General features: G+C 37.9%; 3 protein-coding genes, 1 non-coding gene and 1 pseudogene across 8 annotated transcripts; 2 read left to right on the forward strand and 3 right to left on the reverse strand.

The window, feature by feature from the left end:
* Positions 1-51,851: 51,851 nt before the first annotated feature.
* On the forward strand, positions 51,852-348,904 carry TIAM2 (TIAM Rac1 associated GEF 2). 5 transcript variants are annotated; one of them, XM_044001912.1, is made up of 29 exons: positions 51,852-52,039; positions 104,297-104,348; positions 183,660-183,791; positions 189,591-189,702; positions 193,524-194,726; positions 201,730-202,165; positions 205,958-206,130; positions 206,832-207,056; positions 223,432-223,617; positions 224,842-224,988; positions 227,711-227,782; positions 247,972-248,133; positions 251,172-251,276; positions 252,097-252,175; positions 256,088-256,180; positions 256,628-256,888; positions 280,784-280,887; positions 319,504-319,689; positions 325,166-325,234; positions 327,515-327,640; positions 328,970-329,078; positions 330,531-330,710; positions 333,094-333,212; positions 336,069-336,177; positions 336,817-336,875; positions 341,910-342,015; positions 344,467-344,554; positions 344,939-345,093; positions 347,720-348,904. In XM_044001912.1, the coding sequence occupies exons 5-29, from the start codon at positions 193,530-193,532 to the stop codon at positions 348,355-348,357; spliced, it is 5,184 nt and encodes a 1,727-aa protein (XP_043857847.1). In that variant the 5' UTR covers positions 51,852-52,039; positions 104,297-104,348; positions 183,660-183,791; positions 189,591-189,702; positions 193,524-193,529; the 3' UTR covers positions 348,358-348,904. The 5 variants fall into 5 exon arrangements, with proteins under 5 accessions (XP_043857847.1, XP_043857848.1, XP_043857846.1 ...); XM_044001913.1 differs by having other exon boundaries at positions 183,660-183,729; positions 189,591-189,717; XM_044001911.1 differs by lacking the exon at positions 51,852-52,039 and adding an exon at positions 74,395-74,422 and having other exon boundaries at positions 183,660-183,729.
* Positions 132,716-132,822, reverse strand: LOC122726892. Its single transcript, XR_006352885.1, has one exon. It is a non-coding gene; the product is annotated as a U6 spliceosomal RNA (small nuclear RNA).
* A 52-nt stretch (positions 348,905-348,956) lies between the features above and the next one.
* Positions 348,957-423,085, reverse strand: TFB1M (transcription factor B1, mitochondrial). Its single transcript, XM_044001917.1, has 7 exons — positions 422,876-423,085; positions 419,624-419,775; positions 409,744-409,852; positions 408,530-408,681; positions 390,978-391,097; positions 354,701-354,828; positions 348,957-349,366 (listed from the first exon to the last, which is right to left on the reverse strand). Exons 1-7 carry the CDS (start codon positions 423,006-423,008, stop codon positions 349,123-349,125), a joined length of 1,038 nt encoding a protein of 345 aa, XP_043857852.1. The 5' UTR covers positions 423,009-423,085; the 3' UTR covers positions 348,957-349,122.
* On the forward strand, positions 376,832-377,491 carry CLDN20 (claudin 20). The gene has a single exon (XM_044001918.1). The coding sequence runs from the start codon at positions 376,832-376,834 to the stop codon at positions 377,489-377,491; it is 660 nt and encodes a 219-aa protein (XP_043857853.1).
* Positions 423,086-467,936: 44,851 nt separating the features above from the next.
* Positions 467,937-468,375, reverse strand: LOC122726426 (annotated as a pseudogene).
* Between the last annotated feature and the right edge of the window lie 62,692 nt (positions 468,376-531,067).

A 531,067-nucleotide genomic window follows, 5' to 3' on the forward strand; every position in this document is an offset into this window, starting at 1 on the left:
AATGCCAATGGCAGTAGACCCTTTTGTGATATTATAAAGATCTTACATATATCTTGGCTCAAGTCCCTATTAAGAAAACTGGGAAAGCCTTTCCAGTTCCCATTATTTATAAGCTCATTTTCTCCAGTTTTGTGTTGGAGGATGTATCGCTATGTTAACTAATACCAAGGAAGGGTAGAGATCTTCAAAAGCAACATGGCGCTTTGTATAGGCTAATGGCTTAATAAATGGCAAATGAATAAATTGTGCAGCAAAGGTTTGTTTTGACTTGAATGATCCGGATGATTTGGCCTTGTTACTCTGATTTCCTTGTGTAATTGTGTAACCCCCTTTTTCCCTTTGCCCATGGAGATATGAGTTCATCATTTAACATTCTATAAATCAGTATTCCACGGGTGAGTAATTTAATAAGCCTTTGACTTGTTCTCTTCTAGGTCTGTATGAGTCAGGAGATAATGGAGCAGTCTAGCAGAATACGGAGCCTTTCATCTTCAGCTAACCAATTTAAGTGGAGAAAGGTCAGTGGTGAACTAAAGTGGCTTTTAAAAATGTTTATTGGTAGGACATGCTATTTCATTGGTGAATGGGAAACTCCAAGAGTGGATATACTGCCTTTCTTCTTCTTCTTCCCCCAGATCAGATCAGCAACTCATCTCTAATTTTTAGTCTTAGTAAATTGCATCTAACACTGAAAGGGAAAGTGACTTGCCTGTCCATGGGCATGGAGCTACTATGTATTAGAGGCAAGTTTTGAACCCAGGTCTTTAATCTACATTTTTAAAAAATCTTGTATGTTCTGATTTATATATGTCATCTCCCACATTAGACTGTATACTCCTTGAGGGTAGGGACTATTTTTGGTCTTCCTTCTATTTTATAGCACTTCGACTGGTACCTGGTGCAAAGTAATTGATCCATAAATGCTTGCTCATTAGTTAGCTGGTTGATTAATTCCTGAATCTAAATCTAGGCATCTATCCATTATACCATGGTTCCTCTCAGTAAAGCAGGTGATTTTTTGTGCCCTTAAAGGCTTTTCATGAACAGCAAACCCATGGCTAGTTTTTCACAGGAAGGACTAGATTCAAAAATTAGTCACCAATTTTGGATCCTCTTAACTATTCCAGGATAGGGCCCCAAGACTACCAAGGGTAGCAGTGAAATTCTATAGTGGAAGAGGTTGCCCATCCTCTCCTCTGTGACCAGGTTTGCAACAATTCATAGAATCCCAGATCAAAAGCTAAGACTGAAAGGCCATCTAGTTCAGCTCCCTTATTTGACAGATGAGGAAACTGAATCTTGTGGAGTTAAGTGACTTACCCAAAGTCATACAGAATCAGAAGTAGGAGGGGAGAAGGATCTCATGAAATCTGAGGTTCTGCAGCCCCCAGCAATGATTGTGGTGGGAACAGCAGACCCTGCCAGCATTGGTTTAGTTAAACATTCAGAGCATTCAATCAAAAATAACTTTAAAAGGACTTCTCATCCTTTGCTGATTAAAAAGTAAATATAGATTCAGATTCATGCTGTCTCCTATATTGCAGAAATTCCTTGGGTAGGAATTGTATTAATGTAGTGAGTCAAATCAGTTGAAATAACGTATTAAGTGCTTTCTTTGTGCCTGTCGGACACTGTGATAAACTGGGGTTACAAATAGACATTGCCCCTGCCCTCAAGGAGCTCACATTTCTAATTGGAGATATATGTAAATAATTATGAACGTGAAAAATATATACAATGCAAATGGAAGGTAATCTCAAAGGGAAGGCATAGGATGGAAAATGGGGAAAAGTGAGATTTAAGTTGAATCTTGAAGGAAGCCAAGAATGCTAGGAAACTGAGATGAGGAGGAAGAGTATTCCAGGTATGCGGTTCAACCAGCACAAAGACATGGAACCAGGGGTATGGTGGAACCATCTCTGACCAGCCTGCAAAAACCAATTGTTAAATTTTCAGTGTGAGCATTTACCCCTCAGAAATTGGCAATCCCTGCACACCAGGGCTTCATTTATTGTTTTGTTGACTATCTCGACTTAAAGTGTTAATAGTAAAGATCAAATTTTAAAATGTGTGCATATCCCAGGGAAAGCCTGGTTGTTAAACATTTATCAGCACACCCCTGTTTGCTCTATCATCAAGGATTTCAATCCATCAAAGCATCAGATTGATTTGAATGTAGTCTGGACTTCTCTACCTCCAAACCTGGATTATATAAAAATCTGTATGGTTTTTTTTTTTTTCCATTGTGGATGGTAGTAATTAGGCCATGTCACATCTCGTGGGAAAGGAAAATTGAGAAGTTACTGTCTCCCCCTTGAAAATTCTTTAAGGGAAAGAACTGTTTAATTTTTGTCTTTGTGTTCCCAGGGCTTAGAACAATGCCTGACACATAGTAGGCGCTTAATGAATGTTTTTTGATTGATTGGCAACAAGAATGATGAATATGAAGATAGTTCTAGGCATGGTTAAACACCCATATACACACTGCTGCTGGGGAGGCTAAGGCTAGTGGCTTGCTTGCGCATAGGAGTTTTTAGATGCAGAAGGGCTAAAGCAGATAGGTTATCTTCCCTCACTAAATTTTACATCAATATAGTGAGCCCAGGAGAGCAAGGAGCCAACAGTCTGCCCAAGAAAGGACAAACCAGCCTAAGTCAGACACAGAGATGGTCAAATTTCTGTGCTGGAGAATAGTGGGATTGGACCATGAATAGGCACTGAATTTCCAGCCCGGGATAACTTTTTTTTTAAAAAGCCAAACTTTTAAAAAAGAAGGTGAAGGGGGCAGCTAGGTGGCTCAGTGGATAGAGCACCGGCCCTGGAGTCAGGAGTACCTGAGTTCAAATCCGGCCTCAGACACTTAACACTTACTAGCTGTGTGACCCTGGGCAAGTCTCTTAACCCCAATTGCCTCACTTAAAAAAAAAAAAAAAGAAGGTGAAGGCTAAGTTAATTTTAAAATTGAGAAAATATTTTTATTAGGATGTAAGAAAAACTTGAGATTTTTTTCAAAGATATGTTTGTATATCAATTCTATATAATCATGTTTCAGTGTAAATCCATGCAATTTCTTTCCTTTCAAAGAAGTCCCATTTTAGAATCCTACCTGTGCTTCATACTGATTCAGTATCTTAAAATACTGTTTGAATTAGCTAGGTCCTAAATATTTCCAGCAAAAGTGCTCAGGAGTAAATGCTGCTTCTCACAGAACCAAGTTAAGGTGCACTGATTGGGAAAACAGTAGAGAAATCACACACAAATGCACCCTGGACTGCTTTGCTTTGCTTCAGGCTTCTGTGTAAATTTGCCCAATCAGAACTACAAATCAAACTGCTTTCCTATAATGCATTCATGCAGGCAGTATGGGAAAAAACTTCCACTAAAGACTCAGGGCCTTTTCTATCATCAGGGAGCATCAATCACAGGCACCCTTCACCACTGCTCAGTTCTTAAAAGAAGCATTCAGCTCCCTGTGAACATGTCTGACAAGCACAGTGCCTGCTGGGGTTTTCTATGTGATGCACACAGAAGCAGTATCAGAGCAGAGTCCTTAGAGCTCATCCAGGGCAGTATCATCATTTTATGGATCAGGATGCAGAGGCAGAGGGAGGCCAAGGCACTTGCTGAGGGCAGCTAAGTCCAAATATTGACTGATTAAATGCAAAGAACTGATTGGAGACTCAGCCAGGTTTGAAGGAGGTTAGTTTCTTTTGTTTCTAAATATTTTAAATCAAATCATATAAAAAAGTATTTATGCCTGAGAACAAACTTACTTTTCTGGTTTCCTTCTCCACACTTTTTAAAATAAATTTTTTTTTGTTTTTTTGTAATTTACCCGAATTTTTGCTATGAAGAATCACTCACTTAAACTCTTTTAATGTTAGTGAAAAATTCAGTGGATTTTTATGTGAAAATGGAGCAGTGGCTGGCTGATCTCACAAAATGATTTTCCTCAGGGCTTTGCATTTGCTTTCATTGCCTCATGCTTTAAACATTGGGCATGAGAGGTGTGATTCACAGCTCTATCTGCACTCTTGCTTTGAAAATGCATTTTAAGCCCTTCCTCGTGATGCTTATTCTCTGTACTACCTATAGACAAATGTGGCGTGTGAAAAATCTGTCAGATTTCTAAGGGAGGGCCAAGGACAAAATGAAGTCTGGTTCTGTGGAATTTCACAGCCTCTGCTTGTGGCTTGGCAGTTGTGTAGCTTTATTGTGTTTGGAGAAGAAAAATTCTCTATGGCCTTGAAACTTGTATTCTTGGATTGTTCCTTCTTCTGTCACTTCCTCTAGTCATAAATGACTGTCCAAGAGCCTAAGATAAAACATGTTTCCCATGCCTGCTGAGAGAATGTAACCCCACCATTTGATGTTTTATTGCCCAATTGTTAGAACCAGCTTCTGAATTTGTACAGTGAAGATTTACTATTGCAAGCCACTGAGGCATAGTTACACGTATGCAAATTCTTATTGTGGGCACATGCATTCTTTTTGTTACTGTCATGAATTCTAGGTGAGATTTAAGGAATTTGCAACTTGAAGAATAGGACTGATTTGCACTTTTGTGCCAGTAAACTGTTTACAATTTCTTCACCAGCTGAGCAAAGAGGAAAATGAGCAAACCACCCAATGAAAACACACTCCTAGAAGTGTGGCAGTGAATTAGCCATAGCCTTTCCCTCAATACACATTTCCTGTAGGCATGGAGAGATAGGGATTTCAGTGCAAGGGGGAACATTCTGTTTAGAAAACTCCCTTTATCAATGCAGGTAGGCACCTTCCCTGCAACTAGGAGATTCCTAGAGAATTGCTTAAAGAGCTGTGAGTGCTCAAGTGACTTGTCTAGGATCATACATTCTCAATATGTGTAAGTCATGCCGTCTTTCTATGGTGTGTGCTTATCAAAGATCATACCCTAGATAATCTGGGGCTCATATGCTCTCCAGACATGCCTCGAACTTTTCTCTTCAGCAAAGCACTATGCAAGGATCCCTTTCCCTCTGCCCCAGCACCTGCTGTGCTAAGACATGTCTCTATGAAGTCACAGTTCCTCCTGCGGGGGAAGAGAGTTCAGAACTGCTTTCAGAGAGACTTTACTCTTAGTCGTTTTCTTTTTGTCTTTGTGTTAAGCTGCAGACTGTGTTGTTTCCTCCCCAAGTAGAATATAAGCCCGTGGAGGGCAGGGGTTAATTTTTTTTCCTTTGTATTTCCAGCACCTGGCACAATGCCTGACACAATAAATGATTGTTGAATTCAACTGAATCTCTTAGAGGAAAAAGATGCCACTCTTTAAGTTGTATTTCTAAGAGTGAGGATGAGTTCTGCCACTCATATCTTGCTCCATGCTCTGAAAGGTCAACGACACAGGTTTGCCACAGTTCCCAGTCCCATGATGGAATGATTTAATTTAATCCAATCAAATTTTATTTAGCACCTGGTTGGTTCCATAAACTGTGTTAGAGCCAGGAGACACAAGGGAAAAATAAAACAGTTCCTGCCCTCAAGGATCTTCTGTCACACTAAGGGGTTGTGATGTATACACAGAGAAGTCAATATAAAGAGATTAAAAAATCATCAAAAGAGGCCAAGAGCATCAGCAACCAGATGAGTCGGGAGCGGGCTCCTGTGGGAAGCAGCCCCTGAGTTTTGCTGCAAGGGGAGCCAGCATTCTGTGAGGCTGAGCCGAGGAGGGAGTGAGATCTGTGGCTGTGGAAGAGAGCAAAGGGAGTTGGCTGTTTCAGGATATAAGTCCTCATGAACATCATGTTCTAACCCACAAAGCTAGCTGCTTGTCGTAGGTAGTGTGCACACTGAAAACCTGAACACGCGGCTGCGTTAAATTCCATCGAGGGAAGGTTCTCTCTAAAACTAAATTAAAATATTTTTAAATGAGCAAAACGAATGATTATGTCTTTAATTTCCACCTAATTCAAATCAACAAGCATTTATTAGGCAGCTACTATGGGTGAGGCACTGGTAAGCACTGGAGGTAAAAAGCACAAAACAACCCCTTTTCTGAAGGAGCTCACAGTCTAATGGAGGAAGCAGCTTGCAAACAAAGAAACAGGCAGGATCAATTGGAAACAAAACACATTTTAAGGACCTACTATGTGCCAGGCAGAGCAGCTAGGTGGTGCTGTGGATAGAGCACCATGCCTAGAGTAGAAAGACTCATCTTCCTAAGTTTGAATCTAGCCTCAGACACTAGCTGTGTGTGACCCTGGGCAAGTCATTTAATTCTGTTTACCTCAGTTCCCTCATGTGTAAAATGGGCCAGAGAAGGAAATAGCAAAACACTCCGGTATTTTTTGCAAAGAAAACCCCAAATGGGATCACGAAGAGTCAGACACGACTGAATAATGGCAAACTAATACAAATAAATAAATGTGTCAGGGACTGTGTTAGATTATGGGGATGTGAAGGCAAAAATGGAATAATTCTGTCCTGAATGATTTTACATCTACTAGGATCCATGCCTAACATGGTAAGGTAGATAGGAACCTGGACTTAGAGTCAGGAAGACCTACCTAAGTCAATCCCCACTTCAAGTGCTTAATAACTAGGTGACTCCCTGAACAAATCTATTAACTTCTCTGTGCCTCAGTTTCCTCATCTGTAAAATGAGTTTATGGATGCCATAGCCTCCAAGGTTCCATTTGTTCTAAATTTGTGGTCCTTTGATCACTAGCGCTTTTATATCTGAACATCGTGCAGGACATTGGTACTTGCGTGGCCCTAAGCTGATGTCTCCTTTTAAAAAATATTTCTGTTCTCTATTGGAGACGAGGCCCTGAGCATCACATAGGATCAATTTGTTCACCTGTAAACCATTATGTCTTTAGAAAAAAAATGTATTGATATTCTGTTGAGCAAAATTCTCTAAGAAGCTGCCTTCACTTTTTTTTAGGCCACCAAAGTAACATATAGAAAATGAATGATTTCCACCTGAGAGAGTTCATGTGGCTTCCAAATGCCATACTGACTCCCAGGGCATCCTTTCTGCTCTGAGAGAATCTGGCTCATTATGTCTGTTCCCTCTTCTGCAGATAATAATACTGTGCAGTTAAATAGCTCCTTTCATCTACAGATCTCACAGGACTTTACAGGCATTAATTAGTTTTCACATGTGACAATAAACTTTTTTCACACACTCCTGAAATTGGTAGTTAACAATTTCACACCAGGGTAAAGTCAAAAGACTGGGGCTGAAATAGCCAACAGAAAAGTTGGGGGTAGGGAGATTGGGAATGCAGTCAGTCTATCTGGATGTTATGACTTCATAACATCAAACATCCAGATGTTTGTTGATAAGGTACTGATAAACACCTGAATGCTAGCTTCTTCTTCTTCTTCTTCTTCTTCTTCTTCTTCTTCTTCTTCTTCTTCTTCTTCTTCTTCTTCTTCTTCTTCTGGCAGGGCAGTAAGGGTTAAGTGACTTGCCCAGTGTCACACAGCTAGTAAGTATCAAGTGTCTGAAGCCAGATTTGAACTCAGGTCCTCCTGACTCCAGGGCTGGTGCTTTATCTACTGCTCCACCTAGCTGCCCCCTGAATGCTAGCTTCTTTTCAAAATTTAATTATATTTAGCTCTTTTATAAAATGTAGTTAAGACACTAGAGTTGAAAGAAACTTTCTTTTCCATCCTCTCTTTAGGAGAGCATCATAGAGCTAAAAGGGATTTTAGATACTATCTAGGCCAAATCCCTCATTTTATAATTGAAGAAACTTAGGTTCATAGAGGTTAGGTGACTAGTTCAAGGTCACACAGGCAGTAAGTGTGAGAAGCAGGATTTGAACCCAGAGCCCCTAACTCCAGAGTCAGGGCTCTTGATGCTGTACCATATTGCCTCAATAAAATCATAATACAGCTCAGATTTTTAGAATAAGAAAAATCTTATGTACTTTCCATCTCAGACATACACACATGTTGATCTCTATGTAATTACTCTTGAACCCATCATAAGGCTGTATATTCCTTAGTCCCCTGTGCCAAAATTGCTGGCTTACTTTTGTTATCTCTTGATATCACTTAAATAGCCATAACCCTTCAGAGGAACTAACGTGTAGGAAAATCTAGATTTTCCATGTTTTCCCTACTTTTTCAACAGTTCTGACTTTGACCTAAACCATTTAACCTGATGCCTCCTTTTCCTCACTAACATTCACTACTTAAGCCTCCAAGTTATGAATTCTAGGTCATCCTTTCTACTAAAGTTGACTTCCATGAGGTCTCCAATGACCTTTGTCCTATCAAATCAAGCATCATTTCTTTGCTCCTTTTTTGGGGGGGGACAATGAGGGTTAGGTGATTTGCCCAAGGTCACACAGTTAGTAAGTGTCATGTGTCTGAGGCAGGATTTGAACTCAGGTTCTCCTGAGTCCAGGGCCGGTGCTCTATCCACTGCGCCACCTAGCTGCTCCCTTTTTCTCCTTAAAATTCTTTTGGCTCTGGTAATACTTCCCTTTTCTGATTCATCTTCGCTTCATTCTTTGCTTCTTCCTTTACTTCTCGTTGGACAACTCCTCTTCTTCCCACTCACTGAATATTCTTTATGACTCAGTCTTCGGTCCTCTGCTTTTTTCCTTCTGTTCATTCTTTCCCTTGGCGAAATTATTATGTCTCATGGCTTTGATTATAACTCCATGGTAGTAATTCCCAGATCTATAACTACAGTCATTCCCATATTCAACTGTCTGTTGGAAATGTCTACCTGTATATCTTGCCATCCCCTCAAACTGAATGTATTCAAACTCAACTCGCCCTCCCCACAAAATCAAGACCCCATTCTGGTTTCCCTTTCTTTTTTTAAAGGCATTAATGGCATCCTCCCAAAACTCTAGTTATTTTTGACTTGTTTTGACACTCTGATCTCATTTCTCTCTTTGACTCCTGAGAGGTAGCATGGCAGGATGATTAGAAAGACCTAGGTCAAGCCTTGCCTCTGGCACATGCTATTTGCCCCTAGGTAAGTAAGCTTTTCCTTCTGTTCCCCACCTCTCTCTCTCTCTCTCTCTCTCTCTCTCTCTCACATACACACACACACACACACACACACACACACACACACACACACCTTTGGATTTCTCCCTTATTTCTCCCTAGAACCTCTTCATCCTGCAAGATCATATCAACCCTAGAAATTCATGTCTCATCGGTACCCGCTCTGCCCCTGGAGCACCCTGGGGACCCTCTGATTTGAGGGTGGAGCACAGTGTTCCTCACAAAACCTCTATTTAAGGAGGATGCCCAGGTCAGCCACTTCTTCATTTCTTATCTGGCTGCACCCCTTCATGACCATAGTATGTAACTGGCGCCTCCCTTCCCTTCTTCTCTTTTCAGCCTCCTTTTGTGTATTGTTTCATTGTCTACCCTGATTACATTGTAAGCTCCTTGAGGCTATAGATTGTCTTTCTTTTTCATAACTCACTACCTGACACAAGTAGACACTTAATAAACATTTATTAATTGAATTAATCTCTCAGTATTTTAGTAATTCCCTTAGAGAATAAGTTGCCAAAAAGTTGCTGACCTATATTGGTAGAAGATGTTTCCTCATTGGAAATTCTCTACCAATGAAATTCCAAGTCCATTTCCTATCCCTTCTCACATTCATCATCAATATATAGTTATTAAGTTCTGTAGGTTTTTCCCTGGAATTGTCTTTTGAACTTGTCCTTTCCTTCTGATTCCCATTGCCCTCATTCAAGTTCAGGCCTTCATCCCTTGATGCCCAGACTAGGGTTAGCCTCTAGTCTTGCTGCACCCCACCCCTCCAAGGCATCTTACATAAAATCACTAGAGAAATTTTTCTAAATCACCAATTTTATCATGTTACTTCCTGCTCAAAAACCTTCGGTGGCTCCCCATTACCTAGAGGACAGAATCCAAACTTCTCACCCCATATTCCAGGCTGCTGTTTTAGCCTTAGCTTATGTCTCCAATTGTACCTTCTTACTACCTCCAACAAAAAACATCCTTTTCCAAGCCTCTACTCACTATGCTTCTGCCATTAAAATAAATCCTGCTTATCCTTTGATCTAGCTAATTCATACTTCCTCCTTGTGTTCTTCCTCAGTCATTGCAAGCGCACAGTGGTCTTTTCCTCCTCGAAATTCCTTTAATACTTATTGTCTCTGCCTATGACTTTTAGCAATCAATCAAATGCTGCCTTGCATTACTACTTAGCTGAGGGTGGGGGAGGGGAGAAACAGAGAGAGAGCACTGGGGTTCCAGTCCGTCCTCTAAGACATACCAATGGTGTGACTAAAGGGCAAGTTATTTGGCCTCTTATTGTCCCCAGAAACTCTCTAAGATTGTAAGTTACAGATGAATTACTGATCTGTACTGGGGGATTTTCTATGCCAGGAAATGATGAAAACACAGAAATAGAATTTTTTTAAGCCTTACCTACAACCCCCACCCCGAACCCCAATCGATTGTAAGCTTCTGAAGGACAGAGATCAAGTCTTACACTGATTTTGTAGTCCCTTCTGTGTCCGGTAGTGCTCAACAGATCCTGATTGGATGGATGGATAGATGGACGGATGGACGGATGGATGGATGGATGGATGGATGGATGGATGGATGGATGGATGGATGGATGGATGGATGGATGGATGGATGAAATTCCCACATTGGCCATAATGGCAGCCATAGCCTATACTGATCCATATCAGTAACTAAAACTAATTAGAGAACTTGAATGGATCCAAGATACATGTTTGAACCCTTCAGATTGTAGTCTCCTGTTTGACCTTTATCTACTATAAATCAGTGCTGCCCTTCACAGATTTTAGTCATGTCTCAGTCTCACTTAATGAGCACACAGAGACATAATCTCAAGGTTATTGGTAGCAAACATTTTACCACTGGTCCTCCTTCTTAAACCTTTTTCTGAGCAGGCAACTGTATTCCAGACAGTAATATCTACCCAAAATTGATTACATAATCTGTCAAATGCTTAATAGGATAAAATCTGGGTGCTGATCTGAAAGAATGTTTTGGATTCTCAGCTAATTATCCTAAATTAGTGTCAAATTATATGAGGATTTCTCAATAAGGCAGCAATCTCTTTAACTCCCCCAAAAGCATTTAAGATACCCACTTGACCTGTTCAGATTATAGTCTGCTGTTTGACATTTGTCCACAGTAAATCAATGCTCTCCACACAGATGGCAGCACGGGAGTCCATGAGGAGGACCCTAGGTGATGAAAGCCTGGAGGAGGATGACTGAGAAATGAAGAAAAACTGAAAATCACCTGAAAAGAGGCTACTGGAAAACCAGTTGCCCTGGAGCTTGAATCCTGATGTAGTTTTCTCAGCCTAAGCTCATAGGCAAATGCTGACTGGGGAATGTGAAGATAGATGAAGAGAATGCAAAGAGGGACATTTTCCTGCTGAGCTATTTATTGCTGGAGCTGTGTTTTTTCTCCAAAGGATGCTTCTGCCAGGACTGGGCATGATGAGGACCGATTACTTTTGTAGTCCTCCAACTGAAGTGCAAAATTCATGGGCAACCTGGGCACAGACTACAGAGAACTTTCTCTACGTTAGTTCTTCTGCATGGTCACAGAACTGCAATGTTTAATATTTAAACTCTATTTTTCCATGTTTACACAGTCTGGCAGCCACTGTAAACATTATAATTATGCTCAGAGTCCAAAAGCCATTTCACATCAAAGTAAGTATTTAAAGCACAGCGTGTGTCAGAGGCCTGAAATGTAACTTCCCAGAAGGAGGCTCTCTCTTGGTATATGGAGTAGTTGAGGGTTACACATCTACTAGTCGTGCATCATTTTCCTAAACCATGAAATCTACTCTCAGGTAATTTTCAAAACAAAATGTTTCCGCTACTATCCTAATGAATATTATTTCCAGATTTTGCTCTTTGGTCTTTCTCCTTTTTTTTTTACTCCCATAGTAGAGCAAAGTCTTTTAGCCTGTAGGTATATAACAGAAGGAGAGGTAGGGAGAAACAATTAAGTGACAAAGCAGAGAGAGTGCAAGACTTGGAGTCAGGAAGACCTGAATTCAAATCCTGCCTCAGACACTTACTAGCTAGCTCTGTGACTCTAGGCAAGTTCCCTAATTTTGATGTGACTCATCTCTAAAATGGGAATAATAATTGTACCTATCTCAGATGATTCTTGTGTAGATCAAATGGATTAATATATGTAAAGCATTTTTCAAACCTTAAAGGAGCATATAAATGCTATGGTATTACTATGTACAGATTACTATTATATTGTTATGTATAGATTGAGTAAGAAACTGAAGCTTGATGCCCCTAGAAATTTCTGAAAGGATTATAGACCGAGAGGTAGAAGGGATTTCAAAGGTTATGTTTTCCAACCTACTGACTGTAAAAATAATAACAGCTACGATTTATATGGTACTTTAAGGTTTAAAAATCTTTTACCTTCATTCTGTCATTTGAGGGGGAATTGGCAGGATGGAATCACCGAATCCCAGCAAAGGAAAGTGATTTCCCAAGACTGCTCAGGCAGGATCCAAAACAGATTCTGGTTCCAGATACTCTAACTTCAGTCTGTTATCTCTGAATCCAGAATGGCAGAAACTCTGAATGGCAGAACTGGGGGATGCCACAGCCTCAGTGTGGTTAGCATGAGCATAAATATATAAAGTTAAAGAACAGTAGTGGCAGTGTGTTATCCAAGAAAGAGCACTGACTTGGATTCAGGCAACTAGGTTCAAGGACTGACTTCCAGTCACAAATTTGCATGATCTTAGATAAGATGCTACCTCTCTCTGAGCTTCAATTTCCTCATTTTCAAAAGGGTATATGCAGGGCAGCTAGGTGGCGCAGTGGATAGAACACCAGCCCTGGAGTCAGGAGGACCTGAGTTCAAATCTGGCCTCAGACACTTAACACTTACTAGCTGTGTGACCCTGGGCAAGTCACTTAACCCCAATTGCCTCACTTAAAAAAAAAAGGGTATATGATATTTGTACTAACTACAGCATGGGGTTGCTGTGATGATCAAATGAAACAATAAACACTCCAAAAATGTATGTTGTTATAATTTCTTTGTTTGTTTTTGCTTTTTTTTTTTTTTGGCTGACTAAATGCTTTAGAAATTCTTAGGACTTAGTCCACCTGTGATTCTATTGTTACAGAGAACTCAAGTAAGAAAATTGTCTCTAACAAAGCGGATTAGCACCTTTGTACAATTTATAGTCTTAGGTAATAATTATTGCTAATATTTATGTAGCACTTTAAGGTTTACAAAGCACTTTACATATGTTATCTCATTTGATCCTCATAATGTGAAGTAGATACTATTATTATCCCCATTTTTACAGATAAGGAAACTGAGATTGAGAGGTTAGGAGACTTGCCCAGGGTCAAACAGCCAGTTTATGTAAGAAGTGGGACTTGAATTAATGTAAGGAGGGAAAAAAAATTGTTTTAAGTTATAAACGAGCTGGTCCTTATGCATCTCTTACATCACATTTTATAATTCTATGAGAAAATGCAAACTTTTTCTAGTTCAGGACTCAATCACAGAATGATAGTCTTGGAGAATTCAGCTTTTCTTTTGTGTTTTCCTTTCCCACTGTGGCAGCTGAGGAGGGCTTCTAGAATCACCATCCATACCACCAGGGAGAGCAGTCAAGTACTGGTTTTCTCACCCCTCCAGGTCTAGTCCAAGGGCCAGCATGGATCCTGATCCATGTTGATGGCCAAAGCAAGCATTTTCATAGCCTGAATCACCAAGCTTTAGCCTCACTTTATGGGCCCAAATCAGGCAAATGAAGGAATTGGATGTCAGTCTGATGTGTATGTGGCTTGTCAGTACAAGAAGATGATCTCTAATGACTCCTGAGCACCGTAGAGCAACAACCAAGTCCTAACTCCTATTGTCAATCATCTCATCTTGAGTATAATATAGATTTCCAGTGAGTTTATGAACATGACCCTCCCTTCACTTCCTTACTGTCTCCCCTGGGCTACTTTATATTTTATTTACAGAATACTGGTGTCAATCAGTATGAAATTATATAAGTCTATTCATCATTGAGGTTTAATTAATAAAATACACCGAACTCTGCAGAAACTTGTGGTTTGGAGTAATGGAAAATTTTGAGAATCAGACATGTAGATGGAATCTAGGAAAAAATGCCAATTTTCCCTGAAGCATAGAATTAATGTCTTTCCTTTACCCAACAAATTTTGCAGAGCACTTGTTCTCCAACATTTGGATTACTGTTTTCAACCAAAAAATCACTGGCTTTGTGCTTATTCCCAATACTTGGGAATACAGATACATATAAAGTCATTCTCATCTGTAAAATCAGGGTTTTAAACAGATTGTTGTAGTTCAGGTGAGTTCAGATGAAGAACAGCAGAGCTACATGGGGATTGGAGTTAACAAAACTTTATTACCATTTTACAAGTGTGGGAAGAGAATAGAAGCCAATAGGTAAGTAATAGTCCTAGTATATAATTCTCATTGATGCAGCACACAGTGGGGTGGCTTCTAGGCATGAAGCATGCAACAACTTTCACACTCTGGTCAAAGGCCCAGAATCTCTCAAGCCTCAAACTTATATGGAGTTTTAGACAAAGAGCCAACCAATAGATTTGCTCTGTTATCTTTAGGTGAATATAGTCAAAACTAATGAAATGAAGTTATTTTCTAAGTCACCTAATAATGAGTAAGGAATAAGAGTCATAGATATAGAGAAGTTGCATCTTTATGCACAGTTATTCTAACTGCACTAATCCTACAAGAGGCTTGGGAGAGCGGGTAATGCCCAGTGTCTGGGTTTATTAGCCTTGGTATACATGCATGCCAGGGGGTAGGGCTTTACCAGTCAAACTGGTTTTTACTGTTCCACAGTTATCTCTAAGATAGGTTCCAGTTCTTAAATTCTGTGTTCAAGCTAACACCTGTTGTCTAGCATATGAAGTCCAGTTCTTTCTACTGACTTTCCCCACCCTTCTCCAGGGGAAGGGGGATACTATTATGGGGATCATTTCTACATTGAGTTTGGGCTTTGATGAATGTATTCCTTTTTTTAGGAGGTGATAATTACTAAAGAAACATAAAGATGACATGATTATCATTAGTGTATATAATAAATATACAAATTTAGTAACAATAATGTGTTTGATACTATCCCAAGCACTCTATTTGGGGTTACTATCCACTCATGACAGCTTATTTCTAAACTAGGTCTGTAATTAGTTATATGACAGAATGAAATCAGGTTCATGTAGTGACGGTTCCAGTGTAGGTTTAGCTTCTGATATTATACATGTCTTGTTACCAGTGTTCAAGGCCGTGGCCCTGCCATATACCTATTGATGACAACTAGTTAGCTAGGTCAATCCATAGATCAACCTTCTGAACAGTACAGTGGGATTAAAAAAAGAAAAAAAAAAGGTAGAGCCAATATTTTAGCATGAGGTGGTAAAAAAGAAACCCTGTAGGAGAGATTTAATTTTTAACTTTGCAACTTGTATATCCATACATACATATTTGGCCTTTTCTTGCTGATGAGATGACATGGAAATCTTGAATGAGCATATACAAATGAAGCCAGTACCTTTTTCCTTTCTTGAACACTGTCCTAGGCCATTTTACTTACAAATATATCTGCAAGTTACAAATACTGGTCACCTTAATGCCTAGGAGAAAGGGAATCAAAGGGAAAAATATGATTGGATATAGAAGTGATACAGAAAAATGTTTTCTTTTTCCTACAATGTCAAAAATCTTTTTAATTTGCCTTGAATTAATGCCCCCATCCCCACCATCCATTTCTTGCTTTCTTTGAATAGTGATTATTCTAGTTAATCTTTCCTGAGTCTCCCACCCATGGTGCCTCCTATCTAACTCCCTATATATACTGACAATGGAGAATAGGAGAGAGGTTTCCAAAACATGCCAGCAATTGTCTTTGAGTCACATTACATTGCCTGGTTGAAAAAAAAAAAGCCAGTTTTCAAAAAGACAGAGTCTACGCAGGCCCGGATTGTTCTGGACTCCATGACCACTATGTATATATATATATATATATAAATATAACTTGTGTTATATACTGGTCTGTCTCTTCTGTTGCTCCAAGTTGACATCTAAATTTGAAGGAGATTAATCTTTACTGTTCATTATGTAAGTGATAGAACAAATGCTTGTTGATTTTTTTAATCTCCAAATCTAGAAGTTAGCATAATACAATTTGGCATATAAATTAAATTACCTTACATTACATATACACTACTGAGAGGAATGAGTGTTATCTTCTAGCTTAACAGTTTTCAGGGAACAGCAGTCAATTTTCAAAAGGACAATCAGTGGTTGAAGAAAGTCTTTCAGAAAGGAAATTCCACAGAAGTTAGTTTCTGTTCTTTTTGTTGGAGGGTTTTTAAATTATTTTAAATGGAGGGGAAAAGAGGGGAAATTCAGTTTCTCCCATTTTCTTTACTTATTCCTGCCAATTAGAAGACAACTTGGAAATGAGCTTCCCTAAATATAAGCTCATCTAGATTTCTCTTTATGAGCCATTTTGTATGAAGGAAAGAAGTCTAGTGAAAGGTTGCTTTGCCAAATGGTTGTTCCATTTATGAGGCTTGAGCTTCTTAAATAATAAGAGTTGGCAGATGTCATCAGGAAAATCACCAAACCACTTTTTGTTCTGAAGAGGAATCCAGTAGATGATTGGACATCTTTTCATATGAGAGGCTTTGGTGAATTAGGGACCAAGTGAATTAGATTTAACACAAGACATTCCCTAGAGCAGGGCTTCTTAAACTTTTTCCACTAGCAACCCATTTTTGCCTGAGATATTTTTATATGACTCTGGGTATAGAGGTATATAAAAAAGTATACTTAAACTTTTGCTGTTGCCAAATTTTTTTGCAACCCCCCACCTTCAGTTATGCAACCCCATGTCAGGTAGCAACCCACAGTTTAAGAAGCTAGACCCTGGAGCAGGGGTTCCCAACCTCTTTCAGTCCCTGTACCCCTTGGTTTTTTGGTAAGTCTTCCCTTGTCCCCTTTTCAACATGAAGTCAGAAGATTATAGACTTGGAGCTGGAAGGAACCTTAGAAGCCATCAGATCTAACCCTCTTCTTTTAATGATGAGAATACTGATGCAGAGAGAGGTTGTGACTTGTCCAGCACCACACAGCTAGGTTCTAAAGCAGAATTTGAATGTAAATCTTCCTGACTCCAAATCTAACACTATATCCACTCTTCTTTCTGTCTCATTGAATAACTTCTAGGATTTATCATAACTTCTGAAATTTACCAAAACAAGAAAAATATTTACGGCAGTTTGTCTATGGCATATGTCTAAATGAAAATACATTCTTAATTTATTTTCATAGACTATTGTTGTTTCTTTTTTATATAGAAAAAATAAAATAATTTTTTCTTCTCTAAGGTTGCACCCCAAAATTTATAACTTCATTGATTGAAAACCAATTTATAGTTTCTTAAATACCTTAATAAGATAATATAGTCTAAGGATTTGGGGGGGGGGGTTGGGAATTGAGGTTAAGTGACTTGCCCAAGATCACACAGCTAGTAAGTATCTGAGGGTAGATTTGAATTCAGGTCCTCTATGACTCCAAGGCCAGTGCTCTATCCACTGCATCACCTAGCTACCCTAATATAGTTTTTTGTTTTGTTTTGTTTTTAACAAAAACAAATTGTTTCCCTTACCCTTTTTAATAAAGTTCTCGTATCATCTACAGGTAAACATACCCCAAATTGAGAACCTGTTGGTGTAGAAGAAAGACTAGCACATTAGGTAGATTCCCCCAGAGAGGATTAGGGGAAGCCAACGGCAAAAGGGGTATAGGATGAGCTGGCATAGATGAGTTGTGATATATTGGAGGGAATACCTTTATCCATCCCTTAAAGTAATTAAGTATGCTTTGAAGAGCAGAGAAATAGGTTATTGAAAGACTTCTTTGCACATGTGTCAGATGTGTGATATATATTTTTCATTTATTTAGATATATATGTAGAGAGAGATCCAGTCATATGTGTTTCATATGCAAACAGTTATATTCTCTCTTTATACACACATGTACATATATGTGTATATTATATATTTTATATACCTATATGTATAGATATACATGCATTTTCTATTTAACAATCTTTAAAGGTTTCACACAAGCTTTAGTGTTTTTCTGGCCAAGAGAAGCTCAGCTGGCGTGATTGTTAGGTTAAAAACAACACCAAAAATTGTTTTTATTTCATTGTTTGCATAAAGTAATGCCCAAAGAATTTGAAGTTCGAGTTTAATGGTAAGCTAAAACACACATGTGACTGCAGGAATGAAGGGGAAAGAGAGGTCTCTTGCCCAGAGTGACAGCTAAAGAAATTTTTCATACTAAGTCCAGCTGAAATGTAAACTAATGATTATTTCATAAGAAAAACTGTTGTGTCTGCAAGGTAGAAACTTCATTGCTAACCCACGATACCACTTTAAACTTTCCTGGTATTCTGGTAGAAACTGAACATGGAAACAGTCTGAGGGTAATACAAAAGCCTATTTATAACATTCTTTAGCTTTCTTTATTAAATATATTTCCTCTTACTTTTAGAAAATTTCCTATGAAATGAAAATCCTGACTGTTCCTTTAGGGCACATGCACACTACATGGTCAATGGTTAATTTTATCCAATTAAGAGATTCAAAATGAAACTGTTGGAGAAAGTACAATAAAGTATGTGTTTAAAACATATTGGCACATACATATGTGCCTATATATCACATTTTTTAAAAAAAATAAGAATTGGAAGGAATATCTGAGATTATTTTGTACAACCCACCTCTAAAAAGAAATCCTCTACAACCTCCCCATGGAATCATAAGATCTCAAACCTTAAAGGGATAGTATAGCTCCTAAATGGGCAAAAATCCCTTCTATAGAATTCACATAAAAATGTAGAATTTCAGAGCTGCAAAGTGTTCAAGTCCATCCCAGACATTTGGAGACATATTTATTGTTTATGCTTCATTCTGGAAGAGGACCATGACATTGGGAGGTGATGTCATGATTTGCAGTGAATTGGATTTAAGTGAGGCAGGGCTGTGCAAAGTCACCAGCCTCACTTTCTCCTCTAGAGCCATCTGGATCTAGGGGCAAGATATAGATCTGGACAACAGGAAGTAGTCCTGATGCAATGGGGAACCTTGGCCTTCATAAGCTAAGGTCTCTCCCAGGTCTCATTTTGAGTGAGGCAACACCCATTCAGTGATTAAGGCTAGGGTAAGAAATGAGGCAATGTATAGCCTCTTTTACCCAATCAAAAATAAATAAACCAATAAATAAATAAGTCTGAGGAGCAATTTCTGGCTCAAAATAGAAACAATTGTTATTTACACTCACCCTGAACTATTAAGAGGCCAAAAAAAGGCCAAATGAGCTTGGGCTACCCTTTCTGCCTCAACATCCTAGATCCCATTCTGTTGGTCAAAAAGCATTTATTTACACATACTGTGTATCATTCTGTAAGACAAATGATTATGAGGCAGGTAGGTGGTGCAGTGGATAGAGAGTTGGCCCTGGAATCAGGAAGACTTGAATGCTAATCTTGCTTCAGATAGTTGTTGGCCTTCAGGCAAGTCACCTAACCCCTCTAAGCCTCAGATTTCTCTGTAAAATGGGGTTAATGATAGCACCTACCTGACAAGGTTGTTTTGAAAATCAAATAAGGTAAAATGTAAACCTTTGTCAACCTCAAAATGCCCTAAAAAGGCTAGCTATTGTGATGACATAAATATCCTCTTTACAATTAGGCTTAAGGGGAAAGTAGGTGGTGCAGTGGATAAAGCACTGGCCCTGGCTTCAGGAGGACCTGAGTTCAAATCCAGCCTCAGACACTTGAAACTTACTAGCTGTGTTGCCCTGGGCAAGTCACTTAACCTTCAGTGCCTTGCCCCCCCCCCAAAAAAATAAAAATTTAAAAATACAATTAGGCTTAAAATGTTGGTATATTCTTTTTTTCTTCCAGGTAAATTGTGGTGGAAGTTTATAATCTGGTTTCTTGAGCAGAATTTTTAGGATATGCCTTCTGGCACTTGCTTTAAAGTTTCCTCCTGTCTTCCCCACCACCAAAAAAAAAAGACATCTCCAGTTATGCTAATGCCACGACTAAATTTTTTAAAATTTGAAAAAACAAGTCAAAAGCTAAGGTCTGGGGGCTCAGGGGAAGGAAAATAGACGAGACTGAATAACAACCTGGAGTATGTGTTTGTTTGTTTTCTTCTTTTTTCCTACTGAACTGAGAAGCTCAAAAGCAACTTCAAACCTTGTAAAGGAATCCTGGTAAAGCGGGAAACAGCACTGGTTCTGGAGTCACTTGGACCTGGATTCCATTTCTACTTCTGAAGCTTACCCTCTTTGTGTCCACAGTGGGCCTCAGTTTACTCATCTGTAAGATGATGCTTTGACTAGATGGTCTCTGAGGTCCCCTCCAGCCCTAGATATGTGCTTTCTTCTCTCTTACCAGTCCAGCCAAGGGAGGAGACATTGTCTGCTGGTGGATTTTATAACAACATTCAGTTGTGAACATGGACAGCCAGCACAAAAGTGTTTTCACTCACTGTTTGGCCTCTCATACTCGAGGCTTTCAAACAAAGCCTCAACAAAGAGGTCTGCTACTTCCAAGGTTTCCAAGGGAAATTCCTCTGGACACCTAGCTTGCAATCCTCAGCTAGATCACATGGCCCCACAACACCGGCTTTCTGGTGCTTGGTCCTAAATGCCAGAACCTTTTTTCACTGAAATAGGGAAGGGGGGAAGGGAGGGAAGGGTCTCCAAAATGAGGCCCCATCAAGGATTGTTCTGAGCCAAATGCAACCACACCACCTAAGCACGTCGCTGGGCTCTGCCACCCAGAAGAACAAATCTGTGAAGTTTCATATGCTTAGTATTAGAACATCTAAGTTTATTGAGGCAATTTGCAGCAGCTAAAACAGATGGGGTATAACTGTACACATATGACATTTGGAATCAGTAACTTTATTTAAAAAGAAAAACATAAATACTTATTTCATTGGGGGAAGAAAAGTAACAACATCACAACCCACGACCATTTGTCAGACTCTTTCTGGAGCTGGGGAAAAATCAATCTTTCCCAAAGGAGTGTGGCTTAGGGGCAGTATGTTAAATGAAAGAGCCTATAGCCTGCAATCAAGAAACTTGGGTCCTAAAGATGACTCACTTTGCTGTAGTGCTGAATCTCTGAGAGATTATGTAAAGTATCCATGATTGCAGAGCTAAGCTAGTAAGAGGATCCAAACTCAAGGGAAGCACTTCAGCTAGACGCCAGGATGTTTTTGCTAACTGCCTTTGTGAACTTGGGTGATAAAACTTCAGGGCCTCGGTTTCCTCATTTGTACCTCCAGCTCCAGATACATCCTTTGAGTCTTATAGTAGGGGGTAATGGCCATCCGGTGAGGGAGATTTAGAAGGGTTGGTGGAAGCCTTGTAACCCTCTCAAATGACTAAGATAACACTGTAAGGAAAAGGACCCTCAGAGTATTAGGCAAAAGACCTGGATTATGGACTCATTCAATTTTAGACAAATCATCATACCTCTCTGACCCTCAGTTTTCTCATCAGCAAAATGAAGTTAGGGAGGGTTGGCTTAGATAAGGGGTTCTTAACTTCTTTGGCATTTTAGTGAAGCCTCTGGACCCTTTCTTAGAATAATGTTTTTAAATACATAGAATCACAAAAGAAACCAATTATATTATATTATCAAAATATTAAAAATACAAGTTCATTGATCCCTAATTAAGAACCCTATACTAGATGCTCTTTAAAGTTCTTTGCCTCTTTAAAATATTGCTAAATTATGGTGACTGTTTTCTGAAACAAAAATGAGGATGATTTTTTAAAAATAGGACTGCCCTGAATAATCTCATACATATGGTTCCTATAAGTATAATGGAATTATCCATCTCTATTTCACCAATCCACTGGGTGCTGTGTACCAGAAACAGACTTAGTGTTTTCTGGTGATGAACTTGGAATTTTACTAGTTTCAACCAATCAATCAATCAATAAACATTTATTAAGTACCTACTATCTGCCAGGCATTGTGCTAAGTGTTAAGGATACAAAAAGAGGCAAAAGGAGCTCACAATCTAATGGGGAAGACAATTCTTTAAACAAATAAATACAAAGTAAGCTATATACAAGATAAATAGGAAATAATTAACTGAGGGAATTAAGAGGGAGTTAGGGAAAACTTCCTTTAAAAGATGGGGCACTTAGCACGTGCCTAGCACATAACAGGTGCTTAATAAATTTTTTATTGGTTTATTGATTCTAGTCAGACACTGAACAAAACAAACAAATACTGAGTGGCATAGTTTTTCAGACCATATAACACTAAATATTTGTGTCTAATCTAACTAGTTTATGTGTACAATGTAGAAACGATCCTCAAATTATAAACTCTGACTGATGAAGACAGTTTTCTAATGAAGAAATCAAAGCTATCTATTGCCAAGTTAAAAAATGCTCTAAATCACTATTGATCAGAGAAATACAAATTAAAACAACTCTGAGGTACCCCCTCACACCTATCAGATTGGCTAATATGACAAAAAAAGGAAAGTAATAAATGTTGGAGAAGCTGTGGAAAAATTGGAACACAAATGCATTATTGGTGGAGCTATGAATTGATCCAACCATTCTGAGGAGCAGTTTGGAACTATGCCCAAAGGTCTATGGGACTGTTCATACCCTTTGATCCAGTGGTACCACTGCTAGGTCTGTATCCCAAAGAGACCATAGAAAAGGGAAAAGGACCCACATGTACAAAAATATTTCAAGCAGCTCTCTTTGTGGTGGCAAAGAATCGAACATTAAGGGAATGACCATCAATTGGGGAATGGCTGAACAAGTTGTGGCATATGAATGTAATGGAATACTATTGTGCTGTAAGAAACAATGAGCAGGAGGAGTTCAGAGAAACCTGGAAGGACTTACATGAACTGATGCTGACTGAGAGGAGCAGAACCAGGAAAACATTGTACATAGTAACAGCAACAATGTATGATGAACAATGGTGATAGACTTGGCTCTTCTCAGCAGTGCAATGATACAAAACAGTTTCAAAGAACTCATGATAGAAAATGTTCTCAACATCCAGAAAAAAACAACCCTGTGGATTATGAATGCAGATTAAATCATACTGTTTCTACTTTTGGACTGTTTTTTCCCCCTTCTTTTCTGAGGTTTTTCCCTTGTGCCCTGATTCTTCTTTCACATGATGACTAATGTAGAAATATGTTTAATATGATTGTACACATATAACCTATATCAGACTGCTTTCTGTCTTGGGGAGGAGGGATGGAAGGGAGGGCGGGAGAAAAATTTGAAACTAGAAATCCTATGAAAACAAATGTTGAAAACTATCCTTATATGTAACTGGAAAATAATAAAATACATACATTTAAAAAAATAAACTCCATTTGACACTATCTGCTTTTTCCAGAATGTTGAGCTGAAATTCGCAGAGGTAATTTAATTGACCCATATTATCAGTTATGGTGCCAGAAAAAGAATGCTGGATAAGGAGTCAGAAGTTTAGTTGTTGATTAGTTGTTTTTTGGTTGTGTCTGACTCTTCACGACCCTTTTCAAGGGTTTTTTGGCAAAGATACTAGAGTGGTTTGTCATTTCCTTCTCCAGCTCATTTTACATATGAGGAAACTGAGGCAGAGTTAAGTGACTCACCCAGGGTCACACAGCTAGTAACTGTCTGAGGCTAGATTTGAACCCAGGAAGAGGAGTCTTCCAGACTCTAGGCCACTGCACCAACCAGCAACCCAAGGAGGACTTGAGGTCAAATCCTCACTGCCACCTGCATGATCTTGGACAAATCCTTTAGTCACACAGGATCCCAGTTTCCTCATCTGTAAAATGAAGGAATTTTGTGGTTCTGTGGAAAGAGCACTGGTTTGGGAGTTGGAGATCCTGGGTTCAAATTCATTAAATGCTTACTTCCTGTATAAGCTTAGGGAAGGTACTTCCCCTCCCTGGGTCTCAGTTTCCTTTTTGGTAAAATGAAGAGGTTGGAATAGATGGCCTCTGAGTTCCTCTCAAGTCTTCATTTATGGTCCTATGACCTCTGAGTTTCTTCCTAACTCTACATCTGTAATTCTATATAGGACAACCCTTTCACCTCCCTCTAGGCAGAAATGCTCTTTTTCTTCTCTGAACTCTTAATGTCACTTTGTTTATGCACCTCTTAGGACACCTAATACATTCTACCTTATATGGTGGTTATTGGCATGGCTCCCACCTTGACTGCTGTAGTTCCTTCAGATAACTGACTGGTGCTTTACTCATTTTTCTATCCCCTATTAGCTTAGCACAGGATTTCATACTTAGTAGGCACTCAGTGAAATTTGTTGATAGCTGAATGAAAGGGAAGGAGAGGCTCCAGTTTTCCTGCCATTGCTGAGACTAGTGCCTTGTTCCTTCCAATAAAGGGAAAAGCTTGGGAAACCCTTTTACTCTCTTACATGCACTCTGGGATGCAGACAGATTGTCTTCCTGGCTTTTCTAAACCCATGCCCCATTTCCCATCCACATACTTTGTACTGGCTGTACCCTACTCTTGCTATGCAATTCCTTCTAACCTTTGCCTGTGGGCGTCCCTGTTTTCTTTCAGTCCTCAGCCCAATCACCACCTCTTACACAAAGCCTTTATTAGTCCCCTACCTACTAGTGCCCTCTTTCCCAGAACCACCTTGTATTTATTTCGTATATAATCTATAAATACTTATCTACAGACATGTTGTCCTTTTCCAGTTAGAAATAATCTCCTTGAGGACAGAAACTCTTTCACTTCTATCTTTGTATCTGCAGTATTTAGCAAAATGCTAGGTGTATAGTTGGAATTTAATAAATGCTTGTGGATTAATTGATTGGTTCCTTACCACAGACAGAAAACATCCCCCTGTTTTCTAAAGGGTCCTTCGGGGAACAGGCAAGACCATTTTACAATACTGTTTACTGAGAGCTCAGAACATAATATTGTCGTGTGTATTCTTGCCCAGGGCTGAGCTGGAGAGATGGCCTCAGAGGCCCTTTCCAACTCTGAGACTCTGTGATGCTGGGATTGCTTCGCTTAGTAAGCAGCTGATGAAACCAAATGAAGAATGCACAGCCCCAAAGCCGTGTTTTTGAAAGGGGGCCTCCCATACCATTAGTATTATTAAAATGTTTCTCCACCCTGTCATTTTTCCTTCAGCGAAAAGACAGGTGTAGGAGCCCTGGCCTTTCCCAGTTCCTGCCAAATTATCTCAGTTAGTGCTATAGTTTATGAGAGCCAATGATGATATCAGATCCTGGGAAAGCTGGGTGACTGAGAAGGAGTAAGGGAATTTGTAGGAACACTACAAATGACACTTTTTTTTTTCCCTTTTTACCTCTGCTGTGTGCTCTGACTCACTTCCACAGACTTGCTTCTGGAAAGGAGGGAGCAGCCGTTAGTCATTCCCTGTGACTTTCTTTCCTCTCCTAAAAAAGCACACTGAAAATATCAGAAAAATACAAGGCAGGATTATGTGAGGAAGCAGTGGAGTAAGCAGGAAAGACTTGGGGGCCTTTCTGCCAATATCTAATCCTATTTTATTGCTTTGCATATTTACCCTTGGACTGCCTTCTGTGAATACATGTTGCATATTCTCTAACATACCCTCACCTCACCAAGTAAAATATAAATTTCTTAAGAGCAAGGTCTTTGTCATCATATCCTCAGTTCCTAGTACATTGCTTTCCATGTGGAAAGGCATGGAATAAAAATCCATTGATTTGAGTTGAAGTAAAATGTGATGTGAGATTGTTCACATAATTTTTTTTTCAGGCAGGAAACTAAGGAAAAGATTAATCAACACTGTGCCCATATGTACTCTGAGAGATACCTGTTTTTACTTTGAGTCTTTGATGAAGCCATGTTTTCATTGGTTTGGATATTGCCTATGATAAGATGGTAAAATTTCCATGCCTTCTCATCCTTTAGATTCATATTGATATCCTTCCATCAATCCTCCACAGAGAATTGGTTATCTACACCATACACTGAAGATTCTCCTCTGCCTCTTTTAATATCTTAATAGTACCAGTGGTGTTGTGGTGGTAGTAGTGGTGGTGGTGGTGGTGGTGGTGGTGGTGGTAATAGTAGTGGTGGTGGCAGTGGCATTAGTAGTAGTTGTAGAGGTAGTGTTGGTAGTGTTGAAGGTATTGGTAATAGTAGTAGTGGTAGTAGTAGTAGTGATGGTGATGGAGGTGGTGGTATTGGTGGTAGTGGTAGGTGATAGTAGTTGTGGTGGTGCCAGTGGCAGTAGTAGTAGTGATGGTGATAGTGGTGGTAGTTGTAGTGGTGGTGGTAAACATCTGAGCAAGTAAATATCTGAGGTAGAATTTGAACCCAGGTCTTCCTGATTTCACATCCAGTGGTCTTTCCTCTATGCCACATTGCCTATGTAGCATTGCTAATGATATTCAAGTGCTTGAGTTGTCCCTCTTGTCTCTCATTCTCACTAAATAACATACCCAGATCTACTAATGTCTTTTATTCCATTTTTCTCTAAGAAGTATTCATTGACAGTTTACTACATCCTATAGAGGTCCACTGTACTGCTTAATATTGCTCCTTGGTGCACTTACAATTTTGAATCTCTGAGATCATGGTTTTCCATGATTAGTAGTGATAATCACCATTGGAGAATATTGGTGCTAAAGACTTGAGCTCTTACAACCAGTTTGATATCGAAAGTTCTGTACTTTTTTTGGCCATGGAGATGAGGTATAAAAAATTAATAATGGTCTTTGTATTCCAAAACCTTAAAGACCAGTTGAGAAATTGGGGATTCTCAAATGATAGGTCAAGTGGGACCTCATCAATCAGAGTTTGTTCTGTAATATAACTCACAACCCATCCTCATCTGCCTACCCTGTCCATATCATCTGAACCATTTTCACTGGGAGTCCAGTCGAAGTGTTAGATGCCTTCCTTGTGTGAGAAAATAAGGGGTTTTGGGACTCCCAGAGGGGCCTGCTTGAGGGCCTAACCCAGAGTGCCTTGCCTGACTTTTCTTGGGGCCAGCCCAGAGTCAGGAGAATTTCAAAGGAAATGTATATTGACCTTGCTGATTAACTCACTTAAAGTTAACTCATTTAAAACCACACCTACCTGAAAGCTTTGCCTCTCAGAGGGTCTGTCCTTTGAACTCTGACCTCAGCACATTCTGCTCATGGACCACTCTCAAGTCCAATAAACCAATAGATTTGAATGATGCTAGCCAAATAGCTTTAAGCAGTGTGGAAAGGGCCCTCTTCTTCGGAGCAGAAGGAGGGGCGTATACTCAAGGATGCGCTCTTGCCGAGGGACTTGGAGAAGGAGGTAGTCATGCTGAACTCTAGTTCTCCTGTCTCCTAGATGGGCCCTTCTGAACTTTGTACCTAGGATTCAGAAATGAAACGGCATAAAGATGAGAATTGGAGTGTCATGTAAAAAGAACGGTAAAAAAAAGCCTCTTTTACAGCATTTTAATACTACTGGGATAACACAGTATACTAATGGCCTAGAAGAGGAAGGATGCATAGTAAGGCTGGTATTTAAATTCCTTAGAGTGGCATTTCAAGTTTTCTACAATCTCACCTCCATCTGCCTTTTCGGACTTATCACATAGTGATCCCCTTCAAGCACTCTACTTTTAGCCAAAGTGTCCTAATAGCTATTTTCTCAATTAGCACTTAGTCTCCTCTCTCTGGGCCTTCACCCAGGATGTTCTATAAACCTGGGATATTTATTCTCCCTAGATTCCTTCGTGGCTCAGCTCAGAACCACCTAGTCAAAGTCTTTCTTAATCCTCCAATTTGCTAGCACCTTCTCTCCTCTCAAATTACTTTTGGTTTACTTGTCTGTATAAATGTTTCAACTAAGGTCCTTGAAGGCATCCCCTTGAGGGGATGATTGATGGAGACAAGTTTCCAAAAGATACTAGAAGAATCAAGTGGGCTCAGAAAGAATAGAAGTTCATGATTGCTCTTGGTAAAGAAAAGGCCTGCCTCATCCTCAGAATCTGAAAGGAAAGAACAAAGGATGATTAAATATATAAAGGGATTCTGAGGTGTGGAAGAAGGGAGGAGGAGAGATGATGTTAGTATCTCAAATTTAATATGTCCTAATGTAAATATGTGTAAAAATGTGTAAAAAGGACCTCAATTCAAATAAGGCCTTGGACACTTGACACTTACTAGCTATGTGGCCCTGTAACCCCAAATGCCTTGCAAAAAAAAACCCATATATGCATGTATGTTAGATAGATGATAGATAGATATCAATGTTATTGGGGTTTTGGTAATCTTATGCATTTATTTCATACACTTTACATATTTTAAACATTTTATACAAAAGCTGATCTCAGTCTTCTCAGTAAAGTGGCAGGCAAGGCTTTCTAGGTAAGATGATAGGCTAAGAAGTTCAAAGGGAATGAAGAGGTAAGCACTGGGACAGAGCCAAGATGGCGGAGGAGAGGCTATGACTCCCACAAGCTCCAAAGGGAACCAGGATCCTTACACATCCAACCAAAATCCACAAATAGAAAAATCAAAAGAAACAAAAATAGCTAAAAGGACATGTAGGAACATAAAAATAAAATCCCATATGTAAAAAAAAAAAAAGAAAAATGCAATCTATTCCAAGATTCCAAATAGATACATGACAGATATGAAGAAATTAAGCAAAAATTAACCATGGTAAGAGCAAATAAAAGAACGGCTTGTAGAAAATTTTTAAAAAAGAAGAAATTTAAGATAAAATTAAAAGATGCTGCAACAAAAAGTATCAGGAGGAAATTATTAAAGAGTGGCCAGTATAAAGATTATAATAGAAAGACACACACACACACACACACAATCAGTAAGAAAAAAAAATCAGCAAAGGTCTTACTTTAGTGGAAAATAGAATGGCAAATAATGTAGACCAAGTGGAGAAATATTTTCAGGAAATGACTCAGTTATTGAAAAAAAATTGAAAACATGCAGATATAAGTGACAGGCCTGAAATACAATTTAAGATGCAGCAAATTCAGGATTCCTGAAATCACAAATGTTTAGAAAAATGAAAGCACCAGGATGAGTCAGATTCACAACCACATTTCACTGAACTTTGTGAAGACAAATAACTTCTATACCTCATAACCTAGTTTAAAATACAGAGATAGTTCTCAAATCAGACAAATATTACTTTGATCATTAAAAAAGACCGAGAGGGATCAATCTCCTGAATATTTTTAAAAACACAAATAGATTATAGTAGTACAGACCTCTATGTTGCATCTCAAAACCCCTTGGCATCATCTTCAGTTTTCTCCTCCCTTTTCTTCCAGTCTGTCATGGAGAGGTGGTCCCTCTCACCAAGGCCAACAACCTCTTTACTGGGAGCCTTGATCTTATCCCCTTCCATCTCCTCTGGCTGGTTGTCTCCACAATCATCCTTTCTATAATCTTCGTTCTCTCCCTATCTACTGGTTATTCCTGATGCTTACAAACCTGCCATCTCTCCTATCTTTATAAAATCTTCACTTGACCCTATAATCTCCTTGAGCTTTCATCACACATCTCCCCTTGATTTCTTTTTTTTCAGAGTTTAACTATTTATTTGCTATATTACAAGAGAGAGTCAGAAAGACCAAAGCCCATGTCATCATCTGATTTCTCCCTCTTACCTTCCTCTCTCTTCTCTTCAGCATCCCCAGTAGGAGCAGCATCAGCTGCCAAGGCAGTTCCACCAACTCCTACAATGCAGAAGAGACTTCAATCAGTATTTGCCATGGCCAATCATTCAATGTTGGCCATGATCTTAGTAAATAGACTAGGCCAAAAAAGGTTCAATATTTACACCTGAATCTCCCCTTGATTTCACAACCTTTTAGATCAGAAGTTTTTAACCTATGTTTCACAGACCCCTAAAAGGGTTCATGGCAAGTTTTCATAGGGTCTGTGGATTAAAAAATATATATTGAGGAACAGCTAGGTGGCTCAATAGATAGAGCACTGGCCCTGGAGTCAGGACGACCTGAATTCAAATAAGTCCTCAGACACTTGACACTTATTAGCTGTGTGACACTGTGGCCCCAAATAACTTGCAAAAATTATATATATATATATATATATATGTGTGTGTGTATGTGTGTGTGTGTGTGTGTTATAGATAGATGATAGAGAAATAGATAACTATCAATGTTGTTGGGGTTTTTTGTAATCTATTTATTTTATACTTTAGAAATATTATTCTGAGAAGGGGTCCATAGCTTTCATCAGACTAGGAAAAGAATCTATGAAAGAAAAAGTTAAAGGTCCTTGTCCTAAAGTTTGTTGCCCCTATTTTCCCTTTTCTAATCTTGGCCTTTTCCCAATCTTCGGATGGATTGCACAGAGCTGGGCCTGGACTCGGGAAGACCAGAGTTCAAATTCAACTTCAAATACTTACTAGCTGTTCGATCCTGAGCAAGTCTTTTAACCTCTGCTTGCCTCCTTCCTCCACCTGCCAGGGTTATTGTGAGGATCAAATGTAGTGATATTTGTAAAGCAGTTAGCACACTGCCTGGCCCCTAATAGGGACCATATAAATACTTCTTCCCTTCTCTGAAGCCCAGCTACAGGGCAGGAGGTTGTGATGTCAAAGCAGTGCTACCCCTTTAGAGATGTGACTTCACTAGAGCTCAAGCTTCAGGTGGAGGCAGAAGGAGTTGAGCCAGTCTTAGGGAATGTTATATGAAGATGATCTTCGAGAAGGCCAAGCAGCTCTTATTTCTGGGAGCCCAAGCCTGTATGGACCATATTCCGGGATGAGAACCATGCCATCCACCACCTTCCAGAGCCAATGGAGCATGAACACAAAGCCTGGAAGGCAAGCAGTATGCACACTGAGTGGGCAAAGGCTTATTGGACAAGACAGGGAGCTGCTTAGCAGATGTGCACAGACCATAGATACAGACTCATTGGTGGGAGTGTCCAAAGTCTGCCTGCTTTCCCTGAAGAAGAACTATCAATGTGAAAGAAGCCAGCATGATCCTTTCCTGGGCCAGACTACATCAAAGTCAGCTATGACTACAATACCTACTGCACACAATTGTTGATGGCAGTGGCCTTGGTGAGAGAGCATTTTACAGTGATTGCTCCATGTTGGAGGCCTGATGTTCAATTAGGAAGGGCTACTTCTGGCTGGGAAGCCTGAACATCTTGGCTATCTATAAGTGCCCAACTAAAACTAGTGAGTAGGTGGAAGACTGACTAGATTTTAAGCTTTTATGACTTGGGTGTTTTATAGTTGGTACAATAAATCGAGCAGGTAATAGAATTAATAAGATCTTTTTATATTTTTGAAAAGAAACCAAAAAAATAAGCAACATGCATTCCTAAATGTAGAAATAATCAAAGGACATGAATAAACAATTTTTGAAGGAGAAAATATGAATTGCTAATAATCACATGAAAAGCTCTTCAAATTCACTAATAATCAGAGAAATTCAAATCAAGAAAATCTGGAGATACGACCTGATAGTCATTAAATTGACAAAAATAGCAAAAATATTCAAAGTCAACAATGGCCACATGATGTAGTGTAGTGAAAAAAGAAAATCAAGATTCTAAGGGTGTGGTTCAAATTGCAATTCTGCTTTCTGGGTAAGTCACTTACATTCAAGTTCCTCATATACAAAATGAGGCATTTGGACTATAATGGAACTCTTTTAGCTCTTAGTTTCTTTGGCAAGTCTATGAGGGGGAAACACTCAATTACAACATGAGAGAACCAATCTATACAGAAATATTCCTAGATACTTCATGTATAATAATGCAAAAGTAGAAGCAACTTATATATCGAATAATTGGGGAATTGTTGAATGAACTATAGCATGTCGATGGCATATGGAGGTGGCTCTTCCTAATCCACATGGGAGATCAGTGATGTCTCATTTCCTCTACCTGGGCAGCTCACTGAATCCCTCCACACTAGTGGGACAAGAATACAATATGGCTAAAATGAACACAGAGAGATAATATCACATGGGTAATTCCCGAGACCACTCTCCATTCTAGGACCCACTAGGACAACCTAGGACAACCTAAGACAATCTACCTACAATGGCAGTGCTAACCACAGGGAAGGGTTGTAGGTTTTCTTGAGAGGAAGGGTCTTACTCAGGTGCATCTCAAGGCATCACTTGTGGGGAGATGCCAAGGGGTAACCATTGGTGCCCCTACACTACATCATGGGGCATGGCCATTTTTACCATGGGTAGTTCCAAGCATGGAAGATTTCAGGCAAAGACAAGTTGGGGCATGAGAACATGAGGGGTAATGGCATGAGCAGGAAAAGCCTGTCTCAAATGAGCTTTATGGCTCTTGGGGAGGTCTCCCAAAATAATTGGGGGGTTGCTTTGTTTTATTTTGGTTTTTTGTTTTTGTTTTGACTCCCATGAGGAACTATAAAAGAACATGAACAAGACTTTCACAGCACAATCAGGCATGAATGGATTGCAATTAGCACCAGTGGAGGGAGGACCCATGCTGATGAGATCACAAAGCCATGAAAATATTGCAATGTAAAATCAAAACAAATTAGCTGAATTCACAAATGTAGCTCAAAGCAGCCTCCGGGTAGGGAAAGGGTTTCAAAAAGCAGCATCTGATGGAGACTTTTAAATTTAAAATGCATTATGTGAGAGAGCATAAGTAAAGAAGATTCTAAAATGGGAAACCTCTTCCAGATTTCAAAAGGGGAGACTTCCAGTCTAGACTTCCTCTAGTTTCTACCTACTATTTTCTGTGAAGTTAAGAATGATCAAATAACTATCACCCCATTAATGATATCTCACATTTATGTGATCCATGGTTTACAACAACACTATGAGGTAGGCCATGTCTGTATTATCCTCATTTTATAGATGAGTCAGAGAGGTTGAATGATTTGCCCATAACAGCAGAACTAATAAGTAACAGATGAGGAGTTCCTTTTTAAAAAACAGAAAAGGGATAAAAATTGGAACCCAAAATTATAAATAAAAATTTTTATTATTTAAAAAATTAAAAAGAAAAAAAGGAATAGAAGTAAATTTGTATTGTGTTATAAGAAATGATAAGCAGGTAAATTTCAGAAAAACATGGAAAGTCTTATATGGACTGATGCTGAGTGAAGTGAGCAGAACCAGGAGAACATTGTACACAGTAACAGCAACATTGTGTGATGATCAATTGTGATAGACTTGGCTCTTCTCAGCAATACAATGATCTAAGACAATTCCAAAGGACTCATGATGGAAAATGCCCTCCACATCCAGAAAAAAAGAATTGTGGAATATGAATTCAGATTGAACCATACTATTTCTACTTTTGTTTTTTTTTTCTTTCTTGAGGTTTTCCCCTTTTGTTCTGATTCTTCTTTCACAACATGAGTAATGCAGAAATATGTTTAATGTGATTGTACATATATAACCTATATCAAGTTGCTTTCTGTCTTGGAGAGGGGGGAGGGAAGGAAGAGAGGGAGAAAATTTTGGAACTCAAAATTTTATAAAAAAAACAAATGTTGAAAATTATCTTTATATGTAATTGGAAAATAATAAAATACTTTTATGAAAAAAATTAAAAATGAATTTTTAAAAAATAATTTTAAATAAAGAAACAGAAATAAATTTTCTTGCCCAAAGCCACACAGGTAATAAGTTGGAGTACCTGATTTTAAACCCAGGTCTTCTGAATCTAAATTCAGTGCACTTTCCACTATAATGTGTTACCTTGCACATAGTTGGTACTTAATTGATTGAACTGAATTTATGGTGAGATTAACAGAAGCAGGCTGATATGATATTTCATGTTAACAATTAAGCCCACAGTTCAAAACTTTAAATGATACCTTCCAAGTCATGTAAAGAGAAAAAAAAATAATGTCACTTGTCCTCAGAATGTTTTCATGGTACTACTTGTAGCAATTCCTCAAATCTCTATCTTATTCACAATAATATTATCTTGGACATATCAGTTAAAAAGGTGTGGAAATCAGTTGTTGCTTCTGACTCTTTTCTGATTATATTATCTGTACCTTGATGAGGTCAGAATTTATGCTGACTTTGGAATTATAGATAGTGCAGTGGCCTGGAGTCAGGAAGACTTATCTTCCTGAGTTCAAATCTGGCCTCAGAAATTTACTAGCTGAAATCAAGAAAACGTGAGTTCAAATCAAGCCTCAGATATTTACTAGGTGTATGACTCTGGACAAGTCACTTAACCATGTTTGTCTTAGTTTCCTCATCTGTCAAATGAGATAGAAAAGGACATGGCAAACCATGCTAGTATTTTTGCCAAAGAAACCCCAAATGGAGTCATAAAGAATCAAAAACAACTGAACAACACTTTACAATCCTGTGTGGTAAGCAATCAAAACCAACTCAGAACAAGGTCTTACTTCCCCACAAAAGGCTACAATTAAATTTTGAACCTTCTCCCATAGACAGACAGACAGATAGGCAAGCAGGTAGACAGATAGATAGTTTGATGGATGGATATTATTGTGAGATGATTGAGGAGCTCCAGAAGAGACTTTCATCACCCAAATATCTCTCCTTGCCTCTGACAGTGCCTGAAGTTCCAACATTAGCTGTTTATTCCTTTGGATCCTGAAGAGTTTTTTTTAGTCTTCAGGAGTTACCATTTCAAAAGTTTCTCCTCAACTGCAGTCCCACATCACTAACTGCCCATTGAACATCTCCAGAGGCATCTCAAACTCCATGGGTACAAAAAGAGAACTCTATCATTCTCCCAAGATCATCTACCAAAGTTTTCCTAGTTCTGTTTAGGGTAGCACCATCCTTCTAGTCATATAAGTTTACATCCTCAGACTCCTCAGCTTTTCATTCCCATTCCTCTCCTACAAACAAATGCCAAGTTTTATCCATTCTAATGGCATAACATATCTCCCTTTGACCCAATTTTTCCTACTCACAGGCCTATCACTCTAATTCAGACCCTCTTTATATCTCACATCTGTTTTTTTGTTTGTTTGGTTGGTTTTTTTAGTGAGGCAATTGGGGTTAAGTGACTTGCCCAGGGTCACACAGCTAGTAAGTATTAAGTGTCTGAGGCTGGATTTGAACTCAGGTACTCCTGACTCCAGGGCTGGTGCTCTATCCACTGCGCCACCTAGCTGCCCCCTCACATTTGTTATTTTAATGGCCTCCTAATTGGTCTTTCTATCTCCAGGCTCTCTCCTCTACAATTTTTTCATTTATAATGCAGATTCCAAGTTGATATTCCTAAAGCAGAGTCCTGACTATGTCACTCTTTTGCTCAGGAAGCTCCAGTGGCAACCAGTTAAATCTTAGATAAAATATAGATTCCACTGTTTTGCTTTTAAAACCCTTCACAAGGGGGCAGCTAGGTGGCACAGTGGATAGAGCACCGGCCCTGGAGTCAGAAGTACCTGAGTTCAAATCCAGCCTCAGACATTTAACACTTACTAGCTGTGTGACCCTGGGCAAGTCACTTAACCCCAATTGCCTCACTAAAAAAACCAAAAAGACAAACAACCTTCACAATCCTACTCCAACCTCCCTTTCTTGATTTAGCATGCATTACTCTTACATTTGAGCTAACTCTGGCCTGTTCGCTGTTCATCATACAAAACCTTTCATATCCCATCTCCATGCCTTTATACAGGCTGTTTCCCATGCTTAAACTCTACCTTTTCATCACCTCCACTTCACAGATTACCTAGATTTCTTCAAAATTTAGCTAAAGCACTTCCTACAGGAAAGCTGTCCTATCTGCCCTTGTTTCTAGTATAACACTAAGCATTGCTTTGGATCATGAGGGAATTAGTTTTTTTCCCATCTCTCTCCTTCCTTAAGGTCAAAAAGGAGGCACAGTTTACTCTCCAGGACCAATGTTTTCAATTGGCTCAGTTTTCCAGGGGAAATCTAAGTGAGCCCCAAGTTGCAGTTTGTGAGGTAGGAAAATTTTAAATAGATCTGACATACCATCACTGCCATTTATTTCCTGTGTGACTTTCGACAAGTCACTTTTCTCAACTGGGTTCTCATTTTTTTATCTATAAAATGAAGGAGTTTTGCTACATGACCTCCAAAGTCCCTTTCACATTTAAATATACGATGCTAGTATTAGCTTATATTCATTCAGTCCACTGATATGGGTGAAGCAATAGAAATGACTAAGAACAGAGGGAGATATAATTCCTGAAGAGGAGTAGAGCCACAGTACATTTGGTAGGTTGGCAAAAATGTGGGAAGGCGGAAGGAAGCCTAGCTGCATGTTTAAATCTCTCTTGCTGCTGCTGGCTCGATCTTTTCTCTCTCGGTGAGCCGACAGAACAAGATAGTGAGGGACTGTTATCAGCAGCCAGTTACCAGATTAAAGGACAAAGAGGAAAAGGCACATTTTGAAAACATAGCTATGTTAAAATGTTAAATAAATGAAAATTAAAGATATGGCCAGGAGGAAATGGAGGCTAAAAAGATAAGAAATTCCAGGGTGCAAAGCATTGGTTAGCATGAGGCCAGATGCAGGACAGAGCTTTGAGAGATGTGGTTGCACAACCAACCACAAGCCCAGATGTTCAGAGAGGAATAGATAAATGACTTATGCATAAGGATGGCATCTAGCCATCCCTTCCCATCTCCTGCAGGAGGAGGGAAGGGGGCCCCCACCTTCTTCTTCTTCACCACCAGAAACAACTGTTGACCAGCTGCTACCAACAGGCAGATAGGAACAGGGGCCCTAGGAGTGGCAGCTCCTCTCAGACCACCAGTTCCAATTGCAGCCTCACCCTCAAAGTTATTATCTGGGGAAGTAACTCCCATGGATAAGGGGGCAGCCCTTCTTAGTTAGTTGGTACTACCTGCCAACCAAGTGCCACACAGAAGGCTGGCTTACTAGGTGAAGCAGTAAGGCCGCCTGAGAGTGAAGCAGGAGGTATCATGTGCCAGCAAGTCAAACCAACCCCACCACCACCACCACCTTGGCTGCCAGCTCCTCTCATTCCCTGATGGAGACAGCTAAGGACCCTGAACCTAAGAGTCCTAGGAACAGCAGTGCCTCCAGCCCAGAAACCCTCAGCCATCACCCTGGGAAGCAACCCCTGTAGATATGCAGCCTGGAAAATACTCCTGCAAGTTCTACGGGCACAGGGACTGAAGGCCCAGAAAAGAAAGTTTTTGCTACCAAAGCTCTTGTCACTGTTCAATGGTCCAACATCAGAAACTGATATAATTTTATCAGTGAAAATGACATCAAACAAGAGATATTCCTATATATAACCTATATCAGATTGGTTACTGTCTTGTGGAGGGGGGGAAGGAAGGGAGGAAGGGAGGGAGAAAAATTTGTAACTAGAAATCTTATAAAAACAAATGTTGAAAACTATCTTTACATATAACTGGAAAAATAAAATAGTATTAAGACTGAAAAAACCGTAAGAGGTCTTCCCATCTGCTTTGCTGCTGCTCCCATGGGACCTTTCCATGATATTTATAGCTGAAACCTTTCCTATGTGTTGTCTCCCCAATTAGAATATGAGCTTGTTGAGAGGAGGGATTGTCCATTCTATTTGTATTCCCAGCACTTAACACATTACTTGGCACATAGTAAACACAATATAGTAGTAGTAGGCTTCCACCAGTCTCAGACAACCATGGATCAGCACCTTGAAGAGCCACAGGCCACAGTGTGGCCGTGCAGTCCAATATGGGAGCCACAGCTCCTGATAAACACTTCATTTTTTATTCCCCCTATCCCTACTCCATGGAACTGTCATTTTCTCCCTTTTTACCGACTCCTTCAATGCTGTCTTTGAAACATGCTAGAACCTCTCCCATCTTTAAGAAATCTTTCCCTGACTCTGCTGTCCTATAGTATACGCCCCTTCATTATACTCAACTCCTAGAAAAGAGTTGTTTCTACAATCTGCCTCTAATTCCTTACCACTTACTCACTTCTCATTTTTTTGGAGGGAGGCAATCGAGGTTAAGTGACTTGCTCAGGGTCACACAGCTAGAAAGTAACTGAGTCTGGATTTGAATTCAGGTCCTCCTGAATCCAGGGCCCGTGCTCTATCCACTGCGCCACCTAGCTGCCCCTATTTATACCTTTTAAAAGTTTTTTTTCTTAAAAACTTTATCTTTTGGGGCAGCTAGGTGGTGCAGCGGGTTAAGTACTGGCCCTGGATTCAGGAGGACCTGAGTTCAAATTCAGCTTCAGACACTTGACACTTACTAGCTCTGTGACCCTGGGGAAATCACTTAACCCTCATCGCCCCGCAAAAAAGTTCCCATTTAAAACTTTATCTTTTAAGTTTTTATGTGAAATTTTAAAAATTATGCTTCATATTTTATATCAGTTATTTTGGGGGGAGGCACTTGGGATTAAATGACTTGCCCAGGGTCACACTGATAGTAAGTGTCTGAGGATGGATTTAAACTCATTTCCTCCTCACTCCAGGCCTGACACTCTATCCACTGTGCCACCTAGTTGCCATAGATGTGGTTTCATGCTGAGCTGTTCAATATGATAGTCCTTTATAGCTGAAGGTCTTTCTTCAAGCTATTTGCAAAGTTTGATGTAAGGAGATGTCTTTTTAAGAAATTGCATAAATCTATAGATTTGAACAATCATACTTTGTTGACATTCAAGACTTCTGAGGAATTTTTCATGTATCTTCCCCTGTAATACAATATTCATGGTTTTTTATTTATTAGGTTTTCCCAGGAGCCCTATGAACCTTAAGCATCTTATCTTCAATATTAGTTACTTTTACATGTACAGAATGTTTTAAGCTCCAAATCTGTCATTTTTTCTTTCAGAACCTCTAATATTTTGGAGGGAGTCTCCATTGTGTGTTCTAAGTTGACTGCTGTGTTGTTTGCCTTCATTAATTCTGTTATGAGTCTTTTTTTAACCTAATTTCCATCAGAACCTTTCTCTTGCACATCCTCAGCCTTCTCAAGTAGGAGGTTGGAGGGACCTGGCTTGGTCTTTGCCCAGAATAAACTGTGGGAAAGAGGACTGACTAAGGCTCGGTTTCTAGTTTCCTTTCCCTAGAGCACAAAACCCCTTTTTACTCTGGTCACCTCTGAGACATCTTATCTTCCTCACCAATACTACCCCATAACCATCAAAAATTGAAATTCCTTTTCTTCACATGGCTAGTCACAATCAGTGTTTTCACCAGTTATAGTGTATAGAAGATTCAAACAGAGTCACTGCCATTGGAGAACTGGTCAGCCAGCTCCTGAAACCCTATAAGGTTTCTTATGCAAGACATGATCAGTGCAGTGTGGGCTACAAATTAGGCTGAGCTTTATACATTTCAGTTCTTTGACTTTTTTCCCCATAAGGGTTTTACCTTGTGCAGTGTTTCTGTTTTCTTATTTCATTGATTCAGCTTTAATGTGTATACATACGAGGCACAATTTTTTTTCTATTGAGACAAGCTGGAAGACGCTTAAGAATTTTCATTGTATTTGGTAGGCAAAAAGATGTCTCTGAAAGTTTATTCATAAAGAAGTGCCATTATCAGAGTGGTGTCTTATAAAGATTACCTGGGTAGTGTGTAAAGAATAGGACATAGCTTGGAGGCACAAAGACCAGTTAGGAAGGTAATACTGAAGTATAGGAGAAAAGAGATGAGGTCCTTAAATTGATTTGCTTTTCATGTTTACTTTACCTCCAGGTTATAGAGGGAGTTCTTACTAATTGTTTCCTTTTCTAGTGGGCAAACTTAGAAGCCTTGAGTGTTTCTATTGTAGTACATGGCAATATGACTGTTTCTTTGCTTGATTGTTGACATGCCCACAGTTAACATTAGTAAGAATGTTCTCAGAAATTGATACTTCTTATTTAATTAACTGTTTCAAGTCCATACATGACTCAATAATAATATTTTTCTATAGTTCCAAATTTTACATACTTTTAAGGAGATAATTTCATAACTATTCATAAAGGTATGAAGTTTCTCTAATGTCTTTTGTTCAAAATGTATAACAACAATAATTATGTGAATTTTATAAAATTAGCAAGCATTCTTTACCATCCATATTATAGCATCTGTGCCAATAAAGGAAGTATACCCCGTATAGATCTGTCCCAAAGTTTTTAATGTATTTAGATCAAATAACAGTCCTGAAACCTCATTGTAGTACTATCTGGATGATTGTTCTTTTATAATATTATTCCTATGGAACTAACCGTCCCCCATAATGTTATCAATTTAGAGCTAAAAGGAACTTTAGAGGTCATGTAGTCATTTTGCAAGTGAAGAAACAGAATTCCAGTGGTTAAGTACCTTGGCCAAAGTCACATGGGCAGTGGATAGAGCTCTGGGCCTGGAGTCAGGAAGACTCCTCTTTTTGAGTTCAAATCTGTCCTCAGACACTTACTAGCTATGTGACCCCAGGCAAATCACTCAACCCTACTTGTCTCAGTTGCCTCCTCTGTAAAATGAGCAAGAGAAGGAAACGACAAACCACTTCAGTATCTTTGCCAAGAAAACTCTAAATGGGATCATGAAGAGTCAGACACAACTGAAATGACCAAACAACAAAGTCGTTTTACAAATGAGAAAACTGAATTCCAGATGTTAAGTGGCTTATCCAAGGTCTCATAGGTAGTAAGTGGTTGAGCTGGGATCTAGAACCCTTATCCTTTGACTAAAAAAAAAACCTGGCACTCTTTCCATTATAGCAGGCAAAGTATGCCTATATACATAATAACTACGAATTACATTTAATAGTAAGAGTTGAGGTAAGAGATGAATAATAAACAGCTTCGTGCATTGGATTTCTCTTCATCTTAAAACTAGGCATTTAACCATCTCTGCCTTCATTAGGGCCCTTCATAAAGTGTGTTTGCTGATACTGGTTCCCTGGTAAGGAATAACATAACATAACATGCACATGTTCTGGTTTAAAACATTTTGGGACAGAAGGCAGATACTCTAAAAGTTTAGAATTGTACACTGCTAGTGCTTTCACCCATATTTTAATTTAAAAAATTGAAATATGACTAAACTTAAAAACCTTTGGCACAGTAACAGGAAAATTGTGGGCAGAAAGATGCCATGTATCCTGTAATTTTCAGGCCCCACTGAATGGTGTTGTTTTGGTTTTTTTTTTCAAACATATTCTACAATTTTCTAGAAAATTGAAACTTAATTCCTCAAACATGAAAAAAAAAGATTTCCAAATGAAATATGATCTTCAAAGACTATCTTGATATCCCTTGTTATTATCTATTAACCTAGTTATTTAAAAAAAAGCATTTTAGTTAGAAAGGAATAACTAGTTTGAAATGTGAATCTTAAGCTTGGAGAATGCATTTAAAAGCTTCACTTTGGGGGCAAGCTTAGGGAGTGTGGGCAGAAAGAAACACAAATCTCAAATTTAAAATATCATTGAAAAAACTAAAGTCAATAGAGGTTTCTTATACAGTCTGATAACTCATCTCAAGTTTTTATCCTGACCTTACTTTAAAATTTTCCTTTAGGAAGTGGAAGGCAAACATCTCCAAACTACTTTATTACACAAACATTTAAACAAGGGAAAGCAAATCATTTTTAAAAGGTCTCATAGTAAAAGCAATTGGCTACTAGGTTCTGTTTTGAGTCGTGTGAAATAATTCACATTATTTGCTGAATTATCCATTTTAGTATTCAGTACTGCATGATTCTGTGGTAGGATCATTGTTCATTTTCAAATGTCTTAACTTATATTTTAACTGTACTAATTCAAGATCACATTCATTCACAATAATGAGTAATAAAACATTTCCAACCCTTGGGGCAAACACTTCCATTTGGAATTTTTGTGGATCTTTTATATGTTGTTGTAAGCTCTTTGCCAATAGGGATTATTATTATTATTACATTGTGGTATTTGTATCCCTAGTGCCTAACATATAGTTATATAGTCCCTGGCACATAGTAGGCATTTCATCAATACTTGTTGATTGATTGATTTACCACAGAACATTAGGTTAGAATCAGAAGACTTGGACTTTCCAGATCACTCTCCACTTTCCATATGCAGCTCTTCTTGGTTTTTAACTCCATGGAACAAGATGACCAGGTGGATTATAAACTCTTTGAGGGCAGGGGCTATCTTTCTTATTGTTATTTGTGTCCCCAGTACTTAGCACAGTGCCTGGCACATAGTAGGCATTCAACAAAAGTTGATTGAATTGAATTTGCATTGAAGACCCAATTTTGAGTGCTGTATCTCACCCACATGTTACTTGTTTCATCTATCTGGGCCTCAGTTTCTTTATCTATAAAATCACACACACACACACACACACACACACAATCTAAATTCTTTTTTCAGTTTTGGAATTCTTTGATTCTAAGATTGCAAACTGAATATACCTGATGGTGATCTGAAAAAAATTATGTAGTGTTTTATAAACCTAATGAAGGTTCAAGATTTTTTAATGTTTACTATACATTTATTGTATTTATTCAATGTTTTTCTTCCATTCTGTTCTCAAAATGTAGTGTGTAAAACTAAGATTAAGCAGATCCATATACTATAAATTGGACTCTGAATCTTATATTGAATAGATCTACTGGATTAAATACACAAGGTTCTCACCCTGCTAAAAATCATATTTGGGGAAGTACATAGTAATTATTGTGTGCCAATTCAACAACATCCCAAATACATTAAATCTGAATTCCCGGATATTTCTCCAAGGACCGAGTTATTTATCCTGATGTATAACTGAAGTCCATTTTCTATGTAGTTTAATTACAGAGGTTACTTTGGTTCTAAAGGTCCCGCGCACAACAGATGGGCCCATGCCAACTAGAATTAGCTTTAACTATTCATAACCTATCTTTGATCTGTGTTCACAGATATTCTTCTCCCCCAATCTTCCCTTTTTCTCTTCTCTGCCATTAGAATGTCGAAGTCAAATCCTTCTGAAGGTTACCTCGTTTAAAAGGTTAAAAAAGAAATCACGAATGTGTGTTTTGTGATTCTTATGAAGCAATAGGGAATCTGGTTCAACAAATGGGTGGGAATGGAGGAGATGGACTTGAATCTCACTTCTGCCACGTATTGTTTATGTGATATTGGGTAAACTTCAATTCTTCAGTCTTTCAGACTCCACGTCCACTGCTCTAGCTACTGCAACACCTGCCTCAAATTGAATTTTTCATATTGTGGATATAAGAAAAATCAATAATGTCCAATTCTTCATGACCCCATTTGGAGTTGTCTTGGCAGAGATACTGGAGCTGTTTGCCATTTCCTTCTCCAGCTCATTTTACAGATGAGGAAATTGAGGCAAACAGGTTTAAGTTATGGGGTCAAACAACAATTAAGTGTCTGAAGCTGTATTTGAACTCAGTTCTTTCTGACTCGAGCCCAGTGCTCTAACCACTGTGTCACCTAGCTGCCCTAGATTTTATTAAAGACCTATTATGTACTAGTTGCCTTGCTAGGCAATAGGCATACATACAGTGACAAAAATGAAACTGTTCCAGTCCTTAATGAGTTTTCAATCTATTGTGAAACATTATGTACATGTATAACCTATATCGTATTGCTTACTGACTCAGGGAGTGGGGAGGGGAGGAAGGGAAAGAAGGATAAAATTTGGAATTCAAAACTTTAAATAAAAATGTTTATTATTTTAAAAATAAAGAACCCCCATTAGATGTTTAAAAAAAGAAACAGCATGTACATATATGAGAGATAATATGCACATATATCTGAGACAGTATTTAGGCATTCCCAAAATGATTCAAAGTAATAGAAAGTAATTTTTAGGGGGAAGGTATTAGGTGAGAGTCAAGAAAACTTCATATAAAAGATGCTAATTTCATTAGGATCTGAAGGAAACTAGAAATTTCTAAGTAGCAGAGGTGAGGAGGGGGTGCATCCAAGCACGGGGGATGGAAAATGCAAAGACACAGAGACAGAAGATGGGGCAACATGTATGAGAAACAAGAAGGTGGGATAGGTTGGATCATAGAGAGAACTAAGGGGAGTAATGCACACTAAAGAAAGAAAGTGAGGATGGATCCAAGACATAAAGGCCTCTAAATGCCAGAGTTCATATTTGATCCTAGAGGTGATAGGGAGACACTAGAGTATTGGATAGGATCAGAACTGAGCTTCAGGAAAATCACCTTGGCAGCAGCTGTATGCAGGATGGGTTGGAGAGGGAAGAGATGTGAGGAAGGAGACCAGTTAAGATCCTGTTGCAATAGTCAAGGCAAGAAGTGATGAGATCCTGAACCAGGGAAGTGCCTATGTGAGGGGTAGAGAGAAGAGGAGAAGAGGACCCCTGGGAGAGATGTGCAGTTAGGAATGACAAGGTTTGCCAATGACTGGATATGTGAGATGAATGCAAGTGACCCAAGTAGTGCCTAAAAGGACAGTTGTGCCATCGGCAGAAATAGGCAAATTTGGAAGTAGGTTTTGGTGGAAAGATAAATGATTTGTTTTGGACATGTTAATATGTTGTTTTAAGAAGAGTTTTAGACATAAAACACAGTTAATAGTCTTTGACTGTGCCTAATAGTTTTTTAGGTAGACAGGAGCTAAATTTGTGCATCAGTATTTAATGATACTCTGGGCAGAAACTATTTAATAACATAAGGTTAATACTCTTCTTTCTCATGATCACAGAGGGCAATTCAGTCCCTTATGAGGATGTCTTGATTTGTTTTCTGGATTAAGGAGGAAGCAGTGGTGCCCAGACTGAGACAGACTCTGTGGGATTAAACAAATTGTCAAATCCTGGAATCTTGAGCAATATCCTACATTGAACATAAATCCTTTTGCCTCCCTCTAGAAATTCTACCACCTATCATTCCCTTTTATGTATTTCTTTAAAGAAGCCTGGCTCTGGTATCTTGTCAGGAGGAGGAAGCTATGGTAAGCTCAGTCTAGGAAGGACAAGAGACCCAGAGACCACATTTAAGTTAGAGGACTTTGGAGTTCCTAAACTTAGGAATTCATATCATAACTTCAAAACTAGTAGCAGAAAAGTAAGGAAAAAAATCAAAAGAAACAATATAGGCGACCACTGCAAATCAATTTAGGATGAAAAGAGACAGCATCTTCAAAGACACCTGAATACATAGACCTCCTAAACTTTTCCACCCTCTTAAGCCCATGGTTAAAAATGTCTTCTGGACCATGTATATTTCACTGGCTCAGAAAATTTGCATAATCCCTTCTTACACTCATCAGTCCAATAGAAATAATACATTAAATAGCTTCAAAATACCTTTCCTAGTCCTGGAAAAAGAGATCTACCACCTCATATCTTGGGTATAATGTACGGCCAAGGACTTTGGATATGTGGCTGCCATGCAGCCTGTAGATTACTAGCTGGTTCAGTGGAAAGATGGATGAATTTGAAGTAGGCAGGCCTGAATTTGGGTCCCAGCTCTGCCATTTACTTCGTTTATGACCTTGGGCAAATAATTTAACTTTCCTGAGCCTAATTATCTTACTCTGCAGAATGGGAATCATGATATCAGCCTATGAAGAAAGTGCTGTGTAAACTGTCTTGGTCAGTTGTTTTGGTCATGCCTGACTCTTCCTGACCCCATTTGGGATTTTCTTGACAAAGATACTGGAGTGACTTGCCATTTCCATCTCCAGATCATTTGACAGATGGGGAAACTGAAGCAAACAGGCTCAAACAGCTTGCCCAGGGTCACACAGCTAGTTAAGTGTCTGAGGCCAAATTGGAACTCAGGTCTTCCTGCCTTTTTTCACCATGCCACCTAGCTGCCCAATAAACTGTCTAGCACTATAGAATTGTGAACTATTATTATCATCATTACCATGATTATGGGTGGCAGTTAAACAGATTAAAACAAAGCACAACTTCTTTCTACTTGCCAGAGACCTAATTTAAGAGAACTTAACAAATGTTAAATGATTAAAACCATAAATGATGTAACAATAATAAGCTTCATAGAAATGACTGGAAATGTTTGACTCTGATCTTTGGATAGAAGCAATAAAAAAGGTGACTTGGGGGGGGGGCAGGACAATGAGGGTTAAGTGACTTGCCCAGGGTGACACAGCTAGTAAGTGTCAAGTGCCTGAGGCCAGATTTGAACTGAGGTCCTCCTGAATCCAGGGCCAGTGCTTTATCCACTGCACCACCTAGCTGCCCCCTGCAAAGCATTTTCTGTTATCTCATTTGATCCTCTTGCAATGTAGGTTATTATCCTAATTTTTACAGATAATGAAACTGAGGCCTAAAGAAATTAAGTGACTTGTCTAGGATTACACATGACCAAGTAAGCATCTGAGGTGTGATCTCAACTCAGGTCTTCCTGACTAAGTGAAGTAGTCGATAGGGTGCCAGGCCTGGAATCAGGAAGACTCCTGTCCTTAGACACTCAGTAGCTGTGTCACCCTGGGCAAGTCACTTAACCCCATTTGCCTCAGTTTCCTCATCTGTGAAATGAGCTGGAGAAGGAAATGGCAAACCACTCCAGTATCTTTGCCAAGAAAACGCCAAATGGGGTCAAGAAAAGTCGGACACAGCTGAAACGACTGAACGACGTCTTGATTCCTCGTCTAGCCCTCTATCCCATACCCTCTTTACATACCCATATTGCTTTCTTGTTTTCCTTTTTCACTCAGCAACAGTTTGTATAAACCTTCCCATGCTTCCTCCGATTTCTTCCTAGTCTTGATTTCTTATGGCATAGCATCATGCCATTAAATTCATATACCACAATTTATTTAGTCCTTCTTTTATACTCACCTACATTGTTTCCCGTCCTTTGCTATCATAAAACGAGTTCCTATGAGTATCTGGGTGTGTATGGGACCAGAAAATTCTGTTTCAAAGAGAAACAAATAGAAAGGATTTATTCATTCTCCAACTCCCTCCCCACACGTATTTGATTAAGGCAAACATACACCTGTGTTTGCTGCTGAATTAGCCGCAAGGAGGGTGGCTCCCCCAGATTATGCTTCTGAGGAGGGTTTAGCCTCAGTTGTCAATAACACTGGAGGTAGCCTTGTTTTTTATACCAAACAATACTAAGAAAACTTGCCTCCTTCACTTTTCTCAAACAACTGACGAAGAAAGTGAAGTAAACCAAGCAGCAAGAGAATCCACAAATGGTTGGCGAGAAAGCCTTCAGGGAGATAGAGCCCTACAAGGGGAGGACCCTCTTGGGAAACCTCTACTAACCCTTGGCAATTTACTTTAATCCCTTGGCAGAATTGCCTGCCAAAGCTGAGAACAGAGAGGAAAGCTTGGCCTGATTGGATGATTCTTCCCCCTCTTCCCCCCCACCCCCATTAACTAGCCCCTTAGGCAATGGGTGGGAGACTGCAAATAAGCCTGTTAAGAAAAAGGGAGAAATGGACTTGGTGTAATTAACAATTGCTAGAATTCTGGTTCTTTCCTATTAACAGGCTGTAAAACTTGATTTGAACTTCTTGAAAAAAAAAAGGCATTAAGCTGAATGGATGATTGGTATTACTCTTGGACTTTATCTCTGTCCTGCTTGATATAGTAACTAAGACCTGTTACAGAGGAGGCAGAGGCAGTTAAATTCAGAGTCCTACTATGTTCCGGGAACTGTGGTAAGTGCTTGGGATACAATGAAAAAAAGTCCAAGATAGCTGCCCTCAAGGAGCCTACAAACTAATGGGGGAAGCTTGTTTAGTTATTTTCCAGTCAGTTTCTGACTCTTCGTGACCCCATTTGGGATTTTCTTGGCAAAGATTCTGGAGTGCTTTGCTATTTCCTTCTCTGGCTCATTTTACAGATGAGGAAACTGAGGCAAACAGGGTTCAGGTTCACACAGCTAGAGTCTAAGGCTGAATTTGAACTCAGGAAGGTGAGTCTTCCTGACTCCAGGCCTGACTCTCTATCCACTGCACTGAAACTGAAAAGCTTGGGGGTGTGGGAAATATGGGAGGCAATAAGGGTACCCAGCTTGGATGGTATGATGACGTCCTGAAGGCAGGTGGGAATGATCTGAGGAGGTGTGAGTTAGAGTTGATTTCATCATTCAGAATGATGAGTTTTTGGAGATCATGAAGTTGAGGAGAGCAGCCATAGACAGTCTCCTTAAATGCTGGAGAAGCTGTCCAGGGTCTACCTCCACTCTCTCTAAATGAGAGGAAAGGACCCAGGGGTCAAGAACTAAAATGGAAAGGCTGTGTGGCAACATTGGAAAGAACACTGTTTCTGCTATCAAATCTAGATTCAAATCCTGGTTCTGTCATGCTCTACCTGTAATAGAATAGTATTAGGGAATAATAGTAACTTGCTTCATCATCAATACTCTGGTAATAATGCTGATTACAGCTTCCATGTCTTTCAAAGTTGTTTGTCTTTATAATATTGTAGTCATTTTATAAATTATTCTCCTGGTTTTATTTACTTCACTCTGCATCAGTTCATACAAGTCTTTGCAGAGTTCTTTGAAACCATTTGCTTTACCATTTCTCGTAGCACAATAGTATTGCATTGGGACAACTAGGTGGCACAATGGATAGAATGCAGAATCCGATGTCAGGAGGACTTCTCTTCCTGAGTTCAAATCTGGCTTCAGAGACATACTAGCTCTGTAACCCTTGGCAAGTCACTTAACCGCATTTGCCTCAGTTTCTTCATCTGTGAAATGAGCTGGAGAAGAAAATGGCAAACCACTCCAGTATCTTTGCCAAGAAAACCCCAAAATGGTGTTATGAAGAGTCAGTCAGACATGATTGAAACGATTGAACAACAACAACAACAACAACAACAAGAAGGTATTGCTTCACATTTATATACCAAAACTTGACCAGCCATTCCCCAATTGATGGGCACCCTCTGTGGGAGAATTGGAACACAAGTCTTCCTAATTCAAGTGTAGCATTATATCCATTTTACCATCTAGTTGTCTCTAAATCCAAAGACTAGTCATTAATGGCTCAAGGTCAACTTTGACAGATTTCTAGTATGTGTTGTTTAACCTTTTTTTTTTGGTGGGGCAATGAGGGTTAAGTGACTTGCCCAGGGTCACACAGCTAGTAAGTGTCAAGTGTCTGATACTGGATTTGAACTCAGGTCCTCCTGAATCCAGAGCTGGTGCTTTATCCACTGCGCCACCTAGCTGCCCCCTGTTTAACTTTTTTTTTTTTTAAATCACTGAGTTGGATGAAGGTATAGGTGATATTTGTATCAAATTAGCAAATGACACAAAACTGAAGGGAATAAGGAATGTGTATAGCAGAAAATAAAAAAGACCCTGGGAGGGTAGAACTGCATAATAGCTCTAGGAGTGTGCTATTATCAGGAAATTGCCATGTCAACCTTTACATGTTATGTAAATAAGAGTTGTTCAATTCAACAATTTTTTTTTAACCTTTCCTGTGTTTCAGGCACTTTGCTTGGCATTGTGACAACAATGAAAATCCTCTGCCCTCAATGAGGTTGCATTTTACTAGAAAGGTTTAGTGTTAGCCAAGTCTCTCCTAGTGAATCTGGAAGGCATTTAAGAATTCCAAGAGGGAGAAGTGAGGAGGGAAGACCTTTCTACTCACTTAGGACATTTTATGCAAAGGCCAGAGGCTTAGATAAAGAATGCTCTGTATTGGGAATAGCAAGTAGAATGCTTGCATTGGAAATGAGAAAGATTTTAATATGAAATAAGCCTGGAAAGATAAAGTAGTCAAGGGGCAGCTAGGTGGCACAGTGGATAAAACACTGGCCCTGGATTCAGGAGGACCTGAGTTCAAATCTGTGCTCAGACACTTGACACTTACTAGCTGTGGAATGCTGGGCAAGTCACTTAACTCTCATTGCCCTACCCCCCAAAAAACAAACAAAATAAAATAAAATAAAAGATAAAGTAGCCAAATTGTGAAGGCTTTTATTGCAGAGGCAATAAGAAGACATCAAACCTTCTTGAGCAGGGGAGTGATGTGGTCAGACTTGTATTTTAGGAATATTATTTTTAGCAGCCATGCAGAACAAAAGGATTAGAAAGAGAAGAGATTTAGAATGCTAATAGTCCTCGTTAGTTGAGATGAGGGTCTGAACTAAGATGGTGGCCCTGAGGATGGAGAGGAGATAGATTCAAGAGGTTGAATAAATAAGATGATGACTGGTTAGATCTGGTAGGTCAGAGGAGGGGATGAGAGAATATGTCTCTGAGTTTTGAACTTTGTGAGGTTGTGAAGGGTGACTGTGCTCAACAGAAATAGAAAAAATAGGAGTAGGAGAAGGCTTACTATTTTTGACACCTAAAGATTGAGGTGGAGAGGTCCAGTGAGCTCTTTGTTTTAATATCAGCACTAAACATATATGCACCTAATGCTATAGCAGCTATTTTAATTTTACTCATTTTGGTCCATATATATATATAAAATTTTCAGTGAGCTCTTAATGATTTTGGCCTGGCTTTCCAGAGAATAGGAAGGGCTGGATATGTAGATATGGGAATCATTTTCATAAAGATGATAATTGAATCCATATGGTGCATGCATATAGTTATGGTTTGCTAATTTTGAGAGAATTCTCATTTTTTACAAAATTTGTGACTTTTTTTTTGGGGGGGGGTGCCTTGATTAGTGAAAAACTTCACATATTTATTTTTGCGGAGCAATGAGAGTTAAGTGACTTGCCCAAGGTCACATAGCCTATAAATGTCAAGTGTCTGAGATCACATTTGAACTCAGGTCCTCCTGAATCCAAGCCCGGTGCTTTATCCACCGCGCCACCTAGCTGCCCCTGTTTCTGAGACTTTTTAAGGAACTTGGCCTCGGAAGTAAGAACAAGAAGGATGGTAAGGTCTTTCGGATCTCCTGAGAGGCCCTTGGTCGATTTTAGCTTCTCAGTCACTTAACCATAAAAGCAATTATTACTGTAGAATACATAAACAAACGCTAAAGTACCAACAAAAGTAGGACAAATTTTGTTTTTAAAAAACAAATATCTTTGCAGCTTTCTACTACGAAAACGCACCAATCGTTGAAGGGGGGGGAGGGGACTTTGTTGCAATGGAAGCATCAAGATGCTATAGTGTAGACGTCCCAAGTTCTTTCCTGCTCAATTTGAGCCCCTTGAGTTTGAGGTGCAGGTCAAATGGTATCCCTGGCCTGGCTCCCCTGATATAACTAACGATAAGCATCCATTTTCGCTATCTGTTTGCGCTGCCCACCCCTTTCTTTCTAGACTACGGACACATAGCGGTGGGAACAGAGGAGGGGCCGGCCTCTTACTGCCTCGCCCGCCTCTCGTCCTTTTCGGAGTCAGCGGGTTTGAAATGCTCGGGGAGATGCTCTGTGAGTTGCCAGCCACTTTCTCTGGCGGTGCTTTTTGTCAATGAAACTTTTTGTTTGGAAATTGGCGAAAAGTTGCCGGTATTTAGGCTGGCTTTTCGTGTTGGTCTTGGAAGGTCAATCATCCCAGGCGTCGAGAGTGCCTTTGGATGTGTGTTTTTCCATCTGACTGTCCTGCGCCTGTGCTGTCTGGAAGTAAACCATCCTTTCAGGTGGAGGGGGCTCTTGAGACAGACAGCCGGGCTGGATTGCCCATCAGGAGCCCGGAGAAGGCTCCACGCCTCTCGTCCTCCGCCGCCTCGAGCCTTGGGTTGCCGGGGTCCCGGGGTGCGTTCGCTCCGGGGGCTGCAAAGGGCCAGCCCGGGCGGGGCGGGGATTGGCCGCTGAGGCTGGGCTGCTGGAGCGGGGAGGGGGAAGTGTGGGGAAGGAGGGGCAGGGGAGGGCTGGGCTGGGAGGAGGGCGTCTCAGCACCGCCGCCGCCACCGCGGCAGCCACGAAGCGGAGCGCGGTCTTGGAACAAAGTGAGGGCGCAAAACTTCCCCTGCTGCTGCCTCGGCCTCTCGGAGCCTCTCGGAGCCTCTCGGAGCCCCCGGACTGAAGGAGCTGGCGAGGAGGCGCCCCGAAGGCGAGCCCCCCGCGCTCGATTGCTGGGTCCGGGTTGGAGGCTGCGAGGAGGGGCGAGCCAAGGTAAGGAGCCCACCCGCCGGCCCCGGGAGCTTTCAGACAAAGAACGCCGTCCTCCCCACCGTGCGCCCAGCTCGGGGGGCAGTCGTGGGAGAGGCCCGAGGGCGTGGGAGTCAGACGTAGGCTGGCTTGGGCTCGCTTCACCTGCCCACCGAGCTCCGGCACCGGGTGCCTCGTGCCAGCCCCAGCCCAGCCCCAGTCCGCTCCCGGGCGCACTTGGCCATTCGCTCCGTGCACATCTCCAGTTGCTGCCCCACCTTCAGGGAGCTTGGGCTCCTGGAGAGGAGGAGGGTCCCAGCTCGCGCCAGGGCTTTAAGAAGCAGCACTTTCCCTCCCTTTCTCCCTTCTTTCTTTTTCTCCTTAGTCGCCCTCATTTATCTTTTCTTCCATCTTTCTCCTTTGGACTCTGTGCACGGAGTTGCTTGCCCGGGCTGCGGGTGTTGGGGAGCGAAGAGTGAGGTGATCTCTGCCTCCCCACTCTAGACCCGGGCCGGCCACCCCTTTGGAGCACCTCAGGCGGCGGGGTCACTCAGCCTTTCTATACTTAGCCCGAGCCCGACGAGAGTCAGCACTTCCTAAAGCCGCTCTGGAATGGGCTTTTCTCCAATACTACTTACAGACCTCTTGGTAAAGTTCCTCTGATGAGGGTGCTTTACTTCCATTCTTCCTAATCTTCTGGGGATCCCGGCGGTGAGAGGTTCGGTGGGTGGGTGGATGAGATGAGGAAGTAGGAGCGGGGTGCTTCTGTTCAAGACTTACATCTTGACACAAAAGAAAAGTTTATTTTTTGTCAAATGGAAGCACTCCGGTAGAGGACTGCATGCCTTCTTTGCTACAACCGACTTGGGCTGGAGAGGAAAAGGATTCCATCCAACAACGTTGGATTGTTATTCCCCTAACAAAGTTCTTCTGCAGCCCAGAATAGTAAATATCATCCAGGAGAGAGAGAGAGACAGAAAGAGAGAGAGACAGACAGACAGAGACAGAGACACAGAAACAGAGAAAGACAGAGAAAAGAAATTGCACTCAGATGCAGAGAAACTCTGTGTAGAGTATGCTGGCTGCTTTTCTAAATAATCCTCCAACATGGGAAAAGTTTCGGAGGACTAGAAGTGTCAAGTCTGTGTGAAGTCTGTGATAAAATGAGTTGTAAATGGATTTAAACTCAAAAGAACTGGTTTGTAAAGAAGAGAATAACTTCTAGTAATTGAAGATTAACTGTAAGGATTTCAAGGTAAAAAAAAAACTTTAAAAAGTTTCATTAGTGGTTTATCTTTAAGAAAAACTGATGTTTCATTTTGGTAAGGCATGCTTTGTTTTCTTGCATGGTTTTTAAAAGTGGAAATATCACCAGATTTTTTTTTTTTAAGAAGCAATTGTGCATCCCTGCAGTAAATGCTACCCAGTTGGAGTTCTCTTTGAGCTTGGGTTCCAGTAGCCTCAGGGGGTAGCAGGATGGTGACACTTGTAATCATTAAGGCATCTGAATGTTGTGATAAGACTACTATTCACAGTTAAAACAGGATTGTTGGCACCAAATTCTCTTATTAGAGACCATTTCTTTCCTATTACTGTTCCCTTTTTATATCTTCACCCCATTGCTACTTTAAAGGGGTGGAGGTGGTGGTGGTGGGGGGAGGAATCCTGCTTGTCTCTAATTTCTTTTCAGATACAGTCTAAACAATAGTCTAAGGATTTAAAAAGGGAAACCTTTCAAATAACTCACTTTCTATGGGTCCTGTTCTTATGGTTCACTTAAATTCAACAAGCACTTATGATGTGACTGATTAAGATTGGTTTGGAACAGCAATGTCAATTGCTGAACTTGTCTGAGGAATTACTTTTTAAAAAAAAATTTAGATTCTCTTTCCTACATTAGGAAAAACAAATGGAACAATTTAGTATGTCCTTTCATGTTTCTTTTTAAAAGAAATTTTATCTTTAAAGTAATGCTTGTCTTCTTTTAGCACCATGTTTTGTACTGTTTCTAAAACCATTTGTTTCTTTGCCATGAAATGTTATCTTTTGAATCTCTGGGATAGTAAGACTTGTACCAGAGAGTCTTTGGATGCCAAAGGTACTGAAGAGGTCATAGTTTGACAAAGTTGAGGATATCTAGAAGAGCAACAAGTGGCTCCTTTAGCTTGAGAAATTCAGGATTCTGGTACCTTCGGGTAATGATTGGCTATTGTCCATCAATATTAAAGGTAGATCCACTGGCTTCAGTTCTGGTTTTGGAAATTAACCCAGGTTCTTTGTCCTAGTCATTGGTAGTTTGGATTTGTTACCTCAGTGATGTGGGTGGTCCTTCCAATGGTGCAGATCATATTGTATCCAACATTCTTGTTTTGGGTGAGTCCTGTCCATGTCCTATCTTAAATCCTTCCAATGAGTTCCACCCAACCTGTTGGAGTCCTTACTCCAGATCTGTTGAAAGTACCTGGATCCAGAAAGAGATGGAAACTCGTGGTGATTCTTTCCAGATTCAGTCACACTGGACATGACTTAATTGTATTCCTGGATGCCGTGGACCAGTTTTAGAATGTACAATGCGATGTAAAGGTAAATAAAAGTAAAAACCATTAACTAGAGATCAGGAGACTTGGGTTTAAACCTGGCTATACCACTGATGATTCATACTCGGACAAGTAATTTAATATATCCTGGGCCTCAGTCTCTTCATTTGTTTTTTTCTGTCTGGACTGGTTATTCTCTAAGGCTTCTTCTGTATTCTCTCTATGAGTTAAAATTCCCTTGGTGGGGGGGTGTCATTACTGCATTTTTGGAGTGAAAGAATGTTTATTGAGATCTCATTTTGAAGAGTCTAGAATTTGAAGGTGTGCGCGCAGACAGACAGACACACACACACACACACACACACACACACACACGGACTTCCCTTGTACTTCTTATCCCACCTCTAGCTATTAGTTGTACAGCAAAATGGCACAATTTGGATTATACAAAAGGAGCTTCTTGTGTAGGAATCCAGTATGACATATTCTAGCATGCGATGTGGCTCTTTAATTAACTGCTTCCTAGCAAGTATGCTTTCCAAACAAGATGTTTGCACAGTATGTAGGTGCCTAGCAAACTTAGTAGGGGTTTAAGTATTTGTTGAATGCATGGCTTTGTGTATGTAAAATGTATTGATAAAGCAAACTGCTTTAAAGTTTTTATTTCTTAAATAAGAATTTAACCTTCTTCAAGCAGACATGATGTTTAGATATTTTGTGTGAATAACTGGGAGCTAAGGGTTGCTTCAGAGAGAGATCACCTGAGACGGTGGATAGAAGACAGGCCTTGAAGTCAAGAAGACCTGGGTTAATTTCTTGCCTCTGATACATAGAACTTGGTGATCCAAGGCAAAATCACTTTATTTCTCAGCACTTTAGATATCTCTCTAATACCATAAATGACAGAAAAGTTACAGAATATTTATATTCATAGAGAGAATTATGAAAAACAGGAATTCATTATATTAATGAAAGGACAAGTTGGGTTGAAAAAAATGCTACTCTAAAATTTGGGAATTTTTTTTTTTTGGTAAGACAATTGGGGTTAAGTGACTTGCCCAGGGTCACACAGCTAGTAAGTGTTAAGTGTCTGAGGATGGATTTGAACTCAGGTCCTCCTGAATCCAGGGCCAGTGCTCTATCCACTGCGCCACCTAGCTATCCCCTGAAGTGTTTTAAAGGTGTGATGTTCTGATTTATTCTACATGATTTCCCTTTTATATGCACACTACATTCAAGCCCAATAGGCTTATATATGATTTCCCAGAACTCAGCAGTCCATCTCCTGTTCCCTTGCTTTGGTACAGCCTCCGCTCCCCATCCCACCCCCATGCTTGGAATGTTCTCCCTTCTCCCTTCTCCCCCTTAGAATATCTGGATTCCTTCAAGGCACAGTTCTGGTGCTACCTCCTATAGGAGATCTTTCCATATTTCCCTAATTGTTAGCATTCTTCTTCTGCCTCAAATTATCTTATATTTATCTGTCCACAGGTTGTATCCCCAAAATAAATCTTAGGCATCTTTAGGACAGGGATTACAGGGTGTCCCCAATGTCTTAGTATGATATTGTTATCATTACTACTCTTATTATTGCAGTAATGCTTAAAGCAGCACTATAGTAACTAACATATGACACCTACTTTGCAATGCACTTTACAAGGATTATCCTACAATAACCTTAGGAGGGAGGTGCCATTATTATCTCCTTTATACAGATGAGAAAACTGAGGTAGACAGAAATTAAGTAACTAGCCCAGGCCCAGCTAGTAAGTGTCTGAGGTAGAATTTGAACTCAGATTTTCCTCATTCCATAGTCATCAATCTGTCCACTGTGCCACCTGGCTGCCCAAGACTTGCCTGAGATTGGATTTGTCCTTTTGCCTTTGTATTCTCAACACCTAGCACAGTGTTTTCAATATAGATGTTTAATAAGCATTGAATCAAATACATTTTCACTGCAACCTTCAAGTTACTCACTCTAGAGATCAATATTTAAGCCCCCCAGTTTGTAGAAGAGTTTGTCAGTTTGTCAATGAGCATTTATTAAAGTTTACTCGGTGCTAGTCATTGTCCTAGCGTCCGGAACTATAAAGACAGAGAGGAGACAGTCTCTGCCCTGGAGGAGCTTACATTCTACTAAGAGGAAAAGTTCAATCGGTTGATATATATATATATATATATATATATAAATTTTGTTGGTAAGGCAATTGGGGTTAAGTAACTTGCCCAGGGTCACACAGTGATGGTAAGTGTCAAGTGTCTGAGGCCATATTTGAACTTCGGTCCTCCTGACTCCAGGGTTGGTGCTCAATCCACTGCACCATGTAGCTACCTCATATACTTTCTAATAATTTGTGTAGTTATATAGAGACATTTTAAAAGCCACAATAAATTATTTAAAATGTTAGTCAGATTTATTTAATATATTTAAATTGACAAAGGGCTTGCCTTAGAACTCTTATTAGGTAAGTAGTATAAGTATTATTTCCTGAATTTTACAGATGAAGAAACTGAGACAGAGAGCAGTGAACTGACTTGCCTAGGATTATATAGTTGGTAGGAGTCAATTTCAATCTTTAATTTAGAATTCCTGACTAATTCCATGACTTGTCCTACACTGTGAAATGAGGGGACAGATGATAACAAAAGAGTTTGTCAATTAATGTAGGAAGGAATCTATTTTGTCTAATACTTTCTGGTTTAGCTTGGAAACTTATTAGGCACAGGCCAAATCTCATCATCACTATTGTTGTTCAGTCCTTTTTCAGGAGTGTCCTACTTTTTGTGACCACTTGGGGGTTTTCTTGAAAAGATAGTGGAGTAGTTTGCCATTTCCTTCTCCAGCTCATTTTACAGCTTAGGAAACAGAGGCAAACAAGGTCAGATGACTTGCCCAGGGTCACACAGCTAGTGTCTGAAGGTAGATTTGAATGCAGGTCTTTCTGACTCCAGACCCGGCACTCTATTCATTGTGCCATTTAGCATATGAGTAACATCCTAACTAGAAAAGGTTTTTGTATTTAGAAAGCCTTCCTAACACCAAGTGATCTGTTTATTTCATGTAACATGTGATACAACAAAAGGGCATGTAACTGAAATATTTAGATCATTTCTGAGAGTTCTGTGTAATGGGATTTGACCTATGTTCTCCAATAAATGCCATCGGATGTATGTCATGCTTGATGGCAGAGATATGTTAGATTGAATCACATTGTCAAACCAATAATTCGATATCTTGGTAGAAATATTTTTGTTACTATGTGCAGTGTGTCCCCTAAAAGGAGCTAAAGCACTACAAGGTTTTTTGTATTTCAATGATTATTTGGGGGGGAGGGGAGGGAGCAGGCAGCCCTTCACACATTTGGAATAGTTTTTATCCCCCTGAGCTGATAATGACACAAGTTGCAAAAACTCTTTGTTCATTCTTTTGTCTGCCCACAAAGTGCTAGACTGTCAGACCTAGGCCACTGTCTCCGGACAGTTCCTCACTGGGGATTTGTAATGTATTTCTTAACTTGGAACCAGTATGGTCTGGTAAGGGGCCAGCTCCTCCCCAGGAATCCAATCCAGTTTAAATTTAGTTGCTTTGTTTCAGTTTAAGAAGTCTGTAGAGTGAGTAATGGGATCTGTCCTTCAGTTTGTATTGTGTTTTCATGGGGTCAGATGACAATTTTTAATGAGTGATCAGATTTTTCTGGCATGTTTCTTCTAGCTTTCCAATAAATCAAATCATTGCTTTAGGAAAGTAACTGGAATTGTTTACAGTTATTTTTATCAGTACCTTAAGGAACCCTAACATTAATATTGTGTGTGTGTGTGTGTGTGTGTGTGAAATATCTGAGAATGAGAGTGGTTTTTACTTAGAGTAGTCAAAGTTAAGCTTTTCCAGAGTTTTCAAAATAAAAATACAAAATATAATCTAGTAGGTCATCTAGTGTCTTGGAAATCTGCCCAATTCTGATGCAGTTTATCACTTATTAATGGGTATAGATAATTTTAGATTATAGAAGGTCTAAAAGAGCTAACAACTCTTTAAAAAAGTTTTATTGATACCTTTTTTTTTTTCATCAGTCATCTCCCCCTCTCAACTTCAGAATGTGGTCCTTTCTTGTAAGAATCAGTTAAGCAAAAACAACTGTTACAGTGACTGTGTCTCACACATATGCAACATTTTTCCTCTAGAGTTCCTTCCCCCCTGCTAAGAGGAGGGAGCTATGTTTAAATTATCAGTTCTCTGGGACCTTTGTTGCTTTTCAGTTACTCACCATTGAGTTTCTTTGAGTGATCAAATATTCATTGATATTGTGGTTGTCATAGTGCATATTGTTCTAATTCTTCACATTTTACTCTTTATCAATTCATTATCACTCTTCCCGTGTTTCCCCGAATTCCTTATATTTATAACCCGTTACTGAACAATGCTATTTTATTGCATATACCAATTTGGGCAGCCATTCACCACTTGGGAAATTTAGCAAGTATTTCTTAAGAGCCTATTCTGCGTTAGCTACAGTGCTAGGTGCTAGGTATACAAAGGCCATAGTGAAAAGATCCTTGCCCTTAAGGAGAGAGATAGATCTATAGAAAATGATGGCAAGATGATTTTTGAAGAAAGGCACTAGCACTGGGGGTTATCAGAGAAGGCTTCTTGTAGAAGGTGATGGGCAGCTAGGTAGCACAATGGATAGAGTATTGGGCTTGGAATCAGGAAGACTCATCTTCATGAGTTCAAATCCAGCCTCAAACACTGCCTAGCTGTGTGACTCTGGGCAAGTCACTTAAATCTGTTTGGCTTCATTTCCTCATCTTTAAAATGAGCTGTAGTGGGAAATGGTAAACCACTCCAGTATCTTTGCCAAGAAAACCCCAAATGGGATCAGGAAGGGTCAGACAGAACTGAAATGACTGCACAACAACAATAGAAGGTGATACTTGAAATGAACCATGGAAGGTAACTAGGGATAATTAAAGGTGAGAAGATCAAGAGGAAGTATCTTAAAGTTATGCAGGATAGCTGAGGTAAAACACTGGAATGGGAGATGGAATATCTCGTAAGAAGAACAACAAGAAGGCCAGGTTCCATTGTAATGTATGTGAAAGAGAATAAGGGATGGACAATAAGATTGGAAAGTTAGATTGGGGCCAGGTTGTAAAGGACTTTAAATGCCAGAAGGGAATTCATATTTGTTCTTAGAAGCAATAGGAGTCATTGGAGTTGATTAAGTAAGGGAATTAAATGGTTAGATCTGTGCTCAATGAAAGTCGCTTTGGCAGTCCTGTGAAGAGGCTTGAGGAGGGGGGACCAATTAGGGGGCCATGGTAATAGACCAGTTGAGAGGTGATGAAAGACAGAACTATAGGGGTGACTGTGTAACTAGAAAGAGAGTCATGTGAGAGAACTTATTTGGATAGGTGGGGTGAGGGAGAATTAGGAGTTGAGGATTACATCAGAGTGTCCTTAACAGACAGGGAAGTTTGGAAGAGCAGTTGGTTGGGGTAGGTGATGAAGAGAATGTCTTTTGGACTTGTTGAGTTCTAGATTCTTATGGGACAGCATCCAATAAGCAATTGGTATTATGGGACTGGTGTTCAGGAAGGGAATTAGGTCTGGATAAATACATCTGGTAGTCATCAGCTAAGTGATGATAATTAAACCTATGGAAGCTGATGAGGTCATCAAGAGAGTGTATAAGGAGGAACAAAGGGGACCCAGGCTAGAGCCTTGGGGGGACACACAAAATTAGTGGGCATGATAAAGATCATGATCTAGCAAAGGAGACAGAGAAGGAGTTGGCATGCAGATAGGAAGACACAGAAAAGAGAAGTGTTATGAAAATCCACAGAGGAGAGAGTATCCAGGAAGAGAGAATAGTCAATGGTGTTGAGATGTCAAGCAAGATGAGAATTGAGAAAAGACCATGGCATTGGGCAATTAAGATATCATTAGTAAACATGGAGTGAGTGTTTTCAGTTGATTTATGAGGATAGAAGCCAGCTGGAAAAGGTTGGAGAAGTGAGAGGAAAAGAAAGGTGACGTTTTTTGTTTCTGTTTTAGGAGGGAGGAGAAATATAGGTAGATGTGCAAAAACTTGAAGAGACAGTGGGAAACAGCCCTGTTTTCAAGGAACTTATATCCTGTTGGAGTGATGAAATGTATGACAACAGGTTTAGAGAGAAGTGATAATATAATATATACAAAAATCATACAAAGTAATTTTGGAGAGCACCAAAACAATGGAGAGTTTGGGGAAAGTGATCATAAAGGATTTGCACTTGAGCTGAGTTTTGAAAGGAGCCAGATTCCAGAAGATTTGGTTTGTGGGGGACGGGATGGGGGGGGAGGGGTCTGAATTCATGACAGTTTATGACAGAGGCATGAAGAAAAGACTTGGACTATTGTATATAGGGAAACAGCAAGCAGGCCGATTAGGCTATAACAGAGATTGTGTGAAGGGAAGTAATGCGTCATCAGCCTGGATAGATAGGCTGGAGTCAGATTTTTAAGGGTTTTAAATGACAAACAGAAGAATTTGGATTTTATCCTAGAGGAAGTAGGAAACTACTGAAGCTTCTTGGAAAGAGTAGTGACATGGTCAGTCTTTGGATTTAAGAGTATCATCTTGGCAGCTGTTAAATTGAATTGGACGACAGATTAAAGAGGTGAGACTGGGTTCAGGAAAACCAATCAGGAGGATCTAAGTGAAGTGATTGTGGGATGGGCACAGAGAAAAGGATGGGTGGAAAAGATGGACAGGACTTGGCAACTGGTTTCTTATGGTGGAGATGAGGAATGTGTGTATGTGTGTGTGTGGTGGTGGTGGTGGTGGTGGTGGTATGTGAATGAGAATAAAAAGTTGAGGATGACACCTAGATTTCAAACCTGGGAGAGTGGGGATGAAAGATGATAACACTTCTGTCAGAAAAAGGGAAATGTAGGGGGAGGAGGGTGAGAGTGAATTTTAGGGGGAAAGGTAATTAATTTCCTTTTGAGTACCCATGTTGTTCCTAGTTCCTTACTACAGTACCACAAAAATGCTGCTATGAATATTTTAGTATTTATTGGGCCTCTAAAAGCTTAAAAAAAGTTAATAGCACAATCATGGTATTGAGAGCCTTAAAGGAGGAGGACTTTTATCCATATATTTGACTTTTTGAATGAAATTTTACTAATTTGTCAATACTTTGTTTACTTAATAAATTTTATTAAGGTATTTTTGTTTACTTAATAAAGTTCATTAACAAAGAATTTTTGTTTGCTTAATAAAGTTTAATAAAGTATTTTCCTTCTGTCAATTTGACAGAATGGTTTTTTTGACCAAACATTGTTCTATAAGCAAGATTGTTTGGAAATGAGTGGGAGAGTAGAATAGGTTAACTCATTATTCTCATAAAGAGAATTAACCTGAGCTTAACTTTCCTTCCAATATATGTTAATTAAAGAGGCCACTAAGAAATATAGCTAACTTGTTCTTCCTTCTGAGTAGTGTGGTCTTGGGGCTGCTTTCAAATGGATGTGGCCATGCATGCAAAGGAAGGAATTTGGACGGGATTGAATAGGCACCACATTAGTACACATCTGAAATACTTTGATGCAAGTTAAGCTGTGGCCTTAACTGGTAGAAATTGTAACTATTGGAATTATGTAACTGTGTGGGGAAATGAAGCCTTGATGAACTAGCTTCTGCTGATTCAGAAACCAAAATATGTTCTTCTTTGGCTTGTCTGTCTTGTATGTTCCCTGTGGAAAATCATAATGGTTCTGTGAAACCACAGTGATTTTTGTAACTCTTCATTGACAACCATCTGAGCCTCTTGTTAGGAACTGTGGGGCATTTGTAGTTGTTAGAACTGCACAAAATCATTGCAACAACTTCACTTGAAGCCATTGTTTCAAGAAGAGCTCAAATCTTCATTGTGCTGACTCATTCCATTCACTTCTCTGAGGAACTAGTTCCTTTCAGAGAGAAATTGGAATTTTTACTTTTTTGTCGTGTGACTTGATTTTTTGAGAGGGAGGGATGCAGAATCTATGTGCTACCCTTGGCACATGTAAGCAGCTAGGTGGTACAGTAAGTGGTGATAAGAACACTTCACTTGGAATTAGGAGAACCTGAACTCAAATCTGACCTGACATACATAGTAGCTGCGTGACTCTGGGCAAGTTACTTTTCCTCCATTTGCCTCAGTTTCCTTACCTGTAAAATGGGGAAAGTTACAGCATTTACCTCTTAGGGTTGTTGTGAGATAATATTTGTAATGAGATAATATTTGTAAAGTGCTTAGCACAGTGCCTGGTGCATAGTAGGTGCTATATACTTATTTCCTTCCTTCTTTCCTTCCTTCCTTCCTTCCAAAAATTTGCATTCTGATATTTTTGTTGTTGTTTGGATATTTTTCAGTGGTGTCTGACTCTTCATGACCCCATTTGGGGTTTTCTTGGCAAAGATACTGGAGCAGTTTGCCATTTCCTTCTCTAGCTCATTTTATAGATGAGGAAACTGAGGTAAACAAGGTTAAGTAACATTGTCCAGGGTTACACAGTAAGTGTCTGAGGCCAGATTTGAATTCAGGGAGATGAGTCTTCCTTACTTAAGGTCCAGTACTTTATCCACTGTGCCACCTAGCTGTGTCCTTTCCGCTATTCATAGAGTTTAATAGCCCTAGGTTACCTTCATGCTATCAGGGGACATCAGAGGAAGACTTCCATGGAGTATAGGTATATATCTGTATATATTTCTAAGATTTACAGAACCTCAATCAGGCAATAACATTTAATGGTGTAACAGAGGTTAAGCCAAGTTTGTATCAATTCATAGGCAGTGATCCAAATTCAGAGTTGTATTTGTTTGAAATAATATCATAAGTAAATATTAGGGTAGTACATTTGGGAATAGAAGTTTAGTGTCTTTCATTTTTATGTTGTTCCTTATTCAGGTCACAGGAAAACAAACGTAATAAATGTTCCACCAATAGATAGCAACCCTTGTACTCTTCTCTTTCTGACCCATTTTTTTTGTTGACATTTAGGAACAAATACAGAATTTCAAAATGAAGATGAAATTGTGGTTTGGAAATTGAAGAGGGAACTGAGATTGGAAGTACTATTCTTGAAAAAACGTAAAAGCCTTAGACTCAGGAAAAGCTAGAAATCCGAGCTGTATGGAACAACATGACCATATTTGAGTATTTGTTTGATTCCCAGAGTGAAGAGGAGGGAAGAATCAAAGATGACTTGGAGACTTTGGAGGCATTAGGCATAGAACAGGATGGCAAGAAGGGAGCGAAGATGAAATCTTCCTCACATTTAAGTTGATAGAACGCAGTGTGACAGATCTTGCTAATGGTATTTTGTAAGACTCAACTAACCAATATGTCAAAAACAGAAAAGTTGATTTGTGCGTCACATCCATTTAAAGCAAAACCTTATTAATTCAGACTAATTCACAATTTGTGACGAGTTGGCAGGGACTGATGTTTCTCTTTGCATTTTTAATGATGGAAGGATTTGTTAAGCTTGTTAGTAATGTGAACAAAATTGTAGGAAAATGTTTAAAATTAAAATTACTTATTTAAAAAGATCTCCAATACTTTAGAAAGAACTATTTATGTATTGTTGTAGGCCAAGAGGTTTACCCAGCTATGGCATAAAAAGGATACTCAGTCAAGATATGGCAGAGATTCAGGCAGGCGTGCCCTTTCTTATTTCCATCTAAAAACTTCATCTGGACAGTACAGCGTGGTGAGGGGCCCTGAATCCTTGTGGACTGACCCTTCTGGAAAGAAGGGGGGAAGCATTTATTAAGCACCTACTATGTGCCAGGCACTGTGCTAATTGCTTCATAAATATTATCTCATTTGATCCTCACAACAATTCTGGGAGGTGGGTGCTATTATTATCCCCATTTTACAGTTCAGGAAACTGAGGCAAAAAGAAGTTAAGTGATGTGTCCGGGGTCACACGGATAGCACATGTCTGAGGCTAGATATGAATTTGGGTTCTCTTGCTCCAGGCCCAGCACTCTGTGTACCCTGTTCTTTGGACACCTGGCATCCTGCACCAATGGCTAAACCTTATTCCATTAAACAAATCAGTTGGAGGAGACAGCTTCCTTTCTTCGTGGGGAAAAATTAGCCGAGTCTATGTAGCAAGACCCAGGTATTATTGAGATCATACTCATAAATGTTGATACTAACTTATTCTTTCTTATTTTTATTTATGGGAGGCAGCATTACAGAGCTGAGACTGGGGAGAGGGTAAGCTGGATTTGGAGTCAGAAGATTGAAGAAATAGGAACAAGAGTAGAAATGTGTTGAACTCCAACTATGTGTATAACAGGCAGTTTCTAATGCTTAGGGGAGACAAAACTTCAATGAGACTATGTTTGCCTTTCAGGAGGTTATAGTCAAATACTAGATTACCTGTAAGTAAGACCTTACTCACTTCTACTGCTTGTGTGACCTTGAGTAAACCATTAAACCTCACTAGGCCTTACTGTCCTCATTCAATAAAGATTTATTAAGTGCCTACTACATTCAAGGAGGTCCTGTGCTAGTCACCGAGAACACAGGAGTCTTTTTTTTGGGGGGGGGGGCAATGAAAGTTAAGTGACTTACCCAGGATCACACAGCTAGTAAGTGTCAAGTGTCTGATGTCGGGTTTGAACTCAGGTCCTCCTGAATTCAGGGCTGGTACTTTCTTTATTCATTGTGCCACCTGGCTGCCCAGAGGATACAGGAGTCTTAATTTACATAGAGATATCTAGATCCTTTGAATCATCTCCATTAACTGAAGAGAAATGCTCAGCGCGTAATGAAGATGAGAACATTTGCCAGGAGAAGAATGTAGTATAACAGCTAACTCCATCACCTTTCAAAAGAGACATAATAACGATAACATTTGACATCATTTTTGTCACCAAGGAGTTTATATACTACGGGGCAGGGGAATGCAATGAATGGGAGTGTGGGGGTGGAGATAGCTATATGAAGAATTCTAGGAAAATTGAAGTCATTGGTCCCTCTAGCTCGCTCTCCTTTCTCTTCCTAGTTGGAATTGTTTTTGTCTTCAAGCCAGCAAACATTAATTAAGCATTAATATGTAGGGTGGTGTTGATAACATGTCTAGGGGTCAGAAAGAATTGGGTCCATGTTCAGCCTCTGACACACACTGGCTTCGTGATCCTGGGCAAAATCATTTAATCTCTCAGGGCTGGGCCACTCCCTGTGACCCGTAAATTGCCAGTCTGCACTGATAGAGGGAATCTCCTCCAGAGGAGTTCCCTATTAAGAACAGCAGTGATGATGCAAGTCATAACTCATATTTGTATAGCACTTTAAAGATTTCAGAACATTTTATACGTGTTATCTCATTTGGTACTTATAAATAAGGATGTGAAGAAGTGGGTGCTATCATTATCCTCATTTTCCAGATAAGGAGACTGATGCTTAGTGACTTACCCAAGCTCATATAGCTGGTCAAGTGTCTGGGGAAGAATTTGAACTCAAGTCTTCCTGAAGCTAAGTCCCACCCTCTGTCCACTGTGTCATTTAGCTACTTTGCAACTACTTAGCTCCTGGAATTGTCATGAGGATTAAAAAAATATATATAATGTATGCAAAAGTTTCACAAATGGTTAAAATCCGTGTGAATATAAACTGATATTTCTGCTATTATTTACTTTTATTATTACTATTTATTCATTATTTCAACTCTAAATTTTTACAAGGCAGTACTTTGCTGAGTCAGTTCCATTTAAAATACATTCTTGAAAATAATAAAATTATGCCAATTAAAATATAATCTAAAATTCAGGATTTTTTTGGGCTGGGCAATGAGGGTTAAGTGACTTGCCGAAGGTCACACAACTAGTAAGTGTCAAGTGTCTGAGGTCGGATTTGAACTCAGGTCCTCCTGAATCCAGGGTCAGTGCTTTATCCACTGTGCCACATAGCTACCCCCCCCCATTCAGGATTTAAAAAATAAAACCCACTACACCGCATATTTTACCTGTTCTAAAACAATTGAGATAACTTACGTTTATATGATACTTTTATATTTTATCAACCATTTTCCTTGCAGCAACTCTGATTGGCAAGTATTATTAATCCCCAAGATGGAGATAATCAAACTTAGTTTCAGGGAAGTGAAATGACTTGTGACTTGTCCAAAGATCACACAAGTGTTTGAACCAGACTTTGGATCCAGCTTCTTCTTTTCTGAATTTAAGCCTGGGTTAAGTCTCTTCTGATTCTGGTTTCAAGCTTAGCATGTTTATCAATACAGCCCGCCATTTTCTAGTCTCCAAGCTATACTCAAGGTATTGTATTGAACTAGTGAAGTTTTACTGTAATTGAATCCAGGTGAGGGAATAACATACCCAGAGACCTCCCTGGGAACTGTTCTAAAGAGTAATATGTTCCCAAATATGCCATTTTGTGAATCACTGTCACCAGAGCTCAATTTTGATGTCTTCTAAGTAAAGTTCAGGAAATTTGGTTAACTAGAAAATTTTCCAAAACTTGACTTAATAAAGTCCAGTTTTCAGTGCTTGTGTAAATCTTAGGATGGCAAATACATGATATTGTTGTAATGAACTCATATAAAGATTTGAAGATTCATGTTTGCAAGTCACTAAAAAGTTCATATAGATCATACTTTGTCTTAAGGAAATCTTTAAACCTTTACACTGTGTGTGTAAAGTATGTGATTATTTAAAAATGAAAGTACATTAAAATTTTTCCATATACAGTAAGTAGTTTTTAAAAGCACAACTAATTTAGGCTTAGGAATTTTTTCATATATATTTGAAGCAAAGAATCTAGTATTTCACTGGTAGTCCTAGGAATAGACATAGGCACTGGATTTGTTATATTATTACAAGAAACTCCCAATATTCAAATGTCTTTGGACCAAGTTACAAAGATTAATTTGTGGTAGTCATAGGTATGGGGATGGGGCCTTTACCTGAGATTTTGTTGGAATAGGGAACCCCATTTTAGCTTTGCATCATCTCTGCAATTTGTCTCAGAATTGTGTAAGGCACTGTGATTTTCCCAGGTTCATGCAGCTAATAAATGACAGAGGCAGGACTTTAGCACAGAATCTCCTGGACACCAAAGTCAGCTTGCTCTCTCTCTCTCTCTCTCTCTCTCTCTCTCTCTCTCTCTCTCTCTCTCTCTCTCTCTCACTCTCTCTCTCTCTATTACATGATGCTACATCTTATAAATTATTGATTTTGAGAACTGGAAAAGATTTATAAATCAAGCTAATTTTCCTCTTTGTAAAAATGAGGAAACTGAGGCTCAGAGAAATTTAGTAACTTCCTCAACGTTGAGAAGCTAGGTTGGAAGTTGACATTAAAACTTAAATTTCTTGATTCCCTGAGCCAGCATTCTTTCCACCTAGGCATGGTGTCTCTCTCAGTTTCATAAGCATTGTCTCAATTGTCTGAAGGCAGCACAATTACTTCTAGCAGTTCTGTAACTATTTTTTTTTTGCCTTATTCCTTAACTAAATAGCAGTGCTTATTAGGAAACCATTCATCATGCATTTGGATCTTCTGGAAGAATGGAAAAACAAGGCTGCTTTTTTCAAAATGTCAATTGAAAACAATTTAGCTTGTATATTGTGCATTCTCAGAGGAAACTCCAGATGTATAAAGAGCAGCCAACAATCAAAGCTAATTTTAATTAAATTGGATTAATTAAACAAATGTTTTAAGTGCCTACTATATGTAAAGCACTATGCTACGTTCTAGAGGAAGTATAAAATTTGGATGAGGTTCTACTGCACAACCTTTAATTTAGTTCACATTACCTCATTGAGCTTACATTTTTGTAGAATTATATAATTTGGACTAAAATAAATAAACATTTTTCTTGAAAAGCCAGTAATAGCTATCAGAAAGACCTTATAGATCATAGAGCTCCAAGGAACCTATGAAATGACTTAGTTCTATGGCCTCATTTCTCAACTGTAACAAGGATGTCCAACATTTGTTTCAAATACCCATGTTTCATTACTGATCACTTTAAGATGCAACTTTTTTAAATCTTCAAAGTCTATCGAGTTGTATTCATTGTAACCAAACAGATTTTGAAGTAGAGATCCAAAAATTCAAAACACACTAAATTCTATATCTATTAGGGGAGAATATTTACATTTTATAAAAGTGGTAGTAGGTTGCCACCTGCCTTATTAGAGGGAGTTTTCACATCAATAAGACAATGGATTCCTTATAGTATTAAAGGATTGAAGTAGCATAAAATCAATTTAGTTGATTCAGGACTATAATAATAGCACCTACCTTACAGGATTGTTGTGAGAATCAAGTGAAATAATATTTGTAAAAAGCATTTAGCATGTTTGGCACATAGTAGGCACCATATACACACTTATCCCATTCCCCTTCCCTTTATTCTTGTGAACCTTGTAAGAAGTGTATTGTTGTTCTGCTCCATTAACAAAGTATGGTGTTTGTAGGAAGGAAATTATAGTTTTGTTGCGTGCTGTGATGTTCAGAACATATCTGGAGTGTTGTAATCAGTTTTGGGGACCACAGTAGGGGTACTTGTGTGAAAGAGTAACTAAAATGATGAGGGAATGGTTTACCATGTGAGGAGACAGTGATATTCATTCTAGAGAAGAGAAGACTTAAGGGGAGGGGAGCATGATTGTTATCTAAAGGGGCTCATTAGGAAGAGGAATTAGATTTGATCAGCCAAGCCCTGAAGGATAGAACAAAGAGCAGTGAGTGAAAATGATGAAGCATTAATAAATTCTAACAATTAGAGCTATTAAAAATAGAATTGGTCTACCCTGAAGGATAGCAAATTTCCTTTTAAAAATATCTTAAATTTAATATCCTTTTAAAAAATAATAAGATTTATTTTCTATTTTTAGCCCCTTCTGATAGGAAAGAAAAGAAAAACAAAACCCTTGCAACAAGCATGCAAATTCAAGCAAAATAAATAAATCCCTACATTTAGAAGTGTGTCTCATTCTGCATCTTTAATCCTTCACCTCTTTTTCAAGGGTGTGGGTAGCATGTGAATAAGGGCTGGTTGCTTAGTTAACTTCATTGAATTTTAGTTTTCTCATGTGTAAAATGGTGTCTCTAATACCTGCAGTTCAGCTGTGATAAAAATGCTTTGTGTATTCTGAAGTGCTGGAAGTATGAGCTATTATTATTGCTTCTACCTTTGAGTGTTCCAAAGCCCCTTTTAAATTCTTGTCTGAGAGAGAGAGAGAGAGAGAGAGAGAGAGAGAGAGAGAGAGAGAGAGAGAGAGAGAGAAGAAAAAAGAGGAAAAGGAAAGAAAAGAACTGGTAAGATCTAGTAAATCTAGGGGCTTAGATTATTGTGGGGACATTTGAACTGTGAAATCTTAGAAAGGTAAGGTGACTTTCTACTGCTGTGAGAAGGAATTTAGTCTCAGTAGAAGAATCTTTTGAGCTGCTTGGGAAAGAAAAATCTCAAATGGAGAATGTGCTACCCCATCAGGCAGGACCTGCTTGACTCTACCATTTCCCAAAGTAACCTGAAAGCCCAAAAGCTCTGGGTAGAAAGGAGAAGTGAGGAGGTGACTGAGTAGTAGCAGAATTCTCTGGCCTCAAGTTTTCGTAGTCCTAGTTATCCTCACCAGGGAACTCTACCTTGGGAAATAAAGCAGAAGCAGAGTATCTGGGCAGCCTCCCCTGTCAAATAGGAATGGTTTGGTGCCAAATGATTAAAAACCATGAAACAACTACCTTTAAACATTTTAAAAGATTATACTAAATTGTTTATAATTAAACACTTTTAATTAAAAGAAACGGGTTGAATGTGGTAAAAAAATTCTGGGCTCCCAGGAACATAGATCTAGAGCAGGAAGAGACCTCAGGTCATCTCTAGTCCAACATCCTCATTTTACAAATGAGGAAACTGAGGTCTGAGGAGATTAAGTGACTCATTCAAGGTCACCCAGGTATTGAGCTTCAAGGGTAGGATTTAAACTCTAGCCCTCTGACTTCATAACCAGATGCATTAAGCACTTTGTGGGAAGGGGCTGTTTAATCATACATTACAAGTCAGAAGGGACTTCACATCATATGGTTCAACCATCTTTTTCTTCAGGTGAGGAAATGGGCCAAGAGGAGGTCAATTACTTTCCCAATGTCATAGAGCTAGTAAGTGATGGAGCTGGGATTTAAAATAAATACTCCAAATCCAAATTCAACATCCTCTCCATTGTACCATAGTATGCTTCATGATGTAGTAGAAAGGTAGCCTGATGTAATGGGGAAAGCCCTAGACTAGCTGTCAGAAGACTTGATATTTAGTCTTTGGTTTGCAACTAATTAGCTGTGACTAGGTAATTCATTAAACTTTTCTGTGTTTTATTCTCCTCTATAAACCGATGGGGGATCAGTTAGATTACCTTCATGGTCCATTCTAGGTATATGGTTCTATATACTGCCTACACAATCCGTTAGCAAGTATTTATGAAAACATACTATGTTTCAAATGCTATACAAGACTCTGGGGACACAAATAGAAAGAATGAAGCAATCCCTACTCTCAAGAAGCTTACATTCTGATGAAAGAGATATTAAACACATACAAGTCTATACAGAATAAATATAATGGCAGTTGGGTGGGTGGATCAGGAAATGCTTTATGTAGAAGGTGATGCTTGAGTTACATCTTGAAGGAAGTGGAATTCTGAAAGATGTAGGTAAAAGAGAGTACACTTCAGGCATGAAGGAAAGCCAGTGCAAGTACTTGGAGCTGAGAGATGGAGTTGTATATATGGGACAGTAGAGTAAAGTATAATGAGACTGCAAAAATAGTTTGGGCCTGGGCTTTGAAGGGTTTTAAGAGCCAAATGGAAGAGTTTACATTTGATCCTAGAGGTAATAGGGAGCCACTGTAGTTTATTGAGTAAGGGAGTGATATGGTCAGATTTTCATTTAAGGAAAATCACTTTGGTAGCTGTGTGAAGAATGGACCAAAGCGCAGAGAGATTTGAGGCAGAGAGACTAATTAGGAGGACATTACGATAGTTCAAGAGAGTATCTGAGAGAATAGAGAGAAAAGGTCAAATTCAAGAAATATTGTGGAAGAAGAAAAAAGATCTGGAAACTGATTGGATATATTGAGGATTATGGTAATGTTGTGGATATGGAAGACTGGAAAAATGGTAGTGCCTTCAACAGAATAAGTGTTTTATAAACATTTTTTGAGGTACAACTACTTACTCGATATAATATTGTTACACTGCAATATTGCCATCTAGGATGGTAGAAGGAATATGTGAATTAAAAGCTAAGTGTGTGATACTAGATTTTTCTTACATGATTTTGTTATGTATATTTAGTGCATGATATGATTTGGCTTATAGTCCCTCCAGTATTTATCAAAGAGTGAGTTTTTCGTTGGGAGACTTTTCCCTCCCTACTTTATCAGGTATTGGGTTATTGAGTTCTATTATTTCTGAATCTCCCTTGTCAGTCCTGTTCCATTGATCTAGATCTTTGGTTTTTAATCAATACCTAATGGTTTTGGTGACTGCTGCTTTATAATTTAGTTTGAGGTCTGGAAATGCCTATTCCCCCATTGTCCTTACTTCTTTTCATCATTTCCCTTGATATTCTAGATCTTTTTTTCTGAATGAATTTTATTATTATTTTTATCAAGCTCTGTAAAGTATCCCTCTGTTAATTTAATGAGTATAGCATTAAAAGTGTAAATTAATTTTGTTGTATTGTAGCATTACTAAATTGGTAGTATTTTATTATATTGGCATGGTCTAGCCATGAACACTGAAATTTCCTCCAGATATTTAGATTGTTCTTTATTTAAGGAGTGCTTTGTAATTTTGTATATAAGTTTTTTATGTGCTTTGGAAAGTTAGGAGCATTCATTCCATCAGTGAACATTTATTAAGTGCCTACTCTGGGCCAGGACTGTGCTAAGTGCTGAAGATAAAAAAAAAAAAAAGAAGCAAATAGTCTCTGCCCTCAAGGAATTTACAATCTAAAGGGGGAAGACAACATACAAACAAATATAACAGGATAAATAGGAAATAATTAGCTGAGGGAAGGCACTGGACTTAAGAGGGGTTGGGCAAAGTCTTCTTGTAGAAGGTGGGATTTTAGTTGGGACTTGAAGGAAGCCAGGAAGGTCAGTAATTGGAGAAGAGAAGGGAGAGTGTTCCAGACATGGGGGATGGTCAGAGAAAGTGCTCAGAGCCAATCAATGGAGTCTTGTTTGTGGAAAAACAGGAGGCTGGTGTCAGTGGATTGAAGAGCACATGTCAGGGAACAAGGTGTAAAAAGATGGAAAGTTAGGAGAGACCTGGGTTATGAAGGACTTATTGAAACAGCATTTTGCGTTTGATCATGGAGGCAATAAGAAGCCACCGGAGTGACATGATCAGACTTCTGTTTTAGGAAAATCACTTTGATGGATGGATGGAGAATAGATTAAAGTGGGGAGAGACTGAGCAAGGTGGGTGGACCCCCCCAACCCCAGTAGATTATTACAATAATCCAGGCATAAGGTGATGAGATTCTGCACTAGAGTGGTGGCAGTGACAGCAGAAAGAAGGGGATGTTTTTGATAGATATTGCAAAGATCAAATCTAAAGGCCTTGGCAACAGATGGAGGGTGAGAGATAGTGAGGAATCCAAAATTACTTCTAGGGCACCTAGGTGATACAGTGAATAGAGTGCCAGGCCTGGTGTTAGGAAGATTCATCCTCCTGAGTTCAAGTCTGGCCTCAGACACTTAATAGCTGTGTAACCCTGGGCAAATCACTTAACCCTGTTTGCCTCAGTTTCCTCATGTATAAAATGAGCTGGAAAGGAAATGGGAAACCACTCCAGTATCTTTGCCAAGAAGACTTCAAATGAGGTCATGATAAGCCAGACACAACTGAAATGACCGAACAACAACAAAAGAAGAGAGTGAGAGGAGAGAAAATGGAGGCATCTCTTGTAGATGGTCTTTTGAGGAATTTGGCTACAAAAGGTAGAAGACATATATATATATATATACACATACATACATACATACATATACATATATATACATACACACACACACACATATATATATAATGACAGCAGGAATGGAAGGATCAAGGATGGGGGTTTAGGACAAGGGAGGCATGGGAATGCTGGTAAGCAGTAAGAAATGAGTCAGTAGAGAGGGAGAGATTGAAAATAAGTGAAAGAATAGAAATGACAGAGGGGGCAATTTGTTGGAGAAGATTGAATGGAATGGGATCATTTGAACAAGTAGAAGGGTTAGCCTTGGTAAGGAGTAAGACCACTTCATCATCATGTGAGATGGGTGAAGGAAGAAAAAGTGGCAGGAGGTACCTGAGTGACAGGAGATGAAGAGGGGAGAAGAGGGAAATCATGGCAAATGGCCTCATTTTTTTTTCTGTAAAATACGAGACAAGGTTCTTATTGACTACAATTTTTCTATGTTCAGCTTATATTAATACAAAAGCATCTTATTCACTCTGCTGGAGTTCCTTACATGTATTATTAGGTACATAATAAATGTTTTTTAAATTAAGAATTATTAATACAAGTTCATTTTTCTCATGCTTTAGGCTTTGTAAAGCACTTCTATCCCAACAGCCCCTGGGATGCTTTCATTACTATTTCTTTCTTTCTCTCTCTCTCTCTCTCTCTCTCTCTCTCTCTCTCTCTCTCTCTCATTTCAGACTTTCACTTTATGAAGATTACTGGCAGCTGATGGACTAAAGAAACCAACCAGAAGGATATATCGCACTAGTCTATCTTTGAGATGATAAGGGCCAGTACCAGGGAGGGCATTGTGCAGTGGAGAGAAGGCATATTGGAGAGGTGAAATGAAGGTAGAAATGATAAAACTTGCCAGCATATTAGAGATGTGGGATAAGTGCCAGGGAGGACTTGAGCATGGCAGCACGTGGCAAGTTAAGGAGACTGGAATGATGGTGATGACTTAGACAGTAAATAGGAAAGTTAAGAAGAGGGGACGGTTTGGGGGTGAAAGTTAATGCATTTTGTTTTGGACACTTTTAGTCTGAGATGTTCAAAAGGTAGTTGGTGATTTGAAATGAGCTCAGGAGAGAGGTTGGGGATACATAGGGTTGGGAATTATCCACATAGATAGAGAAATCACAGTTGAACATAAGGGAGCTGATGAGATCACCAAATGAGATGGTCTGGAGGGAGAAGAGCAAAGGGGCTAAGACATGGGCCTGTGGGACACCCGTGGTTAGCAGGCACATCATGACTTGGAAAAAGATCTGGCAAAGGAGACTGAGAAGGGGGAGTCAAAGAGGTAGGAGGAGAACCAGGAGAAAATAGTTCCACAAAAACCCAGAGAGGAGAGAGTATCCAGGAGAAGGTAGATCAAGAATGATTGAAGGAGGGGCAGCTAGGTGGTGCAGTGGACAAAGCACCAGCCCTGGAGACAGGAGGACCTGAGTTCAAATCCAGCCTCAGACACTTAACACTTACTAGCTGTGTGACCCTGGGCAAGTCACTTAACCCCAATTGCCTCACCAAAAAAAAAAAAAAAAGAATGATCGAAGGGGTGAATGTCAAGCAGGTTGTGGTTGCTCTCTCAAGAGCCTAGTACTTTTCATGAAAAAATTGAGGATGGGGACTGGGGCTTTTTCTTTGGGACAAAGACTTTAGCCAGTTCCAATTTGAACCACATTTTAGCATGGACTGTGTAAAATGACCTTTTCCTTCAGTTATATTGATCTATTTTATTGAGAGGCATGCTTTGACAATGATTTACACCCTAATTAGTATGTGCTTAGACATGTGCTAAGCATAATTTTAGATCCCTTAGGAACACCCTCAGTTTTAATTCCTCATCTGGCTTTCAGAAACTCGTTTAATTTACTGGTTATTTTGATATATAAGCCGAGTCACTAAAACAGTTAACTCTCTGTGGGCAGACAATAACCCTTTGATGGACATGCTAGTAAAAATGGAATTCTTATGTAAACAAATATTTTGAATGTTGCTCTTGTAATGGCATAAAGAATTTGGCAGCATTTTGGATATTTATTTAGGGTTCTAAATGGTGCATGGCTACTGTATCTTTAGAAAATATTAAGAATGAGAGGCTCAACTGTTCCACAAGTGTTGGCTTTTTATTTTGTTTTAAGTTTTATTGTTGACTTTTGTTTCATATCACAGTCATTTCTGTATATATCATTTCTCCTAAAGAAAAAATTAAGAAAAGTGACCTCATCTGAAAGTAGGCAATACTTGATACCTCAAACCCTTTTCATCTCTGAGTCTGACTGATCATTAACATTACATGGTATTCAGAATCACTTTTAGGATTTTAGTGTTCATTTTGTTTTGTGTTGGTTAGAGATAGCTAGGTTGCATGGTGCTTTTCTTTGTATCCCAAGGCCTTAGCACATGGTAGACAATTATTACATGCTTCTGTGTTTTGGAAATTATTGTGGGGTGGTGGGGGGGTGGGGCTTGGCTGGGTTTTCTCAAATATTTGCTACTTATATATTAGTGGCTATTTATATAATAATGGCTATTGTGCCCATTTTGGCAGTAATCATTTATTATTAAAGTATTGAATATTAGTAAAGAATTTACCACAGGGCATTTAATACAAGAAGAAAACCCCCAAGAACCACATTGTCTCTAAGAGAGTTTATGAGCTCTAACAGCCTACCCTCTCCTAAGGCGAGACTGACTGACAGCCTTCCCGAGCCAAAAGTGCAATCCAAGATGGTGTCAGCCAGAAGCTGAGAGCGTTCTTGGCTTTTATCCTCTTTGGACAGAGTTGGCTTACTATATGCTGATCAAAGCTAATTGGCTAGTATCATTCAATTCCATTGGTTGGAATGACTTGAGGGTGGTCCATATTAAAAACGAGCTCTACCTGTGACATTAGGGAGGAGTATCCAAAGACTCTCCCCCAAGGTGCTCAAGGCAAAATCCATTATCTAGGTGTGGTATAATCCCCTCAGTTCACTGAACTAGATGAAAAGAGTTTATCTTCATTTCTCTTGTTTCTGAAAGATATTAGAACTTTCTCAAGGACTGATCTTTCAGAAGTGAGGGGGAGAGAAAACCAACTAAAACTGGGTCCCTGGGTCCCCAAGAAATTCTTATGAATAATTATTTTCTCATACTTGTTGACTTGAGTTGACCTCAGGCAAGCCACTTGACCAGTCTGTTTTTTCCATCTGTAAAATTAGGATACTAATCACACCTACATCATATGGCTACTGGGAGGGTCAAATCAAGTATATATGTATGTGTGTGTATACACACACACACACACACACACGAGTTTATATACATAGATACACACATATATGGGATAGCTAGGTGGCACAGCGGATATAGTACACTGGCCCTGAAGTTGGGAGGACCTGAGTTCAAATCTTAACTCAGACACTTACTAGCTGTGTGACTCTGTCACTTAACTCCAATTGCCTCAAATATCCAGGACCATCTCCAGTCATTTTGATATAGATCTTGCCACTGGACCCGGATGGCTCTAGACGAAAGAGTGAGGTTGGTGACTTAGCACAGCCCTGCCTCACTTCTATCTAGTTCACTGCTAGTCATAACATTGCCCTGATATCATGGCCCTCTTCAGGAAGAAGGACAAACAACAACTACACACACACACACACACACACACACACACACACACACATATGTGTATATGTATTTATGTATATCTCTATGTATGTGATTATGGACTGGATCTGCATCAGGCTGGGTAGTTTAGGTCCCATGAGACAGGTGTCTCATCTCAAAAGTTGACAAAAGGAGGTTTTTTCAATTATAGCACAGAAAGGCTATAACAAAATTTTGCCTTTTTTTTTTTTTGGTGGGGCAATGAGGGTTAAGTGACTTGCCCAGGGTCACACAGCTAGTAAGTGTCAAGTGTCTGAGGTTGGATTTGAACTCAGGTCCTCTTGAATCCATGGCTGGTGCTTTATCCACTGTGCCACCTAGCTGCCCCGACTTTCCCTTTTTAAAATAGGAATACTCAATACATGGAATGTATTATGGGGCATTTTATTAATTATAAAATGGCTCCTCTGTTATTTAGTTGGATATTTATAATAATTCAATTTTGAGCTCAATGGATGGATTTCAAGCTAATATGTATTTAGTCCTTTCTTTAAAATTCTGCCCCCATGCCTTATTAGGATGTGGTGATGAACCTCATTTGTCAAAGGCTATACCAAGGGAATTCAAGTTCCAGCAAATCTTGCCAAATACTTCAAGCATAGACTCAGTGATATTTGTCTTTTGATTGAGAACTAGCTTAGCTAAATTCAAGGAGGATCATCCAAAGATTAGCCACTTAGTGATACTTCTTTTTTTGGGGGGGGGGTCATAGCAGCTCATGAATAAGATATAGTAAAGTGTTACAAGTCATGATGCAAGTTGGTTGGAAGCCAGATGGAATTCACTGAATCATGAAAAAGGAGTCATTTTATTAAATCTTAGCTTAAAAACCAAAATTCAGGGACTTAAAATTGAATGGACCTAAGTGATTATCTAGTCCTTAGGAGTCAGGTTCAAATCAGATCTCACATTCTTTTCTCCTCTAAAGAATCATTCAACTTCCAATCCAAAAGACAATTTTAATTATTCATAGTAATTTATTTTCCAGTCTAGATCTGAATGGGGAGAATTCCTGACTTAGTCTCCGCAGCTTACTATGATGATTAAAATCTAATGTGTGGGATAAAGCACTAGCCTTGGATTCAGGAGGACCTGAGTTCAAATCCAGCCTCAGACACTAGACACTAGCCGTGTGATTCTGGGCAATCACTTAAGCCTCATTGCCCTGCAAAAAAAAAATCTAATGTGTGTGTCCTTACCTGCCCCCCCTCCCCCCCCTCCCCACCCAGTGTGGGGAGGAAACTAGCTAGGAATTACTTATAAATCAGGAGGTTCAGCAACAGTTTAGGCATTTAAGCATTTATTAAAGTATATTAGAGTTAGTAAAGAGAGAGAGAACATGTCTCTGAAAGAGTGGAAAGACCCTATCTCTGATCTACACCTGGAGAGAGAGAAAAACAGCTCCTTCACCTAGCCACCCACACTTCCAAAACAAAAGAGAGAGTCCCACTCAGTTCCCCTGGAAGCCCCCTGTTGAACAGGAAGAGGGGCAGTCCCCACACACAGCTCCAAGCTAATTGGCTGGTTGCATTCAAGTCCATTGATTGACATGACTTAAAGGCAGTCTATGAATAGAGGCAACTTCCGGGATGCCAATCTAACCTTCAAAACCTCAGAAAGATCACCTCATGCTTTCTCGGTTCTCAACATTACCTGTTCTTCACTTTCATTATGACCCACAGTATTTTGATCTCTCTTTTATCTGCTCTCCCCCTTCTGATCTCTTGTTTCCCCAAGTATCCTAGAAACCATGGTCATCCATTTTAGTGTTGCTCTCATTAGCATCTTTGACCTTTCACTAGACCCACCCCATCAAGCCCCATCTCTAGGTAACAACACCCCTTGTTTATTTTGTGCGTGTGCCTCCTTGTCACTCAGCACCATTAGAGAAACAGAACCTCAAAATGGCGCTAATTCAATATATTGTGAATTCATGATATTTAATATTAGCTGGAGTTAGGAAGACCAGAATTCAAATCCTTTCTTAGACATTTAAACAGCTGTGTGACCATGGACAAATCACTTAGCCTCTCAGCCTCGTTTTTCTCATCTGCAAAATGGTTATAATAATAGTACCTACTTCTCAAGGTTGTTTGAGGATCATGTGGAACAACATATGTATAGTGCTTTGCAATCCTTAAAGCAAGATGTTAGCTGTTGTTATGATCATAGTACCTTCTCGTTTACTCCCTACACCATTGCCCACAGTGTCTCTTCCACATTTTTTCCACTTTCAAGATCTCAGTGTTACCAGGATCCTTTTCACTCTCAGCAGATGAGTATCTTGTTTCCTATTTGAATGTGAAGACTGGGGCTATCATTCCTATGTTTATTTAACTTTTCATATCAAAGTTTCTCCATATTTTTACCCATTCATTACCCCCTTCCTTCTTCCTCTTTACCAAGACTAACCCTACTTCATCTTATGGTGTTAATGTATTTCCTCCTGGGCAGTGCTGGGTCCAACATACCTTCTCTCATACCATTTCCTTTCACTTTTACACTACTTGCTAACTTTGCTTACTCTAGGTAAAAAATACCCTTATGCTTCTGGGTTCAAGTGATACGTTTTAAATGTCTTTAGTAAAAAATAACAAAACAAAAACAAAAGAGAGCCCATTAGATAATATCACCAGTCATGCTGCCAAAAAAAAAAAGTAGAGATAAGAGGTGCCTTAGGTAACTTTTAATTTGACTAAATTGTATCTGCTTGCATATTCTCAATAAAAACAGATGTAAGCTTAAAGAACTGCAGTCATTAATGCTCATGGGTAACTGTGTTTTGAAAAACTAATATGTCTTAGAGCATTTTAAAAGCCCTTCACATAAATTAGTTCTGTAGATTGGCAAGTCTTTCTGTATGTGTTTTGGTGAAATTTTTCTTTTCTATTTTCATATAACATTTAATAAATTGGTTTGTGCAACAGACTGTTGCAACAAAAAAAAAACCTGATGTTCTTTTTCATTTCACGCATTTGTCAAACATCCTATGTACTTAGAGTTTTGTCTTTTTTCCCTCCACAAAACTTGTGATTTCACTGGTATAGGTAACTCCTATTAGCAAATCATTCTACTGATAGGAATTGGCATCTACTAGGCAACTTAGAGTCTTGGAGTATTCATTGGGGCCCTGAGATTTTAGGTGATTTGCCAAGTCCCAGATTCAGTATGTGCTGGAGAAAAGACATGAACACCAGTTTTCCTAACTCTGAGGCTGTTTTGTTTTTGTTCTTTTTTTTTTTTTTGCAGGGCAGTGGGGGTTAAGTGACTTGCTCAGGGTCACACAGCTAGTGTCAAGTGTCTGAGGCTGGATTTGAACTCAGGTACTCCTGAATCCAGGGTCGGTGCTTTATCCACTGTACCACCTAGCCGCCCCATTTTCGTTCTTTTTTAAAAAAATCACAATGTCCCATTGTCTCTTGTGGTTTTGAATTATCTTTACTGAATTTATAGAAAATCATTTGCTAAGTTAAAATGTGTTGTTCACCAATTGTTTTTGTTTTGGAAGCATTTGGGGTTAGGTGACTTGGTTGCGAAGGGTCACATAACTAGTAAGCACCTCAGGCTGGATTTGAACTCAGGTCCTCCTGACTCCAGAGCTGGTGCTCTATCTTCTGCACCACCTACCTGCCCCTCCAATTGCTTACTCAAGGTGGTATGGTGGAAGGCATACTAGATTTGCAGTCAGAACCCCTGGGTTCACACCCTGGCTCTTGGACAATTTACTTTGACTTTCTGGGCCTAATTTTTGTTTTATGTAAAATGAGAAGATTTCACTAGATGACCCGTAAGGTCTCTTCTAGCTCTGCATCTATGATTATCAGACCTCCTGTGTAACCAGACTTTTGATAACAAAACTTTCCCAGAGCCACAGTATCATGGAGCAGAATGAAATCCTGGAGGCAATCTACTCTCAATCTCTCAATTTTAGAGAGAGAGATCAAGCAACTAGACGATGATTAGCTTCAAAAGGCCAAGGTCTCCCACTGCATCTGGGGCCATCTCCATTCCTCCTGATGTATATCTTGCCACTGGACTCAGATGGCTTTGGATGACAGAGTCAGGAAATCTAAAAAAAAAAATCACAGTGAGTAATTTTTCCAATTCTGGTTGACATAGGAGACAAACTGAGGTCTATGGACACTTAGCATGGAGTCTGGCCAAGAACACAATAATGAAGAACATTTCAGTACAGAGAGAGGCTGCACATCAGGTCAGGAAGAGATCCAGAATCCTGCATGTAGTGACCTAAAGTTGTGTAGGGTGCAGCAACAGGTGTCATCTGGTAGCTCTATCATTTAATAGGACTGGACAGAATGAAAAGGTGATCCATTTCCTTCTCTGGCTCATTCTACAGATGAGGAACTGAGGCAAGCAGGGTTAAGTGATTTGCCCAGGGTCACACAGGTAGTCAGTGTCTGAGGCCACATTTGAACCCAGGTCCTCCAGGGCTGATGCTCACCCACTGTGCCACCTAGCTCCTCTGGATACTTTCAGGTACCTTGCTGAAATCTATGTATATCTTTCCCACCACATTCCTCCTATCTGACTGTCAGAAACCTACCTAACTGAGCCATACACTAACTCTGTTTTTTAAAAAGGAATGAGGGTAGCCTGGCATGACTTGTTTTTGAGGGACTCTTCCTTTCTTGTCACCTCTTGTCACCATCACCAGTCCTCAGTACTGGTTAGCTATGTTTTTGCTTCCTGCTGAGCAATCACTTTTGTGATTAAAATGGAGAACTCTGCCTGATAATAATATCTGCTCTATTAGATTTGTCTTACACATTTATGAAATAATGTATTATTTTAGTTCCAAGAAGAGTTTGAAACAATAAACATGCCTGTTACAATAAAGATAGCAAGAACTAATAACATACCACTCAAGTGTGGGAAGCTTTAGGAATGAAATAGAAATTTAAAAAAATGTCCAGTTTGCTGAGGTCATTATCAACATTGATGCAAAAAGCTTACATTAAGCAACTGATTAAGCAGGTGGTCTTTCTGTTGTATAGAACTTGATATGTAAGGATGGAAGCATTTCTCAGTAGTACGACAAATACATGTGCACCTCCTTCTCAGAAGGCTGTCTTGTACCATCCCTAACATGTAAAACCAACAGGAGGCTAACAAAGATATTTTTCACCTTATATGGAAAATTGCCTTCAGGTATCTTGAGGAGCAATGCTGTGCTTGTTGCTGCCAGATTCCTTAAAGCTAGAAAAAAATAAGATTTACTGGTTAGGTACAAAGACGTATGAATGTATTTGTCATTTAAATATAGGGTTCAAGTCAGTAATTCTTAGGCAGAGCAATGGATTTTGTTGTTGTTTGTTTGTTTTTCAGTAAAAAAAAAATACCATGTTGAGTTACTATGTATTTATTTGGCTTGGTTACTCGGCTATTGATTTGTATGGAAGTGCATTTCTTCATATGTCCATTCTAAACTTCTTTCTTTCTCCATCTCCTATTTCAAAGAAGAGTTTTTTTGATTTGTTTGTTTTCTAATTGGGGCATTGGGAGAGGAGGAAGAGGACCTTTTTTCTGACAAAAGCAATTATTTCTAAATTCTAATGCTATTTTTCTTCATTCAAGATAAATCAAAATTTATATATTTCTTTTGGATCTTTAGTGAAATAATACTTGAGTTTGTAGTTGAATAGGAAGATAAAATGGTCAAGGAAGTAATCTGATACATAGATGCTGACTAGACATTGTACATGTGTTTCTTTTTTTTGTGTGTGTGTGGGGGCAATGACTTGCCCAGGGTCACACAGCCAATAAGTGTCAAGTATCTGAGGCTGGATTTGAACTCAGGTCCTCCTGAATCCGGGGCCAGTGTTTTGTCCACTACGCCACCTAGCTGCCCCATGCATGTGTTTCTTGAACAAAAGTCTCGGCTTGAAACAGAAGCTAAGAAGTGTGGCATCATGGAACTGCGGAGGGATTTTATGTGTAGGTTTATTGTTATGTATAGTCATGAAGATCAGGTTCTATATATGCCAAAATAATCATAATAGCATTTTTTATTGTATCAAAAGAACTGGATGTAAAGTAGGTACCTATTGATTGGGGAATGACTAAACAAATTGTAGTTCATCAATGGGATGGGATGTTACTGTACTGTAAGAAATGACAGATGTGAAGAATTTGAGAAGCATGGGGTGACTTAAACAAACTGATGCAGGGTGAGGAATACAGAACCAGAAAAACAATATACATAGTGATTATAACAGTGTAAAGAGAAAGTAGTAAACAAACAAACAAAGTGACCATTGTATAATTATAATGATCAAGAAGCTGGGTCATAAGAAGACTTGAGATCATGTACCTTGCTCCCTTCATCACAGAGACTATGGGTGTGGTGTAATTCATAAGCTATTCATACTAGGTTGATGCATTAATGAATTTTGCTGAATTGTGTTTTTCCTTCTTTTAAGAGCTTATTATGAAAGATGGCTTGCTGGGTAGACAGTGGGAAAGGTATGCAAAAATGAATGTGATGTAAAAACAAAAGACAAAACAATTAAAAAAAAAGACAACAATAAAGCGGCAGCAATGAAAACCTGTTGGGATAGTGTGTTAAAAACAGAAAGACAGTGTTTCCATCCTTAGCTATCACTTTGCTCATCCAGGATATATAATTCTTACTGTCCTCTCAGGGCTTCATGGGTGGGGACCAGTGCATCTGGATTACAGCTGCAGCCGACTGAATGTGTATACTCTGTGTGGCTTTTGTAGCCTGATATGTTGGGTGGCATTTTGGCCTGCAGCCAGATTTTTGTTCCTTTGTGGCTGAATTATCTAAGTGGCTAGAGCAAAGATGAAGAATCATGTGAAGTTGAATTAAGGAGAGCTTGAACTCTGCAATATAGTCTTTATCTCAGGGTGAGAGTCCTCTTGTATGTGCATACACGAAGACACTGGAGATTCAGTTATTCTTCAAGGCAAAAAGTATTAGTTTGAATTTTAAGTCCAGCATACTAATCAGTAGGTTTAAAAGTATTGATTGAGACCTTAAGTTGCTTTACCCCTGAACTACTTAATGAAACTCACATTCTTTTGTTCTGTACTATATACATTGACTTCTATCTCTTATAAAAATAAGTAGAGAGTAAAAAGTAAATGCCATATTTGCTCTATGAGGATGAAAATATCTTTTAGTTAAGATTTGTGTAAGAAACCCAAAACTATATGAAAGTCAATAGGAATAAAATAACATGTGTAGATACTTTAAAAAACCCATTGAAGAGTTTACAGGAAAGTGGTTTTCTAGAAATATGTTCTCTCTGTGTGTGTATGTGTGTGTGTTGTGTAAAGGTTGTCTTTTTAATATCCATTTTTTTCTTTTGTTGGAAGGTAGTGAAGTTACTGTCTTTTCACCATCTTGAATAATTCATGGTTCATGGGAGATGAGCTAAATTCTAAACTGCCTTTATATTTAGGTCTTCAGGGTTGGGATCTTGTGGATTTGCTATTATAAGTAGAGTCAAGCCTATATATAGAAACCCTCTCAAATTAGTTGTGGTTTAAATCTGTGTCTATGTAAAAAAAAGAAAGCAATTACTGTGTTTTGAAAATCTAGCTATATAAAGTAAAGGATTCAAGAAAGCCAAGTCGGGATTTCAGTTTACTGAGCAAATGTCCATAGCTTCTTCCTGTGGATGAAGACCTGGGAATTCAACTGTTTTCAATTAGAATGGTGGAGACCTTTGAGATTATCCAGTTCAATTTACTCATTTGGAAGATAACAACCTGGGGCCCAGGGGGAGGATAAATGATTTGCTGATGGTTACACAGCTAGTACATTGCTTGTCTTCATTTTAGTTATGCTAGAGAACAACTGGGGTCTCCCCCCCCATATAATAGTAGTTTTCATTTATCATGACTTTTATTGTTGAAGCTAGTTTATGAGGTCTTGTTAATTTGACAACTATGTTTGGTGCCTGTGTTTAAGCAGAATATATATTTGGAAAATAATCTGTTCCGCTTTTCCCATCTCCCCTCACTTTGGTCTCTTTAAAAAAATTAGTAGTTTCTTAAAGGGGCCTGAATGTTTTGCTAATGAGCTACCAAATGGGTCTGCCTGGTTGGATGTGAATTATATCTTGCCATGCTGAGGACGTAGAACATCAGGGAGTAGTATATACATTCCATAGTAATCCCTTCACAGAATAGAATAGGCTTCCTTTAGCTTTTCTGCTCAGAGTGGCCCTCTGGTCTCTGCTGGAGCTCTGATAATGATAGACTGAATTTCTGGACTGGAACACACAACATTAAATAGATGAATATTACCCTTTCTTGTCATAAGTGCTGCCTGCTTTGTCTAGATGCCCCTGCAAAAGAGAAAGCCTGCTTCTTGCACATATTTCTTCATACCATAAAGCACTAATATTTTTTAGGTATACATCATCGTATTCTTTACTCTTCATCCAACAGAAATTACGGTGGCATAATTTTTGTGATAATGTTCTTCTCCATGTTCCAAAGCAGCTAGGTGGTATAGTGAATGAACCAGTGTTCAAATTCTGCCACCAATGCTTATTAACTGTAAGACCTTAGGCAGGTCACTTAACTTTTTTTTTTCAATCTCCGTTCCCATGTCTATGCTAAGTGCTATGGATATAAATAGAAACAGTGAGATAGTATCTAATCTCAAACAGCTCATACCAACTGGGGGAGGCAACACATAAAAGAAAGTTCATCTTTGGGGCAGATAGAAAGGCCTATAAGTCCTAATGTTACTAAGGTGAGGCCAATGGCAAAACCTAGGGGGCCCTTGGGTTACTTCAGCAGGTCAAATAACAATTCCAGGAGTCTGCAGGGCAGATGGTAAGGCCAGGAAGAGGCAAAATGAGAAAAAGAAGCTATAAATCAGACTCATGGCTCCATATATCTATACACAGATGCTTAGAGAATGTATGATTCAGCAAGGTGGACTAGAGATACTGATGCAAGGGGACAAATGGGAGCTCAGTAGGAATCACTGAGGTTTGATGAAGTGTGGGCCCTGTGACTAGAAAATGGTACTGGGAATGTCTATCTGTTGGTAAAGGTGCAGAATAAGTAACAGTGTAAGCATTTTAAAAATATACATAAAAACATGCACACATGCATTCACACATATGTGTATATGTGTATGTGTGTGTGTGTGTGAGAAAGAGAGAGAGATTAAGATTGAGTCATTCGGTCATGTCTGACTCTTTCTAACTCCATTTGAGGTTTTCTTGGCAGGAGACACTGGAGTGGTTTGCCATTTCCTTTTCCAGCTGAGACAAACAGGGTTAAGTGACTTTTCCAGGGTCATATAACTACTAAGTGTCTAAGGCTAGATTTGAACTCAGGTCTTTCAAACTCCCGGTCCAGCACTGTATCCACTGTGCCACCTAGCTGATATATTCATTCATGTGAGCCCATGTGTGTATGCATGTGTATATATACATGTGTATGTATGTATGTATGTGTGTATACACACACGTACTCCAGCTTGCTTTCTCTGCTTTGATTCCTGTATTTCCTCATGAGTATTTCTTAATATACACACATATATAGGTATACACACATATGATAATATTATATATCAGTATATTGCTATTATACAATTACTTTTTAATAATATATTTCCACATAAGTATTTTTATATTTACATATATGTAAAGAAGAAATACTTATGAGGAAATATTATTTCTTCATAATATATGTACATTATATTAAAAATAAATATTCTTGAGGAGATACAGGAATCAATGGGGAGGAAGCATTCTGGAGTACATGAATGAAAAGATATATGGAAGTAATAGTATCATGAGAATATACTATAGACTATTTGTGCAGAAGAAAGGAAATAGATCAGTTTGCTAAAGAGATCAGTAGCCTTGGATAGAGGCATGATATAATAGTAGTGGGAGACATCAATTATCCATCTGGAATATCTTCTGGAACACTCTCTTTGTTAAAAACAGGAAACAGCTCTTAGTTTTTTTTAATGATAATTTCATCCCTCATTTTACAGGCAGGGAAACTCAGGTAAGTAAGGTTACGGTGATTTCTCCAAGGTTATATAGTAGCAATCATCAGAAGTGGGATCTGAATCCAAGTCCTTAGACTCTAGGCCCATTGAAATTTCCAGTGTACCATGCTGTTGATTTTTTTGTTATATAAAGTTTATGTTATTCATCCAGGATAAGCCAGTATAATTATAGATTCCCACCCCAGCTCTCTCCTCTTTCCCTGCCCCCTCAAGACCCCACTCCTTACAAAGTATTTTTATTATGAAGATGTAAGTTTAACCAGATCATTTGTTTTGTACATTTGAATTGATCTTGCAATTAGTATATGATATTTGTGGCCTTGGGGAAATCATTAACTACTCTAGATTCTAGTATCACATTAGTAAAATAAGGAAATTTAACACAATGACCAAAGTCCCTACCAGCTCAAAAATCCTACAGATCTTTGAAACTCAGAACAGAATTTTAGCAGTTCAGTTTTTCTTGGTTCTTTTAATGATGTTTCCTGCTGCATTGTATTAACTTTTACCCATCAGCCACATTTATCATAGCATTCTATTTAATCAATTATCACAATGCAATTTTAAAGGTTTTTGATATTTTAGAACCTTTTCAGTATTTTAGTAGTCTGTATTCCAAGTCTCAAATGTGAAGATTTGGTCTTGGAACTATACAGACATAATAACTAGTTGCAAATTAAGTTAACAAAGTAAAAGATGTTATTGGCATTGTCAATCTTCTGGTCTTAAAAGCCAAAAGCATATGGACTATTGGATGAGGTTCCATAAATTACAAATTAGTCATTTTCCACAAATTGGAATGAATCTTGAATTGTCAGTTTGAAAAATCCAGCCAACATAACATATTTTTCCGCTCGTTAGCAATTCATCTTAAGTCTTTTCAATGACCTTGATAATTCATCAAGTTTTTAGAAAATGATGGTGTTATTCTATTGGAGAAATCTTTCTGTTTGACTCTTAGCCTTATCATTTAAAATACAAAACCGCCATGTAATACAGAATAGGTTATATCAAGAGAGATTCCCAATGTTGCATGCAGAAGGACAAGAAAAGAGAATACAGAATCATAAAATCCTAGAGTTGGATCAACCTTTGGAACTCATCTAATTAAGTTCTTCCTCCTCTATTTTGAACATCTCTCTGTATTAGGAAATTATTCCTTATTCTTCTATTTAAACAACAATCTCAGATTTCGTTATCTGGAGCCAAATAGAATATACGTAATGCCTCTTCTATATAACAACTCATCCAATTTTGAAGAAAGCAATAAAAAATCTTTTATTCAGCTAGAATAATAGAATTATAGAGCTTGTAGGGATGAAGAAGGGATAGCAATTTGCAGACCTCAAACTATATTATAAAGCAGCAGTCATCAAAGTCATTTGATATTGGGTAAAAAAAAAAAATAGAGAAATAGATCACTGGCAAAGACTGACAAGGAAGAACCAGAAATAATTAAACTCAGTCCATTGTTTATTAGCCAGTAAGTCAACAAGCATTTATTAAGTGCCTACTTGTGCCAGGTATTTTAAGTGCTGCGGAAACAAAGAAAGGCAGAAAGTGGTCCCTGCTCTCAGGGACCTCACATTCTGCAAAGAACTAGTTGAAAACACAATATATTTGGAGATAATCTCAGTGGGAAGGTACTGAGATTAAGGGGGATCTGGAAGGGATTCTCATGGAAGGTAGGACTTTATTGGAGGTTTGAAAGAAGCCAGGAGGCAGAGATGAAGAAGCCTGGGGGACAGACAGTAAAATTGCCCAGTCGGGAGATGGATTGTTGTGTGGGAGAACATCTGGTGTCACTGAATCACAGATTAATTGGGAAGTAGAAAGGTGTAAAAAGACAGGTGAGGTAGAAGAAAGATGGATTGTGAAGAGCTTTACAAATCCAGCAGAGGATTTTATGTTTGACTGTAGAGGTAATTGGGAGCCACTGGAGATGATTGAATAAGGGAGTGACATGGTCAGACTTGAGCTTGAGGAAGATCAGTTTGACATGAGCAGAAGCTGAACTAGAGATTTATGGCATGGAGACTAACCAGTGAACTACTGAGATAGTCCAGGCAACCCTGAGGCCTGCAACAAGAAGGAAGGAGAGAAGGAAGAAAGGAAACAAGCCTTTACTATGTATCTACTATGTGCTGGGCACTGTGCTAAATGCTTTACAAATATTTCATTTGATCCTCCCAACAACTAGGAAGGAGGTGCTATTGTTATTCTCTTTTCCCCCAGTGTATGTGATTTGTCTGGGGTCATGCAACTAGTTTTGTCTAAGTGGGAATTTGACTCCAGGATCAACCCTGTATCCACGGTGTCACTTAGCTGCAGGGTAGTTGCAGTGTCAGAGAAGTGAAGCGGGAGGGTGCATTTATGAGAGTTATCATCATGGTAGAAATGATGGGAATTGAAAACTGATTTAATATGGGAGAATGAGACAAAGTGAAGCAATAAGGATGACACCTCATTTGCAAGCCTAGATGACAGGGAGGATGGTTGTCTCCTCCATTAATAGGGAAGTAGGAAAATGGGAAGGCTCAAGGATCAAGGATAATGAATTCAGTTTTGGATGTTTTGAGTTTAAAATGTATGCGATACATTTTAAGACCAGTTAGGGATGGACAAAGAGATCTGAGAATTCTCTCCATAGAGATTATAATTGAATCCATGGAATCTGATGAGTTCACCAAATGAAAAAGTATAGAGGGTTTGATCTGGATGAACTTCCAGCAAAGGAGATTGAGAAGGAGTGGTCAGGCAGGGAGAAGAATCAGGAGAGAGGAGAGTCCCAAAAATATAGAGAGAAGAGGGTTATTGAAAGGTCAAGTCAGGTCATGAAGAGTGAGGACTGAGAAAATGTCAGTAGATTTGACAAATAAAAGATCATTGTGTAGGGGCAGCTAGATGGCGCAGTGGATAAAGCACCGACCCTGGATTCAGAAGTACCTGAGTTCAAATCCAGCCTCAGACACTTGACACTTACTAGCTGTGTGACCCTGGGCAAGTCACTTAACCCCAATTGCCTCACCAAAAAAAAAATATATCATTGTGTAATTGGAGAGAGCATTTTCAGTTGAATGATGAGGTTAGAAACCAAGATGAAGGTCTGAAGCCAGAGTTTAGGTGAGAGATAGGTGAAAGGAGGTGGAGGCTCCCATTGTAGATGGCCTTCTCAAGGAACTTAGCCACGAAAGAAGAAGACAAAAAGGGCTATAATTTAGCAGGGTTGTAGGGCTGAGGTGAAAGTGTTTTGAGGATGGATGAGACATGGGCATGTTTGTAGGCAGTAGGGAAGCAGCCAATAGGACAGAGACATAAGATTAGAGAGAGAGCAAGGATGAGAGAAATAATCAGCTGGAGAAGATGAGATGGAGTAGGATCATTTGTGCATACAGAGGGACTTGTCTAGACAAAGAGAAGGACCATCTCTTCATGGGGACATGGATGAAGGAGAAAAGGTGGCAGAAGAATCTGAGTGATATGAAATGAGGAGGGGATGATGTTTAGCCAATGGCTTCAATTTTCTAAGTGAAATAAGTGAAGCAGGGGGCAGCTAGGTGGTGCAGTGGATAAAGCACCGGCCTTAGATTCAGGAGGACCTGAGTTCAAATCCAACCTCAGACACTTGACACTTACTAGCTGTGTGACCCTGGGCAAGTCACTTAACTCCCATTGCTCCATAAACAAAGCAAAACAAAAAACCCAACAACAAAAAAAGAAAAAAAGTGAGGCAAAGTTCTTGGCTGGAGGGTGGGCAGAGGGGGAGCCATGGGAGGTATAAGGAGGCACGACAAGGTTTGGAAGGAGCATTTGTGTTAATTTGTGTTAAGTGGGATAGTGAGTCAATCGGGGAAGTGTAAGAGGATTGTTTTGGTATGGTAAGAGCCCAGTTAAGGTTATGTAACATAAATTTTATAGTGGATCCATTAGTTACATTACATTAGTTCAACAACATTTGGGAGGATTGAAGGCATGAAGACAAGGCTGAGGCTTGGCAAGTCAAGATTGTTGATAGGATGTGAGAACTAGAAACTTGAGAGAAGAGGACAGTGTATACTTGAACTAGGTCACCAGAGAGGTCAAGATGGGGAAGGAAGTGTAGCCGATGTAGGAGTGATAGCTTGGGAAAGAACTGAGTTCTTAAGGAAATAGAGGGCATGCCTGATAAAGATCAGGTTTGGGGGATACAGGGAAGAAGGAGAGGTGGAATGAAACAGACTGTTAGCAGATAGTGGAATAACAGAGTTCATGAATGTGAAAGTGATGCATTTGTGAGTGATGGCATGATTAAAGGTATGACCAGCCCTTTGTGCAACTGCATTAGGATGAAGGACATGGGAAATGATTCAGTTGAGCAATAGGGAGTATCAGGTATTTAAAGAAATAACAGTATATATGTTGAAGTGCTCTAGAATGAGAGCAAGAGCTGGGGGAGAAGAGAAAGATTGTGAACCACACCCACTGAACTCTAAAAAAAAAGGGCAGTGTCCAGGTCTATATACAATTACTACTGGAATTTTCATTGGGTGGTAGATAGATTGTATGAACCTTGAAGGATACTGAGTAATTAATGGTGGTAAAAGGAGAGCCTGGATGTGGCAATGGGGAGCAAGGAGTATTCATCTCTAGTTTTTGAGCAGAGAGCCAGGGGAATGAGTGAAATTGTAGCTGGAGTGGAAAGGAAGGTTGTGTCATTAGAAGGGAAACAGGTTTCAATGAAAGCCAGAAGACAGAAGGAGTAAGAAAGGAAAAGGGTTAAGATGAGAGCTAGTTTGTTACCTATAGAGCAGCCATTCCAGAGATCACAAGGGGAAACATAAATTATCTAGATAAGAATTATCTATTTGATAACAATTATTGGGAAAACTGGAAAGCAGTCTGGAAAACGTTAGACTTATGCCATGAGCTTATATCATATACCACAATAAACTTAAAATGGACATGGGACTTGAATGCTAAAGATAACATAAACAATTCTCTTATTGGGCAGCTAGGTGGCACAGTGGATAAAGTACTGGGCCTGGAGTCAGGAAGACCTGAGTTCAAATATGGTCTCAGACATTTAGTAGCCATATGACCCTACACAAGTGACTTAACCTTTGTTAGCCTCAGTTTCCTCATCTGTAAAATGACACCTGCCTCCTATGGTTGTTGTGAGGATCAAATGAGATAATATTTGTAAACCACTTAGCACAATGCTTGGCACATAATAAACTCCACATAAATGTTAGTTATTATAGATATTGTTATTATAACTTGATCACATATATTTCACAGCTAGAGCTAGGAGGTAACTTCTTAGCCAATCAAGGAATATAGGTGATGACAAAAGATAATATATTTCCACTTGAATGAAACTGAAAAATTGTTGTATGAGCAAAATGTATACAAGTAGGATAAGAAGGGAACTGGTAACTGGGGAAAATTTTTGCATGAGATATGTGTCTGATATCCAAGATAAATAAGCACCTAAGTGCAATGGATAGAGTGCTGGGCCTAGAATCAGGAAAATTCATCTTTCTGAGTTCAACTCGACCTTAGATACTTACTAGCTATGTGGCCCAGTGCAAGTCACTTAGCTGTGCTTCCCTCGGTTTCCTCATATGTGAAATGAGCTGGAGAAGGAAATGGCAAACCACCACAGTATCTTTGCCAAGAAGAGACCCCAGAGGGGTCACAAGTAGTCAGACACAACTAAAAAATAACTGAACAACAAGAGAAATATCTAAAACCAAAAGCCATTTCCCTACATAGAAGTGGTCAAAGAATATGAACAATTTTCAGATAAAGAACTGTACATTTTTAACACAGCTACGTGACAGAATGTTCCAGATCACTTAAAATAATAGAAAAGCAAATTGAAACAAATCTGAGATTTTGTCTCATTGTCAGAAAATTAGTGAAAGATGAAAAAAAAGGTGGGAATATTCAGTTTTGGAGAAGTCATGAAAGGATACACTCATGAATTCTTGGTAGAGCTATGAATTGGTCCAGTAATTTTGAAAAGCAATTTATAATTATGCAAATGAAGTGACCAAAATGTCTAGGCATAAAGCCCCAAAGGTGAAGGGATGGTCAGTTACAAAAATAAAGTTCCCATTTATATATCGAAAGTAATTGTAGCAGCTTGTAGCAGCCCATTGATTAAGGAATAACTAAACAAAAAATACAGGAATGTAAAGGGAATATTACTTGGTTGTAAGAAATGATGCATGTGATGAATACAGAGAAGTGTGGTAAGACTTACCAAACTGATGGAAAGTAAAATAAGTTGAACCAGAAAAAAACCAAAACCCCAAATATGTACAATGGCTACAACAATAGAAATGAATGGAAATTAACAACAGGACAATCAAAATGAGCACTGCAAAAGTATAAAGACCATGTTAGATCCAAAGAATACATATGAGAAGATATTCCTTCTGATTTTTTGTTGCACGCATTCTTCATCATTGAGTTGAATACTTTTGGGAAGCAGGTTTGAATCCAAGTGTGGGATATTGCATTTTTGATAATGTTGGTTAGTTTTACTGATTTTTAAAAATATATTTACTCAATTATTTGAGCATGGGAGAGTAGAAAGATAAAGTTCGCTATATCAAGGAAATCAAGGATTTCATTTATAAAAATGAATTTTTAGGGGCAGCTAGATGGCGCAGTGGTTAAAGCACCAGCCCTGGATTCAGGAGTACCTGAGTTCAAAGCTGGCCTCAGACACTTAACACTTACTAGCTGTGTGACCCTGGGCAAGTCACTTAACCCCCATTGCCCTGCAAAAAAAAAAAAAGAATTTTTACAAATAAAAAGCTATTTTAAAGAGCTGTAATAAGTAACTATGTATGTTTGTGACCAAAGCATGCATTGATTTCTTTCTAAAGGTCTGATGAAGAAGATAATTGTGTTTTTAGATAGAACAGTCTGATTGATTTTGCTTAAATATTTAATTGTCAAGTTTTCTAATGAATATTTTCTTCTGTAGGTCTATGATTATGCATGTCTGAACCCATCTCCGTCTCTTAGTGCAGGAATGAACATTCGGAGCAGTTTAATCGTAGTCCTATCTGTGCCTCCCACTCAGTGTTTGAGACATGGAACAGGTCACTTCATCTGCTTACTTAATTGTAGAATAAGGATACTTCTAGTGATCTTTTTCATGAGTGGCATTAAGTATTAAGAAGTAAGTCCCTGTCCACACAAATGAATTGGACACTTAAGGGAATTGCCAGGATCATTTAGGTGAAAAATTGTTATTGAGAGTAATGAGGAACTGGATCCCAATATTCAGTGCTTGACGAACTCAGTCATTTGATGGTCCATTTTTCCATTTTTTGTCTGTAGAAGTATGGATAACTGGGGCAGCTAGATGGCGCAGTGGATAGAGCACTGGCCCTGGATTCAGGAAGACCTGAGTTCAAATCCGGCCTCAGACACTTAACACTTACTAGCTGTGTGACCCTGGGCAAGTCACTTAACCCCAATTGCCTCACTAAAAAAAAAAAAAAAAGAAGTATGGATAACTGAGCAACATCTTGCAGGATGTGGAGCTGTGAAAATATAAAATATAAAATTTTATATAAAAACTAAAGAAATCTGCTGTAGGTTGATCATGTTTCATTGTATTTCTTGTCTCTAGGGTGAAGTAAACTATTACACTGTATAAAGTTGTAAATGACAGGACCAACTGATCATTTAGATGGTCTTCATGAATCACACTTATCTTGGAGCTTTGGCGTGTTATCTTCCATAGATCTTAAGTGCAAATCAGGTCAAACTGATTTTGGAATGTTCCTTGTTTCCTGGTCTTCTGCTGCTTTTCCTTAGCACTGGAAAGGCCACTTCTGGGTTCATTTCATTTTGAATCATGAAATCTCATACTTGGAAGAGGCTCCAGATGTCCAACATGTACCTGAAGAATCTTTTGTTTAGTATCTCTGACAATCGGTCCTCTAGCCTTTGCTTGACTGTCTTCATTGTCAGGGAATCTTCATTCTCCTTGGGGCCCAGGTTGTCCTAGTGTCAAGGTGAGCCATGAGAGCACTCTTTCTGGGCTTGGCTGTGGGCCATGTCAAACAAACTCAGCTTCTCATTCTGCCATTTCTTCATTTGCAAACGATTAAGGCAGCTTTGATAACCCTGGAGAGGGAAGAAAGGGCATGGTGCTAAAATTCTATTGCTGACATTTTCCCAAGGGAAGTTAATGTCTGTCTCTCTCTCACACATGTGTAAATACACACACACTAAAAGTTTCATAGCCATGTCATTTTATGTATAACCCCAGCTTAAACAGCCCTTCTCAAAGAGACTCTAAATATCATTACTGTACTTCTAAGAGAGGGAGAATAGAACCTTGGTGATTAAAGTTTAGTTTACCATCATCTTTGGAGTCTGTGGGAGGTCCTGAGAGAGGATTAAGAGAAATTCTTTCCTGAGGAAGTTGGGAGAGTTAACTGCCCTAAAGGAAGAAGAGTCTATGAAAGACCACATTTTAAAACTGGCCTGTTGGCCTGAGAGGCTAAAAAGAGCTGAGTTTAAGACTTATTCTCTGTGGAAAATTCCTGAGAGACTTGGAACTATCTGCCCACAATGGACTGAGGTTGCAATGTTTTGGAGGAATCTGCATTGGCAGCATTGGCCAGTAGAGGCGGGTCTAGTTGTGACCACAGTCATAGCAGATACATTGTTTTTGCACCATGTTGCTGTTAATGAGTTATAGAGTTGGAAACATTGATGTTTGTCTCTAAGCCTTTGAGACTCGGGTTTATCTGAAAGAGAAGAGGGAGTTTTGGGGGAAAATAAGTTTTTCTGTTTTTTATAGACCTGGATTGGGGTTCAGAATAAATTATTATGAAATTTTGCATTCTAAGTACTTTCTGAATAACTCCCATTTGTAAAATAGGCAGATGGGTAGTTCAGTATGTGGAGTATCAGGCCTGGAGTCAGGAAGAACAGAGTTCCAATTCGACCTCAGGAACGGTGTGATCCTGGGCAAGTCACATAACCTCTGTTTGCTTCAGTTTCCTTATCTGTAAAATTGGAATCATAATATCACCTACCTCCCAGGATTGTTATGAGGATTACAGTGTATATAGCACATATAAGCACTACAGAAACATTATTATGGTAATATATTATATTATAATATATATACCATATATATACCATAGTACACGCTATATACTATATAAAACTATAGTTTATAGTATATGCTAAACTAATACTATAGTATTAGTAAGAATATATTAGTATACATACATCATCTATTAGTATATATAAGTATATATATAGTTTATGTAGTATATATTAGCATTGTACAAACCATATTGTATATCATAGAGTATATAGATTATATACTACTCTGTAAACTATAATTTATGAAGTATATATCATACTAATATAATATATGCTACATAAATGAAATTTAGTATTATATAGTAAATATCATATACTATTACTTTATATATTATTTACTATTACTCTATACTCTATAGTATAGAGCAAAGCTTCTTAAACTATGGGTCACAATCCCATATGGGGTTGCCTAACTGAATGTCGGGGTCAAAAATATTTGGCAACAGTAAAAGGTTATGTATGCCAATTTTATATACCTATATATCCGGGGTCATGTAAAAATCTCTCAGGCAAAAAGGGATCGTGAGTGAAAAAAGTTTAAGAAGCCTTGGTGTAGAGTAGTATAATACATATAGTATGTGTACTATAGATGACATACAGCATACTCTAGAGTATATATAATTTATATACTATATACCACAAAATATACTATATTATATACTAAAATAATATTCCATATAGTATTGTATAGTATGTATATACATGTACACAATACTATATATAGAAATAAGGTAATGAGCTACTATATATAATACAGTATAGTATAACAGTAATATACTATATATAATACTAGGTATTGTTTAATATATATTCTATGTATGTATATATACATATATACACCTCATATATGTGTGTACACAGACATATATACATATACATATATATATGTATGTATCCACACATTTATGTATATATAATGAACTAGTATCAGGCTGAGGACCTGAGGTTGGGTGTGTTTGTCTCTCAGAGCACCTGAGAAGTATTGTAGTACAGTGACATCACCCCCTTATACCCTAATATGAATTTGAATCTATGAAATCTCAGCTATCACATGGGGTTAGCCCAGATGGATGCTACATATGTTTCAAGCAGTATGGTTTGCTGTCCAAAATATTATTGACAGACAGTATGACATTGTGGAACATTAAGACTTGGAGTCAGGTGACCTGGGTTCAGATTTTACCTTAAATATTTATTATCTTTGTGATTGTGGGCAAATAATTTAACTTCTCAGAGTCTGGGTTTCCTCATTGAAAAATAGGTACAATAGTAATTGTAGTATCTACTTTCAGGGTTGTGGGAGGACAGAACTTAGCAGAGCTTAAAGTGTTGGATAAATGTGAGTTGTTATATTTTTGGTACCATAGACTTCTTCCCTTAGAGCTAGAATGCCCTAGAAATAAGTCCCATCTCTAACAGAGGTTGTGTGACTTTGAGAAGATAACTTAACTTCTTAGTATTCTATATAATTTCTAAGACTCAGTTCCAGAGAAGGTATCAATCTTCATTGGCAGAAAGAGTTCTTGAGGAGTACCACATACCAGAGAAATCACAGGCTGAGTTCCTATCCCCAACTATGATTTCCACTGATGGGTAAAATGGGCAATCTAGTTCTTAAGGTCAGAGTAGGAGAAAGTTTATCCCAGTTATAATAATCAAAACTTTTTAGAATTTTTCCAAGGATATAGATAAACAGTTTTGAAAAAGAATTGCATGCTATCAAAAACCTTATGAAAAATTATTAGTGATTTGAAACAATGAAAAAATGATAATTCTGAGGTTTTACCTTATACTTAACAAATTGACAAAGATGATAAAAGATGAAAGTACTGCTAGCAAAGCTGTACACTGTTAGGCACACTAATACACTTTTGGCAAATTTAGCCATTCTAAAAAAAAAAAACCCAAAACCAACATCCGTGTAATTCTGTAGTATGACGTGCTTAAAAAGTTTATGCCCTTTGACCCAGAAACCTCACTGCTGGGCAAATTTCCCAAGAAAGTCAAAAGTAGAAATCCAGACACGTGCATACCAAATCTTCATAGAAGTATTTTTGTGGTAGAAAAACACTGGAAACAAAATGAGTGCACATTGACTAGGAAAAAATGCCCAAAGGAACCCAGACTATGGCTAATTATAATTGCTAGTCTTAGCTCCAGAGAGGAGATAACCAGGTACCTCTGAGGTAGAGGAGTATGAAGTAGAGTTGTCTATACTTTTAGAGTTAGGAGTTTTGTTGGGTGTTTTCCCTTACCTGTTTGTTAAATGTTACAGTTCCTGTGTATGTGTGAGAAAAGAAGAGGTAGAGAGGGGGAAAGGAAGAGAGGAAGGGAAGAAAGGAAGGAGAGCATGACAAAGAGATCCAGAAATGACTATGACATTAACAAGGGCATCAATCAAACTTATTTTGAAGTACAATTCTTTTTTTTTTTTTTTTAGTGAGGCGATTGGGGTTAAGTGACTTGCCTAGGGTCACACAGCTAGTAAGTGTTAAAGTGTTAAATGTCTGAGGCCGGATCAAACTTATTTTAAAGACATTCATGATAACAAATATATTATAGGGGAAAGTTCCACCTTATTTAAGTGGCAGGGTAATGACTTAGCAGACTTCGTATGCATAATCACACATGGATATTTGGAAGTTGATTATATTTCAGAGTTGCATTTTTTCTATATTTGACTTAGGATCAGAGATTTAGAGCTGGACAGTACCTTAGAGGTCACCCAGTCTAACCACCTTCATTTTACAGTTGAGGAAAATGAATCCCAGGGACCTTATGAGACTTATACAAGATCACAGAAGTAACAAGCGGCAGGACAGGGATTGTTATTTACCAGAGTAGTACTCATGTGCATAAGATATTTCACAGTTAAAAAAACCTGTTTTCTTGGTTAAATTGTCTAGAACCCCAGGTCACACAGTTTTCCTCCCTGCTCCCTACCCAGGCAATTTCCTTCCAAAATAGGAACTAAGGAAAAAGCTTCCTAATAATCAGGGATATTCAAAAGTGGAACAATCTATTCCTGGAGGCAGTGGGTTCCTCCTTACTTGGGGGGTCTTTAAATAGGTTTGGATAACCACTTGTGCACTGTATTGTAGAAGGGATTCCTTTTCAGGTATATGTTAGATGGAGTGGCCCTTGAGGTCTCCTCATATTCTGAGCACACACACACACACACACACACACACACACACACACACACACACTCAGTTAAATGGAAAGGCTGTTTTGATCAACACTATCTTAGGCACTGTAACAAAGGCGAACAACGGGGGCAGCTAGATGACGCAGAGGATAGAGCACCGGCCCTGGAGTCAGGAGTACCTGAGTTCAAATCCGGTCTCAGACACTTAACACTTACTAACTGTGTGACCCTGGGCAAGTCACTTAACCCCAATTGCCTCACTTAAAAAAAAAAAAGGTGAACAATGGATTGGATTAGTTACTCAAGTGTAATTGTGGAGTCAGCATGGTACAATGGAAAGAAAGCTAAATTTTGGATTCATAGGATTAGAGTTTGATTTCCAGATCTGCTGGTTACTACCCTGTAAGATCATAGACAAGATATTTAACATTGTTGAATTTCATTTTCCTCATCAAGAAAATAAAGAGGTTGGACTCAGATGACCTCTAAGCTACCTTCCAACTTTCCTCTATGTTCTTAACCATCCTATATCTTAAATTGTTTTATACCTATCTGTGTTGCTGACATCTTCCCAAAATAATGGCCAAGTCTTTTTTGTTTTGTTTTGTTTTGTTTTGCGGGAAAATGGGGGTTAAGTGACTTGCCCAGGGTCACACAGCTAGTAAGTGACAAGTGTCTGAGGTTGGATTTGAACTCAGGTACTCCTGAATCCAGGGCCGATGCTTTATCCACTGCGCCACCTAGCTGCCCCCAATGGCCAACTCTTTAAAGATGTTGAACATAATAGCCATCTAACACATATTTGAATTTAATTAAATTGAATTTTTAAAATAGAACTCACTCAGCTTGTTAATTCTTATAAATAATCAGGGAAATTAAAGCTGAGAAAGTCCTGAAATGAGCCTGTAAAAATGTCCTGGAGAAAATGGAATCATCAGAAAAACAGGCTAATCAAAATATGACCTTAGTAAATAAAAATGGATCACTAATTTAATGGTGATTGGTTCTGGGAAATCGTGATGCACTCAGTGCTGTAATTAATGCATTTGAGCCCAGGAATTGCTGAAATGATACTGAAATAGTTACTTGTGCATAATTAATCCTGAGACACTAATATTTCCACCTTTACAAATGAATTTTAATTTCTCTATGCCAAAGATTCATTTTCAGTGTTACTGATAAGCATTTTTAAAAAAGATATCTTTGCTGTCTCTAAAGTTTTTGTAAATGTATATGTCTAAGTAATTCAAGAAAGAAAAACTTCATATAGAGATCCTAGCTCTTTGGGGCTTTGGGGGTTGACAAATTCCAACGTAGAATAGTAGAAAGAGTGGTGGATCAACAGTCAGAAGAGGACCAATCATGTCTTGACTTGCATGTAAATTTTTTAAGTGAAGCCAAGTTGCACAAAGTCATCAGCCTCACTCTGACCTGGGTTAAATCCCAACCTAATTGGGTAGAATTTGTGCTTATCCATTGTGTTAGCTTTCTATTCTAGCTTTATGTCTTTTGCAAATTTGATAAACATTTCATCTGTCTTCAATAATACTATTTTCCGTGCATCATTCAAAGAGTTCCCCATATTCCACTTCGTCCAGGAAATCTTTCTTAGAGAAATATGGGAATTTTAAGTTTTCTTTAGCCTTTGCTCAGCCCACAAAATTAGCTCTCATTTTTTTCTTCACTCCCCAAACACACTAACTGGCTTTCCCAGTTTCTGGTTTCTTATATATATGCATTCTATGCATTCATATTCAGAAACACATAGATCTTTAGAATTGAAAAAAAAAACCCTTAGGCTTTATCTAATATAATGCCATCATTTTACATGAGGAAATCAAGGCACAGAGCTGGGGGAAAACTAGAACTCATCTCCTCGTTCCCAATTCAGTACTTTAAAAAAATTATATTTGTTCCTTTGTCTTTACATGTCAGTGTTTTCTCTGACAGTTGGTAGAAGCCATGTCTATTTAGGCTGGGTAAATGGCATAGTAAAAAGTGTAGAACTTGGAGTCAGGAAGACCTGAATTCAAATCCTGTCTCAGATGCTTGTTAGCTATGTGACTTTAGGGAAGTCACTTCTCTAAGTCTCAATTTCCTCTTCTGTAGATGAAGAGATAATACTAATACTGACCTCTCTGGGTTGTTACAAAAATCAACTGGGATAATATATGCAAAGCTCTTTGCATATTTTAGGGTTCTAGAAAAATGCTAGCTATCATCATCATAGCAAACATTTATTTAGTACTTAACATGTAGGTATTGTGCTAAGCACTTTACAATTATGTCTCATTGGATCTTCACAACAACCTGGGGAAGTAGGTGCTATTATTATTTCCATTCTACAGATGAGAACACCAAGGCCAAGAGAGGTGAAGTGACTTGCCCAGGTTCACACAGCTACCTAGGAAGTATCTGAGGCTGGATTAGATCTATCCACTGTGACACTTAGCTGCCACCTCCTTCTCTCCCTGCTCCTCTCCTTCCTCTTCCTCTCTTTTTCTTCTTCCTCTTTCTCCTACTACTCTTCCTCTTTCTCTTCTCTTCTCCTCCTTCTCTTTTTGCTCTTCTTTGTCTTCTCATCTTCTTTCTCTTCCTTTTCTCCTCCTCTTTTTTCCCTCACTTCCTTCTACTCCTCCTCTTCCTCCTCCTGCTTTTTCCTCTCTTGGCAAGCCCTTAATCACCCCTTCTTTCTTCTTTCTCATTTGCCAGGGTCTTGTCTAACCCTGAAAGGGGAACCAGATTCTATAACAATGAGAATCATTGCTTATTTGAGAAAAGGGTTTCAAAGCACTGAACTTTGTAAAGATTACCCCATCTTTCTCTCAATCCCTATGTTTTCCTCCCTCCACATAACCCACCTGTTACTGGGAGAAGAATTTGAGCATTTCAGCTCCTATTGCCCTTTGCCTTACCATCTGCCAAGCTGCCCTCTATGGCCAGTTTTTCATCCTGCTCTTTCTTGCCTTCAGATTGTAAGTCTTTTGGTGGAGACAGTTTTCTTTGTTCTGAATATTCTCTACTTTAGAGTGCTGCTGAAGGGGCTGGGGCTGGGAAGGAGAGGGGCAGAATGCCATGCCTCCCTTTCTTCCTTTATGTGGACTGATTGTGCATCTCCTTAGTAATATTGGTGGGGGGACTTTAGGCTTTAAGGGTAAAAGTTATTGACTTTTCCCCCGCATCCAGCCATCCTGTGCCTCCTTTTTGCTGTCTGCATCTTAATTGCTCAACAAAGAAAAATGTTCAACCTTTCTAGAGCCTAGATTTAAGCCCTTTTCTGACTTAGGCATAGGATATGGCTTAGAGTTCATCTGAAATAGCTAGACTCATGCTATTTCTTTTGAAGTATCCTGAGTCTGAGAAAGCAAACAAACATTTTCTATATGTGATGTAGTGGAAAGAACGTTAAGTTCAGAATTGAATTTGAATCCCCCCTCTGTTATTTACTACTTGTGGAACCTTAGGTAAAGTCATTTTTTTTTCTCCTTTGGGCCTCAAGACCCTTCATTTCTGTTTTTTTTTTGCGGGGCAATGGGGGTTAAGTGACTTGCCCAGGGTCACACAGCTAGTAAATGTCAAGTGTCTGAGGCCGGATTTGAACTCAAGTACTCCTGAATCCAGGGCCAGTGCTCCATCCACTGCGCCACCTAGCTGCCCCTAGACCCTTCATTTCTAAAGTGAGGGTTTGAATTATATTAGCTCTTAAAGTGCCTTCTAGCTCTAAATCTTCTGATGCTATATTATTTGTTGAATTAATAATAATAATATAATTTATAATATTACTTACTATGTGCCAACACTGTGTTAAGCGCTTTATAATTATTTTCTTATTTGATCCTCAGAGCAACGTTGGGATGTAGGTGCTATTATCCCCATTTTATATATGAGGAAACTGAGGCAAACAGGTTAAGTGACTTGCCCAAGGTCACACAGCTGGTAAATATCCGAGGTCAATTTGAACTAAGGTCTCTGACTCCAGGCTCAATCTCTGTGCGCTGCACCTTTAGCTGTCAAAAGGGAATGGGTTTAAATAAAAAAAAAGGGTTTTTTGTTACTTTAGGAAGAATTTACCAATTACAACCCAGTAGAAAATCCACTGAAGTCCATGCTTATTAGCCAAACATTCACAATCTGGCATTAGCCCACCTTCCCAGCTTTACCTCACATGACCATTATGATTTTTAGAACATCATTGTATTTCTGGCCAATGAATGGTTAAGAATGTAATAGCAAATGACATTTACTTGGGATCAGAAAACCACTACACGTTGAAAAAATAAAAGAAAGCCTTCTATCTTTCACTCCCAGGTTCTTTGAAAATATATGGTATATACACCCATACACATGTACATTTATTTGTTTTTTGTTGTTGTTGTTTGTTTTTGTGGGGCAATGAGGGTTAAGTGACTTGCCCAAGGTCACACAGCTAGTAAGTGTCAAGTGTCTGAAGCCAGATTTGAACTCAGGTGCTCCTGAATCCAGGGCCAGTGCTTTATCCACTGTGCCACCTAGCCGCCCCCTCACATGTACATTGATAAGCTGTACTTGAATAAGAATTTAGTGAGCAGGAGACCAACGTTGAGTAAAGGCTGCAAGTTCCATTATGTTCAGCTTTATAACCTGAAGTCAGATTAGCAAAACACCAAAAATTGAAATGATTATTGACTTGACTAACAATGTTTTTTATCAGTATAACAAGATTTTTTTCTTTTAAAAACTATGTTTGACTCTTTAGTAAATAGAATAATTTTCTACTTTTAGGTATGTGAGTGGGGTCCTAAGGACCAGCCTCCTGGAGCAGAGGGCCCTAAAGGTAAGAATATGATTTAATGTGTGTTCTTACCATTACCTTCTTAGATACTGATGGAAAATAGAGTGGGGCTAGAACATTAGTAGGTCTGTGCACATGAATCCTAGATATCTTTAAATAAGCAGGGCAACAAAATGTGAGTAGGGGAGTAGAAACTTCTGACAGAATAATGTCATTCAGCTAACTAATGGGATGTATTCAGGGAACAATAATATAGCCAAAGATAAGTCATATCCAAAGAACACTGCTGTAAAGAGAGATAGTTAGCCTTTGGGGTTATGGCAACTAGTTAATCTAGTTTATATTCATCCTGTTTTTTATAGTGCTCCCTGCCCCCTACACCATAGTGGCAATAGTTTGTATTGCACTTTTCTGTTATGAAGAGACTTTTGACCAAAAACAGGCACTATGAATTTATTCTCATGTCCTGTTACATTAAGAATTTTTAGAGGGGTTCTCTGTGAAGTTATATCACATTTTTCACAGTAATTGTGAACCTGGGCCAGTCTCCTGTCAGAGAAGATGCATAATCTTTTCTTCTTCTCTCAAACTTATAATTACTTTCTCATCTTTTTTCCCTGTTTGTTTCCTTACTTAGATAAATACTTCATCAATCAAAGATCAGAATAATCACACCCCTAAGGGAATTGTTCAGTGTCACTCACAGCTTTAATGGAGTTGTTACCCAGCCTTTGTCATTGTAAGGAGCTCTGCCTAGTGACCAGATGGAGTCATTGGAAACAATTTGCTGAGTGTTATGGAAGAAGAAATTTAATGAGGCTCAGCTATTCAGTGTAAGAAAGAGTAGGGTCTTGTTATGTTTTTTGTTAAATCCTAAGAGAGTACAATTTTTAATTAGAGATGAGATTTTCATAAGCAACATGATGCATATTTATTTATGATCAAGAAAATGAAGGCAGTAGCATAGGAATAGCTTCCTATTCACCTTTTGTCAGGGAATGTATTGTATAGTGTGGACAGATGCCAGTCTAGCTATTCAACATGGGTAAAGCTCTTATTTTTAGATGTAGATTTGCAGGGTCCAGATTGCCAACTGTTCTAAGCGCCAACAGTGTACTGGAAGACAATTGTCAAGCTCATTTTCACTCTTTGGACAAAACCAGAATTTGCATTCATGTCTGCAGAGGTGAAAGAATAGCTTCTCAAAACCTGTCAAACTTTGACTGTCGCTCCAGCAGGATGTTTTATGTCACAAAAAGGAGAGAAAAGAAGAATGATTCTTTGTAGGCTTTTTGAAAAAAAGAGGTAGGGGTGGGGAAAGGCTTTTTAAACTTGTTTTTGATTGTGTTGAATAGAACTCTTGCCTACTTTGGTTTCATCTTTGGAATGATGAAATGAGATCAATGTTGCTTAGTATCAGTTAATTTCACTGTAGTGGTCATTTACTATGGAATGAATTTGACTGGGTTATGCTTGGCTGGGACTAAAGTCATTCCAAAGAGGGTGTGGTGGAAAAAAACATAGTGGGAGTGAGTAAAAGTGTTAGTATTATACAGAAGCCTTGTCCATGATCACTGGAAGAAGAGAATTCAGTAATAGAATAAAGCAAAATAATTAACCTCTTCTTGTTCACAAGTTCAATTTCCTAGTCATGCGTAACTATTTTCTTTCTTTTATTTTTTTTGTAACTATTTTCAAATGAAATTTTTTAAAATTACAAGCTTTATTTCAAATAAACATGGAAAATAAGTAGTACCTGTCTTCTAAAAATTTCAAATTTTTTTAAATTAAAAAGGCAGATTTCAATTTTTTTCTTGGCTTCCTACTCTCTCTTTTCCACTTACAGAATTCATGACATTTTCAGTGTGATATTAAACCCAACTGAGGTACAAATTGGAAAACTCTCTCTTTCTATATATATATATGTACACACATATATACACACATATACACATATATACATATATGTACATACATACATATATATTTTCAAAAGAGGGAAAAGAAGTGGTATGTTGGAAGCAAGGTACTTTCTAATAAATTAGCTAATGTTCTCAAGTGAAAGTATCTCATGTTGAGATTCCTTATACTAACTTTCCTTCCCTTTTCCTCCCTTTTCAACTTAACTGAAAGCTAAAATTTAATAGCTTTGCTGAGTTTAATTGTCTTTTAAAAATCTGCTTATTGGTTGAATGTCAACAAAACTATTCCCCACCCCCTATTTTCCCCCACTGAATTCCATCTCACATTTCTGTCAAGGCAGTTTGAGCTCCGGTATGTGCACGCACACAGTTAGGCTATTCTTTGAAATACATTCACTTTTTATATAGTTGGTTGCCCCTTCTTAAAGTCTCCTGGCCCTGTTAGCTCTTTGGCTCATATACAATTTGGCAGAATAGAGGATCTTGGATTATAGCTGAAAGGGTTATTCAGTTCAACCCACTAATTTTACAGATTAGGGAAACTAAGGCCCAGAGAGACTTAGTTACTTTCCCAGCATGTCTGAGGTAGGATTCAAACCCATATTTTTGTGACTTCGACTAGTGCCATATTCACTGTATCACTAGATGTCTTGTAGGCATTTCAAAGTCAAAATGTCCAAAACTGAACTCATTTGATTTCCTTCCAAACCCTTCCCCTTTTCTGGACTTTCCTAATATTGTCAAGGACACCACCATCCTTCCATTCACCTAGGCTTGCAACTTTGGAGTCATTCTCAGCTCTTCACCCCTAACCCTCCATATCTAATCTATTGCCAAGTTCTTATGTTTCTACCTTTGTGACATTTCTTCTATATTTCCCCCTCTCTCATCTTTTTTCCTATCCCACGGTCCCATCCTGCTATAGACCCTCATTCCTTCACTCCTGGACAATTGTGATGGCCTGCTGGTTGGTCTCCCTGCATCAAACTTTAACCTACTCCATTCCATCCTCCCCATAGCTGCCAAAGTGTGAGATGTAAACCACAGGCCTGACTATGCCATCCCCATCTCTCACCAATAAACTCTACTGGTTGCCTGTTATTTCCAGGATCAAATAGAATTTTTTTTGGTTTGTTTTTTTAATACCTTTCCTAACCTGACCTCTTCCTACCTTATGAGTCTTCTTATATTTTTACTTCTCTTTTTCTTTTTCTTTCATCTTCCCTACCCCTTGGTTTCCATTAGGTATTATGCTTACAGGAGTATTTTTCAAGAAGCTAAGTCGTAGATTTAGTGCCTTCCTTTTTGTTGTTGTTGTTATGAACTCAGAGCACTTCTATGCTGGTAAAATCTGGAGGCCTGCATCAAACACTTCCTATGCTAGAGGGAGCAAAATAATCCATTCATTATTCAATACCTAGAATAGGCTTTATTCTTGAAAGCAAATCTGAATGTGAAATCTTTTTTATAACATGATTCTTCCTGTTAAAAGGCTGAATTCAGAGCCCTAGTTTATGGATTGAAAACATACTCCAAGCATGATTAAAAGGACTTATCTTCATACAACTTTAATTTTCCTTGTTACTTATATAAGCTGGTATTTGAGAGCATTGCTTTTGAATGACTATATTGGTAGAACCTGAGAATCATGTAGCAAAATTTGGTGATATAACATAACTGGGATCATGAGAAAGAAACCTGTCACTTTCTTACCACCTATAGAATGGCTCCTGTAGCCCTAAAGTTAATATTTGATCATTTTCAGCCATTTGGTGCCAGGACAGAGGTTTGGGATAAAATGGATGGTTCTTTTCATTAGATGAATGAGTCTGTGTACAAGCAAACAATGTTCCCTTAACAGGGAAGTTAAAGAGGCACTTGTCAGCCATGATGTTTTTTTCCTTGAGGAATTCTCTGAACTGCTTTATGGGATCTGTGGGAACACAGTTTGAGAAATGCTTCTCTAAGCTCACATAGAACAAGCACTTTACTGGGACCCAAAAGAGATTTGGGTTGTCCCAGATCTATAAATGAGCTGAAGGAGTGTAAGTCACTTTCCCAACCGGGCCCTTAGTTTCCTTATTTGTAAAATCAAAAGGATGTATTTAGATGATTTCTGAGATCCCCTCTTACTGCTAACATTCTTTTTAAAAAAAACATTTTTAGTTATAGTTTTGGGTTCCAATTTTTGTCCCTCTTTCCCTCCCTCCCCTCCCCCTCCCTGAGGTGGCAAATAATCAGATATGGGTTATACATGTATGATTATATAACACATTCCTATATTTGTCATTTTGTACAAGAAAACTTGATTAAAAGAAAAAAAAAGAAAGAAAGTGAAAAACAGCATGCTTCAGTCTGTTCCATCAATATCAGTTCTTTCTTTGGAGGTGGATAATATGTTTCATCAATAGTCCTCTGGAATTGTCTTGAATCATTGTATTGTTGAGAATAGTCAAGTCATTCACAATTCTTCATCAAACAATATTGCTCTCTCTGTGCACAATGTTCTCTTGATTTTGCTCACTTCACCATACATCATTTCGTACATGGCTTTCTAGGCCTTTCTGAAGTCATTCTGCTTGTCCGTCCGTCCGTCCTTCCTTCCTTCCTTCCTTCCTTCCTTCCTTCCTTCCTTCCTTCCTTCCTTCCTTCCTTCCTTCCTTCCTTCCTTCCTTCCTTCCTTCCTTTCTCTCTCTCTCTCTCTCTCTCTCTCTCTCTCTCTCTCTCTCTCTCTCTCTCTCTCTTTCTTTCTTTCTTTCTTGGCAAGGCAATTGGGGTTAAGTGACTTGCCCAGGGTCACATAGCTAGTAAGTGTTAAGTGTCTAAGGCCAGATTTGAACTCAGGTCATCCTGACTCCAGGGCTGGTGCTCTATCCACTGTGCCACCTAGCTGCTCCCTGCTTGTCATTTCTTATAGCACACTAATATTCCATTATCATCTTATACCACAGTTTGTTTAACCATTCCCCAATTGATGGGTATTCCACAAAAAGAGCTGCTATAAATATCTTTGTAAAAATATGTCTTTTTCTCTTTCAGGGGATGTCTTTGGGATATAAACCTAGCACTGGTATTGGTGGATCAAAGGGTATGCCCAGTTCTAGATCCCTTTGGGTATAGTTTCAAATTGCTCTCTAGAATGGTTAGATCTTTTCACAATTCTACCAACAGTTCACCATTAACATTCTATAATTCTAAGCTTGTTTCAACTTAGGGTGAAAATTGGAAGTGTAAAGCAGGTAAAATTGGCTGTTGGTATATACTTGAGTTTTGGAAATAATTGTTTTTATTTGTCTAGTATGTGTAAATTTATGGTAGCTGAGTAGGATCAAGTACTTATTTTCTTCATTTTCACATCAGAGGAAACATGGAGAATGTTCCATAAATGTGTGTCTGCTGTTAAAATTTATAAGACTGGCACATTTTGTTTTCATTTTCTAGAAGTTCAGACTTATTTGGAGTTCTTTATGTGTCCAAAGGAATGATGATAGATATTAATTTTTATAGGCAGTTTAGAGGTGAGAAAGATAAAACTAGAATTCCAACAACCATTTATCTCCCTAAAGGTTTAGAATCTTTACTGACTAAGGGTATCATTCCTTTTTACACCTCTAAGCACCTTAAGAAGGACTTGTCTGATAGAAGGCAGGATAGTGTAGTGTAAAGAGTGCTAGACTTCCAGTAAGGAGATGCCTCAGTTCAAATCCTTGTTCTGATAGTGGCTGCTTGACTGGGGAATTCACTTCTTCACCCACAAAATGGAGGTAATAACACTCAGGCCACTTACTCCATAGGGCTGTTAGGAGGAAATGTACTTTGTAGACTTTGAACAACTATATAAAGGTGAATTATTAATTCTAGCTGTATGAAGAATTCTACAGTGGCATAAGTATATATGCTGGTTCCTAAGTATAATTTTTTTTTTTTGCAGGGCAATGAGGGTTAAGTGACTTGCTCAGGGTCACACAGCTAGTAAGTGTCAAGTGTCTGAGTCCAGATCTGAACTCAGGTCCTCCTGACTCCAGGGCCAGTGCTTTATCCACTGTGCCGCCTAGCTGCCCCATAAGTATAATTTTTTAGGAGGCCCTCACCAACCACATCACACTTAGAAATACCTTCATCATATACTCTGGCCATTCCTTCATTTCTAGTGCTGTAGGATGACTTAAGCTACTAGTAGTTCTGCCCATGACCAGCACTAAGAATCACTTATATTTTCTTTTTTCTTTTTCTTTTCTTTTTTTTTTTTGCAGGGCAATGAGGGTTAAGTGACTTGCTCAGGGTCACACAGCTAGTAAGTGTCTGAGGCTGGATTTGAACTCAGGTCCTCCTGAATCCAGGGCCAGTGCTTTATCCACTGCATCACCTAACTGCCCCTCACTTATATTTTCAAAAAGGGTATGTCTAAGGGAAAGATTACATTCTCCACAAGACCTCAAGGATGGACCTAAAAGAAGTTCCTGGGACCAAGATGATTGTACCATAAAACCTGGACATTAAATGTTGTAGAAAGAAAGGCTTTTGCAAAAAGTAGGCATGGCATATATGGTAAAGGAAGCTGGGTAGCATCAGTGTTTGCCAGATGCTGAGAACAAGCTTTAGGGATGCTAAGATTGTGAGAAAAAAAGTCCTGCTGTGACTGAGGCATAGGACAGCAGCAGCTGCTGTGAGTGGGGAGATTCTAACACTGAATATGTAAATTCCATACCCGCCCCCTCCCCAAATCTAGTCATACAAGAGCCATTTGCTGTGTTCTCTCTTGCACTGGAGTCTGGGTATTGGCTAAGTCTCCATTACTAAGGGGATTAGCCCCTCATACTACTAGATGGGTAGGGAGGGAGGAGAGGAAGAGAGGATGTAGTGTTAGATATTGTTTTCTAAAATTCTGAGTAAACAGACTACTTTTTTTTGTGAGGCAATTGGGGTTAAGTGACTTGCCCAGGGTCACACAGCTAGTAAGTGTCCAAGTGTCTGAGACAGGATTTGAACTCAGGTCCTCCTAACTCCAGGGTCGGTGCTCTATCCACTGCACCACCTAGCTGCCCCAAACAGATTACTTTAAAAATATATCTTTCTGTTATGGTATGTTAGACTGGTAAAGACTGAGTTTGGATAGTCTTATATCCACTTAGACTCAATTATTCCCCATTTTGAATCTAGTACTTGAGCAGAATGAAAGCTGCAAATTAACCCTCCTGCCCCACCCCCTGGACATGCACATATAAAAAATAGCACTTGTCATTTTTTTGTTGTTGTTGTTGCTCTTGTTGCTCTTGATTCTGGGCATGTACTTTAGTTCAACTTTTCTGCTTGTTTGCATGTCTAGAATAATAATATGAATATGTAGTGTGTGTGTGTGTGTGTGTATGTGTGTGTGTGCGTGCGCACTAACACTGGTTAATCACAACTAACGAATGTAGCTAGGGGCAGGTTTCTAATTAAGTTGCATCACATAATTATCTTTATTATTTGCTGTCCTCAGGCATGGATACCATGCTGAGGAAGGTGGTGTTTTTCCTCCCAGCAGGGTCAGCCTCTCTGGCAGACTCAGCAGGTGGTTGTATTGGTAGTTTGGGATTCATTTTTCTTCTATTTTTCATCAACTGTGAGAAATTTGAATATTATTGACATCTCACACAATACATGTCATAAAGGAAGCAAAATGGTAGAATTTCAGAGCCTAAAGGAGCTGTAGAAGTCATCTCATTCAAACCTCAAGTTTAACTGCTGAGCAAGCTCAGGACCAGAGAGGCAAAGTCATTTTTTTTCCCCAAAGGTGATAATATAATTATAGTCTAAACTAGAATCTGGAGCTCCTAGTCTTGTCTGGTGACCTTTACACTATTATCACATGAAGAGTGGTTTATTATTTTCTAGGAAGTTATAGAGGTTCTCTTAAGTCTTTTAGGATAGGCTAGGAGGTGGCCACGAATTCAAATAACAGCAGTTTAAGAATGAACAATTTAAAATATTCTGGGGATATAAAACAAAGTGCTGATGCATACATGGGTGTCTCAGCAACTTCAGCTGGAACTGTGAAAGCTTGTGTTTATTGTTTAGTAGGGGGGAAAACCCTTTTCTAAGGGCCTTAATCAGAATGAAAATGTTCTGACACTCTTTAGTCTTCTAACCTTTCCATATGTTCCCTGAGACCTCATGGAGAGTGTTATTGTCAAACTCAGCAGGAATGGTAATTATGCTGAACAAAATCTTCCTGTCAATTAAGCAATGACATAGCTGGGTGGGAAGCAGTCCCATAGAAACTTAGATTCTGTGTCTCCTCCTGATTCTATACTTGGTTGTCATGAAAAGTTACAAAGGGAGTTCTCTTTGCTGCTGAGAGAAAATGGGCTTACAATGTACTCCAAGACACATCTCAGTTACTGTTTATTGCAATTCTGTTGTAGTAGCGAGCATAACTTGCAATAAGAGGATCATTGCCCAAGATAGGAATTTTTTTACTAAAAAAAATTCTTTTTGAAATGGTATCTAATTTTTTTTTGGGGGGGGGGTCCAGACCTACGATTTTATTGGCATATGGGAAATTCTTGTGAGTAAATTTCCTTTACCAAGGCAGAGCTACAAATGTTCAGCAAGTCATACTCACAGAATTATAGATATATAGCTGTACAGGATCACAAAGGGTATCTGGACCAGCACCCCATTTTGCAGATGAAAAAACTTACATAAGCAGAATTTGCTGACACCCCCAAACCAGTGTTCTTTCCAACATCCCACACTGCCTCCTTAAGGCAGTAAGGTGATGAAGGGGATAGAGTGCTGGGCCTAGGGTCAGAAAGACCTCATATTCAAATCCAGCCTCAGATACTTACTGTCTGTGTGACTAAACTAAATTCTAAGTGTTCTCTATTGCTTAAGGAATACAATTCATCTTGGAGCAAAGTAAATTCCTCTTTGAACTACTACTATTTAGCATGTTTATATATATATATATATATATGTATATATCGCATTATTTTAGTATTAGAAAAGAACACATACATGCACAGAACACATCTATACAAAAGAACATACATATGACTATATATGTGTTCATATATACATACATATATTCTTTTCTAATGCAGAAGTAATACTCTTGTTTCAGTGTCTGGGTAATATTGACGACATCGATTATTAGTAATTATAATATGGCACTTTAAGATTTGCGAAGCACTTTACATGTTATTGCATTTGACCCTCATTTGACCATGTGAAGCTAATGTTCTTAACTCTACGTATAATACATGGGGAAAGTGAGGTTCCAACATGTGACTTGCCTGTAGTTACATAACTAGTTGGTCTCCCAGGTGGCAAAGAGACCCAAATCCTCCTGATTCCAGGTCCAGTACTCTATGCACTCCATGTAAAGGTGTTCGAGGGTGAAGCAATCAATGCTAATGATGAAATTAGGGGGAAGTTGCAGAGTACCGATAGGAGAAAGACGATGTCATACTTAGTGGCATATCTGCCTTTTTCAGTTAGTGAGATCATATGTAACTTAACTTTTTTGTTTTTTATCTAATCCTTAGTAAACTCAAATGGCACAAAGCCAGTGCTCGGAATAAATCAAGTCCTAGAATATCAAGCTATGAATTTTGATTCAAAGAATTTCCAAAGTATCAAAGATATCTCTATGATAATATAAGAAGTCCAAACTTCTTTGTAAATGGTAGCATGGACTTTGTTACACAAACAGACCTATGGACTTAAGTACTATGCATGGAATGCATTTTTTGTTTCTTATCTCTTTATAGTGTGAAGACTTGAGACTTAAAAAATGTGAACTTGGGCATTATCTTTCCTCTGCTTCTGGTATATGTAACTGAATATTTTTTAAAGAAAGTAACAATCTTAAAAATCTCAGGTACTGAAGACATTTTTACAGAATAAGTAATTCTCTGCTACCGATACTGCATTGAATATGGGGTTCCTTGGACATAAACTACATCCATAAAAGGTTGCAGTAGATCTCCTTTAAAAAAAAGTTTAGATATCTATTGGAGATAATAATGATCAGTGTTACTATAGCTAGCATTAAAGTACTCTAAGATTTTTTTTTTTAATTAGTGAGGCAATTGGGGTTAAGTGACTTGCCCAAGATCACACAGCTAGTAAGTGTTAAGTGTCTGAGGCCGGATTTGAACTCAGGTACTCCTGATTCCAGGGCCGGTGCTCTATCCACTGCGCCACGTAGCTGCCCCACTCTAAGATTTTTAACACATTTTATGTATGTTATTATAGTTAATCCTCAAAATAACCCTGAAAAGTAGATGCTATTGTTATCTTTATTTTACAAATGAGGAAACTGAGGCTGAGAGGTTAAGTGACTTGACAATCTAGTAAGTGTCTGAGGAAGGATTCAAAGTTAGGCCTTACTTATTCCTAGTCTAGCACTTACTAGCCACCGAGGTGCCTCTTGATGACAAGCCCCTGTTAGGTATGTAATTTTCTGGGGTAAGTATGGTCTATATTCAGTAACTGTAAGTAATTTAGTAATTGTGTTTTCCTGCAAAACTCCAAGTTTGTTTATGCAGTGTTATATTACATATAATTTATATTATGGAACCCCCACAAAAGGTGTTGACCTGTATAATCCCCCCCATATAAAATCATTACATCCAGCTCCTTAAATACTAAAAGGTTAGTTAAACTCTGAATAAGATTTATCACAAGAGATACTATATTTATATTTCCTTCCCATCCTAATATTAAGAAAAAATGTCTATCCCTCATAAATTATCCCCATCTAGAATTTTTCTATCGTTGAAAAATATAACCATGCTTCCATCAGAGGCTTTTTTTCCTTAGGGGCATTAAAGATATCAATTATTTTCACAGCTGGAGGCAAAAGACTTTCTTTAGGGAACACTTTGAACATAAAGCAGATTGTGCTTTGTTATCAGCAGGGGCAATGAGCAACATGGGTTTCATCCTACTGAATAAGGCTAAGGGAAGGGAGCCATTATCCATTCCTCTGTTCTTGTCCAGCTGCTTTCTTCTATTCTTCATTCTTATTTCTCCCAGCCCTGACTCCTCCAGTCTGTTACTTGGAGAGCAGTAAATTGTTGAGGCTGCTATGGGCTTAGGCAGGAAACAACCTTTGTGGAGAGCAAGGTACCTCTCATGCTTTTGGAAGATTATTTAAAGAAGGAAGATCATGGGGATCTAGAAGTTTTCTGGTCTTAAATTCTACATATGAAAGTTGAGGAGAAAGGAATCCCTAAAAACAACCACCTTTTGATAAATTCAGAAATCACTTTGTCCCTCTTTTCTCCCCCTTTCTTTCCTGAGCTTTTCTTTTAGTCAGTTTGTTAGCACATACATAAATACCTCTCACTTAAAGCTGAAAGGCAGCTCTTCTTTCCTTTTTTCTTTATAAGTCAAGGGGAGAAACAAATAATAACCTACATGTTCCCATGATTTCTTTTTCCTTCTCCATATTAGAATGGAAAATGTTGGAGTAAAAAAAAGATAAAGAATGTGAATAAATATGGTAGTAGGTACTATAACAGCAACACACATTAATCCATGTGGCATCATAAAGATAAGAAAGAGTAATAGCACCTAACAGAAAAAGTATGATAGGAATTATTCCTTTTGTTAGGAAACTTCCAGTTTGCATGCTGTGGTTGTTTGTCCTTCATTCTCAAAGAGGACCATGACATTGGGCTGATGTCATGACTTGCAGTGAATTGGAGTTAATGAGGGAGGGCTGTGCAACGTCACCAACCTCACTTTTTCCTCTAGAGCCATCTCAGTCCAGTGGCAAGATATACATCAGAATGAATGGAGATGGTCCCAGATATTTAAGGCAGTTGAAATTCACAGGTTAGAGGCTGACTTTATCCAGTTGACCAGGTTAAGTGACTTGCCCAGGATCACACAGCTAATGAGTACCTGAGGTAGGATTTGAACTCAGGTACAGTTTGCAGGCAATGGAGAGACAGATCACCATACTGGAGTACTTCAGTACATGGCATAAGGTCCTTAAGTTTGGTTGATTTTAAAAGCTCAATTTGTTCGTTTTGCCTGCTGCAATTTTACACAAACGAAAAAGTTTGGGGGAATCTTATAAAATAATAAAGCATAAATGAATGAGGAAATGTTTAGGCAGTAAGAACAAAACAACAAACAAGCAACTGAAGACATTAATCATTGAGATTTGGAGTTGGAAGGTATATAGAGACCATTTAGTCAGAGGTTTTTTAGTGTCATAGACTCCTTTGGCAATTGAATGTAGCCTATGAATGGGCTCCTTTCTGTTTTTAAGTATTTCAAGAAAATACATAGGATTATAAAGGAAGCCAATTCTATTGAAATGCAGTCTATGGAAAGGAAGGTTGGAATTACATGCAGTCTAGCAGTGATCTAATAACTGCATTAATTTCAGAGGAGTGACGAGCACAAATGGTATCATTTTGAGATATTCGTAACAACTGTAGTATGATGTGAATTTGGCTGGGATTTCTATTGATGAAAGAGTCACAAGTGCTACTACTACTACTACTACTACTACTACTACTACTGCTACTACTGTGGTTTGTTGTCTATGTTCATAATTGAAGGAAATGCTAAGTTTTAATTAGAGGTTAATAAGAAGAAAGTTGTAATTTTCTTTTATCCAAGTTTACAGACTCCTGTAATTCCAGGTTAACACCTGATCTGTCTGGATCCCTTTACAGATGAGAAAACAAGAGAATCAGATGTTAAGAGACTTGCCTGGAGCTATCTAGTTCAGTTCTTTAGTTTTACTAAGGAATTTGAGGGTCCAGGAATATGGAATGATTTACTGAGAGACAACAGAGGTAATAAGTAGGAGGAATAAGATTTTGAATACATGTCCTCCGACTCCATATTTAGAACTTTTTATTATAACATGCTACTTCTAAGAGATAGTAAGAAAAGAGGGAATGGGAAGTCAGGAGTGTTTGGGGAAGAGAATTAGAAGAAAGCTAGGTATAGAGTATGGAAGCTAGGTGGTACAGTGGACAGAACACAGGACCTGGAGTCAGGCAGACCTGAGTTTTAAATCTGGCCTCAGACACTTACTAGATGTATGACTCTGGAAAAGTCATGTAACCCTCTTTGCCTCAGTTTCCTCATCTGTAAAATGAGCTAGAGAAGGAAATGGTAAACCACTCCAGTATCTTTGCCAAGAAAACCCCAAATGGGATCATGAAGAGTTGGGACATGACTGAAATGATTCAACAACAACAAAGTTACATAGTGAGGGGGAAAAATAGTAAGGGGGTATCAGGAAGATACATGATGAGAAGGCAGCATAAAGTGTGAGAGCTTTTTGGTAAAAATGCTGCAGAATATTTTTATAGCTTAGGTGATGTAACTTGTTAGGGCGTGCTTGAGAAAGGAGAAGCATGAAATCTTCAACCAACCCATAAAAAAGGGAGCATTGATGCTGTGACTAGGTACAGACCTGGGAGGTCTTGGTCTAGCCACTAATTCATTGTGTAATCTTGGGACTGAGGCACCCCATTTTCCTCATCTCCAGCTTCTCCTCCTATAAAATAGTGTTTGTTGGTAAGGTACTGCTACCCCATGGAGAAGAATAGCTGTAATTAACAGTAGATGATGACTCATGTTGATCCTGAGTGGGATATGCTGATTGTACAGTGAGAACCCACCCTGGATTCTTCTGAAGTCCCTATTTTTTATAAGATAATATAGTTCTGTTCACTTGGGTCTCTGTTTTTCTTTTCTTTTCCATTTTTTCTTTCCCTTTTCCCTTTCCAGTTTTCCTTCTTTACCTGCTTGCCAAGTTCATTCATTTGCAACAGGTCGTTAATGCTACAGTAATCAGTAGGTTTGTATATTTGCCAGAGATTTTGTCAGATACAACTTTTAGCTAAGTCTTGGCATGTCCATTGCCCTAGCATTGCCTGACCTTGTTTGGAATATCATTTTGCTCTGAAGAATCTTTACCAGTGCTCAGTTTATTATCACTCATGAGCATAATTCTAATATATGAATAAATAGTATTACTTAAAAGGAAACATCATAAATATTTAAAAGAACCCTTTCTAAGGTTTTTTGTTTTATTCTTACAGTAAAGGAAAAGATTACAGTTTACAAGTCAGGCTGGTTCTTTTAACTTAATTTTTTTCCTTTCACCCCCCCACCCCCAATTTGAAGGTATAGCTGGTCACAAAAGGACTATATAAAAGAACACAACCTAAAGATGCCCCATGAATGGATAATTTGGAAAAGTTGTTCAGAATGGGTAGTCAGAATAATTATTCTCTACAGAAGAGGAGTTCTTGCTATTTTTACCTTAGACTTTTCTCAACCAATATTGTCTATTAATAGTTGCAACGATAGCTAGAATTTAAAACATCGTTAAGGTTTGCAATCTCCTTTATATTACTGCTTTTGATTGTTAAGACCACCCTATGAAGTGCTTCTGTTATCTTCATTCTACAGATGAGGAAACTGAAAAAGGAAATTTTGACATGAATTTTTTTAAACTTTGTATTCCAACTTCTCTTCCTCCCTCCCTTCCCACCCCCTAATTGATCTTATCTTTATCTAGGGAAAGATAGTTTTCAAGTATTATTATTATTATTATTATTATTATTGGTGAGGCAGTTGGGGTTAAGTGACTTGCCCAGGGCTACACAACTAGTAAGTGTCAAGTATCTGAAGGCAGATTTGAACTCAGGTCCTCCTGAATCCAGGGCTGGTGCTCTATCCACTGTACGACCTAGCTGCCCCTCTCAGTTCTTTTTGACTCAACATCCAGAGTTGTAGCCATTACATACTTTATATGTGCCTCTTAGGCAAAGCAACATTTTATCTAACTACATACCTTTGAGTTCCAGTGTTTGAGACTAAAGGTGAATTTCGTAGAAATCACAGTATTTAGGAAGGGACTTATCTAGTACAGAGGTTCTTAACCTGGAGTGAACTTTTTTTCCCAATGTTTAAAAACATTTTTATTTAAAGCTTTGAGCTCCAAATTCTATTCCCCTCTCCTTCCTACCTCCCTGAGATGGTAGGCAATCAGATATAGATTATACATGTATAATTATGTAAAACAATTCCAGATTAGTCATTTTATACAAGAAGACTCAAATGAAAGAAAGAAAGAAGGAAAGAAGGAAAGAAAGAAAGAAAGAAAGAAAGAAAGAAAGAAAGAAAGAAAAAAAAGAAAGGGAAAAATAGCATGCTTCAATCTGTATTTAATCAATATCAGTTCTTTCTCTGGAGGTGGATAGTATACTTCATTATTTGTCCTTTGGAATTGTCTTGGGTCATCTCATTGCTAAGAATAGTGAAGTCATTCACAATTCTTCATTGAACAATATTGTTGTTACTCTGTGCACCATTTTCCTGGTTTTATTCACTTCACTTTGCATCAGTTCATGTAAGTCTTCTGGAGTGAACTTTTAAAAATTATTTTGGTAACTGTATTTCAGTATTATGTATTCTAAAATCTTCATTCTAAGAAGGGCTCCATAAGTTTTTACCTGAGTGCTAAAGGAATCTATGACACAAGCAAGATTAAGAACCCCTAATCTAGTTCAATCCTCACATTTTTTGAATAACAAAACTGAGGCCCAGAAACACCGACCTGCCCAGTGTTATACTGATTAGGATGCAAACTCAAATCTTCCTACTGTCTTGTGCTGTTTTGAGGCCTGCTCAAATATTACCTCTTCCATGAAGCTTTCCTAATTTTCTTAACAGGAAATTTAATCTTGTCTCCTTAACTCACTCAATCACCCAAGGGGTAGAATGGACTGAGTTTGGGGCTCAATCAGGGAGACATCTTCCTGAGTTCAATTCTGGCCTCAGATACTTACTAGTTGTGTGACCCTCGGCAAATCACTTAACCTTGTTTGCCTGTTTCCTCATCTATAAAATGAGCTGAAGAAGTAAATGTAAAACCACCCTAGTATCTTTGCCAAGAAAATCACAAATGGGGTCAATAGTTAGATATGACTAATCAACTTAACAACAGCAACAAAATCTGATGTAAAATGTTAATTTCAATATTCTTATTCTATGAAGCATAGTGTGATAAACTCTCTGGTCATTGCAGAATTGATTGCTGTAACCTACAACTGAAAGTGCATACCAATTTGAAAAATTTTTTAAATTGTGATCATTGATTTTGATTTAATTTGTTTGGATTATATACAATTGCTCAATCGTTTTTTTTTTTTAATCTTAAAGCTAATTTCCCCTTTTCACAATGCTGTTTAAAAACCAGATAAATGATTTAATAGTAATGCTACTAAGCTGCTATCTTGATACCTTATCAGGCCTGGCAGGTGATTAGAGTGTTACAGAGGCTAAGTCTGAGGTTTGGCAGGCCCTGTCAAAATAAAAGGGCTTTAAGTAGGGGCATAGCAATGGACTAAGTATTTGTCATCTATGGACCAACCAATTCTAATCTCAACCAGACTCATCACAAGAAGTGTGGCTACCAGGTAACTCAAGAAGATGTCACTAAATAGTGAAAACAGCACCCCTAATGATTAAATCATCAATCTTTTGAAGGATTAGAGGAGCAATACCCAGATGATGGGCTTGTTTTTAAGAGCTGCATTTAAAAAGGAAACTGTAATTTGAATTCTGTGTGGCTTATCTACTGCCTTAACTCTTCTGGAGATATTATCAACATCTAAGTCTATATATTTTAGCCACAACTTGTAATGAGGTTTGAGATTTGAATTTTGATTTTTGTCTGCACCTGTGATTTCATTGATGTGGGGAAACTCCTTCACCAATGTAGATCAGCAGATGTCTGAGAGACTTGATTGCTTAGGATTACATAGCCAGTATGAATAAAGGTAGGACCTCAATCCGGATCTTCTTTACTCTAAGATTGACTCTCTATTCATTATGAAGCACTGCCCTTAAACAAATAAACAAATGACACAAAACCTCAAAACACTAAATTTTTATCACCTCTTAAGAGAGTGTAAAGCACGAAGATGACATGTAGAGAAACTGGTTCTATATAGGCAGTTTTTGAATTAATTTAAGAAGTGATGCTAGTCCTTCTAAGAGTGATTGAGTAGAGAGAAGTTGAGAAAATCTGTGAGATAGGAATTGTAAAAAGCTTTCCAGGACTTCCTGAACTGGGGCCGCCCTATTCTTTTTTTTTTTTAAATGTAACTCCCACAATTCTACTTCTAATCACCAACCCATAAAATTCACTTACTTTTTGGCTCGCTCCATGAAAGGAGTTAAGGTGCTGTGTGTGTATGTGATGCTTTGGGGTGTTTAAGAAAATAGGAAAGGAACAATCTTACCAGTGATAATTCTTGCCATTGAGTATTGTCTTTCATTTGTATTGCTATAAAGTACCTCTCAGTTCTCCATCTTGAAGATATTCTTTAGCATTAATGGTTTCTTTATGTTTTAGATCGTGAATGATGTTTTCCTTTTAAAATAGAACTTTAAATGGTATGCAAAATATTTGAAGTAATGGTTATAAGCAGTATCTTTTTCAAATGTTCCAATTAACATTTGATTAACATTAATAAGGGACAGCTAGGTGATGTACTAGATAGAGCACTGGACTTGGGGAGTCAGGAAGATCTGAGTTCAAATGTGGCCTCAAACACTGGTTGTGTGATCTTGGACAAGTCACTTAACCCTGTCTGCCAGAGTTCTTTGCCTGTAGAATGGGCACATGCTGGAGAAGGAAATGACAAATCATTCCAATATCTTTGGCAATAAAATTACAGGGTCACATAGTGTCAGATACAACTGAATGATGGAATAACAACAATGTTAATACATGCTGAACTGAGTAGAAGGAGAAAAAAACTCTATCAGTTAAGATTTGTATAATATAAGTGGAAACTTTTTCAAAGGGGGCCTGGCCAATAAAACCCCATCCTCAGAGTATGTGCTGTAAGCCCACACAGAAGCAGGCTTGGGGGACCTGTTTCCAGAAAGGTATAATGGAAGAGCTCTGCTCCCCATTTACAACCTTGCATAGGTATCCTGTTTCTGATCCTTTTGCTAGAAGAGAAGGAGCCATTTGATTGGCTGCAGAAATGTAAAAGTGTATGAATAAAGCATTGGCCCTGGATTCAGGAGGACCTGAGTTCAAATCTGTCCTGAAACACTTGACACTTACTAGCTGTGTGACCCTGAACAAGTCACTTAACCCTCATTGCCTCCCCACCCCCAAAATGTAAAAGTGTAACTGAAAATGTATTTGAAAAGTTTCCTTTTTTCTTCCTTGAATATGGAGACAAAGAATCCTTTAAACCCTTGGAAGGGAAAGAGCTTTCTGCCTGCTTGGCCCATGTAGCCCATGAACACAGGCCTCTTGTTGCTTCTGTTTCTATTGTGTGTATTCTTTCCTGATTTTAGGTGGAGTATTGGAGATGAGAATGGTCTCATGAACTTAGAAAGGTCAGAATGATATGTTCCAGAAATGTAGGAGCTGGGATTCAGGCCAGGATTTGCCAGCCGTTGAGCACTGGTGAAGAGGCAGAAAAGGCTTTTAGAAGTGACCTGTTTGACCCAGAGTCAGCAGTACCTGAGGCATTGGCTTTTCCAGTAGTTACACAGACCTTGGACATGAACTTGTTGGAGTCAAATGCTACATAGAAAGTACTATAGATTTGAGCCTACTCTCCCCAAAAGACTAAAATGATATAAGGAAAAGCAGGACCCCCAGAGTTTGGGGGAGGGGGTGGGAAATACTTATACCTCTGTTCTTACTATCAGTAAACATTTCTTTGTAAAAGTTAATTGATGTTAATTGGTTAAATGTACCTGGGTATTATTGAGTTAAAATTAATATTTGAGAGAACGTAGAGAATGAGACCTCACACTGACAGATTTGGAGAAAGACACTCCCAAACCCTCAAGGATATCTTTAGAGTTTAGAGGGAATGTAGCTAGTCTTCTTCTGGGGGCCATGATTCACTAATGTGTCTGGGAGTTGGAATGAGAATTCCCAGACTTTATAAAAGCTATACTCTTTTTTTTTAAACTTCAATACTACTGACTGACATTTTCTATACTCTACTTTTATGAGAAGTAAATGATGAGTCAAGGGTTGATATTAGTCATTGATTCAAAAAGATAATTTCTAGACTGAGGCTTAGAATCAATATAGATTCAGCATAATTTCTAATACTATTAACATGTACAGTATTATATAATGAAAATTAAAGATGAAAAACAAGACCATATGATGAATAACATATGATGCTGTTCAGATAAAGGTTACATTTTATTTAGAAATTTAGGGGGCAGCTAGGTGGCACAGTAGATAAAACACTGGCCCTGGATTCAGGAGTACCTGAGTTCAAATCTGGCCTCAGACACTTGACACTTAACTGTGTGATCCTGGGCAAGTCACTTGACCCTCATTTCTGCCCCCAACGAAAAGATACTGGAGTGGTTTGGAATTTCCATCTTCAGCTCAATTTACAGATGAGGAAACTGAGGTAAACAGGGTTAAGTGAATTTCCCAAGGTCATGCAGCTAGCAAGTGTCTGAGACTGGATTTGAACTCAGCAATTTCTGACTCCAGCCTGGTGCTCCATCCACTATGCTACTTAGATGCTCAACATCCTAATGTAACATCTGAATTTTTCCTTATGGCTAGCAAGTAACAGTTACTTCATAATATAGATGTCTGTCATAGATTCTTCATATTTTAGATAACAAATTTTACTTTCATATTTATATACCAAAATCACGCTTTGCACTCTAGATAAGTTCCTAAAGAATTAAGTGTAAATCCTTTTTTTTTTTAAACATCCCAAAGGACCAGGAATCTTGCTATGATAAAAGAATCTAATGGAAAGTATTTTTTTTTTGTGTGTGGGAAATAAATGATCATCTAATTATTCTTGTGTAAAGCTGAATTTGCACATATAAGTATTACTATAAAGGGATATGTGTCTGTCTTTTGGGAATCAGGATGCTTATAATGTACTTCCATTAAAGGACATTCAGTACAGCAGCAGTCAGAAATATTTGAGCCACTGGTGATACCATTAGAGCTAAATGATATACAGAAGATGACAAAAAAAGTAGAGAGAATATAACAGGAAAAAAAAAATTAAATCCAGAATTAGAAGGAACCCCTTAGGTCATTTTGTATAGCCACTTAACAGTTAGTTCCATGGATATGAATACTGTTCAGGTCACTCCAGCAAGGTTTGGAACCCATCAAAGGAACTTTCACATTATTTTATGAAGATGATGTACTAAAACATGGACCGGTTGCTCAATGAATTAATGAGAAAAGTGCCCACACCAATCAGTAACCACAGATTTCTGGAAATGTTGGAGGATGCCTCTAATAATATGATATAGAAGACACTGAAAGCTCACTACAACGTATAATAGTTATATTTATCAGAGACTAGTCTATGGCTTTAAGAGATCACTGGACTTGAAATCAAGAATTCTCAAGTTTTTTTTTGTTTTGTTTTTACAACTCTTTACTGAGTACAACCTTGGAGAAAGCTTTTATCCCCTTAGAGCATCCACAAATCAAATGGTGTGTGTGTGTGTGTGTGTGTGTGTGTGTGTGTGTGTGAGAGAGAGAGAGAGAGACCTTTTATATTAAAGTGATATTGAGAAGATTCATATGATCACATCTGAGAACTTCTTGGGATAAAGGATATTATAATGAACCTAATCATGTATGATGTATGTGAAAACAACCAGATGATAAACTATATCTCCCCAATATCTCAGTACAGAAGGACAGCTAGGTGGCACAGTGGATAGAGCACTGCCCTGAAGTTGGGAAGGCCTGAGTTCAAATCTCACCTCAGACACTTATTGTCTATGTGACCCAGGGCAAGTCACTTAACCCCAATTGCCTTAAACATCCAGGCTATCTCTAATCGTCTTGATATATATCTTGCCGCTGGACCCAGATGGCTCTGGAGGAGAGAGTGAGGTTGGTGACTTTGCACAGCCCTCCCTCACTTCAGTCCAGTTCAGTGTAAGTCACGAAATCACTCCAATGTCATGGTCTTCTTTGGGAACAAAATACAACAAAAAACATCTCAGTACAGATGTGGGAGATTATATTTTTTTAAACTATTACATTATGCTGCCAGTTATAGCTACTAGGTCAGTTAGTTTTTGCTTACCTGTTTTTTCTTTATGAAACAGGAGAGTTTAGTATAAGTGCACTTATATGTGTATGTGTGTGTGTATTATTGGGAAATATCTGTGTCATAATAAAACTTGATAAGACTTTAAAAATACTCTTAGGAATACATTAGTCCATCAAAATTAATAAGCATATATTAAGTAGCTATTGTGTGTAGAGCAGAGTGCTAGGCATATGGATGCCATCATACATAGCAGGACAGGAAGAACATGAGCCTTAGAGCCAAAAGATATGGGTTTAATTCTTTGCTTTAACACTTGCTAGCTTTGTGGCAACAAGAAAGTTGAATGTTCTCAGCCTCAATTTTTTCATCTGTAAAGAAAATCAGTAAGGTAAAGTGAGAAAAAGGAAGGGATTCCATTTTGTAGTAGGCTACCAGAAAAGCTTGGGCGCCTATTTTCCCCCTCCAGTTAAGTAAGAACAAAGTATTTTGTTATACAATACCTGGATTAGGATGACAAAAAGCATCTCCTGGGTTATTGTGCTGCTTGAGCATTCATCTGATCTAGTAATTCCGTGGTAACATGGCCTCCCGAGGAAAGTTTTGACTACCCTCAGAGGATGCCAAAGGGTATTTTATCTCAATCAAGCAACTCTTAGGTGGTTTGTGTAAATGAGTAGAGGGATTTAATCTTAGTATCTAGTAGTGGGTCCCTCTTTAATTAAGGAAATTAGTTAAATTTGCTATTTGTTTCTCCTGAGTAAATAATTTGGAAAAAAAGAAGGATGGCTTAGACCCTTTTTCAGTTTCAGGAAACTCCAGAGTATGAATGTTGGCCGACATTCCTGGGCCACACCATTTCCTCCACTTTGGGGATCATTGTTTGGGTGTGCATTTTGTTGGAAAGGATTGTCTGGATCACTGACTGGCTGTAACAAAATACACTGCATTACTATGCCAGAGAGGTGTGTCTTCTTGGAGTGTGTGTGTGTGTGTGTGTGTGTGTGTGTGTGTAAGATTCTGAAAAGCAGTTACATGCTTTGAACAGCTTCAAGAATTAGAGATGTTCTTAACATGTCAGAAAATACTGTGTTTTTATAACAGCTGTTGCTCAAAGCAGATCAAAAAAGACTAATTATCTAGAAAAGTAGTCTCTGAAAGTTCACTATATAGCTTTTATGATATTCACTTATAGAAAGTGTGCTTTATTGTTATTGTTGTTGTTCATTCATGTCCAACTATGACCTCATTTGGCGTTTTCTTGGCAAAGATACTGGAATGGTTTACCATTGTCTTCTCCAGTTCATTTTACAGATGAGGAAACCGAGGCAAACATGGTTAAATGACTTGCCCAGCATCACACAGCTAGTAAGTGTCCAAGGTCAAATTTGAACTCAGGTCTTCTTAACTCCAGGCTCATGCTCTATCCACCATGCCACGTAAGCTGCCAGGAAAGTAAGTGTGCTTGCATAGGATTAAATCAAGACACCAAGAGACTACATAGAGTCTGGGAGGGGGAGAGGGATCAGTCTTAGAGTTAGAAAAATCTGGGTTCAAGTTCCTCCTCTGAACATTAAACATGTGCTTAATAATCCAGGCAGCTCTCTAATGATTAAGTTACATATATATGAGTTGCTGCTTGGAGTGACTGAAAGGAATTACTGTGCCTTTCTCTATCAGTAAGCCCATAGATTCAGACCAACCCAGTCTTGCTATCATGTTATGTAGCTCCATAACAAAAACATTTAGTCAGGGCTGGACTACTTAAGGTCACTATATAGAATTTTAGAGTTGGAAGAGACCTCAGTAGCTCTCTCATGAACCCTTCCTGAAAAAGAACCCCCACTACTACATACCTGACAAATAGATTTATCTGGTTCTCAGAGGGGAGTTGAGATCCCCATTAGTATAGTTTTACTGTCTATTTCCTCTTGTAGTTCATTTAACTTTCCCTTTAAGATTTCGAATGCTATGCTATTTAATGCATTTATGTTTAGTATTGACATTACTTCATTAAGTCTATGGTACCTTTTAGCTAGATGCAGTTTCCATGCTTATCTCTTTTAATTAAGTCCATTTTTGCTTTTGTCTGAAATTTAATGATTGTGATGCTTCCTCTGCCTTTTTCACCTCTACCTCTGCATAACAGATTTTGATCCAGCTCCTTATTTTGACTGTATGTATCTCTGTTTCAAGTATGTTTTCTGCAAGCAACATATTATTTCCAGTTTCTAATACGTTATGCTATTCTCTTCCATTTTATGGGGTGAGTTTATCCCATTCACATTCACAGCTTTGATTACTAACTGTACATTTCCCTCCATTCCATTTTCTTCTGTTTATCCTTCTCTTTCTCTTTATCTTGTTTCTTCTCTGAAGTCTATTTTGTTTCTGAGCACTGTCTCCTTTAACTGCCCTCTTTTTATCACCTCTTCCCCTTTTTTCTTATCCCCTGTTATGACTTTATTGTAAGTTCTGAATTTGTGTCTTGATCTTCTCTATCACTGCAGTAGCTTCTAATGTCAGATTCTTTTTTATCACTCATTTTCCTTCCCCGTTTCTTGATTTTGAATTTTATGTTAAAATAGGGCTTTGTTCCCAGTATTGGGATGAAGCACACTGTTTTAAGCTTAAGTCCTTTTCTGCAATGTTGTTTTTAAAGCTAGTTCTGGGCATTTGTTAATTTTTAGTTTTTCCAAGGTGATATGATATGGGGAAAGATGTGATCACTGCACTCTGGTCTGTACACAGGAAGTACCCCTGATCTCTTGGGATTACAATCAGTACTACTCTTCAGGGTCCCTGCTCCCTTGGGACCAGAAGTAATGCTTTTCTTCAGAGTCTTTGAACCCTTGTGAACAAATCAATACTGTCCTTCAGGGCTCCTGCACCCTCTTGACTGAAAGTGTTCCTCTCTGTCCTTGAACTATGACCAAGAAGAGGGGATAAGCAATGGAGTTGCCAAAAAGCATTTGGTCTTGTTCCTGTGTCCAGTTCTAGCACAGCCCCTCCCCCCCAATTGCTTTCTGACTAGTTGCCAGGGTCCCTTACTATCTCTGGCTTGAGAGATCCCAAAATGGTTGCTGCTTCTGTCACCACCACCATCTGGTCCCATCACTGGTGTTTCATCCATGTGGGCTTTAAGTCAGTCTCCACTCCCATGTCACAGATCTCTCTTTCCAACCTTCTAAGTTGTCTGGGGCTAGAAAAAATGTCTCACTCTGGCCTTTTGTTGGCTCTGTCATTCTAGCTTTAGATTTGAAGAATTATATTAACATTGTTTGGAGGGGAATGTTGGAAGAGCTCAGCTGAGTGCTTTCTATACTCGGCCATCTGGACTTTACCCCTGAAAAACCTCAAAACTTAATTCCTTTGAGAAACTTTCTATGATTAATCTTACCCAATTCTCTTCCCTCCTACTTGGAAACTTCCCCAGAATTTACTCAATTTGTAAAATGTTAAATACTTTCTTACTATCTTGTACCTCTCAAACTCTTGAAGTGAGGAATAATGCTTCTCATTTCATGGCTTCTCATAGTACCTCGTTTGTATTATCTCTTGATGTCTAGGTAATTCATGACTACTTCAGTGACTTCAATACCTGGCTGTTTACCCTCCTCATGACCTCCAGTACCATGACGCCTTTCTCTTCTCTCTCCTCATGTTACCCACTCTGGCTTCACTTGATTCCATATCTAACATTGAAATTATAGCCTGCCACTCTCACAATTGGTTAGTTGCCACATGAAACTCTCTTGCTCTTCTCACCCTCCTCTATTCCTGATCAGGTAAATTTCAACCCTGCACAATTCCTACCATCAAATTTTTCCATTCCTGAAGTTAGACTGATGAGAATCACCAGGAAAAGAAACACACGCAATCAAGCTGAATTTATCCATTTCCACTTGGCAGTGTTTTTCCTGTTCTTTTATTTTCTTCTTATTTTATTTTTTAAATAATAAACATTTTTATGTATAGTTTTGAGTTCCAGATTTTATCCCTGTTTCCCTCCCTTCCCATACCCCTCCCTGAGGCAGTAAGCAATCAGATGTGGGCTATACATGTGCAATTATGTAAAACACTGGTCATTTTGCACAAGAAAACTTGAATAAAAGAAAAAAATGAAAGTGAAAAATAGCATGCTTCAGTCTGTGTTCAAACAATATCAGTTCTTTCTTTGGAGGTGGATAGTATGCTTCATCATTAATCCTTTGGGATTGTCTTGGATCATTGTATTGCTGAGAACAATTGCCTCATTCACAGTTCTTAATCATTCATAGTTCTTCATCAAACAATATTGCCGTCTCTGGGTACAATGTTCTCTTGGTTCTGCTTACTTCACTATATATCAGCCCATACAAGTCTTTCTAGGCCTTTCTGAAATCATCCTGCTTATCATTTCTTATAGCACAATAATATTCTATCACCATCATATAAGACAGCTTGTTTAGCCATTCCCCAATTGTTGGCATTCCTTTGATTTCCAATTATTATTCGCTACAAAAAGAGCTGATGTAAATATTTTTTTTACATCCTATATTATTTTTTAAATAAGTTGTTCCAAAGCTTTACTTTCTCAGCAAGCTCCCAACAATACCTTTTCTACCCCTTCCCCACAAAACAAAACCAAAACCACCCAAATGACAACTTAACTTTTTTTTTTTGACATTGAGAAAATTGGGACCATTTGACTCCTGGAGCTTCCCTCAACTCTCCTTTTTTACTCTTAAACCCTTCTCAGCAATGCCTTCCACTTCTTTCTTCCTGTTTCAAAAAACGGCTTGTTCCTCTGCTGGTGCCTTTGATTCCCTGCATTGCTATCTTCTCCAGGCTCTTAATACTCCAAATCATTCTCTCTTATGCATATTCAAGCACTATTACACTGGCTTTTTTCTATCTGCTTTTAACATGCTCACATCTCTTTATTCTTTTTTCTTTTCTTTTCTTTTTTTTTTTTTTTTTAGAAAAAAGCCTTTATTTGACCCTTTTACCTCATCTAGCTACTGTCTTATCTCTGCCATGCTTCCTGAAGAAGTGGTTTACTTCCTTACTGGCTTCTGTCCCAATTCTATTGAAATTTGTCACCTAATCAATCTTTGTCTTCTTTGCTGTGTGGTTGTCCTCCAAGTTTCTGTCCTCAGCCCTAATCTGACATCTAGAAACTCCCTTAGGAAGCCTTCCAATCCTAGGATTCTATGATAAAGTAAAGAAAGAGAAAGGAATTAAATACATCTTTAAAAGGAATAAGGAGGGTTGATGAGCCATTAGATACGGGGGGAAAGAGCTGACATTTTCAGTTTTCATCCTATCCAGTTTGTAGAAGATGTGGCAACTCTAATTAATTTAAGGTACCTTCTCTATGAAACCATCCATGATCTCTCATCCAGAAATGATCTCTCCCTCCAGTGAACTACCATACATATATACTTATCACATTCTACCTTATATGGTAGCTATTTTTATAGATAGTTTAATTTCACTTGTAATAATGAAGATCCTCATAGGCAGGGACTTGGTATGAAATTATCAGACTCTTGAGTGCAGCATTGCTACCACATGCTCCCTAACATTGTTGCTTTGTGTCTTTGGAACTGCAAATGGATCTTTTCACCTGGAGTGGATTTTTGACTTCTCACAGTGGTTAAACTGCTTTTTGAGCCAGCCAAAGTCTTTGATATGTCTTCTTTACCTCTACATTAATTTTTCATGTAAACAACACTTCCACATCTGATGTCTTATTGAAATCTTACTCATTCACAGGTTTGCACCAAACATTTATCCATCCAGTATTTATTCATCAACCTTCTAGGAGAAGAGCACTATGATAAGCAATGTGGGAGATATTAAGAAGCATAATACCTGTCCCCTGCCCTTAAAGAGTTTGCATTTCAGTGGGAGAGAGAAGTTATATAATACCAGTAATAAAAGAACCTCATCAAAAAGATGAGTGAGATAACGGCAACAATAATAAAAGGATTTATCAGACGAAACTGAAAGTGATTTACCTCTATTTCTCCTTAAAGAGCCTGGATTTATTGATAGATGCAAATTATGCAGTGAAGGGTGGAAACTGCAACCTACCATTGTGCAACCTATCATTGCAAAAAATTAGCACCTACTGTTGCCTTGAAATATATGATGTAGAGACTAGAATCATACACTAGGAGCTTGCTGTATCCTATAAATTAACAGACAACAAATCTCCATGCTACAAATATAAACTCCAAAATATCTTGAAGAATCCTGTAGTTAAACTATAATGGGCTGCTAGGTGGCGCAGTAGATAGAGCACCAATCCTGGAGTCAGGGAGACTCATCTTCCTAAATTCAAATCTGGCTTCAGATACTCACTGGCTGTGTGACCCTGGGCAAGTCAGTTCACCCTATTTACCTCAGTTTCTTCATTTGTAAAATGAGCTAGAGAAAGAAATGACAAACCACTTGAGTATCTTTGCCATGAAAACTCCAAATGGTGTCACAGAGAGTTGGACATGACTGAAAAGACTGAACAACAGTGATTAAACCATATTGGAAGTGGTGCATCATTATAGATGGAACTATGGCTCATAACTTGCTGGACTTATACCACACTGATCCAGAAGAAATTTAAGAACAGCATCTTTTTTTTAGATGCCACCCTGCCAAATACTCTTTTTTTTCTTTCTTTCTTTTTTTTTGGTGAGGCAATTGGGGTTAAATGACTTGCCCAGAGTCACACAGCTAGTAATTGTTAAGTGTCTGAGGCTAGATTTGAACTCAGGTCCGCCTGAATCCAGGGCCGGTACTTTATCCACTGTGCCACCTAGCTGTCCCTCTGCCAAATACTCTTAATCTTTAATCTACATGGAATGAAAGAAATTTGAAATATAGAAACCTTGTGGAAGAAATTAAAATGATGTGGGGACAGAATGAGGTATCCATAATCCTTGTCATCTTTTCTGCTAATGGGATTGTCTCAAAGATACTTTCAGTGAGTCTATAGAAAATGAGTTTATATATCAATACTTTTACTCAATTTAAAAAAGTAGTTATCCATCTGTGCAGTAGTTCACCAAATGTTAATTTTTTTAAAATAGCAGAATAGCAACTTGTCCCAGGAATGTTTTAATATTAATTACATTGAAAGAAACGAAAGTGAGAATAATTATAATAGTAACAACAGTGCATATTTAATAATAGCTAATATTTATATAGTCCTTATTATATGCCAGGTATTTTGCTAAGCATTTTTTTTTGCAGCAGCTCTTTTGAATAATTAGTATAGTACTTTATAGCTGAGGAGACTTAGTGTTGGAACTGTTAAATGATTTAACCAAGAACACATAGCCAGTAGGAATTGAAACAAGTATTAGAACACAGGTATGTACGAACTGTAGATCCAAAATTCTTTCTACTATATATTCTTTTTTAAAAAAATATGGAATGCTTCACGAATTTGCGTGTCATCCTTGTGCAGGGGCCATGCTAATCTTCTCTATATCATTCTAATTTTAGTATACGTGCTGCCGAAGCGAACACTCTGCTATATATTCTTTTCTTTTCTTTTTTTTTTTTAAGTGAGGCAATTGGGGTCAAGTGACTCGCCCAGGGTCACACAGCTAGTAAGTGTTAAGTGTCTGAGGCCGGATCTGAACTCAGGTACTCCCGACTCCAGGGCCGGCGCTCCATCCACTGCGCCATCTAGCTGCCCCTCTGCTATATATTCTTGAAAAACTAGGTAACAAAATTAGGTATTAATACAACCTCAAGTGATGTTATAGAACAATGTAATGCATCAAGTGAGTGGTATAGGTAATAAGTGTATGCCATTAACGGAGGTCATTATGGGTTAAATGTAGAATTTGGAATTAGGGAGATGATTAGGAAAGTTAGACCTGTATCGTCCCCATTTTCTAAATGAGTAAACTCAGGCACAGAGACTAATTCAAGTTGAATGAGTTTAAAAATTGATATCTACCTATTTAGACTTGGGCCCAGAAGAGCTTATTAGTTGAAACCTTCCATATGTCTTATCTCCTAAATTAGAATGTGAGCTCTTTGATAACAGAGGTCATCATACTTTTCTCTTCTTTGTGGGGCATTGTGTTAAGTGACTTGCCCAGGGTCACACAGCTAGTAAGTGTCAAGTGTCTGAGGCCAGATTTGAACTCAGGTCCTCCCAAATACAGGGCTGGTGCTTTATCTACTTCACCACCAAACTTCTCTGCATACTTTTCTATGTGTATCCCCAGTGTTTAGCACTGTGATTTGTACATATTGTTTGCTTAATATGGTTTTTTTTGGTATTCATTCATTTATTCACTCATTCATTTATTGTCACTTTTCTCCTTTTCTGATCTAGTGTTAGAGTAGCATTTTTAGCCTTTTATTATTTTTTTTTGCGGGGCAATGAGGGTCGAGTGGCTTGCCCAGGGTCACACAGCTAGTAAGTGTCAAGTGTCTGAGGCCGCATTTGAACACAGATCCTCCTGAATCCAGGGCCAATGCTTTATCCACTGTGCCACCTAGCTGCCCTAGAGCAGCATTTTTACCAAATCAGACATACATATTTACATTTTTTACATCTCTTTCCAAATTTAAGTTTCAGTAGATCTTATATGGTTACCATTGTACTTCACCATTATTATAGAAAGAAGAGTTTTTACTGCTCAGCTTTTTGAAAAAGAAAGGGACTGGTTAAAGTTTATAACAAACTTTATTCATTCAATAATAATGGCAATGGTGGTTTCAGATGTCAGATTCAGGAATGAGATCTCTATATCAGCCCCCAGAATAAAATGTCATATGAGTACAAAAGGTGGCATGGCACCCTGTTGGCATTGTGTTTTTTTTCTCAAAGTATGTTGGTCTTATAAGACCATTTTATGGGTGTGATTGTCTGGTGGTCCAACTCTTGCCTCAGTGTTGATCCTGCAACTGTAAGGTCATCACCAAAGTGGGATGCTCCATCCATTTTCTTTGGTCCTGGCATATAAGGCAATGGAGCATTCAAATGTCACACTTCATCATCTCTAATGCCATAGCACTGCTGCCAAGCATCAGTGCAAACTGTATTTTTTAAACTTAATTTTATTTTTTTATAATTAATTAGCATTGCTTTTCTAGCCTGTTACTCTCTTCCTTTCCCCTATCCCCAAGTGAACAACAGAGAGAGAGAGAGAGAGAGAGAGAGAAATAAAACCCCTGTAACAAATAAGTATAGTTAGGGCAAGCGAGTTTCCCTCAGTGACTGTGTCAGAAAATATTATGTCTTGTTCTATATTGAGTCCATCACCTACCTCTTTGTCAATACCTAAATAGTGTGCTTCATCTTCAGCTGTCTGGAATCCTGTTTCGTTATTGCACTGAGTTATCCTTTTACATTTTGTCTGGGGGAGTATAACCCTCTGAACCTCTTAAACTTATCTTTCTCTTCCTTAGAGATTTAGTTCAAGAGATACCACTACCATGAAGCCTTCCCTGATCCCCCCCCCCGCCCCCAGCTTCCCAGTTCCCCTACTCAGATCTATCACAACATTTTGCCTGTGTCTCTCTTTTGTATTTATTACATTTTGACTTTTTCATAATTATTTACGTATTTAAGCCACATAATCTCCCATATTATGTTGTTGTGGCAGGTAAGTAGTCTAGTAGCTAGAGTGTTGGGTTTGGAGGCAGAAAGATCTGAGTTGGAACCCTGAGTTAGATACTTACTAGCTGTGTGACCTTGGGCAAGTCACTTAACCTCTGCTCAATATCCTTATTTGTTAAATAAGGCTAATGATATAATGATATAATATAATGATAGTAAATAATATAATGATAGTATCTACTTCATGGGGGGGAGGTAATAAACTTTAAAGTGGCAGATAAATTCTAGGTATTATTATTGCTATTGTTATTTACTTGACCGAAGGAACTCGTGTCCTCAGCATTTAGTTAGTAATATTTTGGATATAATAGGCACATGTTTGTTGAACTGAACAGAATGAAATAGAAAGATTGCATAGGGGAAAAAAGAAGGGGCTTTTAAGCTACTTCTAATAAATCTCTCTTTTTTAAAAAAGAAGTTTGGGGGTGTGGACTTGGTACTATAGAGTACTATTGTATAAATTTTACTATCATGCTCTGTTGGGACTAACACTTGAAATGTATTGTATAGATTTTTATACTACCAAGACTTGAAGATTCTGGTTGCAATAATAGTAGTTCACATTGACTGAATGCCATTTTTGTATTGATCTGTGATTCTATTGCTATAGGGAACTCCTGGCAAGGAGACTTTCTCTACTGATGAAGAGCTCCACCTTTTGGGGTGGGGGAGTAATTTCTAGTCTTTGAGATTTGTTAGAGGTTGTTGAAAGGCCAGGGTTGTATAACTAGTATGTGTCAGAGGCTGGACCTGGAGTTTTCCTGATTCCAAGGCCTGATCTCTACCTATTACCTTTTTTTTTTTTTTTTTTTTAGTTTTCTTGGTGAGGCAATTGGGGTTAAGTGACTTGCCCAGGGTCACACAGCTAGTAAGTGTTAAGTGTCTGAGGCCAGATTTGAACTCAGGTCCTCCTGACTCCAGGGCCAGTGCTCTATCCACTACGCCACCTAGCTGCCCCTATTACCTTTCTCAATATGTATAGAATTTTGAAATGCATAATGATTTGTTTAAAAGCTGCTGCTGAAGGAAAGGGATCAGAGAATAAAAATCTTTTGAACAGCTCCTAGTGGAAGTTTGAGAGGTTTTAACATCAGAACTCAGTTGTATAATATTGTGCTGGATTCTGAACAACATTAATAAGCTTATACAAATATATTCAAAAGAAACAAGTTGTTCTTTGAGGTTGCAGATTTGTTCCCAGCTCCGGCTATCATACTGAAGATTATCTTCAGTCCTTCCTTTGTCCTACACTCTTTTTTTGGGTGAGAGCTAATAAAACAATGGGTGAGCAAAGTTCAGTTCATAAAGGTGCCAGTCAGATGGATGTAGACGGTTGAGATTTCCGTTTGTGCTCCTATTCCAGGAATGTAGCCTAATAACAACCAGAGTGGGCCGAACAGAAATTGATGGAAATTATTATGCCTTTCCCTCAACTACCACTTCCTTTCTGTAGTTTAAGGTTAGCTTTTATGTTTGAATGAATGAGAATGATGTCATATGAGTACAAAAGGTGGCATAGCGTTTCTTGATCAAAGTATGTTGGGCAAGAAAGAACATAAAATCCCAATTAGCCATTGTTCTTTATTTGATCATACTGCAGATTGTGTAGTAGAGATAGTCACAGGCGGGCCTCCTGTGTTCCTATAAGGGAACATCATAGAGCATCCCTAGTTGATACTGGCAGTCTATGGTGAGCCTTGTCTTAGCATGCCAGTTTCATAATTTGAAAGTTTAGCTTCAGAGTGGATAATTAAGCTCCTTATATCCCAGATGTTTTAGGAAACCTTCCCAGACAGATCAGAGCAGACTACTTTCTTTCACTCTACTCAAGTTGGACATAGAACTTTCCTTTCAATCTTAGCCCCATCAGTCATATTTTCTTACCATGCTTGAATCAATCAGCGATTCGACCTACCCATAGTAAGTGCTAAGCATTGGAGGTGCAAAGAAAAAAGAAAGAGGAGTTCCTGTCTTTAAAGGATTTACATTCTCTAGGAGGAAGTAGCATGTGCACATGTAAACATACACAAAATGCATATTCATTCATTCATTCATCTACTTGTTTATTTATCCATTCACTTATCTATTTATCTATTCATTCATTCAGCATCCATTCATTCATTTATTTTGGTGACACACTTGCAGCTTGGACCTGGGATAATTAAGAAAGATCTTATTTTAGGAGGTGACTTTAAGCTGGGCTTTGAAGGAAAATAGGCACTATAGAAGGAGAGGATTCTAAGGCAGGTGCCAGGCCCAAGCTTGTCCCAGTTTGCTTGTACTTGCTTCTGTCGGCATGTAAAGGCTGGTGGTGGAAGAGAGCTAAGAAAGCCTTCTAAATATTAGAGTTCTCTTTTGTTGTCATAGGGATTTTTATCTTCTTGGAGGTTCTATCCGCTGTGGATTTAGCTGTAATTAATAGATTAACAGATCTATAACACCTGACAAATAATTTCTTTGTTGGAGATTCAGAGTATTGAAGAGATCTGTAGAAGATGGATAACTAGTATCTTTCTGGTCACATGACCTCTAGTTTAATATTTCTTCTACCATCATGTTTGTTTCTATCTTTTTTTTTTAGCTTGGAAACTACTTGAGAGAAGGAATTTTATCTGTGTGCTTTTGTTTATATAGTATAACATGTAATTAATGAATTCAGATAATTAAAAAAAATTTGTCTATAGATACACTAACTTTCAAGATGAGGTCAAACAAAATACAGATTTGAATGTATTCTAGGATTTAAATATTTATGATCTGTTCCTTTTCTACTCAACTAGGTATCATCCTTCCCCTAACCCCTTTATATATTTAAAGAAGATGTGAGACTTGGGGTAGTAATTTGATAGGCATAGATCAATCAAAGGAAAGCTTTTTTTTTAGGGTTGAGAAAACTTAAGCATGTTTTCGGGCAACTGGGGAGAAGGCATTAGAAAGAGAAACAGAGAGACTGAAAATGAAAGATAGAGGAGTAATGATTACAGGAGCAAGGGCCTGGTGGAGGTGGGAATCAATGGGTTCTAGGGTCTCAGAAGAAAGAAGTAGGATTAAATAATCTTTTTGAACAGACCTAAGATGTAGGAGAATGGGTGATGATGTTGAGATGCTTTGAGGAATATAGAAAGAGAATTGAATTCTCATTACCAGATAGCCAAAGACATTTTTAGTAAAGTAGGATTCTAAATCATCTGCTCTGATATGGGAGTTGGCTGTTCAGCTAGGCCTTGAGATGAGGGAAGTTTTCGGATAGTATCTCTAGGTATCTACTACTTACCATATCTTTTTTGAAAGCTAGTTCCCCTCCTTGGGCCTCCATTTCCTCATAAGGCGAAAAGGTTGGACTGTGAGTCTCTAATTGTCTGATTGTGTTCCATAAGTTTTGTTGTTCAGTCATTCAGCCATGTCCAACTCTTTGTGACCCCATGGACCACTGCACACCAGGCCCTTCTATCCTCCACTATCCCCCGAAGTCTGACCAAGCTCATCTTCCTTGCTTCCAGATGAAATTATCTATCTCAGGCTCTGCTCACCCCTTCTCCCTTTGTTTTCAATCTTTCCCAACATCAGGGTCTTTTCCAGTGAGTCCTTTTTGTCCCATGATGTGGCCAAAGTATTTAAGATTCAGCTGCAGCAATTGTCCTTCCAATGAATGGTTTGGATTAATTTCTTTCTTTCTTTCTTTTTTTTTTAGTGAGGCAATTGGGGTTAAGTGACTTGCCCAGGGTCACACAGCTAGTAAGTGTTAAGTGTCTGAGGCCGGATTTGAACTCAGGTACTCCTGACTCCAGGGCCAGTGCTCTATCCACTGTGCCACCTAGCTGCCTCTGGATTAATTTCTTTAAGTGCTGTCTGAAAAACTCACAAAAGTATTCTCCAGCACCACAATTTGAAATGTTCAATTCTGTGGCATTCAGCTTTCTTTATAGCTCAACTCTTAGAGCCATATATTACTACTGAAAAAAAAAACACCTATAGATTTGAATATACAGACCTTTGTCAGCAAAATGTTTCTTTTTATTTATTCTAGAAATATCCTCTAATAAATTGTCGTTGTCTTCTGGAATGGGTCTAAGAATGTAGGATTGTGATTTTCTCCTTGGTTTCTTTTGGCTACTTTTAATCTCTTGTTCTTCATGTCCTGCAAGAGCTTCTGAGAGGAAAGCTGTGAGTCTTATAGAGTGAGTCAATTCAAGTTTTGGTGCCCAAGAAAATTGGAAAATCTCTGCTTTTACTATGTTCCAATAAATTATAAACTGTATGAGTTGCCCCATGCCAGTGATTTCTCTCTCCCCCCACCTCCCACCCCGCCCTCTACATTGGAAAATGGGGAGGTAAGAAAAACCTATTTTGGTACCTTACAACACTTCCAAGACAGGTTGGCAGTTACTGGTACTTAATTTTTCCATTATTTGGTCCTGACTTACAGAGGTTGACTGTCTCAGTCTTTGGAAAGGAGTTCATTTCCTTGGCAAAGCAGTTATCAATACATAATCCCTGTCAAAAAGTATACATGCTACAACTGCAGGATTAAAGCTCACTCACATGCAAAGTAAATAGTTATTTGAACTAAGAGATCAAAGGGAAATGAGGAAGGAATAAAAGTAAGGGAGTCAATTTTTTAAAAGTCACAGGGAAGGGCTGTAATTATTATCTAATTAAATGTTTGGTAGGAAAAACATGAGAAGAAGAGAAATACAAATATGTTCAGAAAGCAAATTATATTGGGAAAGTCACAAGTTACTGTAGTTCTGCAAAGAAAATGAAAAACAAGTCATTTTTCTTAGTAACATGAACAAGGAATATTGTTCTTCACTGACTGTATAGAGTCTAGAGCTGCACCCTAAGTATTGTCTAGTTCAAAAATGTGCTGAGTTAATTAAAAAAAAACCACACAAAAAAAACAACACTGCAGTTTGACTTCACTTTTTCTTCTTTAGTTCTCTATAACTAGCTACAAGAACAAGCTGCTTAAGCAAACTAATTTATGTCAAATCTTTGTTCATTTGTTTTTATTATTTTTTTCAGATATCCTTTCTGACTAAGCCAATTTCTTTATGATGAATTAAAAAGGACAGTGATGAGTAATGTAGGGGCAAAGGCCATTCTTAGCAGTGAGCTCAACTGATTGCATTTGTCTTTTAAGGGATCATTTTTGTAAAGAAGAGTCTTCCCAGAGGCATAGGTGGAGACTGACCTTACTTGTGAAGATGCTGTTTTTTCATGTTTGCATCCTCACTATAGCTACTGAGTTTAAACATGCATCTGGGCAGTGGATTTATAAGAAAGACTTAGAGAATGATGGGTACATTAAAGAAATTGAAATAATATAGGTATTTGTTGAATATCTACAATGGAGGGGGGGAGAGAGAAGCATTAGCTTTAACTTACCTCCTTTAATAGGTCCATGGTCCAACTCCTTGGCATGGGAGCTTTGTTTACTGATGTAGATTGCAACCTATAGATGTTTTCTTCTTCTTTGAGATTTGTGTCTCTGTGATTCCATTAATCCTCATAGAGCTTCTGCTCACATGTTAGAGGCCTTCCTCACTGGGTCTTTTAATATTTTGTGGACATTGGAGAAACATTTGGACTATAACAATGCTGTTATTGAGCTATAATCATTTAGGTATGAGAAAAACAGCCTGGGGATGAAATTTCAAAGCAGATTTATTAAAAATTTAATATAACTACATTAAGAAGTTGTACATGGTTTGTTTTTATTTCTTATATTGTAATAAAGTGGCTACTATAGAACCAAGGGCAAGTTGTTTTCTGTGATTAATATAGTTGAGGTCAGTATCTGCTATGAGAAGACCACTAAATTTTCCTTTACATACCTTTTACTGATTGTTTCTGTCACATTTACAACCTGGATTTTTGATGATTAAAATGTAAAAGTTTTAAAATTACACCATAGTGTCGTGGATGGAAAGTCAGCCTTGGAGAAGGGACGACCTGGGTTCAAGCCCCGCTTCTGACACCTCCTGTCTGTGTGATCCTGAATAAGTTAATTAACTACTCAGTGCCCTAGGCCAAAGCTTCTTAAATTGTGGGTCATGACGGGTTGTGTAACTGAATGTGGGGGTTGTGAAAAATTTGGCAACAGTAAGAGGTTATGTATACCAATTTTATATACCTTTATACCTGGGGTCGTGTAAAAAATTCTCTGGAAAAAAAGGGTCGTGAGTGGAAAAAGTTTAAGAAGCCCTGGTCTAGGCAACCCCAGAGGACATTGAGATGCAGGTGAGGTAGCAACCCTGGTCCCTATTTCTGTCCTTAAAAACTGCAACAGGTCTTTATGAAAAGACCCTGTTTTATGTTGTTTCTTAGCCACTTTTAATCTTACCCAGACGGCAGTCAACAAGCAATCTCCTACTGTGTTTGAGACATTGTACCAAGTGCTGATACTCTTTTTCCTCTGAAGAATGTTTCAGATTCAAGATTTTAAAAGTATCATTTCTCATCTATAAATTTAGTTACAAATCACTAGTGCCCAAAGTAGGTCAGTTAAGACAGAATATTGTTGAATGTGGTAGGGTGAAAAGATTTGAAGTCAGAGGACATGGTTCTACCACTGATTGTCTGTGTGACCGTGGTTAAATCGTGTGCATGTGCGTGATTTTCTTCTAGAGCTTGGCATTGCATAGATATAGGTGGAGCACATGAGTTGTCTATCAGTTCACTATTTTTTGTTCTTGTGACATGACCACTTAGTATTCTAAAGTTAGACCTCTGATGACATCCTTTCTACCACTTTCCCTGCACAATTCTTCACCGGTAATGTATTATAATCTATTCATGGCTGCCATTAATTTCTCCATTGGTCTTTGGGTGACCCACAATATAATGTATGATAACACAATTTTCTGTATAGCAATTTTGGAAATACCTATAAAATCTTATTTTTATTCCTTTGGATAATCTTCAAAGTTTTATTGTTTAATTTTAAAAAGTTACTTCTTTGTAGAAGTGGGAGATTATGAGTGTGGAACATTACATATCCTATTAGAATTTGTTGGTGTATTGATTAGTTTTGCTGAAATACTTAAAAAATATTAGTTATAAGAGGTGGCCCATGGGAATATGCTTATTGAATGAACTCTTAAAATTATTAAGTTTAAGTATAATTTTTATTTTCTAGGAGCTTATATTCTGCACAAGGAAACAACACATTAGGGAATGGTATGTTGTTTAGTTGTTTTCAGTCATGTCTGATTTCATATCCCCTTTGGGGGTTTTCTTGGCAAAGATATGGGGGTGGTTTGCCATTTCTTTCTCTAGGAGTGGTGTCTAGGGAACACTTTTTTGCTCTAGGATGTTACAGGGGTAGTGAACGGAGCCATAGGACACTCAATTGATATTTTCTTTCCAGAAAATGAATAGTTTTGCTATAAGATCAAGAGGCAAAAGGGCCTTGGTTGGGATAGTTTGTTTTTTGCAATCAGTGCTAAAAATGGCCAGGGTCAAGCCTAGTGATGTCAAAACAAAAAATATAAACAAGAAAGTGCTATTTGCTAATAGGCTGGTAGACATGATGGAGTTCTAATCTCCAGACTTGATTTGGAAGAAAGTGCTTAGGTCCCAGAGAAATGCAAAGTCAAAAGGCAGAAACCAGGGTGGTTAGTAGATCACAGGATTTAGACTCAAAAGAGATTTTAGACATCATCTAGTTCCAGTCCTCTCACTTTACAGTACAAATAGTTGTGCCATTCACTTTAGAGTTAGGGATATACTAGATAGAGGACAGAGAGGCTAAGGCAGACGAAGCTGGGTTTCAGGTTCTTCAAAGGGAATGACACAGGCGCGGTCTTAGAGAAAATAAACCATTTGGGCTGGGTTTGTAATGTGAGGTGATGGTAGTTAGCGAAACAATTTGATGACGGTCACTGAAATCTTTTTTCTAAACTCTTCTCTTGTAATGCATGTTTTATGCAAACATATCAATAAATGTATGCCTTTAAAGGGATATATAAAATAATTCTCTAATATAGCTTTAAGTTATTTACTTTCATGAAATAACATGAAATAGAAGACTTATGGGAAATATGTTGCTAATTTCATGCTGAAATAATTAAAATTAAAAGACCCACAATACTTGTACTCTAATGCAAACCTATGATTATGGTTCTTTAGGGAAATGCAAGTCATTTAGGCCTGGTAATTATAATCTGATGCCAATTTGTGTGGACTTTCTATTTTTAGTGAGAGAGGACAGGGATTGATTGATAAAGGATTAATTGCTACAAAGAGGAGCAAGAACCTGAAGACATAGTAGCACTTGAACTCAATGGCATCACTGGAATTTCCAATTTAAAAATTCATAGTTTTCCCTGTCATGTCTACTTTAAGTCAAAATGTGCCAATATATTGAAGTTTGTACTGCATTTGCTGTAATATACACTTACTACTCAGAAATTCTTGATTAAAAATTCCTAATGCAACAAGGCCTAAAGAACACATTCTGACTGTCTTTTGAACTTTTGTTGTTCAGTCATTTCAGTCGTATCTGACTCTTTGCCACCCCATTTGGGAGTGGTTTGCCATTTCCTTTTCCAGCTCATTTTCCAGATGAGGAAACTAAGGCAAACAGGGTTAAGTGACTTGTCTGGGGTCATATAGCTAATAAGTATCTGATTTCAACTCACAAAGATGAGTGCTCCTGACTCCAGGTCCAGTGCTCTATCCATTGTGATACCTAGCTGCACCATATTTAAACTACTATTGTCATTTTGATCTAAATGTAGTTCATATTTTCCCCCAAATCTCACTTGTATAAAATTTGAATACAATAGAGTGCTTAAGTTTTATTTTCAGGTTCAAATTATCTTCCTCTTACCTCCTCCTCATATCGCCCTTGAGAAAAAAAATAAAAATTAAAACCTCTGTCCAAAAACAGATCCAAAACAAAATATAAGCTTTACATTTTACACTGGGTCCATAACCTCTCTGGAAGTGGATAGAATGTTTTAGCATGAGTCCTCTGGAATCGTGGTTGCTCATTGTATTGATCAGAGTTCTTAAGTCTTTCAAAGTTGTTCATCTTTATAATAGTGTGGTTGTTGCTATATAAATTGTTCCCTTGGTTTCTTCACTTTTCATCAGTACGTATATCTTCCCAGGCTTTTCTGAACCTATCCTCTTCATTATTACTTACAACACAGCAGTATTCTGTCACACTCATATACCATAACTTATTTACCCATTTCCCAATTGATGGGCATTCCCTCAGATTTCCATTCTTTGCTACCTCAAAAGGAGTTATATTTTTGTAGTTGCTTGGAGTTTTATTTCAAGAAAATGAAGCCATCAAAAGAAGAAAGTGATAAGATGAAGTAGAATTTAAGAAATGTATTTTAACCAATTTATTGAAATAGTTAAAGGAGATTTCCATAAAAAAGATGTCTAGATATCTCCCCTCTGCTGTGAAAACAGCAATAATAACACCAAAATACCATGCTTATTGTACAGTGCATTGTAGTGAATTGTGTCAGAAGGTCTGAATGTTCAATGGAAATATCATAAAGAAAATGAAAGTTCAGGAGCAGTTAGGTGGCACAGTGGTTAAAGCACAGGCCCTAGATTCAGAAGGACCTGGATTCAAATCTGGCCTCAGACACTTGACACTTACTAGCTGTGTGACCTTGGGCAAGTCACTTAATCCTCACTGCCCTACCCCACCGCTCAAAAAAAGAAAAGAAAATGAAAGATCAGTTCACCAATGGGAAGACTACTGTTCACCTTATTCAGCCCCTGATGTCATTCCATTGAACACTTCTTCCACTTTGCTAGCTCATTTTCCCTGCCCCTCTTAGACAATTTAATGTGTTTCTACAACCAGAAAAAAATAATCCCCTGGTGGCCAGCCTCTTGGTGATGAGATGGTTTTGTCCTTAGCTCCTGTGTGTGTGTGTGTGGCCTTCAACAATAAAGATATAGTTTGTTATCAAACCAATACTTGAAGTCTTTCCACTTTGGTGGGACCTGCCAGAAATTTTGTTGCGTTGGTGTAGCCTCAGAAGAGACCCTGAGGGCCTAAGGCTTTCTAATCTCAGCCCAAAGGTAGGGTCCCCAAATCAAAATAAATTTCCACACTAGTGAAAAACAAACTGTGATCTGAAAAGGAAACAGCTTGAATGTATTCATTGCACACATGGAGAATACTGATGTGTGCATAGCAGTGCCCTTGCCCCTTTGGCACATCTTAGCTCTTTTGCTCTGCCATCAATATGAAGCAGCTGCCTGTCAGCCTCTTCACTTATCCTGTCATCAGATGTCATTGGGAGCCACATCAGCAAAACCGCCTTATTTTTTCAAACTAACAACTAATTTGGAATCAAACTAGTGACTTCTTAGGGTAGGGATGAAGTAGAAAAAAAAGGAATTTGTGTAATCTCCTTTTTCTTCTTTGTGTGTGTGTGTGTGTGTGTGTGTTTGCAGGGCAATGAGGGTTAAGTGACTTGCCCAGGGTCACACAGCTAGTAAGTGTTAAGTGTCTGAGGTCAGATTTAAACTTAGGTCCTCCTGAATCCAGGGCTGGTGCTTTATCCACTGAGCCACCTAGCTGCCCCTCTCCCTTTTCTTCTTGACGTCAGACTGTTTCCCCTTCCCTTGATAATTTATCGGCTATGTCAAACCTCAGTTTCAGCTCTTGACAGTTGTTATTGTGTGTTTAGCCCCACTCTCATTGTTATCAAAAGTCCAGCAAAGAAAGAATTTAAATCAGATTTGATCTGCATATTGGAATGCCAGATTTAGGCATAGAGACTTATAAAGTAGTTTGCTTCAAGTAAGTCAAATCTTCAAACTCAATGAATTTCCAATTTGAAGAACCTCCTTATATGAAAAGGTCACACTTATTGACAATGTTTGATATCATATTCTTTTGTTTTGTTTTGGGTTCTTTTTTTTGTGGGGTAATGAGAGTTAAGTGACTTGTCCAGGGCCACACAGCTACTAAGTATCAAGTGTCTGAGGCCAGATTTGAACTCAGGTCTTCCTGAATCCAAGCCTGGTACTTTATCCACTGTGCCACCTAGCTGCCTCCTTGATAGCATATTCTAAACCAACTGCACAGCAATACTCTTTGGTTAGGAGAAGGAGAAATTTTTCAAAGTTGTAGGCATTCAAATGATTCCATCGGAGCAGGGGAAATGACTATATTCTCAGAGGAAATGGAGTTTATGGTAGAGAAGAAATCTTACAGTATTCCTATCATAGAAAAGTCTATGGTCTGAACTCTAGTCTCCCATAAACATAACTCTGCTATTGTAATAAAGAACTCAGAACTTCCCTAAACATTATAGGAAATCCCTTTCTCGCCAAAATTTCAACTCTGTGACAACACTATAGACTTGCAAAAATAGAATTGATCTTTATTCCTCACGCCTGGAACTATCTTTCCCCACATCTTGAAATCCTTCCCGTCCTTTAAGGTTCAGTTCAATATTTGTGTCGTCTTATCCCTGTCTCACAACTCCTACTAAGGTGTAAGCTCCTGGAGGGAAAGGACTGTTTTATTTTATATGTGTATCCACAGTGTCTAGCACAGTGTTATGCACCTGACTGAAACTAAATAAACGTTTCTTTGCTAAACCATTTGTTAATTCAGCCAGATTTTGCCTTAGGTGTAGCTCTTCTTAGAGACAAGGAGCTTCGAAGAAATGCAAAGACCCCTGAATTTTGAGTCAGAGGAGCTAGCTTTTAATCCCAGCTCACTGATTGCTATTTGTGTGACCTTGGGTAAGTCATTGAACCTCTCTGTGCCTCACTTTCCTCATCTATATGATGAGGATGTTGGACTAGCTGACCTGAAGTTCTTTCTAGCTCTACCTCTATGATCTGTGATCTTTGTACTAGATGCTACAATCTTTTTTTTTTTCTGTGAACCTTAGCATGAGAATATTATTGTTATCAGGAAGGTGAATATTCAATGAAGAATAAAATGTGCTTTGAAAATAGTGTAACCAGAAAATCAAAGAATAAATTTTACCTTGTCTTAGATAGTTTCTTTAATGATAGACATTATAATATGTTGTTATTAACTATAATACAAGACATATTGTGAATAAGAAAGTAAATAGGATGAAGGGTTAGGGACTGGTGGGTGTATAATAGTTTTTGTGGTTGTTCAGTAGTTTTCGGTTGTGTCCTAATCTTCATGACCCCATTTAGGATTTTCCAGATTATTTAACAGTTGAGGAAACTAAGGTAAATATGGTTAAGTGACTTGCCCAGGGACACACAGCTAGTAAGTGTCAGGTCTACCTGAATCCAGGCCTAGTACTCTATCCACTGTGCTATATAATAATAAATTCTCTTTTACATAATTTTGCTTTTGTAAGAATAATACATCTCTCTTTTATCCTATCTACAAGTCTTCAAATTATTCAAAAGTATTCTTTTTCATTCTAAAACAAGTTAGTAGACATTAACCTGTCTACTTGAGAGAACATTTGATTGCTACCACTATTGCTTGTATATTCAAAATGATCATTTATTTAGCAAATAGTTATCAGTTACTTATTCTATGTAGTACTTTTAGCTAGATGCTGAAGATATACTAAAAGAGATTCCATTTTCCCTCCAGAAATTTATAATATAATCTGGGAGACAGGACATGCACAACTGAAACAGTAAGTAGCAATACTTGCTGTCTAGTCCTGGATTATCTCCCATCTTGACTTTTGTCTTGCCACTGGACTCTGTTGACTCTGGAAAAGAGAGTGAGGCTGATGACTTTACACAGCTTTGCCTCACTTAAATCCATTTCACAGGCAAGTCAAGACATCACCCTCATTATGTCATTGGTCCTCTTTGAGAACCAAGAATGAACAACCGTAGGAGTTCAGTAAGGTGCCATGGTATAATTGAAAAAACACTCAGATTTAGGACTCAGGAGCCCTGGTTTCCAGTCACTACTCTGATATCTAATAACTTTGACCTTAGTCAAATCATTTAACCTTAATGAGTTCCATTTTCATGATAATAACAACTCATATGTGCACCTTAAGTTAATCAAAGTACCATAACACTATGAGATAGTTATAGTGTGATGAAGAAAGCATTTTTTCAAGCCTATATAAACATGAGTTATTAACATCATCATCAACTTAGGGTCTGAGGTAATCTAGTTCAATTTCCTGATTTTACAGAGAAGGAATCTGAGGCCAAGAAAGGTTAAGAGACTTGCCCAGGTGCATGTAAATTGTAAGTGGCTGAACCAAGCTTGAAACACAGGTCATTTGATTCGAGATAGAGTACTCTTACTATATGATACTTGCCTTATTATTGGATTAGTTAGATAGGTTCTGAATAGGAGAAGGAAAAAGGAAAAGGTATTCCAGAAAGTGGATTTGGAGTAAACAGTAGCAGTAACATAACCTTTCTTTGGAAGATTAAGATGTCATGTTCAAGAATATCATTGATATTGTCTCTCACCTTTACATAGGACATTCTGTCTCCTGCCTCCATGCCTTGGAACAAGTGGTTCCACCATGTCTGTAATGTATTCCCTCTTCCCTTCTGCCTGGAAGAAACCCTTGTTTTCTTCCAAATACAGTTCAGGTGCTGTCACCCACATGAGATTGTTTCTAACTTTCTTTCTCTTCCCCTCCCCCAGTTGTCAGGACAATTTCCTTCGTGTTGTGTATACACAATATCTTCCTAGTAGAAATCTAAGTTTCATGGTATTAAGAGCTATCTCATTTTGGTCTTTGTATCTGCAGGACCTAGCCCAGTGAATCAACACATAGTAGATACTTTATAAATGCTTGTTGAATTGAATTAAATTGGGAGAAAGGGAAAAGGAGAGGCCAGGCTTAGTGGAGAGTTTAGCAAAGGGTCAAATTATGTGTATGATAGGGTTGAATTGTGGAGGATTTTGAATGCTAGGATGCTTATACTTCATCCTGTAGACAAGAGAATGGCATTATGAACTTAGTGTTTAAATTAATCTAGGAGCTGTATACTGGATGAGTTGGAACTGGGAAGAGAAAGGAGTCTGTGAGAGCAGTTTTGAGACTTTTGCACTAAGTCCAGGCATGATTTTTGGTAATTTCCTGGACTAGCGTGGTAGGAAATAGAGATGGAAAGAAGGGAACAGGGAGACTTGAAGGAGTGAGGAGATCAAAGACTTATAAATCTTACTCTAGTGTGTTATCATTTGGAATTCTTTTAACACAAAGGAAAGCCAAACTAGTCACATTTTTTCTTATCTAACTACCGAGCAAGCTAATCTGAATATTTAAAATCATATGAGTAAGACATATGAGCTTTAACAGTAGCTCTTTATACTTTTTGAAAGCTGCAATTCTGCATTATAACTCTAATATTTGTGCACTATTTTTTTCTTTGACTTATAGACATAATTGGGTATTTTAGAAACTTTTTTATTGCACGTTTCCCTTATTTCTGATACAAAGAGAAAATTCTAACATGCTCAGGGCTTTTCTTAGCAAGGTGATGAATTGGTAATGCATGGAATGATAAGGAAAAAGAGAGAGAGGAGTGGTTAAGATCCCTTATTTCTAATTCTGCCTCTTTTTAGCATCTGAAAAGAATTCCAGATCATATTTTCATCTATACTTTTCTTTATTTTCTCTTCTTTTTCCTTCTCTTCCTTTTGCTACCATATGAGTGATAAATGTAAATGTGTAAATGTATATATTTACATACCATATTATTTCCCCCATTGGAGTGTAAACTCCTTGAGGGCAGGGGACTATTTCTGCTTTTTCTTTTTCTCCTGGTGCTTAACACATTATCTGAATCATGATAATCACTTAGATATTTGTTGGTTCAATGATTGATTGAATGTTGGCGGGGTATTTGTTTTAGAGATGATAGAAAGACAAAAGGAGGTCAACACTTCTTTTTTACATCATCCTGGCTTCTACTTCTGAAGTATATACACATATGTATATGTATGCCCATGCACATATATGTATATGTATAGAGGGCAACTAGGTGGTTTAGTGGATAGACCTGGTATAGCCAAACATGGTGTCAAGAAAACCTGAGTTCAAATTTGACCTTGGACATTTTACTAGCTGTGTGACCTTGGGCAAGTCACTTAGTCTTATTTGCCTTAGTTTCTTCAGCTCTAAAATGAGCTGGAAAAAAGAGGTGGCAAACCACTTTATTTGCCAAGAAAATTCCAAATAGGTTCACAAAGAGACACAACTAAAATGACTGAACAACAAAAACAGCAACCTGTATATATACCCATGGATATCTATCCTTTATCTCATGTACAAAAAAAAAGTCTCAAGACCTTCAGATGATAAATATAATACAGGAAGAGTGATCTCACATCACAGCTCTGTCTCTATCATTGATACCGACCCAGAAATCATAGAATCATAGAACTAGAGAAGAACCTTAAAGATGATCTCATTTTGTAGGTAGGGAATTGAAAGCAGGAGTAAATAAATTATTTGTGCTTGGTCTTGTAGGTATAGTAAGTGGAAGGGCTCAGATTCAAATTAGATCCTTTACTTTGGAATCTGGCAGTCTTTCCAAAGTAACAAATCAAATAGCTGTTTGACTGAATTCATTACTGAGGTCGGCAGGATCTTTATCAACATCTTCCAGACTAACCCATTCTGTGGCTCCTGGAATAGGTGGGTCTGTTTCCTTTGAAAGAGGCCCTGAAGGACCCAGAATGTATTGAATCCTTAGTAAGCCTGGGCACTGAGTTTGGTTAAGATTTCCAGCACCATCAGCCTCCTCAAACTTCTAGCAGTTGCCTCAAAATTGGTTTTAGTTCATTTTGGGGAGAAAAAAATTTGGAATCAGAGGACCTGGTTTTTCAAATTTTGTCTTTGTCACTTGCCTGTGTGATTTTGGACCAGTCAGCGGGCATTTATTAAGTTCCTTCTATTTCCTGGCACTGTACTAAGCAGTGGGAGATACAAAAAGAGGCAAAAGACAATCCCTGGCCCCAAGGAGCTCACAATCTAATGAGGGAGACAACAAGCTAATATATAATGTGTATAAATGTGCTATGTACAAGACGTGTAGGAAATCATTAACAGAGGGGAGAAACGAAGATTCCTGTAGAAGGTGGAATTTTAGCCGGGGTTTGAAGGAAGCCTGGGAAACCGGGAGGTGGGGCTGAGGAGGCAGTCATTGGGGACAGCCAGAGAAAATGCATGGAGCCGGGATATGGAGTGTTTCCTTCATGGAACAGCAAGGAGGCCAGTGTCACTGGATTGAAGAATACGTGGTAGGGATTAGGGTATAAGAAAATACTGAAAAATGCGGTGCTGGTGGTGAGGGGGAGGTTCTGAAGGGCTTTGAAAGCCAGGTGAGTTTGCAAGGGCAAGTCCTTTAACCTCTCTTGTTCTCAGTTTCTCATCCGTAAAATGGGAGGATTGAACTAGATGATCTCTTAATAGTTCTTTAAACTCTAAACTTATTATCCTATGAGTCCTCAAAACGAAAACACTACTTTTCATATTCTCCCTTCCCTTAAATTTCAGTGACTCTCCCAGTGCACTCAGGATAAAGTCCCAATTTTAGCATTCAAAACCCTCTTTTGTCTTGCCTCAGCCAGGGTTTCTACCCTTATTTGTCTATATACTTGCATAAATCCTGCAGTCCAGTCAAACTGGTTTATTTATTCTCTCCCCACAGTACTACATTCTTTGTTACCTTCATGTCTTCTTTTTTCTGGGGTATGTGCTTTTCTTGTTGTTCAGTCCTTCCAGTTGTGTCTGATTCTTCATGCCCCGATCTGGGGTTTTCTGGGCAGAGATACTGGAGAAGTTTGCCATTTCCTTCTGCAGTTCGTTTTATGGCTTAGGAAGTCAAGGAAAACCGGGTGAAGTGACTTGCTCAGAGTCACACAGCTAGTAAGTGTCTGAGGCCAGATTGGAACTCACAAAGATCAGCCTTCCTGACTTTAGTCCCTGTGCTCTAACTGCCTTTGTGTTTGTGCTACTCTCTCTGATTAAACTTCCCTTCTCATTATCTATTTGTATAACTCCTCTCCCTCCTTTGAGCCTCATCTGTCAATCAATAAGTACTTACTCAGCATCTACTGTGCCCCATGCTCTATTTTAGAATAATACCCTCATGGCAGCTCCAGTGGGTCCCCTGGACCTTGGAGTGGCTTCTTCTGAGCTATAGCACCACCCTCCTGACACTTTCAGCCTTTCTCCCTTATCATGTTGTTAATCATTATATGCTCTGTCTCACAAACTAGGTCCTTATCACTAGTATTTCCAGGGACCAGTACGGCTCCCTACAAATCAAGTCAGTTAGTATTAAGCACCTAGTCTGTGCCAGGCACTGTGCTAAATGCTGGGAATACAAAGAAAGGGAAAAGACAGTCCTTCCAGTCCGGGGGTGGGGGGCCTGGGGGAAACATACAAATTATGTAGACACAAGATACATGCAGGAGAAATGGGTAAATCACGGAAGGAAGGTTCTGCCATTAAGGGCAATTAGGAGAGGTTTCTTCCAGAAGGTGGGCTTTTAGTTGGCACTTGAAAGAAACCAGGAAGCCCAGGAGATAGGGATGAAGAGAAAATTCCAGACATGGAAGTCAGCCAGTGAGAACACACTAAGTTGGGAATTGGAGTGTCTTGTGTGAGGAACAGTGAGGAGGCCAGTGTCACTGGATCATAGGGAGTATCTGTTTGTCAGAAGAATATAGTACAACAGTAAACCTTCCAGTGCCTGCCATTGAAGTACCAGCCAGACGAATTCCAATCTGAATCCAGATTAGCTGAAAGTAGACCAACCTTGGGAATGCAGTGAGTTGGACAGTTATAGCACTTTCTTTGATCTTTACAGCCATTCATTTATCCTTGCTTTATTATTATTATTATTATTATTATTATTGGAGGGGGCACTTTGCACATGTGGTAGAACTTTATAAATAATGAGAACTTTGATTTTTCATATAAAGGAAAAAAGCCTTTGCTCCATATATCCAGAATTCTGACAATCAGAGCGAACTGCTGGAGTTTCTTTTTCATCATAATTAGTCACCCCTTTGATGGGAATGGAATGTTTCTTTAACTTTTTATGGTCTGCTGAAGGACCATACACCCTTGCTTTGTTATGGTTAGCATTTGATGACATTAGCTCTGTGCAGTGTGCCTGTCAGTCAGCAGTGAAAACTGTTAGAGTACATAATGACGGAGCCTGAGTCAATTGATGCCTTTGGCTGCATTGTTCATTTTGGTTCTTAAGCCTCTCACACCACACTTGAGGCAGGTTGTGATAATAAATGATCTTTGAAGCCTAGAGATGAAAATGAGTCAATGACTACTGGTCAGTGACTCACAAGGAGTTAATGATAGGTTGGAGATTGCCCCTGGAAAATGTTCCCCCTCCAACCTACTGGTTTGTTTCACTGCATATAGTATCTGAATTGATAAGCAGTACTGATTGTTAGTGAGGTTAAAGAAAATCCAGGAGAGTAAACTGTCCCTCCACCCCCAGAGAGAAAGTGGAAACAAGATTTGAAAAACAAATGAATTTCAAAGGAAGGTAGCTAAAGAAACATCTAGGAGATAAGTGGGGGCCAGAGGGGAGTGGGGAAGAGAAAAGATGTGTTTTTTAAGGGCATGGGTTAAGTAGTAACTTTAGCTTGCTTTTCCCCCAAAAGACTTGCCCTAAGTGAATGGACTGTTGTGATAAGTGTGTTCCAGATCCTTGACAGTCTGCAGCCACTGGGTAGTGAAAGTTTTATAAATACTAAGAGGGAAGTTTGTGAACCGACCAGACCTTGACAATAGCTTTACAAATTGATGGATGTTACAGTGTTACATTAGGTGTGGATTTCCTCTTGGGCTTGCTTTGTGAGGAAGTGAAATTCCAAGGCTATAGCTTTGGGCTCAAAATTGAGGGTGGGGGATGTTGGGGAAAGAGAATCCTTTCAGCTTTGTTAAAACTAAGAAATCTTAAAAACTGAAGGAGAAAAACCATGATATAAATATTTGGAGACATTATTTTCCTTCTTCCCTTACTTTTTTATAGCTCCTGATTGCAACTGTTTTTAAGATCAAACGAAATCTTTTGAAAATTATATTCAAATATTAATTTAAAAAACCCACCACCATTTATGTTATTAGTAGGGAAAAAAATCCAAGTACTTTAAATTTTCAGATTAATTCCACCATACATAATTATATAACTAAATATCTATATAGGTATATGTATATATACCTATGCTCATATATATGTATACATGTTCTAGTATAATACTCTTCCTTTTTAATAGCTCTGAGACAATAAAATCTAACAATTCAGTAGGTGTTATAAATGAAAAAAATGTATTTTTAAAATGGCACTTAAATTTTTTTTTCATATTAACTACCTCATTCTGTTTTGAATAGTCAGTAAATCATGTTTTGCAAAATAGAAAAATAGAGTTTGAACAAGAGTCAGTGTGTGAGTTCCCTGATAGTCTAGGTAGAGTTAGAAATGTGCAAAACGTTTGATAAATAGATGCTACTTTTGACAGACTGAACATAGTAGGTCAGTACAGAAACATCTCTCTCTCTCTCTCTCCTGTAGGGGCCACTGTTGCCAATATAAGCCATATTTTTCAGCACTGATTTCAATGACAGCATTCACTTTGAATGTTATTTTTGTGTGCTTATCATTATCATTATGTCTGTCTATTAGAGATTAGAGATACTGTTGCTGCTGGAATTCTCAGCTAATGTGTCCAGAGAAGAAACTCATTGGAGATCTTCCAGGGACTTCTTTTTTTCATTCCTGCTATAGTAAAGAAGATGAAATCACTCTCGTCTTTTGTGCTTTATTTAGCCTGTGCTGGAGATGCTTCACTTTTATGACCTTGGATCACAGATTTGGTGCTAGAACAGATCTTGTAGATCATCTGATTCAAACTCTTAGATTTTACAGATAAAAAGAAAAAAAAAGCCTGAGGCTCACGTAGAAGTGAAGTGATTCTCTTGTGATGCAGGTAGCTAATAGCGGAGTTGGAATTTGAATCCATGTCCTCAGATTGTAAATCCACTATGTGTAGACATATGACTGTTGTTATTTAAACAGATATCATAAGGATTTCCTGTCAATGTAGCTGCTTTAGTAGGAGGCAAACAGTTGAGGTCTTATATACCTACTCTTTTTTTTTTGTTTTTTTTGGTTTTTTTTTTGTTTTTTTGGCAGGCAATGGGGGTTAAGTGACTTGCCCAGGGTCACACAGCTAGTAAGTGTCAAATGTCTAAGGCCGGATTTGAACTCAGGTACTCCTGAATCCAGGGCCGGTGCTTTAACCACTGCACCATCTAGCTGCCCCCTATATACCTACTCTTGCAAAACTCGAAGGCTTGCACAAAATTGAATAATGACAAAGAAATCTAATGAGAAACTATGGTAAGTAACTTTCTCCACCCCCATAATCACCCCCAAATTCAGCCAATAGACCAAGGGCAATATGAAGGGGGCCCTACTAGCAAAACCAATACTTAGTCAGGGTAGCCTTCCAGACATATGTAACTTATACAGCTTAGTGTCCTGAGGCTGTAAGGGCCTCAGAGGGGATAGAAAACCCCAGGGGAAGGCATCTTTGAAAACCCAAGGGGAGGCAGAGGAAGCAATCATTATATAGCCAAGCAGTGTTTATACCAGGAGGCTCAGGACCAGAGGTTGTAGGGTTTCTAGTGTCCTCTCCTGGTATGCCAAAGAGGGCCCTGAAGATCTAGATTTCCAACCCTCCCAAATCCATAATGCTCAAAGTCCAAGCGGTAGAGGTTATTACAGGAAACCAGGTGACCCAGGACAATGTCAGTCTACCCAAAAGCATAGCACAGGATGGAGCCTGGCCCTATAACAAAGACCTAATTCAAGAAGTAAAGCTGGATGAATTAATCAAAGAAAATACTGATTAGTATAAAAAAATGAATGCAAATCTAAAGATTTCCCCAAAAGGAGAGAGTAGCTTTATGACAACTACAAATAGAGACTTGAAGGAAAACAATGAAATTTCATTTATGACTACATGAATAACGAGAGAAGTGAAGCAAGAGTCAAAAAATGAAATAAAAACCCTTGAGGAGGGGCAGCTAGGTGGCATAGTGGATAAGGCACTGGCCCTGGATTCAGGAGGACCCGAGTTCAAATCAGGCCTCAGACACTTTGGGCAAGTCACTTAACCCTCATTGCCCTGCAAAAAAACCAAAACAAAACACAAAAACACAAACACACACACACACACACACACACACACACACACACAAACTCTCGAAGAAAGATTTGGAGGGAGAATGAATGATTTAGAAGAGGTGGTGAGCCTAATCCAATTGATGGATTTCCTGAATGCTAGAAAAGAACAAATAGAAACCAATAGCTACATTAGATAGTGTTGAAAATCAAAAGATTGGGGGGGGGCAGGAAAGAAAAATGAAGGTATCTGATATAAAAAAACTTGACCTGGAAAGAAGATCAAGGAGAAATAATTTAGAAATAATTAGACATCCTGCCAATTATGATTTTTTTAAAAAAGCCTCAACATTATATTTCAAGAATCATAAATGAAACTGCTAAGATATATTAGAACCAGAGGGCAAAGTAATGATGGAGAGAATCTATTAATGACCTCCTAAAAATCCAAAAGGAAAAGTTCAAGCTATATCTTAGCTAAATTTGTGACATATAAGAATTGTCTTAGAAAGGAAAATAATGCAGGATGAATAGGTTGAAGAAGAGAAGATTTAGGGGTGGGGGTTTTATGGTTGTCCTCAAATTGTTTGAAAGGCTTATATACAGAAAATTAATTATGTTTGTTTGTTTTTGCAGGGCAATGGGGGTTAAGTGACTTGCCCAGTGTCACACAGATAGTAAAGTATCTGTAAAGTGTCTGAGGTTGGATTTGAACTCAGGTCCTCCTGAATCCAGGGTCAGTGTTTTATCCACTGTGCCACCTAGCTGCCCCCAGAAAATTAATTATGGCTTAAGAGGGTAGAAGTAGGAACAGTGGTGAAAGTTGCAAAAAAAATCCCAAACAAACCCCAAACACCCTTCCCACTCCCCCATTTCCCAATTTGGGATTAATAAAAGGAAAAATGTCCTAAGTTGACTGCCTTGAGAAAAGTCGTAGGCTTTTATTCACTGGAGATCTATGACCACTTATCATTTATATTGTAGAAGGGGTTCTTGTTAATTTTGAACTACATGATCTTTGACGTCCCTTCTGACTTTGAGATTCTCTGATTTTCTGAGCCTTTAAAGTGCTTAAATAAAGATGCATCTTTCACATAATTTATGTGGGTGCTTCCAGTAATAGAGCAGGTTATAATACATCCCCACCTTTTCTTCCTGTTTACCTCTTGACTATGACTTTTGTGTAAATTCTCCAGAAGGAGTCCATCCACTGTACTGTGGGGCATTCCTTTCTTGACATTGTTTGGGTACCAGTGCACCACGTAGACTATCCATCAGTTGTCTTTGTACTTGCTACATGACTAACCACCTCCTTTTCTGGTCATCCTTCTGCCTGATAACATTCTTTGTGTAACTTCTGCAGTAGAATTGTTTGTTGAATATATATGGTGTGTATACACACACACCCCAATATATATATACATACACATACCTATATATATATATATATATATATATATTAATATGTCATGGCACCATATACCTCTGCATTGCCCTTTTGGCAAACTAATCTTCATTATTCCAAGACTGTAGTATTCCATGATTCATAGCCATGTAGCATTACTTGGTATGAAAAGGTGATTCTTTGTTTAAGGGAGAAGGTCTTTAAAAACACTGTGCAATTTCCCAAATGCAGGTTAGCACATTTTTTTCTTATTTAATTCTTGAATAAGATCATTGTCCATCTACAATGTCTATCCAAGAAACATAGATAAATAAATGGCTCAAGGGGTTGTCCACACAACTGCATATCATTACTTAGACAATAGAAAATTTTTATAAAATCAGTATTTACTGTATAAACATTTAGGACTAATTCTTTTGAGTGATTATGGATCTCATTTAGGTGAATCTGCCATATTATGGGGCTTCTTGTAACCAGTATGTAGGTATGTTAAAACTGGAACATTTGTGTCTGGCAAGCAGCCTATTGGCTGAATTGCAGCTCATGATACTTGTTAATGTGACCTGAACTATATTAAAATAGTATTGGGAAATAGTTAACAAAATGAATGAAAATACAATAGAATGCATATGATACTAACATGGTTTTAAATTAATATAATTCCTTCAGAGATCTTTATGTATGATCTATTGACTCCCCCTCTCCCCCATTGCTGTTTAAGTTTGACACTACTTATCAGGAGGACCTCACCATCTACTGGGAATCCTTCCATTTGAATTCTGCCCTGAACATCGAGCATGACAATAGCCAATGACTTCTAGCATGTGTTTATTAGTCATTTCAGTCATGTCCGACTCTTTGGGATTTTCTTGGTAATAGTACTGGAGTGATTTGCCATTTCCTTCTCTAGTTAATTTTTATAGATAAGGAAACTGGGGCAAACATAATTAAGTGACCTGCTTAGTGTCACACAGCTAGTTTCTGAGGCCAGATTTGAACTCATAAAGATGAATCTTTCTTACTCCAGGCCCAGCACTCTATCCACTGCACCATCTAGTGGCTTTTGGCAAGTATACTTCTCCCTTTTTATGCCTATTGATATTAATAGAGATTATTAACAAAATTATCTTACATCTTTCAAGAGTTCTTTAATGATCATAACATATGAGGAAGATGCCTAGGAGAATTGTTAAAGTGGGTATTTTGCTCTACCAAATAAAATGATTTTTCAGTATTCAAGGATAATAAACATTGTGGGAAGCATGCCATCTCTTCCTTTTAGTCACTTGAATGGCTGAAGATACAGTTTATTGTAGAATATAGTTTGTGAAAGCCTGATTGTTCTCTTATCAACATCAAAGATACCTTGACGTGTGTATACTGTTCTCATAAAGATTCTGGAGAGGTGGAGAAAGAAGATATCTGGATCATTAGGAAGGGACATTTTCTCTATTTTATCAGTCAACAATTTTTGGTTCATATTTTCCCCCCAAAGTTTTTGATATCCTTTCCTTTTTCAAAGATCTTGAGAATTAATGTTTAATGCTCCATTCCCCCAAATCATGCCACCTCTAGCACAAATCTACTCATAATCTACTTGGTCTATTCTAGGTTCTCTTCCTTTTTTTTTATTCAGTGCTATGTTTATGTACCTATGTAGCATATCAGAGATAGTCCAAACATGGAATATCATTAATGTTTAGAGTTTAGTAATAGAAATTTTTATGACTGTTTTCCATTTTTTGCATGTGGTCCTCTTTCCTCATTTAAGGATAAAGTTTATGCTTAAATGAAATAAGTACATTTCAATAATATGCTTATTTTTATGAAATTCAAGCAGTCTTTGTATTATGGGGATACTATTAAAAGAATGGACCTCTTTCTGAAAAAGATTTACTTTGTAAAGAGTAAGGGGATTACTTTTTGATATTTTGACTTAGAGAACTAGAATTTTATTGATGCACACAGTTGGTCACATAAATTAAGAAGGCATAAGGATAAACAGAGCAACCAATAACATCAACTACAATAATTTCTGAAACCCTTATTCTTTGATCTGTGGTAGAACTGCAGTTTCATTGGTTAGTGAAAGGAAATGTTACCCAATAATATGTAGGTCTAAAAGCAGTCCAGTAGGTTGAAGATAAAATAATAATATAATATTAGACTATTTGAGTTGGAAGAAATTTTAGAGCTCATGTAGCTAAACCTCCTGTTTTTATAAATAAGGAAATTGGTCCCCAGACAGGTTAAATGACTTGCCTAAGGTTAAACAACTAGGTTGATGTATAAGGACAATTTTTCATGATTCTTATTTTTTTTTATTTTTGTGGGGCAATGAGGGTTAAGTGACTTGCCCAAGGTCACACAGCTGGTATGGGTCAGGTGTCTGAGGCTGGATTTGAACTCAAGTCCTCCTGAATCCAGGGCCAGTGCTTTATCCACTGTGCCACCTAGCTGCCCCAACTTTTCATGATTCTAACTTTTAAAAAATGTGTTTCTTAATTTGTAAAAAACGTTTTTTCTTCCCTCCTTCCTCCCTTCCTTCCTCTTTCCCTACCTTTCTCTTTCTTTCTTCTTTCTCTTTCTTTCTTTCTTTCTTTCTTTCTTTCTTTCTTTCTTTCTTTCTTTCTTTCTTTCTTTCTTTCTTTCTTTCTTTCTTTCTTCCTTCCTTCCTTCCTTCCTTCCTTCCTTCCTTCCTTCCTTCCTTCCTTCCTTCCTTCCTTCCTTCCTTCCTTCCTTCCTTCCTTCCTTCCTTCCTTCCTTCCTTCCTTCCTTCCTTCCTTCCTTCCTTCCTTCCTTCCTTCCTTCCTTCCTTCCTTCCTTCTTTCTTTCTTTCTTTCTTTCTTTCTTTCTTTCTTTCTTTCTTTCTTTCTTTCTTTCTTTCTTTCTTTCTTTCTTTCTTTCTTTCCTCTCTCTCCCTCCCTCTCTCTTTCCTTCTTTCCTTCCTTCCATCCCCAGAGCTGTGTCACTTGATTACCTGCCACCTTTTCAGAAGATATCTTCTGGATGAATGGATGATTAATCTGTATTTCTCCTGTACTAATTCTTTGGGTAAGGTTGAGTCAAGCCCTATGTTGCAAAGGCTTAAAGAGTATATTAGTATTTAGTTCCTTAATCATGTCATCCCCAAATAAGCTTTAACTGCTATTTGTGCAAAGGATATGAGTTAAAAAGTCAGAACTATCTCCTCCTCACCTCTTTTGAGTGCAGATAATTGAAGTTCCTATAGAGAAAAAGATTTCAAATCCCTCTACTCTTTTCTAAGTAGCTTTTTGCAAATGCACTTTAATTTGATGTGTGCCACATGATCCCACTGAATGTGGAAAATGCCTTAAGAATCCCCAATGGGGCTTTAAATAGAGAGAATCCATCATGGCAAGCTTTAAATTCAATTTTTTTTAGTTGCCAAAGACTAACAGTGAACACTTAAACCTTCTAGAACCAAAGCATAACTGTTTCAGAGTAGAATTTCATATCTAATTAGAATTGTAAGAGGAAATAAAATAAGGGGATTTAGTTTCATTGAAATATCATTTTCAAGGGGGCAGGTAGTTGGCACAGTGGATAAAGCACCAGCCCTGAATTCAGGAGAACCTGAATTCAAATTTGACCTCAGACACTTGAAACTTACTAGTTGTGTGACCCTGGGCAAGTCACTTAACTCTCATCGCCTTGCAAAATGTATGTGTGTGTGTGTGTGTGTGTGTGTGTGTGTATAAAATTTTCAAAAGTTTGGGAGTCCAGAACTTGAGGCCATTTTGTACACATGATCACACACATAAACACACATTTGTATGTGTATACAGATATACCTTATGTGATTTCTCTGTGTGTATATACACATATATGTACATCTACATATAGATTATATAGATTATGTAAAATCCATTATTTGATTGTTTAATAAGGTCCAAAATATTTTGTGCATAATATAATATGTGCTTAGAAAAGGGTTTGTGGCCTCAATTTGTCCATTTTCTTAGCATTGGTTATATACTTTTTTGTTTGTTTTTTTTAGTGAGGCAATTGGGGTTAAGTGACTTGCCCAGGGTCATACAGCTAGTAAGTGTCAAGTGTCTGAGGCTGGATTTGAACTCAGGTCCTCCTGACTCCAGGGCCGGTGCTCTATCCATTGTGCCACCTAGCTGTCTCGGTTATATACTTTTGATGAGTTTTTTTTTTAACAGACCCCAATTTAAATTTTCTACATAGTGCAGTTTTTTTCTTCTCCCCCTCCCCGGATTATATACAGACAATAATATTAATAATTACCATATGTTACAATAAGCTCCAAAAGTATATGTGGCCTAAATATAAATTTTTCATATCACTTAAAATAGAGAATGGAAGAAGGTACCTTTCAAAACTATGGCTAAGAGTAGCTTTTATAAACAAACAAGAGATCACAAAAGACAAAATAGACAATTTCAGTTACGTAAAATTAACAAGTTTTTGTAGTAACAAATCAGCTCAGTAGATGATTAAGATAAATTGTTGAGTGAGGGAAACATTTCCTTTGAATATCTTTGAAAAAGTGTGGTATCAAGGATATATAGGGGATTGATGGCGATATATAAAACCAAGAGCTACTATGCAATGGATACGTGATTAAATATTGGGAGCCAATATTTCAAAAGAAAAATTGCAAATGAGAGTAATTTACATCATTAAGATAAATGCAAATTTAAACAATCTTGAAATTTAACCATACCCTTGTCAAATTGGCAAAGATGATAAATGATCGAAATAGGTTGCATGGTGACAGGCACACTGATATATTGTTTGCAAAGTTGTGAATTGGTCCATCCCTTCTGGAAGACAAATTTTGAAGTTATAAAAGAAAATACACTTAACTTTTAGTGGTTTTTGATGCAGTAAACCAGTGACTTGGAATCTACTCTAAGAATGTCAAAGATAGAAAAATGTCATAGTGACACTTTTTTGTGGTAATAAAAATACTGGAAACAAAGTAGGTGCCCATTGATTGGGGAATAGCTGAAAAAACTGTTAGGTGAATGGAATGAAATATTACTATGCAGAAAGAAATGGCAAATATGAAGAATTACAAGAAATATAGGAATCCTTGAATGAATTGATGTAGAGTGAAGTGAGCAAAGAGAACAATTGACACAACTAAAATGGTAATGTAAATTAAAAAAAAAAACCAAAGTATTAGTACCTGTATTGGACAAATCTTAGTCTTGGAGATCAGAAAATGATCTCACTGGAGAAGTGGATCAGCTCTGATTCTCCTTTTGAAGATTTGAAATCACTCCCATTGAATTTCAGTCATTTCCCTTGCAACCTTTCTTGTTATGGCAAGAAAAAGGAGAAGAAAATTTCCCTTGATGGCACAGCAGCTGTGTCTCTTAAGTGCCTCACGTTACTCACTACTACCTACCTATGAGCAAGTATTAAGCTCAACATTTTATAGATTGGGAATCTGTTTGTGACCCTCAACTTTACTCTCCTGCTTTATTTTAAGTATATTTCCTGTTCAATCCTTCCTAAATATATAAAACAATTAATTATCCATTCTTCCAAACATGAATTAAGATGTGCTGAATTCGTATTGTCATAAGTTCTATGTTTAGACTTAGCCTGGGTTTCATTCATCTTGCCTTATTGTCCTCCCCAGGTCTTCCCTAGACATCATGGCACCAGTTATATCAAAGATTACCTCTGACTACCACCAAGGTGCTAAGAAATAAATATGGCAGACCTAAGACACAGGCAAAATTAGAGAATCTCAGTATGGTAAGGAATTTCTGAATTCATGCAGTGTAACCTATGCCTGAAACTGCACAATACAAGTCATGTTATGATGGCATTTTATTTAATTTAAGCATTCCTGTTTTTGACATAAAAATTTCATGAATAAGAGCCTTATTATCCTGAAAAAAAGAGACTTGCCCCAGGTCCTGCCCTTTCCCAATCCATGGTCCAGAGAATTTCCAATTATATTCCTAAAACACAAATCATTTCCTATTCAATAGGATCCATTGGCTCCTTATTAACTCTTAAGATCAAATAACATACTTTCACAATCTGTCTCCACCCCCTATTTTCCCACTTCATTATATGTTATCCACTTCACATACTCTACAGTCTCACCAAACTGACCTTCTTGACCCCAAATTACTTTGTATTTGCTGGGTTAATTATCTTTTGTTTACTTACATGTGTACTTGTTGTTTCTCCCAGTAGATTGTAAGCCACTTGAGGGCAGGGACTTTTATACTGTATTTGTATTCTCAGTGCCTAGCTCATTGCTTGGCATCTAATAAATGCTTATCAAATAATTGATTGATGTTAGCGAGCTGTAGAAGAGGCTAAAGGCATATGATAGCCGAAGTTGTGTTCAGCTTGTTATGTGACTGATAGAATGTCACTGATAATATTTGGAGTTTTCTCGAACATAAACACTAAAGGTCCACACTTCAAACTGCTCGAAAGAGAAAGCAAACCTTGGTCTACATCTCTCAGAGCCTCACTTCCTAAAATGGGGGTAATAATATCGATAGTACCTCCCCCACACGGTTATTTTGAGACTTCCAATATATTTAAGGCACTTTTAAGATGGGAAAAGCACTCTATAAGTCTTAGCTATTGCTGCTATTGTTACTAGTACTATTGCTACCACTACCACAACTACCCAGATCCCAAACCATAGGAAACACATTGGTATTAAAGTCATTCTGGCTGGTAGTCTTGTTAAACAAGTCACTAGGGGTTGATGGTTAACAACATGGACAGAGGAAACACCATTGAAGACTGACAAAACTCCCAAGTATTTCATCATAGATACTAATAAATAACTAGCAGATCTTGTTGATATGTAGTGATGAAAGTTGGGATAGTATATGCCAACAAAGGTATCAAGCAGTCCAAGAGGCAAAGATGTAGAGCAATCTCATAAAGAAGATATATTGAAGTATAGATTATACCTGTACTTTGTTCAGAACAGATGATAGAACCAATAGCATTGGAATTTTAAGTCATATTTGTGTGGATGGATAATGAAATCGTCCAGCAGTATCATCTTTCAACATGAAAGCAAAATCTATTGGAAATATTTGGTTTCAGAAAAAAGGCTGATTGGCTTTGGACCTTGTGACCAAAATTTAAAAAGAATGTTTTCCATTGAGAATAAATTTTCTGAGACTATTATCATTTGCTCAGATGAAATGTTAGCATACGTAATATCCTTCCGGTGTTGTCTTGCTTTCATTTGCAGAAAATTCTGCAACATTGTTTCTTGAGTTTTGCCTTCTTTCAGCCCAAAGTAGTCCATCTACTTGGACTTTTAAGCTACACAAACTACAAGACAAGGGTCTCATTACCATTAATATAGTTTTGCATTTGTTGCTTATCATTAAATCTTTCATTGGCATGAATGCATCAGAATAGTTTTATTACATTTATGGGATATAAATCTTGGAATTTTGCTTCTCTGACAGTGTTTTATTCTTTTTATCTTTTTCCCCATGGAAGGCAAAAAGATTAGGCTATTGTCTGTTGATTAAAAAGAACATTTGATAGACTGTTTTTTATGCTATTGCTCTTTTTTTGAAGCCTCAAAGTGACTAACATCAAATTCTAATAATGGTTGTCAGGTTTTTTGAATGAGGGTTTTTCATGCTTAGTGAAATACATTTGAATCATCCTTATTCCTCTCATTTAAACAATAATACATATTGTTTCAAAATTAGCTCATTTCTTAGGCCCTTTCTTGTCCTTTTAAAGACAATTTCTACCTTGATGGATCTAAGAAAGTGGTCCTCAAACTTCTTCATTATGCATGGATATATTACTATTCTCTTTCCCCTTTCTTTTATCTGAACCTTTAACCCATTCATAATTCCCACCCAACAAGCCTCCCCCACCTCTTTTTTTAAAGTGTCATTGGCTAATTTATTTTTTGATAATTTTTTTCTCAATAATATTTTATTTTCCCCAATTACATGTAAAGATAGTTCTCAACATTTATTTTTATAAGATTTTGAGTTCCAAATCTTTCTCTGTCCCTCTCTTCCCTCCCCACTCCCCAAGACAGCAAGCAATCTGATGTAGGTTATATAGTATAATCATGTTAAATATATTTCCATTTTAGTCATGTTGTGAAAGAAAAATCCAAATAAAAGGGGAAAATCACAAGAAAGAAAAAACAAAAACAAGTGAAAATGGTATGCTTCAATCTGCATTCAGACTACATAGTTTTTTTTCTGGACATGGATAGCATTTGCCATCATGAGTGTTTTGGGATTGTCTTGGATCATTGTATTGCTCAGAAGAGCTAAGTCTATCATAGTTAATCATCACACAATGTTGTTGTTACTATTTGTGATGTTCTCTTGGTTCTGCTCACTTCAGTCAGTATCAGTTCATGTAAATCTTTCCAGGTTTTTCTGAAATCCACTTGCTTATTATCCCCCTACCTCTTAACAAAAGAAGTAGGATAAGCATTTGGGATACAAGGCATGTAAAATGATGGGAAAGATTAGGACGCCTAATAGGTATGGATGTATCTATGGGATGACGACTCTTAATATGTCTTATAGTCATGATATTAAAACTCAAATGTAGTCTTTAAAGACACGATTCAGCATTGTGTGCCTCAGAGATTCAGTAGCTTAAGTAGTTATTTGAGGCCAAAATCAAAGTAATTGTTTGAGATTTTTTCCCCCTGGAGTTTAACTTCAGAAAGGGATTAACTCTTTTAGTATTATCTTGGAATGAGCCCACTATTATGAATGGGGAAAGCAGCAGTTCCTGTTATTTAAGGAAGAATACTGAGAATGCTCTGCTGTTGTCTGCTCTGAGCCTTCAGAACTTGAATACCTCCACAGAGTGAGAAGGCCCAGTTCACTGTATTAACTGATCTTTGATTTGTATGATTTCACCGATAAAGAAAGAAGCTACATAATGAAAACAAACCCCAAAGTATCAAGAATGTTGCAGTATAAGCACTCTTGAATTTTGAAGGCTTACTAGGATATATTTTTATATATTTAAAGGCCATAATTACATTAATTAATTACAGTTGCAGAACAATTTTTGATTTACAGAAATAGAGGGAGTTTCTTCACTGGGAATTACATTCTGATAAGATTTCAGGAGCAATATAAAAACAACAAAAACCCCTTACTACACTTTATATTTTTTATTTTTTTGGCGGGGCAGTGGGGGTTAAGTGACTTGCCCAGGGTCACACAGTTAGTAAGTGTCAAGTGTCTGAGGCTGGATTTGAACTCAGGTACTCCTGAATCCAGGGCCAGTGCTTTATCCACTGCGCCACCTAGCTGCCCCCACCTTACTACACTTTTTGTGGTTGGTGATTGTTGAGCATATTTATAACCTACTGGCTGTGATGTTTAAACTCTAATGTAGGTCCTAACCTGCCTCCCCAGTTTTCTGGGGAAACTGGCTAAGATTTACTGATAAATTCAGCAAGAGTTTAGAATTTTAAGGATTTATTAAGGAGTAAAGACGACACATGGGATCCTGTAATGGCAGAAAAGCCTATCTACTTTCCTCTCTTTCTCTCTATCTGCCTTTTCTCTGTCTCCCACCAAGCCAAAGACCCGAATGAAAAGAAGCCCTCTCTTTTTCTCTGTCTCTGACCTGAATGAAAAGAGAAAGATCCAGCTAGCCAGCCTCAGCTTCCTAGTTCTTGTCTCCCTCCCCAAAAGGGGAGGTCCTTCAAGCTGATTGGTTGAGAGTGGTTTCCTGTTAATGGAGTAGTCCACAGCCTCTGAGAACAACACCCCACTAGGGGCCAACCAGGTGTGGTCTTGATTTAACCATTCTTTTTTTTTTTTTGGTGCAGTAGCTGGGGTTAAGTGACTTGCCCAGGGTCACACAGCTAGTAAGTGTTAAGTGTCTGAGGCTGGATTTGAACTCAGGTCCTCCTGAATCCAGGGCCAGTGCTCTATCCACTGCGCCACCTAGCTGCCCCTCGATTTAATCATTCTTAAGTAGGTTCTCAGTTAGTCTCTCAGTCTCACCCAATTCAATCAATTCCAAATCAATCTTCAGGTGGGGCCCCTGGGCATCTGCCAAATCCCATTATTTTATCACATTGCACAGAGCATGTACCTCTCCATTGCCTTTTCTTCAGAAACTTGGTGTTATAATATTTGTAACTATGGGTCATCACCAGACATGGAGGATGTTTTGTGTAGGGTCCAAATGGAAGAATCATTTTTAAATAGTGAGGTCTCTTAGATCCTATTTTCAGATTCTATTGTGCTGATTGCATCAAGATTCAGAAAATTACTGAGCTTTCTAACTGAGGTCCTTCTTTATTCAAAGAGAGAGGCCTAAAAGCTATGTTGGAAAAACTGAATGGATGGGAATCCTGTTGTTTAGACATATGCCATGCAGTTGGGAGGAGATTTGGTATGCCCATGCATGTACCTGAGAAAGGTATTGTAGATGAACAATTGAGTTGGGCCCAGAATTGAATAGGATGGAAAGAAGTAGATTCTTTATAAAAAAGCTAAAAACAAAAAATAAAATAAAAAATCGTGTTATTGTAAAACCTGCTGTCACTTTCTTTTTCCACATCTGTTGGTAAAGCATTAGATATTTTGGTACACATAAATTTTTCATCTCTATGTTTAAAAACTATATAAAAGATATGTATCTTTAAAATTCCTGTAGACTTTCCCCTTCTTGTCTCACCTTTCACAGTGTGGCCTTACTCCACTCTGGCCCGCCATTCTTGGTACTGAGCCACTTTGGTTAAAAAATTGTTAATTTTAGGATTTTCTTAAGCTAAATGAATTTAATTAGAAAAAAGTGAGAAAGCCAGAAATGGCTGAATTTTATGTTTCTTTAGGAAAATTTCTGCTATAATTTAATTTTTATTAAGTAGAAAAATTGTTGTCTAGTTGTAACAAGAGCTTCCAGTATAGGGCACTGCGGCTCAAGCTAACTTAAAACTGAAATAACTTTGAAATGAACACAGAGTTTGCTTATGCACGGTATCATTTTGCAAAATTATAAATTATTTTTTAAGGGGAGAGGGAGAGAGAGAGAGAGAGAGAGAGAGAGAGAGAGAGAGAGAGAGAGAGAGAGAGAGAGAGAGAGTTTTCACAGCGGACATTCCAGCTGTGGTTTCAGAGAATATATGTTTACTGAAGTTCTGTACAAAGAGTGTTAGGTGTGTATGTTAGCTATGAGAGTGCTTAAAAAAGAAACTGAGGCTAGCTTTAAGTGAGTAAACCTTTATTCAGCAAACTTTCAAATAGCGCTCCTATGGAACTTTCGTGGTAATTCTGGAATGCAGGGTCAAACAACAGCCCAGTCATAAATTATTCCCTGGTGGCTCTGAGGCATTATGACACGCTGTCCAGGCTAATCATTTCAAGCAGCCCATGGAAAACCACTTTCTGGTTAAGTCTGCATCATCCTGTTCCACCAATGGAAAAAATTGAACATGATGAGGGTGTGTAGCTTGCAGACAAAAATACATCCAGCATTGCACAGGATCTGTTTTTAGCTCCTAACGGCCCGAACATTTTGAAGTGTTAGACAGAGTTTCCTGGCTTACCATGGGCAGAAAAGAAAGGAGTGTGTATATGTGTGTATGTACTCTGCCTCTTTGTGAGATTACTCCTGACACACAGCACCATGAGAAAAACTGGTTAAAACAGAAGTTTTGGTGAAGGTAAGGTTGTTAGTGACTAAAGTCCGGGAGGGAATGGTTTGGAATTATAACTTGCCTGTGTTTATAAACTATAAATGTCAGTCCAAAATGACTTTAATAATAAACCATACTGTTCATTATTTTTAAGTTTTACACTCACTGTTTTTTCTAAATTATAGAATTTACTTCATTGTGAACAAATGAATTTATTACCTTCAAATTTGAGTGACTGTTGTCAAATTTCTCTCTCAAAACTCTTATCCTGTCCTGTATTATTACTTACCTCAGTTTACCGATTAGTTCTGACAAAAGCTGACTGATTTGTTGAGCATAACATACCAGTGATGTGTCATTTATTTCACAACTTGGACACGGAAGGTGTTCTATATCTGTTAAAAATTTTTAAATGTTATTCTCCTAATGTATTCAGGACGGTTAGAATGTGAAAGAAAACTAGTGTATTTTTTGATTTGTCAATTATTAACTTCTTCCCTTTTTTCTTCTAAGTGGAAGCCCTTCAATTTGACAGTTGAATTTTAAACTTTAATATTTCATATGTAGTAGTCAAACATCACTTACAATTCTGAAGTTCTTTCCTGAACTCTCTGCATCAGAAAATAAAGCCCTTCTAATCTAAGGAGTGCCTTGTTTAAACAGAATGATTAATTCTCTTTACAATTCAGCAGATATGGCTAATTCCTTAGGGAGTCTATGTGAGAAGTACAAGTAACATATGATGGTCAGAATGTGTTTCGATTATGAGTGACAGAACCATGACTCCTGTGTTGGTCTGTTTCTCTTTTGCCTTTACATTTATTTGGTCAAGCATGTAATTCATAGAAAATTGGTAGGTGGAAGTGTACAAATAGGAGACTGCATAAAATAGTCCCTTAACTTAGGCGATTATTTATAGAAGTCCTGGAAAATATGGTGTTGCTGAATCACTGCTATAGGGATTTCCACGTTTCCTAGGGTAACAAAACCAAGCAGTTTTCTAATGCTCTCAAAGTCTTTCTGAATTTTAATTTCTCTTTTTGAAATTTACATTCAGTATTACTAAATTGAAAGTTGTTTTATTTCTCTTAGCACTGCTAGGTGCAAAATGTATATTTCTTTCTAATATTAATAGTGACCTATGCGGGAATGTTTTGTGATGCTCAAGGTAAAGGAATAAAATGAACTTTTGTTTATTTAAATAACTTAAAACTAAAAACTCCCCACATTCCTTCTCCCCTGAGAGTAGAGGTGGGAAGCAACCAGGCAAAATATTCAACATTATTTTATTTTTGTCGTATCTCTTATTGATGATAAAATACCAAACTGACAATTATAAAAACTATTAAGAGTAAGTATAGAATGAACAATGCCTGGTTTCTTTTATAGTCAGATTAAATTGTGTCATCTATGTTGATTTCTTTTTAAAGTGAGGCAATTGGGGTTAAGTGACTTGCCCACGGTCACACAGCTAGTAAGTGTTAAGTGTCTGAGGCCAGATTTGAACTCAGGTACTCCTGACTCCAGGGCCAGTGCTCTATCCACTTTGCCACCTAGCCACCCCATCTATGTTGATTTTTAAAGAGACTTAGAACCATCAGCTTCTGTCCACTTTATAACCTTGTAACACATATCCAAAGTGAGTGTAAATAATAGTATGTTACAAATAGCAATCAGTAAAACTCTACTCCTTTTGTATTTCGGCATTTAGGTTAGGAAACTACTCTTAAAACCTGATCAGTTACCCATGATGACTATGAAGGATGTGTGGAAATGCAAAATAAGTATTGGATAAAGAAATTGAAAGTGTAAGATAAAGAGATAGCCTTTTTACATGGGTCTCTTGCTTTAAGAAAAAAGTTTTAGAATGCTTTTGAGAAATAGTGATTTTCATTTTTCAAAGAACTGGAACTCCAATCCTTTTTTTTGGTGTGTTACTGACTTTACTCCAACAAGGTTATTTTGAGTGTGTTTTTTTTTTTAAGTGAGGCAATTGGGGTTAAGTGACTTGCCCAGGGTCACACAGCTAGTAAGTGTTAAGTGTCTGAGGCCGGATTTGAACTCAGGTACTCCTGAATCCAGGGCCAGTGCTCTATCCACTGTGCCACCTAGCTGCCCCTTGAGTGTGTTTTGCAAGGCTGGGTCAGGAGGTGTAAAGGGACATACTTTTCATTATTAAGTATTTGACAAAATGTTTTTATCTTGGTGCACGTTCACGTTTATATATGTTTCTCTCTTTAGATGTCCACCTATAAAGAGGCAGTGTTTGTATCTTTCTATTGTAATCATAGAATTTGAATTACGAAGGGATTGAAATGGAAGTAATTTTGAGGTCATCAAGGCCATTTCAAAGATAAGAAAACTGAGGCTCAGAGAGGTTCATTGACTTGCCCATGGTCACACAGTAAGTGACAGAGATGGGACTTTAACCCCCAAGTTAAGCATGTTATCCACTCTGCCATGCTGTCATTCATTGGACTCCTTTAGTTTAAGCCATCTATGAACAGGGATCCCTCTAGTGACCCTGGCAAGTCATTGTCTATTCTTCTCTTGAAGTTTGAATCTTCAACCCATTCTTCAGTTTTGCTTTTAGGAAGCATGTTCTTGGTGTATCCCATCTAGTGCCAGAATATCCAGCTATACTATTTTTTGAGAAATTATCCTGTTTGTTTTTGTAAATATCTTGATAAAAATTCTAGTAAATAATTGTGGAATAACAATCTTTATTTTCTTGTTGATATTATGTACATCTTCTACAGTGAGCCATGAAAGCCAACCAAGCTTACTAGTAGGATTATAAAATAGGTTTTTAAAAAAGTACCAGATTGGGGGCAGCTAGGTGGCACAGTGGATTGAGTCTGGAGTCAGGAAGACTCATCTTCCTGAGTTCAAGTCTCCTTAGACACATCACATAGTACCCAACATATAAAAGGCATTTAATAAAAACTTATTGATTAATTTTAGTTGCTGTACCTTAGGTGAAATATGCAACAAAATTATAGAAATTCTAGAAAAGTGTAGCTGAAATGACTGGAAGATGGCATTTTGTTTGAGGAAGTACTCAAAAGAGTTGAAGTCTTGCCTAAAAGAGACAAAAGCTTATTTAAAAGACCGATAAAACCACAAAGTATTAAGAGAATGAAAATGACTTTGTACCTCAAATTCTAGTATGCTAGGGAGATTGTAACTCTTGAAGGCAGAGAAAGGTATGAATTGTAGACAAGTGTTATTTACTAAACAAAAGACACTAAATTCAGGCATAACCTTGGGCAAGTTACTTCTCTCTGAGTGTCAGTTTCATCATCTGAAAAATGAAGAGATTAGACTAGTTGATCTCTAGGTCCCATCCAGCTCCAAAGTCTAGGAACTATGGAATAAACAAATTCAGGATCATTTGAAGGGAGAGGAAGCACCAGTACCTAGGGAGAATCAGGAAGGGCTTTGCATAGGGAGGTGGCACCTGAGCTGCATCATGAAAGAAGCTAGACTTTTTCAGAGGTAGAGTTGAGGCATGTGTGAATGGGTGACATCTCATGGAAGTGTACAGAGGTCGGAGATGGAAGGCCAGATTCAAGGAAGCAAACTATCTGAGCTAGAACAGAGAATTTATGAAAAGAAGTCATGTGTATAACCCTGGAAAGGAAGGTGGGAAGCAAGATTATGGCAAAGTGAGTAGTTCATGTTTTATCTTGAAGTCAAGAAGGCGCTGAAGGTTTTTGTCTAGGTGAGAGATATTGTTAGTGCTGTGTGTTAGAATAGGAATGATTTTGGAAGCTCTATGGAAGGAGAATTAATTGGAGAGGGTAGATACTGGAAACAGGGAGACCAACTGCGGTAGTCTAGGAAAGACGTGATAAAGGTCTAAGTTAGGGTGGTGTGTGAATGTAAATGGAGAGCCATGTGAATAGAGAGAAAAGAACTTGTGTAAGAGATGTTCTGGGAATAGATTTGACAAGACTTGTCAACTCCCTAGATGTTGAGAGTGAACGTGAAGCATCATGAAAGATTCTAGGGTTGCAAACTTCAGTGATTGAAAGATTTGGGGTACACAAAGACATACCCAAAAAGAGAAAAAGACCTATTTGTACACAAATATTTATAGCAGCTCTTTTTGTGGTGGCTAAGAATTGAAAATCACAGGAATGCCCATCAATTGGGGAATGGCTAAACAAACTGTGGTATATGATGGTGATGGACTATTACTGTGCTATAAGAAATGACAGGCAGGATGACTTCAACAAGGCCTAGAAAGACATGTATGAAATGATGTGTTGTGAGTAGAACCAAGAAAACATTGTCCACAGAGACAGAAATATTGTTTGATGAAAAACTGTGAATTATGAAGAATTGTGAATGACTTGACTATTCTCAACAATACAATGATCCAAGACAATCCCAAAGGACTATTAATGAAACATATTATCTACCTCCAAAGAAAGAGCTGATATTGATGGAACAGACAGAAGCATGTTATTTTTCACTTTCTTTCATTTTTTAAATCAAATTTTCTTATACAAAGTGACAAATATGGTAATGTTTTACATAATCATACATGTATAACCCATATCTGATTGTTTGCCACCTCAGGGAGGGGGGAGGAGAGGGAAAGAGGGATAAAAATTGGAACCCCAAACTATAAATAAAAATATTTATTATTAAAAAAAGATGTGGGGTACCCCAAATAGATACAGGAAGTTGGAGAAGGGGGGAATTGAACATATTCAATTTAAGATGCCAGTAGGATATACAGGTAGACATGCAGCAGACAGTCAGAAATATGGGCCTGAAGTTCAGAGAGAGATTATAATAGGCTATATAGAATTGTAACAGGTGTATAGAGATGACAGTTGAACTCATGGGAACTAACAATATCACTGAGAGAGTATGTTGACAGAAGAGCAGTGCCAGATAAGATAGAGCCGTAAGTAACATCTACTTTTAGGAGTACATTTTGGAGGATGTTCCACCAAAAGAAATTGAGGAAATGGATGGAAAGATTGGAGGAGAATCTGGAGAAATCGGTGTTGCAAATGCCAAGGGAGAAGATATCCCCCAGGGGAAGAGCTGTTCATTTGTGTCAGAAGCTGCAGAGAAGTAAAATAGAGAAAAGGTTGTTGGATATAGCAGTTGAGAGATTGTTGATAATACTGGAGAGATCAACTTCAGTCAAGGGTTCTGGTCTGAAGCCAGATTGCAAGTGGTTGAGAAGCGAGTGGGAGGTAAAGCAATGTAACTGACAAGTGTAGATTATTTTTTAATTGAAGTGTGATTGGTGAAGGTGAGAAGAAGGGGGAAGGGAAGGCAACAAACATTTATTTAGTACCTACTGTGTACTTAGATCCAGTGTTAAGCGCTTCTGACAAATATTTCTTTTGATCCTCACAAGAACTCTGTGACACAGCGTATTCTTATCCCTATTTTATAGTCAGGTTAACTGAGGCAAAAATTAAGTGACTTCCCCAGGGTCACACAGCTAGTGGTGTCTGAGGCTAGATTTGAATTCAAGTGTTCCCAACTCTAGGCCCAGTATTTTATCCATTGTACCATCAGCTGAAGAGATAGAGGATGATAACTCAAGGGAATGGCAAGGTCTAGTGAATTTTGTTTGTTTAGGGAAAAAAGTCTTATTGATACTTTTTCTTTTTTACAACAAAGGAATTTCAGGATTATAAGATTCTTCCTCCTCCCCTCCCTATTAACTCTTCATTGTAACAAAGAAAACTGTTAGGCAAAATTAACTGACACAGTGACTTCATCTGACAGTTTTTGTAAAATTCCACACCTCTATTCCCCTCCCCCACCCCTCTGTCCCTGCCCCTTCACTACTGAAAGAAGGGAAAAGTCTTTCCTCCTCTCTTTTGGAAGCCAATATTGGTCATTACAATTACTTAGCTTTGCGTTTGTTCATATGAATATTATTCACTTAATTCTGCTTTCTTCCAGATGAATATTTTTAAAAGATTGGGTATGTTTTTCAGTCTCGGGGAAAAAAGCCCATAGGTCAGGAGAAACAGGATGAGAGAGGTGTTTTTGTTGGTCATAATGATAAGAGACAAGTTTCTGTGGGGAGAGTGAGGAGACTAAGCTCTTTCTTATTGTCTTAACTGCTTATAACCAGGTTTGGGAGCCTGCTGTCCTTTACTGCTTTTGTTAGGGAGCTTGTAGGAGATTTGTAAGAACAGACTAAGGAGATGATCATGATTGCCTAATCACACTCTCCCTTCCGTTCTGCACCTGTGCAGTTTCTAGGGTGCTGAGCTTCTTTCTACTCTGAGTTGGCTCTCGGCTCGCAATAGGTCCTTTTTCAGGTAGGAGTGGGCACTATGAGGGATTATAGCCCCTTTATGTTGGGGAGGATTTCTGTATACTGTATGTTAATAGTATTCTAGGAATGGGTGGGTCAAAACCTTTGTTGTTGTTCACTCGTTTTTTTCAGTCATGTCCAACTGTTCATGGTCCCATTTGGACTTTTCTTGTCAAAGATACAGGAGTGGTTTGCCATTTCCTTCTCTGGTCAAACTATGATCAAGTCATTGAGTAAGATATATCATCAACTTTCGATTGTCAGCAAAGAGATGGGGCAATCCTTGCCCACAAAAGTTTGGACTCATAAATAAGATATAAAGAAACCCTCCAGAGGGAGAGGAGAGTAGGCCTAGGGAGCACAAGAGCTCCCCAGTGGTGGGAGAAGAAAAATTTTGTGGTGTCAGCTGAAGAGAGCTTTGAGACCATGTCCACTGCAGGAGAAGCATGTGGAAAGCTTGTTTGTAGCCCAGCAGACTTGGAGTTGCTATATTCTGAGAGCTGTCCATGAGAAGTAGGCAACTGGCACCCATCCTCTTCTCGATACTCATATGGCTACAAACTTAGTTCAGGTATTCTCCCCGGTACTATTGCAGTAGCTTCCTAACTGATCTCCAGTCTGCCCCCACTTTATCTCTACATAGTTCTCAAATTAATATTCCCAAAATACAAGTCTGACTATGTTACTGACCTACTGAGAGATTTGCAGTGCTTTCTAGTTGCCTCTAGGATAAAAGCAAATTCTTCACCCTTTTATGATCTCGTTTTCACCTACCTTTGCAGTTTTATTTCATATTATTCTCTTTCCCCTACTGTGCTTCCACACAAACGAGCTTCCTAGCTGTCCCCTGAACCCAACATATCTTCTTGGAGTTCTTCATTTTTGAATAGTCAGTGTCTGAAATGAACTCTCTCCTCACTTCTGATCCTGTGAATTCATTAAAGCTCAGCTCGTGTCCCATTTTTTATAGGAGACCTTCCCTGACTCTCTCCCATACCTTGCATGCAAGAAGTATTCTCTCTCTTCAAATTAATTTATTTACCTGTGTACATGTTGGGCCCTTCTATTTGAATTTAAGCTTCTTGGAGTTTGTTTTTATTTTTGTGGGATCCCCACCACTTAGCTCAACCTTTTGTACTTCGTAATCACCTATTCAATGATTGTTGCATTGAACTGGATTGAGATCAGGACTCTTAGGTTTTTGTGTTGTTGCTGTTGTTGTTTTGCAGAGTTAGTTAGTCTATACAGTGCAGAAATTTCCCTAGAATTCTGAGTCAGGGAGTAGAAACATATTCCAAGGTGACCTTTCCCTTTGTATCATACAGAGTCCCTGCACAAGGTTGATGATACAGCTATAGAAGCATGATTTGGGGATTTCACAGAATTTAGTATATTTTTAAAATAAATTATTCTCAGAGAATTGGTAGGGAGTAAACTTTTTGAAGAAGAATGTTATAGACCAGTAAGAGGAAGAGGAACATTAGAGATTGATGATCATTAAAAATGGACTTAAGCTGCCATTAACCTTTATGTTGGCAACAACCTACCATATAATAGAAACTATATTTAAAAATTGTCTCTTTCCAAGTTTTTCCGTTCTTTCTCTAAATCTGTATCTTCCTGGCTTAGTGTTTTTGTTTTGTTTTTAAATGAAGTAGATGAAAACTAATTGGATAGAAGATCTTTTGCTTTAAATGGTCTTGCTATTGATGGCCCTGGAGTCAGTAAGACCTGAATTCAAATCTCATCTCAGACACTTACCAGCTGTGTGATCCTGGGCAAGTCACTTAACCCCAATTGCCTTAAACATCCAGGGCCATTTCCAGTCATCCTGATGCATATATTTCCACTGTACCCAGATGGCTCTGGAGGAGAGAATGAGGTTGGTGACCTTGCACAGCCCTCCCTCATTTAAATCCAATTGACTGCAAGTCATGACATCACCCTGATGTCATGGTCCTCTTCAGGAATGAAAGACAAACAAACAACAAACTAGAGTTTTAAGAGAACTGGGAGGGGCAGCTAGGTGGCGCAGTGAATAGAGCACCGGCCCTGGAATCAGGAGTACCTGAGTTCAAATCCGGCCTCAGACATTTGACACTTACTAGCTGTGTGACCCTGGGCAAGTCACTTAACCCCAAATTGCCTCACCAAAAAAAAAAAGAAAAAAAAAAGAGAACTGGGGAAAGTGACTGGGGTTAGAACTGTGGAGAACAAGCTAGATTTGGAGTCAGAGGACCATGGTCATGCAAGTTTCTTAACCTTTCTGGGCCTCGGTTTCTCTTCTGTAAAAGGAGATTAAAATCCCTTTCTGCCCTGACTCTGTGATCCTATTAGATCTCTTTCTTTTTTTTTTTCTTGGGGGGGGGGGGTGAGGCAATTGGGGTTAAGTGACTTGCCCAGGGTCACATAGCTAGTAAGTGTCAAGGATCTGAGGCTGGATTTGAACTCAGGTCTTCCTGAATCTAGGGCCGGTACTTTATCCACTGTGCCACCTAGCTGCCTCCATTATATCTATTTCTTTGAAAGCACATGCTGTTGGGGAGGGATCAACTATTTTCACTCTTTCTTTTGGATTTGGAGTTTGAAGCTGAGCTGATGAGCCATGCCTGCTGCACTGAGGATTTAAGATATAGCTGGGGCTTCATGGTCCATCTTCAAAGGTTCCTTTGACTGGCACTCGGTGGTCACATGGCTGCTCTTTGAGAGATATGGGACAAATCCTCCTTGGAATGTTTCTCCCCAAGAAAGAGGTTCTCAGTTATTTAAAAAAAGCTACATGTGAGCTTTTAGTGAGCACATGATGTGCACACTTGTCTGCAAAATTGATACCTAACCAGAAAAAAATTTTCTTATAAAAAAACATTGGAGTACTGACCAGTTTACTTAAGAGCAGACTGTGGCTGTGAAAGTAACTCTGCTTAAATAGATTTTAAATGGACTGGTTTTTTTCTTTTATATTTCTATAGGTTTATTCTCATTAGTGCCACATTTTTCACTCATATTGATGAATAGATTACTTGAATTGAATGACTTTACACATGATAAAATTTATCATTGTTGTATGGAGTAAAGAACCAAGCTGCTTTGGATACATTTCATCAAACCTATGTACAGTTATCCCTTCCACATTATGGGGGTTAAGGGCCAGTGTTCCCATGATCTGGAAAGTCCTTGTGTAAAATATTTTGACCCTTCCTTCATACTTAAGAATAAGCCAGAATTATTATGGTATCAAAAGATAAAATATGTTGATAGTACACAAATATATAAAATCCTATGGTGAAATTAAGTAAATAAGTAAAGTGCTTAGGTTTGCACAACTGGTCAGTGGCAGAGCATTTTGTGAATCAAAATCCAGTTTATTTCTCATTATACCAGAGCTTGGAATGGAGGGTAAACATATTTGATATGAAAATAGTCATATTTACAACAAAGTGATGATTAAAATATCTTAATTCATCAGTATTTGTATACTGAAAAATCTACATGTGATATTTTGATATAACTACTGAAGTATGTTTGTGTCACAGAAATATGACTGAGATTTTAAGAGTGAAAAAATCTGCTTACCTGTTGAATCATGTGACTAAAATGTACAATTTTAAGTATTCTGTTACTGCAAATGAGAAGATCATGGTACTTATAGAGTGATTCCAATGGGGATCCTTTGGCTCCTATAGTTTTTTGGTGTTTAGAAAATGCATAACTGCACTTGGGAGCAGTTGGGTGGCACAGTGGATAGAGTGCTGAGTCTTTGATCAGGAAGACTCGTCTTCCTGAGTTTAAATCTGGCCTGAGATACTTACTGGCTGTGTGACCCTGGGAAAGTCACTTAATCCTGCTTGCTTCAGTTTTCCCATCTGCAAAATGAGCTGGAGAAGAAAATGGCAAACCATTTCAGTATCTTTGCAAAGAAAACCCTAACCGAGGTCACAGAGTTGGACACAATTGAAATGACTGAAGAACAGCATACCTGCATTCAAATTTATTTCTGGTTGATTACCTAACCATTATCCTAACATTCTCATAAAAGTGCCAAGGGAAAAGAGGATTTTAAGAAAGACTGCTAAAATCTTAAGAAGTCATAGGAAAACAAAAACTAATTTTGTTGCCAATGGTTGTAAAAATTCAATCTGATTAATCAGCAAGCATTTATAAGCCACCTATACTATGTGTTATGTGCTAAAGATACCCAGGCAAAAATGCAGTACTCCATGTCTTCATGCCTTACTTTCAATCAAGGAAGAAAACAGGTACATATGTAAGTAGCTATGAACTATAAAGAAAACAATTTGAAGAAGGACTTGCTGGGAGAATGAGGAAAGGCTTCACATAGAAGGTGGCCTTTGAACTCAAGGTGGTCCTGGAGTTGAAAGAAACTTGAGTATTCTAAGAGGCACAGTAGAGGAGTGCATGCATAATCCGGGCCTGGGAGAAATACAGTGCCACGGTTTAGCAGATGAAGATGGCATGTCATGTGTGATGAAGAGCAAGAGCAAGTCATTTTGGATGGATCATAAAGTATATGAAGACTAGAATTATAAGATTGGAGGCAGGTTGTGAAGGGCTTTCAGTGTCAAATAGAGAAGTATATATTTAATCCTAGAGCAAATAGGGAGCCACTCAATTTTATTGAGGAGTTGCAGAAACAATGCAGAAATTGCTTAAAGGGTCCCAAGGTACATAGAAACATTGATCAATAGACTTTGTCTCAGCTACAATAATGGGGGTAGGTAGTGGTAATCAAAAGGGGCTAAAAAGAGGGGAGTAGAATTGAATATTTTTTATGTAAAATCAAATACTAAAAACCAGAGGCCAACATCAGTTTCATTCTGATGAAGAAAGAGATGTGCATGGAATGTTGAAATAATGCCAGAACTAGAAAAAATAAAGGACAAAATTTGATCTCTGTGCTATTTGAGAGATTTTTTCTTTCAGTCACTGAAATGCTTTTCTCTTCTGTGAAGTCATATGTTGGTTTATCGGGATCACTCAATTTCCTTCAGGGTCTCTTATACACCCTCAAACCAAAACCAAACTTACAGGTGTTTTTGGAGTCATTTGTCCTGAGTTAAGTCACTTCATTATCTGTTGTTTTAGTTCTCTTCTTTTCTTGTATTTAAACCTCATTTCTCCAATAATATTTAAATTTCTTTGAGATCAGGGATTGTATAATACGCTATACTAAGCAGATAGCGGTGCTTCAAAAATGATTACTGAATGGTTGAAATGGCAGGCTGTTGTTCTTTTTTTGTTTTTTTTTTGTGTTTTTTTTGCAGGGCAATGGGGGTTAAGTGACTTGCCCAGGGTCACACAGCTAGTAAGTGTCAAGTGTATGAGGCCAGATTTGAACTCAGGTCCTCTTGACTCCAGGGCTGGTGCTTTAGCCACTGCACCACCTAGCTGCCCCCCTGTTGTTCTTTTAATATGTTCAGTTGTCAACACTGTTTAATAGAGCATTGCTTCCTAATGGCAATTTTCTGGACTCATCCTCAGTGCCTTGATACAGTTTTCCTAGTGGAAGTCAAGTCAAGACAAGGAACATTTGTTAAGCAAGGACTATGTGCCTGGCAGTGTGTTAATGCTGGGCTACTAAGCTAATTGCAGGCGATCGCGGTATATTTTGAGTGGGCATCTTATCCTGTAAGTGGTTTCTTGGGAGAGATAACATTAAGAGTAACCTATGGTTAACTGCTTAGCCCTCATCACTTTTCACAAAGTCGAATCTTCTCTTGTCACCATCAGGGAAGCATGATCTGGTATAAATAATACAGTATCTGGCATCAAGAATCTTGGGTTCAAATCCAGCTCTGTTACTTATTACCTTTTTGACTATAGACAAGTCACTTAACCATTTGGAACCTTGTGAAAAATGATTTGTTTGTCAGTGTCCTAGAGAGATTCAGGTTCCTCTCCCCGCCTTGTTACTAATGCCTTACTTTAGCCCTTACTTTTTTCCTGGTGAGATTTGGACTCATCCTAGTGGAAGTCATCGTGTTCACTCAGCTTTGGAGGTGGGGGGACCTATGTTCTCAACCAAGAGACACTTAGTCCTCCATCTTAATCCATTATGTTAATTAATTAAATTTGAACACTGTTTAACGGACCACCTCTTTTCCGAAAGGCATTAAAACCCTAAAGGAGTAGCCATGTGTTCTCTTTGGACAAGGAGGGGTTAAGTTAAGGAGCCATTTTGGTCAATCTCTTACAGGTTGTGATTGATAAAATTGATTATAATTTACTCCAAAATTTTGTCTCATAATTTTATTGACCACAGCCTCATAGGAGTAAGTTGGAATAAATGACTTCTAAATTCAGCTCTAAATCTTATGAATAAAATTGGTGCACATACATTACTGTGGAAAGGTCACTTATTCTTGTTCTAGATCCTTGATTATTTTGTTTCCTGCCTTGTCATGTATTACCAAGGTGTCTTATTCTGGAAATAAGGGCTGATTCCTTTACTCTTTCAAAGCCCTCTTAGATAAGGAAGACTTTCTCTGACCTATTTCAGGGAAACCAGAGAAGATGTGAAAAAATTTAAAACTTTTACCCTTCTGTTTTATTTCAAGATGCCAGATTGGATTTGGTCAAATGCAGTAAATTTCTTCCAAAGTTATTATTGAAGATTAAGAGGTGGAATGGTACAAAGGAATGGATATTGAATTTAAGAAATGGGACCTGGGAGGCAGCTAGGTGGTACAGTGGATAGAGCACCGGCTCTGGAGTCAGGAGTACCTGAGTTCCAATCCGGCCTCAGACACTTAACACTTACTAGCTGTGTGACCCTGGGCAAGTCACTTAACCCCAATTGCCTCACTAAAAAAAAAAAAATGGGACCCGGGTTTAAATTTTGGTTTTGGCCTGTACTACTTGTGGGAATGCTGTATATATCTTGTGTGTACCTGGTCTCCCCCATTAAAATGTGAGTTCCTTGAGAGTAGTAGTGATATATAGATGAAAAAAAATACCAAAAAAGCTTCAGTTGATCTACTCCCAAACTTGTTTCTTCTTTCCATGTCTATGTTGCAGTCAGTATAGAAGACAGCCCAATTTCTTAACACCATTCTCTGTGCTACTGTCACTATTGCCCTTACCCAGATACATGCTGTTTCTTGTTCTATCTCCTGCCAGACTCCCTTCACCCATATCCTTCTTTTTTTCTTTTTGCGGGGCAACGGGGGTTAAGTAACTTGCCCAGGGTCACACAGCTAGTAAGTGTCAAGTGTCTGAATCCAGATTTGAACTCAAATCTTCCTGAATCCAGGGCTAGTGCTCTATCCACTGAGCCACCTAGCTGCCCCCACCCATATCTTTCTAGTCTTCCTCCAAGGGTGTATGCTTTGCTCATCTTTTTTATCATACCACATCATGTTGTTAAAGTTCTAGAATTATGGCATTTTCCTCACAACTACCTTGTGAAGTTGGCAGTGCAAGTATTGTTCTCTATTTAACAGGTAAAGAAATCCATCAAGTAACTGTTAGAACTGGGACTTGAACTAAGGACTTCCAACTCCTGACCAGATCCCTTTCCACTATTACTATTGTTTTTCTGAATGGATTGCCATGGTTGTAAATCAGGTTTTATGCTTGATAATCCATTATAAGAATGCCCTGGTACATGTGGCTCCCCTCATCTGTTTCTGGGTCCTTTTATACATTCACAAGGTCAAGGCTGGAAGGGGCCTCAGAGGCCCCCAAGTCTAAAGTACCTGAACAAAAACCAACTCTAGAATATATCTAATAAGTTGTCATCTAGCTTTCACTTAAAGAGTGCCTAGAACATAGTAAACTCTAAAGAAATGCTTGTTGAATGAAATTCACATTTGGACTTTATGTTTTGTGAGACATATTTAATTGATTTTTCCCATCAAAGTAGAAAATTTTAAAGAATTTTGGATTTTTTTGGTAAGTCCAACTGAGTTTGATCTTTCATCTTTATACTTCTGTTGCTCTAAGTGGCTCAGTAAATAAAGCATTGGGTCTGAAGTCAGAAGGACCTGACTTCAGATCTGTTCTCAGATACTTACTAAATATTTGATTTTGGGGCAAGTGACTTAACCCCTTCTGCCTTAATTTACTTGACAGTAAAATGGAGATAATATCACTTACCTAACAGGGTTGTGGTGAGGCTCAAATGAGATAATATTTATAAAGCACTTAGTACAATAATAAGTGGTAACCACTTAATAAATGCTTGTTTTCTTCTACTTTTCAGAAATCACCCCAGTGTTGTCCAGGGATTGAAACACTGGACTAATGGGAAGACATCATGGTGTGGTAGAAAGGTCAGTGAAACAGGAATTAGTGCCTGTGTGTTACCGACCCATTTCCCACTGTGTGACTCTGGGTAAGTCACCCCACTTTGAATCTGTTTCTCCATCTGTCAAATAAGCTCCAAAATTGTCATCACCTTTATTCTCAGTCTCTTTAATTTGTTTCTTGTATTCTTCTCCCTATCTTAACCTAACTCATCATTCCTTTCATTTAATAAAATATCTTGGGGTCTTCCGTGAGACTATCCCTTTCAAAACAACTAAGTTCCTTCTTTTCTACCAATTCCGAAATCTGATTTCCCACCCCACTGTGTTTAAACTTCCAAATTTACTCATGGCTCCCCTCTTTGCCAGAGGCATTTGTACCATACCTTGTACACACTACAACCTCTGGTTTAACTTGTGTGTGTTCAGTGTTTGCACAGTTGGCACTTGTCCAGATTTCTTTGAAAAAAATGTTTTTGTAGATTGTAAAATCCTAAAGGGCAGAGACCATGTGTCTACCTTGCCATGTAGAACACAGCATACAGATGGGTGCTTTCATAAGTCCTCTGGATGTTGAGGGATATGGTATTTATGTTAAAGATTGAATTTTTATAACTTTCCATAAAACTACATTTCAACTACTCCAGGAATTCTGACAATATTTCCCTAGAGTGTGGATGCTCTCGGACCTGGTTAGGACTGATCTCCTTCTCTGACTGAAATGACCACATAACGCTCTGTAAGCACTGTTGCAGATGTCACGATTTCTTATAAAACAGGTGTGAATGCTTAGGCTCTTCTGGTAATAAATTTGCTGAGGAAGGCGATGAACGACGTGAAAAGTTGTGCTATTTTCTCTGTGGAATTTATTGCTTTTTTCCCCCCATCCTTTTGGCTGGTGAACTTCCAATTGGTTTACGTACTGATTGAGACTCTACTTCACAGGCATTTCTTGCTGCAGATCATTGTATTTATTCTTCTTATATGCAGGGCCTGATTCAATTGAAATGGTACCAGCAGTGCTTGGACAATTGATGTCGCTCTTGAAGCCCTTAGCAGCTTTCTCCCTACTGTGTTAAAAAGGATTAACCACCCAGGGCATAATCACTATGGAGACCAGACAGTCTTTTTGCCTGCTTCTTTAGACAACGTGGGTTCAAGTCTCCTTATGAATAGAAATAAGCCTCGTGACACACAGTTCATGTATTTTGAGCATGGTTCATTGAGTTGAGAAGGCTGAAGCAAGTTTGGGAGAGAATAGACAAGTTTTGTATTTAAGTTTTGGTACTTGGAAGGAGTTTAGTTTTGGTTCCTTTAAGGATAGTTGTGATTTTTCTTTTGGCATTTTTTTTTTTGGTATTAGATTGACTACTTAAGAACTTTTACTTAAGTTCTTATTACTTAAGAACTTATAAAAATCTTTAAAATCCCATTTTAAGAGGCAGTTATGTAATAGGCATATGAGGTTTTATAATGCACATCACTGCCTTTCTTTAAAATTTATACTCAGCAAATAGAATAATCCTCTGGTAATTTACATAATGAGATAGTTAAGCAGTTCAGATACAATTTTCAAAAAAGATAGCTATACAATCTTGCTGCTTTTCTGTTTAGTCTACTCCAAATCCATTAAAGCTCATTTGCATTCTTCTTGACCACTCTGTACCCACAGCCATAAGTTTGTACTCACCTGTCATTTTACTCTGCCCCTTGGAAAAGGTTTAAAATAGTAGAGATGGTGTAGATTTTAAGTTACTTGAAGGCAGGAACTATTTTTTTTTGTATCTACACTTACCTAGCACAGTGCCTAAAGTCTTAATAAATGTTGAATTCGTTTGAGTGTAGGTCTGAGGTTCCATATTACAATTGACTTAATTAATCTTTACAACGGGAATATCAGACTAACATTTCTTGTTGTTGTTTCAGTTGTGTCTGACTCTTAGTAAACTCTTGTGGGGTTTTCTTGGCAAAGTGTTTTGGAGTGCTTTGTCATTTTCTTCTCTAGCTCATATTACGGATGAGGAAACTGAGGCAAACAGGGTTAAATGAGTTGCCCAGGGTAATATAGCTAGTAAGTTTCTGAGTCCAGATTTGAATTCAGGAAGATAAGTCTTCATGACTCTACACCTGCCATTCTATCTACTGTGCCACCTAGCTGCCCTCAAATTCCCTAAGTGTAGGGTAAGCCTTATTTCCTTTTATTTCAAAAATGCAAACTTATTTGATTTTGCCCATTTCTATCCTTCTCTCTAATTATTACTCTAGTGCCTAGAATTTGGACAAGAGAACTATTTCCATATAATCACCTCAGGATGTTTGTTTGATCTTACATTATTGGTTATAGGGGCACAGGATCCACATAGAGAATCATAGAAAGGAATCCCAGAGGTACAAGGGACCTCTGAGATCTCAGAGCCCAAGCCCTCCCTAACTAGAGATGTTTTGTGCAGATGTAAATCTGCCCTTGTGCAGTTATTCCCAACTGAAGCAGTAAGGATGTTTGTAACTGAACACTCCTCTTCCTTTCTCCCCTTCACCAATCAGCACCTCATCCCTTCACTACTCAGGTCTTAGATCACCATCTGTCCCATCAGAAAACTTGCCCTCATTATCCCCACCCCTCAGCTTCTTTACATAATCCTTCTGGCCAGACTACTCAGGGCTGTAGCCAGGGAACAAAGCAGAGTCCGTCCACTGCTCCTGGTTTACTTTGCTCAAGACTCTAGGTCACACAGAAGTGGAAACTTTGAGAATCTGTTGCATCAGATCAAGGACAGGTTGTAGGCGAACACAACAAAGATGGATCTTTCATCTCCTCTTGGGAGGCATTTTCCTCTGGGATTCAGTAAGTCCATGGGGTTAAATGGATTATGTTGGTGGATTTGTGTATGTCTCCCGCATTCTTGGACACTGGTGATTTGCTCATTTTCCTTGATTTTGGTGGTTTGAATTCTTGATTATTATCTTGGCTTTAAAAGTATGTACAATTTTTAATGAATCTTCCTTTGGCTGTGAGATCAATAACATATTGATATTTAAACTCCCTTCAGCTGTCCAAAGATACATCTGAGACTGTTTCTTCCACCTTTGAGAGAGGTGGTTGTTTGTAGTTGTTCAGTGGTTTCAGTTGTACCTGACTTTTTGTGACCCTATTTGGGATTTTCTTGGGAAGAGATACTGGAGTGGTTTGCCATTTCCTTCTCCAGCTCATCTTACAGATGAGGAAACTGAGGCAAACAGGGTTAAGTGACATGCCTGGAGTGACACAGCTAGTAAGTATCAGAGATTTGAACTCAGGAAGGTGATTCTCCCCTTTGAGAGGGGAGGGAACACTAAACAAATTAAACAAATTATTCTTTGAGTCTTAACCACACCCTTTTAACTTGGCATTTCCACAGTTAGAACCTTAATCACTTCAGGTTTTCGTATATAAAAGAAAAGAGCTAATGGGGGTTCTGAGAACCTGACTAGCTCATCTATTTGCTCCCAAATGGAATTCTAGTTGAAGCATGACAAGGCAGATGAATGTCTGTTCTCTTTGTCATGATCACAAGGAAAAGTGATTATCCTGATTCCCTTGGGGACTTGTCAGAACTTTCCTTCTTAGTATATATAGTACCAAATCTGGCTTCTACAGTTTAAGACCATTTCTTCTCATTCTGAACTGACTGGAGATACAACACAGCTGGTCACCATTATCCACATATAATAATGAATATTCTTGTTCACCTTTGTCACCCCTCTTCCTGTTCGTCTCCAGACTACTATCTAAATTCCTTAAGCTCCTGGTTGTCTCCTCCCTGTTTTTCAGTACACTCGGGCGTGTGTTTTATTTAATAAGGACTAAAACCTGGAGTTACTTGGTGGAAACCAGTGTGTTGACTTGGGTAGTGTTCTAGTCTAATACGAGTATTGTACCTACTATATGCCACAAACTTTTAGGATCTTGAGAGGACTTTTGCCAGGGAAAAGAAGTACAGGGGCAGGTATTGTTTGGTGTGTTGTTTTTTTCTTCCCAAGTAATGTGCATTAAAATTGAGCTCTTTAATGTCACAGATTATGTTTCTCTTACTAAATGCATTATTTAGGCTCTAACCTGCTTCTGGGGCAAAGAAGACTCTAGTTCAGATCCATAATGGTGAGATTTTTGAATCACCGTCTTTGTGTGCAGTGTGAACAGCTGACACACTCAGCCTCTCAATAGCAGCTTTTGTCTTGCTACCTTTGGCGAACACCATGCCTGGTGCTGTATTGGTTGCTCTTCAAGCATATTAACTTAGAATCAGAATTGTCCTACAAAGAAGAGCTGCCAGCTGAGTGAATTACTCAGTGGTCTTTCACCTCTGGGGTCATCCTTGGAACTTGGTCCTGACAAGAGTAAACAAACGCACAAAAAATTTCCCTGCTCAGCTCACTGTGTGTGAGAGATTCAAAGTGGCCTTGATCTGGACACTTTTCAGTTTATTGTATAAATAAAAAAGGTATAGCTAGGAAAAGAGCAGACAGTTTACATTTTAAATTGGTTCATAGTACAGGTATTGATATCCTGAGCCACATTTGTAAAAGAGGCATGAAAACCTACTCACTCCCTAAGTGCTTTTGTCCGTGCTGCTTGTGAGAGCTGCTGACTTCCAGCTTCTAGGACGAAAGGGATGAAAACTTGGACTCACTGCAGTTTAGGGGGCTAGCTTATAACTCAGATGGGTTAGTAAGACCCCCTATAGCTCTGACTTTGTGTTATGGAGTCGTAGATTGAGACCTGCAAGGGACCATACAGGCCACAGAGTCCATTACCTTCATTTGAGGAAGCTGAGGCACAGACAGAGAGGTCAAATGACTTCCTCAAGGTTATGAAGCCAGTAGGCATTTGATGTGGAATTCAAACTTGGGTCACCCTGACTCATAAGTCCAGCACCCTCTTCACTCTGTCATGCTGTTTTTCATTCAGAGAAATACCCTAATCTCCCAATATAACTTCTGTCTTTCCATATTGTACCTTTCATATATGTAGAGGGAAAGAAGTTGGATATGTGTCTTAGGACATTATGGAAAAAGGATCCAAGAAGAATTCATTGCTGCTTCTTTTCTCTGCTTATTATAAGATGTGCACGCGCGCATATACACACACACACACATATACAAAATGTCACTATTGCTGCTGTCTAAATCAGCCAAGGACATAGAAAGGCTTTGTGTTTTCACTGAGTACTGCCAGATGGTAGACCCCCTTTCTTGTCCCCTGCCCCCTGTTAGACCCTTAAATTCCTCTAAGAACTCCTTACTGGCCCCACTTTTCATGGTGCAAAAGCCAGGCACATCTTTCAGAACATTTTTTAAAGGTCATGTATGACTAGTCTGAATAACTTAAATGTTTTAAACAAGTTATCTGTTTATAGGTCTCTAAATTTTGAGTTTAGTTTTGTTCAATACTGGGATAATTTAAAAACCTGTCATTCTTTTCTTTATGAAGATAATACCACCTCCCCAGTAGAACATGTACTTTTGAGAATTCTCCCCACCAGTGGTATTGATAGATTCTCACTGGCCCATGCATTACTCAGTTTTCTGTGCCTGTGCCGCCACTACCACCAGCAGTTTCTCTCCCCTGACCTTCCCCACCCTCAGCTCCCCTAGCTTTGAGTAAAGGTGATGCTGATAGCTGTAATACAGAAGTTTTTGCTTATGTAAAGATAATGGCCCTTGAAGAGACAAACCTGGTTAGCATTGTGTCTCCCCTATCCAACCAAATTGGCTATCTCCCAAGTGTTACGTACGTAAATTGTTACAATGATTATGATGCCAAAGTCATTTCTCAGAAACCTTTTGTTGTATGTTGCTTTCAAGCATGATGAAAATTGATGTGATTTCTCCTCATTGATGTTTTTCAGAGTGTTTTCATGGATCCTCTTTTTGTGGTTGTTAAACATAATGTGCCGCCCTCAAGACCATGTGAACTGCATTGATCACTAATTGCTTTTGCATCAAAAAGTGATTCTTCAGGTAATCTGACTTAAAGTGAGTTGTGATTTACATAAACTTCAGTAAATGCAGTGAAAAAAGTAATGAGTGTGGGGCAGCTAGGTGGGGTAGTAGATAGAGCACTGGCCCTGGATTCAGGAGGACCTGAGTTCAAATCCAGCCTCAGACACTTAACACTTACTAGCTGTGTGACCCTGGGCAAGTCACTTAACCCCAATTGCCCAGCCAAAAAAAAAAAAAAGTAATGAGTGTTATAAGAAGAAGATGATGGTGAAGTTTATTTTTCAGGAAAGTATAGGGAGGATGCAATCTGAATCACTGAATTTCATCAGTGTAGTGAACTTCTTTCACTGAAACAGATCAGTGATTGATTCTTCTAGAATTCATGGTCTTTGAGATTTGTTTGGTATTACAGAGAAATTAATGAATTGCCCATGGTCATACTGTTAGGTATTATATGTACATTAGCTATGTTATGTATAGGACTTAAACCTAGGTATGCTGAAGTCCATTATCCACTGCCTCTGTTGTTGATACAATAGAGAAAATGGAATTAATTTCATTTTTCCCCCTTTCCTGGGGGAAATTTCTATATAGTTTCTATTACAGAAATAGAAATATGGTATATTTAGAACAGTCGGAGATAGGAATTCTGGATTCCAATATTGGTTCTGCCACTATTCGTGTGACCTTTGGTACTTAACTTATCTGGGCCAAAATTTTCTCATCTATAAATTGAGAGGGTTGAATTAGATATTCTCTAATAGTCTCTCTTTATAATTTTGAGTTCTATCACACAGGCTAACTTTCAAAAGGAGTTATCAAATCTCTATGCAGGATATTTTTATTTTTATTTATTTATTTTTTTTTAGTGAGGCAATTGGGGTTAAGTGACTTGCCCAGGGTCACACAGCCAGTAAGTGTTATGTGTCTGAGGCCAGATTTGAACTCAGGTACTCCTGACTCCAGGGCCGGTGCTCTATCCACTGCACCACCTAGCTGCCCCCTATGCAGGATATTTTATAGATTATGATCGTCAGTTTTTCTGTCTCATATGAATGTGAGATGTTTTCTGCCTATATCACTTTGAAAATTAAAAAGAACAACTCATTGATCAAAAGTTTGACTTTCAAAAGGAATTTATGGGAACTACACATACACAGCCAAGTCATTCTCCCTAATCATAAATCCCTAATCATTCCTACTTTAAAGCAAGAGGAACCAAGAACTTGAATGGGAAGAAAATTACACCTTTATTTTCACTTATCTCTAACTGAAAATTAGTATTTCCTTCAATTATTTTTTAAAAAGTGATTGTGAAAAGGGGTCCATAGCTATTAAAGGGGTCTGTTACACAAAAATGGTTAAGAACCCCTGCTCAAGGGGCAGCTAGGTGGCACAGTGGATAAAGCACCATCCCTGGATTCAGGAGAACCTGAGTTCAAATCCGACCTCAGACACTTAACACTTACTAGCTGTGTGACCCTGGGCAAGTCACTTAACCCTCATTGCCCTGAAAAAAAAAAAAAAACCCTGCTCAAAAGATTTTCTATTTTATTCACCAGTATCTTGAACTTTTAATAATTTAAATATAAATCATGAAATCTTAGACATACAAGGGACATATGATCATTTAGTCTAATCCCCATGTGAGTCATGAATCCTTTTTACAATATCCCCAATAAATCTTCATTTACCCACTTCCCAGGTTTGTTAGGAAAGTACTTTGCAAAAGTTTTGAAAATTCTTATCATAACAATTATAATGCACCATCCTCCTAAAGGTCATTAGTGTTGAACAGCTTCCTATGTCTAGAGTCAGCCTTTTTCATTTTTAGAGAACTCACATTGTTAAAACATTTTCCCTTATGTTGAACTGAACTCTGCCTCCTTTGAACTTTTCATCTTTGGTCTTTGCTGCCCTCTAGAACTAAGCCAAAAAAACTCCTACCCCTCTTCCAAGTAATATCTTTTCATATATTTGAAGTGTAAGGGGCTAAAATTCTAGCTATACCATCTAAAATCTAATGAGTGGTCACCAATAAATTATAAACTTTAGCAAGAATATTTAAGCGTTTAAGTATCTATTAAAGAGCATTAGGATCAGAGAGAAAGGTAAAAATCTAACTATTTCTAAGAGACCCTATCATCTGACCCACCATGGCAAGGTCAGGAACCAAAAAAGAGAGAACCCCTCCGCCAACATCCGCTTCCTACTTCGCGTCCTCCTCCCAGAAAATGGGAGGCTCCTCAAGTTGATTTGCTGGTAGCCTTGATAGACAGTACCCACGAGCAAATGCCACTTCCTGACGCCAAGGACCTTGATGGCGTGGCTTGCCCTCAGAGGCCTTTTCCTCATGGCAGAGCTTTTCTACAGTAAGTCTCCAGCAGGTGGTATTATTCCAATTGTTACAGTAGAAAGCTATCATTCCCCCTGCCCCTAATTGTCCTTTTTTCTAAAGTCCAACCATCCCCTGTTCACCTTATGGACTTACCTTTCAGTTCACACTCACCTGAAAGACTGCCAGCTTGTCATATTGTCCAGATTGGACAATGGGGTCTGAACAGCAAAGAATAAAGCAACAATATCACTTCACTCTTTTGTTTTGTTTTATTTTGTTTTTGTTTTTGTTTTTCTTTTTCAGGGCAGTGGGGATTAAGTGACTTGCCCAGGGTCAAACAGCTAGTAAGTGTCAAGTGTCTGAGGCCAGATTTGAACTCAGGTCTTCCTGAATCCAGGGCTGGTGCTTTATCCACTGCGCCACCTAGCTGCCCCCTATCACTTCACTCTTTCTGGATCTTCTGCCTATCCTAACAAGGCCCAAGATTTCATTAGGGTTCTTTTAAAAAAAATTGTTTTGCCTATCACATCACACTGGTGACTCATAATGAGCTTGCATTCATAAAAACTCATAGGTCTATTTTTTGTTGTATAAATTGCTATTTTTTTCTACCATCTAAAAATCCTGTTCATCAGTGAATGAATATGTATGATGTACAATAGGTTAATGTAAAATGAATAAAGCAATATATGCAAAATCCTTACTAAAGCTCTTACATAGAATTTATGAATGTGTCTTCCATACCAAAACAGAACTGTATTTTTCTGATCATGTGCTTTTTACTTGCCTTTGAAGGGAACTCTTAATTTCTTATTCCTCCTTTTGCTTCTTTTCTACTCCCTTTCTAGCAATGTTCTCCTCTACCAGTTAACCCTCACACTTTGCTAATGCTGGGCCTGCTGCCCAGTACTCATATCCAGTATCTTCCTTTGTATGAACTGACCCTTTACCAAAATTAGGTCAAAATCATAGAGTTTCATGCTATATGAGCTATCTACCTGTACTAGCTTAAGTATAGATGTTATAAGTTAAATGTGTGTTTAGCTACAATAATCAGTAATCATGAGACCAGATGTCATCATGTGAATCACTGTACATGAACTCAGCTACCCATGGGAGCCTTTCTCCTCTTTTTGTCTTAAAATGGTTGCTTAAGAACCCTTCTGTATCAACCCTGAGAGATCTAGGAGGTAATATAAGGTTCTTTAAGTATTTAAATACTTTAAATATTTTAGATTATAATCATCAATTCATGTGAGTCTACAATGTTGTCTGTCTCCCTAACCTTACTTGTTAAGAAGAACCAATGTTATCAAAGATAATGTTGATAACTTTGATAACTGAAAAGTACTTTCTTTCTCTCCTGGTCCTCTTAGTTTGTGACAGGCATAGAAATAAGTTGCTTGTTTCCTTTTTGGAGCATAAATGCTATTTTAAGATCTGTCATATTGATTTGTAACTTTGGTCATTGATGTTACTAACTGAACTATTTTTACTTTAGGTGAAGATGGGGAATTCTGAGAGTCAATACAGTCTTCAAGGATCTAAAAATCATAACAGTTCTGCCACTGGTGCAAAACAGAAGCCTTGTCCTCTGAAAATCCGCAGCATCCATGCAAAAGATGAAAAATCTTGCTCATTGCATGGGTGGGGGCATGGAAACAGTGGGACAAATTACAAGTCTCGATCCCTGGCCAGGAGCTGCCTTTCCCACTTTAAGAGTAACCAGCCTTATTCATCAAGACTCAATGACCCATTGGCCAAAGGCTCTAAAGGCAATACCCACACAAAGCACAAAGTGAATGTGTCAGGAAACTATTTACAAGGAAAGAATTCTGCCTTCTTGTCTGAGAATGGCTTTCATTATATTAGTCATGAACCAGCAGATAACCATATCACCTCCAGAGACTGCAATGGACACCTTCTGAACTGTTATGGGAAAAATGAGAGTCTTGCCTCAACCCCACCAGCTGAAGACCGGAAGAGCCCAAAGGTTCTTATTAAAACACTGGGAAAATTGGATGGATGTTTAAGGGTTGAGTTCCACAATAGTAGCAACAACAAAGTGCCTACAGAGGACTCCACTGGACCAGTCCAACTGTTGAGGTATTCTCCTACATTAGAGTCTGAATCTTCCAACCTAACTGAAGTACGGAGAAATTCTAGTACTGATTATCCTCCCAGCCATTGCCTTTCTCCTACTGATTCCCGGCTGCGATCTAGCAAAGGCAGCTCTTTTAGCTCTGAGTCTTCTTGGTATGACTCTCCTTGGGGAAATGCTGGGGACATCAATGAACTGGAGGGATCTTACCTGACCAGAAGCACTCCAGATACCAGCATCCATTCCAGTTTTCCATCAGATGATGCCAAAAAGCCTTTTAACCAAAGTTCATCTCTATCTTCCCTCCGGGAGCTGTACAAAGATGTTGCCTTAGAACATCTTCCTCCATCAGGCATTAGACTTTCTGATGAATTCATTGGTACACATGCCAGTTTAAATAGTAGAGTTTCATTTGTCTCAGACATTGATGTGCCCTCAAGGGCAGAGCAAAGAGGACCTGTACAGTACTGTTCTTATACCCTTCCCTGTCGGAAGTCCAAACCCTTAACAGAAGATACTTCTAAAAAGGACACGTTAAAAACTAGAATGAGGCGAATCAGCGATTGGACAGGAAGTCTCTCAAGAAAGAAAAGGAAACTCCAGGTATATAAGCTTTTGGGGCACAAAGAAAAATTAACTTTGGTTTTTCAGTTCACATAGATTATTTTTGGATTTTGGTGGGAGAGGTGAAAAACATTTTGGGGAAAGAATTTTTAAATAGTATTAACTTTTCTAATGTTATTGTAGCATAAATGTTTTTGGGTACCTGTATGCTTGTGTGCATGATTGAGAGAGAAAATAAAAATGTCTCTCTATATCAATACCTTACACCCTGCTATACCTAGAGAACTCATCCAACACATACTTTTTGGTTGGTCAGGTGAGGTTGAAATGTATAGAAAGCATCATAAAAGGAAAATCTCATTTCATAGATATATTGACATTATTCTCCCCCACACAGAGACAGCACCGTGTGATGAAAAGAGCTTTGAGCACAGAAACAGGAGACTTGAGTTTTAAACCCAGCACAGCTATTCACTAGCAAGGGGACCCTAGTCAAATCCTTTTTGGGCCTTAGGCCTCATCTTTGAAATGACTGTTGAAGCAGTTTATTTCTGAGTTTCCATCCAGTGCTCAAATTCTCTGATTGGTAACATTATTTTTCCAAATAGGATCCTCATGTCTCTTCCAGTTTGACAGAAATACTGAAAAACAATGAAGCACTTATCCCAATCTTACTCTGTTATCTTTAACTCTAGGTTTCTGCTTTTATATAGCCTTAAGTCTTCCCCCCCCCCCGCCCACTCCCATCCATATAGAGGAATGTCAGAAAACTCATCAGTTTCTGTTACCATCTGGTACCTTTGCAAAATAATGATGCAGCCAGGGAAATGAAAATAATCATATTCAGCTCAATATAGTGACTTCCATTTTCTAAATTAATTTGTTTTAAATAACAGAAATGATCTTAAAGGTCAATTTCATTTCTTAAATGAAGGTACAAGAATATGGGGGCTATTCCTAATCTATGGCAAATTTTCCAGCCCAATTCTTTGAAGTGAACTTGGTAAATGTTTTGTAAGGAGAGAAGAGAAGGGAACATTTTAAATATTATTCTTTTTACATTTTAAAAAATCTGGACTTGAACACCAAATAAAGTGAACGTAGAACAGATAAAGAGGAGAGTTCATAAAGTTGTAAATCTAAGCCTTAAAAATAACCAAAAAACTTTTGTGTTTACTTTTTCAGTACCTTCTGGTTCTACATTTTTTTAGTCTGTCCTCCCCCAAAGTATGTTTTGTGTATTTATTTGATTTTGGTTCAGATAATGCTTGAGCCTTAGCCTTATGCTTATGCCAAAGCTGAATGTTTCCCCAAGTCTTCATTGCCCCTAGCGTTTTCTTAGCTCTTTAGGCACCATCCAAGTCAAAATTCCTCTTGCCAGGAAAAGAGGTGGAGAGATTTCCTGAGTGAATTGGTTATCTGAGCACTCCTTTAGACCATACTCTATAATTAGAGTCTGGAGAAAGGGCAAAGGGAACATTGTCAGGATTTTGGGGGAGGTAGGTATCATTAAGTCGTCCTACCCACTGTGTGGGTAGGATTCTTGAATATGAGTCACCAAAGTTGCTTGCTGGCACTTTGGAAAAGTCACAACTTAAAATTGCCACATCAGCAAAATGCTGATAATAATCCATGCTCCCTATTCTAACCTAGTGGGACTATTGGGAAGAAAATATGAGCTAAATATATGGAAGTTCTTAGGACTACAGGAATCTGATAAATAGCATGTGGTCCTGACTGATAACCATAGCAACAATAACTATGATAACAGTGGCATATATGTTGTGAGTGAAGGAAGGAAAGGGCTTTGGCAATTGAGATGGAAAGTCATTGTTTTCTTTTTCAGAAAACTAGTGGTAGCTTTCAGTCTTTCAGCATAAAATGTACTTTTACTTGAACATGATGGAGGGAGGAAAAGTTTATTTTTTTCTTCACTCAACATAGACTCATCTGCTTTTTTTTTTTTTTAAACAAGATCACATCTAAAATAGCCTTGAAAGTTAAGTACCAAACTTAAGACTAGGACATATCACAACCTCCTAAAGTATCTGTCCCATTCTAGATTTTATCATTTTAGTCTGGGAAATTTAATAAAATGAGATAACATCTATAAAGTGTAAAATAAGTGAGATAACATTTGTAAAACTTAAAGAACTGTATAAATACTAATAGTTATTTTTATACAAGGGAGCTAGGTGGCACAGTTGATACAGTTCTGGAACTGGAGTCAGCAGACCTGAGTTTCAATCCAGATTCAGATATTTAATAGCTGTGTGATCCTGGGCAAATCATTTAACTTTCATCTGCCTCAGTTTTCTCATTTGTAAAATGGGGATAATAGTAACACTTACCTCCCAGCATTGTTGTGAGGCTAATATTTTATAAAACACACCTCAAACTTTCAAGCACTCTATAAATGCTATCCATCATCATTATCATCAGACTCCTCCACCACTAACGAAGTGATCAGTGCCAAGATTCAAAGCCAGGTTTTCTAACTCCTGATTGAGTGTTCTTTCCACTTCCGAGAGCCTGAAAATAAATAATGCAGTGAAATAATTCAAACATCTAAAAATAATCTGAGAAGAAAAATGCAGAAAAGCCATACTATAGAAAGACAACATATTGGGGGGGTGTAGATGACTGTGTATTTAATATGAATGTATTTCAGCATTAAATATAGCTCTAAGTGAGAGGAGTGAAGCCCTATTTCTGTTCTCTTCATACCAGCTTCTGGTTAAAATATCACTTACACAGCCAGAGGGAAGACATTGCAAAGGCAGGATTAGATTGAAACATAAAGCTCTTGAATTTCTAGATGACTTAGATTTAACCCATGTAGCTTCATTCCAATATGGAAGATGCAGCTTCCCTGAGAAGACCCTTTCAGTTACTTACGTTTTGCTGTCATGTATAAACCAAAGCACTCAGATTGGACTCACAAGTCACATTAGTTTTCTATAGAAATGAATAAACCACTGTCCTACTTATAAATCCTCCATATCCTTGAAGAGTTCCTTTCGCAAAGCCATGTTAAAATCGGTTTCCTAAGCACTTACCTATATTTTGGTCCTACTTTTTCCCCTCGGAAGATTCCTAGAGGATCCCTGACCCACTGCTGAGAAAAAATAGGTAGACTTTCAATATCTTGAGAATGGAGAAAAACCAAACCAACAAACATTTCTGGGCATGTCCACAAGATTTTTGGTATTGATCGTATGTGGTATTTGGCCATTAGATGTCAATGGACATTGGAAGACAAAAGAAATAACAGTTACCATCCCTCTTGTAGAGAGAAGTTGGGTGGGAGGAGAAACAATAGATACAAGGGAAAGGGTCCTGTGGATTGATTTTTAGTGGTTATGTGTTTTGCCTCTAGCAGCATGGTATTAGGGAAAGAACACTGTTGAGGTGACCTGGCCTTAAAATCCTAATTATTGCTTATTAGCTATGCAAATTTAAGTTAGTAAAATGAGAGGGGTAGGGCAAGAGGACCTCTGTGGTACTCTTATTGCTTCATAACTAAGTAAAGAAAAAACATGTGGAAAGAGACAAGGTTAGTGGCTTTTATTGAAAACTGATGAGTAGTGATCCAAGACTTCCTTGTGGAAGTAGTTGAGATTGGAGTAGTAGTTCTGATGATGATAATAATAGCTCACATTTATATAGGCCTTACTATGTCCCAGGCACTGTGCAAAGAGCTTTACAATCATTAATCTCATTTGATCCTGACAAACAACCCTGCTATTATCATTCTCATTTTATAAATGAGGAAACTGAGGCAAACAGAAGTTAAGTGACTTTCCCAGAGTCACTGGATTTGAGGCTTGATTTGAAATCAGGACTTCTTAACTTCAAGCTTGACACTCTATCCACTGTGCCCGAATAAAAATTGTATTTTGAACATAACCCTATCATATTATTAAATTCATTTTGCAGATGAAGAAACGGAAGTTTAGAAAAGTTAAGTCATTTTCCTGAAGTCACATGGGTAGTGTCAGAGTGAGGACTAGAGCCCAGGTCTCCTGATTCTAGGTCTGAAGTCTTTTCCATTATACCATGTTGCCTCAACTCACAAGAGTGTTGTTCTCCCTTTAGCCTTACAAGTTAGTCACTGGCAACTAGAATTAGGAAGTGCAGATTTGGGGAATTAGAAATGTCTTACAGACTAATGAGATCACATAGGTACCAGATGCAGACACTGAAAATGCCACCACTTGTGCTTGGAGGAAGGCTTGGCTTTTGCTGACTTAAGGGGTTAAAACTTAGGACCACAAATGTCTTGAGAGACAGAAAGTACAGTGTGTTTGTAGGTTATGTTGAACTTTGCCAGTTCAGAAATTCCTTTTGGCACAGAGTCTGTCTTATTTTGAAAAGCCTCATTACAGCTGATGCCAGCAATCATAGGTAATCTATGTTGGCTTTGGGCAGCATCAGATCTTCCTGTTAATAATTGAATAATGTTAATATCAGCCAAGGGAGAAGCATCTTTTCCCCCTGGATGTTTTTGAAGAGCTACAAATAGAGAAGGGTTTTCTTTTTTAGTTTTAAACATTTTTCAAAGTTTGCGGTGTAAGTAACTCACAGGAGCTTGTTTATTTGCTTTATTCTTGCATAAGCATCAGAGAGTAAACAAATATCGTGGTGGGACATAGTGTAAATACAAGTAGAAAAAATAATATTTTCATTGGTAGTAGCTGTGTTTTTGGCTCAGCTGTTTATAAGCTCTGAGTATTTGGAAGCAACAATTATTTGCCTGATTAGTTTCCTACAAAAGATAGTAATTGCTACTTCATTTGTATACTAATAAAAACCAAAATATTATAAATTCAGAGCATACCGTTGACCAAGATTGACCTATTGTTTTAATTTTATTTCAGTAATTCAGCATAATTGAAAGTATAGGAAAAGAAACTAGCAGACACATAAGCTTCAGAAATAACAAGTTACTAAATGAAGAGCCACACACAGACAGCTTCCTGTGATGGCTAAGGGTAATCTTGGTATACGCAAGTCTAGGGTAATATGGAGAGATCTGGGTTCAAATGCACTGGTAAACCAGTTCACCTGTGTCTCTATTTTGTGTCTCAGTTTACTCATCTATAAAACATGAGAGTATCATTAGGGTGATTACTTGCCTTTATTTTATTTTTTTAAATTTCTTGTTGCTCCTTTTATTTTTTATTTAAAAAATTTTCTCAATTACATGTTTTTTCTCCCACCGTCCCCCCTCCCTAAGCCAGCAAGCAATTTGATATAGGTTATACATTACTATCATGTTAAATATATTTCCGAATTAAACAGAACCAAAGGAAAAAAATGCAAGAAAGAATAAACAACAACAACAACAACAAAAAAGCAACAACAAAAGTGAAAATAGTATGCTTCAGTCTGCATTCTGACTCCATGGTTCTTTTTCTGAATGTGGAGAACATTTTCCACCTTAAGTCTTTTGGCACTGTCTTGCTCATTTAATTAACAAATTAATGCATGAATGAGTATCTTAGTTGGCTAAACAGTAGATTTAGAATACCAGTGCTCCTCTAAACCTAAAGTTCAGACCACTTTTCTTTCAAATTCAGCCACTTTATTTTCATGCTATTTACCAAGGCATTATTCTATTGTGCTCTTAAAAGCATTTTCCCCAGGTGCCTCCAGTCTCTAGGACTTAAGCTTTCAGTGGCTTAGTATCTTCAGACATTGCCACTCATTTTAACTCACAACGGAGCTGATATTAAGCTGTTTATTTTATACAGGTCTGTCTTTGCTTGACTTCTGTCTGCAAGTAGGAATATTTTTAGGGCCTGGAGTATATAAGGAATGAATATTTGTCATGATAAAGGGCTGCAGCTGCAGCTGCAGTGCTGTCAGGCCCCTTGATCAATGCCCTTTGTAGGGAAGAGATCCCAGGTGCATGGTTCACAGTCTGACGTAGGGGGTGGGAGTGAGGAAGTTACTGCTGCAGATTCCAGGCTCCAGGTATGAGTAGAGGAGGCAGAGGCTTGAGAATGGAAGTATGGGGAGCTTTTGAAGCCACTAAGAGACCTGCAGTGTATCTATTCAGCTCTATGGCAGCTGTGAAGAACCAAGGCTCCTGTTGAGAGTCATGGGCATTTGGAATGAGTCCTTTGATACGAATCTCTTAGTGGCTGGTTAAATTCTATAGAAGCTCCCTCCTCTTTACTGAGGTTCTATGCCTCATTCCAGTTGTGAGGGGCAGGTAGAGCAGAAAAGATGCATTTATTTTTCTAATGCTAGAACTTAGTTTGGGAGAATAATAATGGGACAGTCAGCCACAATCAAAATTTTTGATGAATTCTGGAGAGAATATATTGGTGAATAATGTTTACTATCAGTATTCCAAGACAAAATTTTTCTCAAATCATAAATATACTGTGTCAAGGGTGGATTTAACTTAAAATTTATTTTAAAATGCCATAGAAAAGCTGCTAAAACACTAATCTCCTTTGTCAGGCTTTAATGAATACTTAGCAAAGATATTTAATTCTAGAAATTTCTTGTGCCACCAAGCCATTAGGTATACTAATAAATAGGTACATACAGTAATATAGGATCTGGAATTTCATCAGTGTTTGGAAACTAGCTCTGCCAAAAGGTGGAATACCTGGTGGATAAGCCATAGGGAATTACTTAAGTCATGTGGAAATTAATTGATTTACCCAAGGTCTCATAGGCTAGATTTGAACCTAGCTCTTCACACTGTGCCTAGATAGCTCACATGGACTATACATACTACCCAAGAGTTCTACTCTGTCATTCTCTCAATATTTCATTGACCAATATTAAGCCAGTAAATTCATTTGATGGATTAGATTGAACTAGGTTGTTTCTGTGATCCCATTCATACCTTAAATTATATAATTAGAGGGTGTGTTTCTTTCTCAAAAGGACCTTGATTTATGATAGCACTATTAGTAACAGAAAAATTTAAATTTTACCCTCTAATGTCTTTAGAGAAAATAATTATGGGCTTATGGAATAGTTATAATCTCTGATCAGTGGCTATTTTCATTGTGCACAGGAGCCCAAATCCAAGGATGGATATGACCATTTGGATTCTCGAACTGATGGTCTCAGTGCAGAAGCACTGTTGCCTTCACAGTTGTCTAGTTTGCTGTGGTCAGGTGGCTCTGGCCAGACCCTGCCTCAGAGGAGTGAGTCCACTAATGCAATTAGCAGTGACCCCTTGCGACAGAACATCTATGAAAATTTCATGCGGGAGTTGGAGATGAGTAGGACTCATGTGGAGAACACAGAAACGTCGACAGAAACAGCAGACTCCAGTAGTGACTCAGTTAGCTCCTTGGAGCAACTGGACCTGCTCTTTGAGAAGGAACAAGGAGTGGTCCGGAAAGCTGGCTGGCTCTTTTTCAAGCCTCTTGTGACTCTTCAGAAAGAGAAGAAGCTGGAGCTTGTGGCCAGGAGGAAATGGAAACAGTATTGGGTAACTCTTAAAGGTGGGTTAGAACTTTGCCGCTTGCATAGCATGCTCTCACGGACAATCATTTCCTCAGTCTCATATGCCCAGTTTAATGCCTGAATCAATTACCCATTTGATTGAGCTATAAAGGGTTTGATAAAATATTTTATGTAAAAATAATATTTGCTTGACCGTTCTTTCAATATCTGGCTCATCCTAGGTAAATGTTGCTTACAGAGGAGGCATCTAGGTGGCATTGTGAGTAAAGTCAGGAAGACCTGAATTCAAATCCAGTCTCAGATATTTCCTAGTTGTTTGACCCTAGACAAGTCACTTAAACTCTACCTGACTCAGTTTCCTCTACTGTAAAATGAGTGTAATAATTGTACCTACCTCACAGGGTCGTTGTGCGAATTCAGTGAAATCATATTTGTAAAGCACTAAGAACAGTACTTAGCAGAGAGAAGGTGCTTAAGAAATGTTTGTTCCTCCCCACCCAATTTGGCTGGGAAGTTGAGCTTCCTCGTCTGCACATACAATCCAAATATGGATTTTAATGAACTTGAATTTTGGGGGAGAGTAGAATCTATATTGTTGCATATTGTTTTGATCTCATAAAGTAAAAAAGTGAAATGGTAATCTTGACAAACGTGCCTTTTCATACAAAACAAATTTCATTTTTTTTTAGTGGGGGGAGGCCTCATAAAGCTTACTCCTAAGGGCTTGCCTTTTCTTAATTTATACTCTTTTTACATAGAGGTATAGCTTTGCTGAAAGTTAAAAAATAGCAGGATGATCTTGAGAATGACTAAATCAATGCAGTGATGATTTATGCAAAGATAAGGGGAAAATAACAAAACAGTCCTTGGCACATTTGCACAGTATTTCTGTGAACTGTTGTTCCAAAGAGCTACATAGAGTGGTCAAAAGTCAGGCTTATCTATCTGTTAACACCTTTCCCCATCACTTTGGGGGAGTCAGAAAAGTGAATTACATCTGCAGCCAATATGTGCAAAAGTCCAGTAAGTCTTCGGTATCACTCCTTCCTAACTTTGTTTTGGCTTCTGTATATAATGAGCCTGCTGTGGACTTGCAGCCTGGACACTTGTCTCGAGCGTCCACAAGGCCATCCAGCAAATGTCAAAACTGCCCTTCATTTTCTAAAACGAAAAAGGTTCATTATGATCAAGGAAACAAACATTTTCTGTATCTTGCAGTTATCACTAGCATGAATGTGCTCTGTGAAGCTAGGTCCTTGTGACTCTTTTATTGCAAATAAAGAGTGAGCTGAAGATCTGAACACAGACCAGGGACTTCTGAATATAGCTCTGGGTGATGATATCTCATTGTCTCTGGCAGTAGGCAAGACACTTAGCACTATCTATATTTGGAGTTCCCCCATGCTTATTTATAAAATTGAGATTCTAGGATGCAGGGAGCTTTGGAAGCCCAAAATATTATCAAATGTTCATTCTTTCATTTCCTTTTCAACAAGGGAAAGGCATATGATAAAGATGTTTTTGCCAACATAACCTTTTGATGTAGTTTTAAACACTGCTTTCTACTTAGAGCACAGTATGTCAAGTTTAGCATACTTGATTTTTAGCATCAGTTACATTTGGAGCGAATTTTTCAAATAATTTTTGAATAAAATGTGTATATGTATATATCTATATAATATATATCTATGCATGTCCTTTGTGTGTGTGTGTGTATATGTATATATACACACACACACACATAATACATACATACAAGCAGACTTCTCCTTATGTCCCTTCTAAGTACCTAAATGAATGAATTGAAAGTATTCTTCTGGAGAGAGAGGCTTATGTGCAAGGCTTATGGCCATCTTGTTACCTGCTTTGAAATCACAGGTGTCATAAGGCCACTCATGCTTAGAGATCAATTCTTTTTTCTATCTGTCTTCATTCTAAGGAATGAATATTTGCATTTTTTCCCTCTTCTTGGTGGAAGTAATCCCATAGTATAAACTCAAGTTCACAGTGAAAAATTCCCGGTATTAACTTTTTATAGTGTCATATTTCTAATGATACTTCTAAATAGGTCCATTCCTAAGAAGTTATAGATAAAGCAATATTAGGACTCAATATGGGAAGGTTTGCTTTCTGAAATTGAAGATGTATCCTATGGAAAACATGTCTGATATTGTGGGGTTGTAAGAGTGGGGAAATGGTGACAGCTAGTGGTTGTATCCTTTGTTAGGGCAACGGTAACTGAAGGAAACAGGACTTTGGGAGGACAACGAGAATGTAGATGGAAGATTGGGAACATCGACACGGGGCAGGTGTTGGTGCCAAAGCTTTCCTAACCTTCTCTGTCATCAGTGGAGCTGCTCCTATTTCTTTATGGGTCCTTTCCCCTGTCTGCAAATTAAATTAAAGTTTTAAGTAGATGAATCTGAATTATGGTGCCTCACTATAGAGCCAGGACCTAGCAAAGAGTGCTGTAGCCATGAAGAAATAGAATATTTTTGTTGATTATTCTCCCCATACTGCTAGGAAAAAAACACACAATTCAGTATAACTTTTAAAGATTCAAAATTCCATTAAAATTTTACAGAATTTATATCGTGTTAACTTCCTGATTTTAAAAAAATTCTTTGACAATGAAATGTTCCATATTGATTCTACATTTTAAACTTAGCAAAAACTGAGACACCTTGTTTTAGTTTAATGATTCTCTATTGGAGTTGGATTCTCTTTACTATGGGAAGTAATATCTTTGCAGTTATTTAGAGTCTAGCTTATTAAACTAGACTCTAGTTTAGACCATGTGGGGTCATGCAATTGAATGTGGGGGTCATGAAAAATTTGGCAACATTAAAAAGTTACATATACCTATTTCATATACCTCAATACCAAGGGTCACATAAAAACTTCTCTGGCAAAAAGGGGTCACAAGTGGAAAAAGTTTAAGAAGACCTGACTCAGTACATACTGAGTATCATTGAATGCACTGAACATTAAAATATAATGGAGTAAGGCAAAATTCTTTAGGAAAACAAGTTGGCTTAATGAAAATCTTGCCTTATGGTGGCACATTTTGCCTCTTGTCTCTAAGTCATATTACCATGAATGTAGTCACAGGAATGATGAGCCCTTCCTTCCTTGATCCTTGTCCCTTCTCAGATGAATGCAATTTGGTGTTTCTAAATTTAGACAGTTGATGAAGTTGTTTTTTATATTGGTTTACCTACAGTTTGGGGGATAATTGTTCATTGTGAGGGAATTCACTTGGGAATTTATTAAGGGTTCATATGATACATTGAAACAAAACATTTTAATCCAAATTTTAAAAAATCATCAACTGGGGAAGAGACCGTATGACCCAGCATGGTTTTTAAAAATTATTAATACGGGTGGCTTCACCTTGGCAATACCTTGTTAACCTAAAAGGCTCATTGATAGCCTGCTTAAAAATAACAAAGCATCATTTCTTTTTAGATATTTAGCTTCAAATAAAATATAAATCAGTAAAATATATCCTTTAGTGAATGAACATGAAGTTTTACTTGTTATTACATTTTTGTATCTCAGATTTACGAAAACATTCCTTTTCTAGTTTTAGTGTTATGATGATCAAAATTCCTTTAAGCCTTTTCACCACCACTCCCACAAAGACCCTCACACATGTCCCTCCCCACACATATTTTCATAACCCTTGACTTGTTCTCTTTCTTTGTATGCTTCTGTAGTTGTATGTAGGCTAATCTCCTTCATTTTCTTATCTTACTGTATTTGAGTTCTCCTTTCAGAGAACTTGAAGATATGGGACAGGGAATTAATTTTGCTCCTTTCTTTGACAGGATGTACCCTGCTGTTCTATGAGACATATGGGAAAAATTCCATGGATCAAAGTAGTTCACCTAGATGTGCTCTTTTTGCGGAAGATAGCGTAGTGCAGTCTGTCCCTGAACATCCCAAGAAGGAAAATGTATTCTGCCTCAGCAACTCCTTTGGAGATGTCTACCTTTTTCAGGTACTGCTGACTCTTTCCATTGTGTACAATTTAAGGAAATGTGGAAATTCTACAAAGGAAAAAAGGAAATGAGGCCTCTTATGGGTAAGAAGAACAAGATAACAGAGTGAAAGAACTACAATATTTTGCTGAGTTAAAGTTGAGAGAGAACAAAAATAAAATGGCAGAAAGTTACTTGAGAAGTGAATAAGGAATGAAATAAAGTAGAATATGTAAAATCAAAAGTGAAATAAGACAGAAATAAAATTTGTTCTGGGCTAAAACTCTGAAGAGGACCTAGAGTCCTCAAGAGTGGAACACTGTGTTAGGGTAGGGGAACCTACCTGTGTTAAGGTAGGGTAAATTGTGTCTCTCTATCCTGTGGAATATATGATAGCTAATTTTTCCATGTCTGTAATCTCCTTAGTAACTTGGAGAATGGGGAAAAAAGCCAATAATATCAAGACTTTGACAGTCTGACTGATTTACCAAAAATTGTGCTTCTGACAACATTCCAAAGTTCTTCCAGTGACCTCACAAGTTAAGGACACCAGAAAGCCTGGGGTTGTCCATATGTATTATTACTGATGCTGTTGGTAGATCATAAAAATCAGGGCATGTCACTTATTGACAGTACCTCTTAAACAGGAAAAGACAACATGCTGTTTTGGGGTTCTGCCTTTTCCATCACTGATTTTTCTTGTTATCTACTGATTTTTCAGGCCACTAGCCAGACTGACCTGGAAAATTGGGTGACTGCCATACATTCTGCTTGTGCCTCTCTTTTTGCAAAGAAGCATGGGAAAGAAGACACAGTCCGGTTGTTAAAGAATCAGACCAAAAACCTACTCCAAAAGATTGACATGGACAGCAAGATGAAAAAAATGGCTGAGCTGCAGCTCTCTGTGGTTAGTGACCCTAAGAACAGGAAAGCCATAGAAAATCAGGTATGACAAATCAAGAAGTTTGGGGGAACTGCTCCCATTCCCTTTTTTTTTTTTTTTTTTTTTTTTTTTTTTTTTTTTAGTGAGGCAATTGGGGTTAAGTGACTTGCCCAGGGTCACACAGCTAGTAAGTGTTAAGTGTCTGAGGCCGGATTTGAACTCAGGTACTCCTGACTCCAGGGCCGGTGCTCTATCCACTGCGCCACCTAGCTGCCCTCTCCCATTCCCTTTTACATTTTTTTTCAATCAAGAAGCATTTACTTTCTCTGTCTCTTACCTCTTAGCCTCACCAAAAAAGAAGCAAATACACATGCTCAAGTAAAACATATTCTCACATTGTCCATGTTCAAAAATGTAATCTCATTTTCTACTTTGGGTTAATCACCTTCTTAATCAGGAGGTGGGTACCATGTTTACTCTTGGATCCTCTAGAATCAAGATTCGTCATTATATTGATCAGAATGTTTAAGTTTTTTGAAGTTATTGACCTTTATAATGTTGTTATTATTATATAAATAATCTTGTCATGATTCTGTTTACTTCACTTGACATCATTTCATGCAAACGTTCTTATTCTATTATTTGTTCAACCATTCCTTAATTGCTGGCAACTCCTCCATTTTCAATTTTTTTTTTTGCCACAAGAAAAGAGCTGATAATAACAATTTTTGTAGATATTGGTCTTTCTTTTCCTTCTTCAATCCCTTTAGGATTGGACTTATAGCAGTATCTTGGGTCAAAGGAATGTGATATTTGGGAAACCATTCCAAATTGCTTTCCAGAATGGCTGGATCAGTTTACAGCCCCACCAACAGTGCAATAGTGTTTCTATTTTTCCTACAGCTCCTCCAGGATTTACCATTTTCCTTTTTTTGTCATTTTTGTCAATCTGATTGGTGTGAAGGAAAACCTCAGAGTTGCTTTAGTTCACATTTCCCTAATTAGTGATTTGAAGCATTTTTTTCATATGAGTATCAATACCTTGCTTCTCTTCCTTTAAAAACTACACCAAATGGTCAAAGGAATTTGGCCATTTATCATTTGGGGAATGGCTCTTAATCTTATAAATTTGAATCAGTTTCTTCTATATCCTGGAAATTAGACATTTTCCATCATTCTCAAAGTAGTTTCAGAGGAGATCTTCCTGTTACCTATGTCATTTGGACTTTTGATACTACCTTATGTCTTTGGAGCAAATGCCACCATGGGCTTTTGAAGTGAGCAACATCTGACTGTTACTATGTGACATTAATACAGCAATGCTTGGACCAAGATTGTCCAACCTTTTGACTATGAAAGACCACTTTTGTGGATAACCAGTGTTACTATTATTTGAGAAAAAAATATGATGCTGATGACACAAATCTATTATGAATTCAGCACTACTTTTGAATGCTTTGTATTTTGTTAGTTATAGTACCTGTTAACCTTTGAAAGAGATATGCTTTGTTATTATATTGATTATATATTTTTAGAACTAAATAAAGCTCAAAGTGACAATACTTTGTAGTCATATAAATTCAAGAATTTCTTGCAGTCACTCTGTTGTTTTCCAAGGGTTTGGTGGTCCAGAAAATGGGGACTCTTGATCTAGATTTGCCATAGCAGATTTTTGAATTGATACCATAAATTTGTTTGAAACATACATTATTGTAACATGCTGGAAAACCCCAATAGAAATCTTTTAAAGTATCTACGCATAAGTATTCTTTATTTCCTTATTGATATTACTTGGTGCTGTCACTAGTTAAATAATATGGTAGATATTACAGCACAGAGTAAAAGATTTTATAGCTAAAGGGACCTAAGATGTCATCTAGCCCAAGTCAAGTGATTTGTTCAATCACTTCACTAGTAGTATAGTAGTAGTAGTAGTAGTAGTAGTAGTAGTAGTAGTAGTAGTAGTAGTAGTAGTAGTAAGTAGTAAATAGTAGTAAGTAGCAATCCAGTATTCAAGCCCATGTGCTCTGGCTTCTAATGCAGGTAAAGTTGTATTAAAAGAATGGCTTCTATCTAACAAAAGAAGTTTGCCTGTTTTAGTAGATTTCCAGGTAAGGAATATGAGGGTTGGGAGAGAAAATTATCAATTATTCAGATTTGAAAGTCTAAAAACTATAAAAATAGGGGCAGACAGGTGGGAACAATGAGTAGTTTGCTTGGAGTTGGAAGGTTTTGTTTTGTTTGTTGAGTAGTGAGAGGATTAAATTCAAAAGTTTGAAGCCAAATTATGGAGGACTTTAAATGTCAGATTGAGAAATTTGGACTATATTCTGAACATGATGGGAAACCACTGAAAGACTGAACAAAGGAGAGATGTGATGAATATAATATTTTAAGAAAGTTAATCTGATGACAGTGTACAGTTGACAGGAGGAAGAAAAGTTGGTGGGAACACTGGCTAAGATCCTTATACAATAATCCAGGCTGTGAAACTTGACCTTTGTTGGGAGGTTGGAGGGTAGAAGAATATCACATAGAAGAGGAAAGGATAGAAAGAACATTATGCACTTGGAGCTAAAAAATAAATTTGAAGCTATTTCTGGAGAGGAGGAAGCTACATGTTCTGAGGGCAAAATAGCTGCCTGTTCTCCAAAAAAAGTGATAAAGTAGAGTAACAAAAATTGGGAGATTAAAAAAAATCATTTGGCATAAGTCTTAGAGGACAAAGAGAAAAAGTAGCCTAGGTGGTGGTTGTTTCCCTGTTCAGTAGCAAATAGCAGTTTTGCCACATGATAACAGTGATAGAAAGGTGAGTTGTCTTCTTGGAATATGTTTCCAAGACATCACAGAGAACCTCTTAAGACTTGTTAAAATATGACATAAAGCTAGGAGGGGTAGCTAACATATTGGATGGCACACTCAGGATCATGAAAGATCTTGGTAGACTGGAACATTGGATTGAATCTAACAAGTTTAAATAAAATAGGGATAAATGTAATCTTATATCCGAGTTCAAAAAACAACTATCCAGAAGCACAGGATAGAGAAAAGACAGGGTTAGACAGTAGTTTGTCTGAAAAAAAAAATCACCAAATTTAAGTGGGTGCAGACTCCTTATGACTCAGTAGTGTGACATAGTAGCCAAGAAAGCTAATGTATTTTGAGTAACATTGAGAGGTGTAGCTTTAGGGCCTAAGGAGGTGAGAGTTCTTCTCTAACTGGACCACCTCTGATTCATTTGACCACATAAGTTCACTTCTTGGGGCTATATTTTAGGAAGTGCATTTATAAACTTCTCACCAATTGTCTGAACCAAAGGCAGCTTGCCCAACTTCTACTTACTTATTCCTGCAAATCCCTGGAATTTGATAAAATAATAATAAATAAATGTAATGAGAAACTTCAGTGACTTCTTCCACCCCAGAACCGTATATAAAATCAGCCTGAACCACCTTTCCTACTCCTATATAAAAGCCATTTCCAGCACAGGATAGATACCCAGCATGAACAAAGACCATTAGGGACAGGTATACTACAGCCTGCAACTTTCTGTGTACAGGGGCAGAAAGAACAGATGACTCCCCTAAAAAAGCTTCAGGGTGGGCAGAAAGCCCCAGGATGGAAACCTTAGATGCCCCAGGGAGTGGTAGCAGTTAGCAGTGAGCATGATGCTGACCAGATCATCTAAGTACTATAGCCCTCAGAATAGGACAATCCAGGTCCAAGGACTTTTCAATCTCTAAAACTCTCTCCTGAGAAACCAAAGAGGACCCTGAAGATTCAGTACTCTGAACTTCAAAGATCCAGGCGACCAAACTCCAGATTAAGAGAAGCACAGGTACCTAGGGGTTATCAAGGGTAGTGAGATCAAGACGAGGCAGTTCCATTCCGCAAAAGAATGCATAGGGAGGTAGAAATTAGAGACAGAGATTAAAGTTAGAAAAATGAGTACTTAAAAAAACAACAACATTCAGTATATATATATATATATATATATATATATAATAACATATCTAACTCCATGACAGCTTCACACAGAGACTTGAAAGCAAAAAGTAGATTTTTCAACAGGATTATATGAATACCTAGAAGAAATTAAGTAAGAGATTAAAAAATGAAATAGAATATCTGGAGGAAAGAGTTATAAGGATAACAAATAGCTCAGAAGAAAAAGTTCTAAAATTCAGGAAGTGAAATCCCTGAAAACTAGAATTGACTAACCAAAAATCAGTGACTCTGTGAGACAACAAGAAATATTATAACACAATCAAAAGATTGAAAAGATCGGAGAAAAGGTCAGGAATCTGAGAGCAAAAATAGCTAATCCAGAAAATTGGTCAAGGAGAGATAATTTAAAAATCTTTAGGTTTGGGGCAGCTAGGTGGCACAGTGGATAAAGCACCAGCCCTGTATTCAGGGAGGACCTGAATTCAAATCTGGTCTCAAACACTTGACACTTACTAGTTGTGTGAATCTAGGCAACTCACTTAACCCTCATTGGCCTTCCAAAAAACAAAGAAAAAAATCTTTGGGCTTCCTGAAAATCACGATAAAAATCTGGATATTATATTTTAAGAAATCAGATATGAAAATTGCCTAGATCTATTAGAACCAGAGGGCAAAAGAAAGATATTTTTACGAGATATCTGGATTTTGGCTATGATATTGCTGGCATTTTGGAGATGATTGGTAGATTCTTCTGAGCTATTTGTTATCCTTATAACTCTTTCCTCCAAGTACAAGACCTCCTCCAAGTTAAGATCACACAAGACCTGGCAGCTTTTACTCAAAATGAGAGATTTTGGAATATGATAAAGGCATATAACCAAGAATAACTCACTCTGCAAAATTGAATATAATTCTATAGGGAGAAAATAGGGCTTTAATGGTATAGATGACTTTCATTCTTTTTTTTTTTTTTTTTTTTTTTTGGTGAGGCAATGTGGGTTAAGTGACTTGCCCAGGGTCACACAGCTAGTAAGTGTCAAGTGTCTGAGGCTGGATTTGAACTCAGGTCTTCCTGAATCCAGGGCCAGTGCTTTATCCACTTCACCACCTAGCTGCCTCCAACTTTCATTTTTGATGAAAACATCAGAACTGAGTAGAAATTTTGGCATACAACCAGAAGAGTCTGGAGAAATTTCGAATGTTAAATATATTTGAGCAACTGTAAGTTGTGCTAACATTCTAATAGGAGGAAAAGATACAGGTGTCTCTTTAGAATCCCAATATCTCTAAAGGATATTGGTGGAGTTAAATAAGAAAAACAGAGTACTGGGGGGTGGGAGAGGGATTGGTTCCATTCTGAGAGTTTTAAGAGGGCTAAGAGAAGGGAGAGTAAAAGGAGCTATGCACTGGGGTGGAATGAAGGAACTGGGGTTTAGGACCTTTCATAGTTGGGGAACATGAGAAAAATAAAGAAACATGGAGGGAGGGATGGGAAAAGTAGACATAAGGTTATTTTAAATGGATAAAGCAGGGTTTAACATAAACATAGAAACATGCCAAAATGGTGTAGAAATATAACAAATAATAGGGGGGGAAGTAGAAATGGGGGAAGGGGTAGTTAAAAGGGAAGATAATACCTGAGAAGGAAGAGTCACAGCAAAACTAATTTCCTGATCCAGAAGAAGGGATTAAAATGGATTTTAAAAAGAAAATAATTATAATATTAGATTTTATTACCTCTTGGGCAATTGGGTAATGACTGAACAAACTGTGCCATATGAATGTAATGGAATTGTTGCCCAGCAAGAAATGGCAAGAGACATTTTCAAAGAATTCTGGTTGGTATGGCCTTTTTATTGAAGAACAAAAATACTGTAAAGAAAATTGACTTTGAAAGATTTAAGAAAAAAGGAAAAAAAACCACAAGAATTCTAATCAAAGTGTATGGGAAAATTAGGGATCACAATTATCTTGTAATATCTTGATGGACCAATCACCAACCACCTGATGGCCTAATATTAGAAAGTCCCATATTGAAGGAGCAATAAGATATAGCAAATTATGCAAGGACGTAGTCAAGCAGATGATCTTATCAACTGTTGTAACAACTACCTGTTGTCCTTGAATAAGAATTCCTGAAGTTTTGCCTAAAAGGACTTCTTTCACAACTATAAAAGTATTTTGTCACTGCACAGGGGAAAAAAATAGAAGTTCAGAAGAAAGCACAGGCAAACAGGATGGCTAGGTGGCACAATGGATAGAGCACTGGCCCTGGATTCAGGAGGACCGGAGTTCAAATCCAGCCTCCGATACTTGATACTAGCTGTGTAACCCTGGGCAAATCATAACCCTCATTGCCCTGCCCCCCCAAAAAAGTAGCATGGAAAGTTAAATACTTTTTTTTTTAAAAGGCAAATGTAAAATGGAGAGTCATGGTTTCATATAGAATCTTCTTTTTGTGTTCCTTATGTATGGAAAAACTCTTTTTTCAGTGTTTAGATTCAGAATAAAGGATACAATTGATATGTTTTAAAAGAAGTACATTGATAAACTGGAGAGCATCCAGAGGAGGAAAGGGGGATGGTGAAGGGAATTTAGTACACAGCTATGTGAGATCACTTGGAGAAATTAGAAATATTTCACTTGGAACAAAGAAGATTCAGGGGTCATATGATAGCTATCTTCAAGTATTTGAAGTGTTGTCATGTAAAAGAATGACTAGACTTATTCCGATTGCCTCCAGAGGCTAGAAGCAAGAAAAAAGGATGGGAACTACAAAGATGCACATTTAGGTTTGATGTCCCATAAGACCTATTTTTAAAAAATTAATAGACATTTTTGTTTATAGTTTTGGGTTCTAATTTTTATCCCTTCTTCCCTCCCTTCCTTTCCTCCCCCCCCCCAGGTGGGAAACAATCAGATATAGGTTATACACGTACAATTATGTAAAACGTTACTATATTAGTCATTTTGTGTAAGAAAACTTAAATAAAAGAAAAAAATGAAAGAAAGTGAAAAATAGCATGCTTCACTCTGTGTTCCATCAATATCAGTTCTTTTTTTGAAGGTGGATAGTATGTTTTATCAATAGTCCTTTGGGATTGTCTTGGATCATTGTATTGTTGAGAATAGTTAAATCATTCACAGTTCTTCATCAAAAAATATTGCTGTCTCTGTTTACAATGTTCTCTTGGTTCTGATCACTTCACTATACATCAGTTCATACAAATCTTTCCAGGCCTTTCTGAAATCATCCTGCTTGTCATTTCTTCGATCACAATAATATTCCATTTCTATCACATACCACAGCTTGTTTAGCCATTCCCCAATTTATGGGTATTCCTTTGATTTTCAGTTCCCATAAGACCTATTGACAATTCAAACTATCACCAAAAACAATGAGCTGTCTCAGAAAGTGATGGACATCTCTTTGGAGATGTTAAGGAAAGGCTGTTTGACCAGTTATCATGTATGTTGTTGTACATACATTTTGTTATGGATTGGACTAAATGGTTGCTAAACCACTATTCAATTATAAAATCATGTGACTTGGTGAAATGTTGAGAGCCAGGACTAGAATTTATAAAACTATTTAGAACTTTGTATTGAAAAAAATTTTAATTCAATTTGAAAAGTATTTATGACATACCTATTATGTGCTAGATGTAATCCTGGAAGTTGGATATAAAAGATGAGAAATGATATAATCCTTGTCCTGAAGAAGGAACTTTGTCATTCAATAAGGGTAGATTTCTTCATCACCACCACTATCATCATAACTAACATTTATATAATATTTTGAGGTTTGCAAAGCCCTTTTGCAAACATTTCATTTTATCTTCACAACAGCCCTGGGAGGTAGGTGCTATTATTATTCCTATTTTAGTGATCCAGTGCTCATCTGCTGTGCCACCTAACGTTATAATGTAATGGGGGCAAAGGAAAGACATCAAATTCCTGTGAGAGAATCTGAGATGGAAGAAAAAAACCTCCTATGGTGGGCTTCAGGAATGAGGTGGTACCTGAAAAGAACCTTGATGAAGAAAAGGATTTCAGTAGTCAGAGATGAGGAAGCCACTTTGGACGCTTGGAGGAATGCAATAGATATTAAGTTGAGTTTGGGGTTTGGCTGGAAATCAGTTTGCATTAGGATGGAAATCAGTTTGCAAATGTGACATAAGACTGGAAGTGTGGAGCAGCCAGATTTTGTAGGACCTTGAGTGGCAAACCAAGAAGCGTCTTTTATTCTAGAGAAGACAGGAAGTCAGAGAAGATTTCAAAGCAGGGCAGTGATATGGTCAGATCTGTCTTTATATTCAGCAGTTTGTTTTCACTGTGTGAAGGAAAAGTTGGAGAAGGGGGAGAGTGAAACCAAAGATAACAGTTTGGAGGGCCATTAAGGTAATCCAGGTGTGAAGTGAGAAGGCCCTGGACTAGAGTGGTGGCCATGTGTGTAGGGAGAAGGGAACAGGTGTGAGAGATCTTGAACAGGAAGAATTAATAGGACTTGCTAATTGATTAGAAGGGTAGGAGGTGGGCTGGGAAGGGTTGAGGGAGAGAAAAGACTCAACTATGACTCTGCAACTTTGAGCATGGGTGGTTGAGAAAGTGGCAATGCCTTCAATAAGAATAGACCAATGAAGAGGAGGAGCAGGTTTTGAGTGGAAGATGATGAATTACAGTTTCTATATGTTAATTTGAAGATGCTGCCAGGATCCCCAAGTGGGGTTGCATCCACACTGCTGTTCCTGCTCAGCTCTTACAGTCTGTTCCTTTTTATTCTGTCTCCTACAGTTAGGGATATGAGGCAGTAGCTCAGGGGGAAACATGAGGAGTAGATTTAGGTTTCATCTGTATAGCAGTGATAGGAACAGGAGAGAGCAATGAAGTAGGCATAGAGAGAAGAGAGTCGAGGGACTAGGAGACAATCTATAATACAGGAGCAAGAGTTAATATGCTGTAGAACTTTTAAAAATGTTATTATAATAAATATTTAACTTTATGCTAAATTAAAGCATCCCTAGAGCAAAATATGGTCTTTGTTTTATGAGGGCAAGGTACAGGGGGCTTTTGTAGGGAGTAAAATGGACATTGATGCTACATGGGAAATGTAAGGGAGGTGGGGGAAGACCTCTTTTGAAGTTTAGCCAGGACACCATCACTTACACCCTGAGAAAAAGTGAGGTAATTCATATTGTTATATTTGTTTATCTCTCCCATGTAAGTAATGAAAGGAAGCCAGGCCAGCTTACATCTGGAAAGTATTCACATCCTGTGGTGTATCATTAGACCTCAGTGTATTTCTGTTTGTAGACATCTCTCTATATCTGCCCGGTTATGTGGCATATATCTGTACATGGCCAGGCAACTTGGGAGTATGGACAAATACAGAAGACGGTAAAAAGAAATTGAGCAGCTCTCATTGCTTCTCCTGTCCCTAAGCTCGTGGTAGTCGATAATCAGATTAGCAAAAATGGATTTTTAAAAATTTAATCTACAGGAGAAAGCAAGCTTCATCAGGGTTTTCAGGTTCTTCTGTAATCTTCCTTTAAAATTCCAGCTCAAATCAATAAAAAAAGAATTTTTTAAAAACACCATCTCTTGTCTGAGTTTTAATAGTTATACTAAGGTGCCACTAGCAGAATCCTCTCTGTGAGTTTTTTGTTTTGTTTTGTTTTTGTTTTTGTTTTTGCAGGGCAATGAGGGTTAAGTGACTTGCCAGGGTCACATAGCTAGTTAAGTGTCAAGTGTCTGAGGCTGGATTTGAACTCAGGTACTCCTCAATCCAAGGCCAGTGCTTTATCCACCGAGCCACCTAGCTGCCCCCACTCTCTGTCAGTTTTAAGGTCAAATCTCAGTTAGAAGGGGTCTTAGAGCTCATTGATCCCAGTGTCTACCTGAAGCATGAACCCCTGCTATAACTTACCTTGAAATCTTGAACATTGTTAGTGACTCAGAACTCAATACTGTTGTATTTTGGGACTACCACCTCTAATTGTTATGAAGTTCTTCCTTGTATTGAACTAACAGTCTGCCTCTCTATAACTTCAATGCTTTGGGGTCAAGCAGAACAAACTTCATGCTCCTTTCCCATCACTAGTCTTCAGATATTTGAAGAATGTTTTCATGTCTGCTCTAAGTCTTAATTTCTCCAAGCTTTGGCTTTCCTTCAAGTTAGTTTACTAATTTCCTTAGAACACAGCTTTGCACAGTGGAATCAGTTTTGACTTTGGAGGCAAAGGATCTGGGTTCAAATCCTTACCCTCCTTCTGGCTTTCTGTGACATTGGGCAAGTCACGGGCTTCAGTTCCCTTCTCTGTAAATGAGGGGATAGTACAAGATGATTTTCAAAGTCCCTTCCACCTCCAAATCTATGATCCTGTGATTCTCCTAGAGTTAGGTGAAGTCTGGAGAAGGCTTTGTGCTTCTAGCTACTTGTTCTCTCTTCCTGGTTGCTCAATATATTCTTGACAACCATTTAGTTTTTCTGCTTATAACTTCTAATCAAACTTTTTTTTTGCTCTCCTTAATAATTTACAAATTCTGATGCTATCTTTGTGGCTCAATTTCCCTAATTAGGGAGAAATAATTACTTTTATCCCTACCCACTCATAGGGAACCTAATTGTAACTGTCCTGAATGCTCTTTAGGAGACTGAAATAGTAATCTCAGTATACTGTCTTTTTTCATTCATTGGCAACCCTGCTATATTTTAAAAGGTCTAGCTATTTCTGCCTCTTTTCCTTTGCATTATTTTTATATATGTTTAGAAAAAAATTTAAATGAATGCCACCCGAAAATATTCTAGGCACCATTTCTGCAGTTTTTCTGCTGTGGTTTAAAAATGTTTTCACAAAAAGCTTTCTCATGGATAACATGGATAACTGTGTCTCTGCCCATTATGTTTAAATCATTGGCCAGATGGTTGTAAGGCTATATTTGCTTTTTATTTGCAGGCACTCTGAGTTCAACACATTAAGGACAAAAACAGGCACATGCTTAAAATTACTTTTATGGGAGTTTTCTTCTAAGAGGATTTTATGTGAAACTACAAAAGCAAAGACCTTTACAAATCAAGATCAATAAGGACACATTTACCCCAAATATTCTTTAAATGTGAACTTTTCTCTTTACTTCTTAAAACTTTTAACAAAGTGCAGAAAGTTACTGCAATACATTATATACTTATATTTCTAAATCTCCCCATTTGTATTTACTTTTATGTATATCATGCCTTTCCTGAAGGCCCTCGGTAATAGTCATTTATAGGCTAAAAATGATTGTACTTATTACAAAATACTGCATTTTGTATGTTAAAGGCTCTGAACCAAGAATTCTTTGAACTTATGGGTAGAGAAGATCAACAACAGTGACTTACATTTGTACCCTACCCCCACTCCCTATATGCTAATAACAAGAAGAAATGTACTATGTATTATAATACAGTAACATGCTTACTTAAAATATTTTTGTCAGATGTTCTATTTCCAGTGCTTTGCTGGTATTTTGTGTCACAAGATGATGCAACTTTAATTTGGGCATATCCAATGGGGTCCAGATACTGTAGTCATTTCATGTGGAGGGTGCCTTTTGAAGTCCAAAGTGAGAAATAGTTGTAAAATTAAATCCAGATAGTACTTTCTTTTTCTTTTATTATAAATGCTTGAATAAATGAATCAATAAGAACTTTTAGGCAATATTGGCAACTGTCTAAATGTCTTTCTAAAACTTTCTGCCCTTAATGAAGTAAATTGCTCTTTTTTTGGTTTTATTTTGTTTTTCAAAACAGGTATAGCCCATCAACAAACTGGGAAGGGACCCAGAAGACAATAACAAATTATGTGTAGAAGGAACTGGAGCTCTTAATGAAGGGCTGCTGGTGGTATTTTGGCCTCCCTGAAAGTGAGGCATTCAGAAGCAGTTTATTTTAAACCAAAGCAGTTTACTTAAACTTATAGAGCATTCACTTTGTAGTATCAGTCTTCAAATGCATGAACTTAGTGACATTTGTGCTAGGTCCTCTAGCTACTCAAATCACCAGGTCGGATTTTGAAATATTGAACTCAAAGGATAACACTCTTTTAGTGTTCCAGGAAACCTAAGTATGGCAGATAGGAGACAGAGAAAAAGACAGACAGAGACAGAGATAGAGAGACACAGAGAAAGAGAGAGAAAACACCAGCCATTGGAGGTAGAATCAGAAGGTTTGAGTCTTGTTTCTTCTACTTATTCACTCTGGGTCTTTAGTTAAGTCATTTTACCTTTCTTGGCTTATGTTTCTCAATTTGTCAAATCATGGGGTGGAACTAAAGGACTGCTAAGTTGATGATCCTAGCTGTCCTATAACTAAATGAATAGTAGAACATTATTTGTTGAACCTCTTTATTTCTTTGAAGCTAGTATCATTCTTCTAGTCTTCCAGTTATTGCCTTGGCAGTATCCCCAGATCCTCATTTCTCCTTTCCAGTTGTCAAATTTTATTGTTTCTTGCTCCACAATATCTCTCCTATCTTACTTCTTCTCTTAATTTTTTAAAAAAATTATTTTCTTCAATGAACTTTTGTACCTCTTTTTCTGTTTTGCCAATTCTCCTTTTAAAGGAGTTTTTCCTTCAGTGAGTTTTTGTACTTTGTTTTCCATTTGGACAGTTCTGTTTTTTAAGGTGTTATTTTCTTCAGTATTTTTTGTTCCTCTTTTACCAAGCAGTTAATTGTTTATTCATAACTTTCTTCTTTTGTTTTCATTTCTTTACCTAATTTTTCCTCTACCAGTCTTATTTGAGTCTGAAAATAAATTTTTAGCTCTTCCAGGAATGCTTGTTGGATTCATGTCTTCACATTTTTTTCCTTGAGTTTTCTTTGGAGCTGTTTTGACTTAATTTTTCCTTCTGATTGTCTTCCATGTCACCATAGTGGTTTTTTGTGGTCAGGTTCTTTTTTGTTGTTTGCTCATTTTTCCACCCTATTTCTTGATCTGGACCTTTATGTTAATGTTGAGCTCTGTTTGAAGTTTTTTATGCATGTAAGGAGGTGTGATCTGGGGAGAGGTCTGATCACTGATCTTTTGGTTCACACTCTGGTTCTTAGCCAGGAAGGACCCCTTATTGCTTGGGATTATAGTTAATACTTTTCTCAGGTCCCCTCCTCCTCTGGCACCTGAAAGGATACTATTCTTCAGGATCCCAGATCCCTTGGGGACAAAAGTGGTACTGCCCCTCAGAGCTTCCACTCTTTCCTGACTGAAAATGCTCCTCTCTGCCCTTGAACTATGACCCAGAAGTGGCAGTAGAGTTGCCAAACAGCATCTGGTCCTGCATCCATTACTAGCATAATGATACTCTGTAATCTCTAACCAGTTGCTAGGTCCCCTTATTGTCTTTAGATTGAGAGTTCCTGAAGCTGCTGCTGCTTCTGTTGCTGCTACCTGATTGTACCACTGGTGTTTTGTTCATGTGAATTTTGGGCCCACTTCCACCCCCATGTCACAAATATCTCTTTCCAACCTTCTCCATTGTTTTCGGCTGGAAAAACATCTCACTCTGAACTTTCTTGGCTCTGCCACTCCAGAATTTGATTTGAACCATAATTTTAAAATTGTTTGGAGAGGAATGTTAGGAAAGCTCAGCTGAGTGCTTTCTCCCTTCTGCCATCTTGTCTTCACTTGGGAAGTCTGAGAAGTATGAGGGGCCTGGAACTTGGAATTAGAACAACTTTTACACATTTCTAGATGATGCCCAAACATAGTCTCTGAACCTTTAGTTACCCTCTAGTACAGACTAACTCTCTGTGTAGGCTTTGGTGTTTGGAACACATTGGATGAGTTATCCTGTCTGCCAGAAGGAAAAAGCTTACAATTGAATAGGATAGACCTGGTAATGGACAAATGACCAAACACTTTGGTAAAATGACCAATTGGTAGAAATATTTTCCTAAGAAAATTTTGTCTGGTAGGAGTACGTTTATCACTGCTCCTTTTATTTGGTTAGGATTTCTAGCAACAGACTGATATTTTCCGTCTGCTTCACTTTGGATATGTTCAGTCTTTATAAGGTTATTCCATTTTATAGCTATGTCTAAATTTTTTTTATAATTTTACTTTTTTTTTGTGGAGCAGTGAGGGTTAAGTGACTTGCCCAAGGTCACACAGCTAGTGTCAAGTGTCTGAGGCCAGATTTGAACTCAGGTCCTCCTGAATCCAGGGCCAGTGCTTTATCCACTGGGACACCTAGCTGCCCTCAGCTATGTCTAAATTAATGATATATTTGAATTGTATATAGGACGACTCCTATAGTAGGAATTCTTTTCTTGGTTTTTCACTACATTGCTCACTTTCTTGCAGGGAAAAACAACAACAATAAACATCTTCATAGAATAAACATTTTCAGTGTTTTTATGTTTAATCTCCTTAAAAGTTGAGATTTCCTTTTTACCTAATACCAAAATTTTCCAATCTCAGTTCTTTAAAATATAAAGACATGGACTAATTATCAGTGCTCAGAGAGAAAAAACTCCAAGCAGCTGGTATTGATTCAGGACAGTTGATTCTAGGCATTCATTTTCAATAATGCTACAGGACAATCCCCAGGACTTCCTTGCTAGATGCACTGCCAGATAATGTCACTATTGAATATAGTGCTGTGTGCATGAGCACTTTCAGAATTATTTGAGGCAGTGTCCATGATTCCACTCCTAAGCTCCACTGAGGAGCTTGTCTCCTTTACTCTGGCTCTTTCTGTGTCATCTCCTGGACCATTGAATGGTTTGCCATAAAGAAGCAATTTATTTTAAATTTATTTATTTTAAAATTTCAATTCTGTTAGAACACTGAGACAAATGGAGAATTGAAATATAAAATTTCAAGTGTGAAGAAAGCATGTAAATTATAAAGAAGGTGGTACTGAGTTACTCTGGGAATATATATATATATATATATATATATATACACACATATATACATATATATTCAGTCTGCAAAATATCACTGGTTAGGATAAATGTGCAAGAATTTTACATCAATATATTGGAGGAAATTAAGTGAATGAGATCAAATTTAAAGTGGAGAGGGAGGAAGGATAAAATACTATATTTTCTTTTGTTCATAAATGTGTCTTGTTTGTTTCTTTTCTCATATCACATTCTCAATGAAGCTTTCTCAAAACAAAAACATAATGGAAAGAACTAAATAGTTGGCAGATTTGAAAAAAAATATTAGATATGTTTACTCTGTAAGTGGACTTGTTCACTTGTCTAAGGGAAATCTATAATATAAACAAGTTTGCCTTTAGGGACTCTGGACAAACTCTTCCTCCTTCCCTTCCACTCGTGCCTGCCTCCCCCCCCCCCATTTAACAATTTCACTGTCCCTTCTATGTTTCTCTTTAGTTGACTTATGCAGTTTCTATCCTGCACGATAATTCTTCTGAGAATAGGCTAACTTGGGATGTAATATTCAGTATGTTGTACCAAACTATTAAGCAGCTAAATGGCACATCATAGAGAACAGAATCTGGCAGCCCACAGAGAAGGACATAGCAAGTTCTTTGAAATGTAATAATTGACAATTAAGTGATGGGCTTCTTGCATTGAGTCAAAAGATGCACATTTACTGAAGACTTCTGGTCCATGTGTCTGGGGACTGTCTTTAACCGTATTAGAGTTTTAGGTTCCTACTCTGCTATTAAATCTGTTTTAGCAAGTTACTGTTGTCTTCTTTCTTTAGCTACATTTATCTGTAAATGAGTTTAATCCTTGCATTAGAAAACAGTTTGAGATGGCTACAAGAAAGGAGAGACACATAGAGAGTTTAGACTGTTTTTCTTTTGTCACCCATGACATCAAGCTTGCAAAAGCACACATGATACTCTGCTAGGCAAAGTACTGTATATGCTTATAATTTTATTCAGATGTACAGATGGTGCTTATGCAGAAAATGTACTAATAATAGGAGTAAAGCCCCTAATTATCCTTGTTCCTGAAACCCATTTGCTTTTTGTTGATTTGAATCATTTTCCCAGAATGAAAAGGATTGTAAAGTTAGAAATCTTGCTTTCATTTAGTTGTGCATCTGCTTCTTTGCAGTTAAGTAAGTACAGTTCAGAATCAAAGGGTTGCAGTGTGAAAGGAAATGAAATCACGTGAAGCAACGAGCTTAAAAATTGGGTAAATTATAAGATCTGTTTTAAAGTTAGGATTCTTTTTTGGAATGGTGGAAATCTGCAAAGGTTGTGCTGCTTTAGATAGGTCACTGTGTTTAAGACCACCAGCTTTGTTTTATTTTCAGCTGTCTTTGATAAATTGCAGAACTGTAGGACCAAATGCATTTCAGCAAGAGGGGTTAAAGGTAGGACAAGCAGGGAAAGCTAATTTAAACCATGAGCTTCCAGCTGAAGCTAGATTTTCCTCAGTTCATGAAGGAGATCAAATTTTCAATCTGACCCATGAAGACTTTTTTGGATTTAATTGTTCTTTTGTTGTTGTTGTTGCTTAAATAGATCCAGCAGTGGGACCAGAATCTAGAAAAATTTCACATGGATCTCTTCAGGATGCGCTGCTATTTGGCCAGTCTACAAGGTGGAGAGTTACCAAATCCCAAGAGTCTCCTTGCTGCCACGAGTCGTCCTTCTAAACTGGCACTGGGCAGATTGGGCATCTTATCAGTTTCTTCCTTCCATGCTCTGGTAAGTTGCAGAAAGAGGTTAAGTAGTTGTAGTCCAGAGTCAAAGGGAACAACTATCTAGTCCCATTGATACTTGATAGATCTTTGATAAATGACTGTCTATAGTCTCTACTTAAAGCCCCAACTATGCAATGTACTATCTTGTATGGCCTGGGGGTAGTGGAAGGGGTAGACTAGAATCCTTGAAATTTTTCTTTATAGCTTACTACTTATGATGCTCTTTTAATTCATCAAACCTTAGCTCAAACATTCCCTCCCATAGGAAGCTTCTTTTTTTTTTTTTATGGGGGTGGGGTAGGTGTGGCAGGACAATGAGGGTTAAGTGACTCGCCCAGGGTCACACAGCTAGTAAGTGTCAAGTGTCTGAGGTCAGATTTGAACTCAGGTCCTCCTGAATCCAGGGCCGTATTTTATCCACTGTGGGAAACTGTTCTTGATCCCTTCAGTTACTAGGGCCCTCCACTGGTCCCCTAGAATCATCATTGATCATTCCTTGGTTCCAGAGTTCTTAAGTCATTCAAAATTGTTCGTTTTTAGACTGTCATTGTAGCATAAATTGTTCTTCTGGTTCTGCTTACTTCACTCTGCATTAGTTCATATGTCTTTCCACGTTTCTCTGAAATCTCCTTCAAATATTTGAAGACAGAGGTTATGTTCTCTATTTATTTGTTATTAGGTGCTTTCACCAAGAGTCTTTTTAATAGTGGAGGACTCTTAGTCATACTTAGTTGTTTTGCTTCCTTCTCTGTTCTAGCCTCTTCCCACTTCATAGTAGCTGGAAGATGTAATCCCTGGGAATTGGCAATGGTTGTATAAATAATTTCATGAGTAAGTGAAGATTGTTTTTCCTGGGACTGCCAAAAGCCCCTCTGGGTTATCTGAGATCACTTGCATTTGCATAGATATTACTTTGCATAAGTCCAGTTTGGGAACCATTGAGTTGTTTTCTTAATCTTCATGCTTGCTACAGAGTCTTTCTAATGTCTCAACTGGCTTGTTTCTTCTCGTATGTTGTTCAATTATGAAATGAAATTGTGGCTTTGACATTTTGACCAGAAAATCAGTATTCATGACAAAAAGAAAGTACACCTGCTTGATAGACAGTTACTTCTTAATGTCACATAAATGGTTCCAGAGTAATACTTTTAAAAGAAATATGTTTTTGTAACTGGAAAAGAAAGAAAATACTATTAAGATTGAAAAAAAGAAATATGCTTTACATTAGATATGCTCCAGAGATGAATCAGCTCTTCGGAAACGAACATTGTCATTGACGCAGCAAGGTCAAAGTAAGAAGGGATTGTTTTCATCACTGAAAGGACTGGACACTTTGGCAAGAAAAGGGAAAGATAAAAGGCCATCCATAACTCAGGTAAATGCCCTAGCACCTGAAGAGTAATAACAAAATAAACATAGTTAATTAATTAACATAGTTAATTTTAATGAGATGATAATATAACATGAAAATGGCAAGTATACATGTGAATCCCCAACCCCTAGCCAAGGTATACACATCAGAAAGGTTGCTTGGTTCTTTAAAAATTACTTTTGACATTTGGTTGCAACTAAAATATATATTAGCATACATATAAATAAAATTGGGAGGGGGAATCTCTTACTTTTCATTGCTTTTTGTTTTTCTTTTCTCCTGGTGGTCTTCCTTTTTTAAAAGGATTAGGAACAAAGTTTGAGCCATGTTAAACTTCCTGTTTACCTTGATACGTAATCTTGTTATGAGTTGGAGCAATATTTTTAATAAATAAAAATAATTTGAGTACTAAACATAAAAACAAGATCCTGTATAATAAATTGCTTTCAGAATGTTTTTCAGTGCTTGTCCATGCTTATTGATAATGGCCATTTAATTGACATAATGCTAAGAGATAACATGGAGTTGTGAAACAGAGAGCTGGTTTCAGAGTAAAGTGAGGATGACCAGGTCCTATCTCTGACTCATAGTGGCTTTGTTCCTCTAAGTAAATCATTTCACTCTAGGGACCCCAGACAATTCTCTATGATTAAGTTTCAGGGAAGTTACCAGTATGTGTTAGTAATTTTTTTTTTTACCAAAAATTCTTACATCAATGAAGTAACAGGTCCAGCTAAAATAACTAGTACGATAATGAATTTCATATGAATGATTCATATGACAGTCTTAAGGCTCCTACTTTTCTACATAAAACAGGCCATATGAGGCATAAATATGCTCATATATGATATCCTGGTAATTATAATTGAATTGGAAAATGTTTTCTTCTAGCAACTGTCAGTAGATGTTTTTGTTTTATGCAGGAAAAAAAACCAGTTATTAATTTTGTTGCCATTACTATCACACATGTTTATTATTTATAGGAGGAAAAAATCTATAGAACTTTATTCAACTACTTTTTATTTATTTTCCTGGAACGTTTCTTAGATAAATGAATGTCAAGCATTAATACTCATGACTAACTTGAATACCAAACGGTAAGGGTCTGAAATATTTTTAAGGGGGAACATATAGTAAATTGATTTAAAAAACCTACCACACCAAATCTCTGCTCATGGGCCTTAAAATATACCCTTATATTTTAAAACATACCTAGTTCTTATGAATAAAAACATAACTGTCTATATGTGTATATAAACAAACACATGGAATAGGGAAGACCAATTTAAAAATCTCATTAAGGTTCGTTTATGTTTCCATTATGAAAAATACTTATTTGTTCTTTTAAGGTAAATCTTATTCATTTATTATGGAACTTCAAAGTCTTAGCTAAACTTATTCCTTTATCATGAAATGCAAGATGTATTAAATAGAAATATTGTGATTAGTGCAATTATGGATCTTTATCAACAATTGTAAATGGAAAATTAGTTTATCGAGTGACCATTAGTTTTTCTTTCATGTGCATATTAATACTAGCTAATATATCCCCCCCTACTAAACTCCAGTGGTTCCCTTTCATTTCTAGGATCAAATGTCCTCGGGCATTCAAAGCTCTTCATAAACTCCTCCAGTCCACCCTCTGGAAATGCTGTCCCTCCCCAATCTCTACCAACTGGCTTCCCTGGGTTCCTTAAAGTAGTCATTAAAATCCCTTCTTCAACCAGAAGCCTTGTCCAATCCCTCTTAATTCTAGTGCCTTCCTTTTAATTATTTCCATTCTATTCTGAATGGAGCTTGTCTGTATATATTTGCTTATTGTCTCCTCCATTAGATTGTAAGCTTCTTGAAGGCAAGGACTGCTTTATTCCTCTTTTTGTATCCCTGGCACTTAGCATGTAGTGGACAAGAAATGTTCATTGACTGCCCGACTGGTGGATATTATCTGGGGTTTGATTTCCACTCAGGAAATACCTAGTACATATAACCAGCTTAACATGTGTTGATGGGGAAAAGTGGTTTCTGCTGAGGGGGTCATTACTCAAGTATATATAGAGCTATCTTAATGGCTTCAATGTACATATCACTGAGTAGAATTAATACCCAAGTATGCTTGGGGTTTTTGTTTTTTGCTTTTTGTTTGTTTTGTTTTGTTTTTTTTTTGTAGGGCAATGAGGTTTAAATGACTTTCCCAAGTTCACACAGCTAGTGTCAAGTGTCTGAGGCCAGATTTAAACTCAGGTCCTCCTGAATCCAGGGCCAGTGCTTTATCCACTGTACTACCTAGATGACCATTTTGCTTGGGTTTTTAAAAGATTTTTTCCTGCCAAATTAATGAACTATGTTTTAAAATAGATGCGAGACTGATCACAGTGTCACAACCAGAAATAACATCTTCAGAAGCTGCATTCTTTGTTAATAGCAAGAACAATTATTTTCAAAATAACATGAATGGCTATGATATAGAAAAGTAAAAGACACAGATTGGGGGAAATAGAACAGGTGATAATGATGTTGCTCTTTAAAAATTAATCTTTAAAAGTAGTTAAAGTAGTAAATAGTAAATCTTGTGGGATGAATGTTTATATAGAGCAGTTCACCTTCAAATTTTATTATTCTAAAAATAATTAACTGTCAAATTCATGTGACAAAGCCCATTCATTTATCTTTCTTCTGTTCTCCCTTTTTCTCTTTCTTTCTTTTTGAATGTATCTATCTCATTTAGATTTTTGATTCAAGTGGCAATCATGGATTTCCTGGAAATCAGCTGCCTCAGAGCTCCAATAATTCCAGTGAGGTAAACTTGGCTGTAGATGCCAACCATTTTATATAATTCTTTTAAATTTGTGGAAAAAATATTGTTGGGTTACTGGACTAAAGAACTCTTCCCATGCCTCTTCCTGGTGTGGAGGTGGCCCAAGGTTATTGAAGATGATTTTTCCAGTGTATTACAAAATCTGGCAGTTCTTACCAATAGGGGAAGGTTTTGAATGTGAGTCTGGTGACCAATGAAATTGAAAATCTTGAAGGTCTAGGAAGAATGTTGATTAGGAACAGCTGCAGGGTTCCATTAACTTGAGAGTCAGGGAGCAGTTCCTTTTAAATTCATAAATCAGGCTTTGAAGAAGTTAGGTACCTCTGAACATGGTTTAACTCTTTTGTGTAATAATATCATTATAATAGAAATTCATTAAATACTACGTTACTCCATTTAAAAATTACTGGCAGGAATAATACAGAAATCCACTTTTAAATCCCCATGATCCAAGCTCTTTACTCTCTTCTTTATTAGCTCCTAATTGAGCAGGCCAGATGATAAATATTAAAGCTTTCCTCCAGGGATCTAGACCTGGAATCCATACATCTATCAATCAATAAATATTCATTAAGCTCCTACCATATACCAGCCATCATATTATCTGCTGGGGATTTTTTTTAAAAGCCTTCTCTTAAAGAACTTATACTATATCAGGGAGGTAATATGTACCTATTTAATTAAATAAAAGATAATTTTAGGGGGAGACACTAGCAGCTAGGGGATGGCGATGGGAATCAGGAAAGGCCTCTTGTAATCAACTTTGAGGGAAACCAGAGATTCCAAAAGATAGAGATGAGTAGGTTAGACATAGAGTTTAGCCTGTATGACAGGGCATAGAGACTGGATCTGGAGTCCCCTGGGGGAAGAACAGTTAAGATGTTACTTAAGGTGTCCTGTGGAATGTGTAAAGGCTGGAAAGGGAGGTATGAGTTAGGTTGTGAAAGGTTTAAAATGTCAAACAGAGAAGTTATTGATTCTAGACGTGAAAAGGTGAAAAGTAAGCAGGCAAATGATTAGACTTTTGCTTAAAGAAGCAGTCATATGGAGATTAGTTGAGAGAGAAAAAAGGCTTGAGATGAATGGGCCATTTAGGGGGCTCTGACAGTGGTCTAGGGTGAGGAGTGATGAAAGCCCACAACAGAATGGCACTTGGGTGCATAGAGAGAAGGGGGACGCATTCAAGAGATATTGTAGAGGTAGAATTGACAAGATTTGGCGACTAATTGAATATGATATAATAAGGCTTCAGGGTTGTGAGACTGAGTACCTGAAAGGATGGTCGTGCCCTCAAAAGCAAACCATAGGTTTACTTTTTTAAGCATAATAAGGGCTTTATTATGTACCAGGCACAATTATTAAATACAGATTGCAATCTAAGACAAACAGTAGGCTGGCACTGGTAATGGTGGAAACCAGGTCCTTCAGGAACTTGACCAAGGATGTCATTACTTTGGCCTAAATGTCATCAACTCTAGTTCAGACCATTGTGGGGGTTCTCTCTGATTCAAAACCTTAAGTTTAAAAGAAAAAAAAATGGGTTTGGGAGGAAGAGAATGAATTCTGTTTTGGACTGTGGAGTTTGAGATGTTTGGAGGACATACAGTTTAAAATGTCTAGTAGACACTTGGTGATGTGAAACTAGAGCCCTAGAGAGATAAGGGTTAGATATAGAAATCAGTGAGAGAGATTATTACTAAACCCATAGGGCTACTTCCACAGCTGGGGTATAAAGATGAAGATTCCAACCAGTGACACTGAGCACAGGTAAAAGAACCATGACTAAAGGAGTAGTGTCTCCAAAACTGAGAGAGGAGAGAGTATACAGGAAGAGAGGGTAGTCAGCAGTCTGAAATAATACAGAGGGGTTGAGTAAGAAGAAATACAACTAAGTAAAGACTGTCAGATTTAGCAATGAAGAAATTGTTAATTTTGGAAAGAACAGCTTCAGTTAAGTGACATGTATTAGCTGAGTGACCCTGGACAAGTCACTTAACCCTATTTACCTCAGTTTCCTCATCTACAAAATGAGCTAGAGAAGAAAATGGCAAAACTACTCAATATCTTTGCCAGAAAACCCCAAATAGGGACACAAAGAGTCAGACATAACTGAATGACTAAACAACAATTAGCACCTAGCTCATATGGTTGTTGTGAGCATCAAATGACATAATATTATAAAGCACTTAGCACAGTGCCTGGCACATAGTAAGTGCTATATAAATGTTAACTATCATCACTATTATTATTATAATTATTACAAATTAAAATGCTAATAGTTGATAGTAGCTTTTAAAGAACATGGCAGGGTAGAGGTGGCAGGGAGAGGGAAAAAAGTTCTTATTAATTGAAAAAGGTGATTAAGAAATAAAGGCATGTCTTAGGAAACTATTGAAAAAGAAATATTGAGAATATTGAAAAGCCTTTTAAGAATGATAGAAATAGGGGCATATAGATGGCGCAGCGGATAGAGCACTGGCCCTGGAATCAAGTGTACCTGAGTTCAAATCCTGCCTCAGACACCTAACACTTACTAGCTGTGTGACCCTGGGCAAGTCACTTAACCCCAATTGCCTCACCAAAAAAAAAAAAAAAAAAGAATGATAGAAATTGGTCATGACTTGCACTGAATTAGATTAAAGTGAGGGACTCATGACACAATCACTCCAAAAAAACATCCAAATAACACCATAGGAAAATGCCTGGAGCAGCAAAACTCACAGCAGAATGTGCTGAAATCATCTTCTAACCAAGAATGGCTTGGAAGGTCACAAGGAGGGAGCTGCTGTGCTGAGACAGGAGTCTAGCCCAACTCCACAATCACACTGACACAGATCCAGTCCCAGGAAGGCCTCACCAGAGAAGGAGACCCCCAGAGTCTATGAATCAGCTGAATCACCAATGTCATCTGGAACTAAACTCAGTCTGGTTAAAGGGCTGTTCCCTGGGCAGGGGGGAGACTATAGGGGTCTATGTTGGTGCTAAGGTAGAACTTGGGTTTTTCACTCCTGCTGGGAACCAGGAGGTAGGCTTGAGTAGCAGTGGCCCAGGTGGGGGAGGGGCCCAGGCTCATCAGAGCTAACAACCACAACATACAAAGCTGGTTGATTAGCAAGTTGGTCTGGGGTCATCTACGGACCAGGGAACAGGTCAGGAGAGTGAAGAACCTGATCTTCCTTAAATCATACCACCTGGGACCTCCTGAAGCTTGGGATACTGCAGCCTGGAAACAGTGCCCCATTTTAAGGAGCTAAAAGTCTAGTAAAAGAAAGGCAAGATGAACAGACAGAGAAAGGTGAGGACCATAGAAAATTTCTTTAGTAACAAGGAAGACCAAAGTGCACCCTCAGAGGAAGATGTCAACATCAGGGCCCCTATATCTAAAGTTTCTAAGAAAAATATGAATTGGTCTCAGGCCATAGAGGCACTCAAAAAGGACTTTGAAGATAAAGTTAGAGAGGTAGAGGAAAAAATAGAAAGAGAAATGAGGGTGTGTGCAGGAAAGACATGAGAAAAAAGTCAACAGCTTGAAAAGCCAAATGGAAAAGCTCGCTGATGAAAATAATTGCCTAAAAATTAGGATTGAACAAATGGAAGCCAGTGACTTTATGAGAAACCAAGACACAATAAAGCAAATCCAAATGAATAAAAAAAATAGAGGGCAATGTGAAATATCTTCTGGGAAAAACTGTTGACTTGGAAAATAGGTCCAGGAGAGATCATTTGAAAATTATTGGTCTACCTGAAAACCATGATCAAGGAAAGAGCTTAGACACCATCTTCCAAGATATTCTCATGGAAAATTGCCCTGAAATTCTAGAAGAAGCAGCTAAAATAGAAGTTGAAAGAATCTACCGATCACCTTCAGAAAGAGATCCCAAAAGGAAAACTCCTAGGAATATTATAGCCAAATTCCAGAGCTCTCAGGTCAAGGAGAAAATATTGCAAGCTGCCAAAAAGAAAGAATTCAAGTACTTTGGAGCCCCAGTCAGGATAGCACAAGATCTAGCAGTTTCTACATTAAAGGACTAGAGGGCATGGAATATGATATGCCAGAGGGCAAAGGAATTGAGATTACAACTGTTAACGGCTAAAATTCTAGCTAAACTGTCTAAAATATCTAATGAGTGGTCGCCAATAAATTATAAGCTTTAGCAAGAGTTAGACTTTTAAGCATTTATTAAGGAGAATAAGAATTTGGTAAAGAGAGAGAGGCCTAGATTCCTATCTATTAAAGGGAGAGCACATTTCTAGCTCCCTTCTCCGCCAGCGTCCTCAGGAAAGAGCAGGGAGACTGAGCGCCAGTCTCTTCCTTCCTCCTCCCACTAGCTTGCGTCACTTCCTGACTCCTGGTCTTGCCCTCAAAGACCTTCCCTTCATGGGCAGAACTCTTCTACAGTAAGTATCCAGCAGGTGGCGTTATTCCAATCGTTACAGTCCCCCCTGTTGTTCCTCAAGAAACAAAATGTTTCCTTGACGGAACAGTAAAAAGAATATAATAACTATTGCTAACTAATAATATGTGAACAACAATATAGAAAAGGAAGAGAGGAAAGTTTTGTCCAGAGGGGCGATTTTTTTTTGTCCTCATGAACCGACGCTTTGACATTAGTCTTGCAAAGGGAGGGCCTCTGCAGAGAATACATGTTACAGATGGTGTATATTATAACAGAAAGAGAAAAAAACCAACAAAAACAACAAATCAAAACTGTTCATTTAAAGTCTCTGAAAGTCTTTTCTCAGATGTCCTCTAGGTGTAGTCGTGGAATGGAAGTCTTTTCAGGGGTTGATGTGTGGATGCTGGTAATCAGCCAGGAAAATTTCCTACAAAATTGAGCTTAACACAACTTTAAAATAGCTTTGTCAATAATCAAATCAAACAATGAAAGTTCTCAAAAACATGTCTAAGGGAATTCATAATCTTAGTTGTTACACATGAAACATATAATAAAAAAAAATTGAACCATTCTTTAAAATTATAATATTACTATAGTCCCCCCCTTACGGAGGGTAATTGAGAAGACAATTGCTGCGATATTAATTATTAAAAATAATTTTTGTCTTTGTTTCATCACTTTTTGCATCATCTGCCTAATTATCCTCATGCCATTATGAGAAATTTTAAAATCTTATATAATTGGTAACAGATGTCAAGGCCAAATTCAACAGTGTATTTATCATGACACCTGAGATAATTATGGGGGTTACCATAAAAGAACAGAGAAATGATGGGATATGAGCATTCCTACACTTGAGCAATATATACTGCCCATGCAGTATGCCAGGCTTAAAATAGGTGGATGGAATATATGTCCATGCCACCGAACATATTGGAGGAAACTGAGTCAGACTTAATCAGATGCATGGGATTGAAATGGTCCATGGCATCAGGCATATAGGAGGGAGCATAGAAGCCAGGTGTAGAAGTGAGATGGGTGGGATGAATACTTCCAGCCATCTGTACAATATTGTGGGGAAAAAGAGAATAAAATATTAAACCAAGAGAATCCAACCTCAACATTTGTCAAAAGCCGTTCCCTTGGCCATACCTTGACTTCATGTATGTCTCCCCTCATGTGACAGTTCAGTGTCTGCTCTTGCATGTATTCCTCTTGTGATTGGATGGCATCTTGGCCAACTGGCATCTGATAACTCAGAATAAAGGCAATTAATGTCTTAAATGATAAGTTCCCATAATCCAAGTCTCATATGGATTTAAAAATTGAGGATAATAAATGATTGCAAAAAATGTGAATACATCTTGACTCAGAACACAATATATAATTATGCAACAATTTCAAATAATACCCCTTTTTTTAACTTAGTATACAATTACTTTAATACTTCTAGAATCAATTTACACTTGCCATGGCAAACAATTTGCTAGGGAAATGCTTTAAAGAGTTTGATCAAATAATCAGTTGAGAAAAATTAACAAAAACAAATAACTCAGAATATGGGAGCACAATACTCCTAGAATTAACATTGTATAATAAAATCAAAACCATCTTGCAATATTTCAAAATTAGATAGACAAATGAATAGAAGAAAATACACATGGAACAATAAAATACAGTGAAATTCAAACTAAGGAAATCTAAATGAATATGAACTTAATATCAATAAGAGTATTATAAAATATAAACTTGATCACATGACTATAAAAAGCTTTTACAAATATTCTCCTTGTTTTAGAAACTAAGTATAAGACAATCTCAAAAGCATTAAAATCTCTATGAAAATAAACCCATACCATTAATTTCAAAATGTATATGTAATAGCATAGAAATCCTATGTAACCTCTGAACTGATACTATTAATAATCTGAGTGAATTTAGAACACTTTTGATTCCGATATCTAAAATCCCCAATACTCATATCAATACCTTGCTGCTTACTTCTACATTTCTGTAAAATATATACCCTTCCATGGCAAAAGAAGCGGAGTCTTGAACTATGTTGATGATTGTCATTCTTATTCGGCTTAAGTTTTTCTTCTTTAACCCCTCTATATTGTCTGTCAGTCTTTTCACCATACAAATGCTTTATAAGATTACTAATTAAAGACAAAAGCAGGTTAGCAAAATTATGAACAAATCGAGCATATCTGGAATTTAAAGGGTTTTCTAAGGTTGTTTCAGAAGCACAGTCAGGCTGGGGAAGGGCTGAGCCTGAAGCTGCAAATGCAGGTAGAAAAAGTTGAGCATGCGCATCAGATCTCTGGACTTCCCAGGCAGGGGAAGCTATGGGCTTGGCCATAGGAGGAGTAGAGGGTGGGGTCTGGAGAGGAGGGGAGGGACCAGAGCAATTTGAATCAGACTTGATTTTGAACTCAGGCCTGGATTCCTCTTCCCCCACTTTGCCTCCAGGTGCTAGGGGATTAAAAGCTTCTAGAGGGTGGGTCATTGCCTCCAGGCATGCAAAATTAGAGCAACAATTAGTGTTAGAACTGGGAAAAGCTGCAGGAATCTCTTCAGGTTTCTCTGAAAAAGCATGGTTGGGAGAGGGAGAGATAGTTCCTTGTGTGAGTAAGTTGCTGGCTCTTTTAACAAAAATAAAAAGAAAAATAGAAAATCCACAAAAACAAAGCATTAACATGATCTTATCTCCCATTTGTCTGGTTAAACAGACTGAAATCAAAAATAGGATAATTAGGGAGTTTAAAAGGTCCATTCGAAAAAATTTAAAGGAAAACACAGCCAGTACGCCAGTACTTAGCAGTTAAAGGGAGAGGGAGGGGAAATTTCTTACCCAACTAGAAGATCAGAAGAAGACTGAGGGTTAGCTTTCCTCTTCGTGGTCAGCCATCTGTTAACGGCTAAAATTCTAGCTAAACTGTCTAAAATATCTAATGAGTGGTCGCCAATAAATTATAAGCTTTAGCAAGAGTTAGACTTTTAAGCATTTATTAAGGAGAATAAGAATTTGGTAAAGAGAGAGAGGCCTAGATTCCTATCTATTAAAGGGAGAGCACATTTCTAGCTCCCTTCTCCGCCAGCGTCCTCAGGAAAGAGCAGGGAGACTGAGCGCCAGTCTCTTCCTTCCTCCTCCCACTAGCTTGCGTCACTTCCTGACTCCTGGTCTTGCCCTCAAAGACCTTCCCTTCATGGGCAGAACTCTTCTACAGTAAGTATCCAGCAGGTGGCGTTATTCCAATCGTTACACAACCAAGAATAACCTATCCAGCAAAACTCAGCATAATCTTTCAGAGGAAAAATGGGACTTTAATGAAAAAGGGGACTTTCAGGTATTCGTGATGAAAAGACCTGAACTAAATGGCAAATTTTCAAATACAAGACCCTAGACAACTATAAAAAATTGGTGTTGAGGGCCATACCTGGGGTATGTGAGTGACTGTCTTGTGTCTGAGGCTGGGTTATGGCTGGGATCCCCCTGGGTCCTGGGGTGATGCTTTGTCCACTGTGTCACCTAGCTGCCCCATGATGACATCCTTAGGGTAAAATTGAGGGGTGAGGGGAATGCATTGTGGGAGGGGGAAGAGCAGAGGTGAAATTCTACATAAAAGAAACAGGAAAAGGCTTATGGAGTGGGGGAAGAGATGGGAGAGGAGCAGGGCTGTAAAAGAAATTTACACTCATCAGAAAAGGCTCAAAGACCTTAAACTCATCAGAGTTGCCTCAAGGAGGGACTAACACACACACCCAACTGGGTGGAGTAATCTATTTAATCTGAGCAGTAAATGAGCCTAACACTCAGCAGAATTGGTTCAATGACTTCAATCTCATTAGAATTGGCTCAAGGAGGAAATAATGTATACACTCAATTGGGTGGAGTAATCTCTCTAACCCTGCAGCAAAATAGGAGGGGAAGGGGATAAAGAGAGAGGGGCAAAAGAAGGAAGGGCAGAGTGGGGTAGGGGACAGAGAGAAGCAAATCCCTTTTGAAGAGTGATAGGATGAAAGAACATGGATAATAGAATAAATATCATGGGGAAGGGATAGGATGGAAGGGAAACAGTTAACAGTAGTAATCATGAAAAAGAGAAAAGGGGGGGAAATTGTACAAAAAATATTTATATCAACTCTTTGTGGAGGCTAAGAATTGAGAATCAAGGGAATGTCCATCAATTGAGGAATGACAGAAGAAGTTGTGCTATATGATTGTGGTGGAATGGTCTTGTGCTATAGGAAATGACAAACAGGATGATCCCAGAAAAACCTGGAAAGACTAATGAACATTGATGTATAGTGAAGTGAGCAGAGCTGGGAGGACATTGTGCATAGTGACAGCAGTATTGTTCAATGAGCAACTATGAATGACTTAACTACTCTCAGCAATGCAATGACTCAAGACAATCCCAAGGAACTAATGAGGAAGCTTACTATCCACCCCCATAGAAAGAACTGATAAAAAGAACACTTGTGGATTGTACATATATAACCTGGATGCAATCTTATGAAGGGGGGAGGAAAGGGAGGGAGAGAGGGAGAAAAATTTGGAACTCTAAATCTTATGAAAATGAATGTTGAAAACTACCCTTACATGTAACTGGAAAAAATAAAATAAATGTTTGTTGAAAAAAAAAAAGAATGATAGAAATTTAGGTCCTAGGGTAAGCCAGTGGAAGAGAGATTTAGGAGCAGGAGTTTTTCCCAGCTTCCTTGAAAAAGACTGCTGGCTTATTCCTATGACTCAGAGTGCCACAGATAATCCCCTCCCATCCAATTAACATGCTGCCCCTGTTCTTCAGTTTGCTGTTAAAGAAGTCATTTTCTCTTTTATATGCTACCTCAGAATAATTTAGGAAAATCTACATCCTCCGTAGTTTCTCAGCCACAATTCTGAGATTTAATGGCAGAAAAAAGAAGGAAGTGAGAGCACCAGGAAACTGGGTGACTATGGTTGTTTATATTCTTGGTGGTATCCATCTTGTCTTTGGTCTGTGTAAAACAGAAGAAAATCAGAGATTGATCCTTCTCCACAAATCCAATCAGTCAATTTCTCTTTTCATTGTGGTTTTCTGTCTCTAGTCCACCTTTCTTCATTAAATATTACCCAGAGGTAGATTTTCTAGGATTCCACCTACCTTGAATTATGGTAATAGGAAAGGAGGGAACAGAGGTGAAAGAGAATTAAGAAGGTAAATTGACTTGACTTGGAAACTGATTAGCTATGTAAGACAGGGGAACAAGACAAGTTAAAATGACAGATTTTAAGAGTTGGTGACTGAGTGGTGCTATTAAAAAAGAGAAAAGTTAAAGATGTGCAAATTTTAGGGAGAAGATAATCGATTCATTTTTGTACATAATAATTACTGACATTTACATAGGGTTCAAGGTTCGCATAATGCTCTTCTGCCTCTCAGAGTTCTTCTATCTCTTCAAGGTTCAGTTCAGGAACTACATGAGATCTTCTACATGAGAACCTTGCATTTACTTATCCATGTATATGCCATTTTCCTCCAATAAACTATAGCTACTTTGAGTACTTTGTATCCCCAATTCCTAACATAGTGCTTGACACATGTTAAGGGCTAAAATTCTAGCTAGTCTGTCTAAAATATCTAATGAGTGGTCGCCAATAAATTATAAGCTTTAGCAAGAGTTACGTTTTAAGCATTTATTAAGGAGAATAAGAATTTGGTAAAGAGAGAGAGAAAGGCCTAGATTCCTATCTATTAAAGGGAGAGCACATTTCTAGCTCCCCTCTCCACCAGCGTCCTCAGGAAAAAGCGTGAGAGTGAGCCCCAGTCTCTTCCTTCCTCCTCCCACTAGCCCGCATCACTTCCTGACGCCAAAGAAAAGACTCTTGGTCTTGCCCTCAAAGACCTTCGCTACATGGGCAGAATTCTTCTACAGTAAGTCTCCAGCAGGTGGCGTCATTCCAATCGTTACACACAGTAGTTAATAAATGCATTTAGAATTTAATTTGATCCTCGTAACAACTCTGTGAGATAGGTTATATTATTATCCCCACTTTAGAGATGAAGAAATGAAGCTGAGAGAGGTAAAGTGTCTTGTGCAGGGTCATACAGATAGGAAATCTTTGAGGTGGGAGAGGCCAAGCATTTCTGATTTCAAGTCTAGCACTCTAGTTCCTATTCTACATGACTTATGTTGTGTTTGCATGCTTGATAAGGCATCTAGAGAGATACATGTTTGCATTTTTGCATCTTTTCTTAATTATTTAGGTACTTTGTATGTTTGGATGGATCCATGATTTCACTTAGGAATTTGTCATCTGTGCCATCTATGTTTTCTTATCCTCTGTTATTTCTTCATGGCCAGCCATAAATTCTCTATAGTGGAAGTGCCATGTGTTGTTGATGTTAAGTTGTTTCAGTTGCATCCGACTCTTCCCGACCCCATGTGGGGTCTTCTTGACAAAGATACTAGAGTCGTTTGCCATTTCCTTCTCAAGCTCATTTTGTAGATAAGGAAACTAAGGCAAACAAGGTTAAGTGACTTTTTCAGGGTCACACAGCTAGTAACTGTCTGAGGACAAATTTGAATTAAGGATGATGAGTGTTCCTGACTTCAGGCACTGCACTCTATACACTACTCCTCCCAGCTGCCCATACCATGTGTGATAAAGTCTTTATATAAATCTTATATAAATTGTTCACGATTACCAGTGAAGAACTTTGACTTTGCAGTTGTTACCCCTATTCTTTGTACATGACCTATCTAAATACTTTTCTGATGATAAATGCCCTTGATAACTGAGTAGTTATGAACCTGCCCTAGATTGTGCTCCACTGGCATATTGTATTCTTTGAGCAGCCAGTCAGTCCAAAAGCATTTATTAGGTACCTTCTATGTGCTTGGCAGAAATCTAAGTGCTAGGGACACAAGGACAAAAATGAATCAGTCCCCACATTCAGGGTTACTGCTAGACCATGATGAGGCAGCAGAGCAAGATTCCAGTGGAAGTTGAATGGAAAATATTAGTTTTTGTTAACTTTTCCCTTAGGAATCACTGGGGTAGGATGTTTATGTTACACTTCCATCTATTTCTACCACATAAAAAAGTCTGACAGAATTACTAGTAGATGATAGGAATGAGGCAGATGTGAGTTCTCTAGGTTTTAGCAGACTTTTTGATAAAGTCTCTCATACTGTCCTTGTGAAGGAGAGAAATGGATTAGTCAGTAAAAGAATCAGGAGGATTCAGAATTGGTTAGATTGCCACAGTCAAAGAGTAGTTTGTTAATGGCTCAATGTCATTGTGGCAGGAGGTCTCCAGAGGAGTAGCCCAGAGATCTGTCCTTGGCGTGTTACTTCACATTTCTTTTAATGACATGGATAAAGGTATAGGAAGTAGACCTAGCAAATTTGCTGTGAGAAATAGCTAACACTGGATGACAAGAGCCAGGATCCACAAGTATCTTGACAGACTAGAACAAGATCCATGAACTTGTGTGTGTTTTTCAATTACCTTTTGATGACATTATTTCATTCAAATGAGTTTTCTTTGTAATCCTATGCATTCATTTTATGCATTTAAAACATTATTCTGGAAAGAAGTCCATAAGCTTTGCCGGACTGTCAGAAGGGGTCCATACTCAAGTATAAAATATCAGTGTGATATGGAAGCCAAAAAAGGTAATGGGATCTTGGGCTACATGAGTGGGGGAGGGGCAGGGGGCATACCTTACAGAAATAGGGACGTGATAGTGCCTCCTACTCTGCCCTTTGGGAGGATGATAACTGCTCAAGAATATGAAGAATTATGTAGAGGGAATAAGACTTTTTTTTTTTTTGCAACAAAAGGCAGAATCAGGAACAGTGGTTGGGAGATGCAAAGAGACAGATTTAATCTTTATATTAGGAAAAGCTTCTTAAAACAGTTAGAGTTGGGGCAGCTAGGTGGCACAATGGATAGAGCACTAGCCTTGAAATCAGGAGGACCTGAGTTAAAATCCGGCCTCAGACACTTAACACTTACTAGCTATGTGACCCTGGGCAAGTCACTTAACCCCAATTGCCTCACTAAAATTTAAAAAACAAACAAAAACAAAACAAACAAACAAACAAAACCAGTTAGAGTTGCTCAAAAGTGGAATGGGGACTGCCTCAAGCAGTGTTGGGCTACTCTTCATTGGAAGATGCAGGGTGACCAGTTGTCTGGCGTTATAGTCAGGATTCCTTTTATTTGAGGTTGAACTAAATAGATATTGAAGTACCTTCTCAACTTGGAAATTCTATGATTATAGATATTATAGTTTGTCTCATTTTCATGTGTGTTATCATAGTTCTCAAAGCCATCATTTTTAGATAATAGAAGTATAATAGCCTATGAATTAAAAAAAATACACTAGTTGAACTGATATACTCACCTAGTAATGGATCAGAGATGAATCATCCCCCTCCCCCCAATCTTAAATTTGTTAAGGTTGGAATGAAAACATTCTTAATTTAAGGATATTTATAAAAGGGGAAAAAGGAGGGGAGAACCAAGCCCACAGGCACAAAGTCTGGGAAGCCAAAATGAGGTTTTTTTTCTTTATATTATTAAATATTCTCTGGTGGATAACAATAAGTCCAATGTAGCTATTTGAAGGAAGGAGTTTATTTTGGAAAAGATGACAACAAAGAAGCTAAGTCAAAAGAAAGTGACGAAGTAGTCAAGTGCTCTTGCTACATCATGGCGGAACTTGTGACTGCCCATAGTCCTTGGCTTTCTATCCTGGAAAATCAGATATGGGGCTGGACCTGGCAGTGGGTTGAGAGGAGTAGGGAGTGTCCTAAATTTTTGTGGCAATGAATGAATGAAGTATTGCTGTATTAGTCATCTGACTATGAACTGGAAAAAGAAAGAAAAATCCTGTCAGTTGCTAAAAAGGAAAATATGAATGAAATAACTCTCTCTTAACCACAGCTTAGTAATATGTTTCAAACATAAAAAATACTATTTTCTTTTTGTTGAAACCATAGCAATCCTGGTGTTTGGGCATCTCCCCAAGTAGGAAGTTGATGTGTTCTTTTCTATGACAGCTTAGATTTGATAAAGAAAATGTAAAACTGTGTAACAACTCCTTTTCTCCTGAATATGTGTCTTTTCTTCATTTCACTTGCTAATAGACTTTCTTTTTTACCAGCATCTATAGAGATGAAGGCCCACTTGTGACAGCCAGATTGCCATGCTGCTTCTTATTTCCGTTTAGAGATCCAAGTAGTAATTACAAGCCATTTGATCCAAAAGCATCTGCTGTGCTAACACCCAGTGTTTCCATTTTCTCTCCATGAAGCACATGGAGCATGAATAATTTGACATGTGGTTTCAGGACCATTAATGCAATAGTAATCAGTACTTACACAGAGGCTGTCATATAAGGATATCAAAAGTGCTTTGCAAACATTATCCAGTTAATCTTTATAGTAATTGCAGTTGAGGTTATTTAGGAATGCTATATTGTTCCCATTATGTGGATGAAGAAATATGAGTTAAAGTGATATGAAAATCTGTTGCTACTGAATTATAAGAAAGTTTTCACTGCTATTGTGATTCCTTGTAATTATGTAATATAGTTTAAAAAAAGATTGTTCCTTATTTCTTTTGTGCACTAATTCCAATTGTGGGCATTCTCATAGTTTGTTATTTGATGTCATAATTCCTTGCTTCACTCTTAAGTGACTATAGGTGTTCATAAAAAAGTTTCAACTTGACTGTGCTAGTTGGAAAAAGGACCTTTTGTGAGATGTACTGGTTACTAAAGTTTGCTTTTTATGCCTCACAGAAGCTTCCTTGAGATTTTGTAATCAGAGAATTATTTTTTGCACATCCTAAAGTGCTAGAAAGGTTTGAAATGTTGGCCTAGCAACAGATTGTGTGTTTATTATCCGAGAACCAGCATCATTAATGCTAGAGAGGCTTATCACCAGAATGTTGGCTATCAGGGATGGAATTTTTGGCAGTAGTAATTTAGCTAGAGATCTTCACAAGTGAACTAAGAAAACCCACTCATGATCATGAAATCACTGATCCTCAGATAAAAGTAAATGAGGCCAAAACCTTGAAAATGGCCTCTTAGAAGGTGATGTAATGAAAATGTGCTGGGAGATTGAGGAAGCATGGTCTAGAGCAGGACTTCTTAAACTTTTTCCATTTTTGACCCCTTTTAGTCCAAGAAATTTTTATGCAACCTTGGATATATAGGCATATACAATAAGTATATAAATCAAACATTTACTGCCAAATTTTTCGTGACCCCCATGTCCAGTTACATGATCCCATCTTTGGTCAGGATTCACCTTTTAAGAAACTTTGGTTTACAAGATAGAAAACTGGCCTCAGAGTTAGAAATACAGGAAAAAACAAGATAAAGACCTGCCTCCAACGAAAACTAGCCATCTGACTGTGGTGAAGCCACTTATCCCCTCAGGGTCCCAAAGAACTCATTAGATTGAAGAGGCAAAGCTCACAACTTGATTCATGTTATGTATTCAGTTGTCTCCCCACCTAAATTAAAAGCTTTTTGGTGATGGGACCATATCTTATATTTCTCTACAACATCTAGTATAGTGCTGGGTGCATAACTGGTGATAAATAAATGAATGATAGCTTGATTTTCTATATGAAACTCTATGCCTACGGGGGGATCAGGAGGTTCACCAGGGGGGCCCCCAACTCTAGGCTTACTTGAACTAAATTCATATCCTTGGGTAGTGAGGTTTTTCTCTTTCTGAATTGTAGGAACATTCTCTAACTCACTGGCTCATTATGCCCCAATCCTAGAGCCTTTGAGAAAAATTTCTTAAGGGTCAAGTTTGGTTCTTATCTTGGTCTTCCTAAAAGGGCCTTTCTAGAAAGGCACTAAATGTATGAAGTAGATGAGGTGACAGCTAGCTATTTCCTCCACCACAGAATAAATGTTTAAAATACAAAAAGTCCACAGGTGCCTACTTTCTGTTGTTGTTCAGTTGTTTCAGTCATCTCTTACTCTTTGTGACCCCATTTGGGGTTTCCTTGCCAAAGATACTGGAGTGGTTTGCCATTTCCTTCCCCAGGCCACTTTTCAGATGAGGAAACTGAGGCAAACAGGGTTAAGTGACTTGCCCAGAGAGGTACTTAAAACATGAAATGACTGTTAACAAGTCCTATTATAATCTACTTGGAGGCAAATACTTACTTAAAACATGAAAAGATGAATCACTGTGGAATTGCTGAGTAGTTATTTTACCTTTGTTCTGCACGGCTCTAGCAACTCAGTCCAGGTTAATACCTTCTGGCACCCAAGGCATGGCTTGGGCTTTCCTTCCTGGTGATGGTCATCTTGTCTGAGAAGTTGTGGTGGGACTCAGATCTAGGAGGTTGACTCCAAGGCTGGAGGGAAAAACCACCTCAGTGTTGTTGTTCAGTCCATTGTTCTCGGGGAAGTTAATACAAATAGATGCTCTAGATGCAGTAGAACCTTTAGATGTAGCCTTAGTCTCTCCTAGACAAACACTTGTTTTTTCTGTCCTGTGTGCTGCTGGGGGTATGCAATTGGGAGAAGAACTCAAATTACCTTTATATGCTCAACAAATGGGAAGAAGTGTTAGAGGTGGGGGTGGGGAGTGGGAGAGAGAAATTGTCTTTCCTCTTCAAGTATCCTGCATGGGCATATCTTCCTGCTCCACAAACATCCCTCTTTGGCATGCTTCCCTCACCTACCCTTTACACCCTCAGCCCATAAGAGGGATTAGTGGATGAACCAGAAGCATCTGTTTACCAACCCTTTAGCAAGGGACCATGTGTCCTTGGGAGGATCCCAGCCAAAAGGCTAATGGAAGTGGCCAGAGCTCCATGACAAGTGTCCTAATCAGAGCAGATGGGGGGAGGTCCCAGGATTATCTCCATTATATCTGAAAAAATCCACTTTGTTTTTGTGGTTTCTGATATAAAACCACTTGAAGAACTCTGGGATCTTTACTCCCTGGTGAAAACCTGTAATTCACATTCATTTTAACTTGAGTTATTCTTGGGGCTGGAGAGTACACCTTAGAGATTTGTTTGATGCTATGAATGCCAATGTGTAGAGGTATCTTGAGACTCCTGCAGCTCATTGAAGGTGTTAACCGAAAGTCATAACAGCTGTACCAAGAGTACAGGGATGTGTTTTGGCTTTCACCCATCCACATCAGGGAATAGCTGTGATTTGTAGACATGCTGTGCCAATTTTAACTTAAGGCTATATTTTTGTAGTATAACCTCCATCTCCATCCCAATGCATTACTTTCTGTCCATATCAAGTAACCAGGTGTCATGCTTTAGTGACAGGGTTGATTTTATTTAAATTGTAGTTTAAATTATCACTCAGAAAGTTTTGATATATTTTTACTTATAAAAACTGCAATTGTATTTATAATAGAAATACACATCTCACAGGGTTGCATTGAGGCTTAAATGGGATAATGTATGTAAAGTGCTTTATACATTTAAAGCTCTCTATAAATGTGAGCTATTAGATAATTTTAGTATTCATGCTTCAAAAATTTGAGATAGATATAGGCTTCAATTTTAAAGAATTCTCACTATAAATTTTGATTTAACATTTTATTGGTATCTTTTATTTTTATGTCAGTTATATTTTCCAATATATTTCTCCCAGAGAGAGTCAAATCATAACCAAAAATTTAAGGAAAAGATGGGAAAAGGGAAGTTTGGTAAGACTAATCATCACATCAAACAAGTCCCACAATATATGTAGTATTTCTCATATGCAGTCTTCCACCTTTGTTAAGTAGGGAGGGAAAGTCATTCTTATGTCTCTTTTCTGGTCTTTTAATCAAATGACATAACATTTGTAAAGTATTTGACATAGTACCTGACACAAAATAGGTGCTTAATGCTTATTTCCTTGATCCTTTGGGGCCAAGCTTGGTCATTCTACTTTTACAATATTCAATTTTAGATGTTTTATTGTTGTTGTTTACATTGTTATACTCATTGCATATGGTTTCCCTGATTCTAATTACTTAATTCTGATTTAGTTCATATGTCTCCCCATTGTTTTCTGTATTGTTCATATTCATTTTTTCTTACACATAATGACAGATTCATTTAGATTCCATTCCATTAATATACTCCAACTTGTTTAGTCATTTCCTACTTGAAGGGGATCTACTTTGTTTCCAGCTCTTTGTTACTATAAAAATACTTCTACAAATATTGTGCTGCATATGAAACCCTTATGTTTTATTGTTTGCCTCCTTGAGATATATGACATTTTACTTTGTCAACAACAATAGGATCTCTAAGTGAAAGGGTGCAAACACTTTAGCCGCTTTTCTTAGCATAATTCCAAAGTGGCTTTCCAGGATGGTTGGACCAATGATTCACAACACCAAAACCCACTATGCTACTTAAAGCAATAGTTTGTTTGGATATTTTCCTAATTAATCTTTCAGCAGCATCAGAAAAGTGAAGTTGTTTAATCCTTTTATTTACCAGAGCTAAATGAAGTGTTGATGCTGCTACATGTTTGGGTGTTCTGTTCATAATCTTCAGAATTGCTTCCTCCCAAGAAGATTGACTTTTCATTCCATTTTATTCAGGCACCCATACCTTGCTTGCTTGGGCTATGTTAGCTGTATGTGAATGGTTATGTTGCCTATGGGGAGATTTATTCCATTATAATCTTGTCAAAGAATATTCTCTTTGGAGTTGACTGTGTAGCATGAATTGGTATGAAGAGTGGTTTGAGGCAGGGAAATGTGACTAATAGTAATCATCTGTGAATTGGCACATTTTTCTTCAGGTGCTGTAGAAGCACCTATCTCAAAAGACGCTTTTCACCTTCTTTATCAGTACTTGAGGATGTTTCAGTGCCTCACATTTGGCATCGTCCTGCTTTGATTTCTTACTCCATAGTGACCTCTGCTGGGATTTATATAGTCATCTGGAGGCCTATCTCTCTAAGACATATACCAGGTGGCTGAAGCCACCAAAATGATAAGAATTGCCCGAAAGCTCTCTTTGGAAAATAACTTGTGAGCAGAAAGAGCAGCTGCTTTTCTATCTCTGGGTCTATTCTGGAAGAAATTATTTGGATAATGACTGCTCTCCAAATCCCTTACACAGACAGTGGTATAGTGGAAAGAACCTTGGATTTGGCTTCAGCAAATTTGGGCTTGAGTTTCAACTCCGCCACTTGCTCAGTGTGTGACGCTGGGCAAATTCTCTTCTCACTGGGTCTCATCTCTCTTATTTTTAAAATGAGACCATTGAAAAAAATGAGACCATTGAACAAGATGATATCCAGACCCCTTCTAGCTCCAGATTTGTGACAACTAGCATCCTTGGCATCATTCTCAGATCCTATGATTGTCCCTGTTTGCTCCTCCGAGTCTTTGAGTCAAAGATGCACTGTCCTCTCCTTTCCTTTCTTTGAGAAAGATAAGAAAACATTCGTATAAGGTTAATCTTTTTAGTATTAAAATGATAGGTACCTAGCAGATCTGTTAATACAGCCCTTCTCTCCCAGGATTGTTGTGAAGATCAAATGAGATAACATTTCTAAAGCCCTAGCATAGGGTCTGGCTCATAGTAGGCACTTAAAAATGATTGTTCCCTTCCCCTTTCCCAAGTCCAACACTCTGTTTCACAAATATTAGGTGAAAAGACTGTCTGTTATCCCTCCTAAGCACACTCTGACAGAATCTATTTGTTCTTCTTCAACATTATTGAATTGGGTTTAGGTTTTCCTGGTCCTATGTCTGGAAAATTGCATAAAATTCAATGTGAAGTGAGTTAAAATGTGATAGACCTTTCAAGAAAACTTACATTTATATTCAGTGTGACGGAAGTATACCTGTTTCTTTGCAAAAACATTTTTTTGGTGTGTCAGCTATCAGCATAGACTGTTATTACAAAAAGATTCTCAGCGAGTTCTTCACACTTTGGAATTTGCACACTAATATTGTGCTACACATTTACCAGCCTGGTATATCACTAGGTCTGGGTAGCTTAATGGAGGTTTTATATATGCAGTCTCTGCTCTGATGGAGTCTACCAAATACATAATGAATGAAGGAGACTGACGGGATGCTGAGATATGTCATTCTACTGATGGAGGACAGCTTTCTGTCAGCAAGCAATGCCTTCCTGACAGTAAATAGATTGAATACAAGGACATACTATTAACAAGAAATGAAAAATATCGCATGAGCATCTTGTACAAATGGAAGCTAGATGAACACCTTGGGGATATTGGGTGGGTCTCTGTTGATCGGGAAAGGCTTCCTGGAATCCAGTCAAGACAACATACATTTACTCAGCTCTTACTAATGTGCCAGGCTCTGTGCTACATGTTGGGAATGCAAATAGAAGCAAAAAGAAAGACAACCCTTGCTCCCAAGGGGCTTGCCTTCTCATGGAGTTGATGCATTTTGATAATATTTGGTAAGAGTTCTGAAGGAGCTATGGAACTCTGGTAGGTAAAGGATTTTTTAAAATACATTTATAAGGGACAGCTTATAAAAAGGACAGGAAATGAAAGGGAGAAATAATTGTGTCTGGATAGAGCTAATGAATATATTGAGATTCACATTCAGTTCTAACAACGACAACAAAAATGTGGACGCTGAAAAAAGTGCCCTTTCCAGTCTGGTTCTAGAACTATGATCAAGATTTAAAATATTTTTTAATTGTTCAGAAGGTTTTAATTGAAGTGATTTTCTCTGTTCAGTTATCAACCATTCTTGATTTCTTTTGGTGTCTGATAACAGGTGGATGAATTTCTGCATATTTACAGTTCTGCATCAGACAGTGGTCCCCGAGAAAACACTTGGGAAATCCAGGCTTATGTTCATTTCCAGGATAATCAAGGAGTTACTCTAACCATCAAACCAGAACACAGAGTGGAAGATATTTTGTCTCTAGCATGCAAGGTATTAAATTGTACAAAAATCTGTTTTCTTCAAGCCTTTATATTTCCTCATTTGTAAGTGTGGTTATCCTAGACGTCAGGCAGCTCCATAAATTATAGATGTCTATTAGAAAACTTAGTTGGGGACTTGTCAAAGAGCGTGATTTATCACCTTAATGAATGAATGCTGGATAGGGACCAGCATGGTACAGTGACCAGAGTGCTGGGCTTGGAGCCACTTAGATTTGGGTTTGAATTTCACCTTTGATCCTTGTTAGCTGTGTGACTTCTCTGAGGTTCAGCTTCCTCATCTTTGTCATTATAATACTTACAATACCCACCTCATGTGAACAGCACTGGGCTGTAATGGAGAGACAGGCTGGTCTTGATGTAGGAAAGACTTTGGGTTCAAGCTCTACCTTTAACATTTACTAGCTGTGTGACCTCTCCACACCCATACAATCTTCTAAGACCCTCAAGTAAGACCCTCAGAGGAGTTGCAAATCTGCACCAGTGGGAGGAGTTTCCACATCAGGAATTCATGGTAGTCTCCCCTCTTCCTCTTTCCCTCTTCTTTCTTCCTTTCTTCTTTCTGCTTCCTTCTCTCCCTCTCCCTGCCCCTCCCCCTCTCTCTTTTTCTCTCTCTCTCCCTCCTTCCCTCCCTCTCCCCCTCTCTCCCTCTCCCTTCTTCCCTTTCTCTGTCACTCACACACACACACACCCCTCACAAGGATTTAAGAGAATATTATTGTAGGGGCAGCTAGGTGGCGCAGTGGATAGAGCACTGGCCCTGGAGTCAGGAGTACCTGAGTTCAAGTCCGGCTTCAGACACTTAACACTTACTAGCTGTGTGACTCTGGGCAAGTCACTTAACCCCAATTGCCTCACTAAAAAAAAAAAAAAAAAAGAGAATACTATTGTAAATCTTAAAGTACTGTATAAAGGTGAACATTATTATATCTCATTTACACTACTCTGGAGTCTTAATTTATAATGCATTTATGTAGCATTTTGAAGTTTGTATGCTCTGCCTCCTCATTTTTTGTCACTCAGTTCCTTTCAGTTCAGCTTGCATGCTACTTCCTCCAGGAGACATTTCCTGATTCTCCAGGTGTGAGCAAAGTCCACCCCTCAAAAACATTAACCTTCCCCCCCCACACACACACACACATTTTCTTTGGATTTATTATGTATTCATTTGTCTGGATGCATGATAAAATAGAATGCATTAGAACTTAAGCACTATTTCATTTTTGTCTTCACATGCCCAGTACCTAGAACAGCACCTACTATGTAAGGATGGGCTTAATAAGTACTTATCAAATTGAATTGAAGAATCTTGTTGTTCTGAGATAGGCAATATTTACATTTTATAGATGAGGAATTTTATAGGTGAGGAATTGTAGATCAGAGAGTTTGTGAGTAGCTAGACAATATAAGTTGGCATTCAAACTCAGTTCTTTTGACTCTTGAATCACCAACTAGTTCTTTTTACTCCCTGTACCATTTTGAGGCTGGCTTGTGATGAAAATATTCCAAAGGAGCTCCTTTCCTTTTCAAGGCCAAGGCTGCCAGTGCAAGAGCAGGATTGTAGAGATAGTTGACTCTAAGTTGGGCCTTGGAATGGGAGAAGGGTTAGAGAAAGGCTCTGTGTTATGTATAGATACCTGCTTTCCTATGTATCTGAAATAATGAATTATACTATACCTTGAATGGTTTGGAGGTTGTGGTCTGCATTACATTAAAATAAAATTTTCTACAATACAATTGTATCTTAAAGAGTTGTAAAAGCATACCAAGCTTCTGTGGACTAAGTAACTAGCTACCAAGTTCTTAGTAGACTTCTCCAAGGTAACGGAATTATTATTTTATTGTCAGTTTGGATTTTTATTTCTAGTGAAATCTGAAAAGGCAGTGATGACTGCAAATGAATATTATAGTGACTCGAGAGGAATTGTTTGGGGATGGGTGTCCTAGATTAAAGTTTTGAAACCACCAGGTGGCATTCTAGAGCTTAAATATTCTCATCTGCAGAGGCAATACAAATAAATGTATGTAAAAGCCAGAACATGTGTAAGCCTCACAACTCTGCTCCATATTTATATCTGCTAAATGTAGAAAATGTGTCATTTTATTTTTCTTTTGTCACTTGGGCCTGAAGTAATAAGCTAGGATATAGGTATCTATTTTAAAGTATGTTATTTATATGTGTATATGCATGCACACTCACATATATCTATAGTGTAAATTCTTCTTACAATTTTTCCTTTTACTCTTATGTGTAATATTTGTCATAATATAATCAAACTACCCATTCTAGATTTCTTTCTTTTCTTGTTCTTCTGAATACAAGTTACTAACAGCTTAATGGATTTATTGTCTCAAGGAGCATTAGAAAAATTCTATGTAGTCAGAGCTCTAAGGTTTGATATTCTCCACTCAATCATACTCTAATCTTGATCCTGTCTGTATTGTGGGAAAGGTTGGGGAAAAAAACCCCATAGCTTACTTGTTTGCATTCTGTGAAGAAGACCTTGTTTAATTTATGTCTCACACATAGAATATACTTTTTGAATATTGTTAAGTTCTGTGGGATGAGGTCATACATATATTTTAGAAACTTTTCTAATTTAATCAGTGCGATACAACTTAAAGATGGATGGAAAATGGAGAAAGAAGTATGATTTGCTGAGATAATGCCATAAGTCCTGCCATCAGATATGTGTGTATTCATATATGTATGTATGTGTAGATATATAAGTATACCTACTATATACACACACATTCTACTTGGTACTCTTGGATTTGTACTTCTTTACTTTGGTTATTAACATACTATCTATGAGCTGCCTCTATCTTGTGCAAAAATGAATTGCTTCAATTTTTCTTCATTGCATATTGAAATCTGATCTTTATATAGAAATTTATAACTTCATAGCCAATATTTAAAAAACTTTCTATATATGTGAAAAGACATTTTTGAAAAGGGCATACTTTAAACAGTGATGGTTTTTAAAAATTAGACTCATGTGCCTACACAACATTTTTACTTTTCTATAGATGAAGCAACTGGACCCCAGGTACTATGGCCTACAACTTAGAAGACTAATTGATGAAAACTTCGAGTATTTAATTCCAGCTCCTTATGAATATATGCAAGAACAGGCAAGTTAAACAAATGACTTCTTGAAATGGCATAGTGGTAAGAGTACTGGACTTGGAGTCAGGAAAACCTGGTTCAAATCCCTCCTATCCCACTTATTAGTTATGTGACTTTGAGCAAATCACTGAGCCTCAGTTTCCTTATATTTGAAATGATCGCCTTAGACGGGATGGCTTCTAAGGGTCCTTCCAGCTCTAAATTTAGGATCCTCATTATAAGATTACCTATAAACTTTATCCTAAGATTGTAACACAAACAATATCCTGTATGGCAAATATAATTTTTTATTGTACCATCTTAATTTTTAACATTAATTTTTAAAATTTTGAGTTTCTAAATTCTCTCCCTCCCTTCAACCATTCTCCTACTCATTGAGAAGGCAAGCAATATGATACACACAATATATATACATATATATGTATATATGTGTGTGTGTACACACATACATATATACATACACACACATATATATATACCTATAAATACATATGAAGTCATGTAAAACATATTTCCATATTACCCATCCTGCCAAAAAAGCAAGAAAAATAAAGAAAATGAAAAAATGCTTCAATCTGCACTCAGAGTTCATGAGTTTTCTCTCTGTAGGTGAATAGCATTTCCCATCATGTGTCCTTTGTAACTGTCTTGGATCATTGTGTTGATCAGAGTAGTTAAATCTTTCACAGTTGATCATCCTTACAATATTACTGTTATTATGTACAGTGTTTTCCTGGTTCTGCTCATTTCACTTTACATGAATTCATAGAAATCTTCTGTTTTGGGTGTTCACGAATGTCTTGTTTTGTGTTTTACCTTTCATAGGTTTATGATGAAATAGAAATCTTCCCTCTAAGTGTTTATCATGTACATCTTACTAAAACTGGGAATGTTACTGATTTTGGTAAGTATGATGAAAGCTCTTGTCAGAGATTCTTGCTACCTTTCTTGCTCCCCATTTAAGAAATATTTTGTTTTCTTTATTCCCTCTCAGAAATACTGCAGATATCAATGTGTTTTCAGATACTGCAGTCTTCTTATTGTATACTTTAAAACCAAAATATTGATGAAAAACTATGTAATATTGTTTTATTTTTCAATATTTAAAAAATTTTATTAGTAGTTATGATCCAGGGGTGTGAAAGTGTATGCAGTAGTGTTTCCATCATTCACCCTGTGCCCAGTTTGCTGTGTCCATGAGCTGGTCATTTAACCTTCCCATGTTTCACCCTCTGGTTCTTTAGTGCTATGACTAGGATGTAGAACTAAGGATTCTCTGAAAGGAAAGAAAAGAAAATGTAGGAAACTGATGCAAGAACCTTCTTCTCTAGTGTGACCGACTCCAGCTCAGTCCAGCTCGTTTGTTTACAAAGCACTTCATTTCTTCCTTTTCTGTTTTCATTTTGGTATCTCTTTCAGGAAATGATCAGTGGATTCTTTCATTTTATTTTTGCCCTCTGGATCTAAGATATCAGAGTAGTTTTCCTCAATAATTTCTTGAAATATGATGTCTAAGCTAATTCCTCATTGACTATGGTTTTCAAGGTAGTCTAATAATTCTTAAATTATGCCTCCTTGATATGTTTTCCAGGTCAGTTTTTTTAAAAGAAATATTTCACATCTTCTATTTTTTTCATTCTTTGGACTTTGTTTTATTGGTTCTTGATGTCTCATCCAGTCATTAGCTTTCATTTTCCCAATTCTAATCTTTAAGGAATTATTTTCTTAAGTGAGATTTTATACTTCTTTTTCCATTTGGCCAGTTCTGCATTTTAAGGAGTTCTTTTCTTCAGTGAATTTTTCTTCGGTAAAACATACTTCCTTTTTCTTTGGTCATTTCTGTTTTTTAAGGCTTTTTTATCTTTAGTGAATTTTTGTGCCCCTATTACCATTTGATCAATTCTATTTTTTAAGGTGTTATTTTCTTCGGTACTTTTTGTCCCTCTTTTACCAAGCTATTAATTCTTTTTTTTCATAATATTTTTGCATTGCTCTCATTTCTTTTCTCAATTTTTTTCTCTACCACTCATACTGTTTCTTCAGCTCCTCTAGTTATTCATCTATTGGGGTCCAATTAGCATTTTTTTTGAGGCTTTTTTTGTAGCTGTTTTCACATTGTTGTTGTCTTCTGAATTTGTTTTGGTCTTCCCAGCCTCTATAGTAGATTTGTATGGTCAAGGTCTTTTTTTTTTTTTTTTTGCTTGCTCATTTTCCAGCTTATCTCTTGACTTTGATTTTTATGTTAAAGTTGGGCTCTACCTTCCTGGGGGGGTGGTGGGAGTGGGCAGGCATTGTCCCAGGTTTCAGGCTTTATTGTCCCGCTGTTTTTCAGAACTAGTTCTGGAGGGTCTGAAAGTTTTGGATGCTTAAGGTACTATGATCTGGGGAGACATGTGAGTTGCTGCTCTCCTGATCTGTACTCTGGACACAGGAAGGGCCTCTGGTCCTCTGCAGCCACAGGTTTTCACACTGCCTTTTGCCTTGGAACTCTAACCAGGTCTCTTGCTTCCTTAATAGTGACCACCAGTCCTCCTCTCTGCCCTGGAACTGTGATCCAGAACTGCATGTGGGCAATTGCAAAAAAAAATAATTATTAGCTAGAAAAATTTTATATAATTGTACTTATGAAAAATTATAAGTTTAGAGAAATTATAATTGGGCCATATGTCCTGCCGCGGTCGCCATTCAAATGTAGAAATATTTTTGATGACTAGCCTAATTTGGGGGGACTAAAGCTGATTGGGGTACTGATTCAGGGACTTATGACTAACTGGCTATCTGACTGCTGTTAATTTAATCTGGGCCATTTATAAAGTTCCACCACACTGCTCCACTCCCAAATTGATAAGTAAAATATTAAGAAGCCTCTTAACTAAATAATCAAAGCAGAGTTTATTTATGAGATACTATTTAAAATTAGGAATACAAGAAAATAAAATGTACAACCTGACTGCTTTCCTGCAGTCTCTTTCCACTGCATCTCTTTCCCACCTGCTGAGCTTCAAACTTTTTTTTGTTTTGTTTTGTTTTTTGTTTTTTGTTTTTTTATTGCGGGGCAATGGGGGTTAAGTGACTTGCCCAGGGTCACACAGCCAGTAAGTGTCAAGTGTCCGAGGCCAGATTTGAACTCAGGTACTCCTGAATCCAAGGCTGGTGCTTTACCACTGCGCCATCTAGCTGCCCCGCTTCAAACTTTTTTAATACAATAAGGGCCTTAGCCACCTCTCGCCTCAGGGCACTCAGTCCTTTATTCTAACTCCAAGCGCCTTTCACTTTGTAAATCCCCTTGCTTCTAACTTTCCTCTCCTTACTGCCACTGCTGAACCCCTGTGTTTCTCTCTCACCGACCTTCTGTCTGACTGCTCCATCAGTCTGCCCTTCTTCAGTCTATCTTGTCCGTCCCCGTCTCCTCCGTCTGAACCCACTGCTGTCTAACTTCCAGGTCTATATATACCTTTTCTTCTCTCCACTCAAATCTCGGGGCTTCTTGCGCCCCAACAGACCAAGCTAATCTGCCAGCCAGGGCTGCGGCTGGTTGGGGGGGGGGGTGTTGCGCTCCAGCCTCATGTACCTCAGCACAGGCTATCCGGGATCTTTCAGATAGCTCTGCTCAGGTTGGAGGGAGCTGGGGGCTTTTTTTTCCCCAGCTGTCTGACCTGGTGTCTTGCACAGCCCATGGGACTTTATGGCTCAGCTGAAGGAGAGGGGGAGGGGAAGAGACCCTGAGGGCCTAAGGCTTTCTAATCTCAGCCTAAAGGTAGGGTTCCCAAATCAAAATAAATTTCCACACAATAGAGTTGCCAGTCAGGGTCAGCTGTACCCATTGCCAGAAAGGGATCCCCTGTAATCTCTTTCTGATCAGTTGTCTGACCCTCTTGCTATCTCTGGGATGGGAGCTCACAAAGCTACTGCTGCTGCTATGGTTGCTGTTATCTCTACCATTTGTGGGCTCTAGATGGGCTTTTACCCCAGTGTCACCCTAGTGTCATAGACTTTTCCTGCCAACCCCTTAAGTTTTCTTAGCTTGAGAAAATTTCTCATCTTGACCTTTTGTTGGCTCTACCACTTCCAAATTTGGGTTGTGGATTTAATTAAAAGTTTTTAGAGGGGAATGTTGGGAGAGTTCAGCTGGGTGGCTGTCCCTAATCCACCATCTTCAATTTCTTCCTTTTCTGAATCTGAAACACTGTAGTTCTCTTTCCTACAATTAGCACTGAGTTATATAAGCTCTTACATTATTCTCTAATCATTAAATGGGTCTTTCACTTGATCATCAAATTTGATTAAAAGCTTTTTGAGGTTAGGGGTCATGTCTTCTTTTTCTTTGTATCTTTTTATAACACCTAAAGCACACCATAGGAGGTCACTTAAATGCTTGTTAATTGATAAACAGAACCAGATATTTTTGTCAGATTTTATCACATGTTAGCATAAGTTTTTTCTCCCCTGGTTTTACTATTTCATCTTTACGAAGTAAAACTGATTTGAGATATTAATTGAAAGTCTGATTTTCAAATTTCTTTTGTATATTTTGTCTTTTTCTTAAATTTTCAGAGATTTTTTTCACTTGTGTAAGTTTGCTTTTGTGTGTGCTAAGATTTTAGGATGAAGGTGTACTTATGTTTCTGAAACATTATACTGTGAAATACTTTCCTTCCCATGTCTGCTAAGTATATTTGCCTCATGGTTGTAACTGAATCCTGCTTACCATCTCTAACTCATAGAGAGTATATAGAACTAAATTCTATTTATGCTTTTTGGAGAAGCTCAGCAATGGGTGACCTTTTAAGTCATTCTTTTATTATTTTTATCCTAGGATTTGCAGTTACAGCTCAAGTTGATGAACATCAGCATCTTAGCCGAATATTTATAAGTGATGTTCTCCCTGATGGCCTGGCATATGGGGAAGGTTCGTATGACATATAGAGTGTCATTGTTCTCATTTAATTGGAGTCTTTGAAGAACAAGCTTGTTCATGGAATTTTCCTCTTGCAGTTTTTCCAAAAAACTACTTCTGGGACTTTGATGAAAGTCAACAATAGTTTAATTGAATCTAGTGTTTTTACATAAATAGCTAGGAGTGGGAGTGAAAGAATAGTTAACTACCTAAGATTTCACTACCAAATGAACACAGGAGTAATTGATTAAGTAGTTTCAAAAATGGACCCATTTTCAAAGGATTATAATGATTCTTGCCTTTGAAGAGCAGAAAGCAGTTATATTGTCAATGACAAAATCAAGTATATTTTGATTTTTCTTGCATGGCAGAAAGAAAGCGGTATCCCCATATGTAATGTGGTATTTCTCTGTGAAATCTGCATTTTTCTTACCACATTTCAACTTATCTTCTTCTCAGGGTTGAGAACAGGCAATGAGATCTTGACTATAAATGGGGAAGTTGTTTCTGACCTTGACCTTAGGCAGATGGAATCATTATTTTCTGAGAGAAGTGTGAGGCTCACCCTGAGAGCCAGTCCTTTGGATACAAAGCAAACCCTGGGCACCTCCTGGTCAGACAGTGACCTTTCCAAGGACCAGAAAAACGTACTCCCCCCTCCTAACCAATCACAGCTTCTGGAGGAGTTCCTGGATAACCTTAAAAAGAACACAGCAAATGGTGAGACTTTGTGTTTTCTTCTCTTTTTCAATGATCATTAAAATCCTTTTAGCCTCTAATTTTGCTAGGAAACTTGGATTGTTTAATTTGTTCAAAGAACATTCTTTGCATGCATCAGTAGAAAAAACAGATGCTAACTAAGTAAATTTCAGCAAAATCCCATGCCTTTCAGAAATTATGGTAATTTTGTGGAAATAGAAAATTATTATTTTGCACAAAAAGTGCATTCTTTAATATGTAACATCTTTGAAAGCCACTCATAATATTTAGCACTAGAATTGCTCAGAGATTGAAGGCAGCCAGAATTTAAAGGTTTTATAGGCTTAGACAAGTGTCTTACAGTAAGTTTGCCCTCTTCTTACTCAATTACAGGAAAGCAAAAGCCTCATTCAATAATATTTTGGGTTCTTAAAAATAGGGAGAGGGACTGAACTTGTGATTTCATTGGCATAGGCATTCCTAGGTAAGGAAATTCCATCTACCAATGCAGTTTCACACCTGTTTGCTATTTGTAATTTTAAAGAGTTGCTTAGAAAACAAAGAGGTTAAGTGACTTCTCTAGGCTCTTCTGCGCTTCAAGGCTGGCTCTTCTTCCACTACACCAACTCCCTCTTCATACTTATTGCGATTCAAATACTGCCCTCTTGAGATGACAACTGTCTCCATAAATCTCAAGTTCAGAATGTCCTGTAAATAAGTATATATTGGTCACAAGTTATGTAACTTTGGGATTTTTGTATACAAGATGATGTAAACTAAATTTTCTCAAGATAAAATTAATCTTGAGAACAGTAGCATGAAGTTTCAGGTAGAGAGAATAATTGCATACAATGAGCATTGCAGTCTTGAACCCCAAGAAAATGAGGTTCCAGATTGCCCCAAACAAGCTACTATTTCTCTTTTAGGCCTCTGGAGGAGGAGAGTCAAGTTCTCCAGGAGGTCTGGGAGAGGTTGTTATCACAGATACACACAAAATAATTTTGAATTCTGGATTACAGCGGTAAATGTTTTCTGATAAGAATTCAGGCATGATTTCTAAAAATGAAGAAATAATCACAAAGAATAGGCTGTTAAGATTGATTTAATTCACACGCAAGTTTATTAGGTCATTTCAGAAATTAAAAAAAATCAGATTGTAAGATTTGTGATTCAATAAGAAACATGGTGCTTTCTCTTTCTCTCTTGGGGTCTTATTCCAATTTAAAATGCCATTAAATTGACTATTGGCATATAAAAGTGAGTGTCATAAAGCAAAAATTATGATGAAGCTAATTAATTACTTAGTTATATTAAGACCATCATTCAACTTGCCAGGTTGATATTATGGGCCAGAATTACCTGGTGTGCTCAGTATAATAAACGTATGCGTCCATTCACTGGATTGATTATTCTTGAGGGATACATTTTCAACCTGTTTTAAATCTCTATATATTCTTTCATAATGAGAAACCACTACAGAGTCTATAATGTTCTTACTATTCAGGAAAAAAGGCTCAGGAAACTTGCCTTTCAGGTTTAAAAAGCAGCAAAGTTTTCGTGGTTCACCCTTTATAAAAATTTCCCTTACTGTGAGAGAGTATCAAGTATTTCATCATTGAATTGCCTTAAATGGAAAAGACCATTTGGGATTTCTAAAGAAAAATCTAGAAGGTGTATTCTGTTGTAACACTTTTGCACCACTTTAATCCACAAACCATTTCAATCCAATCCATGAAAGTAGACATTTGGATTTGCCTCTTTCACTCCTTTGAGCTTTTACAACACTCTATTTTTTTTCAGGGCAATAAGGGTTAAGTGAGTTGCTCAGGGTCACACAGCTAGTAAGAGTCAAGTGTCTGAGGCCGGATTTGAACTCAGGTCCTCCTGAATCCAGGGCTGGTGCTTTATGCCCCTACAACACTCTCTTTAGACCTTTATTCTTTTTTTTAATCACATATTTCACCTTAAACTATAGTTGTTTATGTATTTGCCTTATGTCTTCTACTTGGCTGTAAGCATCTAGGGATAAGGATGCCATCTCCTTTAACCCAGCTTTGATACCTCCTGGTGGTGTGACCACAGGCAGGACGCATCTTTGAGTTTCAGATTCTTCATCTGTAAAATGGGAATATTTGTACTTATGACTTTACATCGTTGCTATGAAAGCTCTATGTAATCCATAAAGCTTATGTAAATATGAATAGTTGTTGTCTATGTATTGCTTATGGCCAGTAGAAAAGTTTCTTGCACATAGATAGCTCTTGGTAAGTATCAATTAAATCTAGTGTGGTTTACATTGAGACTATATGTGTCTATATGAAACACAGTAGCCTATAGTGGATAGAGAGTTGGCCTTAGCACCAGGAACCTCAAGTCTCACCTCTGACATATACTGGCTTGGTCACCCTAGGCAAGTCACTCAAGCCTCTTAGTTCTCTGGACCTCTCTAAGGTGGTGGTTCCAACCTTGGGTCCATTCATTTGTTGGCCTTTAAAGTATCCTTATAAGTGCATTTCAATGTAACTGGTTTCTTTGTTAATCCTATGTATTTTATAATATGCATTTGAAGCTATTATTCTGAGGCATCCAGAGGTTTCACCAGACTGCCAAAGGGGTCCATGATACAAAAATAAAAGGTTAAGGACCTCTCATCTAGGATTATAAATTACAGAGAAGATGCTAACCTTCATTGGTATAGAGATTTTCCTTGTTCAGGTGTTCCCCATATCAATGAAATTCCCAGATCTAGTCTCTCATCCTATACATGTCTACAAGTTGGGCATCTCTTTAGGTCAAAAAGAGTACCTTTTCCCAGCTAGTCCATGTAATGTGTTACGAACTGTATTGCTCATTTCCTTTCCAATGTCTTTGCCTCCAAGTGATTTATTTTCTCCATTTTCCACTCCCATTTATTTAAAAAAAAGGAAAGAAAAATTGAAGCTTTCTGGGAGAATGAATCATTCTCTTCAAACAAACTCTAGCAACCACCCTATGGTGATCTTTGGTGTTTAGTCCCTTTCTGTCACCACACTTGGTCTAACTCCTCAATCATCTGTTCTTTGGTTATATGTTTTATTGCTGGTGGGGAGCATTTGCTCAGATACTGTGTAAATGTGGAAATTCTGACTTTTCTGAGAATGTGAACCAAGGTAAATGTTTAAAAGGAGAAATTTCAGTCATTTTTTTAAGGCAGACTGAGAAAAATAGGGGAGGAATGGAAAAATGATGAGAAGGTGAAGATTTTCTTGTTTACATAAAAATTAAGTAACGTTCATTAGGTGACAAGTATATATTAAGGTGTATTAACAACCTCAATATTTTTAGGGTAATTGTTTTTACTTTTGTAGTGAATTAGATAACATTAGTTTCCTATCTTGACAAGTAAAATAAGGTCTGCAGAAAAAAAAATGTTTAAATAGAATTGAAGAGCAATTTTACACACCACTCAAAATCTACTTAGCAAGTATGACTCCTTCTTTCCCCGATTTTCTTTTGCCTCAGCCTTGCCAGAAGGCAGCCTGATGTATGAAGGGAAGAAAAAAAAGTATTGCTTTGGCTCCTGTGGAAGTCAGACCTTTGCCTGCTAATAAAAATGAAGCAGCTGACTTTCTACAAGGTAGTCTATATAGTAACACACGAAAGACCTATTTCTAAATAGAAACTTGGAGAATAGCATATGGTAGAGGAGAAAGTGGCAGGATCTAGTTGTTTGGGGCACACTTCACCTGATGGCTAAGGCCAATCAATCATGAAATATTTATTTATTGAGCTCCTCTTGGGGCATTTAGCCAACCTAGGGCTTTGGGGAAAGACTCACTATCTGTGTAGCTGCAGGGCAGATCTTAGATTAATCTTTCTGCTTCATGTAGCTGAGGACCTTTCCTCATGTTTTGCAGAAAAAAATGAGGCCATTCACCATGAGCTCCCTTTTCTTTCCTCCTCATCTCATATCACCCAGGTGCTTTCTGCTGCTATCTCCTCCTTCGCTTCTGTTTCCTATCATGAAGTGGCCTTTACCACTCCTTTACCAAGTCTAACCTCTGTGCCTGCCTAAATAAATGATCCCATTCCATCCCATCCCCTCAACAGATTGTACCCTCTGTCACTCCCACTCTCTCATTTATTTTCAGTCTCTCCCTGTCTCCTGCCTCATTCCCTACTTCCTACAAACATACCCAGTCTCCTTCATCCTGAAAGAACCCTTACTTCATCCTTCCATCCCCACTATCACCCTGTACCTTTTCTGCCCTTTGTGGCTAAACTCCAGGAAGAGGCTGTAATAGGTGCCTTTGCTTTCCTCTCAGTCTTTCCTTAACCCCTTGTCATCTGGTGTCTTACCTCATCATTCCACCAAAAAGTTCTCTCCAAAGTTACCAAAGATTTTAATGGCCTTTTCTCAATCTTCGACATCCTTGACTTTTCTGCAGATACTGTTGATCACCTTCTTCTCCTTGATATTCAGGACACCATTCTCTCCTGGTTCTTCTCCTTCCTATTTAACCCCTCCCCATTTGCTTTTGCTGGATCCTTTTTCATATCATATCCTCTAATGGTGGATGTTGCACAGGACTTTGTCCTGGTCCCTCTTCTCCTCTCCCTCTATACTACTTCATCTGATGATCTCCTCAAGTCCCATGAATTTCATTACTGGTCTCTGGGCTGATTCTCAGATTTATCTGTCCAGCCCCAACCTCCAATCTCTCATCTCCGGTTGCCTTTCAGACATCTTGAACTGATGACCAGTAGATATCTTAAGCACGACATACTCAAAATGGAACTCATTATCTTTCCCTGAACCCTGCCCCTGCCAAACCATCCTCTGAGTTGCTCAGCTTCACAAACTAGGCCATTCTGGACTTCTCACTCTCTCTCGGCCTCCGTATCTAATCAGGTGCCGAGGCCTGATCATTTAACCTTTGCAACATCTCTGGGATATGCCCCCTTCTCTCCTCTGATTGCCATTTTCTTAAAGTCCTCCACAATTTAGCCCCTTTCTATCTTTCAAGTCTTCTTAAACTTAATTAAATTTCATTTCCTGCCATTCCTCTTTGACCCAATGGCACAGGCCTCCTGACTGTTCCATGAACAAATGCCCCATCTCAGGATTCTGGGCATTTTCTCTGGCCATCCCCCATTGCTGGAATGCTCTCCCACCTCATCTCTGCCTATTGGCTTCCTGAGCTTCCTGTAAGTCTCAACTAAAATCACATCTTCTAGAGGAAGCTTTTCCCAACCCCTCTTCATTCTGAGTGCCTTCCCTTTGTTAATTAGATTCCATTTATCCTATGTGTGGTGTATTTGCATGTACTCCTGGGCCTGTATCCTCCCTCATTGGATTGTGAGTTCCTCTAGGGTAGGGACTGTCTTTTTCCTCTTTTGCATCCCCAGTGCTTATCACGGTGCCTGGCACAGGCACAGAGTAAGCACTTAGTAAATGTTTTTGGATTGATCGCCTAATGTAGGACCCTTAAAATATGGAATATAGGAGGTCTCTCTCTAATGGGATGAAGCCAGTTTTTGTGCATGGTTGTGGAGATGTTTTCCTTACTTTATAATAATACTTTGTGCTCCTTCATGATTGCAGCTCATTGCTTTTCCCACCTGATTGACCTTTTTAGGCTGACCACCACCACCACCTTTATGCAGCCCACTTCATCATTAGACAAAACTTGTGTGGGCTCTAATTTACCTGAAATTTGCCTCTTCAGACTCAGAAGCATCACTGCAAGTTTCAGGTGCTACAAATGAGCCAGGCACACTTAGTTTATACTTGGGGGGAGGACTAGACAACTCAACCTACATTTGGAGTGTGTGTGTGCGCGCGCGCGTGTGAGAGGGGGGGGAGAACTAAACAGAATTCATCTGCTTTATACCTCCCCTCACCCAGGAGAGAGTGTGCATTGTTTTGAGCATTTGGGGTAGCTCTTTCCTCTCTTTTAACAAGTTTGTTTTGATACTACAAGAGATTACATCTTCCTATAAAATCAAATCAGTTGTGTGTTGTTGTTTAATTATGTACAACTCTTCAAGACCCTATTTGGGATTTTCTTGACAGAGGTGCTGGAATAGCTTTCCATTTCTTTCTCCAACTCATTTACAGATGGGGAAACTGAAGCAAACAAGGTTAAATGACTTATCTAGTGTAACACAGCTAGTAAGTGAGGCCAGATTTGAACTCAGGAAGATGAGTCTTCCTAATTCCTGGCCTGGTGCTCTATCCACTGGGCCACCTAGCTGTCCCCAAAATCAACTGTTACTTTTCGGGGAAAAGGTCAGTCTTGTTACCATTAACTTACTACCTGGGACACCTTGGGTCAGCTAATTGACCTCTCTTTGTTTCCATTTCCTCATGTAGAGTTGGATTAGATGGTCTTTGGGGTTCCTTCTCCTCCAGATCTTTTATTTCCTTAAGACCCTCCGTATAGGGCTTTATCTTTGCCCCTATCATACCCTACCTTCTTTTATACTTCTCTGAGCATATATTGACTCCCACCCCCACTACTCCATAAAATTTCAGGTAGATTTCTTAAGACCAATGACATTTTTTAAATGTTTATATCCCCAGGGTTTAGCACAATACCCTGAACATCTTAGGCCTTTAATAAATGTCTCTAATGAGATTATAACATCTGCATATTAGAGGGTTGTGTTACAAGACTATGGCAGTGGATTTCTACAGTTTCTGCAAGTTGGATATTCAGCCTTTTGTTTCTAAACAACTATGGCCATTTGATTCTTGCTGTTAAGTTGCTAAAATCTGATTTTATTTATCCACTGTGAAAACTGAAGAAATGTTCATTTGCTGTATTTGACTTACTAGGAAATCTGTGTGAGGATTTTTTAAAATCTAGAGTGAATTTTTGCAATGACATTCCCCCAAGAGGCTGGTATTGTGTTGAGCCAACAGAACCACCATTGAGTGGCTTAGATATGTCAAACCTGTCTATGTGATTTATATTTGAAAGTCCTTTTTTAGAATACATCCTCTTCTGAAAAATGCCAATCATTTTTTTTTTTGGTGTATTATGTGAGTGTGTGTGTTTTGGGGGGCAATGGGGGTTAAGTGACTTGCCCAGGGCCACACAGCTAGTAAGTGTCAAGTGTCTGAGGCCAGATTTGAACTTAGGTCCTCCTGAATCCAGGGCTAGTGCTTTATCCACTACGCCACCTAGCTTTCCCAATGCCAGTCATTTTTAGAAGGTCTCATTGGGATGAAGGATCCAGAAGGGTAGTCATTAGGTAAACACTGAATTCGCAGTAGCTTTATTCACTACATGTAAATGGCATTCTTATTATCTTTTGAAATATGAAAGTACATTTAGTAGGGGGCAATACATGAGGAAAAAACCCCAAATACAATAATCTAGTTCTTGCCCTGGGTGCCACATTCCTAACTCATTCTATATAATCCAGGCCTAAACTATACCTGATGAGAAGGATGTGAAAAGCCTCAGAAGAATGCATGGATCTACTCCCACAAACCATCTTTTCCATATTTACTTCTTTGTGTACTACTGAGTGAGAAATAGAAAGTCTCAAGCTATGAGAACCCACTTAAGTGCAAATTTGCTCTTTGAAATGATTTGCTCTTAGAAATGCATGCCACCTTTCTACAGGTTTTCATGAAAGCAAAAAGTTATGGAGTGGGTTCTGATGTGGCGTGCCTCCTTATTTCCTGTTTATAAAAGAGAGAAGAGTTGGGGGGGTGGGGAAGGGAGGACATTTTGTCTCCCATGGAGGAGTGTGAAATGACTAAGAGCATTTAGCTAGGAAAATGGACCGTGTGTAGACTTTCTATTACCATGCTTGCTTGGCTGACACACTAAATTCTCTACCCAGATGCAAAAAAAAACCTTATTGGTGCTCCAATATGTTTGGTATGTTAATTATTTCTTTTCCAAATCTAGTTGGGAAGTATAGTTGTTGTTTTTGCTTAACACAGTGTTTTTCTTTATGTTCCTTATAACTATACCCAAGGATTTTTCAGAGCATAAGACATTTTTAACATAGTGGTGGGAGGACTCATGGCTTCTTAGAGGTAGGATAGAAAGAAAGTTCCAATACTTTAATTTTTTCTCAAAACCTATGTTTCGTACAGGAATGTTATTGTTATGTATTTTACCTTTATATGATGGTGGTGATGATGATTATAATTCTTTAAATTTGAAATACTACTTGACTTTTTTCAAAATACTTTCACACTGGCAAGAAGCATGTTTTCTTTGTTCAGTAGTTTCAGTTGTGTCTAACTCTGTGTGACCCCATTTGGAGTTTTCTTGACAAAGATACTGGAGTAGTTTTTCATTTCCTTCTTCAACTCCTTTGACAGATGAGAAAACTGAAGCAAATAGAGCTAAGAGACTTGTGCAGGGTCACAAAGCTAGTAAGTGTCTGAAGCTGGATTTGAACTCAGGTTCTCTTGACTCCAAGCCTAGTGTTCTATCCATTGCACCACCTAGCTGCTCATGAAACAGCATAGTACAGTAGAAAATGCTGCATTGAGATCTTGTTATTTTCAGTGTGATCTTGGGCAGGTCCCCTGACTTCTGGGCGTCAGTTTCCTTGTCTATAAAAAGGGACTTAGGCAAGGTGGTCTCCCAGCTATAAGTCTATGTTCCCAGATAAACTGTGTTCATATTTATTAGTCTACAAAGGGAGCAAAGCAAGAATCATTCTCATTTTCGTATGAACAACCAGAAGCTTAGAACGTTTAAATAACTTGCTCAATGTCAGACCAAGAATCACTGGCAGAGACAGGATTTAGAACTTAGTCCTGATTCACAAGCTGGCATCCTTCCCATTACAGCATTGCCCCCTACAATCAAGCTGCCAAAGCTTTTTTACCCTTGGATAGCAGTTTTCAGTCTTAAAATATAAGTTATAAGGCCCTGTAACGATTGGAATGACGCCACCTGCTGGAGACTTACTGTAGAAGAGTTCCACCCATGAAGCGAAGGTCTTTGAGGGCAAGGCCAGGAGTCTTTTCTTTGGCATCAGAAAATGACATTGGCTAGTGGGAGGAAGAAGGAAGAGACTGGCGCTCGGTCTCGCGCTCTTTCCTTTGGACTCTGGTAGAGAGCGGAGCTAGAAATGCGCTCTCCCTTTAATAGATAGGAATCTAGGCCTTTCCTTCTCTCTTTACCAAATTCTTATTCTCCTTAATAAATGCTTAAAAGTCTAACTCTTGCTAAAGCTTATAATTTATTGGCGACCACTCATTGGATATTTTAGACAGTTTAGCTAGAATTTTAGCCCTTAACAGCCCCATTGGATTGACTCCATGTAGGAACATAGAGCAGCAGAATGCTGCAAGAGATACTGCAGAGGAAGAAGCAACAAGACCTGGTAACAGAATGGACGCTGTGGTCTAATATAAACTCCTTGAGGATAGGAACTTTGCTATTCCAGTGTTTAGCACAGTACCTGGCATATAGTAATTGCTTTAAAAGGCTTTGTATTTTTTTCAGGCGGCGAGGTGGCCCAGGGTATAGAGCACCCAGCCTAGGGTCAGGAAGACCTAAGTCCAAATCCACCCTCAGAAACTTTCTCGCTGTGTGACCCTGGGCATGTCATTTAACCTCTCTCTGCCTCAGTTTCCTCATCTGAAAAATGGAGGTAATAATAGCACCTCCCTCTCACGGGTGTTGTGAGGATCAAAAAAGATAATAATTGTAAAGCACTTGGCATATAGTTGGTCCTGTGTAAATATTAGGTATTATTATTGAGGGATACAATAGGTGTGGGGAGAGGGAAAGGTCAAAAATAATTATCTTCCGGGAATAATGTGTGAACTTTCTATTCTTTCTAACGTGGAAGAAGTAACATGATGGGAAGTGTTTCCAGTTTAGTTTGGAGCTAAAGATGAAGTTAATAAAAGAAAACCTTTCTAAAATGGAAAAAAAAAAAGCGTATTGTTTCAGTAAGCTCAGAACTTTCCTATTGTGTAGCAGGTGTGGGTTAAGACTTCTTAATAATGGTAGGTTGTCTACAGCCTAAAGATCACAGGCTACTTTAAAAACATTAATTAATCCCTACATCACCCTGCTGAAGCAGAGATGTGTTATTATCATTTTAGTTTCACAGCAGGGTAAACTGAGGTACAGAGCCATTAAGTGACAAGTCATTCAGAGAAGGTCACTTAGTCAGCAGCTGAGCCAGGAATAGGATCTGCATGTTAACTCACCCTGCTTTTAGAAAGATCACTATATTTTAGACACTTTCTTTTTTCTTAAGTATTTCCCTATTGACAGCTTTCTCCTTCTACCTTAAGTTTTCAGAATCACAGCGTCCCAGAGTTTGTAAGGACCTCAGAGGCCAGCTAGTCCAACATGTACTTGAACAAAAATTCTGTCTTTAACAGAATTCCTGCTTCTCATTTGAAGGCCTATTTTGCCACCGTTATATTTTGTCTAGTGCCGCACGGGTGGGTGTCTGTAGAGGGGGGGATTGACTTGAAACTATGTAATCCTTTCTGCTCCATTTTCCCTTCTTGAAGGGGGAAGAGCTGAATTTATTTCAGCCCTCCCCATCTCCTCAGTGACAAAAGATTAGCTCACTTTTAGCCAGTGGTTAATATGATAACTCTTGGGTCTTTGAATTTGTTATTTTGTGGAGTTTATATTAGGTAAAAAGTTATTAAAACAATCATTATAGTTCAGAGCCCCCAGTTAGGAAAACAAATAACATTGAGAGGTTTAGCTCTTGGCCCTAATTTGAATTTGTGTATTTCCATATAACCCTTGGCTTCTATGTATTTAGAGGAAAGTCAGGATACAGCAAAATTAAGTAAGAGAAATGAAGGTAGAATATCACAGTGCCTATTTCTGGATAGACTTCAGAAGGGAAAGTGGGCCCTTTAGAGTTTCCTTCAGTCCTTTAAGAGGTAAGCTTTTGTCTTAGTGTGCTATTCTGAGACGCCTTCATTGGCTTCATGGCCTTCTCATTCACTCCTCAGTCACAACTGAGTTCTCCTTTCAGTTCTTCCATTCACCTCACTGATTTTTCTTTTTAGCTCATTTTATTAAGTTCTAGGAAGATCTAAGGACACAGTCTCTCCCACTGCTGCTCAGCCCATATAGTTCCTATTCTTTTCTCTCTGACTATCCTTTTGCAGACTATGTGTGTTCTCCTAAAAACCCCATAATTGCAGTCTACCTTCCAGCTCACAGAATGCAATAGTTCATATTTTCTCAGGGCCAAAAATGAATGATTATCCCTCTAGATTACAGGATGGCAACAAATACTCAAACTTATATTATAAAAAAAAAAATAGAATGTCCTTCAGAAAGTTATTTAACAATCCTTTTCTTTATTTCAAATGAATTAAATCCATACTATTAGCATTTTCTATTAGAATTATTTTAATAGACTATCATAATGCTTTGGGGTTCTTCAAAAACCTAAATTATTATTGTTTATCGGTTTTCTGTTTAATTTTGTGTGTCTCTGTGAATGTATAATACACACACATATGTTTGGATATATATATATATATATATATATATATATATATATATGTGCAGTGTCTGCTATTTTGCAAATTCTATATCAGAATTTTTCTCTGTAATTTTCCATATATCAGTAGTAATATTTTGATGCCTTATTAGTTGCAGTGACTGCAACATATGTGTCTGTGTTCCTAATGTGTCTGTTCTTGACATTTGGACTCTCTCTAGCTAGCATAAACAACATAGCAAAATATTAACAAAACCATGTTTAAAAAGTACTGGCTGCAGGACCTATGTCTTTGGTCTTTTATCAAAAGCATCAAATTGTAGAGGAAAGAAGGCTGGGCTTGGAGTTAGGGAAGAGCTGAGTTCTAGTTCTGCTTCTGACCTTTTAGAAGTTCTATCACTTTACCAAGACTCATTTTCATTTGTAAAAAAGTTGATAATTACAACTGTAGTATTTATCCCACAAGGTGGTTGTGAGGACCCATGAGATAATGGATATGGGTCACTTTGCAAATCCTAAGCTGCAAACAAATGTCAGCTGCTACCTTTGTGTGTGTGTGTGTGTGTGTGTGTGTGTGTGTGTGTGTGTGTGTGTGTGTGTGAGAGAGAGACACAATTGGGGTTAAGTGACTTGCCCAGGGTCACACAGCTAGTAAGTGTCAAGTGTCTGAGGCCAGTTTTGAACTCAGGTTCTCCTTCATCCAGGGCCAGTGCTCTATCCACTGCACCACCCAGCTGCCCCAGCTGCTACCTTTTTTAATAGCTAAAAACTGGAAAACAAAGTAGATGCCCATAAATCAGAGAGTAGCTAAACAAGCATTACAGGAGCTTAATGGAATATTACTGTGTTAGAAGTTAAGACTATCATGAATAGAGATTATAGGAAGATATATATGAACTGTTGTGAAGTGAAGTAAGCAGAACCAGGAAAACAATATACACCATGACTACTGTAATGTAAGTAGAAAGAATAACAAAACAATAACCAAATGCCATGAAATTATAATAACCAAACCCAGGCCCAGAGAAGAGTTGAGAGAAGATACCTACCTCCATTCATTGCACAGGTAGGGGACTATAAGTATTAAATACTATATATGATGTCAATTTTTTTTATATATTAGTTCATTTTGCTAAACTTTTCCCCTACCTTTTTCTTTTGGGGGGGAGGTAATTGGGGTTAAGTGACTTGCCTAGGGTCATACAGCTAGTAAGTACCTGAGGCAAGATTTGAATTCAGGTTCTCCTGATTCCAGGGCCAGTGCTCTATGCACTGAGCCACTTATTCACCACTCCTTTAAAAAACAACAACAACAACAACAAAAACCCAACAGTTTTATTATAAGGAATAGTTCTGGGAGATAGATGGAGGGGAGAAGGTTAAATTAGGAACTACCGTTGCTATAAAAAACAAAAGATATCAGTAATATATTTTTAAACTGCAAGTATTATTGTATTCTGCAATCAAGGGCTCCTCCCCTTTTCTCCTTTGGGACCAAACTCATTACCTCTATAATATGCCTGGAGAATTAGCTATTGGGTACATCTAATTTTGCTGTGCCATCTGTCGTTCTTCTAGACAGCTCTTTTCCTTCACTTTGTTGTTTTCGGCAGAGAGGTGAGCCCCAAATCACAGAGTCTGCCTTTTTAACTTTGAAAGAGAAGTTCATGTCCATCTCAGGCATCCCTGAAAAGGTCTTCCATGTTCACAGTTCTCTTAATTCTCTACTCTTCTTGTTGTGAGGACCTTTAAAACAACATGAACAGTCAACATACGCAAATAAGTTTAATGAGTCCTATTTTGCAAATTCACTATGATCAGATTTTGCTTTTCTATAATTTTCCATATATCAGTAGTGGTAGTTTGCTTACCTATAAGTTACAGCTGGAGCTTAATTCAAATAAGAACAATTCAACAAGCATTTTCAAAGGCACTGTGCTAGATTCTATGTTTACAAAGACAAAAACAAAGAAGTTTACATTCTTTTAGAAACAAAAATTTTTTGAGATCTTTTGTTTTTATGTAACCTCCATTTCCCACTCTGTTCTTTCCCCTACCTCCCCACCCCCAACTCCAGAAATGCATCTTGTATAACAAAGAATAAAAGGGAGAGACTATTTTAGCAAAACTAACCAACTCAAGAAAAAAGTCTGACACATATAATATTCCATATGTAGTATCCTACTTCTGCAAAATCCAGTGGGAGGTGGGTGGGAGGGCCCTTCTCATATATCTTTTTTTGGGGCCAAGCTTGGTCATTATAATTTTATAGTATTTTGTTGTTCTTTTCATTTACATTGCAGTAGTCATTATGTATAGCAATTTATATTTTATAACATGTACACATATAAATAAAAATGTAAGTAAATTGAAGCATAGACCACCCTGGCCCTCACCACCTGAGGGCCAGATGTCTTCAATTTTACTCCTCCTCCAGGGTTCTCTGGTATTCTTAAAGGATTTGGAGTGTCTGTACTTCCTGACAACAGTTCCAGTCCCCTACTAATTGATGTTCCCTCAATTGCAGGAGGTATTCATTCCCCTGAATTCTAATTCAGTTAGCCACTAACAGTCTTATAAGATTTAACATAGAAATATTTACTTCAGAAGCTATAATCACCAATGTGAGAACTTACACTCCTACCATAATCTCTCTCCCCCTTTGCATTACCTATTTTTGGGGAGGGGAAAGAGATTAGGTTCATAGTTTAGCTCAATTCTTATGGTGCACAGTGCCAGTTCCAAGTCCAAAACGCTCTTCACTCTCAAGTCCCAGGCACCCAAGCTTCTCAAGGCTTCTATGCCAGATAGGCTGTTTCTACCATGCTGCCTGCAATCTTGGCTGCAAGGTCCTCATGGCTCGAACTCCTGTTCCTTTGCGGATTGCTTCCAGAACCTGAAACCGAGGACAAAGGCACAGAAGAGGAAAAAAAAGTCTTCAGGCCCATTTCTTAGAAGGGATAAAACAGAGGGAACAAAGGGTCAGTTTGTGGCATCTTTGTTATGGTCAATTGTGATCTCCTACCTCTGGACAAAGGAAAAAGAGAAGGGTTGAGAAGAGCAGCTGAATAAGGACGATTGGCTCAGTCTTGCAAGTTTTAAAGACACAGACAGCCCTTCAGTGGAGGCCACTTCCACCCCAGTGGCACAGGAGGCAGGTCTCTGTGTTGCTCACACCAGCCCAGGCTATTCACACAGTCATCTCAAGAAAGAGAGAATTAACAAATGGACAGGGCAGGGCTATTGAAGGAAGGCATTTAAGCCTCATGAGCTGAACTTTGAAGGAAGCTAGGGATGCTGAGATATAGTGATTCCAGACATGGACAACTACTTTTCTGAAGATACAGAGAAGAGCAGATGTAATGCCATGTGTGGGGGTTAATAGGATCAATTGATTGGAATGGAGAGCTTGAACTTCTGAGTCATGTTACCAACAAGATGGAAGATTAGATATTTTCTCTAATCCTCAGGACTTCTAAAGCCTCTCCAGAACAGAAATTGTGTGCCAAAGGTAAAGAAATTGCAGCTTTCTCTGTGGCTTAGGACACTGGGAACCCCAAAACCAAGCCTCATGAACTCATGTGTAACTTGAGCTCACACATCATTCGTTTCCCTACCATGCTATAGGCACAAAGCTGTACCAGCCAACCTAACCCTCAGGCTTATAGCAAAATGCAGCTCTAGGCCCCGTTCCTTCTCCCTCTTTTCTAAGCTCTAAACTGCAGCCATTTGCTGGGGTCTTTATATCCAGCACTGCTACAGTGCTGCACGACATCTATGTAGAAGATTGGAGGTACAACCCTAAAGGGATAGGACATGTGTTTGGGCTTGAAGTAGAAGTCAATACCATACCCGCCCCTGCACCCCCAAACCAAATGTCAGAAATATTGCCAAACTGAAATAGCGCTTTTAGGGCACCACTCTGTACTGCCAGGACAGAGAACTGAGAAATGAAGGGAACAGGACAAGACATTGTGTGGGGTGGTATGTGGCACTCCATTAAGCCTGAGGCAAAGAGCCCAACACGCTGTTAAGGCCGATTCTGTCTCGCCAAAGTCACTGGTGCAGAGACCGAGGCTAGTGAATGGTGAATCACCCAGCATCCGAGGAGGTTGAGATACTTAGAGAGCCAGCCTGCAGAGAAACTATGATTGGAGGGGAAGGAGTCAGAAAGTGAGCAATTAGGGAAAATGAGGGGGGAAAACTGGAATTACCAAAGAGCATAAGAGAAAGAAAACTCAAAGAACCTTGAGCATAAGAATATAAACCAACATTAATAGCAGAAGGGAATATGGCCTCCAGAGGACCCTGTGGAACGTGAGAAGAACATGAAACCACAGCACACTGTTCCTGAGTGTTCTAAAGAGAAACAGGAATGTTGAGAGCAGAATTTGTGGCCTGTACAGCAGAAATAATTTGCAGAATATGAGAACCTTGGCTCTGCAATAGCAAGTCTCCCAAAGAAGCAAAAGAGAGGATAGCTAATTAGGAATGCCAGTGGGAACACCAAAACAAGGAACGGTCTAGAAGAGAAGCCAAAAGCAATAACATTAAAATAACAAAAACAGTATTTTTGAACACCAAATCCCTACAGACAACATCAGTTGCAATGTCCTTCTCCCCCTTCACAGAACATTGCCCCTTACGTGTAGGAACATTCATGAATGGAACCTCCTCCCATCATCAAAACTGTTAGGCTTCCCCCCCACCCTTTCAATTCTCTTTTCAATCTTTTGTCTATCTCCTGACCCAATGTCATCAACAATGAATGGGTCAAAACAAAAGGCAAAGAGCATGTGAAAGGGAATATGAAATAAATGAGACTAAAGAAAGGGGGGAACTTGATTGTGAAAGCTTCAGATGCTGTGCTGAGATAAATTTTGTCCTCTAGGCAATAAGGAATCACTGATAATTTTTGTGTAGGGGGTGTCATGGTCCAATCTTTGTATTATTTTTGGCATCTGGGTTGAAGATGGACAGGAAACTTCAATTAGGGAGACCAATGAGAAGATTATTGCAATAGTTTAGGCAAAAGGTGAGGGGCTGAACTAGATATAAGACTGTGTGAGGAAAAGGAGAGGCAGGATATTGCAGGGGTAAGATTAAGAAGGCTTGGAAACCTATTTTATTGGGGGCTGGGTGATTGGAAGAGTAGTAGTGTCTTTGTACCACTGAACAATAACTTTATCAGGTAAATGAATTTGGGAGCAACATGAAATTCATATTTTTTTCTGGTACTCTTGTGGATGAATTTACTTCTCTACCACATAACAGTGATCTGTTCTGGTCGCTGCCTTTGATTTTCTTCTTATGTGGATAATAGAATTTTAAGGTCACCTAAATCATTAACTTCATGGAAATCAATCAGTACAGCATCTGAGCTGTCGATCTGTCTGTTTACCTGTTACATGATTGGCTCATCTCCTTTCCTAGTCATATATATCCTTGATGATTTGCGGGCTACTTCTGATACCCCAAACCAGCATTTGTAACATGCTACAGAAAACACATTAAACTTGCCTTGGAGCCCACTGACTTTTAAAGCATCAACATGTTGATTTCTTTCTTACTAGGACAGATGTAATTGTTATCATCATTATTATATCTATGTTGTTAAAAGATCATTGTCATGGCACTTTAAAAATGATGGGTTATAAGGTGAAGCACTTATAAGAAGTTTTGCAAAGCTTTTGCGACTGATAACATAAATATTATTATTTCCATTTAATTTGTTATTTAAAAAAACTTTTCTTTTTACATCATACTCATTTCTGCATTTTCCTCATTTTAAAAAATGATGAAATTGGGGCTCTGTGAGACCGACTTCCCCATGAGCACATAGTTAATACGTGACTGAGGCAAGATTCAAACTGGGCCCCATGCCTCCAAGATCAGTATTATCTCCACAATGCCATCCTGCTTCTCATTTTAGAACTGAGCACCTTGAATTTGATTAAAAAAAAAAACAAAACGAAAATTCTTGGTCACCAAAATTGTATCTGCTTACTTATCTAATAGCTCACCTGCAAACTCTCCAACATAATTTACTCAAATAATATCAGGCTTAGGGAAAGTGTTTTCTCTGGAACTTATGGGTATATTAATATTCTGTTTCATTGAATGGTGATGAGTAATAATTACTAGTATGACACAGAATAGCTTACATGATTTAAGAGAAGTATATAAAAGCATTGAGGATTTTGTAATAAAAGCATGAATGGAAGTTTAGAGAAACTGTAATTAAATGAAAAATACTTTAAATATGTAGATTTTAAACATGAACTTTAGGAAATGCATAATTTAAAGCTTATCAGTACAAACTAACAGTATGTTATGTACATTGTGATGAATTCGAATTTTGAGAATTAATTGGTAATTTTCAGTGTGTGCAGAACAAGGAATTTAGGATTGCTATGAAAAACTTAAATGTTGGCTATCTGGAATCTCATATTTTAAATGTTCAAATTGCATCTATCAGGAAACTGTCTTTTGTTTATGTTCTTTGCCTTTTAAAGATATTTATAGAAAAGGAGTAAATTCAAAATTTTCTTCTGAGATTGTCACTGGTTCTTCAACTAAATAGTAGTGGATAGAGCACTAGAATTAGAATTAGAAAGACCTGAATTCAAATCCTGCCTCAGACATTTATTAGCTCTGTGACTCTGCAAGTCACTTAACCTTTCTCAGCCTCAGTTTCCTCATCCATAAAAAGAGGATAATAATTTCGCAGGGTTGTTCTGAGAATCAAACGAGATAATCTATCTCAAGTGCTTTGCTAATCTTCAAGGGCTATACAAATAAATTCTAGGGTTTTTTATTACTTTGACTCATGTTTTCTGACACAGTTATAAAAACTACTAAATGTCAGATCTACATTCTAATGCCATAATGAATTATGTTTCTACAAACATAATTAAATCATTTATTATTCAGGTAACTTCTTTGATTGCTATTTTAAAAATTCAAACCTTATAGATTATCTCTTTATACTTACTACCTATCTGTGGTGGTGTTGGTAATGGGATGGCCTAGTGATTTAATGATTAAAAGTGTTTTGATCCTATGATAACAATTCTTCTCAAATATAATGAATGTACAATTTGTCAATCCAAATGCTTTATTTTTAAAGTATCCACAGTTATAGTTTTTAATTGTTCTCTTGATGTAATAATTTATGTTTAAGTTCAATTCTCTATTTACTTTTTCAATTCCCTATTTACTTTTCAGGTATGAAAAATATCTATTAACAGATCCCCAAATAAAACTTCATACACCTGTAAGAAAACTTTAAAAAGATGAGTCTTTTTTCTCAAAATGAATTGATTGGTATCTGAAATTTGTGCATGCACCTCATCTGAAGCCTTTACAAGTCATAGTGCTAATAAGTTAGATGAATAATCCTCCTGAGCTCGTCACTTCCTATACTGTGTTTTGGGTTGCAGGCCAACTCTTTTTATAACTTCTGTTGCTGTATATTCAGGCGATCTGTCTCAGAAGCATTTCTTTGGTTTGAGTCTTGGGTCCTTGTTTGCTAATTGCCAGATGCTAGCCTAGACCTTTGGTAGCGGTACTTAGTTAGGGTTGCTATACATGATCCTCTTCCCTCCCCTAAGCCTCACGACCAGATGTCATATGTTCATAGTTTTAGAACTTGAAAGGACCTCAGATGTTACAAATGTTATCCAGGATGACTAGAATCCCTTCTTAGGTACCCGACATGTTCCTCCAGGGGATGATAATAATAACAACAATAACAATAATGGCTTGTCTTTATACAGTGCTCAGTAACATACGAAGTACTTTATATTTTGGAACTTAATCACCACAACAACCCTGTGTGATCATTTAAAGATTTTAATGATCCGGTGATTCCCATTTGACCGATGTGAAAAATTTGGCCCAAAGATGTAAAATGACTTGTCTAAAGTTGTATGATTGGTAGTTGATAAGGGCTCATTTTCAAACTTGAGTGCTCCGATTCCAAATTGAATGTTCTCTTCACCTAGCATCTCTCTAGCTATTTTCCTCCTCTTTTTCTTTCTCATCTGAGTCCCCAAGGAGGAAGCAGTTAAGGAGTATTGGGGTTATGGAAGGACCAGGAATAGTTAAGTATCCACAGCAACTATAACACATTCCCAGTCCTTTTAGCTGCTGGCTTAAAGGAGGCTTACTGCCAAGGAAATGATGGCAAGTGAGGACAGAAAAGAGGGACCAGAGATGCAGATGATGACTGACAAGGGATCTAGGCCAGTATTCCAGTCGCTGCTTCTCCTACTACCTATTTCCAAAGAACACTCCTAAGCAAATCAGGGCTAGATCCCTTGATGTGGCAAGTGTTGTTTTTTTTCATCCTTGGATGAGAAGCCCACACTCTTTCATATTAACTATGCAAGATTTAATTTGGCAATGATGTAAACGTGTGCTTTGAATTCAGATTATGCACAGTGTGGGTGAGGCACTTTTGCATTTCCTGATGTTTCTATTTTTAAGTTTGTATCTTTGGTGCAACTTTAACATGGATTTTTACCCTTTAATTGTAACCAATTCGAGGTTGCCAGCTACTTGGCTGACAGTGGGGCATTGATGCGCTAAGTGCTGACGTGCTGACTTTCAGAGAAGAAGCTGAATTACTTCTTTCCCTCTACATTTCTTCCACCTAAAGGTTGTTTCAGCCCCATTTCCCCCAAGTTGTCAGCCACAATGGTTGTTCTCTGTGAGTGAATGTTAAGGACGATTGCATAAGCCCAAAGTGGAAGATTACCATCCTTCCCCTGGTGGTCCTGGGTGAAGATGCAGGGATACATGTGATAGGCCTCAGACTGTAATGTGGGCAGTAGTGTTGCCTTCACTGCTCTGCTAAAGTGGCCATGGGCAGCAGTGCATCTTTCACTTTTTCTGTGCTAGATCTCATCTAGACAATTTGCTTTATCTTGATCAAATGGGGGGAAAAAACTGTTTCTGTGGAGAGAAGCTCTGTCCACTGGATAAAAGTAGATCAGTCACCTACCCTGAATTCTTCATTTTGTTTGGTAGATTTGTGGCAGATAGATAACATTCCACTTCGGCACATGTTATAAGAGGACAGAGCCCGTGTGCTCCCACCATTGTGTTCTGCCCTGTGGAAGAAAGAAAAGGAGTACCAAACACTTAATGATTTGACAGTTTCATAGTGGAGGGTGCATGTGGTATGACAAAATAGAAACACACGAACACAGTTAAATAATGTAGCATACGAGTGAAGTACAGTAATTGGTGATGCAGAAAAAAAGTGAACTTGGAAAAAAGTGACCTTTCTGTGGGCTGAAGTAATCAGGGAAGGCTTTATGGAGGAAGTAGGGCTTGAGAATAAAAATCTCTTCTCATCCTTATTATTTAGGAGAGAGAATGGGGCCGGACCTGTGATTTCATTAGCATTGGGAATTACCAAGTAAGAAAACCCCCTAGACCAATGCTGGTCTGCACTTTAACTGCAAGTTATAGTCTTAAAATTACCTAAAGCATGGAGTGAAGTCATTTGTTCAAGGTCACGCAGTTAGGATGTGTCAGAGGTGATACATGCACCCACATTATTCTGGTTTTGAGGCTAGCTCTACCATTCTCTCCATTCATTTAACCAGACTTCTTTTAAAAATATGTATAGGCTTTCACCATTGCAAAGTCTTTGTCTGTCTGATATGAAGACCAGCCTCACCAAGTTTAGAGAGACTCATTATCAGGTTGTCTGCAGCATGATGGTGATGATGACGATGACAAAAGACCATTTATTCGATTAGAAGAATTTTATTTGCATTAGTGGTGGGAATACCCACACCAACAAAATATTGGAAGTATCGAAGTGTGCACTGAAGGCGAAGGAATAACTTTACCTCTATGTGTCTCAATTTCTTCATTTGCCAAATGAGTGTGTTTGACCAAATGACTTAAAAAGACCCTTCCAGTTCCCAATCCATGATGTTATGAATTAATATACTTATTGCTAATAGAGATCACAGAACAGATGAGCATCTCTGAAAATTTTTCTTCCACTGAGCACATTGTTGGAGTGAAGTAAATGCTTGTCATTATCGATGCAAAGTTATTTCCTAATTAATTTTGTAGCCTTTACACCAAGAAGAGAATGGCTTCATAAGATCCGAAACTAGTTTCCTGGGTAGGAAGTTGGGGAAAATTGACTCACTTGAGCCAGCTGCTGCTCATGACGTGGGCAGAATGTAAAAGTGGAGCTATACATAGGCTTGGTGGCACCCAGGACAGGATATCAATTTGCTGCTTGTTTAAAACAGCTTTGTAAATAAGTATTACAATTTTACCAGCCTCCACATTTTTTTTTTTACCAGCCTGCCCTAATTCCAGAAAATATACACATAAAACAATGTAACCTGTATTTTAGAAGGTTTCTTGGTGTCCTGGAGCCTACCAGACTGTGTCTCCTCCTTTCATCCTCAACATCCAAGTAGTTCAAGGTGGCTCTAGTGCTTCTGGGAACACAGCTTTGTTTGTAGAATTACAGAAAACACAGTTACTCTTGAGGATTTAGCCAGGTCAGTTCCTCCCTTTATGATGGAAATAGGGCTTGAGAATAAAAATCTCTTCCCATCCTAATTATCTAGGAGAGATAAGGACTGGACCTGTGATTTCATCATCATTGGGAGATGAGGGATGTTTCACTGTTGTCTAGATCCCTTCATAATCCTCATGTCCTTCCTTTTTACCTTGGAAATGTCATGCTGTTTTCTCAGAACAAGGAGAAGGCTCCTTTTCTTGGGACAAAAATTAGATGCACTGCATCTGTTTGGTCCATACTTATCCATACTCCTACCTTTGGAAAGGTGGTTTGGTTTGGTTTTGCAGTCATTGTGTGGGATAGCTGGGTACCATTTAGAGCCTACCCATGTACAGAGAGCTCCTGCATGCTAAGGACATTTCTCTGCCAATGCAAATCTGCACCTTCTCTGGCATTTACAAGCTTGGAGAGTTTCCTCCTGTAACTTCACTGAGAGATGAAGTGAGTTGCCCATGGTCACACAGCCAGTATGAGTCAGAGGAGGGATTCGAACCCATGTCTTCCTGTATCTGAGGTCAGCTTTCTACTCACTGCTTTATGCTGTGCTGAAGTGTGGAGAATAAGGAGTGCAGAAAGCAGAAGCAAAGAAACTGAATGAAGACCACATCACCTCCAGTACTTGGCTATATTGTTAGGTTGATGAATAAAATCAATATGTCATGTGTCCATCTTTCACTTCCTGAGGTCTGTAAACCTCATAGGGTTTTCATCTCCAGCTTTGAATTTCTTGCCCCCATGCCTCCATGGTACTTGGTTGGTCCTATACCAGTTCCTGCAGCCAGAAGACTTAAGTCCAACCGAACTGCTCAGACAAATAGGTCCATGATTTATGCTCTCTGGTTACAGCAGAAATCATTTGGCATCTTTTCCTTTGAGGGGTCAGGTTGTTGTAGGTGGGAAAATTTAGGAAAAAAACCTCTTCTGTTTTTTCTAAAAGAGAATTTTAGGGCAGCTAGGTGGCACAGTAGATAAAGCACAGGCCCTGGGTTCAGGAAGACCTGAGTTCAAATGTGACCTCAGACACTTGACACTAACTAGTTGTGTGACCCTGGGCAAGTTACTTAATTCTCATTGTCCACCAAAACAAAACAAACAAACAAACAAACAAAAAGGATTTTATTTCGGGCTCTTTAGAGAGTTGCAAATCTAAAAGATAATGGAAGGAGGTGGTAAGAACAGGGTGATGTGCAAGGTTTTGGTGAGGCAATTTGGGTTGTGACTTGCCCAGGTCACACAGCTAGTAAGTGTTAAGTGTCTGAGGCCGGATTTAAACTCAGGTCCTCCTGACTCCAGGACTGGTGCTTTATCTACTGTGCCACCTAGATGCCCCTCCATTTAAACTTAATCTTGTGTGTTAATTTCCACATTGGAAGTTAGAAAGGGTTATTAATACATTTTTTACTTTTAATTATAAATCAAATTGATTCTAGCCTTTGGTAATTTTGGAAAAATTAAAAATTCCACCTGCCAATGGGTAAAGTCTGTTTTGTTGGGAGAAATTACTATGTGGTAGCAGGTTTGCATGTAGCTTTTTGGATATTTGTCTTCAGTGAAATGAAGTAAGGAGCGTGTATCATGATATTGCTTATGGTTTGATTTAAGACTTAGGGTGTCTAAAATGATATGATGAACTCCAAAAGAAAGAATAAGGAGGCATGTTAACATCATTTTGATTGGTATGTTTAATTGGTAACACAAATGATGCTGGATAGAAGTCATAAGATGATAGAAGGTAGTAGATATTATGTTAGCAAAAGCTGAGACCTGGTTTATAGAAGAGAAGGTTACAGCTTGAGTTGGCATGTTATTGGTTTTGCCTTTTTCCTTCTGTAGCCCTTTAAATTTGCTGCCCGGAAATGGCCATGCTAAGTATTCATATTTGTTGTTTTTAAATCCAGATTTCAGCAATGTTCCTGATGTTACGGCTGGTTTGAAACGAAGCCAAACCGATGGTACCTTGGACCAAGTTACCCACAGGGAGAAAACTGAACATACATTTAGGGTAAGATACCAAAACATTTTATACTGACAGGAAAGCAAATACTAGACTTGGGCTAAATCGAACTTTTAGCTTTACCTGAATACGGGTTAAAATGAGAGCCTTCTGTATGCTAATTATTTGATTTATTGATTTTTGCCTCATGAATGAAATGGCATTTTATAGTTAAGATACAACCAAGAGCCTCATTAACCTCCTCCGTTCATTGTCTTTCACCTCTTTTCCTTCACTTCTAGCATAAATAAATGGGCTGGCCTGTGCTAAGATTAGTATTACTGTAGAAGCTTGCTATCCAGGAAGGTAAGGTTCTTGAGAGGTGTTCACACCTCTCTGGGTCCTAGCTGAACTGTATTACTTCCATAGAGAAATGGGAAAATGATACCGTCACTTCGACTTAAGGATAAATCCCCAGGATTTCAGACAATTGGGGAAAGTTTGAAGATACATGTGTCTGCCTGGGTTGGGGGCTTCCAACATGGCAGAATCAGAAGTTAATGCTACACTTCCCATTTCCCTCCTTTAGCCTCAACCTCCTTTCCCCTACTAAATGCGGGCTAACCTACAAGCCCAAATATGAATATTAGAATGCCCTGATTGCTGATGTTCTGGAATTGATGTCAGTACTTTTCACCTTTCATAGGAATCTGGTTCTTTTACTAATCAGTAGACTATTACTATTTTCAGTCCCTACTACTATGTTCTTACTCTTATGAATATCCTATCTAGAGTTGATTTAATATTGAAATTGATTACCATTTTAAAAAGTAAAGCTCCGGGGGCAGTTGAGGGGCGCAGTGGATAGAGCACCAGCCCTCCAGTCAGGAGGACCTGAGTTCAAATTTGACCTCAGACATTTGACACTTACTAGCTGTGTGACCCTGGGCAAGTCACTTAACCCCCATTGCCCCGCCAAAAAAAAAAAAAAAAAGGTAAAGCTCCTAGAGCCTACTGCACAGAACCCTAAGCTTTATAACAGGCAATTTGGTTGTTTTTTAAATGGATTTTATAGATTTGTGGAGCAATTTTTTAAAAAATTGATAATTACAAGGGGCAGCTAGGTGGCACAGTGGATAGAGCACCGGCCCTGGAGTCAGGAGGACCTGAGTTCAAATCCAGCCTCAGACACTTGACACTTACTAGCTATGTGACCCTAGGCAAGTCACTTAACCCCAATTGCCTCACCAAAAAAAAAAAAAAGATAATTACAAGTATGAAATCGAGTTAACTATTGGAATTAAGTGGTGTATGTTTGTGTATGTATGTGTTAGTGACTTCCTTCATTTTGTAACCTGGTCAAATTGTCCTTTCAGTTTTAATAGGGGAATCTCTTTTTTTTTTCCTTCAAATCTTATTTTATTTTAGGATTTAGTATAATAAATGTGCAAAAGGTTATGATTTGGAAGTAATTTTGAAAAAGACTACTTAATAGTACCATGCCAATCAAAACATTTTAGAAAAGGGTTATTTGGCCCTAGGTAGCTAGACATTTGGGAAAGAATAAAAATAATTATACTTTTTAACTTTGGGGCTATCTGAGCTTTTCATTGGCAACATTGCTAAAAGTAGGTAAGTTATTTGAATCCTCATGGCCTCTTCTACATATGCAGCACTTAAATCTTTAAGAAACAACTTGCTGATTAGTATAGATAGTGCTTCCATAGAACTTCTTGGAAAATATTTCCATTTTCACTATTATGCAAATTATGAGGTTGATTCACAGAAATAGTATTAAATGACCCAGAGGAAAATGATGGGAGAAGTGTTGAACCCTATACAAATATTGATAATCATTAGGATTTATATTAGATGGAGGAGAAAATACCATTTTTATGGGCTCACTGGGAAAAATATGAGGATTTTTCTAATCTGCCTAATAGTTTTTTTTTTAAAACAACACTAAGTCAAAACCATAAAAACAGTGACTATCTATTTTTTAAAGAATGTTAAATTTGGACATTTTTATCTTGTTTTCTCAAATATGTCCTTAAAGAAGAGCATCCAGCCTTGGAATCAGAAGACCTGGGTTAACGACCCAGTTCTTGATCCAGGGTAACTGCCAATAGGTGCTTAGCCTGACTCATAATAGTTTCCTTATCTATCAAATGGAAATAAAGATACTTGTGCCACCCACCTCACTGGTGGTGGTTGTTTTTAGGAAAGTACTTTGTCAAGCTTAAAGCTCTGTATAGATGTGGGGAGGTAGTCTTAGTCCAGGTAGGTCAGGTTGAAAATCAGGGCCTGAAGCTTCCAACTCAGAAAGGAAAAGACACTTTTATTTCCAAGGTTTTCCTTCATGCTTCTCGTGTGTGAATCATTTCTTATTTGATTAGAGTCTACTTAAATGTGTTCTATTTTGTAGATTTCACAAACAAGTACCCTAGACATCAGAAGTAGGAATAATTTCACTTGGAAATTAAATGCAGTTTGATTTGATGAAGCACAGCTGTAACTGGGGCTTTTGACAGCCCCACAATTTCTGCCAATGGTTCATAATTGATTGCCTTCTTTCTCCTCAAGGGTACCTATTAATGTCACTGCTTTTTGTATGACCCTGTCAGCATCTCCAGAATGTGTGGGATTTAAAAAAAAAATGGTTAACAATTTACATATAATATTGTAATAGTTTAGAGTTTGAAAAAGAATAAGCAATCACCCTCTTTGGGGGGGGGGAGTAAGTAGAAGACTTTCCTCACTTATTCTGGGAATATAATGTGTTAAACAGTTAAGAGATGTATAGGGACCAAAATAGTTCTTGTGTTTAGCTTTCTACTAGTTTTTTTTTTCAAGCAACCCTGAAGACACAGCATTCTGTGACTCCTGCATGTACTTCTGTTCTCTAAGTTGTTGTCTTTCTGTAGATGGGCATCAGAGCCCAAGTTGCAAATTCAGAAGGATGGGGGTGAACCTCCTCTGGAATCACTGCTCCTGCTTTGTGAAGACAAGATTGGTGGCGCTAGGAGGTCCTTGTGATTGTAACTTGGGAGAACAGACAGTTTGGGATTATTTCATTGCACAGGGATGAGAGCAACAGAGAAAGTGTGTGTTACTCATTTCCCTACAGACTCCGGGTAGATGTAATCACTTTGTTCTTTGGGAGCAGATTTCTTTGAACTTTTCCATTGTGTACAGCATGTAAGTAAACAAAAGCTTTGATTCTAATGGATATGGAATAGATATAGAAGATATAGGCAAGTTTGCATGATTTAACTTGGTCTTTTAAAAAATTTGATTTTGTTCTAAAAACTTTGTAGGATTACCATTCAGATGAAAAGATGTGTTTTTGTGGAGAGGAAATTTTGAGGGGAAAGAACTGATAGCACTTAAGTATATCTCACTGTTGTACCTTAATTTGTGAATAAGGAGACTGGGTATTGTAGTACAACTAGTATCCCACCATCAACTTTTCTTTCCGGGGAGGAGGATTTTTATCTAAGGTTGCATTGATTTAAAATAATTTTAGAGCTTATTTGGCAATTTTGTATCATGAAAACAACAGAAATATTCATGCACATTAAATTTCAGAAAAAAGAAGACTATTTATACTCAATAATACATAAGAGGATATAAAAAGAATTTAAAGAGAATGTAATCTGGGCTTCGTTAAATTTCTAGAGTTCAGTACCTTGCAACATGCTTACCCCTGCAAAACAAAATGCACACAAATGAAACCTCCCTTTTCCTTGGGGGTAAGCAGGTTTTATACTTTGATAATTTCCAATTCAATAATTCTTCAGCATTTTATGTAATTGCCTCGTGTAGCCTTGGCAGTGGTTATTTTTGCAGTCGGTAGGCGTTCTGTTGATGGAACAGAAAGCATTGAAAAATCTGGTAATGCAGTATGACAACTGTTTGTTGTGCTCCTTGCAATTTAATCATGTTTGAGATATAGATTGTCCTGTTTGTTAAAGGCAGAAAAATTGACATGTACTCAGGCTTAGGCTTTTGTTTGGTACACTGCACAAATATAACCCATATCTGAAATTTAATTATTACTATTTACTTAGCTACCTTTTGGGTTTTCCAGATGAACTGCTATTAAGCTATCTTTTAAATAAAACAATAAAGAAAACAGAATAAAAAGAAATAATAATAATAAAGAATATCCCCCTCCCAGTCCCCCAAACACAATGAAATCTTGATTTTGTTGCTTTTAGTTTCTACTATCATGTCAAAGATATTGTTTGTAAAATATTTTTCTTAAGATTTAAAATTAACACATGATTTAATCATGGGCAGGACTCATTGAACATGGCTGCTTTCCTGCAAGCTAATGCAGTCTTTATTCCTTTGAGTTTGATTCCTTCTTTCCTCTCCCCATCCCCTCTCCCCATAGTCATTTTTGAATCCCCCTTTCCTGTTGCACCTTAGGTATTTGAGCGAATAAATTGTCAACAACCTTTAGGCATAGCCAGCACCCACTACAATACCCCTTTCTTGGTGGCTCCCTTTCATATTATTTAGACTTCATTATGGATTGCCTTTTGTTATACTGATATGGGACAAAGGAGTTTGGTTTTCTTTATGTGAAAGATGGTCCTTTCTCTACCCTCAGCTGCCTAATGCCCTCTGGAGCTAATTGTTTGCAAAGCCAGGTGCAGAAAATAATGAATAGCAAAAAACACACAAAAAAACTTAATGTGGAATGTCTCAAGGGGTTAAGGTGAATTCTTTGTATTTAGGCTGCATGACAGTGTTGACATTAATTTCTACTGGCCTGTTCCATTAGTTTTGAAGCACAGAGTATTTTGAAGTAGGGCGCCTTCAGAACTGGGTCTTTTGTGTCCTTTGCCATGTAAGACAGAGTCAGCTGATCCCTCTTTGGTAATGCTCTCTGCGGTGACTTTATATGATTTTACAAAGAGCAAGTTAAAATGCCAGATTAAAAATAGTATGGTGATGTTGTTCCCTGTATCTTTAGCAGGGGGGTAGACTATGGATACTGGAATGCTGAACAAAACATTCTGTAGCTTTGACAGTCCTAAAGCACTGCCACTTGTTCTGAACATTTTAGGAAGAGACACCTCAGGCCTTACATAAGAGGTAGGCTGGTGTGGGCAACAGTGAAGACAATATGGACAGGGTCTGGCTGAATTTTCACACCTAACTCTCAAGTGCGTATCACTCTTTAGCAGCCTGTCTTGTTCAACACTGAACTCCTGTGTGTGTGTGTGTGTGTGTGTGTGTGTGTGTGTGTGTGTATGTATGTATGTGCTCACCCCCTACATGTGCCTGTGTATGGAAGGAAGAAAGAGACAGAGTAAGAAAGACAGAAACAGGGAGACAGAGACACTTCATGTTTGTGGAAGTTTCTTTGAAAGTATCTTTTAAAAGCAATTGAAAAAAATCTTAATGATCAGTTTTTAATAGTATTAATCTCCTCTAGTAGTCCCAGTACCCTATCCTCTTTGATTTGTGCTTGATTAGTCAGGCAGATATGTCAGTAAGCTGTCAGTCATCTTATTTAGTCTGACAGGAAAGGGTGTGCCAAGTTGTAGTGTTTCCCATCCCATTTTCCTAGGCTGGTGGTCATCAGCATTTTTTGTTTTTGCTTTTGTTACTGTTTTTGTTTTGCAGGGCAATGAGGGTTAAGTGACTTGCCCAGGGTCATGTAGCTAGTAGGAGTCAAGTGTCTGAGGGCAGATTTGAACTCAGGTCCTCCTGAATCCAGGACTGGTGCTTTATCCACTGAGCCACCTAGCTGCCCCCAGCATTTTTTTTAATAATGAAAAAAGATAAGTTGATACTCTCTTGTTAGTATTAGCATTGTTGTCCATCATTTTGAAGTAAAACCAACAACAATTACAACTAGCTTACACTAAATCTGTAGTGGCATTTAGAAGGTCTGTGCAATGAGAAGAAAACGAATGAGTTAAATGAAAAACATTTTGGAAAACATGCTTGTCCTGTGAAGAAAGAAGTTGGTAGGTTCAAATAAGAAGGCAGTACTGTTGCTTGAACTGGAAGACAACAGTGAGTCTTTTAGCAGAGATCTGCTTTTCTATTCCTTGTCCCATCTAGTAGTGATGTTTTCTGCTCCCCACCCAACTTAAATCTGCTGCCTCATGGCCATGGGGCAGGTTTTGAAGAATGTTTTCATTCAGTTGTGTGCATAGGACTGCCCAGAGCTGCAGAGAGAAAGGCTCAAGTGGACTACTGCCACCTGGCATGCTCTGGGCTATCTAGATGCCTTAAGAAATAGAATTCACTAATAGCAGGATCTTGATGGCTGAATAGGGCGGGGGGGATGCTTCACCTCCTGTACCGTTTCCATTTTCTATTCCAGTCTAAAAATTGCCAAAAAAGCTTTCAGAAGGGAAAAACAAAACCCTGAAATGGAGTGTTCACTGGAAGGCAGAACAAGACTTCCATTTTCTGTCTCACTTACCCTCCGACCTTGGCTTTTCTCTTCAGTCATTCTCGTTTTCCTCCCATCTCTTCCCACACAACACCTTCTTTCCTCTCTTCTACGGTCAGATTTTTTTTCTCCCTTGCCTCCTATCCTACTGCTTTTCATCCTCTTTTTTTCCATTTTAAAACAATCATTATTGTTGTTCTCAGGTGTCTTCAGACCAACAAAAGAGGATGATGAAAAGAGGAAGGCATATAATAACAGAATGTTAACTATGGAGGGGACGTCTTAGAAGTAGCATTGTCTCTGAGACAATGCATGAGTCATCAGACATAGCGGAAGGCAGGATGGAATCAGGGCTTGTCAGGTTGAACCCTGTCTCCTAAACGGGGTGGGACATGGGCTATTAAACATGTTTCTCTTTAAAATATCATAATGATGACTAACTAATGAAGTACTTATGGGACTTTGCAAATGCATAGCGTTACACAGAGGCTCATTTCTGATAAAAGGGAACCTTTTAAAAATGAACATTTCACTTTCCAACATAATAGTTTATTTGCCACAAGTATTCCCATCTCTCCTGCTTCCTGCCCCCTGAAACAACTACTAAGGCATCAGAAGGACCTTTGTTCTTGGCAAGGTATAGAGAGGTTTCAGTTAAAGACCTTGGGAAGCTCCTTGCCAAGGGTTGTGGTGGAGGAGGGGAGAGCTCATCAGCCCCCTCCGCCCATTTCCTGCCTCATTCCTCTCAGCTCTCACCTTCTTTGTTTATGTCTTACAACTTTTCTAACCTGGGATGGGGCAGAGGAAACTTAAGATTCTCCCCTACTTAAGCCTTAAACCTGAAAAGAAGTCCTAAATGTTCATACCAGTAGTGTTTCCAGTAAGGAAAAAGCAGTCTGCTCTAGCAGAAAGATCATTGGACCAGTAGTCAGGAAATCGCTGATCTAGGTCTAGCTCTGCTCCTAACCAGCTATGTAGCCTTTGGAAGTGATGGTGGTGGTGGTGGTGGTGATGATTTCTATTGTGCTTTAATGTTGGGTAACTATTTTTCATGAGTTCATTTATTCTTCACAACAACCCTGTGGGGCAGGTGCTATGACCACTTCACAGATGAGGACACTGAGGCTCAAAGAGACTTACAGTCATATGATTAGAATCATAGGCTAGCTTTGAATGGGGGTTCTCCAGACTCCATATCTAGGGCTCCTTTCCTGATACCAGCCTTCTCTGGTCTCAGTTTCCACAGCTGCAAAATACAGAATTACTAAGATGCTTTTCAGCTAAAATAAATCCTGTGACTGTATGATTTTTCTTTTCTCTGCCCATTTTTAATTCCAGTGCCTTACTTAAAGACTGTTTTTCTTAAACCAGTCATTTTCAAGACCATGAGGAGGAAATTGGATTCTAGCTGAGGAAGAGTTAGACTCCAAGTTGCTTTGCCATTTTTTGGCTTTGTTAACTCTACTTCAGTAAATGAAAGTGAAAACCTCTAAGAAAAACTAATGTTGCAAAGGGTAGTAGTGACAGGGAAGGGTCATGATGTTGAAATCATTATTTCCCATACCTTTAACTTCATCTTCCTCATTTTAAAGGTGAAATCTCAAGGGAAAACATACAGCATACATAATTTAGCTTTTCATAGTAAAATAGAACTGGAAAATCCTGTAATCCAACACCCTTATAGTCAAAATGAGTAAACTGAGGCCCAAAGAGTCACAGAACAGAGATGAGAATCCCAGGAATCCTTACCATTCCAGTCATATCATACATACTCACTGGTGTTTTCATCTGGGTTCTTAATCAATAGGCATTTATTAACCACTCACACTGTGACAGCTGCAGAGAACACAAAAAGACCAAAATAAAACTCTCCCTACCCTAGACCATCTTACACTTTAGCAGAGGAGACAGCATAAATAAGTACATACAAAATAAACACAAGGTGAAATTTTGGAAGAAAGGACACTGGTAACTAGTGGCATCAAGAAAGGCTTCTCATAGAGAGTGTCTCAAGCAGTTTAAAAGGAAACAAGGGGGCAGCTAGGTGGCACAGTCGATAGAGCACTGGTCCTGGATTCAGGAGGACCTGAGTTCAAATGTGGCCTCAGACACTTAACATTTACTAGCTGTGTGACCCTAGGCAAGTCACCTAACCCCAATTGCCTCACCAACAAAAAAAAAAAAAAAAGAAAAAAAAATTGTAGGGGGCAGCTAGGTGGTGCAGTGGATAAAGCACTAGCCCTGGATCCAAGAGGACCTGAGTTCAAATTCGACCTCAGCCACTTGACACTTAATAACTGTGTGACCCTGGGCAAGTCACTTAACCTTCATTGCCCCCGCCCCCCCCCCCCAAATAATCATAGGATATTGTTCATTGACAAAAGAAGTAAGGCAGTCTAAAATAGATTCTATATCTGTTGCTTTGTTTTGTTTTCCCTTTTTTCTTTTGAGCATTAAGTTCTTGTATGCTTCAGTCTTTTATTAAAATGATGAATCAATCTCTGAATCCACAGTAAATGTGTCTGGGTCACAGTGCTTGGATTTTCACATTTTCTTTACGTCTTGGGCCTAAATAGCTTGTTGCTTTTACCAGGTGCTCTGACTAGTTCTAAAAATAGATGAGGGTGATTTTGCTACAGGTATTGATCATTCAACCAACAAGCACTTATTAATAAGCACATAGTATGGGGCAGCTAGGTGGCGCAGTGGATGGAGCACCAGCCCTGGAGTCAGGAGTACCCGAGTTCAAATCCAGCCTCAGACACTTAACACTTACTAGTTGTGTGACCTTGGGCAAGTCACTTAACCCCAACTGCCTCACAAAAACAAACAAAAATAAATAAAGTCATTCATATAAAAAAAATAAGCACGTGGTATATGGACCGTTCAAAAAGTCTTAATGCTGTTTTAAGCTACAAGAGCTTAAAATGGCACTAAGACTTTTGGAACACACCATATACCAGCTACTGCTGGGGATACAAAGAAAAAAAATAAATTGCTCCTGTCTTTAAGGAATTTACATTATATTGGTCAACATTGAATGTCACTTTCAGTTTTAGGGGAAAAGGCTCAAGGCATGGCCTCTTAAGTAGAGACAATCTTAGCATAAGATCTGTAAATAAATGGGGTTGGTAGGGGTAGAGCAGGAGGTTGCCTGAGCCAACTTCTACATTCATCTTAGGCAGCTAGTGTGACAGTACATAGAGGGATGGACCAAGAGTCAGTAATACCTGGTTTCCAATCCCACTTTGGATACTTTATTAGCTGAGTGACCCTGAGCAAGTCCCCTGTCCCCTATATGGCTCACTTTCCTAATTTTAAAAGTGGGGATAATAAAAGCACCTACCTCTCAGGGTTGTTGTGAGGATCAGATGAGATAACATCTGTAAAATGCTTTGCAAACCTTAAAGTGCTCTATAAATGTTAGCTAGTATTATTTAGGTTTTAGTATTTTTAGTCTCTCATCAGCAGCTGATTATTCAAAATCAAGACTGAATTATGATACAAGGTATAATCACTCGCCTGCTGTTCTTAATAGCAGGATAAAAAGCAGGGAAACAAGTGTCCATAAAAAGCTATTTATCATTATGACATTAGAAAAATTAATAATTTGCTTTACAAGGTACCTGCTCTATCTCTTGCCTTCATTTTTATTCCCTTTATTCTTTTGTCTCTTTCATTTAATATACTTTTCTAATTTAACAGTTCTTTTGACTTGATTTATCTTCTATGGCAAACCTCCTCCTGTCCCTTTATATTTTCCCATCAAAGTTTAAAACAACAGCAAAAACAACCCATCTGTTAGAAAAGAAATTGTAATTTGCAAGTACATATAAGGTGCTGACCTGTCGTTTGTATCATTTGGGGATTTCAGATTTAACTGCTTATAAACCCACAAAGTTTGCATAATTTCTGCAGTCAGCATACTCTGTCTTCAAACAAGCTTCTTTTGGAAGACAAAGAACCTGTTCCTGTAACAACGGTGCTCATCAGCTACAGAACAAAGGGCACTCAGAACAAGAAGGCTACATGTGCCACACAGTACAGTGGTAACCGCAAGGCATCCGGGATATTGCACAGTATTCACCTCTGTGCTGATTGTCCGTTAGAAAGAAGCTGTTCATTTTGTACAGTTCTCAGCCAGTGCGGTTTAGTATCACTTTGCAAACACTCATTCTTCAGTGTATTTACTATGGTGTTACTATGTAGGTGTTGCTTGGATTTTGCTTGGCTAACTAACAAATCAATTCTTTCAGGTGAGATTTTTTAAAAGTTATTTTGTGTGTGTGTGTCTGGGTGAGAAAAGAGTTTCTCTTTTCAGTGTCTCATTTACGTTGTCTTCTGTATCTGTCTCAGGTTTGATTGAACTTCAGAGTATATGTGCAGAAAGGTTTGTGTTTATCTGTGTGTGGACATCCTGTTCTAGTTGCATATACTACATTGGTAGTGACCTGTGTACCACCACTGAAAACATGACCAGAACTTATTTTGCTGACTCAGTCTCTCAAAAGTTTGTTTGAGATGGCCAGGCCATGTGTAAAGAGTAGTGGTTGGGAATGTATATATGTTTTAATGCTTTCTCTTGAGCTACTATTCTTTCAAAGTGATTTTCCTGAAGTACAGGTCTAACCAGATCAATTCTCCCTACTGAATACAAGTGGCTCCCTATTACCTCTAGGATAAAAAAAAAGAGAGTCTTCTGTTTGGGTTTTAAAGCCCTTTCTACCTTTCCACTTTTCTTATACTTTATTGCCCTGTACTTCCAGCAACACTGACCTTGAAGTTCCTCACATGACATTCCATATTCCAACTTCATGACTTTTCACTGGCTTTCCTCCATGCTTGGGATGTTTTCCCTCTTCATCTATCTCTCTTGGCTTCCCTGTCTTAAGACAGCTCAAATCCTAACTTCTACAAGAATTTTTTCCAGTATTCCCTCCCCCAACCCCTGTGATTCTCTTTGAGATAGCCTCCCATTTACACTACCTATATACATAGACATATTAAGTATGTATCTATAGCTGTTTATCCATCAATCAATTAATCTATGTATCCATCTATCTCTTGTATGTCTGTAGTTGTTTAAATGTTGCCCCCATTAGAGTGTGAGCTCCTCTGGGACAGAAATTGTTGTTGCTGGTTTTTTGTTTTTATATTTGCCTTTTTTTTTTTTTTTGGTATCCTGAACACTTAGCACAATGCCTAGCTCATAGTAAGTACTTCATAAATGCTTGTTGACTGATTCTCCTTTCCACTAGTAAACTTAAAAATAGAACTTGTTTTCTTGACAGTGGTAACATTTTAACTCTATATTTACAAACCAGACATTGGTCTTTATCAAATTATGCCTATTTTAAGCCATAAGAGTATGTTGGAAAATCTCAACAATAAACAGCAAAGCCAAAGCACATGGAATAAACTGTCACATTGCAATAGCTCAGAAAAAAGGGTTGTTGAAGGAACTTGATTCTTAAAGGAACATGTAGGCTTCCATAGAGGTGTCCATAGCAACCTAATGCTACTCGTTAGTTATGGTTATAGAGAGGTTAATAATGGCAGAGTGGAAGAACCTTGGGACTTGGTGTAAAAAGAGCAGATCTGAAGCTTAGCCCAGATTCTCCCTAACTTTGAGACCTCACACAAATCAGTCCATCCCTCTGTAAGATGGCGATCCAGTATTTTGTTGGAGGAGGGGAATTCCTATGTACGTTAGGATATGTTTAATGTTTTGTGAGTTTGGGGATTAGTGCCCCATCCAGTTGCCTCCTCACTCTTCTTGAAGAAAAGAACTAGGGTGGTTCAGGGCAAAGAACGAAATGCCAACTCTGGGGTCCAATCCATCCCTTATGCTCCCTTACTTCACTGTGACTTTGGGCACATCACTAACTTCCCTGGACCTCAGTTTCCTCATGTGCAAAATGAAGGGCTTGAACTGGTCTCCTTAATGTTTTATTAGTTCTTTGATTTTATAATTTAGAGATCTTTTAGAGGATTTGTTGTGAAAGAAGTGCTTTGTGGAACTTGAAGTGCTATGTAAACACATGGGAGCCCATGTTATTGTTAGTATTATTTTCACTGTGGCTCAGTATTTAACATGGCAGTAACATTTTTTTTTTTTTTTTGGTGAGGCAATTGGGGTTAAGTGACTTGCCCAGGGTCACACAGCTAGTAAGTGTTAAGTGTCTGAGGCTGGATTTGAACTCAGGTCCTCCTGACTCCAGGGCTGGTACTTTACCCACTGCGCCACCTAGCTGCCCCCAGTAACATTTCTTTAAAAACTGTTTCTTGGGTAGAAATTAAAAAAAACTTCCTGATGTTAATTTTTTTTTTCAGCTTAAGTTAAATCATTTGAATTGAGGCATCTCTTAGGTGGGGACTCCGGAGTTAGTGCCTGGGTCATGGGACATGAAATCTCCCCACTCCCTTCTTACCTTTACCTACTGTTAGCATTTTAAAGAAGTTAATATCTTGTTAAAATTGATTGAGAGAGTTGAGAATTAATAGAACTCGATACACAAACATCTGGAATTTCAAGTCCGTAGAAGTTAGGAGGGTGTCGCAGAAGAATAACAAAGTAGCCTGACTGAGAGTTAGGAGGGGAAGACTTGTGAATGTATGTATTTGGGGGTGTGAGGGCAAGGTCACTGAGCTGCATGAGAATGCTCATTGTATCTGCTGGGACTTGTTTTAACCACTGTCCCTCTTCAAGTGGCCTCTCTTGGCTGATTTCCAAAAGTCGAAGGCTGGAGGGATTCCCCCTGTTTGTTATATCTCCTTTGCTTCCACATTATGGAAATGGAGTAGAAATTCAGTTCGCCTATGTTTTTGCTAAAGAGAACATTTAAATACAAATGCCAGAGAAAGGTCGCTATGGTTTTAGGGTTTGTCTGTGGCTTCACAGCGGAGTCAGTGAGGTAGCCCACTGGGACCAGATTTGAGTCCAGAAAATACCTGTGCCTTTCTGCCCAGCCAGGGCAGGGAGGGGGGAAAGGGTGGTGGTGGTTTGGCTTCATTTTGGAGGTTCATGTGGCCGGGTAACTGAAACTTTGGGGCTTTCCTGTTGTACCACTTGTCTCCATGGTTACCTACTGTCATCTTAGATTACTAGTTGAAACTACTCTGCAGGGTCAGACCAGCTATTTTTTTCTGGCCCCTGTAAAGAGTATAAGAAGGAAAGTGGGCACCCGTAGAATGAAGACAAATGGAGATTGGTTCAGTAAATTTCTTTCCATACAATCTTAGTATCATAGGATTCATTCATTTGTTCATTAATTCATTTGTTTGTTTATTTGTTTGTTTGGTTATTTATGTGCAGGGAAATGAGGGTTAAGTGACTTGCCCAGGGTCACACAGCTAGTAAGTGTCAAGTGTCTGAGGCCAGATTTGAACTCAGGTCCTTCTGAATCTAGGGCCTGTGCTCTATCCACTGAGTCACCTACTCTTCCTCTGTGTTAGATGGGGAGGATACAAAGAAAAATGAAAACAGTTTCTGCTTTTAGGAGTTTACATTCAATTGGGGGGTGGGGGAAATAGCACAAACACAAGTAAATTCAGAATGCCTGTGTAATTGAGGAAGGGTCATACAGCCAACAAATGGAAGAACAGGGACTAAGTCTAGGCTTCCTAGTTGTATTCCTCCCACCCATTGTGTCTGGCTGCCAGGACACTCCTAATTGGCTTGATGGAATGATCACAATAGGTCTGTGTGTACTGTGAAGATAGAGGGCAAGTCTATTTTTATGCAAGCCAGAGTTCAACCTCTAGGTTCTTTTTAATAAATAAAACTTATATTTAAAATACAATTTTAGCTAAAATGCATAACTGAAAAAGTGAGCATCATAAGAAAAAGAAAAATTCAGAGTTCTGTGATTCTGCTGTAACTATTTAAACTTTTTAAGACTTAGGGTTGGTTTCTGACAAATCTCTGATTATGACATTGGCCATTAGTCAATCAACAAGCCCTTATTTGGTGCCTACTACATGCCAGTCAATATTTGAGGAGGCTTAGGGAAAGATATATGGGTTTTTAGGGTAGTCTCCCTTTGGGGGGGAACTTGTCCTGTGATGGTTTTTATTTATATAATAAAGCTCAGCATGGGCTTAGCTTACCCACCAGATGGGTATGTTAAAAGTTCAGTACAACAGAGAGTCCAGCTCTCCTTAGATTAAACCTGCCGACTAAAAATGGAGGAACATCTGTGCTATATTTTTTTTAAAAGGAAAAGACAAAGTGCTATACTTTGGATCAAGAGGCCTGGGTTCAAATTCTAACACTGACTCATTAATTGCTACTCAAGGTGTATGGAGGCCAGCTAGGTGGGTCAGTAGATAGAGTGCTGGGCTTAGAGTTAGGAAGACTCATCTTCCTGAGTTCAACTGTAGCCTCAGACATTGACTAGCTGTGTGACCCTGGACAAGTCATTTAATCATGTTTGCCTCAGTTTTCTTATCTGTATAATGATCTGGAGAAGGAAATGGAAAACCACTCCAGTATCTTTGCCAAGAAAACCCCCAAATGGGATCACGAAGAGTTGGACACAACTGATATAAGTGACAACAACAAGGTATATGACTATTCGATGACTTCATCTGAGAGTAGGGTTTATTTCATTTCACGTGTATCCTTAGTGTCTAGCACAGTGCCTGGCACATAGTGAATGCTTCATAAATACCTATCGATTATGCCATCTTCTGAAAAAAGAAAAGGGGTCTGGGAATCTGAAAGTTCCTACTTAAGTGGGAGTTAGCTGTTGTCAGCTGGGAATTAGTTTTTCAGAGAGAAGAGTTGGTAAAGCATTTGTTATCAATTTAACCCTTTAACTTTTCTGTTTAGAATGTATTTGTATGATGTTGGATATCCTTTCAAAGCCATTTCCTGATATAAATATGTTTATGTTGAGATAAGATTGTTTAAAACCACATCAAAAGGAACAACACCAACACCACCAACGAAGACTGCAGAGAATCTTTGTCAATGTGGTCACTGCAGGTGTTGGCTTATCAGGGGGAAAAGGAAGAGAGATTCCGGTTTGTTACTGAGATTGTGTTTTCTTTGGCATGTTTCTTTGGGAAGAGCAAAAGCACCAGCTTTCAAAAGTAGTAATTTTTTTTTTTTTTTGGTGAGGCAATTGGGGTTAAGTGACTTGCCTAGCGTCACACAGCTGGCAAGTGTTAAGTGTCTGAGGTTGAATTTGAACTCAGGTCCTCCTGACTCCAGGGTCAGTGCTCTTCTATCTACTGTGCCACCTAGCTGCCCCGAAAAGTAGTAAATCTAGTCAAAAGAGTAACTCTGACGGGGCAGCTAGATGGAGCAGTGGATAGAGCACCGGCCCTGGAGTCAGGAGTACCTGAGTTCAAATCCGGTCTCAGACACTTAAGACTCACTAGCTGTGTGACCCTGGGCAAGTCACTTAACCCCAATTGCCTCACTAAAAAAACAAAAAAACAAACAAAAAAAGAGTAACTCTGGAATGTGTTCCCACAATTTAATTTATAATAAATGCAGCTATAGACCTCCTTTCCTTGTGAAAATCAGAGATGGTTACATATATAGGTACATTTATGTGAGGCATATATAATATGTTTCATATATTATAATCCTTTGTATTCTTTTTGTTTGTTTTTGTGGGGTGAGGAGGGTTAAGTGACTTGCCCAGGGTCATACAGCTAGTAAGTATCAAGTGCCTGAGGCCAGATTTGAACTTGGGTCCTCTTGAATCCAGGGCTGGTGTTTCATCTACTGTGCCACCTAGATGCCCCAATCTTTTGTATTCTTAGATCTTTGATACTTGTATCTGCTGACAGTGACTCTCCTTGACCTATGAGTTTTATTTCTGCAGTGACATCCTATATTTTTTTTTTTTTGGTTTTGTTTTGGGTTTTTTTGGTGAGGCAATTGGGGTTAAGTGACTTGCCCAGAGTCACACAGCTTGTAAGTGTCAAATGTCTGAGGCCGGATTTGAACTCAGGTACTCCTGACTCCAGGGCCGGTGCTCTATCCACTGCGCCATGTAGCTGCCCCTGACATCCTATATTTCTATGAGGAAATATACTTCCTTAGTCGAAGCTTCTTGACTAAATCCTGAGAAAAGTTTATGGTGATAGTATCTGGATAGATCTGGAGCTTTAAGTGATCATAAAGGCTAATGTAGTCCAATCCTCTTATTTTATAGATGAGGAAACTGAGGCCTAAGGAGGTTAAGTAACCTTCCCCTGGTCATATAAGTGGTCATTTTCAGGGGTGGGATTTGAATCGAAGCCCTTGGCTCCAGAGCCAATGCTCTTGCTACTTTTCTGTGCCTTTCTACATATTTTCTATCATCAAATGAACAAGTTATTTGTAGCTGTTAATACAAGATCCAAAGAGGGGAAAAAATAAGCTGCAGAAAAACGTAGATGGAGGGGAAATGGAGGCACCCTGATGCCATGGAGAGAGTCCTCAGTGAAGAGTTGGAAGACTTGGATACAAGTTCTGGCTAAGTCCTTTAGTAGCTGTGAGAATTTGTCTCTTCTCTGGAGGCTCTAGTTTCCTCACTTGTAATGTGACAGGATTAGACTAAGATGGCAGCCCCTCCCTGGATCTGATTTAGGATCTAGAAAGGCTTGCACTTTCATATGGATTTCATCTTAAAGCAAAAGCATCTGCACTGCACCTGGCCTCCAGTTGATGCTTTTTCTTTTCTAATGTCTGTTTTTAATTAATGATTGTGGAAAATGTGGTACCTGAATGAAAACTCAGATTTAAAAAGAAACAAACAGCAAGGACGTGAGAAAGTAACTTCTTGCCTCCCATTGTAGTGTATCAGTAACCTTGTTTGTTAGGATCAAGATGTTACTCTAGTGGCCTAACAAATAGCCTTTAAATGTCATTATTTAGACATTTTTCATTACATATTAATATACTCACCAGGACTTTTATAGTATGAATATTTTTTTGTCGATCAATTGAGACTTTTAGTTTACAACATTATTCTGAAAAGAAGAACCTTATTCTCTGATGTGGCTTTGTGTCTCTATGCTATATAAACCCTTCGCCTTCAAAAAGCTCATCTCCATCTGAGTTGTCATTAAAACATTCATTAGTCCTTAAATGTCATATATTTCTTTTTCTTTGCTAAACACTTTTTTTTTTTTTGCGGGGCAATGGAGGTTAAGTGACTTGCCCAGGGTCACACAGCTAGTAAGTGTTAAGTGTCTGAGGCCGGATTTGAACTCAGGTACTCCTGAATCCAGGGCCGGTGCTTTAACCACTGCGCCATGTAGCTGCCCCTGCTAAACACTTCTTAATTGTGCATTGGGGTGAATAGAGCCAAAATGGCAGAGTAGAGGCAGGAACTCACTTGAACTCTCCCAAATTCCCCTGCAAACAACTTTAAAATAAATCAAATTATGGAGTAGCAGAACCAACCAAAGGGTGGGGTAAAACAATTTCCCAGCCCAAGACAGTGCAGGAGGTCAGCAGGAAAGGTCTGTTATATGTGGTGGTTGGCAGGAGTGTGGTGAAGGCCGAGCTCTAGCAGTACAAGTAGCAGACTTTGGAAGTGGCTGCATCAACAGCATCAGCTTTTGGAGCTCTCAGCCCACAGAGGTAAGGGGGTCAGACAACTGGTCAGAAGGAGATTACAGGGGACCCTTTGCAGGTGCTGAGTTCCAGACCCTATTGCATTGCTTATATGCAGTTCCACTTGGCATTTCTAGGATAAAGAAGAGCACTAGCACTTTTGCAGCAAAGGGGAATAAGGGCCCTGGCCACAATTCCAGGGTGGAGAAGAGTGCTTGTAGCTATACTTGTAGCTACAGGGGAACAAGGTCCCTTCCTGAGTAAAGACTAGAGTACAGGCCAGGAAAGCAATGACCATACCTTTCCTTAGAACATATTGTCTTAGGGGCAGCTAGGTAGCGCAGTGGATAGAGCACCAGCCCTGGAGTCAGGAGTACCTGAGTTCAAATCCAGCCTCAGACACTTAACACTTACTAGCTGTGTGGCCCTGGGCAAGTCACTTAACCCCAATTTCATCACTAAAAACAAACAAATAAAAGAACATACTGTCTTGGAAGCAATGAAAACTTAAAGACCCCAGAACTAGCTCTTAAAATGTTAGCACAAAACCCTGAAACTTGAGACAGTGTCCCTTCTACCCTGAGAGCAAGCCCAACTTTAACATAAAGTTAAAAGTCAATAAATATGGAGCAGCTAGGTGGGGCAGTGGATAAAGCACGGGCCCTGGATTCAGGAGGACCTGAGTTCAAATCCAGCCTCAGACACTTGATACTTACTAGCTGTGTGAATCTGGGCAAGTCACTTACCCCTCATTGACCCAGAAAAAAAGTCAATAAATGGGCTGGAAAATGAGCAAACAACAACAACAACAAAAACAAAAACAACAAAATAATTTGACCATAAAAAGTTACTATGGTGACATAGAAGATCAAGATAAAAACCTCAGAAGACAACAGTGTCAAACAGCTACAAGCAGAGCCTCAAAGGAGAAAAAATGTGAATTGGACATAAGCCCAACAAGAATTCCTAGAAGAGCTAAAAAAGGATTTTTACAATCAAAGAGGTAGAGTAAACACTGGGAAAAGAAATGAGAGTAATGTAAGAAAATTATGAAAAGAGAGTTAACAGCTTACTAAAAGAGGCACAAGAACAATACAAAAGAAAATAATACCTTAAAAACCAGAATTGGCCAAATGGTAAAAAAGGTACAAAAATTCACCGAAGAAAAGAACTTTCTTAAAAAGTAGAATTGGTCAAATCAAAAAAGAGGTACAGAATCTCACTGAAGAAAATAATTCTTTAAAAATTAGAATTGGACAAGTGGAAACTAATGACTCCATGAGACATCAAGAAACAATAAAACAATGTCAAAAATGAAAAAAAAGAAAAAAGTATGAAATATCTCATTAGAAAAAAAACCTGACCTGAAAAATAGATCTTGGAGAGATGATTTGAGAATTATTGGACTACCTGAAAGTCATGATCAAAAAGAGCCTAGACACCATATTCCAAGAAAATACAAGGGGAAACTGCTCTGATATCCTAGAACCTGAAGGTAAAATAGGAATTGAAAGATTCTACCTATCATCTCATGAAAGAGATCCACAAAGGAAAACTCCCAGGAATATTATAGCCAAATTCCAGAGCTCCCAGGTGAAGGTAAAAATATTGTAGGCAGCCAGAAAGAAACATTTCAAATATGGTGGATCCACAGTCAGAAAAATGCAAGATTTAGCAACTTCTACATTAAAGGAGTAAAGGGCTTAGAATATGATGTTCCAGAAGGCAACAGAGCTAGAATTACAATCAAGAATCACCTACCCAGCAAAACTGAATATAATCCTTCAGGGAGAAAAATGAATACTTAATGAAATCAAGTGCTTTCAAGCATTCCTGATGAAAAGACCAGAGCTGAATAGAAATTTTGATTTTTAAATACAAGACTTGAGAGATGTATAAAAAGGTAACATGAAAGAAAAATCTTAAGAGCTTCAATAAGGTTAAATGTTTATATCCCTATGTGGGAAGAAGATACTTATAACTCTTAAGAATGGTATTGTTTTTAGGACATTTAGAAGGTGTGTATATAGGCAGAGGGCACAGGTGTGAACTGAGAATGATGGGATATTTAAAAAAAATAAAATGAAGGGTTGAGAGAGAGATGCTCTGTGAGAAGGAGGAAGGAATAAGTAGAATGGTAAAAATCTCACATAAAAGAAATGAAGGAATTAACATAGGCAAGGAGAAAACAAAACTATCACGTTTTGCAGATGATATGATATACCTAAAAATAAAGGAAAAATAGTTGAAATAACTAACAGCTTCAGCAAAGTTGCAGGATATAACATAAACCCACATAAATCATCAGAATTTCTATATATTACCAACACAATCCAGCAGTGAGATAGAAAGAGAAATTTGATTTAAATAACTGCAGACAATATAAAATATTTGGGAGTCTACCTGCCAAGAAAAACCCAGAAACTATATGAACACAATTACAAAATACTTTTCATACAAAGTAAAATCTAAACAATTAGAGAGATAGTAATTGCTCATGTGTAGGCCAAGCCAAAATAATTAAAATGACAATTCTATCTAAATTAATTTCCTTACTCAGTGCCATGTCAAACAAACTACCAAAAATATTTTATACAGCTAGAAAAAATAATAAGAAAATTCATCAATTTCAAGAGAATCAATGAAAAAAAATGTGCTGGAAGGTGGTGTAGCAGTGCTAGATCTCACATTGTATCTCAAAGCAGTAATCATCAAAACAATCTGGTACTGGCTAAGAAATAGAGTGGTGGATTCATGTAATAGAGTATAATGTAATAGGTATACAGTACACTGTAGGAAACAACCATAGTAATCTAGTGTGTGATAAATGCAAAGATCCAAAAACTTAAGGACAAGAAATAACTATTTGACAAAAATTGCTAGGAAAAGAGTAAGTATTTTGACAGAAAGTAGACATAGAACAACATTTCACACCTTTTACCAAGATAAGGTCAAAATGGGTACATGATTTAGACATAAAGCATGATATCATAATACAATTAGGGGAGCATGGAATATTTTACCTGTCAGATTCATGGTTAAGGGAAGAGTTTATTGACCAAACAAGAGATAGAGAGCCTCACAGGATGTAAAAAGAGAATTTTGATTATATTAAAAAGTTTCTCCACAAACAAAATGAGTACTATCAAGATTATAGGGAAAGCAGGAATTGGGAAAACATTTTTGCCACAAAGTTTTGCAAGAAAGGCATCATTTAAAAATATATATAGGGAACTGAGTCAAACTTATAAGAATGAGTTGTTCCCCAGTTGACAAATAGTCAAGGGATATGAACAGGAAATTTTCTGAAGAAGAAATCAAAGCTATGTATAGTCATATGAAAAAATGCTCTATATCAATATTGATTAGAGGAATGCAAATTAAAATAACTCTGAGGTACTTCTTCACACCTATCAGATTGGCTAATATGATAAAAAAGGAAAATGATATGCAGATGGAAATATGGAAAAATTAGGACACTGATGTACTGTTAGTGGAGTTGTGAACTGATTCAAGCATTCTGAAAAGCAATTTGAAATTATGTCCTGTGAAATTTTTGATGACTAGGGCTAATTTTGGGGGGACTGATCTATGGAGGACTAAACTGGGGACTGTTGACTATTTGGCTATCTGACTTCGTTAATTTAATGTGGGCCGTTTATAAAGTTCCACCACACTGCTCCCAAACTGATGGACTAAAGATTAAGAAGCCTCTTAACCAAATAATCAAAGCAGAGTTTATTTATGAGATACTATTTCAAATTAGGAATACAGGGAAATAAAGTGTACAACCTGACTGCTTTCCTGTAGTCTCTTTCCACTGTGTCTCTTGCGTCTCTTTCATCTCTCTTTCACACCTGCTGCTCTTCAAACTTCTTGAATACAATAAGGGCCTTAGCCGCCTCCGGCCTCAGGGCACATTACACTTTCCCTGGTTTGTATTAAGGCCTGTAACCTTGTCAGACCCAGCTCTCCTTTTCTGAACCGAACTCTCCTCCGTCCTTGTCTGGGCTCCCCTCTAGTCAGCTTCTCTCCTAGTCCGTCCTTCTCTAGTCCGTCCCCCTCCTTTTTTTAGTCCGTCTCCTTCCAGTCTCCTTCCTACCCTAGTCAGCCGTTCTCTCCTTAATCTTGTCTCTCTATCTAGTCCGTCCTCCTAGTCAGCTTCCCTTGCTCTAGTCAGCCTTCCTCCGTTCCCCCCCTCTAGTCTGTCTCTGAGTCTCCCTTCTTTTTCTATCTAATTCCCAGGTCTATATATACCTTTTCTTCTCTCCACTCAAATCTCGGGGCTTCCTTCACCCCCACAGACCAAGCTAATCTGCTAGCCAGGGCTGCGGCTGGGGGGGGGGTGCGCTCCAAGTTTCACATGCCTAAGCACAGGCTATCCAGATCCTTCAGATAGCTCCGCTCAGGTCGGAACTGGGGCCTTCCCGCCCCCCCCAGCTGTCTGACCTGGCGTCTTGTATAGCCCATGGGGCTTTTTCACTCAGCTGAAGCTGAGGAGGAGGGGGAGAGACCCTGAGGGCCTAAAGTTTTCTAATCTCAGCCTAAAGCTAGGGTCCCCAAATCAAAATAAATTTCCACAGTCCAAAGGGCTATAAAACTGTATACCCGTTTACCCTGCAAAATAACTACTAGGTCTGTTTCCCAAAGAGTTTTTTTTTTAAAGAAAAAGGACCTTTATGTACAAAAATATTTATAGCAGCTCTTTTTGTAGTGGCAAATAACTGAAAATTGAGGGGATGCCCATCTGTTGGGGAATGGCTGAATAAGTTATGTGGTATATGATTGTGATGGAATACTATTGTGCTATAAGAAATGATGAGCAGGATGCTTTCAGAAAAACCTGGGAAGACTTATATGAATTGATGCAAAGTAAAGTGAACAAACCAGGAGAACATTGTACTCAGTAACAGCAATATTGTATGATGATCAAGTATGAATGACTTAGCTGTTTTCAGCAATACAGTGATCTAAGGAAATTCCAAAGGACTTATGATAAAAAATGCTGTCCATGCCCCCCAAAATCCATACCCCCCAAATTTAGGAAAAATGGGCACCAGGAATAGTACCTGCATTTTCTCCTCTGAACAAATTGTGCCTTTAAAACCAAAGATCCTATGAGTGCATGGAATTAGAGATAGCTACTGGGGTGATGGTACTCATCTTGAGTAAATCTAATAAAGTTACATTGAAATACCCTTTATTTTATTTGAAAGAATCAGACAATTGTATAGAAATACTAGAATGCATCTTGCACTATCATTGGTAATGAGGGATCCTTCTCTTTTAATCTTGTATCTTGTAGTGTCCCTTTTAAGTAAGGAAATTGAACAGAAGGGGAGAAACAAGGAGATGCAAAAATGGCCCCATTTCACCTCCTGTTTAACACCTGGCCTGCCGTACTACAGATCAGATGCTTAGTACAAATGGAGGCACTGGCCCCCTGAGCCAGTTGAATAGCTTAAAGTCTGCTGAGTATAGTAAAATAAAGACTGAATTTTAATAACTTGTGGCATGGCTACTGAATATCATTTTTGTGCATTTTAAAAAATAAATGGGATGTTGTCATAGCAACATATTAAAGAAGCATTACCTGTGCCTTCCAGCAGATAGTTTTGACTGACTTGAGAAAGGGCTACGTGGTACAGTTGTACACACGCAACACATAAGGTCATTTCATTAACCATTTTTGCCATCATCTAGAGAAGATGGTTATAAACCCCACTTTCCTCAGTACTTCCAAGAATGGATTTGGGCATGAATCCACTTTTTTCCATTCCCACCATGCTGCTGAAAGTCTTTCCAAGGTCAACAATGACCTCCTCATTGTCAAATCATAGGACTTAAAGATGTTGGGCATCCTGACCAGTTGGTAGTTACCAATCAGCTGCTCAGGGCAGGTGAATCAGGCATCTGAAACAGCAAGGCCCCCTGTGTGAGAAACAAGAAGGAAGCTGTGTGAGCCAGGCAAGGCAGGCCATTACCATTACTGTCACTGTGGGCTCCCCTCAGGCTCTGATAGAAGTAGCTCCAGACCTTTGGGAATAGCAGTACCCACAAACCAATCAGACCCTCGTCCTGCTCAGCTCCCCCAGCTGTCATTGAGAGGAAGAAGGAATCTACCTTCCTCACCACCATCGGCAACAATTGCCCCCACACAAACCTGTAACCCAGGTCTTCTGACTCCCACTCAGTGTTCTTTCTACCAGGCCTTGCTGCTTCCACTGAACCCTTGGCCTTGCTCATTCTTATGTAATGTTCGATAAAGTTGACTTGGGAGTTAGAGGACTTTTGTTTGAAGGCCAAAGTTACCTGTGTCCGAAAACCTCTTTGGGTCTCAGTTTCTTCATGTGTAAAAGGAAGGAGCTGGCCTAGGTGACCTCTGAGGTTACTTCGAACCCTTAATGATCCTGTGACCCGATGAGTCTTTGACACCTCTTATTCCTTACATCCCCTAAGTGGAGCTTCATCTTTCCACCCTTTCCTTTGCTGTTCCCTGTCCACTCCTGTGACTTCAGTAATTCCCCTCTATTTGTACACTGTCTAGATCAGTTTTCTCTGGCTTAGACTTATTCCATGACCTCCAGAGCTGTGCTTTATAACTACCAACTTCTCATGTTCACCTGGTTTTTCAATCATTTCCTCAAAAAGAATATGTTAAAATGGAAATCCTCCTTTTAGCCTCTGAAACTTGTACTTTCTCCTAATGCCTATATTCCTATTAGAAGTACTACTATTCAGGGGCAACTAGGTGGTGCAGTGGATAAAGCACCCGCCCTGGATTCAGGAGTGCCTGAGTTCAAATCCAGCCTCAGACACTTGACACTTACTAGCTGTGTGACCCTGGGCAAGTCACTTAACCCTCTCCCCCCCCCAAAAGACTACTATTCTTTAGATTTTGGGGGAGGGGCAGGGCAGTGAGGGTTCTCACAGTTTCTCAGGCTTGAAACCACGGAATCATTTATTACTCTTCCTTTTCCCTCATCCCTATAGCCTTATGTTGTCAAATTCTTTTATTCTCTGACATCCAGTCCCCCTTCCTCTCCACTTCACAACTACCCCCCTTAGTTTAGTCCCTCATGTCCTCTCACCTGTCTTTGTCTCCATCCATCATGCCATTTCTAAAGTAATTTTCCTAATACACTACTGTGGTTGCAGCACCATTTCTCTAAAATCATCTTTGGCTCTCCACGGCCAACAGAGTAAAGGATAGGCTCCTTATTTTGGCATTTGAGGACCTCTACAGTTTGGCTCCAGCCTATTTTTCCAATTGTATTTCATGGAAATCTTGGTACATTCTGTTGGAGCCAAAGAAGATTACTTTCTTCAAAGTCCCTTTGTTAAGAGCAGTATTCGTGGCACAGTGGATAAAGCACTGGCTCTGGATTCAGGAGGACCTGAGTTCAAATCCGGCCTCAGACACTTAACACTTACTAGCTGTGTAACCCTGGGCAAGTCACTTAACCCTCATTGCCCCACAAAAAAAAAAAAGTCCCTTTGTCCCCTCTCCCCACCCTGCTTTTGCATTTATACATGATAGTCCTTCAAGTTGTAGCAAATTCCTTCTCTTACCTCCATCTTTCCTGTTGAAATACTTCTCTGCCTTCAAAACCCAAATCTAATACTACCCTATCTTTGACAACTTCGTTCAGTTCTCCAGGTAGAAGTAATGTCGTTCGTGAATCTTCCATGCCATTAGTTCTCCTAGTTAGCAATACATAACCGGCATTAACAATTTTCTAACTTATAGTTATTTTGTGTATATTTTCATTCCCCACCCACTCTTATTCCCAAGACCACATGTTTCTGGAAGACATGGGCCGTGTAATTCACTTGTATATGTGCAGTGCTTTACCTTTGTGCTTTTTTGTTTGTTTTTTGCAGGGCTATGGGGGTTAAGTGACTTGCCCAGGGTCACACAGCTAGTAAGTGTCGAGTGTCTGAGGCTGGATTTGAACTCAGGTACTCCTGAATCCAGGGCCCGTGCTTTATCCACTGCACCACCTAGCTGCCCCCTAGTGCTTTACCTTTAATACATAGCTATTGGATTGAATTGAAATAGTATAAAATTAAATATACTCCCTCACTAAGCAATTAAAAGCAAATTTTCAAGAAATCTTGCTCTAAAGAATACTTCAAAGTATCCTCTTCAGATGAATCTCCTTTAAGATATTTCCCATATGATGGCATTCTACAGAAGGTCTGGAGTTGAGAGTGGTTATAACTGAGAAGATGGTGATTATATATAATGAACTATTGATGTGAATTTGCATTCTGCTATCTCTTGTAATACTATCCATTACTAAAATGAAATGAGACTATCCATTCCTTGAAATGATTGGTAAAAAGAAGTGCCCTAGACTGTAGTAACTACTTCTTTTTTTTTTTTTTTTTTTTTTTTTTTTTAGTGAGGCAATTGGGGTTAAGTGACTTGCCCAGGGTCACACAGCTAGGAAGTGTTAAGTGTCTGAGGCTGGATTTGAACTCAGGTCCTCCTGACTCCAGGACCAGTGCTCTATCCACTGTACCACCTAGCTGCCCCTACTACTTTTTACTAAGCTTTAAATAACTGGCATGTCAGGCAAACAGCCAGTGGATATTTTCAGAAAGGGTATATGCCTATTCTCAAGGCTTATGAGAGGTCTTTTTTTTCCTCCACAGAAGAATGATTTCTATAAGGAATCTCACTTCAAATCAGATTACTTTTATGTTCACAATTTACACCCCACAATGGGCAGCCTTGGAGACAGATTTGTTGAAGATAGGAAAAAATAGCTAAAAATGAGATTATAAGTTCTACTGCCTTAACACTACTGTTGGTTCTATTCAGATCTGGAGGCCTCAGGAGTGATCTTTGGCCATAGTGCTTTTGAGACCACTAGACTATCCCTAAAGATGTCAGAATGGGTACTGCAAATCCATTCTCCTCCTTCTTCAAAGAAATTAAGAAGCTGAATGTGAAACTTTGCATATACTGGTGGACTCAGTTGTTATGTTGGTTAGTTTTACTGAGTATTTTTTCTCTTCTCACACTTTAAGGGAAGACTCGGTGGGGGGGGGGAGGCACATTTGAGGAAAAGGGGAAGGGATATATTTGGAAGCAAAGGTAATTTAAAATTAAAAGTAAGGGAAAAATATAAAAAGCAAAATAATTGGAGGTGAAAACCTGGAAACGTTTGGTTGTGTACTGCCCTTGGAGCAGATTTGATTTTCATTACATCCACAAAAAAAACAAAACAAAACAGTACTGGCTATTTCTTTTAATTAACCCTTTCAGGGAAGCTACTTAATTTCTCTGTTGGACCTCAAGATTTTTCCTTTCTATAATAAGGCATAATAACTAATTCAACCTTCCTTGGAGATAATTTATTAAGTTGTTCTTTTGTTCAAAGTAAAACTAGAGTAGACTAGATTATGATGCAGTTGGGATAATGTTTTATACTCTTTAGATAACCTGACTTTTTGTTAGGGATACTGGGAAAGTGTTTTCTTCCACTCAGTAGTGTTCTTCTTGGAACACTATTATTGGCTCTGCCCCCCCCCCCCAAGACCAGGCATTATTAGTTAAACTGGAATTAAATTACTTATTTGGTAATGCAGACTCCTCATGTTTCCTATACAAAAAGAGCTATTTTATGTATATTTTACATGAAGTATAGATAATACAACCAATGGATAATCTAAATTTAATTAAATATTTGGCTTTGGAATACAGAAATATACAGAAACCAGAGATGCTTACTTTTTATTGCCTAGATTGATCATCTGTTGTTGTTTTTCTAGAGTTGAACCATTCTTAAAGGTAACATGGCATTTATCTAGTCATCTGTACAGTACCTTTTATAGTTTTCCAAAGGTGAGAAGTAGAAGCAGTATGCTTTTTCTATTGAAATGCTTCCCGGAGTACTAATATCATGAAAATGTGTTGAGGTTCAAATATATATACACATACAGAGAGTCTCAAAATTTGGAAGGAACCTGAGAGGAATCTAGCTTAACCTTTACCAGAACAAGAACTCCCTATAGCCCTGGAAAATGACCACCCAGATTCCAGATGATGATCCACTGAGAAATCCATTCCACCTATGATTAGTTCTAATTGTTATGGAGTTTTCCACTACACATTTGCATTTCTCTATCTACTAGACTAGTTGCCTCATCAAGAAAGCCAATGGCCCATTCTTTTTTTTTCTGAACATTAAAATTTTATTTCTTTAAAGTAATAAACATTTTTATTTATAGTTTTAGGTTCCAGTTTTTATCCCTCCTTCCCTCTCTCCTCTCTTCCTCCCTCAGGCAGTAAACAATCAGATATGAGTTATACATGTATGATTATGTAAAACATTACCATATCAGTCACTTTTATAAGAAAACTTGAATAAAAGAAAAAAATAAAAGAAAAACAGCATGCTTTAGTCTGTGTTCCATTAATATCAGTTCTTTCTTTGGAGGTGGATGGTAAGTTTCATCAGTATTCCTTTGGGATTGTCTTGGATCATTGTATTGTTGAGAATAATTGTCATTCACAGTTATTCATCAAACAAGTATTACTGTATCTATGCACAACATTCTCTTGCTTCTGCTCACTTCAGTTCATACAAGTATTTCCAGGCCTTTCTGAAATCATTCTGCTTGTCATTTCTTAGAGCACAATAATATTCCATCACCATTATATACCACAGCTTGTTTAGCCATTCCCCAATTGATGGACATTCCTTTGATTTCCACTTCTTAGCCACCACAAAAAGAGCTGCTATAAATATTTTTTGTACAAATAAGTCTTGTTCTCTTTTGGGGGATGTCTTTGGGATATAAACCTAGCAGTGATATTGCTGGATCAGAGGGTATATACAATTCCAATGGCCCATTCTTGATAAAGCCATGTTGGCTCTTAGTAATTGCTTTATTCCTTTCTAAATGGTCCTCAATCCACCCCTTTAATAATACATCGAAAAAGTTCATAAGGAATTTGGGTAATGCTTACCAGCCCATTGTTTAAAGGCTATACCATGTTACCTTTTGGGGGGTGGAGGGTTGGGAAAACATTTGCCTATCTCCAGCCCTATCTCACCTCCATTTCTTATTCAGTGGTTCAGTAAATATAGCTGCTATTCCTTTCAATCCCTGGAAGGTGGTTCATTCAGAACTGGTAACTTGAACACATTTCAGGGCAGCTCGGCAAACTCTTTTACCATATTTAATTTAAATATAACCACAATTTTAGCCAGATAGTTTGAGAGATATAAAAGGATATGTATTATAATAGATACCATGACAGATGGATGTGTTCATGGGAAAAGAATGTTGACTCTTCATTATCACAAACATCTTCAAGTTGTCATCAAGGAGGGTCTCCGGAGCTCTGGAGTTCTGAGCTACAGTGGGCTAAGCTAATTGACTGTCCATACCAAATTTGGCATCCATCTAGTTAGCTGCAAGGTGTGGGATGGAGAGGGAGCCACCAAGTCATCAAAGGAAGTCATTAAATTGTCCAAGGAGGAAATAGAATAGAAAAAAGTTCCTATGCCAGTCATTAATGGAAAAGATCCTCAGCACTTCCAACCTGCGCAAGATGGGAAGATTGTCTTTTTTTTTTAAAAAAAGTTGTAGTTAGGTTGTCAGCTTCCTAAATGACTTCTTTTTTTCCTGAGGCTGTCTTGCTCCATTTTAAATGATGAATACATGATTATGGGTATAATATGATGTTGTAGGGAGAATGTTAAACTCAGAAGGGACTTAGAATCCCACCTCAAACCTTTACTAGCTGTGACCTTGGACAAGTTCCTTAACGTCTGAAAGGCATGATTTTCCATATATATAATTGGGGGTAATAGTAGCACCTACCTCACAGAAATTGTTCTAGAGGTTTCACATGAGATAATGTCAAAAAAGATTTTCAAATACTGAAGTGTTACACTCCTGCCAGCTATTACCATTACCACTGCCAATGCTGCCACCACCAGCCATTACCACCACTGTTATCTTAATTATTTTTTTTCCAGAAACATTGCTATAATGTTTTCTAAACTTAAAAAAAAAATCAGTTAAGCATTCTTTTGGTTGGAAATATTTTTTAAGCCTGAAGTAGAACAAGTGGATTCCTTATAGCAGAATAGAATTCATGGTACCCAGTACCCCTAAATGGGTAGCAACACCATAAACTAAAATATAGCCATCAGATGCAAACTGACTTCAACATCTAACAAGGTAAAGAAGGATTCCTGTAAAGCTATAATATTTCACAAAACAGCCACAAAAATATAGTGTTTCAATGGTTCCACTCATTATGTAATATACTCTTCTTTCAATTAATTTGGGGGGGGGGGGTTAAAAGTTATAGAGAATATAAAAAGCTTCAAATTGTGATCTCTAGAATATGAGCAAAACAAATTAAAAAAAAACCTTGTTATTTCCAAGAGAAAGAGGTTTTCTTTATTCAATCTAAAAGGAGGCTGTCATGACAATTTTCAGATTGAAAAGTAATTGCACATATTCAAGGTTAGGAAGAGTCACATTAGTGACTCAGAGCTTGGTTTGCTAAACAACAACCCTATCCAAGTTGAGCAGAGAATCTGAGAGAAGAGGCTTAGTTACACTAAACAGTTTTGTTTTCCTACTTAAGAAATTACTTTGGACTCCCTCCAAATGGAGACATTTGTAGCTATAATGTGAGAAAATTGAATTTGTATTCATATGTAGATTTTTAAAGAAGGAAGTTGCCACTTAGAGCTAAGTATGAGATTCTATGTATAAATAGGTTCTTGTTATTGTTAGTAAGATTTGCTGTAGAATAACTTTTAAAACTGAAAACTTTTTGTGAATATCCCAATTTTTCAACAAGGATTTTTTAAAAGGCTGGATTGTTTTAACTTATATATGTGTGTATGTACATTATGTACATATATGTCTCTATATGATATTTGTTTTGAGCTCTCTTAGAAGAAAAGCCATATATGAACCTAAAATTTTTAATGTTTCCTATTATACAGGAAAGCAGATAATTGAAACAAGTACTTGGCCATATCCAAATGAAAATTTAATTAAAAAAAAACATACTTGAAGATTGTAGTTCCCTTTCTTATGTACATACACATAATTAGGCCATTTAAGTTTCTTGTGTAAGTCTGGCACTTAGATCCTGAACATCTGGCTTTTTGCTTTTAAAGAAGTACTTTATACGGGAGGGAGGTATAAGTCATGAGTCATGAGCTTTTCAAATAGTCATGGGTCCTTTTCAAATAGTCATGGGTCCTACAGTCCTGCGAAGAATTAATATCAAATGGACACGTGACTAATGAATGAAAATGGACATAGTACTCTCTTACTCTGTACACAGAAGGCATTTAATAAATGCTGGATGGTGTGGGTAAAATTGTTGGTGCCACACGAAACCAGAAGCAGAACCCAAACACAATGCCATAAATTTAGGAACAAATAAGGGTATATTGAGTTAGCCAGCAAGGGAATCAATCCCCATGCCGTCCACAGGAACCAAAAGGACAAAGCTTATATAGGTTTCAGTTTAGGCAGGAGATGAATTGGGTATGGGGTACCTCAGGATTGGACAGGCCTGTTGCTGGGGGCTAGTAACAAAAAAAAAGTTTTTCTTTAGGTTTGCTATCTCTTGTAACCCTGTCCTAACAGATAGTACTGTCCTTGCTGTTTTGGCAGTAAGGAAGGTCACATGACAGGGCCAGGGGTGGGTGGGTGGGGCTGCATACAAACAGGGTCAGGGGCAAGATAGAAAGGAACTATAGACAAAATAGATTTGCTTTAGCTTTCTCTGCTACCCATAAAGGTCTCCCCCTCAAGGTTTATCTCAGTACCCATTGGCACTAAGGGAGTAGAGTATTTCATCATAATATCACATTTCAAGGTTTAAAAACTCTGTTCCCTGCAGCAACTTCATGAGGTAAGATTTTTCTAGAATTATCATCTCCATTTTGTTGATGAGAAAACTGAGAGTTGGGTAAAGTGACGTGCCCAAGTCTGTACTTCTTGTAAGACTCAGCCTCAGTTCTTTTCCAAGTCTTTCTTGATTTCTGATAGAGTTCCTTTCCATATGCCATCCTGGTCTTGATTAGGAAGTAGCTTTGGAGTAGTGTCCTGGTATAAAGTGTCCCTAAACTGCTTTTAAGAAGCCCTGTAGACAGATCCCTGGAAATGCCTCAGAAGTTCTAGGCATCCCTCACTCAGCTCTCTCTTATAATCCTGGGCTTTTCTGACCAAGCACTTCAGTATCTTTCCACATTGTAGTCAATACACCTTGCCTCTATCCCATCCATGAGAAATGAAGAGATAAGGTAACATTATTTTTACTGTAAAAGATCACAATGGCTGATTCTTTAAAAAAAAATTCCCCTATTGTTTCATTTGATCTTTATAGAACAACTTATGAGATGGGTAGGTCAAATATTGTTATACCCATTTCACAGATGAATAAACTAAAGCCTTGGGAAGTTAAGTCAGTTGCCTAAGATATTACAGTTAGTTGGTGGAAAAATTGGGACTAAACAACTTTTTCAGCTAGGCTGCTTGATGGAAAAACGTATTTCCCTTTCTGATCATGTATCCTATTCAATTCAGGCTCATAAAATAATAGGATTTAGAGTTAAAAGAGAACTTAAAATTCCTCTAGGTCAACCTACTCATTTTATAGATGAGGTAACTGAGACCTAGAGAGATTAAGTGATTTTTTCAAAAGTCATGCATAATTTATATACATAAATACACAATCTTCCCTAAATTAAGTTCCTTTAAATATCTTACCCAGATGCACCTGCATTTATCCTTAAACTTTTCAGAAGTTGTATACTGCCTTGTGTTCAGTAAGAACTGATACTTCTTAATGTATTCCAGATGGCAAACTGTCATAGAGTGGCTTCTTTTTTGGCCCATACATTCCCAACATACAACACGAAATCCTGAAACTTTTTCTAGAACCTAAACCAACCAAAGTTTTGATTGTTTTGAAGTTTTATTTCTACCTTTGACTTGTCATACCCTAAAAAGTACATTTTCTATGTGTGTGTATGTGTGTGTGTGTGAGAGAGAGTTTGTGTATCTCTGCTAATATAATTTTGTAAATTAACCTAGTGCAAATGGTTCTTAAAATGAAAATCTAATTTTACAAAATGGCAAGATGTTTTCTTTTTCAAATCTCGCTATTTTAACACTGTATTGTGAGGTGTGATTTTTGACATCCAGTGTGGCAAAGCTGTAATCTAACCAGAGCTATTTAACTTATGCTGCATTTTGTCAGATCCTATTTTATGCAGTATATGTAATGCTTAATATAGATTCTGCAGCCCTGAATCTGTCATTGTTGAGGATTGCATGTAAAATTGTCATGTATAAGTTTATGATGCCATACCCTTTGTAAGGAATTAAAATGAATGAGTCTTTGCATATTGGTAGACTGTATATTCCTTGAGTTCAGGGGCTTTGCTGTTTTTGTCTTTGTCCACTGTCCAGGGTTATTTCAGTTTTTTCCATTGCTATGTTGTTGTTTGTCCTTCATTTTTGAAGAGGACCAGTGACATCATGGGTGATTGTGAATTGGATTTAAGTGAGTCAGAGTTGCACAAAGATGTCAGCCTCACTCTGTCTTCCAGAGTCATTGAAGTCCACTGGCAAAGCAAAAGTCAAGAGGACTGGTGATGGCCGGGGATCCAGTGGGTGACCTTGGTGTCTTTGATGTCTTACCAACCTCTACGTGTTCCACAGCACCTGTTTCAGTGCCTTCATGGCCTTTGGAACAAATTGTTCTCATCTATTCATTCCCCCAAGGGGTGTCTTAACATGCTTGGCATAGATATCCCTCCATCTCACCAGCCCTTGGTTACCTTCAACCTGGGTTAACCTGTCTGATGAAATGGTTTACCAGAGTATGGCCACTGAACAGGCTACAGCTTCTTGGAGTCACAGGTGAGAGGTGGGTGAATCAGGTAGACACCAAAGGTGGATGAGCAGCCCTCACACCAGAGGTGTGTCTATCTGTAACCCTGGCCACCTTGCACAGTATGACCTTGGTTATGAGAAGAGGCTGATGAGAGGAAGGCTAACTCAGTGCAAATCCATGACCAATACTGGAGGAGCCACATGGAACATACACATTGTGCTGCGAGTGGAGTCACCACCAGTGTCTTATATACAGAGGATGCCAGCATTGTTCATTGTAGTATTTATTTTTACTAGATATAATAGGACAGAATATCAGTAAATAGTACATATCATAGGAAACAGCCATAAAGTATCTTTCTATCAGGGCAGCAGCCTAATTGAAACAGTGCCCAGCTATGACAAAAAGACCTGCATAGCATTTCCTTATGATAGCATCTGAGAAAGAGCACATGCAGAGCACCTGAATCTAATGAGCAACTAGCACGATGTTACAAAGTGGTTCCACATGACACTGAAACCCTTGGGATGTTTAGGTGAATGTCTGGTCATGATAACCTAACAATGAACTCCTCTCAGAGCTCTTAGCTGGGCATCCCACTTGGGCATTTCACCTTCTCAAGAATGTCCTGCACCTGCTTTCACTCTTCCTGCCATGTTCATCTTCAGACAAGTATGGCCAAGAACTGGGCTTTCCAAGCTGTTATGATGAGAGCTAAAATCAAGGCCAATGGGTTTCCTCTTTATTGAAACTGGAACTTTCAGTGCAAGGATGGAGACTCATTACTTCCCCATTCAACAACAGTTTAGGTCCTTCACCTCCAAGCTTCCAAGGGCAGCAGCTATTCTGTGCCTCTGTCAGTATCCCTGTGGAGCTCTGCATGTGGTACATGATTCAGTGAGAACCATTGCTTCTCAAATGAATTTGCTGAATTAGAAGCATATTATTTTATGTTGAATTTCTTTAGCTGAATCTTTGATTGATGTTTTAACTTTGGAACCAAAATGAATGTTCAAACCTTTTTAAAGGTTGAACATTTTATGACTGTATATGATGTTCCTACAATCACAGGTATTACATTTTTCGACTTATTTCTCATTACTTACATGCCTACACACACACACACACACACACACAATCAAACCGGCCTTCTTGCCATTCTCAATACATAGCATTTTATTCCTCAACTCCATGACTTTGCACAGTTTTTACCCTATGCAGGGAATTCTCCCTTCTCCTCTGTATTTCTTGGTATTCCTGGCTCCACTCAAGACCTCACTCAAGTGCTGAGTTTTATGTGAGGCCATTTATAATTCCATAATTGCTACTGTTTCCCATCCCCCACTTGCTGAAATAATTTTGTTTATATTTCTGTACAAGTCTCTCATAGTAGAATATATTCTCCTTCATGGAAGCAACTATCATTCTTCCTCCAGGGCCTATCCCATTTGTTGTCATTGTTGTTGTTGTTGAGTCATTTTCTTTTGGTTGTGTCTGATTTTTGTCAACCCATTTGGGGTTTTCTTGGCAAAGATACTGGAGTGACTTGCCATTTCTTACTGCTCCAGCTCATTTTACAGATGAGGAAATTGAAGCAAAAAGTTTTAAGTGACTTTGCTCAGGATCAGACAACTAATAAGTATTTGAGGCCAGTAAGAACTCAGGAATATGAGTCTTCCTGTCTCGATGCCAAGCACTTTATCCACTGTGCCACCTAGCTGTCCCCAACACATAATAGATGCTTAATAAATACTTGCTGAGGGGCAGGTAGGTGGTGCAGTGGATAAAGAAGCACCAGCCCTGGATCCAGGAAGACCTGAGTTCAAATTTGACCTCAGGCACTTGACACTTTCTAGCTATGTGACCCAGAGCAAGTCACTTAACCTTCATTACCTGGCAGAAACAAACAAACAAACACTTGCTGAATTGAATTACAGATTTGGACTCTGTGCATTTGAAGAATACACCTCAGCTTAGTTGTGCTCTGGGAGTCAGACAATTCTTTTTGTTGTTTCATATACGTAAATATACATACAAATTATTGCCTCAAAACCTTTGCTGATACTAGAGCCCCATTTTAAATACCCCAATTCTACTTAGTCCAAAGTATTATTTTCATTCTCAAAATGCCTATTAACATTTTGGTCTTCCACCAGTCTTGGGCTTGTGACATTATAACTGTCTTTTATTGTATTGAAATTGTTTTGAATATATGGTGTACCTCCTTTATTAGATTTTAAGGTCTTTGAGGTCAGGGTCTGTGTCATTTACCTCTTTTATACCCACCATGATACTAACTCAGTACTAGGCACACTGTAGATGATTAATTTTATTAATGCTTATATTGAGTTGAAGGGTTGATTTTAAGATTTTTACATTGAAGAAACTGCAACCAGAGAGAGTATGTACTTGGGAGCTAATGTATATCCATCTTGAGATGTTTTTCTTTGAAGATGTTTTACCTTTGTCTTTCCATGTTTATGTGGGAAGCACATCCTTAGGATCCTAAGGTCAAACAACATCCTTCAGAACTTTGTTTTTCCTTTCCGTTTTGCAGAGTCAGCAAACAACATGTTTGTTTCTGGTAGTTTCTTTTTTTAAGTACAAAAGAAAATAATCAAAGCTGAGATTCTGTCTTTACTTTAAGAAAGAACGGGTGAATACAATAATGGAAGAGGAAAGGGGAAAAAAAACATTAAAGTGAGTGCTGTATAATTATAATGACCACTCTTGGTTCCAAAGAAGAGATATGAGAATATACTTTCCTCCCTTTTTTGCAGAAGTAGAGGACTAGGAATTGGGAAAAGAACAGCACTGTCAGACTTGGTGGATGTGTTAAGGTTTTCTTGTTGAATTGCTTTTTTTTCATCTTGAAGGGGATGGCTTTTGGGGTGGCAAAAGGGAGGAGTGACATACTGGGAAATTAGGGTGATAGAAGAACCAAAGGTATTGATTAGAAGAAAAATTAAGTGGAGTTATGTTAGGCACAACAGAAAACTGAAGAAAAGAGGCAAATGTTGCTTCAAAGTCAGAAAATAATTTAAAATTGAATAAGTGATGTGTGCTAGCACAGAAGTTTCAAGGAATACAATTGCAGTGTACTCTGAAGCAGGCCCTCAAAGGCCCTGGCATTCTAGGTAGGAAAGTTCTCAGCCAAAGGGGCAGGGATATGCAGATGAATTTGCTGTGCTCTCAGGGGACTGTGTCACAATGCGCTGCACTGAGCTCCAAACCTCCTCTCTGTGCCTTGCTGGGACTACCTCTTGATGCCTAATAAACAAGACCATGGAGCTAGGCATTTGGGTGCTGAGAAGGGATCCAGGCATTTGGGTGCTGAGAAGGGATCCAGGCATTTGGGTGCGCAGAAGAGATCCAGGCATTTGGGTGCGTAGAAGTTCCCCAAGTTAAGAAGCCAAACAGGCCCCACCACCCAGCAGCCCACCCTCACTGTCCCCAAGAGTTCTAAGGCTCTTGTCACATGGGAGCTTTTAGACTCAAGTCCAGCTTGCCTATGTGGAAACAGTTATTTTTATCAAGAGCCTTCTACCTGCCAAGCCTTGGGGGATGCAAGTACAGAGAACAAAGCAATCTCTCCTAACAAGGAGCTTCCATGCACATATACACCATACAGCATAAACGTAAAGTGAATACCACTGCACAAAATTGTTATATTTTTGGTTGAGAAAAGCTTAATGCAGAAGGATGATGTTTGAGCTGCATTTGAAAGAAAGAGAGGCACTCTATGAGGTAGAGGTAAGGAAGGAATGTACTCCAAGCATATGGGAAGGCCATTTCAAAGAGAAATACACACACATGCATATGTATATACACATAAAATATATACTGTATGTATATATGTATGCACAAATATATCTTTATCCCCCTAGTGGCAATAGGAAAATTCTGGAATTAGCCGAGTAGGTTAGATCTACCTGTGTGCAGATCTACCCTTATGGACAATTATTTTGGCAGTGCTCTATAGGATAGATTGGAATGATGACAGGCTTGATGCAGGGAGACCAATTAGAAGGTAGTTGCAATGATTTAGGTGACAGGTCACAGCGAGGAGGGGCCGAACTAAGGTGCAAGCTCTTTGAGTAGAGATAAGTGATCAGATGTAAGAGATGTGGTGGAGCAAGGACGAGATATATCAACTGATGAGACATGTGGGGCCAGGCAGAATGAGGAGTCAAGAATTATGAATGTGGGAAGCCAATTAGGCTTTAACTTTGATTAAATCATTCCTAGGATATGTACAGAATGGTCCCACTTTTTTTTCTTACTTGTGTTTGGATATAGGTGAAATACAAAATGTGCTTGTCTCTTTAGCTGTTTAGAGATCTGTTAAGTACTTGTTCTCAGGGGACTGATTTATGGCAAATATAGCACATCTACTCCATCTTCCACTCCAGCCCATCTCTCTCCTCTGTAGTTTTAATGCTAAGATGGGCCATTAAGGAAGGACACAATGTAAACATTCTATGGTGATGTAGGGGATGTTACCATTTGACATCAGTGATGGGCAGATCTACCAATCCTGTCTTTTCCACTGGCTAGCTGTATAAACATGAAATCACTTGACCTCCAGATCTGTTTCCTAAGGACAATGATGCTTGTATAACCCAAATCAGTGCCCTTTTGGAGAAAATGCTTGGTAAGTAATGTGAGCTCTCATGTCAGATAATTTTTTCTTGTGAAGGAGTCTTCTGGAAAACTGTGAACATTTTTGTTTTATGTCTTTAGTGGATAGAGGTGATAATGGAGAGAAAAATTTCATTTTTTCCCTTTCTCATAATTCCTCAGAGTGCTGAACAAATCGCTGCACTGTGTGGAAGCTTTAACGAGGCCCAGCCAAACTCAGACGGCATGGAAGGACCCAAGGAGGCTCAGGAACCACCCCCGAGGCCGCTGGCTCGGCACCTGTCTGATGCAGATCGACTGAGGAAAGTTATCCAGGAACTCATGGACACAGAGAAGTCTTATGTCAAGGTAACAGAAAATAAACCCTTGGGAGCATGGGCTTGTGTGCTTGTGAGGCCTGTAATTTGGCAGGTGTACCCAGAAAAGATGTGTGCCCTAAATCACTAAATATATGCCTCTTGCTTAAGACTATGAGAAATCAAGAAAAGGGAAAGATCAGAGATGAAAAAGAGGCACCATAACTCTGAGGGAAAAAAGTTTGATTCATGTCTCTCTAGGTTTCCAAGGTAATTTTAAAAAATCAAACCATGGGAACAGATATACTAGACTATGTTTTGCAATCAGTAGCAATGGAGACACCGATGTTGGTTTAGTGAGGTTTACCTGATAGTGGGCAGTTAGCAAACTTTTAGTACAAAGAAATTTACTGATACTGTTCAATTCAATTCAGTTTCATTCCACCAGCATTTATAAAGTACCTACTATTGTACCAGGCACTGAGCTAGGTGCTAATAAGAAAAGATGAAAAGGAAATAGTCTTCAAAAAGCTGACATTCTACTGGTAGACTCCAGAGCTCAAGATACTACTTGCAGCACCTACACAGAAGAGCCTAAGCTTGGGTGCGTTGGAGAAAATGTGGAAATAGTTTTAAACCTAAGCAGGGGGTGGAGGGTGGGGATATAGATGCTGAACAAGTGCCAGAAGAATATAATCATGTACAAAGCATCTGAGAAGTCTCCCAGTAGGTCCTCATTTGAAGGAATATCCCCAGCAGCCTGGGGACATTGGTGCTGGGGTGCTATTTTCAGGGCTTTCCATTTTCAGATTGTTGGAGGTCGTGTGGCACAGTGACCTTGGACCAGAGGAGGTCGAGTCACTACACCTCTGTGGGCCCCAATTTCCTCATTTGTAAATCAAGAAAGTTGAGTCTGGAGATCTTCAGGGTTCTTTCTCCCTCTAACATTCTCACACTTTGTTATTTAACTGATTCTTGTCACATTTGCCATTACTCTCTTTTTTCCCCTCCCTTCCTTCCCCTACCCAAAACAACAGAACTTGAAATTGTATCTTCTCTTAGTGTTAGTTTTATTGGTTATCAATCCTGGTTTTGGTCCAAAGAAATGATTGACATGTATCCCAGGGGAATGTTCCCATTGCAGTTCTTCAGTCTCTGGGGAAACAAAAGGCCTGGATGACCATTTGTCTTTCTTGCAGTAAAACTAATTGGCCTAGAGCTCACATTTTACATCACATTATTACTCCTATGGATCAGTGATTGTGGAGAGAGAGTGAGCAGTTCTTTAGCACTCAGGGAGTGCAAGCTTGCTTTCCCAATTCATTGCCTGTATCCACTTGCTGCTGCTTCTTTTCATCCCGGTGTCTCAGCTATCAGGTGCTATTGAGGGAGGCTTAAGAGTCTTCTAGTTTCATAGGACTGCAAGGTCAACGTGAATCAGTAGCATAATGGGCGTTGGGGGGCGGGGGACAGAAAGCTAATGAAATTGTAGACTACATTAATAGAAACATACTGTCCACATTGAGAGAGGTTATAGTGTCCAGTCCTGGTCGGACCACACCCGGAGTTTTGGGTCCATTTTGAGGCACTATATTAAGGTCCTTGAGAAACTAAAATAGAGCAAACAGGTTGCTGAGTGGTATACTCAAAAATAAGTCAGTGGAGTAATAGTAGAAGGAATGGGGAAGACAATCTGGAGGAAAAAGGATTTGGGCATCCATCTTGAAATATTTAAAGGGTTTTCATATTGGAAGTCATATTCTACTTGGCCTTGGATGGTAGAAAATGCTTAGAAGCTACCAGGAGACACATTTGGCTCAAGACAAGTTGCTAATAATCAGAGCTGTCCGAAAGGGAAATGAGCTGCTTCAAAAGCAGACTAGAAATCTGCTTCAGGCAGGGTTGGTTGTCTGCTTGTCTGGGATGTAGTTGGGGGGAATTCTTGGTTTGAGTAGGGCTGATCCAGATGACCTCTGAACCCTAGTACAACTCTGATTCCATAAGTAGGGCTGTGGAGTTCAGATTTCACATATCGGAAAAAGGCAAAGGTCTAAGAATTTGAGTAAATTGCTCAAGAGTCCCTTCTGAAGTGATTGGTGAATCTGAAAATGGATCCCAAGGCTCTTCATTTGTGACGACTAGGTGACACTGGTGTTCTAATGTCCATGCTTCAACAAATTTAATCCAGTAAGCATTCATAAATAGCTGTCATGTTATGCTGGCTAAGGGAGATAGAAAAATGAAGCCTGAGCCAATTGTTTCACTAAACAGCAAAGGAGACATTGAGTATCCTGAAGTGTGATGCTGCATAACAAGGGGGACCAATACAAAGGGATTCAGCCTCCCCCTCTGACTGCAAGACATTCTACCAAGTGTCCCAAGGCTCTTCCACAGCCCAGCCCTGGCACCTCTGCATGGTGGATCTTAATTACTCTTCCTGAGAAACACCCTTTGTGAAAAGGCCCCTTCCCTCTTTTCTGGCAAAATACCAAACCACCTGGTGCCCCGTGTGATTTGCACCCCACTCCCCGAGTGCTTTTGGTGTCTTTCTTGGTGCTGATGTTTAAAGTGGAGATTTAGTTGTTGATGGGGCTATGTCCCAGCATGCTCCTTATGATTTTGATCAGTTCTGCCCTTGTCAGAATCATGACCCATAACTTTCCCATGTCACCTTTCTCCAGAGCATCCCACACTAGAATCTACTCTAGCAGCTCTGAGATATGAGCATGCGAAGGAGGTGAATTAATAGAGTGGAATACAGCCAATCATATGAAGGAAAGTGAATGAGAATGAAAAGAGAAAGAATCCTATGGGAAAGAAGAGGGAAAGACTGAAATAGTGTTAGGGTACATTATGAACTGAAATTCATTTCAATCTAAAGTTATTAGTAAGGTTAGTGGTTTATACTAATGTTCAATGTTTCTGGTGAAACATTTAATAGTGAATGATAAAGGAAGGTTATAAATTACAGAGAAGATGCTGCCCTGCATTAGTAGAGGGAGTTGTCTTACCTGTAAGTTCCTTGTGTTGATGAAATCACAAGTCTCATCCTTAGAAGGGATTATCTTCTTCTCTATTATATTTAACCTACAATTAAACCCGAGTTCAAATGCTGCCTCAGCCATTTACTAGCTGTGTGACCCTGAGCAAACAAATTAAACTCTCACAACCTCCATTTCCTCATCTAAAAAAATTGAATAATATGACACCTTCCTCACAGTACTGTTGTAAGAAGAAAATGGGATGGCACATATAAAGTGCTTTGCACACCTTAAGGTATTATATAAATGCTATCACACACCACCATATAGTCACAAAACATTTTAGATACAGCATCTAATTTGATTGCCCATCGATGACTCTAGGAGGTAGGTCATGCAGGTGGTGCCACCTCTATTTTATAGAAGGAGAAACAGACTTAAGTACCTTGTCTAAGCTCACACAGCGTGTAGACTCCTAAGATGCTAGAGTTAGAATAAGCCTCAGAGATCAGCCAGTCCCCTTTCTGTTAGATGAGAAAAAAGAGGAGGAGGTGTCAGCACTGGGACCTAGATGGTTGACTCCAAGTTCATTATTATTTTGCTACATTATATGAGACCTCATTCTAGTCTGGCCTCTACCTCTCATTATTACATTGGGCAAGTCCCTAAGGTTTTCTGGGGCCATCATTTCCTCATCAGTGTTGAAAAAATGGAGCAGGGTATGTGTGTGTGTGTGTGTGTGTGTGTGTGTGTGTGTGTGTGTGTGTGTGTGTGTGTGTGCAAAAGAGAGGCAGAGAGAGAAATGCACCCATAGAGAGCGAGCCTGAGGGACCCTTTGGATAAAGCATGGAAATATGCCAGAGACTGTTGTTATAGTTCTAACAGTCATTTCACCTCACTTAGCCTCAATTTCTTCATATGTAAAATAAGGAAGTTAGACTAGATCAGGGATTCTTAACCTTTTTTGAGTCATCAGTCTCTTTGGCAATTGGGTGAAGCTTATGGGCTCCTCAGAATAATGTTTTCAAGTGAGTAAAACAGAAAGATATAGAATTACAAAGGAAACTGAATATATTAAATTATAGTTATCAAAATATTTTTCAAAACTTCATGGAACCCAAGTTAAGAACTCCTGGTCTAGATGCCTCCTGAGATCATCTGAAGTAAAATGTGGTTTCCACCCTTCCAGCTCTAACATTATTAGAATGGATCATTGCAGCTAAAGAATTCATCTCTTGTGGCCAATGTGATATTGATGAGCCTCACCTTCCTTAGCTAGCTGAGTTCTCAGGGTGTAGATGTGCTATTCATTTATAAATAAATTTAATGAGAAACAAAAGATTCATTCCAATATTGAATTGTCATGATCTTGCTTTCCTTTTATTTCAAACAGAGCCCTTACATGAAGTGCTTCAACTTATCTGCACTGTTAGGCCACTTGTGTGAAGTTTCAAATGGTAGATAATCTAAAACGCTTTCCCCCTTGACTTTGGAGATTTTATTTCTGTTTGGATATTGATGTCTCCAGTGTTTGGGGCACTTATTATATATTTTCTAAAAAATGAAACTACATTGTTAACCACATTTTCCAGCTTCCCCATTCTTTCCACTTCCCCATCCCCTATGTTGGGCCTCAGTCAATTCTCACTGATGCAAAGGGCAGCATAAAGCAGAGCTGGGCTCTTGGAGAAAATAATGGTTAATTTAGACTAATGATTCTTAACCTTTTTTGTTTCAAGAACCCATTTGGCAGTCTGGAGAAGCCTATAGACCCCTTCTCAGAATAGTGTTTTTAAATGCATAAAAGAAAATACATAGGTATGTAGGAAGGAAGGAAAGGAGAAAATAAACATTTATTAAGTACCTACTATGTTCTTAGCACTGTGTTAAATGCTTTACAGATACCTAGTTTGATCCTCAGATTGACGCTGGGATGTAGGTGAGAAAATTGAAGCAGATAGTGTTAAGTGGAGTCACATAGCTAGTAAATGTCTAAGGCTGAATTTGAACTCAAGTTTTCCTGACTACAGGCCCAACACTCTTTCCACTCTACTACCTAGCTGCTTTGTAATAGGATTACAAAGGAAACCAATTATATTAAACACAGCTATCAAAATATTTTTAAAAAACCAACAAATTCATGGACCTCAGGTTGAGAAACCTTGGTAGGCATTTCCCTGGGCAGGCAGGTTATTAACTTGCTGGCTTATTTAAAATCTGCTTTTCTAAGGTCCTGTTTGTCTCATGTAAACAGAGATCATATTTGTGTCAATAACAAACCTAATTAAGCAGCCCAATCAAGAAGAAATTGAATGCAAGACAGTTGAGTGTATTTTTTATCAGGATGATGAGAAGCAACAACCAAATTTAGTGTCAAGAAGTACAAAAAAGGTACGAGCTTAAATTTCCTAGTGAGAGTAGTCCAAAATGAAGCTGAAAGAAGATTCCATGGGAACTGCAGAAGTAGCCTGATACCTCACTTTTTTTTTTGCTTTATTTTTGTGGTGTAGATAAAAAATAAGTGGTTTTTGTTTTTCTGATTTTCAGGATCTGACCTGCCTTTTTGAATTGTACTTAGAACCACTTCAGAACGAAACATTTCTTACACAAGATGAGGTGAGAAATCCTTTCTTTTGTTTATCTATGGTATCACAACAAAGTCATCACCCCCTGACTTTCTATTAAATTTGATTCCAGGAAGATACTTATCAGATGAGCTGCTTATCAGATTTTGAAACTGGAAGCCTTGACAGATCCTTGATTTTATATGTGTGTTAACTTTGTTCATTAGATTCTTACCAAAGATACTTGGTGCAAATATTTTCCCCCAGGAGCATCCTTGTAGCTAATTTGATTTTGATAATCTAAAAACTTTTAGATTTCATGTAATCAGAATCATCTCTTCTCATATTTTAAGTATTTAAAATTTTTGGTTAAGAATTTTACTCCTAGCCACAATTGAATGAATGAATGAATGAATAAAGCATTTATTAAATACATACTAAATGCAAAGCACTGTGCTAAGCATTGGAGTGACAAATAGAAAAGATAGTCCCTGATCTTAAGGCCTTCACGTTCTAATGGATGATACAGAAAGATTCCCTAACTCCTCTGAATTGTGGTGCCTCCCCCCGCCCCATTATTTTCTATGTATTCCATATATAGCTTGCCTTGTATATATTTGTTTGCATGTTGTTTCCCCTGTGAGATTGTAAGCTTCTTGAGGGCAGTGACCATCTTTTGCCTCTTTTCATATCCTCATTACTTAGCACAGTGCTTGGCACATTGTAGGTACTTAATAAATGTTTATTGATTGTTTGAATATAACACAAGTATGGAAAGATTCAGCTCAAATGGAAAAGCCACAAAGTCCTTAGGATGGAGTGGCAAAGCAGATGTTAATGCTTCTTGAATGCCTTTTCCACTGATAAAACCATAGTTTCTGATGTTGAACCATTTGATAATGCCAAGGACTTTGGTGTCAAAAACTTTCTTTTCTGGGTTTTCAGTAGCTGTGGCTATGGCACTTGTGAGAACAGTTTTGAGGTTGCATCGCCATAGGAATGTTTCCTAGGGTGATGCTAACAGCACTGGCCTTCAAGCATCGATCTTCTCATAGTTCTTGGGTTCAGGATCCTTGGCTATTTCCAGCAGGACCTGAGGGTAGATGTTGGTCAAGATGGTGGCGCTGGTTTGACTTGCTCCGTATCTGCTGCCTTCGCTCTCTTCTTCAGGGTACCTTGCTGCTTCAGCTTGGCTGGCATGCCTGTCCTGTTTGGGGCAGTTGATGGGTTTGGGGTGGTTGGTGGGGTTGGCTGGCCCTTTTTCCACAAGAGAAATGTCTGCCACTCCCATGGCTCCTGTGACATTTTGACTCTTGGTAGCAGTTGGTCAGCAGTTGTTGCTATTGGTGATGAGGAAGGTGGGCCACCTCTCCATAATGATTTTTCCCATCAATGATCTCTGAGCTCAGTGGTCATCAGAACTGGACTAGAAGCTGGTATGGTGGTTTGAGGGGCACTGCTGTTCCCAAGGGTCTTTCACTGTCTCCAGTAGGGTCTGAGGAGAGATGGTGGTCAGAGTGGTGCTGGTGGTTTGATTTGTCGGCACATACTGCCTCATCTCTCCCCGATGGGTGCCTTCTCACTTCACCTATGCTGGTTTGCCTGCTAGATAAGAAAGAAACCACCATCTATTTTCCACCCAATTTTTAAATGATTTGGAACTCATTGTGGTATATGGCATAAGATGTTGGCCTAAACAATTTTTTTTTTGGCAAATTGTTTCACTGGGGATATGTTTAAAAGTGTAATTCAGAATTCGATTTTTAGCCATTCATTTGGTAGCATTTCTATCAAGGTATACTTTGTGGTTATTCATTAAAATAAAATTTATATTTATAATTTATAAGTATGTATTATTTTATAATTTATAAAATAAATTTCCCTCATTGGATGTCAGGATATAGTTATATGAACTTTTCACTGTATGATATATTATCTGGTAGGAGGTTTTGTGAAATAGTAGGCACTTAACAGATATTGAATGGAATTGAATAAAAACAAGTCAATAGTTGATTTTGAAAATATCAAGTATCAAGATTATGGAGAATCGGTGTGATGTAATGGATACAAACTCCTCAGCTTCAGAGTCACCAAGACCTAAGTTCAAATCTTGACTTTGACACATAGTACCTATGTGACCCTGGGGTCATGCTGTAAACTGAAGAATAGGTGATTATCTGCCTTGGCAAAAGGAGTTTCCTCATTGGGAGTTTCTTAGACCAATGAAATTGCAACTCCTGAAGTGGAGAGGTTAACAATCTTTCAGTAAAACTCAACAAACACTAAGCACCTCTCATGTGGTATTTAAATGTGTACGCTCTATCTGTTGCAGATGGAGTCCCTTTTTGGAAGTTTGCCAGAAATGCTGGAGTTTCAAAAGGTGTTTCTGGAGACCCTGGAGGATGGTATTTCTTCATCCTCTGACTTTAACAGACTTGAAACTCCTTCCCAGTTCAGAGTGAGTATTTTGGATTTGCTCTTCCAAAGAATAGTCGGGTTCTTGTAGAGAATTCTAAAATGAAGACTCACATTTTAATAACATTTTGTGTTTTCTGAAGAGATTTCCACACAAACCTGTCTATAAGGTGCTGTAGGTTTTATGTTTCATTTTGGAGCTGAAAGGAACCTCAGAGATTGTCCCTGCCAATGCCCTCAACTTATAGATGAGGAAATAGAATCCCAGAAAAGCCAAGTGACTCACCCAAAGCCACATGTCTGGTATAAGCGATAAAGCTAGAAATCTTCTGGTATTTGGGTATAAATGTTAGGCAGAACAGTATCCAGGATAAGGGTAGTGTGATAGGAAAAGGAAAGATCCTAGTGGATTGAACAATGGAGGGTTTGGCCAGTTTTATCCTGCTTTAGACACTGCCAGCAGTTCACTGGGCAGGTCACTTTTTCTCAGTTTCCTTACAAGGTTGTTGCGAAGATTTATGGGAGTACTGAATGTAATAAAGGGCGCTGGAAGCCTTAAAAATCCTGGACAAAAATATGAGTTTTAAAAAGAAATCCATGAGAAGCAGCATGGTGTAATAGAAAGAGGCCTGGACTTAGAATCACCGGCTTTGATTCCTACCAGCTGTGTGACCCCTGGCCAAGTTACTTTGGTATCTCTGGGCCTCAGTTTCCTCCTCTGTAAAATAACCATATCACCTGCTTTACAGTATTTTAAGCCTTAAAGTCATCATTACAGCATGGAAAAAATGATTAATGCGAATAATTAAAACCTCTATTTAGTTATGACTAAAGTCTCTTTTCCTACTGAAATCTTTATTAGAATAGCTAAAGGGGAAGCCAGGTGGCACAGTGGATAGAGCACCAGTCCTGGATTCAGGAGGACCTGAGTTCAAATGTGGCCTCAGACACTTGACACTTACGTGTCCCTGGGCAAGTCATTTAACCCCAATTGTACACACACACACACACACACACACACACACACACACACACACACACACACACACACGAATAGCTGAAAAAAGTATATATTCCAGTGGAGATGCTGATAAGGACTGAACTGCCTGAAAGATGGGCAGTGGGACTTAGGAGGGAAAGAACAGAACAGGGCAGCCTTATTCCAGACTAAACGATCTGTATACATACAAAAAAGATATGGGATATTTGCTTTAGGCCACTTATTTCTTTGAATATGGCAACTATGCTTTTAACCTGACTCTATCCCGAGCAAATACTTTATTGTAAACTACTAACATTCATTAAACTTAGTCTTACTGTGAAGGGGGAAAAAAGTGCTCTAATATATTCTGATTTTTTTTTCTCCCCTCAGAAATTACTCTTCTCCCTTGGAGGTTCTTTCCTTTATTATGCAGACCATTTTAAATTGTACAGTGGATTCTGTGCCAATCATATTAAAGTACAAAAAGTTCTAGAGAGAGGTAAGTGGCAATTCTGGGCAATATTCCCATGTGCTAATTTCTTTTACTGATGTGATAAATGGAAGGTCTGTAGTTAGCAAGATGAGGTGGTAGGGGAAGGAGGTGATATCCTTATGGACTTCATCTTTTGTTCTGTTAACTTACCTTCCCCTTCCCCTGCCACCAATTTTTCAGCTTCATTTTACTTGGAGTCTTCCTCCAATTAGAATGTAAACTACTTGAGGGCTAGGATTATCATTTCAACTTCTATTTGCACCCCCAACTCATAGCACTGTGTCTAGGATAGAGTAAGCTGTAATAAATGCCTGTTGACTTGATTTGCCTGTGGCTTTGGTCTTGAAAGTGACATTGAATAGAAAAAAATTCTAATTAGCTTCTACTCAAAGGACAATTATTAGCACTGGGTAGCAGCTAATAACTAAATATCTTTGCTTTCTGTTCTACAACAATGTTTATATTGCTCTTCCTTCTTTATATTCACATTCCCTAAACTAACTTCCTACCCAGATTTCAGGATAGGAAATCATGTTAACCCCAACTCTTCTTTATGAGCAATTTAAAGTCAAAACTTCTAGAGATATTCTTTAAAGGCAAAAAGGCTCAGAACCAGCTGGTTTCCCATTACAATGAAAATTTCTTTGTGAGAACTGTTTGGAAAAATCTCACATACATCATAGTCCACTCTAGATCAGTTATTATTAAGACTTTCCTTTTCAAAGGTCAAATATAGTTTCATTTACTCAACATTTTATGTGGAGAGAATTCTGCTTTTCAGGTAGTCATTTATGACAAGGGACAGGGCAAATACAAAATAATGTGTGAGGCTTTATTTTTCCACCCGAATCCTTCCTACAAGTAAACCAATCTAGGGAATCATTTTTGTGTGTCAGTAAATTTCTTGCTTTTTACCTATTAATTTCCTCATGAAAATGCTTTTATTAATCCCCTGTTTTTTATTTATTTAAAATTCAGGTGGCAAATTCTCCATACTTGAACTATCTGAAGAAGCCAAATGTGATTTTACTTTTTACCTTTGTGGCATCCTTGTTAAGATGTTTTTGGACTTTGCTAATTGGATGCTGTGACATAGTTATGCATTGATTTATTTTTTCACCAGAGGACATATTTGAATAAATAAAATGTGTAGTTAATGAATTTGAAAACATAAATATATACCAAACACTAAAATAGCAGTAAGTACTAGAATCAGGAAGCTTCTACTTAAATTAATTCATCAATATAGTTCAGGAAACATTTATTAGGTGGATTTATGATGAGAATGACAACATCCCTGCCCTCAGGTTGCTTACAGTCTAATTGGGTGAGATATGATATACCCAAATATACAATATGATAAAGGTGTAGATATCTAAAGAGTTATCCTTGTTTAATAAGGTGATCTGGAATTGCAATTGCAAACAAGAGCTTATTCTTTTGTCTCATGACTTACAGCTAAAACAGACAAAGCATTTAAGGCATTCTTGGATGCCCGAAACCCTACCAAGCAGCATGCCTCCACACTGGAATCATACCTCATTAAGCCCGTTCAGAGAGTTCTGAAGTACCCTCTGTTGCTCAAAGAGCTAGTGTCCTTGACAGACAATGAGAGTGAGGAACACTATCACCTGACAGGTAATGGGACCACTTTCTCATATTAATGTGCTTTTACAAAAGGAAAAGAATACATGTGGCTGTGTGACTTTTCTCTACTCCCTTCCTTGTAACTGTATTCTTCCTCCCCACCAAAATGATTTGTAAATCTGTTAATTGTTTTAGAACAATTTCAGAAATGTTGGTAACATTTTGGACATTTTTTTGAACCCGTGATGATAGAAACAGATGAAGCCTAATGAAGGATGGGATTTCCTGGCTCTATTGTATCTACATTCAGATGATCCATAATGTTGGGGGAGGCTCCATCTTGTGGAGGTCTACTGGCAAAACTCAATTTAAAACAAACATTTTGCAAGAACCAAATGTTTATGCTTTTTGGATGCTCATCCTGGATTTTATTACTTCGGATGATTTCAGAAATCTAGAGTTTATAAATATATGCCATTGATTGCAAATAATATATAAGCAGTTCTTTTAGATATGAAGGAGAGTGGCTTGTTAATAAGCAGAAGAGACATCTAGCCTGCTCTTCACCAAGCTATACTTTTAGCTCGAGGAGATAAAGAAAATCACCAAAGAAACAATTTATCATTAAGCTTTATCTTTAAGGAGTAATGGGGCAGGGCAGCTAGGTGGTGCAGTGGATAGAGCACCAGCCCTGGAGTCAGGAGGACCTGAGTTCAAATCCAGCCTCAGACACTTAACACTTACTAGCCGTGTGACCCTGGGCAAGTCACTTAACCCCAATTGCCTCACTAAAAAAAAAAAAAAAAGAAAGAAAGAAAGAAAGAAAAAGAAAAAAAGGAGTAATGGGGCAAGATTTTTAAAATGGCTGAATTCATCTTACTTTTTAAAAGTTAGTCATGCTTTAATGTTCAGAGCAACAAAAACTGTGGCATACCTTTTGGGGAGAAATATATTGATCAGGGTTTCCTTTGAGATTACAACTTTTTTTGTCATTCAAGCTAATTCCTAGATGAAATTATATACTCCAGTGGCTATACTACAGTGTCTAGGAAGTATCTAGTACAATTGTGACTATTCAAAAGCGATAGTTAAAACCTTCTAACCTTCCCACCAGACATAATTTTTTTCAGTAAGAACCGAAGCCTTTTTTGTGTTACTATTTTCCCATGAGTCCCTCGTAGCAATGCAACCCATGTAACCTCTGTTGATCCTTATTTATCCCAACTTCCATGACCACTAATGAATTAAATCCCCAGAGTTTGGTTATATCTTCTCTTAGTGTCCAGAGATAACCATGATGGGTCAGGGGTGATTGTCTAATGACATAAATTCCATCCCTCACTTGTGTGCATTTCTACAAGATTATCAGTTAAGAATCATTTAGCCAGCTAGCCTTATGTGATTTTGAGAAAGGCACATTTATTAAGGCAGTACATTAAGAACAATTGTACAAGACATGCCCCCAAAGGTCTGTAACACATATACAGCCTGAGGAAAAGTGGGCTCAATTTTGGAGAGAACATATGGCAAAAAGGTGAATTATGGACTCTGGTGTCTGGAAGTCCTTTTGTTCTATTTGTAGCTTTCTTTCCTTGTCCTGAAGAAGTTCCCCTTTAGCCCAGTGAATCTGCTTCCAGAAGGCACTTCTGCCAGCCAACTGGAAATGCCTTTTAGGACACTGATGGGAAGGTGAGAAGTTCAGCATCCTCTGGATGTGTAAACCTTAAAGCTCCATATAAATACCTGTTATTATTCATCGAGTCTTTCATTTTACATATAGGGAAGTTGAAGTTCATTGCCAAGGATCACAGAAGAATTTAATGGCAAGGAAAGGACTAGACCTTGGATCTTCTGATTCCCAATTCAGTGCTTTCCCACTAAACCATGTCACTCATATATACTGAAATTAGCAAGTTTTAGGACAGAAATTTACCTTTAAGATTAAGAGTAGCTTTTACTTTTCAATTTTATTTTTCAATTGGCAAGCATTTACTTTCACACCCTTCAAATTTTAAAGGAACAAAAGAAAAAGAAACCCGTTACCCATGCCAAGTGTGCATAGTCAGGAAACCCAATCTCCCCATTTTCCTGAATGGTAGTCTTTAAAATTGTTACTGTGTTACTGTGGATCATGAGTGTGCTGCTAGCTGATCCCTGATGTTGGATCAGTTATGAGGTATGTTTATAATTCATCATAATGCACAATAAATATCTTGGAATAGTGGCTTAAGATGAAAGTGTATGATTTGAGAACCTCCAGAGCGTTGCCACAAGGCAAGGCTGACCGATGCTGCTGTGTTTGTACTGGCATCCATCTTTATTCCTGGCTACTTTTAGAGGCTTCATGTTATGACTAGGGATGGCTTTAAAACACACCACGGTAATTCATTCATATTATACAAAAGATAAATGGCATTTGTTTTTAATACTGCAGAAGCACTGAAGGCAATGGAAAAGGTAGCAAGTCATATCAATGAAATGCAGAAAATATATGAAGATTATGGCACTGTGTTTGACCAGCTTGTAGCAGAACAGAGTGGGACAGAGAAGGAGGTAAGGCTTTGGGGCTCTCTTGTGTATTGTGTTTGTGCAGGAGGGGCCTGACAGGTCAGCTCATCTCAGAAAGTCATCACAAATTGATTTATAATTGACCTCCCAGAAGAAGTTAGATGACAATTGTAATAGTCCATTACTAGTATATATAAGAGGAAAGCAATGGAGCTCTTCCTTTTCAAATATATTTTAGACTCTGTGTACTCCAAGGATTAAAATTTTATTTCAATAATGTCACCTTCTTATTTGTCTTTTGCAAATCACAATTTTAGTGCATGAGAAATTTAAGCTTGAATGTTGGTTCTCAGGGAACATTGTTTGGTGGACATTGATTAGATTTCTCCTAGGGCCAAGTCCTGTGAAACAACACTTGGTTACCTGTCCTCAGGGTACTTAGACTAAGTTCAGTAGGGTGATATGACACATAGAGCTCAAAGGACTGGACCTATGCTTTCAGTGACATAGGGAGCTCCCAATGAGAAAACTCCCTATATCCAGGTGGGGCAGCATCTCGTCTGTAACTGCTAGTCTTAGAATTGAGAGGTGAAGTTCCTTACCCAGGGTCACATAGCCCATAAGTATCAGAGGGGGATGAAGACATTTTTCTATTGTTCAAGCCAGTTTTCTGTCCATTGCTTCTCATGACATATGATTCCACATAGGGAAATACTGTAATAAAAATAAGTACATTGGAGAGGTGCACCTTTAAATGCTGTGGTGATATACAATGGGAATAGTTGATTATGGACTGGGGGAATCTGGGAAGGTTTCAAGGAAGGATTTAACATTTGAGTTAGACTTTAAAAGATAGGGAACAACTCAACAGATAAAGGACACATAAGGTGTAAGGAGAGTGTGAACAAAGCTTTAGATATGTGAGTGCATGGGGCATATTTAGGGGACAAGTAGTTTTTTGGGGGGTGTAGTGAATAGAGTTCTGGGCCTGGAGTCAGGAAGACTCATTTTCCTTAATTCAAATCTGGCTTCAGACACGTACTCGCTATGTGACCCTAGGCAAGTCACTTGCCTCAGTTTCCTCATCTGTAAAATGATTTGGAGAAGGAAATGGCAAACCACTCTAGTACCTCTGCCAAGAAAACCCCAAATGGGGACATAACTGAAAACAACTGTACAGCAACAACAAAGTTCAGTTTGAGCACAGAGCATAAGTATGAGATAAAGCCAAAAAGATAGAACAATTCAAGATTATTGAGGGCCTTGAATCCTAGGCAAAGGGTTTTGAGTTTTCCGTAAGAGTCAGCAGGAAGCTGCTGAAGATTTGTGTGCAAGGAGTAACGTAACCAAATATTGTATTGATTTAACGATGGGTCAGAAACACTTAGCGAGCCCCTTCTGCGTGCAAGGCTCTGTGGGAGATACAAAGAAGTAGAATAGTCCTTTGCTTCAGTGAGTTTACCACATAATTTGGGACCTAAGATATATCCTCATTGAAAATTAAATAACAGTTCAAAGAAATAATGGGCAAATATCCAATGTGTGATGGGCCCATTGCTTCAGGAATTCAAAGTAGAGGGGGATCAGTGTTGGACCACTGGGGCAGTTGGAAAAGGCTTCATAGAACTGGGGGTCAGAACTTAAGGTAGGTTAGAATTAGACAACAGAGAAGGGAGGAGGCCATTCTGCACTGTGGGACTGGTTTAAGAAAAACCAGGAAAGCATGAAAGGTGAATTTTAGATAGACCAGTCGGAGAAGAAGAAGGGATTATATGAAAAATTGATGGAAGATAGAATGGAAAGATTGGGGCAGGCTTATAGAGGGAATCTGGGGAGGTGATTGTAAATAAACAGAACATTTCACTAGCTTATCATGTAAATGTTTGCCTTGGTGGACATTTAATTGGCTTAATTTTTTAAGCTTGAGGGTTGGAAGGAGAGTGCCTGCTTATTTTTAAGGTTAGTATAATTAATAAAGACTATGATCCTTAATTTAAGTGTTGAAATGGCACCTATCCATCCCAAAAGTGAAGGAGAAGAAAATGGGGCACAAAAGGTGGGAGCTTAAATGGATTTTAGCTTGAGGTAAGAAAGAATAGTCTAAGAGTGAGAGTAGGAATAGGAAAGAAAGAGGCTGCCTAAGTAGGTTGTGAATTCTCGTCCCTGGAGGAACTGATGCACTGGGCAGGAAGTTAGACTAGATGGCTTCTTGGGCTCCTTCCAGTACTGAGATTCTGGATTTCATTTCTGTGCTCTTTTCTGCTTGGTACATAGCTGTTTTTATGTAACCCTGCTTTTAACCTTCTGACAAGGAACAAAATGGCCTAAGGAGAAAGAGACTATTTGGAAGCCAGCAGGAGTTTTAAAAACACTAATGTCCTAATTCTGTCAGCTCAGGCCTCATAATTTTTGTTAATAGGCCTGCAGAGGTTTATGAATTAGTGAAGATAAATGCACTTGATCCTGGACCGTGCGTTAAAGACTAACCTTCAGGTCAGTGTGGACACTGCAGTCTTATTAATGATGATGCACGTGCATCATAAGACTCGTCTCCTAGGTTTATAGATTATAAACTTTGTGATAGATCATAATAAGAGGAAATGCTCTCACAGATTATTTCCCCAATCAGCTCAATATTCTCTAATACTTTACATGGCAGAGGAGGTGTTGACTTTCACTCGTAGAGGGGTTCTCCTCATCTGGGGGTTCCCTATAGCAATGAAATGTCAGGCCTAGTCCCTGTCCTCTATCACTCACTGTATTATATTCATGGCACCAATCTTAAATCTTAGGTAATTTCAGAGGGCATGATAGTGTGCCTGTAAGTACAACTGGTGACACAAAGGAAGATGGAATGAAGCTGAGCGGTAATTGTGTATTTTGTTTTTAATGACAATACAGGTTACAGAACTTTCCATGGGAGAGCTCCTGCTGCACTCTACAGTTTCCTGGTTGAATCCTTTCCTGTCTCTAGGAAAAGCAAGGAAGGATCTTGAACTCACAGTATTTGGTTAGTATTTAGTTAAAGGCTCAGCCTCTTGAGCAGAGAGGGCTGATGGTGAATAGAGAGCCCAAATCTAGCAAGCCCACTAGATTAGCCAACTGCCTGATTTTGATGTGGGAGTTCGAATAGAGCTCCTTGTCATGGTTTGAGTTAGGAAGTGGCGTCATGTTGGCCTTTGCTATTTTAAAGGATGTGTTAGAGTCTTATCTACATACTTATTATCTTGTCCTCATCTTTCCCTCCCTACCCTACTTTCACCCCAAGCTGTTCAGCTTGGTCGTTCTTACTAAAAGTGATAAGAACAGCTCTCCTGAAGCTGTTTAGAAACCTGCTCTCTTATTAGCCTGCCATTTTAAGCTTAGCAAAGTTCTCCCAAGGACAAGAGAGCAATTGGAGATGGTGTTTAGTTACTGCAGTGAACACTGAGTGCTCATCTCCTCCTCTCCCCTGCCCAAAGTCAATGCCATGTTCCATTTGAGAGAATAGCTTTTAAATAAGCAGGTTCTTCTGCATAATTCAAATACGAACAGAAGGAAGCACTATCTTTTGCTTCATATCCTGGCATAGTTTGATATCTTATAAAATAACATTTATTTTGAAGGGTTTTGTTCCACTTTGGTTAATTCCTTTTCTTTTCCTTTTTAGTTTTTAAGAGAGCTGTCATACTGGTTTATAAAGAAAATTGCAAACTGAAGAAGAAATTGGTAAGACTTGAAATAATCATCATCAAAATTATCTTTTGCTATGTACCTGACCTTCATTCTTAGACCTTAAAGTTAAAGGCATGTATTAGCTGGTTTTACTTATTCCTGACATAGCTAAGCAAATTGCATGCATGAGGCTACTGTAAATCTTGGTGTCTCCCCCCAGCCCCAGCCCCAGGTAAAACATGTCAATTTTTAGCAGTTGTGGAGAAGGGCCTATAGGGTAATCGTTATGTCACTGTTAGGGACTGTGTACATTAGGTCATTCCTAGTGTCAGAAAGAACAATGAGCAGAATAAATGCAGTGTAATGGTGGGGAAAAGGGTGGGGAGAGGGAAGGAAGGAGAGAGAGAGAAAGAGAGAGAGATAGAGAAACAAAAAACTATAAATGTAAGGCAAATTATGACATTAAAAAAAAGATTGGTGCTTATGTATAACTGACAAAACCAAACCCCAGCAGGAAATAGAATGGAGATAAGCCAAAGAAAAATGAAATGTGTGTTTTGCTCTCTTTTGCTTCAGCGTGTTGTCTGATTATAACTACGAAGTTAAAGAGTTCCCGAACTAAAAAATCTTATGAAAACAAATGTTGAAAACTATCTTTACATGTAACTGGAAAATAATAAAACACTTTTATGATTAAAAAAAAAAAAGAGTTGCTGAGAATATTTTCCCATCAGGACATTCCCATTGCAGTACCCAGCTGCCCACTAGGTGTTCCTGGGCTTTAGAAAGTATAAGTATCTAAGACATGTGATGTATCAATCAGTCAATCAGCATTTATTAAGTATTTATGGGCCAGGCACTGTGCATTTAATAGAACACAGGGCATATATTAACATATTAATAATAATTTACAGTTCTCAACAGAGCACAGAAGTTATCCAGAGATGCTGTAATTAAATAGCAACAGAGCAAGTGTGTAGTTCAAGAACACCAGGCTGGGAATCAGAAAACCCAGGTTTAAGTTCAGGCTCTCTTATACACTATCAAGGGATAAAAGCAACTGCTTTACCTGCTCATGGGGTTGTTGGGAGATTCAGTCTATGACTTCATTAGTCTTATAGACTCCCTCCATCTACTATACCATACATATGGAAAATATACAGAAAAAGTGAGAAATACTAAGGGCTCCATTTGAAACAGTGGTTCAGTTATGTATGTGTGTGTGCACATTCCTGATCAATATGCACCAAAGTAAAATATACCTTCATCACAGCAACGTTTGGCCAACCAGGCCTTATTCACATAAAATATGATGCTTCTTAATTTTAACCTTATTTGTGAAATCCATAAGGTTTTCTTATTAATGGTTCTTTCCAGGCTAGTCTCCTGAATCAAAGTAACAACCAATTAGCTTTTAGACCTGAAGTATCAGCTGAGAGAATACATACATTTGGTAGTTCTTTTTTCCTGTTGATGTTACCTTTTAGCCCTGGACACTGTATTTTCACTGATTTTCAGATTGGGACTTACTTGAATTGACAGGGTCACAGAAGGGAAGAGCGGCAACTACTTATGCCAGGTGACGGAAGGACGAATAAGCTTCTTCCTTTTCCTGTGCATCCCTCTTATGCTTTGAGTGTCTGCTACAGTGCCAAGTAAGGGCCTATATTGACAAAAAAAAGTATGATGATTTTTTTTTTTTAATTCTGGGTAGTAGGATAACATGTAGCAAATGCAGACACAAACATTGTTGTTGTGGACTATGTAAAACTAAGAATGGCTTATCCTCTAATGGTGAACTCTTCTAAGTTTACTTCTTGTATTAATAATTGTTAGATAGTAGCTGGCTAAATAATATTATCCTCATCTGAAATGGTGGTTACTTTGTCCACTTTGACATTTGAGACAATCAGTTAACAAGCATTTATTAAGCATCTTTTATATGGCAGGCATATGTAGGAGCTGACAATATAAACACAGAATTAAACAACCCTTATGCTCTCTCTCTCTCTCTCTCTCTCTCTCTCTCTCTCTCTCTCTCTCTTTTTTTTGGCGAGGCAGTGAGGGTTAAGTGACTTGCCCAGGGTCACACAGTTAGTAAGTATCAAGTGTCTGAGGCTGGATTTGAACTCAGGTCCTCCTGAATCCAGGGTCAGTGCTTTATCCACTGCCCCACCTAGCTGCCCCCTAAAAAGCCCTTACTGTTAAAGAACTTGTATTCTCCTGGAGGATATATGTGTTTATATATAAACATATACCAAATAATAAGTAAACAAAACATAAATATAAACAAATAATGAATTATTGTTAATTATGACAATAAGTAGGAAATATATGCATATATAAAATAGAAATATGTAAATCATAAATAGAAAATGACAAGCATAAATAAAAATACAGACAAGGTAGTTCTGGACTAAGTGTACTATCAGGGAGGTTAGGAAAGGTTTCCTGTAGAAGGTGGGTCTGGGGCTTGAAGGAAGTGAGGGACCCTATGAGGTAGAGATGAAGACGGGGTTCATTTAGGCATGGTGGATGGCCAGTACAAAATCATGGAGACTGGAGATAGAGCGTCCTATGTGAGGAAAGGAGAAAAAGCTAGGTTGGGTGGACCATAGAGTATGGGAAAGAGTAATGCATGAGGCTTAACAGATCTGTTGGATCCAGGTTGTGAAGGACTTTAAGAGTTTACATTTTATCCAGGATGCATCAGGATGCCCCTGGCATGTCTTGATGAGGGGAATGATATGGTCGGATCTAGGCTTAAGGAAGATAACTTTGGTAGCTGGGTGGGAGATGGACTAGAGTAGGGAGAGACTTGATATAGGGGACCAATTAGGAGGCCATTGCATTCATATAGGGGAAAGATGATAAAGGCCTGAACTAAGATTAGACATGAGGTGCAGCAGAGGTAGAAATAAAATCTGGCAAATGATTAGATGTGTGGGATAAAGAAGAACTAAGGGTGATGCTGAAGTTATAAATAATAAATATAAAGTTATAAACCATTAGAGTAGAAAAATGAAGGCCCCTTTAACAAAACTGGGAAATTTGGAAGAGGGAGGAGTTGGGGGATGGAGAGCAGGGAACATAATGAGTTTAATTTTGGTCCTGTTGAGCTTGAGATATAGCTAGAACATCCAGTCTGAAGTGTCCTACAAGCAGTGGGTAATGTGCAATTAAAACTTGTGGGGAGGATAGAGCACCGGCCCTGGAGTCAGGAGTACCTGAGTTCAAATCCGGCCTCAGACACTTAACACTTACTAGCTGTGTGACCCTGGGCAAGTCACTTAACCCCATTTGCCTCACCAAAAAACAAAACAAAACAAAAAAAACTTGTGGGGAGAGATTGGAGCTGGATTTATAGATCTTGGAATCATCTTTTAGAGATAAAACTCTTTTAAAAGGGGGAGTTCCTTAGATCACTGAGAGAAAGAATACAGAAATAAAAGAAGACTGAAGACAGAGAGTTTTGAAAAACACTCATCAGGAAGGATGATGAGTTTGCAAAGAGCCAGAAAAAGAGACTGAGGAATCACCAGGCAGGAAAACAAGGAGAGAGCAGTGTAATGAAAACTTAGGATATTGCTGAGGAGAGGGAAGGACATAGAGAGGTCAACAGTATTAAATGCATTAGAGGAGTCACAAAGGATGAGGAAAGACCATCAGATCTGACTGTTAAGAGATAGTTGGTATCTTTGGATAGAGAAGTTTCAAATGAGTGATGTAGATGGAGCTAGGTTGGAGTAATGATTTATTTAAATGTAGGATACTAAAGGGTTTTCCTTTAAAAATAAAATAACAAGCATTTTGCTTTACCTCTTTTACCTAGTACAAAAATCAACATTTCTGTATAGCAATTAACAAACACTAGCAGGAAATCATAGAAAGAGAAATCCCAGTCAAAATAACTACAAAATGGATTTTAAAAATTTTAAAAATCAAGAAATCAACTTACTGAAGTACACTGAAAACATATATACACATAATATAGTCATATATGATGTATATTCACATATAATACATTCATATACAACATATATTTATTATATATTGATTTAATTATATTAATATAACATATTAATATAACAATATAATCAATTGACTGTATCAACATATACCTATATATACACAAACATGATTCCAAAGCATTCTTTAAAAAAAATCAAGAACTTAAATAAATGGAGAGATATTCACAGATAATAAAAATAATGATACAAATTGGGTGCTATAGCAATCAAAATACAAAAAAATCATTTGGAGAAAGAAAAAATCTAGAATCTTAATGGAAACAATGAAAAAATGGAAAATGCCCTTCTAACTTTTACTCTTACTCAAGGTTTAAATGTCTCCATGTTGAAGAATTGTGTAAAAGAAAAATGAAAAATAAATCATTTACTTGTGGAAAACTGGCAGCATTAGTTTTGGCAATTTGGGTAGTTGTCATCTTTTCCTTTGTCAAAATTCTCACATGATTCTGGAGGGCTTACAGGGTCAAATTCAAGCTCCTTAATTTGGCATTCAAGGCTTTCCAAAAGTTAACTACAATCTGCTTTCTAGGTTTATGTCTTGCTCCTTCTCTATATGAACTCAAGTTCAGTCCAGGCTTGTGCATGTGTGTGCCTGTGTCCTTTGTATTCATGCAGGCTGGAAGCTCCTTTAGGGCGTGGGGTGGGGGCCACATCCGATTCATCCTTTAATCCCGTACCACCCTGAACATAGTAGGAGCCTAATCAGTATTATAGGCAGTGAGGTGGACTGAGCCCTGGGCCTGGAGTCAGGAACACCAGAGTTCACTTTCTAACTTGGTGACCCTGAACAAGTCACTTGACCTCTGTTTGCCTGTTTCCTCAAAGGTATCATGGGAATAATAACAGTGCGTACCTGCCAGAGTTGTGAGGATCAAATGAGATATTTGAACAGCACTTAGCCCAGTATATGGCAATAGTAGGCCCATTGCCTTCTAGTTCCCTCCATCCCCCTTTGTTGACTGATGAAACAGAAGCAAGGTAAAATTTGCTGCAAATAGGAAGTAGCTCCTCCCGGGCGAGAATGTTCACTTCCTCTTCATGGCTTTTCCAATTGTAGCCCTCCAGTTCCCGGCCTGCAAATGTTCATGGTGACCTGGACCCATTCAAATTCCGGTGGCTGATTCCCTTATCCGCTCTTCAAGTCAGACTGGGAAATGCAGCAGGTAAAAAAAAAAAAAATCTTCCCCACATAATACAGTAGCAGTAAGAAGAAAAAGAAAACTTATCTGACCTAGAGAATTTCTGAGCTAAAAGGGACCTTAGACTCCAGCTAAATGAAACCATCTTTTCACAGAAGAGAATGCTGTGCTCCAGAGAGCTGAAGGCAGAGTCAGTTGACATGAGCTGAGCTGAGGCCTTCTGACTCCTGGGCCAGGGGTGCCCATTAGACCTTAAGTCAGATGTCAGAGGGTGGTTCTACTTAGGAGGCATCTTCCATTTTCCTCATTTTTTGCTACTACTGTTAATGACTTTTGCACAGTAATCTTTAATTCTCTGTTGCATGACTTGAAATGCAGTGTAGAAATGTACTTTTATTTAAGGTATTTTTAAGTTCCATTTTTTAAAATGAGAAAATCTTTAAAAGAGCAGTCTTGCTAGATAGATTTTTCTCTCCCCAATCCCCTCAATAGTCCTCCAAAACTCCAACAACTCCTGGCCTAGAAAATGTCCACAAGTTCTTTCCAAAGGGCCATTGTCCCCGTGTTGTTCTGTATCCTTGAAGAGTGTGCTGGATTCAGTGCCAGAAGATCTCAATTGAAATCTTAGATCTGACACTTCCTGTACTACTGCAGGCAGGCAAGTCCTTTAGATGTCTCTGAATGTTGTAAAGAATTAATTGTTATTTGAGGTTTAAAATTACTCCCTACAATGTATTTCCTCATCTGTAAAATGGGGTAATAATACTTTTATAGAGCTGTTGTTTTTTTATCAGTCAACAAGCATTTCTTTGCATCCACCTGCCAGGTTGCAGGTACTGTGTTAGGTCCAAGGAGATTCAAGAACACCAATGAAGCAAGCAGTCTCTTCCCTCAAGAAGCTTACATTTCCTCAAGTCAGATAACGTACATATTGTGTGTGTGTTCATAAATTCAAGATCTCTATCTACATATCTATCTTGAATTTATGAACACACACATATATGTACCAAAGGAAGTAGCAATGAGCTGCATTTTGAAGGAAGTGAGGTATGCTGTGAGGTGGAGGGAGATGTATTTTAGGCATAAGGACTGTAATACTGCGGGTGAGAAAGAGGGAGTGTTTCAAGGTGTAAAGGAAGGCTGGAAAGATAGATCAGAGCCAAGCTGTGAAGAGCTTTCAAAGCCAGAATTTATACAAGGTGTTCTCCAAAGTCTTAGTGCAGTTTTAAGCTTTAGTAACTTCAGAAATATAAATGTAACAAATTAATTTTTTAAAAAACCATCATTTAAAAGTTTAAGTATTTAAATTTATCATTTATATAGTTTTGTAAATTAACAATAATTCTAAAAATAAATTTGGCAAGATGGCATAATCATTATGTATTATATGTGTGTGAATGAGTTTCTCAGACAAGGGGATGGGTAGAAGAGGTCCTTTTACACGGCTACCTCGGTTACCTGATCTATTTCCATGAGATTTTTTTCTTGCGTGGTCTCATCAAACTGTCACATACATCAAAATCTCATCCTTCGTATGTCCTTAAGGAGAGGAGAGAATAAGTAGGAGGAAAGAATGGTTAACAGTGTCAGATATATCAGAGTTTAAGAAGGATGATGACTGAGAAAAGCTCATCAGATTTGGCAGTGAAGGGATTATTCCTAAATTTGGAAAAGGCAATTTCAGTATAGTGATGATGTTGGAAGCCAAATTACAAAGGTCTGAGAAATGAGAGGAGAAGAAGGAAGGATTGTAGAAAGCTTTTTTTCTTGTTTTGTGACTGTGAAAAGGAGGAAAAGTATAGGATAATAGTGTAGGAGATAGAAGGATGGGGGTGGAGCTAATATGATTAGGTTCGGGGTAGGGGTGTGGGGCCACCTTTAGTGGGCTAAGATTTACAATGAGGCTTTGGATCTCATAGCATGGTTGTTGCTTCCTTAGTCTTATTTCTTTCAAGATTCTGGACACATGCTAGTGTGCTGGACTGGGGGTAGGGTTGGAGGTAGGGAGAGACTATTTGGAAATGGTTAGGATTGGGACTTGATTTGTCAGTCTTCTAGGATCTTGGATACTATGAAATGTTGTCATTTTTAAATGCCAAGTTGGCCTGAAGAGAAGAAAGGTGTGCCAGGAAGTGAGAGAAGTGTGAGGAATTGAAAGGCCTAGTTAGAGGTAAGTAGTGAAACAAACAAAAAAGATAAAGGCAAGAAAAACGGTGCAATAATTAGGAGACAGTATGTCTACACAATATACCTAAAGCCTTCTTAAAGAGAAGGTATTCTCATTACAGCTAAAAGTACAATTTAAATGAAATTCAGGAAGAGATAATGAGACTCAAAGGCAAGAAATTCTGGCTAAAAAAAAAAAATCACATCTCTTGATATTTCTCACAAGTCTTTCCAAAAAGAATACTTATTCTTGGAGACCATGTGGATTCATTGTGTTTGTTTAGTTTTAACTATTTCTTTTTTTTATAGGGACAGAAAACAATTCCATCTGGGAGCTGATCCACACTAAGTCAGAGATAGAAGGCCGGCCAGAAACTATTTTTCAGTTATGTTGCAGGTACTGTTGAGATCATTTTATTGCTCACAAACTTAAAAGCAATGGAAATAAGATGGGACAGTTTCATTTTGAAAAGTGATTTTTATTTTCTGCTGCCACAGTTGTGGTTTAGATGAAAGTTAACTTACAAAGAACTTAGTCCGTTAGTAATTTCCAAGAACAGCTCTGTGTGTGTGTGTGTGTGTGTGTGAGAGAGAGAGAGAGAGAGAGAGAGAGAGAGAGAGAGAGAGAGAGAGAGAGAGAGAGAGAGAAGTGAGCCTAATTAAAGGAGAAATTTAACTCCAAATTCAAAAGGCAGATGTTACAGACAAGGAATAGGTTGGATGGAAAGAAGTAAAATGCCATTAATTCCCTGAATGTTCTTGTTTTTTCTTCCCACTGTAGTGACTGTGAAAGTAAAACCAACATTGTAAAGGTGATCCGTTCCATCCTGCGGGAGAATTTCAGGCGTCACATAAAGAGTGAATTGCCACTGGAGAAGACATGTAAAGATCGCCTGATACCACTCAAAAATCGTGTTCCTGTTTCAGCCAAATTAGGTAAGGAAGAATGGTGTTAGATGTGTGCCTCTGGAGTTAAATCCAGGTTTTTGATCCTCTGAACAATGTGTCATCTACTGTTGTGCTCAGGCTACATAACAGCTTTGAAAATTGATAGAGAATTGTGCATTCAGAGCCAGATAGACACATCCTATGGGGTAATGGAAGAAGTCTGGGTGAGGTAAACTGACATAACCTGTGCAATTTCTTTTGAAAGGAACAGGGGTACACCATGCTCTTTATTGCTTTTTTCAAAGGTAAATTTACTACCCTTGTGATCTAGTTTGTTTCTGGGAAAGAGAGCATTATCTGTGAGAGAGGAAATCCAAGGAGGAGGTACTGTACCACCAAGTCGTCCTTCAGTTACCACAGCAGCAGATCAGCGTTCTGGAGGACACAACAGTGTTGACAGAAGCAAACATTATTGTACTTTTGACTCACTGTTTGGACACATTATTCAGCAGAAATTCTTAAATTGTCAATACCATCTGCCAAAATTTTAGCAAACTCATTTCTCTTAGGTTTCATTTTACTCTGCTTTTCTTAACCTCAATACATACTTGATAATATCTGTCTTACTTTTTAATATCAATCCAATCTTTATCATATTTATAGACCCCTTTACTTTATTTCTAAAAAAGATGAGGAAGGGGAAATCTTCAATCTTTAGTGCTCCTATAAATAGTGAGCTTCATTTTATCCTTAGAAGATTGTACAGTTTTTAACTCTAGCAGTTTCCTGGCTAATTAGAATTCAAAGGGCAGTGATGATTACTTATGGAAACCAATCAGCAAGCATTTATTAATCACCTAGTATGTGCCAGCTATAGCTGAAGGCAAGAGGGACACAAAAAAAGAACCATCTCTTCCCCTTAAGGAGGGCCCTATAGGAGAAAATGTGTGTGTGTGTGTGTGTGTGTGTGTGTGTGTGTGTGTGTGTGTGAATTTTAAGGGAAAACTATAGCAACTAGAGGCAATCGTAGGATTATAACTTTAGTGCTAGAAAGGACCTTAGAGGCCACCTAATCTAACCCCATCATTTTACACAGACAATCTGGCCTAGGAAGGTTGAAAGATAGCTCATCAGGTAGTAAGTGCCAGAGGAGATGCTGTCCCTCAGGTTCTGACCCGGGAGCCAGTGCACATGCCATTATCTACTGCTGCTTTTGTGATCATAAAAGGAGACAGGGTTAGAGCTGAGCAGTGAAAGAAATGAGGGATGCTAAGATGAGAAAGTGCACTTTAGAGAGGGGAATAGCTTTTACAAAAGGAAGGATACAGGAGATTGTATAGTGTGTGTGAAAACTTAGCAAGGTCAGTCTGACTCCACTAGAGAGTAGTCTGAAGACCAATATAGCTAATTTCAGAAAGGTTCATCACTGGGTTGGCTGCAAGGTTCTGTTCTTTTCTCCTTCAGTCTCCCTACTCATCAGTCCCACAGTTTTGACCTAATCTGTTTCAAACCTTAGGCATCTTGGGGACCTACCACACTGGTGCCAGGTGTCTACCTGATAGGCTCTGGCGTCGCTGCAGCTCAGAATTCCCCATCAGTCAGCCTCAGCTGTTCTGGTAGCTGGGTTTATAGGCCTGTGACACCATACCTTGCTTTAGACTGACACTTAAAATATTAAGTCATGGCGGGGCAAGTTGTGATCTGCATCAATAGAAGGCATATCCACACTAACAAAATCATTGATCCTTGAAGTACTGAGACTGAAATCTCATAGAAAAGAGAAAAGCCAATACATTAGGAGTTACAGAATTTGGGGTCTAATCCTGGTTATGCTATCTTTGTGACCTCTCTGATCTCAAATTCCTCATTAGCAAAATAAAGGGATTAGATTAGATAATATCTAAGATCTCACTTGCTCTACCTCTCAAAACTCTTTAAGAATTTAGTCACAAACTTAAAGCATTTCAAATATACCATGGACAGAAATACAAACTGTGTTAGAAAAACCATCAAGATGGTGTTATTTTATGGAAAATCTCTAATACAGGTCTCTTACCTCCTTAAATAACAAAAATTAACACAAATGAGTAAATGCAATAGTTTTCATCTACTCAAAGTATAGAAATCCTAAAAGGAAAAAACAAATAACCTATACCAAGTTTGCCAGAGAGATAGCCAAGGCTGGAAAGCTACTCAAATAAAAATGACATAATTTTGTGATTTTCCTCAAGTCATTTTCATTGAATCAGAGTAGCTTTGTCATTAAGCAGTAAGCACTTGTGATGGAATGAAAAGGTCTAGATTTTATCAGTAATTGCTATTTTGATTTCATATTGACAAATTTGAAATATTTGTCCCTCTGACATTTTTCACCCTCAAAATAAAAGGTTTAAGCTCTGTTAATTAGCTATTGTCAAAATAATAGATACCTTTTCCCTGCAATCTGAAGAGGAGGTGGAAACAACTACCTATTGTCCCTTTTGCCCCTATGCTTACCTCTTTTGTATGAGCACCTATGATTATTTAATATGACATATGGTCCTTAAATCACTGAAAGGTAAAACACATAAAATTTATAAACTGAGATGGAATTAAGTGTTGAGATGCTTGTACTATTTCAATATTTTAAATCATGTTACTGTATCTTAAGGCAAAATATATTTTTTAATTGCAGCTTCATCAAGGTCCTTAAGGGTACTAAAGAATTCTTCCAGCAATGAGTGGAACAGCGATACTGGAAAAGGAAACTTACTGGATTCTGATGAATGTAGCCTGAGTAGTAGTACGCAAAGCAGTGGTTGTCACACAACAGAAAGTAGGCAGGAATCCAAGGATTCATCACCTGAGAAGTACCCACAGACATGTTCATCTGATTTTTCAGACAGTCTTATTAAAGAGTCCGATATTCTAAGCGATGAAGATGATGATTTTCATCACACTCTGAAAAAGGGCAGCCCTACAAAAGATATTGAAATTCAGTTCCAAAGGCTGAAGATCTCTGAGGACCCTGATGGTGGCAGCACAACTGATCAACAGCCCAGAACAGAGGTTGTAAATAATCATAACAGTGCTGAGCATCCTAAATTGGTGCGTGGACATTTCTGTCCCATTAAACGGAAAGCAAACAGTACCAAAAGGGATAGAGGGACTTTGCTAACGCTACAAGCACGCCATCAGTCTCTTGACAGTAAATCTGAAAATGCTAACAATGATTTAAATTCCATACTAGAGAGGGAATTCAGTGTCCAGAGTTTAACATCTGTTGTTAATGAGGAGTGCTTTTATGAGACTGAGAGCCATGGAAAATCATAGCGCTGACTCTAAAGTTTAAATTTTAATCCACATATGGTTTAAGTGGCTCATTTTGCTTTTCAACTAGTGATAAAATGGAAATTGCCAGAAAACTACTAACTTTGGTTTTGTGCACTATGTTTTCCCACAAAAGAATAGCTGTAAAGGTTTAAGTTATTTTAATTTATTGTATATCAGAAAAGTAGATTAAGCTGGTCAGAATCTGTAAATTACTTAGTTTATATCCTTTTTTTGAGCAGGTATCAAAATTATTTGGTGTCCTTAAAATAAAATTGCATTTTAATTATTTTAAGTTATGTGAAAAAAGTAAGGTGGGAAATTTGTGATTAATTGCTTTTTAAAAGGTCAAGTTTTTTAATCCTCTGGGCATTTTCTTTCAGCTGTTTATCTTTGCTTAATTATGCTTTAAAGTTATTTTTCAATGTGGTTTAGGGGCACAATGTGCAAGAATTTCATTTTGTAAGGTTATAAGAGAGGCTGTTTATAATAAACATATATATAAATATATCTATGCAGTATATCTATTAAAAGAACGCTTGTACTTTAATCTTATTTGATTGTATTTATTTTCTCTATCAACCTGTACAGTAAAAGAAAAATAAGTCACATCCGGGTACTGTTATTTTTATTAATACTCCTTACTGAAACATTATCACTATGAAAAAGTCTTTAGAGAGTAAATGTAAAAAAAAATCCACATCTAAAATTTGACATTATGAATTTAAACATTTATGTACATTGTTATAGTCCAAATGATAGCTATATTTAATCTAAATCATTATCGTCATCTGCATCCTTTATAGGATTTTTGTTTTTCTTTTGCCTGAGTTCATCCCTAAAATTGTAGGTGAAAAGATTTGGGTCTTCATCACACATTTTTCTGTAGACATCACAGAGGTTCTTGAAATGAAAGATGGAGAGCTGGACTGGCCGTAAAGTAGGATTCACATCAGCCAACATGAACATTTTTTCAGTGTTTTTTGAGCGTTCAGCTTGTGGGAATAGGATTCTGATGGAAGGAAAAGAAGGAAAAAAGTTTTAAAGATCTTAAATAATCAATAGCCCCCATGCTTCACTGAACTATGAAGAAAGTAGGAATCAGGGTACATGTATTGAAAGACAGTTCTTTTCCTTTAGACTGCAGTTACTATCACCAAAATCTTTTACTGTTAACTGCACACAATTCTAATCTTATTAACCAATATGTTTACATGTAAGCTTTTTTCTGGAAAAAAATATTATCCCAATTGTGATGCAGGGGGATTATTTGCTTTATTCTATATGTCCCTCTTCTTAACTCTTGCTCTGATGACTCATTCCAGCATGAAGGAGACCGAGGATGGGTCTGGTAACACTTCAGTATTTGTCATCCAATGACCAGCCTAATAGTTAAGTTTGAAGATACTTATCACTAGAAGGTTTGGCCACAATACCTCACACACACCTTCTCTAGGTTGTGATCTGTAGAGGGTGGAAGAATGTTTATCACACCAGAGTTAACCTCTCCCTTTCCTGGCATATTCTCCTTCTTGGTCTGGTCATTTGGTTCAATCTTTTCTGCACTGGAAGTTAGATGAAGTTATAAATATCTACCTGACTCAATTTGGGGGGAAGTGTTTTTCTCATTCCAAGGACAATGACAAGACTCTCCCAGGCCCATGATCAGAAAGGTAGGGAGGCCAGAAAGAAAGGAGAATTTGTCTACTTGTAGGGCCACAGGGTATGGAATGGTAATCCCATTTACTAATAGGTTAGAAAAAATGGATTCTATGATGGGCTGTGACACCCATTCTTTTTTTTTTTTTTTTGATGGGGCAATGGAGGTTAAGTGACTTGCCCGGGGTCACACAGCTAGTAAGTGTTAAGTGTCTGAGGCCGGATTTGAACTCAGGTACTCCTGACTCCAGGCCCGGTGCTCTATCCACTGCGTCACCTAGCTGCACCTGTGACACCCATTCTTACCGAATCTATTAGCTACTATTCAGCCCAGACAAAATTGGATCATATGATGTTGGAAATGATCAAAAAGAAGAGTAACTCTAGGAGGGGAAAAATAACTAATAAGGTTTAGTTTCACATATGTTTGTATAAGTAGGATTAACTAAGAAGAATCTTTTTACTTTGGTGTACACTTCCAAGTAGTACTAAACCCTCTAAAAATACCTGGAAATGTGTGCTGTTTTTAGGAGATAAAAGACCTGTTTTCCTCCTGACTGCAGGTTAAGTTGGAGGCCAAAAGGAACCCAGATCTAAAAAATAGAAATAGCAGTAAAACATCACTGGGGCCCCAGCAAGCCGAGACCTGGTGCTTGCACTTGCAGGGTGAAGAAGAGGATCAGGATTTCAGCTCCCCAAAGTAAAGTAGTTAAGATAGTCATGTGATTTTTTTACTAAACAAAGTGACTATGGTGTGACCTACACTATTGTGGAAATGCAACTTTGAATTATTCTTTCATAGCTTGTGCTGATAAGGAACTACCTTTAATTGCCCAAATAATCTTCCTGGGCACTTGGATCTATGGATCCTCTCTTTTTTCTTTTTTTCCCCATATAAATATTTTATTATTTTCCAGTTACATTTGGAGATAGTTTTCAACATTTGTTTTTATAAGATTTCTAGTTTCAAATTTTTTCTCCCTCTCTCCCCTTCCTCCCCCCTCCCCAAGACAGCAAGTAATCTGATATAGATTATGTATGTATAATCACATTAAATAGATTTCTGCATTAGTCATATTATGAGAGAAGAATCAGAGCAAAAAGGAAAAACCTTAAAAAATAGAAACAACAACAAAAAACAATAGAAATAGTATGGTTCGATCTGCATCTAGATTTGACAGGTTTAGTTTTTTTCTGGATTTGGAGAACATTTCCCATCATGAATCCTTTGGAACTATCTTGGACCACTGTATTGCTGAGAATCAAGTCTATCACAGTTGATCAACATATAATGTTGATACTGTGTACAATGTTCTCCTGGTTCTGCTCATCTCACTCATCATCAGTTCATGCAAGTCCTTCCAGGTTTCTCTGAAATCTGCCTGCTCATCGTTTCTTACAGCAAATAGTATTCCATTACATTCATATACCACAACTTGTTCAGCCATTCCCCAATTGATTATGGATCCTCTCTTTATGGCACTTTGAAATGGTCTGAATATCAAGAAATGTCTGTTCCACTACTCAGTGGGATATTTTTATACCTCAAAGTATCTTGAAAACCAAGTATATCAGCTCATCTAGTAAAGACTTTCTAATAATCACATAATTCAAAAGCTTCCACTTGATCAGTATAGATTTCCTGAATGCAGATCACAACCCTTGCATGCATAGTAGTAAACAATCCCCACCAACTGCTACAGCTTCCACAAATTTATGGCAAGAAGGTTTTCCAATCACACAGGCCCAGGCTTCAACAAAGCAGTTAAATTATTGATGAGAGCCTGTGCTCACTGTGTTTCTCACTTGGTAGAATAGAACCTGACAGAACATATGCTCTACCAGCAAGACCATCAAGAAATCAGGGTTGCCTCCGTGCACTGGAGTTGAATGGAGAAATAGTTATATAAACCTTTAGAGAAGTCATTTTCTATAGTGTTGAAAATACTGTAAAAGCATATGCTCAAAATTATTTAAAAAGTTATGAGTCAACCACATGTCCTGAGGCCCTTTTTATTAACGAGTTGTTTTATTTTGCTTTAGAATAAAGAGATATTGCTAATTCAAATTTTCCTTTTGAATGAAATTCTGACCCCAAATGGCCAAGGAGCCTGTCCAGAAAGGCTTGAAAAGAAAAGATTTCTTGAAGAAAGACTAAGTTGTACTTAATCTGTTGCCTGTCTCAATAGGGAGCTACATTACGTCAAGTGGGGTTTTCTCCTCCTCGATTCTAAGGCCTGCAACTGTTTTATGGGTGATAATGAAGCAGGGAAGAGCAGCTCAGAATGTTCACATCCTTTCGTAGTCAACTGTCCTAGGGCCAGTCTGGTGCAGAACTCTGGCTTTGGACAACACTGTAATTTCCTACAGTACAGGAAACTTTATTTGCTTACTGACTTTTCTTTCAGTTAATAAGAAGCAGGACTGTAGTAATAATGGTGGTGGTGGTAGTAGTAGTACTAATAGGAGTAATGAGCATTTATAGACTCCTTTGCAAAGTGCTTTACAAATATCTCATTTTATCTTCACAACAACCTTGGGAGGGGGAAGTACTATTATTGAATTGTTTCAGTCATGTCTGACACTGTGACTCTAATTTGGAGTTGTTTTTCTTTTTTTTTTTTGGTGAGGCAATTGGGGTTAAGTGACTTGCCCATGGTCACACAGCTAGTAAGTGTTAAGTGTCTGATGCTGGATTTGAACTCAGGTACTCCTGACTCCAGGGCCGGTGCTTATCCACTGCGCCACCTAGCTGTGCCTAATTTGGAGTTTTCTTGGCAAAGATACTGGAATAGTTTGCCATTTCCTTCTCCAGCTCATTTTACAGATGAGGCAATCGAAAGCAAACAGGGTTAAGTGACTTGTATTTGTATTTAAGTGACTTGTACTTGTAATAGTGTCTGTTAGGTACTATTAATATCATTGGGTACCATTAGTATTCCCATTTTATAGATGAGGAAACTGAAGTAAAGATTAAATGACTTGCCCAGGGTCATACAACAAGAGAATATCTGGCATGGATTTGAACTCAGGTCTTCCTGTCTCTAGGACTAGTACTCGATACACAACATAGCTATCTAAAACAAAACAAAACAAAGTATACTATTTAGTGAATAGATTATTGAACTCAGGAGTCAGGAAGAGCCAGGTTCAAATCCTGACCCTGACACTTACTAGTTGTGTAACCTTGGGCAAAAACTTAAATTTGATAAGCCTCAGTTTCCTCATCTGTAAAATGAGAGTACTCAATCATATGAACTATGAGCCTTCTAGCTCTCTCTCTCTGAGTCTACAAGCTTTATAGCAGCTAGTCTGCCTGACGACATGTAATACTAGTGACTTGTGACTTGTAAGTTTTTAATTTAAATTCTTACTTGCTGTGAGGAACCACATAAATATACAAAGTAAGGGAGGCAGCAAGGTATGGTGGGAAAAGTACTGGCTGTAATCAGAGGGCAGGGGAATCACATCTTGACTCTGACTCCAAGTACTTGTGTAACCTCCCTGAAACTGTTTCCTCTTTTGTAAAATCAAGAGGATGGGCAAGATGGCTTCTGAAGTCCCTTTCAGCTCAAGTCTGTGGTCCAATAATCCTTTAGTTTTAGTTAAAGGATTAGTTAAAAGGTATCAGATTTGGTATTTCTATAAGTCATGAAGGAGGCTAACAATATTTTTGGAGAAGAAATCATTCTAACATTCCAAGTAACTGAGTTTTCATAATATACTAGTTTACCTAAACATTAAGTACCATTTTTAAAAAAAATAATATTTTGGAGAAATCTTTGGGAAACCATATGGTATGAATCAGAATATGCTCCCTACAATAGCCTTTTATTGATGACTGAGGATCATTATTATAAGCATCAGTGATTATATATTGTTTCCAGGCTTTTAACATCATCAGGGACTATTGGAATAATGTAATTCATCCTTCATCTAATCAGCCCAGACTTAATTTTTTTGAGTTTTTGTCTCCTTTCTATTTGTTCTTCTAGCTATAACACATATTCTCTTAAAATCTATAGATTATTGTGGGCTGGAAAACCAAATAACCAAACTTGTTAGAGTTGTGTGTGAAAAAAAAGTAAGCACTATATAAGTGAGAGCCTGAAGGGCTGTGAACAAGTCTGGGTACATCGATCTGGTGACATCATTCACCAAATCATTTGCCTTTCCTCCTCCCTTCCAGCTTTTTGGCCATTTTCCAGAGTTCTGAAGTGTTAATATTCTAAGAAATGTGTCAGCATTTAAAAAAAATTTGGCTCTGGCTAGCTTGAGTAAATTGTCTCAAGTTTTATGATGGTAAGATTCAGCTCCTTAAAAGGGTTACTATTCAGGATTGATACATGAATTCTCAACAGTACTGAGATTGTCATCAAATCTTTGTGTGCTTTTGAGTTTCAGACATGTCTGTTATAAGCATGATAGAAACAAAATGTAAATGGTACTTAAAATTCAAATTGATGCTTGGAATTAAATTCTCCTAACCCTGACATAGTTTTCCTTCTTGGTTTTTCTTTAGTAATCTTCATATGTCCTAGGACAATCATCCTGTATAAAACTGTAGAACACATGTTGTTGACTTAAATTTTAATAATTTTGCTGTTAGACATCAATTATAATTTATTTCTATTGTGCTTACTACCTATGCTTTAAGATTTAAAAGTACAAAGAAGAAATTTCTTACCCAATCCCATGATGGCAGTATTTCCTTCTGAACTGGAAAGTACTCTGAACAACTTTTTCCACAAGCTTAAATGGCTGATTTATCTGTGGTTTCACCAGGGGAGTGAAATGAACCACTCCCACATCCACCTTAATTGAAAGAAAGAAGAATTGATTTTGTATAATCTTAGGTGAAGAGAGAAGTTTCTCACTATTACACCAACTGCCTCTCCAAAAGTATTTTCTCAAAAGCATAAAAAAATTCATGTGTTAAATTTTAATCTCTTCTAGGCTTATAAAATGCTATCTTAGTATTTGAGATGACTCAAAATGAGAGCCAGGTACATTTATTCTACAATGAAATTCTCTAGATAAATATTTATAATTAATTACCTTATTTTAAAATGTTTTTTTAACCCTTGTCAAGGTTGTCAGATAAGGATACCTTAGGTTTTGAATTAGCCAACAAAATAACAAGCAGCTACTGACACTAAGGGCAATACCTCAAACCTAAAATATGGAGAGGAAGGGTAAGAGTCTGGGAATCATTGCATTCTAAAACCCCAGAAAAGGAATTAGTAACATCAGTTTAAAGTTTGGGCACTGATATTGACTAATTAGCTAGACTGGGCTCAATTCAGAACATAGGATCAAAACACTTTCTGTGCTCAACCTTCCTGCTCTTCAGAGGACATAAACTAGGTGATTCTTCCAAAGATCAGTGGGAAATGGTGTCACAGAAAGAGCACTCGATGAGGAAACCAAGAGACTTCAGTTTGAATCCTGGAACCACCACCGTCATGTCCAAGTCAGTTTTCTCACACATTCATGGTTGAGGCTGGATGATCTTTAAGGTCCCTTTTCACTTTAAACATTATGTAACTGGGAGGGGGGAGATAAGGTAGCTATAATAGTGTAAAAGACAAATACCCTAACTATTGTTGAAACAAGTTATAGAAGTTGATTGAGAGTTAATTGTTCACTGATTATATAACAATGCTGACAAATTTGTCAGCACTAATTCTTTTGGTTACAAATAGCCAGATCACACATAGAAACCTTAGGTTAGTCATAAGCAGAAATTCTAAGTATTCATCTTGAACTTGAACTATATCTCTAACGCCTAGCACAGAACCTGGCACATAGTATGGGTACTTTATAAATACTTGTTGATTAACTGGTTTTCTAATTCATTGCACTTGGCCCTGTGTTGCAATAGGCTCAGAGGAAGTAGTGTTGAGGACTAAACAGAGAGCACAGGTGGGAAGCTTTGAAACTCCAAATGTTAGGTTAGGCCAGCTCATTTTATGACATTCATCAATTAAGTTAATCAAATGGATAAAGCACCTTTTGTGGGCCTACTGCTATGCTGGGTCCTGGGTCCTCTACAGGGGTATTTTACAAGCAGTATCCTGAAGAACCCTGGGTTTAAACCGAGGGATTTTGCAAAGAAAATGTCATAAAGGTTTGCTTTGTATGTTCAATGAACACAATGTAGCATTCAATTCAATGAGTTTTTCAAGACTGGATGAGATCACAGAAAAGTTGACATTATTGATCAACAGTCAGTGAGGGGGCAGCTGGATGGAGCAGTGGATAAAGCATTGACCGTGGATTCAGGAAGACCTGAGTTCAAATCCAGCCTCAGACACTTGACACTTACTAGTTGTGTGACCCTGGGCAAGTCACTTAACCCTCATTGCCCCGCAAAAACAAACAAAAACACAAAACAATCAATCAGTGAATACTCATAATAATTTATGATGGTACAATTAATTGAAAAGAGGTCTGTCTTAGCAGGACTGGCATAAAATAATTAGTGTCTGGTCACTCTCTCTTATTATTTAATTAAAAATAATTTTGGTTCAATGAGCACTACAGATAATTGGATAAAATCACAAGTTAGAGTTGTTCATTGTTCAGTTATTTCAGTTGTGTCTGATTCTTCATGACTCCTTTTGAGGTTTTCTTGGCAGAGATACTGGAGGGTTTGCCATCTCCTTCACCAGCGCATTTTACAGTTGAGGAAACTGAGGCAAACAGGGTTAATTGACTTGCCTGGGGTCATACAGCTAAGTAAGTATCTGAGAATGGATTTGAACTCAGGTCTTCCTAGCTCCAGGCCTGGCACTCTATCCACTGTGCCAGCTAGCACCACAAGAAAGCAAAAGTATTAAATATTAAGACTCTAATAATGAAACAAACATCCATGAACCTAGTACCAAATTACAAAAGAATGTGGCAAAACAGCACATCTATTACAACTCTAGGTTTACTGCTAGTTACCCTGATGCAGAGTGTCTTAGGTTATCATATTACTAAGACTAGCTATTTTGTTCCAGCAAAATCATATATAAACAATTTAGTGAGTTTTAAAATAAAAGTATGATCTGAAATACTCTCACATTCTCTTTCTTTTTTGTTTTTGTTTTTGCGGGGCAATGGGGGTTAAGTGACTTGCCCAGGGTCACACAGCTAGTAAGTGTCAAGTGTCTGAGGCCAGATTTAAACTCAGGTACTCCTGAATCCAGGGCCCGCACCTTATCCACTGCGCCACCTAGCTGCCCCCTCATATACTCTTTCAATTGGCTTAGATAATTAAAAAAACCCCATGAAAACATTAATACCTTATGAAGTCAGCTATCACATCTAATATATTTTACATGTAGATGGCACTTGATTGAATTGAATGTAATAATTATAATTATAAAACAATTACTTATAGTAATCAGATTACTAGATAATTTATAATGTTGTTATGGTCAGAATCATTCAGTAAGTATTTACTAAGCAAACTAAAATAAGATTAGAAAAATTTATCTTATTATTTAATACCAATAATAGCAGATTTTTACAATGATTTTTTTTTGCACGGGACAATGAGGGTTAAGTGACTTGCCCAAGGTCACACAGTTATTAAGTGTCAAGTGTTTGAGGCCGGATTTGAACTCAGGTCCTCCTGAATCCAGGGCTGGTGCTTTATCCACTGTACCACCTAGCTGCCCCCAACAGCAGATTTTTAAAAAAATGATTAAAAGTTTATCTAAAGCATTTTGCCAAACTTTTGCTCAAAGGGCTTCACCACTGCAAAGCTGTTTGAGAACTGCTCTATGAGATACAAAACAACTATAAGGCAAACATGAGACATTTTATATAATGAAGTGCTAAACTGTGTTATTGATAATTCAACTGAACTAAAATCCCTCCAATTTAACTAGCTTAGTACTGCCCAACCTGGATGAATGTTCTCTTCAAGTCAGACTCTTTTTGACTGTCGTCTCCCTCCCACCCCCATATACTGTATATTTATTACTTTACCATTTTGTTGAAAGTTTGAGGGAGAGAAACAGACTAGCATCTTTTAAGGAAAAATAAGGGCTGGACTTCCAAACTTTCTCCTCAGCAAGGAGCCTTCTTATTCCAGGCCAGAAACAGAAAACACGGAGAAGAAAATTATTATAGCCCTTTATTCCCACCTGGTGGAGCTGCCTGTGCCTGTGATTGTGTATTGTGCAGGACAGCATTACCTGGGGGACCATGTCACCTAGAGATTAGTCACTTTCTATCTCTGGACTCGACTTTTGTGTAAGCTATTTTACCTCAAATATTAAAGAATATAATAAGCTTACTTATCCAGCTCTTGCATGTTTTCCCTTAGCCTTCAATTTATGATCTTAAGGTGGGAGAAGATGCCCTTCTCTACTGTTAATCATGTTTACAAAGACACACACACACACACACACACACACACACACATGCACCCACACACCCTTTTATATAATTCCCCACCTTCCATCTCTATGCTTTTGCACAGATTTTTTTTGGTTTGTTTTCTTTCTTTTGGTTTATTCCCTTTTGCTCTGATTTTTCTTTCACAACATGACTACTGTGGAATATGTTTAGCATGATCGTACTTATAACCTATACCAGATTGCTTCCTGTCTTGGGGAAAGAGGAGACAAGGGAGGGAGGGAAGGAGAAAACTTTGGAATTCAAAATCTTACAAAAACGAATGTTGAAAACTATCTTTACATGTAATTGGGGGAAAAAATAAAGTACTATTAAGTGAAAAAATTGTTCTAATGGAAAAAAAAAAGGACTAATCACTATTGAGGACTTTAGCCAGGCCTTATGCTTATAAGCACTCTTCTCCAAATAAAGAGATAACTGAGAAAGGTAAGGAAAAAGAAAAAAAAAGTTCAAATATAGCAAAATGATTTCACAGGATTAAAGATTTTGTGTTAGAAGGTCCCTAAGAGGTCATCTAGTCCAATCTGTTAATTTTACATATAATTTTTATTTATATATATAATTTTATTTATTTACATATAATTAATATATTTTACATAATTTTACATATAAGTAAACTAAGGCCTAGAGGAGTTAACTGATTTGCTAAAGGTTACACAGGGAGTATGTGTAATTTAAGATTCTAAATGTGGATTCTAATCTGTTCCCCCAGTTTTGGGAGAAACTGACTAAAATCACTGATAAAAGGAGTTTAGGTTTTTAAGGGTTTATTGAAAAATAGAAAGAGAAAGATTGAGAACAGAATTCCAACAGCCTGGCATTCCTATCTTTCCTCAAATTTCCTGTGAAGTCCTCTGCCACCACCACCACCATCAAGTAAGGAACCCAAGAGACAGAGCTCTCCAAGCAGGCCCTCTTTCCTCCTTCCTGTCTCCTCCCAGAAAAAAAGGAGGCACCTCAAGCTGATTGGCTGGTAGCCTTGATAGACAGCACCCATGAGCAAACATCACTTCCTGATGCCAAGGAAAAGCCACATGGCCTTGCCCTCTGAGGCATTCTCCTCATGGTGGAGCTTTCCTATAGTAAGTCTCCAGTAGGTGGCATCATTCCAATCATTACAAGTAAAACAGCAAAGCTGAGACCCTTACCTAGGTCTTTCAACTCAAAACACAACACCTCTTGATTTACTTTGTGCCTTTTCAGGCTTTAAAATACTTAAACTTCAATCCCATACTGTTGAGACTCAAATTGTGTTTTAGCATAAGTAACTTAAAGTTATTCAAAGTTATTAAGGTTATTAAAGGTATTCAAAGTCAGTGTGAAAACGGGAATTCTGCTAGTGAAGGCTGGATTTAATCAACAAGTGTAGAGGCAAGGAATGTAGCTGAGGAATAATAGTTTTCTTTCTTGCTTTAAATCTGCTAGTAGTAAGAATTCCAAATATATGTCAAAACTACCGGTTCTTAGATTAAAAAATACAAAGTCTGTCATCAGACTGAGAGCAGAAGTCCTTCAAAGTTGGCAGGCACTGCTTTAGATGCCATCCCGTCTTTGAGAGGCAGAACTACCTTCAGACTACAGTGAGGCACTGAAATAAACAGTGGTAAAGGAAGAAAAATATATTGCACGTAAAACTTGAAACAAAGTGATATGAGATGTCAAGGGAGGAGGGATCCCTTTTGTTTTACGGATAAGGAAAAGCTATGTAGAAGAAGTAGGATTTCACTTAGTTTTGAGAAGTAAAATGCAGAGTATTAAGAACACTAGAATTATTCTTACTGATGTATGTCATTGTTTCTCAGGAACAGTTGAAATCCCACCTCTTCAAGTACTGAGTGAAAACCTAAGCTGCTTTAGATAAGTCATTTTGCATTTTTTGGCTCCAGTTTTCTCTTCTGTAAAATGTGGATAAAAAATACAGTATACATTTCACAGGGCTGTTGTAACAATCAAATGAAATGATGTAGAGCAAATATTTTAAGTAACCATAATATGTAAATAAAGCCCCACTACTTTTGTTGGGAGTATAACCATCTATCCTTATCTTCTGTGATCAGAACCCTGGATTTAGACTGGGAAGACATAATTATGGGAATCTTGGAAGTTCCTTGGAACTTCCTCAAAATCTATTTATCCCAACAGGTACCTGAACAAGAATCCCTTCTACAACAATATGGTCCAGTAAGTAGTCATCCAGTCTTCACCCAAATAACTTCCTTAGTTAGCTCTATTTCCTGGGACAGTTCATTCCAGCTCTGGCTAAACTGTACTGGGTGTTTTGTTTTCTTTTGTTTTGTTTCAGGACAATGACGGTTAAGTGACTTGGCCAGGGTCACACAGCTAGTAAGTGTCAAGTGTCTGAGGCCGGATTTGAACTCAGGTCCTCCTGACTCCAGGGCCAGTGCTTTATCCACTGCACCATCCAGCTGCACCCTAAGCTCTATTGTTAACAAGTTCTTCCTTACATAAACTCAATTACACAAACATTAAGTGCTCACTAAAAGGCATAGTGCTCAGCACTGGGGATATTAAAATATAACCAGGGTGGGGCAGCTAGATGGTGCAGTGGATAGAGCACCGGCCCTGGAGTCAGGAGTACCTGAGTTCAAATCCGGCCTCAGACACTTAACACTTACTAGCTGTGTGACCCTGGGCAAGTCACTTAACCCCAATTGCCTCACTAAAAAAAAAAAAAAAAAAAAATAACCAGGGGCTCAAAGCTCATTTGACTTTCCCAATTAACAGATACTGATTACTCAATACTTTGTACTTGGGTTTGAGAGAGGAGAGATCTTGGTTTCCAGCTTACAGAAGACTCTGAAGTACTAGATTCTCTTCAGGAAGATGTCCCTGAAGGGAGAGAAAGAATCTGGGAAAGTGCTCATGAAGATAATAATGAAAAATAATCCTTCTCTTCCAAGAGCTTCTATTCTATGGGGGGATACTTGCCCACAGATAAGTAAATAAAAGGTAATCTGAGGAGGCCAAGAGTACAGACAACTAGCAGAATAAGAAAAGATTTTACAAAGGATGACAGAATCTGAGATTTAAAGTTGGAAGGGGTTTCTCATAGGACTGATGGGAGACAGAACTGAGGCAAATCGGCATGAAAGTAGGAAGTAGTAGCAAAGAAATGGCTTTTTACCTCAGCAGATGGCAATTTTACTACCATAATAATGGGAGGAGATGCAAGTTTGCTTGCAATAGGAATGGGTAAATACTAACTGACATGAGGTACCATTCTCAAGTATCCTAGATGACAGAAGACAGAGTCATTTTGTTCTCTCTAAAGAATTGGAGAAGGGAGATTAGGCAGTGCTTCTGGATTAGTAAATATCCATGTTATGCAACAGTTATTCCTTTGATGCATCCCACAGTGGTGGATTATATGAATGGCCAGAACATACCCCGCTCATGGTTCCTATTTGGGACTTGTACCTTAAGCCCTTCTCTTGGTTGGTGTTTTGGCACTAAAAGGCCTAGTGTCTATGTGTTTAACAGTTATGGAAGACTGAAGTACTGTCCCTTTTCTCAAATTATTTGGGAAAGCTAGGAGGAATAAACAGTACATTCAATGAAGCTTCAAGATTTAGTTCTCAGGCAATCAGATCAGTAATAATGAAGACCTGCAATGCTCCTATAATGAGAGAAGAGAGATGATGCAACCTCCACATGGTTCTGAAGCAAGGAACCTTCTGAATCCTGAGAGAGGCTAAGGTGCAAATGTGAACCTCGGGGGGCAGCTAGGTGGCGCAGTGGATAGAGCACCAGCCCTGGAGTCAGGAGTGCCTGAGTTCAAATCCAACCTCAGACACTTGACACTTACTAGCTGTGTGACCCTGGGCAAGTCACTTAACCCTAATTGCCCTGCAAAAAAAAAAATGTGAACCTCTACTTAGCTGGGTGTCTGGGAGCAATGGAAGACTGGGGCCCTGGTAAAGTAACACAGAACAGAAGGAGTATAGCCGTTCAAAGCCTAAAACTGCCTCTCCTCAACTTCCTTTCCATATCTCCTATTTCTGCCTGATGCGGCCAAGCAGAACAAGTCTATTTGTTCTTTCCAATGGCATCCCCTCAAATACTTTCAGTCATCACCCCCCTGTCCCCCACAGTCTCTTTACTAAACTGATCATCCTCATCAGCATACTTTCAAGCTTTTCAATGCCTTTCCTAAAATGTGGGAGGCAGAACCGGCCCGACAAGAGCAAAGTACAGTGCGACTCTCACATTCTTAGTTTCGGACATGTCTTTCCTTAATGGAGCCTAAGATTCCAGTGGGGGTTTTCTGGCCTTCATTATCATATCGTTTACTTATATTGAGCTTGAAGTACATCAGTCACTCACTTTCCATCTCTATCAGACAAACTACTACCTAGTTATGCCCCTGACTTGCACTTCTAAAGTTGACTTTTTGAATCCATGTAAGACTTTATATTTATTCCTATTATTTTTTACCTTAGTAAAATCAGTCCAACATTCCAGTCAATTGGAATAATTTTGTATCTTGATTCTGCCATCCAACGTATTAGTTATTGTCCCTTTGCTGCTTATCACGACCTTTATCCCTTTATCCAAATCATACAGCAGAGGGCTAAGGACCACCCCATTATACACTGCTTTCCAAATGGACACTAAGCTATTAAAAACTACTTCTTGGTTTTGGCCATTAAACTATCACAACGTCCACCTAATTATACTGTTTGCCAAACGCATGATCATTTTTTTTCTCGTAAGAATATTATGGGAGATGTTAAGTGTTTTGCCAAATTTAGGTCAACTGTATCTATAGCATTCTTAGGTCTACCAATAGAGGAAACTGTCAAAAAAAGGCAATAAGGCTAGCCTGGAACAACTTGTTCTTGACAAAACCAACCTCCTTATTTAAGTCCAAAAAGATTAGATAACTCCCCTAAAGTTATATAAGTAAGTATACAGAAAAGTTAAGTTTTGAACCCAAGCTCTAATCTGACTATAAATCCAGCATTCCTACTGTACTTTAATGTTTTTGCCTCTACTCTCATCCTCACCTTTTATATCCTTCCAGTTACTAAACCCTATTGAGGGTAACACAGTAATATCTCTCATGTCTGTCCCTTCCTTACTAAACACACTGCCCACACTCTTAGTGCCTTCATTATCACATACCTGGCTTACCATTAAAACCTTCTATCTCTATCAGGGCAATAGCATAAGAAGTTGCTTTCTCTCCACTCTCCCTACTGCGACTGATCTTTTATACCACTACCAGACAAATACAGTCATGTCATTTGATCAAAAAAGAAACTTCACTGGATAACTTTCAAACTCCTTCAAAGTCCTCCACATTCTGGTACGACATTCTCTCTTCAACCTTATTTTATGACAGTCTCTTCTATTGACCTTATACTCTGGCCAAACTGGACTATTCATTCTGCCATATGTACCCCACATTATCACTCTTTCCTGTGCTTGCAATGTTTCTGTTGCATTACTATATGTTCTTTTTTCTTTCCTTTCTTTCTTTCTTTCTTCCTTTCTTTTTCTTTCTTTCCAGGGCTATAAGGGTTAAATGACTTGCCCAGGGTCACACAGCTAGTAAATGTCAAGTGTCTGAGGCTGGCTTTGAACTCAGGTCCTCCTGAATCCAGGGCTGTTGCTTTAGCCACTGTGCCATCTAGCTGTCCCCATATATTCTTTTCTTTTTTTTAAAGGTTAAGAGCCCCTGATTTATTTAAATTTTTTTTAAGTGAGGCAATTGGGGTTAAGTGACTTGCCCAAGGTCACACAACTAGTAAGTGTTAAGTGTCTGAGGCCAGATTTGAACTCAGGTACTCCTGACTCCAGGGCCGGTGCTCTATCCAATGCGCCACCTAGCCGCCCATATATTCTTTAAAGCCCAGTTCAAATGCCAGTTTCTCAAGAAGTCTTCCCTTCTCTCAAACTGTTAATAACCTTCCCCCCAATAATTCAAAATTAATTTTTCCTATATTTTTCATATAGTTAAGTGTAATTTAAATTACAATTATTTATAATTATTTACAGCGATGTGTCTGAGACCCTCTAGTATAAGTTCCATGAAGGTTTATCAAATTGAAACCTTTTATCTTCCTCCAGCCCCTATCGCAGAAATCTGCACATAGTATTATTAATCAGTGCTTGTTGACTTTAAAGTTATTATTATAATTATTATTATTTATCCTACAACTACATTATTAGAGTAAGCTTAGAAAAGGATTTAAATGGCAGAGCTGTATATCCCGCATATACTCTAGTCAAAGGCTTCCAAAGGAACATGGGAAAAGGCATGGAAGTGGGGAAATATAATGCCTTAAGGAAATGGCAAATAGATTGGCTGCAACAAGTATCAAGAGATACCAGTATGTTACTAAGTAAAATTAAGAGCAAAAGTAACTATAAGAAACAAAATCATAATATTACTGATAAAGATAAAATCAATAAACATAATAGATATCAAGAAAGAAAAATAAAGCTTAGAAACATTAACTACAAAATGAGGGAAATATGACTAGATGGCAACTCCTTTAGAAAAGATCTGAAGGTTTTAGTGGAATGCAGGCTCACTGAGTTAAGACATAGCCAAAAGGTCTATGAGACATTAGGCTGCACTGAGAAGCACAGTATCCTGTACAATTACACTTTACTCTGTTCTGTTCAGGTGATAACTATAGGATTATGTTCAGTTCTGGGTGCCACATTTTAGGAGTGGCACTGACAAGTTGAAGAAAATGGGAAAGGGCATCAAGATCATGCTATATTGGGGGGATCAGCTAAAGGAACTATAGATGTTAATAATGAAGACCAGAAGGTTGATTTAGTGGAAATGATATCTGGTCTTTAAGTATCTGAAAGGCTGTCACTTGTTTTTGTTTTTGTGGGGCAACAAGGGTTAAGTGACCTGCCCAGGGTCACACAGCTAGTACTTGTCAAGTGTCTGAGGCCAGATTTGAACTCAGGTCCTCCTGAATCCAGGGCTGATGCTTTTATCCACCGTGCCACCTAGCTGCCCCTGACAGGTTGTCAACTTGTAAGAGGAATGAGATTTGTTCTGTTTGGCTCAAGAGGGAAGAATTAGAAGCAACAGTTGGATGCTGCAAAGAAGCCAATTCAGGTTTGAATTGAGGAAAATCTTTCTGATAAGTAGAGCTGGGGCAGCTAGGTGGTGCAGTAGATAAAACACCGGCCCTGGATTCAGGAGTACCTGAGTTCAAATCAGGCCTCAGACACTTGACACTTACTAGCTGTGTGACCCTGGACAAGTAACTTAACCCCTACTGCCCTGCCAAAAAAAAAAAAAAGGTTAAAAAAAAAAGTAGAGCTATCTCAAAGTGGAAGAGGTGATATAACATTTTGCCTCCCTTGTTGCCTCAAGAGTTCTCTTCCATCACCAAGGTTCTGTGCTTCTGTGAATAATACAAAAATGATTCTTGCTAAGACTATGGAAGACACAAAATAAGTTAAAGCTCTGGATGACGGATACTTACTTCAACGTTCTCTATCTCTAGCAGTCTGAAGTAAAAGAAAACTGCTCTTAATCAAAACACTGTATGTGATAAAAGTGAAGACTCTTTTTCCATCTGCAAGTTTATGCTGAGTGAAATTCTCATTCATTTGCATTGTTCCATTAGCTACCTAACTGCTATTAATGATTATAAAGATACCCAATATTACAGAAACAAGCAAGTTTTTTCTGGTGCTATACATGGCTATAAATTTCAGAGTGAAAAACTGAGGCTAAAATAAATTTTTATTTTGTTTTTTGTTTTTTTTTGCGGGGTAATAAGGGTTAAGTGACTTGCCCAGGGTCACACAGCTAGTTAAGTGTCAAGTGTCTGAGGCCGGATTTGTACTCAGGTCCCCCTGAATCCAGGGCTGGTGCTTTATCCACTGCGCCACCTACCTGCCCTCTTAAATAAAATTTTTAATGGAATTGTCAAAGGTTAAGCTTTTTGAGGTTGGGAATGTGTACAAAATGCTTTTCCTGATTTTCTCAGGACTCCAGTATGTGTGACAGTGTTTAGAGAAGGTCCATGAGGTGATAAAAGACAAAATGAAATATATATGTCCCCTAGGGTAAGACAATCTATAACTAGTGCTCTCTGCAACTACAGTACTGTAGTTTCCTGTGGGTAGTACTGACATTTCATAATAAAGGAAAAGGAATAAAGAACGGTATAAAACAAATGTGTGGCTGTATTTGTCTATGACCTTCAAACAAAAAACAGCCCACAATTTATGTCCTGGTTGGGCAAAACAGCGCTGGTTCTCAGGGATTTCTCCTTCAGGTATCAGTGTGGCTTTAACACAGTTCTAAATATTTTCCGGAAGAATCTAATTTACTAAGACTCTCCTTGAGAAAACATTTCTAATGGGGGGGCTCAAGGGGAAAAGAATTTAAACTAGATACAATAATTGAAAGTAATAGGGGCAGCTAGATGGCACAGTGGATAAAGCACTGGCTCTGGATTCAGGAGTACCTGAGTTCAAATCTGACCTCAGACACTTAACACTTATTAGCTGTGTGACCCTGGGCAAGTCACTTAACCCTAATTGCCTCACTAAAAAAAAAAAAAAAAAAAAGAAAGAAAAGAAAGTAATAGAAACAGTGAAGGCACTTTTTCTGAGGGCTATTGACCAAATTTAGAGATGTGAATTTCCCAGAACCCAAATCCCAAGGCACTTTTAACAATAATCTGATCAAAAATGTCTATAGAATCCTTTTTAATCTAATTGAAAGAAATTATGGACTCAATTTGAGAACTTGTATTAACTGCTTAGAAAAAAAAAGTTCAGTAATGAATTCTAAGTGCATGATTAAAGCATAACAGTAAAATCAGATCAACTTTGTAAGCTATCAAAATAGCCTCTGCTCAGTGAATAGTGGCACAGAGGCATTTCAGATTTTCAGGTTCCAACAAATCATGTTATAACAGTAACTCCCTCCTTCCTCCCTGCCTCCCCTTTCCTAATTCTCCCACAGCTCAGAAAATGAGCTCGAGAACCTGGTATTTATCTTCCAGCACAATCAGCAGTTTTTACTTCTCAATTTGATATGCTATTCTTTATTTGCCACACAGCAAGCTAACTTGTTAGAGAGCTTTATCACCAATTCAAAACACCTTGGAAAAGCAAGCTTTGTTTAGTTGACTTTTCTTCTTTGTTCCTAACTGGGCCCAGTTCCTCTGAGGAAGATTGATGAGAGTACAATCAAGGTCTTGAAGTATATCCACAACAGGTATGGGAAATTTACAAACCACTGACAATATGACAGATTTTGAATCGTGATTTAGAAGCCATTTTTCAACTCACATAAGAAACTGGGAGTTGAATTTAAATGAAGTCTATTTTCAACCTTCTCTTGGCAAAAATATCCTCATGTACATTTAACATTCATAGGTTCTGTCATGTAAGCATTTTGTTGTAGGACCTCAAAGTGGCTCTCTATTCAAAACCAAAGGGATCTCTTGCTTTTGCTTACTAATACAGTATTTCTCCACACCACCACCACCACCACCACCACCACCAACATTAAAAACAAAGCATGTCTTTATTCTCTAGTTGACAGAAATTTAAAGGAAAAGGCTGCTGTACTGCCTGAGAGGAAAAAAAATGCTCATAAAATATAACTAAAATTCTAGTGTTCTTTTTACATAAAGAATACTGAACTGCATATAAGAAGGAAAAGGTCTCTCTTCATGGAGTCTGTTCACACTGAGGAAAGTGTTTGAAACCTGGAATTCTACAGTAAGTTCTATGCTAATCACAAGCAACCAATAGGCTTTGATTACATTTGTAATATTAGTTTGGTTTGTACTGTTTATGCTGATTTTCCTAGGCCTATAATTTAGCAAAGCACAGACCAGTTAATTACAATGAACAATCTGTCTGAAAATGTGAGCACGCTGAGAAATTTTTTAAAAACTGAGTAATGCAAGAGCAAAGAGCAAAACTTGGGCTATAATCTGGAAAGTGAGTATGGTCAAATCAACAGAACATGGTAAAGGGCTTTTAATCTAGTTCCTTAATCAAAGCTAAAAAAGACTGAAAAAAGCTAGAAATACCCTCTAGAAATTTCTCTAAGAGTTTCATAAAGGTGTCAATGTGTAGTGAGTGGAGCAGAATTTGCAATACTGAAAAGCAAATCATCAAAACCTAGTTCTTAAAAATACTTGTAGTGAGTGAATTGTAAAGATATTTAACAATTTTTACCCACTTCCATTCAATTTCAGTTTCAGCTAAGAAAAAAGAGTATGGATAACACAAAAATGAGCCATGGGAGGACAAGCAAGCCCTAAATATAAACATACTTAACTTTAGCTAAGTCTGAGTCTGAACATTAAAATCCTATAATTTGAGGTGGGGGGGGGGCTGGTGGTGGGGGGGGGGTGAGAACCTTTCCTGAACATTTTAAATGATCAGACCTAGGAGGAGAGTCATTAGTGATGGATGCTGGCCAAATTATTAAATTACTGCAATGCAGCATGGTTATTAATGTTTTCAGTTTATTGTAATCGTGAGGAAAAAAACCAGTAACTCTACTATGTAATCTATTCCAGACTAGTTTCAAAATCATTCTAAAATACCACAAGGTCTGTACTTATGCTGGTATTTCCCAAAGCAATTCCAAGGATCCCTGGGGTCATCAAGAGCTTTGTCTAGTCAAGGTAGTTTCTCTTGGTATTAGGATATTTGTGCTTTTGACAATGTCTATACTTTTAATAGTGGTAAGGATTGCTTATGATGGCTGATGAAAACAAGCTGTAATCTGCAGGGGAGTCATCCAAAAAAACCCCATTCATTGAATTATTAGGTTGGGTATTTTTGTGTGTGTGTTTTGTTTTGTTTCCTACCTGTGGTAACAAAGAAAGTATGGATGACAGGAGGAAAATGGTGGAATATTTGCTCTTGAGAAGTGGTATATGGCTTTCTAGAAGCTTAAGAACTACCCCCTGAAGCATGCACATATATAAAATGCCACTAGGAAATAGGCATAATTAATGTAATGGGGCTAGAATGTATCATGAAATCAGGATTAAGGAAATGTACCATAGAGGAGAAAAATCCTCGGGTCAAAAGATCAGTGCACTGCCATTCCCCATGATGTTCACTTCATCATATTTTTTGTTTCTTACAAGACGGTAATATTCCATTACATTCATGTAACATAACTGGTTTAACCATTCTTTAAAAAATGGGTGTCTACTATGCTTCTAGATCTTTGCTACCATAAAAGTGCTTCTTTAAAACATCTGATGTTTATGGGGACTCTTTTTATCATTGACTACTTTGGGTCTTGGTAATAAAATCATGGGTTAAAAGGTATGGAGATCTTAATCACTTCTCACAATTCCAAATTCCTTTCCAAATGGTTATACTGATTCACAGCTATACCAACAATGCATTAGTGTCTTTAACTTCCTGTAACCCTTCAAAACTAATTTTTAAAAATCTTTCATTGTCTTTGCCAATTTACTAGCTGTGAAATAAAACTTCGGGGTTCTTTGAACATCAGGCTTTTTTACATTTAAAAACCATCAGGGTTTTTTAATATTTCTCTTATCAGTGATTTGGAATGTTCTTTCAGTATGGTTGATAGTTTGCAATTCTTTTAAGAACTATTTGTTCATATTCTTAGACAATTTATCTACTGGTGAATGATTTTTGGTCACACACATGTCTGGATAACCAATCCCTGAGAAATTTGATACAGCTTTTTATTCCTGTTCTGCTGTTTCCCTTCTTATCCAAAGTGAATTAATTTTGTCTGTACAGAAGTTTCTTAATGTCATGTAATCAAAATGATGTATTTTAGCTTTTGTAATTTCCCCTACCCCTTGTTTGGCTAAATACACATTTCCTACAAAATTGCTGTGAATGATCTACTCTCTTCTAATTTTTAAAATGTTATGATCTTTATTATATTTGGGTCACATCTATTGTGAATATTGTGAAATGCATTGTAAGATATTCATCTAAGCCTGATTTCTGCCAAACTGCTTTCCAGTTTTCCTATAAGTTCTTACAAATAAGAATTTCTTAAGTAATTTATGCATTGAGGTTTTACTGAGTTTCATTGTTTCTAATTCTCCTATAGTCTGTTCTATTACTCTACTTCTATATTCATTAACCGATCAATACCTAGTGGTTTTGATGATCGCTGCTTTAATTCCCCCTTCATTCCTACCTTAAAAATTTTTCCCTCAATATTTTAGACCTTTAGTTTTTCCAAATAAATTCAGGTATTATTTTATTGAGTTGTATAAAGTACCCTTTGATAGTTAAATTTATATACATTAAAATTGTATCTTAACTTTGGTAGTATTATCATTTCTATCATATTGGCATGATCAAGTTCTAAGCACTAAATACCCCTCCAGTTATTAAAGTTGTTCTTTATTTCTTTAAAGAGTACTTTGTAATTGACTCTATACAAATATATTTTTTAATATTTTGGGAGACTGATCCTCCCAAATCTTGTGTTTTGTAGTTATTTTGGATAGTGATGCTTTATTACTGCCTCTTGAATTGTTACTATTGTACAGAAATACTACTGTAGTGTTTTTTTTGGGGGGGGGTTGGCAGTTCACAACTTTGGTATCTTTGCTGATCCCCTAAGATTTTCTAAGTAAATCACAACACAAGCTAACAAAGATGATTTTATCTCCTCTTTACCTATCTTTACACTTTTATTGCTATTGTTAGCATTTCTAGAACTATACCAAATATTGGAGAGAATGAGCATCACTGCTTTATTCCTATATTTATTGGGAAAGTTTCTAGTTTATCTCCATTGAATGGCATGCTTCCTTTTTGTTTTAGATACTTTTAATCCATTTTTATAAAAGATCCCTCTGTGCCAATACATTGTAGGTTTTTCAGCATGAGTTGTGCATTTTGTCAAAGGCATTTTATGCATTGAGAGAATCAAGTGGTTTGGGAAGATTTTGTTTTTAATCTGATTATGTTAATTATTCTAAAAAATATTGAAGTAATTTAACTTAGAATGTAGATGCAATATAACTTGGTACATAAGTTTCATCTTGATATTAATTTCTTGTCTGTGATACCTTTTAAGAGAATTTAGTTTCTCAGTTTATGTTTTACTTTTTGCTATACTTTTTAACCCATGAATTCAGTCTCTGCCTTTTTTTTTTAACTTCAGCTGAAGCATAACAGATTTTGCTCCAGCTCCCTATTTTAATTCTGTGTATATCTTTCTGTTTTGAGTATCTTTCTAATAAACAACATATTGTTGGATTTTGGTTTTTAATCCATTCTGCTATCCTTTTCTGTTTTATGGGCTAGTTCATCCTCTTAACATTCATAGTTATGACTGTGCATTTCCCTCCATTTTATTGTCTTTTCCTCTTTCTTATCCTTTATTTGAGAGTTTGTTTTGCTTCTGATTAATCTCTCCCTTTAACTCCCTTTCCTTTTATTTCTTCCCCTTTTGTTTAGCCATTTTCCTTCCAATTTCTCCACTGGATTAAATATATTTCCATTCCCAGCTGTGTGTGAATGGATATTCTACCCTCCTACCAGCAGTTCAGCTGGGAGTGAGGTTCAACTGTTGCCTATTCCCTGCCCCACCTCATCCCCTTCTTATGCAACCTACTTATGTGAAATAATTTTCCCCAATCTCCACCCCCACCTTTCCATTCTTCTTTTAAGATCATCCCAATATAACAGAACCATTCCTAGGCTATTTAATTAGACATTTTCTGTGACCCTTGAGGATGACACAATTCTTCAGGGAGAATTATCTCCTCATGTAAGAATGTAAATAGTTTATTCCTTTTTAGTCTCTTTAATATTGCTGAATTATATTTACTGTGTTTCTATGTCAAAGTTTCTACACAGTCCTGGTCTTTTTATCAGGAATTCTTGGATGTCCCCTATTTCATTAAAATATCAATTATTCCACTTGCAGGATTATATTCTCCTTTGCTGTATAACTTATTCTTGGCTATAAGCCCAGATATTTTAACTTTTAGAATATAATATTCTAAGATCTCTGCTCCTTTATGATGGCAGCTGCTAAATCTTGTATTATTCTGACTGTGGCTCCTTTGTATTTGAATACTTTCTTTGTGGCTGCTTGGAGTATTTTTTTTCTGACCTAGGAACTCTAGATTTGGGGTATAATATTCCTGGGAGTTTTCATTTTGTAGATTCTTTTAGGAAGTGACTAGTTGGTACTTTCTTTTTTATGGTTCTAAGACACCTGGGCAGCTGTGGTTTTTGTTGTTGTTGTTGTTTTATTTCTTAAAATATGATGTCTAGGCTCTTTTTCTCCCCATCATGGCTTTAAGAGACTTCAGTGATTCTTATATCATCTCTCTCTGATCTATTTTACAGGTCATTTATTTTTGCTCTGAGATACCTTGTATTTTCTTCTATTTTTTAAGTCTTTTGACTTGTTTTAGTATTTCTAGATATCTCATGGAGTTATTAGCTTCAATTTGGTTAATTCTAATTTTAAGGAAGTTATTGTCTTTGCTAACATTTTGTACCTTTTAACTAAGTTGTTCGGTCTCTTTCTATATCTTTCTTCCATAAAACTCATTTCTTTCCCAATTCTTTACTGCTCTCATTTGGTTTTGTTTTTTTGTTTGTTTTGTTTTGTGGGGCAACGAGGGTTAAGTGACTTGCCCAGGGTCACACGGCTAGTAAGTGTCAAGTATCTGAGGCCAGATTTGAACTCAGGTCCTCCTGAATCCAGGGCCGGTGCTTTATTCACTGCACCACCTAGCTGCCCCCTCTCATTTGGTTTTTAAAATAATTTTTAGCTCTTTAAAAAGCAAACAAAAAACTCCCAACCTCTTTCAGGAATTCTTATTAGGCTTATGCCCAAACTGTGTTTTCCTTTGAGGTTTTGCTTATAGATGTTTTATAATCATTTTCTTCTGAGTTTGTGTCTTGAGCTACCCTGTCACCATACTATCTCTTTAAGGTGGGATTTTGCTTTTGTTTGTTCATTCTTCCAGCCTACTTTTTGACTTTGAACTTTATGTTAGGGCTAGGCTCTGTGCACTTTTAGGAATGAACTAAGATTTTGTCTTCTTAGATCCTTCTGCTGCTTTCTGGAAATGTTGAAAGTTGTTATTGCAAAATCTCAAGGATAGTTCAGCCGGGGAAATGCAAAGTGATATGATCCATGGACAAGTATGCTCATTACCCTCCTGTTCTAAGCTCTACAAGTTTCTAGGTTTATATCTGAGCAAGGTGCCTGTTGTCTTGTCCCTGATTGGTCATTCTAGTAGACTGCTACTGGACTTGGCCACTATCTGACAGCTGTGAAGCTCTGCAGATTCAGAGAAACTGAATTGTAGGCTTCCCTTTGGTCTGGGATTCCAGTCCTGGTTATTGTACTTTAGGCTTCACCCTAAGCTGAAAGCAAGAACTGAGTTTCTGCTCTGCTCCTGAGGCCAAAGCCACCCAGCTACTGTTTGCTTGTGAACTCATTCCTTACTCAGTACAAAGCTAGGGCCCATGACTAAGACCACTCACTCTTCTCCCACCTCTGGCACAAGCCCCCTTCTTAGTCCAGGAGGATTAGATAGAAAAATACATACTGTTTGTGAAGCTCTCAGATGTCTTTAATAGAGCATATCTGGGGCAGCTAGGTGGCGCAGTGGATAGAGCACCGGCCCTGGAGTCAGGAGTACCTGAGTTCAAATCCGGCCTCAGACACTTAACACTTACTAGCTGTGTGACCCTGGGCAAGTCACTTAACCCCAATTGCCTCACTAAAAAAAAAAAAAAAATAGAGCATATCTGAAGTAGATATGTCTGTAATTCATGCTGATCCTGATTTTACAAGAAAATTTCATGAAAACAGTCAGAAAAGTGGCTGATTCTAAGAAGCTGGAATCTAAACTAAACTATAAACCTGTCTAATTATACTTCTTAAAAGACAGCATTAGGGGCAGCTAGGTGGCACAGTAGATAAAGCACTGGCCCTGGATTCAGGAGGACCTGAGTTCAAATTTAGCCTCAGACACTTGACACTTACTAGCTGTGTGACCCTGGGCAAGTCAGTTAACCCTCACTGCCCCCCCCCAATAAATTTGAGGAAAATAATGTATGTATTGGATGTGATGTCATTAAAAGTATATTACAGGGGCGGCTAGGTGGCGCAGTGGATAGAGCACCGGCCCTGGAGTCAGGAGTACCTGGGTTCAAATCCGGCCTTAGACACTTAACACTTATTAGCTGTGTGACCCTGGGCAAGTCACTTAACCCCAATTGCCTCACTTAAAAAAAAACCCAAAAAACAAAAGTATATTACATGTAAAGTATTAATGCATAAATTCTATGCACTATACCAGCGCAAAAGACTATACATTTGTCAATGTTGCATTTGTTGTAGCAAATTAGAACACTGTAAAGGGGTGATAGGAGAGGCAGTTTGTACTTCTGTTATTTTGCTATCTTGACTCTCCCCAAAAAAATCTATTTTAGAAAGTGATTTTTAGGAACTTATTTTACTTGGGATAGCAGTGTGTATAGATTTCATGCCCTCAAATGTACTCACATAACTATGTACTCACTATGAACCATATGCTATCAATACAAGTAAACAACAATGGCTTAACTCTTTTGGAAGATTTTAGCAGATGCAGTTTAAATGAATAAAGTACTAGTTTAGGAAAGGGTATCACATATAAAATAAATTATATTTCTAGCTGTTATTTTTACATGATCTAGATTTTCCAACATATCCTTCCCAGAGAGCTATTCTTTATAAAGAAGAATAAACCGGGGGGGGGGGGGCGGGAAACAGTTCACCAAGATGAACTTATAAATTGAAGAAATTTGACACAGTCTATAGTGTAACACACCCATAGTCTCACACCTTTGCAAAAGACAGCAGGGAAGAGGCTTCTGATATCTCTTCTTTGGGGTCAAACAACTGTCATTATAATTTTACAACATTCATTTTTTATTGTTTTGTGGTTGTTCTTTCCATTTATATGTTTGTAACAATTGTGTACATTGTTTTCCTGGTTCTGGGTACTTCACTTTGAATCAGTTCTTGTGTTTCCCTGTTTCTCTGAATTTATCAGATTCCTTGTTCTTTACAGCACAATAATACTCCATTACATCCACATCCCATAACTTGTCTAGCCACTGCCTAATCACTGGGCATCTCCTTAGTTTCCAGTTCTTAGCTAATACAGAAAGTGCTTCTATACATATTTTGGTGCATATAGGGCCTTTCTTTTTATCACAGACCTCTACGGGGTTTATGCCTAGTTGTGCCTAGTGGAATTCCTATGGCAAAGGATACAGTTATTTTAGCCACTTTGTTCTCATCATTCCATACTGCATTCGAAAATGGATCATTTCATGGCTCCACCAATAGTGCATGATTGGGTTTGTCTTTTTCACACTCCCTCCAACATTAGGCACTCCCTCTTTTGTCATCTTTGCCAATTTGCTGGATATGAGACAGGAACAATTTGGAGAAAGGCTGAAGTAATTCACAGGGAGATAACATGGTGTAGCAAATGAAAAGCTAAACTTAACAGTCAGAATGACCCGGGATCAGGACCAACCTCTGGGAGAAAATAGAGGTGGGCAGCCTGTTCATATCACTTAACTTCTTGGTGACCTAGGCAACCCATAGATTCTAAGCTGAAGAGAGGGTGCTGACCTGCACTGACAGAGGCAGCTTCCTCATGTATACCAATGAAATCACAGTCTAGTATGTATGTCTCTCCATCAGTTAACCTAACCTCCTTTCTCAGTCCCCAGTAATTTAGCTATAATACTTAACAAAAGTATATAGTTCATTTAACTTGCCCACATAAATCCTAGAGCTGCTCATTATTTGCAATGTCAGATTACTATCTTCGGCCAGAATCTTTTTTCACAGCTGAAAATGCTGACAGAGAGCTCCCCTAACTGAAAGACAAAATTCCACAATAGTAAATTCAATTCTTTGATCTAAATATGATTGTGGCCAAAGATTTTGAATTTTCTAACAGAATATACCTCTTTCCTCTCAGCACAATGGGCATATCTTAGGGCTTAAAGAAGAGTGAAGGAGGCAGTATTCTCTGAAGTCTACACCTTGAATGATCTTTCACATAAGCAGAAAAAGGAAGCATCTGAGAGCTGTGTAACCTCCCTCCTCAGCTGTTTCCAGAGTGCTCCCTCATTCAGGGCAGGGTCACATTCAGATGTGCCTTCAGATAAGCACCAACCCTAAATGTGAGCTTTTTTTATTCACTCTTCCTCCTTTCTTTCCATTTCCCTGATTTCCATTACTCATCTCCACCTCTTTTTTACCCCTACCATACAGAGCCAGTTACAGTCTTCACTGGAACATCTGCAGTCAATTGGACAGTATCTACCAGAGAGGATCGGGCAGACACCGGGGGACAGACAGATCAACATTATGGCATCAGCAGGTTTACAGCTCCTTGCTTTTATTTTAGCTTTATCTGGCATCTGTGGCACAATCACGGCCACACTATTGCCAAACTGGAAGGTAAATGCAAACACGGGTTCAAATATCATAACAGCTATTATTCAACTTCAAGGGCTGTGGATGGACTGCACATGGTACAGCACCGGGATGTTCAGCTGTACACTCAAACACTCAATCCTCGCCCTGCCTGTCTATGTGCAGGCTGCACGGACATCCATGGTGCTCTCTTGCATCCTCTCAGCTTTGGGGATTTGCGTTTCCACAGTGGGCATGAAATGTACACGGTTAGGAGGGGACAGAGAAACCAAAAGCCGCACTATTTTTGCAGGAGGACTATGTTTTATTCTCTCAAGTGTATCTGGTTTAATACCCACATCATGGTACGTGAAGGAGATCGTTTCAAATTTTTGGGACCCAACAATCCCTGAGCACAATAAGCATGAACCTGGAGGAGCGATCTACCTTGGCTTTATTTCAACAATGCTACTATTTGTTGCAGGTGTGATTTTCTGCACTTCCTGTTTAAAAAGGCACCAAGGACCTAGGCACTACCCCCCTAAGCAGCAGGGTATCCAAACCACCCAGTCAGAGAACAGTGCAGGCTATAACCTGAGAGATTATGTATAAATAATTGTGTACTATAGATGGGGAATGAAATGTCAGAAATGTTTATTTTTTTTTACTTTAGATGAAAAATTAAAATCCTATTTAACTGTCATTAGATGTTATACTACATCACTATTAACAAGGTATTTTACATTCCAAGATTTTATTTTATTTTATTTTTTGGCTGCTGGTTAATTTCACATTTAATACTCAAGGTTTATTCGAAAAAGTGTTATAAAGCAATTGGTGGCTAATTAATGTTATAGCTTACTTGTTGAAACATTAGTTTAAAATGGATTAACTACGTTCCAAAATGTGTGTTTCTGATGTTTCATTTTGAATGTTCAATAGGACTAAAATTCAGACGAAAGCTCTATGTCTTGCTTTTAACCAGAAGGAACATCTGTTTTTGCTTTCCAATTCTCTAACACCATGGTAACTCGGTTCTTTTTTTTAAAAAGCCACAATATATAATTGCATGTCAGGAGCTGAAGAGCTGTCACTGCCATTCAGATATTGCCAAAAATGTCCCTCCCAAGCCCCCACCTGCTGTTCAGTATCTCTGGCCCTGTTTTTCTTTTGCATGTCAAAGGAAATGTTTACATAAGTTTCCAACTGTTGCTAATCTTTCAGCCAAATAGTTCAGACTAGATCTAAGAGGGAACAAATTGGTAAATGTCAGGAGAAAGAAAATACTTAGGACCTTTAACCTACTGAATATAAGCTATATGATAATAATACATGGGAAAAAAATAACATAACTATTCTTACTACTTACTTACTTACTTATCCTTCCTACTTCCATATCTATCAAAGTATGAGCTCTTTAGGAAGTATGCCTTCATTTACTTCTAATCATTCAGATTTTCCACCTCCATTTTAATCTTAGATAAATTGTCATGTATATAGGTAACAAATGTTTATTTCCAAATTCTTCCTCCCTTTATTTCCATGCCTAAATGGTCACCATTCCCCTTTAAACAGATAAGCAACCTCCAATAAAACAATTAAAATGAAGGTGTTTTGAATAACAGAAAGTATTATATCGCTATTTTGTTTAGGTCCAAATCTCTAATGGTGTAGGGAACTCCTAATATGGAAACTCCCTCTATCAACACCAGCTGTTCTGCAACTTATAAAAATCTCTCAAAAGCTTGGCATGAAGGCACTGAGAGGTTAAGGGACTTATCTAGGGTTACATTGCCAGAATGTGTCAGAGGCTGGCTCTGATCACTGGTCTTCCTGACTTCTATCACTACGACACTTTGTCTCATAAATCTAAATTTACCAAATACCAAACTGAAATCTGGAAAAGAAAAAAAAAATCTGATTTTCATGTCTATTTAGGTAGAAAGGAAACAAGACAGTCTTGATTTGGGAGTATCCAATAAAGTTTATATATTTTATATGTATATGTGTGTATATACACACACATATTTATACATATACTTATATGTCAATTTTATAGTCAAGTAATATAACTTTCCAATTATTTTAAAGTGCTACAGAAATACTTATTGTTACTTATTAATGTATCTTCATTATGACACAAGATGATGAATTGCTAATATAGTAATGTCACTGGAAATAGTAAACTTTTATATGTTGCTAATAAAATATAAGATTTTTGCTTGTGCATATAGGGTAAGCAAACTTTCAAAATTATCTTACTGCATATTACAGCAGCATTATAGTGAAATTTTAAAGAAAACAACTAAAGTGAAGAACTATTTCATAAGAAAATCACAGATGGTTCTATAGCTTTTCAAAATGTTTTTAGTTTAATTGTTCATGGTCGTCATTTTCATTTTCTAAATGAACAAATGAATCTAAAGAAATGCTGTCTGACAAAACCTGTAAAAGATACTTTATATTTTAAATGGAGTAATTTTGCTTTTGTTATCTGTGATGTTAAGTTACTTTGCTTAAATGTGACTGGATTTACACTAATCAGTTCCATATGTGCTAACAGAAAAGAAAAATGTTTTATATAATCAATCAAATTAGTTTGCAATATTCTTTTTTTGTTTGTTTTGTTTTTGTTTTTTCGGGGCAATGAGGGTTAAATGACTTGCCCAGGATCACACAGCTACTAAGTGTCAAGTGTCTGAGGCCAGATTTGACCTCAGGTCCTACTGAATCCAGGGCCAGTGCTTTATCCACTGTGCCACCTAGCTGCTCCTGTGCAATATTTTTTATTCTTCATTTTAACAAATTCTCATATTTAGATATGGACAGGTCTAATGTTTTAGGAATTCCAACAAGCAAGAAAGAATTTATTAAGAACTTACTCTGTGGGGGGCAACTAGGTGGTACAGTAGATAAAGTACAGGCCCAGGATTCAGGAGGACTTGACTTTAAATCTGACCTTAGACACTTAGTAGCTGTGTGACCCTGGGCAAGTCACTTATCCCTCATTGCCCCTCCCCCCACCCCAAAGAACTTATTCTGTGCTAGGTATTTTGCTAAGTTCTGAGGTTACAAAGAAAAAACAAAAACTGTCCCTTACCTCAAGGAGTTTTCATTCTAACTGGAAAGATAACTAAATAGATAAATGTAAGATACATTTAAAGTAGACATAAGGTAAATAGAAGGAAAGACACTAGCACCTTGGGGAACAAGCATACTAATGATGAAACACTGTAAAGTCTGAACTCAAACTAAGGTAAGAACTAAAAATCTGTAAGCTCTGTCCTGTACCGCTCTTTGTTAGGGGAAGGACATAATTAATCAGACTGATGAAAAATACCAACCTAGGAAGAGCTGGCTTTTCTCTTTAATATGCAAATAAGTACAAAGGAAATTTAGGAGAACATGTTCATTCAAAAGTATTTATTTGTTTTGATATATTTAAATTAGCTGTTACAAGTTTTGGAATAGCTTTTGAGTTTTATTCTTTCTATTGGCTGGGATAATTTGTATTTTACCTTTAAAGATTTTCCTTACAGCTCCTGCTGAATTGTAGACAGTGTGAAGGCAAGAGTAAAACAATAAGATTCTGATCACAAGTAGTAAAGTAATTGGAAAAGGTATTAATATTAACATATGATCGGAAAGCAAGGTCTGCTAAGAATATGCCAAAATAGATATCTACTTCAATCAGTAGTGATCTCACTATCATTACAAAGAATGAAAACACTATCCATTTCAACTGTGTATTTCTTTATTTTCATAGGGAACTAAAAGTTCCTTTTATAGAGGAATACTACTGGTTGTGAGATTTAAAATTGGATATTAGATCATTAGCTCCAGTAAAACGGGTTCCCTCTCTCATAAATGAGGAACCATCTGTATAGAGGACAAGATCAGGATTTTCTAAAGGTGTATCAAAAAGATCGTCACGGGGTTTTTCAGCCATATCAACTAAAGAAGCACAGTCATGCAACGGTTCCCCCGAGAATGGTAAGTTAGGGAGTAGTGTTGCTGGATTAAGAACTGTGCAGCGTTTTAAAGTGATATTCTCATTACCTAACAGGGTTATTTCATACTTAGCCAGCCTTTGATCTGAAAAGGCTTGTGTCCTGTGACGTAGTAAGAGAGCCTCCACTTCGTGAGGGCATTGCACAGTTAGAGGGTTACCTAGGACTAAATCAGAGGCTTTTTCTACCAAAAGCGCTGTGGCCGCCACTGCTCTAAGGCAAGGTGGTGCTCCAGCCGCTACAGGGTCCAGCTGAATTGAATAGTAGGCTATAGGACGTTGGTTAGGCCCCAGTGACTGAATCAGGACTCCAGAAGCCACCCCCCTTTGTTCATGCCCAAAGAGAGTGAAAGGCTTACTATAATCTGGCAGTCCTAGGGCAGGTGCTGATAACAAGGCCCGTTTTAATTCTTTTATGGCTGAGAGATGCTGGGGATCCAACTGTAAACTGTCTGGAACAGAACTTTTTGTAAGAGCTATGAGGGGTTTAGTAATTTCACCAAAAGAGGGTATCCATTGTCTACAGTACCCAGCTGCTCCCAGAATGACTCTCAACTGCCTCTTAGTAGTGGGGGCAGAGAGTTGTTGAATGGCCTGGACTCTCTTAGAAGAGACAGAGCGAGTTCCAGCAGCCAAAATAAATCCTAAATATTCTACCTGGGGCAAACACCATTGTACCTTTGTCTTGGAAACCTTGTGTCCTCTCTTGTGCAGCTCCAGCAGTAAGTGACGGCTATCTTCCTGACAAATTTCAGCATTAGGAGAGGCCAAAAGTAAGTCATCAACATATTGTACTAGTATGGAGCCCTTAAAGGTAATAGAGGCCAGATCCTGCTGTAAAATTTGGGAAAATAATGTGGGACTGTCTACAAATCCCTGTGGGAGTCTAGTCCAGGTCCACTGTCTATTTTTCCAGGTAAAAGCAAATAAATATTGGAAGTCCTCATGTACTGGTATGGAGAAAAAGGCAGAGCAAAGGTCTACCACTGTGAAACATGTAGATTCATAGGGAATCGATGAAATTATCGTAGCCGGGTTTGGAACTATGGAATGTCTAGGAATAACATAATTATTATTCGCTCTAAGATCTTGCACAAAACGATAAACAGGTTTACCATCTGGCCCAGGCTTGGGTTTTTTAACTGGCAAAATGGGAGTATTGCATGGAGAGTAATGACATGGAATAATAATACCCTGGCTTTTCAAAGCCTCAATTATAGGGGTGATCCCTTCTATTGCTTCCCTAGACAATGGATACTGTGGAATGGAGGGGGGTGGTCCCCCCTTAACTTTAAAGGTAACAGGCATGGCAGACTTAAGGAGCCCCACCTCATTAGGGGATGAGGCCCATAAAGACTCAGGAATGTCAGAGGGGATTTTGGATACCTCCCCTGCTGTTCCTTGAGCTTCTGTAAGTAAAATTGGTAATAAATGAACAGTATCCTCTGACAATTGTAAGGAGACAGCCCCATCTGGAGCACAAGATATGGTTGCTCTAAGCTTGCAAAGGAGATCACGACCTAATAAATTTACAGGGGCATCAGGCATGAGTAAAAATGAATGTTCCACTGTTAAGGGCCCCATAGATACCATGCGAGGATTCAATTTTGCCACTCTCTGGCTCTTTCCTGAGACTCCCACTACATTCAAAAATCCTACAGGTCTACACCCAGCATCTGGTTTGCTTACTAATACTGATTTAGAGGCTCCTGTGTCTAGCAGACAATCATAATAAGTCTCCCCCACTTTTAAGGTGACATGTGGTTCATTACTCTGGGGAGGTGAATGGACTGGCACAAGTGCATTCAAAAAATCCGGATCTGGGAATATATGGCTTTCATTATCTATGTTCCATTCCTCCCCAAGACACCATCATTCCTGTGTCCTCTTCTGAGGGGGGTCTTGGTTACCACTATTCTGGTACTGCCTTTCTGTATTCCTCCAAAAAGATCTATTTCTATTTTGATTTCGCCTGTAATTAGAATTAGAATTTCTTCTCCAAGTCCTACATTCTCTCAATTCATGCCCCTCCTTACGACAGTAACAACACACCTTAGTGTCCTTGCTCCGGTGTCCACATGGCTGACTAGGAATCGCTGGTGCCAGAATGCTCTGTTTAGGGTGATCTGGATCTTCCTCACGTGAGTCAAAGACATAATTTGCAAGTTCCTTAATTCTATCTACTGAGAGATTTCTCCAGTCTGGACATTGTTTCAGAAAGTATCTGCGTATTTCTGGCAGTGAATTATAAACAAATGTGTTGAGAATGATACAGGAATCTCTTAAATCTACTGGATCCAATCTGGTGTACTGTCTAGCGGCCTCACAAAGTCTATCATAAAATCTGTTTGGTCTTTCATTAGCCTCCTGAGGTAGGCTTAAAAATTTCTGCCAGTTTTCCGGTTTTCTAGAGCAAGATTCCATTCCCTTCAGAAGTGTTTCTCTAGCATCTTTTAATCTTTGGAAATCCCTATCATCATTATAATTCCACTCTGGATCCTTTAGAGGCCATTCCACATCGGCCTTACCTTTCGCAACAAGGGCATTTCCTGCTGAGATAATATCTGTAATCTCAGTTGGGGACAGTAAAGTTTCCAAAAGGCAAGTAACATCAGCCCAACTGGGTTGATATGCATTAAATATAGTCCTTAACTGTGAAATTACAGTGTTTGGATTTTTCTCAAAACTAGGGATGATTGATTTCCATGCGCTCAAGTCACTTGGTCTAAAGGGGCTATATTTTCTGACTTGAATTGGCACTCCCTTCTTACTATGTTCTATAGCTTCCTGCAGAGGGAGTAGTTTCTGCTGATCTGATTCTGAACTTGGATCATCTCTAGTAGAAACAGCCATTTTGAGGTCTCTCTCCATATGTGAGAGTTTCCCCCACATCATAACAATGATAATAACAAAAACAAAAAAAAAACAACAAAAAAAAATAAAATCCTTAGTCGTATGAACTATGGATGTGGTATTAAAAGGTATTTCAATTGCAGGCATAAAATTTCTACTTATATTAAACGTATTTTCCCAAAGATTCTCACGTATACTATTATACAAAAAACTTTTTGCTGCCTGAATGAGGAAAAAACCAATAATGTTATGAAGGACCATTGAGTAAACTATTCCTCTAAGTCGGGATGTTATGCTGTCCCAATACATTCCGATGAGAAAAATCAAAGGGATGGTAGAATATTCGAGCATCTTGCCCTTTAAACTGGGCTGGCTTTTCTGTTTAAAGCAAGACTTTTAGAGGCTTAAAGTCTTTAAGGGAGATTAGACAAAGGGAAAGTCCGCGGGGGGGGGGGGGGGGGGGTGTATTTGGAAAATCCACCGAATTAGCCGGCTTATGGCCAAACTAGGGAGGGTGGGAGGGTCCTTAAGGTCCCTTCGGGGTCGCCAAACTGTGAGATTTAAAATTGGATATTAGATCATAAATCTCCCCTACTTAACCCTTCCCTTAATTTATCTCCCAGACTAGTAAATGGAAGAAGCTTCTGGTTTTCTAGATAGAGCCTTTATTGTATATAAGGTGTTGTTGATTAGAAGGATAGGAAAATAGAAATACAGTACAAATCGTCTTAAATCTAGGCTTAGTCTATATTCCTTATAAAAACTCACCAAACCGATTTAGGCCACCTTTGGAGTGAGTCAGACCGTCTGTGCGGCGCCGCCAGGAGTCCCGCCAAGCCGGCAAAAAGGCTACTCCCGTTCTCTCCACCCCGGAAGTCAAAAAACCCGGCAGGCAGTCTGACATGCGCAGCAGGCGGACTGTACCCGGCAGGCAGTCTGACATGCGCAGCAGGCGGACTGTACCCGGCAGGCAGTCTGACATGCGCAGCAGGTGGACTGTTCATCTCCTCCCCAAAAGGGTGGTCCTTGAAAAACTGGCGTCTTTCAGTTATCCTAACCGACTGTTAAAAACTTCCATATTTTACCACATGGTAAATAGGCTCATGAATTTACAACTGGACAAGAGACCTTAGAGTTCAATCTAATAAATCAGACTGTTGCTCAGGGTGAATGGAATGATGCTAACTTACAACAGTGAGAGGACAAAATTCCTCTATTCTTTTTTATTTCCATTTTTCTTTGCCTTTTGACTGGAAAACAGAACAATGATAACTAATGGGGACAATATGAATAAGGTGATAGTAAGAGAACACTAAGTTGCCTGAAATAAAATCAAGGTACCTGGCCATGAGGAATTATAACTTCAGAAACTGAAAGAATAGGCAGATGTGATTGCCACTGACAATAATATCTGAAAGATGGTGAAGAATGTGATATATATCACAAGACTGGAGATGGGCAAATGCTGTCTCAGCTTTCAAAAAGGGAAGAGAAGAGAGTCTGCAAACAGTTCAAACAGCAAGCTTAAATTTAATTCCTAGAAAAATCCTAGAATATTATTACTTTTAAAAAAAGATGAATGACAAACATGAAAGCAATGATCACAAAGACCAGCACTGTTTCATTAAGAATAGGTCTGATCATCCCCCAAAAGAGAAAAAGACCCATTTGTGCAAAAATATTTTTAGCAGCTCTTTTTGTGGTGGCTAAGAATTGGAAACCAACTGAATGCCCATAAATTGGAGAATAGCTAAACAAGCTTTCTTATATGATGGTGATGGAATATTATTATGCTATGAGAAATGACAAGCAGGATGATTTCAGAAAGGCCCAGAAAGACTTATATGAACTGATGTATAGTGAAGTGAGCAGAACCAAGAGAATGTGCACAGAGTTATTCTCAGCAATACGATGATCCAAGACAATCCCAAAAGGACTAATGATGAAACATACTATCCACCTCTAGAGAAAGAACTAATATTGTTTGAAGACAGACTGAAGCATGTTATTTTTCACTTCTTTTGTCTTTTTTCTTTTATTCGAGCATTCTTGTACAAAATGACTAATATGGAAATTTTTTGCATAATTGCACATGTATAACCCATATCTGATTGCTTACCACCTCAGGGAGGGGTGAAAGGAGGGAAGAAGGAGGGATAAAATTTGGAACTCAAAACTTTAAATAAAATATTTATTATTTTAAAAAAAGAATTGGTCTAGTCAAACTAGCTTTGTTTCCCTTTTAAAAACAATGTTACTAGATTGGTAGATCAAGGAAATGTTGTAGATTGTTTACCTAGATTTTAATAAACCATTTGTTGGTCTCACGCTATTCTAGTAGAAAAGATATACAAATGCAGGCTAGATGATAGTTTAATTAGCTGGATCCAAAACCAGGCAAATGACTGGATGTAAAGAACAGTCATTAGTAGTTAGATTTCAACTTGAAAAGAGGTCTCCAACAGAATGAGTCCTTGGCACTGTGCTGTTTTTCATTTTTAACAATGACTTGGATAATAGCACAGGTGACAAACACACTTATAAATTTATATACAATAAGATAACATGCTGGATGCCAGTATCAGAATTCAAAAAAGATCTGGAGAAGTTAGGACATTGGGCAGAGAGTAACAAGATGAAATTTAATAGGGACAGATATAATGTCTTACACTTGTGTTCAAAGGAAATGATTTTACAAGTATAAGATGGGAGAGGTATGGTTAGACAGCAGAATGTCTGAAAAAAATCTAAGAATTGTAGTTGACCACAGGTTCAATGAGTCAGCAGGGTAATAATGGCAGCCAAAAACAATTAATGTAATGTTGAACTGCATTTACAAAGACATTATCATTGCTGTTCAGTTGTTTTCAGTTGCGTTCTACCCTTCATGACCCAATTTGGGATTTTCTTGGCAAAGATACTGGAGAGGTTTTCCTTCTCCAGCTCTTTTTACAGATGAGGAAACTGAGGCAAACAGGGTTAAGTGACTTGTCCAGGAAAACACCAGAAAATCTGTGTAGACCAGATTTGAACTTAGGAAGATAAGTCATCCCAACCTCCAGGCCTACCACTCTATCCACTAAACCACCTAGGTGCCCACCTTATAGTATTCAGAAATAAGTAAGTAAGAGGCCCATAAAACTCTGCCATGGTCAAAAAACATGTCAGGCATTGTGTTTATTTCAGGGCACCATAGTTAAGGATGGACATTGATATGCCAAAGAACATTTACAGGAGGACAAGCAGGATGGTGGAGAGCCTTGAGCCCATGTCAAATGAAAATCCTGAGAGGACTCAGGGGGCAACATAATAGCTGTTTAATTATTTCAAAGGATGTTATAAAGAATAGCGATTAGACTAGTTCAGTTTGGCTCCAGAAGAAAGTATTATAACAATGAATGGAGTTTATACAGAGGCAATTTTAGACTCAATGGTAGGATAAGCTTTCTCATATTAGTTCCTTCTATAAATGGAATAAGCTGTCTCAAAAACAAATGGGTTCTGGCTAATCAGAAGTCTTCAAACAGAGGCTGGAAAACCACTTGTTAGCTATATTGTAGTGGATAATTATTCTGGGGTACTGTTGACTAAGTGTATCCCAAGGTTCCTTCTAACTCTAAAATTCTGTGATTCCTAATTTTAAAACATGCAGGAGTTATTAAAGCTGATTCACCCATTGAAATACTTTACATAAGCAAAAATTAAAATGTAATCTTTTAAATTATCCATAAGTACACTCAACAGATTGCTTAAATCAAGAGTACTACCTTGTTTTATAATTATGTTTAATTAAGGATTTGTATTAATATTTTCCAGAAAACAGAATGAGAAAAGATAAATTTATAAGTAACTATAGGAATCTTAACTATAAGAAAATGGTAAAAGGGCCTTGAAATAAGATTGATGTTATTTAAGATAAGAACATTTTATAGTTGTTAAAACTTTAAAATGTTTTGCTAAAAGCAAATTTAATATTCTCAACAGGTAAACTATGTCCCATAGGGCAAACTTCGTAGGCTCCTCCATAATCTATTTCAATTTTTTCATTCATCAATATATTTGTTAAAAGAATGAGTGAATTAATTCATTTGTTCATTGATGCAATGCTTAGTGAACACTTACTATGTAAACAGCACTCTACATACATAAAATATGTACATATCTCTTAAGGAACTTAAAATCTTCATGAGTCAAGAAGATATTAATACACAAATAAAATGTTTAAATCGTAATACAAAGCAGAATCTGGCTAAAGATGTATTTGTAAAAGTGTAGGTAAAAACACACATTTTAAATCAATTAAAGTGGGTAGGGGCAGCTAGGTGGCGCAGTGGATAGAATACCGGCTCTGGATTCAGGAGTACCTAAGTTCAAATTTAGCCTCAGACACTTGACACTTACTAGCTGTGTAACCCTGGCAAGTCACTTAACCCCAACTGCCTCACCAAAAAAAAAAAAAAATCAATTAAATTGAAGAAATCTTTATTAAGTACTATTATGTAGCATTTAGCAGAAAGCCTGGTAAAAAGCAGGGATTTAATAAATGCTTACTGACTATGTATGGGGCACTTAATTTTTGAAGAAATAATGAAATAGCCATCAATGTGGTTAGAAAAAGAAAACATATAGTTGCTCCCCAAAAGACATTTTTCCAAGACTGTAATTTATCTCACAGGAGATGAAATGCTAAGTTAACTATAGGACTGATAAGAATTCAGTGACAAGTTTGACATTTTCTAAACACCTTCAAAAATTCTGAACTAGATAGATATCTAGAATCCAAATTCTGAGGCTTTTTACTGACACCAAATTTAGACAATAAACATAGACTTTGGCTAATATAATTAACTATAACAAGAGTTACAATGAGTAAAGCAATGGCCACTTCCCTATATGACTGAGTTGTATATGCTATTGAAAACAGCATACAATATAATGAACACTATGCCTTATCTGAATAAAACTAAAAATTAGTACAGTATTGATAGTTTTCTCTGATGACAATGACTACTCCCTTCCCCACCACCCCACCACCCTGCCCCAAATGAATTTCCCCATTCTACAGTTATAAAAACAACATCATTAAGTGGAAAGATACTGAACTTGAATTCCAAGGACCTGGGGTTGAGTCTTGGCTCCACTACATTTTAGCTGCATGACCTTGAGAAAGTGACTTAACCTAAGTCTAACTTTCTTATCTATAAAATAAAATGAATAATAATTGTTCTATCCATCTCTCCCAGAAGTAGTATGGTCTAGTGAATAGAGAATCAGTTTCAAAGCCAGGAAGATCTAGGTTCAGCTCTCACAACTGATACATCCTGGCTACTGAACCTCAGTGCCCAAAGGCAACTCTTTTAGACTTTAATTTGCAGGAAAGTGATTACTTGCACTATCCTAATGAAATCACAAATCTAGTTCTTAATGCAACACGCATTCCAAATAGGATAAATAAACATTTATTAAGCAAAGTGTGGAAAAAAATTAAAAAAATTTTTTTTTAAAAAGCAAAGTGTAGGGCATTATTCTGAAAAGTGCTTTGTAAATTAGAAACATTATATAAATGCCAGCTATTATCATAATCATTAGTTACAGCAGAGATATCTTTGGCCCAGGAAACTCTTGATTAGGGCCCAAACCAGATGTAATTGGGAAATGATTAACAAAATAAATAAAAATATGATACAACACAGGCAGTGTTAATTTGTGGTTTTCTAAGTCAGTATGCAGCCCTCAGGGATCTATTTCTATTTTAGAGTTTGACAACACTGAAAAACAGCTTCTAAACAGACCACTAATGATAACTAAATATACTGAGGCCAATTATCAGTCTAATATTTTGATGGAGCCTGTCTGTCTGGGGAATCCCTCCAATGATGCAGATCACAAATTTTGTGTTCTCATTCTTCTTGTCCAGATCTCTTCATATGCAGACATACCTAGTAAACACACTGGAGGCTTTCCTCTATTTGATGACTTCAGGAGTATAAAGGTAGCATTTAGACTGTCTTTTAGTCACCACTGTCACTAGATGATCAGCACATAGTTCCTATGTAGGCACTCAGATCCTGCCTCTTTTATAATTTCAAATTACTTTGAGTTATGAATAACTTGTAATCACTCAGAGATGTGAAAAATGAGAATGAAGAGAGATTCCATAAGAAAATCTAGAATTAAAAGTCAGTGACATGTGGTGGCAGCACGGAATAGCAATTTTGCTAGACTTTATATTTCAGAGCTCTAAGTGTGAATGAGACATTTCTGGTACTTTCATATTAAATGTTTTATAGTAGCTCCCTGAGCAGTGAACAAGCCATTTGGTCCTCATGGATACACTTCTTTTTAAAAAATTTTCATATTTAGCATTTTATTTTTCCCCAATTACATACAAGAACAATTTTTAAAAACCATTTAAAAAACTTCGTGTTCCAAATTAACTGTTTCTCCCTGTCACCTCTACTCTTTAAGAAGGCAAGCAGTTTAATATAAGTTATACACATATACTCATGTAAAACATTTTCATATTAGTCATACTGTGAAAGAAAACAGAAAAAAAACTCAAGAAAAATAAAGTAAAAACAAATTATGCTTTAATCTGTATTCAGACACCATCAGTTCTTATGGATAGCATTATGGACACACTTCTTTTGCTGAGTACTGCTGTGTCTATAATTTGGCACTTTCTAATCTATAACATACCTGCATTCAAAATCTAAAAGCTAACATTCAAGTTACACAAGTTACTCTCAAGATGAGATCTCTTAAAAAGCAAAATAAGTTGCTTTGTTGAAATGAGTTATCTGCTTACTAAAACTTAATAAAACTTGGAAGACCAACCCAAAAAATCAACATGATATATTTTTGCTTGAGATGTCTTTTTCTGAGGAAAAATATATTTCAATTAAGACAACGATCAAGTGGAAGTATTATATATGTTATAGTTCTTATTTTTTAAAAAGAAAATAAGGGGCAGCTAGGTGGCGCAGTGGATAAAGCACCAGCCCTGGATTCAGGAGGACCTGGGTTCAAATCCAACCTCAGACATTTGACACTTACTGGCTGTGTGACCCTAAGGAAGTCACTTAACTCTCATTGCCCTGTGAGAGAGAGAGAGAGAGAGAGAGAGGGAGAGAGAAAGACTGAAGGAGCTGGTCTGCATTCTTATGTAAGTTGGGTTTTAGAGGCTGATTTCCTGAGCTGAACTCTCTCTGCTAATAACGGCAATTAAAAACTTACCTCTGGTTTGGGAACAAAAGCGCGGCCTGGAATCGTAAAGGAATGCTCAACCTTGCAGAGATACTGGGCCATGATGGAAAGTCGACTTCGCTGTTTACTTCCTGTATTGGCAGTCAGTCGCTAAGAAAAAAAAAAAGTGACCGCCATATTAGCACAAAATTAAGTCAATCAGACAAGATAGAATAAAAGCTTGATTATTTAGATGTATTTTTGTGGAAAATTGGTGGCTGATTTGAAAAAACAACAAAGGAGGTGCTTATTAATAATAACAAGCATTTAGGTTTTTGCTTCAAGGTTTGAAAAAATCACTTTACAAATGCAATCTCATTTTGTCCTTACAATGGTCCTGGGAAGTAGGAGTTGTTACAATCTGAATTCTACAGGAGGAAAATGGGGTAGAAGAGGCTGTGGCTTGTCCTCATGTCTGAGACTGGATTCGATTGCGCTACCTAGATGTTTAAATGCTTGATGAATGATTATGCTATTGCTGACAGTCATGACTTATTCTCTTTCCCTTGGCTTCTGGAAAACTAACCTTGCTTGGTTCTCCTCCTACCTATGGGATCATTCTCTCTTAGTCTCCTTTGCTATATTCCACTAACTATGGACACTAACTAAGGCTCTGTATTGGACCATTTTCTTTTCCCTTTCTCTGCTCCCATTGGCATTTAATTCTTGAATTCCATAGAGGATAACTCCTCCCAGAAATACTGCTGTAGTCACCTGCCTGCTTGCCCAGCCACATCACATTGACAATCCTAAAACTTGGATCTGACTATGCCACCATCCTACTCAAAAAAATCTCTAAGGACTTCCTGTTGCCTCTAAAAGAAAAATAAAACACAGAAGCCTTGGTGTAACATTTCCACAATGTGGCTCGTGCCTAGTTGCAGTCTTCATTCATATTCTTCCCCTAGTGCACTCCATTCCATTCATACTGGCCTTCTCACTGTACATCATACACCACATTACATCCCCCATCCCTGTGCCTTTATACAAGAGCCCCCCCACACCCCACGACTGGAATGCATGGAATCTCCTCCTCACCTCTGCCTCCTGGAACCCTCTAGCTCCCTTTAAGTCACTTCCAAATTACACAGCACCAGAGCTCTCCTGATCTTGCCCAATTTTTCATGTTCTTTCCTTCTTGAAATTATTTTGTATACTCTTCTTGAGCAGGTATTGTTTAATAAATATTTGTTAGTGGTGTTAGTGATATACCTTTCCAGACATTTTATTTTAATCCCATTCACTGACTCTATACTTCAGCCAACGTCACTCTACACTGTTTCCCAAATCTGACATTCTATCTATGCCCTATATAAGTTGTCCCTATGCCTGGAAGGCATTCCCTGGTGCTTCTGTTTCGTCCAAGGGTCAGTTCAGCTATCACTTTCTATGTGGAGCCTTTACTGATCCTGTTAGTTCTTAGTACTCTCTCCCTGTTAGAGCCAGCTGATGGTACAATGGACAGAGCTGGGCCTGGAGTCAGGAAGACCTGAGTTCAAAGCTAGTAGCAGACACTTACTAGCTGTGTGATCCCAGGCAAGTTCATTTATCCTCTGTTTGCCTCATCTATAAAATGGGGATAAAAAACAGTACCTGCCTCCAAGGACTGTTGTGAGGATCAAGTGAGACAATCTATGTAAAGTGTTTAACACAGAGTAGGCACTTAATAAATGCCTATTTCCTTTCTTCCTTCCTTCTCAAGGTGCCTTGTATCAATTGTTTATTTCCAGGGCCCAGCACAGTGCCTAACACAGAGTAAGTGCTTAATAATTTTAATATTAACCCAAATCTTTTAAAAATACATTATACAACTATCTTTTTCATAACCTCTCAGCACTCTAGGCAACTGGCTATAATTGCTGAGAAGGTTCCAACTTGCATTTGGTGAATTTCTTAACCTGAGAGATCCTTACACTAATAAAATCATAGGTCTGTTCCACATCCCCTATCCCTAAATCATAGTCAAGTTGCTAACTTGTCATGGCCTGGGAACATGAGCCTTTTGTAGAGTTAAAGACTCACCCCTTTTGGAACCTATGCTTACTATCCATTTTGGATGGAAGTCTTTCAGAGACAGATCACAAACTCCTTGTCTTCCAATTTATTAGAGAAAAAAATGGAGACATAAGAGGAATAAGGTGCTTTGCACAAATTTTCATAGATTTAGTGTCGGAGTATAATGTCCTATCCACAGGTCGCAGCTATTTCTGTGGTTAATAAGTCATACAAGAAGCTACAAAAACTCAAAGGCCTTCTTCCATGGATAAATTATCATAACAAACTATTTCATTTTAAGTACAAGGAAACTTCTGACCCCTAAACTCAGAGCAGTATATCAAAGTATGAAAAAATAACGAGTTAGAAAACTCAAAAGACTATACTATTTCTTCTCTGCAACAAGCACAATAATTTTAACATAAATAAGATTTACCCTTGAGAAGCTGTAGCAGTTAGGCATCAGAGACAACGGACCTCATCTTCAGGTTCAGCTATTCTTCACAAATGGTCAGACATCAAATAAATTTATAGTCATTTGTGTATGTACTATCTTTCATAAATCCTTAACAGACTGTAAAATTTATGAAGACAGGGACCATATTTTAATTAAATGTCACAGGGTACCTAGAACTGATCACAGTCTTCTGTAGACAGTAGGTGCTTAATAAGTACTTGCCAAATTAAAAAATCATGGCTTTATGGGCAGTCATATATGCCAGTTCTGGCCCCAGCTCTGCCACTACATTAATTACTTGGCAATTAATTAAACCTCTGTGCACCTGTTTCCCCATCTATACTATGAGGGGTAGAGTATATTAACATCCTTTTCAGATGTAAAATTCTCTCATTCTATTACATGATCTGTAACTGTACAGACATCTGAAGGTTTCCCAGTATTTCTTACATTTAAATTTTTTACTACAAGAACAAAAAAAGGACAAAGAAGGACTCTATTTATCTTGTGTTGTAAGGTAATCAAACAATTCTGTACCTAATAAAAATAATCCCTAACATTTGCATACAGCTTTAGAGTTTAGGTAAAATTATCAAATGACAGATAACTCTCAAATGAGCACTGAGCTTCTCTAAAGCAAAAATGTACACCTATGGTATGTGTGTTAGGTCTAAAATAAATATCAGCTTTTCAACAAAGCTTAATCATATAGCGAAATCTCAAATGGGTGTTTGTAATTATTTGCACAGGAATTGGGACTGAAGTTTTCCTCTGTTCTATTGAGAAATCAGTGACTTAACGAATAAACTCCATAAACAAAAATTACAGGAAACATAGCCCATGAGAACAAACTATTCTTTAGCAGTATGGAATGTATGCAAATAACTGATCAACTGCATATTGTTTTTATTATTAACACACACAGTTCCCCAAGGACCTCTAGTTACATTTTTGTCAGCTTTAGTTGAGTAATCAAAATAAATCTGAAATTCTCTTAAATAACATTCTATAAATTAGACTTTTTTAATACTATCATCCCCAATAAGTAAGACTCGTGGTTTTGTAGTAATTATTTCCTTATATTTCTTGGCAGATTTTATTGATAAAATTATTAGGTTATTTGTTCTTAGAGACCTGGCACTAGGTTTGTTACAATTAAAACATGTATGGGGGGGGGGGCAGCTAGGTGACGCAGTAGATAGAGCACCAGCCCTGGAGTCAGGACGACCTGACTTCAAATCCTGCCGCAGACACTTGACACTTACTAACTGTGTGACCCTGGGCAAGTCACTTAACCCCAATTGCCTCACCAAAAAGAAAACCCAAACCAAAACACATATGGGGCTTCACAGACAGATACAGGAGAAAGTGAAATGTCAGAACCCTAGGATTGAATCACGTTTCTGCGCCATGCTACCTGTGTGATGTAGTATAACTTACTTAACCTCTGGGCCTTAATTTCCTTATCTATAAAATGAGGAGTTTGGATCTAGGTTATCCATCCCTGAGGTTCCTTTCAGCTCTAAGTCCTATGATCCTAAGACTTCAAAAGCATAGTTTAAAATCCATCCTAAACTTTGCAATCTTCATGAGTTGCTGTGACCAAAAATGTCATTACTTGGTGGCCAAACTTCTGCTGATGAACTACTCTGAACTTAATTAGACTGATCTTTAGCTAAAAGACATATACTCAGGGCAGCTAAGTGGTGTAGTAGATAAAGCACCAGCCCTGGATTCAGGTTAAATCTGGCCTCAGATACTTGCTATTTACTAGCTGTGTGACCCTGGGCAAGTCACTTAACCCCCATTGCCCAGCCAAAAAAAAAAAAAGACATATAGTCTGTCACTGGGCTCCTACATAAAAACCATTCGAGTTTAGTAGAATCTGTCAGAATTTGTGTGATATGCAGACACCACCTACAAAAACCAAGGGTCACCTGTGTGTTATGATCATGCAGCAAAATAGGACTTCCATAGAAGATAACATTTAGAAGAAAATGATAATGATACTTTAGCAACTTCATGAGGAAAATTCACTACAAAATTTTGCGAAAAATGCATATGACTTTTCAGTTAAAATGTATATAGTGTTAAAATTTGTTTTTAGGTTTGAAACTTTTTTTTTCTATTGTGTGTCAAAACTATCTAAAATGTCCTACACAAAATCTCAAAATAATACTTACAAATGAAACATAGGAAAAAAGTTTCATGTGAATCTTCTCAAATTGCTGTACAACTGACAGTGTAATGAAAATATGCCAAAATTAAGGATTATATTCACATCAATACGACAGCAATGAAGAATAAGTAATAGCAAAAAGCCAAGTCATAGTCATCATTATAAAAATGACTGCTACAACTATGTAAGCCACTAAAATCTAATCATATTTTCCTTGTCTATAAAATGCATACAATAAATCCTTCAACTATCTCACAAGGGAAGAAAGATATGTCTATTAATTTTCAACACATCAAAAACTAAAGAGCATACCCACCTGCCTACATTTAAGGTATATTATATATATGATATGTATATTATGTAGCTGATTATTGCTTATAAAAGCTGTCAACTCAGGAAAGAAAGCAAGAACTGAAATTTCTTAATTCAATGAAAATATTTATTGTGATTGCTATAAGCAATATACCATGCTGGGTGTTAGGTGAGGAATAATGCCTTTGGCCTCAAGGAGGTTAAAAATCTACAAGAGATGACATATGCCTAGTAGGGGTCATGGATAAAAAGAAGCATATGATGTGAACTACAAAAAGGTGCTATTAGGAGAAATTCATGAAAGGGTAGATTACTTTTAGCTGAAGGTTAATAGTGGGACAAAGAACTAGAAAAGTTCCATGAAAGCTCTTTGAACTTCTAATCTACTATCTGAAGACTATGAAATAGTGGCTAGAGCTCCACATTTAAGGTCCTTGAAGTAGTATGGATAATACTAGAACACTGAAACATGAAAACTAGGTAAGAGGAACCTTAAAAAAATATCCACAAGTTTACTATAGAAATAAATAGTCCAGGAGCAACTAGGTGGATTCAGGAGGACTTGAGTTCAAATCTGGCCTTAGACACTTGACACTTACTAGCTGTGTGACCCTGGGCAAGTCACTTAACCCTCACTGCCCCGCAAACAAAAAGAAAAGAGAAAAAAAAATAGTCCAAGCTAAGGGGATAGTGATTAAACCAAACCTTTTCATCCCTCTTCAAACCTCATATGGCTTCCCTTCCCCTCACTCTCTTAGCTGAGAACTTTGCCTCATTTTACTGAAGAAACTAAAGCCATTGACTGTGAGCTCCCTCTTCTCCCGTCATCCTCCTTTCAAGTCACTCAGATACCTTCTACCATTATCTTCTCCTTTACCTCTATCTCACTTAAAGAGGTGGCTCTATTACTTGCCAAGGCAAACCCCTCCACCAGCATAATCATCCCCATTCTATTCTGTCTTTACCAACAGATTGCCCCTCTTGACATCCCCCACTCTGTCACTTATTTTGAGCCTCTCTCCCTGTCTACTAACTCTTTCCTTATTGCCTATATGCATGGTCATGTCTCATCCCATCCCCCCAAAATCCTCTTGTGATCCTTCTTATTATCCACACTATTGTCCTATATTTCCTCTATCCTTCGTGGTGAAACTTCTTAAGAAGGCTGTCTACACGAGATACCCCTACAGGGGGCAGCTAGATGGTGCAGTGGATAAAGCACTGGCCCTGGATTCAGGAAGACCTGAGTTCAAATACGACCTCAGACACTTGACACTTACTAGCTGTGTGACCCTGGACAAATCACTTAACCCCCATTGCCCTGCAAAAGAGAGAGAGAGAGAGAGAGAGAGAGAGAGAGAGAGAGAGAGAGAGAGAGAGAGAGAGAGAGAGAGAGAGAGATACCTCTACTTTCTCTTCTCTCATACTTGTCACCTCCCTATAATCTGGTTTCTTAATTCATCATTCTGTCTAAATTGCTCTCTCCAAAGTTAGCAATTGTCAAATCTAATGGCATTTTCTCAATCCTCATTCTTCTCAAGTTCTCTGGAGCCTCTGACACTGCTGATCACCCTCTCTTCCTGAATATTCTCTTCTTTTCTAGGAATTCAGGGAACCACTTTCTCCTGGTTCTTCTCCTACCAATCAGACCACTTCTTAATCTCTTTGAGGATCTCTGCTGTATCCTCAGCCAGGGTGTGCCCATTTACCATGGGTGTCCCAGGGTTCTGTAGTTCTCTTCTTCCACATTACTTCACTTGGTGATCATATCGGCTCCCATGCATTTTACCATCTCTATGTTGAAGATTCTCAAATCTACCTATTCTGCCCTAACCTCTCTGCTGACCTCCAATCTCACATCTCCAATAGCCTTTCAGACATCTTGAACTAGATGCATAACAGACATCTTAAACTCAACATGAATAAAACAAAGCTCAATATCTTTTCCCCAAACTTGCCCTATTTCCTACCTACCCTATTAATTTAGTGAGCATCACCATCCTCTCACCCATAAGGCTCACAATTGAGAAGTCATCCTTGATTCCTCACTATCTCCCGGCCCCTCCCCCCGCTCCCTCCCCCCCAATATCCAATCTATTGCCAAGGCCTGTCAATTTTACCTCTGCCACAACTCTTGATACACCCCTTCTCTATTAGGGCACTGCTACCACTCTGGTACAGACCCTAATTACCTCAAGCCTGGACCACTACAATATCCTGCTATGATCTGTGTACCTCAAGCCTCTCCCCACTCTCTATCCAGTTGCCCAAGTAATTTTCATGAAGTGCCAGTCTAATAAACTCTGCTAGTTCCCTATTGCCTCTAGAATCAAATATGAAATTCTCTTTTTTGGAGCCAAGATGGTGGCATAAAGAAAATGCTACAGTCAAGTTTTCCTAACATTCCCTTCCAAACAATTTAAAAATAACACCTCAAATTGAATTCTGGAGTGGCAAAGCCAACACAAGGTCAGGGAAAGGCATTTTTCCTGCCTAAAACAACTTAGGAGGTCAGAAGAAGAGGATTGTGACAAAGGAGTAGAGACTGGACCTCAGCCCATGTGGCAGCAAGAGAAGCTGTGGGGCTTGGAGACAGTATCAACAGTAGCTTTAGCTCTCAGCCAATAGATGGTAAGGAGATTGAGGAACTGGCCTGAAAGAGATTATAAGGGGCTGCTGTGATAGCACTAGGTGCAGAACAAGGTGCTGGTTGGCAACTCCATTGCCTATATCCACTGCTGAGTCAAAATTCCAGGAAAGAGAGGAAAGTTTTTGGTCACAAGGAAGAAGGGGACCTAAGGAGCAGTAGTAGAGGAGCTCTTCCTAGATAAGGATGAAAGTGCAGACCAGGAGAGCAGTGATCACAACTCTCCTTAGATCCTTGAAAGCACTGAAAGTTTCCAACACCCCAGAATTATCTCTTAAAACAGCAGTGCAGAAAAAGTCTAAAACTTGGGAAAGTGTTTCTTCTACTCCCCTTCCCCCCACACTGGGAACAGAGTCCAACTTTTGAAAAAATTTTTAAAAATTTTTTGGCAGGGCAATGAGGATTAAGTGACTTGCCCAAGGTCACATGGCTAGTAAGTGTCAAGTGTCTGAGGCCAGATTTGAACTCAGGTCCTCCTGAATCCAGGGCTGGTGCTCTATCCACTGCGCCACCTAGTTGCCCCCAGAGTCCAACTTTAACATAAAGTTAAAAGGCAAGAAATAGGCTGGGGGAAATGAATAAACTAAAAAATACCTGACCATAAAAAGCTACTATAGTGACAGGGAAAATCAACATACAAGCTTAGAAGAAGACAATGATGTAAAAAACAGCTACAAGCAAAACTTCAAAGAAAAATGTGAATTTGAGAATCAAAAGAATGAAAAAGTAGAAGAAAATATTAAATATTTCATTAGAATTATTTTCTTAGCTGTTCTTGTTTTGCTAAGAATTTATTTTCAAAATAAAATAAGTTGGGGGAAGCTAGGTGGCATAGTGGATAGAGCACCGGCCCTGCAGTCAGGAGGACCTGTGTTCAAATCTGGCCTCAGACACTTGACACTTACTAGCTGTGTGATCCTAGGCAAGTCACTTAACCCCAATTGCCTCACCCCCCTGCCCCAAAAGTTCTGTTCCAGAAAAAAACTGAATAAATGAGAGTGAGGGAAGAAAATGATGAAAAGACAATAGCTTGGTAAACAAAAAATACTTTAGAAAATAACTACTTAAAAAGCACAATTGGCCAAATGATGGGAAAAGATTAAAAAAAAAAGAAAAACCTCACTGAAGAAAATAATTCCTTCAAAATTAGAACTGAACAAGTAGAAGCAAATGACTCAATAAGACATGAAAACATTTTTTTAAAAGTCAAAGGAATGAAAAATAGAAGAAAATATTAAATATTTCATTAGAAAAACAACTGACATGGAAAATAGATGAAGGAGAAATAATTTAAGAGTCACTAGACTACCTGAAAGCCATGATGAAAGAACTGATTTAATATCACATTTCAAGGAATCATAAAAGAAAACTTCCCTCAATCTTAGACTTAGAGGGTAAAATAGAAATTGAAAGAATCTGCCAATCATCAATTGAAAGAGATCCCAAAATTAAAACTCCCAGAAATGTTATAGCCAAATTCCAGAGCTCCCCAGGTCAAAGAGAAAATACTTCAATCAGCCAGAAAATAACCATTCAAATAGTGTAGAGTCCCACTCAGGATCACACAAGATTCAGCAGCTACTACATTAACATTATTCTGGATATTCTGGAAGGTAAAAGAGCTAGAATTACAATTAAGAATTATCTACCCTGCAAACGTGAGTACAATCTTTTAAGGGGAAAAAAAAGATATTTAATGAAATAGGGGACTTTCACATTCCTGATGAAAAAATCAGAGCTGAAAAGAAATTTGACTTTCCAATACAAAACTCAAAGAAAACATAAAACAGTAAACATGAAAAAGGAAATAAGGGACTCAATATGATTAAACTGTTTACATTCCTATTGGGAAAAATTATATATGTAATTTCTAAGAACTTTATAATTATTAGGTCAATTAGAAGGATTCCACATATAGTTGATTATTTTGGGATGATGTTAAAAAAAGATGGAGAAAGAGGGATGTACTGGGAGAAGGGGGTAGGGGAAAGGAAGAATGGGGAAAATTATGTCATAAAAAGGAGTTACACAAGAAAGAACTTTTATAGTAGAGAGGAATATGGTGGTAGTGGGGGCAACACTTGAACCTTATTCTCATTTAAGCTGGTTCGAAAAAGTACACACACACACACACACACACACACACACACACACACACACTCAATTGGGTAAAGAAATCTATCTTACCCAACAGAGAAGGAGGAGGGGAAACAGATAAAACAAAGGGAGGGAGTAGAGATAAAAGGGAAGGTGGATAAAGGAAGGTAGTGGTAAAAAGCAAAATAGATTTTAGAGGGTTTATAGGATAAGAAAAAAAGATAAACAAAAGAAAACAGGATGGAAGGAGATGCACAGTTAGTAATCATAACTGTGAATGTGAGTGGGATGAATTTATCCATAAACTGGAAGTAGCAAAATGGATTAGAAACCAGAATCCAAGAAGATGTTGTTTATGAGAAACAAACTTGAAATAGAGAGACACAGATTTAAAATAAGGGGCTCAAGCAGGATACTTCAGCTGAAGTAAAAAAGACATGGGTAGCAATTATGATCTCAGACAAAACCAAAGCAAAAACAGACCTAATTTAAAAAGATAAGCAGGGAAACTAAAAGGCACCATAGACAATGAAGTACTATCAATACTAGATATATATGCAACAAAAGGCATAGCATCTAAATCCTTAAAAGTTAAATGAGTTGGGGGCAGCTAGATAGCACAGTGGATAAAGCACCGGCCCTGGATTCAGGAGTACCTGAGTTCAAATCCGGCCTCAGACACTTGATACTTACTAGCTGTGTGACCCTGGGCAAGTCACTTAACCCCCATTGCCCCGCAAAAACAAAACAAAACAAAACAAAAAGTTAAATGAATTATAGGATGAAATAAAAAGTAAAATTATACCATTGAGGGAATTCAACTTTCCCTTCTCAGAGCTAGATAAATCTAACCATAAAATATGTAAGAAAGAAGTTAAAGAGATGATTAGAATCTTAGAAAATTAGAGATAACAGACCCCTGAAGACAACTGAATGGGAATAAAAATGAGCACCCCTTTTTCTCAGCTAACTTCTACTTCAGTAGTAGAAGAAAAGTATACAATGGGTGCTAGGAATCATGCAGTTTCTAGATCTCCTATTAATTAATAACATTAATATGATAGTATTCAGGTGTGAAATTCCTGTCACATATTCCTAATGCATCAGTTTGACCACACAATTCCCTTGGCTCACTGAGATCCAGGAGTTATCATTTCTTCCATGATCATATACAAATTTTTCTGTTTCCTATTTACAATCCTTTACAGTTTGGCTCCAAGCCAACATTATTATATATTAGTATACTTCACACATGAATTGGCCTTATTACTATTTCACAAACACTACATTCTGTTTCTCATCTCTGGGGCTTCTTACAGACACATGTCAAGAATGTGGTCCCCCGTTAGCATTTCCTCTTACATCTCCTCCACTTTTCAGCTTTCTTTTCTGTGTTCTCTTTCCCCAATACATTATAAGATTCTTCGGGGCAGAAATTGTCTTTCTTTTTCTTATTTGTATCCTCCCTGCTTAGCATAGTTCCTGGCACTTAGTAGGCACTAAATAAACATTTAGTGAATTGAATTGACTAAACAAAGTATATACTGAGGAAATCTTTGCTGAAGATAATTGTTTTAAAGGTACTGATATCTCAAGAAGAGAACAAATTAAAACCTTGGTGGGGAAACATCATCATTACAAAAGATGATAGAGAAATACAAATAATTATCAACCCATAAGTCTACTTATCCTATACTTATTATCTACTATATCACCACAAAATCATTATAAAAACAGTTTAGTATTGATGACATCCTTGAAAAAAGAATGAGGAAAAAATAGGTAGACTTTCAAAGATGATAAGCTATGGCAGACTATATATTTACAACCATACATATTAAAGTTATAGAGTATTCAAAATGTCATGGTACCTGTTTTTTTTTACAATTAAAAAAACTATTTGATTTGGTAACACAAAACACTTCCCTAAATGTTTTCTGTAACTAGGTATTTTTCTGGCTCCTGTCAAAGTCACTTATCCCAAAGTTTGCTATTTGTGCAGTCAGACCATTGGCTCATATGATTTTACAAGAACAAGAATAGTTAACGAGAAGACACGCCATACAAATGATTTAATCTTGAATTATTTAAATAAGCTATGAAAAACATAAAAAAGTGACCACAGGGGGCAGCTAGATGGCACAGTGGATAAAGCACTGGCCCTGGATTCAGGAGTACCTGAGTTCAAATCCAGCCTCAGACACTTGACACTTACTAGCTGTGTGACCCTGGGCAAGTCACTTAACCCCAACTGCCTCACTTAAAAAAAAAAAAAAAGTGACCGAAGAAATGATATCAACAGCTACTATATGAATTTCATTCCTAAGTTAAAACAATACAAATTAATTGCTAACAATAAGGAGACAAAAAGAGCCCAGATAGCACCGTACTCAGCAAACTTTTGATTTCTATACCAGAGAGCGATTAGATGGCTTTCAAAGGGAAAATGGGGTTCTCATTTAAAAACTACTATGAAGAAGGATGATGGGACATTATGAGCAGTGTCATCTCATAAAGCAGAGAGACATGATAGAGTGTAAAACCAGTCTAAAGAAAGCTTGGCAAAATAGCTGACTAAGCAAATACTTCTTAAGCAAATACATCTCAAGGGCATTCAAGGATGAAAATGAAAGAAAATAGGTGCAAAAATGATTAAAACAAACTATTTTTTCCATAAAGGAAAACAGAACCATCACATTTGGACCCTACTATCACAGTCCCTGAGGTGTTTACAGAAAAAGCAAAAAGAATGAGAGTTCGCTAAAAAGAGCAAAGATGTGAAAAGCAGCTGGATTATATAAGTATATGCAGAGGAGATTCATGCTAAAGGTGGTACAATATTGAGGACATTTAAGGAGACTGATTTAAAAGGTTTCTAAAGTAGGGAAAGATACCAAAGATATGAAAAAAAATCTTGGACCTTACTTATTTAAAAAAAAAAAGATCAAGAAAACAATTATCTACTTAAATTAACCTACTTCCACATTGATACAAAGTCTCTGAGGTTCATCAACCATGAATTGAATAAGTTAGTGTATCGTACTCCTCAAAGAGTGTATTAGTAGGAAAAACCAGACTTTTACAAGCAACACTGCATAATGGGTCACCTCTTTGCCATCTCACAACTAACCAAAAGATATAGAGAATATAAGATCTCAAACCAGCATCTAACTCAATAAGAGAAAACTCCAACTTATAGCTTCTTTTTTTTTAATTTTTTTCTTTAGTGAGGCAATTGGGGTTAAGTGACTTGCCCAGGGTCACACAGCTAGTTAAGTGTTAAGTGTCTGAGGCCGGATTTGAACTCAGGTACTCCTGATTCCAGGGCCGGTGCTCTATCCACAACTTATAGCTTCTTTTACAAGATATCTGCTGTGCATACATCTGGGTACAGATAGCCTCATAAAATATGGCACCATATATAAAACACTACATGTCCCCCTTATCAGTTAACCTCAGGTAAATCAATGAATATTCTAGTCCCATACTCTCATCTTCCTCGACTAATTATTAGTTTCAAAGATCAGGAAGCAAAGATAATAAGTACCATTTTATTCCCTATGAATTACTCTCCTAGACCCCCTGAAAATAAGAGAATACTAGGCCTGGAGTTAGTCAGACCTGAGTTCAAATCTGATCTCAGACACATCCTAGCTGTGTGACCCTGGGCAAGTCACTTCCCTCTGTTTGCCTCAGTTTTCTCATCTGCAAAATGAACTGGAAAAGGAAATGGCAAACCATTCTAGTATCTTTGCCAAGAAAATTCCCCAAAAAGAGTTGGGCATAACTAAAAACAACTCAAAAACAATTTCCAACATGAAAGGCCTCAGAGACAGGCAGTCCTGAGTTCAAGTCTTGCCTCAAGGCATAATAGCTATGTGGAACTCGGCAACTCACTTAACTTTAGTGCTGTAGACAGCTTTCTAACAATATAAGTCACAGAGAAGGCAACCACCTTCATTGGTAGAAGACATTTCTTGCTAGGAATTTCCTAAACCAATGAAATCACATACAACCACCCTACTCCTACCTTTCTTTTCCAGCACGTGGCAGAGATTATGACTTTTCCTACACATAAAGGAAAAGCTCAGAAGCCATTTTTGGAACTGTCATCCCACCCCCACCTGAAATCTGCCACATCACTACCCAAATCTGCAGCTTCTCACTTGTCTCCAGGTGTCTAGAAAGAATACCTCTTAATGAAATTTTGTGGACATTATAATGTCTTGTCTGGGGGCTCCTCTTCCCCTCTCTCATGCAATTATTGCATAATTACTCATTTAAAGTGGCATCTGCCACCAAGTAAATGAACTGAAATGGGTATAAGGAAATCATCAAGTCTTCTGATTTAAAAAAAAAAACCCGAGTACAAGGATTGCTCATTCCAAATGCTGCAGTCAGAGGTCCCAATTTATCTGGAGAATATCCAGCACTCAGTTCAAGTGGAAGAAGGATTCCTTAAAGATGGTGTAGTCCTCCAAAAACTCACATTTGTGGATGAAATTATGCTGACTGAATCAATCTCTAGAACACTGCAAAATCTTCTGAGATCCATAATCACCCCAAAGAGCTTGTTTTGTTTGTTTTTTGACCATCCACAGAGGAAAAAACCAAATGAATGAAGAAGACCTATTATCACATCTATGACATAGTTAAATGGCTATTTAAAAAAAAAATTCCCTTTTCTTTTTTTTTGGTGTGAGGCAATGAGGGTTAAGTGATTTGCCCAAGGTCACACAGGTAGTAAGTGTCAAGTGTCTGAGGCTGGATTTTAACTCAGGTCCTCCTCAATCCAGGGTCAGTGCTTTATCCACTGCTCCACTTAGCTGCTTCTGGCTATTTACAAATTTACAAATGGCTAGGGAGCTGGCCCCAGAATTGAATTGGAGAAACAGAACAAGCTGCCTTGCCTTTGGGAAACTCTGCCATACTTTAATGACCCTGAGCTTCTCCTTAAAACTAAAGCCTGTCTTTAAAACAATATTCTTGTGATGATGCCATATGGCTCTGAGTCATGGAATATCAGCATCTGAAAATTAAAGTTGTAAGTCACCTGGAAGGCAAGGAGAGGCACAAGGTGGGTGTGTGTAGGCCACAACACAGTAGTAAGGAAGAACTGTGCTGGGAAAACAGTCAAGTATGCCATCAGAAAGGTGTACGTCAGCAAAGAGGTGTGCCAGGCACATAGTAAGAGCAAGGGATAACTGGCAGACAACTTATATCTTCAATGACACAATGTGAAGAAGACAAAACACTGCCAGCCCACTGTGGAAGGTTCATGGTAGGACATACTTAAGAACTGCAAAAGATGAGAAGGTTTAGCTGGGTTTCAGTGGCATGGAGGAAGTGCCGATATCAATGAGCTCAGTAAAGTATTAAATACAAGCAGAACCAAATTTGAAATAATGACAGGCAACCAGGATGAACTAAAATTTACAGAGTCTCACAGCAAGGGGCTTTGCCAGAAAAATCATCAATGTTACAGACATAAATTTTAATGTGGCAGACAATCATGCATGCAGAATAGCAGTTTTTGCATCAAATTGATCGACCATAGTTTTCTTCTAAGAATATTCATATGACTGCTGGGTCTGTATCCCAAAGAGACCACAGAAAAGGGAAAAGGACCCAGATGTACAACAATATTTATAGCAGCTCTCTTTGTGGTGGCAAAGAATTGGTAATCGACGGAATGCCCATCAATAGGGGAATGACAAAACAAATTGTGGTGTATGAATGTAATGGAATATTATTGTGCTGTAAGAAACAATGAGCAGGAGGAGTTCAGAGAAACCTGGAAGGATGAACTGATGCTGACTGAAAGGAGCAGAACCAGGAGAACATTGTACACAGTAACAGCAACACTGTGTGATGAACAATGGGAATAGACTTGGCTCTTCTCAGCAGTGCAATGATCCAAAACAATTTCAAAGAATTCATCCAGAAAAAAAAAACTGTGGATTATGAATGCAGATTGAATCATATTGTTTCTACATCTGGACTGCTTTTTTTTCCTTCTTTTTTGAGGTTTTTCCCTTGTGCTCTGATTCTTTTTTCACAAGATGACTAATGTTGAAGTATGTTTAATGTGATTATACATATACAACCTATATCAGACTACTTTCCGTCTTGGGGAGAAGTGAGGGAAGGGAGAGTGGGAGAAAAAATTTGGAACTAAAAATCCTGTGAAAACAAATGTTAAAAACTATCCTTATATGTAACTGGAAAATAATAAAATACTTAAAAAAATTTAAAAAGGATAAAAATATTTGCAAATAAAAAAAGAATATTCATATGGTCCATCAGCTCAAAGAAGACATACAGTAGTGAATTATATCTAGAGCAATGAAAAGAGAGTCAGAAGATGAACATGAGAATACCTTTTATTATTTTTTTAATTTATTTTTTTTTGTGGTGCAATGGGGATTAAGTGACTTGCCCAGGGTCACACAGCTAGTATGTGTCAAGTGTCTGAGGCTGGATTTGAATTCAGGTACTCCTGAATCCAGGGCGGGTGCTTTATCCACTGTGCCACCTAGCTGCCCCAAGAATACCTTTTAAAAATAGCCTTCACTATTAATCTTGCTTAAGACATTCCACTTAAATTTTCTCCACCTATACAAGTAAGATTTTTGTTTTTGTTTAGTTGTTTTCAGTCATGTCTGACTTCTTGTGATTCATTTTGGGGAAATTTTCTTATCAAAGGTACTAGAGTGATTTGCCATTTCCTTCTCCAACTCATTTTACAGAGAGGAACTGAGGAAAACAGGGTTTAGTGATTTGTCCAGGGTCACACAGCTAGTAAGTATCTGAGGCTGAATTTCAACTCAGTTCTTCCTGACTCCAGGACTGACACTCTATCCATTGTACCAACTCACTGACCCAAATTAAGATAATCTCTATCTATTTTGAGTTGAGACTATGAATGACATAATGTGCAAAAAAATGCTTTGAAATATCTGATTTACAGGGTGAGGCAAAAGTCAGTACAAATGAAGAAACAGACATTTTTCAACTGTCAAGTATCTTCTGCCTCACCTCGTATAAGCATAATGGCATGAATTTTAACAAATAAGGAATGAGTGTTTTTCTTAATGATCAAAATCCTCCCTCTTACCTTTATTCACTTACCATTTATCAAACAACTCTTGTGGGCAGACCTAGCCACTGGGTGAGATGCAAAATTTATGTAAGCAAAGGCTAGTCCCACAAGGCTAACAGTCCTTTAAGGAGCTAAGATACACATACAGAGAGCTACAATACAAAATATTACATGATAAATGCAATAAAGAAGAGCAGGGCAAAATGATAAGGGAAGTCAAAAGCAAGAAGAACCAGGTTACTCTCACTATCTGCCAGTGCCTTGCCATCATCCCATAAGTACCTACTTTCCCTGTTAAAGTACCTAAAGCATCAGAATCTAAGCTATGAGATATTTCTGCAGTTACTAATTCACATTCCATAATGATCTGGGGTTTCGAAGATTCTTTCTGTACAGCTGCTACCTTAAGAGCCAAGTAGTTGAAGTATCATTATCCCTACTTGGTTTCAGACACCTTTATGGCTAAAGTTTACTGACTTTGTGATCATGTGGCCATCAATCAGAGTTGGGATTCACTCGTAGGTGCCCTGAGCTTTCCTACTTCCCTGCCTCATTTTGTCCTGTCTATATATGTAACCTTCCTCCTGGAGTATTCACTACCATAAAAACTGATACCACATCTAGCATATTTAGTTTTTGTTCTATTAAAACTTGACAAATATATATGGCCCATCTGATAACAAAGAAAATAAAACAACATCCATTTGTAATCTGATGTGCTGGTAGAGTGGGCCAGACCAAAAAAAAAGCTTACCTCAGCCACTTCCTTTTGAAAGGTCAGGGTCATCTGTGTTCTGCCATAAACAAAAGGTCCATCTCTTTTAGAAATATTTTCAAGCCACTTAATAATCAGTGGCGTAGACACACTGAAAGGCAGGTTGCCAATAATATGCACACTTGGAGGATCTGTTGGAATCAAGGCAAAGGTCTAAGATAAATTTATCAATATATTCTGAACACATTTTAGAGATAAATTAAAACTGGGTAACCACTGTGCTAACATAAGCCTTCAGGAAAAGATGCTTGTGAATTGGAAGAACAAAAAACAAAGAACCTGTCCAAAAATTCCCATTGCAAAATCAAATAGCAAAGGTTAAAATTAAATCCTAAATTCTTTCACATGGCTATACACTGACCCTGAAATACTGAGGAAAAAATATACAACATATATTAAGAAATATAATAATAAAATCTGATTTTTAAAAATTGTTTAAATGTAATTATGTTAAAACAAACTCTTTTACTTTGTATCAAATTGATTTTATACTTATAAATGCCCCAAATCAATTACAATAGTATTAGTAAAATTCAAAACAACTGTGTAAACGACAGCAATGCAGTCATTTACTTCAGCATACACCTATCACTCTATCCCTCACTTCTTTGAATAAAATATGTGACATCTAGCTACATAATTTTTAAGTAATTTATAGAATTAGGAGTAGAATACAAGAAAACTAATTGTTATTTAAACTTACTAAGCTACAGTTGCTTCTCTCACACTCCAAAAACCAGAGGAAGACAGACATTTAACATTTTTCCTCAATGCTTTTATAGTATCAGAGATACATGGCATCTTTGGAGGGGAATAAAAACACAAATACACAAAACAAAATTTTGAACATATGAAGTAAAAAAAATTCAGCAAAGAAAAAACAGCTAGATTTTTGAAAGAAAATCATAAAATATTTTCTCATTTATAGTGATTTAATTCAAGTAATTTTTAAAAGACTTGTTCAGAGAAATACTGACAAACATTTTAAAATAAATGGAAATCGGGGCAGCTAGGTGGTGCAGTAGAAAGAGCACTGGCCTTGGATTCAGGAGTACCTGAGTTCAAATCTGCCCTCAGACACTTAACACTTACTAGCTGTGTGACCCCTGGGCAAGTCACTTAACCCCAATTGCCTCACCAAAAAAAAAAAAATAAATAAATAAATAAAATGGAAATCACAAGCAAACACTTACCATCTTCCCACTTTCTTTGAAGATGTTCTGGAAAAGCCTTTTCTACTTTAAACGTCAAGACATCCCCATGGACTATTCTCAGTTTTCCAGGTGCTGCATCAGATAGCATCTATTTTATGAAAACCAAATAAAATTAATTAATTAATTCCTGATGCTATATAAAAATCTACACATTTTCAATCTCAAACTTGTGTTTGATAAATCAACCTCAGGAGGTCATAGAAGTTCCTCTGCTACAGGCTCACATTATACAACACTTAAAAGCTTAAATTTAAATACCTTTAAAACAGGATGATAATTCTGACTTACTTTTGTTTGGAATAATGTATTTACTGAAATTTATATTTCTGAATTCTTTATCCAATTCAAAAAGTATTTATTAGATGTCGCCTCTGTGTTAAAGTCTACTTAAAGTACTATGTTAGTTGTGGGATGATCAACTGTGATACACTTAGCTCTTCTCAGCAGTGCAATGATCCAAGACAAATCCAAAGAACTCATGATGGAAAATGTTCTCCACATCCAGAAAAAAGAACTGTGGATTCTGAATGCAGATTGAACAATACTGTTTCTACTTTTGTTTTTTTCTTTTTTGAGGTTTTTCCCTTTTGTTCTGATTCTTCTTTCACAACACGACTATGCAGAAATATGTTTGATGTAATTGTACATTTATAACTGAAATCAGAATGCTTGCTGTCTTGGGGAGGGGCAAGGAAAGGAAGGGAGGGAGAGAAATTTGGAACTATAAATCTTATAAAAACAAATGTTGAAAACTATCTTTACATGTAACTGGAAAATAATGAAATACTTTTATGATTAAAAAGCACTATGTTAGGCATGGTAAAACTCAAAATTTAGCAAAGAAACAGTTCATTTGGGGGTATTACACATACAAAATAAACTATAACATAAAATAATACATGGCAATTATATGAAAGATACAAAGTGTTACATGAGGCTTGATGGGGGTCATTGAGGAATGAAGGAAAAAGCTTCAAGGAAAAAAGTGTCATATGAGCTGGGATTTAAAGATTTCCACAGGCAGAAGGGGAAAATATTATATAGGCTTAGAGAAAAAGCATGATGAAAGGCAAGAAATAGGGAGAACACAGGGCAGATATAGACTGCTGAATAGTCCAACTTGGCTAGAACACAGGCTCCATGGACAGAGGTAGAGTGGCACCAAATCATGGAAGGCCTTTGAATGTCAGTCTAAGGAGTTTGAACCTTTTTTGGGTAGGCGATAAGAAGCTATTAATAGAATCTGATCTGAGAAGTAACTTGACCAAAGCAAATTATAATCTTAATTCTAATACATCTCATTAAAATGAGTTTACTTCACTGGAGGTAGACAACTGATAATGACTGAATTTTCAAAGGATTCAGAACTGGAATAAAGCTTAGGTTATTTTGTCCAACTCTTTATTTTACAGGTAAAGAAAATGAGGTCCAGACAAGTTCAATGCCTTGCCCAAGGTTACATGGGTAGGAAGGGAGGAGCAGAGCTAGATCAGAGACAAGGTCAGTTGCCCCTCTGCCTAGACAATACTGCTGCCTTTGGTCCTTGAAAGACAGTGAGCTTGAGCAAAAAGGAAGTAAATCTGAGCTCATCATTCATGTGGCCCTGGGCAGTTATTTAACCCCTACAACCATGAGTTTCCTCATGTATAACATGGCCACAAACATCCCTGTCCTACTGACCTCTCAATGTCATCAGAAGGAAGATGCTCCATAAACCTCAATATTTGTTTGTTAACAGGAGGGAGGAAGTCTGATGACAGATGTCACTGGTACAGGCCACACCCAGTGAGAAAAAGTCCTCTACCGATACACAGATCCAGAAGCACTTTGAGGTTAAAAGATTAGTCATGCCTCACCTAGCCAATATGGGTCACTGTCAGAGGCTGGCCCTGAATCCAGGTCTTTCTGACACTAAAGAGAACTCTATATCTGCCACTGGCTCTGACTCTTATTGCTACATGGCCAAGGTTTCATAAAACTATGCCACAGGAAAAAAAAATCCTAATATTTGTTTTCCTTCTATAAAATAGAGGCATATGATTTGTTCATGACCCCACCCTCCCTCTAGCCTTCTATGTCATGTTATTTTGCATTTCTATCTTAAGAGCAGCTTCCATTTTAGTTTAAACTTAGAATAGACAACTCCTTTCTAGGACACTACTTTTCTTATTTCACAGAGTAAGAACAAAATGAAAATTGAAAAAAAAACTGGGATGAAACATATGTGGGAAATGAGGCACATTATCTTTAAATATTCAGTTGACTTTCAAATTTTATTAGGATAAAATTACACTTATTAAATGTGTCCCCAACCATCTGATTTATTGCTACATCTCAATTTACCAGGATTCCCAGGAAAGAGGGAAGTTTAGCCAAGGACAGCCTAGCCTCTACCCCTCCCCTTCCCATACTTTACTCTGAGGATACTTCCTTCTCTCCCTGTGTAATGATCTACAGGCAGAGTACTGGCCTGGAGAGCAAACGGTCTGAGCTTTGGCCATGGCTCTACCACTAAGGAGCTGTACAAACCTGGACACAACACTTCACTTTTCTGGGCCATATTTTTTCCTTATCCTTAAAATGAAGTCATTGAACCAGATGGTCCTTTCCAGGTCTAAAGACCTAATTCTATGGTCCATTCCACACTCAACATATCATGTTCTATAGATCAAAAAGAAGCTCTTCCAAAAGAAACAAATAAATAAATAAAATTCTGGGTATAAAGTACAACTTGACTGCATACTGCCACAGGCTAAGTTAAATCTACTAATATTCTCCCTGAAACATCAAGGGAATCTCTGAAAGTTATTGTATTACTTCACAACTGCCTTAAGACACAGTCACAGCCTATTTTCATCTCCCAGTATTTCCTTTTTTCTCTTTATTCCTTCTGTACTCTGTCTAAGCTCATAAAATCATCTTCTTGTCCCTGCCCCACCTTCCAGTTAAAGAACACTTTGGGTAAAGTACTCTGATTAAGATACTGCATAAATTTTTTGCCAGCTTAAGTACAGACTTAGGTCATCAACAAATATTTACTAGGTGCCTGCTGGTAAATAACAAAGAACTATTGAAATTCCTAGTAAGAAACATTGGCCTGGCTCTAATGAAATTTAAATTTAACATGGAAGACAAACAGTAACAGGGGAATCAGAACAATCAGTACTAAAATGGAGATGCTGAACCAGATAATACAGCCACAGATGAATGTAGTACAAAGTGGGAGGAATTCTTTATTTGGAGTCAAAAGACCTGTATTCAAATCCAGGCTACAGGACTTGACAGCTTTGTAACTGTGGGCAAGTTATTTAAGATTTCTGGGGTATAGTTTCTTTAAGTAAAATGGCTACTGCTACTACTACCTTCTCCTCAAGACTTTTGTGAGGAAAACAGTGGGTGTTATGCAATTGCTGCCATTTATTCCTGTCCCTCTGCTCTGTGGGTAAGTGCAGACCTACTTCTACTTCTGCCTCTGATAACCTAATGTTTGGCTAGTGCCAGAGAGAGGCGATTATCAGGTCTGCAAGAAGTTCTGAATCTTTAGGTTTTCCTCAAGTGCTTAGCACAGCACTTGCCACATTTAGGTGCTTAATAAATGCTTACTGGCTGGAACAAATTAGGCCCAAGCCAGTCTCCATTACCTTCCTGATCTCACTTCCTACTTCGAGACTACAATAACATCCCACCCTACCCCCCAACACCACTGTGGCCTTGGTCCCCTTCCCACAACTGCTCACTTTTCAGCTCCCCTTTTATGTTTTAATGTCAGCTCCTTGAGGGCTGGGACTGTCTTTCATTTTGTTTGTATCTGTATCCCTAGAGGATAGCATATGGTGCCTGGCACACAGGAAGCATTTTAAGAAATGCTTGTTTCCTTCCTCCTAGTAGATGCTTAATAAATGCGTACTGACCCCTGGTAACCTCTCTTTATCACCTGCCTGGTCAATCAAAGCAAAATTCATTTTTCTCAGATCTTTTCCTTTTCTATGATCTCTTGCTTCTGCCATAAGCAGCAGATGCTAAAGACAGAATCAAGTACACCTCATTGGGCACCAAAAGGGATACCAAAGATCACACTAAAATTGAGAGCATGTGGCTTTCAGCTTCTGCAGGAAAACTGTTTTAGTGACTGATGGAGAATGGAATGGAATGGAAAGTCGAGCGCAGCAGACCCATCACTAAGCTACTGCAATAGTCCAGACATGAGGTGATGAGGCCTGTACCAAAAGGGGTGGTGGGTGTGTCAAAGGAGAGAGGGAGGCATATTCCAGATGTTGCAAAAGTGAAATCGACAGGTCTTGGTAACAGATTGAATGTTGGGGGAAAGGGAGCAAAGGAGGGTATAAGAGATAGGAGGAGCTGTGGGTGATTCCTAAGTTGTGAAACTGAGAAGATGGGAAGATGGTGATGCCTTCTACCATAATAGGGAAGGAAAGAAGTGCAGAAGATTTAAGGGGAAAGATAATGAGTTTGGTTTTGGGCATGTTGAGTTTAAGATTTTACTGGACATCCAGTTTGAGATACATCTGAAAGGCAGATGGAGATGTGAGACTGAAGGCCAGCAGAGAGAATGGTAGGGAGATTTGAGAATTAGTAGTATAGAAATGCTAATTAAATCTATAGGAGCTGATGAGGGAGAAGAAAAAAGGGTGCAGGACAAAGCTCTGTGGGAAACCCACAATAAGAGCATAATCTGGATGACAGTTCAGTAAAGAAAACTGAGAATGAGTAGTCAGAAAGGAAGAGAACCAGAAAACAGTGATGTCCTAAAAACCCAGAGAAAAGAGGGTATCAAAGAAGAGTGAGTGATTAACAGTGTCAATGCCTGCAGAGAAGTCAATAGCATTCTATTATACACCACAATCAGTTCTGTCATTCTTCAATCAATATGTACCCGTTCTGTTTTCAATGTTTTTGATATTACAAAATGTGAAGCTATTAGTATTTATGAAACCTCTCTTGCTGTCAAGATTTCCTGGGGGGGGGGGGGAGGGGCAGCTAGATGGATAAAGCATCGGCCCTGGATTCAGGAGTACCTGAGTTCAAATCTGACCTCAGACACTTAACACTTACTAGCCGTGTGACCCTGGGCAAGTCACTTAACCCCGATTGCCTCACACAAAAAAAAAAAATTCCTAGGGGGTAAATGCTCAGCAGTGATTCTTTGTGTCAAAAAGTATGGATAGTTTAAGAACTATTCTCACATAATTCTAATTATTTCCAGAAAAGTTGGACCACCTTATAGCCTCCCAAACAGTGGATTAGACTGCCTGTCTTTCCCCAACCCCTAAAAGACTGTTTATCTTTGACACCTTTAGTAATTCGATGGCTATCAGGTGAAACCTGTTATTTAAATGTGTATTTATTTCTCTTCTTTTTAATGATCTTGACTTTTTTCACCCTGTGATGGTTGAATATTCTATTTCTTTTTAAAGTTATTATCCTCTGATTACTTATGAAATAAGGAAATAGTTCCTAGTCTAATATATTTATGTCAATTTCCAACGATCTTGGATATCAGATTTTTATCATGGATACTTATGGAAAAAAAAAGATTTCCCCCACTTGAGTTTCTTCTTGATTTAATTGTATTGATTTTGTTTGTATAGAAGCTTTTCAATGAATACAATCTAAATTGCCCATTGGGATATTTCTCCTTGGTTTATGAATGCTCTTCCTAATCAGTGGTGTGAAATTTACTACCTTCCATTCTATGTTAAATTATTTAATGCTATGACTTCCTAATTGAGCTTGCTTGCCCATATAAGCTTGTTTTGGCATATGGTGTGTAGTTGTTGGTCTAACCCTATTTTTCTGGGCAAACTGCTTTCTTGCCCCCTCCCCCCCCAAAAAAGCTGTTGCCATATAGAAAGTAAATTGCATTCATGGATTTTCTGAAAAGTGAGCTACTGAACTCATTTGCTTTTCAGTCTCACCTAATATATTCTACTGACCTACTTTTCTATTTTAACCTTCAAGTTTAAATAGTTTTGATGACTGCCGCTTCATTATATAATTTGATGCTACAAGATCCCCTTCGCTCTAACCTTTTAAAAATTATTTCTCTTGAGATCCTGGATATTGTTTCTCTAAATGAATTTAAAAAATTATTTTGCTTAGGTGTATAAAATCATCCCTTAATAGTTTGCTTGATGAAGTACAAAATCTGTAAATTAATTTGGGTATAATTACTTTAATTTTATATTTGTGGTCCAACCATGATGATAAATATTTCTATTCCTTTAATAAATATTCTCTATTTTCTTTATTTGTTTAAAGTTATTTTATAAAACATATATAAAATCTTCTTTTTTAGATTAATTCCCCATTATCATATGTGTTTTGTAGTTCTTTGAATATGATTTTTCTATCATTTCCTCAGAGTTTTTTTTTTAACACTGAACAGAAATGCTGATGATTTTTCTCAGTTTATTTTAAGTATTATTCTTTTGCATATAGGCAACACTAAAACTATAATTTGCAGGGAAGTTAAGGATATATATTGACAGAAAAGGTTCATCACTACACTGATGAAATCACAAGGAGGGAAGGAAAAAAGGAAGAAGAGAATGAGGAAAGGAGAAAAAAGGGAAATGGCTGAGAAGGATAGAAGGAGGGAAGGAAGGTTAGAAGAGGAAGGTATGGAGGGAGGGAGAAAAGGATGAAAGAAAAAGGGAAGTAAGGGAAGGAGGAAGAAAAGAAGGATAGACCACTACTGGAGCCATTAATTGCCCTGATTAGTTTCTTCCCTGGTTCTCTGGAGTCTTCTAAGCAACCCATGATGCCAAATGCAAATAGGGATAATTGTATCTCATTTTTACTAGTATTTATAGTTTTAATTTCTCTCTTACTGCTATAGGCTTTTTAATTTTAATTAAATTTTATTAATATTTATTAAGTATTTACAGGGTACATGATATAATTAGATGCTAAGGGCCTAGGGCTAAAAAAAGTAGAGAAAACTTGGTCCCTGTGTTTGAAGAGCATATGATTTAGCTCAAGTCACCTAGGAAAACATATGTATTTGTATAGGCTCTTTGGAGAAACAGAGATTAGCAGTAAGTTTTATGAATTCCAAGGGAATTGTCTTTATTTTTTTTTAAAAGCCAACTTATTTCACCATTTCGGGCATCGTGTACACGTTTAGGAAGCTGGCAAAGTAGAGTAGAAAGAACAATGCACTTGGATTTAAGAGATCTGGAGTCATCTCTTTTAAAATGTGGTAAACAGAACTGAATGTGGACCTCCATATGCAGCAAAATATACACTGGGTCAACCATCTTCCTTGATTTTTGACTTGTGTATCTATTAATGAAGATTTAAGCTATTATGTAACCTTCTTAAGAAGTCACATGAAATTGTGGAGCTTGTGGTAAAATAAAACCCTCAAGTATTTTCCATGAGTTAAGTGTTGCTACTTAGCACAGCAGCAGCCCTTCTTGCTCCACAACCATTAGCCATGACCCTCCCCCCCACACACATCCCAGTAACAACATCAAAGGGACCTTGGCAGCACTTATTTCTGTGTGGGAGTCTTCCAACATGGGAAAGTGAAGAGCATTGCTAATGCCCAAGGAAATAGGCCTACCCCAAGCTCCATTGCCTTCACCGATACAGAATGTTTAACTGGTGATGCTACAAAAAATCAAGTTGTAACGAACCCCACACCAACATAGTCATTGATGCCAAAAGTCTGATTGGTCACAGATTTGATGATGCAGCCATACAGGCAGACATGAAACACTAGGCTTTTATGGTTTGAATGATACAGGTAGGTCTAAGGTCCAAGTGGAGAACAAAGGGGAGACCAAAAGGTTCTATCCAGAAGAAGTACATTCTATGGTCTTGACCAAGATGAAAGAAATTGCTGAAGCTTACCCTGGGAAGACTGTCACTAATGCTGTGGTCACAATACCAGCCTACTTCCATAATTCCTAACGTCAAGTCACCAAAGACACTGGAACCATGGCTTGTCTCAGTGTGCTCCGAATCATCAGTGAGCCAACTGCTGCTGCTATTGCTTAGGGCTTGGACAAAAAGGTTGGTGCCAAAGGAAATGAACTGATCTTTGACCTTGGAGGTGGTACTTTCAATGTTTCCATTCTTCCCACTGAAGTCAGCATCTCTGAAGTCAAGTCCACAGCTGGGGAAACTCAGTTGGGTGGAGAGGACTTTGACAACTGCATGATCAACCATGTCATTGCCAAGTTCAAGCAAAAGCACAAGAAGGGTATCTATGAAAATAAGAGGGCTGTTCCCTATTTGTGTACCACTTGAGAATGTGCAAAGCACACCCTCTCTTCTGGTACCCAGATCAGTACTGGAATTGTCTCCCTCTATGAAGGTATAGACTTCTATACCTCTATCAGCCATGTCTTTTTTGAAGAACTGAATGCTCACCTCTTTGGTGGTGCACTGGCCCCTGTGAAAAAGGCCCTAAGAGATGTGAAGCTAGATAAATCATAGATTCATGACATTGTCTTGGTGGGTAGTTCCACTGAGATCCCCTAAATCCAGAAGCTTCTGCAGGACTTCTTCTATTGCAAGGAGCTCCAGAAGAGCATTTGTCCAGGCTGCCATCTTGTCTAGAGATAAATCTGAGAACATGAAGAACTCACTGTGGGACATCACTCCTCTTTTCCTTGGAATTGAAACTGCTGGTTGAATTATAACAGTTCTGATCAAACCCTCCCCACCAAGCAGATACAGACCTTTACCAGCTACTAGGACAACCAGCCTGGTTTGATGATTCAGGTTTATGAAGGTGAGAGATCAATGACAAAGGCTAACAACTTGCTTGGCAAGTCTGAGCTCGCAGGAACTCCCCCTACCTCCAGCAGTGTTCCTCAGAATGCAGTAACATTTGACATGGACACAAATGATAATCTCAATGTTTCTGTTGTTGCTAAGAGCAAAGGCAAGGATAAGATCACCATCACCAATGACAAGGGTTGTCTGAGTAAAGATGACATTGAGTATATGGTTCAGGAAGCTGGAAATGAGAAGCAGAGAGACAAGATGTCTTTCAAGAATGCTCTTGAGTCATGCTTCCAACATGAAGCTACAGTAGAGGATGAGAAACTCCAAGGCAAAACTGGTGATGAACAACACAAACAGAAGGTTCTTGACAAATGTAATGAAATAATCAACTGGCTGGATAAGAACCAGACTGCTGAGAAGGAAGAATCGGAGCATCAGCAGAAAGAACCAGAGAAGGTCTGCAACCCCATCATTGCTAAGCCATAGCAGAGTGTAAGGGGCATGCCAGGAGACATGGGGGTTCCCAGGAGACAGAGCAGTTCCTCTGGAGATGCTTTTTCCAGAACCACCATTTAAGAGCTCAACTAAACTCATCAGAAGAAAGAGTATTCCACATAGCTTTCCAAATATTGAAGGACATGAAATTTATAGTCAAGGCAGTAGCAGCTAAGAAGATTGAAGCTACTATGTAAATCTGAATACTTGAACACGTACAGAGGGAGAGAAGTGAACAACATCTCGCTTTATCAGTACTATAAACAAATGGAAATGCGAATCTTGTCCTGGAGAATAAAATAAATTTAAAATTGCCCCTCCCCCCAAAAAGGAGTCAAGTATCCCCTCATCTTATAAATGTGCAAAGCTAAAATGTAATTGAAAAAAAGCTTGACCAGTAATTAAGGATGTTATTTCTAAATTGTGTTCAAATTGATTGGAAATCACATACAGCTCCCTAAAACTACTCCCTTCTTTTACTAAAAGAAAACAACTGTTTCTGGATAAATCGGAGTTTACATAGAATAATCTGCTCGTTCAGCTTCTATGCCTAAAGCTTAAAATTAAATGTTTGCCCATCAAAATAAACAGCTCAAGTTTTCACCTGTAACCCAGGAATAAACCGAGAGTCCTTTTCGACCACAAGAAGATCAGCTACTTCAGCATTAAGAATGGATCTTGTGATGCCACCTGGCCCAGGGCCCACTTCATAAACATGAACATTTTTCAGATTGCCAGCCTTTCTTACAATCTTATCTAGAAAAAAAAAAAAAGAAAGTTCAGTATATATATTTCTAGTAAAGTAAATGCTAATCTTGGAAGTGAATTTAGAAGTGAAAGTGAGTATGCAAACAAACATCTATCAAGAATTTTCTATCTATAAAAATGGCTAGCACTTATATAGCATTTTAAGGTTTACAAAGGATTTTACAAGTTAACTCATCTGAGCCTCAGAACCATGTGAGGCAGGTGCTGTTATTATCATCCCCATTTTACAGATGAGTAAACTGTGGCTAAGAAAGGTGGAATGATTTGCCCACTAATAAGTCTCTGAGGCAATATTCAAACTCAGTTCTTTCTGACTCCAGGTCTAGCACTATATCCACTATCCCTTTCTTCAATAGTTTTTAATCAATACCTCTAGTAAACAACATATAAAGAGCATACAGTATTTATCTTTATTTCCTATTGTCATAACAATCCTTTAAACACTAGTAATAATACAATTATAATAGTTTAAAAAAGTTTTGGATTTGGGTGTTGTTCCTCCCTTTGTTTATTAATGTAAAAAAAAAAAAAGGTAGCAAGTTACAGAAACACTCCCATTCTGAAAATTTTTAGAAACCTCCATGTCCATCTCTCTCTCTCTCTCTTCAATGTTATTTGTGCTAGCCAATCCCAGTATCTCCTTATGGAAATGGAGAATCAGAAGTACCTAATAAGTACACATTCTTCCCTAAAAAAAAAACCCCAATGACATATCTTATGTCATTGAGTTGTCATGGTGTGAAGGTGACAAAGGAACGTGGAAAAGTGAGAGAGAGCTGGTAATGCTGAGTTTAGGAGCCACTTCTCCACAGGACCATTTATGATTTGTCTCTTCCACATCCCTATCCAATCAGCAGCAGCCTGAAAACAAACTCACCAGAGGTTTAGTAATCACCATCGTTGTACCCCTTACCTTCTCTGTTTTGGAGGGAAAATGGCAAGAGTTTGGCAGTACTTTCCCCCTGTGTTTGCCCTGGCTAGCACTATCTTTCCCTTGTGTCTTTCTATCCTAAGGGTGTCTCTTAAGTCAGATGTCAAACTCAAATAACATCCCTATGTCCAGTGGGATGGAAGATGGGGGCTACTGCAAACTGCCCCCTTCCATCCTACCATCCTAGGGTTTTTCTTAAGCCAGTGTTGTTAAACTCAAATAGAAATGGACCCCTGAAGAGTGCATACTCAGAAAAACACAAATTAACATTGTGTTATATTGTATATTTACTTGTTTTGTTAAACATTTCCCAATTTTGTCGGGGGGAGGCCAGATTTGAACTCAGGTTCTCCTGAATCCAGGGCTGGTGCTTTATCCACTGTGTCACCCAGCTGCCCCCTCCCAATTAGATTTTAATTTGGTTTGGGCCATACTTGGGAGTTTTTCCCTGCTTCAATGAATCTGATGCCTCTGTCTTAAGCTATCCCTTGTTTGAGTTAAAATGTGTTAAAATAAAAGCCTACTGCTTTAAGAAATTACTGACAAGTCAGATTCTTTTATGAAACCTCCCATAAGCCCAAAGGATTTCAAAGGACTGACTAGGACTGCAATTTATATCAATAAACACACCATTAGGGGGCAGCTAGATGGCTCAGTGGATAGAGCACCGGCCCTGGAGTCAGGAGTACCTGAGTTCAAATCTGGCCTCAGACACTTAACACTTACTGGCTGTGTGACTCTGGGCAAGTCACTTAACCCCAATTGCCTCACACACAAAAAAAACCCCAAAACCAAACAAAGGAAAAACCCCCACACCATTATACTATAAGATATATGAATAACAGAATTTGAGAATTGGTAGGGACTTCTGAAGCAATTTAGTATGCCATATCTAAAAGGAATCTCAACTATAAAATATCTAACAAGTGATCATCCAGCCTCTGCTTGAAGATGCCAGGGAGGGGGAACTCAGTACCTCTCAAGGCAGACTGTTTTATTTTGGATAGGGCTGTTAGGAAGGGTTTTTTTTCTGACATAAAGCCTAGCCTTGCCTCTGTGCCTGGAGTAAAGAAGACCTGAGTTCATATGTGGCTTCTGACACTTACTAGCTATGTGAATTTGGGCAAGTCACTGAATCTCTGCCTCAGCTGTTAAAATAATAATAATAATAATAGCACCCTGGGTTGTTTTGAGGATCAAATAAAATATCTGTTAAAACATTTAACACATTGCCTCACAGATAGTAGGAGCTTAATAAATGCTCATTCCAGGGCGGCTAGGTGGTGCAGTGGATAGAGCACCCGCCCTGGATTCAGGAGTACCTGAGCTCAAATCCCGCCTCAGACACTTGACACTTGTGACCCTGGGCAAGTCACTTAACCCCAATTGCCTCACCAAAAAAACCCCAAAACCCCAAAACAAAAAAATGCAATTAAATATAAAGGATGATTTTCTACAACAACGTGGCACCAAGTAAAATCCTTGGGTGCAAGTTCAAACTTTAAATTATGTGACAGAAACGAACTCCGAAATACACGGAAATACATTCAATTCAAAAAACATTTATTAAGCGGCTACTAAGTGTCAGCCACAGCACTACAGGTTAGGGAATACAAAAAGGGACAAAAGACAGTCCTCGGTTTTGCATGTAATTGGGGGGAAAACAAAATTATTTTTTTAAAGGGCAGTCCTCATAAAGTCTAAATTCTTAGGCCTGCCACAACTTTTTTCCCCTAGAGCTTTCCCTTCTCCCCCGATCTCGCGCACAGTGCCAGGTACAGAGTAGGCGTTCGATGTTTATTAAATGAGTGAATTCGGAACCCGACTCTAAAGCATTTGTGAGAAAGGTTTCTGGGAGTTAGACTTTAAAAACACTCAACACTTTTTTTTCTAGACCAAGTGCAGGTCGGAGAATATTTAAGTTCAAATATATTTTAGGGTCAACACCGCCTGTGGACAGGAAATATACAAACCCAGACTGACAGGAGGCCCCGCCCCCCTCCGCAAGGCGCCGGCTGGAGAGCGCATGCTTTCCCCAGACTACGTGCACACGCCCCGACGTGCGCAAGGACGCACTCCAACGCACGGCGTCGCCGGCCCCTTCCTGTACAACCCCAACCACGGGGAGGAAGCCCAGGGAGCCGCAACATTATCCACCTGTCAGCCTCAAGTCCAGGAGGAAGTTCTGAGACAGCTGTTTCTGGGCCCGGAGTCCGAAAAGTTTAATGATCTCCCCGATCGTGGGCAAGGGCGGGAGGCGGAAAGCAGCTAGCTTTGCCTGGGCACCCATGAGTCCAGCGCAGGTGACTCCTCAGATGGGCCGAAGCAAAGGGCCGCCCATCTCGAACGCAGTCTCCGATTGGGTAATCGGCGCGCCGCCGGAAGTTTCCAAGCTCGGGACGGGAAAGCCCGCCTCCTGACGGAAGCTTTTCTACGTGACGCAAAGGTCCCTGGGAAGCGGTTCTCCCAAAGTGTCTGGGGAACCGGTTGCTTCTTAGCTGCCCGTGGATTTCCGGGATGCAGCCCCTCCCTCTTCTGCAGCCGCTGGGCTGCTTTTTTTGTATGAATCTGCCCTTCAACTTAGAGCCCCCCAAACGAAAAAAATTTATGATGAGCGTATTTCAGTATTCCCGTGCGCCTCCTGCTGGGTGCAAGCACTTAACAAGTGGCTATTTCGTACTAGCCACTGCCTTAAAGCACCCCAGATAACACGTGTGGTGGTTTGATGACTGCACTATAGAGCTGCGGAACAAAGCTCCAGGTGGAAGGTTATTACTAACAAGGATTCTTTCCACTTCGAAATAACAGCAGCAGGGAGGCTTTCTGGACAAAGCGGTGATCGACTTGAGATGACAGGGAAGTTGAGTAGGCAGAGGTGGCAATGGAAGGATGCATAAGCAACAGCCTCAGCAAAGTGTAAAGTGAGAGCGAGAATGAGCCTAGGGTATCGGAGGAGATTATTTTAAGATAGAGGAGACATCAAATTGTGGAAGATCATTATGATTACACATGTAAAACTGCATTATCAACTAGGGTTACACCACTTCCAAGTCCAGAACTTAGATATTCCAACCTTCTAGTCATAACCTCTAGTCTTACCTTTCTTATATCTTCATTCACATTAAGACTAATCTTGGCTCTTATTTGGAACCTTGGTCTCTTGATTCATCTATTATTCTCCAGGACTGGTAGTTTACTGTCTCCAGAGCTGCAACATATCTAGCAAGGGTAGCCTTTCAGTCAAGGTGAAGAAAGGGACAGGAAATAAAGATTGCCTCTACTTCTCTGCCTATTTTGAAGTCAGACACCTGGACCAAGAATGTCCATTTTTCCCTTCTCATCTGGGAAGCTGCCTATTTCATAACGGATCTCACTATATGCTAGCTTACTAAATAGTATGCAAAATAGCTTGTTGGGAAGAAATTTTATATCATAAATTTACAACTAGATAGGACCTAGGAGATCATAAGCCACCTGGGAATGAGCTATCCTGGTTGTTTAGCTGAGTGACCTCACTTCATTGGTATATAGGTTACCTCAACTCACTATCCAGGTGGCCCCAGACCATGTTTCCCATTCCATCCAGTCTGACACCAGGACACCATAACACTCAGCATCGGCATCTTCCCATCTGTCCTGCCGTTGAATGTATTTCCCGCCAGTTCCCCCTTGCCTTTCTACCTACTGTCTTTACTACTGGAAAGGATATGATACTTTATTGTTCAATAGTTCTACACACAATCCTGGGGCCTATCTAGACCAAAACACCCTTTCTACTATAGGAATCAATGGATGCCCCTGTTAGAATTAATCAACAAGCATTTAATAAGTACTTTTTGTTGTTCAGTCATTTCAACTGTGTCTCTTTGTGACCCCATTTTGGGTTTTTTCTTGGCAAAAATACTGGAGTGGTTTGTCATTTCCTTTTCTAGCTCATTATACAGATGAGAAATGAGGCAAGCAAGATTAAGAGACTTGCCCAGGGTCACACAACTAGGAAGTATCTAAGGTTGAATTTGAACTCAGGTCTTCGCACCTCCTGGCCCTACAGGCTTTCCAAGGCCTACCTAGCTGCCAGACCTGAGCATTAGAAAGATAATTTTGGAAGCACTTTAAAGGACTGATTGTCAGGGAAATGACTAAAGATAAGACTAACTGGGAGGCTATTATAGTAGACCAAGCAAGTGGGGATAAGGGCCTGAAGATTTTTTTTTTATTCTAGTTTGTGCCATGCACTGTAGTATCCCTATTCCTAATCAGGTCTTGGGAAGAATTTTTTGAACCTCACAAAAGATAAGTAAATGAGGAATATTAGGGAACTGAGGAAAGTAGGGATTACTAAGAAGAGAAAGTTAACTGTCCTAATGATCAGGAAAGAGAAAAGTGAAAGAAGAAAAAAATTCAGGAGAAACGGAGGAGTACAGGAACAATTGCACTTCTTGATCTCAACCTATATTATAAAGCAGTATTTATTAAAATGATTTGGTACTGGTTACAAAATAGAAAAGTATATTAGTGAAACAATCCACATAAATAAAAATAAGAAACAATTGAATTTAATTACCCAGTATTTAATAAAACTAAGAATGGAAACCATTAAGATGACTCTCTATATGAGAGGAATTACTGAGAAAATGAAAAAGCCGTTTAGCAAAAAATAAGGTTAAATCAGAATCATACAACAATAAATTCCAAATGGACAAGCAGTCTAAATATAAAAGATCATATCATTAAAAAAATAGATTGGAGGGGTAGCTAGGTGGCGCAGTGGATAGAGCACCGGCCCTGGAGTCAGGAGTACCTGAGTTCAAATCCGGCCTCAGACACTTGACACTTACTAGCTGTGTGACCCTGGGCAAGTCACTTAACCCCAATTGCCTCACTAAAAAAATAAAAAATAAAAATAAATAAATTGGAGAGAAAGGGAAGGAGATATTTCATACAATTCTCCTTTACCTAGAAAGGTATAGATGGAATTGTAGTTATTTAGTTTTGCCTAACTCTTGCTTTATTATAAGGAAGGCTCAAGGAAAGAGTGTTATATCTGGGAATTATTGATGTAACCCTCTAAAATCAACAATAAAACCTTTTTTAAGTTCAAGAAAAATTTGAGATTAACAGAAAAATGCAGGAAAGATAAAATAAGATAGCCCTTTGTCAAATGGGACCCTTTGAAGTCTTACAATTTATGTGATAAATTAATCCAACCTAATGCAATGAAAGATTACTCTCTGATAAAATGAATGTTTTAACTGGAGCCCCGTAACATTTTCAAGTTAGCTAATACATTCATGCTTTTATTTGTTTTATTTGTTTTTGTTTTGCAGGACAAAGAGGGTTAAGTGACTTGCCCAAGGTCACACAGCTAGTAAGTGTCAAGTGTCTGAGGCTGGATTTGAACTCAGGTCCTCCTGAATCCAAGGCCAGTGCTTTATCCACTGTGCCACCTAGCCACCCCCCATTCATGCTTTTATTAAAGGGAATTTCAGGTTAAAAGCAGGAAGGGGTTATTTTAGGGACCTTTAGGCATAGTCTTCAAACTTGAAAACTATAGTTTTGGCTGCTTCTCTTGCGGAGTAAAGGCAGTAGAAGAAGCAATAACGTTTGTGAGGTATCCTTTTCATTTATTATGGTAGTGCACACTCCAGGGAGAAGTTGAAACAGACTCTATATTCTTATTTAGGCTCTCCCAGAAACTATTGTCACCATCCACTTACTCTCATCTATAGTTGATTAACCACTGTTTCCAGAACCCTGACATTTGGTTGGGTTTCCTACCTCCAGTTATACCCACCTACTTCCATTCTGGACCTAGCTTCCTCCTGCCACTCAAGATTGCGCATCCTAAATTTCCCTTAATGCAAATCTCTTATTCACCACCCCTAATACCCATCAGCAGTTGCATTCACTATCTTGGTTATTGTTGGTCATCTGTTGTGGTCTTAGTCAAGACTAAGTCCCTACATAAGAAACAGACCTTTCAATCAAATTAAGCATGCTCAGTTCCAATATTCCTAACACTTTAGGTATAAACAAACTACTTCAATATTTGACCTCTAATACCTCTGACTACTCACTTTCTGCTTTCCTTCTGACCCATTGCTTTGTCAACAAAAGAAAAAAAAAAACCCTGAACTACATGAAAATGTGACCCAGATGTTTTTAAAGACCCAACTTGGTAACTGTCATGCTTATCTGAACTGTGGTGCACTTGCAATTTTAAGAGGAGTGAGAGGACTTCAATCTTTTATTAAGTCAGATCACAGGATAAATCATGATTACTGTAAAAATAGGATATTCATCTCAGTTTATACTTTCAAAGGTAGTTTTTCTTAGAAAAAGAACTAGGAATATTAATTATTTTCTAGTTTTCTGTGATTCAGATTCATCTATCACAGGGAGTAGTACAAAAATCCAAGCTATAGAAATGTTTATAAGCAAAACCAGCAATGACACATGGAAGTTTGGTAAATGGACCTTTCTACCGTCTTTCAACATTTTCTGGCAGAAAATCCCCTGTTGATACCAAAAGTTGTGATCTAGTAAGTGTGCAAAAAGAATATTCTGGGTTGCTGTTTTTTTCTATGATAGAACTAATCATAGGCTGTCAGATTTTTGTAGTTCCTAATTGGACTCTTCCTGTTTGTTAATTATTGCATTATATAGAAATGAATAGTGACAACCAATATTTCTGAAAATGTTTTTTTCTGAATGAATGAAAAAATGTATATAATACTATGTACCAAGCACTGTGCTAAGATACAAATCCAAAAACAAAGACGATTCTTGTCCTCAAGGCTCTTACCTTCTAATGGATCTAGACAACAAATATAGGGAAGTGGTGGACTGAGAGACGGACACTTTAGTACTTAAATGTACTGGATTAGTGAGTATAATCATAAGGAAGGAGATTGACATAGCAGATTCAGGAACAGTGGTAGAGTTGATTTGATCATGGTTCCAAAATAGAAGTTTTGGAGATGAAAGAACTAAAACCTCCAAGGCATGTTCTCTGGTGTGGGTGGTATCTCTCCAGCGCAGAGCATTGGTGTCTTATGTATAATGGGGACTTAAATGCTTGTTGAATTGTTAACAGGAATTAAATAGTCTAAATGAAAGCTAAATGGAAAACTTACAAAAACCTGACCTCCAAAAAAAGTAGAGTGTAGAAATCAAGAATCAATCTTAAGAGCTCCCATGGCACCCTTAACCTCTTGAAACATTTATTGTCTGTCCCGCACATTTGAGTAGTTATTCATATTGTTGGATCACTGAGGGAGAGAGGGGAGCAGTTCCAAGTCAATATGGTCATCAACTATTTCATCCTGTTTCCAAACTTGGGAGAATCCTGGGTGAGCCATTAGTATAGAGTTTTGCTGAGAAGACCTTATCTGTGAATAAGGATACTTCTGGTAGAATTGTGAGAAGATAATGTGACTTTACAGTGTAAACACTTAGACCTTTCCAAGAATATCTCAAGAACTCTTCTTCTAGAAACACCTGGTTCCTTTTAGAATAGGAAATGTCTATTCCTTCAGACTGTTTTAAATTTAGGTCCCCATGGCCATCACTTTATCCTCTCTTCTCACTGCCTAATGAAAATTCTTGTCAACCTTCTAAAGGATTTACTTGCTCCTTTTTTAGAAAATGAGAGTGAGCCCCAAGCTGTGTGTGCATTCTATTCCATTCCCTGAAATACAGAATTAACATGTTCAGCATAAAGCTTATCTCTGGGTAAAATTGTCCATTAGCAACCATAACCTAAACATTAATATATATGATGAAATATAATAAAAGTTACATTCCCATAGTATACATAATCCATCTGATTGGATAATAAATACATTTACACTTTCTCTATCATTACAGATATATCTGACTGATTGTTTAAAATAGGCTTTTTGACTCCTCTCCGACCCCCAACCCCCCTACCGAATTCACTTTTCACTGGAATAGAAACTCTTTAGTGTCCCATAGATATTATCCTTATAGTGATAAAGATAAAAATAGCATATGTTGGAGGGGGTGTGGCAGGACAGGCACACTAATGTACTGTTGGTGGGTACAACTGTTCTGGAAAACAATTTGGAATTATGCCCCCAAACTTTCTGTACTTCTTTTGACCCCATGATTACCACTATTAGGCATGTACCTCAAGGAGATCAAAGATAGAAGGGATGGAATGGTCCTATATGTATAAAAAATAATTATAGTAATCCTTTTTACGATATCAAAGAACTAGAAATAACGTGGGCATCTATCAAATGGGGAATTGTTGAACAAATTGCGATGAATGAATACAATGAAACATCCTTGTTCCATAAGAAATTACACAAATGAGTACTTCTGAGAGTACTCCATTTTCCATTAGCTGCTCTGCTTAGCTTTAGACTCTAGGAAACATGCTTTCTGTTATGGGGAAAAAAGGTGGGGGTCCTTAGGCATTCCTTAGTAAAGAATGACACTCTTGCACACAGTCCAATTAGAATTAAAGTAGTCTTTTATTTGGTGCTAGAGAAAGTGATGGAGGGGTAAGTCAGAGATTTCACCCCTGGGGAGGAGGGCTCAGAAACATTCTCCTCTCAGAATAGAAGGAAGGAAAAAGCTTTTATAAAGGATAGATGGGGTAACCACCTGAAAATGGAAAGTTCTTTTTTGGTGTGGGATAGGGAAAACCTGGATGCTTGTCATATTCCTGAAAATTTAGAGGGATTTTTTTTGAAATGATGGTGCTGACCTTTGGAGTTATCTCTGTCTCCTAGCTCCAGTCAGGTAATAGCCACGCCTAATTGACTTTCTTCCTATAGAATTTTATCTCCCCTTACTTCTTAGGTATGTCTGTCTTGATAACTAGTTGGTCAGTCTAAACTTTATTAGTCCCTTGATTCCTTGATATGTCTGTTCTGTTATCTGGTCATCTCTGGTTTTGCTTTTCACAGGAGAAACTTCTGATTTATCTTAAGCCCCATGTCACCTTCACTCCAGGATAAAGTGATCACTAGAAATCTTATCACCAAAAAGAATGACTCAGGTTTTGATACTCCACACTTTCTCAATTCATTTTCAGTTGCCTCTTACCTCTGATTGTAGGGCAAGGGAGTGGAGTCCTCACCTCCCTTCTTTGATAGCCTTCCTGGTAATTCCCATTTTCCATCTGTTGCTTTGTTTAGCTTTGACTCTAGGGAACAATATACCCAATATACCAGGTCCCTATCAGTGCTGTCAGGATCCACATGCCAAGACCACTCTCTCTATTAGGAGATACCCTGTTTTCCATCGCTAAGCCCCAGCAAGCAAGCTGTGCCCCTAGCTTGGCATAGCAACTGTTACATTTAAAATCTAATGTGTGGTCACCTTTTTCTGCCCCCAGTGTGGGGGGAAACTAGCTAGAATTTCCTTATAAATTAGAAGCTTCAGCAACAGTTTAGGCATTAAGCATTTATTAAAGTATATTAGAGGTTAGTAAAGAGAGAACACATGGAGTTCACTAAATTAAGAAAGAAATTTATCTGCCCTATGGTTCAGACTGGCCTCCTTCTTCTTCCAGAACAAAAGAGACAAAGCCAGGGAGTCAGCTTCACATCCTGCTTCCTGTCTCCCTCCCCTAGAAGGGGCTATCTTTCAAGCTGATTGGTTAGATTGGTTCACTGGACTTTAGGGTGGTCTAGTTGTTGAGTTCAAAGTCCTCAGCTTCTGAGAACAATACCCTATTTAGGGCTGGCCAGGTGTGGTTTCAATTTAACTTACTTTAAGTAGGTTCTCAGTCAGTCTCTCAGTCAATCTCACTTAATTCAATCAATTCTAAATTAATCTCCAGGTGGGGCCTTTGGGCGTCTGCCAAATCCCATTATTTTCTCACACAACACATGTCTGGATAAACTCAGCAACAGTCAAATCTCAGGATTGTTTCACACCAGAAACAGATGTTCTCTGAGATCAGACAAGCATCTGTAGTACCCATATTCCAGTCATGAAGTCCTGCTATGAATCAAACATTTCTCATTGTTGCTGCTATCCTTCACTTTCAGGACCACAGCTCACTGAGTAGCCACTAGTACAGTGGTACTTCAGCACTCATTGGCTTCAAAACTCATTGAATTTGGTATTCAGAGCATTTCAACAAGAAAAAAAAATACTTCAGCACTCAGTGCTTGCTTTGTTAGTCACACTTGCTAAAACCTGTATGTGAGTCAAGATTCCCACCCCCAACCCCTCCATCGGTCTTTCCAAATGAAACCCACATATTTTGCCTTGTATTTCTTGTGCTTTTTTTCATTTCAAGATTTTTTTTTTTTTTTGGTTCTTAAAGTCATCATGACTATGTAGAGGATTATGTAGAGACTGAGGGTTTTGTTCCCCAGCAAGTCTTCAATTGTGATGAGACTGGTTTATTTTGGAAGAAAATGCCTAACAGAACTTACATCACTCAAGAGGAAGGCATTACCAGGGAGCAAACTGATGGACAGACTAACTCTGTTGCTGTGTGGGAATGCTAGTGGGGATTTAAAACTTAAGCCTCTAATAGTCTAGCACAGTGAAAACCCCCAAGTTTTCAAGAGAGAAAATATGATAAAGAGCAAGTGAAGTATAATGTGGAGGGCCAATAGCAAAGCCTGGTTAACCAAGCAGTTCTTCACTGAATGGATGAATGAAGTATTTGGCCCTAGTATAAAAAAAAATTTCCTTGAAAAAGAACTGCCTCTTAGGGATCTGTTAATAATGGAAAATGGTCCTGCTTACCCTCTGGGTTTGGAGGATGACTAACTGGAAGAGTTTAATTTTATAACTGTGAAGTTCTTGCCTCCTAACACAACTCCTCTGCTCTAGCCCATGGATCAGCAGGTCATCTCAAACTTTAAAAAACTATATACTAAGAGGCCCATCAATTTATAAATTGCCAAGTCCAATGTGAAATTTCTGAGGTTTGGAAACAGATTATTTCAATTTACATTACTCCTTATGGAAAAAAATTTGCTTGATACTCATCATTTTTCCTATTCATCGTGCCTTCTGGAACCAATTAATGACAAGTACTGAGGTACCACTGTATTTGTATTGAGATTTGCCAACACTAAAATGGATCTTCTGGAAGAAGAGGCCCTGGAACATGTGTCTAGTCTCCCTTCTTCAACAGAATAAAGAAAGTCTTTTGCTTATGACCACTGTTATCTCTTTGTTTTGTTTTTGTTTTTTTTCATTTTATTTTTCAAAGTTAATTGTGGTTGTAATAACCTGTGTGAAATATTTGGTAGTTTTAGAGTTAACATTTATAAAACCTCTGTGACTCTTTGATGATGCCTTTTCAGGGTTGATAGTGCCCTTCCACCTTTTTTGTGTTTTGTCTTCCCCCATTAGATTATAAGCTCCTTGAGGGTAGGGACTGTCTTTTTCTTATTTGTAACCCTAGTACTTAGCACAAGAAGGACACCAAGTGTAGTGAAAGTAGACCTCACATATGTAGAGAGGCCTACCTGTGGCAAGGGTTGTCTTTGTGTGGCTTGAGGGGAGGCACCCTCCCTCCTACCCCTTCTTACTTCTCCAAGGAAGACTAATTTTTTACTGGTTTTGTGTCATGGACTTCCTTGGCAGCTTGGTAAAGCTATGGATGGACAAATAATTGGTGGAAATTCTAAATTTCAGTGAGTAAAACTAAAGATGTTTATGAAACCCTTGAATTCTATCCATGAACCTATTGGGTGGGTGGGTGTGTGGAGGGGGTGGGGTGGGGTGGCTATTTCTGCATCCCAGGTTAAGAACCTCTACAATAGACTTTAGTATAAAATAAATACTTGCACCAAATAAGACAATGAGAAATTTTGCACATGAAATAATCACCCAATTTATTAATATTTCTTTTTATCTTTCAGTTCTAAAGCCTAAGCAACTATAATTCCCTCAGATTCAATTCTCATTGTTAAGAGTGTCACTTACAGATTTTTTTTTTTAGCTTTCATTAAAAAAAAAGAGGCACAAACCCCACAGAAAGCTTTTGCAATCAGTAAGGGAGTGTTATTGGGATATACATCACATACTAATGGAAACAATTTTACCCATTAAAACAAAATTATGCTGCTTCATCAGTTCTAAAGCCTGAAAGTATCTACTTCATCTAGGTATAGATTTTAAAATCCTAAAATATTGTAATTAATGCAGAAATTACCAGCCCCACCTATCAGTGAAAATGAAGAACTACAAATGATTCCTAATAAAATAAAATAAAATACAGAGTGGAAAAGTATTCTGATTTGCATTAAGTCCCAAAAGGGTATTACAGGAAAAAATAGTTTTTATTTTATTATTTATTTTAATGAAGATACTTACGTGATTTTATTTGGTATAATTAATTTAGTGCCTGTTCTTGGACAAAGTGCTAATTCTAAAAGGTTGTCATTTTAAAACCCTGGAAAAAGACTTGAGAGTCACAAAGAGCAATTTCTTTATGCCGTATGGGAATTTTCACAGAAAATTAAATGTGGCTTGGAATTGCCAAATTGAACTTTATAAAATGACTCTTATAGTATGTAAAGTGCCCTTTTCTGATACTATTTTATAATTCCATATAATATGAATCAATGCTCCTGAGAAGCATTAAAGGCTGAATTCTGCACATATTTAGTTTTTAAAAGTGGCTGTTTGATTCATACTGTTCACAAAGGAATTTCATGACCTACCTAGAGGGAAGGAGGAAATAACAAGATAACTGAGTACCCAGACTGAATGCTTATTCAGTAGGGATAGAAAATGGGGCCTGTGGCAATGAACATAGGGTAATTGCCTGAGGGAACTACAGTACAGTTATAGTCCTTTGTTAAATATAGTATTTGCCCCTATTCTAGGGAGTATTTGAAAGCCTTCTGGTTGTCCCCCAAGATGTGTAAATTGTTTTTAAATATTCTAATGAGGTGAAGTGATGGGGAATGTGCTAGACTCAGTTTTTGACCCTTGTTTGTGAATCATTAGTTTAATATAAAAGACTGATTTTTTTTTCAAGCTTTTGGTCCATTAATGAAAAGCAAGCATGTCAGGGGGAAAAACTTTATTAATGAACAATTAGTTTAGGCCTTAAATGCTTATATTTATTAATGGATGTTAATCTATTTGCATTTTTTTCAGTGTTTTAAACATGTTAAGTTTGGGCTTAAAACAGGCTATAAACTACTCTGACCTCTCTTTAGCTTTGTTTTTAAATGAGGAATAAAGTTTAGGACTCAATCAGCATGCCCAGCTGGAGGCACTCATGTGAGGAAGTTAAAGCAGCGAGAAGTAGCTACTGGGTAAATCAGTTACAGTGAACTAATTCAGTTGCAGTAGGGTAGTAGCTTTTCAAAGAGACTGAGGAAGGATTAGCTGAATATAGCAAACAGATGTGACTTAGTATTTTGTGCTTTATGTAGCTATGTATTCATTCAGCCTAGAAGGAACTATAGTAATTGAATGGGTGGAAGTGGAATTGAAAACTCAGTAGTGGTCTTGGGTACTGCAACAAAGTGTATAAGATACTTTCAGCTATTACTATACAGTTGCATCTGAATCCCTTCACTATACCAGATTTACAAACCCAAACTGGTCTTACACTGAGAGAGACAGAGAAAGTAGGTAGTAAGTTAGATGGCTATTTATTTGATTTATTTTTCTTTTCTTTTCTTTTTTTTGTGAGGCAATTGGGGTTAAGTGACTTTCCCAGGGTCACACGGCTAGTAAGTGTCAAGTGTTTGAGGCCACATTTGAACTCAGGTCCTCCTGACTCTAGGGCCGGTGCTCTATCCACTGGGCCACCTAGCTGCCCCTAGTTGATTTCTTATTGGAAGAGTAAGGTATAAGCCAGACTTGGGCAAATTAGATAGTATTGTCGTTATTACCCTTCTAACTCAGCTACCTTTCTGTTCTATCCAGTGACCTCTAGGAGATGAATGCCTTCATTATGTCTGTTGTTTGGATAAATATTTGGCACCTGCTATGCCCAAGACACTGTGCTAGGTGGTAGGGTTACAAAGACAAAAATGGTATTTGCTCTCAATGAGTTTACAATCCTAGGTGTAGGGAGTAGTGTTAGGGAAAATATAACATAGGTGAGGAAAGAGAGAGAAATTGGGAGAGGGGAAACATTTGATTTGAAACTTGAAGGAAAACAAAGATTTTAAAAGGCATAGATGACAGGGCAATATATTTCAGGAATAGGAGCAGTTTGTCAAATGGATGGGAGATAGCATGTCAAGTTCTAGGAAGAACCAGAAGTCCAAGTGAGCTGGAACATAAAATGCATGAAAAGAAGTGATATGAAATATGCCTGCATGGTAGCTTTAGAGATGGGATGTGTAGGACTAAGGGTTTTGTATTTTATCCTATAGTCCAGTAGTCTCCAAAATTATAAGAGAACATATTCCAAAGTGGATTGCATTCATGGGGAAAATGATGGAAATGAGAGCCACAACACAGTAGCAAAAAAAAGAATTTTCTTAAAGTAATTGAAAACATAAATGAGGGAAAGCTTCGGCTTCTAATAGCAAGAGGAACACCTGAGGACATCCCTGCACAGTTGGTAGTGTGGATGTGAAGTTCCCAGAATCATGGGTTTGATCTAAGTAGAAGTCTTCCTAAGTTAAAGCGGTACTGTTTATATGAAATTGAGTTCTTTGGGAGCCAGTTCAGGATTAGACTTTTTACAACAGGTGTTATCCAATGGTCTAGCACTTAGGTATCATATGAATTTAAGAACAAATAAGGAATTTCCAGTGGCCGTGTTCAAGTGGAAGCTACTCTATGTCCACAATAGAGATCTTTCATTCAATCTGTCTTAAAAGATACTCTTAAATAAATTAAATAAAGCCAAATACAACTCTCGAAGTGCATGACTTCTGAAAATGTAGAGGATCAGGAAGAAAATATTAGAATTTCAGTTTTTAAAAAATCTAAATGAATAAAGAAATTTTACTATTATTGTGGTTAAGTGTGGCATTAGACTTTCAGCTCATTTATCCAATTTGCACTCATGCAGGCAGATATGAGAAGCCACTAGGGAGTGCTACTAGTCACTCTAAGAATCCTAAGGGTAGCCTTGATGTGGGGGAGCTATACTTCTACTACTTACAACTGTAATTCCTGAGACCCCACTGGTGTGCCTCCAATTTACACAAAATAAAGAAGGATTGCATGATTCCTTCCTTCCTTCCTTCCTTCCTTCCTTCCTTCCTTCCTTCCTTCCTTCCTTCCTTCCTTCCTTCCTTCCTTCCTTCCTTCCTTCCTTCCTTCCTTCCTTCCTTCCTTCCTTCCTTCCTTCCTTCCTTTCTTTCTTTCTTTCTTTCTTTCTTTCTTTCTTTCTTTTGGTGAGGCAAATGGGGCTAAGTGACTTGCCTAAGGTCACACAGCTAGTTAAGTGTCAAGTGTCTGAGGCCGGATTTGAACTCAGGTCCTCCTGAACTCAGGGCCGGTGCTCTATCCACTGCGCCACCTAGCTGCCCCGGATTGCATGATTTCTGATGCTTAAATCATGACACTGTTACTAAACAGAATGCAGAGCAAGAGGATACTCATTTTGTTTGTTAGATGGTGTGGCAATTAAAATTATATGGGGTTGCCCTATATACAGTCCCAAGTTTAGGGAAACTTAGCTGAGGTTCTAATATGTACCTCCTTAGAAATTAGAGACTACTGCACCAGTTTGGGGCATTAAGCATTTATTAAAACATATTAGTAAATATTAGTAAAGAGATAGCACGTTGCTCAGAAAGATCAGAAACCCTACATACCTAGGATAGAGGGGAAAGAGAGCAAAATCTGCTTCCTGCCTCCTTGAGCTTTAAAAGCCAAGAGCCCCCGAGAGTGGGCCACGTGGCTGCCCCTTCCGTGTCCCAGGGTAAAGAGCTCAGTGAGGTCAGGAGGAAATGCAGCCCTTCCACACTGCTCAAAGCTAATTGGCTAGCATCATTCAAATCTATTGGTTTACTGGATTTGAGGGTGATGAGAGGCTTAGTATGTGCCTCTGAGAGGCAAGGCTTTTCAGGTAGCTGTGGTTTTAACCTCTATTGTCTATATTCACAGTCCAAGGTCTAACTTGACTGACTCTGGGCTGGTCTTAAAAGTTCAGGGAAGACTCTCTGGGTTAGGCCCTCGAGTGGGACCTCTGGGTCTCTTAGAACCCCATTATTTTCTCACAATGGTCATATGTCACATATAGTTCAAAAGTTATCCTTAGAGAATAATGAGACTTGCATAATGTACAGGCATTGACAATGGCACCTATATATATATATATATATATATATATATATATATATATATATATATATACACACACACACACACACACACACACACATATATATATACATATACATACATATATATATATATATATGCCTTTGCTTTCATTAAATTGAAGTTTATGAATGTTTGGTTAAATGAATTTATAGATTGTGTTATTTAAGTAGAATCACTCTTCCAAAATGGATAACTGGGCTTAAAACATCCATATGCTGAAACTGTGGGTTGAAAACAATACTAAGAATCTGAACATAAGTTAAAAACAAATATTAGAGCTGACACTTTTCCTTCTTTTAGAATGTGAGGTCTTTGTCAGCTGCATTATGAAATAAAACCAATGATGATCTAATCAAATCTGACAAGAATTTGGACCCCTAAATTTAAAATTTGAGAAGATATATTATAGAATAAGATATTAAATTTTATCATTATAATTGTGTTACATTACTTGATATATTTATTTACATACAGAACCATGAATGATGGATGTCATCCTAAGGGTATATTGTGCCTTGAGATATCAGTTAATGATGGTATGAATCCATTTTGATTAGCAAGGCATTTTAAAATTAGGCGTTTGTTGCCCAAAATACAGTAAATAGGTTACATATAAATTTTACTCTCAGAGTTTTGTACTTAAAAAATTTGGCAATAGTTTTCTAACCCATCTAAAACTCTTCCAAACAGTTTTAATGTGTTTGAATCCATTTGTTAAAAGTATAAAAAATGTATTACCCGATTTGTTTGCAAGGACAATTATATGACATTAAGAAATACTGAAATTTGCAACCTGAATTTCAAGAAAAGCCTTGGCATGTCTGCTGTATGGGTTTGAAAAGGATTATCATAATTTATCAAATATTGCTAATGATGCATTTCTTCTACTTTCTTCAACATCATCGTAAGCTTCCTTTTTTCAGTTATAGCCATTATAATAAACTAGTGAAAAAAACTGGAATTAGAACCAGGCTAATAATGTAATGTACAATGATATTCACTGATAAAAATCCCTAAATTTTTCATGTTTGCCACTTATAAAGATATTAATAATAATAATATAAGTGTGGTGATAGGCATCTTTTTCAATGAAAAGTTTCTCAAAATATGATGTTGCTGAAAAAATTGGTACTTATAATTATTTTTCAACAGCAAATTGCAATTAATATTTTGTTTTTACAACTCCTTCAATAGAGGAAGCCTTTTCACATAAATAAATTGCCATAAATGGTAGTAAAATTAGGTTCAAATGCTTGTTTTAACATATTTTCAAAACACAACAATTCTTATTTGGATAGAATAAGCCCAAATGGATCATATTTGACCATATGGCAAATGGTTTCTTTATCATGCATATTAAGAAATATTTAGGTCTTAAAACAAAATAAGAATTGCTTTTGTACACCATTTAAGTGATTAATAATCAGGTTTTATCTTTCAGTCTAATTTGCTGTGCAAGCATTTTTAAGTTGAGGAACATAAAAATATTATTTTGTAAATTTAATATATGGAGTTACTTTTCCTGGATCGTAGTATGCATTTGAGACCTTGCATTATTACTTTATTTAGAATATACTTTCACCCTCCCAAAATTAATATTTTAGGAGGTAAATGTTTAGCCAAAATGAATTTACTTTTTATTATAATCTCTTAGAAAATGTCAATTTCTTTTGACTCTCAACCCCTCCGATGAAGTATTTTGTCTTAAGAAAACTAGCATGTTTTGCAATGCAATTTGTTGTAGAAATGCCCTTTACTATGCCTTAATATTGTCATACAGTTTTATAAAGTGTTTTCTCTTTAAGGAACTTTTTAAAAAATAAAGCTTATTACTCACATAAGAACATGAAAAAGTAGGTATAACTCCTTATTCATACTTACTGATAAGTTACTCCTTGTGAAGCATGAAATGTGTTCAAATTACAGGAACCACAGTTCTTGTACTAGTACCACTAGTGCTAGCTTTTTATCTTGACATTAGCTCCATCACTACAAAATCTAATGCAATTCTCCCATATTATATCAAAATCCATCAAATATGTTGAAAGCTACCCTTGATTTGGCATCATCATAAATGGATTTGCATAGGAGAAAATCTTTTCTAATATCAGTTTCAACAATACCCAATCAGAAGAACATCCTTAACTTTATCTATTCCTTCATCCACTTCCAATGCAAAATAGTTAATTCAGTTAATTTCCTGAAAAGGTTTTCAGACATATGGACAATTCTTCACACTATAATATCTATATATGCAGCTATTTGAAGCTGTTTTCCATATGATTTGCTAAGCATCATATAGTTACAGGTATCAACAGAGTTTATCCTTTTGCCCCAATTGAATGAAAGAATTACACTTAGGAGTTCAGTAAACAACTTTATATGAAGCAAGCAATCAATTTGATGTCAAAGATGTGGTTTTTGCATAAGTATATTTTATTAATTAAAAGCATATTATTTCTTCTAGAAAAATCTTCATTTTGCCAATATAGTCTGGATGTATGTTTTTAAGATGTCATTTCAAATTGTTTTGTTTCCTACTATCTGTAACTAGGTCATTCATACAAAGCAAAAACATTCTTTTCAATAAATAACAGTACTTGTGAGTCCCAATAATAAATACAAATGATCACATTTTATGTATTATACCTTTTTTACTTTATATACCTTTGCTATGGATAGAATGCTAGACTTGGAATCAGGAAGATACGAATTTAAATCCAGCCACCAATACTTACTGTGTGAATATGGAGAAAAATATTATCCACCTCACAGGGTTATCATGAGTCTTAGATAATATGTATAAAGTGTTCTGCAAAACTTAAAGCACTATATAAGCACTATTTTTCTTTTTAGTGTCTTTGCTTGCACTAATTTCAGCTACTCTATTTGATTTTCTCTAAAGTTCTATATTTATTCATCATGATAGGATTAATATTATTTCACTTTTTAAAAAGGAGATAAAAATTGAAGACAATCAATTTAAACATAATCTTTGAGAACTTCAAACAATTATCTATAATCATTCTTGAGTTATTTTAGTTTTTAAAAAATTGACTTTATTTAGGAGAAACCATCTTACTCTATTGTACCTACCAATATGGATGAGATTGAGAAATAGGACAGCTAGTATGGTAATTTTAAGTTCCATACAAAGATTATTTAACCCTGAATTTATATATTTCATGTACAAATGCAACGAGAAGCACAATAGCAAAACTTTCTGTGTCATAAGTCTACCCTGACCAATGACTGTGAAAATGGCATATTATATACCTGCATCATGACATTTAATGAATCCTGATTCAAATTTGACTTCATTTGTAAGGCTATAATAAATAATTACTTCCACTTTTGAAGTGAATTCACTGTTTAAATCTTGCTTTTGTTGCCTTCAATTTGAATTTTGTTTTCACTGAAATAAGTAGATGTGTTTACACAGGACTTGTAAAACAATACCTAATAATTTGGGCCATTGCTTTACATACCTCAAGTCCTCAGACTCTTTGAAGGACATGCCCAACAGTTTGGAAAATGAAAATTGAGGCAAGAAGTGATGAATAACTGGGTCAAGGGTACAGTAGAACACTGATCATACTCTTCTTTCCCTTTCTAATAATGATCTCTGTGAATGGCTGGGAGTGGAGTGATTAGTCTCAGGCAGGTGCAACATCTTCTCTCTCACCATTATAGACATTATGAGAGCCAGGACTGATATTACTCTGTACAGAAGCACTACGCTGTTTAATCTTTTCTCATCATTGGAAGTTCTTACTCTGTTATGTGGGGCTTGAGAGTCAGACCAGGTAATATTTTTTATATGTGGAAGTGACAGCTAGGAGGTCCAGGTGTTGGGGAAACCCTCATTGAGAACCCTATATAGGTATGTCCTTCTTCAAAGTGCTCCATATTAAAAAAGCTTCCATTCTCTTCCATATAGTTTTCAGCTAGATTCTAGGTCCAATATTTTTGTATATTTGTACTGATTGAACATCTTTCTCATCTGTCTAGCTGTGTATCATAGTATAGACAATAGGCATTGACATATATGTGTACATACACATACATAATCTTCATATACATACATATGTATATGTACCTGCATAGAGAATTAGACCAAACTCTTTTGAATAGTTATGGATGTCATTTAGAAAACTGAAGTATTCCATGGTTTGGGTTTGATGAAATCAGCACATTTCATATACATCTGGAAGTTCTTGCCATGCACAGAAAACCCCCTTCCTATTTGGATTCATCACTGGACATCTCCTGCAGTGTTGGCAAATTTTTTTTTTTTTGTGAGGCAATTGGGGTTAAGTGACTTGCCCAGGGTCACACAGCTAGTAAGTGTTAAGTGTCTGAGGCCGCATTTGCACTCAGGTCCTCCTGAATCCAGGGCCAGTGCTCTATCCACTGTGCCACCTAGCTGCCCCCAAATACTTTTTTTTTTATTAGCAAGAATGTTACTCTATTTTATGCTTCATGTTACTGAAGAAAAAGGGTTATCAAATGGAATTATTTCTATTCTTAAATCTTACAAAGAATCTTACATGGTTTTTAAGTATTAGTTGGAAGAAAATCTTTAAGGCATCATTTTGCTCTACTGAACTAAATGTGGCTTTTTTAGTAGTGCCTTTTACCTATTCTTTATCGATTTTTAGTCAATTGTATGACTGTAAAAAGTCCACTGTAGGATATGGTTTACAAAAGCTTGCCCTTTGTCTTCTCATACTTTCATCAAGGTTATCTTCAATCAATGCATAGATCACTCTCATAAAGATTGTGTAGAGATTGGAAACAATTACAGAAATTTTAAATAGATACTGCAGATGGACCGCTCTCAGATTTTAGGTTGTTTGCCATGGTGATGGAGGATGTTTAGCCTAGAGTCCAAATATAGGAGAGATTCCCAATAGATCATCAGGTCCTCCAGATGCTTATGTTTGTATATGACATTATGTTGATGGCATAACCCTGGAACATTACAGAGCTTTCTAAATAGGATCTGAAATCACTCAAAAGAATTTGACTTAAACTATTCATAAGGGGAAAACCAAATGCATAAAAAAATGTTCATTGTGCAGACTAATATTCAGTTGGAACAACCCAAATATGTTTCCACATAGATACAATACAAATTAGTATATGACCATGAGAGGAATTTAAACATCTAGGAGAACAGATGTGGAGGAAATCAGTTTCAACTGGGTAGATCAAAGAGGCTTTACAATAGATGTGGCATTTGCACCCAGCTTTGAAGAATGTGTAAACTCTGGACAGTTGGATTAGTGCTGTGGAGGAGAGAGTTTGTAACTTCAATTTCTAGAATACTCAGGCTGCTCACTGAGGAGGCAGGAAGACTCAGCCATTCATGTCCCTGCTGTGTAACACATTTAAAGGTCTTTGGTGACCTCTGAGCTGCTCCTCGTTCATCCACTTTCTCCTTTTCTTTCCCCTAAGCTGAACTTAGTGTAGGGGCCAAACTTAATATGGGGAGAGTTAATTGGGTGGCTCACCGTAATATTGGGTTTCAGAAAATAATGAGGGACTTCTAGGTCCAAAGTTTCCTCTCTTTCAAACTGCCTTTTTTAGTTATTTCTTCCAGACTAATAAGAAAAGAGATTAACAGCCTCTTTTCCACAAACAAATCAGGTTTTATTAATGGGAATAAAATATACAATAAAGGTGAAGTTATTAAAGCCAGGGACAAGGGAATAGGGGAAGAGAAAAATGGATAAGATCCTTGGCTCTAGCAAAGACTGACTCAATCCCCAAACTTGCTTCCAGCTCAGCTAATTCAAAGACCTGGCCTTGTTTTTATTAACTCACCACCTGGGGGTCCATAGTTTCTATGGGAGTCAGCTGTGCAGCCCCTCTCCAGTCTGCTCTCAGAAGCTCACCAACAGGAAAGAGAGAGCTCCCAGTCTCAGCATTCTCTTTTCTACTTTTTCTCTCCCTTCCCAAAAAGGGAGGTCCTTCAAGCTGGATGGTGGAGAATGGTCCCCCTGCTGATGTCAGCATTATATGTCACTCAGGGCAGGCCAGGTGTGGCCTATATCTAATTATCCCAAGTAGGTACTTAGTTGGTTTCTCAAACAATACTAAATCAATCAGGTGGGACCACTGGGCGTCTGCCAAATTCCATTATTTTATTACACTAGAAATGTTTGGTTTGGCTGGGTAAAAGTAATACTAATTATAGGGACTTAAATAAACTGCTTAGCAACTTTTACTAATTATCAGGCAGCACAATAACAGCTGTACACATATTAAAAGTATTATTAACTGTTGGAAATTTTATTTGATTACAACCCTAAACTGTGTCCACATGTGTTCAGTCTCCCTAGTTTGTTGCTGGCACAGTATGGTTATCCTTTCACAAATTACAGGCATTTAGACTGGTCCAAGAGGCTCAGGTACCAGCCCTGAAGTTTCTATGGTCTAAACCAAAACTTCTTAAACAGTGGGTCTCCACCCCATATGGGGCTGCATAACTGACTGTGGGGGTTGCAAAAAATCTGGCAACGGTGAAAGGTTATGCATACCTATTTTATATATGTATATACCCAGGGTTGCATAAAAATTTCTCAGGCAAAAAGGGATTGTGAGTAGAAAAAATTTCATGAAGCCCTGGTCTAAATTACCTGTTTTTGTAATATTTTGGTTATAGTCTTTGGGTATACTTTGAGGTACACTCTATAAAATAGCTGCCAAAATATAGCCATATGTTTATTGACCATTAACATCTTATTCTTCATCATTTGCATTCTTGAGGGTTGATTCACCTCTTCCTTCGTTCTACCAATAAACGGGGCTGAACAAATAGAATGGAAGGTGGCCATGGGGAAATGATGATTTTAAAGCATATAGATCTTTATTCCCGTGAGTTGGCATCGTTCTTGGGTTTGTAGCTACTTCAAATTTCCTTTCTGATTGATTGTTTTGTGTGGACTATAATTTTTTGTTGATTTTAAAGGTGCACTTACATCTGAATTTCTGGATAGATTGTGGAATAAATTTCTATGTATCTAACACAGCACTTAGCACAGTGCCTTGCACATAACAAGGACTAAATGAACATTTGTTGACTGATTAGTTCTTTGACCACCCCAGCCTGAAGTGATCTTTCCCTCCTCTGAGCTTGTTCAGTATTTATTGGCTATAGCACTAACCTGGTGCACAACATATTATCAGGCCTTAATACTTCTCTCTCCAGTGTACGGTATAAACTCATTGAATCCGAGCCATGTTTTACATGTATTATATCTCTCATAGCCTCTCACCTATAGTCAGAGCTCAATAAATATTTGTTGATTGGATACTCTTACCAAAACTCTGGAGCTATTTGTTGATCCTGGCTGTTTTAGGACTTTCATGAATTCTAAGTTTCATAATATAGGTAGACTGTGAATATAAGTTTTTTAAAAAAATCTATGTAGAATTAACTTATGATTTGGTAATATATTTGTGGCATTGAAATCCAATAACTCTTAGTTAGCATGGCCTTCTCTTATTGTTGTTGTAACATGTGCCAAGTACACTCAGAGGAATACATAATCATTTATTATTCTGCTGCTTTCATGAACGATGATGGCAGTTTCCTTTTGCAGATTTACATTGAACTCAGCAGTTGTCACATTAACTATTTACACCTTGGTTCTTTATTTATAAGCATTAACAATTTTGACACTTGAAAATTATCTTAAGGATATGATTTAAATCATTATAATTTTAAGGCAAATAGGTAGTTTGCAATTACCATTTCCCAGGTTTTAAAATATATTCATTTTGTTCAATCAAAATGCAATGTCTCTTATTAGTTCTCTTGAAGTTTCCAACTTGGCAGAGAAATATATGTAACAATTATGTATTCCCATTTCAAAAGGCTGAATGATGCAGAAAATACTAAATTCACATGATAAAGTATTAGTTTGTATTGTAAAGTGATATACAAGTCTAGTCTTCAAAGGGGGCTATAAATGAAATTCCATCATTTATGGCCTTCTTGAAAAGCATCCTTATAATGGCTCTATTTTCACCAGCCAGGCCTGTAGCAATAGCTGCGTTGTCCTGTTAAGTAATGCAAAATATTCTGACGTGTCTGTTGATGAGAGGTTATTAGATATCCAGGTTATAGGATCCTAGGGCAGGGTTAGAGCTAAGAGGGATTCTCAAAGTCATGTAGTCTGACTCCCTAATTTTACAGATGAAAAATCTGAGTCAGGGAGGTTAAATGATCTACGAAGGGTGGTACAACTAGTAAGTGAGTCAGGATTTGAACCTAGCTCCTCTGACTCCAAATTATTTCCATGGTACTATAGTAGCTAATGCATTTTTATTCATCAAAGCTTAAGAGTATATTTGTTAGGTGCATATATATGTATACACACAGAAACATATACACATCAAACCAAACCTTTCTTCCAAGTAAAATGAGTATTTTCACTACTTTTTTTTTTTGGGGGTGGTGGTGGTAGGGATCAAGGAAGGAGTGATCTGTAGCTGTGATTTTATAAGTGCAGGGGATCTCCCAGTGTGATGACCTTCTACCAATGCACATCTGGGATTACGTAGTTTATATTCTTAAATATAAGATGATAGTAGTACCATCATTGTCATCCTCTTCCTCATCCTTCTTCCCTTCAACCTAGACTACTAAAATAGCAATAGCATTGCTAGACCTTTCCAAGGCTCCTGCATGGTCTGTCACACTCACTGCTATGATGTCAGCATATAAATAATTAAGTATACGAGGGCACTAAGTGGTTAAATGACTTGCTTATGGCTAGTTGGGGGGCATGACAGGAACTCAGACCTTCCTGCTTTTAAGACCACTCTCTATCCACTGCCATGCCACCTCTCCAACCAGACAAACAGAAATTGTTAGTTGCCCTGGGAAGACCAATTTACCAACACCTGACTTTGGAGCAAACCTGAATATGAAAGGATCACATAATCTTACCCCATCCCACTCCAATTCCTATCTCCTCTTCCAAATCAGGCCCTAGAACCTTCCCCAGTCAGCTCTCTCCTCAGCTACTCACTTAGATAATGCTGTCAGAAAAACAGCCTCCACTCTGTCCCCCTACTGAAGACCTCACTCCATGCTGGTAGATCTATTACCAAACCATCTGGCAATTAGATGGCATAATGAATAGATTGCAGAATTTAGAGTCAGAAAGATGTAAGTTTGAATCCTGACTCAGACACTTAATACCACGTTGTGTTTAGAGCTTTGGATAATAGAGAATTTTGTGTGTGTGTGTGTGTTTAAAAATAATAAACATTTTTATTTATAGTTTTGGGTTCCAATTTTTGTCTTTTTTTTCCTCCCTCCCCTGCCCCTGAGGAGGCAAACAATCAGATATGGGTTATACATGTATGGTTATGCAAAACTAATAGAGAATTTTGTGCCTTAGACCCTAGTTCTCACATTGGGAAAGAAACAAGAAGCTCAGTGTTTGTGGATTGAGTAAGTCCTTGGATATCCTTTGGCTATCCATCAAAAGAAGACATTCACTAAGTAGAATTTATATATCTCCAAAGCAATTCATTCTCTTGTTTTTGGTATCAAACAGGTCATTGTATTACACAATATGGTAGTAGTGGTATATTCGTTTAGGCCAAAAATTTTTTTTTTACTCATATCCTTTCCTATTTACATGCTGACATCATAGCAGTGAATGTGACAGACCATAGAGGAGCCTAGGAATAGCAATGTTATTGCTATTCTAGTAGACTAGGTTGAAGGGAAGAAGGATGAGGAAGAGGAGGAGGATGATGATACTAACTACTATCAGCACTTTAACCCTTAAATACTAAGTATCCTAGGAGATAACTACTATTTCATATTATACTCATTCTACAAATCAGATGCCCAAATTTAGAGAGCCTACCACACAAGTAGTAAATGTCAGAAATGAGATAGGAACCCAGGTTTCTCTACATGCCAAGACAACACCACTAAAGAGGCTGTAAGTTGCCCTAGGGGATTTAGAAGTGGCAGGGGAAATTTGCTACAGGCAAACTTTTGAGTTCATTGTGGACGTCTCTGTGGAGAGTTTTAAATACTGTATAAGAGGTTCCCAATTTAAATATGGATTGCGTTCCAAATGTGCATTTCTAAATTAGCTGTTGAGAATTTAGAATGCATTATCTCACAGAAATAGCATTACACATGATGGCTAACCCTCCTTCCAGCCTCTCTCCCCGACCAAAACCAGACCTAATCCATAATATGGACGGTCTCTAGTAGAACTGAGATCTCAACACTAAGCTCTGGGCCCTTCTGAATGCAGAGTCATAGGATCAAAGATTTAGAATTGTAAAGAATCTTAGAGACCATCAAGGCCAATGCCTTTATTTTATAGATATGGAAACTAAGGCCCTTAGAAGTTGTCACTCATCCTGGTCACACAGTTAGGAAGGAAACAAGTATTTTTTAAACACCCTCTATGTGCCATGTACTGTGCTAAGTGCTTTATAAATATTATCTCGTTTAATCCTCCCAATAATCCTTTGAGGCAGGTACTATTATATTCCCATTTTACAGTTGAGGAAACTGAGGCAGTGTTTAAATGATTTACCCATCATCACACAGCTAATAAGTGTCTAAGGATGGATTTGAACTCAGGTCTTCCTGACCCCAGGTTCATGCCTCCACCCTCTTCACTACTTACCTTCTAAAAGCAAAACAAAATAGATTGTATAACCCAGTTCTGTATGACCCAGTTCTGTCAGTGAATGACCTTGGACAAGTCACTTAATTTCTTTTGGCTGTTTTAGCTTTCCACTTTTCAAAATGATGATTTGAACTAGGTGGTCTCTTGACTCTCTTTCAGTTCTAAAAATTCTATGGTTTCACAAAAGAGAAGTGGGCTGAGAGCCTGGAGACCCTAGTACTGGTTTTGACTTTCCCACTGACTAATTGCATGACCTTAGACAGAATATTAACCCCCTCTGGGCCCCAACTGCCTCATCTACAATATAAAATAAGAGGCCAGATTAAACTGTCTCTACCTGGCTTTTGACATTCTATGAAATGTAAATTTTAAGGGACAAAAAAATTCAGAAAGCACAATGGAGGAGACTGGTCTGGCCACTGGGTGGCAATCTTGTTCCATGTTAAGGGATTTTTTTACAGCCTTTCCAACAGTCCCAAAGTTTGAATTAACTAAGCATAGTGAAGTCAGGTTTTCTGAAGAAGACTGAAATAAAAGCAGGTCAGCAAAAACAGGACAACATGGAGGAACAATGATAAACAGAGCACTGCTGAATAATAGACGTAAAACCCCTAAAGTAAATGTAGCAAAACATAAAAGGATAAATGAGACTTGTGGCTTTTAGATTATTTAAAGGGATACAGGCTAGTAAACTAGACCCCAAATTTATGTTTTCTTTGAAAAGCAAATGGATTTTTAAACCCCGATATAAAAGCAAGGTTATTTTCCATATTAGGATTTTTGGAGGTTTCTTCACACGTTTCTTCGACAGAGTTTTAACTAACAAATATCCTAAGCTTCTGCTAAGCCATATGAATCAGAATGTGACAATGAAAGCAAAGTGAATTAGCTAGCACGGTTTTTCTATTGTGTAAGACAAGCAAAATGGGGTGGGGGGAGGAAGGAGATACATAAATGTTAATTCTCACACATGCCGTTCTAATATTTTAAAACGCATCCTACTCAACAGGTCTGATCTTCCAGTTTTCAAGTTGATTGTGCCTCTTTATGGTTATACATCTTTCTTTTGAAATTGTAGCAATATTCCTCCTCTAGTTAATGATCTACTCTGCGTGCTAGGTTGCCGCGCATTCTCTCTCAAAGGCCTGTTTCTGTGGTCATGAACAGGCATCAGGGGGAATGAAGGGGAAGATAAAGGCGCTGTGATCTGCCTACCTCAGTTTCAAGAAAAGGTGATGTTAAAAAAAAAAAAGGCTCCCAAACCAAGGGCGGTGGTGGAATTCCGTAGGTGTAAGGGAGAAGGCCTGGAGATACTCAGGCTGGAAGGTTTTCATTCCCAGATATTGCAAAGACATTTACAAGGCAGTGAAATGAACGCGGATGGAGAAGGGAGCGGAAGGCAACAGCTTGCAATTTTCCTTTGTTGACCGAATTGCTCTCCTTCCCCTCCGATTTTCATCCTAGTTACCTCCTCTCTTTCCCCTTTGATGAATGGAAACAGGTTTCTTCTGAGGGCCAGAGCTTTGGCCTTATTGCTCTGGTTGCTATGGGTGTTCTTTTTCTCCCCTTCACTTTGATACATGAGCTATTAGCTTACATAATCCGCTCACAGGAGGGTGTCCTCATTCGAGGGGCATAAAAAGAGTTATATTGCTAAGTAACCCCTTAACAATGAACAGTATTCATTATGCATTTGCTTAATGATAAAATGGCATTGTTTGCTATATTTCAGGTGGTAACAGCAGATCAAAGGCTCTGAGACCAGGATGTGCATTAGAAGAGCTTGCAGATAGCACAGGGAAATAATGCTTAGCATTTATGTAGCACTTTATACTTTCAAAGGGCTTTGTGATTATTAATTAATTATTGCACACAGTCTCTATGAGGAAGGTCAGCCCTATTAACTCTATTTTACAGATGAAGAAACAGATATCTGTAAAGTGAATTTCCCCCCCTTCTCTCCCGAATTTCCGGACTCATCTCAAAGAGCAGAGCTGGGAGGGGCCCACAGTTAGAAAATTGTGAAGCTCTGGAAATAGGTTATAGAACTTGGTGCCTCTGAACCCTCATGGTTCTCCTTTTCTGTGAACCTTTGCTCCTACCCCATTTCCGCCTACTTTGTCCCCCGGAATCTGATTTTTTTTGCCTCTTGTAGCCTCATGCTAGCCTTCCTTCTCACCATTTTCAATGCCTATCATTTCTGGTTTGTTCGTCCAGTTGCCAGCAACAACCACAACACTGAAAACACCACCACACCAAAAAGCACTGCATTTGATGTCAGAGAATACCTGAATTCAATATTTTCCATCTATCTCAGGGGTTTTGAGATCATAAAATAAGAGGAGTGAGAAGGGTAAGCTCCCGAAAAGAGAAGATTTGCAGTCACAGGATAGGGAGGAAGGATAATCTGTCCTCAGTTATTTAAAGTGCTGTCACAAACAAGAAGGATGCAACTTGTTCTTCCTAGGCTTTGGAGGACAGCATCAAGGAACAGCGATGGAAGTGACAGAGAGGCAAATGTAGGCTTAATATTAAGGGGGACAACACCATCACAACATCTCTAACAGTGGTTATAAGAAAATGGAATAGCCTCCTCTGGGGGTGGGATGCCCTGACTTGAAGTTTTTAATCAAATGCTTGGCAGAGATGTTGGATTCTTGTCCATATACACTTTGATCTAGCTAGTCCTGGGGAGCCCTTTCAGGTCCAAGACTCTTTGAAAGCCTGTGTGTGACTTTGAACAAGTTACTTTACCTCAGATTTGGACCTCAGTTTCTTCAGCTGTAAAATAAAAGGGGTTGACCTAGAAGAGTTTTAGTGTCCTTTTCCCCCAAATCTGATGAAATAAACAACAACAATAACAAAAACCCTCTCAATACCTCTCTTTATTGCTTCCTCTCAGATTACAAGTTATCAGCTAGCCAGGAAAAGGAGTCAGGAAGGACTTCCTGCCCCCCAAATGTCCCTTGTGATTACAACATTATAACTTCAGTCTTTGAGTCTTAAATACTTAAAAAAAATCTTCTGAGTCCCCTATTAAAATGAAAACAGCCCAAGAAGGGTTTTATATTAAGCTTTTATTAGCTAAGGTCTTAGTTATTAGTTGACCCCTTAACAGAGATTAATTGTAATGGGATTTAGTTTAGACCTTTAGGGAGAGTAGTATTATGGAAGGAAGGCCAGGGAGCTGACAGGAAGTTGGTAGAATACTAAAATTATATATATATATATACACATATATATACACACACACACACACACATATATAAAATTATATATATATATATACACATATATATACACACACACACACATATATAAAATTATATATATATACACATATATATATACACACACACACACACATATATACACACACACATACATACACACATGTATATATGAACTATGGTCTTTAAGAAGTAGTGTCTCTTACCCATTGTTTTCTTGGTATCTTAAGTTAGAAAGGGAGCTAAAGGGTGGGTGGTATGAACCCAAGGAGAATTCGATTAACTAATCAGAGTAATAAGATAATTCACATCCCGCTTCCTCTGTGATAGCCAATCACATCCACCTTTATCCCACAACACATCTCTATTCTTACCCCCTACTTCTGCTAAGCAAGCTTCTCATCTTCCATGCCCCTGGTCCCTCAGGCACCCACAGAAGCAAGGAGTGCCCTTGGGAAAAGTGACCCACCCCTATGCACTCTATATACAACCCCTTCATCTCATGGCTATAGAAAGAACCCTTTGGAGGGCTGGTTCTGTCTTCATTTTGTGGCAGTAAGTAGTGGGTAAGAGCTCTATCACTACCCTTCTCCCCACCCCCTTTTCCATTTTCTGTGCTACAGAGTGAGTCACACAGGATAAGCAGGCATGGAGAAAAGCTCTTTACATTATCTTTCTCCCCGTATCTATTTCTCCTCTGAACTTCCATATTACTGTCAAAAACACTACCCTACTTCCAGTTACCTTGGATCTACACCTTGTGTCATCTTTAAACCCTTACTCTTTTTCATCCAACAATCAGTGACCAACTATTATAATTTTTTCCTCTACAACATCTCTTACATCTATCTGTTACCTTCTTTCTACTAACACAGCAACCATTTTAATTCAGTCTCTATCTCTTTGTCTATTGCAACAGTTTTATAATTGGTCTTCCTGCCTTAAATCTTTCCTTTTTCCATCTTCTATACGTTTCCTAAAGAGATTTTCCTGAAATGAAGGTCTGACTATGTTACTTCTCTACTCAATGAATTCAAATGGCTAGCTATTGACTCTAGGATCAGATATTATTTTGTCTTTATCTCATTCTTTTTGTTTTTGTGTATTTTCTAATTATATAATCAGTAGTGCATATAATTAGTGTGTATAATAATGTAATTACTTGCACTATGGTATATATACACACATACATAATACACACATATATTATATATACATATATACATATACATATATATATACACACACACATATGAGCTAATCGTTCTAGGTCATAAGTTATTTAAATGGTAAGTTTTTCACTTTCAATTGGAGAGGAAGATAATCCCATGGTGGCACAGTAGGGGATCTATCTCCACTCCCCTCCCAAGTAGATATGATGTAGTGTCAAGAACACAGTGCTCAGTCAGAAAACATGGGCTCCAGTCTTGGCTTTGCTGCATAGTCTGTGTGACTATCTTGATGCTTTTGGTTATGTTTGTGATCCCAAGGTCCAGTGCAAGGAAGCATGTAGCACAAGAAGATAAGAGTCAGCACAAAGAAAGTAAATAAGCCTCCTTTACTGAGGAGAAATACAAAAGAGAAAGGATGATAGAAGAAATTCACGTTTGCTTGTTCCCCATGAAAAAGAGTATCCAAAACTGTAAAGTCCAGTGGGTTTTTTATAGGATTCTTATCTGTGTCAAGAGGACCAAACATTGGGAAGGAGAGATCATACAACTCAGAAGCAAGGGCCTGGGGAACTGACAGCTAATTTGATATTTTAAAAATACCCTCTCAGGAGTGAAAAGGGATTTTGGCAAATACTGTAAACCTTGCCTTACTTTGACAGGGTGACTGGTGCAGAGTGAAGGCTATTGAAGTCCTTATGGTGACCATGGGAAAATCATTTAATCCCTCTGGACCTCAGTCTTCTTATCTGTAAAATAGGGCTAACAATACCTGAACTACCTACCTACCTATGAGGAAAGGGTGCTGCAAATTTGTAAAGCCTATATAAATGTGAATTATTACTATCTAAGTAGGAAACCTTTTTTTTTCTGATTGATATTAAGCATGAGATATTAGCATAGGCAATATAGCTTGATAGAAATCTGTCAACTGATTTTTAATAAAACTTTCCCAGCAAACAGAGCAATAAACTAAAACACATACAGATAGTTAAAAAAAGTGTGCAATGTGAAATGTCAAAGCACTTACATTCTCCTGACTTTAGTCAGGTTTTCTTCATAATGGATCATGTTAGATTTACTTACATTTTCACATTTTAGCACCTTGATGGTAACATGCTGGGAAAAGGAAAGCTAGTGGAAATTGGGTATGGTCAGTCATTGAAATGATAGACCTCCAGTAACCTGCAGCAAAAGTTTTGTATGGGTCTAATCCAGGGAAAGAAAGGAAACCATAAAATGTCCTTTAAGGTAGGAAAAGACCAAAAATCTGAGGTGAGATTTTACATCTTTGAGAAGAAAGAAAAAAAAAACAACTTGAGAGGAACTAAGAGATTCTTAGGCAGGAGAAAATGTATGACATTTAGCAAATATGGTTAAGGATATGAGAATTTAAACAAAGGGAAGGACCAGGAAATGGAAATGGTCAGAGGGATTGGTTTGGTAAGTTATTCTGAGGATCAAGGTAAAAATTAAAAAATAACAGTAAGGCTAGAAACCATCGGAATGGGGTGAATAAAAGGGGAACATATGAGTAGTAAAAACCAAGCATGACATTTGAACAGATTGAGGCAAGCTGAGCATGGATTTGGAGAAACCAACAGTAATTGTTGTGCAGGAAGTTGAAAGAAAAGATAACAAGCCCAGTGGGGACCAGCATTTCTTCAAGTTTTTTATGAGTCAGTTTTTGCAAAGGACTTTAGTCTCCTTAATGAAAGGCCCCATACAAATTCAAAGTATTTTTATTTATATGGGATTAAATTGTGGACCAGTGTTTCTAGGAAAGATGAATATAAAATGAGAAGAGTAGTAGATTCAAGACTAAGTACTGGGGAAAAAAAAAACAACCTTTGAAGAAAGGATAAAAGAAGAAAAAGGTTTTTATCCCAGGTTGTCTTTAAAGGGTGATGGATGAGATGAGTAAGAACACTATAGAAAAGCAGGTGGGAGGGGGGAGTAAGCCATAGGTTCCATAAGCTCTAGGGAAGTAAAAATAGCTAAAAGTTGAAAATAGTTTTTATATGTATATTCATCATATACATTCTTATATTCAGCTGCTATTTATGCATATTCATTCCAGGAACAAGGACACATTTAGATAGGCCCACTCATTTTGGGTAGATTCCAATATTTTCTACAGCAAGACAATTTATTCAACCAGGTTACGGTAAAACCTCAGTTATCCCTGAAAGAATGTTTAGCTATATCTGAAGGAATGTGTCATTAAGAATAGCCAAAGATTTGCCCTTGTAAGCATCACATATTTATTTGAATCGTTTTGTCTAAGGATCTTCCTTAAATGTGTTAAATGTTTCCTTGATTTCCTGAACAAAATGTATAAAATATCCTTTAATCTTTTCTTGAGGACTCATTGCAATATTAGGAACATAGAATCATTTAATCTAGAGCTGAAGGTACTATTAAAGATCATTATTCCAACCCCTTGGGCCAATTAGCTCTGGGCCCAGAGTCAAGGAAGACCTGAGTTCAAATTTTTTCATTCATTCATTCATTTATTTATTTATTTTTGAGGGGCAATGAGAGTTAAGTGACTTGCCCAGGGTCACACAGCTAGTAAGTGTCAAGTGTCCAAGGCCAGATTTGAATTCAGGTTCTCCTGAATCCAGGGCTGGTGCTTTATCCACTGCGCCACCTAGCTGCCCCCTGAGTTAAAATTTAACTTCAGACAGGTAACTATCCATGTGACTGTGGGCAAGTCATTTAACCTCTGTTTGCCTCAGTTTATTTGCCTCAACTTGCAGTTGAGAATAATAGCACCTGGGGGCAGCTAGGTACACAGTGGATAAAGCACCAGCCCTGGATTCAGGAGGACTTGAGTTCAAATCCACCCTCAAACACTTGTCACTTATTAGCCGTGTGACCCTGGGCAAGTCACTTAACCCTCATTGTCCTGCCCAGAGAGAGAGAGAGAGAGAGAGAATGAGAGAGAATGAGAATAAAAGCACCTAGCTCCAAGGGCAATTGTGAGGATCAAGTGAGATAATATTTTTAAGGTACTTAGCATAGTTTTTGGCATATAGTAGGCATCTAATAAATATTTGTTTCCTCCCTTCCTTTCCTATCTTTTTTCCCTTTATTTGTGCTGTAATAAAATGAAAGCTTCCTTCAGGGGCAATTGAGGTATGTTTCTAGACTTAGGTACCCCTAGACTAATGTGCTTCCATATTCTTCTGTCTCCTCTCTTGATGTTCAGGTGTCAAATCTCACTTCTACTGGTGTGCTAGACTGTTCTAACACCTAATCTGCTGTTTCTAATTTACTGTGGTCTGAGGGACCAGATAATCAAACTTGTTAGGGAAATAGTGTGGTTCAAAGGAAAGAGAAATGGATGTGGAGTTAGAAAACTTAGATTTCAGTCTTGGCTCAGCTCTGGGACCTTGCAAAAGCAGCTTCATTTCCATGAGCTTCTGTTTCTTTAAATTGAGGATGAGTTAACCATACTTACTATGCAGAGGGTGAATAGGGTTAGTATGGGAAACTTTATCCCTTTGTACATTTGCTGTAATTTTCTGCTAGAAGTAGGTAACTGATAAATTCATAGCTTGTTAACCATTTCAACTTTCTGAAAGAAGACAAATTAAGGAAGAAAATAATCATTCATTAAGCACTACTATGTACTGGGCATTATGCTAAGTACTTTACAAATATGATCTCATTTTCCCCCTACAACAGTTCTGGGAGGTAGGTGCTATTATTATCTTTGTTTTATAGTTTGAGGCAGATGGAGGTTAAGTGATTTATTCATGGTCAAACAGATAATAAGTATCTGAGGCAAAATTTGAATTCAGGTGTTTCTGACTCCAGGCCCAGTGTTCTATCCACTCTGCCACCTACTAGCTTCCTTCAGAGGAAATTACAAAAGGAGCTGCTGTTGCAGACCTTGCTCCCCCCATCATCCCAACCCTCCCCACATGTAAATCAATGCATTTTGTGGTTCCAAGGTAAAGAAAATCAAGAGGCATAAAATGGGAGAGGGGAAGTAGAAGATAGAGGGGGGAAATGTAATATATTACAGTCACGTTAATGGTAAAAAATGAAGGGAAAATAATTCTTGTCATCTCCAGTCAAGAAGAAGGGCTATAGGAGAATGTGTGAGGTGGCAAAACAAGAGATTGAAGGAGGGGGAAAAAGGAGAGATCTAGAATCAGTGGTAGAAATGGATTCAATTGAAGAATACTCCCATGGTTGGGAGAGGTCTATTCTGTAACAGGAGAGGGGGCCTCCTATATAGGAGTTTGGTGTTCAGGAAATTCTCGAGCTTTCTAAAGACAATCAAGCCTACTCTCTTCCTCCTATTCATTACTGAACTCAACTTAATATCTCTCTGAAGTTTCTGCCCCCAAAAGATTTGCATATGTATGTATGTATGTATGTATGTATGTATGTATGTATGTATGTATAATGGGATCAGCATTGTGAACAGTCCATCCAACTGAATATGCAATTTAAACAATGAGCATTCTTTAACCTCTTGGCTTTTCCTGTGCAAAAGGCTGGTCCAGACTCTTTTTGAGATTGTAGATCTAATTTAGGAAACTCTGTAATCTTCGTAGGTTTGAGACAATCAGTACAATATATCCACAAAGATGAGCATTTGGTCAGGACATCACCATTCTGTGCTGTATATCTTCCGTGAGAGTGGGAAATACCTTAAGTGTGCATTCACATGCTTCTTTTTTTTTTTTTTTTTTAAGGCATAGCAGTCAGATTTTTTTTGTGTGTTTTTTGTGGGGCAATGAGGGTTAAGTGACTTGCCCAAGGTCACACAGCTAGTTAGTGTCAAGTGTCTGAGGCTGGATTTGAACTCAGGTCCTCCTGAATCCAGGGACAATGCTTTATCCACTGTACCACCTAGCTGCCCCTCACATGCTTCTTAATAGTCATTAGAGAATTGGGTCATCGAATAAAGTTATCTCTTTTGTTATATCTTTGATAATTTTGACAAAGATGTAATGACATGACCCACTGGTTTAGAGGAGCTGGGGGATCCCTCTTCCACAAGTGACTACAGCTTTGGGTTCATATGGACTTAGTCCGGAAGTAACCTGGCCTCCAACTAGATGGGTAAGACTCTTCTTGTCCCTGGTTTTTTATTCACTTACCCCAAAGCTCCAGGGAAAGTTGAAGTTAGTCCAAATCTAGAGTCTTCCCAAAAGGGATCAGAAAAGTACCCAATGTTTGATGTAGATGAGTACTTGTTGTTCAGTTGTTCATGGCCCCATTTGGGGTTTTCTTGGCAAAGATAAGGGTTTGCCATTTCCTTTTCCAGCTCATCTGACAGATGAGGAAACTGAAGAAAACAGGGTTAAGTGATTTGCCTAGGGTCACAGAATTGAACTGAGGCCAGATTTGCATTCAGGTATTTCTGACTCAAGGACTTGTGCTCTATCCACTCTGCCACCTAGCTGCTCCATTGATCAATATTGGATAGTTATTTCCTCCATACAAAAGACATGTTTAAAATACAAAAGATTTATGCATTTTATTGACAAAATTTTAAAACTTGATATAGAAGTCCACAAATTTTATTACATTCTCCCAAAAGTTAAGTACCTAAAACAGTAAAACACAAGACATTTAGTTGGATAGAGGAACCTCACCTTAGCTTTGCACTGTGTGAAAAAGTTACCTTTAGGTCCATATCTTCTAGCAAGCCAAGGTTTGACCATCTTGTAGGTGGTCAATTTCTCTGACCTGTAACGATTGGAATGACGCCACCTGCTGGAGACTTACTGTAGAAGAGTTCCGCCCATGAAGCGAAGGTCTTTGAGGGCAAGACCAGGAGTCTTTTCTTTGGTGTCAGGAAGTGACGGGCTAGTGGGAGGAGGAAGGAAGAGACTGGCACTTGCGCTCACGCTCTTTCCTTTGGACTCTGGTGGAGAGTGGAGCTAGAAATGTGCTCTCCCTTTAATAGATAGGAATCTAGACCTTTCTCTCTCTTTACCAAGTTCTTATTCTCCTTAATAAATGCTTAAAAGTCTAACTCTTGCTAAAGCTTATAATTTATTGGCGACCAGTCATTAGATATTTTAGACAGTTTAGCTAGAATTTTAGCCCTTAATAGACCAAAGTCCATCCATAATGACAGCTATTTGGGCATCCATGCTTAGGGAAAGACAGAAGCTACAGAGCCAGCCACTATAGGTGTTGGGAAGAGAGGAGCCCCTGCCCTCCTCACAGGAAGAACAAGAAAGATGCTTTCAAACTTTCACCTCAGGCTCAGTGGTTGGGAAGAGAGGTCGTACATGAGAGTGAAATCACACCTTTTAAGTTCTACTGAGGTGTGTGGAGCCAAGGTGACTGAGTAGCATTAAGAAGTAGAGTGAGTCATAAAAGAAACAAGAAAAAGCTTAGGGAGGGAAGGGGAAGAGGGGGAAGGAGTGGAGGAGTGAGTGAACATTACTATCATTAGAATTGGTTCAAAGAGGGAATAATAGACATACTCAAGTGGGTAAAGTAATATATTTTGCCCTGAGGGAAAGTGGGAGGGGAAGGAGATAAGGGGGTGAGGGGAAGGAAGGGCAGATTGGGGTAGGGAGCAGTAAAAACCAAAACACTTTCGAGGAAGGTGAAGATGTTCTGCATGACTGAACATGTATGATTTATATTGAATTGCTTGATTTCATAGGGGAGGATTGAGGAGGGAGGGAAGAAGAAAATTTAGAACACAGCATTAGCCCAAAGACCTTAATCTCATCAGAGTTGGCTCATGGAGGGAATAACATTCACACCCAATTGGGAGGAGTAATCTATCTAACCCTTCAGGAAAGTAGGAGGAGAAGAGGATGAGGAGGGAAGGGTGAAAGAAGGGAGGGCAGAATATGGGAGGGGGCAGTCAGAAGCAAAACACTTTTGATGAGGAATCAGGTAAAAGAAGATAGAAAATAGAGTAAATATGGGAAGGGAATAGGATGGAGGGAAATAGTTATGATGTTTGATTATAATGGTAAAATGTATGGTAACTACTTTGCTTGGCTATTGTGAAGAAAATTCTTTGTCAAGTTTAAGGTACTATATAAAGGTTATGATGAACAGGATGCTATCAGAAAAACCTGGAAAGACCTACATGAACTGAAGCAGAGTGAAATGTACTGTATACAAAAGAACAGCAATAGTATAAGATGATCTGCTGGGAAGGACATGGTTATTGTCGACAATGCAATGATCCAATATTACTTTGAAGGACTTATGAAAATTGCAATCCATCTATAGAGAAAGAACTGATGGTATTTGAAAAGAGATTGAAGCATAATTTTTTTTGATAGTTCCTTAATCTGAAGTTTTGTTTTTGTCTGTTTTCTCTCACAACCTGGCTAATGTGGAGATCTTTTCCATGACTACTCATGTATAACTTATATTGAATTGCTTGAGTTCTTGGGGGTGAGGGTTGGGTAGGGAGGGAGGAAGAGAAGTTGGAACACAAAGTTTTAAAAAATTGATGTAAAAATTTGTTTTTACACGTAATTTGAAAAATAACATTCTAAACAAACAACAAAAAAAGTAGAGCGAGATTCCCTAATCCCCCAACTAACCTCACTCTCCCCCTCTATTCCCCCCCCCCCAAAAAAAAGAAAATATGACTGAATTCTGATCAGGAAAGTCAAGAAAGAAACTCATGAATTCATTTTTTTCCAGCCCAAGTCACTCTAGGGAGACAAAGAGATCTGGATACATGGTCTGCTAGGAACACACTGTGCAGAGCATCAGAGCCAAAATAAAAGTTGTGCTTCATGGCAAGATGAGGGTATAGAGGGGCCTAAACTTGTGTAAGGTGTAAGAACAGATAGAACTGTTAGATCTGTCGCTTACTACCTAGTTCTGGGTAATAGATGCAGGGTGGATTGAGAAAGGGATCTGTGGTTGGGGTGGTATTCCCTGGTGGGAAATGGTCTTAGGCCTAGGGCTGTGTATCAAGAAAGGAGCACGTTCAGAACCAAGTAGCACCTATGTGGTTCATAGCTCAGGAGAAGAGCAGGTTTTCACTTCCAGCTTCCAGGCCGGTCTGAAGCCTACAAAGGAGCTTAGACAAAGCTCCTACAAAGGAGGTTAGACATTTCAGGCCAAAGGGAAACTGACTGTTTTATTTCTTTGAACCACCAGCATTTCAGCTGGCCAATTGTGGCCAGATTCAACAAATATCTATTGAAATTCCAAACTGGCCGGTTACTCAGACCCAAACCCAGGTCAGTTAAGAAAAGAACTTGAACAACTCAGACTAAGGGGACAGTGATGAGATCTTGTCCTAGATTAGACTCTTCATGTTCCAAATCCCTGACAGCTATTAAGCTTCAGCATTTAGGAGTAGAGGATTTGGAATACAGTATTCCAGAAAGCAAAGCATATAGACTTACGACTAGAATAATTTATTCAGCAAGATAGTATAATCCTAAGTGGGAAGAAAGAGACTTTTGTTTTTTGTTTTTTAGGTTTTTTTTGCAGGGCAGTGAGGGTTAAGTGACTTGCCCAGGGTCACATAGCTAGTAAGTGTCAAGTGTCTGATGCCGCATTTGAACTCAGATCTTCCTGAATCCAGGGCCGGTGCTCTGTCCGCTGCACCACATAGCTGCCCCAAGAAAGAGACTTTTAATAAAATAGAAGACTTCCAAAAAGACCAAAACTATATAAGAAAAAAAATCAGCATAATTGATAAAAATCTAACAATATGTACACTGTACAACACTTGTAGACTTCCTACCTCTGCAAAGGGGTGGAACAGGAGTATCTTTTCACATCTATTACTTTAAAGAATCCTTGTTCTTTATATTTTTGCAACATTCACTTTTGATTTTGATTGTGTGTGTGTGTGTGTGTGTGTGTATGTGTGTGTAGTTCTTTCTATTTACACTGTAGTCATTGTGTATTTTGTTTTCTTGGCCCTGCTTACTTCATTTATCATAAGGTCATGTAGATATTTCTATGCTTCTCTGTAGTCACTGCATTCATATATATATATATATATATATATATATATATATATTTTTTTTTTTTGCAGCACAGGAATAATATTCCATTACATTTATGTGCTATTATTTGTTTAGCCATTTTACAGTCATTGGGTATCTACTTTGTTTCCAACCCTTTACTTCCACAGAAAAATGCTGCTACAAATATTTTGGCCTATATGGACACTTTCTTCTTAGCAATGGCCTTTGTGGGGAGGAAGCCTAGTAATGAAATCTCTGGGTCAAAGGGAAAGACATTTTCATCACTTTATTTGCATAATTCCAAATTGTTTTCCAAAATGGTTGTGTTGCTGCACAGCTTTACCAACAATGAACTATTATGCCCATCTTTCTATAACCCCTCCAACACTGACTATATCCATCTTTTGTCATCCTTGCCATTTTTAAGGATGTGAGACAAAACATCAGGGTTGTTTTGATTTGCATTTCTCTTATTATTAATGATTCAGATTATTTAAAAATATTGTTGTTACTAGTTTTCAATTCGTTTTTTTTTAGAAAACTCTTCATATCCTTGATCACTTGACATAGGGAATGGCTTTTGATCTTACATATATCAGTTAATTGTTTGTATGTCTTGGATAAAAATCTCTTAAAAGGAAATTTGATATAAAGCTTTTTTATGCCCATTCAATTGCTCCCCTTTCTATCCTAGGTGCATTAATTTTATGTATAGAAACTTTTCATTTTTGTGTAATCAGAGTTATCCATTTTATCATTTAAAACTACCTCTATCCTTTGGTTAAGAATACATCTTCTACCTTTACTTGTGGGAAGCATATTATCTGCTTCTATTCTAATTTTTTATAGTATGAAGTTTAATATTATAGTTATATATTCATTTAAAATGTATTGTGGAATATGGTGTAAGGTATTGGACCAAGCCTGATTTCTGCTAGACTACTTTCCAACTTTCCTAACAGTTTTTTCTTTAATAAAATGGAGAGTTCTTTCCTAAGTACTTTATGACTTCCTGTTTATCGAACACTAGGTTATTGAGTTCCATTGTTTCTAATTCTCTTTTGTCTAGTCTGTTTCATTGATCTATTCCTATTAAAAAAAAAGCAGTATTTAATGGTTTTAATGACTGCTGCTTTGTGATATAGTTTTAAGGTCCAGAAGTGTTATTTGCCCTTCATTTTTACCTCTTTTCATAATTTCCCTTGATATTCTAGATATTTTTCAAAATGAATTTTTATTATTTTTATTGAGTTCTCTAAAGTATTCTTTTGATAATTTGATTGATATAGTGTTAAAAGTTTAAATTAACTTTGATAGTACTGCCCAGTCATGAACATTGGACATTTTACCAGTCGTTTAAGTTGTTTTTTATTTAATTAAGCAGCATTTTGTAATTGAATCTATGCAAGTATTTGGAGTTCTTTCATAGATTTATCCCTAGCCTTTCACTTTTGAATTATCCAATTTGTTAGGAACTTTTTTCTTTACATCAAACTGAAATTTGCTTCCCTGTGGACCTCTGCTTTGGAGAAAAGATTAACACAATCAAAGGTAGATACTTTCCTCATCTCTTAAAATAATAGTTTGTTGAGATTGGGATAGGTGAGGTGATAGGGTTACAGAATAAACACAGCTAAGTTGGCCACACAGAATATCCACCATTCTGAATCTCCCCTGGGAAAAAGAAGCTGATTCAGAGAAACATTAATGAGAAGAGTAGACCTTTGGATGAACGAGAAACATAACAAGAAAAACATAATAGCAAATTATCTTTCAGATCCTGGATGCAAGAAATTTTGAGAAAGGAAGAAACTCTACCTAGTAAATAGACTCCAAAAAAACAGGGCACTAATTTTAGAACAGAAATTTCACTCTTTAGAATTAATAGGAGATATTCTAGAACTCCAAGACTACTAAACTAGGTTTATAAGTTCTGAGAGAATAGATAGAGGTTGGGTATTAGGGAGGAAAATGTTGCAACGGAAGAGCTCTTGTCTTCTTCAATGAAAAGGAAGTTGTATTTTATTCCCCAAAAGAATCTCTGGCTTTGAGGAGTGGAACATGATCTAAGCATCTTGGAAATTTTAGATGGCCCCTAAAAAAGGGGGACAAAACAGTCTCAGAAAAGCAACATGTTAAAAGCACTATATTTGGAGTCACTCTTTGGTTCAAATCCCAGGTCTATCAATTATTAGCTGTGCGATCTTGGGCAACTCCCTGTACCTCTGCAGGTCTTAGTTAGCTCATCTATAAAATGAAAGCATTGGACTAGATGGTCCATAAAGTCTCTTCCAAGTACAAATACATAATTCTAACAGTACTTGGTATGTGGTATGGAGCAACAGGGATTACACAGCTTAGTAAAACTCTAGCTGTGTCACTCCATGTGCCTCTCTCTTAACTCCAGGATAAAATATAAACTCTGGCTTTTAAACCCTTCACAACCTGGCTGCAGCCTGCCTTCCCAGGTGTTTTGCACTTTACTCTCTTTTGCTACTTCTATCTACTAGAGAACTAACCTATATTCACTGTACCATAGGGGTGAACTGGAGGCAGCTCTTACCAGCCAGAAAAGCCAATTGTTAATATTCAGTGTGAACATTTACACTTTTGGAATGAGCAAATGTTATAAACCAGAGCTTGATTTATTCCTTTGGCGATTGTCTAGTCTTAAGAAAGTGATGGAGAAAATGTTAATAATGAAGATTAAATTTAAAAGTGTGCCAGGTGTACTTTATTCCCTCCTGAGAGCCAGCTGTTAAACATTTACCAGCACAGTCCTGCCCATTCCATTTGCAGACTATTATCTATGACTGGAATGTCCTCCCTCTTCACTAATGCCTCACTGAAACCCCAGCTTCCTTCCAAGTTCAGGTGATACTTTCTATAGAAGCCTATTCTGATCTCTCCAGTTGCTTGTATCCTCCTTACAGAAATTTCTTTGCACATATTATGCATTTAATTTTCAATGTTCTTGATTTTCTCAATGTAAGCTACTAGAAAGTCTAGACTGTTTCATTTTTTGCCTATATTCTCAGGGTCTAGCACAGTGATTGGTACTTACAAAGTACTTAATATATGCCTTTTGACTTGAATTACTGAATAGCATTTAACTAGAATCTCAAAGAGGATTTGACTGGAGTCGAACAAGTATCTCATGAAATTTCACCTGTGGAAAGTAGCACTCTGTTTAGTTAGGCAAGGTCAAGAAGGTGGTGAAGATGTAGATTTTCCCTTCATGTGTCTTTACCTCATTTCCCCAAAAAAAGGCTGAATCTGAACATTTCAGGCAGAGGTAGTGGAAAGAGAAAAGCAGAGAATGCCCTTACTTTGTCTTGTATCACAAGGGCAGGGGTTTGGCTTTATTCCTCGCCAGGGCATGTGTTCTAGGTGCCAATTGGGACAAAGGTTTTCTTTTCTTTTCTTTCTTTCTTTCTTTTTTTGTGGGGCAATGGGGGTTAAGTGACTTGCCCAGGGTCACACAGCTAGTAAGTGTCAAGTGTCTGAATCCAGATTTGAACTCAGGTCCTCCTGAATCCAGGGCCAGTGCTTTATCCACTGCACCACCTAGCTGCCCCCTGGGACAAAGGTTTTCTAAGATAGTGCCAGAATGCCACCTACTCTAACAGTTGCTAGGGAGGAATCCTTCCATCTTTAGAAAATAATATCTTCTTTCATAAATAGAAACTGGAGAAGATTAAAAGAATTGAAGGTTTTAAAATGTTAATTAAGGTACTAAACATCAATTAAAAAAAAACCAAACCAGCATGAAAACTACCCAAACCATGCCATTAAGAATCAATAATTAAATGTTTTCTACAGATTATATACCACTAAGCTCTAAGGCTTTTCAAACATATGTGGATTTAATTTGGAGTATCAATTTCTTAATAGAATTTCTCTCCCTCTTCATCCTTGACAATTGTTGTGTAAGTTGCAATTATCTTCATAGGGGTCTTTCTGCAAATGCCTGTCATAGGTACTTCAATAAGAGATGACCAAGTACTTTATGGAGTGATGTTTCTTGTTACCTTAGATGCATGATGAAAATGGACACTAATAACTCCTTTATTTGCCCCTCTTAGTGGAACCTGTGGGCTTCTAGGCAGCTAGGTGGGACAGTAGGCAGAACACTGTATCTGGAGTTAGAAAACCTGGGTTCAAGTCTGCCTTCAGACACTTGTTAGCTGTGTGACTATGGGCAAATCACTTAATCTGTTTGCCTTCATTCTCTCAACTGTAAGAATTGGAATCATAATAATGTCTATTTAATAGAGTTGTTATAAGGATCAAATGAGATATTTATAAAGCTCTTGGCATAGTGCACATAGTAGGAACTCAATATAAATGTTCCTTTTTCATCATCATCCTGCAACTTTCTTGTCTTTCGGTTTTATTTATAATGAGGCCATCAAGAATGCCATGATTCAATTCCTCCAGTAATATGTCCATAGTAGTGGCACATAATAAGTGCTTAAATGCTTGTTGACTGACTGGTCAGTCACTGGATGATTTCACTCTTAGAGCACCAGCAGCTAAATTAATGTAAATAGCTAGTCTAAAATTTGTGCTGCTTTTCCCCTGATGCTGTTACTGTAGACATAAGGGAGCTGCCGAGGACTTTAATTGGTTTTGTGAGTTTGTCATGGTCAAAGAATTCCTCACCAAGTTGCCAGTCTGTGGGTGATGAACCTCTCAATATTTAAGTAGTTAGGCTGGTGCTTGGAAAGCAGGTAGAGTCTGTTGCAGGGAACCGGCAATGCCGTTCAGCAGGGTAGAACCTGCCACAATTAAGTCATGCCATGAATTTTCATGATTCAGTGAGACATCAAAGTAGGATTTTGTGGGGGCTTAAAAATGACAGCTGTCTAGAAATGGAGGGAGCTACTTCAGAATTAACTGGATTTCCTCTCTGTAGAGTTCTCCAAACGAATAGACAAAAGAGTGAATTTTCAAAAGCACGGGCCATGTGCCCACCACTGTGCTAAATAACTACTGAAATGCTAAATGACCATTGGGCAGGATCTTGGGATTGGATTCTTCTTTATTTAAAATTTATTTTATTCTAAACTTGAGAAATTAAATAAGCATTTCCATAACATAGTAGAATAGAAAAAAAGATGCTTGTACATGAAACTACAAATCTATTATATGTAACTTGCTTTTCCTTGTAAATATGTTATATTGTTATCCTGTAACTTTTTTTCCTTTTATTTCTCCCCACTCTGACCCCCGTCATAGAGATGGCTACCATTAGACACACACAAACATATACACACATACCCACACATGTAAAACCATTCTATACATACTTCTATTTATCAGTTCTTTCTCTGGATATAGATAACTTCTCTAATAGGCCCTTTGTAGTTAATTTGGGTATTTACAATAGTCAAAATGACTTAGTCACTTAAAGTTATTCTCTTTTTGTTTGTTTGTTTGTTTTTTGCGGGGCAAGTGGGGTTAAGTGACTTGCCCAGGGTCACACAGTTAGTAAGTCTTAAGTGTCTGAGGCTGGATTTGAACTCAGGTCCTCCTGAATTCAGGGCCAGTGCTCTATCCTCTGCGCCACCTAGCTGCCCCACTTAAAGTTATTCTTAAAACAATATTACTATTACTCTAGAAAATGTTCTTTTGGTTCTGCTCATTTTTCTCTTCATTATTTCATGCAAGTCTATCCATATTTTTCTAAGATCATTGAACTCATTATTTTTTTTTTAATAGCACAATACTATTCCATCACAACCACATCAGGCAAGATCTTAACTGGAAGACCTGAGGCCCCTTCCAATTCTAGGATTGTAAGAGTTAGCAGACAATGATAACATAGTTAATATTTATTTAGCATTTTGCAATTTGTGAAGCACTTTTATACATATGTTCTCATTTGAATCTCATAATAATTCTGTAATTTAAGTGCTATTGTTATTGTCTTTTTATATATGAGGAAACAGACTAGAGAGGCTTAGTGACTTGCCCAGAGTCAGAATACTAGTATGTGTTTGAGGCATGATTTGAACTCAACTCTTCATTGGTGCAAGTCCAGCATTCTACCCACTTAGCCACCTAAACATATAGTTAGTTAAAGATATATAAATGGCATTTTTACAATAAGCAGGGACTTGAATAGATGACTTTTTGAGGTTTCTTTTATGATTCTATGATAAGTAATATAGTTCATTTCAAAAGAATTGTAAAAACAAGTTATTGTAACTTAAACTTTGTCTAAACCAAGGCTTCTTAATCTCATGACTATGCATTTGGATGGGGAAAAATACATTTAAAAAAAATCAACCTTTGGCTTCCTTTGTATTCCTATGTATTTTATTTATTTAAAAATTTAATTCTGAGAAAGGGTCCATAGACTTTCACAAGCTGCCAAATAGGTCCATGACACTGAAAAGGTTAAGAACTCCTTGTCTAACATGAGAGTAAATTGCTTTGAATGAGGACCAAAGGACTCTTTTATGAGTTAAGTGGTTGAGCTTTAACACTTGGATTTTGTGAGACCTATTTTAATTGCTCAGAAGCCTTCTTTACTTACTCCTGGGTTCTTGGCTTTGTTGTAGAAAGGTGAAGTTGCTAGATAAGTGGCCTCCAGGTAATTGAGACTTTATTGTAGAATGTGCAATGAAAAGTTGATTTTCTCAAGTTAACAATCTATTTTAAAATGTTATTGATTTTTACAATATAAAACCACACTGGTAATATAATAATTGAGATCCACAAACATACCAGAACACTAACTGATCAAAAAGTAAGACTACACAAAATGGATAACTTCAGGTACAGAAGTAGTATAAGGCAAGTAATGAAGGCTACTAACAATTTCCCATGAAAATGGGGCTACAAATAGAGCACACAGTCTCTTTCATCTAAGTTTCTCTTTCTTTCTTACTTTCTTTCTTTCTCTTTTTTTTTTTTGGGGGGGGTTTGGTTCCCAAGTTTATTGCAAAGAACACAAAAGTAAACATTAAACAGCTCCTCTTGGTGTTTTGAAGTTCATCCCAACCATGGGCTGGGTAACTTGCAGGTTGGACAAACTGCTAAAGTCCAGGAGTTTCAATATTTCTTTGGTATCAGGGTCCACTTCAATGATCTCCTGATCCAAAGCAGAGACATCAGGGACATAGTTATCCCTCTTTCTTCTTCCTGCAACTTGATGGAGATACCTCTCACAGGGCCTCTCTGGATGCGCTTCATCAGATGAGTACCATGTCCAGTGATCTTGTTGTGCAGCTTCTCACTGGGGATGATGGCTATCTCCTCGCACGCACGCTTGTTGGTGTGGAAGTCATTGCCCAGGCGGGTGTAGTACTTTTCGATGATGACCCTCGCTGCCTTCTTCACAGTCTTGGTCTGAACACGACCCATGTTGGCTGCTGGGTGTGAAGGGCACTTCCTTCCTTCCTTCCTTCCTTCCTTCCTTCCTTTTTTCTTTCATTCTTTCTGTTTTTTTGTTTTTGTTTTTGGTGGGGCAATGAGGGTTAAGAGACTTGCCCTGGGTCACACAGGTAGTAAGTGTCAAGTGTCTGAGGTGGGATTTGAACGCAGGTCCTCCTGAATCCAGGCCCAGTGCTTTATCCACTGTGCCACCTAGCTGCCCTCTTTCTTTTGTATTTAACTTTTTTTTTAGTAGTTTTATGTAATGACAAATTTCCCTTTGACCTTATTTTGATTCTGTCTGATGCCCTTTATTAATTTGCATTATTTTTTTGTCTATATGTTAGATCTTCTTCCCAACCTGCTTGTCCATTTTATCTAAAATCCTTTGTTTTCTAAGAGGACCATGACTTGCACTGAATTGGGGGTAGGACTGTACTCTCTTTTCCAGAAAGAGCATCTGGGTCCAGTGGCAAGATATACCATGGCTCTGGATGTTTAAGGCTATTGGGATTAAGTAACTTGCCCAGGGTCACACAGATAAGTAAGTGTCTGAGGTGAGATTTGAATTCAGGTCCTCTTGCCTCCGGGGCCAGTTCTCAATTCACTGCTCCTCCTGTTTGCTGAAATTGATGTGTAAATTTCCTAATTTCTTTTGGCCCTAAAGTGGTTTGGATGGGGAGAAACAAGTGTGTGGGTGAAACCTGCTACTCTTACTGTCTCTTTGAACCTTCTTCCCTCTTCTCTTTTCACGTTGAACCCCAGGGCTTGACTTGGCAGCTTTCCCTAAAGATTTTGTTCAGAGTTCTTAACCTGGTGATAGATTTCAGGGGGTCCTGAACTCAGACAAAGGGAAAAAAGGGGCCTTTATTTTCACTAACTTCTAACTAAAATTTAGTAGTTCCTTCAGTTATTAATTTAAAAAATGCCATTCTGAGAAGGGATTTGTAGCCTTCCCAGCCTTCCAAATGGATCGTAGATAGAAAGGTTAAACACCCTGCTTTAAGTTTTCTAAAGGATTTTACTGCTAGTGAAAACTTCACCCAGAAACATAAGCCCATCTTTCCCCCCACCCCGCTTTATTACCAATCTCGTAGTGTTGAAGGCATCAGGAGAGGATTGACTTTAGACAGGAAGACTTGGCCTCAAAGTCGACCTCTGACACATACTGACTGTGACCCTAGACAAATAACAGGCTTTATGATTCTTTAATATCATAAATAAGACAACAGTTGACTATCAGCAGAGAGAATTTATTTAATGGAAATTATTTACATTAATAGGTCTGGTTAAAATAAAAAAAATATGATGTATGGCTGTGAATCAAGGAATGCTACAACTTTTTAAGAAAAAAAAATCAAGGATCAGCTTACAGGGTAATAGAGAGGCATAAGGTTGGCATGAGTAGACCACAATGCCTTTCAAAAGAGGAATTATATAGGAGACAAGATATGAAGGATATCATCAGAGAGATGTGCAGACAGAAATTAAAAAAAAAAAGATGCATTAGGATAACTGAACAATCAGTGATAAGCCTGTGTGCTCACAGGTAATGCCAAGAGTCCTCAGGGAAGGTCCCTAACCCATTGGACAGACCCTCCAGTGGTGAATTTATTGGAAAATATGAACAAAAATCACACAGTATGCACAGACATGAATGACTGGCTAGTTTTACTGTTTGGGAAAGCCTATATCATAAATTAGATAACAGATCCATTGATGTACTGGAATACTAGGCAACATTACAATGAGAGAGAGTATGATGTAGTGATGGTAGTGCTGGGCTTGGAGTCAAGAAGACCTGGGTTAGGTGGGTGACCCTGGGCAAGTCACTTACTTTCTGTCTTCCTCTATTTCCTCATGAGGGAGTTGGACTTGGTATCCCTTCTATCTCTAAATCTGTGATACCATGAACTAGAGGGGAACATATAACATTTACAATGACAGACCAAAAAAAAATGTTACAAAGTTTAAAAAGTCTTCAATTGTAAATGTATTATTCTCCTACTAAGTTCTATTCAGGTGTTGACTATGCCATATCTGTGTTTTGTACCTCACACCCTGCCTAGTATAGTGCTTTGCATACAGTAGGCATTTAAATACTTGTTGAATGAACTGAATGAATAATCTTGCTAGAGCTAGATGGAGGCCTAGTTTCCTCTAAATAACAGGTGCTGTGATGACAGCTGCCTCCAGTGTGGGGGATCTGGTTTTGCCACGAAATATGCTATGGACATTCACATAAATGTTTCAGAGCCTCTGCCCTCTGTTGAACATTCCATAGAGATGTAGTTTTTTAGTTTCAGGTCTGTTTTACCCTTTAGATAACTTGCAGAGCTAAGATGAACAGATGCTGAACTCAATGAATGTTCACACCTTTCCAGAACTCAGGTTAGCAGCTCATCCCACTCTTCTCCTGGGGCAGTATTTTGGTGACACCTCATAGTATCACAGAATTAGAGCACAAAATCACAGAGTTGGACAGGACCTCTGTGACTATCTAGTTCATCCTACACCCGAATAAAAATGCCTTCTCAGCATCCCTAAAGAGTGGATAACATTTGCTTGAAGATGTTTAGTGTGGAGAAAACTGCTACCTTTTGCAGGATCTCATTTTATTTTTTATTAATTTTATTGAAAAAAAGGGGAATTACATAGGAGATGATATGAAAGATGTCATCAGAGAGATGTACAGAGAGGGAAAAAAGATGGATTGGGATAACTGGACAATAAATCATAAGCCTATGTGCTCACAGGTAATGCCAAGAGAACTCATGGAACGTCCCTAGCCCATTGGACAGACCCTCCAATGGTGAATTTTTTTGGAGGATATGAAAAAGAATCACAACAATTTTATTAATTATTTAACAATTACATTTTTCCCTTTGTGTTTGCCCTTTATCTGTCTCAATACAGAATCTTCCCATTGTTTCTAGTTTATCCCTGAAACCAAAGCAGGAAAAATTTAATCTCTTTTCCAAATGAAAATCCTTCAAATTTTTTGAAATGTATTTTAATTTCACTTCTAAATCCTCTCTTCTACATGCTAGATACTCCCATACTCAAAGGCCATACCGTCTAATTGATTGGCTCTCTTCTGGATAGGTATCAATTTGTCAGTTGTTACAGTTGTTCAGTTATGTCTGACTCTTTGTGTCCCTATGGACCATAGCACACCAAGTTCTTCTATCCTTCATTTCCCCCAAAGTCTGTCCAAGATCATGTTGCTCCCGTGACACTTTCTATCCATCTCATCCTCTGCTGTCTCTTTCTCCTTTTGCCTTCAATCTTTCCCAACAACAGAGCCTTTTCCAGTGAGACCTGTCTTTTCATTATGTGGCCAAAGTATTTAAGCTTCAGCTTCACTATTTCACCTTCCTGTAAACAGTCTGAATCAGTTTCTTTAAGTATTGACTGATTTGATCTTCTTGTAGTTCAAGGGACTATCAAATATTTTCTCCAGCATCACAATTCAAAAACATCAATTCTGTAGTGCTTAGCTTTCCTTATGGTCCACCTCTCACAGCCATATATTACAACTGAAAAAACCATAGCTTTGGCTATATAGATCTTTTCGGCAAGGTGATGTTTGCTTTTTAGTATGCTGTCCAGATTTGCCATTGCTTTCCTTCCAAGGAGCAAGTGTCTTTTAATTTCATGGCTGCAGTTGCCTTCTTCAGTGATCTTTGAGCCCAAAATATAGACACTGCTTCCATTTCTTCTCCTGTTTGCTAGGAAGTGATGGGACCAGTTGCCAAGATCTTAGGTTATTTTTTCTTTTATATTAAGCTTTAAGCTAGTTTTATAGTCTCTTGCACCTTCATTGAGAGGCTTCTTAATTTTCCTTCACTTTTTGCCATCAGAGTGTTTTTGTCTGCATATCGGATATTGTTATTTCTTCTGGAAACCTTAATTCTGGCTTTTGATTCATCCAGCCTGGCATTTTGCATGATGTACTCTGCATATAAATTAAATAAATAAGCTGACAATATACAGCCTTGTTGTATTCCTTTTCCAATCTTAAACCAAACTTGTTCCATGTATTGCCCACATACAATTCCTTCAGGAGACAAGTAAGATGATCTGTCTCTTTGAGGACTTGCCACATTTTGGTGTGATTCACATAATCAAAGGCTTTAGTGTAGTCAATGAAGCAGAAGTAGATGTTTTTCTGGAACTCTCTTGCTTTCTCCATAATGTGAATGTTGGCAATTTGGTCTTTAGTTCCTCTGCCTCTTTGAAAATGAGCCTGCTCTTCTGTTAATTTGTCAATATTCTCCCTAAAATATTAAAAGCACAACTAATATAGTATCTCAACTCTGTTCTAACCAGGGTGACATACACTCTTTGTTTTGGACACCTTAAGTAGAAGTCCTGTGTGGCAGAGTGGTTTCCTAGAACTTTATTATTTCAGTTTTTCAATGTCAAATTTAATAGAAACTTATAGTAATGACAACATTTGATTCTTACTGCTAGCAGAAGGGTAATTTTCCCACAAAAGAAGAGGGATAATACATACAATGGATAAGCAGCCTCTTAATAACTAAAAGCTAACTAAAGCTTTAAATAACAAATCTTTTCTTGTTAGATAAAATAGACAAGTGGTCTCATAATTAGACTCTAAACTGATTTTGTTGCTATGTTTGTATTTGCCTTAGGTATAGTTATCCTCTTTTTTAAAAAATAGAATTGTTTTTCTGTGGTTCTTGAGTGACCTAAGCTATTTCATTTATAAAAGTGAAGTAATGAGTAAATGAATTATCTCTTTTAGGGTACCTAATGATGCTCTAGGCACTAAAAAACTAAAATTTCTCAAGACATAGGCTCTTCATTCAAGGCAGGTTAATAGAGTTCAAGCAAAGTCTTAATGGATTTACTCATGAGGAAGAAGGAGACTTTGACACACTCACATTGAAACAACGCTCTGGTATTTATTAAAGCTTGTTTTCTCTGTTCATGAAGATTAGTTCAGATTAGTGGTATTAGTCTACAATAGTCATGTCATACTTCTAATTTGTACTGGCTGTTGGACCAATTACAAAGTACTCATGTTTTTAAGGTGGGCAAAGGGTAGTATCAGTTGTAATTTTTTTTTTTACTTATTTCTCCTTTACCCTCCACATTGCTTGATTTTCCCTTCCTCAATTCATTTTTTTGGGGGGCAGGGCAATGACTTGCCCAGGGTCACAGAGCTAGTAAGTTTCAAGTGTTTGAAACCAGATTTGAACTCAGGTCCTCCTGAATCCAGGGCCAGTGCTTTATCCACTGCACCACCTAGCTGCCCCTCAGTTCTAATTAAAACAAAACAAAACAAAGGATATTCCATCGAGTAAATGTGCTTAACTATACAATGAAAAAAAAAACCCAAAACTAATAGAGTGACTGTATCATAACTTAAAGATATAGTCAGTGAAATGAAACTATATAGATAGTACACTATATGCATATCATAGATTGAAATGACATGACTTTCCTTCTGGAAAATCAAGAAGGAAAACCTTTTTTTCTCTTCTTCCTCCTTTCTTCTCTCCCATTCACTTTTTGATATTGCTAGTTCCCCTAGATCCCTTCCCTCTTTACCCCACCCATATCATAGAGTACCCATTACTTAAAGTCAGAAAGATCTAATTTTCAATCCTGCCCTCACATGTTTACTTAACTGAATGACCTTAGACAAGTCATAGAAAATCTCTATGGGCCTCACGAAATTCCCTAAGATTTAGCTGCATGACTAAGCATAGATAGTATAGAATAGATAGCATACAATCTTCCCATTACAGACACTTCTTCCCACTCTGATGAGGTCACAGTTAAAAAGAATGATAATGTTTAACATTTATGGAGTCCTTTAAAGTTTGCAAAATATTTAAATTCGATCCTATTTCCACCAAAAAAAGATTATCTAAAAAAATAATTTTCTGGACAAACTCAGACAGTTTGGTAAATAGGATGGAAATATCTGCTATGTTGAACCTCTGACTGGGGTACCAGAGGGTGGGCACTGGATTTGGAGCTGGCAGACCAGACTTGAAGTTCTACTTCTATCACTTATTAAACTATGTGACTTTGGGCATATCACTGAACTTCACTGGGTCTCAGTTTTCTCAGTATAGAATGAAGATGTTCAAGTACATGGCCCTTTCTTGCTTGAAATCTCTTGATCCCATGACCCTGTGTCATCATTTATAATGAACAAGTAGGTTAATATGAAATATCTTCAGTTTTTAAAGGCCTCTATGGGTTATGCCTGAAGAGGTCTAGATGTGAAGGAAGAATAATATTGTTAGATACTGTGTAATTTAAGATTCGAAATGTGGATTCTAATATGTTCCCCCAGTTTTGGGGGAAACTGACTAAAATCACTGATAAAAGGAGTTTAGGTTTTTAAGGGTTTATTGAAAAATAGAAAGAGAAAGATTGAGAACAGAATTCCAACAGCCTGGCATTCCTATCTTTCCTCAAATTTCCTGTGAAGTCCTCTGCCACCACCCCCACCATCAAGTCAGGAACCCAAAAAGAGACAGAGCTCTCCGCACAGGCCCTCTTTTCTCCTTCCTGTCTCCTCCCAGAAAATAGGAGGCTCCTCAAGTTGATTGGTTGGTAGCCTTGATAGACAGCACCCATGAGCAAACATCACTTCCTGATGCCAAGGAAAAGCCACATGGCCTTGCCCTCTGAGGCATTCTCCTCATGGTGGAGCTTTCCTATAGTAAGTCTCCAGTGGGTGGCATCATTCCAATCATTACAATACTGACAAGAGAGGTAATGGAATTTATTTTTCTGAAGGAATTATTTTTTTAATTTTTTTTTAATTTTTAAAGTATTTTATTATTTTCCAGTTACATGCAAGGATAGTTTTCAACATTTGTTTTCACAGGATTTCCAGTTGCAATTTTTTCTCCCTGCCTCCCTTCCCTACCCCTTCCCCAAGATGGAAGGCATTCCAATATAGGTTATATATGTATAATCACATTAAACATATTTCTGCTTTAGTCATATTGTGAAAGAAGAATCAGAACAACAAGGGAAAAAACTCAAAAAAGAAGGGAAAAAACAGCCAAAAAGTAGACAGTATGGTTCAATCTGCATTCAGAATCTACAGTTCTTTTTTCTGGATGTGGAGAAAATTTTCTTTCATGAGTTCTTTGAAATTATTTCGGATCATTGCATTGATGAGAAGAGTCAAATCTATCACAGTTGATTATCATACAATGCTGCTGTTACTGTGTATCATTTTCTTGTGGTTCTGCTCCTCTCACTCAGCATCAGTTGAAGGATTTTTTATAAAAGGAGTTACATACTTTTCAGACCATCTCTGTATAGGGCAAAAAAGTCAAATGTTCTTGAGATAGAAAACCTTCTTATAGTTTAGCAGCAAACAAAAAAGTTTTTCGAAGTAAGCAATAATAATATTGTGGTTTGTATGTATACTTCCAGCTATTAGCTAAGCAGATAGCAAGTGTGGAAACTCAAGTCTAAAGAAAATAAATAATCAAGCTGATGTGAATGTGGTAAAGTAGTTGGGCTTTTCTTTTGTAGCAAATTCATTTTGGCCATCACAATGATAAATCACTTTAAAAAATATTCAAAATGTTTGGAACCTCTGTCTGGAATGGCTTAGGTGCAGATCAGACTCAAAGTAGGGAGATATTTGCAATGAATTCTTTTGTTTGTTTGTTTGTTTTTTGCAGGGCAATGGGGATTAAGTGACTTGCCCAGGATCACACAGCTAGTAAGTGTCAAGTGTCTGAGGCTGGATTTGAACTCAGGTACTCCTGAATCCAGTGCTTTATCCATTGTGCTATCTAGCCGCCCCCTGCAATGAATTCTTAAGCCATTGCTAACCTGGTGATTCTGTGGCATTCTTGATTTCATCTTATAATGAAGTAAGGTGAATAGTATAAAGCCTAAAATTCTAGTTGTGATGTTTAAAATCTAATGTGTGGTTGCCTGATCTGACCCCAGTGTGTGTGTGTGTGTGTGTGTGTGTGTGTGTAAACTAGCTAAGATTTACTGATAAATTCAGCAAGAGTTTAGGCTTTTAAGTATTTATTTATTTTAGTGAGGCAATTGGGGTTAAGTAACTTGCCCAGGGTCACACAGCTAGTAAGTGTTAAGTGTCTGAGGCCGGATTTGAACTCAGATCCTCCTGACTCCAGGGCGGGTGCTCTATCCACTGCGCCATCTAGCTGCCCCCTTTTAAGTATTTATTAAAGTGTATTAGAACTTAGTGAAGAGAACGAGAGAGGAAAACCCTAGTTTGGATCTATTTGGTATAGTCAGAGAGAGAAACTTGCCTTTCCCTAACAGCCCATGTGAAGTTCTCTGCCACCACCCCAAAGTCCAGACCCTAAAGACCTCACTTTTTGGTGGCTTCTCCCTGAAGCCTCCTGTGAAACAGGAAAAAGGGCTGTCCACACACACACCTCCAAGCTAATTGTGTGGTAGCACCAATCGACATGATCCACAGGTGGCAGACATCACTTCTGGACGCCAGTCCGACCTTCGACACCCCAGAAGGGTCACCTCATGCTTTCTCCTCATGGTGTAGCCTCCCTGCAATATCTTTTTCTGCAGGTTGGTAGCGCTTTGATTCTCACAATAGAGAGCCTTTAGAGTAAGCACTTTACCTTCCAGGGTGCCATTCTTTCCCTGGTAAATACTTTTTACAAAGTGCTAAATGGTATCCTGAAGCTGTGAAAGAGTTGAGAAGAGAACTTCCTGTGAGCACCAGAGGATATTTCCTTTACCATTCTTTCCCTGGTAAATACTTTTTACAAAGTGCTAAATGGTATCCTGAAGCTGTGAAAGAGTTGAGAAGAGAACTTCCTGTGAGCTCCAGAGGATATTTCCTTTATCAGGAAGATCAGGGAATGTATGTTTCCAAACTATCCTTTCCTTGTTTTATTCTACTTACATTGGAATTCATGCTGATTTTTCTTTTCTCTCAGGTATCATCAGCACAGAGGGGCTCCTCAAAAAGGAGTCATTAGGAAGTGATTTCTGATATGAACCTAAAACAGTAAGACATTCTTTCAATTCTCTTCATTGGAATTTTCATCGGGTTCCCCTGTGTCACCCTGCAAATGTGTTTACCTATTTTCAGTGAAGATTGAAAACACTTGTTGACAAGTACTAATTCTTGTAGTATTTTGCAGGGTCTAGTTTTCATTACCAGCAAAATGTTCAAATCAACAAAAATTTTTTTTGAATGCTTGCCATGATCTCTGAGGTCTCTTCTAGCTTTAAAAAAGAGGGTGAAAAAAAACTCTCTGATTTTATGAATCTTTATACTTACCATGTTTGATTCTACTCTTGTTCTGATTTATAGATGGGTCTGAATTTACCATAAAAACATAGTTCCTCTTAAACTTTGTCTGAGAGTAGACCATCATTTAAAAAAATTGTTGCTTCCTCAGTAAAATGGGCTCAACAAACCATGAATCACACTCATTAACTTAAATGGTTTTACTCATATTTTCACATTTTCAAGCTATGATGGCACGCAAATCTTGCTAAGCTCTTTTATGTGTACTCAGTGTCCCAGATTGCTTCAGATGCAGCAAATGCCAGAGAACAGGGCAGTCTTCAAACAGAGAAGAAATGTGATCATTCACTTGGGTCATCCTGAACAATATTAAACATGAATGAAGGCAAAGATTTAAAAAAAATATTTGTGCTATATAGTTCAATATAATAATGTGGAAAAACTATAGCTTATTTATTGAATATATTGAACATATTTATTGAATATATTTGTTTGTTTCATAATTTGTACATGAAACAAAATTAATAATCTACTAAGGTTTTCATAAATGACATTTCTCACTTAAAAATATTTCTGGGTTAAACTAAAAGCATTTCTATTTTTCTCCCATTTGTTAGCCTAAGAAAATTTGACTTTAATTCTCAGTTCTGCTTTCTAGAGTAATGATAAAAAACAAAACAAAACACAGATCTGGGATTACAAGTTGTACGAGGCTGCAAAATACTAACTCCCTCCTGGCTTTTCCTTTTCAATTGTCTGTTCATCATCAGTCTCTCAATTGAGATCTTCTCAAGCCTTGTCACAGCAGGTATATATCAGTTCAGAAGGAAAGGGGCCTTTAAAAAAAAGGTGTTTTCTCCTTAGTGATCCACCTCAGCAGGAGGAAAATAGGTGCTACTATATGAAGTAAAATAGTACATACAGGGTCATTAAAGTGACCTCTAGAATTCTTGCTGTTAATGTATATTGCTTCAAGACCCTGTGCTTTTTTGTGTTTCTCCCTCAGAACAATTTCTTTGGCCTTCATCAAAGCCTGTCCCTTCTACTCCTTTAAGCAAAACTAACATCCAGTCTTCTCCATAGAGCTTTCCTGTACTAAACAGAAGTTGATCCTAGACAACTTCAATCTCTAACTATCTTACTAAACTCACTTCACAAGAAAACCGATACTACTGACCTACTAGTCATATCTCAGGAATCCCTCTTTAACTAGTGCTTTGTTGAACCTGAAAATTTTACCTTTGGCCCAGAGCCTCTGGATCTAATTCCATCCACCCCGCTTCTTTCTGTCATTCCCATCCTCTTGCCTTTCCTTCTCTTCCCTAATGTGATACAAGCCCTTTGAGGGCACCATGGCCCATTTTAGTTTTTTTCTTTGTTTCCCCAGTGCCTTGAACATAATAGGTCCTTAATTTGAATTGAATTTCCCCTTGCTCTTGTGATTACCTTTTTTTTCCCCCTTTTTACTCCTATTTACATAATTTCTTTCATTATGTATCGACAACGTGAAAGCATACAGGGATTGTTTACTGTTCGGTAGATATTGGACAACACTGATTTCTGTTCTTTTATTTCATTCTACCTATTATTCCCTGGCAGAAAGGTGCTGGGAGCAGCTAGTAGGGAATAAGTAGAGATAATATCATCCGGAGTCTTAGAGAGGTAGGAGGCTGATAGAGCTCTAGAAATGGATGCTCTGGATTTATTTGCTTTGTTGTCTGGCTCGCTTTCTCCTGGGCAGCCTAAGCTTTTCAAAAGCAAGGATCATGTGTTCTCCAGACTCTTTGTGCCAGGCTCACAGTGGTTACTCAATAAATATTTGTCAATGATAATGGTCATGACCTATTTTTTCCCCTTAAAAAATCTTTGTCCTTTCTGCTGTTGGAGTTTTCCTACAAAAGACAAAGCAGAGGCTCACTTATGTTTTCCTCCATTAACAGTCTTCTTTTCTCCTAATCTCTTAAATTTCTTTTAGTAATCTCATTTTTCTTTCTCATTATTTTTAAATGTTTCTCCTTTTTCAATTAAAATTTTCCATACACACATACATTCATATATATATATATATACATATGTGTATGTATGTGTGTATTCACCTTCCTTTGGTTAACTTATAATTTTCCCTTTATTTTTATCATTTATTTAATAACACACCATAGAATTTTTCTAAGAATAAAAATAAAACTTAATGGATTTTATTTTGAACACCTTATTCACTATACCTTTTCTTTTTCATTAGAACTTACTTGTTTTCCATGATTCTTCACAAAACACCAAACAATACTTCAGCAATTATGTCTACCAGTTCCTTCATATACATACATTTTGATCTAATCACTGGAACTCACTCAGGGGATCTGGATACTCTCTGACTGTTTCTATACTATCTTATATTAGATTTCATTTCCCTTTTAACTATTTTTAAACTTTCTGCATTCTGTTGTCATCATATCCTCTACTGTGAACATCAATTCTACTCATTATTTGTTCTTTCTACATAACTTAACACCCCCCCACACCGCGGCCCCCCCCCCAACCTAACATCAGTTTGTTGCCTTTAGCATTCAAAGATAGTCTCGACTCATTCTGATCTTGAGCAATCTGAATACTTTTATTAGATGGCTATTTTGTCTTCACTCACAGTTATTTGTTTTCTTCCATTTTCTATGCTTTAAAAATAATCCTATTTGGTCATTGAGATTTCTGTGTATCTTCAAGCCCCATTTTTCTTCTTCAAGGGAATAATTCAAAGTTTTGTTTTTAGAATTTCATTCTAGAAGTTTTCTTGTCCTTTTGGTAAGTAATTTTCAGTAGTGAATTTTAAGCCTTGAGATCTTTACCTATTCTTTCTCCAGATACTTTGCAAAGTGCTTTTCCAAGATTTAAAGTGCAGAATATTCTCTCTGTCATAAAATCAGGGATGGAATGAGCATTTCTACCTTCCCCCATCCCTCTCCAGAGGATGTTCCCAACATTTCTTCTTCAACACATGGTTCCTTGTTGAGCAAAACTAGGTCCAGAATAGTAAACTCTACTTGTACTTTACTTCATTTTTGGAACAACTGTGTTATCAGTAATGTGAATCAAGAATTTGTCATTTGCTCTACTTTTAGAAGGGAAAGGGGGAGGATGAGAGAGAAAGGAAGGGAGGGAGAGGAGGGAAGCAGGTAGGGAGAGAGAGATAAGAGAAAGACTAAAAGAAAGAAAGAGAGACTGCTAAGTCATTGTCAAAAAACTATCCACTGGTATTCAGGGAAGCCAACTGAGACTCAATGAGCTTTATACTGCAGGCATATCATAGTTTCATCCCTTGAGTGCTTCAGGTCCTATGAGATCAAGTAACATAACAGAAAGAACTCCATATTGGGAATCAGGAGACCTGGCTTCTCTTTCCAGTTCTGCCACTAACTAGCCATGGGATATTTTACAACTATAACCTATTCAGTCCTTAGTCATCTCATCTGTGAAATGAGGGCATAGTAATAAATGTATTCTGTAAGTTTCATTTTAGCTTCAACATTTTATGGTCTCTCTCTATATATATTTTTAAACCAAAGGGTAGAGATGTTCCTCTCTGGCCTTATTATTTGGAGTCAGTTCAACTTGTTAGTAAGAAGGGAGAGCCAAAAAATTTAGGATTCTCTCCCAAGGTTCACATTACCCATATACATCTTTCTTCCTTGAATCTCTATTAAAATATACAATTTACTTTAGAGTAAGTTTCAAAACACCATAGTTCTCACTAATAGTAATTCATTAAAGAAATATTTTATTTGTAAAATATTTTGCATACATTGTCTCACTTGAGTTTCAAAACAGTCCTATGAAAAAGAGTTGTTGTTTCTTTAACTTTTATTAAATGCATACTATGCACCAGGCACTATGCAGCCAATATTTTTATCATTATATTTATGTTATGAATGAATAACATTAGAAAAACATATATAGCAAGCCTTGGTATGATTAACTTCAGTGTTATAGTTAATATATTTTTTCCTTTGATAAAATGCTCTAACTATGAATGACATTGTTGTTTAATTATTTTAGTCATGTCCTCATGACCTCATTTGGGGTTTTCTTGCTAAAGATATGAGAGTGGTTTGCCATTTCCTTCTCCAACTCATTTTATAGATGGGGAAACAGGCAAATAGGATTAGATGATTTGCTCAGGGTCACACAGCTAGCATACGAGGCTACATTTGACTCCAGGGGCAGAACTCTAAACACTGCACCACCTAGCTGCCTCATGAATGACATAAAATTATACTTTCACTGGGAATAGTATTGACATTATCATATACCATGTAGAAAAGTGTCTTAATCACAGCATATTACATATTCATTTCATATGGCAAAAGTTATAATTTATATTTCACAAAGGTCTTGTTATTCCAAAATAAAGCAAATTTACCTTCATTTCAACAGACTAAGTATTACCTTGTGGCTTTGAAATTGACAGATTGGGAAGGGGATGTAGGGGCCAGGATTGGGGGAAGGACAAGAAATAAGTCAAATATTTTTATCTGCTGATTACAACAGATAAACTTTGATGTGTAATCACATACTATTTGTTATTGTGAGGACTGAAATCACATGAACCATTGGTCAAGTTAAAAATAAGGAGATTGAATGCAGTGTGGTGGACAGGAAGTGCCTTAGAGTAGAGAAGATCTACTTTCATGTCCTGCCTTGCATACATACTAGCTGTGTGACTATAGGTAAGTAATGTAAATAATTGCATTCCACCGCCTCCAGCATCTCTATAACAGAGATTCTAGATGCCTGTGGACTTAAATTTTCATTTTTGGATAACTTTATTTCAATGAAATTGGTTTTCCTTGTAATTATATGTATTTTATTTTATTCCTTTTAAAATCATTATTCTAAGAAGGGGTCCATAGGCTTTACCAGAGGGAAGGGATCCAAGATCAAATAGGTTAAGACTTTTTTTTTTCAGGGCAATGAGGGTTAAGTGACTTGCCCAAGGTCACACAGCTAGTAAGTGTCAATTGTCTGAGGTTGGATTTGAACTCAGGTCCTTCTGAATCCAGGGCGAGTGCTTTATCCACTGTGCCACCAAGCTGCTCCCTGATCAAATAGGTTAAGAACACTTGGTCTAGGACTGTATGTTACAGATAAGTTTCCAAGCTTAATCACTTGTTGGAGTTTCTCCTTCGGGAGTTGATATACCCAGTGAAATCACAAGTTGATTCCCTCCCCCAAATTATAAATAAGAATAACTTATACTTATCATAGAAATCTTTGATTTGCAAAATATTTTGAATACATTGTCTCATTTGAGTTTCAGAACAGTCCTATGAAATAGGGTTGTTGTGTTTTGACTGGATCTGTGATTTTATTGGTCTAGGGAGGTCTCAGTGAGAAATTTCTAGCAATTTATGATCTTACAGAGTTTCCTAAGGTGCTGAATTCTTAATGATTTTTTATCCCGGGTTACACAACTAGCATATGTCAGGGGTAGAATTCAAGCTCAGCTCTACCTAACTATCCATATACTATGCTGTCTCTCATCAGAGAGGGAAACTCAGGTGACACAGTGGATAGAATGCTGGGCCTGGAGTCATGAAGTTAGGTTTTTTCCCCCTTTTCAGACATGTCCAACTCTTCATGACCCCTTTTGGGGTTTTCTTGGCAAAGTTACTCTAGTAGTTTGTCATTTCCTTCTCCAGCTTGTTTTATAGATGAGGAAGTTAGACAAACAGGGTTAAGTGACTTGCCCAGGAAGTGAGGCCAGAATTGAACTCATGAAGATGAGTCTTCTTGATTCCAGGCCCAGCACTCTATCCACCACACTACCTAACTGCCCTGGAGTCAAGAAGACCTATGTTCAAATGTGGCCTCAGATACTAACTAGCTATGTGACCCTGGTCAAGTCTCTTATCCTCTGTTTGCCTCAGTTTTTTAAACCATAAAAGGGATAGCAGAATAGCATCTACCTCCCAGAGTTGTTATGAGGATTAAATGAAGTAACATTTGTAAAAAGAGTTTAGCACAGTGCCTTGCACATAGTAGGTGCTATATTAATGTTTATTCCCTTCCCACCTTTCCTTACCCCTATTTTATATATGAGGAAACTGTGATTCGGAGGAGTAAAATTATTTTGTTCATGGTAACTTAAGCTAGCAAGTGTCAAAAGTAGGATTTAATCCCAGACCCTTCCCATCTCCAAGTCAAGCACTCCTTTCATTCAGCTAAAGATGTTCGCAACTGTGGTCATGAAAAACAGAGGCTCTATGAAGCAAGTCTTGTCTTTTTTTTTTTTTTTTTTTGGCAAGGCAGTTGGGATTAAGTGACTTGCCCAGGGTCACACAGCTAGTAAGTGTTAAGTGTCTGAGGCTGGATTTGAACTCAGGTCCTCCTGACTCCAGGGCTGGTACTCTATCCGCTGCGCCACCTAGCTGCCCCGCAAGTCTTGTCAATGGACAGATTGAAAGCAAGCTTCCTGAGAGCAGGGATTGTTTACATTCTTTGTGTTTTTATCTATCACTATGTCTGGCACACAATAAACACTTAATGAATGCTGGCTATTGATTGACTAACTGAAGATTCATATGAAGAACTAGAAGGTGAGCACAAAGCACAAGATAAAAAGAAAGGCTAGGGCAAAAGTAGGTTAGGGAGCTGAGAGTACAAAGGTGTTCTGAGACCAGCTTAGAGGAATTCTGGCCAAATTTCTTTTAATATAGTTCCACTCTAGGATGAAAACACAGAAGTGCTGCCTTAATGGTTGGAGAAATGTATGGAGGTTGAATTCGAGTTTTCATGTAAAAGTTTACGTGAAGAAGAAGCACATCAGAGAAGTTGATTTGGTGAATGAGCATGTGTATTTGAATGAATATGAGGAAATCTGGTTTTAATGGGCTTTCTCAGGTCCTTTAAAAAATCTTTCTTCATTTTATCTTTCACATAGCTCTCTTTGAGGTAATGGCAACCCTTTACATAACTGGGATTTGAAGATAAGGGAAGAAAAAAAAGAAATAAAGCCATTCAATGCCAAAATTTAGTACTAGCTTTTATTTACACTCATTTTAATTTTTTGGTTACTTGTTCACTAAAGCTCAAGCCTTAGCTTTATAATCCCACCCTCCATTCAGTCTTCTAGAGGCTCATCTATTCTTGGGGTTTTGACTATACCCTCTACTCGGATGTATCCCAGTTTTACATATATAGATACATCTACTCAACTGTGCTCCAGGTCCATAGATCAAATGTCTATTGGACATTTCTACTTGATTGTCTTAACCATTCCAAACTCAATATGTCCAAGATAAATAATTATCCTTCCTTCTATCTTCAATCTCAAAACAACTCTTTCTTGTTTCTGACAGTGATATAACTATTCATTCACTGAAACTTAGAATCTTGTCATAAAATCCAGATAATGATCTGAACCATCCTTCTGGAATCAATATAAAACCTTACTCCTCTGGTCTTAGGTGGTTTTTTATGTGAGACCCAAAGCAGATTTAAGGGCTAAGAGAGTTCTGAGGAGGTGGAGCATAGGTAGCAATAGGCATCTAGAAGTTGCTGCAGGATATTTAGATTCCCAGTTCATGTCCAAGCTCAGCTCAAATACCATCTCTATAAGGAGATTTTCTTGATCTCTTTGAGTGCTAGTGCCTTTCCAGTCAAAATCACCTAGTATTTATTTTGTACACACACATATACACAAATCATTTTTCTTGATAGAATGTATACTCATTGAGGGAAGAAACTTTTTTTTTTAGGGCAATGGGGGTTAAGTGACCTGCCCAGGGTCACACAGCTAGTAAGTGTCAAGTGTTTGAGGCCGGATTTGAACTCAGGTACTCCTGAATCCAGGGCCGGTGCTTTATCCACTGCGCCACCTAGCTTCCCCCTAGAAACTTTTATTTACATCTTTATATCCTCAGTGCCTAGTATGGGTGTCTGGCCTATAGTAAGGGCTTAATGAATGTTTGATGATTGATTATTGACCCACTATTCATATCCCCAGAATGCTAAAAAATATGGTCTTATCATACAAGACCAGTTATTAATGTCTGGGCTCTAAAACATACCTTTAACATGAATCTCAGAACAAATTTAATCTGAAAAACAGCTAAAGCTTTCTCTGAAAGGTCATCTCATCACAGACTCAGCCTTTACTAGAACACTTATCCTTTCCCATATAGAGACAGTACTACCACAAGCCATCAAACACAGAAAAGAAACACAAGCAGAGATACACACTCTCCACTGGCTGCTTCTGTATGGGCTAACATGCCTGGGAAGAGATACAAAAAAGTCAGCATTTGGAAAGTTTCTTCTCAGAAAAACCAAACAGTGGGATGAGATTCCTTCCATAACCCCGAAGACTTACCTGGGTCTTAGTCTTCTTCTGTGGGTCATCCAGACCACCTAGAGGCTCAAAGTCCTAGAAACAGCTTTTCCTCCTTCCCTTTATCTTCTCCCTCCCAATAACTGCCTTTATACTAGTGGTGCCATGTTGTTCATCTGCCAATGGCCAAGAACCGTCCAGCCCTTCAGTGCTGAACCAGACCACTACTCTCATCTTCATCACTACAGCTGGTAATCATGCTGTTGCTTCCTTGATTGCAATAGTTCTAACCCTTACCTCCAGGGGGCAGAAGGTCCTCTGCATTCCAGCAAATTAGTTGATTTACTCATTGGTTAGTTTCTTATTCCATCAAATTACAAAGGATGAGAAATTAGCTGCTATATGTAGTCCTTATTTGGCAATTTTCTTCTTCAATGCACTTTCCAAATGTTAACTAATTAATCTATTTGACAGTGTCCCATTTAACAGTTGTACAAGTTTTATGTTCACAAACTATTATCAACTTTTTATTGCCTTGATATTTAATTTCTGTTTTTCTTTCTTTGTCCTTTCCAAAATAGAACTAACATAGTTTCATTTTGACATTATCTAGTAACCCTCACCCTTGAAGATACTAATGCTCAGTCAAGACAATAAGATAGAAGGGAAGGTTTTAATTCAAATAGTTTTGCCCTTTAGAACATAATAAATGTTACATTTAATCAGATTCACATTTCATTCAGCCTAGTATCAATAACTGTGACATCAAGGGGTGTTTTGTGGAATAACATGAGAACATTCCTTTATATCAAGCTTAAAAAACAAATAAACTAGGAATGTATCTCAAGGTATCTCTAACTTTCATATTTCATAATGGATTTGTCATATAGAAATTATTTTGAATCATATATCTTACCCTATTCTACTTGAAGGATAATGTGTTACAGTCATTTACTTCATAGAATCAAAGAATTTTTGAATTGGAAAGAATTCTAGATCTTATATAATCTCCTTCTCTGACACATCAGAAAATGCAGAGAGGCTAAGTGACTTCCTTACTTCACAGGACAGGCTAATGACCGAGTTAGGATAGGATCACTAATTTCCTAACTTTGAGTCTACTTTTTTAGAGTTTTTTTCCTACTTTTTAGACCTGGAAGGGACCTTAGTAATCATCTATTCCACCTCCCTCATTTTAATTTTTAATTTTTAAACTTTTTTCATCTCCCTAATTTTACAGATGAGAATTCTGAAAACCCAGAGGCTAAGTAACTAACCTAAGGTAAAAGGGATAGTAAATGGTAGAGTCAAGATTTAAACCCAGATCCTCTTTTCACTGTAATGCATTGTTTTTACCTTCTTTAGTTTTCAAGGACTTCTTTCTAATTCTAGTATTCTAGAATCAGTTCATATTTTCCTGTCTATATTATTACTGATTTTATAGGCATATACTTACATAAATCCTCTCAACTTATGTATTTCCAGAATGAAGTGGGCTTTTTTTTTTTTTTTTTTGGTGAGGCAATTGGGGTTAAATGACTTGCCCAGGATCACACAGCTAGTAAATGTTATTAAATGCTTATTTACTAATACACCGTGCTAATTGCTGAGGACATATATTCAAATACCAAAAGACAGTCCCTACTTTTAAGGAACTTACTTTCAAATTGGGGGAAAACAATATATAAAGGGAAGCTGGAAAGTGTGTGTGTGTGTGTGTGCACGCATGCGCGCACGCGTGTGTGCACATGCATGCATGCACTGAGTACTTTATTTTGGTTGTAATCCTAGCTCCTTTGCCTTTTGGAATATATTCCACGCTCTCTATTCCTTTAACACAGAGCTGTTAAATTTTATATGATCCTGACTGTGACTCCATGATATTTGAATTGCTTTTTTTGGCTATTTGTGATATTTTATCCTTGACCTGGGAGTTTTGGAATTTGGCTACAATATTCCTGGGAATTATTATTTTGGGATCTCTTTCAGGAGGTGATCAGTAGATTCTTTCAATTTCTATTTTACCCTCTCAATCTAAGATATTGAAACAGTTTTCCTTGGTTTCTTAAAATATGTTGTTTAGGCTCTTTTTTTGATCCTGGCTTTCAAGTAGTACAATAATTCTTAAATTATATTTCCTTGATCTATTTCCTAGGCCAGTGGTTTTTTTGATGAGATATTTCACAGTTTCTTCTATTTTTAATTCTTTTGGTTTTGTTTCATTGTTCCTTACCTATGTGGCCATTAGTTTAAACTTGCCCAATTCTAATTTTTAAGGAGTTCTTTTCTTCAATGAATTTTTGTATCTCAGCCTCCTTTGACCAGTTCTGCTTTTTAAGGTTATTTTGTTCAGTATTTCTTTTTTTGTGCCTCATTTATAGAGCTGTTAATAATTCTCTTTACATAGTTTTCTTGCATCACTCTCATTTCTTTCCCCAACTTTTCTTCTATTACTCTTATCTCTCTCTTTAATTCTTCCAGGAATTCTTCTTGAACATGTGTCCAATTAACATTATTATTATTATTATTATTATTATTTAGGCTTTGGGTGTAGCTATTTTAACATTATTGTCTTTTGAGTGTATCTTGTTCTTCTCTACTATCATAGTAGCTTTTTATGGTCAAGTTATTTTTTGTTGGTTTGTTTGCTCATGTTCCAGTCTATTTCTTGACTTTAACCTTCATATTAAAATTGGGCTCTGCTCACCTGAGGATGGGAAGGCACTGTCTCAAGCTTCAGATTTTTTCATGCTGTTGTTTTTAAAGCTAATTCTCAGGGTCTGCAAGTTTTTGGTGCTTTCAAGGTGCTATGATCCAGGGAGAAGTGTGGTCATTTTCTCCTAGTCTGTGCTCTGGTCTGAACCAAGGAAGGATCCTTGGATTCTTGCATCTGCAAATGATAGTGCTCCTCTTGGTCTTGGAACCATGACCAGAGCCCTTGCTCCCTTATGATCGACCACTGGCTTTCTTTTTTTGCCCTGCAACTTTGACCCAGAACTTCATATGAGCAATAGAGTTGCCAATCAGCTCCTACTATACCCAGTGCCCCAGTGCCCCAGTGCCACCAATCTTTTTTTCTGACTAGTTGTCTGACACCCTTACTGTCTCTGATCTGAGAGCTCCTGAAGCTGCTGCTGTGGTTGTGGCTGCTGTTGCTGACACTGAGTGTTTGCACTTCAGACAGACCCCCACCCTGATGTAACAGATCTTCCAACTTTTCTTCAGCCAGAAAAATGTTTCATCCTGACCTTTTGTTGGCTCTGCCACTCCAAAATTTTATTTGAGGCATTATTTTAAAGTTGTTTGGAGGAGAATGTTGAGAGAATCCAGCTGGGTTGCTGCCTTTATTCCTCAATATTGGCTCCACCCCTAAATAAAAATTCTTAAAGTATACCTTTGATCATATTCCCCACCCCAAACTTTCAATGATACCTCTTAACCTGAATAGAATCGAAATTCTTTTGTCTACTATTCAAATTCTATCATATTTTGACCTACCTTTCTGTTATATCTCCTACTATTTCTCTTTAAACTCTCTGTGCTCTTGCCAAATTGTGTCATAGAACATGCCCTGCCTAATGCCATTAATCGGTTATATGGAATGTAGCAAAATAGCATTAGAGGGTCTGTTCCATTGGAACCCTATTTTAATTTGAAACCTCTAACTTTACCAACGTTGGTAGACAGTGTATAAATTACATTGTCATGAAACAATGTTGGTTGGTTAAGCATAATATTAATAATAGCTAATATTTATGTAGTATTATAAGGTTTGCAAAGTGCTTAAGAAGTATGTTATTTTATCATTACAACAACCCTGGGAAGTAGGTGCTATTAATATTCCTATTTTATAGATGAGGAAATGGAAGTAGACAGAGATTAAATAACTTGTTCAGGTTCACAAAGCTGGTAGACATCTCAGTCCAAATTTGAACTCAACTCCTCCTGACTCCAGGCCCAGAACTCTATCCACTATGTCACCTAGGAGGTCCATTGAAGCAACCTCTCTCACATATGCCTGAGCCATAGCTAACCTGTTGGTTTCCTCCCCATTAACATATTCTTGGATGAAATGTCTCTGGTGTGTCCTGCATAATATTCTTTCAATGTTTTAATACTCAAAAGATCTTAAAGAAATTTGAAATCTTAGGGGTTTCACTATGGATTCCCCCTTCCAGATAAATTATAAAAATAGTAAATGAATCAATCCCTGAAACATCTCTCTGATAGCATTTTGAATGTTTTTTCGTGTGTCTGTGTGTCATGGCCTGCTTTGGCAGTCTGGTGAAGTTTCTCAGAAAAAAAATATAAATGTGTAAAATGGAATACATATGATTATAAAGCAAACTAAATATATTGAAATACATTTATCTATCTGTCATCTATAAAAAAACCAAGTTCATGGACCCCAGGTTAAAAACCAGTCATCTTGAGCAATTTTTACTCTTTTTTCCATATATTTTTGCCAGTTCACTATCTAGAAAAGAAATATTTCTCCAGATCCCAACTTAAAACACATGCTTTAGGTTGGACTTTTATCTTTTAAAAAAAATTAAATAAATTATATATACCATTTCTTTGTTATCTTCTTCTATATTTATTCATCTTAAAAAAAAAACCTGTGGTGAATTCAAGCTCTGTAAAATCAATATGAGACAACAGGTTGCCATGAGAGCCAGAAATGTTAATGCTACTCTAGACTGTGACAAGAGATATCTATTATCCAATGTGAGAAAGATAATGTTTACACTGTACTCTACCCCAGCCAGACATTTCAATGGCTGTGTCGAGTTCTGGGGTCCACATATTTGCATGAACATATGTGTGCATACAGAAGAGAGTGACTAAGATGCTGAATGGACTGAAGAACATGCCTTCCTTACTTCATGAAGAACATGATCATACCATGGTAAGATCAGTTACTATGTGGCTGACTCAAAAAGCTTTATAGCCAACTGTAATCTCTTTCCTGAACTCAATACCTGCATTGAAAACTGAACACTGAATAGATATCTCCACCTGGATATCCTCATAATCTCACAAAAATCAACATGTTCAAAACGGAACTCATTGTTTTCCCCATAAACCACCTCCTCTTCTAAGCTTCCCCATTTTTATTGAGAATAAAATATTCTTTTATGACTTAAGTTTGCAAGTTCAGAATCATCTTTGCCTCTTCCTCCTCATATTCACTCAGTTGACAAGTCTTGCCAATTTTTACCTCCTATGCATCTTTTAAAACTGCCTCCTTCTCTCTTCTCTCACACCCCCATCCAAGTTTAGATTTGGTCATCTCTCAGCTGAACTATTATAATAACTTAAGTATGGGGGGCAGCTAGGTGGTGCAGTGGATGGAGCACTGGCCCTGGATTCAGGAAGACCTGAGTTCAAAGCCAGCCTCAGACACTTGACACTTACTAGCTGTGTGACCTTGGGCAAGTCACTTAACCCTCATTGCCCTGCAAAAAAAAATAATAATAACTTAAGTATGTCACTTATTTCATTATTTCTTTTCTCCAATCCATCCTTTCTGTTGTTGCCAAAATAATGTTCCTTAGGTACCATTCAGACTATTTCAATTGCATGCTCAAATGTCTTTCGTGTCTCCCTCTTGCCTTTTGACAATACACATTACTAAACCTAATGTTTAAAATTCTCCATGATTTAGTTCCCACATACCTTTCAAGTTTTTTTAAAAATTATTCCCATGCTGTAGTATGACTGTTTTACTAGCTGTTCTTTAAACTTGTCATTTCATCTCTTATCTCCATGCCTTTGCATAGACTGTCTGTCATATTTAGAATGTACTTCCTATCATCTCTACCTCATTGCATCTTTAGATTCTTCTAAGACTGGGCTAAGGTTTATTTTCCTTTCCTTTTCCTTTTATTTTCTTTTTTACTTACTAGTTAGTAATCTCTTCCTACTCATGTAGGACTGGAGCTCAAAAAAAAGGACTAGGGTTGAGTATCTATATCTGGGATTCATCTGCTTAAGTATCAAAATTAAACCCATGGTTTGAATCAAGTCACTGAATCATAGAGATGAAAGATAGGTCCAGAGCAAAGAATTGGGGTAAATACACTCTAGTATGATATTGATCTAGAAAATAAGACTAAGAAATGTTAAAAAAGATAGGAGGAGAAATGTGAGAGAGCAGGATCACAAAAACACAGAAAGGAAAGAGTATCTGGGAGGAGAGGGTGGTTAACAATATCAAATATTGTAGAAGGGTCAAGAAAGATGAGGAATGAGGAAAAGGCAATCAGATTTGGCAATGAAGAGATCATTGGTAACTTTGGGGATAGTAGTGTCAGTTGAGCCGTGATGTTGGTTGCCAGACTTGAGGGGATTGAGGAATGGGAGAATAAATGACAAATGTGTAGAAAGCTTTTTTCCCCAGAGACTTGATTTATTTAAAATTTGTAATCTGTTTGCTTCAGAAGACAACTGGGGAATGTGAATTCCTAAGCATTTCCTTTAGTCAAGAATAACAGAGAGAATGCATTACATTTAGTAACTCTACCATCTCCTTTTCATACCTCAAGGCCCCTTTGGTGCCATGTTTATAAAGAGGTCCCATTGATGCTCTTATTGGCTTTTTGCCTTTTTTCTGTTTATACAGCCTTTGATAACAACTTTAGAATCCCTACTAAGATCCTCTTTGAATTCTTTTTTAGTTTCTTTTCTTCTTTCTTTGTACTCATTCAGTCAAATTTTCTAAGTTCTCTGTATGTTTTTGCTTAAACATTGTTTCCATTTTAAGAGATATCTTTTTCTCCCCTTTGACTGACATTTTTATTCTGCCAATTAATTTTGCTGGGTTTTTGTTTTGCCTTTTTTAATCTGTGGAACACATTATTCTTGGGTTTCCAATAGGTGCTTTAAAATAGGCTTTATTTTCTTTTGCATGACTTTAAAAAGCTATTTCTTTATCCCCCCTCCCCGCTTCTTCCATTCTGTCATAATTTCCTTTTCTAGATGAAATTAACTGGATTATGTATCTTTTTGGCTAGATTCGATGGTTCTGTGATCACTATTAAAGTGCTCCACCCACACATATTTACTATAGTATTTTTGTCTCCTCAGAGCCAAGTCCAGGATTTGCTTTCTTTATAGGCATATTCAAGAAGATTTTTGTCTTTGACAAAAGCCTTCAAATTTCATCTTGAAGATCACTTGTCAATGTATGGATAATTGAAGTGCCTTATTATTAATTAGTTTAAATTTATATCTTTCTGACTCTTTATAACATAGAATCTAAGAGTTGGAAGGAACCCTAAAGGATAGTAAGTCCAACTGATATGTGAACAAGAATCTCCCTGTACAAAATCCCCTACAGGGGTTGATATAGACTCTTCTAAAGGCCTCCAATTATTGGAAACTTTACATTTCTGTGGGTTATTTATTCTACTTGTGGACAACTCTAACTTTTAGGAAGTTAATTTTGAGCTAAAATATTTTCTATATCCTTCAACCATCAATTATAGTTCTACCTTTTTTTTTTTGTTCAGTTATTTCAGTCATATTCTATTCTTCATGATCCCTTTTGGATTTTTCTTAGCAAAGATACTAGAATAGTTTTCTATTTTCTTCTCCAGCTCATTTTATGGATGGAGAAACTGAGGTAAACAAGGTTAAGTTACTTGCCCAGGGTCAGACAGCTAGTAAGTGTCTGAGACCAGATTTGAACTCAGTGTAAGGGGCTAAAATTCTAGCTATGCTATCTAAAATTAATGAGTGGTCACCAATAAATTATAAGCTTTAGCAAGAGTATTAAGTGTTTGAGTATTTATTAAAGAGCATTAGGATCAGAGAGAAAGGTAAAAATCTGACTATTTCTAAGAGACCCCATCAACCGACCCGCCATGTTGAGGTCAGGAACAAAAAGGACCCAATGCCTCCTGTGAAGCTGGGAACACCCCCTCCCCCCAACACACACACACACACACACACACACACACACACACACACACACAAACACACACCTCCAAGCTAATTGGCTGGCAGCTTTGATAGACAACACCAACAAGCAAACATCACTTCCTGACCCCAAGGACCCGACTGCAGGGCTTGTCTTCAGATGCCTTCTCCTCATGGCAGAGCTTTCCTACAGTCACTCTCCAGCAGGTGGTGTCACTCCAATTGTTACATCAGGAAGATAATTCTTCTTGATTCTAGACTTGGCATTCTATCCACTGTACCACATAGCTAGTTCTAACCCTCAAAACGAGTTTAATTTCTCTCTTCTAATTTGACCACCTTTTCAAATACTTGAAGACAGCTTTCAGATTCTCTCTAAATCTTCTTTCTTTAACTGATCCTTGTATAACTTGGATCTGAGTCCTTTTCTCTCCTTTCCCTGACTCTTTCCCATGCTGTTTAACTTCCTTTGGATGTATCACAGTTTATTTGTGTCATTCCTAAAATCCAGTAGTTCAGATGTAGTCTGAAGACATCTGTGTGCAATTTGAACATCACCTCATTCATTCTGCACACTGATTGTGGTAATGCAGCCTAAAATAACATTAGGTTATTTGACTACCATTTGACTACTATTGATCTGCACTGAGCTTGCAGTCTCCTAAAACTTGAAGCTCTTCTTCATTTGAAACTGGTGTCTAGTTGTTCTTCCACTATCAGATAATTGTGCTGTTGATTTTTTAAAAATTCAATTCAGGGGCAGCTAGGTGGTGCAGTAGATAGAGCACTGGCCCTGGATTCAGGAGTATCTGAGTTCAAATCCGGCCTCAGATACTTGACACTTACTAGCTGTGTGACCCTGGGCAAGTCACTTTACCCCCATTGCCCCGCTTAAAAAAAATCAATTCAACAAACATTTATTAAGTACTCATTCTGTACAAATCACTCTGGGGCACAGGACTCACCATACACAGTCATGTGGAGAAGATGAAACACAAGGGGTTCATGGTGGTAGTGGGCAATCATTCTGAACTCACCATCCAATCCCACTTCTGATACCACATGATCAACTGGCATTTTAATTAATTGGGGTACAGTATCCACCTGAACAGAGGGAATCCAGGCACAGTTTGAGTGCAAAACCTGGAACCATTTATTGGGCAAGTACAGCACATGCATGCCACCCCCATACAACCTTTTGTACAAAGGAACAAAAATGGGAAATTGAGGGGTCTGTTTCTGGAATTGCTGGTAGGCCAGTGTAGCTGGATCTAAGAGTGTGTAGAGGGGAATAAAATATAAGTAATAAGTCTGGAAAGGGTGTAAGGGAACACATTATGAAGAATTTAAAAATCTAAATATAGCTTGTATTTGAACTTGGAGGTAAGAACCTTCCTAAGAATACTTTAGAAAAATCACCTTGGCAACTGAGTTGAAGATGGATTGAAGTGGGAAGAAATTCAGAAGAGAAGAAGGCTTCTTCAATAGTCCATGAAAGAAGTGATGAGAACTTGAACTGAATTGTGGTTTGTATGAGTGGAGGGTAGGGAATGCATATGAGATGTGTGAAGGAGGAAACAGAAAGATTTCAAAATGGATGGAATATATGAAATCACTAAGAGTGGGTAGTCAAGGATGAGGAATCTATGATTCATTTTGTTCAGTTAGAGGTGAGATTGGTTTATAACCTCTAAAAAACTTCAGCAAAGAACTCGCTGCAATTCTGGTCTCTCAATTAATAGGACTCGGTTTGTCTGAACCAATGCCCATTCAATGACTAAGGTAAGAATTAAGACAAAATATGGCCTAATTTACCATCACGAAAATATCTGTCTAAGAGAGGAAAACCCTCAAAGTTTTTGACAGGAATACAGTTGTTATTTACAAGTACTCTAAGCTATCAAAACCTAAAGAATGTCATTGGTCCTCCAGAATAAACAACAGCAACAACATACTTATACATCCTAATCTTACTCCCTCAAACCACATAGAGTCACTGTCTGGTATTCTATGTTTTTAGTTTATAATTGCTTATTATTTATTGTCTTGAAATAACTTACTGAAGATTATATAATCTGTCTGATTCCATTTGAGCTCATTTGAGCTATTTAAACTAACAGACTGGTCTAGACTGCTTGTCCCTTCTTGTTAGCCCCATTTTGCACATGTGATTCACTCCCTCCCTTTTCTTCTAGACACAGACTTCTATTCAGCCTCAAAAAAGCTACATATATTTTCAAATATCTACCAAAGTACCAACATCCTACAAATTCTTTATACCTATTATTTTAAATTTCATGAATCATAATAATATTTGCAGTATAGTACCCAGGAGACAGCAATAGAATGAAAAGAGAAAAGTGTGGTAGGCAGGCTATTTACTCTGAAATCCTATCTTCCATCCTCTCTTCAGACCTTGGGGTAGAGCCTGCACTAAGGGTGCACTTTGAAATTGTTCCAAGGCCAACTGGAGCCATATTGATGGTTTTGAACTGTTCTGCTCTAGGCCTGATTTCCTGGGCCCAAACCAGACCAGAATCATACCATTGAGACCATATTAGAACTAGCCTGATCTTGTTCAATCCTCAATCCCTTGTAATTTCACTTTTGACCATATTATTCAAATAAAATCCTTGTCTCCAAAGTTACCAGTAATCACTTAATTGTCAAATCTTATGGCCTTTTCCTCATTTTTTATCCTTTTTGGTCTTCCTGTCACATTTGATGCTGTTCATTACCTTTTACTCCTACATATTATTTCTCCATATTTTCTCCACATTATTTTCATTTAACTATTCTTGGTTGTCTTATCAATTTGACTGCTCCTTCTCCTTGCCCTTTGCTGATTCATCATCCACATCATATCCCTTAATTATAGGGACTCCCAAAAGCTTTGTCTTGAAACCTATTCTATCTCTACTTCTTTCTCTCTATTTGTGTTCTCATCAATTACCCTTTTAAAAATTATCTGATGATTTACAGTTCTGTATTTGCAGCCTCATTCTCTCCTCAGAAATTCAGTCTTGCTCTACCTGTTGGACTATTGGCCTGCATATGTACCTAGGACATGTCAAACTGATATCTGGGAGATATCAAACAGTATATCTAAAACAGAACCATTTTTTCTCCACTTCCAAACTTCCCTATAACTCTCAATGGTACTACCATTCTTCCAGCCTTCAAAGTTTGTAATTTCAGTGCTATAATTTATTTCTCACTCTCTCTCATCTCACATTTACAAACGGTTGTCAAATCTTGCTTCTTCTTTCTCCACAAAATCTCTTACATAAATACAAAGTGTCTGTGGGATGGAGAGTCTGTGTGCAATGGTAGCTTTATGAGTGAACTGTTATGTTTGGATCACTCCTGCTTTTGCCTCCTCTTGAGTAAATGTTATGATTATCCTTGCTTTTGACTAATAAATTTAGTAAATGTTTCTTGCTTCATAGTCAGTGGTTTCCAAAGATTTCAAACTTTTAAAGAACAATTATTACCAAGACTGAACAACTTGTTCTCAAAAGATGAGAAAGAAAGCATGCTACCAGACTCTTTTTATGAGACAAATATGCTCCTAGTACCAAAAACCAGGGAAGGATAGAACAAAAGAAGAAAACTTTATTACAGTAGGCCTGGGTATTGTTTGTAGTTTCTTTTAGGGAGCATTTTGCAACACTTCACTTGTTTTACAAAGCTATTTCCCTACTATTCTCAGGCTGCTGAAGTGGCGTCAAGATTTTTTGCACACAATCATCTTGGGTAAGGTCCTTATAAAGTATTATTATTATTATTATTAAGCAAAAACCATTTTAGCTTCATACTCTTTTAGTGAAACAGCAGCCCTTAGCTTGGTGTCTGCAGTTTTCTAAGTCTCTTCCCTTACCTGGCAGTAAAGAATAATAAATACTAGCTTTGCCATCTCTTTACTCAGCCAATTTTGTTTTTACAAGCAGGTTCCAGCACGAAGGCCTTTTACCACATCAGTAAAGTTCCCAGGAAAACAACTATAATCACTGTCTTTTTCATTCTCCTTTATCCCATATTAAGCTACTTCTTGTTGTTGAGTTATTTTTTCAGGTATGTCTAATTCTTTGGGGTTTTCTTGGCAAAGGTACTAGAGTGATTTGCCATTTCCTTCTCCAGCTTATTTTACAGATGAAGAAACTTGAGGCAAATAGGGTTAAGTGACTTGCCCAGGGTCACAATTAGTGTCTGAGCCTGGATTTGAACCCAGAAAAATGATTCTTCCTGACTCCAGACCTGGCACTCTAACCACTGTGCCACCAGCTGCCAATATTAAACTATAGAGGGCAATAAATGTCAATTCCTGAGGGGTTTTTCCTCTTTCAAGCTGAAGATGACAAAAAAGGCCTATGCAAACTTTCTCTGTCCAATCAGTTCTCAGCAAAACAACACCTGTCTTCCATTCAGTCCAGTTCTCAGCAAAGCAATTAAAAACCCAATTTCCAGTCAATTGTTTCAGTTCATAGCAGCTGCTTTTTTTCTCCTGTGTTCTGTCTTTATTTTGACTTCTGGGGTCTCTCCTCCACTGTGAGCTGCTTCTCTCCTTGCCTTCTATGTGTTTTCCTTCCTTCCTCCCTCCCTCTTTCTTTCTTTCTTTCTTTCTTTCTTTCTTTCTTTCTTTCTTTCTCTTTCTCTTTCTCTTTCTCTTTCTCTTTCTCTTTCTCTTTCTCTTTCTCTTTCTCTTTCTCTTTCTCTTTCTCTTTCTCTTTCTCTTTCTCTTTCTCTTTCTCTCTCTCTCTCTCTCTCTCTTTCTCTTTCTCTCTCTCTTTCTCTCTCTCTCTCTCTCTCTCTCTCTCTCTCTCTCTCTCTCTCTCTTTCTTTCTTGGCAATGAGGGTTAAGTGACTTGCCCAGGGTCACAAAACTAGTAAGGGTCAAGTGTCTGAGGCCAGATTTGAACTCAAGTCTTCCTGAATCCAGGGCCAGTGCTTTATCCACTGTGCTACCTAGCTGACCCTGTGGGTCTTCTTTCTCTGGCTTCTAACTCTTCTTGTGCTTAATGTCTTACTTCTAATCCTTCAAATTGATCCTTGATCCTTGGTGACCCATGTCTAATTCAGGTTGAAAAACCTTAATCCACAGTTCTATCATTTATCCCCACAATAGTTCTGTACAATAATACTATATAGGTATTATAATCACAGTTTTATAATAATAGCTAGCATTTATATTGCCCAGTGGTTAGAATGCTGGACTGATAATCAGAAAGACCTAAATTGCATGCAATAGTTACAGAAAACAAGCTAATATTCATTTAGTGTTTTTGTTCATTGTTTTATATATTGGAGTATATTTTGGATCATTATTTAGAGGTCTCAGTTATCTAGAAGTCAGGTGACACATTGGCTAGAGTGCTGGACTTGGAGTCAGTAAGACCTGAGCTCGAGACTAGCTTGAGACATTAATTAGCTTTGTGACCTTGGCTTCACTTACCTTTGTGTGCTTCAGTTTCCTTATATGTCAAATGGGGATAATAATAGCACCTACCCTCCTGGGTTGTTTTGAGAATCAAATCAAATAATATCTGTAAAGCGTTTTGCAAAACCTTAAAGTGCTACATAAATGCTATTGTTGCATTTTAAAGTTTGCAAAGAGTTTTACACATATCTTATTTGTTCCTCTCAAGTGTCATGTGAGGAAAGGGACTGTTATTATTCTTACTTGATAGTTGAAGAAACTGAAGGCTAGAGAGTCTTAGTAAATTGCCCAGGGTTGAACAACTATTATTTTTTCTGAAGCAGGACTCAAATTCAGTCAGAAATGCTTGACTCTAAATCCAACATTATATTCACAATGACACAATAACCCATCTATCATATATAAATGCTGATAATAGCAAATAATAATAATAGCTGCAATAGACCTATAAGCAATCACCTCAACTCTCAGAAGGAACCTAGATTTCATTCAGGGCAGTTTCTTACATCCTGGGCCAATTCCAGTCCCAAGTTACTGCCTGCTAGTGCATCTTCTATTTGTAAGATACTACAAAATTTCAATTATTGAACAAAAAAACTGAGTGAATGTTAACTTGTATCTTTTGTATGCATTTAAGTCTGGAGACTGACTCATCAGTTGAATTAAATCAGAAATGGAGGCAATGAATGAATATAACACTTTTTTTTTTCCTGTCAGGTCTCTAATAAGCTAATGACTGCGTATACAGGCCATGAGCCCCAAAGTTCTGGGAGCTTTTCCAAGACAGCAGCCAAAGTTCTAAAAGCAATCTCTATGTGACTAGGCCAATAAATCAAGCTTTCCACCTCCTTTCCTTTGCTCCTTAAACTCTTCAACCAATTATAATTATCAGAGATCTTAAAGTATACTTCTAGGAGATGAAATAACAGAAAATACCTTGCTTCCCTACCAAACACTGCTGTAGCATCCCTGGGAATCAGGGAAAGCTGACTAAGATCCATTAAAAATGATACCTTTCCTGCATAAAAGGAGGAAAAGCTGGAAAACCTTTTTTGGAGCCGCTTTCTCCATTCTCCCTACAATGAGTTGCTTTAATGCACTCCTAGGGATTTTCAGCATGCTCAACCGACCACCTTGAGGCAGCTGTTGGCTACACAGAGTATAAGTGGTGTTATAGACAAAAGTACTGAGCTGAGAGTCAGGATGATCCAAATTCAAATCTTGCCTCAGAAATGTATAGGTATTGTGATATGCCTTTAATAATACAGTTTCAGTAGGACCAGATTTTGGGTGGCTGAATATGTGGTGAGTAAAATTGAAAGGCAAAACCACAACTAGGAGTTTAGCAGTATGACCTATTTGGCTCAAGGGCCTACTTCCTACTGACTAGTTTTCTTAGCATCTTTTTTTCTTGAAATTATTTCTGCTAGGCAATAGTCTTTATTTGTGTGAATCATCCAGGAACCCAGTAATTGGCTCATAAATTGGGGATGCCTTGGAGTTAAGATTAAGTGTATCCTAGTGACTTGAAATCATTACTTGCCCTGATTTAGATCATCTTCTTAGAGCTTACAAGTTGGGCAACCTTTGGACCATGGTGTCTAGAAAGCATCAGAAATGATGGTTCTGCCCTCTAGTGGTAATTTGAGGATTTCTGGCAGCATCATTCTAAGTCATCACCTACCAGAAACTGCAGTTGGTAGGAGCCTAGTTTTAAACTACATCGAAAAGGCAATGTTTAGCATTTAGATAATTTTTCAGGCATTGACAGGTCCCTAAGTAATTATCATTTAATTTTATCAGGACTGTATGAGGTTAAATGATTATCACATAATATAGCCAAGATGAACCAAAACAAGAGGGGCTTGATATTCAAACTGTAATAGTATCTAAGTTAACTGGGAAAGAAACGAGTTGTTTGTTGGTGCAGTCATTTGGTTTTGTTTGATGGGATCAAAGATTTAAAGCTAAAGTGGTCCCCAGAGGTCATAGTCTAACTCAATCTTTTTACTGATGCTGAAACTGAGGCCAGACAAGTTGTTAGTTTTCCAGCTTTCACAGGTAGAGAGTGATAGAGATAGGATTTGAATCTAGAACTTCTGACACCAGATTCAATCTTCTCTTCTGAATGAATCTTACCTTCTAAACTTTAGTCTGTTTCAAACAGAATTTAACTGTTTCTATGACAGCAATAGCTCAAACAACCCTCATTTAGATCTGAAAACCTGCAATACAAAATGGAACAGAGATAAGACAGTCCCTTTTCCCCCTCTTTGTAAAAGAGTAGGAAAACTTGTAAGAGCTGGCGTGGATCCCAGAAAAGTTAACTGAAAATGCTGTGCTGTTTTTGGTTGCATCGATGAATGTGTGTGTTGGCAAAAATGTTTGTTTTTCTTGTCTTTTCATGTGTATGTGTAAATGTGATGAATCCATCTCCTAATAAAGTTGGATTTACTTTAAAAAGAATTATTTGAATTGGAAACTAATTTGAGAAAGGTTTGTTGTTGTTTTCCCCCCTTTTTCCTTTTGGTCCAGCCAACTGGATGGGAAAAAGGGGAAAAAAAGAGATAACAGAACAATATGGAAATCTGTCTCCTGTTCCTTCAATATGTTACACTGCATAAAAGACTATCTCGATTCTACCAAAAAATAGTCAGTCTTTTTTTCTAGACATTTTTTAAAGGTCTGAATTTAGCAAACACCAAAAAGGAAGCCTTTACATATACAAAGTAGAATAGAAAAAGAGGACTACATACAAAGCCATGAATTTTCCATTACATTTAACTTGCTTTTCACTTTAAAAGTATAATATATTTAACATCTAACTTTCAAAGTTTTTCTGTTTGTATTTTTCTATAAACTTTCTGTTCTTCTTCTCTATTTTTTTTTGAGGCAATTGGGGTTAAGTTACTTGCCCAGGGTCACACAGCTAGTAAGTGTCAAGTGTCAAAGGCCAGATTTGAACTTAAGTCCTTCTGAATCCAGGACTGGTACTCCATCTACTGCACCACCTAGCTGCCCCTTCCTCTCTATTTTTAAAAGATGTTTCAGTGACCCTTTCTTTTTTTGGGGAACATTATTGCTGGCTCCTCCTTCCTATACTCTACCAATAAAAAGGCAGAAACACCATCTTTGTTGACATTGACTTATTTTCTATGATGCCTTTAATCCTAATATAATTTCCTTGTTTATCTCTTAATGGTATTTCTTCATTTTCTTGTCTGTGATCATGGTTGCTACTTCTCCCTTTTTAAAGCATATTAGATTTTTGCTCCTGACTCTTGTTTTAATTATGCTTGAATCTTTAAGTTTCACGAGTGTTTCTTATAAGTAGTATATTGGAGTACGCTTTCTAATATATTCTACCAGGTTCCCTTTTATGGGTGTCTATTTCATTCATGTTCATGGTTATGATTGTTTATTGTGTATTTTTCTTCATTCTATCTTTTTTATACCTATCTCTATCTTTGCTCTTTGTCTCCTTCTTTAAACCAAAGGATAAATAAGTAGTATGTTCAATACATGATTTGTATTTTATACTATCTGCTTTGTTCTACTTTTCTCCCCTCATCAAATTATCTACATATCCTTATCAGTTTGCAAATATTTTCCCCCACTATTTGCTACTTGTCTTCTAATTTTAGCTGCATTGGTTTTGTTTGAAAAAAATTAAATTTTTTTGGTGTCAAAATTGCCCATTTTATTTCCTGTGACCCTCAATGACAGATAATTTTTCCTTGTGCTAAATTTGTTTATGCTATCATCATTTATGTCTAAGGTACCTATTTGGAGCTTGTTTTGGTATATGGTGTGACACGGGCTATACCTACCTGATTTCATTTGGACTAATATCCTGTTTTCTCAACAGTTTCTGTCAAATAGTGAGTTCTTGTCTTAATAGCTTGGATCTTTAGGTTTATCAAACATTAGGCTATTGTGTTAATTTGCTTCATATATTGTGTGTCTAATCTACCCCACTGTTCAACCTCTCTATTTATTATGCGGTATTGAATTATTTTGATGCTTACACTTTGTAGCAAAGTTTGAGATGTAATACTACCAGGTTCCCTGTCTTTCCCATTTTTCTTCAATTTCCTGTGCTTCTCTAGATGAATTTTGTTATTATACCTTGGTAGTTTAATTAATATTGTACTGATGAACTAAATTAATTTAGGTGGAACTGTTATTTTTATTATATTGGCTCAGTCTACCTGTAAGCAATCAATATTTTTCCAGTTATTTAGACTTGTCTTTTGTTTGTTTAAGAGTGGTTTGTAATTTTGTTCATATAGTTTCTGTGTATTTCTTGGCAAGTAGATTACCAAGTATTTTATACTGACTGTAGGTATTTTAATTGTAATTTCTTTTTCTCTTCCTGTTTGATTTTGATAATAAACAGAAATGTTGACGATTTATGTGGGTTCACTTTATATCCTACAACTTTGCAAAAGTTATTCATTGTTTTGATTAATTTTTTAGTTGACACTCTAGAATTCTCTAAGTAAACTGTCATTTACAAAAGGTGATAATTTTGTATACTCTTTGCTTTTATTTATTCCGTCAATTTCTTTTTCTTGTCTTATTGTTATAATCAACATTTCTAGTATTATATAGAACAGTAATGGTGAACATCAGCATCCTTACTTTACCTCTAATATTATTGGAAAGCAGCCTAGCTTTATCTCTAGTACAGATAATGTTAGCTCTTGATTTTAGATAGGATACTATTTATCATTTCAAGGAAATTTCCACTCATTCCTATGTTTTGTAGTGTTTTGACAGCAATGGATGTTGTATTTTGTCAAAGCTTTTTATACATCTATTGATATAATCATATGATTTTTATTATTCTTCTTAATAATATCTTCAATTAGATATATAGTTTTCCTAAAATTCTATCAGTTCTACATTCCTGATATAAACCCAACCTGGTTATAGTTCATCTCTGTGATATAGTAGTCTCCTTGTTTTTATATTTATATATATATATATATATATATATATATATATATATATATATATATATATATATATATATATATATATATATATATATATATTCATTAGGGATGTTAGGCTATAATTTTTTTCTCTTTTTTGACTCTGGTTTAGATTTCAAAAACATTTGTTTCATAGGAGTAATTTTACTATTTTCCTACTTTTTTCCTTTTGCAATTCATTTATGATTTGTTCAATTTCTTTTTCTAAGAGAAGATTATTTAAATCCTCTATTTCCTGTTCTGTTAACTTTTTAAAAAAAATTTTTAAATATCCTTTTCATTTAAATGGTCAATTTTTTTGGGGGGGCATGTAATTGGGTAAAATACTTCCCTAAAACTTTCATTTCTTCTTGATTTGTTTTTCTTCTTTTTAAAAATCAAGTTTGCTGGGGCAGCTAGGTGGCACAGTGAATGGAGCACCGGTCCTGGAGTCGGGAGTACCTGAGTTCAGATCCGGCCTCAGACACTTAACACTTGCTGGCTGTGTGACCCTGGGCAGGTCACTTAACCCCAAATTGCCTCACTAAAAAAAAAAAAATCAAGTTTGCTAATAGCTTGTCTGTTTCATTGTTTTTATTTTTTCATTAAACCAGTCCATCATTTTATTTATTAATTCAGTGGTTTTTTTCTTTCACTTTTGTTAATCTATTCCTATTTTGATATTTAATTAGGAGTTTCATTTGTTGGTTTTTAGGTCTTTTAAAAGAATCCATGTAGAAATTCATTGATTTGTTTCTTCTCTATTTTATTGATGTAAGTGCTTAGTGATACAAATTTCAGCTAAGTACTGTCCCGGCTCCATCCTCCAAATTTTGGTATGCTAATTGTTGTCATTATCTTTATATTGAAGTTATTGAATATTTGTTTCATTTGTTTTTCAACCTTCCCATCTTATAGCATTATAATTTAGTTTTCAATTAATTTTTAATCTTTGCTTTAAAGCTCCTTTATTGAATGTAATTTTAATGTATTATGACTGGTAAAAGATGTAATATTTCTCCTTTTCTCTGTGATATTTTTATGATTAAATACAGGATTAGTTTTTGTGATGGTACCCACCACAACTAAGTACTGTGTAGACTTTTAAACATTTCTATTCAGTAATTTCTAGAGTTCTATCATGTCTAAGTTTTCTAAAATTTTATTCAAATCCTTTATTTCTTGTTTTTTTTTTTTGTTAGATTTATGTTAGTTTGAGAAGGGGGCAAACTGAGGTGCCCCATTATTATAGTTTTACTGTCTATTTCTTATAACTCATTTAACTTTTCCTTTAAGAATTTAGATGCTGGAGCAGCTAGGTGGCACAGTGGATAGAGCACCGGTCCTGGATTCAGGATGACCTGAGTTCAAATCTGGCCTTAGACACTTAACACTTACTAGTTGTGTGACCCTGGGCAAGTCATTTAACTGCAATTGTCCTGCCAAAAAAAAAAAAGAATTTAGATGCTGGGGCAGCTAGGTGGCTCAGTGGATAAAGCATCGTCCCTGGATTCAGGAGGACCTGAGTTCAAATCCAACCTCAGACACTTGACACTTACTAGCTGTGAGACCCTGGGCAAGTCATAATCCTCATTTCCCCACCACAAAACAAAACAAAAAACAAAAAAATCCAAAGAATTTAGATGCTATGTCATTTGGTGAATATATGTTTTGCTATGTTATTAATTCCTTGTCCATGATAGTTTATTGCAAAATGAGTTTACTTATTTATCTCTTTTTATTAGGTCTATTTTTGCTATTGTTTTGTCTGAAATTATGATCACTACCTTTGTCTTTTTTAACTTCATTTGAAGTATAATAGATTCTGCTCTGGCTCCTTATTTTAAGTGTATGCATCTTTCTATTTCAAGCATGTTTCTTTTAAACCAAATATTGTTAGATTCTAGTTTCTAATCCATTATGCTATTCTCTCCTGTTTTATGGTCAAATTCATACCATTAACATTTCTGTTGTTGTGATCATTAATTATGTATTTCCCTCAGTCCTATTCTTGTATGTTTTCTTCTTTTTGATTTTTTTCTACTTTAATAGTTTGTCTTGCTTCTGACTACTCCCTTCCTCAATCTGCTCTCTGTCTTATTTTCCTCATTTCCCTTAACATCATTTCCTCCTGTTTCCCTTTTGGGTGAAATGTATACCCACATGTGTGTATCTGTATGTTTGATCCTTTGACCAGTTTAGATAAGAGTGAACTTAAAGTGTTGCCCCCTCCCTTAGCTTCCTTTTCTTCTTGCTTCTACAGACTTCTACTTGAACACCCCAATTATGTAATATCATTTTCTCCATTATTCCTCTCTCTTTCCTCCTCCCCCAGTGTTTTCTTATTCTTCTTTCTGGTCTTTTAAGATAATTAGAACATAACAGAAAAACTCCCAGGCCCTCTCAATAATTAGATTCTTTCTATAACCCCTGATATTGATAGAGTTCTAAGGTGATATATGTATCATCTCCTCATATTATGTGCAAAAAGTTTCTTTGTTTACTCCCTTATGATTGTTCACTTATGTTTACTTTTAAAAATGACTTCTTGTTTGGCATTTTAAAGCTTCTGTGGAGATCTAGCATTTTCATCAGGAATGCTTGAAAGTCCTCTATTTAAGGATCCATTTTTCTCTCTGAAAGATTATACTCAGATTTGCTGTGTAATTCCCTACCCACTCATTTTTTGGGGGGAGGGGCATTGAGGGTTAAGCGACTTGCCCAGGGTCATACATCTAGTAAGTGTCAAGTGACTAAGGCTGGTTTTGAACTGAGGTCCTGTTGAATCCAGGGCTAGTACTTTATCCACTGAGCCACCTAGCTGCCCCTTTCTACCCACTCATTTTTATGTACAGTAGTGAGAGAATGACAAAGTTTAAGTTGAGTCCAGAAGACAGTGATGGAGGAAGGATTCAGCTTTTACACTCAGTTTTTGAGGACTTTATTTCTCCTTTTGAAGAGTGCAACAAGGGCAGAGGGAACTGCCCCACCCTGACCATCAGCAATGGCATTTCGCAGCAGAAAAAGACAGCCATAGGATTTATGCCTTCATGTAGCCTGAGAGGAGAATTCAAGGACATTGTTTTCTTAACCCTAATCTCTTTGATAGAAAGACATTTGAAAAGAGAGCTTGTTGCCTGGAACAGGGATCTTGATGCTTGGGAAATGGCAGTCCTCAGAGTCTAGATTCTGAGAGAGCCACATTGGATATGCTCTACATTGGTCCTAGGGAAAGTGTTCTGATTATATGTGAAAGGACTTGGCCATGACCTATTAGAGAATTTCAGCTTAGTAAAAAGCCTGGAGGTTGTGCAGAGTATTATCAACTTTCAGAGCAAGGTTTCCTATAGAGAATAGGCTCCTCAAGTTCTTCTGAGGAATATGGCTAGCAGAAAATAGACCCAGGAAACCAATTGGAACAACATGCCCAGGCAAGATATCTTGCCCATTTCATGGACATCATTAGAAGATTCCTGGAGGGTCAAAGGTTTGAGTTGCCTATCCATGTGTGTTCGCCATGTGTGGGCCTGTCACGAATGATCTTTGTAGTTCCTCACTCTTCCCCTTGACAATGTGAATATTAGTGGGAGAGTGCTCCTTCGGATTATGGGAGAGTATAAATCTTCCTTCTATGTTATTCCAGTAAAGAGCTTTGCTTTGAGCTAATTTTCCCTAGGGATGCCTATCAGGTAGGACTTCAGAGCAGTGGTTTTAAGAGTGCAGGTGCAGAAGATACAGCAATCTTGAACCTCCAGGGAACTTGCCATTTGTGTTAGAACATGACTAAAAGGGTGCTATATGTGCATCCAAAATGAGGAGAGTACCATTAGAAGGATGGGAATTTTGAGTTTGGTATAATATATAGTGTTTTTCAAGGTTGTATTAGCTTCAATGTTACTTTGTTTTTCCTTCTGTGTCACATAATGTTGTAAATGTTGAACAGGGGCCAGAATGGGGACTATTCACCTCATCAGCCTTCTAATAAACATTTGCATCTCCTCCAATTAGATATGAGCATTTCAAACAAAGTCAAACAAAATGTATCATGTATGCACTGTGGAATGAAATATGCATTATGATTAATTGAATTTTGCAAATTGTCCCCTAGAAATCTGAACCCTACTGCTATGGCCTATTTAAGTGATGAATTTATCTCCTCATTTTCTATAGAAAATCTCATAATATTGGTGTTTTATTTTTTGTGATTTTGGACCATTCATATTACTTTGTAATGTGTTATACTAGGAAGAAAAGAAAACAGCTGGGAACTGATAGAAACCTTTTTATGAGCTTAATGGGTCCAAAAGATGGATATTGTGAGTTATTGTCATGTATTATGTTACTGCTATAAACAATTTCAAAACCTGTTGATATTAATTCTAAGTTGAAAATAACTGCATCCTGCCTTAATTGTGAGCAGTAGAAATTGCTGTGGGAGGTAGAACCCCTGGGTGCTATAAATTTGCCTTGTTTATTACCTATGACTTCACTTTGATCCTGGCAAAGGTGTTTATGGCTGTGCATCTATATTTTAAATCAGTTCCTGATTGATGTAGATTGCTGGGAAGGTCAATGAGGCAGTCCTGTGAAGGTAGTGATGAGATCCTCTGACCTATACTCAATTATTCTACTTTCCTTTGAAAGGGAAAGTTTCCCACCTATTAGACCACAGACCTCACTATTACAGTCCTTGAATAATGGAAAGTTGTAATGCATAGATTGGCTATTCCAAAAAATCTCTGACCTTTACACAGGATCAAGGGAGTAAGTATAGAGCTGAGGGAATTTTGTCCCAGCATAACTATGAAAGGTCAACTGTAACTCTCAGACCCATACCTGACAGAATAGTTTATTGTTGTTATAAGAATGTCTCTCCTCCATCTCTAAGAGTAATTTCCTCTACTTACTTTGGGAGATATCCATATACATTCTAGTGAATTTCAGTGTCACTACCATTATGCACGCCTGAATCCACAGTGGTCTGAATATAGGAGACTGAAAAGCTTTCTTATAATAAACAGCCACTTCCTAATTGTTCTATTTACCTATGTTTATTTTTTTTCTAATTTTTTTTTTGAGGGGAGACAATCAGGGTTAATTGACTTGCCCAGGATCACACAGCTAGTACGTGTCTGAGGCCAAATTTGAACTCAGGCCCTTCTGACTCAAGGGCCAGTGCTCTTTCTACTATGCCACCTAACTGCCCTATGTACCTATGTTTAAATGATCACCCATTTCAAACATGCAGATGTGGGATATAATGGTTATTAAATCTAAATTGCATGACTATTAGTCCATGGTTTCTACCAGAGGACCTCATGGCTCTTTATTGATTCCAGAAGCCTTTCTCTTTCCCCTATCTCCAAGAGTCTAGGAATGACTCTGGCCAGCCCTGCTATAACTTGCCTTATGAGATATATACATCAGTCAATGTGGTGGAACATATTAGGATCTATTCTAGTTCCTAAATTGCCTGTTGGTTCATCTTTTTGATGCTAACAAATGAACGAAAAAAATTTGATAAGTGCATAGTTTGTGCAAAGTGCTGGAACACTAAGAGAAAAATGTGACAGTCTGTTTTTGTTTTTTTTTTTTAGTGAGGCAATTGGGGTTAAGTGACTTGCCCAGGGTCACACAGCTAGTAAGTGTTAAGTGTCTGAGGCCGGATTTGAACTCAGGTACTCCTGACCCCAGGGCCGGTGCTCTATCCACTGCGCCACCTAGCCGCCCCAGTCTCTGTTTTTAAGGAACTCACATTCTAAAAGAGAGAGACAAAACACAGGGTCCAAGGGCAGGGTGTATGGAAAGGCCCCTAGTCCTTAGGCAAAGTGGTAAGGAATATGTTAGGGTGGAGAAAATGGCCATATCCAGGAGTCATTGATAAACAGTGAAAGGTCAGACGCTTATGCCCAGTGGTCCATCAGAATCACACAAAACTTTTCCACTTTTTCCATTTCTTCAACTGAGAGAGATAACTGTGCTTTTAAAATATTTGGTTACAATAACCATATAGGACCTTCATAGCTTTTGTATATTGATCACCATGGACTAATAATAGTATATTTCTAGAGTCTTCTGTGCATGATCAATTATAGCTGAGGAGACCTCTCCAAAACAAAGGAAATTACAAATGCCTTGGGAGCCCAGTCTTTAACCAGAGAATTTTTATCATTATTTAGAAAGGACCCACAAAGGACTAGATTTGCTGTTTAGACATATCAGAAGCAGGCACACAGAAATTGGACACTTGTAATTAAATAAAACATCACAGAGGAGCCAAACAGATGGCAAGATATCTCTGTATATGAAGTACTGATCAAAAAGCTGTGTGTGAATATTATGTTTTCTGTACGTCTTACATGTTTTTGAGTCTGGAGATGGGTTCTGAAAAGTTAAAAGTTACATCAGAAATTCTGACCATAAACAAACAATGATATCATTATTCTTTATCTTGCCATGAAGTCTATTCTGAGGTAATGACCATTTTTGAAGGGGATGAGCTCCTTGACTCTGGAAAACTTGTTGAAGTCTAACCAAGGTCATAAGACTAACCTCTATGAGTAGGGGCCCTAATTCATCCATCGAGTTGAGTTATTCACACACACTCCCACTCTTTTTTACTATCCTTAAGACTTCCAACCAATTACACTTAACAAAAATCTCAAAGTATAGTTCTGGGAGTGGAAGTAACAGATAACACATTGCTTCTCACTACTTACTGCCCAAGAATGCATGAGAAGCAAGGAAACTAACACACATCAGAGATAAGGCCATTTATGTACAAAAGGGGAAAGCTGGGAAGTCATCTTTTACCAGCCATTGTTTCACAGTAAAAGGTCAAATTGACTGTCACACCATCTAATTTTTGTTGAATTAGTTTTCTCATTACCCCAGAATTTTACACAAATGTGACAATCATGAAACTCCCCAATTTTGGTCTCTTCTAGAAATCTCTTTTCAGGGGAGATAAGCCCCTGTTAAATCCAATATAGACAAAATGCATGGTAATACTAAAAGTGGGCAAGATCCTACCAAGATTTTAGAAAATAATACTAACTCACATTTATGTTGAGCTTTAAGAATTGCAAAGCACTTTGCTCACAACAACCGTCTGAGGCAAAGTAGCAAAGGTTTTGATATCTTCACTTTGGAAATGAGGACTCTGCAGACTAAATAGCTAGCAAGTGTCTGATGCAGTATTTGAATCTAAATCTTCTGGTTGCAAGATTGGTCCTCTGCAGACCTTAGAGATAATTTGATACAGCTCCAGGGGTGTGCTAGAACCAATTGTTAAATTGTCTGGAGAGCCAATTGTTAAATTTTCACTATGAACATTTCTACTTTGGAAATTGGCAATGCTTTAAATCAGGGTTTGATTTATTGTTTCTTTGATTATCTTGACTTAAGAAAGTGATGGTGAAAATAATAATGCTGATTAAACCTAAAAGTATGTCTTGGGTACATTTTATTTTCTGGAGATCAGCTTGTTAATCATTTATCAGAACATTTCTGGACTACTCCATCATTTAATATTAATCATAGGAAACCCCAAACAAAGTATGTATTCTCCCCTTCCCTCAATGACACAATACTTCCCTGTGGAATATAGACCAAATTCCTATGGGACTGGGCTATAACACCAGAGAGGCAATGTTGTTGTTGATGAAAGAGCAATACAGTTGAAGCCAAGACAAATGAGTTAGAATTCTGGATCTGCCACTTAACCAGATCCCTAGACTTTTCTCAGTCTATTTTCTTATTTTTAAAATGGAGATCATACTACTACTGCACATTATCGAGTTGTTGGGAGCAAAGCACCATATAAACCTTAATTTTCTATGGAAATATGAAGTAAAGATGATAATAGATGGACATTCTAGGATGAGGATGTGAGACCTTTCTGGTATCAGGATCTACAAGGTGTGAAAAAGTACTATTATGACATGGTTGGCTCTGGCTCACTCTTTCAAGCCCAGACCTATTCTATCTCCTGTGTCATCCAAGGGGGTTGACGGTGTCTCTTTTCTCTGTCATTGGATAGTCACCAGTGGCAGTTTTTCTTCCATTTTAAGGGCCCCATAGGCCAGTACTGTAGATCCGTTAAACAACTTTATTATAATAGTTTTTACAAATAGATCTTTATTTTAAAGATAGAGCAAGAAAAAACCTGAACAAACATTTTCTTTCAATACCTCAGGAGCATAATTCTCCCTGTGGTGAGTAAAATTATATGTGGTCATCCTATTTCTGTCCCACGTATAGGAAAATTATCTGTGGTTTATCATATATTTGTTACTCAGAAATTAAAGGCTACTGCACCAGTTTTGAGGCATTAAGCATTAAAGCATATTAAGTATTAGTAAAGCGAAAGTGGCTCTAAAGATAGGAAAGCCTAACTAGGAAATAGAAGAGAGAGAAGAGAGAAAATGGGGAACCCTAGTGGGCTGCATCTACTCTCACCAAGTTCCCGGACCCAAAGAGAGAGAGAGTGTCCGTGTAAGCTTGCTGCAGGCAGGAGGAGAGCCCACCCATACACATTGTTCAAAGATAATTGGCTAGCATCATTCAAATCTATTGGTTCACTGGAATTGGGGGTGGTTTGGCACTATTGTGCTGAGGTCAGAGCCTAGAGAACAGATCCTTTGGCAGAAACAAGGCTTTCAGGTAGGTGTGGTTTTGAACTTCCTGACTCTGGGCCAACCTTAAGAAAGGTCAGGCCGGTATTCAGTACCATACCATACCAATCAGACTGCCTAAAAATTATTTTATAGAGCTAGAAAAAATAATAGCAAAATTCATCTGGAAAAACAAAAGGTCTAGAATATCTAGGGAACTAATGAAAAAAAAATCACAGGAAGGTGGGCTAGCTGTACCAAACCTGAAGCTTTACTATAAAGTGGCAGTTATCAAAACTATTTGGTACTGGCTAAGAAATAGAGCAGAGGATCAGTGGAATAGATTAGGCACAGGAGACACAGTAGTAAATGGCTTTAGTAATGTACTGTTTGATAAACACAAAGGTTCCAGCTTCTGATATAGGAACTCAGTATTTGACAAAAACTGCTGGGAAAACTGGAAGATAGTATGGCAGAAACTAGACATAGACCAACATCTTACACCTTATATTAAAATAAGGTCAAAATGGGTACATGATTTAAACATAAAAGGTGATAGCATAGGTAAATTAGGAGAGGAAGGAATAGTTTACGTCTCAGATCTTTGGAAAGGAGAACAGTTTATGACCAAACAAGAGATAGAAAATATTATGAAATACAAAATGGATTATTTTGATCACATTAAATTAAAAAGTTTTTGTACAAACAGAAGCAATGCACCCAAAATAAAAAGGGAGACAGAAAGCTGGGAAACAATTTTCATAGCCAATATTTCTGATAAAGGCCTAATTTCTAAAATATATCGGGAACTATATCAAATTTATAAGAAACCAAGTCATTCCCCAATTTGTAAATGGTCAAAGGATATGAACAGGCAGTTTTCTGATGAAGAAATCAAAGCTCTCTATTGCCATATAAAAAATACTCTAAATCACTATTGATTAGAGAAATGCAAATTAAAACAACTCTGAGGTACCACCTGACACCTATCAAATTGGCTAATATGACAAAAAAGGAAAATAAATGTTGGAGAAACTGTGGAAAAGTTGGAACACTAATGCATTGTTGGTGGAGCTGTGAACTGATCCAACCATTCTGGAGAGCAATTTGGAATTATGCCCAAAGGGCTATAAAGCTGTACATAACCTTTGACCCAGCAATACCACTATTAAGTCTATTTCCCAAAGAGATCATAAAAAAGAGAAAAGGACCCACATGTACAAAAACATTTATAACTGCTCTTTTTGTGGTGGCAAGGAATTGGAAATTGAGGAGTTGCCCATCAACTGGGGAATGGCTAAACAAGTTGTGGCATATGAATGTAATGGAATACTATTGTGCTGCAAGAAACGATGAGCAGGCAGATTTCAGAGAAACCTGAAAGGGCTGATGCTGAGTGAGATGAGCAGAACCAGGAGAATGCTGTACACAGTGTCAGTAGCATTGTGTGTTGATTGGCTGTGATGGACTTGATTCTTCTCAGCAGTGCAGTGACCCAAGATAATTCTAGGGGACTCATGATGGAAAATGCTCTCCAAATCCAGAAAAAAAAGAACTATGGAATTTGGATGCAGATTGAATCATACTATTTCTATTGTTTTTGTTGTTATTTTTCTTTTTTGAGGTTTTTCCTTTTTGCTCTGATTCTTCTTTCACAGCATGACTAATGCAGAAATATGTTTAATGTGATTGTACATATATAACCTATATCAGATTGCTTTCTGTCTTGGGGAGGGGAAGGGAGAGGAGGGAGGGGAGGGAGGGAGAAAAATTTGAAACTGGAAATATAAAAACAAATGTTGAAAACTATTCGTACATGTCACTGGAAAATAATAAAATACTTTTATGGAAAAAAAGAAAGGTCAGTCCAGGCTCTCTCAGTGGGGGCCTCTGGGAGTCCCCAAACCTCATTATTTTCTCCCACCCCTTATGCCAATTTAGTGTCTGGAGGAAGAGTAATGTGAGGGATTAGGCTAACAATTTAGCTCAGTTTTCACATTGCACTGGTTCCACAACTTCACATCCAAATCTGGAATTGCTGCTGGCTTCTGCTGGGCTGGAGTCCCAAACTCTTGGGCCCTTGCTCCTTAGATATTGCTATTAGGCAGACTGTAACAGCTGGTACTCACTGCTGGACTCCTGGATGCTCATGGCTTACACTCCCAGTCCAGATCAGTGACTCCAGTCCTTGTATCTAGAATTGAAAAGAAGAAACAAAAAAGGGGGGAAACCTAGGTCTGCTTCTCTGGAGGCTATATGCCCTGGGGACATGGGGGAGAAGACTCTATGGCCCTTTCCAATAAAAAGATGGTTCGATCTCAAGAAATCATTAATGAGGGGGCAGCTAGGTGGTACAGTGGATAAAGCACCCGCCCTGGATTCAGGAGGACCTGAGTTCAAATCCAGCCTCAAAAACTTGACACTTACTAGCTGTGTGACCCTGGGCAAGTCACTTAACTCTCATTGCCCTGCAAAAAATAAAAATAAAATAAAATAAAATAAGAAATCATTAATGAAGAAATCACCTTGGTCCTTCAGACATGAATGCAGAAAAAGTACTGCCTGGTGCTGACTCAGCTATCTAAAACTTTTGGCTACAAAGACAATGGAAACAGTCTCCTTCCAAGCATGTGGTACACCAACACAGGGTGTCCACGCACACACATTTCAGTCCTCACAATTCTTCTAGAAGAAAATGCTTAGTGTCTTCCATGTAGACAACACAATCTTGGCCAACTTGTGTCTTCACGTGTGCCAGACACCCATTGCACTGTCCTACAGAAGGTCTAATTTTGGTATCAACTAAGTCAGGTCATCGCCTGACGTTTTCTTCTTAGAAGACTAGTCATTGACTCTGGCTGCAACAGGAAGAGGATATGAGACTACCTGACTGAACTTTTCTTTTTTAAATCATAAAAGTATTTTATTATTTTTCCAGTTACATGTAAAGATAGTTTTCAACATTTGTTTTCATAAGATTTTTAGTTCCAAATTTTTCTCCCTCCATCTCTTCTTTCTCCCTTCCCCAAGACAGAAAGAAATCAGATTTAGGATATATATATATATCACATTAAACATATTTCTGCATTAGTCATGTTGTGAAAGAAGAATCAGAACAAAAGGGAAAAACCTCAAAAAAGAAAAAAACAAAAGTAGGAACAGTATGGTTTAATCTGCATTCAGAATCTACAATTCTTTTTTTCTGGATGTGGAGAACATTTTCCATCATGAGTTCTTTGGAATTGTCTTATATCATTGTATTGCTGAGAAAAGCTAAGTCTATCACAGTTGTTCATTATCACAGTTGTTACTGTGTACAATGTTCTCCTGATTCTGCTCACTTCACCCAGCATCAGTCCATTTAAGTCTTTCCAGGTTTTTCTGAAATCTGCATGCTCATCATTTCTTACAGCATAATAGTAGTCCATTACATTCATATACCACAACTTGTTTAGCCATTCCCCAATTGATGGGCATTCTCTAGATTTCCAGTTCTTTGCTACCACAAAAAGAACTGCTGTAAATATTTTTGTACATGTGCGTACTTTTCCCTTTTTTATGATCTCTTTGGGATACAGACCTAGTAGTGGTATTACTGTGTCAAAGGTATGCACAGTCCCATAGCCCTTTGGACATAGTTCCAAATTGCTCTCCAGAATGGTTGGATCAGTTCACAACTCCACCAACAATGCATTAATGTTCCAATTTTTCCACAGCTTCTCCAACATTTATTATTTTCCATTTTTATCATATTAGCTAATCTGATAGGTGTAAGGTGATACCTCAGAGTTGCTTTAATTTGCATTTCTCTAATCAATAGTGATTTAGAGCATTTTTTCATATGGCAATAGGGAGCTTTGATTTCTTCATCAGAAAACTGCCTGTTCATATCCTTTGACTATTTTTCAACTCGGGACTGACTGAACTTCTAATATCTATCTTTTGTCTCTTTTACCCCTTCTTGTCTTTCTAGCCTTGAGCTGTGTACATTTTCAGTCACTTGCTCACTGAAAAAAAAAAAACATCTGTTGAGTACTGTGCTAAGTGCTAAGGATGCAAAAAAAATTGTAAATAACTAGTTTCTGCTCTTAAAAAGCCATATTCTATTTGGGGAGGCAATGCATAAACAACTGGTGTGGTAGTGGAGAACAGGATTGAAAAGCTCATTTATTTTCTGTCTCTCATGTCAATACTTACTTTCCAGCCTATTTTGTCTTCAGGTCTTTTGTTTTGTTTTTATTTTTAGTTTTGGCTTCAGTGACTGACTTACAATGCTAGGTACCTTGATTCTAGTTCTGCCCACACATTATACCGAAAATAGAGTTGAAATTTCCTGGGATTAATGGTATCCTATAGGGGTCCTTTAAAGGAAAAGAAAAGGTGACACACCACTCTACTCAACATCTTTTCCTGGAAACATTCTGTCTTTCCTCTAGGCCACCGATGCAAAAACCTAAATTCTCTTGGGAGTAGGCTATCCTCTGTAAATTTCATGCTAGAAAAAAAAGGGTGTATTTCCTAAAGGCTATATCTGATGCAATTAAAAAAATGTTACTAATATTGGAAGAAAAATACAGATTATTCATGTATAACAGTTTATCACTGGAAGAATGAACTTAATGCGATACTTTTTGATTTGATAGTCATACAAAATAGCATCCATCCAAGGCTTGTATGACATGAGGCAGCAGGTATAGGAGAAGCCAGGTAATAGCCCCCAGGGAGTTAGAATAAAATATCTTTTTTATTAGCTTTTGCTAAATTCTTTTAAAAATATTTTCCTTGGAATTTTATTAGCTTATTTGGTTATACATATATGTAGCTATTCTTTATTCCCTTCAAATCCTACTCTGACATCAGAGCTAGTGACTAGCTTGCCTCTTGTTCAGATCATGTTTCCTTCATGATAACCCTTAAGCTACTTTTTGAAGGCAGGTCATTAGAAAGATGGTACAGGGGCAGCTAGATGGCGCAGTGGATAGAGCACTGGCCCTGGAGTCAGGAGTACCTGAGTTCAAATCCGGCCTCAGACACTTAATACTTACTAGCTGTGTGACCCTGGGCAAGTCACTTAACCCCAATTGCCTCAATAAAAAAAAAAAAAGAAAGAAAGATGGTACAACCAACTTGGGCTATAGAGGGTAGAGATTATTTCAACTAAACAGTTATTAAGCACCTACTAGGTACAAGATTAGCCTCAAAGTCAGGAAAACCTGAGCTGAAGTTCTGCCTCTCACATATGCTAGCTTATGACCATTGGCAAGTCACTTATCCTTTGGGGTGGGTGGAAAGGAATCAGTATTAACACATCACCTACTATGTGCCAGCCACTGCGCTGAGCACTTTACAGCTGTTATCTCATTTGGTCCTCACAACAAACCAGCAAAGTAGGTGCTATTATTATCATACCCATTTTTACTGTTGAGGAAACTAAGGTTAAGTGACTTGCCTAGGGTCACACAGCTAGTATCTTGGACCATATTTGAACTGAATCTACCCCTAGCTCTCTATCTGTTATTCCATTAGCTGCCTCTAAATAGGGAAAGTCTCTATGAATATGTGATGGAAGTGTTGCCAATCTGCATTGACATAGGGAGTTTCAATACCTAGAGTTTCCTCTACATCCTCACCTTCCACTGATAAAACCACAGGTCTTTATTTCCACCATCTTGACAGCAACCAAAAAGCAAGAGAATAGAAAGATAAAAAGTCCTTGCCACCTGAAGCTTTTGCCTTCCTTCATTGTATGTGGATACAATATGTTGAAGGAACTAGCTTCTCAAGGAGTATTTGGTAGATTATTGAATTGAAAATGAAAATTTCAATTGGCATAGAGGTACTTGGGCTATTGTAATACTATGATAGAAATATTGTCATCCTGTCTTTGTTTCACTGTATGATTCATACTGCATTCCTGACTTAAAAATTTGAGAAGTGAAGAAATTGATACTTCAGGATTAAACTTGTCAGGAAAAAATGTGTACCTTATCCTTAAGAAGTAATTGATTTCCTAAAATATCTTGCTTAGAAAAAGTATTGCCTATACCACATTGTTCATTTCATAATTATATCTGGCCTTGTATTGTCAGTTACCTTTTATGTGTACTTGTCTTACCATTACAACCATATTCAGTTCAATTAAACAAATATTAATTAGGAGGCAAGTGCATACAAAGCACTGTGCTAGCGGTAGGTACATCATAACTCATACTCCCATGAAACGTCGGCTAGTTTTCCTTGCTCAAGAGCCTTAAGGCTCAAGCTATTGGTATCATTTCTTTGTTACCTGAGTACAACATAACCATGAGGAGCTCCAGATTGCATCTCTGAGGCAAATCAGGCAAGAGAAGTCCCCTTCACTGAATCAGCTTGAGGTGTTCTCAATGCCTATCTTGGATTGGCCTAAGTAAATCTCCTTTGTTACCTGTTGAATGACTTAGAAGGGCCTCATCTTGTTCCATTGTCAATGGATAAATTACAAGTGTGCTGGTCTGTTAGGACCAGCCCCAAAAACCTAGACCTTGAGATAAAAAAGATACAAATAATATAGTTGTTGCCTTTGAGAGACTTACTGTTCTTAAGAGAGATATGATGTGTACAGTACAAAAAGAAGCAAATAAAAAGGATACACAAAGTAATACAAATCAATTTGGAGATGGAGAGAATGGCAATAACAGGGAAGATCAGGAAAAGTCTTGTGTTGGTGGTGGCAGCTGAGTGGTTCTTTGAAGGAAGAGAAGAACTCCATAGAGGAGGTATGGAGAGAGTGCATTTCAGACACAGAGAAAAATTTGTACAAAAGCAAGGAGGTGGGAGATGGAATGTTGTTCATAAGGAGTAGCTAGCTGGCCTGTTTGAATGGAACAGAGAGTTTATTATAAACACTCTGAGGACTGGCAAGCTATCTCCTTCATGGTCCCATGCCATTAGTACAAGGTACCTGAGCTCTATAGTTGGCTGGGTACCTGAGGATGTACCTTATTTATCAGGAGACTCCTAACAATTGATATAACAGTAACTATTCAGAAAGTGCCAGAGCCTCACTGGAATTTCCCTCTTACAGGTGAGGTGCTGCCACATTGCTTCCTCATAAGATAAGGTGACACAGTTCCTACTGTATTTTAGATTCTGTTTATTCCTTGCTACTACTCTCCATGCCTCTGAGCACTTTCTGCTAAAGGAGCTGACTGGGCAAATGCAGGAAGATATTTTTCATTTCCTTTGACTGCGTATAATGTTTTCATATATAAACACAATAACACAGTCATTACATATGCACTTACATTATTGCAGCTGCTGTGTGCTCAGTGCCACTCCCGGCAAGGCAGGGAGCCCAATATTTCTATTTTCCATTTGGATCCAAATTGTGTTCATAATAAAAGAGTTTTCAATCAAGGTAAATACAATTCCATCCAAGCATAACATCTATATTCCTGCTCCTTTTTTTTTTATTTCCTCCCTTTTCTTCTAGGTCACTCACCCCTGATACAAGTGAAATTCTCCTCTGGTGGTGATAACAGCTCTGCTCCTCAATGAAGTATAACAAGGGCTCTAAATGCATCTCTGGTAGCATACCACAGTGATTTGCAAAAGTGAGAATAAATCAAAGCAGCCAAGAAATGCCATGCGAAGCCAGAAGCTAAATGTTACATCATGTTGCACGAGGCCAGGGGAGAAAAGCTCCTGTTTTCCTGGCAGTGCAATATCTTTGTGCTTGTTACCTCCAATCCAGCCCCATTAAAACAATCATTCTGAATCTACAGGAAATTGTCACCTCTCTCTTTCATGCAATGGCAGCTGGTGTTGGAGGCTCCACACATTCTTCATTCCCTTCAAGGTTCTCAACACACACATATGCACACACACACACACACACACACTCACTCACACATACAGAAAATAAAGCTTAATTCATTTAAAAAAAAAGTGTCAGCTTACCCTCAGGCTCAGCACAGGCACCAGGGGAAAAAATAAAAGATAAATGCCTCTAGGTGAACTGGCACAGGCTCTAATTCTCCACTCACTCTGCTGCTTTCCTCTATGCATCACATTAATCATTCCCGATAGGTAGACATTTCCAAAAAAATGAAAAAAAAAAACCTTAAGCAATATTAAAACAAAGATGCATGGTTCTAAAATACAGTAACATGACTTCATTTTGGAACTCTTCTCTTGTACCAGTTGTATAGCAGTTTGCACAAAGTTAAATAATAAATGGGGGGGCAGGCAAGAGGGTTGTGTAGCAGCAGGGAACTGGAAAAATGGAGAAGGAGCTAGAGAAATGAAGAAGTGTAATTTAAAGAGAGAAAAGGCAAGGTCTGAAGCAAAGGGCATAGATAGGGTCAGAGACTGGATGGAGATATACTAGACATGCATCCTAGACTAAGTTGATGGCCAGAAGACATTGTCACTATGACTGTGTCATTAAGGTATTGTGTATTTTCCTGGCATCTCCCTAGAAGAAAGTTCTTAAATTCATAATGACATAATCCTGGGTACTTTGAATGATCAGCTATTTTTTGAGGGAATCTGTGGGGAGGGAGGGGCTTTAATTCCCTTTGACCTCATACTTCCGGGAAATCTAAGGAAGTTCCATTTTTTGATCATTGGTGTGGGGAGTTGGAATTCCCAGACACAGCCACAGTGAGGATTTCCATGCATGGTGTTTGGGAAAAAAAGCCTTCTCTATAATTAAACCCAAATGCCTTAGACTCTTGAACCCTTGAATGAGTGAGTTTTGAGACTCTCTAGGGGAACTTCAGTTTGGCTCATGCTAACTGAAGGATGGGGCTATAATGACATCTGTAGAATCAGGGTATTGGATTAAAAGGGCTTTAAGGACCCTGGCAGCTCTAGATCTGTGATCCCATGTTGTCAGAAGTTAAGAAGTTATTTGTTTGAAATGAGCCTTGATAGAGCTCCTTTGTGGAAGGGTATTTTGTATTACTGCTAACACCTCACATTTTTGAATAGCTAATATGCATTTAATACATATATACATGTTTGTGTGTATACACGCATATATACATCTATATCTATATGCATACATACATATACACACATACACATGTATTTCAAGCAGTCCTCACACAGGGATTTCTTATCCAAATTCCCCCTCCCCTTCCCCAATCCAATTGAACAAGTATTTTTTGAGTCTCTATTATATACAAGGAATTCTGCTAGGTACTAGGGATATAGAAGTGAAATGAAAAATCATCTTTGACATTCAACTTGGGGAGACAACATGTAAACAGATAGGTATGCAGATGCTCATTTAAGGGTAGAGACAGCACTAAAAACCAAGGGGATTAGGACAGGCTTCCTAAAGGAGGTGGAATATAAATCGGTTCTTGAAGGAAGCCAGGAATTTTAAGTGCCAGAAGTTAGCAGTGAGTAGATTTCAAGTGTAACATGGGGTCTGGGATCAGCCAGATCACCTGGAGGTCACCTTCTTGCCACTATTTGGTTCATTACCATATGAATTCTTATTGTCCTTACTTCTAGGATAATCTAGGGGCTATATTTGGATATTTTTCATTAATAAAATTGCAGCCTATCCATATATAGATGTGTTCATGTATATATGTACTTATACACATGCATACATATTATATATACATACACATATATGAACATATACTGTACATATTGTTGCTATTTGTTCTTCATTTTGATGATGTCCAATGACATCACAGGGTGATGTCTTGACTCATGTATTAATTGGATTTAAGTGAGGCAAAGTTGTACAAACTCATCAGCCTTGCTCTCTCTTCCAGAGTCCCTGAAGTCCAGTGGCGAGACAAAAGTCAGGATGACCAGCAATGGCCTTGGATACATTGGATAACCTTGGTGTCTTTGATGTCTGACCAAGCTCTAAGCTCTTCACAACACCTGCTTTAGTCTCCTTCGTGGCTGAGGGAACAAATTGTTCTCATCTGTCCATTCTGCCAGGGGAAATCTTCACGTTTGGGATAAACACCCTCTTAACTCAACAAAGGGTTTGAGGACCATTAATTATCCATAACCTGGTTTAGCCTGTCTGCTAGACAGTTTTCCAGTTGTGTATCCTACAGTTTCTTGGAGGCACAAGTGAGAGCTAGGTAAAGGTGGACACCAAAGGTGGAAGAGTAGCCTTGAAAAGGGCTTGGCAAGCACTCAGACCAGAGGTGCTAATCCTCCTTGAACACCCCATGAACTCCACATATATACACATGTATGTATGTAAGTATATATTTGTATATAAGTATATAAAATGTACATACATACATACACACATACACATACATATACACATATCTATATCTGTATACTTTTGCAGAAATCAGTAGGTTGGAATCATTGAAAGTGGTTTGATCTTCTCTTCCTATTTAAACTCAGCCCACTGGTACAGTGGAAAGATCATTGGTTTTGGAGTCAGAGGACTTAGATTCAAAGAGGTATGTACTTTATTTTCTCTGTGGCCTTGGGTACATCAAGCACTTCATCTCCCTCGACTTCAGTTTCTTCATTTGTGAAATGGTAGGGTTGTACTCAATGGCTTCTGAGGTCGCTTAAGTCCGTTATCAATCTTTAGTATTTATCCAACATATATATATATATATATATATATATATATATATATATATATATATATATATATATATATATATATATATATATATATATATATATATATATATATATATATATATATATATATATATACACACACACACACACACATATATACATATACAATATATACACATACAATATATATCTATATAAAATATATATCTAGAATATCTATATATACATACTATATACTAATATATGTGTATATATATATGTGTGTATGTTTGTGTATGTATGTGTATATATATATACACTAATGCACTAACTCAATTGGCTACCCAGCCAACTTAAATCAGCTCAAGAGTGTGATCACAACAAGCAAACAGGTCTATGAGTAAAAGTTGAAGGTGATATGAATATAGCTGAAATAAAGAGGAGTCAATTTAAGACCTAAACTAGGATGAGAGGGTGGAGCAGAATGTCTTTGGTTAATTCACCCAAATAGCTATGGGTCAGGAAAGATCTATGGGTAGAATGTAGCACTTCAAAAGAACAGTGATTTTCTTGGTGGGGGTATTCCCACCACTGATGAGCAAAGCCCATTCACACATACTAATAGCTGAACTTTATATAGCTCTTTAAGGGCTACACAACACTTTATACACATGATCTTATTCTATACTCACAACAACCCTATGCAATAGATACTACAGGCATTATTATCCCTGCTTAACAGATGAGGAAACTGAGGCTTAGAGCCCATATAATGAGCTCTGGAGGTGAGATTTGAATTGAGGTTGCTTTGGACTAAAAGTCCAGTTTTCTTCTAATATATCATGCCAACTATTTAAAAACAAACAAATAAACTTTCCCCTGCTTTTTAAAAATTAGAATTTAACTGTCATCTATAAACATAATATTTCAACATGCATAGAAGAACAAAAAGAGGATTATATATGAAAGCATGAAATTCTGTTATATACACTTTTTTTTTAGTGAGGCAATTGGGGTTAAGTGACTTGCCCAGGGTCACACAGCTAGTAAGTGTTAAGTGTCTGAGGCCGGATTTGAACTCAGGTACTCCTGACTCCAGGGCCCGTGCTCTATCCAGTGCGCCATCTAGCTGCACACACACACACACACACACACACACACACACACACATATAGTTGCAACAAATTTCCTTATTTTCTCCCCTTCTGAATTTTTGTTTCATTTTTTGTACTTTATTTTTCAATAAATTCTTATTTATGTTGTTTTTAACATCACCATAGTTTTCTCCAGTATCCTTCCCTTCCCAGAGAGCCATCCCATATGACAAATAATATTTTTTATAGACAAAGAAAAAGAAGTAGAGAAAATTAGCAAAATGATCAATACATTGAAAAAGTCTGAAAATATGTGATATGAGCAATACTTGTGGAACTCCCACTTCTGCAAAGAGGTGGGGTGGGAGTCCCTTCTATGTCTTGTTTCAAACCCTGACTGTTATTTATAATTTTTCAACATCTACTTTTCAATTTTTTTGCATATGTGTGGTTATTCCTTCTGCTTAAATTATTGTAGTCACTGTGTTTTGTGTTTTAAATGTTCTACTGATGTTCCTTTCTTTCCTTTGTTTTTGTTTTATTTCTCTAACACTACTCACTAATTAATCCTCAAGAAAAAAATGATACCCAACTTTGTAACAAATATAGTTAAAATTTTATTATGCTCAAAAATATATATCTAATTCTGTGCCACCAGTCTATCATTTCTTTGACAAGAATAGGGAGGAATACTTCATTATTCTGAAGTCATGATTGGTCATTCTGTTGATCAAGGTCTTGTAGTCTTTCAATGCTGTTTTCCTTTACATTACTGTGGTCATCACATAGCATATTTAGAAACAGAACATGAATTTCTATGTTAAAATTAATTACCTGGAAATCACTTTCTGGGGATGTCTTTCTGAACTTAGCCTGATCATTGAGTGACAGATGAATGTGTTCTTTGCTGGACCTGTACTCTCTTTCTGGCTCAGTAGTACCTGTTAGAGCTTGTGTTTTACTTGCTTAGCACTTACTCAGATACATGTCAGAAGGACAATTCAGTGTGTTGTTTCCTAAAGTGCAAAGCAAAAGAATTAATTAGGCTAAATCCTATTCTTGATTTGTTTCTTGTTAAGAAGAAAAAAGTAGTTTGAGATCTAAATTAAATAGGTACCTTGAGGAATGTGATCACAACATCAAAAACAAAAGCAAAAACTAGACCTGAAGGGAAAAGAGAAGAAAAATTAAGAAAAAGAAAGAAAAAGAAAAAAATTTATTGGGTTTTGTACTTTAGTAAGAAGGGGCCAATTGGAAATAAATTTAACGAGACAACACTGACTTTAGAGAAAAAAAAAGTTGTTTTATGTCAGAGACCATGTAGTAGTATTACTGAGACACAAGAGAGCCAGTTGCTTAAACATATTGTCTATATAAGATTCTATATGTATGAAAGAAGGAAGGAAGGAACAAAGGTATGCAGGAAAGGAATGAAGATAGGAAGGAAAGAATAAATATTTATTAAGCACTTACTATGTATCAGAGACTGGGGATATAAATACAAACAAAAATGACAAAATCCTGCCCTCAGGGAACTTACATTCCGATGGGGAAGACAATTTGTCTAAGATATATGGGAGAAAGAGTCGGAGGGCATGAAGATAGCATAACTTGGAGATGGTTAGGAAGTATTGTGTTGGGCCTGGGATTGTGTAAGGTAAAGTGATAGTTCATCAATCATGGCCTAGGTTTTCAGGGGCAGGAATCTGAGTTCTGTTGGGAGGAATCTAGAGTGCAGGCAACTGACTTACATGTGGCTGGGTAGCATGGTGACCCCAAGATTGGGTAATATAAGGTGGCATATGGAAAATTAGAAATTTCAAAGCTAGAAATGAGCTGCAACTAGAAAGATAAAGAAAGTAGCAAAAACTAGACAAAATGAAAGTACACATATTTATGATTGGACAAATTTAATAGCAGTAAAGGAAAAAATGTTTCTGAATGGAAAGGGAAGGGAAGATAGCAATGAGATAGTGAAAAAGGAGAGGCTTTTAACATCTTAATTTCTCTCTGTTGAAAGATCAAATGCAAACCGTGACTTCAGTAATTTTCGATTGTGAATAGTGGATGTATAATCAAATAGAAAAGGAGAAATACATAGTTATATTTCCATACAGGTATCTTTTCAAAACCTGTTTGTATTCAAATCCACATTCCTTGATAGCACACCTTATTGGCTCACTTCTTAAAGGAATGAACAAATATTACGGCAGAGCTCCTAGTCATTATTTTAGGGAAACATGGAATATAGAAGAAATCCCTGAGGCTTATCAAACAAGTGTGGCTTTCTTTGAAAAAAAGGGAAAAGAAAGGATGAACCAAGAAATTACAGTGTTGACATCTAGTACCTGGGAAGATTGCAAAAGAAATCGCCAATTCCCAATCATCTAGAAGAGCTCAAGGCATTACATTGAAACCAACATGGTTTTGTGAAAGAAAGTAATAGGAGGCAATTTAATTTCCTCCTACAATAGAGTGACAGGCCACAAAGATAAGGTGGATGTGATAAATGTAATCTGTTTTGATTTCAGGAAGGCTTTTGCCTCTGTTGCATATGACATTCTCATTTATAGGCTCAGAAAGCATGGTCTTGATATTTCACTGTTAAACAGGTGGATCTCATGCTTAAAGGCTGCACACAAAAGCCAGTCATCAGTGGCTTAGTATAAACTAAACTAAGAAAAGGCAGAATGGAGAAATGGGTAGGACATGGGATCTGCAGTTAGGAAGGACTGAGTTCAAATCCTTGCTCTGACACTAGCTGTGTGACCTGGGACAAGTTATTTCATTTATCAGTGTTCTAGACAGCTCTTCAAGAATAGGGGTTGCAAAGAAGGTGTGGATCCAAATTGCTAATAAAGAATAAAAGAAGGAACTGTCTTAGGAGACGTTTATAAGCACAGGAAACTCACTGGGGAGTATAATGTTTGAAAGACATGTTCAAAAGATGGAAGCAAAGATGGTGAACTGATGTCCAATCAGAAGGGTGCTCTTGAAGCATAGTCTTAGGAGCAGAATAATATGAAATTGGCAATGAATGCTGAAGACAATCTACAAAGGGCTTTTTACAGATATATTGGGGGCAAAAGACATATTAAAGAAGGGATAAGACCACTAGCTTGACAGTGTCTGAGGTTGCATTGATACCCGTGCCATGACTCCAGACTTCAGAATCTATTCTTTATACCTTGCAGTCTTTCAAATTATAGATAAGTAAAACACTTTACTTTCTGGCAAAATTCTATGATATTTTATTAAAGGGACAGTGTGTGAGCATTTAGAAAAGGAAGCAATGTTTATTAGGAATTAGCATAGAGTCATCAAGAAAAGGTCATGCCAGATTAAATTTGTTTCTTTTTGTGACAGGATTATTAAACTGGTATACCAGATGAATACTGTAAACATAATATTCCTTGATTTCAACAAGAAATTGGCCAATATCTCTAATGATATTCTTGTTGGAATGATGGAGAGATGAAGGTTAGATGACTGTGAAGTGAATTAGCAACTGTTGGTATAAGAAAATCAAAAGAGAATATTGATAGATTATAGATTACAGTCAACCTGAAAGGAGGTGTCTAAAGGAGTATCCTGGGTTCCCCTTTGGAACCATTTGGTTAAATTTTTATAAATTGCTTGGATGATGGCATCAAAATATGGTAATCAACTTTGCAGGAAAGGATTGCTAAACACGTTGAACAACAGAGTCAAGATTCAAAAACAGTAATAGACTAAAATAATGGTCTGATTTTAATAAGCTGAAATTCAATAGGGATAAATGTACCTGCACTTAGGTTTGAAAAATCATCTATGAAAAATGAACTGAAAAGTTGTGCCTACACAATTATTTGTACAGAAAAAGATCTTGGAGTTTTAGTTGCTCACTATAAATCAACAATTCAATTGAAAAAAAGAAAAAAAAACGATCATATGTAAATTATATATGTTTATATTTATTATGTATGTAATTAGAATAGCAAATTGTACATAATAGATTTTTAGTTTCATATGCAATCTTTAAAAATTATACTATTTTATGGAAATGCTTGTTTTTTCCCACAAAATAAAACAAATCAACAGTTTAACAAGATCTGATGTGAGGGAGTGTCCAGAATGAGGGAAAGGTAGTCTCATTTTATTCTGCCCTGGTGAAACTACATTTATAGTGATGTGTTAAGTCTGGGCACCCTTTTATGAAAGACATCAACAAAGCAGAAGATGTCTTGAGTAGAGCAACCATTGATTAGAGGATGGGTGATCATTCTATGTGACAGTCAACTGAAAGAACTCAATGTTTAAGTTCAGAGAAGATTTGGAGGGGAAATTATAGCTATCTTTAAATAGTTGAAGGACTTTCATATAGAAAAGAGATTAAATGTGTGCTTCTCCTCAGGTGATAGAAGTAGGAACAATGGATGCAATTTTCAGGGAAGCAGATTTCAGCCTCAAAGTCAGGAAAACACTTCTTAGCACTTAGAATTATTCAGAATTCTGGAAGGGGTCGGCCAATTAACTAGAGTTATTTCTTCATCATTGAAGCTATTCAAGCAGACTGAAAGCCCAGTTATCACTGATGCTTTTGTGAATATCCTTGCTCAGGTATGGATTGTTCAAGATGACCTCTCAGGTCACTTTCAACTCTGACATTGTGTGATTCTGTGAGGAAGATTTCAAAGGAATGGAAATATTGCATATGGTGCTTCAGCTACAAAAAGATGACACCAATGGCTACCAACCCATATGTTTCTTTTATTATCTGAATAAACAACTTTAGGAGACTGGTTTCTATATTTATATCAAGAATATCTTTGATGAAAGCATGAGAACAGATTAAACAATTCAATGTGGTAAAGTGCAAAGAGCACTAAATTTATAGTCAAAGAATATGGATTTGAATCCTGCCTCTAATTATCATAATTGTTAACCTTTTGGGATATCTGTTTCTTTCTTGAATTAGATTAAAGGTTCTCAACCTGGAGTTTGTGAATTTATTTTCTAAATTTTTTTGATATCTTAATTTCAAAATAGTCTCCTTTGTAATCCTATGTGCTTTATTTTATGCATTTTAGGAACATTATTCTGAAAGAAAGTCCAAAGGTTTCAGCAGATTGCCAAAGAAGTCAATGACACAAAAAATGGTAAGAACTCCTGGACTAGTTGATCTTTAAAATTTCTTTCTCTATTAAGTTCATTATACTCCAGCTGACTAGAATTAGAGATTTTGAGAGTTGGAAGGTACCTGAGTAGCTATCTTACACAACCTATGGTTGTAGTCCAACCATATCTTTAAAGTTATACAGTGACAGTGATTGTGAAATGCATATGCTATTGTAAGGAATTAATTGTGATTTGGGGTTTCTATGACCCCATCTTTTCTTCATTATGGTCAGACAGAAAAGATGTAACTTTGAAAAAGCCCCACCTAGGAGTTCCCCTATGCCCACAAGGTCCTGGCCAAATTATAATGGGGACAGCCCAGGGGTATGTTGAAACAATTGGAGACAGGGAGAGGGAGAGGGAGAGGGAGAGGGAGAGGGAGAGGGAGAGGGAGAGAGGAGCTGGTTGTGTTTGACCTTTGGACAGAACTGGGAGACAGTGCACAGCTGATTCTCCTTGGAACTACAGATTCCAGGTGGTAGTGAGTTTGTGTTATTGAAGCAAGGCTGGCTGTTCTGGGTAGCTGAGGAAGCAGAGCTTGTTTGAGGTGCCTGGGAGTCTTTTTACCTCAGAGAGTTAGATTCTAATCATCTGGGAAGTGGGTTGTAACTTTCCTTTCCCCTATTCCCTTTCTCATTGTCCTTGGAACTATTAACTTCACTTATGTTGTAAATTTGTTTCCATTAATAAAACCTGATTTGTTTGTGGAAAAGATGCTGTTAATCTCCTTTCTTATCAGTCTAGGAGAAACAACTAAGGAAAAAGCAGTTAACTCTAGACCTAGAGATCTCTTATTATTTTCTGAACCCCAATATTATGGCAAGCTGCCCAATTAACTCTACCCATACTGAATTTGGCCCTAACACTATGTATATTATTTATTTATTTCCCAAAAACATTTGATTTGACAAACAACATATAGCCTTGAAGGCTTGCCTCCAACAGGTTCCACCTGTTCATATATAACAATAATGAATGACTGTTGTGGGTTGGTGTGATTTGGGGGGTAATGATGTTCAACAATCTTCTTCATATTGACTTCATAGAAAATATAAGGCAAGGTGACATATGAACATAATTTTTAATCCACTGCTCTCCTGGAAGATATCTTGCAGAGTCCCCCAAAACCCAAGAGTTTATTATTGATAGTAATTTTAAATGCTCTGTTCACATTACATTATACTCTTTGCATGTAGTGATGAAATAATACAAAGTCTTCATATTGAAATTTATAATGATATGAGAGATATTGGTCCATCAACAGCACAGAAACAAAATGAATGACAATGTATATTTCAGCAAGACAGGCAGTTGAGTTAGTCCAGCAATATATATCTTGCAC

Source organism: Dromiciops gliroides, chromosome 4, assembly GCF_019393635.1.
Source record: "Dromiciops gliroides isolate mDroGli1 chromosome 4, mDroGli1.pri, whole genome shotgun sequence".
Lineage (NCBI taxonomy): Eukaryota > Metazoa > Chordata > Mammalia > Microbiotheria > Microbiotheriidae > Dromiciops > Dromiciops gliroides.

What these genes read in the sequence shown, in the direction of transcription:
- CLDN20 (XM_044001918.1), top strand. Translation starts at nt 376,832, where the DNA reads ATGGCATCAGCAGGTTTACAGCTCCTTGCTTTTATTTTAGCTTTATCT.
- TIAM2 (XM_044001912.1), top strand. Translation starts at nt 193,530, where the DNA reads ATGGGGAATTCTGAGAGTCAATACAGTCTTCAAGGATCTAAAAATCAT. An exon ending in TGGCCTGGCATATGGGGAAG is followed by an intron (nt 256,181 to 256,627) that starts GTTCGTATGACA and finishes TCTTCTTCTCAG; the next exon opens with GGTTGAGAACAGGCAATGAG. An exon ending in CAGACTGGGAAATGCAGCAG is followed by an intron (nt 342,016 to 344,466) that starts GTAAAAAAAAAA and finishes TTTTTTTTATAG; the next exon opens with GGACAGAAAACAATTCCATC.
- TFB1M (XM_044001917.1), bottom strand. Translation starts at nt 423,008, where the DNA reads ATGGGTGCCCAGGCAAAGCTAGCTGCTTTCCGCCTCCCGCCCTTGCCC. An exon ending in GGTTTATTCCTGGGTTACAG is followed by an intron (nt 409,853 to 419,623) that starts GTGAAAACTTGA and finishes TTCATAAAATAG; the next exon opens with ATGCTATCTGATGCAGCACC. An exon ending in TTCAAAAGGAAGTGGCTGAG is followed by an intron (nt 391,098 to 408,529) that starts GTAAGCTTTTTT and finishes TTTTTTTCTTAG; the next exon opens with CGACTGACTGCCAATACAGG.